General features: G+C 41.9%; 2 protein-coding genes across 2 annotated transcripts; one reads left to right on the top strand and one right to left on the bottom strand.

Annotated features, from left to right (window-relative positions):
- The first annotated feature begins 162397 nt into the window (after positions 1-162397).
- On the top strand, positions 162398-163243 carry ARL4C (ARF like GTPase 4C). Its single transcript, XM_070956769.1, has one exon. The coding sequence runs from the start codon at positions 162398-162400 to the stop codon at positions 162974-162976; it is 579 nt and encodes a 192-aa protein (XP_070812870.1). The 3' UTR covers positions 162977-163243.
- Positions 163244-195165: 31922 nt separating this feature from the next.
- Positions 195166-575386, bottom strand: TRPM8 (transient receptor potential cation channel subfamily M member 8). The gene is made up of 24 exons (XM_070933161.1): positions 575267-575386; positions 574245-574318; positions 568019-568175; positions 567012-567189; positions 524477-524649; positions 523476-523650; positions 482737-482804; positions 438822-439019; positions 409039-409141; positions 376777-376895; positions 355883-356173; positions 355609-355704; positions 354796-354925; positions 318985-319130; positions 291486-291598; positions 286999-287215; positions 260088-260179; positions 233777-233918; positions 217003-217174; positions 214796-214973; positions 213692-213882; positions 203619-203718; positions 198395-198428; positions 195166-195216 (listed from the first exon to the last, which is right to left on the bottom strand). The coding sequence occupies exons 1-24, from the start codon at positions 575354-575356 to the stop codon at positions 195166-195168; spliced, it is 3288 nt and encodes a 1095-aa protein (XP_070789262.1). The 5' UTR covers positions 575357-575386.
- Between the last annotated feature and the right edge of the window lie 1330 nt (positions 575387-576716).

Raw genomic sequence — 576716 nt, 5'->3', positions numbered from 1 at the left:
TGTCCATATGATTCATGGACTTATGAATCATATTACACTGATTCATAAAGAAGATGCAGACCCACAACAAAATTATAGGCCGATATCCTTGCTAAATTCAGACTATAAAATTTTTGCTTCAATATTGGCAGAAAGGCTTAAGAGATACTTGAATAATTTCATACTCAGACCAAAATGGATTTCTTCCAAAAAGACAAATTAGAGATAATATAAGAATAATCCTGGATACTTTAGAATATTATGAAGCGCATCCAGAAAAGCAGATGGCTTTGATATTTTTAAATGCACAAAAAGCTTTTGACAATGTGAACTGGCGATTTATGACGCTCCAAATGGAAGAGATGAGCTTTGGTAGGAAATTTATCCAGGCAATTGAAGCCATATATTCTAAACAGACAGCAAAGGTAATGATAAGTGGAGAATTGACTGATTTTATTGAGATAGAAAAAGGTACTGAACAAGAATGCACATTGTCCCCATTGTTGTTTATATTGACGCTGGAAGTTTTAAATAGAAATAATAGAGAAGAAAAAGAGATAAAAGGTATGAAAATTCGAAAAGAAGAATACAAATTGCAAGCTTTTGCAGATGACCTGGTCTTTATTATTGAAGAACCATTAACATCAATAAATAAATTGATAGAAAATATTGAAGAGTTTGGGAAAGTAACTGGTTTGAAAATTAATAAAGATAAGACAAAGATAATGACTAAAAATATGTTGAAAAAGCAAAATGAAGAATTGATGGAGATTTCAAAGATGCAGGTCACAAACAAGGTAAAATATTTGGGGATACAATTGATGGCAAGGTGTAGTTCACTTAAAGAAAATAACTATAATAAGCTTAAGCAACAGATAGGACAAGATCTGGTCAAATGGGGAAACTTGCAGCTATCTTTGATTGGTAGAATTGCAACTATTAAGATGAATATTTTACCTAGAATTTTGTATCTTTTTCAGACAATTCCAATAAAGTTGGACAAGGGATTCTTTGCAGATTTGAATGAAATGGTCTTGAAATATATTTGGCAGGGAAAGAAAGCAAGAATAAAACTTAAGTTGTTACAAGATGTTAAAATGAGGGGTGGTTTTGCCTTACCTAATTTTGAACTACATTATCAAGCAGCCAATTTAATGTGGATTAAAGAATGGATAACTTTTAAAAATACTAGATTATTGAATTTGGAGGGACATGATTTGTTGATGGGGTGGCATGCCTTCTTATGGTACAAAGGAACTAAAATACAGGGGTATTTTAGAAGTCATCAGATACGTGAAGCTTTATTTTTGAACTGGGAGAAGATAAAAAAAATATCATTATATGAAGATTCCAGTCTGGGTACCTACAATTGAAGCTTTTTCATATCCAGTGACATTTAAACAGGAACAAATAGATATAGTGAGTTATTGGATGAAAAGGGTGAACTTAAGTTAAAGCAAGATCTAGAGGATCAGGGATGTAAGATGGATTGGTTTTCGTACATGCAAATTTTTTCTAGGTATCGAGAAGATCTCAAACAAGAAGGTTTTTATAAAGTTTTGACTAATTTAGATACGATATTAATGGGTTCTGATGACTATGTAATTAAAAAGTTATATGGATATTTGTTAGAGGTAAAATTGGAAGAAGAACAAGTTAAAGAATCAATGATAGCATGGGGGAAAAATTTTGGTTATGGTATTGATTTAGAGAAATGGCAAAAATTGTGGTCACATAATTATAAAATGACAATGTCTACAGCATATAAGGAGAATTTGTATAAGATGTTTTACAGGTGGCATTTACCCCCGACGAGGATAGCCAGAATGTTCAAGAATAAATTGGAGAAGTGTTCGAAGTGCCATCAGATCCCAGGATCATATTACCATATGTGGTGGACATGCTTAGAAGCAAGGAGATATTGGACTAAGATACACACGTGGTTGGAAAAAATGATAAAGAGACATATTGATTTTAAACCAGAGAGAGACAGAATGAAAGAGAGAATCAGAGAGAGAGAAAGAATCAGAATGAGAGAGAGACAGGGAGAGAAAGAGAGAAAAAGTGGGAGAGAGAAAGAGACAGAAAGGGGGAGAGAGATGAGAGAAAGAGAAAGAGACAGAGAGAGAATCAGAGAATGAGAGAGAATGAGAGAGAATCAGAATGAGAGAGACAGAGAATGAAAGAGAGAGAATCAGAGAGAGAATGAGTGGGAGAAAGAGAAAGAGAGAGAGGTGAGAGAGAGAGAAAGAGAGAGAATGAGAAAGAGACAATGAAAGAGAGAAAGAGAATCAGAGAGAGAGAGAGAATCAGAATGAGGGAGAATCAGAATGAGGGAGAAAGACAGAGAATGAAAAAGAGAATCAGAGAGAGAGACAGAATGAAAGAATCAGAATGAGGGAGGGAGAGAGAGAGAATGAAAAAGAATCAGAATGAGAGAAAGGGGGAAGAGAGAAACAGTGGAAGAGAGAAAGAGAAAGAGATGAGAGAGAGAAAGGGGGAGGGAAATGAGAGAGAATGACAGAGAATCAGAATGAGACACAGAGAGACAGAGAATGAAAGAGAGAGAGAAAGAGACCGAATGAGAGAGAGAAAGAGAGAGAAAGAGAGAGAGAAAGAGGCACAGGGAAAATCAGAGAATAAGAGAGAGAGCGAGAGAGAGAGAGGGGAGGAGAGAGAGACACAGAATGAAAGAGAATCAGAGAGAATCCGAATGAGAGAGAGAAAGAGACAGAATGAGAGAGAGAATGAGGCAGGGGAGAATCAGAGAATAAGAGAGAGTGAGAGAATCAGAATGAGAGAGAATGAGAGAGAGAAAGACAATGAAAGAGAGAGAATCAGAGAGAGAAAGAATCAGAATGAGAGAGGGGGAGAGAGAGAAAGAGTGGGAGAGAGAGATGAGAAAGAGGGAGAGAGAGAGAATGAAAGAATGGGAGAATGGGAGAGAATCAGAATGAGACAGAGGGAAAGAGAGAATGAAAGAGAATGAGTGGGAGAGAAAGAAAGAGACAGAATGAGAGAGGGTGAGAGACAGAATGAGTGTGGGAGAGAGAAAGAGAGAGAGAGAGAGAGAAAGAGAGAAAATGAAAGAGACAGAGAGAAAGAGACCAGAGATAGAATGAAAGAGAGAAAAAGACAGAGAATCAGAAAGAGAATCAGAATGAGAGAGAGAATGAAAGAGAATCAGAGAGAGAGAGAGAGAGACAGAATGAAAGAGAGAATCTCAGAGAGAGAATCAGAATGAGAGAAAGAGGGGGAGAGAGAAAAAGAGAGAGAGAAATGGAGAGATGAAAGAGAGAGAATGAGAATCACAGAGAATAAGAATGAGACAGAAAGTGAAAGACAGAATGAAAGAGAAAGAGAGAAAGAGACAGAGAATGAGAGAGAATCGGAATGAGAGAGAGAAAGAATGAAAGAGAATCAGAGAGAAAGAATCAGAGTGAGAGAATCAGAATGAGAGAAAGAGAGAGAGAGTGGGAGACAGAAAGAGAGAGATGAGACAGAAATGGGGAGAGAAAGAGAGAATGACAGAATCAGAATGAGACACACAGAAAGAGACAGAGAATGAACGAGAGAAAGAAAAAGAGACAGAATGAGACAGAGACAGAATCAGAATGAGAATCAGAATGAGAGAGATAGAATGAAAGAGAATCAGAGAGTCAAAGAATCAGAATGAGAGGAGAGAAAGAGAAAGAGTGGGAGAGACAGAATGAGAGAAAAAGAGAAAGAAAGAGAGAGAGAATCAGAGAATGACAGAGAGAGAGAATGAGAGGGAAAGAGACAGAATCAGAATCAGAGAGAGAATGAGTGGGAGAGAGAGAGAGAGAAAGAGAAAGGTGAGAGAGAAAGAATGAGAGAGAATGAGAGAGAAAGAGACAGAGACAGAGAATGAAAGAGAAAGAAAGAAACAGAATGAAAGAGAGAAAGAGACAGAATCAGAGAGAGAGAGAGAATCAGAATTTATTATTTATTTATTATTTATTTATTAATCAAATTTCTATACTGCCCTACTCCCGAAGGACTCAGGGCGGTGAACAGCCAAGATAAAATACAGATAATACAAATATTAAAAATCCCTTAAAATTATTAAATATTTTGGCCGAAACACAGATTAAAACACCCAATTTATAGAATGAGGGGGAGAGAGGCAGAGAATGAAAAAGAGAATCAGAGAGAGAGACAGAATGAAAGAGAATCGAAGAGAGAATCAGAATGAGAGAAAGAAAGGGGGGAGAGAGAGAAAGAATGGGAGAGAGAAAGAGAAAGGGGGAGGGAAATGAGAGAGAATGACAGAATGAGAGAGAATCAGAATGAGACACAGAGAAAGAGACAAAGAATGAAGAGAAAGAGAAAGAGAAAGAGGCAGGGGGAGAATCAGAGAATAAGAGAGAGAGAATCAGAATGAGAATGAGAGAAAGAGACAGAGAATGAAAGAGAGAATCAGAGAGAATGAGTAGGAGAGACAGAAAGAGAGAATCAGAGAGAATAAGAATGAGAGACAGAAAGAGACAGAGAATGAATGAGAGAGAAAGAATGAACGAGAGACAGAATCAGAGAATGAGAATCAGAATGAGAGAGAGAGAGAATCAGAATCAGAATGAGAGAAAGGGGGGAAAGAGATGAGAGAAAGAGAGAGAGAAAGAAAGAACGAACATTGTCTTACCTGAATGTTCCTTTTCGGAGTACTGCGACTGCAGTCCATAGCTGGGTTTCTTCATCATCAGTTCCTTTTGACTGGGTGATCTTTAAGAATATCTCTCTCTTCGTCCTGTGGCCACGCCCCCTGCTCCCATAATGCACCAGTCTTTGAACGAAGGCGCGACCACCTAAAATAGTCCAAGAAAAAACTCAACGGGTCGACAACATCAACAAATTCAGACCGGCCCAGACACCAGTAGCTCATTAATATCAGGAAGACAAAAAAAAAAAAACCAAGGGAGGGGATGGACTGCAGTCGCAGTACTCCGAAAAGGAACATTCAGGTAAGACAATGTTCGTTTTCCAGAGTACTGCTCCTGCAGTCCATAGCTGGGATATACCCAAGCTCAGAAAAAAACAAGGGTGGGAAACTAAGGGCCCCCGGAGTCCTGCGTCACCAGAACACTCTGCAGGACACGACGGCCAAAGGAAGCCTCAGCCGAGGCAAATGAATCCACCCTATAATGTCTGATAAAAGGTGTCACCGAGGTCCAGGTGGCAGCCCGGCAGATGTCCGAAACAGATGCCTGAGTGGCCCAAGCAGCTGATGTTGCCGCACTACGAGTAGAGTGAGGCAAAATCCCAGCTGGGACCTGCCTGGCCTGGCGCTCATAAGCAGTGGAGATGCACGCCTTAATCCACCTGCCCACGGTCGATGGAGATATTTTTTGGCCCAAAGATCTTGGATGGAAAGATATCAAAAGGGCTTCTGTTTTCCGGAACGACTCAGTCCTGCGAATGTAACGCCGGAGGGCCCTGCGCACGTCAAGGGTGTGCCAATCCCTCTCACGTTGGTGCTTGGGCGACGGGCAGAAGTCGGGAAGGATTAATTCCTGGGCGCGATGGAAATATGAGTTCACTTTCGGCAAGAAGGCCGGGTCCAGGCGAAGAACAACAGTATTAGCGTGGAAAATACACAAATCGTTCCGGATCAACAGAGCTGAAAGTTCGGATATCCGTCTGGCGGAAGTGATCGCCAAGAGGAAAGCGACTTTATAGGACAAGTACTTAAGAGACACAGAGCCCAACGGTTCGAAAGGGGGGCTCATGAGCGCTTGAAGAACCAGGGAAAGATCCCAGGTCGGGTACCGACGAACTGGAGGCGGACGTAAGTTCATAGCCCCATGCAAGAATTCTCTGAGTTGAGGGTGCTGAGACAGAGACGAGTAAGGCGGGCAGCGAACGACAGTGGACAAAGCAGCAGTCTGTCGACGAAGGGTAGACGGCGACAAGCCCTTGTCCAGGCCCGATTGTAAAAAGCAGAGGATGTCAACGACCTGAGCCGACGTAGGATCCACTAAGTTGTCAGCACACCAGACGCAGAAAGCCCGCCATGAGGCCTCGTATATGCGCGATGTCGAAGGTCTGCGAGACGCCTGTATAGTGGTTATGACAGAGTCGGGCAGCCGGTCCTTGCGCAGGATGACCCGCTCAAACGCCAGACGGCCAATTGGAGCCATCCTGGATCTGGGTGGAACACCGCTCCTTGGCGTAGAGAGAGACGGTTCGGTGGAATCTCCCACGGGGGAAGTATGGACAGGGCCACCAGGTCTGCATACCACGGTCGACGAGGCCAATTGGGAGCCACCAGCAAAATCTCCGCCCGTTCTTCCAACAACTTTCGAATGACTTGAGGAATCAACGGAAGTGGAGGGAAGGCGTACAGGAGGCCGGGAGGCCAGCGGCACCGTAGTGCATTGTGGTCCTCTGCCATCTGAGTCGGATAACGCGTCACAAACCTGGGAAGTTGGGCGTTTGCCGGGCTGGCGAAGAGGTCCACCACAGGCCAGCCGAAGATGGTGACAGCCTCCTGAAAAATCTCGGGATCCAGTTGCCATTCCGACTGATCTAACAGCTGCCTGCTGAGCCAGTCTGCTCTGACATTGTCCACGCCGGAGATGTGATCGGCCTTCAGAGACAGAACGTGACCCTCGGCCCAAGAGAACAGCTTCTCTGCTTCCAGCATCAGGTCCCTTGACCTCGTGCCCCCCTCCTTGTTTATATGGGCCTTGGCGGAGATATTGTCCGTGAGGACGAGAACGTGTTGGCCTCGCAACAGGGACTGAAAGTGACAGAGAGCTAGGCGAATCGCTCTCAGCTCCAAGATGTTGATGCTCAACGTTTGTTCCGAAGATGACCAGCGGCCCTGCACCATCCGATCGTCGAGATGGGCTCCCCAGCCTAGAAGACTGGCATCCGAGGTCAATGTCAGCCGATCCGGGAGCAGGAACTGCGTTCCGAGAAGAAGGTTGGGACCCGTCCACCAGTTGAGGGACATGGAAATCTGAGGGGGAAGGGAGACCTTGTGGAGAGAGTCGCTGCGACCCGTGCGTTGAAAAGGCAGTAGGAACCACTGCAACGGCCTCGTGTGTCTGCGCGCCCATGGCACTATCGAGAAGCACGAGACCATTTTCCCCAATAACTGAGATAGATGTAGAAGAGGAACAGTCCGCTTGGATTGAATGAGCCGAATCAGATTGCGAATGCTTTCCGCCCTGTCTGGGGATAGGGAGACCTGGCCCCGAATGGAGTCGATTACTGCTCCCAAGTGTTGGAGAACAGTGGTCGGGTGCAGATGGCTCTTTGGGAAATTGATCGAAAACCCGTGGTCCTGAAAGGAACCGATGACATGGGCCAGGTCCTGAGATGCTTGGCTTCTGGAGGAGGACAGGACCAGAATGTCGTCCAGATAGCACAAGACCCTTACAGGCAACATCCGGAGAGCAGCCGCCACCACCGCCACCAGTTTTGTGAAAGTCCTTGGAGCAGATGACAAGCCGAAGGGCATTGCACAATATTGATAATGGTCCTCCCCAAGTTGGAAACGCAAGTACTGGCGATGGGCCGGGAGGACCGGAACGTGCAGATACGCCTCCCTGAGATCGACAGACTGGAGTAGGTCGCCTCGTCGCACTCCCGCGAGGATGGATCCCAGGGAGTGCATCTTGAATCTGCGGTAGCGGACTGACAGATTCAGCTGCTTCAAATTTAAGATGGCTCTCCAACCCCCGGAATGTTTGGGGACCAAAAAGAGAGTTGAATAGAAGCCCTTGCCCCGCTGATCCAGAGGTACAGGTTCTATTGCTCGGATAAGGAGTAGGTGGAGGACCTCCTTCCGCAAGAGGGCCGCCTTGTCGGGCGACAGGTGGGTTGGACAGCTGACGTGGCGAATCGGAGGGCGTCCCAGAAATTCGATGGCCAGACCTTGAGATACTGTCCAAAGAACCCAGGTATCCTTGGTCGAGCGTTCCCATTGGTGACTGAAAAGTTGTAGCCGTCCGCCAATGGGATCCTGCAGACTGTAGTCATTTGCCTCGACGGGACTGGCGGAAGCCAGCTCCACGAAAAGGGCGTCTGGAGCTGCTGGCTCTGGACCTGTCCCTGAAGCGCTGTCTGTCCGATGATCGGTCGGTCCCAGGAAAATAACCGCGCTGTGAGTAGGGGCCCCCTGACCCCGACGAGGCCCGAAAGGGCTGACGCTGAGAATAGGGTGCGTAGCGCCTTTCCGGTCTGCGGTATGAAGACGTGGGCATCACTTTCCTTTTATCCTTGTCCTCGATCAAGACAGGATCGAGGGCAGGGCCAAAGAGGTTCGGGGCCTTAAAAGGGGCCGCCGCCAACTTCCACTTTGCCTTGGCATCAGCTCTCCAATTTCTGAGCCAAAACAGTCTGCGAGATGTGACAGACGAAGCCAAGGCCCTTGAGGCAAACTTCACGGAGTTTAACGAGGCATCCGCCGAATATTCGGTGGCAGCAACAATTTTATTTATATCCTGATGAAGACGCGTGTCTTCTGGCGGAAGTTTCTCTTGAAGTTGCCTCAGCCAAAGCAATGTGGCTCTATTAAAGAACGACGTAGCAGTCGCCGTCTTAATTGTCCAAGCAAGAGATTGATGCTCCTTACGAAAGGAGAGCTCAGACTTCCTATCCTCTGATTTAAGAACGTCCAAAGCATCCGAGGACAAAAGCGAAGAAGAGGAGAGGCTGGCAATCGGATGGTCAACCACAGGTAGAGATAATAAGGAGTCCAATTCCGGAGCCCCACAATACAGTTTTTTGTCCAGGCTGGTGGGACCCATCTGAGAGCCCGGTTGAGACCAGGGGGACTGTAGAACATCAGCAAAGAGTTGGGGACAAGGAATAAAGTCCTTGCCTGGCTTGGATGACGAAAACAAGGCCTCATGAGGAGCCGAGGAAGTAGAAGGTTCAGCAGACGGGACCTCCATATTGGTGACCTGCCTGGCTTTATGCAGCAGAGATTTAAACAATGAAGGCCGAAATAAGCCGGAAAAAGCCGGGGTATCTGGAGCCAGGCCTTCATCCTCCGAGAACTCCAATTCCTCAGGAAACTCCTCCTCCTGTTCAGAGTCCTCAGAAGAGACTTGAGCCACTCGGGATGGAGACTTGGAACGACCAGGAGCAACAGAGAAAGAAGTATTGGACGGAGCTGGAAGAGGTTGCTGAAGGACAGACTGTTGAAGGCCGGCAGCCAAAATGGAGGAAAGAGCGTTGGACAACGCTGCCTGGAGGTCCACCTGAGGAGTCAGCATCTGCCCGTCTGGACCCCGGAGTCCGGCAGCGGTAGGGGTAAACGTCGCTTCAGCCCGGCGAGAAGACTGAGCAAGAGGTTCAGCAAGTCCCACAGCCGAAACATCTGGTAAGGACAGAGAGGTCCTTTTGGATAGGCCGCGAGGAAGACTAGGCGGAACCTGAGAAGTGGAGACGTCACGATCCGGAGCGAGCGGTGTATCCAGGCCAGAAGCAGTCTCAGGGGTCAAAGATGAGTGACCATGAGGAGGTAACAGCTGGCTGGATGCGAAAACAGAAGCAGAGGTGGCCAGCCTGGCCCTATCATATTGCTTCTCAAGCGCTCTATGCCGGCGCTGAGCGTCTTTTTCTGCCGCTGATGAGGGTCTGTGCTGTTGAGACTCCGTAGAAGCGGCAGCAGAGCGTCCACGTGACTTCGATTTGTGCTTGGCCGGGGCCCTGGGTGGACTGGGCTCCCGCTCCGAGTCAGAAGACAAAAAAGAATCCGCCATAATCTCTTTCTTTATTCTTCTTTTTTTTTTTATTTATAAACTATTATTATTATTATTATTATTATTATTATTATTATTATTATTTAAAAACAACGATGTGAAACTATATACAAGAGTCACAGGCCGCCTCGTATGATGAGGGGAACAGCAGAGAACATGGAGGCTTGGCGGGAAAAAAACAAAAAAACCTAGAAGCCCCAAACAGACTGGGCTTATAACCAGGTAAAGTCAGCCTCTGACCCCAGCACACAGGGATAGCAGTGAGGCAGTCCAGATACTAGGTGTGCTCTTAAAACTTAAAGCCCCCCAAAGGGAGAAAAAACAAATCAGCACAATGGCAAGAGGAGCGACCAGCCGGAAAAACGAGGCAAAAATGGCCGACGCAATGAAGGTGGACTCAAAATGGCGCCCGCAGCGCTCCTACACACATGGGCCAGCAGCGGCGAAATTAGGGCGAGCCTGGACACCACCGCAAATCGCCTTTATCCCAGCTACACGCCCCAAGGGCGCCGCCCGAAGGTCGGACGCCCAGCACTCTCACCACTGGCTGCTCGGGCGTGCGAAGGTTCCGCGATCTCCTGCCGATCAAAGGCGCCTTCAATAAAGGAAATGCAAGCCGGCTGAGCTAATTAGGCCTCGCTCCAGCAGACGAGGCCGCACACACACATCAGAGCCTGCAGGGCAAACCTTGCAAAGCTCCGGAGCCGCCCCTACGAGAGCCGATGGCAGAAGTCCAAAATAATTGAGTGGGGGGGGGGTGCCTGCGGCGATCCGCAAAGCCTGCACTCACCCCGGCGGCTGAAATAGAGGCCAGGGGACCGCCCCGAAGGGTCGGAACTCCCAGCTGCGGTCTGACGGCCGTCAGAAAACCCCGGGAAGAAACGGACTGGAGCCCCAGCGCCGATTTCTAGTCCCTGCAGCTTTGTCCTCTAAGGCTCTCACTGAAAAAATAACTAACAAAAATAAATAAAAAACCTAACGCCAGAATCTAAGAAGGAAGCAATGTTGATCACGAAGAGAGAAAAAACACACCAGTCTTCAGTGACTGAGTGAAAAGACTGGTGCATTATGGGAGCAGGGGGCGTGGCCACAGGACGAAGAGAGAGATATTCTTAAAGATCACCCAGTCAAAAGGAACTGATGATGAAGAAACCCAGCTATGGACTGCAGGAGCAGTACTCTGGAAAATGGGAGAGAATCAGAATGAGACAAATGGAGAGTGAGAGAATGAAAGAGAAAGAGAGAGAAAGAGAAAGAATGAAAGAGAGTGAGTGGGAGAGAAAGAAAGAGACAGAGAGAATGAGAGAGTGAGACAGAATGAGTGGGGGAGAGAGAAAGAGAGAGAGAAAGAATGAAAGAGAAAGAGACAGAGAATGAAAGAGAGAAAAAGACAGAGAGAGAATCAGAAAGAGAATGAGACTCAGAATGAGAGACAGAATGAAAGAGGAAATCAGAGAGAGACAGAATGAGAGAGAATCAGAGAGAGAGAATCAGAATGATAGAAAGAGAGGGGGAACGAGCGAAAGAGTGGGAGAGAGAGATGAGAGAGAAAGGGGGAGAGAGATGAGAGAAAGAGAGAGAAAGAAAGAAAGAATTAAAGAATGGGAGAGAATCAGAATGAGACAGAGGGAGAGTGAAAGAGAAAAAAGAGAGAAAGAGACAGAATGAAAGAGAGGGAAAGAGACAGGGAGAGAATCAGGGAGAATGAGAGAATGAGAATGAGAGAGACAGAGAAAGAATGAAAGAGAGAATCAGAGAGAATCAGAATGAGAATCAGAATGAGATGAGAGAGAGAAATGGGAAGAGAGAAAGAGAATGACAGAATCAGAATGACACAGAGAGAAAGAGACAGAGAATGAGAGAAAGACAGAATGAGAGAGAAAGAACCAGAAAATGAGAGAGAGTGAGAGAGAATGAGAGAATCAGAATGAGAGAATGAGAGAGAGAATGAGAGAATCAGAATGAGAGAGACAGAATGAAAGAGAGGGAATCAGAGAGAGAGAGAGAATGAAAGAGAATCAGAGAGAAAGAGAATCAGAATGAGAGAAAGAGGGGAGAGAGAGAGAGGAGGGGGAGTGCCTGAAGGACCCCATCCCGTCACTGGGAGTCCAGGCGCTTCAGCAAGCGGTGCGCTGGATTCGTATTAGTGGTCAGCGGGATTTAAAATTATGAACTTGGTGGTCCCTGAGGTCCAAAAGGTTGGGGAACCCTGCTATTGACACCATGTTGCAGAATGAAAAATTAAATGCTTTTCAGTCAGAGATGAAAAAAATGATTCAATCATTACAGGAATCACTACAAGGAGCCATGGCCAAGAATCATGAAGATATGGCAGATAGGATGCAAAAGATGGAACAAAAAATGGATAATAAAATAGACAACATCCAGCAAATAATTATTAAAAATGAACAATGGATTCAGAAAGTGGAAGAAAAGACACAGCAAATAGATAAGAATGTAGGAGATAGAGAATAGATTAACTAAAGTAGATAATGATCTTGAACAATCCATAATTATGTTGGACATGGACAAGGCAGAATATTTCCTAAAATTCCAAAATGTTGAGGCGAAGGGGGATGATCTTGCAGAGAAAATGGCAGAATTACTGACAGAGGCATTGGAAATAGACAAACAGGAAGCTCTTTATGGGATGGAAAAAATATTTAGAGTATATACAAGCTGTGGGAGAAGAAATAAGGTTCCCAGAGAGGTACACGTGAGATTTTCAAAGAAGGTAACAAGAGCGGAAATACTCCAAAGAGAAAGAGATGCACGACTGAAATACAAAGGAAGAGAAATAGTAGTTTTGAAGCAGATACCTAGAAGGGAAAGCAAATATGAGGTAAATTTTAGATGGCTAATACTGAGGGAATATTGGTGACTTGGAGGGAAAAAAGACACAGATTAGACTACGGTGGAGAGTGCACAACAATTTTACGATCAGTAAAGGGAAAAGGGAGCAAGCAGAGATGTTGGAAGTGACAGCAGAAGGAAACACACAACAAGAAGAAACCGAAACAGAGGAAAAAGAGAGAAGGGAAAGAGAAGGAGCAAAACAGAAAGAACAGAGAGAAATAAGATCAACTAGGACAACAAAACCAAAATAATAAGTAATATAAATAAGTAAACAATGGAAGAAGAAACAAAATTACTATCAATTAATATAAATGGACTAAACTCACCAATGAAAAGAAAAGGAATCTTCAATAAATTAGAGAAATTAAAATTAAATTTAATTTGCCTTCAAGAAGTCTATATTAAAAAACAAGATAGTAAGCTATTAGAGTACCCCAAAATTGGGAAACTATATTTTTCATTAGCACAGCAAAAGAAAAGGGGGGTCACTCTATACATTAAAGAAACAATAAAGGCTAGACAAATTTTTGCAGATGAAGAGGGGAGAATATTGATGGTGGAGGTAACAGTAAACCAAAAACAGATATTGTTGTTAAGGATATATGCACCTAATAATAAACAAGATGAGTTTTATGGAAAACTACACAAGAAAATCATAGAATTGGAATATGAAAGTATTTGTGTGGTAGGAGACTTTAATGCAATTGTAGATACATAATTTGACTGTAGGAGCAGTAAAATAGGTAAAAAAGCCAGGAAAACACCCCCCAAAACTTTTTTTAAAATGATGGAAGTAATAGGAATGAAAGTTGTATGGAGAGAAACCCATCCTAAGAAAAATCAATATTTGTTCTATTCAAATAGGCATAAATCCTGGTCCAGAATGGTATGGTATGGATGACATCCAGGGATGAAAAGTAAAATTTGTTACTACCGGTTCTGTGGGCGTGGCTTGGTGGTGGGGAGTAATGTGACTGGGTAAGTGTGGCCAACTTTTTTTAAAAAAACTTTTCAAAGCATTTTTTCTGCAAATGCAAAAAAAATGCTTTGAAAAGCCTCTGCCGATCAGGTAACACAGCTGGGATGGTCAGAGCCTTTTCAAAGCATTTTTTTAACCACTTCTTCCGCTGAAGAGGTTGCAGGAAAAAATGCTTTAAAAGTCTCTCTGATGATCCCAACTGAGTTGCCTGATCATCAGAGAAACTTTTCAAAGCATTTTTTTAAAAGCCTCTCTGACGATCCCAGCTGAGTTGCCTGATCATCAGAGAGGCTTTTCAAAGCATTTTTTTAAGAGCCTCTCTGACAATCCCAGCTGAGTTGTCTGATTGTCAGATATTTTTTAAAAAGCCTATCTCACGATCAGGCAACTCAGCTGGTGGAAGTTTACAATGAAGTATTACTAGAAGCAAAAATATTAAACCCATGGATGAAAGCAAATATTACCCTCATACTGAAAGATGACTCAGATTTAACACAGATAAAGAACTATAGGCCAATATTCTTATTGAATGCGGACTATAAAATATATGCTTTAATACGAAGTAGAGAAAATACTTGACTCAAAACTGTATCACAGGACACTTAGATACCTGGTGTGGTGGAAAGGATACCCCGATACAGATGCAACATGGGTACGACCAAATGATCTAAGTGCTCCTCGATTGCTGAAGCGATTCCATAGAGCACACCCACACAAACCTGGGAGCTATCCCTAAGGGAAAAGACCTGCTAATCCTAATCTTTTGACTCTACAGGACAAGACCTGGTAAGGGGGGGGGCGCATGTCGAGTGTCAAAAACCCCTCGACAACACATCACTTGATGGATGGTATTGAAGACCATGAAGGGGATCTGGAGAATACTGAAGGATTCCAGCAACAAAACACGGTGGAGGGGGGTGTTGCGTTAGGACACCATGTACACTAATAGTGGGTGATGGACGGAAGGCAAGAAGAGGGAGGTTGGAATGGGAACGTAAATCAGCTGCTGAAGAGATAATGAAGAGGGGGAGTGGAATGGGAACGTAAATCAGCTGCTGAAGAGATAATAGTGCGGAGGGGAATGACGTCCTATGTCTGCGACGAGCATGAATGGAACAAGCAGCAGCTTTGATTGTGACAGCTGGGAGAAATCATTGCCTGCTTAATGATAGTTAACTGTATCCACGCCCTATAAAACAGTACGGGCGGAGAGCTAGGGCGTCTCTGACTTTGTTTTGCTTAGCAGCTCAATCTCTACTGTACGCTGCTGTGTTGCCTCCATTAAACCGGGTTTTGGAACGAATCCTCCTTTTCGTGTGTGCATGTTCGTTTGTGCCGATGAAGCACTGGTGGCTCCAGAGGGGCTGAGATTGGAAGTGTTAACCAGGAATATTCGGCAAGATGAAGAAATAAAAGGAATGGAAATAAAAAAAGAGAAATACAAACTAACCACTGAGCCGAGGTGGCACAGTGGTTAGAGTGCAGTACTGCAGCTACTTCAGCTGACTGCTAGTTCAGCAGATCAGCGGATCAAATCTCACCGGCTGAAGGTTGACTCAGCCTTCCATCCTTCCGAGGTGGGTAGAATGAGGACCCAGATTGTTGGGGGCAATATGCTATTTAGTATACTGTCTTTGGTGTAAGCCGCCCAGAGTCCTCGGAGAGTGGGCGGCATAGAAATATGACTAATATAATAAAAAATAAATAAAAAAACTGCAGGCATTCTTAGATGACTTGGTCTTCATACTGGAAGACCCCCTAGGAACTGGAGCAAAGTTAATTAGAAAAATATAAGAATATGGGGAAGTAGCAGGACTGAAAATAAACAGGGATAAGATGAAGTTTTTAGTCAAGAATCTCACAGATACACAAAAAAGTGTTGATGAAAAGAATATACTGATAGTTATATTCCTAAATACTTCACTTTTTAAACTAACAGCAAAATGTGCAACAATTAAAGAGGATAATTACATGAAACTGATGAGACAAATTAAATTAGACCTGGAGAAATGGAAAGATTTACAACTGTCACTTATCAGGAAGAATAGCTACTATAAAAATGAACATTTTGCCAAGACTACTATACCTATTTCAAACAATACCAATAAAACTGGAGAAAAAATATTTTGAACAACTAAATAAAATAATATTAAGATATGTTTGTTTGGAAAGAAAGCAAGAATAGACTTGAAAATTTTGCAGGAAATCAAAAAAAGAGGGGGCTTTGGTCTACCAGATTGGGAATTGTACTACCAGGCCTCGGTACTCACATGGGTGAAAGAATGAATCAGTTTGAGACACACAAGATTACTAACATTAGAAGGACATGACCTCCAACTAGGCTAGCACGCTTTCTTATGGTATGGGAAGAATAAGATACACAGTTATTTTCAGAGACATTATGTTAGAATTGCATTGCTATCAGTCTGGTTCAAAATAAAAGAACACTATTTGAAAATAGTACCAATCTGGCTTTCCACCATGGAGGCATTGGTACATCCTAATATTATTAATATGGAAAAAATAGTAAGATATAAAGATATTTTGAATGACAAAGGAGAACTGAAAACTAAACATTTATTATATAGTTTATTGTTTAATAACGTTTCCCTCCATTTTCTCAAGAAAGCATTAGTTCCGGGGTTAAACAGTTAATATTAGAAAAACAAATATTTAAATCTTATTTTAAAATAAGATGAACAAGGTTGATTTTTTTTCAGAGACTAACAGCTTAATGGTTGGTCCCATTTGGATTTAATTTGAAGAATGGTTGCTGCCTCAGTGAACTTAAAAAGCTATAGACTAATTTAAAATTCATACCTATGACAAATGTGTACATTCCTCAAGGATTTCCTATTTCTAAATAATTTAAAGATAACATCCTTTTCACGTAGCAATATCAGACATTTTGAGTTGCAATCAGGCTTTCCACAATGCTGATTTTTCTTGTTTAACAAGACAGAAAAATACTAGGTTTACACCAAATACTAGGTTTCCTTTGGGAAGAACTGACCACAGTAGAAAGCAAAGCACTAAAAGCACTCATTGCTCTCGTTTCTTCCTTGAGAAGAAATAAAATGCAACATTACAACAGCTAACCACCGGAAACGCATAAAAAGAGGGGAAAAATTCAAGGCAAGCAATTGGAGCTCTCTTGAAGGAAGTTTCACCTTTAAATCTGTCTTCTCTTTTTATAACTAAACTATTCCCTTCTTCGAAGTCTACGGATTATTGGGAGCAATTACAGTAAACAGATAATAGGGATTCTAAACGTGCCCCATATCCACAACCCAATCACACTGGTAGATGCTTCACATTAAATGGATGCTTCTACTTCAAATAACAAAAAAGGAGTCTTTTTCTTAATCCTCAAACAGCTTCATTTTCCTCCTTGTCCTTGCAGGCTTCTTAATCCACATTCATGAGAATTAGGCGTAGCTCCTGAAGTGGTCCGAATCGGTAAATCGAAGCCGCGAGGTACAATAGCATTTATACACATTTCCTCCGTCACACTTGAAACGTTGCGTGAAACGTTGCGTCTGCCTTCAACCTGGCTCGCTCCGAACTGGTCTTTTTTCCATTCCAGGGAGTTTTACGTTATCCTTATGTTGTGAGACCAACACAGAAGGCGTGTATTATTAAAGCACAGAATTCCAAAGCTTTCTTACCTTTCTCCCTACAGTTATTTTCCCTCTGTCGCTCTGTCCACGCCGGGACAACTTTATTAAGGTGTAGCAGCCCCAACTACCTCCGTAACAGCAAATAGCGGGCTTCGCGGGCCTCTCCCTCTCGTCCGTTACAGTGGAAGCAGATCCGGCTACATTAGAAGGCAAGGCCCTCCTGGGAACTAGCGAGAGGTCGACGTCCGCCCAGCGACCTCACTGATGTCATTGGGGGAAACGCAGGACGGAGGGCCGTCAAAGTGGTTACAGCGAAGGAAGGGGCGGAGGCGGACTACTGTCAAGGGAAGCCGAGAAGGGGCTGTGAGGGTTCATTTGTATGGGTACAGATCACAAACAAAGCTTTGCCTATCAGGCATGTTTTACGGTACTTTCCAGAATGTGGGAAGGGGAAATTATTTCCTATTTTTATCCTGATCTACTTTACATCATCCTATCTCTATATTTCTTATCTCTATGCTTCAGACCGCGGATGGGATCTGAGGAAACATCGTTACTTGCGAAGTTTCCATTGTCTGCACCAAATGCCCCTACGTAGCCTCTTTCTTCCTTTTCTTTCTGTTTCGTGGAGCTACGGCGCACGTTAGAAGGTTTCCTTCGTATTTACCTCTGCTTGAACAAATAGGTCTACAAAGAAGTACGATTTTTGCTTTCTCTGAGAAATATGTTTCTCAAAAGTAAGCAGTCTTTAGCAGTTCCTCTGCCGCTCTTAAGAGAACAGATTTGGCTCAATTGAATTTTACAATCCTGGACTGACTGAGGGGATCCAGTTAATTTCTCCCCTCTCAGCCTAGTGTTTACAGCCAGCTTTTGTAGGATTCAAAGCCAGTATTGGCTACTTTCTCCTGGTTGAGCTCCTATTGTCAGTTTTAGGAAGGAGGCTTGTTGTGTAGTATTCCTTTACCTCTGACCAAACCATACTCCATGTCCCTGGCTGCTGGTTTTTGCCTGCTGTTGGGCAAAGCTCTTTTTCCTTTTATTGCTTATCCTTACTAACTTCTGTCTCCTGTTTTGGTGGAGGTGTTTTTTTTTTGTTTGTTTGTTTTGCCTTTGTGTTACCCAACCTAGTATGAAAAATTCTGGATCCCATGCCACTCCTCACTTTTGAAGTAGTTCTACGTCCTTTCTGCCACAACTCTGACCCATCCCTTGCCCATACTATGGTCCCCCTTTTCAGCTTCCACACACAACCTTGTACTACGTATGGTTTTAAAAAGAAAACTGTTGAATCACTTTTCTCTCATTGTATGACAACATATCAGGGAGATGTGGTGGGAGAAGTAGAAGATAAACATACTGAGCTATCCTGTTTGGTAACAGTAATGTGACAGAAATTAGATGCATTTTCTCTTGGGGAAAGGTGTGAACAGAAGTCAAAGTGTTTAATTCATAAAATCAGAGTCATACAGTTGGGACCTCGCAGGTCTTCTAGTTAATCCCCCTACCAAGACAGGAGTCCTCATACATCTTGGACAAATTGTCCAATATTTTCTTGAAAACCTCCAGTGATGAAGCACTCACAATTCTGGGACGCAAGCTGTTTCACTGCTTAATATTTCTCACTGACAGGAAATTTCTCATTTCCAGGTTGGATTATTTTCTGACAAGCTTCCACCCATTGCTTCTTGTCCTAGTCTCAGGTACTAGGGAGAAAAAAATCAACAGCCACTTCTCTGGCAGTCCATGGGAAGACTGCTACCATGTCTCCCCTTTTCTTTGTTAAATTAAACATACTTAGTTCTGTTGGAAGAAATGTCCATCTGGGTTCAGTTCCAAGTGGGGAGAAAGACACTGGAAACATGGAGACTGCTTGAAAATGTGGTTTAATGGTGGACAGGACCACATGGTTTTGAGGTCCTGGGCAAAAAGGCACATGGGTGAGAGAGAGATATAGATTTATACCCTCTGTTGGGCTTTGAATTTGAGCTTGTATTCTGAATGGTTGTCAGACTCCCATGGGGCCATGCAGGGCTAACTTTGTCACTGCGTTATTTTATTTACCAGCTGAGCTCATTATTTCTGGACTGTCAGAGTCTCTGTAGCTTGCCAACTTCTTATCAGTAAGCTACGTGTTTCCGTATCCACCCACATTCCTTCACTTGCTTCACACACTCTTTCCTTTGTTCTCCTGCCAGCAAGGTCCGTCTTGGACCGGCAGGAGAATTACTTTCAAAAATGTAACAATTAACTTTTCTTAGTTAGTGAGGTGTTTTATTTTCTTTATAACAAATAAATGAGTTTTATTAGAAACCTTTCTCGCATTTCTTTTCAGATTATTGCAAACAAGGATAAGCCTCGATTCATCTACTCTAAACCAGGGTAATTAGTCCCAGAGCCAAACATGGGATTAATAAACGCCCTGACAAACTTTGTAGGTCGTCTTTTGAGTGCCTGTCTTGGTTGAGCCTTGCTGGGTGATGCAAGGCTCTGTTGCTAGATGGGTAGAGGGCTAATCCTATCATGTCCTGAGGACCATGTCTTAATCCCATCACCCTGGAGCTGAAGTGGGGGGCAGGGAGCTATTTTGTCTTTAAAACACGTTTCTCATTTTCTCATCCAGGGAAATATAATATTCTGCCTTTTTAATATTTCCTAAAATATTTCATTCTTCTAGGAGAGAGGTGGGTGCTAACTTCCTACAATCCCCCCTTTTTGCCAAAATATGTGGGTGGAACACACGTTATTGGCAAAAGATTAAAAATTGATCAGGTCAGGGAGACTTGAATGGGTGCTTTTCAATTTTTCTGATGCAAAAGGGAAGGCATTGATAGAGGCAGCAGAAAAGGATTCCTTTAGTGGCTCCCAAAAGGAGAGCTTTCAACCATGAAGGTCTAGCAGCCAGGGCAAAATTTCTGGAAAAAAATTTACAGTATCCAATTTTCCATGCCAATTATTTTTAGAGGTTTGATATCACTTTCTGTGAGCTTCCAGTCAGGTTTCAAGCAAGCACAAGTCCCAAAATTCTTCACAGCCATGGTTTCCTTTAAATTACAGGCTACCCATTTCCAAGGGATGGTTACTAAACCTGCCCTAACTCTTAGTTTCCAGGGTTGTGAGGCCAAATTGAGGTTAGCTAGTGTGCAATCCAGGCTATTTAGTATTTTTAAAATTATACACAATGAGCCCTGGGACTCCTACTCATGAGACCACCAGTGCAACATAGCCTGCTTTACTGGGCAACTGGGCAGCATCATTTGTGAATCACAGTCAGGGCTTGTGTTTTGGAAATCTTTTTTCTGCTATCTCTTCAAGTGAGGAAATTGCCTGAGGGGGATGCCCCTCCCCCATGGAATTAGCAGGGAGATATGACTGCTGGGCCTTAGTGCCACAGAGCAAAAAGGAGAAACTTTGTGTGGAGGTAGGTGAAGGGGATAGTTTTAGTCTAATTCTTAATGGTGTGTCTCTCTGTGTGTGCTTGTGTATGCAATTACTCCTAAAATACAGGCAATACAGATATTCTAGACAAATTTCCCTCCCACCAAACAGAAGTCCAAGGTGTCTAGAACTTGCTGTGGCAACCACTCCCAAATACAATCCCTACATGAATCCATTTAACTGATCAGTTACAATTGTGAATGAAGCAAAGAAAGAAAACCTTGCAATGAATTTCCAACCTCCCCTATAGTCTTTCCAGCTGTCTTCTGGGGATTGAAAAGAGTCTTTTAGTCTTTACTTACCCATCTCAGGGTCCTTTCTTTCATGTCTGCTGGGTGGCATTAGGCTTGGCTTGGTGGTAAGCATGGTCAGTCAGGCTTGGGAAGGTCTGCTCCATTCTGGTTGCTGTGATGGCTTTCAGGTGGATGACTGGACCCAAACCCAATTTCCTGGCTCAGTGAATTGGAGGTCTTCTCTGGAGGCAGCATCTGGATCAGTGTGATCTGCTTCTACAGGTTACAGAGTCATTTATGCAGGGCTGAAAGACATGAGAACAAGGCCCCCTCCCCCATTTGTGGGTAATCTTCCCAGGAAAGGGATTGTAAAAGGATTAGAGATGGGGGACGAAGTGGGGGTGAGTAGATAGCTTGCAGGCAGAGTTTGAGGGGGAAAAAACCAATCAGTACTACAGTTATTAGATAGATAAAGCAATTATAACAAAATTGAGACATCACAGATAAGGAAGAAAAACTGGATTCACATGCTTCAGAAAAAAAGATGGATAGATATTTCCATCTCAGCAGAGAATTGGCATCCATTAAACATCACAAAGAGCAATATTTAAAAAACTGTTTGCATTTACATACAGTAAATGTAAGAATGATTTTTTTCTGTAAATTAACTTAAAACATTAACTTAAAATTAACCTCAACCTCGGGCTGTTCTTAAAAGTACAGAGAGGGAAGGAAAAAAAGTTCTCTTTACTTTTTTCTTATTGGCCAGACAAACACAGGGCAAAGGTTCTTCTCCCCCTCGCCTCTCATTGCTTCAACTTTTTTTTTGTTCCTAACAATTTAAATTCTTGTCTCTATGGATCAGATTCATTTAACAGTTACATTTACCTCGAGGACACACAAAGACTTAGACGTACACCCACACAAAAATAAGGAGGAAAAAAGAGGAAAACAGAACTCTCAAGTTTATATACACACTGGTCATTCCCACCATAAATCTCAGTTAAATCAGGGACGGCATAAACATACCACATGGTTGCATGGACGACAGAGAAGAGAGAGAAACAAACAAAGAGCCTTGGTAGTACAGTGGTTTAATGCACCCTGTAATTAACACAGGTGCCTGCAATTTCTGCAGGTTCGAATCTTACCAGGCTCAAGGTTGACTCAGCCTTCCATCCTTTCTAAGGTAGGTTAACTGAGGACCCAGTTTGTGGGGGCAATAAGCTGACTTTGTATAAATATACAAAAGTATGAAGGCTATTGCTTAATGCATTGTAAGCCGCCCTGAGTCTTCGGAGAAGGGCGGCATATAAATCAAATAAAAAAAAAACAAAAAAACCCCAACATTCCTATATATCTATTCCCCTTTTCTTTTAAAGTACCTTTATTTAGCCAAATTGGTTTTCCAGCTTCATCTCATCCCTGAGCAGAGCCCACTCTTTACACAATTTGCTCACATCTTCTTCTTATCAGCCAGGACAGGCATCTGCCATTCATCCTAAGCCTCAAGCAAATCTCCAAGGGGGATTCTTATCAAGATCCAATGGTTTTTGAACTGACAAAAAAAAAAAAAAAACACCCAGTCTGGGAGGACCTGCTGCCCCCCCCCCCTCCTGGCAGACGAGTACTGGCACCTCCTACAAGTTTCCTAAAGTTCCGGGCTTTGCTTAGTGACTTCCCAGCTGGTTGCCCAAAGTTCAACACTCTCATTCACTTTTCCATTCCATTTTCACACACTCTTTCTTTTCCCTAAAAGAAGGTCCTGTGCTCTGGCCTGACCTCCTATACTTTCCAGGCTCTCTTGGTAGAACACACAGAGGAAGCAAGATCCAGCTGTGATTGGGAGAAGGATCCCTTCACTCTCTCTCACATACAGACATACACACATGTCCCATGCTTTTCTGGACTATAAAATTAAAATTTAGAGGTACTCACCTTCTTTCCAAGCAGTCTTTGAGCCCAACATTCAAAACCCCTTTAAAACCTTTGTTCCAAATAGCCAAGGAAAAGTCACCCACAGACTCAATGGATCTGCTGCTGGCAAGGGAGGCTTACCTGGGCCAAGTCCATTGGTCAGGTTAGCTTGGAGTCCCATCTCTGGGTGCCAAATTGTTGGAAGAAATGTCCATCTGGGTTCAGTTCCAAGTGGGGAAAAAGACACTGGAAACATGGAGACTGCTTGAAAAAATGGTTTAATGGTGGACAGGACCACAAGGTTTTGAGGTCCTGGGCAAAAAGGCACATGGGTGAGAGAGAGATATATACCCTCTGTTGGGCTTTGAATTTGAGCTTGTATTCTGAATGGTTGTCAGACTCCCATGGGGCCATGCAGGGCTAACTTTGTAGGTCGTCTTTTGAGTGCCTGTCTTGGTTGAGCCTTGCTGGGTGATGTAATCTCCCTAGGTGCCATGTGGTGAGTTCTGTTGCTAGATGGGTAGAGGGCTAATCCTATCATGTCCTGAGGGCCATGTCTTAATCCCATCACCCTGGAGCTGAAGTGGGGGGCAGGGAGCTATTTTGTCTTTAAAACACATTTCTCCTTTTCTCATCCAGGGAAATATAATATTCTGCCTTTTTAATATTTCCTAAAATATTTCATTCTTCTAGGAGAGAGCTGGGTGCTAACTTCCTACAGTTACTTCAGCCACTCTTCATAGTGTAGGGAGTTAGCACCCACTCCTTTCCTGGAAGAATGAAATATTTTAGGAAATATTAAAAAGGCAGAATATTATGTTCCCCTGGTTGAGAAATGGAGAAACATGTTTTAAAGACAAAGCAGCTCCCAACTTCCTGCCCCCACCCATTTTATTAATGGGCCAGAGGCAGAAACTCAATCTTTGTCAATGGACCATCATCTGCAAGACAATGGGACCCATCTAGGTCAGAAACTCACCACATGGCACCTGGGAAGATTACATCAGCCGGCAAGGCTAGCTAAGACCCCCACTCCCGGGAGTCTGGCAACCAATCAGGATACTTTTTCTGGGCCCCAGGAAGTTCAAAGCCAGAGAGAGCTTAAAACCCGGGTACTGCTGTATCTCGGCCTTTTCTCTGTTCAGGAACTCAAACCATATGATCCTGTCCACCATTAAACCATTTTTCCAAGCAGTCTCCATGTTTCCAGTGTCTTTTTCTCCACTTGGAGCTGAACCCAGAAGGATATTTCTGTCGAAGTGTGAATCAGCCTCGTTCCCACCCCAGGGAAACTGTAATTAATTAGAGGTGAATGGACCTTGTTTTCCATGCTGTATACTTTCAAAGAAAGAAAACCCGAATGTATTCTAAGAAACATTTTATTATAAAAGTAAAAAACTAGCTAACTACATTTTACTGGCAGTTATCTCAGAGACGAACAACGGAAGTATAAATCAGGAAGTTAGAAAAGAAAGAATGTGGACATGCACAGTAGTCCAATGCCTCACAAGACCAGTCTTATCTCTATTGCTACAGATAAGTAAAGTTCTCTGGCAGGCTACCGTAAATCTTAGAATGGAAGCTCAGCTGGCAAACACATAACACAGTGACAACCCCTTCTTTGTCAGTTGAGCAGACATCGGGTACGGCCATCAGATAAGGCACATTTTCTTACGCAGATACTCGTGCTGAGCTGCTGGAAGTGGTTTGTTGAGCATGTCAGCAATCTGATCTTGTGTAGGCACATACTGCAATTTAACAAAACCTTGTTTCACTAATTGTTTTATTTTTTTGTAACGGATGTCAATGTGTCTGGACCTAGAACCCATGAAACGTGATTCAGAAATATAAACCACAGATTCATTGTCTTCCATCACGGTGATTGGTCGGCTCGGGTATGTCCAGATATCTGTGACCAAAGCATCAAACTACGTTAGAGAATTACATGCATCTGAAACACAAGCATATTCAGCTTCAGTAGATGAACAAGAAAAAAAATTCTGTTTTCGCACATGCCAGTAAACAGGACATCCATTTAAGAACATCATATAACCTAAAGTACTTTTACGTGTTTTCTTGTCACTCGCCCAATCAGAATCTGCATAACAACATAATTCTGCATGATCAGTATGTGTCGGTTCTAATAATAACCTCATAAATTTAGTGTGTTTTAGGTATTTCAATAATTTCTTAACACATGTCCAATGAAACTGTTTTGCCTTACCTACGTGTCGGGACAAGAGATTAACACTAAGTGCAATGTCGGGTCTAGTCCAACTACTAATATACAACAGTGACCCAATAACGATAGAGTGTTTGATCCTCGAACTCAGGACTTGGTTCATGTGCCAGGTTGTGAAAATCTGTTTACATGGGTATGCGTCTTGTATTAGCATCTTTCGTGTTGCAATGATGCAAAATTTGTTCAATTTTATCCTGTTGTGAAAGACTAAACCCCTTCTGTGTTTTGTCAATCTGAACACTTAAATAAGTGTTAACATAACCTAAAGATTTCAATGTGAAATATCTCTGCAAAGCTTTAGCAAAATTCTCACTCATCTGCTTATTTGGACCAATATAAACAATATCATCAACATAAACAAGAACGATCCCATACATATTATTAGATCTTTTTGTAAACACACATTCATCAGTTTCGGACTTAATAAAGCCCATTGAATTTAGTTTGTCAGTAAGACATAAGTACTACATTAAACCAAACTGTTTCAGACCATAAAGACTTTTGTGTAGAAACCAGGTATCCCCTTCTTGCTGTCAGAACCCTGGAGGACCTTTTACATAGATCTCCTCATCCAGGTCAGCATGTAGATAAGCCTTGTCAACATCGAACTGGAAAGCTTCTAAACCAAGAATAGTGGCGGTGGCTAAAGCAATTTTTACACTTTCAGTCCGGACTGTTGGTGAGTAGGTATTTGTGTAGTCCTCAGGATAACGCTGATAAACCCTGAGCTACAAGTCTGGCTTTGTACAGTGACTCACCATTTGGCTTCTTCTTGATTCTGTAGCCCCATCGAGTGCCAATGATTTTTTTGTTTGCTGGAGGTTTTGCAGGCGTAAACACCTTAAGTTTCTTTAGACTGTCCATTTCAGCCTGCATTGCCTCATACCACTTCTCTTGCTCTGAGTCAGGAAGATGCTTGATTTGTGTGAACTTATCAGGAGGAAGTGTAACAGAACAAATCAAAAGCAAGTGTGCTTTTGTCAGTTGCCATGAATATCGCTGTGGAAGGATCCCCTTTGTGGCCCTCTTGGAACGCCTCGGAACAACCGTCCATTCTTCTTCCGTTTCGTCCTTGTCTTCACCATCGTCGCTAGCGTCAGCATTGGTGGCTTGTGAAGACAGAACATCAGATTGAAAAGAACTAATGGCTGGAACGTTCACCTGTGGATCTTGATCATCAGACTGCGTGGCATCAGCAACATCATCTCTAGGAAAATAAACTCCAGGATCATTGGAATGAATCCTGGAACAGTCAGCATCTTCCTCAAAATTAGCGGATTGGGAAATTACTACTACATGTTTGGAGTCAATAAATTTGCTCCATTTTGAGTTATCATCAATACCCATAAATCTCATCCTCTTTGCTGCTGGACCCCCTTTCCTTCTTTGAGCTAAGGGAATGTTCACCATAGCATATGAATCAAAAGTATGGAGATTTTTGAGATCGGGCTTGTACCCATACATCATGAAGAAAGGAATCTGATTTATTACACTACTCCAAGTATGGTTGACAATGTAATTTGCATATTTAATAGCTTCACCTCAGTATGGGATACTGAGGTTGGCGTCTTCTAGGAGACAACACATCATGGTTTGCAGGACCCCTTGCCGTCTTTCTACCACTCCATTATGCGCCCGTGTATAAGGGGCCGAGGTCTGATGAAGAATTCCATTCTTACGCATCCAGTCCTGGAACCGCTGAGACATGAATTCAGCACCACGATCACTTTGAATTCTGGTGATGCTAACTCCATGTTGGGTATAAACAAGAGTGGCAAAGTCTTTAAAGATCTGAAAGGTCTCAGATTTTTCTTTCATGGGATATCCATATCCATATCTAGAGTAATTATCAACAATTGTTAGAAAATACTTTTTACCACCAAGCGTTGGCGTAAAAGGACCTACTATGTCAGTGTGTACCAAATCAAAAAAGCATGTTGACAGGCGTGTAGCGCATTTTGGAATGGCTGTTGCTTTGGATTTGGCTTTCTTGCAGACAGCACAATCCAAAAACATCTTACACCCCTTTAGATCCAAACCTCTCGCAAACTCCAGCATCTTCCTAAAAACACGGAAACTGTCATGCCCCAGTCTTCTATGCCACTTATGGATACACCTCTAATGCAAAGGTTTACCAGTTAGTGAATTTTCAACATTAACAGTTTTGTCAGGAACCTCAGGCTTGCTCTGAGCAACCTGTTTCCTAATTTTCTTTTTGTTGGCTTTAGGAGCCTTTGGAATAGCAACAGGATCTCTCTCTGGAACATCTCTCTCTGGGCCTGTGCTCTCCTCTTTTTAGAGTCTGTATACTTGCCTGTGCTTGCAGTTTAGACTTTGGCTTTATGTAATAAACACCACCAATTAACATAGTTTCAGCAACAATATCTCCATTTTTAACTATATAACTTGCTTTTTTGAGGTGGTGGACCTGGAACTTTAATACTCTAGACAAGTGACTCTGACTAAGGAAATTACTATTTGCTGTTGGTATATAATAGATATCAGGAATGAATGCATTGAGCTCTTCAACATAAACAGTTCTTTTTCCTACGACCTGACAAGGATGATAGGAAAAAGAATAAAGTTCACGTAGTTCAGGTTCAGGCTCATGCATCTCTGTGAAAAGTTCCTTTCTGAGGTAACATGCAATGCTGCACCACTATCCAAAGTCCACAGAAGTCATCTGTCGTATTCTGGACGAGGTTGTGGATCATTGGTTAAAGCCAATATGGCGAGTGGAGCTTGCGGATCACGCCTTGGACCATGACAACCTTGTCTTCCGCCTCTGCCTCCTCTGGAGTCTGTTCCTCTGGGTTGGTATATGACGGGAGCTGGAAATCGTTGGGGACAACCCCAGGTGGCATGTCCCACACGATTACAGATGTAGCATCTTGGCATCCTTGGAACATAGGCTCTTCCTTGGAAGGGATGCCTCGCTGGAGCTCTTGATGCAGGTGGTCCTCTCAAATGTGGCGTGGGCTAGCATAAATGCCTCTTCTTCAGTTAAAATTCTGCATGCATGATCCACTGTGCGTTGAGCAATAGGCACTTGATTAATCTTTGTAATGGCATCTTTCCATTCATAATTAATAAGTTAATAATAATGCTGATCATTTGACAATCATCAATATTATAGCCTCTTTCGCCCAATTCCTTTCTCATTCCTTTCATTTTAGTTAAATGTTCTCCAATATATTCACCAGGTTTTAATCTTGAACCATGGAACTCAGACAAGAGCAAACATATAGATTCAATTGAAACAGGCCGGTAGCATGTTTCTAATTGGGCCCAAATTTGTTGGGCAGTTGCATCAGGTGGAAAAGTAACCTGCAGTTCAGTATCCATGGACATCAATAATGTTGTGCATGCTTTAGTATCTAAGTCTCTTATTGCAGGAATCCATGGCTGGCCAGGAGGATTAAACACCATGCAATAGGTACCTTCTCTATGGAATAAAAGTCCAACCTCACTGACCCATGCTTTATAATTTTGTCCTGAACGCTTCAATTTTGAATCATCAGCCAGTGGAACAATAGAAGATGCCTGTTGAGGAACATGCATTTGAGGTGCTGGTAAAAACACCTGTGGTACCATTGGAACAGGCGCTGGTCCTGGCTGGGCGGGCTGTGCAGCTAAAGGCACTTGTACTTGAACCTGAGGCTGCTGTACTTGGATTTGTGGTTGTTGTGCCCCGTCTGCACCACCAGGGGATGCTAAAATTTGAGCCTATGGAGACACAGTTGCAGCCTGAAGAACTGATTGATTTAGAGACATCATTGAAAAAGTTCGCTGTAATTGTTGTAAATGCTCTTGCAACATGGGAAGCAATTCAGCTTTATCTTGTAAATTACTTTCGCCAGCAGATGGTGCTGCAACACTAGTTTCAGGCATCACAGAAAATTTTGCTACTGTAGCAGCTTCATGTGTAATCTGAGAAGGCATAACATCACGAGTCAATTGTGACATGGTCACCGCTTTCTGTTCTGATTCGCCTGACATAAAACCCTCTTGTGGGTGTGGCTTTGGCTTAGAAGAAGAAGGCAAAATGGAGGACTCAGGAATTTGAAAAACACGAGAGTCCCTCTTATCTGGTTTGAGCATAGAAACAAACACTTTCGCCTTGTACAGCTCATGTTCGAAAAACTATTTGATCACAATAACTTTTCACAGCCTTCTCATGCTGGGTTTGTTCAGAGCTCAGATGAGAATAATGAATTTCACCTCTCTCTGTGGGTAAAGAAAACACAGCCGCTTGTGGAATTTTAGGTTTGGCACCAAGCCTTTCAAATTCCTGGGCTTGACTGGTAGGATAGAGAAAGCAAGGGGAGGGGTCGCCGAATGTGGGACTTTGTGTTTAAAGGGAACGGAAGCCGAGCAAACATTGAGCGAAAGTGAAAAGGGCAATAAAAGTAAAGGGAATCTCCGGTGTTTTCAAGAAAACATAGCCCTGTTAGTTGCAAATAGAGTAAGGAGGTGCCAGTACCACTGCAGGGGGCAGTTGGTCCTCATGGATTACCTTTTTGATCCCAAAATCCAAGTGAATTCCCTCATTAGGAACGGGCCCGTACTTCGTGAGGGAATCAAAGTCCTTCCCAGATTTTTTTTTGTGTTCTGAAAACTGCAGGTGACCCACCTGGCTAAGCCAAAGTGAACCTTACATTCCAAGGGTCATGGGAAGTGGTAGCTCACGGGTGGAGGGTAGCCTCCTGGAAGCATTGTTTGAGGCCTGGGATGCCAGGCGGGTACCAGTTTTAGCTGGCATGAGTAAAAAAAAAAAGTGAGGAAATTGTGTAAAAAATGGGCTTTGCTAAGAGATAACACTGGGAGACAAATTTGGCTAAATTTACTTAAAAGAAAAGGGAAATGTATAAATAGGAATGTTGGGGTTTTTGTTTGTTTTGTTTGTTTGTTTGTCTCTCTGTCTTCTATGCAACCACGTGATATGTTTGTTAAGATTTGTGCCTTCCCTAATTTAACTGATTTATGACGGAAATGATCAGGTGTGTGTAAATCTCAGAGTTCTGCTTTCCTCTCTTTGTCCTCCTTGTTTTTTATGTCTAAGTCTTTGTGCGCCCTCAAGGTAATTGTAAAGGTAAAATGTATCTGATCCCTAGAGTCAAGAATTTGAAATTGTTAGAGAAATAAATTAAAAAAAAAGATTGAAACAATGAAAAATGGGGGAGAGAGAGAAAAGAAAGAAAGAGCCTTTGTCCTGTATTTGTCTGGCCAACAAGAACAGAGTAAAGAGAACATTTCATTTTATTTCTATTTTTTTTCTCTTTCCCTTTCTGTATCTTAAAGTAACAACTCAAGTTTATGAGGAAACGTTTTAAGTTCATTTATAAGAAAAGAAAAAATTCAGTCTTGCATTTACTGTATGTGTTTAAATGGTTTTACCTGTTCATCTCTTTCCTGAAGTATGTGAATCCAGTTTTTTCTTTCTCATCTGTTGTGTCTCCATTTTGTTGAAACTGCATTATCTGTTTAGTAACTGCCATACTGTTGTGTTGTTTATTTTCAAACTCTGCCTGCAAGCTATCTACCACCACCCCCATCTCTAATCCTGTTACAATGCCTTTCCTGGGAAGATTACCCACACAAGGGGGGAGGGGACCCTGTTCTAATGTCTTTCAGCCCTGCACAAATGACTCTACAACCTGTGAAAGCAGAGCGCATGGATCCAGATGCTGCCTCCAGAGGAGACCTTCCATCTGTTTGAACCAGGAATTGGGTTTGAATCCAGCTTCCACTGAAAGTCATCACAGCAACCAGAGTGGAACAGACCTTCCCAAGCCTGACTGACCAGCCTTACCACAAAGCATGCTACCCAGCAGACATGAAAGACAAGACCCTGAGGGACTTCCGGCAGTGACGTCAGCACATCTGGAACTAGAGAATGGGGCTCCGTTCTTGAATGTTCAAGATTCCCACCTAGGAAGCTGATTTAAGCGCTATTGATCTTGGAGAGATCAATAGAACAAGGAGGAACCTCCAAGGACTTCGGGGGGAAAGCAACCAGCCTGAAGGTTCAGGAGAAACCCCCTAATTCCGGAGGGGGAAAAAACAGCCATTTTGGCTGGCCTGAAGCGTTGAAACCGCAAAGCAGGGAGGCGAAGATTAAGCCAAAGAATCGCAACTGTATCCAGTTTTAACTTAGAAGCTGATCGAGACAAAAGCAAGTGAGTAAAGCACAGCAACAAAGTATACCAAAAGCGGAAAGCAGAGAATTCGAGACCCCAAAGGAAGCGGAGAGCGGCGACGAAAGACAACAGGGGTGAAAGAAGACTGACAGGTGGTGACTGCGTGAAAAGAAGAGAGACTGCTCAGAACGAGAACTTTCTTTTTTTTAAAAAAAAATTTTTATTATATTTTTATTGTTAAAGAATAACAAAAAAGAAAAAAAATCAATACAAAAAATAAATAGTAAGGAAAGAAATAAATTTTTCCCCCAACGTGCTATACAAACGGAAAGGAAGTTTTAGGAACTTGAAGTCTTCAATTCTTCCAGAAATCTCTTTGGTGCCAATTCATCCAATCTCCCAAGTGCAAAGTCCACAAATGGTTGCCAAGTGTTCCAAAAAACATTTTCTTTATATATACCATTTCTAATTTTAATATCACAAGTCAATTTATCATTTAATGCAAATTTCCATGTTTCATTGTACCATTCTTCTAATTTTAAGTCAACATTTAATTTCCAATATCTAGCAATTATAATTCTCCCCATTATAACCAAAATCCTCACCAATTCTCTTTCTCCAGTTGTTAATGTTGTTTCATTCAATATTAATAATAATATGGTTTCCGATTTCAATTTGACCCTCTTCTTAATCATTTCAAATATTTCATTTTCTATCCTAGACCAAAAAAGTTCAACCCCATTACATTTACACCACATATGAGCATATGTCCCGAGTTCCACTTTACATCTCCAACACATTTTATCCACTTTATTATCCATTTGAAAAAGTCTTATTGGGGTCAAATACCACTTCCAAATAATTTTATAATTATGTTCTTTAATCCTTATTGATAATTCATATTCCAATTTTGATCAGAAATTTCAATACCCAGTTCTTTTACCCAATTCTCTTTCATTACCCTTTGTGAATTATTATCAAAGTTAATAATTTTATAAATTTTACTAACTAATCCCTTTGGCCCAATTTCATCTTTTATTATTCGAGATGTCAAATTTACAAATTCCGTTTCCTTTCTACTCTCATCGTTCCTTTCTTTGCATTTCCTATTCCATTTATTCATTTGAATTCTTTCAAACCAATTAATGTTTAATTTTCCATAAATTTCCTCTTTCCTCATTTCATTTTCTATAAATTTCAACCATTCACTAATTGTTTCCACTTTCTCTTCTATTATAATCCTCTCTCTGTTACTATTTAATTTCATTGGGCAATTCTCTTTCAGTTTACCTAAATACAATGCGTCTGATATTAATTTTTTTGCTACTCTGTCCCAATTTTTAGTCAAACTATTTAACCAATAATTACAAATTTTAACCTTACCTTTAAAATTTTCCAAAAACCATTTGTAACCAAACTTCTTTATTTCCTTCATTTCCAAATTACCCTAAAGTTTAACATCTCCTTTTAAAATTTTTACTACTGTTTTTATATTAAATGCTCTATAATAGTTTAATAATTTTGGAATTCCTAAACCACCTTGTTTTTGGTTCTGATACCACATTTTCTTAATCTATCTTGGTTTTTTATCCCCATTACAAAATTTATCTAATTTTTTGTGATATACTTCAATGTCCTTCTCAGTTAAAAAAATCGGAAGCATCTCGAATAAAAAGTTAAATTTAGGAAGTAACATCATTTTACATAAAGCTACTCTACCAAACCAAGATAACTTAAGTTTTTTATATTTCCCAATTTTCTCTTCAATTTCTTTTGTTACTTTGTCATAATTTAGTTTCTTTAAATTTTTAATTTTAAGTGAAAGTATAATACCTAAATATCTTAAATTATCCTTTATCCTAATTCCAAATTGATTTTGTAATTTTTCTAATTTATTTTCCTTATCAATTTCCATTAATAATTCTGATTTTGCCCAATTTACTTTCAAACCAGTCATATCTTCAAATTCTTCCAAATGTATTTGAACTCTTTTTATATCATTTGTAATATTATTTAAAATGACAAGAGTGTCATCTGCATATAAATTAACTTTGACGCCTTTATAACCTATTAATTCTGAATCCTCTTCAATCAAAATTGTTAAAATTTCCATTGCTAATAAAAATAGGGTCGGAGACAGAGGACAACCCTGTCTTGTCCCTGCTTCCAAATTTATATCTTGTGTAAATATACCATTTACCTTCACTCTTGCTGTACCCCTCTGGTACAATTTGGAAATAATATGAATAAATTTATTACCAAATTCCTAATGCAGAAATCATTTCTTTTATAGTATCCCATTGTATAGAATCAAAGGCTTTAAAAATATCCAAGGCAAGAATACCTATTTTATCACCATTATTCTCAGCAATGTCAATAACATTTAATACTCTTCTAACTAAATCACACATATAACGCCCTTTAACAAAACCTACTTGATTATGGTTTATATATTTATCTATAAAATTGTTCAATCTATTTGCTACAGTTGCAGTAAATATCTTAGCATCTTGGTTAATCAAGGAAATGGGCCGATAGGATTCAATTTTTTCTAAATCTTTACCTGGTTTCGGGATTAAGGATATAATTGTTCTATTCCAGGACATGGGAATATCATCTCCATGTAATATCTTATTATACAATTTCTGTAATTTTGGGATCAAAGTTTCTTTAAACTCTTTATAAAATTCTGCTGGTAACCCATCCTCACCTGGAGATTTTCCAAGTTTTAGCTTCTGAATCACATCTTTAATTTCCTCAGAGGTAACTATCCTTTTCCATTTTTTCTTTATATTTATTATCAATTTTCTTCTGACCATATTTTTCTAAGAAATTTTTTAATTTACAATTATCAATTTCTTTTTTAAGATATAATTCTTGAAAAAACTTTTTAACAATTTCACATTTCTCTAATTTTTTTATAAAGAAATAGGACACCTATTTCTCTTTTTTCTTTTTTATCTTTTGCCATTCTTGCTAATAATTTTGAATTTTTATTACCATATTCAAAAAATTCTCTTTTTAAATAGCTTAATTTTTTTTAACTATTTCTGTATCTTCCGCTATTTGTTTATTTTTCAATTTTTTAAGTTCTTCCCATAATTTCCTATCCTTAGTCTCTAGAAATCTATTTTCCAGTTCTTTTATCAATTTCTTCTTTTCCTCTATTTTTACTTTATAATTCTTATACTTCCTACTTGATAATTTAATACTTTCTCCTCTAAAAATTGCTTTCATTGTGTCCCAAACTGTTCCATAATTAACTTCCCCATTATCATTCCAATCCCAATTTTCTTCCCATTTCTTAAGAATACGATTCTTATCTTCCTCGTTTTTATACAATTTTTCATCATATCTCCAACAATTTTCTTTTTTCTCCAAAAACATATCTAATTCTAGTAACAATTCTACGTGGTCAGAGTCTTTAAATATTCCAACATCCATATTATCCACGTTATCCATCAGATTCTTGGATACAAAAATATAGTCAATTCTTGAATATGAATTAAATACCTTTGAGTGAAAAGTATACATTCTTTCGTTACCTTTAATCTCCCTCCAAACATCTACTACACCATTTTGCAACATCCAATTATCAAGTATCCCCATTTTTCTTATTCCACCATATCGGGTAGGATTGGTACTATCCATCTGGTTTCTAATTAAATTAAAATCACCAGCAATAATTACCTTCCCTACCCTTTCAGTTTGCAACAAATCGGTAATCTTATTCAAAAAATCTTTTTGATTCACATTTGGTGCGTATAAATTAACTAATGTTATTTTTTCCTCGTTAATACATCCTGTTATTATCAAATATCATCCATCAATATCTGCTATTACTTTGTTTTTTTCAAATTGGACTCTATTTGATATTAATGTTGCAATACCTCTAGATTTTGAGGACCCAAAAGCTTTTTCATAAACCTGCATCCCTTTTAAATACATCCTGTTTATATCCTCAGATTTCTGATGAGTTTCTTGCATAAAAAGTATGTCAGGAGAATCTCTTTTAATCTTAAATTCTAAACGTCTTCTCTTAATCTGATTCCCAGTACCTTTAACATTCCAAGTCATTACCTTAATTACCCCCATTAATATTTTTAATTTTAACTATTCCCTCTTTTTCCTTTCCGTGACCCAAAACCCAAACAAATATATATAGACAACACATAACATAAAAAAAATAATAAAAAAATAATAATAATATAAAACATACAAACAACATAAAACAAAAACTAACAGAACACACAACCACATAAAATCTTCATCTCCCACCGTCTTCATTAAGACACGCCTCATTTCCAAGAGTGGGGGAGAGGGGACCCCGTCCATCAGCTGGGTCGTCTCTTCATTGGCATAATTCTGGTTTCAATTGAATAACTACATCCCCACACTCGGGCTCATCTTCCCTTTTATGTTCAGAGTCCAATGTAATCATCCTTTCCACTCCTTCACCAGTAAGATCTCGACTTTTCTTCTGTACCTCCGCCAAAGATGGAGAAATATCTTTCGTTGGTTTTCTTTTCCTCTTTGGTTTTGGACCTAAACCTCCGACCGCCCCTCCTTCTTCCTCTGGTGTTGATGTATATATTTCAATTCCACCCATTTTGAGTAATTGTGATCTTAATTCACTTTGTTCTTCCTCTTTTTCCAAAAAGCCAAGCTCATGAAGGTATTGGACCACATCCGTTTCTATTGTAAATATATGCATTCTATTTTTATAGAAAAATTTCATTCGCTGTGGTGGTCTCCAATTATACTTAATACCTCTATCTCTTTATATTTTAGTAATTGGCTTCAGATAATATCTCCACGATCTTTCTTCTCTTGAGATATCTTGAAAGACTTGGACCTGTTTTCCCTCAAGCATCAGCACAGCATCACCATTTTCTCTAATTTTTGCCATTACTTGTAATTTATCATTAACACTTGCAAATCTCACCAAGACATTTCTTACTATTTCATGTTGTCTTCTAAATCCAATTCGATAGACACTTATCAAATCTGTAGTTGTAAAATATTTATCCAATCCAAGTTCATTAAGCCATTTCAAAACACGTTGTTTAACATTGTCCACTTCTTCTTCCACTATGCCTCTTATAACAATATTGGACTTCCTAACTTCTTCTTCCAAAATACATATTCTTCTATCCTGTTTTTCATTTTTAAAAAATATTTCAGTTATTTGCTTATCAATTTTTTTTGTTTGCACTTGTAGTTGGTCTACATTATCTTTTATCACTGTTACTTCTGCTGTGTATTTAGCAAAATTAACATTGATTTCTTGAACAATTTGTTCCAGCTGATTGGATCTTTCTTTCTTTTCTTCATCCATTTTTAAATGTATTTTTTGAAATTCTGTATCCATTATTTCAATTTTATCACTTAATTTGTTTAATGCCAACACAATTTGAGCTGAGTCAATACTAGCTTGAGAAATCTGTTTGACCTTAGATCGCACCGATTCATCTTTAGATGGATCCATCTTAATAACTCCTATAATTTTTGACCAAATATTTCTATAACCTTATTCACAGTTCAAAATCAATGGGTCATCAACTTGTATTTAAGATGTTAAATTATTGTAGAGGAAAATCTTTAATCACCAATTCTGTACCACAGATACTCAGAAGGGTCTTTTCAGAAGGACTTGGGCATATTTTACTTTCACTTTAAAAAGCCAGAGACGACAAATAAAGCATTAAAGAGTCCCAAATTTAAAAAAAGTTGAAAGTCCAAGTTATTGAAGGCTTACTTACAATTGCTTCTTGCGCCAGAGGCAGTGTAAAATACAAACAGTGAAATTCCTGTAGTCACGTTAATCAAGATCAGTTACACTCCTCAGTGCCATTTTGCTCACTGCGAACTTTAAACAGCAAACATGCTTTAGATTACTTTAAAACTTTTAACTTTTAGTCCACAATTTTCACAGCGTCTTCAAAAAAAAGGATAATTGCTTTCAAATTTTCAGATGATCCCACAAACAAGCCATTTAAATATTCGGCTGTTCCAAAAAAAAGGTTCCTGTTCTCCACGTTTATGTCGACTCCAATATTCAGGCAGCTCTCATATATCTTATTTTTATCTTATTCAAACATAGCCATAAAACTTAATTTGCTGCCCTTCGTCCTGCCGACGTTTTTTGCGGATCCAGCTCACAATTAAATTCTAATTTATTGTTTTTCAGACCTCTTTAAATCATCGTCTCGCCGTTTCATCACCCCCTCTGCTCACTTTAATCCCCCGAAGAGAAAGCACTTTAAAAGAAAACCTCAATTAAAAGCAGTTCAGGGTGGCTGACCACATCAATCTTAATCCAACCAAGACAGGAACTCTTCAATAACGCACCTAGTTGTTATCGGACTTCAAAAATGCTGTTTATTTTATTTTCTTCCGCTTTCAATTTTCCATATGCCGCAGAGAGACGAAGACAATGTCTTCTAAGCCACAGCCATGGACACGCTTCCTCTGTTTTATTCTATTTCAATTGATCTTTCTCATTTATTAAAAATATTACTCGAAATTCCCATCCTCTTTTTTTTTAATTATTAACAAATATTTCAACTTAGTGCATTTTTTCCTTGAAATCTTTGTTAAAATAATCTTCCAACCTTTGTTTTTTCCCTTTAACAATGTATTTCTTCTGTTTTACTTCTTACAAGTCTGTCATTTACATCATTTACTAACATTTCATTTTCATTCAATTTTACAATTCAATTTCAATTCCCATCTTAATTTCAATTAATTCTTTTGTTGCTTTTATTTCTCTCCACTTAGTGCTTCCTCCAACATCAAAAACATAGTTCATTATTTTTCACATTTCATCTACTTATCTATTTTACATTAAACAGTATTTTCACATATAATTTCTACAACTAACATCCTTCTCTTTATTAACATATTAATATTTTCATTGACTCTTAACCATTTTCTTTTAAACTCTCCACAATCCCATTTCTTGGTGCTTTTCTTCCTTTCTCCCATTCCCTTACAAGTATGACATTTAAGTCATTTTTTAACATTTCAATTTCATTCAATTTTACATTCAATTTCAATTTTCTGTCTTAGTTTCAATTAATCCTTATGTTACTATTTGTTTTTCTCCATTCAGTGCTTCCTCCAATACAATTCTTTCTTTCACATTGCATCTATTGGTATATTTTTCATTTAACAGCATTTTCACATATAATTTCTACAACTAACATCCTTCTCTTTATTAACAAATTAACATTTTCGCTGACTCTTAACCATTTTCTCTTAGACTCTCCACAGTTCCATTTCTGGATGCTTTCCTCCCTTTCTCCCATTCCCTTACCTTCTTCTTTTTCCTTTTCTTATTTCTCCCCCTTTTTTTTAATTTTTAAAATTTTTTAAAATTTTTTTTATTTGATTTATATGCCACCCTTCTCCGGAGACTCAGGGCGGCTTACAATGCGCTAAGCAATAGCCTTCATTCTTTTGTATATTTATACAAAGTCAGTTTATTGCCCCCACAACTGAGTCCTCAATTTACCTACCTTAGAAAGGATGGAAGGCTGAGTCAACCTTGAGCCTTGGCAAGATTCGAACCTGCAGTAATTGCAGGCAGCTGATCTTAATAACAGGGTGCCTTAGACCACTGTACTACCAAGGCCCTTCAGCCTCTTTTCTTTAATTTTAACTCTGTTAATTTTCCTTCTCAATCTTTCCCCATTTATTTCTCTTCAATTCATATTTGAGATGTAGTTTCCCTTATCTATTTTTATTCTGTCACTGTTAAACTCAGTGTAATCATCTTTATCTTTATTTTCAATTGTTTCCTTTTCAATATTATCTCCTTGTTTCTTTTGCTTCTCATTCATCTTTTCTCATTCTTTTTCTTTTTTTCATTCTAACCAATCCTCTGCTTCCTTATTTCCCTTAAATGCTTTTCTTATTTTTTGAAATATTTCCCTCAGTATCCCATATTCATCCTCCCAGTTCTCCATATTTTCAATTTAAAAGGCTAGGATTTTTAAATTTGTTCTTTTCATTTACATATACTTCAGTTTTCAAAGTCCATATAGTGTCCTTTTTTTAAAAAAATGTCCAATTCAAATATTCACTTGAGCCAACACAATTCCAATCTTTATCCTTCACTTCTGTTTAATCTTGCTTCAGCTGCACAAATATGTAATCCCACATCGCTTTCTCATGCTCTTTCTGCCAGCAGGTGTCTTTCTCCGATTCACAAATCTTCTAGTAACAATGTATCCATTTTGTAATCCACAAAAATGCTTACTTTCTCTTTTCCAAATTAAATCCTTTTGTTATTTAAAAAATACTTTTCTGTCTCCTTTTTCCTTTTTTTCCTTGTCTTATATTTTTTTTCTTTTGAAATCCAATTTTAAATCCAGGTGGAAGATTCCTTTTAGGGCTTTAGGTTTGATTTTAAAGTTCCTCTTCCCCCCCTCCTCCGCTTAAGTTCCTCTGTGCCAATTAGCTGCCAATTTATTGCTGGGATTTCTTTAAGCTATTAATTTTTTTTTCTTTTTATCTGTGAGTTGGCCAATTACTCACAATACTCTGTTCAAAACTCTGCTCCTGCACATCTCTTAGTCCGGTTGCCCAACTTGTAGCAGTTGTAATGGCCACCTACCCCACTGCCGGGTTAAAGAGCTGCCTCCGACTATTTGAGGAACTTGCCTGTTCCTCTTTGGTCTTCCGAGGTGCCTCTCTCTCTCCCCTGTCCCTACAAGACAGTTCTGGTCTGAAGACTGTGGTTTGTCTGCCTGGGTTTTTGCGAAGCTCGGCAGAGCTTCGCTATTTTCCAGCCAGTGTCGGAGCTTCGCTATTTTCCAGCTAGTGTCACCCCGACGCTTCTGGTTTTTCATGCTGTAGCCCTTCTGTGGAGGAGCTGCGCGAAAGAATTATTGGAATGGAGGTGTGGGGAGCAGCGTCAATGAAATCATCAATCCCAGGGGCAGGGCTTGGGACAGGTCAAGGATCAGAGACTCCATCCCTGTCTCTATTGCAACAAGTAAGACTAGAGAAAGGAGCCCAAGGAGCAGGGGTTCCCCTGGGGGGGGGACTGCTGTCTCTTCTGCAGCTGTGGGTCAAGCCCAGAGGATCCTTGCAGGGGTTAGGGTTAGGGAGTAGGTCAGTAACTGAATACATTTGGGAGTTCTGCAGCCTGGCTGGGAAGCTGAGAGGGTGGCCAGAATGCTTGCTGGTCTACCACTTCTTTTTTTTTTTATTGAAAAGTTTTATAAAAGATACAAACATTTTCTCCCCCCCTCCCACCCCTCCACCCTCACCCCCTCCCAACCCCCTTGCCCACCCATCCACCCTTTCCCCCTCCCCCTTCCCCCCACCCCCTCCCTAGAGTTCCCAGAATAAGCACAGGGTATAGCGTTCACAAACATAAAACTAAAATATGCTAACAATTTGTTGACTTCAAATTCTCCCTAGGTCTTTAACTCCTTATAACTCAAAACACTATAAACATAAACTAAAAAATTAAGAATGTTTCATTCATAAGCTATATAAAACTTCTTAGTATGATACTTGTTTTGAATATAGTCAATCCATCTTTTCCATTCCGATATATATCTTTCATTTGAGTGGTCTTTAAGGTATGATGAAATTTTTGCCATCTCTGCCAGATGCACGACTTTTAATGTCCATTCCTCAATAGTAGGTGGATCTTCCTTCTTCCAATACTGTGCCACCAGTAACCTGGCTGCTGTTACTAAATTTAAAACCAACTTAGTCTCTATTACAGTACAATCCGTAACTATTCCCAACAAAAAAACCTGTGGTGTAAATTTAAACTTTTTCTTTAAAATATTTTGCATAATCCACCATGTTTTTATCCAAAAAGCCTTAATTTTTTTACATGTCCACCATATATGAAAATACATAGCATCTTCACACTCACATCGCCAACATTTAGGTTGTAAATTTGGATACATACAGGCTAGTTTTTTGGGATCTAAATGCCATCTATAAAACATTTTATAAAAGTTCTCTCTTAAATTTTGGGCTTGTGTAAATCTTACATTTCTAACCCATATCTTTTCCCATGTTTCCATCATTATTGGAATTTTCCCATGTCTCCATCATTATTGGAATATTATATTTTGTGCCCACTTTATCATACAATCCTTGACTAGCTCTGTTTCTGAATCTTGCGCGACAGCTCCCCCAGTACCTGGATGAAGCGTCGTATCTAGATCCGTTCCAGTCGGACTTCAGGCCTGGGTACAGCACAGAAACGGCATTGGTCACGTTGGTTGATGATCTCTGGAGGGCTCGGGACAGGGGTTGTTCCTCTGTCCTGGTCCTGTTAGACCTCTCAGCGGCTTTTGATACCATCGACCATGGTATCATGCTGCACCGGCTGGAAGGGTTGGGGGTGGGAGGCACCGTTTTACGGTGGTTCTCCTTTCTCTCTGACCGGTCGCAGTCTGTGTTGACAGGGGGGCAGAGATCGACCCCGAGGCCCCTTATATGCGGGGTGCCACAGGGATCGGTTCTCTCGCCCCTTTTGTTCAACATTTATGTAAAGCCGCTGGGCGAGATCATCCGTGGTTTTGGGGTGAAGTACCATCTGTACGCTGACGACACTCAGCTGTACATCTCCACCCCGGACCACCCCAACGATGCCCTTGAAGTGATGTCCCAGTGCCTGGAGGCCGTACGGATCTGGATGGGGAGAAACGGGCTCAGGCTCAACCCATCCAAGACCGAATGGCTGTGGTTTCCGACGTCCCGATATAGTCAGCTAGCGCCATCGCTGGCTATTGGGGGCGAATCATTGGCCCCCACGGAAAGGGTTCGTAACTTGGACGTCCTCCTGGATTCACGGCTGTCTTTAGAAGAGCACTTGACGGCCGTGACCGGGAGGATTTTTCATCAGGTTCGCCTGATTCGCCAGTTACATCCCTTTCTAGATCGGGACTCGTTACGCACAGTCACTCATGCCCTCGTCACCTCTCATCTGGACTATTGTAACGCTCTCTACATGGGGCTACCCTTGAGGTGCACCCGGAGGCTCCAACTGGCGCAGAGTGTGGCCGCGCGGGTGGTTATGGGAGCAACGTGGAGCTCCCATGTAACACCTCTCCTGCGCGAGCTGCACTGGCTCCCGGTGGTCTTCCGGGTGCGCTTCAAGGTTCTGGTTACCACCTTTTAAAGCGCTCCATGGTTTAGGACCTGGTTACTTACGGGACCGCCTACTACCATCAATAGCCTCCCACCGACCAGTACGCTCCCACAGAGAGGGGCTCCTCCAGGTGCCGTCGGCCAAACAATGTGGGCTGTCGGCCCCTAGGGGGAGAGCCTTCTCTGTGGGGGCACCGACGATCTGGAATGAGCTCCCCCCAGAGATACGGAGGATTCCGGACCTGCGCACCTTCTGCCGCGAGCTGAAGACGCTTTTATTTCATCAAGCTGGCCTCGCCTAAATCTTCTCCCTTTTAAGTGTAAATTTTAAATTTTTACTGTATTTTAAAATATGGGTATTTTAAATTATGGGTATTAATTCAGCCAAATTTATTTAATTCATTTTATTCGATTTTAAATTTTGTATATCTATGTGTTTTATTTCATGGCTGTGCACCGCCCTGAGTCCTTCGGGAGTAGGGCGGTATAGAAATTCAATAAAATAAATTAATTAATTAATAAATCTATTTCCACTAATACATTGTACAACTTTTTTATATGCATTTGACTTTTGTCTCTTATTTGTTTTATCAAATTCTCATCCTGTTGCAAAATACCAGTTTTTTGATCTTCTCTCCATCTGGCCTGCAGCTGTCCATATTGAAACCAAGTTCTAATTATTCCTTCCTCTCTTAATTGTTCCATAGATTTTAATTGTAATTTCACTCCTTCTTTATGGAGGAGTTCCTTGTATGTAATCCTATCTTGTTTCTGCTCCACATTTATATTCTCTATCGCGTGTCTGGGTACTGTCCATATTGGTTTAATATCGTTTAATTTGCATTGGTACTTTTTCCAGACACGCAATAAAGCATTCCTGAATATGTGACTTTTAAATGTCTTATCTACTTTCTTATCATACAATAAATAAGCATGCCAGCCGTAGACCAGACCATATCCTTCAATATTTAATATCCTTTCCTCCATTAAATTTATCCAGTCAGTAACTGCTGAGAGGGCAGCGGCTTCGTAATACAATCTTAAATTAGGCATTTTTTAAGACCTCCTCTTTCTCGTGTATCTTGCATTATCTTTTGATTTACTCGCGGTTTCTTCCCTGCCCAAACAAACTTATTTATGCCCTTCTGCCATTCCTTCAAGTTTTCATCTTTTTAAAGTATAGGTATCATTTGAAAAAGAAATAAAAACCTTGGTAAAACATTCATTTTTACTGCAGCTATCCTTCCCTGCAAAGACAATTGTAATTTTCTCCAATTTTCCATCTCTTTCTGTATTTTTTGTCACAACGGTTCATAATTATGCTGATATAGTTTCATATTTGTAATCATAATATAGACCCCTAAATATTTAACCTTCTTTACTATCTCAAATCCTGCTACCCTTTCTATCTCTTCTCTTTGGCTTCTAGTCATATTTTTAGCTATTATCTTTGTTTTGGCTGTATTTATTTTAAAACCAGATACTTGTCCATATGGATTAATTATATCCATCAAGGCTGTAATCAATTGTGCTGGTTGGGCTAGGGTAACAACCAGGTCATCCGCAAATGCTCGTAGCTTATACTCATGCTGTCTAATTTTAATTCCCTTTATTGTATCTGTCCCACGTATTTTACTCAGTAAGATTTCCAGTGTCAAAATAAACAATAATGGAGACAAGGGACAACCTTGCCTTGTTCCTTTTTCTATATTAAAAATGTCTGTTAAACCACCATTAATTATTATTTGCGCTGTTTGTTTCTGATATATTGCCTTAATAGATTGTATAAAATATTCTCCAAGTTGCATCCTTTCTGTTAATTTCAATAAAAAATGCCAATTCAATCTATCAAAGGCTTTCTCAGCATCCAAAAATACTAGCACTGCGGGGACCTGGTTATTCCTCCCCAAATACTCTAGTAAATTGACAATTTGCCTTACATTGCTTTTCATTTGTCTACCATTTATAAAACCAGTTTGATCGTGATGAATCATTTGCTGCATAACTGTCATTAATCTATTTGCTAATATTTTAGCAAAAATCTTGTAATCTGTATTTAAAAGTGAAATCGGCCTATAGTTTTTTGGATCTGTATGATCTTGACCCTCTTTTGGGATCAAAGAAATAAAAGCTGTCTTCCAAGTTGGAGGTACCTCTCCTCCCTGTTGTATATTGTTAAATAATTCCTTCAGTGGTTCCACCATTTCCTCCTATAAACTTTTATAATAAACAGCTGTCAAACCGTCTGTCCCAGGAGCTTTACCCACTTTCAACTGCTTAATTGCAAACAGAATTTCCTCGGAAGTTATCAATTGATTTAAACTATCCCTCTGCTCTTTTGAAGTCATATATATGTTCTCTTTCTGCAAATATCTATCTATATCTGTGTCTTGAATTTTATCACCAGTATACAGCCTTGAGTAGAACTCTAAAAAAGATTTTTTAATCAATTCTTGTTCATAAACCACTTTACCCTTGTATTTTATTTTCTCTATAGTCCTTGATTTCTGCTTTTTCCTTAACAAATATGCTAACCACCTGCCAGGTTTATTAGCATTACAAAAAGTATTATGTTTAGCATATTTTAAATTAGTTGCCACTTGATCTGCTATTAACATATTAAATTGACCTTTCAGTAAATTAATTGCCTCTTTAATTTTCTTATCTGTTGGATTAACTATCAAAGCTCTTTCTTGTTTTTTAATCTCTTCTTCTAATTCCTTTCTTTCCCCCCCCCGTTTCTTTCTTATTTATTATTCAAATATATCAAAATACCTCGCATATATGCTTTACTTGCATCCCACACCATTTCCATAGATGTACCCTGTTGCATATTCATAACAAAAAATTCTTTCAGAAATTTCTTACACTCTTTTACATTTTCTTCATATCTAAACAAATTATAATTTAACCTCCAGGACCTCTTAAGCCCCTTTCCATACTCCAGTTCCATCCAGACTGGACTATCGTCTGTCAATGTTCTTGAACAAATCTTTGTACTCTTCACCCTAGAAAAGAGGTCGTTAGTAATTACTATAAAATCAATCCTTGAAAAGGATTGATGTCTATCCGAAAAGAAAGTAAAGTCTTTTTCTTCTGGGTTTCTTTCACGCCAAATGTCCCTCAACTCCCAATCATCCATCATCTCCAAAAACGATTTGGGCAATCTTGTTAAAACATTTTGCTTAGGTCCCTTCTTGTCCTTTTTAACATCTAAAACACCATTCCAATCACCCAGTAGGATACAAGTTTTGTATCCCCATTGTGTCAATTTTGAGTGTAAAAGATTATAAAACTTTTCCTGTTGTTGGTTCGGGACATATACTCCAATTAAAAGTAATTTTTCTCTTTTTATTAAAAGTTCAATCGCTAAAAATCTTCCTTGATCATCTGCTTCAATTAATTTGGCAACTAAGTCTCTTTTCAAATATATAACTATACCGTTTTTCTTTTCTGGTGCTGCCGCTACATAATGTGTTCCTAATCTTGTGTTTGTTAAGTATTTTTGATCTTGTATTCTAATATGAGTCTCTTGTAAACAAATTACATCATTTTTAAATTGTTTAAGATAATGAAATATTTTCCTCCTCTTCTGTGGAGAATTCAAACCATTGACATTCCAAGTTAGAAATCTAGTTCCCATCTTTGGGCCTCTGAAGCATTTGGAGCATTTGCTGATGGTCTTGCCTCATTTGACCTTTAGGTCTGGCTCCTCCCACTGCTTCTGTTTTTGTTGTTCCTTGAGTTGCCATCTGGAGTTGTTGCTGTCTTAATTCTTCCTTGCGTTTAGCTGTTGCTGCTCTGGTCTGTCTTTGATCCTTTGGTTCTTCTGGTATATCAATTAAATCCAAATCTTGAACAGCAATCTGGATTTGTAGCAAATCTTCTTAACTGGTCGAGCCCCCCCCCTGGACTATTGTCATCAGCTCTTCTCTCTCTCCTTCCATTACTTCCTTTTTTCTTTTAACTTCTGGTGATTTTGGTGGCCCAGCCTTTAACACGTTGGCATAGAAATCTCTTGCTTTCCATACTGTATTAAGCCAATATCTCTCACCCGAATAGTTCACAACTAGGCCGGCTGGCACTTCCCATCTATACTGTATTTGTCGTTTTCTCAGTTCATCCACCAGAAAGGCATACTCCCTTCTGGCTCTCAACATTTTGGGGGGGATTTCTTTCATTGTCATCACCTCCTGGCCTTCCACTTGAAGCTTATTTTTAAAGGTAGCCTGTAAAATTTCATTGCGTAGTCTCCTTGTGGTAAAATATATTACAATGTCTCTTGGTAAATGTTTCTGTCTGGCCACCCACAAATTGACACGATATATCTTGTCAATCTGCCAGCCTAACTCCACTTTCTGCTCCCCCAACATCTGTGCCAATGCCTCTGACATCATCTCTGTCAAATTCTCTTGTTTGTTCTCCTTCACCCCTCTTATTCTTAGAGCAAATTCCATATCTCTGTATTGAATCATTGTTACATCAGCTTCAGCCCATTCAACTTTATTCTGAGTCTCTCCCAATTTATTATCCAAAATTTCTGTAGATTGCTTAGTTTCTCCAACTTTATCATCCAAAATTTCAATGTGACCTGCCAAACCTTTAAATGCCAGTATTATATCATCCTTGATTTCCTGATTCCGAACTGCAATCTCATCTGAAACAGACTGTATTTTTTCATTAGTTTCATTTATTTTTTGATTAATCACAGTAGCAATTTTATCCTGTGTAGCTTTTAGGGCTTCTTGTATCATTTCAAACATTAAAATCTGTGGATCTGTTGGGGGAACAGAGGCTTGCATTCTAGAAGTGTGGGCTGGAGAGCTTCCGGCACTCCCAGTTCCTTTAATAGGAACAGTCTTTACAGGTTTTGAGGCCATTTTTCAGTTTAAGTTAATTTTTGTATTTTAATCAGAAGCCAAAAAGAAGAGTTCAACAAAGTCAAAAATTTTCCCAGTCTTAAATTAGTGTCTTAAAATCCTCCTTCTCTCAGTACAAAAGTCCTTTCAAGCAAGAGGCTACCAGCGAAACGAAACTTTCCTTTAACTTTTACTTTCCATGCCCTTTCAAGCCTCAATCGCCATCTTGTTACAAATTTGCTAAGTTGTTACTTCCGAAGGAGGTAAAAAACATTGGAGTTAAGTTTAGATACTTGCAGTCTGACTTCTCCTGGCTTGTTCTGCCTGCAGCAATTTAGGATGTTGGAAATCCCCTCATTTGTTATTGGCAGAATTGGTCGCGGCTTCTTGCTCCACTAGTTAGCAGAGGCGTCCCAGGTCCAGAGCAGATTGACAGGCTTCTAGGGAGCTTTCGCCCTTCGTGCCCCCGAATTTCTCCTAGGGCACTTGGGGGGCTCTACCTCCACATGCTGGCTCTCCTCTCTCCCCTTTGCCCAGGGAGAGGGTTTCCAAGCCACCAGACAGCTGTTTTTCCTTTTTTTTTTATTGAAAAGTTTTACAAAAAATTTTTTTCCCCAGTATTCCCCCCACCCTTTTTCCCTCCTCTCCACCACCCCCACATCCCTTCCCCCCTCCCCCCTCCCCCCAGACTTCCCAGAGAAAAATACAGAGTATTTCAATTAACAATCATAAGCTAAATTAACCTAACTATCCTTAAACTACCAAATCCCCCCCCTGAAGCCTTAACTCCACTATAGATAACGTAATACTTCTAAAATTTAACATTCATTCATAAGCTATTTGATATTTTCCTGTCTGATACTTATTTTGAATATAGTCAATCCATCTTCTCCATTCCGATATATATCTTTCTTGTGTATAGTCCTTCAAATACGCTGAAATTTTCACCATTTCCGCTAGATTCGCTACTTTCAATGTCCACTCTTCAATAGTAGGCAAAAAGTCCTTCTTCCAGTATTGTGCTACCAACAGCCTAGCTGCTGATATTAAATTTAAAATCAATTTAGTCCAGACATCTGTTTTTCTGCTGTTCTGGCGGCTTTTACGATGCCAGGGATCGGGCGCTCACGGAGGAGCGTCTACAAGGCACGCGGAGCCAACTGGAAGTCCCCGATTACTAACCTTCTGAAAACAAAAGGAGAGGAGAGGCCAAAACCGTCGTGGCCTCTTGAGTGGACCATGGACTGTCAGGCGGCTTTTGAGAAACTGAAATTACTGTTCACTGCCGAACCGGTCCTTAAACATCCTGACATGGAAGCCCCATTTGTTCTTCAGGCTGACACCAGCGATGTGGCCATCAGGGTGGTGTTACTCCAAACAAATGCCGAGGGGAAGTTGCAACCCTGTGCCTATACCTCTCGGAAATTATCAGAGACCGAGAGGAGGTGGGCCATATGGGAGAAGAAGGCTTTTGCTGTTCATTGGGCACTATTAATGTGGAGACATTTCCTTGAAGGGGCAAAGCACCCTTTTGAGGTGTGGACTGATCACAAAGACTTAGAGGCTTTAAAAACACCACGAAAACTGTCGCCTAAGCAAGTCCGCTGGGCCCAACACTTTAAACAATTTAATTTCTCTCTGCGCTACCTGCAGCACCTACCACAGAGGAACTTCCTGGCAGCCCACAAGTGCCAAGGAAATACCGAGACCTGTCAGACATCTTTAGTGAGCAAGATTGCAACTTCCTCCCCCCTCACCCCCCAACAGTTTGTGCAATTGAGTTCATGCTGGGAGCAAAGCTGCCTAAACCAAAGATGTACTCTATGACTCCAAAAGAAATGGCTGAGTTAAAAAAATACATTGACACCAATTTAGCGTGGGGTTTTATCCAGCCCGCCAAATCCAGAGTGGCAGCCTCTGTATAATTTAAAGAGAAAAAAGATGGGGGGATGAGGCTCTGCATGGATTTTTGTGGAATTAAGGCATGGGGAACACCTCCCCCTCCCCCTCATGAAAGACATGCCAAGTTACTTAGCCAAGGGCAAGGTGTTCACCAAACTGGGCCTGAGAGAATCCTATTACTGCATACGGATTACAGAAGAGGACGAATGGAAGACAGCTTTTAACTGCCCACTTGGCAGCTTCCAGTTCAAAGTCATGCCATTTGGCCTGCCAAGGGCCCCCAAAGTCTTCATGCAGCTGATAAATGAGGTGCTACAAAAGCACCTATACAAAGGGGTCTTAGTTTACCTAGATGACAGTCTTGTATTCAGTGAGACTCTAGAGGAGCATGTAAAGCTAGTGCGGCAAGTGCTGAAAAAACTCCTAGCCGCAGAGCTTTATGCGAAACTGTCAAAATGTGAATTCCATAAATTCCCTAGATTACCTAGGCTACCGAGTGTCAAGCAAAGGAGTGGAGATGGACCCAGGAAAAGTGAAAGCCATGCTAGACAGGCAGCCCCAATGCACCCGCAAACAGCTTCAAAGCTTCCTGGGTTCTGCAAACTTCTATAGGCAATTCATCCCAGCATTTGCAGAAGTCGCCTTGCCCTTAATAGAGTTATTAAAATCAGGGGCCACTCCCACAAAACCATGACCGACTCAACTGCTCACCTGGTCAATAGACTGCCAAAAGGCCTTTGAAAAATTAAAACAGCTCTTTGCTGAGGAGCTGATCCCTTCAACACCCTGACCCAGAGAAACAATTCATCCTCCAGGCAGATGCTAGCAATGTGGCGATGATGGCTGTACTCCTACAGAAGGACCCACAGGGCCAGCTTCTGCCCTGCATGTATGTGTCCAAGAAGCTCACTGACACCGAGAGGTGGTGGGCAATTTGGGAGAAGGAAGTCTACGCAGTCCACTGGGCCCTCCTCTCCTGGAGACATTTTCTTGAAGGGGGTAAAGTGCCTTTCAAGGATTGGACTGATCACAAAAACTTTGAAGCCCTAAAAAAACCCAGAAAACACTCTCTCAAACAAATCTGCTGGGCACAATACTTCAGGTGGTTTAACTTTGAGTTAAAATACAACCCAGGGAGGAAGAACCAGAATAGAATAGAGTAGAGTAGAGTAGAGTAGAGTAGAGTAGAGTAGAGTAGAGTAGAATAGAATAGAATAGAATAGAATAGAATAGAATAGAATAGAATAGAATAGAATAGAATAGAATAGAATAATTCTTTATTGGCCAAGTGTGATCGGACACATAAGGAATTTGTCTTTGGTGCATATGGTCTCAGTGTACATAAAAAGATATGCTCGTCAAGAATCACAAGGCACCACAAGCAGTGACAGCCATATGGTACAATAAGCAATCAAATCATACTAGGAAACAATATCAATATAAGTCGCAAGGATATAAGGAACAAAGTTACAGTGATGCAGTCACAAGTGGGAAGATAGGAATGATGAGAAGACCAATAGCAATAGTAATGGAGCCTTAGTGAATAGTTTGAGAGTTTGAGGAAATTATTTGTTTAGCAGAGTGATGCGTTCGGGGAAAAACTGTTCTTGTATCTAGTAGTCTAGTCTAGTCTAGTCTAGTCTTGTATCTAGTATAGTAGTGCTCTATAGCGTTGTTTTGAGGGTAGGAGTTTAAACAATTTATGTCCAGGATGCGAGAGGTCTGTAAATATTTTCACAGCTCTCTTTTTGACTCGTGCAGTATACAGGTCCTCAATGGAAGGCAGGTTGGTAGTAATTGTTTTTTCTGCAGTTCTAATTATCCTCTGAAGTCTGTGTCTGTCTTGTTGGGTTGCAGAACCAAACCAGACAGTTATAGAGATGCAGATGACAGACTCAATTGTTCCTCTGTAGAACGGTATCAGCAGCTTCTTGGGCAGTTTGAGCTTCTTGAGTTGGCACAGAAAGAACATTCTTTTTGATGTTTTTGATGTTAGGTGTCCATTTTAGGTCTTGAGATATGATAGAACCTAGAAATTTCAAGGTCTCTACTGTTGATACTATGTTGTCTAATATTGTAAGAGGTGGTAGTATGGGAGGCTTTCTCCTAAAGTCTACCACCATTCCTACAGTTTTGAGGATGTTCAGTTCCAGACTATTCCGGTTGCACCACGAGGCTAGTTGTTCAGCCTCCCGTCTGTATGCGGATTCATCGTTGTCTCGAATGAGACCAATCAATGTTGTATCATCTGCAAACTTCAGTAGTTTAACAGATGGATCGTTTGAAATGCAGTCATTGGTATATAGAGAGAAGTGGAGAAAGCATACATCCTTAGCTAACACATTATCGAGAAAACTACAGTTCAATAGTCAGAGGGAAGAAGTCATCCATACAGGACAAATCTGATCCCGTAGAGGACAAACTGTCAGCCAAACTAAAAACAGCGCTCCCAGCCGACCAATGGCTTGCAGATAATAAAGAAGCTTGAAGCTGGAAGTCTTATAGCGCAGCCACGACTCATGACTGGCAGACCATTTTGGTTTCTTGAAAACTCTGCACCTGGTCAGAAGACAGTTTTGGTGGCCAAAGATGAAGGCCAATGTGGAATATTACATAAAAATCTGTGCCACTTGTGCAGCCATGAAAATGAGACCAGGGAAACCTCCTAGACTCCTCGAACAAGTGGTCGATCCCAGCTGACCCTGGGAGGAAATCACAATGGACTTTATATTCGAGCTCCTAGAGAGTGTTCTTTGTATAAATTCCTTGTCTTTTAGTATTGATTGATTCAATGTCAATCTCCAATTTCTCTTTTGTCCTTTCCACTTAACTCCAATTGGATGATGATCTGCCCAAGATCACCTTCTGTTTCTATTTCTTGCACATTTGACTTTAAATCCGGTGACATCTATATCATATCTATTCTTGACCAAGACATAAGTCTATTTGAATAAAATAAGTGTTGATTTCTTTTAGTATTTATTTCTCTCCATACACCTTGAATACCTATTTCTTCCGCCATTTTAAAGAAAGTTTTTGGAAGCGTTTTTCTAGCTTTTTACTTACTTTACTACTTTTATAGTCCAATTCTGTGTCTACAATTGCATTGAAATCTCCTCCCACACAAATATTTTCATATTCCAATTCAGTAAATTTCTTTCATTTTTTTCATAAATTTAATTTTCATAAATTTCATAATTTTTTCTTGCAGTTTTTCATAAAAAAAATCTTCTTTATAATTTGGTGCATATATTGCTATCAAAAGTATTTGTTTATAATTCATTGTTACCTCCACCATCAATATTCTCCTCTCTTCATCTGTTTAGTTTAGTTTAGTTTAGTTTAGTTTAGTTTAGTTTAGTTTAGTTTAGTTTAGTTTAGTTTAGTTTAGTTTAGTTTAGTTTAGTTTAGTTTAGTTTATTTGTATACCACCCTACTCCCGAAGGACTCAGGGCGGTGAACAGCCAAACAATAAAATACATAAATACAAAAAATTTAAAAAACCAGATAAAATCAAATTAAATCATTTTGGCCCGGACAGATTAAAACACCCCAATAATTTAAAAACAGATTAAAATTTACACATTAAAAGAGGGAGGAGATTAGGCCAAGCCCGCTTGATGGAATAAAAAGGTCTTCACAGCGCGGCGGAAGGTGCGCAGATCCGGGATCCTCCGTATCTCTGGGGGGAGCTCATTCCAGACGGTAGGTGCCCCCACAGAGAAGGCTCTCCCCGTAGGGGCCACCAGCCGACACTGTTTGGCTGATGGCACCCGGAGGAGTCCCTCTCTATGAGAGCGTACTGGCCGGTGGGAGGCTATTGGTGGTAGTAGGCGGTCCCGTAGATAACCAGGTCCTAAGCCATGGAGCGCTTTAAAGGTGGTAGCCAAAACCTTGAAGCGCACCCGGAAGACCACCGGGAGCCAGTGCAGCTTGCGCAGGAGAGGTGTCACATTGCCACCCGCGCGGCCGCACTCTGCGCCAGCTGGAGCCTCCGGGTGCTCCTCAAGGGGAGCCCCATGTAGAGAGCATTACAATAGTCCAGGCGGGAGGTGACGAGGGCATGAGTGACCGTGCATAACGAGTCCCGATCCAGAAAGGGACGCAACTGGCGAATCAGGCGAACCTGATAAAAAATCCTCCCGGTCACGGCTGTCAAGTGCTCTTCTAAAGACAGCCGTGAATCCAGGAGGACGCCCAAGTTGCGAGCCCTCTCCGTGGGGGCCAATAATTCGCCCCCAATAGTCAGTGATGGTGTCAACTGACTATATCGGGACGTCGGAAACCACAGCCACTCGGTCTTGGATGGGTTGAGCCTGAGCCTGTTCCTCCCCATCCAGATCCGTACGGCCTCCAGGCACTGGGACATCACTTCAAGGGCATCGTTGGGGTGTTCCGGGGTGGAGATGTACAGCTGGGTGTCGTCAGCGTACTGATGGTACTCCACCCCGAAACCTCGGATGATCTCGCCCAGTGGCTTCACATAAATGTTGAACAGGAGAGGCGAGAGGACCGACCCTTGCAGCACCCCACAAATGAGGGGCCTCGGGGTCGACTTCTGTCCCCCTTTCCACACAGACTGCGACCGGTCAGAGAGAAAGGAGGAGAACCACCGCAGCACAGTGCCTCCCACCCCTAACTCTTCCAACCGGTGCAGCATGATACCATGGTCGATGGTATCAAAAGCCGCTGAGAGATCTAACAGGACCAGGACAGAGGAGCACCCCCTGTCCCGAGCCCTCCAGAGATCATCAACCAATGCGACCAATGCTGTTTCCGTGCTGTACCCGGGCCTGAAGCCCGACTGGAATGGATCCAGATATGTCGTTTCATCCAGGTGCTGGGGGAGCTGTTGCGCGACCACACTCTCAACAACCTTCACCACAAAACGAAAGTTGGAGACCGGACGATAATTTACCAACATTGCCGGGTCCAGGGAAGGCTTCTTGAGGAGAGGCCTCACCACTGCCTCTTTCAAGGTGACAGGAAAGACACCCTCACCCAACGAAGCATTTATAATCCCCTGGAACCAGCCTCATGTCACCTCCCGAGAAGCTAGCACTAACCAGGAGGTACACGGGTCCAATAAACAAGTGGTTGCGTTCAGTCTACCCAGAATCCTGTCCATGTCCTCAGGGGTCACAGGATCAAACTCATCCCAGATAACATTCTCAAGACCTGCCCCAGTCCCTCCCCCTGAGACTACCCAGTCGGAGTCCAGATCTTCCCGAATCTGAGTGATTTTGTCATACAGATATTGAACAAAATCCTCGGCTCTACCCTCCAAGGGGTCCTCCCACGCTTCCTGGTGGAGCAGGGAGCGGGTCACCCTAAACAGGGCAGCCGGGCGATTATCTGATGATGCAATAAGAGCAGCAAAGTAGCTACATTTCGCTGCTTTTATCGCCACTAGGTAATTCCTAATATGAGATCTTACCAGTGTCCGGTCAGATTCAGAACGACTGGCCCTCCAACTACTCTCTAGGCGTCTTTTCCAGCGCTTCAACTCCCTCAGCTCCTCAGTAAACCAAGGAGCTAAATGAGATCAGCACCGGGTCAGAGGCTGCAAAGGCACGACCCGGTCCAGAGCTCCAGTGGCCGCCCTATCCCAGGCGGCCACTAGGTCTCCAGTCGAGGCATGTGCCAGAGCCTCAGGGAATGGCCCAAGCTCCATCTGGAACCTGTCAGGTTCCATCAGGCGCCTGGGGCAGAACCATCTTACTGGCTCCGCCGCCCTGCGGCGGGGTGTAATGGTTCGAAGGTCGAGACGAAGGAGAGAGTGATCAGACCATGACAAGGGCTCGGTGACTATATCCCCTATCTTGAGATCACTCAACCACTGTCCAGAGACAAAAACCAGATCCAGCATGTTTCCCCCCGTGTGGGTAGGGCCATGAATTAACTGGGTCAAGTCCATAGCTGTCATGGAAGCCATGAACTCCCGAGCGACCTCAGACGCCTTGCCCATGGACGGTAGGTTGAAATCCCCCATGACTATAAGCCTGGGGGTATCAACCGCCACTGCGGCGATGACGTTGAATAGCTCGGGCAGGGCTGCTGCCACGTGGCAGGGAGCTAGGTACGTGATCAGCAAACCCATCTGAACCCCGTGGCCCCATTTCACAGCCGGTCGTCTGAGGGACAGTGGCCTCCCTTGGTTTCAGACCTTCCTTAATGATAACCGCTACTCCCCCGCCCCTCCCCTATGACCTCGGCTGATGGAAAGCAAGAAAACCTGGAGGGCACATTTCAATGAGGGGAACCCCCCCTCCTGGCCCAACCAGGTCTCCGTAACACCTGCCAGGTCCACACACCCCTCCTGAATAAGATCACAAATGAGGGGGGCTTTATTTACTACGGACCTGGCATTGCACAGCATCAGCGAAGGCCCGGGCCCTGAGGGTCTATGCAACCTGGGAGACGGGTGGAGCTTTGGGGGCCGGAGCACGCCATCACTCGTAAACAGCGAGTGTGCGCTCCCCTAACACGATATGGCCCCCTGCTCCCACCATATCAACCCCTCCCACCCACAGTATTGATATTCAAAACACTATCCGGATGAGCTCTAACCCCCCCCTCGATCCCGGGCCCACCCCCCCACCGTGCTTTGTGGCCAGACCCGACCCCGACCCTCCCCCTTGTGGGTTTTCCCCCAAACCCACAACCTGAGTTCTAATTTGACCCTCCCCCTCCCTGAGACTCCTTAAAAATTTAACTAAAAAATTTGATAAAAAAGCCCTCAACCCCCTAGTTTTCACATGCCACCTCTCTGGGTCCCAAAGCCCGTCATTGAGGTGGGCCCTCAATAACGATGAGGGTCACATCTGCGAGAGGGGGGAATCTCACAGCGCAAGAAGATCCGCAGTCGTGTACATCTCCCAAGTGCAGCGATGGAGGAAGGGAACTTAATCAGGGGTCTCAAGATGTATCATGGGGCCATATTGTTCATTGATGTACCATTGGTATCTCTACTGTCCTCCCACGACAGTAGGAGGGTTCTGATAATTTCAGCCAATGGGAACAGCGTCCAGTCCGCCCTCTCACGGCGGGACCCTCGAAGGGTCATAGATCGAAAAGTACTTCTCCCAGTGGCAAAAGTCCTGATGTAATAAAGAACCCCTCAGCAGTTGCATCAATTAACTGACCCATGGTCAGGGGGAGATAGTTTATCAGTCAGTCAGTCCATGAGTCACGCCAGGGGGCAAAGATGGAAATCCTTGGCAAAGTCTTGTGCTCCAGATTGTATCCTAGTAAGTCCCGATGAAAGGGAAAAAAGAAGGGAAGGGGAAGGAGGGAAACGGGGTGGAGAAGAGGGCGGACTCCTTCAGTCAGGGCAGATAACAAGCCCTTTATTTGGCAAACAAGGTCCCAGGAGGGGGAAGGAGGAAGAAGGTTGGTATGCGTGCAACGGGGAAAAACCCCTCCGTCACCCACCAACCCTATCTTCCTCAGATTCTTCCAGGATAACAACCTGCTTCCGAGCCCCAGCCCCCATTAAATGCCATAGGGGGCCTCCAGGTCCTCTGCAGCCACCACAAGTCTTCCAGGAAGGAGTCTCTCATCTCCGGACTCAGAAGACCGCTTATGCCCTCTCAGTTCTCACCCCCCAGCAAGCCCCTTCCGCCGGCAATAGAGATGGAAAAACAGCGTCCAGTACTTCAGTGGGGTGTGCCATGGCCCAGTTTAATATCAGGGCCGGCCTCACCACCCCCGCTGATGACCAAACCACCATTCCCGGTTCCAAGGGGCTGCCGGGAAGATTCTGAGTGGGGCAGATGGAATTTCAGCGGACTGCCTGCCACTTGCCACCTCACTGCCACACTTCCACCTTCTCCTTCATCATCGACGCTGCTGCTTCCGACGAGCCGCTGCCGAACTAACCACCATACCCTCATTTTCGGCAGCGTCAAAAAACGTCGGGGCAGCACGACCACAACTCTCCGCCAAATGCCACCGGCTCTAGGCATGTCCAGGAGCGAGGGAGATCCCAAAAACTCGCCCAGAGCTCCACCAACCGAAATCACTGCCGCCGCTGCTGATAAGCCACCATACCTCCACTCTCGGCAGCGTCAGAAGCGGCACGGCTTCAGCTCTCCATTGCCGTTTCTGACTGCGGAAACACCCAGGGGCGGGGAAGATCTCAAAACCCTCGCCTCGGGCCCATCCGACCAAAACAGGGATCGCTGATGAACAAGCGCCCCTGCGGTGTCCCCTAGGGTCCCAAAATACCCTCCATCTAAGCGCAGCGTTTCACCATGCGGCCACCATCTTGCGCATGCTCACAGCAAAATTTGTTTTGCTTTTATTGTTTCTTTAATATATAGAACCATGCCTCTTTTCTTTTGTTGTGCGAATTAGAAGTACCATGTTTTCCCTAAAATAAGACTGGGTCTTATTTTCTTTTAGGCTTGAAAGTAAGCACTTGGGCTTATTTTTGGGGAGGTCTTATTTTTTTTGAGGTGCAGGAGCTGGGTCCCTTAACTGTGGCCCACAAATCAGCTGATCTAGCAAGGGCTGGGAGATCTGTCTCTCCAGGTGCCTGGAGATGTTTCCAGCGCACTCTTGCTAGCCCCAGCCTTGCCCACAGTGCCAGGCAACCTTGCAGCCAGTGGCCCCTCTGTTCTGCAGCTCACCTTGTGGCTATGAAGCAGGCAGCGACCATGGTTTGCACTCTGACAGGCCTGGAGCTCAGGTGTTGCTTAGGCTGCTGCTACGATGAGGCAGAAAGCCATGTGGCCCATCAGAATTGCCCCCCCCCCGCATCTCTACCTGGCTGCTGCAACTTGAGAAAAGGACAGGCAATTGTGGAAGATTGTGGGAAGTGTGTGCTTACAGTAGAAGCAAAGTCCAACTTTCAAGTGATCAAATGTCTGTGAGAGAGAGAGAGAGAGAATGAGAGAGAGAGAGAAACAATGGAGGGGAGTAACAAGAATTGCAGGCAACACTGTTTGAAAGTGTTTCCTCTCTGCCATTTCACTTTCTCTCTCTGTCTCTCTCACACAGAGAGACAGTTGATGAGAAACAGTGAAGGGCACTGACCCTCTCTGCCTGCAGCTGGGCACCTGCTCAGGGTGGCGTCCCGAGGCACAACCTCTGTGTGGACAACCTCCGCATGACCAATGTGAGAAATACGCTCCCTCGCAGCACCTCCTCTCTGGGCCTCACCTGCCTCAAAAGCCAGGGATCCTGCAGGCATCCCGGCCACTTAAATGCCGCCCAAATCCCTGGGTTGTTCGCAACTTGAGTGTCCTGCCACTCGTGGCTGTGCTGGTATGTCAAACCTCATGCTGCAAGGCTTGTTGTGCGATTGTAAAAGAAAGAAAAAAAAAAGAAGAAGGAAGGAAGGAAACAAAGAAAGAGAGAGAGAAAGAAAGAGAGAAAGAGAGACAGAGAGAGAGAGAGAAAGACCTGGGTCTCTGCTGCTTCTGCTTTTGGCTGGAAAGCAGAAGCAGCAGAGACCCTGGCTTGTTTTTCTCTCCCAAACTCTGCGCAGGAGCGGCAGCACCGCCATGAGGTTTGTCTTGGAGCAGGACCCTGCAAGGCATTTTGTGGCATTGCACGCATGAATGGCAGCACTGTCATGAGCTTCATCACACCACCACAGCTGGCATCCTGCCACTTGTGGTTGCGCCAGTATGTTGAACCTCAAGCTATCAGGCTTGTTCTGCCATTGTGTGCACAAGTGGAGGCACTGCCACAAGGTTTGACATACTGGCACATCTGTGAGTGGCAGGATGCCAGCTGTGCCAGCGTGATGAAGCTCGCAGCGGTACTGCCATTCACATGTACAACATCACAACAATCCTTGCAGGGTCCTGCTCCAAGAGGCTGTACTGTCACAACATGTCTCAGACTCATTTCTGGTGGAGTTTGGGGGAGAGAAAGAAAGACTTCTGCAGTTTCTGCTGCTGTCCTTGCGTGCAGCTAAAAGTTCACAAAAGGCAGGAAGGTGAAATGCCAAACTGAACCCATACCCACACCTCATGTATAGACTGTCCCTGAATTGTTATCATTTATGGTAGAGATGTGTTAAAGCAAAGAAATTTTGGAAGTAAGTTTCATACAGAAAATTCTTTAAATGAAGATAAAGATGAAACCAGAACGTTTTCTTTTGGATATAATGGAAAAAGACTTGGAGAAAAAATTCAGAACTTTGATCTTATCTATGTTGACCATGTCCCACCATGGACAAATGGCTACAGAAGCTGATGGAATTGGCAGAAATAGCTAAATTGACTGTTTGATAAAAGAAAAGAATATAAGTACCTTTGTTGCCACATGGAGACAGTTTCTGAACTTTGTGCTTTAGGTGAAAAAAATGTAACCTTGATTTTGGGTTTTACTGATTAGACTGATATGTGCTAATAGAAATGGCTAATTTATATTACTATGCAGAAGCAAAAATTTGTTGTTTGATGTTAATGCTTTATTTTACTGTAACAGAAGGACTTGGAAATCAACGCCTTTTCCCCAACCCTTTTTCACTTCTCTTTTCCCCCTTTCCCCTCATTTTTCTGTTTTCTTTTGTATTTTGTACCTTATTTCATAACCTAATAAAAATTTCTGATGAAAAAAGAAATACAAATGTGATCATAAAAGTTCAGTCAAGCACAGGGATGTCAAACTCAAGGCCTGTGAGCCATAAGTGGTTAGATCCAGCCTGCAGGGCTGCCCTGGAAATAACAAAGAGCTGGCCGATGGCAGCCCAGCACAGCCCAGCCCAGCCCAGCCCAGGCCAACTTGGAACCAATCTGCAATGTGATGGTGGCCATCCAGGCCAATGCGCAGCCAGCTTTAAATCCGCTCTTGAGCGCATGTGGGGCCTGGTGTCCCCAGGGACAGTCTTGCTCTGCAGGCTGTTTTGAGTGCTTCTCTTTCACCCAGGACGCCAGTACTCACACACTCACTGCCTCCTGGGCGCACCCCTATGGGGCGGGGGCGAGGTGGCAAGGCAGTCTCTCACTGGCTCTAGGGCAGCCGTGCAGGTTGGATCTAAGGGCAGGTACAAAGCCTTCAACTGAGCAAAGCCCTCACACCCTTGTTCAGCCTACCAAAGCTCACCATGCCAGGGGAGGAATGAGACCCATTGTCCCATGGAGCTGAGCACTGCTTGAGTAGGGAGGAGAAGAGCGGTGAGGGTTTGTGCCAGCTGGCTGGCCAGGCAGGGAGTAGGTCGGGTAGGGCTGGCTGGCTGGGGAGAGGGGATGATGGCTGTTCAGATGGCTCCTGCTGCCACTGCCACCAGCAGCTTGGGTGCCCGGCTCTATCCGAGCTGAAGAAAGTGGAGGCGTAGCAGTGGGATTGCCTTCACAGATCGCTCCATTTCCAAGTGCCCCATTTGCATGCAAATGCCCCACTTGCATGCAGGCAGGCTCCATGGGGCAATGGGTTCTCATTCCTCCCCTGGTGCAGCAAGCTCTGGCAGGCTGGATGTGGGTGTGAAGGCTTCGTTCAGTTGAAGGCTTTGTTCATTCCCTCAAAAGTAAGGCCAGCACATGTGAAGCCCTCTTGCCAAGTGCAAAGGTCCTCTGGCAGCTGCACTTGCAACTGGCTTGCAACAGCTGAGTTACACACCCTGTGTCAGCCTCCGACTTTACTGCTTTGGCTGCCATAAGAAACGGGTGGGAGAGAATTAGAGACCGGGGGGGGGAGTGTGCTGGAGGATTTTGAAGAAACGAAACCTAATCTCCGAAGTGGCTATCGGGTCAACCGTCATCGCGTTCCTGATTGATGACAATGCCAGACGTGCTTCCACCTGACCTCTGGGAGACCTTTGGATTGGGTGATTGATGATGGACAGTGGGAGGGGATGCTTTCTATATGCAACTTTCACGCCTATTGCTTTAGTTTCAGCTTTTCCTTGGTAGCGTTCATTTCATTTTCCAGTAAAAGTACATTACTCTATAATAATGGAGTTTGGCTCATTCTTTCCTGGACTTTGAAGGAAGCACACCTGACATTAAGCTGAAACTCACTCCAGTCATCCCGGATAACCACCGAGGGGACTGAGATCCAGATCATGTCGGACCACGAAACTGAAGAAGGACAGATGGGAGCATCGGGTTCTACGATACCTTCACTTCAAGAAGAGAAAGAGGCTGCCGAATGGTTGGAAAAACTCCGGCTGAGAGAGGAGCCTGAGGAAGCCAGATGGTCGAAAGGAGTAGGAAGGCTACCAGACTGGGGGGGACCCCCCCAGGGAGTAACCAGCTCCAGACCCCGTAAGAGAGAGGCAGTGTGGCTGCAAGAGCAAAAGGAAAGCCTCATGTTGGCACAGGCATTGCAACTCCTCCGTGATGTTGAAGAAAGCCGGAAAAGCCATGAGTCTTACGGGTTCCCTGTGGAGAAGGGAGGAGATGGCCCCAGGGGGGAGCCGGAAGAAACAGCCTGTGGGAGAGAGGAAAAGGAAGCTGGAGAAGAAACATCTCAGGCTTCTGGAGCTCAAGCAAGGGATGCAGCACCCCAGGGACCCCCAGCCTTGCAGGCCCCACCCCGCAGACGCAAAAAGCCAAAAATTCCCCCCCTAACCGGAAAATATGATGGGAATCCGAAGACCTTGGGGCTTTTCTTGACCCAAGTGTGGAACCACATGCAGGACTGGGGGAAGGATTACTTATCAGATGCGGCACAAGTGAGATGCATCACGAATGTCTTAGAGGGAGTAGCAGCTGAATGGATGGTGGTCCTCCACAATAATAACTCTCCCTTGCTGAGGAATTACAACCTGTTCATGGGGACTCTTAGGAGGTGGTTTGAAGACCACCTAGCTGAACAGAAAGCGAGACTTAGAACGAAAGGCATCCAGCAAAGCTGGAGATCAGTGACAGAATATACCCAAGAATTCCGTGAGCTGGCACCCTACATGACAGGGTGGTCAGAAGCGGCTACTGGAGAGCTTCAAAGATGGGCTGAATGAAGAGATATACAAGGACTGTAGAGGCCGGGGGGTCCCCGAAGATTTGCAGAGTTGGTATATAGCAGCTGAGGATGTGGAGATCGAGCTGTCCCGAAGCCGACTCCGAGGGGGGCGTGCTGGAGACCCGTCATCCTCCTTTCACCGTAAAGGAGCACCTAAGATGGCCGAGGGGAAGGCGGAATTCAAACCGAAGTCCAAGCCCTTCACCTGTTTCAAATGTGGGAAGGAAGGACATCGGGCTGCCGAATGTTTCTCCAAACCAGTACCAAAGACCACCGGTTTGGGACCAAAGAAGGCCGACAAACCACCCGCAAAAACCTGCGGCACCGCCCTGAAAGGAGAAGTCGTTGAGTTCGCTCCTCGAAACAAGGGTGAGCTGGGAACTCTGACCACCGATGACGACAGCGAGACGGACTCTGACTCCGATTCCGATGATCTGGTGAGTCACACAGAGGACCCCATGCTCATCCCCGTAGAAATAAGGGTGCCATCCACAGGGACACAAGCGCAGATGTTAGCCCTATTAGACTCTGGGTGCACCAGGTGCATAATCAGCCCGAAGGTGGTGGAAAAGATGGGCCTGAGACTAAAAACATTAAAGAGGCCCATTGCGTTCTGTCAGTTGGACAGATCAATTGCAGGAGGGGGCCCAGCCAGCTTTGTGACCGAACTCATTGAAATGCAGTTGGGGGATCACGTAGAGAGTCTCAGATTTATTGTGGCCCCTGGCATGGAACGACCCCTCATACTTGGGCTGCCTTGGCTCCGCAGATGGAACCCACGGGTTAATTGGAAGACGGGGGTCTTGCATATTCGCACCGGAAAACCGAGATTAGAGAGGGAACCCTCCCCCCAGAGGACAGGACCTGAAACGGCGGAAATGGCACAGTAGGCCACATTGAAGGGGAGGAGAAGATCCCAAAAGAGTATTGGGATCTCCGTGAAGTTTTTAGTGAAAAGGCCTCGGATGTACTGCCTCCCCACAGACCTACGGACTGTACCATTGAAATACTCCCAGGTGTGAAGCTCCCTAAGCCGAAAATCTACCCCATGACCCCTCGAGAATTAGGGGAATTGCGAAACCTTATTGATAAAAATCTAGAACGGGGGTTTATCCGATCTGCCAAACCAAAGGTGGCGGCACCGGTATTTTTCCAAGAAAAGAAGGATGGTTCCTTTCGCTTGGTAGTTGATTATAGAAATCTAAATGCGATTTGCGTGGAAAACGTTTACCCCCTACCACTCATGAAGGACATGCTATCTCATCTAGGGAAAGGGAAAATCTTCACCAAACTTGACTTACGGGAGGCTTACTACCAAGTGAGAATTAAAAAGGGGAATGAATGGAAGACATCATTTAGTTGCCCACTTGGATGTTTCCAGTTTAGAGTACTCCTGTTTGGACTACAGGGAGCCCCTGCTGTGTTCATGCAATTGATTAACGAAGTACTGCGTGAGCACCTGTTTAAGGGGGTTCTGGTCTACTTGGACAACATTCTTATCTACTCAGAGAACATGGACGACCATGTGAAGTTGGTGCGAACGGTCCTGAAAAAACTCAGGGCTGCTGAACTATATGCCAAACTTTCTAAGTGCAAGTTCCATCAAAGCAAAATTGACTACCTTGGATATCGCATATTGCATGAGGGGATAGAGATGGACCCTGGAAAGGTTCGGGCCGTATTGGAATGGGCCGCCCCACGCACCCGCAAACAACTACAGAGTTTCCTGGGATTTGCGAATTTCAGTTTATCGACAGTTTATCCCCTCATTTGCAAAAATTGCTCTGCCAATAACAAATCTTCTGAAAACTAAAGGTGAGGCAAAACCAAGGCCCTCACAACCTCTTGAATGGACTATGGACTGTCAAGCAGCTTTCGAAAAGTTGAAACGACTGTTTGCTGCTGAACCGGTCCTCAAACATCCAGACACAGAAGAGCCTTTTGTAGTACAGGCTGACGTGAGCGACATGGCTGTGGGAGCAGTACTTCTGCAAAAGAACGCAGAAGGGGAATTACAACCCTGTGCTTACACGTCCCGTAAATTATCAGAAACCGAGAGGAGATGGGCCATATAGGAAAAAGAGGCTTTTGCGGTGCGATGGGCATTGTTAACGTGGAGACAATTTCTGGAAGGAGCAAAGCACCCTTTTGAAGTTTGGACTGATCACAAAAATCTGGAGGCATTGAAAACACCACGTAAACTGTCACCAAAGCAAGCTCGTTGGGCCCAGCACTTCAACCGTTTCAACTTCACTCTACGCTACATTCCTGGGGGAAAGAATTTCATGGCGGATGCACTCTCCAGATTGCCTCAATACAACAGTACCAAGAAAGAAGTGGTTCAACCCATCATCCCTTTGACACAACTGGCAGCGCCAATGACTACCAGAGCACAGGCGAGGGCTGATCCAGCCCTTTCGGGCGACCTACTCCAGAAACTGCAAGAAGCCCTAAAAACTGATGAATGGTTTAAAACCCATTCCAATGAATGTACACTCCGTGATGGTCTAGCTTGGATAGGGGCTAAATTGTATGTCCCTGATAGTTTAAGACTAACAGTATTACAGTACACTCATGATGCCAAGGCAGCGGGACACTTTGGTTTTGTTAAAACTCTACATCTTGTTAAAAGATAATTTTGGTGGCCTGCCCTCAAAAAGGACATAGAGGCATATGTGGCTAGTTGTCTGGTGTGTGCCTCAGCTAAAAGACCTCTGGGGAAACCACCTGGTTTGCTGCAGAGTGTGGCAAGGCCGGATGCCCCTTGGAAGGAAACATCCATGGATTTTATTGTTGACCCTACCAGAAAGTGAAGGGTGCACAGTCATTTGGGCAGTAACAGATTTGTTTTCCAAACAAGTGCACTTCATCCCCTGCTCTAAAATCCCTTCAGCTAAAACTCTTGCAAAACTGTTTATTCGTCATATTTACAGATTACATGGAGCTCCAAAACGTATAATTTCGGACCGGGGTGTACAATTTACTTCCAATTTTTGGAAGGAGTTTTTAAGGTTAATAGGCTCTGCCCAAGGGCTAAGCTCCGCCCACCACCCCCAGACTAATGGGGCTTGTGAGAGAACCAATGCTGTATTAGAGATGATACAGCATTACATAACCTGAGATGTTATGTAAATTACCAGCAAGACAACTGGGTGGACCTATTGCCATTTGCGGAGGTGGCATACAACAACTCTATCCATAGCAGCACCGGGTTCACTCCGTTTAAGGTAGCATCTGGTCAGGAATTTGTGCCAATCCCCGAGCTACCACAAGACACCCCACAAAACCCATCTTTGATTGAGTGGATCGAACAGTTATGGAGCACTTGGGCTGTAACTCAAAAAGCCCTAGATGATGCTCACCAAGCGCATAAGACCCAAGCAGATAAAAAACGGTCCCCGGCACATGTGTATAAAGTGGGTGACAGGGTTTATCTTTCCACCAAATACTTACAGACCACAGAAATCAAAAAAGCTTGGACCCAAGTATGTGGGTCCTTTCCTGGTCACTAGACTTATTAATCCAGTAACAGTTGAATTGGAGTTGCCAAAAACTTTTAGACGAATCCACCCTGTATTTCATGTTAGCTTGTTGAAACCAGAACACTCGTCCCCTTTATGACCGGACCAAGATTCCCCTCCGGTCCCCATACTGATAGAAGGGGAACAACATTTCGAAGTCAAAGAAATTTTAGACTCTAGGAAGCACCACGGTAAGGTGCAATATCTGGTGGCCTGGAAACATTTTCCTCTGTCTCAAGCTGAGTGGGTGAACAAACGTGATGTCCCGGCACCAAAGAAAGTACAATTGTTTCATACCAAATATCCTAATAAACCTTAATGCCTGTATTGCAATTTTTCTTTTCTTCCTTTTCTTTTCCCTGTTTAGGACTAACGTCTTTCTCTGGAGGGGCCGAATGTCAGCCTCCGACTTTACTGCTTTGGCTGCCATAAGAAATGGGTGGGAGAGAATTAGAGACCGGGGGGGGGGAAGTGTGCTGGAGGAATTTGAAGAAACAAAACCTAATCTCCGAAGTGGCTATTGGGTCAACAGTCATCGCGTTCCTGATTGATGACGATGCCAGACGTGCTTCCACCTGACCTCTGGGAGACCTTTGGATTGGGTGATTGATGATGGACAGTGGGAGGGGATGCTTTCTATATGCAACTTTCGTGCCTATTGCTTTAGTTTCAGCTTTTCCTTGGTAGCGTTCATTTCATTTTCCAGTAAAAGTACATTACTCTATAATAATGGAGTTTGGCTCATTCTTTCCTGGACTTTGAAGGAAGCACACCTGACACCCTGCCTCCTCTTCCTTTTCCTTCTGCAATGTCTGCTTCTACCTCTCCCCCCTCTTCCTGGTCCTGCTTCCTCTTCCTCCTGCTACCTCTTCTTCCTCCTCCTTTTCTTCCCTATTTTCCTCCTCTCCCTCTGCTGGTACCCCAACTGGGCTCACCTTCCCTCTCCAAGTTTGCAAGACAAGCATGCAACAGCCCAACTTGAAACCAGGGGCTTTCCCAAAGTTTCGTTGGAGGGGGACCCTCCCAAGGTATGTGTGTGGGGGGATGTCTTTTTCTCAGAGTGCACATAGGGGCAGGGAGAAGCTATTGTTCACCTTAATCACTGGGTCTCCAAGGGAATCCCTTTCTTGTTTGCACCTTTTCCAAGACCGCTGGGCTCCGTTGCACTTCAGCTGGAGTTTTTTTGCTTTTGTTTTGATGCTCAAGGATGCCTCATGTGTTTTGGCAACATCCTGCCTTTTTTTGTGGTTTGGTTTGATGTGTGTGTGTGTGTGTGTGTGTGTGTGTGTGCTTAAAGGGCTTTCAATGCTTGCTCCAAGCCTTTGCAAGCTGAGGTGACTGCATGCTTCAGGTTTGTTTGCAAAGAGGCATTGTGCTATGCTGAGATGGCTTGGTCTTTCTTGGTTTTTTAAATTATTTTCTCAGCACTTCCTCCTGCTATCTCTTCTTCTTCCTCCTCTTTTTTCTCACTTTCTTCCTTTTTCCCTCCTGGCACCCCAACAAGGCTCACACTTTGCAAGCTTTCCAAGTTTGCAAGCCAAGCCAAGTGTGCTCCAACCTGGCTTGGAATGGGGGAGGTGGGAGGGGAGAAGTTACTTTTCCTCTCTTAAGTGAGTGCTTTGTCTCCAAGGGAATCCCTCTCAATTGCACCTTTTCCAAGACTGCTGTCGGCTTGGAATGAGGGAGGGGAAAGGGGAGGAGGAGGGAGGAAAAGCTACCATCCTTCTCTTAAGCAAGTGCTGTGTCTCCAAGGGAATCAGTCTCCTTGCGCCTTTTCGAAGACTGCTGGGCTTTGATTTGTTTTGCTGGAAGACTTAGAATTGTCTCTTCTCCCCAACCTTCCTTCCCACTTTCTTAGAAGTAGAAAGTCACAGGTCTAATCTGGAAGGGAAACACTGTGCTGAACCATTGAAAAGTGCAGGTGGTGGTCATTCACCTCTTTCTCTTTCTCTGGGTCTTTGATTGTGGGTTTCTTCTGGAGCAGAAGCAAAGAGCCTCTTCCACTGAAGATTTCTCTGTGTCTTCTGTCAGATGAAAATTCCTGGGTTTGTTTCCCATCAGGAAAGCTCATGGGTGCTGAAAAGAAATGAATTGGAAACCAGTTGCTGGAAAGTTGTCTGACTTGTCTCAATTGTCTATTGAGCACATCCAGGGCATGGGAGGTCGAATTCAAACTTTTGGCTAGGGTACATGCCAGGCTATTTAGGTTTTTAGAGCCCTGGCGCTCCCACTAGTGATACTGCCAATGACACATACTCAGCTTTTGTCAATAGAGAAACTTTAGAGTTGCAATCTGGGATCAAGGTGTGGAAAGCTCTCTTGTATCATCTCTGTAACGAGGGCATCAGTATCACCCCAGAGTGCATGCCCCAACCCCATGGAATTCGCTGGTAGTAAGATCTTAATCCACAAAATATAAACCAGCCGGAGGGGGTGGGGGCTTCATATAGCTGGAAGAGAAAGGAATTATTTCTGTGCTGTTGCATCTAAGGTCTGTGTTATTTAAGCTGATACATTCTTGAACTTTTGGTGCATGGCATCCTCTAAGGCTAAAGCATGGTGCTGAATTGGTAATGGCAGAAATGTGAAGTATGTACATGTCCTGATCTTTTATATCCGAAGGAGGTCCCCAGTTGAAGATGCTGGAGTATGAATCTGTGAAAGTCCCTAAGTCTGGTGTGGTTAAGAATGGTGTGAGGTGTTGATGCTACACCCATTAGGCATGTGATGAGAATGTCCTTTACTGATTTCCCCCCAGCTAGGCAGAAATCAGTAGTATTGAGTCCTTCCTTAGCTAAGTACTCCCAAATATATCCTTTCTCTGGAAAAAGATTGGGCTCCAGGAATGCTGTTACATAAGTTACAAGCATAAAGGTATAAACAATTTTACAAAATATATTCCCCATTAATTTCTCTCCCCCCCCCATCTTGTGGAATATTAAAGAATGCTTCTAGAGTCCGCTGCTCTGTTTCTGGGTTTTTCTTGAGTCTCATGGCACCTTTGGCACTTGCTCTGGAGCTGAGCTGTGGTCTACTACAGCAGGTTTAGCGTGAGACCAGTGGATCCAAGAATCTCTCTCCGCAACCTTGATAGCTGTCTGTGTGGTTAGCAAGATTTGAAAGGGTCCTTTCCACTGTGGTTGTAGTGTTGAGGTCCTGGTGAAAAACATGATCCACACCCAATCCCCTGCTTCAAAGGGCTTCTTCCAAGGGCAGGGTCTGTGTCAAGGCGCTTTGCTTCCACAGGGTCTGGAGTCATCTGTGTAAGACTGAAAGGTAAGCAGAAAGAACCATATCCCCCCTTTGAGGGACTGTGGGTCCAAGCCTTGCAGTGTGTCTGGGGGGTGGCCCAAAAGGATTTCAAAAGGGGAAATTCCTATATCTCATTGAGACTGATTCTGATATAGAACAGGGCAATGGGTAACACCTGCGGCCACATGAGGTGTGTCTCTTAGCAGAGTTTGCCTAGTAGGGTCTTGACCTCTTTGTTCGTCCTCTCTATGCTGCCAGAAGATGTTGGCGAATAAAGCATATGAAGATTCTGTGTGATACCAAGGGCTTGGAATATGTGGGTAAGGACCTGAAATATGAAATGCCTGCCCCTGTCCATCTCCCGAACACTTGGTACTCCAAACTGGGACACAATGTCTTTAAGGAGGTGTCTGGCTGTTTCGAGGGCTGTGGCATGATGGCATGGGAAGGCCTCCATCCAATGTGTTAGTTGGTCTCTGCATACTAGCACATATTGGTAGCTGTATGTAGTCCATTTGCATCTTTTCAAAAGGCCTTTGTGCTCAGGGTCTACCCCCTTCATGGATGGCTTTTCTAGAAGTGGTGTTGTTTGCTTGGCAGATTTGGCAGGTGCATGCTACTCTTGTTGCTTCACTCTATGCCCCTTTCCTCATGGCATCCACCATTGCCTGTGTCCCACAATGGCCTTTGGAATGTAGTCTTTGACAAATTAATCATAGGAGGTGGGGTGGGGCTATAGGCCTTCCATCAGGGACTCTCCAAAATCCTTCCTTAAAAACAGCCCCTAATTTCTTTTCCCACAGCTGTTTCCCCTTTCCCTAGGAAGTCTCTGTATGGGATTGCAGGGTCAGTGCTAATTGCTGGAGCTATGATGTCATGAGGGGAGGGCTCTTTGGCTGCCCATTTTGTTGTGGTGTCGGCATATAGATTTCCTTTAGTGATCATAGAGTCATCCTTTTGGTGGGCTCTACAGTGGATTACTGCTATGGGTTTAGGCAGTTGGATGGCTTCTAGTAGCTTAGAGACTTGCACTGTTGGCCAGCCAAAGTTAGAAACCCCCATTATTTCCATAGGGACCCTGTTGTGTGGTGTATTCCAAACGTGTATCTGGAATCGGTATATATGTTAGTAGACCGGTTCCTCGTGGCTTCACAGGCTTTCGTTAAAGCTATAAACTCTGCCGCTTATGCGCTGTGTGAGGGAGGGAGGGGGATGACCATATGATCTCATGGAGGGAAACTACTGCTGCTTCTGAAATCCTTTTCCCTTCATATCTATAATAGGAGCCGTCAGTGAAGAGCACTAAGTCTGGGTTTTCCAAAGGGGTGTCAGTTATTTCTGGATGGGGTATTTCTGGACTAGATGGAGGCAGTCATGAAGACTGTCTGGACTGTTCTGTGGGCAGCAGGTGGCTGGGTTTAATGTATTGCATCTCTCGAATGCAATGTGATCCATGGTGAATAATTCAGCCTCGTATTGTGCTAAACATTGTTGAGTAAAAGCCTGGGTTTGAGATTTAAGTAGGATTGCAAAAACCTGATGGGGGACTTTCAAGGTTAGGGAATGTCCAATGATAAGATCTTTCAACCATTTTACTATTTCCACAGTGGCAACTACTGCTCTTAAGCAGAGGACTGCTCCTTGTGCCACTGGAACTAGTTGAACAGAGTAATACTCTACTAGTCGATGTGCGGGACCAGCTAGCACCCACGAAACGACACCTTGTTTTTCATGAATAAAAAGGGTAAAAGATTTATTGCAATCAGAGAGCCCAAATGCAGGAGCTGATGCTAGGGTCTGTTTTATTTTTTTAAGTGTTTGGTCTAATGGTTGTGACTATGATATAGGATCTGGCATGCTTTTAGCTGTCAGTTGGATTAGTGGTTTAGCTAATTCCCCAAATGAAGGTATCCACGGTTGACAAAACCCAAGTACGCCCAGTAGGGCTTGTACTTGTCTTTTGGGGTGGGGAGGTTTCAGCGTCAGTATAGTTTCTACTCTGCTTGGGGCTAATTTCCTAATGCCTGGGGCAATAATATAGCCCAGGTATGTCACTTCCCATTTAAGATATTGAGGCTTAGACAGGAAAGCTTTGTGTCCTTTCTCTGCTAATGATCTAAGTGGATGCAGGGTGTCCATTCTGCAGGCTTGCTCATTGTCAGATGCCAGTAAAAGATCGTCAACGTATTGGATTAGAGATGACTTTTTCAGTAGTGAAATAGTGGAGGAATAGTGGAGGAATATTAATATTTGGGGAAATAGGGTAGGAGCCAGGGCTGGGGAGGCCATTGGAGGAGCCCTGCATGGCCCCCACTTGCTTCCACTTCATCTTTGCCAGGGTAGCAGGCATTAGAAGGGCGCTGTCCCAAAGCCTCCCCACTGGTTGGTTTGGGCGGACGGTGTCTGGCAGGCTCAGGTGCAGTGGGCAGGCAGGTGGGTGGAGAGGTTGCATGGCTCGCTCAAGTTGCAAAGAACCCAAGGATTTGGTGGCATTTAAGTGGCCAGGATGCCTGCAGTATCCCTGGCTTCTGAGGCAGGCGAGGCCTAGAGAGGAGGTGCTGCAAGGGAGCCCATTTCTCACATTGGCCATGCGGGGTTCACCCATGCAGAGGCCGTACCGCGGGGTGCCACCCTGACCAGGCGCCGAGCTGGCAGCAGGGGAGGGTCAGGCCCTTTATCCGGTTACCCTGCTGTTTCTCATTGTGTGTGTGTGTGTGTGTGTGTGTGTGTGTGTGAGAGAGAGAGAGAGAGAGAGAGAGGGAGGGAGAGAGAGAGAGAAATGGCAGAGAGGAAATGGTTTCAAACAGCATTGCCTGTAATTCTTGTTACTTTCCTCTGCTGTTTCTCTCTCTCTCTCTCTCTCTCTCTCTCTCTCTCTCTCTCTCTCTCTCTCTCTCTCTCTCTCTCTCTCTCTCTCTCACACACACACACACACACACACACACACACACACACACACTTGATCACTTGAAAGGGACAGGCTGGGCTTTGCTTCTATCATAAGCACACACTTCCCATAATCTTCCACAATTTCCTGTCCTTTTCTCAAGCAGCAGCAGCCGGGTAGAGGTGGGGGGGGGAGCCAATTCCGATGGGCTGAATGGCTTTCTGCCTCATCGTAGCAGTAGCCTAAGCAACACCTGAATCCAAGCCTGGCGGAGCGCAAACTGTGGTTGCTGCCTGCCCCATAGCCACAAGGTGAGCTGCGGAACAGAGGGGCTGTCAGCTGCAAGGTTGCCTGGCACCATGGGCAGGGCTGGAAACATCTCCAGGCACTGGAAACATCTCCAGGCACCTGGAGAAACAGAACTCCTGGCCTTTGCTGGATCAGTTGATCTGCAGGCCGCAATTAAGGGGCCCAGCAGCCATGAGGTGACCAGGAAAGGTCACCTCCTGTGCTGGCCATGCCCACTCCCTTCACTAGGGCTTATTTTGGAGTAGGGCATATATTAGGCCCACCCCCAAAAAATCAGGCTAGGACTTATTTTTGGGGTAGGTAGTATTTTCAGGGAAACAGGGTATAGTTTCCCAATTTTAGGATATTCCAATAATTTGTTGTGTTGTTTTTTGATATGGACCTCTTGAAGACAAATAAAATTAATTTTAACTTTCCTAATTTGTTAAAAGTCCTTTTGCTTTTCATAGGAGAATTCAGTCCATTTATATTGATCGGCAGTAGTTTTATTTCATCTTCCATAGTTTTACTTGTAGATAGGTCTTATTGTTCTGGTCGCTCTTATTTCTCTCTGTTCTTTTTTCTTTGCACCTTCTCGTTCTGCTCTCTCCTTTAGTTCTGTTTCATCTTCTTTTTGTTTCCTCCTCCTGATGATGCTTCTTGTTTCTTGTCATCTATCTCCTCACTCTTTTTTCCTCATATGATCCAAATTGCTCATCATAAAATTGCTCTGCTTTTTCTATAGTATCCAATCTATGCCTTTGATCCATCCATGTCACCAGCATTCCCTCAGGTATCAATCATCTGAAATTTACTTGATACTTAATTAATTGACTTGTCAGAAATTGGTATTGTTTTCTCATGTCTCTTACTCTTCTAGGGACTTGTTTCAGAACTATTATTTCTCTTCCTTTGATATTATATATCCTATTATATCTCTTGCTCTTTGATGTATCTTAGTGCCTTCTTGTTAAATCTCACATATACCTCTCTAGGTAGTTTATGTCTTGACGCATATCTTGTGTATACTCTAAATATTTCATCCATCCCAGCAAGCATCTCTTGCTTGTCCTCCTCCATGGCTTCTGCCAACAATTCTGCCAACAATTCAACAATTCATCACTAAACTATTCATCAAACACATCTACCGTCTGCATGGAATATCTACCGGGTTATCTCAGACCAAGGAGTCCAGTTTATCGCCAAATTCTGGAGGGAATTCTTGAGGTCCATCAGGTCCATCCAAGGGCTTAGTTCGGCTTTCCATCCAAGCACGAATGGCGTGGCGGAACTTCTGAACGGTGGAGCAATACATAAGATGCTATGTGGATTACCAACAAGAGAACTGGGGAGATCTGTTACCATTTGCGGAGGTGGCTTACAACAATGCAGTGCACAGTAGCACTGGACTGACCCCTTTCCAGGTCACCAGCAGCATGGAGTTTGTCCCCATGCCTGAGCTGCCCAGAGAGCCCCCTTCATACATGTCTTTAATAGAATGGATGGAATTATTAAAGAAGGAGTGGGAAAATACTAAGAAAGTACTGTCAGAGGCAGCAGAGGAATATAAAAAACAGGCAGACAAGCACCGTTCACTCCAACCCCCTTCCGGGTGGGGGATAAGGTTTTCCTATCCACCAAATACATACAGTTAAGGCTGCCTAGCAAGAAATTGGGATTCAAGTTCCTAGGTCCTTTCCCAATAGTAAAAATAATTAACCCAGTGACAGTTCAGCTGAGCCTCCTTCACATTCTAGGAAAAATACAATGTAGCTTGCTGAAATCCTCAGTTGGGTCCAACCTAAGACCTCAAGACCAATCACCTCCTCCTCCTATAGTGGTACAAGGAGAAACCCATTATGAAGTCAAGAAAATATATCGGGGTCAATTACAATTCTTAGTACACTGGAAAGGGTACCCTTTGTCTGAAGCTACCTGAGTCAAGAGTTGGAATGTGAAAGTAGATAGGCTAATCAAACAATTCCACGACAAGTACTTGGACAAGCCAAAGGGTCCCCCTGTGGGGGATGGGTGATTAACCCCCCCTGTAATATTCTCTTTCCAGGACACACATCTTTTCTGGGGGGGGCAGCCTGTCAGACCTGGAAGCCTGTGTGTGGCCCTTCTGAGCTCTGTTTTCAATGGCAGAGGGTTGCAGGAGGCTATCACAGCCAAAAACAGAGCTTACAAGGGCCGCTGTGGCACTCCCAAGCTCTGTTTTCACTGGCAGAGGGTTGCAGGAGGCTATTGCAGCCCAAAATGGAATTCACGAGGGCTGTGGGTGGCACTCCCAATCTCTGTGTCAGACCTGGAAGCCATCTTTTACCTTTTGACTGTGCTGAGAAGACTGGGGAGGTATCTTCTATTCTATTCTTGGAAAGTGGGAGGGGGGATTGTATGGAGTGAAAATGATATGTAGTCAAAATAACATTCTTTCAGTTAACTTTTAACAATAAACTAAATTGCTTAACTATCCATTAAACTAACACCCTCTAAAAAATAATTCTTAACCCCCCCATAGATAAAATCCTGCTTCTTGAATATAATACTTCTAAAATCACTCATGTAGCGCTTATACAATTAAAGATTCATTCATAAGCTATTTGATATTTTTTAGTCTGATACTTATTTTGAATATAATCAATCCATCTTCTCCAGTCCTGTATATATCTTTCTTGTGTATGATCCTTCAAATATGCTGAAATTTTAGCCATTTCAGCTAAGTTAGTTACTTTCAGTATCCAAGCATCAATAGTAGGCAAAAAGTCCTTCTTCCAATGTTGTGCTATCAACAATCTTGCTGCTGTTATTAAGTTCAGGATCAGTTTAGTCTCTGCAACTGTACAGTCCGTAGTTATACCCAGTAGAAACAAATGCGGAGTAAATTTCAATCTTTTTTTTAAAATATTCTGCATCACCCACCAAATCTTTATCCAGAATGCTTTGATTTTTTTACAAGTCCACCATATATGATAATAAGTTGCATCATCACAATCACATCTCCAACATTTAGCTTGCACATTAGGATACATACATGATAGTTTTTTGGGATCTAAGTGCCATCTATAAAACATTTATACTGGGAAGTCGGGGAGGGGGAGGGGGGGTTGGGTGGGAGAGTTGTGGGAAAACTGTGTTTTTTCTCTAATAAAACTTTTTCAATAAATAAAAAAAAAATAATAACATTCTTTCCAGAAAGTCAAGGCTGCTTTGCCCTGCAGCTGTGCTGGGAAGACTGGAGAGCTATCTTCTGTTCCGGAGGGTACCTGATTGGTTTGTGTGATGGACATGTGGGTGATGGGCAAGGACTTGAACTTTCTTTTGGGTGAGGAAAACCTGGAAGCTCTCAGATTTGGGTTTTCCCAAATGTGCCAATGTGACATCTCTAATCAAAATTAGCTTTGAGGAAATTCAAGCCTCGGAGTTTGATTTCGTTGGGGGTGTTATTTGGAACCGTGATACTTCGTTTTCACTGGCAGAGCACTCAGGCCACCACAGATGCCTCCAACATGCTTTTTTTTTTAAAAGTTTTTCAGTTTTATTTCTTATACACATAACACAAAATGTACATTTTCTTATGCATAATTAATCCTGCATATACATGTTTTCCTTAAAGAAAGCATTAAAATAAGGCATTTTATTTACATTCGGAGTTGCTCTTCTACCCTTTCTTCCCTCATTTTGCAACAACCCTTCTTCTTCTCCTCCTCTTTCCCTTCCCTCCCTCCTTTCCTACTTTCTCCTTCCTCCTCTCCTACTTCATCCAACTTCCCCTTCTTTTCACCCACTCCTCTCTTCTTTTCCCCCTTCTCACCTTCTCTCCTCCTCCTGTTTCTACCCTTCCTTCCTCTCCTTTTCCCTTTCTTCCGTTCCTCTCCCTCCCTCTCCTCTTCCTACCCTCTCCTCCTCTCTCCTTTCTATCTTCTTTGCTGTGGAATATTCTCCTTGTTTGGTATCCGAGCAATTCCTGTATTCTAATGATATATACCTTATTTCAATTTCTTTTCAGATTTATTCTATCAGTATTATCATCATAATTGTACATTTATTCTTATTACCTTCTTTCTTTTCCTCCCTCCCATCCCCCTTTTTCATTTACTCTGGTGTCATCTGGGTTTCTATTTTTTTTATCCTCTCCCTCATTTAATTTTCTATTATCTAAATCATTTATCTATCCTCTTATCTTCATATTTCTTTTCTAACCATATATAAAATTTTCCCCATGTCTTGAAATACACTGATTCCTCTTTATTCTTAAAGTTAATCTATTCATTTCCGCATAGTCTAAAATATTTTTTATTACTTCATCTTCTGACGGATTTTTTTCTGTCTTCCAATTTTGTGCAAATACAATTCTTGCTGATGTTATTATATGTATAGTTAAATATACATCTTCTTTACTATATCTCTCTGGGAGAATACCCAATAAAAAAACTCTGGTTTTAATTCTATAGATTTATGTAATATTTCTTCCAACCATTTCTGTATTCTAGACCAATAATTTTTTGCTTCTAAACATGACCACCACATATGCTAGTATGATCCTGGCAAATGCAAACATTTCCAACATTTGGCTGATTTATCCTTAAAAATCTTTGCTAATCTTTCTGGTGGCATATGCCACCTATAAAACATTTTATATAGATTTTCTTTATATGCAGTTGTCATTATCAATTTATAATTCCTTTCCCATAGTTGTTGCTATTTCTCTAATTCTATTGTATATCCAAAAATTTTTGCCCATGTTATCATTGTCTCTTCATCTTCCAATCTAATTTGTAATAAATAATCATACAGTCTTTTAATCATTTTTTCATCCTTTCCAATCATTATCTGATCCAACTCTGATTCCCCCAGATTGAAACCATATTGCTTCGAGTCTTTAACATATCTTGATTGTATCTGCAGCTATGTATACCGATCAATCTCAATCCCTTGTTTTTCTAAGTGTTGTTTCTGTTTTAATTCTCCCTTCTCTGTTAAAATGTCTTTATATCTTACAATCTTGTCCATGTTAATCATATTTGGATATGTCAATGTTTCTATTGTTTGTTTGTTTTTTGAAAAAAATTATTTTTATTTTTAAACAAACATACATAAAAACATAAAACCATCTTCAATTACACAGTGTGTCGGTTGATTACAAGTCTTTCATGCGTCTTCATCATATTCATAGCTTACAGTTTACCTAAATTCTTATATTATCGATCTAATATATCTCTATGTATTATTGTCCTCATTAATCATTTACAGTATTTGACTATAGCTATTCTTCCCTCATTTTGTACAAAATATTCTAAGATTTAAGTTAATTTATATTATAACATTCATTTCATCATCTTAAATCGATCCAATAATAATACACCTTTATGTTATATTTTATATAGTTCTACAATTCTTGTATTATAAAAATCTCTATCATATTTCATTTCCATATTTTTTAATCTAACCATTGATAAAATAAATCCCATATCTTATAATATTGTTTATCTTCTTGTTCTTTAATTTCAAATGTCAAATGTCATTTCAGCACATTCCATTATTTTCTTAATAACTTCATCTTGTGTTGGTATTTTCTCATTTTTCCAATTTTTAGCAAACACAATTCTAGCCGCTGTTAATACATTCACAATCAGATATCTCAATTCTCTATTATATATTTCAGGTACAATCCCCAATAAAAAGATCTCTGGTTTAAAATCTATGTGTTTTTTTATCGTTTTTTCCAACCATGTGTGGATTTTAGTCCAGTATCTTTTGGCTTCTGCACATGTCCACCACATATGGTAATATGAACCCGGTATCTGATGACATTTCCAACATTTTTCAGATTTATTCTTGAACATTCTGGCTATTCTTGTCAGGGGTAAATGCCACCTGTAAAATATCTTCTACAAATTTTCTTTATATGCAGTTGACATTGTCATTTTATAATTTTGCGACCACAATTTTTGCCATTTCTCTATCCCGCATCCAAAATTTTTCCCCCAAGCAATCATTGTTTCTTTAACTTGTTCTTCTTCCAATTTAACCTCCAATAAATATCCATATAGTTTTTTAATTACATTTTCATCAGTACCTGTTAAAATTTTATCTAAATTAGTCAAATTATCATAAAAACCTTCTGTCTTAAAATCTTTAGCGTATCTAGAATGTATTTGCAGATAGGAAAACCAATTCATCTTTATACCTTGTTCTTCTAATTCTTGCAATGCTTCTATTGTTGAAAGCCACATTGGTACTTCCATATAATGTTTTTCTTTTACTCTTTCCCATACTACCAACAAACCATTCCTTACACAATGTCTCTGAAAATATCCATGGATCCGATTTTTTCCATACCATAAGAAAGCATGCCATCCTAGTTGTAAATCATGTCCTTCCAAAGTCAATGGTCTTGTATTTCTCAATAAGATCCATTCTTTAATCCAAGTTAACATTGCCACTTGGTGATACAATTCCCAATTTGGTAGACCAAAATCTGGAATCTAAATCTGGAATCTTGAAGCAATTTAAGATTGATTCTTGCTTTTTTCCCTTGCCATATATATTTCCACATCATTTTATTCAAACTTTCAAAGTATTTTTTCTCCAACTTTATAGGAATTGTTTGGGGGAAAAAAAACAATCTTGGCAATACATTCATTTTGATTAACGCTATTCTCCCCATTAAAGATAATTGTAAATTTTTCATTTTTCCAAATCTGTTTCAATTTGATTTCTTAGTTTATAATAGTTATCTTCCTTCACTGTAATACATCTTGAGGTTAATTGGATAGCCAAATATTTTACTTTCTTCACTATTTAAATATCTAACTTCTCCATTAATTGCTTCTTTTGTTTTTCTCTCATATTTTTAACTATAATTTTTGTTTTATCTTTATTTATTTTCAATCCAGCTCCTTTTCCATATTCCTCTATTTGCTCAATTAACTTTGGACCCGTTTCTATTGGTTCTTCCATAATGAATACTAAATCATTCGCAAATGCTTGTAGTTTATACTCTTCTTTTTTAATTCTCATCCCTTTTATTTCTTTGTCTTGTCTTATTTTCCTGTTTAAAATTTCTAGGGTCAGAATAAATAATAGTGGAGATAACGGACATCCTTGTCTAGTTCCTTTTCTTATATCTACTTTCTCTGTCATTTCACCGTTTATTATTACTTAGCTGATTGGTCTTTATATATAGTCTTAACCATATTGATAAATCTGTCCCCAAAGTCCATCTTTTGTAATTGTAAAATCATAAATTGCCAATTCACATTATCAAATGCTTTCTGCGCATCTAAAAATAACAATGCCATTTGTTTCTCTGAATATGCCTCATAATATTCCAATGTATCCAAAATAATTCTTATATTGTCTCTAATTTGTCTTTTAGGCAAAAAACCATTTTGGTCTGGGTGTATAAATTCATTTAACAGCCTCTTCAATCTTTCCGCCATAATTGATGCAAATATTTTATAATCTGCATTTAATAGTGAAATTGGTCTATAATTCTTTATTTGTTGTAAATCTGTTTCTTCTTTTGGTATGAGAGTTATATATGCCTCCATCCATGATTTCGGTGCCTTGGCTTCTATTAATAAATCATTACATACTTGTAACAATATATTACTTAGTACATCTTGCAACTTTTTATATACTTCTGCTGGTAGCCCATCTGGTCCTGGGGTTTTTCCATTCTTCTATCTTTTAATTCCCTCCATCAATTCCATCATTGTTATTCTTTCTTCTAATGCTTTTTAAAATTGTTCTGGTATTTTAGGGGTCATTACTTTTTCCAAATATTGTTCTATCTTTTCTTCTGGTATCTGCTCTTGTTGATATAATTTCTTATAATATTTCTCAATTATTTTTTTCTTTTCCTCATTTCGGTAACATATCTTTCCCTCTCTTTTTTTTTAATTTTTTTTTAATTTATTTTTAAACATAAAACATAAAACACATCTTTTTAGAGCAAGGGTTGAATCCGGTATAAAATAAGTATAAATACCAAATTTCATCCATTAACTTTAAAAGAAGAAAGAAAGAAAAAAAGAACAAATCTAAACCCAATTTTTATCATTCCATCTGACATCTTATTCTAGCATTTAATATTCTACTATGTAATCACCCCAAATCTTAAACTCCAAATCTATACAGCTCTTTATAATATTCATTTATCATTTTAACAATCAGTATTTCATATATTTTCCTTACTTCAAAGACCCAGATCAAATCAATGTTTCTTTTAAATCACATCTAATAACCAACATAGAATATTTTTCTCCTCTCTTAAAAACATTTAAAAAACAATTAACTTTAAAATTATTCCACATTTCCACCTATAGTTTATTATACCCAAAATATTTTGCTTTTGCTAATTACAACCTTCTTCTCCATTACACCTAATTCTGATGTTTAAATGGTTCATAACTTATATAGCTATTCCCCAACAATATTTTCCTCCACTTCTATCAATTTGGCTGTAACTGTTTTCAGAAATATCTCCTTCATTCCTCCTAGGTTTAGTTTTGGCTGGATTGCAGCTTGATTAACTGGTTTCCAGGGATGCTTTCCTCCACTCCTAGCCTTATTTGTTAGCTAGATCACAATTTGGTTTTAACTGCTCTCCAACATTTTGTCCTCCACTCCTCCTAGGTTTATTTTTAGCTGGATAACGGCTTTGTTGCGATATTTTCAGGATCAGACTCAATAAATAATTTGAGAAATAAGAGTTCAAATATATCTCTCTTTATTTACATAAGGCATTCTATATTCACTGAATATTCACAGATAGAAGCAAAGAAGGGATGTATGCAGCTCCTTATATATACAATGGGTGGAGCTAGAAAAGGGAGTGGTGAAGTATGAATACATTAAGAAGTGAAGAATAAGTTAACCCCTGATACCCTGTTCATATACTATTTACATAATGGAGAATAAGGCATTTACTTGTGACAAATCCCCCTCTAAATGCCGATTCGATATATTACACCAATTACATTCAGATTCAGAACAATATAAAACATGTAACTTAGAAGTCAAATATTTATGTTGCTTGGACGGCAAAGGCTTTGTTAATATGTCAGCTATTTGCTCTGATGTTTCACAATGAACTGCTTTGATAAATCCATCCTGAGACAACTGTCTCACATGTTTAAATTTTATATCTATATGTCTGGACCTTTGTCCAATAGCATCAGATCGAGATATTTCGATAGCAGCTTTGTTATCTTCATGCATGATAAATGGTAAGGTGGGTTTTTTCCAAATGTCTGAAAGTAAGTCATTAAACCATACAAGGTTATTTGCTGCTTTAGATAGACAGACATATTCTGCTTCTGTTGTTGAAGTAGCTACTAAATCTTGTTTGCCAGTGTACCAGTAAACTGGACAATCGTTAAGGAGAAATATATAACCAGATGTGCTTTTTCTACATGAAGTATCGCCAGCCCAATCCGCATCGGCGTAACATGTGAGGATGGGCTCCTTGATATTATCAGGTTCCAATAATAAACAAAAGTCTAAACTATTCTTCAAATATCTTAATATCCTTTTGACAGCTTCCCAATGGTATAGTGTTGGTTTGCTGACATGTCTGGACAATAGGTTGAGAGGCAAGGCAATATCAGGTCTAGTCCAATTGGAAATGTAAAGAAGGGAACCTATAATTGATCTATAAAATGTATTATCTTTGAATTCAGGGGATGATTCATCTGCATTCCTTAGAAAATCAGTTTGCATGGGAGTGTCACAGGGCTTAGCATTACTTAAATTACATTTATTCAAGAGCTCTATGATTTTATCTCTTTGAGAAAGTTTGAATCCCCTTCTGGTTTTGCTGATTTGAACACCAAGATACTTATTTACTTTACCCAAAGATTTCAGTGAAAAATGTTCATTTAGTTTTGTTACAAATGTTTCTCTCCTCTCTTTATGTTTACCTATATACAAAATATCATCCACATAGATTAATACAAATTCTATGGAATCACCATCCTTTTTTTACAAAGAAACAATTGTCAGCAGTAGTGGCACTGAAATCCATAGTTTTAAGTACTTTTACTAAACAATCATACCATCGTTTACCAGATTGTTTCAACCCGTATAAACTTTTGTTTAATAACCAAGTCTCATTTTTGTTTGTGTATTGACTGTGAGGTGCTCTTACATATATTTCTTTATCTAATTTTGCGTGTAAATACGCAGTCTGTATGTCATATTGGAATACGTTGAGATTGAGTGCTGATGCTATAACTAGAGCTGTTTTGACACTCTCTGTTCTTACTGTGGGAGAGTATGTGTCTGTATAATCCTCGGGATATTTCTGTGCATAACCTTGTGCAACTAATCTAGCTTTGTATAGTGTATTGCCTCCCTCTAAATTTTTAATTTTATATATCCACCTAGTGCCAATGATGGTTTTGTCCTTTGGTGCAATTGCAGGTGTAAATACATTTAGCCCTCGTAAACTATCCATCTCTTTGGTCATTGCTGATTCCCATTTTTCTTTTTCTTCAGGAGGAAGTTTTAACACTTCCTCATATGTATTAGGTGTTGTTGATTCTCCATCCATATACATTACATAATCTTTGTATTTGTTTGGCATTTGATTTCTACTACTTCTGATTGTTCTTTCAGGCTTACTATCATTGTCATGTAAATACCTTGCTTCTTTTTTTGTTAAAGAGTCTGTCTTTATTTTGTGTTGACTGTTTGTCCATGTTTTGGTTTTGTTTCTATGCATGTTGTTATTGTGTTCTTCTATAGTTCTTTTTCTTTGGAGTTTGGTATCTGGTTTGGTGTTTGGGAATATTTCATTAAGATGTATTTTAGACCAGTTGGCCTGTTCATGGAACACAGCCGTTCTGGAAACTATAAATTTATTATTATTATCGATGAATCTGTATCCTTTTGTGCCTGTCTTGTATCCCATAAATCTAAGTCTTCTGGATACGTTCTCTCCTTTGCGCCTTAATTGTTTAGGTATGTGTACGTCTGCAGTGACTCCAAATATGTGCATGTGTGCTAATTTTGGTTTCCTATTATACATTACTTCATATGGTGTCTTATTTACAATGCTGGACCAAGTTCTATTTTGTGTGTAATTAGAATATTGTAGGGCTTCTGACCAGAATTGTTTGCCTAAGCCAGCATCTTCTAATGTGCATCTAATCATGGTTTGTAATGTTGAGTTCTTTCTCTCTGCCACTCCATTCTGGAATGCGGAAAATGGGCTAGATGTGTAATGTAACATTCCTTTGTCCTTTAGCCATTGGGAGAATTCCTTAGACATGAATTCACATCCCCTATCTGTCATGATTTGCTTTATTTTAATATTGTGCTGTGTTTCTATACGTTTGTAGAACTCTTTAAATTTCTGAAAGGTTTCATCTTTATGTTTTAATGTGTAAACAAATCCATAACAACTATAATCATCTACAATGGTTAAAAAGTAACGTTTTTTGTAAGTAATTGATGGTGTTAGTGGACCAACTAGGTCCATGTGTACCAAATCAAAAATTTTGTTGGTTGACCTGGTTGATCTTCTAGGTCTGGGACTAGTTTTTAGCTTTGTAGACTTACACACTGAGCATTCCAAATAGTTTTCACAATTTTTTATTTTAACACCTTCTGCGTGTTCAGTCATCTTTTGTACTACAGGAAAACTGGCATGTCCTAACTTCCTATGTAAAACATGAGCACACTCATCGTGAATTGGCTTACCTATTTTAGGTTTTTTTTCATTGTGTGTATCTTTGTGATTATGAGTTACTTCACATTCTTCATTGTCACTGTCACTATTGTTTCCATTATCTATCTCAATGCTATCTTCCATATTTGAATCAATGTTGTGTAACCATTTCTCCCTTGTCATTAAATAAGGTAGGCCTCCTTTGATTATTACTGTACCTATATCTATTCCATTTTTCTCTAACGTTGCTTTTCCCTTTGAGAACACAATGTTAGTGTCAGAATCTCTGCTTAGTTTTATGGCACTAAGTATGTTATGAGGTATTTCAGGTATTAGTAATACCCCCTCTATTTTTCCTAGACCAGGTAAAGTTACATTCCCTCTACCTATTACTTGGACTTTTTCTTGATTAGCTACTTTGATTACAAATTTATCCTCTACAAATGAAGACAATATATTTCTATTATTTGTAGTGTGATTAGTTGCTCCAGAATCAATAAGCCAATTATTGTTTTCTGTTTGTCGTATGTTAGTGTTGTCTTGTTTGTTTAGTCCATTCAGTGAACCAGATTTCCTATCCTTTGAATTATCTCTGCCCCCTCTATGTTCTTTATAATTAGGTGGACTTCTATACCTATGTCTATCAATGGAAGACTGTCTGTTGTTGTACTTACTTCTGTATTCTGATCTATGTCTTTCTCTTGTAATTTTAGGGCAATCCCTCCTACTATGTTCTTTGGACCCACAATTGTGGCATCTAAATGTTTCATGATATCTTTCTTGAAATGTTACCTTTCTATATTGTTTGTGTTCTATATGGTTGTCAGAGCGACTCCTCCTTGAATTGTCTTCAGCTATTAACTTATTGGATAGACTTTCTATGGATAAGTATCCTAGATTGATTGTGTCTAAATGTGACATATAATTATCCCATGATGGGTCAAGTGAGTTGATGATAACACTTTTCATCGTTTGATCTGAAATCACCTCCCCCCTTAAATGCAGTTCTAATTTTGTTTAAAGATATTAAATGTTCACTTATGGTAACCCCTGGCTTTATCCTAGAAGAGAAGAAATCCTTAGACATTCTTGTGGTAGTAGCTACACTATCACTGTGAAATAAATTGAACATGCATTGAATAATTTCTGAGACAGTCAGATTCTGCTTAATGCTGTGATACATGGCAGGAGACACACTGGAAATTAATAAGAAAAATGCTCTATGGTGTAGGCAATCTAACTTTATAGTCCAAGGTCTTTTTGGGGGATTAGTGATAAAAAACAATAAGTTTTCTTTCATAAAGACAACCTGGAGCTGCTGATACCATTCTTGCAAATTAATGCCATCTATCCTCAGCTTTGGGAAGTCACTGGGTAAATTCCCAACATTGTTGGGTCCATTACTTACAACCGGGGGTAGTCCGTGGTCTCGTAAATGCTGGAAATTGCAAAACGGCGTGGGAATGCTCGCAACGAGTCTACATGATCCTCTCCGCATTTCATGTCTTCCTGGGTCGTCCTCGTAGTCTTGCGCATGCGCGTTGCTCATTTCGTTCCTGGAGTCGTCGTGAGAGGTTCTCGCTGCTGCAGCTCGTTCGCTCCGCTCTTCCTCCGATGAATCAGTCTCCGGCTCGATCTTGGGAGTCCTGGTGATAGTGGGTGCTCGTTTCCTTCTGTTGAAGTCGCTGGTCCTTGGATCAGTTTGCGGCGTGGGGTGGTATCTGCAGGGCTCTCTGGGTTCAGGCGTCGGTGCTCTCGTTGTCTGGATAGGAGCGGGTAGATTTTGGGGCTCTGGCTTGCTTGCTTGTTTTTTGGTTGATTTTTTAGTAATCTTCAGTTTCGGTCCAAATGCAGCAAAAAGCGTTTTCATTGCTGACTTTATTTGTATGTCTGTTGAATCTTCTTCGTTCTCTGATTCTGATTCTTCTGAGGTATATATTTTTTCTTTTTTATTTTCTCTATCGAGTAAGGCCTTTCACGCCAGAAATTTTGAATCTTGCTTTCTGATTGGCTCTGCTTCGCTCACCTTGGGTGTCTGTTGAAACCAAGATGGCTGCCATTCGAAATTTAGCGCGGGATCACTGCCCTTCTTCTTCACTGCGCCTTTGTCTGTAAGCATTTCACTTACTATTTTTGAGTCTTTTGGCTTTTCAGTAGCGATGTGCTTTTCTCTCGCTGCTCCATTGTTTTTTAGTATATCTTGGAGGTTCGCAATGAGACTTTCATCGCTCTTTTGGCTTTTTAAAAGTTTTAGTATCTCTGACCTGAGTTCGTTGTTTTCTATTTCGTTTTCCTCCTGGTCATCATCTTCATTTATTATTTCTTCGTCTTCTGTGGTGTATTCTTCAGATTCTCTTGAAATTGCATTTGTGGACTCATCGATTATTTCTTGGTCCGTTTCCATTTCTTTGCTGTATGCCCTGGTGTTGGGCCTATCTCTTTTAGACATATTTAAATTTTTATTGAGTCAATTCAACCATCCTCTGCTACCAGATTGTTGCGATATTTTCAGGATCAGACTCAATAAATAATTTGAGAAATAAGAGTTCAAATATATCTCTCTTTATTTACATAAGGCATTCTATATTCACTGAATATTCACAGATAGAAGCAAAGAAGGGATGTATGCAGCTCCTTATATATACAATGGGTGGAGCTAGAAAAGGGAGTGGTGAAGTATGAATACATTAAGAAGTGAAGAATAAGTTAACCCCTGATACCCTGTTCATATACTATTTACATAATGGAGAATAAGGCATTTACTTGTGACAGGCTTAATCAGCTGTTTTCCAGGGATGCTTCCTTCCACTCCTAACCTACATTTAACTGGTTCACAGTTTGGCTTTAACTGCTCCCCAGTGTTGTCTTCTCCTCTCCTCCTAAGTTTATTTTTGGCTGGTTCACAGCATAATTAGCTGTTTTCCAGGGATGCTTTCCTCTGCTCCTTACCTTTATATTTAACACGGTCACAGTTTAGCTTTAACTGGTCCCCAGCATTGTCTCCTCCACTCGTCCTAGGTTTATTTTTGGCTGGTTCACAGCTTAGTTAGCTGTTTTCCAGAGATGCTTTCCTCCACTCCTTACCTTATATTTAACTGGTTCACAGTTTGGCTCTAACTGCTCTCCAGCATAATCTCCTCCACTCCTCCTAAATTTATTTTTGGCTGGTTCACAGCCTAATCAGCTGTTTTCCAGGGATGCTTTCCTCCACTCCTAACCTTATATTTGACTAATTCACAATTTAGCTTTAATCATCTGATCACCAAAATCATACTTCCTTACCAATTTAAAATAATAATGCATTTTAATATATATCTTCTCTCCTATTCTCTCTTAAACTATTAAGAGCCTGATAGTACAGTGGACTAAAGCACTGTTATTAACATCTGCTACTTGCAATTACTGCAAGTTCAAATCTCACCAGGCTCAAGGTTGACTCAGCCTTCCATCCTTTCAAAGGTAGGTAAAATGAGGACCCAGATTGTGGGGGCGATAAGCTGACTTTATATAAATATACAAAAGTATGAAGGCTATTGCTTAATGCATTGTAAGCTGCCCTGAGTCTCCGGAGAAGGGCGGCATATAAATTAAAGCAAAAAAATTTTTTTTTTTAAATTTCTCCCATTTCCTATTTGTTTCTTGTTTTTCTATGTAAAGCAACATTTTTTTTATTGGAAAGTTTTATAAGAAATACAAACAATTTTCTCCCCCCATCCTTTCCCCCTCCCCACATAATAGAAAATGTACATTTTCTTATACATAATAAATCCTACATTTATTATGTTTCCCTTAAAGAAAGCATTAAAATAAGACATTTTAATTACATTCGGAGTTGCTCTTTTTCTCTTTCTTCCCTCATTCCACAAAATTCTTCTTCTCCTCCTTTCTTTCCCTTCCCTCCCTCCTCTTCTCTCCTTTCTCCTTCCTCCTCTCCTACCTCATCCTACTTCCTTTTCCTTTCCCCCACTTCTCTCTTCTTTTCCCCCTTCTCACCTTCACTCCTACTCCTGTCCCCTTCCCTTCCTCCTCTCCTTTCTTCCATTCCTCTCCCTCCCTCTCCTCTTCCTACCATCTCCTCCTCTCTCCTTTCTAACTTCTTTGCTGTGAAATATTCTCCTCCTTTAGTATCTGAGCAACTCCTGCATTCTAATCGTAGATATTTTCTTCTGTTAAAACATTTCTCTATTCACCACTTTTTTCCCACCCCAATCCTTATCCCACCCTCCCCACCACCACCCCTGACTTCCCAGAGCAAAAACAGGGTATAGCATCTAACAAACATATGCTAAAATAAACTAACTAATTATAAAGTTCAAAACTTCCACACGTTCTTTAACTCCTCTTGCTCCAATTCATCAACCTCCCTTTTATAAATTCTCAAGACCAATTGAATTAAATTCATTCTTCCTAATTATAAAAAAACCTTTTTCTTGATGTATAATCCAATACTTTAGCAGTATTACAAACAGTAAAAATCATGAATAAATTTCATTTCCATACCCTCGAACATCATTCTTTTTGAACATTACTCCCTAATAAAATTCTGGATTTAACATTAATCCTCTTTCCTTCAAAAAAATTGGGCATCTTGAAATCTTACACATTTTATCTCATATATCTTTTAAAATAATATAATCTTATGTTAAACATTTTAAAAATCTCTTAATACCATTAAAACACTTATTTACCAAATATAAATTTCAAAATCTACAGGAGGATATCTTTCAAATTTTCAATTAACCATTTTAATACCTCTAACTTTTTAGAAAGCAGCCCTTTTACTATCCAAACCTAATTATCATTTTGTAATAGAATTCTGAATTTAACATTAATCCTCTTTGCTTCAAAAAGTTGGGCATCTTGAAAGCTTACACAATTTATTTCATATATCTTTTAAAATAATATAATCTTATGTTAAACATTTTAAAAATCTCTTAATACCATTAAAACACATATTTGCCAAATGCAAATTTCAAAATCTACAGGAAGATATCTTTCTTAATCTTCTGTTCTTCTCTTCTTTCTATATTTTTTCCAATTCTTTTTTTTTATAAATTCTTTCAACATTCCCCCCAATTTTATTTTTGAAAATTTTAAAATGTTGATTTGAGGTTGATGTTTCTGAAATACTCGCTCTCTTCTTGAGGTCACGTTTTCTAATTTGAAATCCCCATTTCGACTCTTCTTGCTTGTATAATCATTCAGTCCATTCCTTTGTCCATATAGCCAAAATTTGTTGCCATAAAGATTGTCAGCTTGCAATAAAGAGTCTATTTGTTGCTTTTCTATCAATTGAATGGAAACGTCCGCCAAAACTTTGTTTCAACTGTGCCAGCCTGCCTTTCAATCCTGACAGCCTCTTGATCTTCCAAAAGCAAACTCCTCTGAGTAATTTCCTGTTGCCCCTCCAACAACTGATTATGTTTTTCCAAGCTGTTTTTTGAAAAAGCTCTTTCAATTGTATCCAAAAGAGCAGAATTAAAGGAGTCTAGAAGTTCTTGAAAAACCTGAACAGTCACAGCTTGAGAATTTGCTGATTCACCAGCCCTGATGTCAGCCCTATTTCAGCCACTTTGTATTCATCCAGCTATCAGGACGACAATTCCAACTATTTTCCACACAGTATAAAAGCAAAATTTTAGTTAAAGTCAGTACCAAATTCTTTTCCTCGATACCAAATTCTTTTCCTGGCCGCTTCCACTTTAAAACTTTCTCTTAAAGTGTAATCCAGTAGCTGTATCACTATTGCAAACGTTAACAAGCGTTAACAAGCACTTTCCCTAGTAGCTTCCTCCTCCCACCCTCAGGCGCCATTTTCTGCATTTTAAAACGGAGTTAAAGTGTTACTTGCAATTTTTCCTTTTTTTCCCCTCCTGATTTGCTCTGTCTGCAATCAAAGTAAAGATGTTAAAAGTCCTCCCATTTATTTTCAGCAGATTTTGGTCGCGGCTTCTAGCTCCGCTTTAGCGGAGTCGTCCCTGGTCCGGAGCAGCTTGACAGGCTTCAATAGGGAGCCCACACCCTTCACGCCCCAGGATTTCTCCTAGCGCACTTGGGGGGCTCTACCTCCACCTGTCGGCTCTTCTCTCTCCCCTTTGCCCGGGGAGAGGGTTCCAAGCCTCCAGAAAGCTATTTTTCAGCTGTTCTGGGGCTTTTATGGAACCGGGGATCGGGCGCTCGTAAAAGAGCATCTTCGAGGCTCGCGGAGCAAACTGGAAGTCCCGTAAAGCAACATTTTAAACCATTTTGAAACACCAATTTACCATAGTTATAAAACCTAAAGACAAGTCTTATTAATATTCAAAAATTCATTTCCATTCTCTTATTTACTATGAAAAAATGACATTTTAAACCACTTTCAAATCAATTTTCTGTAACCATTAGAACTCTTATTAATATTTTAAAAAATTCTTTCAAAGTCTTCACATTTTTATAGTTTTTCTATAATGACATTTTCCACTTTAAAAATAATCATAAAATCTATAAACAATTCCTGTTAATATTCAAAGCTTAATTCACGTTTTCTTATTTTCTATAAAGGACAATATTTTAAACCATTTTAAAGAAACAATTTTCTATATTTGTTAAACCATAAACAATTCTTATTAGTAATCAAAAATTCATTCATAATCTTCATATTTCTTATAGTTTTTCTATTATCACATTTTCCCCACCTTAAAAATCACTTCTCTCAATAATAATAATAATGAAAGTCAAAAAAGAAAAGAGAAAGGGAAAAGAAAAAAGGAATAAAAGTATAACAAAATAAATCAAAAAGAAAGATTCAAAAAAAGAAAGAGAAACAAAGAGAGGAATAAAGTAAGAGAGTAATAAAGAAAGGAAAGAAAAAATAAGAGAGAGAGAGAGAAAGAAGAAAGAGGAAGTCTCCTCCTTACATTGTTTAGACCTCAATTACATAGAAAGCATTTACATCCATTTTAATCAAACTGTAGTACTTTTCTCATCTTGCTATCCAGTATATTCCAGTTTTTCCCTTTCTTCAATCTGTCCATACTTTTTTTTTCAGTTTCAATATTAATAAAGTTATAAAGACTAAAGGATTTAGTTCTTTTGTATTCCACATATGGTACCATCATGTCTTCTGTCGCTCCGCCCTTCCCTTTTGTTACAGTGCCATTAATCAGTAGTTTTAATTGTTCCAATTAATTTCTTCTTTCCAACTGTCCATAAGTAGTCCAAAAACAGATTAAGTACATCTAAAATCAAGCCTCCTTAGTTTTTCCTCAAAGTAATCCAATTTGGGAAACAAGATACAAAGTTTCTTCTTTAAATAGCAAGCAATCCACAGTTTGCAGTTTGCACTTTCACTTCTCAGCAGGCAACCATTTTAACTTCCTCCGCTTGTTATTTCTGATAGCTTTAAAAAGACATTCTACTTATTTCCTCTTCTCCTTCTCCCTCTTCAAAGATAATCCATTCTCATTAAACACCAGGAAAATATCAAGTTTTAAATCCATCCAAAGGAACATTAATTCCAAAAGCAGTCAATAAGTACTATTGTCCTTTAATGGGTCTTCTCTTTGTTAGTTGCTTTGAATTCTTTGCCCAAGTAGTTCTTAGCCATTATTAGGGCCAGGGCATTGTTAGTAATCAATTATTTGAAGGCTGTTTCCACCTGGGCTAGTCCTACTCACCCGGCATTCAAACACTTTGCTCCTGCATCTCCTCCTGCACTTTGCTTGTCCCGGTTGCTGCAGCCTTGGGGCAGCCGCCATGGCTGCCACTCTCGCCGACGCCGACGCAGAGGTGAATTCCTCCAGCCCCGAGAAACCTGCCCGTTCCTCTCGGCTGTCCGAGGGGTCCCTCTCTAATCCCCTGTCCCTCCAGGACAGGGTAGGTCCGCAGACCTGCTGGCGGTGGCTTAATAGACGGGGTTTTCGCGGGGCTCCAAGGAGCCCCGCTATTTCCCCATCCGATCGCCGCAGCACCAACCGGAAGTCAAGTCCATATCTTTCCCTCTTGATCTAATAATTGAGTTATCATTTTCCTTTCTTTTTCCTTCTTCATCTTGTATGGCAGCCACCTTCCTGGTTTATTTGCATTTTCAAAAAAGTTTTGCTTTGATGCTTTTATTTTCCTTGCCAATTCTTCATTTTCTATTAAATTCAATTTATGTCTCCTAATTCCATTAGGTTTTTAATATTTTTATCTTGGCCAGATCAATTTCCACCTCAGCTGACCAACACATACCAGCTGAAGGTCTCGGGGGGCTCCCAGGGAGACACAGCTCTGATAGATGTCATCATTAAGCGTGTGTTTGTAGCAGTCCATCAGGGCCTCTGGGAACCAGCCATGCATGTGGCAAGCCAACTCACAAAACCCCTGGGTGTATTCTGATACTGACCTCCACCCCTGGTTTATGGTCTTCATTCTGGTCCTAGCCTTGTGTTCAGCTAGGGGGTCCTCAAACCACACGCAGAGCACCACCATAAACTGGTTGTAATAACTCCACTGGGGGGCATCATCATTGTGAAGGGTGACCATCCAATCTTCTGCAGTCCCTTCCAGGGCCATGGTGACACATCTCACTTTGGCTGCCTCTGAAGCAAAATCCTCCCCATACTTCTGCATGTGATTCCAGACTTGAGCTAGGAAGAATCCCAGAGCTTTGGGATCCCCTCCATATTTTACTCTCAGCTGAGGAACCTTTTAAATTTGCCGCCTCAGGGGGATTCCCCCCCCCCACTGCTGCTGGGATGCCTGTCACCCGGAGCTGGCCCCTGCTGAGCTACAGGAATCACAGCTGGGGTTGCAGAGATGCTGTCTCCCCTTGCTCTCCAGCTTCTTTGCATAGACAATTTAACTCAAAAGGATGGTGTAGCTTGGAAAGGGTCAACATTATATGTCCCTTGTTTGGGTTGTCTGCGCGGAATTTAGCTATGAGGCAGTCGGCCTGGATGTTTCTACTCTTTATCCAAAATGCCTCTGATAAGGGGTAGCCCTTCCACTTGATTAGGTATTGGAGCTGTCTCCTAATCCACCTCGAGTCAAGGATTCATTGCACCTCATAATGGGTTTTCCCCCTATGTCCACTGGGTCCAGGGGCTCACGGGGTAGTGGTCTCAGGGTTGACCTGACCACGGGTTTTAAGAGGCTGCTATGGAATACTGGGTGTATCTTCCCTAGCAGTCAGGGAAATTTTAATTGCACCATGACCGGGTTGATGATCTTTGCTATGGGGAATGGCCCCATGAACTTGGGTCCCAGCTTCTTACTGGGCAGTAATGGTAATGGTCATTGTGGGGCTTGGTGTTTGTCTGTTTCTTATAGGTCTGTGCCACCTTAGCTACTGCCTTCTTGATGTATTCCCATGCTGCTTTTAGTGTCAACAGCAAGTCTATCAAGCTAATTGAGGAGGGGGGATCCCTTGGGTATTCTGGCATTGGGACAAAGTCCATGCCACTCACTATTTTGAATGGAGTTAGTCCCGTGCTACTATGAACAGCATTATTGTACGCAACCTCAGTGAAAGGCAAGAGGTCCGCCCAATTGGACTGCTGATAGTTCATGTAACACCTCAGGTACTGCTCTACCATAGCTTTCAAATGTTCTGCCCCACCATTGGTAGCCAGATGAAAAGCTGAGCTAAGGCCCTGGGATGACCCAATAGACCGCAGAAACTCCCTCCAGAATTTAGCCATGAACTGGACCCTCTGTCTCAGATGTTGGTTTGGAATGTCCTGGTAGGCGGTCACCTGGGCAATTTGCTTGTCCAGGCTCATTCAGAAAAAGTGAAGTAAAAGTCATTCCAGCAAAGGGGGTAGCTTCCCCCCGACACTTCTGAACTCACAGATATGTTCTTTAATGGGTTGCCCCCTCTGCTTTAGATTTCAGAGCTCATCCTCCATGTATGGATTCTCCTCCACCTCTTCAAATCTGGCTTCTAGCTCTTGAAGGAAATCATCGATGTCTTGCAGTTGGGGGGGCTCTCCTCTTATGGAGGGCTGCTATTCCTTTGCTTCTCCCTCTAGCCCCCCAGCAATGGTGTTCACCATGGCTCTGTGCGATGGGTAGTGATGGCCATAGTGCTCTAGGTGGATTCTAGCAGAGTCAAGGACTAGAACCAGTTGATCTGAGTCCCCATCGAATTTCTCCCTGAATCGTGGCAATTCATTCAGCCCTGCTCCCCACTCACCATGTTGGGCTCCATGATCCTGTGCTTGGTGTGTGGTGGTCTCTTTCGGTTCTGGTTCAGAGGGAGAGGAGGGGCTGCCCCCCCTTGGGTAGCTTGGCTGGAGGGGCCACTGCGGACCTGGCAGTGGAGTCGGATAGTGAGGAGGCTGGGGAGGACAATGGGCCAGTCCTGGAGTCAGGGGAAGGCCCGGATGAGGGGTCTGTGTCAGAGGCAGAGATGGGGCCAGGGCCATCTGGGAGCAATGCACGGACTCCAGAGCCTCCAGAGGTGGACAGCAGAGAGGCAGAGGAACAGGAGGAGCCTGTTCCTAGTGCACGCATGTGAAGAGCTGCCAGAAGGCAAGAGTAGCTGAAGCAAAAAGGATGACTTGGGAGTAAGGCCAGAAGATGATTGGCCACTCCCGTAAGACTTAAAAGAGCAGCAACGAGCCATTGGGTTCTTTGTAGAAAAGCAACATTGATTCCAGTGCTTCTTGTCAGCATCTCTGGAACTTTGTGGGGGTTTTGCCAAGAAAAGCCTTTGGCAGATTGCCAAAGACATCAAAGGTTGGTGATAAGGCCATAGGACTGGTTATGAAGAATTTGTTTTGGACTAAGCTGAGAATGAATTAATTCTCAGCTGTTTTAATAAAATAAGTTTGTTCAGGACTGAATTGTGTTTGGTAATCACTATGTGGGCCTTGGTCACAACAGCCACTGGCAACAGCTTGGGTTCATTCTACCTCTGGGTAGTGGAGAAGGGGGGCTGCGTTCCTGTTTGCTTCTCCATGCTTCAAAGGGCTCAGCTGCTAACCCCCTCTCTTTTGGGCGGCACAACGGCCCCTCATCCCGAAGGGTGGTTCATTCAAATTTCTCCATCAGCTATTCTACAGATCCTGCCCCCTCCAAGGGTTCCATCAGAGTTTTTGGGAGTCTGGCACATTCTCAGTCCATCATCCATTCCATTCTTCCTAGCTCACTCAGGGGATTCCCGCAGCCCTGAGCTCTAGGGTGGGGAAAGTTCAACCTCAGCCACTTTAGGGACTTTTCCCCACCAATACTCATCTTTTTTTGTTTCAGTCACTGTGATGGGCCTCTCGGCTTTGGTGTCCAAGGAGGGCTGCAATTTGGCTCCAGTTGGGCTGCTGGTTCCTGGAGTTCCCTGGGTGGGGTAAGTTCTACCCTGCTCAGGATCACCTGGAGCAGACTCTCTTCGGATAGTCTGCCCTCTGCTATGGTAGCCTGAGTTTCTCTCCACGCATCCCAGGTGTTGGGGAGCGGATGGAGGGTCTGGGGCTCAGGAATCCCAGTCATTTTTATTAGTTTTGGGAGAGTTGGCCCACTATCAGGATTCCAACAGATGCCCCAATTAAATCATGAACCTCAAGTCAAGCTTCAAAAGAACCCGACCCTGTTTCCCCCTCTCCCCAATATGTGTCATCAGTCACATTCCCCAACGAAGCAATTTCATGGGTTGTAAAAGTCACTTCCCTCCAGCACTGTGGGTTTCCATGGAGATGACCTCAGCGTATTGGTTTGAATGTGCCTTGTTTTGTCTGAGATGCCAACTCCTTGATGCATCTGTGAAGTTCGCTTTCCCATCCCCCTTGCCTATGGCAACTTGAGAGCAGGTCAGGGATGCTTTGCGAGTTAACAGCCTGCAATGGTCTCCCCTAGGTGGAGAATGGTTTTCAGCAAAGAAATTAGCTATGCTATTTGTTCAATTACATTAATTCCTCACAGAATTATATCAGATAGGGGTGTCCAATTCATGGCTAAGTTCTGGCAGGAGTTTATAAAAGCGTTTGGATCATTCCAAGAGTTAAGTTCTGGTTTCCATATGAGCACAAATGGGGTGGCGGAATGCGTGAATGCCATGATTGGGCAATATTTGAGATGTTACATAAATTACCAGCAATCAAATTGGGCAGAGCTGTTACCGTTAGCTAAAATTACTTACAACAATGCAGTGCATAGTAGCACAAGGCTAACTCTGTTTCAGATTAGTACTGGGATGGAATTTGTCCGTATGCCGGAGTTACCTAAAGAACCCCCCCTCATCTGTGTCAGTAAGTGAATGGATGGACTCATTAAAAGGTTCCTGGGAAAACACTAAGTGCGCTTTAGCGGAAGCCGCGAAAATCAACAAAACGCAAGCTGACAAACATCGCTCCCAGCAACCACAATTCAGAGTGGGGAATAAAGTTTACCCATCTACAAAATATTTGAAACTGCAGTGGCCTTCTAGGAAGTTAGGGCCAAAGGGCTTAGGTCCTTTTGAAATTATTAAGGTAATAAACCCAGTTATGGTGAAACTTAAACTCCCTCATCTGCTAGGGAAAGTGCATCTGGTTTTCCACAGCAGCTTGTTAAAACCGGTTTCTCCCTTAGGCCAGTAGATCGGGCCCCACCAAAACCTGTACTGATTGCAGGTCATGAACATTATGATTAAACAAATTTTTAGATTCCTGAATCTATAGAGGACAATTATAGTATTTAATACATTGGAAAGGATATCCAATTTCAGATGCAACCTGGGTAAAAAGCTGAAAGGTGAATGCAGATAGGTTGATTAAACGTTTCCATGAGAAGAATCCTCATAAACCATAGGGGGTTCCTGGAGGTGGCAATGGAGGTTAGAGTTTAATTAATCTTTCATGGTTGTGTCTTTTAGGAAGTTCTTTTTGCTTGAAGGGGGGGCAGCCTGTCAACCCTGAAGATGGCATAAGTGTAGTCATATTTTATTGTAGCCTTTGTATTTATTTATTTATTTATTTTTAAATTTGTATACTGCCCTTCTCCCTGAGGACTCAGGGCGGTGAACAGCCAAGTAAAAGCATAAACTACAAATATTAAAATACAATTAAAAAGATATATATAAATTTGGCCCCATGATTAAAAACAATGACAAACAATTAAAAACATTTTAAAAAGTGTTAGGCCAGCCCGGCTGGCTGGAAAAAGAAGGTTTTAAGGGCATGGCGGAAGGCACCGAGGTCTTGGATTCTCCTTATCTCTGGGGGCAGCTGATTCCAGAGGGTAGGTGCCCCCACAGAGAAGGCCCTCCCCCTTCTGTTTTTTAAAAATTATCTTTTAGGTTTGTAAGTAAATGAATTTAATAATACTTCAGGCTCCCCACTTTCTAACTGTTGAAAGGGGGGTTGTAAAGATAAAGGGGGAATGGGATGTCTAGGTGGCATTCTTTTCCTGTGGGAACAGAGAAGATGCCTGCAGCTGGACGAAGGTGGAGTTTGGAGTCACCAGACTGTTGGACTGAAGATTGATTGGAGATTCTGATTCAGGGGGGAAGTTTCATACTTTTGCTTTTATTGGGTGTAATTCCGGATCCTGTCCAGAGCTGGAATTACACAAGCCCTTGCCAATTTAATGTGTATCTAATAAATAGACTTTGAAAAAAGATGGATACCTTGGACTTTATTTTTTGGGACATGTTACTTGGAGTTTTTTTTTTTATTGAAAAAGTTTTACAAATACCATTTTTCCCCCATTTCCCCCCCCCATCCCTCCCTAACCCCCCCAAACCTTCCCCTCTTCTCATGACTTCCCCAAGGTGAAATCCATCCATCCACATTATATTATATCATACTTTACCACCCCTCTATTCTCCCCCCTGTGCACTATACATTTCTACAAAACAATAAGCTATTTTGCCCCCTATAAACTATACATTTCTACACAACATTCAGCTAAATGCTGATACTTCCTAGTTTGATATTTATTCTGCACATAATCTATCCATTTCTTCCACTCCCATGCATAAGTCTCCTGAGTCCGGTCTTTTAGATATGCTGATATCTTGGCCATTTCTGCAAAACTGGCCATCTTCAAAGTCCATTCTTGAATTGTAGGCATATCATCCCTTTTCCAATATTGACCAATCAATAACCTAGCTGCTGTCACCATATACAATATCAATTTTGTTTCACCCACTGAAAAGCCCTTAACTATACCCAGTAAAAACAATTGAGGAGAAAATAATTTTTTTTTCTTCAAGACATTTTGCATAACCCACCAAATTTTTATCCAAAAAGCCTTTGCTTTCTTGCATGTCCACCATATATGATAATATGTAGCATCTAAGCAATCACATCTCCAACATTTCGGTTGAACATTAGGATACATGCATGACAATTTCTTAGGATCTAAATGCCACCTATAAAACATTTTATAACCTTGTCTTGTGCCTTTTTCTATACTAAAATTTGTAGTTAAACTTCCATTAATAATAATTTGTGCTGTTTGCTCTTGATAAATTGCTGAAACCGCCTGTACAAACTGATCCCCAAAGTCCATCTTTTTTAAAGTCTTTAATAGAAAGTTCCAATTCACTCGATCAAAGGCCTTCTCCGCATCCAAAAACACCAGCACTGCAGAGATCTGTTTATTCTTCTCAAGATATTCCAATAAGTCTATAATTTGCCTCACATTATCCTTCATATATCTGCCTTCTATAAATCCTGCTTGATCATGATGAATCACCTCTTGAATAACTGGCATTAATCTGTTGGCTAATACTTTCGCGAAAATTTTATAATCCGTATTCAGGAGAGATATTGGTCTAAAATTTTCCGGTTTTGTAGAGCCTGCCTCCTCTTTCGGTATCAGAGAGACAAAAGCTGCTTTCCATGAAGGGGGTATTTTTCCCCCTTGTTGTATGCTACAAAATAAGTCTTTAAGATGTTCAATCATTTCTGCTTGTAAAGTTTTATAGTACACCACAGTTAAACCATCCGTTCCTGGAGCTTTAGCTGTTTTCAGTTGTTTAATAGCAACAATAATCTCCTCAGCTGTTATTGGTAAACTTGTTCTTTCCTTTTGATCATTGGAAATTTTTATAACTCTCTTTTCTTCTAGATATTTATTTATAAGTTCATTCTGTATATCATCTTTGGCATATAGTTTGGTATAATAATCTAAAAAGGCTTCTTTGATTAGTCTTTGTTGAAATACTTCCTTCCCTCTATACTCAATACTACCAATAGTCCGAGTACTCTGCTGTTTCCTCAGTGTGTAAGCCAACCACCTGCCTGGTTTATTGGCATTGCAAAATGTATTGTGTTTCGCAAATTGTAAATTAGTTGCTGCTTGTTCCGCTGTGAGCATATGGAATTGATCTTTCAAAAGTTTTATAATTCCTTGTAATTTTTCATCTGTTGGATTTTTTATAAGCAACTGCTCTTTTTTCTTTATCTCCCCTTCCAATTCTAATCTTTTTCTTTGTCGATTTGATTTATATTTAGAATTCATATAAATCAGTACCCCCCGCATATACGCCTTGCTCGCATCCCAAACAATTTCAATAGGGGTACCCTTATTCAAGTTCATTTCAAAAAATTCCTTCATTTGTTTTTTAAGTTCATTTACATTCTTTTTATATCTAAACAAATTTTCATTTACTCTCCAAGATCTTCTCTCATTCTTTCCCATTTCTATTTCTATCCATACCGGGCTGTGGTCAGATAAAGTCCTCAGAAATATCTTTGTTTTCTTTGTTTTTAAAAATAAGTCGACGGTAAGTAGAATAAAATCAATCCTAGAGAAGGATCTATGTCTATCTGAAAAAAAAGTAAAGTCCAATTCTTTTGGGTTATGCACTCTCCATATATCTTTCAATTCCAAATCTTCTTTCATATCAAAAAAGAACTGTGGTAGTTTGACACATGTTTTTGCCAAGCTCTTCTTATCTATTTTAGGATCTATTACTCCATTCCAATCTCCCATAAGTAGGATAGATCTATAGTCCCATTGTAATATTTTAGAATGCAGTAATTTATAAAAGTTTTCTTGTTGCTGATTAGGAGCATAGATTCCAATCACCAGAATTGGACCATTATCTGCAAGAAGTTCTATTGCTATATATCTTCCACAATCATCTGCTTCTATGATTTTTGTTGGCAGTCTTTTATTTGTATAAATCACTACACCATTCTTTTTCTCCAAATTTGAAGCTATAAACTGTGTTCCTAATCTAGAATTTATCAAATATTTTTGATCTTGTTTTCTAATATGAGTTTCCTGTAAACAAATAACATCGTTATTAAATTGTCTCAAATAATGAAATATCTTCCTCCTTTTCTGTGATGAGTTCAATCCGTTCACATTCCAAGATAAAAACTTAATTGTCATTTGTGGTCTCCTGAAGCGATAAGAGCATTTGCTGAAGTTGCTGTTCCAAACTAGTAGTCTTTGGCTTAGCTCCTCCCATGGCTTCGGATTTTTGTGCTTTACCATTGACTCCCTGTTTATCTTGTGGTAGCTTAGAGCTCTGGTGTTGTTGTTTCTCTAGAAATTGTTTATAAGCTGCTCGAGTTATACGCTGATCTTTAGCACTGTGCAACATCAGGTCAAGATCCGCTGCCACTTCTCTTGTATTTTTAGGTGGTTCAGCTAAAGGCTCTGAGGGAAAATCCAGCAAGGGTTTATCTAAAAAAAACCCTTTTGCTCCTTGGGTCTCCATTGCCTCCATCTCCATCTGTTTCCTCTGCTCTTTGAGCTCTTGTTCAAATGGCTTCTCTTTCTCACCCTCCAGTATGGCTAACACCGAGGAGGTACGTGGAGATGCTGCACCAGGTTTAAAAACATTAAAATAAAATTCTTCCGCTTTTTGAAGAGCATTTAATCGATATCTCTCTCCTTGATACCTCAATATTATGCCAACTGGAGTGTCCCATCTAAATGGGATTTGTTGTTTCTTTAATTCAGTCACCAAAAATCCAAAATCTTTTCTATCTCTTAGCATCTTAGGTGGCAACTCTTTGTAAATCCCAATCTCTCTTCCCTCCACTTGAATAGTAGAAACAAAAGACTTTTGTAAGATATCATTTCTTATTCTTCTATCTGTAAAATATATCACCACATCTCTGGGCAATTGCCTTTGCCTTGCCACCCAAGAATTCACTCTATAGACCTTGTCAATCTTACATAAAATCTCCTCAGGGTCAACCTTTAACATTACAGCAAGAGCATCAGCACAAATCCTTCTCAAGTCTTCTCTATTGTTCTCTTTTATGCCTCTGAGTCTTACAGCAAACTCCATGAATCTAAATTGCATCATTGTCACTTCATTTTCAAGCCTTTGCGTTTTATTATCAACACTGGAAATTTTTTGATCAGCTTCCTTCATTTTGGATTCTACTTCTGAGCTAAGGTGTTCCACTTTCTTATCAATCTGGACCACTACTTCTGACAAACCAGTCATGGCTCTCAATATGTCCCGTTTCATCTTGTCATACTTTTCTTGAACCACCTCCTTAAATTCCTGCTGAGATTTTTCAAATTTCTGGTCTAAAGCTTCATTTTGATTCCTCAAAGCCACAGCAATAAATTCCTTCAGATCTTTGAATCCAGATTCTTGTGTTTGACTCTGTGTCTGCGAGCTTAAAGGCTGCTCTTGTGGCTTATGGGTGGGAGAGCCCCCCCCCCAGCAGCTTTAGCTGGCTTTGTCTGCTTTGAAGCCATCCTTCCACACAGCCTGATTCTTTCTAAAAAAGATGTCCTCTCTCCCTTTCCACCACAAAAACCTTTCAGAAATTTCCCCAGCTTTAGTCAAGTCCGAAGGGAGAGGGAACAGATCAAATCACTTTTAAAAGAACTTTTCCCTTTTCTTCTGGCCAGCGCTGTTACTTTTTGTTACTTTGTAGTGCAATGAACTCAAACAATTCCACTTTCGCTTTCAACTTTCCTTATTGCTAAAGCCGAGCGCCATTTTAAAAAACTTTTACTCTTTCTCAGTTACGGAGTTCATTCACAGGGCTAATAAAAATACTTGCGGTTTGAATTTCAAGTCCAGATTCCACCCTGCTTATTTTTAAAGATTCTCTTGGCTATCACTCGCTTCGTTGGTCGCGTTGTCTGGCTCTGCAAAGTGCAGAGTTGTCTCCGGAGTCCGGAGCCTCAGAGCGCTGTATAGGGAGCCTCACCCTGCTTCCTCCCCAGAAGCCGAAAAAACAATCTGGGGACTTCAAAGGGGGCTCTACCTTGTCGCCCCGGCTCTTCTCCTGATTCCTCTGGATCGTGGAGTTTTCCAAGCCACCTCTCAGCTGTAGAGGCGGCTCTTTACGGGCGGCAGGGCTTAAAAGGACCGTCTAGCGATGACAACGGCTCCAACCGGAAGTCCTCGTTACTTGGAGATTTGATACTGGCTGCTGGCACCACTATGTTTCCCGCCAGCTGGCGAGGTTGCAGTGCAGCTCCCCCTGGGAGGAGGGGGGCTGGACAGTGGCAGCAAGAACTGGGCAGAAGCCGGTGGGCAGGTGCCCACCCCCACCTGCTCCAGGAGGGAAGGCAGGCACCACGCCATCCAGCTCAGCCATCTGAGTGGAGGCTGGCACTGCAGCAGGTGGGATGGAGCCAGGAGGGACGTGCTAGCCAAACTTTGGAGCCGCACTCAGCAGAGTGAGAAATTCCTGTTTATCTATTGCAAATCACTCTCCTATCTGGATCCCAATTTTGCTCCTTGAAAGAAACATTACCTTATGAACTGAATATCTCTCTCATTCAGATATATTAAGTTTTATATCACTTTACATGAACAGTATTTAAATCTTTGCCTTTATTCTCATTTCATATTTGTCAATTCTTTTTTTAAAAAAATAGTATTTATTGAATTTTCAAACATTTAAAACACAAAACACAAATTTACACTTATAACAGCTTTTCCATATTGGTATCCATATCTTTCGTAACAATTTGTGAGAATTCTTATCTTTCGTAAGAATTTGTCAATTCTAATGTAGTCACAAATACTTTTGAATTACTCTCTATGATAGTACTGTAACAATGCAACACACTTCACATAAACAGCACTAGAATTACTTCCTAAGACCTTATTTCAGACTTTAACAAGTACATCTTGAGGTGCTATAAAAATGCTGACAAAATAGTCACTAATAATAGTAAATGAGGGGAGAAATATGCTGCACAAATAGAAAATAAACTCCTGCTAAATGCCAGCTCCTTTCTTTTCTCAGTCCACTCTGTCTTGGTGGAAGAACAAATTGCAAGTGTCACCAATTATGTCTGAAGAAACAACTTATAGGAGTTATACTTACAGTGGGGAGCTATTTCATGTAACAGGATTCATTGTAGCACAAATGCAATATTACAATTTGTGCTGCAAAATGATGTGCCTTGGGACCCCATGCAGCCAGTAGATACGCTGCACAAACATTTTGGCCAGATTCCATGCTGAGGGAAGCTTCGGACATACAATGAAGTATGCTTGCTTGAAAAACATGTCAACCACAGTCCAAATCACGATAGTCCCATTACTCTCAGGCAATTCCACTATAAAGTCTATGGCAATTTCTTCCCATGGCATGCTGGGGTTGGCTATTGGCTAGCGCAATCCAGGAGTCTTCCCTGGAAATCACTTCATGGACGTGTACACCAGACAGCTGGTTCAGTGATAGGCAGTGCTATCTGTGCAAACAATGGGATAAATTGGTGGTGGAAGTTGGCGAAGGCCAAGAAACTTTGCAATTGCTTTTTGGTCCAGGTGGCTTCCCACACTCTAGAACAGCTTTCACCTTCCCAGGATCCATCTCAACCCCCTCACTGGACACATAGTAACCCAAGTAGTCCAAACTGGTTTTGTGGAAGTCACATTTGGACAGTTTAGTGTAGAGTGGGGGTCGGCAACCTGCGGCTCTGGAGCCACATGTGGCTCTTTGGGCCCTCTGTTGCAGCTTCCTGTCATCCTGTCGCGGCAGAGGGATGAAAGAGCCGTCACCCTGTCATGACAGTGAAGCGCCCTTGCACTTGCCTTTGCGTGGCAACAGCATTCCACCTTTGTCAAAGTACATTTGCTGTTGCCACCAGCAAAGAGGGCTGGGAGAGAACAGCGGGGGCACATCTTGTGGGGGTGGGGGCCATCCCCCAAGCCTTCCTCCCTTGTTGGCAGGGCCAAGAAAAAGAAGGGGTGGTATGGAGAAGCACTCCCCTCCCCTGCCAAGCACCAAGCACAGCAGCCCAGTGGGAGAGGGAGATGGCCTGGCAGAAGCATCCCCATTGGCGAGTTAGATGGCGAAGAGGCGTGGCCCAGCTCTCGCAGCAGAATGCTGTGGTTTGAGTGGGTGGAAGGGAGCAAGGGGAAGGGGGAAGGTTAGGAGGGAAGGAGGAACCCGGCTGGCTTTCCTTGGCATGGGGCAGGCAGAAGACCAATACCCCTTCCATGGCCTGCCTGCTGCTCTCGCAGCGCCTTGCACAGCACAGCAAAAGCATGCTTCACAATGGGAAGACTGGATCCCCTCCTCTCCTGGAGCCCATTACAACACAATGCAACCCTGCCCCACTCACCTCTGGTAACTCTCTCTCTCTTGGGGCGGAGAGCAGGTCACGCATTCCACACCAACAAAGCTGGAGGTAGCTGCCCACCATTTCCCGCCAGTCAGACAGTGAGAGAGAGAGAGAGAGAGAGAGGGAGACAGATTCAGCTTGATTTGCCTCTGTCTGCTCTCCTTTCTCCGCCTTGCCCAGTTTTGCAAGGATTCAGCAGACACTGCCTTGGTGATGGGGGGGGGGAGTTTCGTACCATACTTTTCCTGCCAAGCATCTTTGTGGGTGCCCAGAACCTATATTTTCCAGCCACTTTGGACTAAGTTGCAGGATGCGTATGTGTGCCTGTGTGAGTGTGCTGCTGCTTGGGATGATGCTTCTCTGAAGTGCGTACAGTGATCTAAGGCAGAAACCTTGTGGTGCTGTGATATAATAGCCTGACAGTCACTCCTTTTGCAGCACAAGGTTTATTTTTGTATCTTTCTGAAGACAGAGAGAATGTGGCCGAATTTCCTTACAGTTATTCCCTGGGTGTGGGGGTTCCGGAGTGGGGTTCGGGAGTGGGGGAGAGGGAGGGAGGGAGGGAGGGAGAGAGAGAGAGACAGAAATGAGGGAGAGAGGGGGATGAGAGGGAGAGAGAGAGAGAGAAAAAGAGAAACAGATAAGAGAGAGAGAAATGAGAGAGAGAGAGAGAGAGAGAGAGAAAGGCAGAGATGAGAGAAAGAGAAAGATGAGAGGGAGGGAGGGAGATAGAGAAAAAGACAAAGACATGAGAGAGAAAGAAATGAGAGAGAGGGAGATAGAGAGGGAGAAAGAGAGATGAGAGGGAGGGATGGAGGGATGGAAGGAGATGGGAGAGAGAGAGAGGGAGGGAGAGAGACAGAGAGAGGGAGATACCTATTTCACATAGAAAAGAAAACACGGGGAGCCACAAAACCTGGGTAGGTGTGGCTGGGGGGGGGTCATGTGACTGGGTGGGAGTGAGTGACATCAAATTGGCCATACCCACCCAGGTTTTGTAGCTCCTGGTGTCTTGTTTTCTGTGGGAAATGGGCCCAAGTGGCTCTTTGAGTGTTTAAGGTTGCAGACCCCTGGTGTAGAGCTTGGCTTTCAATAGTTTTCTTAGCACTTCCTGCACTAACTTTACATAATCTTCCATTGTCTCAGAATAAATGAAGATATCATCCAGGTACACCAGCACCCCCTATATAGGTTTTCATGCAGTACTTCATTGATTAGTTGCATGAATACCATGGATGCTTCCTGCAGCCGAAAAGACATCACCCGAAATTGGAAACATCCTAAGGGACAATTGAAAGTGGTTTTCCACTCATCACCCTGTTTTATTCTCACTCAGTAATATGCTTCTTTCAAGTCCAACTTGGTGAACATCCATACTTTGGCCAGGTATCCCAGCATGTTGTTCATACGAGGGAGGGGATACAGTGTTTTCCACATAGACATCACTGATTTCTGGAAAATCCACATATAATCTCAAAGACCCACCTTTCTTTTCTTTGAAGAGTTTGCCAGTTGGATGACACCCCTAAACTAGATTTTTATCCACGAAGCATCTGAGCTCCTCCATCTCCCTTGGGGTTGTTGAGTACATCTTTGGTTTGGGTAAACCAAACCAGGGGTTTCATCCCAGGCAGTATTTCAAGGGCGCTGTCAGTGGGGAGATGGGGAGGGAATACATCTGATTATCATTGGCTAAATGCTTCAGCTAGGTCCTGGTACTCTTTTGGGATGGCTGGTCCCACTTGGCCACTCTCAGTTCTATCTTCCCCCTCCCCAGTAGCAGTGCTTCTCCATCTTTGTGCATTGTCCCTACAAGTTGCAATCCAGCTGCTCTACTCCTCCAGCATCAATTGTTGTCCTGCCAGTGAACTGCTAGATTCCATTTCTTCAGCCATGCCAACCCCAATATCTCTGCCATTTTTAGGGCTACTACCGGTATGAACCAGATAGTTTCCTAGTTACTCCCTGCTCTCAGGGTTACTGGCTCAGTTAGGCATATAGCAGGCAGCCCCCTATTAAGGGAGCCATCAACTTGCTCAAACTTCATAATGTCAGCATTCCAAGTAATTCACCCATAGAAATTAGAACTTCGAGGCAGGCATATTCCTCAAAGAACAGTTTTATTGGTTAGATCATATTGGCACAATTCGGTGGCCTTGCTGACCACAGCATTTGATGGGTTGCCCTGAGATCCCTCTTACTTGCTCGTCAGCTTGGCAGGGGTTGGACTGATGACCTAGCTGGTGCTTCTCCTGCTGGCTTCCTGGCTTTCTTTCAGCAGAACCATATTTCTTGTGCCAATTGAGCTCGAGGTCAATGGCCACTACCACTCAATACCAATCATGGATGGTGTCTGGGACTCCCCGGCAGACCCATGTGTGCAGCAGCTCTGGGTCTAACCCTTCCTTGAAAATAAACTAGGAGCCATTCTGGCCAGCGCTGTAACTTCCCAGTTATTCTCCTGAACTCCCTGACATACTCTTTGGCAGGGCAACCCCTTTGCTTTATCTTATGGATTTCAGCTTCAGCTTGCTGGGTCTAGGACTCATCTTCAAACCTAGCTCTTAACTCCTGTAAGAAGGTGTCGATGTCTCCTAACTATGCTGTGTCCTCATCATAGAGTTGGTTCACCCATTCGGCTGCTTCCCCTTCCAAGCAAGCTGTCATGGCTCGCACCATGGCTTGGTTGGTCACATAGTCAGGGCCGTAGTCATGGATGTGAGCCCACATCTGGTTCAAGAAGAAAGCCAATTTGTCTGGGTCCCCGTTGAAGGCAGCCCTTATTTGTGGCAGGCAAGCTGGACGGGGAGGTTGAGGAGCTGGGGCAGGAGCCGGCAGTGGTGGCGGTGGCACAAGGACCCATTGGTCATGGCCTGGGTGGTAGGTCCATCCAGGGGTTGCTATCCTGATGTTGGTATGGGTGGGTAGGAGGGGTCCCCCCCCATGTTGCCTTGGCAGACTTTGCCATGGTCCCAGGCTTGACTGCGTCGATGGAGCTGAAAGAGGGCTAAGTTGTTCAAGACACAGGAACGAAGGCTTGGTCCTGTTGGGGAGGGAACGACAAGGTTGGTTGCTTCAAGATCACTCTGATCCGCTTGACCTGGCATGCCTGTTCCAGACTCTCCAGGCTCAACCTGTCAAACTTCTCTTGCAGCCCCTACAGGGGGCTATGGACCACTGTTCGATACCTCCAATCTTTGGACTCACTCATCTCTAGAGGCCCCCTTGCCTTCCATTGGTGGATTGTGGTCATTGACTCCCGAATTGAAGTTACTGGGAGATTTCCCACCAGGCCCTTGGTCACGCTCCGATGCCTAAAGTCTTCCTCTGCCTGGTAAAGGTCCCCAGTGGTGGGCCATTCAGTGCTGATTTTTGACCGAGTCACCATCCGGAAGGCAATTTTGGTCAATGCTTCCGCCACCTGTTGGTCCTCCATGGGGGCCTGCATGGTTCCCAGGGAGGCAGCACAAGTGCCCATGAGTTCCTCCTCTTGCTTCTACATTTCCAAAGTTTTTTCTGAGTCTTTACTGCCCGCTCGATGAGTTGGGTGAGCAGATGGGGTTCAGGACCCCAGAGAGCAGTTCCAATTACATCAGAGAGTTAAGGGAGAGTTGGCTTGATGTCAGCATTCCAAGTAATTCATCCACAGAAATTAGAACTCCGAGGCAGACATATTCCTCAAAGAACAGTTTTATTGGGTAGATCATATTGGCACTTCTGGTGAAATCTGACTCTAGAAGTTCCCACAGCTTTCACCTAATTAAAAGTAAAAGTTTCCCCTCCCCCCCAAGTCACTGGTCATTCTGTCCAATCCAGGAGCTGGCCTCCTCTGGCCAGCCACCTGTGGGAATGTTACCACAGGAAAGCTTTATTGTTTTGGCTACAAACCCCATCTAACTATTTCCCTCCTCCCTCTGTTGTGTGGCAGTCCTGAAGCCTCCAAGATGGCCTCAGCCATGATCACTTCAGGGTTGACATGTAGGCTGCCTCAATTTTTTAAGTCTCAATCCCATCTTTTCCACAGTTTGTATGCTAACCATGCACTGGGTGCAACCAGTGCCATGAAGACCTCCCTCTCCTTGCTCCTGAGTGGGGCACTAGTATCTTTACTTGGGCAGTCAAAGGGGTGATGGTTCCACTTACCATCGGATTATCCTCCCCCTCACTGTTGCTCTCATAGAAGACCAGGTTAGGCTTGCTAGGGGTTGGAGTTCCCTCCCCCTTGTTGGAGGTGGAAGAGACCTCCACAACCTGCTACACCACCTTTCCCTTCCTTGGTGCCTTCTTGGCCTTCAGCTGGTTCAAACCGCTTGGTGCCGACATAGACTATGGGGCTGCTCGATGGCCCTCTTTCCCACATCAGAAGCAGGCTCTGGGAAGGCACCGCAGGCTCTCCTTTAAGGTAGAGGGAAGGGCTATTGGTCCCTTGCACACTGGCAGTCATTTCTCTTGGCTTTGTCGGGGTGATCCTGATGCACTGCATGCTGCTGGTACTCCAGGCAGATCTAAGTCCACTATGTCGCCAGCTGGGACCATACCCCAAGGTCATCTGGAATTTCCTGGGGCAGGCAGTTTTGGTACAGTTCCTCACAGAAGTGGTAGACCAGGGACTTCCGGTTGGCTCCGCACACGTCGCAGACGCTCCGTGAGCGCCCGATCCCCAGCATCGTAAAAGCCGCCAGAACAGCTGAAAAACAGCTGTCTGGCGGCTTGGAAACTTTCTCCCCGGGCAAAGGGGAGAGAGAAGAGCTGGCAAGTGAAGGTAGAGCTCCCCAAGTGCCCTAGGAGAAATTCTGGGGCGCGAAGGGCGAGAGCTCCCTAGAAGCCTGTCAATCTGCTCCGGACCTGGGACGACTCTGCTATTTAGCGGAGCAAGATGCCGCGACCAATTCTGCCAATAACAAATGAAGGGATTTCCAACATCCTAAATTGCTGCAGGCAGAACAAGCCAGGAGAAGTCAGACTGCAAGTATCTAAACTTAACTCCAATGTTTTTTACCTCCTTTGGAAGTAACAACTTAGCAAATTTGTAACAAGATGGTGATTGAGGCTTGAAAGGGCATGGAAAGTGAAAGTTAAAGGAAAGTTTCGTTTCGCTGGTAGCCTCTTGCTTGAAAGAACTTTTGTACTGAGAGAAGGAGGATTTTAAGACACTAATTTAAGACTGGGAAAATTTTTGACTTTGTTGAACTCTTCTTTTTGGCTTCTGATTAAAATACAAAAATTAACTTAAACTGAAAAATGGCCTCAAAACCTGTAAAGACTGTTCCTATTAAAGGAACTGGGAGTGCCGGAAGCTCTCCAGCCCACACTTCTAGAATGCAAGCCTCTGTTCCCCCAACAGATCCACAGATTTTAATGTTTGAAATGATACAAGAAGCCCTAAAAGCTACACAGGATAAAATTGCTACTGTGATTAATCAAAAAATAAATGAAACTAATGAAAAAATACAGTCTGTTTCAGATGAGATTGCAGTTCGGAATCAGGAAATCAAGGATGATATAATAATGGCATTTAAAGGTTTGGCAGGTCACATTGGAATTTTGGATGATAAAGTTGGAGAAACTAAGCAATCTACAGAAATTTTGGATAATAAATTAGGAGAGACTCAGAATAAAATTGAACGGGCTGAAGCTGATGTAACAATGATTCAATACAGATATATGGAATTTGCTCTAAGAATAAGAGGGGTGAAGGAGAACAAACAAGAGAATTTGAAAGAGATGATGTCAGAGGCATTGGCACAGATGTTGGGGGAGCAGAAAGTGGAGTTAGGCTGGCAGATTGACAAGATATATCGTGTCAATTCGTGGGTGGCCAGACAGAAACATTTACCAAGAGACATTGTAATATATTTTACCACAAGGAGACTACGCAATGAAATTTTACAGGCTACCTTTAAAAATAAGCTTCAAGTGGAAGGCCAGGAGGTGATGACAATGAAAGAAATCCCCCCCAAAATGTTGAGAGCCAGAAGGGAGAATGCCTTTCTGGTGGATGAACTGAGAAAACGACAAATACAGTATAGATGGGAAGTGCCAGCCGGCCTAGTTGTGAACTATTTGGGTGAGAGATATTGGCTTAATACAGTATGGAAAGCAAGAGATTTCTATGCCAACGTGTTAAAGGCTGGGCCACCAAAATCACCAGAAGTTAAAAGAAAAAAGGAAGTAATGGAAGGAGAGAGAGAAGAGCTGATGACAATAGTCCAGGGGGGAGCCTCGACCAGTTAAGAAGATTTGCTACAAATCCAGATTGCTGTTCAAGATTTGGATTTAATTGATATACCAGAAGAACCAAAGGATCAAAGACAGACCAGAGCAGCAACAGCTAAACGCAAGGAAGAATTAAGACAGCAACAACTCCAGATGGCAACTCAAGGAACTACAAAAACAGAAGCAGTGGGAGGAGCCAGACCTAAAGGTCAAATGAGGCAAGACCATCAGCAAATGCTCCAAATGCTTCAGAGGCCCAAAGATGGGAACTAGATTTCTAACTTGGAATGTCAATGGTTTGAATTCTCCACAGAAGAGGAGAAAAATATTTCATTATCTTAAACAATTTAAAAATGATGTAATTTGTTTACAAGAGACTCATATTAGGATACAAGATCAAAAATACTTAACAAACACAAGATTAGGAACACATTATGTAGCGGCAGCACCAGAAAACGGTATAGTTATATATTTGAAAAGAGACTTAGTTGCCAAATTAATTGAAGCAGATGATCAAGGAAGATTTTTAGCGATTGAACTTTTAATAAAAAGGGAAAAATTACTTTTAATTGGAGTATATGTCCCGAACCAACAACAGGAAAAGTTTTATAATCTTTTACACTCAAAGTTGACACAATGGAGATACAAAACTTGTATCCTACTGGGTGATTGGAATGGTGTTTTAGATGTTAAAAAGGACAAGAAGGGACCTAAGCAAAATGTTTTAACAAGATTGCCCAAATCGTTTTTGGAGATGATGGATGATTGGGAGTTGAGGGACATTTGGCGTGAAAGAAACCCAGAAGAAAAAGACTTTACTTTCTTTTCGGATAGACATCAATCCTTTTCAAGGATTGATTTTATACTAATTACTAACGACCTCTTTTCTAGGGTGAAGAGTATGAAGATTTGTTCAAGAACATTGACAGACCATAGTCCAGTCTGGATGGAACTGGAGTATGGAGTATGGCTTAGGAGGTCCTGGAGGTTAAATTATAATTTGTTTAGATATGAAGAAAATGTAAAAGAGTGTAAGAAATTTATGAAAGAATTTTTTGTTATGAATATGCAACAGGGTACATCTATGGAAATGGTGTGGGATGCAAGTAAAGCATATATGCGAGGTATTTTGATATATTTGAATAATAAATAAGAAAGAAACGGGGGAAAAAGAAAGGAATTAGAAGAAGAGATTAAAAAACAAGAAAGAGCTTTGATAGTTAATCCAACAGATAAGAAAATTAAAGAGGCAATTAATTTACTGAAAGGTCAATTTAATATGTTAATAGCAGATCAAGTGGCAACTAATTTAAAATATGCTAAACATAATACTTTTTGTAATGCTAATAAACCTGGCAGGTGGTTAGCATATTTGTTAAGGAAAAAGCAGAAATCAAGGACTATAGAGAAAATAAAATACAAGGGTAAAGAGGTTTATGAACAAGAATTGATTAAAAAATCTTTTTTAGAGTTCTACTCAAGGCTGTATACTGGTGATAAAATTCAAGACACAGCTATAGATAGATATTTGCAGAAAGAGAACATATATATGACTTCAAAAGAGCAGAGGGATAGTTTAAATCAATTGATAACTTCCGAGGAAATTCTGTTTGCAATTAAGCAGTTGAAAGTGGGTAAAGCTCCTGGGACAGATGGTTTGACAGCTGTTTATTATAAAAGTTTACAGGAGGAAATGGTGGAACCACTGAAGGAATTATTTAAAAATATACAACAGGGTGGAGAGGTACCTCCAACTTGGAAGACAGCTTTTATTTCTTTGATCCCAAAAGAGGGTCAAGATCATACAGATCCAAAAAACTATAGGCCGATTTCACTTTTAAATACAGATTACAAGATTTTTGCTAAAATATTAGCAAATAGATTAATGACAGTTATGCAGCAAATGATTCATCACGATCAAACTGGTTTTATAAATGGTAGACAAATGAAAAGCAATGTAAGGCAAATTGTCAATTTACTAGAGTATTTGGGGAGGAATAACCAGGTCCCCGCAGTGCTAGTATTTTTGGATGCTGAGAAAGCCTTTGATAGATTGAATTGGCATTTTTTATTGAAATTAACAGAAAGGATGCAATTTGGAGAATATTTTATACAATCTATTAAGGCAATATATCAGAAACAAACAGCGCAAATAATAATTAATGGTGGTTTAACAGACATTTTTAATATAGAAAAAGGAACAAGGCAAGGTTGTCCCTTGTCTCCATTATTGTTTATTTTGACACTGGAAATCTTACTGAGTAAAATACGTGGGACAGATACAATAAAGGGAATTAAAATTAGACAGCATGAGTATAAGCTACGAGCATTTGCGGATGACCTGGTTGTTACCCTAGCCCAACCAGCACAATTGATTACAGCCTTGATGGATATAATTAATCCATATGGACAAGTATCTGGTTTTAAAATAAATACAGCCAAAACAAAGATAATAGCTAAAAATATGACTAGAAGCCAAAGAGAAGAGATAGAAAGGGTAACAGGATTTGAGATAGTAAAGAAGGTTAAATATTTAGGGGTCTATATTATGATTACAAATATGAAACTATATCAGCATAATTATGAACCGTTGTGACAAAAAATACAGAAAGAGATGGAAAATTGGAGAAAATTACAATTGTCTTTGCTGGGAAGGATAGCTGCAGTAAAAATGAATGTTTTACCAAGGTTTTTATTTCTTTTTCAAATGATACCTATACTTTAAAAAGATGAAAACTTGAAGGAATGGCAGAAGAGCATAAATAAGTTTGTTTGGGCAGGGAAGAAACCGCGAGTAAATCAAAAGATAATGCAAGATACACGAGAAAGAGGAGGTCTTTAAAAATGCGCAATTTAAGATTGTATTACGAAGCCGCTGCCCTCTCAGCAGTTACTGACTGGATAAATTTAACGGAGGAAAGGATATTAAATATTGAAGGATATGGTCTAGTCTACGGCTGGCATGCTTATTTATTGTATGATAAGAAAGTAGATAAGACATTTAAAAGTCACATATTCAGGAATGCTTTATTGCGTGTCTGGAAGAAGTACCAATACAAATTAAACGATAAGTTACCAATATGGACAGTACCCAGACACGCGATAGAGAATATAAATGTGGAGCAGAAACAAGATAGGATTACATACAAGGAACTCCTCTATAAAGAAGGAGTGAGATTACAATTAAAATCTATGGAACAATTAAGAGAGGAAGGAATAATTAGAACTTGGTTTCAATATGGACAGCTGCAGGCCAGATGGAGAGAAGATCAAAAAACTGGTATTTTGCAACAGGATAAGAATTTGATAAAACAAATAAGAGACAAAATCAAATGCATATAAAAAGGTTGTACAATGTATTAGTGGAAATCGATTCAGAAACAGCTAGTCAAGGATTGTATGATAAAGTGGGCACAAAATATAATATTCCAATAATGATGGAGACATGGGAAAATTCCAATAATGATGGAAACATGGGAAAAGATATGGGTTAGAAATGTAAGATTTACACAAGCCCAAAATTTAAGAGAGAACTTTTATAAAATGTTTTATAGATGGCATTTAGATGAAAGTAGCGAATCTAGCGGAAATGGTGAAAATTTCAGCGTATTTGAAGGACTATACACAAGAAAGATATATATCGAAATGGAGAAGATGGATTGATTATATTCAAAATAAGTATCAGACAAGAAAATATCAAATAGCTTATGAATGAATGTTAAATTTTAGAAGTATTACGTTATCTATAGTGTAGTTAAGGCTTCGGGGGGGATTTGGTAGTTTAAGGATAGTTAGGTTAATTTAGCTTATGATTGTTAATTGAAATACTCTGTATTTTTCTCTGGGAAGTCTGGGGGGAGGTTGGGATGGGGGAACGGATGTTGGGGGTGGTGGAGGGGAGGGAAAAAGGGTGGGGGAATACTGGGAAAAAAATTTTTTTGTAAAACTTTTCAATAAAAAAAAAAAAGAAAAACAGCTGTCTGGTGGCTTGGAAACCCTCTCCCTGGGCAAAGGGGAGAGAGGAGAGCCAGCATGTGGAGGTAGAACCCCCCAAGTGCCGTAGGAGAAATTCGGGGGCACGAAGGGCGAGAGCTCCCTAGAAGCCTGTCAATCTGCTCCGGACCTGGGACACCTCTGCTAACTAGTGGAGCAAGAAGCCACGACCAATTCTGCCAATAACAAATGAGGGGATTTCCAACATCCTAAATTGCTGCAGGCAGAACAAGCCAGGAGAAGTCAGACTGCAAGTATTCAAACTTAACTCCAATGTTTATTGCCTCCTTCGGAAGTAACAATTTAGTAAATTTGCAACAAAATGGCGATTGAGGCTTGAAAGAGCATGGAAAGTGAAAGTTAAAGGAAAGTTTCGTTTCGCTGGCAGCCTTTTGTCTGAAAGAACTTTTGTAATGAGAGAAGGAGGATTTTAAGACATCAATTTAAGACTGGGGAAAACTTTTGACTTTGATGAACTTTTCCTTTTGGCTTCTGATTAAAATATAAAGATTAATCCAAACTGTAAATGGCCTCAAAACCTGTAAAGACTGTTCCTATGGAAATGGTATGGGATGCAAGTAAAGCATATATGCGAGGTATTTTGATATATCTGAATAATAAATATAGAAAGAAACAGGGAGAAAAAAGAAAAGAATTGGAAGAAGAGATTAGAAAACAGGAACGAGCTTTAATAGCTAATCCAACAGATAAGAAAATTAAAGAGGCAATTAATTTACTGAAAGGTCAATTTAACATGTTAATAGCAGATCAAGTGGCAACTAACTTACAATATGCTAAACATAATACTTTTTGTAATGCTAATAAACCAGGTAGGTGGTTAGCATATTTGTTAAGGAAAAAACAGAAGTTAAGGACTATAGAGAAAATAAAATACAAGGGCAAAGAGGTTTATGAGCAAGAATTGATTAAAAAATCTTTCTTAGAGTTTTACTCAAGGCTGTATACTGGTGATAAAATTCAAGAGACAGATAGATAATTGCAGAAAGAGAATATTTATATAACTTCAAAAGTGCAGAGGGATAGTTTAAACCAACTGATAACTTCCGAGGAAATTTTGTTTGCAATTAAGCAATTGAAAGTGGGCGAAGCTCCTGGGACGAATGGTTTTACAGCTGTTTATTATAAAAGTTTACAGGAGGAAATGGTAGAACCACTGAAGGAACTATTTAACAATATACAACAGGGAGGAGAGGTACCTCCAACTTGGAAGACAGTTTTTATTTCCAAAAGAGGGTCAAGATCATACAGATCCAAAAAACTACAGGCTGATTTCACTTTTAAATACAGATTATAAGATTTTTGCTAAAATGTTAGCAAATAGATTAATGGGTAGGATGATATATAATACCTTACATTCTTAAACCATAATTATCACAACATGATTTGTGCTTGAGCCTTTGTAAAATGATCTGCAATATTGTGTTCAGTCATGCAGTACTCTAACTGAATCAATTTACTTTGTACACACTGTCTAACGTTTAAATATCGCAAATCAGTATGCTTAGACCGTGTTCTTACAGCTAAATTAGTAGCCATGTTAATTGCAGACTGATTATCTTTGTAAACTATAAACGGATCATTCACATTTAATCCTATATCAATTAACAATTGTTTATAATATTCAGGGCATATCAAGGATAAACATGAAAATTTGGCTTCCATAGTTGATAAACTAAGATGCTTTTGCCTAATAGATTTCCATCCTATCAAGACATTACCCAGCATTACCACTATACCTGATGTTGATTTACGAGTAGGTAGATCAGTTGCAAAACTTGCATCAGCATATGCTGTTAAAACTAGGTCACTACTAGGCTCCAAATATAACGAATAATGAATTGTTTGCTTCAGATATCTAAGTATTCGCTTAGCAGCTTGCCAGTGCCATTCAGTAGGTTCAGCATTATATCTAGCCAGTTGGTTCACACTATAACAGAGATGGCTAACCTTTTTGCCATCGTGTGCCAAAAGCGGTGTGTGTGTGTGGGGCCGCGGGCACACGTGCCCACATCTATAACTCAATGTGCCCCGCCCTCCCGCGCATGTGCATGCAACCCCCCCACGCTCCCCCCTGTTTTTGGCATGTGATGGCCCAGTGGGCCCAGTACGCCCATTTTTCACCCTCCCCAGATTCCAGAGGCTTTCTTTCACCCTGGGGAGGGTGAAAATGGCTTTTTCCACCCTGCCGGAGGCTCTCTGGAGACCAGAAACAGCCCATTTCCCGACTTCTGGTGGGACTGGAAGGCCTGAAAATCAGCTGGCTGGCGCACACATGCGTGCTGGGGCGAGCTAGGGCAACACTCACTTGTCTACTGATATGGCTCTGTGTGCCACCTGTGGCACGCGTGCCATAGGTTCGCCATTACAGCATTATAAGATATATCTGGCCTAGACCAATTACTCAAATATGATAGACTCCCTATTAAGGATTGATATATTTCCTTATTGAATACAGGACTTTGAATATTACTATGTTTAAAATCCTGACTCATTGGTGTTTTTGCAGACTTACCGAGTTTTTTTTTTTTATTTGATTTATATGCCGCCCTTCTCCGAAGACTCAGGGCGGCTTACAATGTGCTCAGCAATAGCCTTCATCCTTTTGTATATTTATACAAAGTCAGCTTATTGCCCCCACAAACTGGGTCCTCATTTCACCTACCTTAGAAAGGATGGAAGGCTGAGTCAACCTTGAGCCTTGGCGAGATTCGAACCCTGCAGTAATTGCAGGCAGCTGGTCTTAAGCAGCTTAATAACAGGGTGCTTTAAACCCTTGTACTACCAAGCCATCAAGATTTTTCTTCAGTCTCCAGCAATCTGTCTTCCCATCACCCACTTTCAAACCTAGTGGTTTCTTCATATAGATTATATGTTGTAATGGCGCATGCAGATATGCAGTTTCAACATCTATATGATTTATCCTGTAATTATTTTTTTTTATTAAAAAAGTTTTTCAAATACAGATTTCCCCCCCCCCTTCCTAACCCCTCCTCCCTCCCCTCCCCCCATGGCTTCTCCAAGATGAAATCCAAATTGATATCACATTATATAATACTTTACCACCCTTTTACACCACCCCCTATGTGCTAAACATTTCTTTCTAACATTATTATTATATCCCCCGTATACTATACATTTCAAAACAACATTTGGCTATAAAACTAAATAAATAGATCCTAATTTGGCATTTATTCTACTCATAATCTTCCCATTTCCTCCACCCCCATACGTATATCTCTTAATTCAAATCTTTTAAGTATATTAATATCTAAACATAACATCCGTTTTCCTAAACAAAGCAATCAGTAACCTAACTTATCTCCTTGTACCATATCAATTTTATTTCACCCACTTTCCTGCAGGTCTACCATACATAATATATTTAATATCTTTATTCTTCTGCCCGTATCACTAAAAGATATTTCCATATGTAAATAAAATCCTCAAATGACTTTAAATTTGTATTCCATATAGTATATTCTGTAATGTCTTTCAACTAGATTGTTAATTCCATTGACCATGTTCGGGTAACATCAAATCCTGCTTCCAACAGTGTATTTAATATCTTCAATTACCATCTGCCCCCATCATTGATAAGTATTTCTGTATATAAAAAAAACCCCCGAGTGACTTTATATTTATATTCCATATAGTATCTTCTGTAATGTCTTTTGTCTAGATTATTAATTCCAATAACCACGTTAGGGTAAGAACCAGATCATCTGCATGCCCCTATTCCATAGTTCTCTTGCCTTGTAGCTCAACATATGCGTAGTCCATCTTTCATAGAGTCCATAATAGAAAGTTCCAGTCCGCTCAATCACAGGCCATCTTTCCACATCCCAAAGACACCAGCACTGCAGAGATCTGTTATTCTTCTCAAAATAGTATAAGTCTGTAATTTGCCTCTGTTATGTTTTCATGTATCTGCCTTCTATAAGTCCCGCTTATTATATTTAATCATTTCTTAAATAACTGGCATTAATCTGTTGGCTAAAAAAGAATTGTTTAGTTTAAAATTTTTTAGTTTTGTAGAACCTGCTTCTTCTTTTCTTAACTTGTTGTGGTTTAGATCTCCACCCTGATTGCCTTTCTAGGACTTGTATATCAGCTGATTGAATTACATGCTGGTCTTTAACTTGATAAGACATAAAATCGAGATCCAAAGCCGCCTCTCTTATATTTATAGGTGATCCAGCTATAGCCTCTAAAGGAGAATCCAAAAGCGGCTCATCCAAAAAGTCTTCTATAACTTGTTGTTTTTCCATTACCTCCATCCCCCCTGGTGGTGATGGTGCCTTTTTAGATGGAACACAGGCAAACTTTATGCAGCAAAGGCAAATGATTGCATCTCCAGCAGGTCATGCCAATATTGCAGATCAAGCACAAATGGCAACTGGAATACAGCAGATTCCAGTGCATCAGCCACAGCAGCTACAAATGCCTGCATATGTGCCCCAGCCACAAGTGCAAATAGGGCCACCTCCTGGCCCACCTCCAATGGCACAACCAAGACCATTTTTAGGTCCACAACAGGCACAGCAAATACCACAGGCATTCCTGCCAGCACAGCCAGCATACCAAGTGCAGGCTCCTTACCAGGCATTTTCTGTCTCTCCACTAACTGGTGAGTCAAAACTAAAAATGTCAGGACACAATTACAAAGCCTGGGTCAGTGAGATTACACTATTGCTTCTTAGAGAAGGCACCCATTGTATGGTATTTAACCCTCCTGCACAACCATGGGACTTTGCAATACGAGATCTAGAGATAAGAGCTTGTACAACATTATTAATGTCCATGGATACTGAACTGCAGGTCACTTTTCCACCAAATACAATGGCCCGACAAATTTGGGCTGAATTGGAAAATTGCTACAGGCCTATCTCAATTGAATCTTCATGTTTACTCATGTCTGAACTCCACGGTTCGAGATTGAAACCTGGTGAACAAATTGGAGGGCATTTGACCAAACTGAAAGGTCTCAGAACAGAATTGAGAGAAAGAGGCCATAACATTGAAGATATTCAAATGATCAGCATCATTATTAACTCTTTGAATTATGAATGGAAAGATGCTGTTACAAAAATTAACCAAGTCCCAATTGCTCAACACACAGTGGACAATGTCTGTAGGCTCTTAATCGAAGAAGAGGCATTCATGTTGGCCACACCACACTTGAGAGGACCACCCGCATCAAGAGCTCCAGCTAGACGCCCCTTCCGAGGAAGGACCTACGCTCCAAGGATGCCAAGATGCTACACCTGCGATCGTGTGGGACATGCCACCCGGGATTGTCCCCAACGAGTTCCAGCTCCCGTCACGCACCAGCCCAGAGGAACAGACTCCAAAGGCAGAGGCAGAGGCGGAAGACAAGGTCGTCGTGATCCACAAACTCCACTCGCCACATTGGCTTTAACCAATGATCCACAACCTCAACCAGAGTACGACAGACGACTCCTGTGGACTTTGGACAGTGGTGCAGCATTGCATGTTACCTACAGAAAGGAACTTTTCACAGAAATGCACGAGCCTGAACCAGAACTACGTGAACTTTATTCTTTTTCAAATCATCCTTGTCAGGTCAAAGGAAAAGGAACTGTTTATGTTGAAGAGCTCGATGCATTCATTCCTGATGTTTATTACATACCAACAGCAACCAGTAATTTGCTTAGTCAGTGTCACTTGTCTAGAATGTTAAAGTTCCAAGTTCACCACCTTGAAAAAGCAAGTTACATAGTTAAAGATGGAGATATTGTTGCTGAAACCATATTAATTGGTGGTGTTTATTACTTAAAGCCAAAGCCTAAAACACAAACACAGGCAAGTATGCAAACTCCAAAAAGGGAGAGCACAGGCCCAGAGAGAGATGCTCCAGAGAGAGATCCTGTTGCTATTCCTAAGGCTCCTAAAGCCAACAAAAATAAAATTGGTAAACAGGTTGCTCAGAGCAAGCCTGAGGTTCCGCATAAAAATGTTAATGTTGAGAATTCACTAACAGGTAAACCTTTGCATTCCAGGTGTATCCACAAATGGCATAGAAGATTGGGGCATGCCAGTTTCCGTGTTCTTAGGAAGATGCCGGAGTTCGCAAAAGGTTTGGATCTAAAGGGGTGTAAGGTGTTTTTGGATTGTGCTGTATGCAAGAAGGCCAAATCCAAAGCAGCAGCCATTCCCAAACGCGCTACACGCCTGTCAACACGCATTTTTGATTTGGTTCACATTGACATAGTTGGTCCTTTCCCACCATCATTTGGTGGTAGAAAATATTTTCTAACAATTGTTGATAATTACTCTAGATATGGATATGTATATCCTATGAAAGAAAAATCAGAGACTTTTCAGATCTTTAAAGACTTTGCAACCCTTGTTTCTACCCAACACCAAGTTCGCATCGCCAGAATCCAGAGTGATCGTGGTGCCGAGTTCATGTCTCAGCGTTTCCAGGACTGGATGCGTAAGAATGGAATTATTCATCAGACGTCGGCTCCTTACACACCGGCTCATAATGGAGTCGTAGAACGAAGACAAGGGGTATTGCAAACCATGATGCGTTGTCTCCTAGAAGACGCCAACCTTGGTAAGATATACTGGGGTGAAGCTATAAAATATGCAAATTACATTGTCAACCGTACTTGGAGCAGTGTAACAAATCAGACTCCTTTCTTCATGTTGTATGGCTACAAGCCCGATCTTAAAAACATTCATATTTTTGGTTCATATGCTATGGTGAACATTCCCTTAGCTCAAAGAACAAAAGGAGGTCCAGCAGCAAAGAGACTGAGATTTATGGGTATTGATGATAACTCAAAATGGAGCAGATTTATTGACTCTAAACATGCAATTGTGATTTCCCAATCTGCTAATTTTGAGGAAGATATTGACTGGTCCAGGATTCATTCCAATGATCCTGGAGTTTATTTTCCTAGAGATGATACTGCTGATGCCACGCAGATTGATGATCAAGATTCCACTGATTCTTCTCAACCCGATGTTCCGTCTTCGCAAGCCGTGGATGCTGACGCTAGCGACGAAAGTAAGGACGAGGACGAAGCAGAAGAAGATTGGTCAGTTGTTCCGAGACGTTCCAAGAGGGCCACAAAAGGAATCCCTCCACAACGATATTCTTGGCAACTGACAAAAGCACCCTTGCCTTTGATTTGCAATGTCACACTTCCACCTGATAATTTCACACAAATCAAGCAGCTCCCTGATTCAGAGCAAGACAAATGGTATGAAGCAATGCAGGTTGAAATGGACAGTCTAAAGAAACTTAAAGTGTTTACACCTGCAAAACCTCCAGCAAACAAAAAGGTCATTGGCACACGATGGGTCTACAGAATCAAAAAGAAACCAAATGGTGAGTCACTGTACAAAGCCAGACTTGTAGCTCAGGGTTTCGCTCAACGTTATCCTGAGGACTACACAAATACTTACTCACCGACAGTCAGAACTGAGAGTGTAAAAATTGCTTTAGCAACTGCAACTATCCTTGGTTTAGAAGTTTTCCAGTTTGATGTTGACACGGCTTATCTACATGCAGACCTAGACGAAGAAATCTACATGAGAAGTCCTCCAGGATTCCGACAGCAAGAAGGGGATACCTGGTTCCTAAACAAAAGTCTTTATGGTCTGAAACAATCTGGTTTAATGTGGTATTTATGTCTTACTGACAAACTAAATTCAATGGGCTTTATTAAGTCCGAAACTGATGAGTGCGTGTTCACAAAAAGATCTAACAATGCATATGAAATAGTTCTTGTTTATGTTGATGATATTGTTTATATTGGTCCAAATAAGCAAATGAGTGAAATTTTTGCCAAAGCTTTGCAGAGATACTTCACATTGAAATCATTAGGTCACATTAGCACTTATTTAGGTGTTCAGATTGAAAAAACACAGAAGGGGTTTAGTCTTTCACAAGAAGATAAAATTGAACAAATTTTGCATCATTGCAACATGAAAGATGCTAACACAACAAAGACACCCATGCAAACAGATTTTCACAACTTGACACAAGAAGAAAGTCCTGAGTTCGAGGATCAAACACTTTATCGTTCAGTCATTGGGTCACTGTTATACATTAGTAGTTGGACCAGACCCGACATTGCACTTAGTGTTAATCTCTTATCTCGACACGTAGGTAAGGCAAAACAGTTTCATTGGACATGTATTAAGAAACTACTGAGATACCTAAAATACACCAAACATTTGAAGTTATTGTTAGAACCAACACATACTGATTATGCAGAATTATGTTGTTATGTAGATTCTGATTGGGCAAGTGATAAGAAATCATGCAAAAGTACTTCAGGTTATATGATGTTCTTAAATGGATGTCCTGTTTATTGGCAAGTACGTAAACAGAATTTTGTTTCTTGTTCATCTACTGAAGCTGAATATGCTTGTGTTTCAGATGCATGTAATTCTCTAACTTGGTTTGATGCTTTAGTCACAGATATCTGGACACACCCAATCCGACCGATCACCGTGATGGAAGACAATGAATCGGTGGTTTATATTTCTGAATCACATTTTACAGGTTCTAGGTCCAGACACATTGACATTCGTTATCAAAACATAAAACATTTAGTGAAAAAAGGTTTTGTCAAAATGCAATATGTATCTACACATGATCAAATTGCTGATATGCTCAACAAACCACTTCCAGCAGCTCAACACGAGTATCTGCGCAAGAAGATGTGCCTTATTTGATGATATACTGATATTCGCTCAACTGGCAAAGAAGGGGAATGTCACTGCGTTATTTTATTTACCAGCTGAGCTCATTATTTCTGGACTATCTGACTCTCTGTACCTTGCCAAGAATTGTTATCAAAAGCTACTACGCATGTCCATCCACCCACATTCCTTCACTTGCTTCTCACACTCTTTCCTTTGTTCTCTTGCCAGGAGTGCCGGTTGCTGGAAAGCAACTGGCCCGATTTATTTTTAAAAATGTAACAATTAACTTTTCTTAGTTAGTGAGGTGTTTTATTTTCTTTATAACAAATAAATGAGTTTTATTAGAAACCTTTCTCGAGTTTCTTTTCAGATTATTGCAACAAGGAATAAGCCTCGATTCATCTCCTCCAAACCAGGGTAATTAGTCCCAGAGCCAAACATGGGATTAATAAATGCCCTGACAATCTGCTTAGACTGAGTTTCAATCTCTTGTTCATTTTGCTTTTCTTTATCCCCCTCCTGTATTCCTGACACTGATAACATACGTGGAGATGTTGGGCCCATTTTAAAAACCTTGTAGTAAAATTCTTCCGCTTTTTCAACAGTGTTTAATCTTTCTCCTTGATATCTCAATATTATACCAACTGGAGCATCCCACCTAAATGGGATGTTTTGTTTCTTTTGCTCAGTCACCAAAAATCCAAAGTCCTTTCTATCTTTTAACATCTTGGACGGCAACTCTTTATATATCCAGATCTTCATTCCATTCATTTCTAGAGTGGAGTTAAAAGACTTTTGCACAATATCATTTCTTATTCCTTTATCAGTAAAATAAATCATCACATCTCTAGGCAATTGTCTTTGCTTTGCCACCCAAGAATTTACTCTGTAGACCTTATCAATCTTACAAAATACGTCTTCAGGACTAACCTTTAAAATCACAGCCAGAACTTCAGCAGACATCTTTCTCAAGTCCTCCCTGTTATTTTCCTGTATTCCCCTCATTCTGATCGCAAATTCCATGGATCTGAATTGCATCATTGTAACTTCATTTTCAATCCTTTGCTTTATATTATCTACATTGTAAGTCTTGTGATCAGCTTCCTTCATTTTAGACTCTACTTCTGAGCTATTTTCTTGAATCCTTGTCAAGTCATTTTCAATTCTTTGTATTTTATTATCCAGATTATGAATCTTATAATCAGCTTCCTTCATTTTAGACTCTATTTCTAAATTGATATCTTTATCCATCTTTATAATTACTTCTGAAAAGCTTTTCAAAGCTGTTACAATATAGCGCTTCAGGTTATCATACTTTTGTTGAACCAACTCTTTAATTTCCTGTCTAAATTTTTCAAGATTCTGGTTCATAATCTCATCATGTCTTGCCAACTCCTCCACAACAAATTCCTTTAAGTCTTTAAAACCATTCTTCTGCATCTGCAAGCTCAAAAATTGCTCTTGTGATTTATAAATGGGGGAGCCCCCCCCCCCCCACAGCTTGGTTGTCTGGCTTTGTCAGTTTTAACGCCATCCTGCCACACAAACAGACTCTTTTTAAAGAAAAAGTCTTCTCTCCACACAATATCAATATCAAGTCTCTATGAAGGAAGAAGCATGAAACAGAAATTTTTCTCTTCTCTTCCAGCCAGCACTATTGCTTCAAATACTTTGTAGCATATTAAACCATTCAAACAGAAAGACTTTCACTTTCAGCTTTCTTCTCAAGCCTCAGCCAGCCGCCATTTTAAACTTTTTTTCCCCCTTTCACTCTTCATTCTTAAAATCAATCATAGGGTTGTTACAAATACTTGCAATTTAGAGTCCCAAATCCGGATTTCATCCTGCTTATTCAAGCAATCTGTTAGTTTTCGCTGATTAGGTTGGTCACATCGTCTAGCTCTGCAAAGTGCAGAGTTCCCCTGAAGCCCGGAGCAGCAGCGAGCTGGATAGGGAGCCTCATCCTGCTTCCTCCCCAAGAGTAAAAAAAAAACTCTGGAGACTTCGCAGAGGGCTCTACCTGTTCTCGCCGGCTCTCCTCACATTTCCTTAAAGAAACGGAGTTTTTCGAGCTGCCTCTCAGCTGTAAAGGTGGCTCTTTACGGGCGGCGGGGCTGGCGGTCCCAAAAGACCGTCTGGCGACGACAGAAGCCAAACCGGAAGCTGGTCTATCCTGTAATTATTCTTAGCTGCCTGCACTAATGCTGCTCGCAAAGTAGTCATCCTCAGACTTGGTGCAAACACTTCATCATAGTCCTTATCTGACTGAGCAAATCCTTGAGCAACTAATCTTGCCTTATGGGTAACAGTCCCATCCACACCAGTTTTCAGTTTGTAAACCCACTTACAACCAATTGCATGCTCATCTAGTGGTAGCCTAATGTTCTCATAAACATCTAACTCCTTCAATGATGTCAGCTCTTTGTCCATCGCTTTCTTCCAAACTATTTTTTCAGGATACAGTTCAATTTCATTAAAGTTAGATGGCTCTATGTTCACCTGACATACTACGCTTGCTTGATACCTATTAGATGGACGTCTATCTCTAGTTGAACATCTAGGCAACTCAGGACTCGGTATAGGTATTTCCTCTTCTACCTCCCCTATAACCTCCTCCTCCTTTACAGTACTAGAAGGTTCTTCCTCAATTATCTCATTATCAGGGTTATCAGCAAACAATGCAGTATCCACAATAACACTATCATTTACCTTGTTGGATTCCTGCTCAAACTTACTCTAACCAACATGCTCCAGAAACTTGGCTCTAGCACTGCAGTACACACTAGTGGTACCTGGTGCCCAAAATCTATATGACCTGTGATTGGATTCATAACCAACAAAAAATAACTTCTTTGCTCTATGTTGCTCCTTTCGCCTCAATTGCGAAGGAATATGAACTCATGCTGGGGCTTCAAATATGTGCAAATAACTTAATTCTGGTCTTCTTCCATGCCAACGTGTGAATGGTAATTCACCAGTTGTTGAATTTACTACGTTATTCAAGACATGGTTAGCACACATTATTGCCTTACCCCAAAGTGTCTCAGGCAAACCAGAATCAGATAACATGGTTCGAGCTATAGCCTGCAACATTTGCCCTCTGCGTTCAATATACGCATTATGTTGCTGTCTATAAGGGGCAGAACCCTTGTGTTCAATGCCAGCTTTCTGTAACATAGTTTCTAATCTGTTATTGGTAAACTCAGTACCATTGTCAGTTACCAGGCAAAGAACCTTGCGTTTCTTTTTCCTCTCAGCAAACATCAGCCAGTTTGAAAAATGCTGGAATGTTTCTGCTTTGGTTTTCATAGGGTAACAGAAACCATAACGGGAAAAATGGTCTATTATGCTCAATATATAACAGGCTCCTCCTAAACTACGTTTTTTAGGACCAATAATATCTGCAAACACTACCTCTAAAGGTTCATTGGTTGTAAACCCATTAACTCTGTTTGCAGGAGTTACCTTACTCTTTTCTTGGTTACAAGCATTACAGTTTAAATATTGTTTACAAGGTTTTAGTTTTATCCCATCAGATAATTCAACAGTTTTCTTTTAACATTTTAAAGTTTACATGTCCCAAATGCCTATGAAGCAAGTGAATGCATTCATCATGTGGCTTCGTATTCTCGTAAACTGAGTTAGCATTAGCCATGATTAATTAAATGATTAATGGATCATCATTTAGAACAAACAAATCATTCTCTAACTTTGCAGTAACACTTGTACCATCTTTTTCTATCAGACATTTATCTCCCCTAAATGTTACTACAAACCCAGCTTTTAACAATGCTTTTACAGATAGCAGGTTAAATGTCAGTTTAGGTACATACAACATAGGTAAATGCTCATTTATACATGAACAATACGCAGTACCTTCTCCAAATACTTTTATTTTCCATCCATTGGCTAATGATACACGTTGTTTACTCTTGGTCATTTTAACAAACCTCTATGGACTGCGATGCTCCACTGACAACTACCCACAAATCATGGTTTACAATTGTAGTTGAACTGGATATAGCTAAACTAACATCATTTTTAGCTCTCTGTTGACTACCAGTATTCAGTTTCTTGCCCTTTTTACAGAATCTAGCTATATGGGAGCTATCTCGCCCCACAAGAAAAATATTTTCTAACAGTATAGGCAGTTGAAGACGGGTTTTCTTCCTGTGGTTGTCTCTTTCTCAGTTGGTCTTTATCTTGCCTTCTTCTGGACTCTTCTAACAATCTCCTGGTTATGCCAGTCAATGTCAGTTCATCTCTGGTCAGGACTTCCAATGAAGACACATAATCATCATAACTTTCATCTAAAGAAGAAAGAATGATATAAACCTGATGCAGCTCTGAGAAAATCAGCTCCTTTTCATGTAGCTCTTGCAAAGTTCCTTTCAAAGACTCCAAATGAGCTAACATATCTCCACCTTTCAGAAGACGAGTTCTAAACAGTTTACGTGTAAGGTGTATGTGTGCACCCACACTATCACGAACATAAATCCTCTTCAGATTGTCCCAACACTTGGCAGAAGACTCCTCACCATGAATATGGACTAGCTGCTGGTCACTTAGTATCAGTCCGATTATACAAAGAGCCCTTTCATTATCCCGGTTAAATTTTTCTATCTTCTTTTCATCTTCATCATCTGCTGGATTCCAAGCAGTTACATCTGGTGGCTCATGAACTACAGCCCATAGCCCTTCCTTACGCCGAAGTAGGCTGTATTTCATAGACCAGGAAATGTAGTTTGTTCCATCCAACTGGGTTATCAGAGATATGCTGGTTGACTGTTCTTGTGCCATCTTCACTTGGACAATAAACCAGAAAACACAGCTGTCTGAATATGGTACTGTGTATTCACACTAACTCTCAGTATCCTAGGCCCATAACCAATGTTAAGGAATTTGCAGAGCAACCTTAGAGTAGCAAGGGTGTGCACATGAAAGCGATTGAGAGCAGTTGTGAATAATCACAGCCAACACAAAGATACACTGAGTTGTGCTTACTTTTAGGAAATAGTAATAAGGCACAGTCCAATAAACAGTCCAGGTCATACACAGATAAAGCAGTAGATAGTAAAACAATAGTCCAGGGATAATCCAATAATAAAGTCTTCTTACCAGTTGTCGTAGTCATACACAATAAACAGTTGCAAACAGTAGCAAACACAGCAAAAGCAGTAAAGATCAGCAAAGAGAAACAAACTATGTTTCACGCTCCCTCTTAAGGACATTGGCTACAGGGCTAACCAATCAGGACACAGTATGATGCAATACAGCAATAAAGTTTTAAAGCTATATTGAGGGTTTATATATTGCCAACCCAACAAGTTAGGTAATTATCGTTTCCTAACAAGGAGGGTGGTTGATTCCAGGTGCGCCCACCGCAGAAACGATCTCTGGCCAAGTCGATCTCCACGTCCGCAGCCAGCATGTACCAACTCTGCAGATCCCTTCGGGTCCCTCGGGAGCAGCAATCCTTGTAGACATCCTCATTTAGCACATCTTTATAGCTCTCCAGCAGGGCTACTTCTGACCACCCTCTCATGTAGAGTGCCAACTCACGGAGCTCCTGGGTGTACTCCGCCACCGATCTCTGCCCCTGATGTATGGACTTCATTCTAATTCTCACCCTTCGCTCGGCTAGCGGGTCCCCTTCGCTCGGCTAGCGGGTGTTCTGAGGGCTGCCATGAATTGGTCATAATTCCTCATCGGGGGGGGAATCTTCATTATGGAATCCCACCATCCACTCAGCTGCCACCCCCTCCAGGGCCCTAGTAATGCACCTCACGTGTGCGGCATCTGAGGGGAAATCCTCTCCCCAGTCCTGCATGTGGTTCCACACTTGGGTTAAAAAGAATCCCAGTCCTTTCAGATCTCCCCTGTATCTTACTGATAGTAAGGGAATCACCTCCGTGGCAGGGCCTGTCCAGCAGGGGGGCCCTGAGCCACAGCAGCCGCTTGAATTCTGGAGGCCTGAGCTGTCTCTTCCCGGGCTTGGGCTCTCTCTTCCACACAAGCAGCAGCCTCCGTTTCATCCCCATAGCGTTCATCCTTCCCCCTGGCAGGCAATCCATACCTTTCATAAGCTTTACGACTCTCAGCAGCCTCTCTCATTGCAACGCATGGGTGATCAGAAGATTTTCTTTCTGCTCTTGCTGCCTGGCAGCATCTCCGCCTCAGCTTCTGGTAGTTGTTACTCCTTGGGGGGGTCTTCTCCAGCTCCGATAACCTCCCCACGCCCAGCGACCATTTGGCTCTCTCCGGCTTTTCCTCCAGCTGTAAATGAATCATCCACTCTGCAGCCTCCCAGCCGGGGTGTGATGGAGAGGTTGCAGAGCAAGCAGCTCCCATCTGTTCCTGGTTGCTGTCTTGGTCAGACATTGTTTGCTCAGCCCCCATGGTAGTTTTCTGGGATGGCTGTTAATTGCAGACCTTGGTCAGGTGTGCCTCCTTTCAGTACTCAAGAAAAAAAAAACCCCGACTCCATTTTTTTCATAGAGAAAGGTACTTTTACTGAGTATGAACTGAATGCAACCAAAGAAAAGCAAGGTCTGAGGCAATAGGCGCAAAAATCACATATAGAAAGCATCCTTAAAACCCTCCCCACAATTGTCCAGTCAGGATTATCCAATCCCCGAGGGGTCATGTGGGGTGCAGCTTCCGATGGTGCTATCCTCCTGGTATGCCACTAAGGCAGAACGTAAAATGAAATTGGATATAAGAGTGAAATAATACGGGGTCAGCCTAGAGGATCTCTGAAGGGCCCCTTTAATTAGTAAATATAAGAGACAAATGCTGGGTTCAAAAAGTTAAACTGCAGAATTAACACACTTTCTACAGTTGGAGAGTTCAAGAAGTCAAACCGCAGAGGTATTATGTCAAAATGCAGAACTAACTCTCATGGAGCTTCCTGCCTAAAGCAAGAGGGGAGGGGGGCTAGCTAAAGAGGCAGATCTAAGATACTTCCTGTTTTGGTTACTATATAGATACGTGTCTTAAAGAAGGACTTTTGTTCAGAATGTAAAACAGAATGCATGTCTGAACCTTTTGGCCAAAATAAATGAAAGCTTTTTCTGATCTCGAAATTCAATTCATTCATTTATTTTTCTGCAACATTTATGGTGACCATGGCAGGACTGAAGCAAGATTTCGCTGTGGGCGGAAAAGATCAGCCAGTGCCAGGGCAAGGCCATCCTGCCCAACCTTCAAGGCGCCTCTTAGAGTTTTTTCTCTGGAAGGAAGCAGATGGCCCCTCTGGGTACTCGATGGCTCCAACCGACCTAAACACCAAAAACGAGATCAAAATAAGCTAATAGATAAACGCTAGCTGAGAAAGAAAAGGAAAGAAGATGCCTGCAGGCAAGTATTGTGGGAATTGTAAGCCCACTCCTTGAGAGTGGAAGAGGGAGCATGATCACCTCCCTGAGTCCGGGAACGTCCCTTGGTGGAGATGTACAGCTGGGTGTCATCAGCGTACTGATGGAACTCCACCCCGAAGCCACGGATGATCTCACCCAGCGGCTTTACATAAATGTTGAACAGAAGGGGCGAGAGGACCGACCCTTGTGGCACCCCACAAGCAAGGTGCCTCGGGGTCGACCGTTGCCCCCCCATCAACACAGATTGCGACCGGTCAGAGAGGTAGGAGGAGAACCACCGCAGAACGGTGCCCCCTACCCCCAACCCCGCCAACCGGTGCAACATGATACCATGGTCGATGGTATCAAAAGCCGCTGAGAGGTCTAACAGGACCAGGATAGAGGAGCAACCCCTATCCCGAGCCCTCCAGAGATCATCCACCAACGCGACCAATGCCGTTTCTGTGCTGTGCCCAGGCCGGAAGCCGGACTGGAGCGGGTCTAGATAGACAGCTTCATCCAGGTACCGGGGAAGCTGTTGCGCTACCACACTCTCAACAACCTTCGCAACGAAGCGAAGGTTGGAGACTGGACGATAGTTAGCCAAAACAGCCGGATCCAGAGAGGGCTTCTTGAGGAGGGGCCTCACAACCGCTTCTTTCAAAGCAGCCGGCAGGACCCCCTCACTCAAAGAAGCATTAACAATCTTCTGGAGCCAGCCTCGTGTCACCTCCCGGGAAGCCAGTACCAACCAGGAGGGACATGGGTCCAATAAACATGTGGTCGCGTTCAGCCGTCCCAGGACCCTGTCCATGTCCTCGGGAGCCACAGGATCAAACTCCCCCCAGATAACACTCTCAAGACCTGCCTCAGTCATCCCGTCCAGACATACCCAGTCAGAGGCCAGCCCTTCCCGAATCTGAGCGATTTTGTCATACAGATACTGCACAAACTCCTCAGCTCGGCCCTGCAAGGGGTCATCCCGCGCTTCCAGATGGAGGAGGGAGCGGGTCACCCTAAACAGGGCAGCCGGGCGATTATCTGATGATGCGATAAGAGCGGCAAAATAGCTAGATTTCGCCGCTTTTATCGCCACTAGGTAGGTCTTAATATGAGACCTCACCAGTGTTCGGTCGGATTCGGAGTGGCTGGTCCTCCAACTACTCTCCAGGCGTCTTTTACGGCGCTTCATCTCCCTGAGCTCCTCGGAGAACCAAGGAGCTAGGTGAGTTCGGTGCCAGGTCAGAGGCCGCAAAGGCATGACACGGTCCAAGGCACCCGGCAGCTGCATTATCCCAGGCGGCCACCAGGTCCTCAGCCGAGTCATGAGCCAGAGTCTCAGGAAATGGCCCAAGCTCCATCTGGGTCCATCAGGCGCCTGGGGCGCAACCACCTGGTCGGTCCCGCCTCCCTGCGGCGGGGTGCAGCGGTTAGAAAGTCCAGTCGAAGGAGCGAGTGGTCAGACCATGACAAGGGTTCGATGACTATATCCCCTGTATCAAGGCCACTCGACCACTGACCAGAGACAAAAACTAAGTCCAGAGTGTGTCCACCCGTGTGAGTGGGGTCATGAATTAACTGAGTAAGGTCCATGGCCGTCATGGAAGCCATGAACTCTCGAGCCACCTCAGACGTTTTGCCGACAGATGGCAGGTTGAAATCCCCCATGACTAGAAGTCTGGGGGTACCAACCGCCATCTCAGCTATGACGTTGAGCAGCTCGAGCAGGGCCGTTGTCACACGGCAGGGAGCCAGGTACGTGATCAACAAGCCCATCTGTACTCCATGACCCCACTTCACAAAAAGGGACTCACATCCAGCTATCTGTGGAACAGTGGTCTCCCTCGGATCGAGACTTTCCTTTATAATAACCGCCACCCCCCCCGCCCCTGCCCTGAGCTCTCGGCTGATGGAATGCTCGGAAACCTGGTGGGCACATATCCATGAGGGGAACCCCCCCCCTCATGGCCCAACCAGGTCTCCGTAATACCTGCCAGGTCCGCTCCCTCCTCCTGAATAAGATCGCAAATGAGGGGGGCTTTATTTACCACGGACCTGGCATTGCACGACAGCAGCCGAAGGCTCGGGCCCTGAGAGTCTGAACAGCCTGGGGAACGAGAAGGGCTATGGGGACCGAGGCGTGCCACCGCTCGAAGATAGCGAGTGCGCGCCCCCCGCCACATGATGCGGCCCCCCTGCTCCCGCCATATCTGCCCCTCCCACTCAACACATTGATAGAAAAGCCCTCAACAGAATGGACTCTGATGTCCCCCTTACCCCCAGAATCCGCACCCTCCGTGGCCCCACTAACAGCTGGGCTGGACCCCTCCCCCCGTGGGTTAACCCCCAAACCCACATAACTCTCCCGCCCCTTAAAATCCCTTAAAAATCTATCAAAAAGTTTCCCTAAAAAACCCCTCAATCCCCTTTTTGCAGCATGCCACCTCTCGGGGTGCCAAAGCCCGTCATAAAGGTAGGCCCTTGATAAAGTGGAGGGCCACACCTGCAAGAGGGGGGAGTCTCGCAGAATAAGAAGTTCTGTTGGCGAATACATCTAATCAATCAATTAATTAATTAATCAATCAATCGGGGGAAAATCGACGGCCTGGGGGTAATCAAGATAGTCCAAAGTCTGGAAAGGGATATTCAATCAATTCCAAGTCAATAAACTTAATGGTAAAGAGAGAGAGAGATTAAGTAGTGCCATTGGTAAGATTAAAACCCACAGATGGGGGAAACCTCCAGGCTATAATAGACCAACAGTTTCTAAGAAGGAACCCTGCCTTTCTTTCTCTTGGAGCATTGCTGGACATTCTGTTGAGTGAAAATGCATCTCTTCTCTGCGCACAACTTATAAAAAGACTTTGTTTGCATCTAATTGAGACCTTTGTTTAGCCACAAAAGTGACAAAACTTGCTTTCCTTCTCTTTGCATCCTAAATTCCATTTGGCTCAACAGTAGAAGGACAGAAAGAGGAAAGACAGTTCTTGTGTTGGCTAAGAAGATTGCCTGTAATAAAGGGTCCCAGGGCAGCATGTTGAATCATCCTTGCAAGGTTGTGTGTATATTGTTTTAGACAAGTTGCTTCTCAGCCTAGTGAGCTCAATCTGCATTTGAAAAAAAGCTGCAAAAGCATTCTGTAAAGAAAGGAAGCCATAGGCCTGGCTGCAGTAGATGAGAGGCCTGAAGGCTGAAGGGGACCAGGGTTCAGTCAAGCCCCCCCTGAATCCTTGGTCCAAATGAAAATAGGGGGAATAATGTAACCTTCTTAGTAGACACAGAGGCATCTAAACAAAGCTGCTGGCTCCCTTTTCTAAAATATCCAAGGGGTTAATGGCTTCATAAATCGTCGCCCCATGCTGAAAACCCTGAAATGTTCCTTAGATGGAAGAAATATAGATTGCCTGCGTGTCCAGTTTCCCTCCTGGTCATGATGGCGAGAAATATGGCTCAAGAAGGTCAAATCCCCAATACCTGGCAGGAGTTTGAAGTACCGAAGTTGAAGATAACCCACCAGGATATGCTGCACCCCATGCTGAAACCTTAGCAGTGCCTGTTCTCAGGCAGAAAAGCTAACCCCGCCCCATTACCATAAGTCAAAGGCAGAGAGCATGGAAGGAAGCTGTCTGTCCAACTATTAGGAAATTAACCCTTAGGCAGCCAACTACCATTTACACCAGCCATGCGATTCAAGGAGTTTAGAGACAAAGGGCCATTTATGGCTGACAAACCCCAGAAACTACAAGCATCAGGCTCTCCTCACTCAGAAACCACGAGTGATCCTGAAACTGTGAGGGATCTCACGAAGAATGATTTTTTTTAAAATTTGATTTATATGCCGCTCTTCTCCGGAGACTCAGTTTACAATGCGTTAAGCAATAGCCTTCATACTTTTGTATATTTATACAAAGTCAGCTCATTGCCCCCACAAACTGGGTCCTCATTTCACCTACCTTAGAAAGGATGGAAGGCTGAGTCAACCTTGAGCCTTGGAGAGATTCGAACCAGCAGTAAATTGCAGGCAGCTGTGTTAATAACAGGGTGCGTAGACCACTGTACTATCAAGGCTCTTTCCTGATGGTTTGTTGAGGGCGCTTCCAAGAAAAGGTCAGCACGCAAGGATGCAATCAAATTAAGTCTTTATTTAGAAGTAAAAGTGGAGTAAAATAAGGTCCCAGGCATGGAGGCATCCATGCCTGGATTGAGCCCATGGGTCAGTCCCATAGGAGACTAGAACAAGAGCAGGGAAAAAAAGGCAAAAGGGTAAAAGCAAAAGGGCAAAAAGGGAAGGAACAGCCCCTGTGCAGGGGTTCTTATAGGGGCCCCTGGCCCCTCCCTTACAAGGTGTGTGAGGGGGCCGGAGGGCCATTAACTTTCCCCAATGGGGCTGCAGGGGCTGGAGCCCCTTGACCCACCAGTGGGATCAAAGGTGTCTCTTTGCCCCCATCTGGTGGCCTTTGAAGAGACTGCCATGGCTGGCACAAAACACCTAACAGAAACAAACAAATGCTTTAACCCAGCTACTCTTTTGCAAGCATCGGGTCCTGAAATTGAAATAACGTATGCAGGTCAACACAGCAACCAGAGTGGAGCAGACCTTCCCAAGCCTGACTGACCAGCCTTACCAGGACTATAAGAGAAAAAGCAGACAAAGGTGTGCCTTGAAAATCACCTTAAGTGAGTAAATGCATTACCACTAGTACTTCTTCAAGCATACTACTAGGGGTCGGGCCTAGTCCTGGTCTGCCTCCCAATATTCCTGAACTGCGGATTTAACTCGAGTCCAGTGAATCCAAGACTTGGATTCCAACATTTTTACTGCAAGTGGGAACACATGACCACAGTATACGGGCCCTTCCATCTAGGCATTAAATTTTTTTCTTTCCAATGTTTTACCCATACAATCTTCCAAAACACAATTTGTGTGATGTTCTCCACGTATAAGAATTAGATTATTTCCTTTTGAAATACTTGAAAATCATATAGGAGACCTAAGCCAGATAGGAACTAAGATAGGAACTAAGATAGGAACTAAGTGGATGAATCAGATGGTGGGAGAAATAGCAAATACAAGAAATCCAACAATATTGTGTGTCCCTTAGCCCACCATTTTTGACCACCTCTAGTTATAATATTCAAATAGTAGTAAGAAAAAAATGGGAAAACATGATTGTAAAAATGAAATGAATAATAATTGGAGTATTTGTCTTTGTATTTTGAAATCTAGACAATGATAAGTTTTTCTTTTTTAATCTTTTTCTAGAAATATGAATAAGTATAAACTGTAACAATTGAAATACTTTAATGGTATATGGTGGTGAAAGTAAAAAGGATTAAGTTGTAACTTGGATAACAGCTAGAACAATTCTAAATTTAATTAGGGAAATTGTAATGATTGAAATATTTAAAATTTATATTGTGATGAAGGTAGAAATGATTAAATTGTGTTTTGGAAGATTGTATGGGTAAAACATTGGAAAGAAAAAAATTTAATGCCTAGATGGAAGGGCCCGTATACTGTGGTCATGTGTTCCCACTTGCAGTAAAAATGTTGGAATCCAAGTCTTGGATTCACTGGACTCGAGTTAAATCCGCAGTTCAGGAATATTGGGAGGCAGACCAGGACTAGGCCCGACCCCTAGTAGTATGCTTGAAGAAGCGCCCCCTATAACTGTCCTACCGGCAACGGGCAGGCAACATATGGGGCAGAAGAGGCCTTACTGGTGTCACACCGGAAGCTGACTCTCCACGTACGGCTGAAGATTGGAACGGGAAGTCAAACATATATAGCCATAGGTACACTATCTCTTATTTTAATAAGTGTGCTTGCTGTTATTGTGATTAGTTGTGATTTGCTGTATATAGTATGCTGGAATCACCTCTTCCTCAAAAAGACAGGTGCTGAATCTAAAATCATTGACTGTGACAGAGAACAGTATGAAACTCCTGTAGATATTTATGTTTGAAGAAGCCAGGGAGTGAGCTCTCTGTGTGGCTGCTCTAGCTCCAGGAATGTGGATATTGTATTTAACAAATAAGAGGTGGTTCTGTGGGATACCTAAAACTAATATTGCCTTTTCCCAAGTCACATATAACCCTAACCTTCTTCCTGATGTGGTGATTTTGTAGATTAAGGGAATTGTGATTGGATAGGTTCTGTGTAGAGGACAATTATGAGTTTTCTGTGGCTTTGGCTATTTTTGGGCCTAATGAGTAATAACACAGTGAATAGTAGTTCCCAATGTTGTGAGAATGCCCAAGTGACACCCTTGCCCTTGAGAAAGGATCTGGGGAAGTTGAGAACCCCAAAAGACAAGGCAAGAACGGGTCACAAGGTGTGAACTCTTTGGAACAGGTTTGCCAACGACATATCATAAATAGGTGGGGTCGGTACCCTGGATGTAAGCCAACCCCAAAACCTAAAGACAAGCATCTGACAATCCCAGAACAGAGTGGGGTAGAACAAAGGGAGAATGGACCCTGTAACAATTGAGAAAAGGGAACTACATGTTAAGAATACTGGAATTGAGTTAAAGCCTAGTTAATCAGTCTGATCCTACCCTAAGCCAAAATGCTGGTTCTGTTTGTCTGCTGGTTCTTCATCTTACAATGCTGTTCCAGTTGAACCAGATCTTTGGGTCAGGACCAGGGCCACAATAGTCCTTGAGAAAGATATTAAATGGAGAACTAAAGTAGCAGTAGCCAAATTGCAAAGAGACTTTTATAATGCATTCTAAAGGCTGGGGATGAACCGTTCCCCATTGTTGGTCTTATAGCTGTTAGTGTGGAAATCCTAGGGTCACCCTCCTTGTGTGTAAAGTGACATCAGGAACCAGATATTCCTGTAGGATCCCTGATGGGAGATCAATGTCCATCAGAAATACACTTGACCCTAGAATGACACTTATGGATGTAAACCTAACTAGTGGCATTTCTCCTTATGCTCACTATTATTTCAATAGAAGGTCACTTCTCAATACCACCACATGTCTCCATTAGATCCAACACAGGCTTATGTGTCCTACTTCCCCTTGGAAATGCCGAAATCATATTCCGATCGGTCTGATTTTGGTCCCCATAGTGATCAATGTGAAACCAAATCTGATAGAGGAAGTAGGCCAGCTTCCCTGGGGTCCTGTCAAACATCACTCTAAACCTTGGAGGAGGAGCGGCTGGCAGTGTTGGCTGTGGCGCTGGCGCCTGTGACGGGGCTGGAGCTAGCCTCCATTGGTATTGAATCCACTCCTGGCCAGAGTAGAAGGCTCAGCCGGGGGGATCTGGTTGGTGGGAGGCCATCTGAGGACTGGCAGCTGAGTGGGGGAGGTGTTGGGTCTAGGCAATCCCAATGGTGGTCCTTGTAGTGCCGGACTGGATTGGCGTAACAGGCCTTGCTGCTGCACTGTTCCGACTCCAGCAGGAGCTGTCATCCTGGTAGACGAGGCCCGAAGGGGAAGGCTAAGGTGTAATCTGCTTCATGCTGAGTGAAACGAGGCTGATGCCCCGCTGGGCGCCACTGCAGTCCCCTGGCCCGGAAAGGTGAATGTGGGCTGAGTAAGAATCCAACCAGGTGGGCTGGTACTAGGAGGCTGCACAATGCTGCCCATGCTGAGCTGGTTGAACAGTTCCGGTAGTCCTGCCAGCGACTAGCTTCACGTCAGCAGTGAAGCCCCACTCTCTGGAGTCGCTGAGATCAACTGGTCCTAGTGCTCTCTACTCGAGGGCCTGGGTCTGCTCCTCTCTGTTCACTTCCATCTGCTGTTCCCGCAGCATCGCCCCAGTTATCAACTCTCAAGGCGGTGTGGCTCCCGCAGCTTCACCCCACAGAGAGGGATCCGGTTGAGGGGCTTGCCAGGGTGCCAGCTGTTTGGGCCAGGCAACCTGTCAACATTCCGCTTCAACGACCTCTGCTGCTTTCATCAGAGATTCGGAAGGAGAGTAGAGGGTCTCAACATGCACCATCGAGCCAGTCCCAGTGGTTCCCTCTGTGGTCGCCGTTCTCTCCTCCATCTTCCCTGAGTCTTGATGCCCCCGGTATCAGGTTGGGGTTCGGTGCTCAGGACCCTAGAAAGCACTCCAGAGGTTGGGGAGCTGGTTGAAGTTTTAATGGAGAGTCGGGTTAATGTCAGGGTTCCAAGTAAAACCCTCAATGAAAAAAGACTCTGAGGCTAGAAGTTCCTCAAAGTTACATTTTATTAGAGATGTCATATTGGCCCATCTGGGAAAACCCAAATCTGAAAGCTTCCAGGTTTTTGCCACCCAAAAGAAAATCCAAGTCCCTCCCCCCTGCACCCACATGGTCCAATCAATGCACCATCCCAACTGGAGATGCCTCCCAGTCACGCTATTCCAGGTGCAGGCTGGATGTCCTTGACTCTCAGAGAAAAGAATGTTATTGTGGCTAGATATCCCTGCAACTCTATGCAATCCCCCCTCCCAATTTCCCACAGCACTAAGTGTGGCAGCCCTGAAGAGCCAAAGAAAAAGATGGCCTCCTGGGCTGACAGGCTGCCCACCCTCAACCAATAATCGTGTCCTGCAACGAGAGAAACATAGGCATATTCCCTAACCACCTCTCCCCCCACCACCACCAAGGGGACCCTTTGGCTTATCAGGGAATTTATCATGGAATTGTTCTACTAAATCCCTCTGCCTTTACATCCCAGCTCTTAACCCAAGTAGCTTCAAGGTACCCTTTCCAATGAAGTAAATATTGTAATCAACCTCTATACAATCTAGAGTCTAGGATTCTCTTAATCTCACGATTCTCCCTTTGCACCACTATAGGCTTGGGCGCTGGTCAGTCCTGTGGCCTCAATCTTGACCCGACTGCTGGTTTTAGTAAACTACAGTGAAAGACAGGATGCACTTTCCCTAGTATGTGTGGGAGGTCAAGCTGAACTGTTATTGGATTAATTACTTTCCCTATTGGGAAAGGTTCTAAAAATTTTGGTCCCAGCTTTTTACTGGGCAACTTCAATTTTCTGTATTTGGTTGATAGGTAAACCCGATTTCTCACACAGAAGGGGGGCTGGAGAGATCAGTGTTTATTTGCTTGTTTTTTATATGCCTCAGCGGCTTCTGTCAGCACCTTTTTGGTGTCTTCCCATCCCTTTTTTAGTGATTCCATCCACCCGGTCAGGGTCATGGAGGAAGTTGAATCTCTTGGCAGCTCGAGCATGGGGACAAAATCCATGCTGCTGGTGACGTGAAAGGCAGTCAGGACAGTGCTGCTATTTATGGCGTTGTTGTAAGCGACTTCTGCGAACAGCAGCAGGTCCGCCCAGTTCTCTTGCTGGTAATCCACATAACATCTTATATACTGCTCCACCATTGTGTTCTCTCATTCCGTGTCTCTGTTCGTACTCAGATGGAAAGCCGAGCAAAGTCCCTGAGTGGACCTGACCGATTTCAGGAACTGTCTCCAGAATTTAGCGGTGAATTGGATGCCTCGGTCTGAGATTACATGGTGGGGTACTCCATGCAGCTGGTAAATCTGCTTGATAAACATCTTTGCCAGTTTCTTCGCTGAGGGTAATCCTGGACAGGCAGTGAAGTGGGCTTGATTGGAAAACAAGTTTATCACCGTCCAAATAACTGTATTTCCTCCTACCCTATTTTCCTCCTTCCCTACAACTTTTACAATTTCAACATTCATTAGAATGTTTACACATTGTAGATAACTTATCCAGTGTTAAATACCAATGATACATCATCTTATAAAAAAAATCTTTTAAATTATAATTTAGTGTAAATTTTAAACCTTTCATCCACATAATTTCCCCATTGTTCAAGCATCACATTATATCCAAAACTCCTTGCCCACTGAATTTTACAATATTTTACATGTTCACTTTTCAAATTCAATAATATTTTATAAATCTAAGCAATATTTTCATCACTACCACACAGTAAGATTTCAAATTCATTTTTAACGAAATCAAACCCATAACTCTTTTTATCTAATTTAAATTTTTCTTTCAGTTGTTGATATGTAAAACAAGGCAGACATAACCTTCTGATTCAAGTTCTTCCCTCAACTTTAGTGTAGGGTCACCAGAGTTGAAAGATAGTATTTTACCGTATGTCTAGCAGTATGGCTTCACCACAATTTTTTTTCTTAAAAAAGCTTCCTAGGGGGGACACCCAAAGAGGAAACTTTGTAGGGAACTTTGTTTTATATTTATTCCAGTCTGTTAGTATGGCACATCTAGCAAAGTGATTATTAAAGTCAACATTCACTTTAACTTTGTCATACCATAGATAACCGTGCCATCCAAACCTTAACTCATGACCCTCTAGTTCAAGTAACCTCTTGTTCTGGAGGTTCACACACTCTTTTGACCAGGCCAGATAGCATGCATCGAAATACAATTTCAAGTCTGGTAAACCCAACCACCCCTTTCTTTAGTATATTGCAATAACTTGTATTGATTCTTGTTTTTTTCCCTTGCCATATAAACTTGGAAATATCCTTCTGCCATTGTTTAAATGGTTTATTGGCTGCGAGTATTGGTAATGTCTGGAATAAAAAAAGCATCTGTCAGCCCTGGAGGCCATCTTTTTCTTTGGATCTTCAGGGCTGCCACACTTCACTGTGGGAAATTGGGAGGGGGATTGCATGGAGTTGCAGGGATATCTACCCACAATAACATTCTTTTCTCTGAGAGTCAAGGACATCCAGCCTGCACCTGGAATAGCGTGACTGGGAGGCATCTCCAGTTGGGATGGTGCATTGATTGGACCATGTGATGGACATGTAGGGGCAGGGGGCAGGGACTTGGACTATCTTTTGGGTGGTGAAAACCTGGAAGCTTTCAGATTCGGGTTTTCCCAGGTGCCAATATGACATCTCTAATAAAATGGAACTTTGAGGAACTTCTAGCCTTGGAGTCTTCTTTCGTAGGGGGTGTTACTTGGAACCCTGACAACAACTTTGATAAAATGTTCATCTTAATTACAGAGATTCTACCCAATAGTGATAGGTGCAATTTGTCCCATCTTTGTAGGTCCTGTTTAATATCCCTCCAAAGAGGGACATAGTTATTTTGGAACAATTTTATATTTGTATTTGTCAACATAACCCCTAAGTATTTCACCTTTTTCTTGACCCTAAAAACCCGATTTTTTAGTCAATATGTCCTGAGATGACATATTCTTGATCAACATTGTTGTTTTCTGTTTGTTTATTTTAAAACCCATTAAAGCCCCAAACACATTTAATTTCCTCATCAAATATTATATATTATTTTTGGGTCTTTCAAGAATATAATCAAATCATCAGCAAATGCCTTCAATTTATAAACTTATTTTATCATCTTGCCTAATACCTCTATTCAAACTTCCAATGCCAAGATGAACAGCAGAGGGGACAAGGAGCATCCTTGTCTTGTACCCTTTTGAATTCATATGAGTTGGTTAGATCACCATTAGTGACAATTTTTGCTTTCTGTGACATATAAAGCTCTTTAATTCCTTGAATAAAGTTTTCTCCAAAGTCCATTTCTAGCAGCATTTTAAACATAAAAGTCCAATTTACATTGTCAAAGGCCTTCTCTACATCTAAAAATATTAAGGCTGCTTGCTTCTCATTATATTGTAAATATTCAATAATATTCAAAAGAGTCCTCACATTGATTGGTTGATTGGTCTTCATGTATACATGCCTGTAGAATCTTCTTTACTCTTTCTGCCAAAACAGCAACAAAGCGTTTGTAATCCTTGTTTAATAATGAGATTGGTCTATAGTTCTTTGCCTTTGTAACACCTTGACCCTCCTTTGGTAACACCATAACGTTGGCTTCTTTCCATGTTTAGGGTATCTCTCCCCCCCCCAGTTTATTATTCATTGTATCCTTTAGTGGTTGGAGGAGTTCTGTCAAGGATATTGTTGTGTTAACCAACCAGCAGAGCGTAGAGCACAGGGAAACGGTGCTGAAAGCAATGAATAAAATATATACAAACTGGTTTATCAAAGTTTTTATTTTGTAGTGAAAAACAATCTCATAGTCTTTAAACAATCCAAGTCTTTGCCAGTCAAATCAGTCCAGTGATACAAGAATCTTCTTACCATACAAAACAGCAGTAGGTAATAAACAGCAGCACATTCACGCTGGTAACAGATCACGATGGTAGCATATCCACCCACGATGATAGCATCTCCACACACAATGGTAGCATATCATCAATGACTACATTTCAGCTCCCTTCTTAAATACAGTTACAACAGAGCTTATCCAATTAGGATACAATGACTCAGCATTACAATGACTCAGCATTACCATCAGCAGTACTTATTAAAGTCATAGAATACATATTCATGTTAAAGTCATAGAACACATATATTGTCCATATATTGCCTGGACAACCTGTTAGGCATACACCATATCCTAACAAGTTCATCCTCAAAGCACTTATAGATAGACGGATCTAGACAGACAGATGAAACCGTCTATCTAGATCCGTTCCAGTCCGGCTTCAGGCCCGGGTACAGCGCGGAAACGACATTGGTCGCGTTGGTTGATGATCTCTGGAGGGCTCGGGACAGGGGTTGCTCCTCTGTTCTGGTCCTATTAGACCTCTCAGCGGCTTTTGATACCATCGACCATGGTATCATGCTGCGCTGGCTGGAGGGGTTGGGAATGGGAGGCACTGTTTTACGGTGGTTCTCCTCCTATCTCTCCGACCGGTCGCAGTCCGTGTTGGCTGGGGGGCAGAGGTCGACCTCAAGGTTTGTGGGGTGCTGCAAGGGTCGGTCCTCTCACCTCTCCTGTTCAACATTTATGTGAAGCCGCTGGGTGAGATCATCCATGGTTTTGGGGTGCAGTGCCATCTGTACGCTGACGACACCCAGCTGTACATCTCCACCTCAGACCACCCCAATGATGCCCTTGAAGTGATGTCCCGGTGCCTGGAGGCCATGCGGGTCTGGATGGGGAGGAACAGGCTTCGACTCAACCCCTCCAAGACTGAGTGGCTGTGGTTGCCGGCGTCCTGATATAGCCAGCTGGTGCCATCACTGGCTATTGGGGGCAAGACATTGGCCCCCACGGAGAGGGCGCATAACTTGGGTGTCCTCCTGGATGCACGGCTGTCTTTAGAAGAGCATATGATGGCTGTGGCCAGGGGGGCTTTCTATCAGGTTCTCCTGATACGCCAGTTGCGCCCCTTTCTGGATCGGGACTCCTTATGCATGGTCACTCATGCCCTCATTACTTCCCGCCTGAACTACTGCAATGCTCTCTACATGGGGCTCCCCTTGAGGAGCACCCGGAGGCTCCAACTGGTGCAGAATGCGGCCGCGCGGGTACTTATGGGGATGACATGGCGCTCCCACATAACACGTCTCCTGCGCGAGCTGCATTGGCTTCCAGTGGTCTTCCGGGTGCGCTTCAAGGTATTGGTTCTTATCTTCAAAGCGCTCCATGGCTTAGGGCCAGGTTATTTACGAGACCACCTTCTGCCACCGATAACCTCCCACCGGCCAATACGCTCCCACAGAGAGGGTCTCCTCAGGATGCTGTCGGTCAGGCAATGTTGGCTGGCGACCCCCAGGGGAAGAGCCTTCTCTGTGGGGGCACCCGCCCTCTGGAATGAGCTACCCCCAGGGATACGACTGATCCCGGACCTCCGGACCTTTCGCCGGGCTCTGAAGACTTTTTTTATTTCAGCAAGCTGGGCTGGCTTAAAATTTTTAATTGGTTAATTTTATGGGTAAGGGGTTTTAAATTAGGGGAAGCCAATATAGATTTAATTATGTTTTAAAGTATTTTAATGTTTATATTATATGTTTTTAATCCTGGCTGTTCACCGCCCCGAGTCCTTTGGGAGAAGGGCGGTATAAAAATTTAATAAATGAAATGAAATGAAATAATATTGGCTTGTAAGACCATCTGGGCCTGGGGCTTTACCTAATTTCATTTTTTTTAATGGCTTCCTATATCTCAAGGCAATTATTGGGTCATTCGTAAGGTCTCTGGGTTTGTAATAGTTTAGACAGCTGTTGTCTTAAAAGATATTCATCTATTTTTGACATATCTAATGCCTATCTTTTATACAAATTTGAATACAATTTATGAAATAAATTTATGAATACAATTTATTATACAATTTCAACCGGTCCCGCCATTTCCTCTGGTTGTTTGCAGCACAAATAACATGAGGTGAGGTGGCGAGGCGGTGAGGCGGTGAGGCTGGAGGGGGGCAAAGGGTGGAACATGTCCCACGCACCCAACATGCCCTTACTGTGCAAAAAGAGTGGCAGGCCAGCACCATGCCTCGTGCCCCACTCCTTAGCGCCAAGCTGATGGCCGTTGCAAAAAGAGTGGCAGGCCAGCACCGTGCCCCGCACCCCATTCCTTAGCGCCAAGCTGATGGCCGTTGCAAAAAGAGTGGCAGGCCAGCACCGTGCCCCGCACCCCATTCCTTAGTGCCAAGCTGATGGCCACCGCAAAAAGAGCGGCAGGCAAGCACCGCGCCCTGAGTCCCACTCCTTACCACCGTCTCCAGCAAAAATGAGAGAGAATGGGGAGAGAGAAAGGAAAGAAGAGAGAGGAGGAGAGGAGGAGAGAGGAAAAGATAGAGAATGGGGAGATAGAAAAGAAAGAGAGAAAGAAAAAGAAGAAAGGAAGAGGGAGAGAAAAAAAAGAGAGAAACAGAAATGAGAAGGAGGGAGGGAGGGGGGAAAGAGAGATCCATTTCCCACACACAGGGAAACCAGAATTATAAACCCTAAACCCACACATACATGGAAACCAAAATTGCAAACCCTAAACCCACACACAGGGAACCCACAATGCCAAATCCCAACCATTACACCCCCAAGGTTTTGGATTAATGGATTTAATGATCTAAAATGACTTTTATTTTAACCCCCAGACAGATGAGTTCAAAAAGAAAGAGGTACTCTGTGGGATTCAAGAAAGGAATTGTGGAGGATTCTCAGGGCAAGAATCTGGCAGCTTTTTGGAAAGAGAAGATGTTGGATCTACATATGGTCCGAAAATGGAGAGTAGAGTATGATAAGCTCAGTCAACAGGTGCAGGAGGGAAATGGCAAGAAGCACAAGTGTGGATCAGGTTGGCAACCATTATTTCCTGAACTTGAAGACACTATCTGTGAATGGATGGCTGACAGGAGAGCAAGGGCTTTAGTTGTAAGCAGGGCTGATATTCAAGCATTTGCCCTTGAAATGGCACCACAGTTGGAAATTACCCAGGAACAATTCAAAGCCTCTGTCAGCCTCCGCCTTTACTGCTTTGGCTGCCATAGTAACAGGAGGGGGGAGAGCTAGGTAGCATGGGGGGGGGAAGCGTGCTGGAGGAATCGAAAGCGATACTTAAGCCACCGGACTGTATCTTTGAAGCTGCCGTCGGGTCAACGGTCGTGGCATTCCTGATTGATGACGCTGCCAGACGTGTGCTTCCATCTGACCCCTGGGAGACCTTTGGATTGGATGATTTATGGTGGACAGTGGGAGGGGATGCTTTCTATATGCAATTTTCGCGCTTATTGCCTTAGATTCTGCTTTCCTTTGGTTGTGTTCACTTCATTTTCTAGTAAAAGTACCTTTCTCTATAAACAATGGAGTTTGGATCATTCTTTCCTGGACTTTGAAGGAAGCACACCTGACATTAAGCAGAATCTCTTCTCCAGCCATCCCAGATAAACACTGAGGGGGCTGAACTCAAGATATGTCTGACCAAGAGAGTGAAGGAGACCAGATGGGAGCTTCTGGCTCTACCATAACTTCACTTCAAGTGGAGAAGGAAGCTGCAGAATGGATGGAAAAAATTCGGCTGAGAGAGGAGCCAGAGGAAGTTAGATGGTCGAGGGGAGTAGGAAGGTTGCCGGACCTGGGGAGGACACCCCAAGGAGTAACCAGCTCTAGACCTCATAAAGGAGAGGCGGTGTGGCTGCAAGAGCAAAAGAAGAGCCTCTTGATTGCTCAGGTGATGCAACTCCTCCACGATGCCGAGGAAAGCCGGAAAAACCGTGAGTCTTATGTATTCCCTGTGGGGAAGGGAGGAGACTACCCCAGACTGGATCCAGAAGAGATAGCCTGTGAGGGAGAGGAAGAGGAAGCTGGGGAAGAAACATCTCAGGCTTCTGGAGCTCAAGTGAGGGATGCAGCACCCCAGGGACCCCCAGCCTTGCAGGCCCCACCCCGCAGACGCAAAAAGCCAAAAATTCCCCCCCTAACCAGAAAATATGATGGGAATCCGAAGACCTTGGGGCTTTTCTTGACCCAAGTGTGGAACCACATGCAGGACTGGGGGGAGGATTACTTATCAGATGCGGCACAAGTGAGATGCATCACAAATGTCTTAGAGGGAGTAGCAGCTGAATGGATGGTGGTCCTCCACAATAATAACTCTCCCTTGCTGAGGAATTACAACCTGTTCATGGGGGCTCTTAGGAGGCAGTTTGAAGACCACCTAGCTGAGCGGAAAGCGAGACTCAGAATGAAAGGTATCCAGCAGGGCCGGAGATCAGTGGCAGAATACACCCAAGAATTTCGCGAACTGGCACCCTACATGACAAGGTGGTCAGAAGCGGCCCTACTGGAGAGTTTCAAGGACAGACTGAATGAAGACATATACAAAGACTGTAGAGCACGGGGAGTCCCCGAAGACTTGGTGAGACTTGTTGTGCCTCTGCTGCCACCTTGTAGAGCAGAACTCTGCAAGGCTTATGCCGTTGCACGCAGGAATGGCAGCACTGCTGCGAGGTTCGACATACTGGTGCAGCTGCGAGCGGCAGGACACCAGCTGTGCCGGTATGATGAACTTAACTGCAGTGCTGTAGTTTGTGCGTGAAATGGCACAAGCCTTGCAGTATCCTGCTCCATGAGGAAGTGGTGGCGGCCGGACATGTCAGGATAGTGGCTGGCATGAAGAACGGGGAGGGGAGGTGACGGCAGCGAAGGGACATCCAGTCCCACGCTTGCCTCCTCCTGCACCCCTAAAATAATAAGACCTCTCCGATAATAAGCCAAGCCCTTATTTGGGGGGGGGGGTCAAAAGAAAATAAGAGCCTGTCTTATTTTCGGGGAAACACGGTATTACCTTGCTGCCTTCACAGATTTTCTCAGTCTTTTCCCTTTCCTTCCTTCCTTCTTCCTTCTCCCTGGTTTATTTGCAAACTCAAAGTGTTTTTACAGACAGTAAGGATGGGATCTCACCATTCCTCTACTCTAATACTAAACACAGGAGCCCCCCAGTGTTGTATGCTAAGCCCTTTCCTTTATTCCTTGTACACACATGACTGCACCCCATTGTATAACACCAATGCAATTATTAAATTTGCGGATGACACAACAGTGGTGGGGCTCATTAATAACAACAATGAGTCTGCTTACAGGAAGGAAGTACAAGGGCTGATATTGTGGTGTAATGAAAATAATCTCACACTTAACACCACAAAAACTAAAGAATTTATAACTGACTTCAGGAGGAAGAGAGATGTACAGCTACCATTGTACATAAATGGTGAGGAGGTGGAGAGGGTGAGTAGTTTTAAATTTCTGGGCATTTATATCTCGGAGAACCTCTCATGGACTATGAATGCTAACATGCTTGTGAAGAAGGCACAGAAGAGGCTGTACTTCCTGAGAATGCTCAGGAAGATAAATCTATCTCAGCATCTACTTCTGTCCTACTATCGCAGCACCATTGAGAGTGTCCTGACATATGGCATTCTTGCATGGTATGGGAGCAGCTCTGTAGTGGACAAAACAGCTCTACAGAGAATCATTAAAACTGCCCAGAATATTATCGGACTCCAGCTACTAGCCTTGGACAACATCTTCAAATCTCGCTGTTTGAGGAAGTTGCATAACATTCTCAGAGACTCTTCCCATCCTGCTTACAATCTTTTTGGACTGTTGCCTTCTGGCAGAAGTACAGAACAATTAAAACTCGGACCACACGTTTTCTGAACAGTTTTTATTCCAGAGCTATAATTGCACTCAACAATGAACTAAAGTGACATCAGTGAATTGTTGGACAGTATTACTTGATCTGTTGTGTGGATGTTTGGGTGGTTTAGGGGTGGAGAATTGTTGTGGGTGGGAGTGTGTTTGGGGATTATTATGTGTGTTGGACCTGGTCTTTGGGTGTTAAGTGAATTTCGTTGTATGGGTATACTGTGTATACATGTACAATGACAATAAAGTTATTTATTTATTGTTTTGCATAGTTCAATTTAGGTTCTATTTACTGTACTGTTAACATAGACAGTTGTTGCTGTAACAGTTTAATTTGATATAAAGTTTTAGGATCCATAGGTGTCTTTTGCAATTTAATTGCTTTCTGTCTGATTTCATCCACTCCTAGGATTTTTTCTTTTCTAAACGATTGTACTGTATAAAATAGCCCCTCGTGACCACTTTACTAGCATCCCATACAGTTGTTAAGCTTGTCCCTTTACATACATTATTATCAAAATAGTTTCTTTTTACAGTCTTTTATGATCCTTTCCTTTTGCAAAATATAATCATTTAATCTCCATATAAAACCCAAACTCTTTCCTCTTAGAACCAAAAGTACAGGATTATGATCAGAAAAGGATTTAGGTAAAATATCCACTTTTGAAATTTTATTTGTGAAATTTTTAGATGTCCATATTATGTCGATCCTTGAAAAAGATTTACGTCTTTCTGAGAAAAAGGTATATTCTCTGGCATCACCATTTTTATATTTCCATGAATCTATTAACACTAAATTGTCTATCATTTCGAAAAAAAGTCATTGGTAATTTACCCTGAGGGTTTAATCCCCTTAGTGAATGTTCTATCCAGAGCTCCATTCCAACCCCCCCACATAAGCCAATTTTCATACGAAAAGGGCATTAGCTGATCCATTATTCAAAAAAATTACTTTTGTCATCATTGGGGCTATATACGCCAACCACTATTGATTTTATTCCATTAAGTTCAATTTCCACTACTACAAATCTACCATATTCATCTGCTATAAGTAGCTTAGGTTTAAATTGAGTTTTTATATATAACTCCATAACTTTTTTACACCAGCAGATATAAATTTCTCCCCTAGTCATTTATTTATCAAATATTGCTTATCTGGTTTCTTAATATGTGTTTCTTGAAGACAGGTTATCTCAACATTAAGTTTCCTCAGATAATGAAATTTTTTTTATGCTTAAATGGGGCATTTGCCCCATTTAATAGTCCATATAATAGACTTAATCTCCATCTTTAATAAGTTCCTGCACAGCTATCTTGGCCACACCTTCTTCAATGCCACTTTTTTGAGCTTGTTCCACCACTAGCTTCTTTTCAGTTTCCATTTCTTCACCTGGATCTGAAATTAATTTATGTCTAATCAAAAAAACCCTTGGCTTTTTCTATAGAGTTCTGCCTAAATCTTTGCTCTTGAAGTAAGTATTATTCCTTCCAGTTTGTCCCAATGGAATATTTTTTTCTCTGCTTCAAAATGTCAGTGAGGAAAGTGTAAGTTTTCGTTTTTCTCAAAATTCTAACCGGAATTTCTTTCAGAATAATTATTCTTCATTCTCAGCTTATGTTTAAAAAGGCAATCCAAAACATGATCTCTTGTTATTCTTGCAAAATGAACTATGGTGTCCCTTGGTAATTTTCTTGTGGCTGCAAATCTAGAGTTTACTCTGTAGGTCTTGTCTAAATCTATATTGAGATTTTTTTCCTCTTTATTAATTAACTGAGCAAAGCCTTCAACATCCTTAGTATAATATCTTTTCCTGGTTGTTCAGGAATTCCTCAAAATCTTAATTGGAATTCTTTAATCTGAGCTTCCAAAATTATTCTCTTCCAATTCAGCTTCACATAGAGAATTTGTCTCCCCCAATTTATGCTCCATAAGATCTGCTTTTTCACCTGTTTCATATCTCCATTCAAATGTTGGATTTTCTCCCAGAGTTCTCTTGCTAGGGCATCGAACTCCGCTTCTAGCTTTATTCTAAAGCAGGGGTCAGCAACCTGTCACTCTGAAGCCACATGTGGCTCTTTCACCCCTTTGCTGTGGCTCCTTGTCACTCAAAATGTGTGTCACAACCGCCAATGTGTGACACCTGCCAGCATGCGATTTATTGAGCTTTTCAACCCCCGGTAGGCCAACCATGGATAAATCCAAGAAAAGAAAAGTTTCAGAAGAAAACAGAACATTTAATTCAACTACATATGCTAATTTTGTGGCCGCTCAAGAAATAGTCAGGCACAGGAAGGGTTTTGTGGCTCCTGATGTTTTCTTTTCTGTGGGAAATGGGTCCAAATGGCTCTTTGAGTGTTTAAGGTTGCAGACCCCTGTTCTATGGGATTGAATCATGTATTCTAGCAGTATATTCATCCATAAAGGGCCTTAGAAGTTCTCTTCTGGTGGCTCCACGTTCCCCGAATGGACGCTCCTTTAGGAGCTCCAGCCCCGTGATTCCGTTTGCTGCTAGAACAGCGAAAATCAGCTATTCTAGCGGCTCGAAACTCTCCCCCAGGGAAAAAGGGGGAGAGAAGAGCAGAAGGGTCTGGGTAAAGCTCCCCTAGACCCCCAGGCTTTTTTTTTAAGCCTGGGGTTTGCAGGGTGAGAGCTCCCTGAAAGCCCTTCAGTGCTCCGGATCCGGGACGATTCTGCTCTATGCAGAACAAGGGGTCGCGACCACACCAGCAGTGCAATTTTAAGGACTATGAGAAAATTTGAATCTGGATGCTGGCAGAGCAAATCAGGAGAACAGAAAATGCAAGTATTAAACTTTAACTCCGTTTAAAAGAAAAAGGAAAAAAGATGGTGCTTAAGGGCGTTTAAAACGAAACTTACAAGTGAAAGTGATCGTTAAAGCTGCAACATTGTAAAAGCTACTGGATTACGTGGCAAGAAAAAGATTTAAAGTGCTAGTGAAATGGAAAAGACTATGGTATTGACCTCAACTACTTTATACTTCTAAATTGTGTGGAAAACTATTGGATTTATTGACCTGATAGCTGAATAAACTTAAACTGGGAATTGAAATATGGCTGACATCAAGGATGGAGGATCATTACTATATGAGCTAGCAAATTCACAAGTTGTGACTGTAGAGGTTTTACAAGAACTTTTAAATTTCTATACTTCTGCTATAACTGGAATTATAGGACTATTCAAAATTATAATCTGGAAAACAAAAATGATTTGCTGGCTGGAAAAGAGCAAGAAAATCAAACTAATTTGTCTTTGGAGCAGGGAAAAGAGGCTGTCAGGAACATGATGGAAGTTACCACATTGAAAATAGAGGTTTTGGCAGAGGCTTCTATGCAGTTAACTGAAAAGCAGCAAATAGACTCTTTCCTGCACACTGATAAACTTTATCGTGACAATTCTTGGTTTTATAGACAGAATCAATTTTTAAGGGAGGAAGTGACTGATTATATAAGCAGGAAGAGTAGAAATGGAGGTTTCAAAATGAAGGAGATAACTTTTAGGAGAGAGCGATTTTCAAAGATGTATCAGTCTCAAATCTACATTCAAAAATTTTCGAAAATAAAAGCAGGGGGAGGAGCAATGTTGAAAGAGAAAGTATTATTGAAGAAGAAGGATTGGAAAAAATATAGAAAGAAAGGAAGAATTGAAGATTAATTTCTTTTGGGGAGGATCTTAATAATAAATTTGAAAAGTCTATTGAAATTAACACTTTTTTTAAGTTTAAGTAAAAATGTTTAACTAAAAATGGATAGCTTTTTTAAAAAATGACTGTGGTATTAAAATGGTTAACTTTAAAGTTAATGGATAGTTTTCTGAAAGTTTTGAAATTGATATTTTGAAGAATGAATTTAAGAGTTAGAAAAAACTAAACTCAATGGATTAATAGTATCTTTAAGGTTATATTCTGAAGAATATTTTATTTAAGTATTTTTTTTGAGAGAAAGAAAAAAGAAAAAAAGAACTTAATGAAGTAATAAAATGGTTAATTTAAAATTGAATGGATGCAAAATAATATTTTCTTTTTTTTCTTAAAGAGATATGCTTTAAAGAAAGTTTTAAAATGTTTAAATTAGAATTTTAAAAGGGGAGGCTGATGAACAATTTTTAAAAGAGGAGTTAAAGAGGGTGAGGGAGTTTTGAATCTTGTAGCAAGTTAGTATATTTTAGTTTATGTTTAGTTTAATGCTATACCCTGTTTTTGCTCTGGGAAGTCAGGGGTGGGGGTGGGGAGGGGGGTTTGAAGGTTGTGTGGGGATAAAATGGTTGTCTAATTTTTAATATAATTAAAAGATAGATTAAGGTATTAATAGAGAAGTAAGGAAAATGGGGGAAATGTTATAATAAAGGGAATGACAATATTAAGATATGATAAATATTGGAGGAGTAAAAAGAAGACTTAAAAGATGTATTCAGAAGATATAATGATTGATTATGTATTGATTGTTTGTTTGTTTGTTTATAAAATAAAAAAAACTTTTTAATAAAAAAAAAGGGCCTTAGAAGTTCTATATCTCCTGATAATCTTTCTAGCTTCTCTGTTTTCTTATGGGTGGCCATCTGGATAGAATATTACTTAAGTTTAAATTTTTAGATTTAAGATTTTAAATTTTAAAGTTAAAGGTTTAAGTTTTAAGTTTGTAGCATAGACTCCACTAGGTTTAATAATACTACTGCAGGGGTCTTCAATCTTAAACATTCAAAGAACTATTTGGACCCATTTCCCACAGAAAACAAAACACCGGGAACCACAAAATCTGGGTGGCCAACTCAACATAACTCACTCCCACCCAGTCACATGACACCCCCCCCCCAATCATGCCAACCCAGATTTTCTGGCTCCAGGTGTTTTCTATTATCTATCTATCTATCTATCTATCTATCTATCTATCTATCTATCTATCTATCTATCTATCATCTCCCCCTCCCATCTCTCTGTCCCTCTCTCTCTCCCTCTCCCTCCCATCTCTTTCTCTCTCTCCCTCTCACATCTTTCTTCCTCTCTCTCTCTGTCCTTCCCTTCCTCCCTCTTATCTTCCTCTTTCATCTCTTTCTCTCCCTTTTCACCCTCTCTCCCATCTTTCTCTCCCTCCCTCCCTCTCCTTCCCTCCCTCCCTCCATCTCTTTCTCTCTCATCTCTCCCTCATCTCTTTCTCTCTTTTTCCCTCTCTCTGTCTCTCTGTCTCTCTTTCCCTCTCTCTCTCTCTCTTTCTCTCTCTCTCTCCCCCCCCTCCCTTCCTCCCTCCCTGGGCGCCCTTGAAGATACTTGGCAGGCAAAGTACATCATCAAGGCAGTGTCCACTGAATCTTTGCAAAACTGGGCAAAGGAAGAGAGAGGGGAGCAGACAGAGCTGAATTGAGGCAAATCTCTCTCTGTGTCTCTGTCTCTCTTGCTGCCTGACTGCAGCAGGAAATGGCAGGCAGCTACTTCCAGCTTTGTTGGTGCTGGATGGACAACGTGCTCTCTGCCCCGAGAGAGAAAGAGTTGCCAGGAGCAAGTGGGGCAGGGAATTGGCTCCAGGAGGATGGGACCCAGTCTCTCCCATTGTGAAGTGTGCTTTCACTTGCTGCACAAGGCACTGCTAGAGCATGCAGGGGATATTGGGTCTTCCCCACACCCCATGCCAAAAGGAAAGCCAGCTGGGCTTCTCTGAAGCCCCCCTGCCCTCCCCCTACTCCCTTCCCCCTACCCCCCCCCCTCAATCCCACTTCGGGACAGAGGATCATGTGCTGGAAACGGATGTTGGGGTGACCCTCTGGCACTTGGCCCGCAACTCTCCACCCTCCTCCAGGTCCGGCTTGCTGGGGAAGCGGGGGAAGCAGCCCTGATGCCCCCCACCACAGCCCCAGCCACAGCCCCTGGCTTCCTCAAAGGTGGCACCTCATGTTGGAGATGTTGAACAGCAAGATAGCTGTGAGAGCCAGGCCATGCCTCTCCACCATCCAACTCGCCAATGGGGGCACTTCTGCCAGGCCAGCCCCCAGCTGGGCTTTTGCACTCAGCGCTCGGCTGGGGAGGGGAGTGCTTCCCCACGCTGCCCCCTTCTTTCTCTTGGCTTACAAAACATTCTAAGCCTCTGGAGAGGTCTAAAAATCTATTACATTCAAGGGTGGGAGGTTCCGTCAGAAGTGGAGCAGTGGTGAAATCTAAAAATTTTCCCTACTGGTTCTGTGGGCGTGACTTAGTGGGGGGGTGTCCTGTGACTGAGTGGCCAACTCAACATCACTCACAGCCACACCCACTCAGTCACATGACTCCCCCAACAAGCCACACCCACAGAACTTGGTAGGAAAATTTTCAAAATTTCTATTCTGCCTTTTTCCTTTTCGCGAGATGCCTGCAGCTGCAGTCTCTTTTTTTCAGTACGCCTGGAGGCGTTTCTTGCGCCGAAAGATGCAGCGGCTGCAGGCTTTTTGCAAGCGAAAGTTACCAGAGCTGCTCTCCTTCTTGAACGTGGCCTTGCCCCGAAGCTGCCACCCGCTCGCTGCCCGCTCTCCCTTTGTCATGCCCCATGTATCTTTACCTTCCTCCCGGCGGCTGGTTGCAAGGGAAGGGAAGGGCCAAAAGATGCAGCAGCTGCAGGCTTCTTGCAAGCAAAAGTTACTGGAATCACTCATCTTCTTGAATGTGCCGCTGCCATCGCCGCCCTGTTCCATGTGCTGGCCACGCAAGCGCACACCCAACCTGCTGATGATGAATGATGAATGATGAATGAAATAAATGGTGTGCGCTTGTGCGGCCGGTGCACGGAACAGGGCGGCGATGGTGGTGGCACATTCAAGAAGGGGAGCTGTTCTGGTAACTTTTGCTTGCAAGAAGCCTACAGCCACTGCATCTTTCGGCACTTGCCTTCCAGGCAGCCAGCCGTGTGAGGAAGGTAAGGACGTGCTGCATGGTGAAGGGAGAGCGGGTGGTGGTTCCGGGGCAAGGCCGAAGTCAGGGAATGGTGCATACCCCGACCTGGTCAAGGCAGGCGGTGAGTGGGCAGTGGCTCCAGGGCCTTGGGAAATGGCGCGTCCCTGGGCTCCAGCCCAGGGTGAAGGGAGAGTGGGCAGCATGCATTGCTTAACTTTGGTGAGCTGAGCATGTGAAGCAACTGGTGAGGTGAGTAGCTGGGCCATGTGGCAAAGGGAACTTATATAGGGTGGGGGTGTGGACCTAGCAGCTGGAAGTGGCGAGCGGCCAGAAGCGACGAGCAAGCCGGAAGCGGCAAGCAGGCGAGTGGGCGGGCATGGGCAGGGCCTCCAGGGATGATTGCTACTGGTTCGGCGAACTGATGCCAATCGTCCCTACCAGTTCTCCCAAACTGGTCCAAACCAGTAGGATTTCACCCCTGGAGTTTCTTAAAATCAGATCTTTTAAAGTTTAAGACAGTGGTTGGATTATGTTCTATTGCTTGTGTTTGCATTATATTGAATGCCAGTATGATGTGACCACTTTTACCCAAGGTTCTGGCAATTTCAACTTCCTCTATCGCATTTTCTGTATTAGTAAGAATTAGGTCCAGTATAATTTTTCTTCTATTTCCCTCTTCCACCTTTTGGATGACCAAGTTGTCAGCTAGGTTGATTAGGAATTTGTTTGATCTCCTACTTGCTGCAGAATTTTTTTCCCCAGTTGATATCAGGGTAGTTAAAGTCTCCTATGGTATGCTTCCTACATTCATTTGTTAACTGGTTGGCCAAAAGTTCATCTATTTCTTCAGATTGGTTGGGTGGTCTGTAAAATACACTTTTTTGTTCTATTTATATTGACCCATATACATCCTAGAGGGCTTTTATCTTTGATCATGTGTATTTCTATAGATATGTAGTGATCTTGTTAGCATAGTGCAATTCCACCTCCTCTTTTTGTAGATCTGTTTCTTTTGAATAATTTGCATTCATCCATCAGTACATTCCAATCATGGGTTTCATCTCACCATGTTTATGTAATTAGCAACTATATCATACCTACTCTCATGTACTATATCTTCTAGTTCACTCTGTGTTGTGACTCTGACCCCCGAGCCTGTTCTAACAGAGGGAGAGGACTCAGAAGGTGAAGGAGAGGATTTGGCAAGGCCTCCCTCTCCAGGACCCTCCTCTCTGGCAATGCCTCAGGTTTCCTCCGAAGGCCAAGAGATATGCCAGGAGTAAGGCACTTTGGAGCAGCCGCAGATAGAGAGCGAGGGGAATGAGTTTTGGCTGGATCCCAGACAGCGTCAGAAGGATAAGCGTGCGCAGCAGAGAAAGAGGCGTGGGTGGGCCAGAGATTGAGCTGAGTCACTGGACCACACCCCACAAGGGATAAAAGGGGGTGTATCGGCTATTCAGACCTTGTGACGGACAAATTGAAAAGCTCGGAAGTCATATTGTGATTCTAGAACTCTGTTAGAATCTCTTTTTCAATTTCTTTGGACTGGACTTTGACAATTCTTTGCTTTGTGGAATTAATTTGGTATATCGGACTGAGGAGAAAAAACCTCCCTTAGTGAGTAAAATCTCTTGGCAGGCAGTTCATGGGTCGCTGCCAAGACTGTTATCTTAAAGGAATTCCTGACTGTTTGATTCATTAACTCCTGGCTGTCTGTTTGTGTGTGTGCATGCAACGGGGACAGAACACCCTGTTTGTTCCCCAAGCTTTGAGCATTTGTATATAAGCATTTAAGACTTTTATGCCTGTCCAAAAAAATGAGTTGGGCCAGTCCCTTTCTGAATATATTTTTCCCTATTTTTGTGAGGTGCAGCACATCCCTTGTCAAGAGTTCTTCTTGTAGGTAATGCAGTCCATGGTCCAGGAAACCAAAGTTTTTTTGGCGACACCAACCCTTTAGCCAGTGATTTATTTCTAGAATTCTTTTTCCCCTCAATGGGTGTTGACCTTTCATTGGGAGTACTGATGAGAACACTACTTGTGCTCCTAGCTCCTTAACTTTATTGCCTAATAATCTCTCAATATTGTGCTCAGGTTCTTTGTTGTGTCATTCATCCATATCTAAAGGAGGAGAAAAGGGTAGTAATCTGTGGGTCAGACACATTTTTGTTTTTTACTCCAGGGAGACAACATACCTCTCTAGATTGTATGTCTGGTCTGCAATTGCTGGTTCTGTTCCTCCAAGAATAGAATCTCCTATCACCAACACTTGCTTTCCTTTTGGGGGGGGGCAGTCTGAGGTGCTTTTCTGTTTATAATAGGTGTATTTGATGATATGACTTATTAAGGGTTTGATGATGATTCTTTTCTAGGTCTCTGCATGTTTTCTTTGAGGGGGAGGTTGTATTTTCATCTAGGGGGAGAAATAGATTACTCAGTTTTAAAGGGCCTGCTTCTGGATGGGTTAGATTGGGCAGTATTTATTTATTTATTTATTTTATTAAATTTCTATACCGCCCTACTCCCGAAGGACTCAGGGCGGTGAACAGCCACAGAATAAAACACATAAATACAAAAATTTAAAATAGAATAAAAATGAATTAAATAATTTGGCTGAAAAAATTTAAAATACCCCATAATTTAAAACAAATTAAAATTTACATTTAAAAAGGGGAGAAGATTTAGGCCAGGCCAGCTTGATGAAATAAAAAAGTCTTAAGCGCGCGACGGAAGGTGCGCAGATCTGGGATCCTCTGTATCTCCGGGGGGAACTCATTCCAGATCGTAGGTGCCCCCACAGAGAAGGCTCTCCCCCTAGGGGCCACCAGTCGACATTGTTTGGCCGACAGCACCCGGAGGAGCCCCTCTCTATGGGAGCATACTGGCCGGTGGGAGGCTATTGGTGGTAGCAAGCGGTCCTGTAGATAATCAGGTCCTAAGCCATGGAGCCAGTAGGGGTTTGTTAGAACTTTGCTGCTTCTTTATCGTGTTTCCTTCTATGTGTGATATGCCTCCACTTTTCTTCCTCCAAGGGTTTATTCACAGAGTCAAATCCTCTAGGAGTTATTTGTTCATTATTTGGTTTGATTTGGGTATAGCTTTCTTTGCGTAGGTTGGACTTTGGCTAGAGTTGCCTCTAGATCCTTTACTTTTTTTCCTTACATTTAATTCATGTATAATTTGGGTGTTCTTTGGGTATAAGCACATACATGGAACATATACTGCATACCACAATAGTATCAGTCACCTGTTCCATGAGTGCGTTTTTGCTGATTCTTTTAAGGATTAAAAAATAAGTAAAAGTAGGAGATTTTATCTCAATATATATTTGAAGAAAGTGAAAAAATAGTTTAAAAATGTTTCATTTGGGTAGTTCATTTAAGGATGTGGAAGATATTGTCAGTTTTTCAGAAGAAAAATTTAAGTTAAAAATTAAAAATGTAATAATTCATCTAAAGTTTTCAAAATGTAAAAGTTTAAAATCCATTTTTGTTTGTTGATGGAGGCATAGTGCTTTGCTCTTAGCCTTATTTCTATCTTCTCTATTCTAGGTAATTATCCCTATTTTTTAAATCCCTTTTTCTGCCTTTCTGTGCTCGTTTTTCAGGCAGTCCCTCCAACAGTTATGAATGAGATACTTTTGTATCTGGAGTATTCTGGAATACTCTGGAAAACTGGAGTATTCCATTCAGTATCCATTTTCAGAAATCCAGGCCTGCTTATTCACAAACAAAATGCCTTCAAGCCACAGCTCCCCCAGGCTGGAGCTGATGGGATTTTTTTTTTTTAAAAAAAAGTAGAAAAACAAGACTCCTAAAATCTACATTCCCCACCCAGCTCTAAGGAGAGGACGTGACCTTTTAGAGATAATAGGATTAACCCACCACCATTGAAATAGTAAAAAACACAAGGCTCATCTCATTGCACAACCCTCTGGAGCATCTCAATCACAAAACCCTAGAACCCTACAGCAATAGCAATAGCACTTAGACTTATATACCGCTTCACAATGCTTTATAGCGCTCTCTAAGCGGTTTAGAGTCAGCATATTGCCCCCAACAATCTGGGTCACTTTACCAACCTTGGAAGGATGGAAAGCTGAGTCAACCTTGAGCCTTGAACTGCCAAACTGCTGGCAGCCAGTGATCAGCAGAAGTAGCCTGCAGTACTGCATTCTAATCACTGTGCCACCACAGCTATAAAAATCCATCCACTCACCCGGCCACTTGGCCAGCCATCCCATAAACATGTTGCTGTCACTGAAGTTTCTGGAAACCAAATAAAAGACCTTCTTTCCTTGTAGCCAGCCTCCATTTTATTTCCAGCATTTTTCTCCTGGTTTGGAACCAGACTGGATTTTTCTTCCTATATTCTGTTGCTGGTTGCCTCCAACTCAGTGTGCAGCTGTTTGTTCACTGCACTGCTATTTTGCTGATGTTTTCCTCCTTACCCCCAATTTCTTCTTTTCCTTTTTCCTTTCTATCTTCTGTAGGAGATTAGCACCCACCCCTTTCCTAGAAGAATGAAATATTTTGGGAAATATTAAAAAGGCAGAATATTATATTTCCCTGGATGAGAAATGGAGAAGCATATTTTACAGACAAAGCAGCTCCCACCTTCCTGCCCCCCACCCTTTGTTAATGGGCCAGAAGCAGAAACTCAATCCTTTGTCAAAGGACATTTGCAACACAATAGCAACAGAAACTAACACAATGGGCCCCATCTAGCAACTGAAACTCACCACATGTGACCTGGGAAGCACATGTGACCATCAGCCAGCAAGGCTAGCTAAGACCCCCACCCCCTGGAAGTCTGACAACCAATCAGGATACTCTTTCAGGGCCCCAAGAAATGCAAAGCCAGAGAGCATAAAAACCTGAGGATTTACTGTATCTGCCCTTTTTCTGTTCAGGAACTCAAACCATGTGATCCTGTCCACCATTAAACCATCTTTCCAAGCAGTCTCCATGTTTCCAGTGTCTTTTTCCCCACTTGGAGCAGAACCCAGAAGGATGTTTCTTCCAACACTTCCTTATCTAACTTTCTGCTCCTTTTTTCTCCCTTTTTTCCCTTCTCCTTATACTTTCCTACTTAATTTAGTAACTTTTCTCCCTGCGACCTGATGCTGCTTCTTCCACTGCCACCATCTTGGATTCAAATCTTTATATAGTTTTCCTGTTAAACTAGGTATTTTGCAGCTTGTATTCTTTCATTTCCCACTCTGAAGACCTAGCTAATTTTTGCCTATGTGTCTATCTTACATCCTCCCTTTATGCTACAATTTCCATTGTAACTTGGCAGAATAGAAAAACTATTCAGTAAGTTTTCACTGCAGAGCAGATTCTGTGCCTGAAAATTCATCATATTGATACACTTGTCAATCCACATTACTAGCAGCTCATTTGCGTGAATAATTCTTCTTTCAATTTGTGGGAAGCCCTCACGCCCACCCCCACCACAGAAGAATGAAATATTTTGGGAAATATTAAAAAAGGCAGAATATTATATTTCCCTAAAGGAGAAATGGAGAAACATGTTTTTAGAAGCAGGAAGCCACCCCCAAGTCTTTCTTAATAGTCCACAGCAGATGCCAGCCCTTAAGAGATAAAGAGCTTATTGAAAGAGGAAGACAACTATCTAGATAACTCCATTCGTAAGCAAAGCAAATACTGCAGGCAGAAATCCATTCAAGACAGGATAGTTTGAAACTGCTGGCAGCAAAGTTTGACAGCTAACAGAAGCAGAGTGATAGGATTAGAAGCATCCCCTCACCCAAGATCCAACACAGGACAAAAGCCATTAGCCACAATAGAAATTGCTCAACACCCTTTCAGAACACAAGCTCCTTCACTGCACCCCCACCCAGAACAGTCCAAACTTCAAAGTCACATAGAACCTTTTCATCCACTCATTCAACTGGTTGTTCAGCTGACCCAGAACTGTCTTTGTGGTTCTGTTCAATAAACCATCTTTTCAATCAGCCTCCATATTGTTTCCAGTGCCTTTCTCCCAGCTTGGAACTGAACCAGATGGATTTTCCTTCCAACGAATTTTATCTTTCCATGCAGGAAAATTGGCTGAGAGCATAAGATCTTAGTGAGCTTAGAAGGCTGGGTGAGGATCAGTATTGTTAGGCTTGGAGAAACTGAGGATGGGTGTGAGCCAACCAAAAACATCCAGACAATATGGGGGCTGGAGAACGTTTTTATCTTACAGGATGGAGGGAGCCTAAAGGTCTTTGGGCCCTCCTGTTTCAGAGAGCCACAATGAGATCTTTCAGAATCATACTCGGGAAAAGTCATGCACTCAACCATAAATCATCACCATTTCCGGTGCCTAAAGCAGTATTGTTTCCGATCACACTGTACATGGGATTTCATACTTCTGTTTGTTCTTTTGAATACACTGGTATTTTACAGGCAGAATTATATTTCTATATATGATATGATATATGATATTTCTATATGATATATGTATTTTTAAATGAAAATATGACTTCCAATATGAATTTCATCGAATTTCGCATCTGGAAAAGAAGTCATCCAAAGAGCAATTTAAAGAAAGCAGTGATTGATCGAGCGAAAGAGGGCTGGAAAAACAAGGCCAGAGGAGGGCGGGGGCCTCGAAAGAAGAACGTCTCCTCTCCCCACCCCCGCTGTACCGTTGCCCTTTTAAAGCTCCTCCCTTCCTCCTCCCCTGCTCACTTGCAGGGCTTTGATTGATTGAGCTGCAGTTGCTACGTTGGAATCTTTTGGGGGAGGACCTATTGGGGTCCTCCCAGGCAAATAGCAGGGAAAGGGGGGCTCTCTCTCGCCAGAAGGTGGGCCTAAAAGGAGGGCGCCACTTCCTGCCTGAAAATGAATGAGTCCATGGGGAAGGAGGTAGTTCCCCTCTTGATCAATTCATCTGAACAGTTGATCCAGGAGAAAACCCAGCTCTTTTTCTACCCAGGCGAAAAATAGCAACGGTTTGCACGGAGAACCACCTTTGTTCTGCGGTTCTGAATAACCTGCCACACCTCAAAGTTGCCTTTGCTGCTCGGTCCTCATTCCAGACGGCGCGATCACGGCAATTGTGGGCTGCTTGAGTTGATCTCCATCGCTTCCCCACCCCCTCTTCTCTCGCGCTTTCTCTCTTGCAAGATCCGGATTGTTCCTGATCTCCACGGCGTACCTGGAATGGTTTCTGCGGGTGAGTGTGCATTTTAAAATCGCAACCTAATCAGGATCTAATACCGGCTGACAAGGAAAAGGGCTTAAACGGAATCAGCAAAGATTTTTCTGCTGCTGAGTCATCCATCAATACCATGGGAAACATTTCATCCAATATCTCTGCCTTTCAATCTCTGCACATTGTCATGCTGGGTCTGGATTCTGCAGGCAAAACTACTGTGCTCTACAGGCTTAAATTCAACGAATTTGTTAACACGGTGCCTACCATTGGCTTCAACACTGAAAAAATCAAGCTAAGCAATGGAACTGCAAAGGGCATCAGCTGCCATTTTTGGGATGTAGGTGGGCAAGAGAAACTGAGGCCCCTGTGGAAATCCTATAGTCGTTGTACTGATGGTATCATTTATGTGGTGGACTCTGTTGATGTGGACAGGCTAGAAGAAGCCAAAACAGAGCTGCACAAAGTCACCAAGTTTGCAGAGAATCAAGGCACTCCGTTGTTAGTGATTGCCAACAAGCAAGACCTGCCAAAATCTTTGCCCGTGGCAGAAATAGAGAAACAGTTGGCTCTTCATGAGTTAACTCCATCCACCACTTACCATATACAACCAGCCTGTGCAATCATTGGTGAGGGTCTCACAGAAGGTATGGACAAACTTTACGAGATGATTCTCAAACGCAGAAAATCCTTAAAGCAGAAAAGGAAACGATAAGGCAAGAAGAAACTGCATTCCATTAGATCATAGTCTGACTTGCTAGCTTGAAGTAGTTAAAAGTAGCAGTCAGATGCCGGTGTTTATATTATCTTCCATAGTATCACAGAGTCCTTCAAATATGCTGATTTTTTACAAGTTCAGATGATAACATTATGCTGACTACCATTTGGGATGCTGGTCAGATCTATGCATGCCAGTCTATCACTTCTATCCTGCTCTCAGGCCCCATGGGCCAGTAGGATAAGAGAAGGCCTCTTTGTAATATTCTAGCAGGACTAGAAAGAAGGCAGGCAAGCAGAAACTTTTCCTATCAGTTGCTTCTTACCTTGTGAACTACAAATATGCAAGAGGCTCCCCTCATTCTTTGGACAATTCCTGTTTTTTAAATATATGTATCTAACAGGAGAAACTACACTGGGAGAGAAAAATCAAAAAGCTTGATATGTCAGGGCAGGTCCCTGTTCCATTCAGATTAAGATTTGTGCTGGCATTTCAGGATGTTACTACATGGTGATGTGTGTGCATGCTCGATGGGACAAATGCTGTGATTAAGGGGAAATGTGCATTAAAAATACAGCATACATATACACATACACAAACACACACACATATATATAAAATATCTCTTATGGATGGCTCTTTGAACCACTTGTGGAAAACTATTTCTCAGCCTTACAACAAACTTACTTGTGGCTATTACCAAGATCAACAAATATGTAATCACTGAACGAATGAGGCTGGGCTACTTCCTGGAGTAATTTTTATGTGTTTGGAGGGAAGTAACCTATGTTCCCTGTCATTTCAGTTGAGTGTAAGGATATACATAGTGAGTGGACTGTTCTTTTTCTTTTTTTTTCTCTATTGTCTTTTGGATGGGTTTTTAAAATTGGGTAAAGAGGGTTGTGTGTGTTATCATGTATTCCTATATTAAAAAACTTAAGTTGGTGGTGTGCTGATCCACTTGAATTAAAAAAGGTGAGCTGCTTGGATCATTTGTGACCAGTAGCTGCCTCTTGGTGCTGCTTTATAAGCATTTCATTAGAAAATGTTACCTTTTCATAAGCCTAGACACTGTAGCAATAACCACTAAACAACTTTTTAAAAAATACCATGTCCTTCTTGTAACATTGAACTGTGGCCATATTGTGTTTCCAACATTTAATCTAATCAGACAATCTGACTCATAATTCAATTTATTACTTTATAATTAGATGACTTTCATAATCCAAAGGATTGCAACTGTGAATAGCAGTAAGGAAAATTCAGATTTGGCTGATTTTGTATAGAAAATCAAAGAAGATGTAGAACAAAAAGGACAATCTGAACTTTCTGCTGAGAAAAATCCCCAGTCTAATAAATTAACCTTCCTTCCTGTTTAAATCTATGGTTCACTGTTGTGATTGTCAAGAATATAGTAAGAAGCAGATATTAAAAACACAATGTTAATATTAATTTTAAAAGTACAGAAAAATTGACATTCCTTATGAATACTTGCAGTAATAATGCAATCTGTACATGTCTACCCAGTTGAATTATATCCAGCTACTTACATTTATTAGGAATTAACCCTTTTATATTATTATATAATAAAAGCAAACCTCATTTATAGTATTTATTTGTGAATAAGGATATATAGATCAAGCTCTAAAGCTAAAGTCTTATGTAGGCTTATTTGGGAGCAAGACCTATTGAACTTAGTTTTAATTGAGTCAATAATATTGACCTCCTTGGAAAAAAACCCATATTTAAATCAAGGATAAAGAATTGTGCAGAGAGATGATATCCCAAAAGTAAAAAAAACAAAAACAAAGAGTTTGACAACTTTAATTCTTCAGCTAATTTTAAAGTCTTTTGTGACAGAAAGGTTCAATCTCTTATTTTAGAATTACATCCATGATTCAGTTTTTAGGATATGGATTAGCCACTTTCTGATAAAATCATGTGCGTTCTAGAAAGAGCAACAGAAAAATGTAAGCAACAAATTCCAATTAGTTGATTTTTTTTCATTAGCAGTGGAGATTTTCGATTAGTTCTTATAGGCAACCCTTTTTTAAGAATGCAAGGACCTCTCTCTTCCAGATATATTATGCTAGATTATTATCAGAAACCAGAGCTGCTGCTACTTTTTTCTCTGCATTTTTATATTTAATACAGCTTTAATTATTGAATATTTGTCATGCAGCTGTGAAAAGTACAGAAGCCCTGCCATGATACTGGCATCTGCTGCAATTCAATTTCTTTACATGCTTGAGGAATTTATTTACATGAATGGAGACTTTTCACTAATCCCCAGAGTGGGCTGGTCCCATTGTTTAAAGCATTGCTTTTTAAATGGTTAATTTCTTCCACTTACAACTCTCTCAGGCATGTTTATTACTTCATACTGGAAAAAGAAAGCGAAAGAATATATTTAATCCAATTTTGAAGCCAAATGCTGTCATTTTCACAATATGGTTTAGGAATGAATTGCTGTTCATAATCAAATTGTATCAGAAGGGAGATATAGTTTTGGATTCTTTTTCATTCACAAAATGTATTTCTTGCAAAATTTATTCTGCTTTGTCAGATCAAGTTGTACAGGTGTTAAATTACTGCAGTTAGGCCTTGCCAGCCATACTAGGTATTAAATATGCTAGTCTCTTTAGTGGATTAATTTTGGTAGCACAGAAATATCGATCATTTTGAGTTACAGTTAGAAACACTGCCATGCATATTATTTTTAAAGTCAGACTTTCTTGTACTCTTCAAAAATAATCCTGGCTAGTATCTTTATGAATTATCTGAGCAAAAGAAAATACCTGAAGATATATCATGGTTTAAAATGTTGCTTTTAAGGTATTGCGTAAGCCTCATTTCTAAGGCAGATTTGTCCTAGTTTAAATATTTTGTTCTCTTCAATAATGTTTGTGGAGAATGTTATCAAACACTACAAGACACTAGTCTCATTTTCTTCATGATAACACCAATTAAAGTATTCCAACAAAATATTTCTGGATAGTGTTATTTTCATTCCACTGTACTTTGTCTGGTCCTATCATCTTGTTTTTGTAATGCATACAAGAATCTGCAAACCCAAAATCATTTAATGAACTAACAGCATTGGGCTATAACAGAAGAAGATTCCTTAACATGAATAGCTTTTTGGTCTAGCCTTGTCCCTCCCCCAAGGTTTCTGAAGATAAACCTCAGTTTTGGGGTTTGTATACTAAGCTAAGCCAAATCAAACCACATTAGTATGCAATGTGAATACTGTCAAAGTAAAATACTGTGAATTATTTGTGAAATGTTTGACTATTCAGCTGTTAAAATCCTGAAACACTTCTGTAAAAGTAGAACTTTTACAGAAAACTACACTTCAGTTAACTCCAAGCATTAATTTAAAATATGACTAGTATTGAAGGTCTAATAACACTTTCCGTATGAATAATGTTATTTTCAAAGAAGAAATGGATATTTTGAATTGTTAGGGAATAGAACTTAGTTTTACTTTTTTTCAAATTAAAATATCAACAAATATTTCAAAAGATGTGCTTCCTACATTTAAATTTACAGATACTGTACAACTATACAGTATACTGGGATTAAAAGAGCCTTGGTGGTGCAGCAGACTAAAGTGCTGTTAAATAGCACCAGCTGCCTGAAGTTACTGCAAGTTCGAATCTCACCAGGCTCAAGGTTGACTCAGCCTTCCATTCTTTCGAGGTAGGTAAAATGAGGACCCGGATTGTGGGGACAATAATCTGACTTTGTATAAAAAAAAAAAGAACACTGCTTAGGGGGGTGCAAAAGCCCTACTAAGCAGGTACATACAAAAGTATGAAGGCTATTTCTTAACGCATTGTAAGCCACCCTGAGTGTCCGAGAAGGGCGGCATATAAATTGAACTAATAAATAAATAATTAAACTGATTTTTGATTTCCTAGTGTAATTTGCAATCTTGGGATTTCTTGCTGCAGCCTATTCACATAATACCCCAGTCTTGAGTTCAGCCAATATTAGTTTTCCCTTCTGCTGCTTAAGTGTATCATCTAATATCTAGATTCCTATAGGAAAATTTGCACAGATACAGCCTGGAGAGAGAGAGGGATAGATTTTTTTGGTGGCAGGTGTGTGTGTGTCCTTTAAGAGCTCTGAGCTTGTTTTCTTGCAGACATTTCATTATCAAACTAGGTGATCAGTGATAGAAGGGTATGGGATTTGCTCTTATTTTATATACTAGTGGTTTGCCTTATTAGTGTTAGGAGAGTGTTCTTGGTAGTTCCTTGATTAGGCTGCTGTTTGCTGTTAGTTTCTTTGGCTGAGTTGATAGTTCCTTGATTGGGGTATTGTTTACTACATGATTATTGGTGTAGAGCAGGGGTGTCAAACTCAACGCCCGGAGGCTGGATCTGGCCCGTAGGGTGCTTAGATCTGGCCCCTGGGGCTGCCCTGGAAACAGTGAAGGACTGGCCCACAGTGCCTCTGCCAGCGAAAACGGGACTCAGGAGGGCTGCATATGGCCCTCTCAAGCTCAGTTTTTGCTGGCAGAGGGTTGCAGGAGGCCGTTGCAGCCGAAACAGAGCTCAGGAGTCCACTTTTGCTGGCAGAATGCTCGGGCCACCACAGGAGCCCCTGACATGAGTGACGTCAAGCTGCCCATGCCCACCCCAGCTCCCCAAGGTCAAATACAACCCTGATGTGGCTCTCAATGAAATCAAGTTTTACACTCCTAGTATAGAGTTAATCTTGGTGTTAATCTCTGCTCATATGGTTCTTGATTGATGGTGAGGTGGCGTTTTGGTCTTGTTTCTTTTTTGGCTTTTTGATTGTCTCTTTCTTGAGTGGTATATAGATGTTTTTAGATGTTTTTTTTATCTCTATGTGCCTGTTGATGGCTGATTTGTCTGACTGCTAGGCTTCTTTAATGTTTTTGGACTTGGCTTGGACTAGAATGCTCAGTTTCTCAGTTGACTGAGAATTTCTGGAAGCCTGGCTTGATGTTACCTTGTTGGGTAATGAAATAACTGCAAGAAAACATCCAAACCCAGAGAGCACAAGGAGAACACAAGGACCCCAAAGTCCCCTAATCTATTAATATTCTCTTCCATTGGTATAGATATATATAGGCTTAACAGATGCATGTTTCTATATACAGTACACTGTTCTAATACATAGGATTTTAGACAAATCTAATTAGAAATAAATAAAATTAATATTAGAACTAATTTAATTTATAATTATCATTTTATTAGATAATACATTTTCTTACCAATTACTGTATTTTTTGGTGTATAAGATGCATCTTTTTACCCCCAAAAAGGGGGTGAAATCTGGGTGCGTCTTATACACCGAATGTAGCCCCGCCCACCCGCTGGCCCCCACCCTTCGGCCATTTTCAGCCAGTTCCAGGCGGCAGGGATCTGGGTCGGGGTACAGCCTGAAAAACAACCCTCCCTCTTCGGGACGGTGGGGAGGGGGCAATCTGCCCAGCAGCTTCAGGGAACAAGGCGGGTGCCACGATTTGCGGCTGGTCACCCCTCTGGCTGCGCTGACTTCACTCTCCAGCAATGTGACGAGCCGCCGCCACCGCCGCCTAAGCCCTTTCTGCACCCAGGAGCCAAGCCGAGCTGAATGGGAAACGTTCCTCCTTTCCAGCCATTCCAGACCTGCGATCCCCTTCCTGATTCCAAACATGGGTTGTGCAGAGACAAAAAAATGCACCATGTTTCAGGCGGTGGATCTGGCCAGGAGGAAAGAAGTTGAGTCTGCTGAGAAGGAGAACGGGGGGTGCGCGGCTCTGCAATGTGCAGAAAAACACTTTCAGGCGGCAGCGCTACAATCTCCCCCCCGAATCCAAAGCACTTCCCAGTTTCCTGCTGCACATTTCAGGGGAACTGGCCACCACCTGAAGCGCGACTCTTGAGAATTGCATTGGGGAATCTGGGCAGTGATGGCTGCAAAGGAGGAATGTTTCCCTTTAGGGGCTCCCATTCAGCTCAACTTGGCTCCTGGGCGCAGAGAGGGCTTAGTTTTAGTTTAGTTTAGTTTTATTAAATTTGTATACCGCCCTACTCCTGAAGGACTCAGGGCGGTGAACAGGCACAAGATAAAATACAGAAATACAAAAGTTAAAAACAATTTAAAACCAAATTAAATAATATTGGCCCACGACAATTAAAATCCCAATAAATTTAAAACAAATTAAAATTTCAATTTAAAATTTAAAAGAAAGGGGAGAAAAATTAGGCCAGGCTGGCTTGCTGGAATAAGAGGGTCTTAAGAGCACGGCGGAAGGGGCGCAGATCCGGGATCCTCCATATCTCTGGGGGGAGCTTGTTCCAGATAGTGGGTGCCCCCACAGAGAAGGCCCTCCCCCTGGGGGCCGCCAGTCAACACTGCTTGGCTGACGGCACCTGGAGGAGACCCTCTCTATGGGAGCGTACCGGCCGGTGGGAGGCTATTTGCGGTAGTAGGCGGTCCCGTAAATAACCAGGTCCTAAGCCATGGAGCGCTTTAAAGGTGGTAACCAAAACCTTGAAGCGCACACGGAAGACCACCGGGAGCCAATGCAGCTCGTGCAGGAGAGGTGTTACACGGGAGCGCCATGTTGCTCCCATAACCACCCGCGGGGCTGCACTCTGCGCCAGTTGGAGCCTCCGCGTGCTCCTCAAGGGGAGCCCCATGTAAAGAGCATTACAATAGTCCAGGCAGGAGGTGACGAGGGCATGAGTGACTGTGTGTAGGGAGTCCCGATCCAGAAAGGGACGCAACTGGCGGATCAGGCGAACCTGATGAAAAATCCTCCCGGTCACGGCCGTCAAGTGCTCTTCTAAAGACAGCCGTGAATCCAGGAGGATGCCCAAGTTGCGAGCCCTCTCCGTGGGGGCCAGCGATTCGCCCCCAATAGTCAGCGATGGCGTCAACTGACTATATCGGGACGTCGGAAACCACAGCCACTCGGTCTTGGATGGGTTGAGCCTGAGCCTGTTCCTCCCCATCCAGATCCGCACGGCCTCCAGACACCGGGACATCACTTCAAGGGCATCGTTGGGGTGGTCTGGGGTAGAGATGTACAACTGAGTATCATCAGTGTACTGATGGAACTTCACCCTGAAACCACGGATGATCTCGCCCAGCGGCTTCACATAAATGTTGAACAGGAGAGGCGAGAGGACCGACCCTTGCAGCACCCCACATACGAGGGGCCTTGGGGACGACCTCTGCCCCCCTGCCAACACAGACTGCAACCGGTCAGAGAGAAAGGAGGAGAACCACCGTAGAACAGTGCCCCCCACCCCTAACTCTTCCAGCCGGTGCAGCATGATACCATGGTCGATGATATCAAAAGCCGCTGAGAGATCTAATAGGACCAGGACAGAGGAGCAGCCCCTGTCCCGAGCCCTCCAGAGATCATCAACCAACGCGACCAATGCCGTTTCCGTGCTGTACCCAGGCCTGAAGCCTGACTGGAATGGATCCAGATACGTCGTTTCATCCAGGTACTGGGGGAGCTGTCGCGCAACCACACTCTCAACAACCTTTGCCACAAAACGAAGGTTGGAGACAGGACGATAATTAGCCAACACTGCTGGGTCCAGGGAAGGCGGCGGCGGCGGCTCCTCACATCACTGGGGAGTAAAGTCAGCATGGCCAGAAGGGTGACCAGCCACAAATCGTGGCACCCGCCTTGTTCCCCAAAGCTGCAGGGCAGATTCCACCCCCCCGACCATCCTGAAGAGGTTTGTTCCTCAGGCTGTGCTCTGTCCCTCCCCCCAGAGTATGCGAGGGGTCTCTTTGGGGGAAAGCGAGTAGTCCCTGCACCTCTCGCTTGCAGGAGGAGGAGGAGGGCGGCGCCACCTTAAATGCTGGTAGGCAGAGGTAAAATACTTCTTTCCTTGTTTTCCTCCCCCAAAATTAAGGTGCGTCTTATACTCCATTGCATCTTATACACCGAAAAATACGGTACTTTCTATTGCGGCAATAAACCAGATTCAACATGCTTTAAGAATTTTGTCATGTATTATACATGTACAGTCAGGTCCAGAAATATTGGGACATCAACACAATTCTAACATCTTTGGCTCTACACACCACCACAATGGAGTTGGAATGAAACAAACACAATGTGCATTAACTGCAGACTGTTAGCTTTAATTTGAGGGTATGTACATCCAACTCAGGTGAACGGTGTAGGACTTACAGCAGTTTGCATATGTACCTCCCACTTGTTAAGGGACCAAAAGTAATGGGACAGAATAATAATCATAAATCAAACTTTCCCTTCTTAATACTTGGTTGCAAATCCTTTGCAGTCAATCACAGCCTGAAGTCTGGAACGCATAGACATCACCAGACGCTGGGTTTCATCCCTGGTGATGCTCTGCCAGGCCTCTACTGCAACTGTCTTCAGTTCCTGCTTGTTCTTGGGGCATTTTCTCTTCAGTTTTGTCTTCAGCAAGTGAAATCCATGCTCAATGGGATTCAGGTCAGGTGATTGACTTGGCCATTGCATAACATCCCACTTCTGTCCTTCAAAAACTCTTTGATTGCTTTTGCAGTATGCTTTGGGTCATTGTCCATCTGCACTGTGAAGTGCTGTCCAATGAGTTCTGCAGCATTTGGCTGAATGTGAGCAGATAATATTGCCCAAAACACTTCAGAATTCATCCTGCTGCTTTTGTCAGCAGTCACATCATCAATAAATACAAGAGAACCAGTTCCATTGGCAGCCATACATGCCTACGCCATGACACTACCACCACCATGCTTCACTGATGAGGTGGTATGCTTAGGATCATGAGCAATTCCTTTCCTTCTCCATACTCTTCTCTTCCCATCACTCTGGTACAAGTTGATCTTGGTCTCATCTGTCCATAGGATCTTGTTCCAGAACTGTGAAGGCTTTGTTAGATGTTGTTTGGCAAACTCTAATCTGGCCTTCCGGTTTTTAAGGCTCACCAATGGTTTACATCTTGTGGTGAACCCTCTGTATTCACTCTGGTGAAGTCTTCTCTTGATTGTTGACTTCGACACACATACACCTACCTCCTGGAGAGTGTTCTTGATCTGGCCAACTGTTGTGAAGGGTGTTTTCTTCACCAGGGAAAGAATTCTTCGGTCATCCACCACACTTGTTTTCCGTGGTCTCCCAGGTCTTTTGGTGTTGCTGAGCTCACCAGTGCATTCCTTCTTTTTGAGAATGTTTCAAACAGTTGTTTTGGCCATGCCTAATGTTCTTGCTATCTCTCTGATGGGTTTGTTTTGTTTCTTCAGCCTAATGATGGCTTGCTTCACTGATAGTGACAGCTCTTTGGATCTCATCTTGAGAGTTGACAGCAACAGATTCCAAATGCAAATAGCACACTTGAAATGAACTCTGGGCCTTTTATCTGCACATTGTAATTGGGGTAATGAGGGAATATCACACACCTGGCCATGGAACAGCTGAGAAGCCAATTGTCCCATTACTTTTGGTCCCTTAACAAGTGGGAGGTACATATACAAACTGCTGTAAATCCTACACCGTTCACCTCAGTTGGATGTACATACCCTCAAATTAAAGCTAACAGTCTGCAGTTAATGCACATTGTGTTTGTTTCATTCCAACTCCATTGTGGTGGTGTATAGAGCCAAAGATGTTAGAATTGTGTTGATGTCCCAATATTTCTGGACCTGACTGTAGCTATCAGATGTGCCTCCATTCAAAACTCAAGGAAGAAAAACCCCAACTCCATGTTTGTAGAGAAAGGTACTTTTACTGAGCATGAACTGGTAGCAATGAAAAGAAAACAAGATCTGAGGCAAAAGGTGCGAAAATTACATATTGAAAGTATTCCCAAATCCCTCCCCCCAAGGACCCTGGCTGAATGTCCAATCCCCAGCTCCCCAAGATGTCATATGAGGTGCATCTTCAGATGGCCCTATCCATCTGGTATGCCAGAATGGTTGACCTTGACTGGCTATCAACATGTCCATTCAGCTGCACAGAAGACGATGAGAGTATTCCTCCCTTTTCTTCCCTATTCAGTCACATCACGAGACATCTTGTCAGGTGTGCTTCCTTCAAAGTCCAGGAAAGAATGATCCAAACTCCATTGTTTATAGAGAAAGGTACTTTTACTAGAAGATGAAGTGAACGCAACCAAAGGAAAGCAGAATCTAAGGCAATAAGCGCGAAAATTGCATATAGAAAGCATCCCCTCCCACTGTCCACTGTAAATCATCCAATCCAAAGGTCTCCCAGGGGTCAGGTGGAAGCACGCGTCTGGTAGCGTCATCAATCAGGAATGCCACGACCATTGGCCCGACGGCAGCTTCAAAGATACAGTCTGGTGGCTTAACTATCAGTTTCGTTTTCTTCCAGCATGCTTCCCCCCCATGCTACCTAGCTCTCCCCCCTCCCGTTACTATGGTAGCCAAAGCAGAAAAGGTGGAGGCTGACACATCTCCACCAGCTCGTTCCTCCCCCCAAATACCTATACAGCCCCCCTGTTACTATGGCAGCCAATAGTAGCTCATAGAGGCTCATAGAGGCTGACATTCAGCCCTCCTGCAGAAGAGACATTAGTCATAGGAAAGAAAACAAAGTAAAATGCACAGGGTACATACCTCCCAAAAGTATCAAAACATTTAAAATACATATAGAATAATACAATCAAGGCTTATCAGGGTATTTGGAGTGGAATAACTAAAAGTTTTGGAGCTCTGACATCTCACTCATTCACCCATTCAGATTGAGAGGAAAGGAAATGTTTCCAGGCCACCAAATACTGTACTTTCCCCAATTTTCTAGAATCAAGGATCTCTTTGAACTTGAAATGTTGCTCTCCTTTGATAAGGAGGAGAACTGGAGGGAGGGTTTGGTCCAGATGAATTGGGATATGTTCAGGTTTCAGTAAACTAACATGAAACACTGGGTGGACCCTCCTGAGGGTTTTGGGTAGCTCTAACTGTACCATGACCGGGTTTACAATTTGTACAATAGGAAAAGGGCCTACATAGCTCTTTCCTTGTCAGCCCGTTTCTTATGGGCTTGGTGAGCCTCGTCTAACGCCTTACGAGTTATGGGCCAGGTAAACTGGAGCTGCTCAGTCCAGTCCACCAAGGAAGGGATTTGAGATTTTTCCTGTGGTAGTTCTGGGATGGGCACAAAGTCCTGACCAGACACCACCTTGATTGGGGTAAAACCAGTACTACTATGTATGGAGTTATTATAAGCAACCTCTGCAAACGGCAGTAAGTCTGCCCAGTTATCTTGCTGATAATTTACATAACATCTGAGGTATTATTCTAGCACCGAGTTAGCCTTTTCACAAGCCCCATTTGTCTGAGTATGGTGGGAGGAGCTTAGCCTAGTTGGGTGGAGCCTAACAACCTTAAGAACTCCCTCCAGAAGTGGGAGGTGAACTGAACCCCTCTGTCTGAAATTATTCGTTTAGGAACACCATGTAACCTATACACATGTTGAATAAACAGTTTAGCCAACATCTTTGATGAGGGAATCTTGGGGCATGGTACAAAATGCACCTGCTTGGAGAACAAGTCCGTAATCACCCAAATGACTGTATCTCCACTACTTTTGGGTAGTTCAACAATAAAATCCATGGATATCTCCTTCCAAGGAGCTCCAGATCTGGCAACATTCTGGAGTAATGCAGGCGGCTTCCCAATTGGCCTCTTGGCAGAAGCACACACAAGACAGCTAGCGACGTATGCCTCTATGTCCTTCCTTAGTGAGGGTCCCCAGACATTAAGTGTAATGTCTTCATGAACCCAAAATGCCCAGCAGCTTTTGCCTGCTCCCCTCAGGCTGGTGGGGATGTACAACTTAGCACCCACCCATGAGAGATCATCACGAACGGTACACTCATTGGAGTGGGATAGGAACCAGTCATCAGCTTTTAGCGCTTCCTTTAACTGCTCACTTAAATCAGTTCAGGTCCCCTTCTCGCCTGGACTCTGGTGACAACAGGAACCGCCAGCTGCTTCGAGGGAATGACCGGGCGGATTACTTCCAACAATGTGCTATTATATTGGGGCAATCTTGAGATAGCATCTACCATAAAATTCTTTCCCCCAGGAATGTAGCGCAGAGAGAAATTAAACCAATTAAAGTATTGTGCCCAACTGACTTGTTTGAGCGACAGCGTCCAGGGTGTTTTTAGGGCCTCTAGGTTCTTATGGTTGCCCCTTTGAGGAAATGCCTCCAGGTTAACAGGGCCCATCGGACAGCAAAAGCTTCCTTCTCCCACATTGCCCATCTCCTTTTGGTTTCAGTTAATTTATGGGAGGTGTAGGCGCAGGGTTGTAAAGTTCCATCAGCATTTGCTTGAAGTAGCACCGCCCCCACAGCCACATCGCTGGCGTTGGCCTGGACTACGAAAGGGGCCTCCATGTCAGGATGCTTAAGGATGGGCTCGGCTGCAAACTATCGTTTCAGTTTCTCAAAAGCTATCTGGTGCTCCATGGTCCACTCGAGGGGCCAGCCAGGCTTTGGCTTAGCCTGTTCTTTTGTTTTTAGGAGGTTGGTAATGGGTAATGCAATTTTTGCAAATGAGGGAATGAATTGTCAATAAAAGTTGGCAAAATCTAAGAAGCTTTGCAGCTGCTTGCGGGTGCGTGGAGGCACCCACTCCAAGACTTCCCGGACTTTCTCTGGATCCATTTCAATACCCTCATGCGATATGCGGTAACTCAGATAGTCAATCTTACTCTGGTGGAACTTGAACTTTTACAATTCAGCATACAGCTCAGCAGCCCTGAGTTTTTTCAGGACTGACCACACTATTTTCATGTGTTCATCGATGATCTCTGTGTAAATAGGGATGTCATCTAGGTAGACCAGGACCCCCTTGTAAAGATGCTCATGTAATAGCTCATTAATCAATTGCATGAACACTGCTGGGCCCTCCTGTAGTCCAAAAGGAAGCACTCTAAACTGGAAACAACCCAGGGGACAATTGAAGGCAGTTTTCCATTCATCCCCTTCCTTAATTCGAACTCTGTAGTAAGCCTCTCTCAAGTCCAGCTTATTGAAAATCTTCCCCTTGGCCAGATGAGCTAACATGTCCTTCATATGGGGCAGTGAGTAAACATTTTCTATGCAAATGACATTCAGGTTCTTGTAGTCAACACATAAGCGAAGAGAGCCATCTTTTTTTCTCCCGGAAAAAAGCACCGGGGCGACTCGTGGCCTAGCTGGTTGGATGAAGCCATGTTTTAGGTTTTTATCAATAAAGTTCTGCAACTCCTCCAGCTCATGAGGGGTCATGGAGTAGATTTTTGGTTTAGGGAGCCTCACCCCTGGGAGGATTTCTATGCCTCAGTCCATGGGCTGATGGGGTGGGAGCACATATGACACCCTCTTGCTGAATGCCTCCCTGAGGTCCCAATATTCCTTAGGGATTTTCTCCTCCCCAGCAATGTGTTCGCTCACTGCCGCTGCCAGCTCCTTTGCAGCTTTGGCCATACAGAAGGGTTTCCCCCCTGCTGGGTGGAGCGGATGCACAACAAGCCCTTCCTCCAATTCATATGAGGGTTCCATTTCCAGAGCCAGGGCAGTCCAAGCAAGAGGGGTTGTTCCATTCCAGGGGCTACGATAAAACTCCAAGTCTCTCAGTGGTCCCTCAGCCACATCTCAACTGGTTCGGTCACAAACTGGGCTATCCCCCCCCCCCCCAGCTACTGACTCATCCAACTGGCAAAATGCTATGGGCACTTTCATTGTCTTCAGTCTCAGTCCCATTTTTTTCACCACCTCTAGGCTGATTACACACGTAGTACACCCAGAGTCCAAAAGGGCTAGCATCTTCCCCTGGGCACTGGATGATGGCACCCTTAACTCCACTGGGATGGTCATGGGGCCCGCATGCTGACTTACCAGGGGTTCATCATCGGTGTCAGTTTCGCTTTCCCCTGGGGTGGTCAGAGCTCCCAACTCTCCAGGCCTGGGGGAGCGAATTCAACAACTTCCACACCTTTCAGGGCTGTTTCGTGGTTCTTTGCTGGTGGCTTCTTGGCTCTCTTTCCTCCAGTTGAGGTCGGCTTGGAGCCAGGTTTGGAGAAACAATCAGCAGCTCAGTGCCCCTCCTTCCCACATCTGAAGCATGCTGTGGATCTGGACTTGGATGCTGGGCCCCCTTTGGGGGGTGGTTTCTTTCAGGGCAGAAGGGGAAGGCTTGATCCAGCTGTGGGGGCCCCTGTACCGATCTCTGGCCTGGTCAATTTCCACATCAGCCACCAACACATACCAGCACTGCAGATCTCGGAGGGACGGGGGTCTTGGGAGCAACAGCCTTGGTAGACATCCTCATTGGGGCCATCCTTGTAGCATTCCATCAGGGCCTCTGCAGACCACCCACGCATGTGGACAACCAGTTGGCGAAATTCCTCGGTGTATTCAGCCACTGATCTCTTCCCCTGGGTTAGGGTTTTCATCTATCATCAGAGGCTTTTTTTTTTTTTTTACTTTTAAAAGCATTTTTTCTACAACCTCTTCAGTGGAAAAAATGCTTTTAAAAGTAAAAAAAAAAGCCTCTGATGATAGTGCAACTCAGCTTGGATCGTCAGAGGCATTTAAAAGAAAAAAAACCCTTTTTTTCTTTTAAATGCCTCTGACAATCCAAGCTGACTTGCCAAATCGCCAGAGGCTTTTTTTCTTTTAAAAGCCTCTGACAATCCAAGCTGAGTTGCCTGATCGTCAGAGGCATTTAAAAGAAAAAAAAGCCTCTGTTGATCAGGCAACTCAGCTGGGGTCGCCAGAGCCTTTTGAAAGCATTTTTTTTACAACCTCTTCACTGAAGAGGTTGTAGAAAAAATGCTTTTAAAAGTAAAAAAAAAAAATTGGCCACGCCCACCCAGTCACATTACCCCCCTCCAAGCCACGCCCACAGAACCGGTAGTAACAACTTTTAGATTTCACCACTGGATTACCTCCCTATGGGAGAAGGGGGGGCTGGGCTGGGCTGCAGCCACGTCTTGAATTCCTGCAGCCTGTGCTGGCTCTAGCCGGTCTCTAGGGATCTCATCTGGGTTTACAGGGGCCCCTGCTCCTCCGCTGGGTGCTCAGCCTCCTCACGTGCAGGCAATGCATACCTTTCATGTGCTTTCTGACTTTCAAGAGCTTCTTTCAAGAGATTCAGGGCCTGGGTCAGCAGGAGGTCTTCTTTGTCCTCTTCCTGCCAGGCAGTCTCTGACCAGCTTTTCTTCAATCTGTAGTTCAGACATCCACTTTGATGCTTCCCAGCTGTGGTGGGTCTGGCGGGGAGTGGACCCAGCAGCTCCCATGTCCTCCTGGTCATTGCCTTGGTTAGACAGTCTTTGCTCAGCCCCCACAGTAGAGTTTTGTCCAGGATGGCTGTTAAAGCAGATCTTGCTTAATATCAGGTGTGCCTCCGTTCAAAATTCAAGAAAGAAAAACCCCAACTCCATGTTTGTAGAGAAAGATACTTTAACTGAGCATGAACTGATAGCAACGAAAAAAAAGCAAGATCTGAGGCAAAAGGTGTGAAAATTACATATTGAAAGTATTCCCAAATCCCTCCCCCCCAAGGATCCTGGCTGAATGTCCAAAGGTGTCATGTGAGGTGCATCTTCAGATGGCCCCATCCATCTGGTATGCCAGAACGGTTGACCTTGATTGGCTATCAACAAGTCCATTCAGCTGTGCAGAGAACGATGAGAGTATTCCTCCCCTTTCCTCCCTATTCAGTCACATCACGAGACATCACCAGCTCGCTTTCCCCCACTCAAATGCCTATACAGCCCCCTCCGTTACTATGGCAGCCGATAGCAAGCAAGCATCATAGAGGCTGACATTAGCCTAAATTTTGAGGTCCATCCTAGTTTCGTATGTTTTTAATGTTATTTAATATATCTCCTTCAGGCCATGTACTTTATTTTTGAAACTAATTCAAGAGAAAAGTAAATATTGAAATTTGTATTTGTGGCAAATGTTCTTTAACAATATATTTTACTGCTAGAAAGAATTATTTACCAAGTTTGTTTGCAAGCCAGGAATATCACAACACAGGTAGTTGCTTGAATCAGAGGTGAAGTTTATTCTGAGAGCATAATACATAAAAGTCAGTTGTCAAAGGTGGCCATGATTTGAATTTCTCTTAATAGTCCCTCATATAATAATGCAATGCCTTTGTTCCATGAAAACACACCCTCTAGGAATTTTGGGAAAACTTACCTAGGTAGTTTTCCAGGAAGTGGTAACTTCTCATTATGTACTCTGCTTGTTTATGTACTCTATTTGTTTAACTTGTTTATAGTTGTTGATTAGAAATGGTGATCTCTTCAAGGGAAAAACCTTTTTTCTTATTTGATCAAAGAGATCTCAAGATAGGTCTCAGGCAGGTAAGAATGTTCACCTAATTACATTTTAGCAGTTTCCCGTTGTACTTCGATCTTTGTCTAAATCCTATTCTAATTTGTGATTTTAAAGCTTTTCTCATTTTATTTTGTTGGAAAAGATGTGGTAGTGCTTTCTGCAGTATCCTCATAGGAGGATTCTTCTATGAAAAAGGAAGACTGAGTCCCCATCTGTATAATTTCTTTGACATGTTCCCTTCTACTCCAGAGCTAGCAAGAAATCATGCCTCATTACCTTTGCATCTTTACATTCACCCTTAACTCACTCCTAACAGGCATTTCTGACATACAGATTTAACTATTGTTTTGGTTTTTCTTTATTTATTTTCAGTCCTGCCACTTCACCATATTCTTCTATTTTTCTAAAAGTCCATTTTCTTATGGGTCTTCCAAGATAAAAACCAAATCATCTGTCCAATCAAAGTCCATTTCTTTTTCCATACTTCGTATAAATTCCTTGTCTTTTTAGTATTGATTGATTCAATGTCCATCTCCATTTTCTCTTTTGTCCTTTCCACTTAACTCTAATTGGATGATGATCTGCCCAAGTGCTTGCTCCTATTTCTATTTCTTCACATTTGACTTTAATTCCGGTGACATCCATATCATATCTATTCTTGACCAAGAGGTATGTCTATTTGAATAAAATGAGTGTTGATTTCTTTTAGGATTTATTTCTTTCCATACATCTTGAATACCTATTTCTGCCATTTTAAAGAAAGTTTTTGGAAGCATTTTTTTAGGTTTTTTTTCTTACTTTACTACTTTTATAGTCCAATTCTGCTTCTACAATTGCATTGAAATTTCCTACAACACAAATATTTTCATATTCCAATTGTAAATTTCATATGCAGTTTTTCATAAAAATTTTCTTCTTTATAATTTGGTGCATATATTACTACTAAAAGTATTTGTTTATAGTTCATTGTTACCTCCACCATCAATATTCTCCCCTCTTCATCTGCAAAAATTTGTCTTGCTTTTATTGTTTCTTTAATATATAGAACCATGCCTCTTTTTTTTTGTTGTGCTAATGAGAAGATATAATTTTCCAATTTTAGGATATTCCAATAATTTATTGTGTTGTTTTTTGATATGGACCTCTTGAAGACAAATAGAATTGATTTTAACTTTCCTAATTTGTTAAAAGTCCTTTTCCTTTTCATAGGAGAATTCAGTCCATTTATATTGATCGGCAGTAGTTTTATTTCATCTTCCATAGTTTTACTTGTAGATAGGTCTGATTGTTCTGGTCGCTCTTATTTCTCTCTTCTTTTTTCTTTGCACCTTCTCGTTCTGCTCTCTCCTTTAATTCTGTTTCATCTTCTTTTTGTTTCTGCCTCCTGATGCTTCTTCTTGTTTCTTGTCATCTATCTCCTCTCTCTTTCTTCCTCATATGATCCAAATTGCTCATCATAAAATTGCTCTGCTTTCTCTATAGTATCCAATCTATGCCTTTGATCCATACAGGTCATCTGAAATTTACTTGATGCTTAATTAATTGACTTGTCAGAAATTGGTATTGTTTTCTTGTGTCTCTTATTCTTCTAGGGATTTGTTTCAGAACTATTATTTCTCTTCCTTTGATATTATATATCCTATTATATCTCTTGCTCTTTGAAGTATCTTAGAGCCTTCTTGATAAATCTCATATGTACCTCTCCAGGTAATTTATTTCTTGACACACATATTGTGTATACTCTAAATGTTTTGTTCATCCCAGCAAGCATCTCTTGTTTGTCCCCCTCCATGGCTTCCACCAACAATTCTGCCATCATCTCTGCAAAGTTTCACCTTTTTTCTTCCTCAATATTCTGGAATCTCAAGAAGTATTCAGCTTTATCCATCTCCAACATGATTACTGTTCTTTCAAGATTTTTGTCTGCCTGGGTAAGTCTATCATCCATCTCTTCCACTTTCTCCTCTGTTCTGATTTCTATTTTCTGCATCCCTGTTCATTTTTAATTATTGTTTGTTGAATGTTCTCCATTATATCATCAATCATTTCCATTCTTTCCTTCATGTCTTCAAAATGTTTTGTTGTGGCTTCTTGAAATGTTTGGAGCATTAATTTCAATTCTGCTTGCATTGTATTCATTGTGTTCATTTTTTCCTGCTGCAACATGCTATCCAAAGATCTTTGACTTGCTGGATTAGATGCAGCTGCTACTGCTGAGGACACTGATGTATTTTTTTCTCCATATTTTGCTTAAATTGAAGTACTAGTCATTTCAAGTAATCTTGAGATCCTCAAAAAATTTAAAAAGAATAATCAGCAATAACACAAATAATATTCTAATATTTCATCAATCCCCCACCAGTTTCCACTTAAAGAGTATTTTCACAGACAAAGCCACCAAAATCTCCAAATAGTTACAAACTTACTGTTATGTAGTCCAAAAGAGAGGACTATAGAAAAAAAAAAGATATAAAGTTATTTGTTAATCTTCAAGTTCTTCAAACCCTAATCGTTCTTCTCTTGATAGGTTTAATAAATTTGATAAATTTGTAATCCACCTAAGCTCACCAAGCCCCAAAGTTCCACAACTCAGGCTCATAAATTGCCCAAAAGGAAAAAAAAAAGTTCAAACAGGAAGGAAAAAAGAAAGTTCTTTGCTATTTCCCAGCTTCTATTTATTTTATCTGTTTAGTTTTCATCTATGTTCGAAGAGCTACACTGTTAAAAAAAAGTTACAGTGTTTCACTCTCTGTTTCTGCTATCTTGTATAAACAATTTGCTAGAGCAGGTGTTATTGTAACAAACAAGCTTATCTTCAATATACAGTCAAGGTCATACTTTCATTACTTTTGCTTCTCTGCAGTTTTCTCCAGTAGATGTCACTGTTGCTCTATTTCTCTCTCTTTCTCTTTTGTTAGCTTAAATTTATCATCTGCTCCAAAGCTTTTTAAAAGTCCCAGGGGTTCAAATTTCATATTCCAAGAAGTTTTCAACTTAATATATCTTGTATTTTAAATCCCCAGTCCGACTTCCTAGCTTTTAAATTTCTTCTCTTTTTTTAAAAAAATCTCTACTTCCAGTTCTATAAATAGCTCACAAGTTTGCTCACTGCTATTCTTGGGGGTGAAAACAAACAATTCTACCTCTTCTTCTTCAAGTCCCACTTTCTCCCAAGTTTATTTTAAGGGGTAAATTCTACAACAGGAGTTGGAAAAATCTCACCCAGATCTATCACACTGTTCTTCAAATTCTATGCTTGCTGCATTGGTCGGCTGTCACACTCCTCACCATCTATGCCAGGGTTGTCAAACTCAAGGCCCGGTGGCTGGATCTGGTGCACAGAGTGCTTAAATCTGGCCCACGGGGTCACCCTGGAAACAGCAAAGGACAGGCCTGCAATGCCTTTTTCAGCTAAAATAGAGCTTTGGGAGGGTTATGTGCAACCCTCCTGAGTTCCGTTTTCACTGGCAGAGGGTTGCAGAAGGCCATCGCAGCCAAAAATTGAGCTCATGAGGTCCACGAGTGGCACTCCCAAGCTCCGTTTTCACTGGCAGAGCACTCAGGCCACCACAGATGCCTCTGACATGAGTGATGTTGAGCTGGCCACATCCACCCTGCCTACACCCACCCCAGCCCCCCAAGATCAAACACAACCCTGATGCGGTGCTCAATGAAATCGAGTTTGATACCCCTGGTCTAGGTGCTCGCTTGCTGCAGATCCTAGCTCCCTCATGGCCTTGGCTCTGGGTGGGGTTTTGCCTCCCACTCATCCCACGAATCCGTTCCTGTGTGGAACAGATTTGTAAAAGCCCCTTCCTCCAATTCACATGAGGGTTCCTTTTTTGGAGCCAGGGTAATTCAAGCAAAAGGGGTCACTATTCCGGGGCCTACAATGAAACTCAGTGTCTCTCGGTGATCCCCCATCCACATCTCCACTGGTTCAGTTACAAAGTGAGCTGGGCCTCACCCAGCTACCGACCCATCCAGCTGGCAAAATGCTATGGGCACCCTCAGTGTTCTCAGTCTCAGTCCCAGTTTCTCTACCACTTCAGGGCTAATTACACATCTTGTGCACCCTGAGTCCAAAAGGGCTAGTATCTTCCCCTGGGTGCCAGACAAAGGCACCTGCACACTGGGATGGTCATGAGGGCTACATGCTCACTTACCAGGGGACGTCATTGGAGTTGGCCTCACTCTCCTCTGGGGTGGTTGGAGTTCCCAGTTACTCTTAGCCAGGTGGGGCGAACTCAATGACCTCCACCCCTTTCAGCATGGTTTTGCAGTGCTTTGCTGGCTGCTTCTTGGGCTTCCTGCCCCCAGCAGTTGTCAGCTTGGAGCTTGGCTTGGTGAGACAATCAGCTGCTCGGTGTCCCTCCTTCCCACACCTGAAGCTCGCCGTGTATCTCGGTTTGGCTGCTGCTCCACCTTTGGCAGCTCTTGGGGCCTCTTTTGGCTTCCTGCAAAGCATCATCTCCCTGCTGGTGTCTAGCGACAGTTACCCCCAGGGGGTACTCCTCTGGGTCTTCCAAACATCCTACACCCAGTGACCATCTGGCTTGGACTGGTTTCTCCTCGAGCTGCAGCTCCTCCAGCCACTCTGCTCCTCCTGGCAGTGGAGTGGCTGGCGGAAGGTCGACCCCACAGCTCCCCAGTCTTTCTGGGGAGCTCCCGTGGGTTGACATCAGGGGTGAAATGCTCCCAGTTTGGACTGGATCGCCCGATCCAGTAGCTATGGAGGCGGGTGGTTCGGAGAACCAGTAGCAAAAATCCCTTGCCCAGCTGAACTGCACAATCATCAGAGGCTTTTCTTTTACTTTTGAAAGCATTTTTTCTACAACCTCTTCGGCCAAAAAATGCTTTTAAAAGTAAAAAAAAAGCCTCTGATGATTGTGTGGCTCAGCTGGGATCATCAAAGGCTTTTAAAAGAAAAAAAACCCTTTTTTTCTTTTAAATGCCTCTGCCGATCCAAGCTGAGTTGCCTGATCGGCAGAGGTTCTTTAAAAAAGCCTCTGTCGATCAGGCAACTCAGCTGGGATCGTCAGAGCCTTTTGAAAGCATTTTTTTACAACCTCTTCGCCGAAGAGGTTGTAGAAAAAATGGCTTTAAAAGTAAAAAAAAAAATTGGCCACACCCACCCAGTCACATTATCCTCCCACCCCACCAAGCCACGCCCACAGAACCGATAGTAACAAATTTTAGATTTCACCACTGGTTGACATTGTGTGCTCAGCCCCCTCGGAAGACTAGGTCTCCGGGTTGGCCAATAAAACAGATCTTGCTTAATGTCAGGCCTGCCTCCATTCAAAACCAAAGAAAGAAAACCCCCCACTCCATTGAAGTAGAGAAGAGGTACTTTTACTGAGTTTGAAATGATAGTAGCGAAAGAAAATCCCTCCCCCTAGGGACCCAGGCTGAATGTCCAATCCCCGTCCCACATAGTGTCAGATGTTTTCATCCATCTGGAGTTCTAGGACGGTTGGCCGTGACTAGGTGTAAACAACTCCATTCAGCAGCGCAGTAATTCTGGAGAGCAAACCTCCCTTTTAGTTCACATGGGCCTTCATCATACCAGCCCACTTCCCAAACTTCAATGCCATGCCCCACCTCCCTGTTACTATGGCAGCCGATAGCAAGCAAGCATCAAACCCATGCTGGAGATCCGGCTGACACTGTGGTTTTAAGTTGCTCAGAAATCGAATGGCAGGGAAAGGCGCCCGAGTCCAAAGCGGTGGCGCTTCGACCCTTAAATGTGGTGAGTGCTTCGGTTGATTTTAGTGGGATTCCTTTCCATGCAGAGCAGTTTTGCAATTGGAAAATTAAAGATTTCAGCCCAGTGCTGGTTCCTGCCCCCTCGCCCCTTCCCGACTTCTATGGCCTCTATCAAGCTCTTCCTTCATCTGTGCTCTTCCCTTCAGCTGCCCTTTTCAAGAACAGAGCAGTTCTTTGCAAAATGCTTAATTTTAATTGTTCTTGGCTGGCTGGAGGTGGAGTTGATCATTCTGCTGAGGTTTTGGTAACTGCACCCCCCTACCCTTCCCATCCACTTAAAATAGGACAGAGGCGAGCTTTCTCATCGCCAGTGTTGGTCTCCTTTTGTTGTGGTGTTTGCTTCCTGTGTGACATTTCTCCGGTTCTTGTTCAAGGTTGCAAGGTTCAATAATTGCAAGTGGCACCTTTTTGCTCCATCCTCCCAGCCGAGGCTTTCTTCACTTTCCCGCTCACTCTACATGGTTCTCCTGTTCTCCAGCTGTTAACAAGTGAATGAGCTTTGCACATCTGATTTGATCCACGGGAAAGAATGAAAGTTGATTTGTTTCTGCAGTAATGCCCAAGTTTAAAAGATCAGTCTCCCTTTCGCCATTCACTAAGTAAGGTATGGATAAAACTCATCATGAATTTCTCTCTCCACCCCCACCCCCCATTTAATTCTTTCTTTTCCTCCTTCCCTGCTTTAAATTCCTTTCTTCCCTTAGAATGCAGTCAGCTTTCCAGGCTGACTGCATTCTGAGCACACAGGGCTCCCAGTCTCTCCCCCTCCCCTCATCCTTTCCTGGAGCATGGAGAAAGGAAGGAGATGTGAATGAGAATCAAGGAAGGAGGGGAGGGAGGGTGGAAGGAGGGAAGGAAGGAAAGAAGGAGATCGAAATGAGGAGGGAGGCAGGGAAGTAACATGAGGCAGGAACATGAGCCTTGGTAGCACAGTGGTTTAATGCACCCTGTTATTAACACAGCTGCCTGCAATTCTGCAGGTTCGAATCTTACCAGGCTCAAGGTTGACTCAGCCTTCCATCCTTTCTAAGGTAGGTTAAATGAGGACCCAGTTTGTGGGGGCAATAAGATGACTTTGTATAAATATACAAAAGTATGAAGGCTATTGCTTAATGCATTGTAAGCCGCCCTGAGTCTCCGGAGAAGGGCAGCATATAAATCAAATTAAAAAAAAAAAGTAGGGAGGGAAAGAGGAAGGAAGGGAGGCATCTTGGTTGGAGATGCCTCAGTTCACACAGTTCTGCATCAATCCTGGATCCATTGAGACTTGGGCTCAAAGGAGAAAGCAATTTTGTGTTCTGTTTTGTTGTAGACAGGACTTTGTTGTCAATCCAAGTTAACATTAGTATTCTTGAATTGTGAGCTCTTAGGAAAGTATCCCCTCCTTGCAAACAGCCATTTCCAGTAGGGAAAACAGGACAAAGCAGAGCGGGGAAAATATTTCCCTTTGCTATGTTTCCAGTCTGAATTATACCATGGCAGGGTCCCTTTTAAGGATTGTGTATTAAAACACAGCCCTTGTGCTGCTGCTGGCCATGGCTTTCCCATGCAGGGGCTGGGGCGGTCCCAGTGAAAGGGAGGCTGCAAGGCCAGAGTTAGAAAGGGACAAGGGGAGGGGGAGAGACTGGCAGCACTTCCCTTTTACTGGGACAGCCAAAGCCCCCATGGGAAAGCTCATGCCCGGTGCCTTCCCCTGCTCCCACATTCTTTGAACCTGCCAGGGAGGAGTTTCACTGGCAAAGCTGGTCCAGGTTTCCAAATCTGCAGGCGGAGGAAAGGTTGTTGGAGCCTCGCCTCACATCCTGCAGTCCAAGGCAGTGCCCATGGATGTGGCTTGGCCAGGAGCATTGGTGGGGGAGGCTGCAAGCCATTGCATCTGGAGGTTGCAGCGGGGCAGAGCTGAGTTTGGGGCGTGTTAGAGGGGCTGCACCCCAGCCTGGTACTTGAGTGGGTAGATTGGAGTGAGACTATAGCTTGGGCGAGGAGCTTCTGGGCACATGCAGAGCATCCCTTGCTTGCTTCGCCTGTGTCATGATCTGCAACCAAGAAGCCTGGCCATGGCTTTCCAAAGGGGGTGGCCCAGTGAAAGGGAAACCTTGCAGACTGCGAAGCCAGGCTAATGAGTGGGGCATGGATGCTTTGGTGTAGGTGCAGTGCTCATCTATTTTACAACCTGGTGGTGGCCATATGGGCCTGAAAATGGTCAGCCTTAGATCTGACTCCAGAGGATGCCCTGCTGCCCTTGTCCTGCCCCCTGGGTGTGCTCACAGGAGGCAGCGAGCATGTACAGGGCCTGGTGTCCCTGGGGGCCATCTTGCCCCACAGGCTGATTGCATTCTGAGTGCTCTCCTTTCATCCAGAATGCACACGTGCTCTGTGTGCATGCCCAGGGGGTGGGGCTGAGGCAGCGGGGTGGTCTCTCACTGGCTCCAGGGCATCCATGTGGGTCAGATCCAAGGCTGACCATGTTCTGGTCTGAATGGCTGCACCAAGTTGTAGATCAGCACTGTGTCTGCACCAGCGCCTCCATGCCCCATTCGCTGGCCTGGCCTCTCAGCCCCCTTTCACTGGGACCACCCCGCCCCCACTTGGGAAAGCCATGACTGGTGGCAATGCTGCCAATCTCTCCCCTTGCCTCATCCCTTCCTGAGCACGGAGGAAGATTGGGACAGCATAAAAAGCATTTGCAAGCTAAGCATTTGCAAGCGGAGCGCGCACTTCCGAACCGGTAAAGAAGGTAAGTAGATTTCACCCCTGATCCATAACCAGAAAATCATTGACTTCCATATGGAGAAAGCAAAAGTAATTCAGAACAGCAAAGTGCAACAGTGAAAATGTTACAGAATCCATGGATCAGGCCCAATAACTGGCATGAGTCAATCATTTGAATAAATCTCTTTTATTTACAGGTTCAACATTACATCACGTATTGCATCTGGAAGTGGAGGTCAGGGAAGAGTGTGTCTACCTTTTATACTTGTGGGCGGAGACTCAAGTAAGGAGTGGTCAGTGGGTGGTACTGACCAAGTGAGTATTGGAGTTAACCCCTGCACTACTGTGTCCCTCTTGACCTCTGGCATGAATAAGGCATTTATTTCTGACAAATCCCCCTCTAAATGCCTGACCTGTGGCTGTGGATCTGACTGTTTAAGTGGTGCCCAAGGGCGGATATTGAGTTTGGATACCAGGTGTGAGTGTTCCCTGCCCTGTAGTGGTTTCATGAATATGTCTGCAGTCTGTTCTTCTGTGTCGCAATGTATGGCCTTTACAAATCCGATTTTAGAGAGCTGTCTTACATGCTTGTACTTTATATCAATATGCCTGGATCTCTGTCCTACCGCATCTGCCATGGAGATTTCTATAGTGGCCTTGTTGTCTTCGTAGATGTTTATCGGATATGCAGGTTCGCACCACACACTGGCGAGTAGGTCGAACCAGATGAGGTTGTTTGCGGCCTTGGATAGGCATATGTACTCCGCCTCTATGGTTGAAGTGGCCACTAAGTTTTGTTTACCCGTGTACCAATGCACTGGACTATTGTTCAAGTAGAATATGTATCCTGATGTGCTTTTCCGGCTTTTGGTGTCACCGGCCCAGTCAGCATCAGCATAGCAGGAGAGGACGGGCTCGTTGGACGGTTCTGGCTCTAGGACTAGGCATGCGTCGGCACTTTGCTTCAGATACCTCAGTACCCTCTTTACAGCGTCCCAGTGGTACATGGTGGGTTTGCCTACGTGCCTGGACAATAGATTAACTGGTAATGCAATATCTGGCCTAGTCCAGTTGGCGATATATAAAAGAGAGCCTATGACTGACCTGTACAGTGTGTTGTCTTCAAATTCAGGTGATTCACCATGTGTATTTTTTAGGAAGTCCGGCTGCATGGGTGACTCACACCCCTTGGCATCTGCCATGTTGCATTTGTGTAGTATTTCTTCTATCTTTTCTTTCTGGGACAGTCGAAAACCCTTGGGGGTTTTGTAGACTTGCACGCCTAGATATCTGTTTATTTTCCCTAGGTATTTTAATGTGAAGTGTTTACTTAGTTTACTGGCGAAGGCGTTACGGTTCCCTTCGTGTTTACTGATGTAAAGTATCCACGTAGACTAGGATGTATTCTGGTGAATCCCCCTCTCTCCTAGTGAAAAAACAGTTGTCGGCTATGGTTGCTGTAAATCCCATTGACTTCAGGACCTCAACTAGGCATTCATACCAGCGTTTGCTGGATTGTTTCAGTCCATATAGGCTTTTGTGAAGTAGCCAGGTGTCCCCCTTGTTGGTCTCTTTACTGTTTGGTGCCCTAACGTATATTTCCTTGTCTAAGTTGGCGTGCAGGTAAGCTGTCTGCACGTCGAACTGATGTACCTCTAGTCCTAGCAGGGAAGCGATGACCAGGGCACTCTTGACACTTTCAGTCCTTATGGTTGGTGAGTAAGTGTCAGTGTAGTCTTCCGGGAACCTCTGAGCAAATCCCTGGGCAACCAGCCTAGCCTTGTACAGGTTTTGACCACCTTCTAGGTTCTTGATTTTGAAGATCCACCTGGTACCTATCGTATTTTTGCCCTCTGGAACCTCGGCTGGGGTGTAAACCTCTAGCTCTCTCAAACTGTCCATTTCCTTGGCCATGGCCGATTCCCATTTCGACCTCTCCTCTTGTGGTAGTCTCAATACCTCTTCATATGAGTTAGGTGTGATATGGTTCGTGTGTATGTGCATCACGTAGTCATTTAACCTTCTGGGTAATTGGTTCCTGGTTGTTCTGTCTGGCCTATCTGTCGTTTGTTCGGTGTCATGTAAGTACCTGGCTTCCTTTTGTGTTAGTGAGTCTACACTTATCTTGGGGTGATTCCCTTTCCATTCCTCAACCTTGATGCCTTGGAGCTTGGGTTTGTGTTCCTTCCTCTCCTGTCTATCTGCTGTTTCGTATTTGTCTTGCACTTGCTCGTCTGGTCTAGTCTCCCGCCTGGTGGATACCCCGTTGAGGTGTATCCTGGACCAGTTAGCTTGCTCATGGAATACCGCTGTCCTAGAGATCACGAATCTGTCATTATTGTCCACAAATCTGAATCCTTTGGTACCTGGCTCGTACCCCATAAATCTCAGTCTCCTGGATACTTTGTCCCCCTTCCTGCGTAGCTGTTTGGGTATATGGACATCAGCGGTCACGCCGAATACATGTAGGTGTGCTATCTGTGGTTTTTTGTTGTACATGAGTTCATATGGCGTTTTGTCTATTACACTGGACCAGGTTCTGTTTAGTGTGTAGTTTGAGTAAACTAAGGCCTCAGACCAAAAATGTTGACCAATTCCCCATCTGATCATAGTCTGCAGCATGGAATTCCATCGTTCTACGACCCCGTTCTGGAAGGCCGAGAACGGGGATGACGTAAAGTGAAGCACGCCTTTGGATCTGAGCCAATGAGAGAAATCCTTTGACAGAAACTCAGATCTTCTGTCTGTCATGATTTGTTTGATTTGGGTGTTGTTTTGAGTCTCTACCCTTTTGTAGAACTCTTTGAATTTTTGGAAAGCCTCGTCCTTTTGTTTTAGAGTATAGACGAAGCCATAACGACTATAATCATCTACGATGGTGAGAAAGTATCTTTTCTTGTATTTGATGGATGGCCTTAGGGGCCCTACCAGATCCATATGGACTAAATTGAATACTTGTTTGGTGGCGCGTGAGGACTTCTTAGGTCTGGGTTTGACCTTTAACTAAGAACATTTGCAAACTGAGCACTCGAGGTAATTTTCACAACTCTTTATTTTGATGCCCTCGGTACAGTTGGCCATTTTTTGGACTACGGGGAAACTGGCGTGCCCTAGTGTAGCAAGTGAGCACAGTCGTCGTGCATGAGTTTGCCTATCGATGGCCTCCCCTGGGTGTGTTTGGTGGTGAGTGTTTCATGTGTCATGTTCTCCTCGCTCTCTGTCTCTCCCTCATTCGCCTGTTCTTCCTCAGCCTTGTCCTGGTTAGTGTCCTCTGCGTATTCTGAGTTGGTGTATATGCTGGGTGTGTTACTCTCATGGAATGTTATGTATGGTAGCCCTTGCTTGACTGTCACTCTACCTACTCTCTCTCTACCCTTGCTAACGTGAGCCTTCCCTTCTGCGAAGGTTACCTTAATTCCTGATTCTTCACTGAGTTTTAATGTGGCTAATATGTTGTGGGGTATCTCTGGGACCAGTCGTACCCCCTCTATTTTCCCTATGCCTGGTAGCGTAACTACCCCCCTGCCTGTTACCTTAACCTCGCTTTGGTTTGCAACCTTGATTGAAAAATTCTCCTCTGTGAAAGAGGAGAGCAGTTTTTGGTTATAGGTCATGTGGTTGGAGGCCCCAGAGTCCAGAAGCCACGAGTTGGCTTCCCCATCCTGACATGTTATGTGGGTGCGCTCCCCTATCCCATATAATGATCCTGTTCTGCTGTCACGTGAACTATCTCTGTTCCCCCTTCTGTCTCTGGGATTGGGTGAGTCCCTGCATCTGTACCTCTCCTCAGAAGTGTGTCTCTCTGTCTGTCTGAACCTATGTTCTGGTCTGCTTCTCTCTCTGTAGTTCTTGGGCCAGTCTCTCTTGAGATGTCCCCTTGACCCGCAGCTATACCACTCTGTTACGCTATGCTGCCTGTCTTGGAAGGCTACTTTCTTTTCGTGTTTCTGTTCCCTGGAGGAGCCAGAGCGGCTCCTTTTCAAATTGTCTTCAGCGATCAGTTTGTTAGACAGCTTCTCAACGGACAGGAGGCCTAGACTGGCAGTATCTAAGTGTGCTAAGAAGCTGTCCCATGAGTGATCTAAAGAGTTAATTATTACACTCTTCATGATCTGATCTGATATGACTTCCCCCCTAAGGTGTAGTTCTGCCCTGGTAGCGTTTAGGGACACCAGGTGCTCACTTATGGGGGTCCCCGGTTTGGCTCTGGCAGAGAAGAAATCTTTGGAAATCTGGGTAGTGGTTGCCACACTTTCACTGTAAAATAACCCAAACATTTTTTGTATGATTTCCGACACAGTGAGATTGTGACCAATGCTATGGTAAATTGTGGGAGATATGCTAGAAATTAAAAGGTAAAATGCCCTATGGTGCATACAGTCCAACTCTAAAGTCCATGGTCTCTCTGGGGGGTCATTAATAAAATGTGACATGTTTTCTTTTAGGAACACCACCTGAAGCTGCTGTGACCACTCTAGGATATTGCCCCCATCCATCCTCAACTTTGGAAAGTCACTTAGTAAGTTCCCAGCATTATTTGTAAAATTACTTACTGCAGGCTGCTGTCCATGGTTCTTTATGTGCCTATAACAGCAGTACGGCATGGGAACGCTAGCCGGTAGTTTAAAAGTCCCTCTCTGTAATTTTTTTCTTTTTTCTTCCTCTAGGCGAAACCGCGCATGCGCGAAGTCCATTTCAGCTCTGCCGTCATCGTGGAAGGACCTGTTCATCGCAGCTCCGGCGTAGAGGTCTCTATCTGTCGGGTAGGCCTCGGCTTCGGTCTTGGGGGTCCAGGTGTGCTCTGGAAGGTGTCGTCTGGCAGCGGCTTCGTCGAAGTGAAGATCCTGATGGCGTTGGAGTCCCGGCGACGAATCAGGTAGCTGCCCCAATCCCTGCGTTCTGGGGTGCGTGGCCTGGGCGATCGGAGGCACGGTGTCCTTGGGGTGTGTAGGGGGGTTGGCGCGCTGGCATGGGCATCCGCAGTCCTCGGATGGGTGTTCCGGTGCCCCTCTCCTCGCTTTCCCTTTCGCTTAGGCCCCTCCAGATCCCCTTTTGCGATTTTGAGGCCTGGGCCGAAGGCAGCGGCAAGGATCTTCATGGCCTTGTCAACTTGCTGCTCAGTTGGGGTGCATCTGGAGTCCGAATCGGATTCTGTTCCCTCACCCTGGTCGCTTTCTTCGTCACTTAGGGTCGGGTATTTTTCGCGCGCCGGCCATTTTGAATTCTGGTTACCGATTGGACGGGAGTCGGCCATCTTGTCCGACCACGTGGTCAAAGATGGCCGCCGTTTTAAATTTTGAGCGGGCTTCGGGGCTCGGTGACTGCTGTGGGGTCTTTTTGAGGCGATCCACTCACCGAGTCCAGCTCTTCGAGCTCCGGATCTGAGTCTTCCTCGCTCCTCGCCACCTTGCGGTCCATTATGAAGCTTCGCAGGTCCGCGAGGAGGTTCTTGTCGCCAGCTCGCTCCTTTAGTAATTGCAGGACGTCGAGTCGTAGTCTTTCCTCCTCCCGGTCGTCATGGTCTGCTATTTTTCCTCTCTTGACCTCCCCCTTTTCTTCTGTTGCGGTGGCTTTGGGGTCGATCGAGGTTTCTGCCTTCCCTGGCGATCACGCTGGGTTGTCCTCTCGTTGCTTTGGTGGTGTCGCCATCTCGTAGGCAGTGATGTGTCCTCGTTGCGTGATCGGGAGTTATTGGGCCATAAAACCATCCTCTGCTACCATATTGTTACAGAATCCATGGATCAGGCCCAATAACTGGCATGAGTCAATCATTTGAATAAATCTCTTTTATTTACAGGTTCAACATTACATCACGTATTGCATCTGGAAGTGGAGGTCGGGGAAGAGTGTGTCTACCTTTTATACTTGTGGGCGGTGACTCAGGTAAGGAGTGGTCAGTGGGTGATACTGACCAAGTGAGTATTGGAGTTAACCCCTGCACTACTGTGTCCCTGTTGACCCCTGGCGTGAATAAGGCATTTATTTCTGACAGAAAAAACATTAAAGAATTCATATTAAAATCCAGCAAAGAGTTAGAGTAAATCAGTGTTCAACCAGTCAGTTAACTTGTAAAAGAAAAATCAAGATAAAAAAGAAAATTCAAACCATGCAGTTAAAACCCAGATGGCTTTTAAAAATCAAATTCTGAGAGGAAAGATAGAGACCCGACTCTCTGACTGTTCCCATCAGGAATTGCTAATCTTGAGATTCCTCTTCCCAGGAGGATCCACAGTCATCTTGGATTGTTCCTAACTGTCCCCATTCAGATCTAGAGAGTAGGCTGCCAAATAATCCACTTTGGTGGCAAAATCAGCTGTTCATCAGCAAGAGAAGCAGATCACCCTGCAGCAGCTCAGCACACCATTTTGGGGGAAGTGGAAATGGAAGCTAAAGTTTTGACTGATGCAGTTTCCATGGGTTTCTATATTAAATCCTATCTTCTTGACACTATATTCAATCTAATGAGATCTTTCATGTATCTTTCTTTCTGGGTTGTATTCTTCTGTTACAGGCTAATTAATTAATTAATTAATTAACTAATTAATTTTCAACTTTTCCTTGAAAAGTCAAATGTCTTAAGTCAAACATTGCTGATCATGTCATTTTGTTAATGTGGAATTCTCTTTTCAACCAGTGGTTAGTTAGAATGGTTCAAAATTTCATGGCTTCATTAATCCAGTTACTTATAGTAATGACAAAAAGCTGTTGTTAATTCCAATCCATCTTATTATTTTTTAAATATACATAACAGTTGCAATCATCAAGCAAACAAATCGATAAAACATCTTTACAGACACACAACATTGGAAGTGATATTTACATACATTTGTAGATATTTGTAGATATTTTTTTAAGCAAATGATTTATATCCCAACTTTCAGGAACCTCAGCATTCTAATGTATTACAGTAGAGTTCCTGTTTATTATATTTATTTTAGTACAATTTATATACTAAGTACAATTTATATACTAAGATTTTATATGTCCAATGATTAACATACAACAAGAAAAAAGAATAAATAAAGCCTTCAGGAACGAATCAAGTCATACTTAAAACTGAATTATAATATAGTAAACTAAAAACAATATATATGTCTGTCTAATATGGAAACATCAATAAAGAGTCTCCAGGATTATCATGAAAACATGAGATATAAATAATGATAACCTTGCTCAAATATCAGAAGGCAACATCAACAGCCAAGTTTAGAAAATATTGATATTTCCATGTTATATGATACTGAAAGATTGTACTAAAATATAAAATAGTGAATTACCTTAAAAACAATTTTCTTATAAAATAAATACAAGAGTGTAAAGAAAAAAGTAAAGTGTCAGATTTAAGCCATGAGCTCTTGTTTCAGCTGATATATCCTCTTGGATGCAATTTTCATCTTAATTTGCTAGAAATATCTTTCAGAAGAAACTTCAAATCATTCATCTTTTAAAAAAAAATAATTTTGTAAGAATGCAAGAGATTAATTGAAAATTACATCATTACATTTCAGGCACAAGACTAATCGCAACTATTATACTGAATCATAGAAATGTTCATCCTTAAGGAGATCCATTAACAATGCAATTCTAAATGCATTTACTCAAAGGCAAAGCCCAAAAAGTTCAACTAAATTTGCTCACAAGGAAGGGTATATTGTCTTGTAATATTAATCAAAATCTTATATACTTCATTTGCTCCACACAGCTTGCAATTAAATTCACCAATATTTGCTGGTTGTGAAATTTGAATGCATCTAAATTTAGCTTTAGCTTCTATAAACTGTCTTCAAAATTCAAAAAATGAAAAATAAGTATAAAAGAAAAGGAGATTGCCAAAAATCCAGCAAGATTCTTGTAAAATGTTTTAATAATTCTTAAGTATCTCTTATACCAACAAGATACAAGTAACAATTATAATAAGTGATTTATAAAATAAAAAAAACAGAGTATGTTATATAGTAATTATTCACTGAAACAACCTAGGAAAGGTTGTTGTATAATGCATGCATATCACCTATGATAATTCAAAAAGAAATGTTACTACACAAATCTAATAAAACTGTAAATTATATGATAAAATAAACCAAATATATATATATATAGTACACTGAGGCCACAAATTTAAGTGATACATGCTAAAATGACAAGATGTAATTCAGGAGCATAAAATTATCTTAACCAAAAAATATAAAACGTAATTAAGATCATAATTTTTTAAATGCAATGCTCCAGACATGGATGGCATTGAATATAAATACTGTACATTTTTTCTTAAAATAAAAGAATACATTATTTATTCCAATTATATAACTGGAGTAAAAATTCCTGTTTCTCTGAAGCAGATTCAAGTTTATATTATTTAATAAACCTTAAATAATTATATTACTCTGGATTAATCAGAGTTCATTCTTAAAATAGCCAATTAAAAGAATATTGAATATTATATATTATGCTAAATATATCAAAACCTAACTAGCTTAGCTATCTTAAATGCTTTAAAAAAGAATTTAACAGAACAGATGGTAAAAATTATTGTTTGGAATAGTATTTGGATCATTTTTATAATTAGTTACAACTAGCATCAATGGATCTTATTCTATATTTTTTTTCTCAGATATATAGAAATACTCAGCAAGGGTATGCACTTTCATGTAAATTATTCAATTTTATTAAAGAAGTATTAACATAAAATATTAAGAAAAATTAAGAGCCACTAACAAAAAAGTATCAATTAGTGTGCAGTCAATATTTTTAAAAATCAAAGTAGACACAAAGCTCAATTGGAGTTTGAATTAAATTATTGACATGCAGTACAGATTTAGAAATTGCTTCACTAAATTCATATAAATTAGCTGGAGTTAATTGCCTAAAAGGAATATGGAGGTTTAGGCATACTAAAGTTGAATATAGTGTATATATTTGATTTCTTTGAAATTGGTACTCAATAGTATCAACATTCTTTGCAAAAATGCCTGGTTATAGGTAGTCCTCAAGGTATGAACAACTGTTTGATTGTTCAAAGTTACAAGTGTACTTAGGACAGGGGTTCAAAATTGCAACCAACAAGAAGCCTCTGCAGTCATGTGACATGGATTCAGTCACTCCTGAAGCAGCCATTTTTAGTCCTGTGATTGCCCTTTGTTGCCTGTGGTTACGACAGGCAATTTCTGAGATCTATATGGTCGGTAAAACTAATGAAGTTTGGAGACTTTGCAGTCAGTTTTTTTCCTCTTCATAGCACTGAGTGGAATAATGAATCTCTTGCTGCTTTCTCTGTTGCTTCTTTCATTGCTGTTGCTTTGATGAGTGGAGTTGCTTTTGTAAGTACTTTAAATTTTTTACATTATAGTACTGCACTTGTTTGTAAATACTCTGCAAACTACTGTTTTTTCATTACTGTTTTGGTTTTGGAACTTCTTGAAGAACTGCTAGCCCAGGGCTGTCAAACTCCCAGCCTGTGGACCAGATGCGTCACATGCTGGCCACGCCCATGCCCAGTTTAGCGAAGGGGAAAAAAGTCCCGATATGTGATGCCGCTGTGACGACATGAGTTTGACACTCCTGTACTAGCCAGTGTCTACAGAAAATAGATTTAGTACTGTAAAGTTCTTTTGCATTCTACTGTAGTTTATTTGCATTTGTTTGAAATTGCTTGCAGAAAGATCCCTTACATACTATTGTATTGTGTATTGACAAAATAGATAAATTTATTTATCTGAAAGTAATGCATTTTTTGTTGTTGTGTCAGTGGTAGGACTTTACTTTGGCTGAAAAATTATTGAAGCAACAGTTTTGAAAATTTAATATGGCAATATTAAATTAATATAATTAATATAATTTAGCAATTATATTAATGGTTTTTCTGATAAAGTTTTCCAGGCTTCCACAAATGTCATTTTGGATAGAAACCAGGAGCAGTGACATTTAGTCATACCTTAAGCATGAAAGCTGGCTGGGTAACTTTGGCCAGTCACTCTGTCTCAGCCCAGTTCACCTTACAGGGTTATTGTTGTGGGAACAATAGGTGGACGAAGGAGTATGGCTTGAGTTATTTATAAAAATAAAAACCCTCCCTTCACATATATTCCAATTAGGTTTTCTCTTTATATTTTTGTGGTTCTGTCTTGAGTTACTTTTCTTTTCATTTCTATATACTCTCAATATAGCCACTCAATATAGCCAATATATTGCTCCAACAGTGAGATGGATGGTATATAAATTTAATGAAGAAAATAAATAAATAAATAAATAAATAAATAAATAAATAAATAAATAAATAAATATCATTTAATTTTTATTTACTCATTATACAGAGAAATAAAAATATATTTAACATTTATTCAAATTACACAGTGATGATTTTTTAAATCAAAAAATAGCTTAAAATGAATAATAAAATATTCATAAATAAAATAAATAAATAAAATATAAATTTTTTAAATGCTTCACTATTCATTTCATCAATAAACAATAAAAATTACATTTATTCATTAATAAATTTGAAAACAAAAATATTCTGATATTTTTTATTGTTCTTGGAAATATTTTTGCAATGCTTATGAATATTTCAAAACTCAAGTATAAACAGTGTTTCTGCCTCCCCAACTCTCAAAAGAACATACCTTAGTTTCCAGTTGTCGAAATTGTTGGGCCATTCTGTGGAAAGAAATATAGCATTGAGGAAGGTAGTTTTGATTTTAATTCTGACCACAAAATTATTTCTGAAAATAAGCATAACTGAAGATAATAAAGAACTTTCTATTTAGCACAGTCATCAAATTACAATAGGTAGCTTCCTAAATGCAATACAATGGAAAACAGAATCCAGTACAATTTCAGGAACTAAATACCATGTTTTCCCCAAAATATGACCTACCCCGAAAGTAAGTCCCAGCTTGATTTTTACACGTGTGCCCACTATAAGCCCTGCCCCCAAAGTAAGCCCTAATTAAGACCCGGCCCACTCCGGGGTGCAGGGGGTGGGGCAAGGCCCAAGGGTAAAAATTAAGCTAGGGTGGAGCTGCCCTAGTTACCAGGCCTTGCACTCCTCGACACCTGACTTGCCGGCCCATTTCTTCTGTGGCTGCTTGAGCGTGTCACCCCCGGCCTCTGTTTCGCCATCAACAGCCTTCTGGAAAGGCCTCTGCAGCCAAGAAACGAGGTCTGGATTGATCTGGAGCTCTTTTATTGGCTGCAGAGGCCTTCTGGGCAGATCAAAGAGGCCATCTATGTCAAAATTGAAAAGCCCCCTCTCAACAGAGGGGGAGGGATATGACATCATCTATCTCAAATCTACAACACAGTCCTTTCAGCAGTTCCAAGAAGGCTCCACACCCATTTGCACTACTCAGGTGCCCTGGAAGACACAGATAAATCTCCAAGTGGTCTCAATGACTCTCTAAAAACAATGCAAATGATCAGCTGAATTGAAGGAGTATAAATCCTTCCATTCCCCACTATCCAGTCAGTGCTGAAGAAGCTTCTTGGATGAGAAGTGAAACATCTTCAAAGAAAAACAAGAAAGTCCAGTTGCCTCTTGAAAAACCACCTTATTGTCAAGTGACTCTGGACAGCTTACAATACTGAGAAGTTTTACATTTCATTTAGGGAAACAATTGTTGGCATTTATAATAATGAACCTTATTTATTTATTTAATTATTTAATTCATTTTCCGCCCATCTCACTATCAAGTGACTTTGGATAGCTTACAATACTGTAAAAGCAAGTACAAAATATTAAACAATAAATACCAAATATTCAAATAAACAGAGATTACATGTTAAAAACCAAAATATAACAGGTTGGGGTGGGATTCTTTCTATTCCATCACTAGCATGGAATACCCCATCAGGGCTTCAGGCCAAATGACAGAGCCAGGTTTTGAGGGTTTTTTGGAAGGTCAAGAAGATGGGGCGGATCTCACCTTGAGGGGTGCAGTGTTCCAGAGGGTGGGAGCCACAAAAGAAAAGGCTCTTCTCCTGGACCCCATCAGCTGAAATTCCTTGGACAATGGGATCTGCAGCATGCCCCTTCTCCTGGAACCAGTGGGCCAGGCAAATTCCATTGGGGTGTGTAGCCTGGATCAGATAGCCTGGACTCATGCCATAAATGGCTTTCAAGGTCTTAATCAACACCTTGGACCAAGAAGCACCCCAGCAACTACTGTAGCTATTGCAACAAGGATGTTACATGGGCCATCTTAGGCTGTATCATGGCTGTATTCTTTACTAGCTGTAACTTCTGAATATTCTTCAAGGGTAGTTCCATGTAGATCAAATTACAGTAGTCCAAATGAGAGATGACTACAATATTAGTGACTGAGTGCAGGGACTCATGATTCAGGAAAAGGTGCAACTGGTGTACAACAAAGGCTCTTAAAGCAGGAATTGTGTCTCCATGGGTACCACAAGTTGTGCATAGAGTTTGTCAACCATTTTTTTCCAGCACTTTCTCTAAAAAGAAAAGGTGAGAAACTGGATGAAAGATTTCAGGCAGGTGGAATCTAATGATGGCTTTTTGAGGGGGCAGATCAGGTCTTTCTTGAAAGGTCCTAGGAACATTAGCTCCTGCAGTGATGTATTTATTAGTGCTTGAACCCATCTGGAGGTCACCTTTCTGGAGCCTTTCACCAGCCTAGAGTGATAAGGGTCTAATTCTAGTTCTGTTGACAGCTTTGAGAATCCTTTGTCATCAGGTCTGACAAAGTCAAACTGTTCCCAGATTCCCAGGTTAAGGTTTTCTTCCCAAGCATCTCTAATGGAGCTGTTCCACATTTGGACTCCAAATGAGAATGTATCTGAAAGACCTTGTCCATCAGATTTTCCATGAATTCCTCTGTACACCCTATAGATGATCATCTGAGCCCTCCTACCCCCCAAAAAACAGATGACTCTGAACAGGTGACACTCTGAACACAATAAGAATGGAGAAACTGTTTTGTCACTCTTAACCAACACAAGGTAGGCCTTAATAGCAGCTCTGACTTTTGAGCAAAAGACACTTTATAAATCAGTGATAGGATCATTGTTGTATATTGCAGGCTGGACTAGGCCAGATATCAGTCTGACTGTAAACATTCTGTCCAGGCATTCTGAGAATCCCACCCAATACCACTCGAGTGGAATTAAAAGAGTTTTAAGGTATTTAAATAACACTGTTAAACATTCACTTTTATTGGAGCCAGACATATCAGATAAGCCAAGTTTGTGTTGTTACGCAGATGCTGATTGGGCAGGGGACATTAAGTCCAGAAAGAGTACTTCAGGTTATGTCATATTTCTGAAGGAGTCCCATCCATTGGTACTCAGGTAAACAGAAGTTAATTGCAACTTCCACTGCTGAGGCAGAATATGTGTGTTTATCGAAAGCATCTAACGATCTGGTATGGTTTGATGATCTTCTAATAAACTTGTGGGAAGAACCAGTGTATCCTATTGATATTCATGAGTACAACACGGCTGCTACCAATATCAGAGGTCATGTCACATTGACATCAAGTATAAACATGTCAGACAATTGACCAGGATAGGTTTTGTTAGGACAGTTTTTTGCAAGACAAAGGAACAAATAGCAGACTTGCTCACGAAGCCATTGCCTAGGGATCAACATCAATTTCTCTTGGATAAGATATCTATGACTATGTAAGATTGTATTTCTTACTACTAAATGTATATGCTCATGACTTGTATGTACATGTATTTCTGTAATCAATTATTGCAGAGAAGGGGATTGTGAGAGGAAAAACCTCTCAGCATATTGCTGCAGCTAATCGATTGATTGGTTTGAACAGTTTGAATGAACCAATCAGAGCACAGCTTCCTGGCTCTGAGTTTCCTGCACTTTCCAATGGACAATTGATCAGTATATAAGCAGCAGCAGGACTGCAGCCAGATCACATTACTGCTCCTCCCTCTCCTCACTCCGAGACCAGATGAGACTTTGATGAGAGCATGCTGAAGTCACTACAAAGAGCTGAGTCACTGCCTTGCTCCTGAGAAGACTGATAAAGGAGAGCCTTCCACGCTTGGGAAGAAGATTAGAGCAAATGGACTTTGCTAAGAGGAGAATCTTTTATGCCGTTGGTGCCTTTTTGTAGGTTTTGTTTTTAATGTGTTTTATTATTAAACTAAATAGTTTCTCTAGACTCCACTGTCAACTTCCATGCTTTAGTGCGTTTGTGTGCATATCGGGTCACGGTCCATTCGAATACAGAACCCCTCCTTCACATTTTGCCAATATGTAAGATAGAACATTTGTTGGTTGAGATTTGGAGTTGCCAATTGTTTGACCATTCTGATAGATAGTCAAGGTCTTTTTCTAGAGTAGCAGCATTGTCAGTGGTGTTGAATAGTTTTACATCATCAGTGAAGAGAACTCAGTTGCTTATAATATGATTGCAAAGGTCCTTTATGTAAAGTATAAAGAGTGTGGGTCCTAAAACGCTGCCTTGGGGACACTGCTGTTAACTGGTACAGGGTTTGATAGGGCGTTCCCTATTTTGACTACTTGTTGCCTGTTTGATAGGACTGCAGCTATCCATTTATGCAGGGATCTGGAAATGCCATAAGATTTTAGTTTTAGAAGTAGCTTGTCATGTACTACAGAATCAAAGGCTTTACAGAAATCTATATAAATTGCGTCTATTGCTTTACCCTGCTCGAATTGTGAAGTCCATATGTTTTTGCAGTGTAGGAGTTGCAGATTGCAGGACAGTTTTTTTCTGAAGCCAAACTGCTTGTTAGAGAGGAAGTTGTTCGTCTCTAAGAAGAGGGTATTGGATTGGTTTATGATTGATTCCATGACTTTGCATGTGACGCAACATAATAAGATTGGTCTATAATTTTCAACTAGGCTAGGGTCACTCTTTTTGAAAATAGGGATGACTGTGGCTAGTGATCATAAACTAGGCCAGGAGCTGGATTTGAAAGGTATTTCATAGATTATGCTAAGAGGTTCTGCTCTGGTGGTTGAGAGCTTTTTAAAGAAGTAGGCACATAATCCATCAGGGCCAATAGATAGAGATGGTTTTAGGTTGGGTAATGCCTTTATGCCATCTTCTGTGAAATCGACATGTATTAGATCATCTCCATGATGCATGACAAATAGGTAATATTGTCATGTTATTACTCTCCAATCCCATGAACAAAGTTCAAGAGAATACAGATTTTCAAAGGAGGGGATGCCTTTTCTTTCTATAATTATTTTTAGTGTTAAACAAAAAGTCTTGCAGTTGTCTTGAATTCCGGCGATGTAAAGATTCAGCAGGAGTCTTTATTTACTAGCTTCCATTCCACAGACCCATTGCATATGTACTACTGAATCATAAAGAAAGGGCTCAGATGCAAAGCTTTTGTCATCATTTATTGGCCTCTTTAATTTCACTTTTATGCTTATACTGCTAGATCATAAATGGCACTTTTTAAAACATCAGATAGAAATCCAGCAGGAGTATCTGCAATAATGTATGAATAAAATCCATGGTGATCATCTTCATATTTAGGTTCTCTTCGTTCCACTGTTGTTAAGTAAAATTAATCACTTTTTTTTACTAAGCTGCCCAGAGTCACTGAGAGTGAGCCATATAAAATTTCTAAATAAATATTATTTTTAAAAAGATTTAAACATTCAAGATAGTATTTTGGCATTCGAGGCTTTAAAAAATTCCCAGATATTACAAATCCCTAATAGATTGTCTATCATTCTTCAAAACAGAATCAATAAATGGTATTTTAATCAACTGATTTATGTTTTTATAATTATTAAAATCTGTCACTATATATTCTTAGCTTTTAATTTCAAAGCAAACTGGAAACTGAACAGACAAACAGAAAAGAAAGTTGACATACTCTTCAGGTGAATCACTGGGCTTGATGTTGATTTTCACAAGGTAATTTTCTTTCATGACAGCTTCCCATGCCAAAGTTTCATTATCTTCATTTCTTGAACCTTCAACATACAAAATCCATACCACCATGTATAGTAGTGTTTTATTGACAAAAGGAACACAGTTGGTAGAGATATAATCTAAAAGGGTAATCCAGACTTGCTTCAACTGTACACTGTGCATATGTGCATCCACGCACACACACATACATACATGCAGCTATGCATGTTTATTTAAAAGGTGTTCACATTCTTAAGTATTCAAAGGACTACACCAGTGGTGGGTTTCTACCGGTTCGCCCAGGTTTGAGCGAACCGGTAGCAGCGGCAGTGTGAGGCTCCGCCCTCCCACCCGGATGTCATCACAGATGCTCTGAGCATGTGCAGAAGCGCCACACGTGAGCGTGCTCACAGTTCCAAACCAGTAGCGAAGGTAAGCGAAAACCACTACTGGACTACATCCTTAACAGAGCTTTACCCACCTACAAATACAGCCCCCTCCCCATATAGTTCCTTTATATTATTCTGTTTTCATTATGGACAGTACACGAATATACTGAGACATGGATAATATTTTGATAATCATATTCACATTCCTGTTTTCTTTAATGATACATAATGATGACTAAACATTTTTGTTTAGTCAAACTTCAATTTTTTAAAAATTATAATTTTGCATTTTTCATTAGTGCACATATTTTCATTGGTTAGCTTCCATCTGTTCCAGTTTTGAAAAAACATTTTCCTTAAACAAATAGTAAGTGTTGCTTCTTTTGAAATTGTGTAATCCAATGGGTGGTGATTATACTGTTGCTGAGCTTCCATTAGTCTTAATGTTTTGCTGACTAGTAGTTCAGTATTATAATCCATGAATAGTCTTAAATATAACATGTATGGTAAACATGAAAAAAGCATGGCAAACTACCTCTATAACACTGTCATGAAAACCGTATTTATTTATTTATTTATTTATTTATTTATTTATTTATTTATTTATTTATTTATTTATTTATTTAATTTTTATACCGCCCCCTCTCCCGAAGGACTCAGGGCGGTGAACAGCCAAGATTAAAAAACATACAACATAAACATTAAAATACATTTAAAACAAAATTAAATCCAATGGCTTTCCCCAATTTAAAACCCCTTACCCATAAAATTCACCAATAAAAAATTTTAAGCCACCCCAGCTTGCCGAAATAGAAACGTTTTCAGAGCCTGGCGAAAGGTTCGGAGGTCCGGGATCAGTCGTATCCCTGGGGATAGCTCATTCCAGAGGGCGGGTGCCGCTTTTGCCCGGTGGGTTGCCAGTCGACATTGCCTGACCGACGGCACCCTGAAGAGACCCTCTCTGTGGGAGCAGATTGGCCGGTGGGAGGTTATCGGTGGCAGAAGGTGGTTTCGTAAATAACCGGGCCCTAATCCATGGAGCGCTTTGAAGATGAGAACCAGTACCTTGAAGCGTACCCGGAAGACCACTGGAAGCCAATGCAGCTCGTGCAGGAGAGGTGTTACATGGGAGCGCCATGTCGCCCCCATAAGTACCCATGCGGCTGCATTCTGCACCAATTGGAGCCTCCGGGTGCTCCTCAAGGGGATCCCCATGTAGAGAGCATTGCAGTAGTCCAGGCGGGAAGTGACGAGGGCATGAGTGACCGTGCATAAGGAGTCCCGATCCAGAAAGGGGCGCAACTGGCCTATCAGGCGAACCTGATAGAAAGCCCCCCCTGGCCACGGCCGTCATATGCTCTTCTAAAGACAGCTGTGCGTCCAGGAGGACACCCAAGTTACGCGCCCTCTCCGTGGGGGGTCAATGTCTCACCCCCAATAGCCAGCGATGGCACCAGCTGGCTATATCGGGACGCCAGCAACCACAGCCACTCAGTCTTGGAGGGGTTGAGTCGGAGCCTGTTCCTCCCCATCCAGACCCGCACGGCCTCCAGGCATCGGGACATCACTTCAAGGGCATCGTTGGGGTGGTCTGGTATGGTCATGTCTACAAATTATACTCAATTTGAAGGCATCTTTATATTTTATATTCAGGAAAATAAGCATATGCATAAGGAGCCCTGTGGCACAGTGGTTAGAATGCAGTACTGCAGGCAAACTCTACCACAGCTTGGAGTTTGATTTTGATGGTGCTCAAGGTTGATTCATCCTTCCATCCTTCCAAGGTCAGTAAAATGAAGTTTGTTGAGGTCAATATGCTGACATTGTATGGCCCAGAGACTGCTATAAAACACTATGGAGTGAAATATAAGTCTAAGTGCTATATGCAGGATTACACATGCCTTGTATATCTTTACTGAGACCTCAGAAGCTTTGCTTCATAAGTTAAGAATTCAACTCCGCTTCTGGACGGTCCGAATTGGACCCCACAGTCTCGTTTTGACTGTGGCAGTGGAAGGCACATCCTGAGGATCCCAGGGACATCGCTAAATCCCTGGTTGATCCAGGAAAGCCCTTGTTCCAGAAGCGGAGTGGCAGCCATAGGCTGCGGAGGCTGTGACAACTTCAGGAAGACAGAATGGAATGACAATGAACAGATCGGTGAGAGACTTTCACTTTTTAAATAATACTAAGAACACCCTAATTGAGAAATGAGATGGTGATGGTGAATGAATGAAGACAAGCGGCAAACCTAAGGTGGATTAATTTTATTTTACCCAAGTATGTGCTTTAAAAGACTTGAATTTGCTTAATTGTTTTTTACTTTGGATAACCGGACTGGATTGAAAGAAGGGGAAAAAACGGTATTGGGATGCCTTTGAAAGTTGTTGGCACTAGACTGTTTGATGTTTGATTGCAACATTTGGAATGGGGTTTTGGCTTATTTTTGACAAGGCAATTTTTTGATTAATTTTTAAAAGAAAGAAAGATTTTTTTTCTTTTTAAAGAACGGGAGGAGAGTTAGGGGAGTGTGCAGCACTGCCACCTACTGGAAGAGAAACTTTGTTTCTATGCTTACTTAAGTAGCAGAAGAAAGAAATATTGTAGCCAAAACAAATACAGAGAATCTGTTTGGATTGATAAGATTGAAGAGCTACTGAATGTTGTTTACACAGGTGCTCTTTCTTTTAAATTGACAAAGCCTGGGAATATACTGGAAGGCTTTGATTCTTTTTGAGTAATTATTATATGCCCAGTGAGATGTGTGACCTAGAAAAAGGCAAAAGGAAAAGTCACTCCCTGTAGGCTCTCTGGATATAAAAGGACTTGAAGGACTATTTAATTTTTTCCTTTCCCTTTCTTTTTTTTTTCCTCTTTTTTAATTTTCTTATTCTAATTGCCTTTTTCTATTTTTGATTCGGGACCCCACGCATTCATATTGGATTAAGGCACTCAAGAGCCTGAAGATTTATTGCCTAATATTTTTTTCCTTTTTTTTTTTTTGGAAGAGGATACTAAATTTTTGTCTTTTCCTATTTATTTTTTTTTTTGTTTTATCCCTTTGGATTAGGGTTTCAGAAGAACCTGAAGAACTTGAGGAACTTTTTTTTCTTTCTCCTTTTTTTCTCTTTTCGCTTTTTCCATTTTTTCCCTCCTTTTTCCCTCCCCCTTTTGTCTAGCTGGATTTCTAAATTTCTAAATTTCTCCCTGTCCTGAAAGTGAGTTTGGTTAAAGATTGAATAAAATGAGTAGAAAAGTAGCGACGGTGAGAGCTGCAGTGACTACACCATCTTCATCACCATCTGGAGGCCAACGTTCCATCCAGACAATGTTACAACAAGAGAAAGAGAAAAAGAAAGAATCAGCGACACAAATGATTCTACAAACACGTCAAAGAATGGAACAGCAACAAAAAAAGATGGAACAGCAATTATTGCAAACAGATGAAAAGGTGGTCAATATACAACAAACAATGTTGAAATATGAAGAAAGATTGGTTAAATTGGAGGAAAGAGATGGCCAAAAAGAAGAAAAAATGAAGGAAATTGAGAACAGGAAATTGAGAGGTAGAACAAGGAACATCTGGCTTAATTGGATGGGAAATGGATAAAGCAGAATTCTATTTAAGATTTCAAAATCTTAAATAGAAGATTTAAGACCAACCTTGAGCCTTGGTAGTACAGTGGTTTAAAGCACCCTGTTATTAACACAGCTGCCTGCAATTACTGCAGGTTCGAATCTTACCAGGCTCAAGGTTGACTCAGGCTTCCATCCTTTCTAAGGTAGGTTAAATGAGGACCCAGTTTGTGGGGGCAATAAGCTGACTTTGTATAAATATACAAAAGTATGAAGGCTATTTCTTAACGCATTGTAAACCGCCCTGAGTCTCCGGAGAAGGGCGGCATATAAATCAAATTAAAAAAAAAATGTCGAGGAAGAAAAAGGGGAGAATTTAGCCGAGATCATGAACACGATCCTAGCGGAGGCATTAGAAGTCACTAAAGAGAAGATGATGGAAGGAATTGATGAAATTTATCGAGTGTATATTGGATATGCAATGCATAATAAGCTTCCAAGAGAAGTACATATAAGATTTACAAAGAAATCAATTAAGACACAAATTCTTCAGGCTGTTCGTGACAAGGCTTTGAAATACAAAGGGAAAGAAGTGACAGTTCTGAGACAAATTCCAAGGAAAGTGAGAGAATTAAGAAGAGGATATCAATTTTTGACCAAAGTTTTCCTGCAAAAAGGGATTAATTACAGATGGCTGTTCCCAGAAGGAGTAGGTTTAGCATGGCAATTCCAAAGATACAGGTTAAATACAATCGACAAAGCGAGAGCTTTGAGAAAGTCCTTAAAGAGAAAGAAGTAGATATGGAAGTTGAAACTCAAGCAATATTAGTTCCAATAAAATCCACGAAGAATTGATAATACTGGAAGCAACAGAAGGAGCGGTTGGCGGAGTTATGGAATATAAGGAACAATGTGAAGCTAGATCGACTAGAGCAACAAAACCTATTTATAAAGTAAGAATATGGAAGAAAGGAAATTAATTTGAATAAATGTAAATGGACACAATTTGGCCAGTAAAAGAAGAATAGTATTTCACAAACTAGAAAAATTAAAATTTGATATAATTTTTTTACAGGAAGTGCATATTAAAAAACAACATGAACAACTATTGATTCAACCAAAACTTGGCAAAACTTTTTTATCATTGTCACAAAGTAAAAAAAGAGGAGTTGCCTTGTATATTAGAAACGTACTAATGGCAGAGCAGAAATATGCCCATCCAGAAGGTAGAATTTTGATGGTGGAAATAATTGATAACAATACAAAATTACTTTTAGTAGCAATTTACGCTTCTAACAATAATCAAAGTGACTTTTATAGAAAACTACATAATAAGATAATTGAAATGGAATATGAAAATGTCTGTATGATGGGAGATTTTAATGGAATTGTGGATGAAAAATTGGACTATAAAACACACAAAACAACAAATATAGTAGAAAGGTATTGCCTAGAACTTTCTTTAAAATGATAGAGGAAATAAACTTGAAAGACATATGGAGGGAGAGAAATGGAAAAAATAGACAATATACCTTCTACTCTGATAGAATTTATCTTGGTCCAGATTAGATATGATATGGACAACAATGGAATTGACTTTAAATATTGAACAAGTGAAAATAGATACTAACCTATGGGTGGACCATAACCTGGTGATTGCTATTTGGAAAGGGCGAAAAGATAGATCTACATGGACATTAAATAACACAATAGTAAAAGAGAAAGACTTTATACAGAAAATGAATCGAGAACTGGATTTTTTCTTCAAGGAAAATAAGAAAGAAACATTGACACAAAACCGTTGGGATACAATGAAGGCCTTTGCCAGAGGATTAATTATTGATTATACAAGGAAAAGAAATGTGAAGAAAAGACAAACTCTTAAAATATTGATAGATTATCATAAAAGACTTGAAAAGGAATTCCAGAAAGATCCACATAAGAAAGATGTAAAAATTAAAATGGATATTATAAAGCACAAAATGGATCTACTGGAGAAGGAAGAATTAGCTCAAAAAATAAGAGCTGCCAAACAGAATTATTTTGAAAATGCAAATAAACCAGGCAGATGGTTAGCATATAAATTGAAAAAAGAAAGAGAATCAAGAAAAATAATACAACTAATTGATCATCACGGACAGAGTAGATGTGGAAACAAAGAGATGGGGGAAATACTATACACAACTGTACAAGAAAGACATAATAGAGGAGGATAAAGTGGCAAGGTATCTACAAAAAGCAAAACTACCACAAATTCCCAAAGATGTTGAGGAGCTGTTGGATGGAAACATAACGATGATGGAACTAACTGAGGCAATTAAGTAATAGAAGAATGGAAAGGCACCAGGACCAGATGGATTGCCAGCTGAATATTATAAGATGTTATAAGAATCTTTATCGATCCCAATGCTGGAGGTTATGAATGAAGTAATGACAAAAAGAGAAATACCCAAAACATGGACCGAGGCTTATATTACATTGATTCATAAAGAAGAGACAGACCCACAACTAATTAAAAACTATAGACCTATATCCCTGCTAAATTCAAGGTGTTGGTTACCACCTTTAAAGCGCTCCATGGCATAGGACCCGGGTACCTTCGAGACCGTCTTCTGCCACCAATAGCCTCCCACCGACCAGTCCGCTCCCACAGAGAGGGTCTCCTCAGGGTGCCATCAGCCAAGTTATGTCGGCTGGCGACACCCAGGGGGAGGGCCTTCTCTGTGGGAGCCCCAGCCCTGTGGAATGAACTGCCCCCGGAAATACGTAATATCTCCGACCTCCGGGTGTTTCGCTGCGCATTGAAGACCCTGTTGTTCCGCCAGGCTGGGCTATCAACATAATAATTTTAAATTGGGGTATTTTAAATTTTTGGGGTTTTAAATCGGCCAAATCTATTTAATCTATTTAGTTGTGTCTTGTGTTTTTAAATTGGCTGTACACCGCCCTGAGTCCTTCGGGAGAAGGGCGGTATAGAAATAAAATTATTATTATTATTATTATTATTATTATTATTATTATTATTATTATTATTATTATTATTATTATTAATTGTGGACTATAAAATCTTTGCTACAATATTGGCAGAAAGGCTTAAGAGATATTTGAATAATTTTATACATTCTGACCAAAATGGATTCCTGCCAAAAAGACAAATTAGAGACAATATAAGAATAATTTTGGATACTTTAGAATATTATGAGGCTCATCCTGAAAAGCAGATGGCTTTGATATTTCTAGGTGCACAAAAAGCCTTTGACAACATGAATTGGTGATTTATGATGTTACAAATGGAGGAGATGGGCTTTGGAAAGAAATTTCTTCAGGCAATTGAAGCTATATACTGCAAACAAAAGGCCAAGGTCATGATAAATGGAGAATTGTCTGACTGTCCCCACTATTGTTTATATTGACATTGGAAGTTTTAACTAGAAATATTAGAGAAGAAAAAGAGATAAAAGGTATGAAAATTTGGAAAGAAGAATATAAGTTGCAAGCTTTTGCAGATGATCTGGTCTTTATTATTGAAGAACCATTAATGTCAATAAATAAATTGTTAGAAAGCACTGGAGAGTTTGGGGAAGTAGCTGGTTTGAAAATTAATAAAGAGAAGACAAAGATAATGACTAAAAATATGTTGAAAAAGCAAAAAGAAGAATTGATGGAGATTTCAAATATGCAGGTCACGAATAAGGTAAAATATTTGGGGATACAATTGACAACAAGGTGTAGTTCTCTTAAGGAAAATAATTACAATAAGGTTAAGCGACAGATAGGACAAGATTTGGAAAAATGGGGAAACTTGCAACTATCTTTAATTGGAAGAATTGCAACTATTAAGATGAATATTTTGCCTAGAATTTTGTATTTATTTCAGATCATTTCGATAAAGTTAGACAAGGATTTTTTTACAGATTTGAATAAAATGATATTGAAATATATTTGGCAAGGGAAAAAGGCAAGAATAAAAATTAAGTTGTTACAAGACGCTAAAATGAGGGGTGGTTTTGGTCTACCTAACTTTGAATTATATTACCAAGCAGCTAGTTTAATGTGGATTAAAGAATGGGTAACATTGAAAAAACTGGATTACTGAATTTGGAGGGACATGATTTGTTGATGGGGTGGCATGCCTTTCTATGGTACAAAGGAACTAAAATACAGGGGTATTTTAGAAGACATCAGATACGTGAAGCCTTGTTTTTGAACTGGGAGAGGATTAAAAAATATCATTATTAGAAGATTCCAGTCTGGGTATCTACAACTGAAGCTTTTTCATATCCAGTGATATTCAAAGGGGAACAAATTGTTAGATATAGTGAATTATTGGATGAAAAGGGTGAACTTAAATTAAAACAAGAAGATCAGGGATTTAAGATGGATTGGTTTTTATACATGCAAATATTTTCTAGATATCGAGAAGATCTCAAACAAGAAGTCTTTTATAATGTTTTGACTACTTTAGATAAGATATTAATGGGTTCTGATGACCATGTAATTAAAAAGTTATATGAATATTTGCTAGAAGTAAAATTGGAAGAACAAGTTAAAGAATCAATGATAGCATGGGGGAAAAATTTCGGTTATGGTATTGATTTAGAGAAATGGCAAAAATTGTTGTCACATAATTATAAAATGACAATGTCTACAGCATATAAGGAGAACTTGTATAAGATGTTTTACAGGTGGCATTTACCCCTGACAAAGATAGCCAGAATGTTCAAGAATAAATTGGAGAAGTGTTGGAAGTGTCATCAGACCCCAGGATCTTATTACCATATGTGGTGGACATGCGTAGAAGCAAGGAGATTTTGGACTAAAATACACACGTGGTTGGAAAAAATGACAAAGAGACATATTAACCTTAAACCAGAGATATTTTTATTAGGGATCTTACCAGAGACATTTAATAAAGAATTGCAATATTTAATTGTGAATATTTTAACAGCGGCTAGAATTGTATTTGCAAAAAATTGGAAAGGAGAGAAGATAATTACTGATGAAGAAATTATTAAGAAAATGTTGGATTGTGCTGAAATGAGTAGATTGACACTTGAAATAAGAGAACAGGAAGATAAACAATATTATTTGATATAGGAGCTATTTTATCAATGGATAGATAAAGCATGGAGATGAAATATTATATATGAAATGAAATTTGGATAAAATGTTTAAATGCTTGTTTTTTGTTAGAGGAAAGAATATTTGTTATATAATGAGACTTTGAAAATTTTGAGAGCATGAAATGATTTTAACCAATCGAAATACTGTCTGTAATTGTTTGGAAGGATGATGTGTTTACGTAGTTTTTGTTTAAAAAATAAAAAAACTTTTTGCAAAAAAAATAAGTTAAGAATTCATAAGCTAAGAATTCCAGCACCCTGTTAAAATTGAACTTAATACACTGACTGAGACACTCATAATGTTGATCAGGTGTCATACAAGCCTGTCTCTATGAAAGCAGGTATAACTATGTCATCCATCCCTATTTTTGAATATGAACTAATTAGTTCATATTCTAAGTTTTGCTTAGAAAGTGTTGGATTCGATATCCAACAAAAACTATTTACTGTTAACATACAATGTTACAGGATGGCAGATTCCAACTGGATGTTTGAAAAGCACTTCAACAATAGAGGCACTAAATAGGTGAGGTGGTGGGCTCTTTTTCACCACGTATGTTCATTTGGAGGCTAGACAGTCATCTGTTGGGGGAAACTTTAAGACTTGGATTCTTGTCCTGATCAAATAGCCCTTTACAAATCTTACAATTGTATAATTCATTATTAAATGGTTAGGCTTAACAAAGTAATTTTTAGAGGATCACAAGCAGCAGAGACCCGTAAATCAGCTGGTCGGTGGGAGGTGTGGACACATGTGTGGTGGAGCTGACCTAGGGCAATGGCTCGCATGCCCGCAGAAATGGGTCTGTGTGCCACCTGTGGCACGTGTGACATAGGTTCGCCATCATGGTAATATAGCAATAATCATAATTTATCTTTTTTAAAAAATAAAATAAATCTTATTTTGCTTCCCTTCTACCATTTAGTATCTGATGAAAATAACTTACAGCAAATGGATGATTCTCTATATTCATTTTTACAACAGCATTTAAAAAGTTTCCTCATCACCATGTAGATATAGGCAAAGATGACAAATGGAAATGGTATAGCTAATCGGCTGCAGTATTCTTGAACCAAGAAGTAGCGCTGGAACTTCCATACTTGGTCATTATTCTCCTGAACTGATCCAACAGTATATCTAAAGGAAAAATTAACACATGAGATTAGTCCCATAATCTTTTCTTTAAAAAAAATTACTGCTTTAACGTTCTAATTTTCACCTAGGTCTTTGACAAAGGCAAATGAGACTATTTGTTTCTTTCCGTCTAGTCACTTGCCATACTTTGTTGATATTATTTAATTTTTGTTTGCTATGAGTTGTTGGGAGTTGGGTAGCATACAAGTTTAATAAATGATTATTATTGTTTTATTAATAAGAAACAGAAACAAAAAAATGCTTTATGTATTTCATATATAATTCATATCAAACCCCTTTTCCATATATTTTATTATATTAGCATAGATACATCTTGTAGTTCACATTTAATTTGCATAGAAGTACTCCACTTACTAAGAATAAATTTCCTACTATATCAAATGCAAGCCTTAATAATATTTCTTCAGGTCTGTAATATTCTGTTGCATTTGTTTCAAATATATTGTTCTTTCCAGGGAAACATCAGAAGCTAAAAGTAAGTTGTCCTGTTTATATTAATTTTCTAGGACTTTTTAAAATGTAATTTTATTATGTTTCTTCTTGTTTAATTTGGTATTTCTGTGCAAAGTACAGGAGAGAGGCAAGTATTTTAAAATTGAGTGAGATTTATTTTGAAATTTGATACTTTTGATACTACTTTATTAATTAAAATTACTGCATTGCTATTGATCCATTTATGTCGTAATATTACTAAGCAGCAAAAAGATGAAAGTAACAAAATTATGCTTCCCATATCAGCCAAAACTTCCAGCTAATTAGAATGAACTAATCTAGTTTATTCATTTACAAATAAACAAATAAATAAATTAAAGAGCAATGGAACTCAGCTTGAGGAAGACTTTAAAAGCCAGCAATGCTGACTTTTGGAAGTGGGAAGCATTCCAACCAAACATACCCAAACATGGCTATTAATAAATTAACTAAGAGGATATTGGTGGACAGCATGTAGATGCACACTAATGGAATAGTAATCCACTCAGGAAAACGGGGGAGGTTATTGGAATCCACTTCTACACACAGAGGCTTGGATTCATTTCCAAGGAAGGTACAGCTATCAAAATCATATGTGGTACCTATTATAAAAGGAAGAAACAGAAAACAATATTAAATTGTCAGAAGAACTGATATATTTTGATACTAAGTTATTGACTGTAGTACATGATTTTAGTATCAGAAACACAGCAATAATAATTATTTTATATTAAATGTGAATTGTACCAAATCATTCAGATTCCTGAGGGTTACAACAAAATACAATGCTATTAAAAACATACAGGAAAAACTGCAAATATAATAAAGTAATCATGATAAGAAAAGTGAAAAAATAGTAAACAATTAAGAATTTAATTCAGAAGCCAGGAGACAGTGAATTCTAGTCCTGCCTTGGGCATGAAAGTTGGCTGGATGACTGAGCCTGTCAATTCACTTCACAGAGTTGCTGTTATGGGGAAAATAGGAGGGAGAAACATAAGGCATGTTCACTGCCTTGAGTTACTTATAAAGTAATAAAAGCAGGATGAAAATATAATAAATAAATCTCCATATTTAACAGCATCCAAAGAGTGATTAAATGAGTTAGCATGCTATCATGATATATGCCCAGCTCCTTTTGTACATGCATCACCACCTTCACCACCTTCATCACCACACCACTTTCAAAAGAAATGGAGTTTGCAGCAAAGTGGTAAAACAGGTTTATATTGGGATCCTTATTTCTGCAAGAAACTGTCAGATCTGCCATCTTTGGCTGGCATCTCTCTGGCATCCTGTCATCAAAGGTTAGGTGGAGGAGGGCATGGGGTGAACAAATGGACAATAAACATGTATGGGGATGCGATGAGAAGCATGGAAGGGGGATGACACTGTAATGAAGACCAGAGATGCATGGAACCAGTTTGTGCCATCACTCAAGGCCATACACCCTGAGAGTGGAATGCGGACAACCCCAAATATCTCAGTGCTTCTCAAAACACTTATGTGGCACTTCATTGGCTGAAGATGATGGGAAGAGGGCTGGGATGAGGGGAACAATTTGTAACTTTTTCATGTGGAAAAACCTAGTTCTAGCCTGACTTTGTTGCAACTAGTATCCTTTAGTAAAATAACCTATCATTCAACCAAATGCATTTGAGGGTCTTTCTTTCCTATGGGACCTACCTGGAGCAGATTTAACAGAAACATTATCAATCAGAAGAGTAGAGTTTGGTTTTTTGGGATAAATTTTAAACAATGTTACTTTAATCTACTCCAAGAAGAAAATTATGGAGTGTCTGCCAACATAGCTCTTTCTTAATCATGTCTATGCTAACTAGGTATAGCTTTAGGCAACCAAGATCAAGGGCACAAGGTGTTCTGGTTTGGAGTCATTTCAGCTGCTGTCTTCAGAGGTGAAGGCAGAAAGAAACGAAACTCCTTTGTGCAGAGTAGCCTTTTCTCAATCCTGTATCGTTTGCAGCTCTAGGTCCATGATTATTCTCCAGCATTCCCTTTTCCCTCTGTCACATCTGTTACAACTATCTGGGCAACTTTGCTTTGGCCACTCCATAGTTTCCCTAATGATAGAAGTGACAAGGTAGCTGAATCTCTTCACTCAGAACAAAGAAAGGTACAAAAAAGAACAGCAGCATTCTGAGCACGAACTTGCATGGAGAATTTTTGGTTCCTCTTTCTATTTCACTATGTAGCAGAGTATAGACCAGGAGCAACTTATTCACTAGCAACAATAGATATAGTGACTAGGAATCATAATTTTTTTTTTCAGTCAAAAAGAATAAAAATTGAGTAGAAGTCCTAAAATCTCATGAAAAGGAAAGACAAGCAGTCCAATAGCATCATTTGGCATTTTTTCTGACAGTAACATTAGCATCTAAATCAAGCATGAAAGGCCTTTCTGAATTATACATTTATTAACATCATTTTCATTCTAGCTTTCATTATTCAAAACTAACACCAAACGTAATTATAATTTTTCAGAGAGAAATAAAATGAACACTCAGTTCTACCCTCCCCCAAGCAAACCACACTGACAAAAGGAAATATATGTGTATCTGTTTCCCAACCACATCAACCCCTTACTGATTAGTACTTTATTTCAATAGATACCATCAATATCAGAAGGATAATGGCCAAACATTGCAAGGTAAGGCTCATAGATGACTGATCGGAATATCCATTCCCAACGCTGTTCATTTTTTCGTAGGATCCCTTGTCTGGCTACACCAAAAGCCACCATCCACACCGCAAAGAGGAACAAGAAGAAAAAGACATCTATCAGCTGCAAAAGGAAATATTTAAAATATAAACAGAAATATCATGAGCTTTTTGCTAAAAGTCTCAACATTGTTTTTAGGCTATGGGAGAAAATATCAAAAGTGGACAAATACACTATTCTTTACAAAGTCAACATTTATACTCTGGAATCAATCTGGAAATGGACTAAATACAGGTAGTCCTCAATTTATGACCACAATTGGAACCAGACCTTCTGTCACTAGTAATGTGGTTATTGAATGGGCTATGCCCAATTTTATGATCTTTTTGCTACAGTTATTAAGCAAATCATATGTTCATTATGCAAATCTGGCTTCCCCCTTTGACTTTACTTGTTGGAAGCCCTCTGAAGGTTGCAAACGGCAATCAAATGATCCTGAGATATTTCAAACATCAGGAAATAAAGGAAGTTGCCAGTGCCCAATTTTGATCATGTGAACCATGGGGATACTGTGATGGTAAGTGCAAGAACCAGTCATAAATCACTTTTTTCAGTACTGTCATAACTTTGAACAATCATTAAACTAAAGGTTCAAAGTTGAGGATTACCTATAAGCTATATAACACGAATGTGTTTTAAAATAATTTAAATTTTCTAATCAACACAAGTTGTTGGCACTTAGAGAAGAGCTATGGAGCACTTTTGATGAGTCAAGAAGATGTTCCAGATTTATGCAATTTATTAGCAGCCAAGCCTTCTCCCAAGAAAACATGAATATCACAGACTAGGTATTCTCAGCAATAATTAACATTTGGTCAGTTTAGTAAGATCCATTCTTTACTTCTGGAAGATGAAGAAGGGTTTTTATGGGCAGGCAATGATGCAAAATGATCTGAAACTTGGAATTTTATTCAGAATGCATAAACACTAAAACCAGAGCACATCAGGAAAATTCACTATAGCATTCTTTTAGGCAACATGGGATAGATGGTTTTAATTTCCTCTGTCCTTGATTCAAAATCCAAGAACTCTGTTTTTCATATATATAATTAGAAATATAGTTTCCAATTAGTGGATATAATTGCCTTATTTTCTTCTGCGTTGATGTTGCATCTCCTTCTGGTACAACATTTAAAGAAAGATTCAGAAAACTGGAAGCATGATCTGGAGAGCACAACCTAAAATGGGAAAGTTTAGTTTTGAGAAAAAAAGACTAAGGAGGGAATATTAAGCACTCTTCAAAAAGGATGTTAAAAGAAAAAAATTCTCCATCATTCACTGACTGCAGATTGGATCATTAATTAAATATTAATGAAGATATTCTAACAGTAAGAAAATGGAACCAAACATCTAGAGAGAGAGTGATGTGAACCAGAGGTGGTATTCAGCAGGTTCTGGCCAGTTCTGGAGAACCAATAGCAGAAATTTTGAGTAGTTTGGACAACTGGTAAATACAACCTCTGACTGGCCCTGCCCCCATCAATTGTCTGCCTCCTGAGTCCCAGCTGATCAGGAGGAAATGGGGATTTTGCAGTAACCTTCCCCTGGAGTGGGGAAGGAATGGAGATTTTACAGTATCCTTCCCCTAGAATGGGGTGGGAATGAAGATTTTACAGTATCCTTCCTCTGCCATGCCCACAAGCCACGCCCACCAAGCCATGCCACGCCCACAGAACCGGTAGTAAAAAAATTTGAATCCCACCACTGATGTGAACACACTGGATGTATTTGAAATGGAAGGCTGGGGTGTTTTAATTTGCATTCATGCACTGAGCAGGACTTAAATTATTTAATAGCTTAAATTACTACCTCTAACTCTATTATTTGCTGCTATTAATTTCAACACTGAAAACATTCGAATATTTCTATTATTGCTCTCATAGGCAGAACACTCTACAATAGACAAAGAAAAGAGCTGGAGTGCTCTGCCTTCAAATCAAATAATACCATTATTATATAGTGCATTCAGAAAGTATTCAGACCCCCTTCACTTTTGTTTTTGTTATGCTGCAGTCTGTTTCTGCAGTTGTTGAAATTCACTTTTTCTCATTAATCTACACCCAGTATCCCATAATGACAAAGTGAAAACAGAATTTTAGAAATATCTGCAAATTTATTAAAAAGGAAAAACTGAAATATTTTATTGGCATAAGTATTCAGATCCTTTGCACAGTACTTTGTTGAAGCACTTTTGGCAATATTTACAGCCTTGAGTCATTTGGGGTATGACACAACAAGCTTTGCACACTTGGATTGGGGGATTTTCTGCCATTCTTCCTTGCATTCTAGGACATTCACAGAGATGTCCCTAAGCCACTCCTGTGTTGTCTTGGTTGTGTGCTTAGGATCGTTGTCATGTTGGAAAATGAATCTTCAGCCCAGTCTGAGGTCCTGAGCTCTGTGCAAGAGGTTTTCATTGAGGATATCCCTGTACTTTGCTCCATTCAGCTTTCCCTCAACCCTGACCCAGTCTTCCAGTCTCTACTGCTGAAAAACACCCCCACAGCATGATGCTGCCACTACCATACTTCACTGTTGGGATGGTATTGGGAAGATGATTTCCTCCAGACATAACATTTAGAATTGAGGCCAAACAGTTCAATCTTGGTTTCATCAGACCAGAAAATCTTGTTCCTCACAATCTGAGAATCTGTCAGGTGCTTTTTTTTTGCAAACTCCAAGCAGGCTTTCATGTGTTTTTCACTGAGGAGAGGCTTCTGTCTAGCCACTCTGCCAGAAAGCCCAGATTGGTGGAGGGCTGCAGTGATGATTGTCCTTCTGGAACTCTGTCCCATCTCCACAAAGGATCTCTGGAGCTTAATCAGAGTGACCATTGGGATAAGCTCTTGAATGAGTCCTGTTTGTGCCAAACTTGTTCCATTTGAAAATTGTGGAGGCAACTAAATATTTAGAATGCTGCAGAGTGTGGAGAATGTCACTGAGTGTGGAGCTAGTCCACCTCCTCTGGTGCACTGTGAATCTAATCTGTCTCCTGCACTCTGATAGTGTATGAGCATGAACTGAACAGATTAGCAAATGTTGGCAGCCAAACAACTACTTCGTACTAATCAGGGGTGGGTTCTACTTACCTTTACTACTGGTTCGCAATGGGAGTGCGCATGCATGCTTGCTTTGCTCAGATTGTCCATTATGACGTCCGGGCGGGTGAGCAGAGCCTCCCACCGCTTTTACTACTGGTTTGCAAGGACTGGACAGAACCGGCAGCAACCCACCACTGGTACTAATGCTGTAATCCCCTGGGTATTAATGTAACATCACCATACACTAAATAAATAAATCCCAATGCACTGCAATAGCACAGTACAACAAAGCCAACAGGAGAACCAGAAGTTGATGTTGTGGCGAGACAAGCAAGAATTTCTGCGGCTCCAGAAATTCTGCCGATAGCCCTGCTGCTGGACAGTCCATTTTGGACCCCACAGTCTTGTTTTGACTGTCATAGTGGAGGGCATGTTCTGTGGATCCCAGGGACACTGCAAAGTCCCTGGTCGACCCAGGAGAGCCCTTTTTCCAGTGGCGGAGTAGCAGCCATTAAGCTGCCAAGGCTGTGACAGCTTCAGAAGGAGGAAGAAGGAATGACAGGGAATGATCGGTGAGAGACTTTTTTTTTAAAACAATACAAAGAACACCCTAAGAGATGAATGATTTGGAGAGTGAGAAAATGCTGAGAAGCAGCGAATCTATTTGGATTTAGGTTTTTTTTTTACCCAAGTATACAATTTGAAAGACGTGGAAATTGCTTTGACTTTATTATTGACTTTAACCGGACTTGACTGAAGGGAAAAAGAGCAGTATTGGGAATTTTTTAAAATTAGTTTTTTTTTTAGATTGATATTGATTGAACTATTTGGACTGGAGCCTTTCTTTTTTTTTTTAAAGGTAATTTTTGATTAATTGTATATGAAAAGAACTTTTAAAGAATAGGAGAGACAGGAGAGTGTGTAATGCTGCCATCTGCTGGATAAGAAACTTTGTTTTTATGTTTATTCAAGTAGCAGAAGAAAGAGATACCGTAGCCATAATAAAGAGGCTCTGTTTTGAGTGATAAGAATGGAGAGCAACTGATTGTTTATACAGGTGCTCTTGTTAGACTTAATTGAAAAAGGAGCCTGGAAATATACTGGAAGGCTTTTGATCTCTTTTGAGTAGCTACTTTTTTTTCTACTTGTTAATTGTGGCTTGGACAAAGGAAAAGGAAAAAAAATCACTCTCTGAATGCTCTCTGGATATAAAAGTGCTTGAAGGATTACCTATTTTTTCTTTATTTCTTTTCCTTCTTTACTTTTTTATTTTTGGATTTAGGATTTTTATACAACTCCATTGAATTAAGGCACTCAAGAGCCTGAAGAACTATTGATTTAATATTGACTTTTTTTCCTTCTTTGTTTTTTGTTTCCTCTTCCATTCTTTTTTATTGAGAAGAGGACTTTTATATATTATTATTATTATTATTATTATTATTATTATTATTATTATTATTATTATTATTATTATTATTATTATTTTATCTTATACCAATTTTTCTTCTTTCTTCTTTCTTTTTTGATAACATCTAAAGGATTGGGGTTTTGGAAGAACCTGAAGAACTATTTTTTCTTTTTTTCTCTCCTTTGATTTTCTCCCCCTTTTATCTGGTCTTTTTTTAAAAAATTGTTTTTTGAAAGTGATATTGCTTGAATATTTAACAAAATGAGTAGAAAAGTAGCGACAGTGGGAGCAGCAACGACTACACCATCCTCGTAACCATCTGGAAGTCAATGTACTATTCAAGCAATGTTGCAACAGGAGAAAGAGAAAGAATCATCGACTGAAACAATTATACAAACACTTCAAAGGATGGAACAACAACAACAAAGGATGGAACAACAATTATTGAAGACAGATGAAAAAGTTCAGAGGATGGAACAACAACTGCTTAAAACAGATGAAAAAGTGGTTAACATTCAACAAACAATGTCAAAATATGAAGAAAGACTGGCAAAATTAGAAGAAAAAGACCATCAAAAAGAAGAAAAAATGAAGGAAATAGAGAATAGATTGGGAGAAGTTGAACAAGAAACGACTGCTTTAATCAGATGGGAAATGGACAAAGCAGAATTTTTCTTAAGATTCCAAAATATGGAAGAAGAAAAAGGGGAAAATCTGCCAGATATTATGAATGGAATGCTGGCCGAGGCTTTAGAAGTTACCAAAGAGAAGATGATGGAAGGGATTGACGAGATTTATCGAGTTTGCAATATGCAATACGTAATAAACTGCCACGAGAAGTACATATAAGATTTACAAAGAAATTGATTAAAGCACAAATTCTCCAGGCAGCCAGAGAAAAGACTTTGAAAGATAAGGGGAAAGAAGTGATAGTTCTGAAACAAATACCAAGAAAAGTGAGAGAGTTGAGAAGAGGATACCAATTTTTGACTAAAATTCTAATGCAAAAAGGAATTAATTATAGATGGTTAATCCCAGAAGGATTAGGTTTAACATGGCAACTTCAAAGATACAGATTGAATACAATTGATAAAGTGAGAGTTTTTTATGATGAATTCTTTAAAGAGAAAGAAGCAGAACTGGAAGTTGAAACCCAACCTACAGTAGTTCTAATAAAATTTAAAGAAGAAGAATTGGCAATGCTTGAATCAACAGAAGGTGCTGTCGGCAGGGTTGTGGAACATAAGGAACAACGTGAAGTTAGATCGACTAGAGCAACAAAACCTACATATAAAGTATGAATGTGGAAAAAAGAAAATTAATTTCAAGAAATGTAAATGGACTTAATTAGGCCAATAAAAGAAGAAAAGTATTTCATAAATTAGAGAAATTAAAATTTGATATAATTTGTTTACAGGAAGTACCTATTAAAAAACAGCATGAACAATTATTGATTCAACCAAAACTTGGAAAAACTTTTTTATCCTTGTCACAAAGCAAAAAGAGAGGAGTTGCTCTATATATTAGAAATATAATAGCAGCAGAGCAGAAGTATGCAGATTCCGAAGGTAGAATTTTGATGGTGGAAATAATTGATAATAACATGAAACTACTTTTGGTAGCAATATATGCTCCAAATAATAACCAAAGTGACTTTTATAGAAAATTACACAACAAAATAATTGAAATGGACTATGACAATATATGTATAATGGGAGATTTTAATGGAATCGTGGATGAAAAATTGGACTATAAAACACACAAAATAATAAGACACACTAAAAAGATACTACCGAGATCCTTCTTTAAAATGGTAGAGGAAATAAATCTGAAAGATATATGGAGGGAGAGAAATGGGCAAAATAGACAATATACTTTTTATTCTGATACATTCATCTTGGTCCAGACTTGATATGATATGGACAACAATGGACTTGATTTTAAATATTGAACAAGTGAAGATAGAAACAAATTTGTGGGCAGACCATAATCCTGTGACTGCTATTTGGAAAGGGCGGAAAGGAAGAGCTAGATGGACTTTAAATAATACAATATTAAAAGAGAAAGATTTTGTACAGAAAATGGAAAGAGAGTTGGATTTTTTTAAAGGAAATAAGAAAGAAAATAAGAAAGAAATAAGATACAAAATCATTGGGATACAATGAAGGCCTATGCTAGAGGATTAATTATAGACTATACAAGGAAAAGAAATGGGAAGAAAAGACAAACCTTTAAAATATTGACCGACGATTATAAAAGATGTGAAAAGGAACTCCAGAAAGATCCATATAAGAAAGATGTTAAAATTAAAATGGATATAATAAAACATAAAATAGACCTGCTGGAAAAGGAAGAACTAGCTCAAAAAATAAGAATCACCAAACAGAACTACTTTGAAAATGCGAATAAGCCAAGAAGATGGCTAGCATATAAATTGAAAAAGGATAGAGAATCAAGGAAAATAATACAATTACTTGATGACCAAGGACAATGTAAATTTGGAAATAAAGAGATGGGGAAAATAATACAAGAATATTATAGACAACTTTATAAAAGAGAGACAATAGAGGAGGAAAAAGTGACAAGGTACTTACAAAAAGCAAATTTATCTCAGATTTCTAAAGATGTTGAGGAGATGTTGGAAAGGAGCATAATGATGATGGAATTAACAGAGGCAATCAAGAAGCAGAAGAATGGAAAGGCACCAGGACCAGATGATCTGCCGAATGAATTGTAGGATGCTACAAGAATCCTTAAGTCTCCCGTTATTGGAAGTTATGAATGAAGTAATGACAAAAAAGGAAATACTTAAATCATGGACTGAGGCTTATATCACATTGATTCATAAAGAAGATACAGACCCATAACAAATCAAAAACTATAGTCCTTTAGGGTGTACTAATGTTCAGCCAAAATGTTGGAGATGTGAATGTTTGGATGCTACGTATTATCATGTTTGGTGGACCTGTAGGAAAGTTAAGGCTTTTTGGATAAAAATCTGGTGGGTCATGCAGAATGTTTTGAAGAAAAAAATTCAATTTTCTCCACAATTGTTTTTATTGGGTATAGTTAAGGGTTTTACATTGGGTGAAACAAAATTGATATTGTATATGATAACAGCAGCAAGATTGTTGATAGGTAAATACTGGAAGAATGAAGTTTTGCCCACTATTGAGGAATGGACTTTGAAGATGGCCAGTTTTGCAGAGATGGCGAAGATTTCAGCATATTTAAAAGATTGTTCACAAGAGACTTATGAATGGGAATGGAAAAGGTGGATAGAATATGTTCAGAACAAATATCAAACTAGAAAGTATCAAATAGCTTTTATTTGAAAATAATGTATTAGAAATATTTTAATGTAATGAGGTAAAGAGAAAAATTATACAGGGGAGGGAGGGGTTCAAGTTTACATATAAGTGTTATATTAAGGGTTCTTTATGAGTATGAGTATATTATAGGGAAGTCTGGGGGGAGGGGAGGGTTAGGGAGGGTTAGGGAGGTTGGGAAGTTTGGGGGGGGAGGTGGGGGGGAAAAAGGGGTGAAAATGTAATTGTAAAACTTTTGCAATAAAAAAAAAAACTATAGTCCTATATCCTTGCTAAATTCAGATTATAAAATTTTTGCTTCCATATTGGCAGAAAGACTTAAGAGATATTTGAACAATTTTATACATTCAGATCAAAATGGATTCCTTCCAAAAAGACGAATTAGAGATAATATAAGAATAATTCTGGATACTTTAGAATATTATGAAGTGCATCCTGAAAAGCAGATGGCTTTGATATGTTTAGACGCACAAAAAGCATTTGACAATGTGAACTGGCGATTTATGATGCTACAAATGGAAGAGATGGGCTTTGGTAGGAAATTTATTCAGGCAATTGAAGCCATGTATTCTAAACAGACAGCGAAGGTAATGATCAATGGAGAATTGACTGACTTTATTGAGATAGAAAAAGGTACTTGACAAGGATGCCCATTGTCTCCATAGTTGTTTATATTGACCCCGGAAGTTTTAAATAGAAATATTAGAGAAGAAAAAGAGATAAAAGGTATGAAAATCCGAAAAGAAGAATACAAATTACAAGCTTTTGCAGATGACCCGGTCTTTATTATTGAAGAACCACTAGCATCAATAAATAAACTGATAGAAAACATTGGAGACTTTGGGGAAGTTGCTGGTTTGAAAATTAATAAAGAAAAGACAAAATAATGACTAAAAATATGTTAAAAAAACAAAAAGAAGAATTGATGGAGATTTCAAAGATGCAGGTCACAAACAAGGTAAAATATTTGGGGATACAATTGACAACGAGGTGTAGTTCATTTAAAGAAAATATTTATTTATTTATTTATTTATTTATTTATTTATTTATTTATTTATTTATTTATTTATTTATTTATTATATTTCTATACCGCCTTTCTCCCGTAGGACTCAAGGCGGTGTACAGTCAAGAAAAATATAGACACACAAACATCATAAAATTGCTAATTAAAATTATTACTTAGTTTGGTCAATTAAATAAAACCCAGAATTAGATAACATTTAAAAAATCATTCAGATGTTTGTATGTTTAGCCCTGCCTGTTGGAACATCAGGGTCTTGAGGGCACGGCGGAAAGCACGGAGATCAGGGATATTCCGTATCTCCGGGGGCAGTTCATTCCAAAGGGTTGGAGCCCCCACAGAGAAGGCCCTCCCCCTGGGAGTCGCCAGTCGACATAATTTGACTGACGGTACCCTGAGTAGTCCCTCCCTGTGAGAACGAACTGGTCGGTGGGAGACTATTGGTGGCAAAAGACGGTCTCATAGGTACCCAGGTCCTAAGCCATGGAGCGCTTTAAAGGTGATAACTAACACCTTGAATCGCACCCGGAAGACCACCGGGAGCCAGTGCAGCTCGCGTAGGAGAGGTGTTACATGGGCGTAATGAGCTGCGCCCATAATCACCCGTGCGGCTACGTTCTGGACCAGTTGGAGCCTCCGGGTGCTTTTCAAGGGGAGCCCCATGTAGAGAGCATTACAGTAGTCCATACAGGAGGTAACTAGGGCATGAGTGACTGTGCGCAAGGCGTCCCGATCCAGAAAGGGACGCAACTGGCGGATCAGGTGAACCTGATAAAAGGCACCCCTGGCCATGGCCGCCAAATGATCTTCTAAAGATAACCGTGAATCCAGGAGGACACCCAAGTTGCGGGCCCTCTCTGTGGGGAGCAAGATCTCATCCCCTATTGTCAGTGATGGTACCAGCTGACTATACCGGGACGACGGAAGCCACAGCCACTCGGTCTTGGAGGGGTTGAGTCTGAGCTTGTTTCTCCCCATCCAGATCCGCACGGCCTCCAGGCAACGGGACATCACAGCAAGGGCATCATTGGGGTGGTCTGGGGTGGAGATGTATAGCTGTGTGTCATCCGCATACTGATGAACACTCACCCCAAAACCACGGATGATCTCGCCTAGCGGTTTTACATAAATGTTGAACAGAAGGGGTGAGAGGACTGACCCTTGCAGCACCCCACAAATAAGATGCCTCGAGGTCGACCTCTGCCCCTCTGCCAACACAAACTGCGAACGGTCAGAGAGGAAGGAGGAGAACCACCGAAGCACGGTGCCCCCTATTCCTAACCCCTCCAGCCGGTGCAGTAAGATACCATGGTCGATGGTATCAAAAGCCGCTGAGAGATCTAAAAGGACCAGGATAGAGGAGCAACCTCTGTCCCGAGCCCTCCAGAGATCATCCACCAATGCGACCAATGCCGTTTTCGTGCTGTATCGTGACCTGAAGCCCGACTTGAACGGATCCAGATAGACAACTTCATCCAGGTATCGGGGTAGTTGTCGCGCCACCACATTCTCAACAACCTTCGCAACAAAGCAAAGATTGGAGACTGGATGATAATTTGATAATATAGCCGGGTCCAGGGAAGGCTTCTTGAGGAGGGGCTTCACAACCGCCTCTTTCAAGGCGGCGGGAAAGACACCCTCACTCAGAGAAGCATTTATAATCCCCTGGAGCCAGCCTCGTGTAACCTCCCGGGAGGCCAGTACCAACCAGGAGGGACACGGGTCCAATAAACATGTGGCAGTGTTAAGCTTGCCCAGAATCCTGTCCACGTCCTCAGGAGCCACAGAGTCAAACTCTTCCCAGATAACGCTCTCAAGACCTGCCCCCATCTCCTCCCCTGGATCTACCCAATCGGAGTCCAGGCCTTCCTGAATCTGAGCGACTTTATCATGCAGGAATTGTACAAAATCCTCAGCTCGACCCTTTAAGGGATCTTCCCGTACCCCCACCTGAAGTAGGGAGCGGGTCACCCTAAACAGCGCAGCTGGGCGGTTCTCTGCAGATGCAATAAGAGCGGAGAAGTAGCTAGACTTCGCCGCTCTTATCGCCACTAGGTAGGTCTTAATATAAGATCTCACCTGTGTTCGGTCAGATTCAGATCGGCTTGTCCTCCAATCGCTCTCCAGGCGTCTTTTCCGACGCTTCATCTTTCTCAGCTCCTTGGAAAACCAAGGAGCTAGACGAGATCGGCATTGGGTCAGAGGCTGCAAAGGCACGACGCGGTCCAAGGCCCCAGTAGCTGCCCTACCAGGTCCTCAGTCGAGTTGTGAGCCAGAGTCTCAGGAAATGGCCCAAGCTCCATCAGGAACCTTTCGGGGTCCATCAGGCGCCTGGGACGGAACCATTTGGTTGGTTTCGTCTCCCTGCGGTGGGTGGAAGTGACTTGAAAGTCCATGTGAAGGAGAGAATGATCAGACCATGACAAGGGCTTGATGTCTATATCCCCTATTCTTAGATCATTCAGCCACTGATCAGAGACAAAAATCAAGTCCAGAGTGTGATTCCCCAAGTGGGTGGGGCCTTGAACTACCTGGGTCAGGTCCATGGCCGTCATGGAAGCCATGAATTCCCGAGCCGTCTCCGACATCTCACCAGCGGATCGCAGGTTAAAATCCCCCATAACAATAAGTCTGGGGGTTTCCACCACCACCCCAGCTATAATGTCGAGCAGCTCAGGCAGGACCGCTGTTACGTGGCAGGGAGCCAGGTACGTAATCAGTAGGCCCATCTGAATCCCCCGACCCCACTTCACAAGGAGGGACTCACATCCGGCTATCTGAGGAACAGTGGCCTCCCTCGGGCAAAGACTTTCTCTAATGATTGCTGCCACTCCCCCACCCCTTCCCTGAGTCCTTGGCTGATGGAATGCACGGAAACCTGGCGGGCACATTTCCACAAGGGGAACTCCTCCCTCCTGGCCTAACTAGGTCTCCGTAATCCCTGCCAGGTCAGCACCCCCCTCTGAAATAAGATCATGAATGAGGGGGGCTTTATTTACCACTGACCTGGCATTACATAACATCAGCCGTAGACCCAGGGTCTGAGACTCTGAACAACCCAGGAAACGAGCAGTGCTTTGGGGGGCAATCGCTCGTAAACATCAAGTGCGCACTCCTGAAACATAATATGGCCCCTTGCAGCCGTCATATCTGCCCCTCCCACTTACTATACTAATGCCCATCGCTTCATCCCCCTGCATCCTTGTCAGATTTCTGTCCCCATCCTCCCCACCATGATTATCAGACCCATTACCCCTTTCAGTGGATTTATGGATCCCCCAGATCCATTCCCACAATTCCTCCCAGAACCTCTTAAAATAGAACTTAAAGATTTATCTAAAAACCCCCAAAGCCATCGGTTTTTTGCAAACCACCTCTCAGGGTTCCAAAACCCGTCCTCAAGGGCGGCCCTTGATAACTGAGAGGGCCAGACATGCGAGAGGGGGGAATCTCGCAGTGCAAGGAGCTCCGCAGTTGAATACATCAAAGATAGGAGCGAGTTGAAGGAGATGAAGGATCATTTTCTTCTAAGAGTGTTAGAGATGGTTAAGACAGGTAATTTAAAATAAGGGAGGAAATAGATGTAAAAGGGAGACCAGTATGTTACAAATGTCAATACATCGGAACATCATCGCCCTCTCACGACGATGGGAAGTCTTGTGGTTGTAATAAGTCCATCCAAAGGAGGTGGGGGTAGAGGTCTCAAAGGGTCGTCCTCTCACAGCGACCAAACCATTTGAAACAAACAAAGAGAAGGTGGTCTATCTCCCCATAATCCAAGACTCTCGATGTCTGTATCTCCTCCAGTCCTGATACCAGCGATGGCTGAGGATTAGATCAAAAAAGTAAGGCAGAGCCACTGGACAAAGTATTTAGGGTTAAATAATCAGGATAATCTTGGGGGAATAGGTGGTAAATAAAGCTGCAGATCGATCTAAGATTGCAAGTTAACGCTGAGTGGTCGTAATAGATCTAGATCTGATAAAGGAGAGAGGGACAATAATAAGCTTAAGCAACAGATAGGACAAGATTTGGTGAAATGGGGAAATTTGCAGTTATCTTTGATTGGTAGAATTGCAACTATTAAGATGAATATTTTACCTAGAATTTTGTATCTTTTTCAGACAATTCCAATAAAGTTGGGTAAGGAATTTTTTGTAGATTTGAATAAAATGGTGTTGAAATGCATTTGGCAGGGAAAGAAGGCAAGAATAAAACTTAAGCTGTTACAAGATGCTAAAATGAGGGATGGTTTTGGTCTACCTAACTTTGAAATACATTATCAAGCAGCTAGTTTAATGTGGATTAAAGAATGGATAACATTGAAAAACACTAGATTATTGAATTTGGAGGGACATGATTTGTTGATGGGGTGGCATGCCTTTTTATGTACAAAGGAACTAAAATACAGGGGTATTTTAGAAGACATCAGATACGTGAAGCTTCATTTTTGAATTGGGAGAGGATTAAAAAATATCATTACTTGAAGATTCTAGTCTGGGTATCTACAATTGAAGCTTTTTCATATCCAGTGATATTCAAAGAGGAACAAATTGTTAGATATAGTGAATTATTGGATGAAAAGGGACTACTTTAGATAAGATATTAATGGGTTCTGATGACCATGTAATTAATAAGTTATATGGATATTTGCTAGAGGTAAAATTGGAAGAAGAGCAAGTTAAAGAATCGATGATAGCGTGGGGGAAATTTTTTTGGTTATGGTATTGATTTAGAGAAATGGCAAAAATTGTGGTCACATAATTACAAAATGATAATGTCTACAGCATATAAGGAGAATTTGTATACAATGTTTTACAGGTGGCATTTACCCCCGATGAGGATAGCCAGAATGTTCAAGAACAAATCAGAGAAGTGCTGGAAGTGTCATCAGACCCCAGGATCTTATTACCATATGTGGTGGACATGCATAGCAGCAAGGAGATTTTGGACTAAGATACACACGTGGTTAGAAAAAATGACAGAGACATATTGACCTTAAATCAGAGATATTTTTATTAGGGATCTTACCAGAGACATTTAATAAAGAATTGCAATTCTTTATTAAAGAATACAAAAGAATTGTGAATATTTTAAGAGCAGCTAAAACTGTATTTGCAAAAAATTGGAAAGGAGAGAAGATAATTACTGATGAAGAAATTATTAAGAAAATGTTGGACTGTGCTGAAATGAGTAGATTGACATTTGAAATAAGAACAGGAAGATAAAAAATATTATTTGATATGGGAGCTATTTTATCAATAGATAGATAATAAAGCATGGAGATGAAATATTATATATGAAATGAAATTTGGATAAAATGTGTAAACACTTGTTTTTTGTTAGAGGAAAGAATATTTGTCATATATTGAGATTTTGAAAATTTTGAGAGCACGAAATGATTTTAACCGATCGAAACACTGTCTGAATTGTTTGGAAGGATGATGTTTTTATGTTGTTTTTGTTTAAAAAATAAAAAACTTTTTGCAAAAACAAAACAAAACAAAGCCAACAGCAGCAGAAACTGAACTGTACTGGAAGAACATATGGGAGAAAGAGAAGACATAATAGCAGAGCAAAATGGCTGCAGGACTTGAAAGCAAGCCATAATAATCTCCCAGAACAGGAATCAGTCACCATTAGCACACACCCAACAGTAGGTCAAGAACATGAACAGTAGGTCAAGAACACTAACAGGCATCTGGCCTGTTAGTTTCTTAGGCCCAGACACCTAAGAAACTAACAGCAATATATGAACATATAGCAATACAGATGAATCAGATGCAGGCTCCAAACCAGACTGGCTAACCCAAGGAAGAACAATGCTGATCATGAAAGTCCCCACAAGGGAGCAGCACAGTGGTGAGATGTAAAATTCGTTACTACTGGTTCTGTGGGCGTGGCTTGGTGGAGGTGGTCGTAATATGACTGAGTGGGCGTGGCCAATTTTTTTTTTACTTTTAAAACAATTTTTTCTACAACCTGTTCGGCTGAACAGGTTGTAAAAAAAATGCTTTTAAAGCCTCTGACGATCCCAGCTGACTTGCCTGATCGGCAGAGGCTTTTTTTCCTTTTAAAAACATTTTTTCTATAACCTCTTCAGCCGAAGAGGTTGTAGAAAGAATGCTTTTAGAAGCCTCTGATGATCCCAGCTGAGCTGTGTGATCATCAGAGGCTTTTTTTTTTTTACTTTTAAAAGCATTTTTTTGGCCAAAGAGGTTGTAGAAAAAATGCTTTTAAAAATAATAAAAAAAAGCCTCTGATGATTGCACGACTCAGCTTGGCAATGGGGGTGGTCCGACCGATCTGGTCCGAACCAGGAGCATTTCACCCCTGGAGCAGCACTGTCTAACTATCAGCCAATAACCTGCCTCCCTACAACATGGAAAGTCCTGTCAGGGATCATAGCTACTAAACTAGTGGTCAAAAGGGAAAGTAGTTAAGACTAATGGAATGGAACTACCAGACGGTCACACAGCAGACATACAGACCAATTACAAGAACTTTGGTGTCCCAAAGTCACATAGGAACCAGGATGAGGAGGCAAGGAAGGCAGCAACATCCAAGTACCACCAAAGTATCAGACTGGTCTTGTAAGAACAAGATTCATGCCATCAACATGTATTCTCTCCCAGTCATCAGATACCTTGCTGATTTAGCAAGCTGGCTAAAGGAGGATGTGGAAGCTGCTAATATCACAGAATCACCTCACAATGTAGAGAGGTTTCCACCCCAAGTCTATCACCCAGAGATTGTACACCAGCAGGAAAAAGGGTGTTTGGGGTCTAGTGAGTGTCAAAGCCACTGTCATTGATGACACCCAGAGCATCCAAGTGTACATCAGTAGATGGCACCCAAAGATGAGTTGCTGAAAGAATGCCTAAGGCAGTAGCAGATATTGGAGGAAGATCAAATATAAGAAGTGCTATGGCAAGACAAGACTCTGAATGGGATTTACCATTGACAGATAGCTGAGCTGGCAGACATTGGGAAATCTTACCAGTGTCTGGAAAAGGCTGGAGTAAAGACACCACCGAGGCACTGATCATAGCAGTACAAGAACAGGCACTAAGGTACCAGATCTATAGAAGCAGGGGCCTACCACAGTGTACAGAATCCAAGATATAGACTATGCAGAGAGGCCTCGGAGACAGTCCAATACATAGTGGCAAAGTGTAAGATGCAGGCAGGAACAGCATACACTGATCAGTACAGCTAAATACCTTGCATTAAGTACAGCAACATCTGCATAGAATATGGGTTAAATCCTCCTAGGTCCAGATGAGGGTTGCCACAGAAGGTCGTGGAGAATAAATAGCTATGATATTGTGGGACTTTCAGTTCCAGATAGACAGGCAGGTATTAGCCAATCAACCAGATATTGTGGTAATAGACAAGAACCAGAAGACAGTAGTGGTCATAGATGTAGTTGTGCTAAGTGACAGCAACATCAGAAATAAGGAGTATGAAAAGTTGAAGATGTTCCAGGGCATGAAGGAGGAACTGGAGAGGATGTGGAAAGTAAAGGCCAAAGTGGCCCCAATAGTAGTAGGAGCATTTGCGGCTGTGATTCCCAAGATGGGAAAGTAGCTCCAACAAATTCCAAGAACAACATCAGAACTCTATCCAAAGGCGTGCAGTGCTAGGAACAGCTAGGATACTGTACAGAACCTTCAAAATCCTAGAGAAAGGATTTTTTAATGGTTTAACCAGCATCAAATGCTACATATATACCTGTGCCTGGGAAAAGGACTAGAACTTAACTATGTTTCTAAAGGCCTGCAGGATTTAAATGTTTCTTAAACGTATTGAATTTATTTGAGTTACACACAAACACCTCATCTTGAAACAAACTTATGCCTTACCATCCTCTGAAGCATAATTATCTTGGGGCCAAGGTTTCTGCTTACTGTGAAAATATGGATTAATCTTAGAGTAAAAATAATGTAATCCAGACAAAAAATTACTCTGCCAGAATACCAAGATGTTTCATTTGAAGAATGCAGCCTGTGAAAAGAACAGATACACATTAGTAGAAAACTCAATTTTCAAATTATGTAGTTACTACAGTTCTCTTTCAAATACTATTTTTATAGTTAATGTCACTATCTAGCCCAGACCCCCATATTGTAAATATTTTTATACTCACAATAAGTTAAACTGTGAGATAAAAATTCTCATAGTGCTTCCATAAATTAAATTTTCAATTATTTATTATCAACTTTATTTGGTATTGTCTATGTTTCCATGATTTTTTCTTTATATGAAGATTGCAGTTTTAATCTGGGCACCTTTATTTTCAACATTGTAATTATACTCTGAGCATTTTGAGGACAGATAACCTTAGCTGACACTTAATATTTGTAGAGAGATTTACAAATAATGGACTGCTCCAAATTGAATGAGAATGCAATACAAACCAGGGACAGAGGGCATTATTATCCCAGTTTTGGGAATTGAAAATCTGGGTCCTCATTTCACCTACCTTTGAAAGGATGGAAGGCTGAGTCAACCTTGAGCCTTGCTTCGCTTGCCTTGCTTCGCTTGCCTGAATCCATTCCATCAGCAAGCAACTCCCTGCCTGCAATCAAGCAGACAGGGAGTTGTGGACTTCAACTCCCAGAATTCCTCAGCCAGCAAAACAAAGCTGGCTGAGGAATTCTGGGAGTAGAAGTCTACAAGTCTTAAAGTTGTCAAGGTTGGAGACCCCTGTTCTATTGGGTAAGTTTTTTTCCCCTTTGGGATCTTTAAAAAAAATAGTTAATTGGGGTCTTTTTTAGTTCTTCTTTTTTAGACCTAGCCATTTAAAGTTTAGGAAGTTTTAAATTTAGCTTTCATATAAAAATAAAAATAAAATAAAATAAAATAAAATAATATTTGTGCAGCTTTCTGAGATTTAGTATGTTTTTGTAGTGTTTCACTCTAACTACACAAACACACAAAATCTCACAAAGCTGTATGTGGAATTCTGTGTGTGTAAAGTGTGAAAGTTGGGTTTTGGGGCTTTTGGTGGCTGTGTGAGGTTCCTGTTTGTTGCAGGGGCCATTTTGGGTCTAGCACAGCTGCTTTTACATTGTGGGTGAGCCAGTTGTGTTGTGTTGTGTGTGTGTAAAGTGTGAAAGTTGTTTTTTGGGGGGGCTTTTTGTGGCTGTGTGAGGTTCCTGCTTGTTTCAGGGGCCATTTTGGGTCTAGCACAGCTGCTTTTACATTGTGGGTGAGCCAGTTGATGTTTTTTTAATTTTTATTTGGTGTGCGTTGGAAGAGGGGTAGTCTTATATGGCGAGTATAGCCCAAACCCTATATTTTAACAGGAAACTTCGGGGGTCATCTTATACGCCCAGTCGTCTTATATGCCGGAAAATACGGTAGTCATAATCCCAGAAGATAAACTCAAGACCCAAAAAGATCTTGACAGACTGGGCCTTATCTAACAAAATGAAATTCAATGTAGATAAAAGAAAGGTTTTACATCTACGCAAAAAACCCAATTGTATAGGTATAGACTAGGTTGAAACTTAATGCCAGTAATTGTGAGAGGGATCTTGGAGTCCTAGTGGACAAACACTTAAATATAAGCCTACAGTGTCCAGCAGCTGTCAAAATAGCCAATGCAATCCTAGGCTGCATTAAGAGAGAAGTAGAATCAAAATCATGTGAATTTCTAGTACCACTTTACAAAGCCTCAGTAAGCACCCTCTGTTCCTGCTCCATTTGCGTGATTAGAGAGCAAGCACGTGCACACTACTCACACAAATGGAGCTGTTTACACATGTGTGCCTGCCACTCACCCCACCCCACCCCCAGCCAGGCCTGGCCATTGTTGGGGACCACTGTCCCCTGCTCAAGCAGGAGACCCTATACCACTTCAGACAAATGTCTTCCAGTCTCTTTTTAAAAGCCTTCAGTGATGGAGCACCCACAACTTCTGAAGGCAAGCCACTCCTGGTTTATTGTTCTAACTGATTTCATAGACTATGATTCTGTGATTTTAAGTCATCCAGTGAGCTTCTGTTGTTGAGAGAAGACTAGAACCCGAGTCTCTCCATTCCTCATCCCCACTGGTTTTACATTGTGGGTGAGCCAGTTGATGTTTTTTAATTTTTATTTGGTATGCGTTGGAAGAGGGGTAGTCTTATACGGCGAGTATAGCTCAAACCCTATATTTTAACAGGAAAATTCGGGGGTTGTCTTATACGCCCAGTGGTCTTATACGCTGGAAAATACAGTACATCTTTTTCTTACATTTTCTCTTATCCTTGGAACATAGCTGTTCTATAAACTGATGGATTTTATTTAAAGATTTTCCAAATACATATCTAATAATTTGCTCCTCCATCTTCTTCACTTCCTCTTTAGTCAAAGAGTAGCTTTTTTGTAAGTCTCTTAAGAATTACTGACCAATCAGGAATCATAAAAATCAGAAAGTTTTAGTTTTAGCCACCCGCAACAAAGCAAACCAAGCTACAAATTACTAAAAATAATAAACTAGAACCACAACTTTCTGCCCTTATATTTCTCCATCAGTTTTTTTAAAAGGATAGTCCATACTACCTTATTTTAGCTTGCCTTAGCAGCCTTCTTTCTTGTTATTTAACAAGAAAAAATCGCCTAAATGGTGCAGATCTTCAAAATTTTTAACTATTTTTCATTATATAAAATACAAAGAAAAAGCTAGAAATAAGAAATTAAGGGAAGGAAAGGAATGGGGGAAAGGGGATGTGAAATACAAAAGGAAAAAAAGAAGGAAGAAAGGCACTGGCTTCCATTTCATCTTAGCACAGTACGAAATAAAAACACTCCAACCTCAACTTTTTGCTTTTATTCATTAATATATAATTAGCCATTTCTATAAGAACAAATGTTTTTGATCAACAAAACCAAAGTCAAAGTTTCATTTTTTTCCACAAGCACAAAATCCAGAAGTAATATCCAAATGAAGAAATATTTTTCACTTTGAATAAAATAACCAATTTAACCATTCCTGCTTTATGTTCCTTGCTATGGAAATAGTATGTATTTCTATTTGCACCTAATAATCTTTAAAATCTTTAAAAATGTCACCATTTTTATTAAGAAGATTCATTATATTTTTTCAAATTATTTGATCTTACTGAAAAAAAATCCACTTTTTTCACACTTTTTTTCAAAGTGCTAAACTTTTTTTAAACACTTTTTTAAAGTCAAAACTTTCTAATGCATCTTTTTCTCTGACTGCTTGACATACAAGCTTTAAACTTCAGTATTACATTTAGATCCCTCCAAGGATTTAGATCCTTATAGATTTTTTTCCCTTTATAAACATCCTTTTTAACCCCAAGAGCTTTTCTTTAAGCTGGTATATCATTTTCTATAACTTTTTCTTAATACAAGTACCCTCAAATACATTTTCAATAACATTTGAAACTTTAAGAATTACCTAAGCATTTAATATATATATGTTATATTACCTAAGTATTATATATGTATGTGTGTGCGCGCGCATGTGTAGATAGATAGATAGATAGATAGATTAGAAATAGATATAGATGTGTGTGTGTGTATGTGTGTGTGTGTGTAGATGTAGATATATGTATATATAAAATACATTTTCAAATATTGGATTAAGCCTTTCTTTCAGTTACACATATCAAACAAAGACATTAATTCCAGTTAACTCATTGTGTTTAAGACACTTCTTACAGTTTATCTTCATGGAATAAAGTATTTTTCTTCTCTAGAACTTTTATCAAGCAGTTATTGTAAAATTGGGTGAATGAGGACACAGCAAGCCAGGCAGTGAGTGACAACAGCTCTTTAATGTAGGGGAGAACCCAGCAACTGACCTGGGGAAACAGCTCCCCTTATATACCTTGCAGCTGTGGTGGTCAGCCAATCAGCTGATGGCTAGTTAATTCAAACTTCCCGCCAAAACCTATATACATAACACTCCTCCCCTCCCAGAAGTCACTTGGGGTGGACATTAGCATACGTAGTCCCTCAGGTGACTAGGGCGTGTCCGCACCCTAGTTGACCTGCACAGTTCAGACGGAGGTGTGGCGTTGAGCGGGTCGGAAGAACTCCCTGTTTCTCCCTGCTCCGCCAATGGAACCTCTGAGAATTTGTTGTGGGCAGCGACTTCTTCGGCTGGTCGATCTTCTGTGATGGGGCGGCACTGGATCTCGGGGCCGACAGCTAACTCGGGCTTGAGTTAGTTCTGGAGTTCTGTTGTAGTTAGGGAGTGGTTCTTCGAAGATATCTTCTGTGTCGGCAGTTAAATGCTTCCGTAATTGATCAATGTGCCGGCGCCAAATCCTCCCATCTCCCATGTCTACCCGATAAGACTTGGGCCCGGTTACCTCCGTAATTATCCCGGTTTCCCAGAGGGGCCCGTTCCCGTAATTTCTTGAGAATACTGGCGTCCCTATTGTGAACTCCCTAAGCTTCCTCTCTGCCCCTCTGAAGTTGTCAGGGGAATAGCTGGGGTGTAGCCTGTCTAGGACTCCTCAGAGCTTTCTCCCCATTAGAAGTTCCGCCGGGCTCCGGCCTGTGGCGGTGCATGGTGTGGCATGTTGGGCCGTTAAGAATTTGTCTATTCTTTCCTGCCAGTCCCCAGGGCCTAGGCATGAGATGGCTTCCTTAGCCGTTCTCACAAATCTCTCCGCCAATCCATTGCTAACTGGATGAAACGGGGCGGAGAGTACGTGTCTGATCCCCAACTCCACCAAGTACCCCTCAAACTGCGTGGCCATGAACTGGGGCCAGTTGTCTGAAACTAATATGTCCGGTAGGCCATGGGTGGTGAACAACTGCCTTAGCTCCCTAATGACTGTGTCGGTGGTAGTGGCTTTCATAAATCTAATCTCCAGCCACTTTGAGAAGGCGTCCACGACAACCATGAATACCTGCCCGTGGAATGGGCCAGCAAAATCTATGTGGATCCTAGACCAGGGACCCTGAGGCCGTTCCTACTCCCTTACCGGTGCTGTCGGGGGGTCTGGCCTAGACTCTTGGCAGGGCTGACACTTCCCCACCCATTCAGTGATGTCCTTATCCATGAGAGGCCACCAGACATAGCTCCTAGCTAACCCCTTCATCCTTACAATCCCGGGGTGCCCCTCATGCAACAGATTCAACACTTTCTCCCTTAGGCACAAGGGAACAATGACCCGATCGCCCCACAATAGACAACCCCCTTGCATTGTCAGCTCGCCTCTTTTCTTAGCAAAGTTTTTGAATTCCCTGCCCTCAGTCTTTTCTGGCCACCCCCTCGTGACCCAACTCGTGACTTTACGAATCATGTGGTCTTTGGTTGAAGCCCTTGCCACCTCTCCTGAAGTGATGGGTCCCGAGTCCAAGATGTCAATCAGCAGGACTGGGATTCTGGGTGTGGGGTCTTCTATTTTGTCAGGTAGTGGGCAATGGCTGAGGGCGTCGGCATTGCCCATGCTCACCTCTGGTCGATGTACCAGGCAATATGAGTATGCTGCCAGGAAGATGGCCCAGCATGTCATCCTGGGAGACAGGGCTGCCGGTGTGGGTCGGTCCCCTGCTATGAGACCCAGAAGGGGGCAATGATCTGTGATGAGGTCGAAGTCTCTGCTGAACAAGTATTTGTGGAACTTCTTGACTCCTGAGACGACTGCCAGGGCCTCCTTGTCAAGTTGACTGTAGTTCCTTTCGGCACTTGAAAGAGTCCAGGAGTAGTAGGTGATGGGTGCATCTAGACCGTTCGGTAGTCTATGGCTCAGGACGGCCCCCATGCCAAATGGGGATGTGTCACAGACTAGAACAAGGGGAAGTTTAGAGTTGTACTGGATTAGAAAACTCTCGGCCGATAGGAGTTTCTTTCTGGTGGCAAACGCGATAGCCTCAGCCTTCTCCCAAACCCATGTGGACTTTTTGGCCAACAGTTTGTGCAGGGGCTCTGCTACTGTTGCCTTGTCCTTTAGGAAAATCGCGTAGAAGTTCAATAGTCCCAGGAACGCTTGTAGTTCCGCCTTGTCTTTAGGGGTGGGAGTCTCTTGGATCGCCCTAATCTTGCTCTTGGTGGGGTGTATGCCGGTTTCGTCTACCCGATATCTCAAGAATTCCACAGAAGGGACTGCGATCATGCACTTGTTGCATTTGACCCTGAGTCCTGCACTTCTGAACTTCCCTAGAACTTGTCTAAGTCTCTCCCCTAGCTGTTGCTCATCTTCTGCGTGTCGAGATCCCCTCGACATCAGGATCCGTAGAGGCAGACATGACTCCCTGGCTGACGTCTAACAACACCAAAGGACTTGATAGGGGCTGGATGGGGGGGTGGTTGGCAACGTATATGCACCTTGGTGGTAGGGGGTGTTCTTCTTTAGGCGGTCGGTCACGTAGCGGCCGGCATAGGGAGGGTCTTCGTCACCTATCCTCCGTGGCTGTGGCTGCGGCGGAGATGCTGTGCGCATGCGCCCTTTGTCACCACAACCGGAAGGGCGTTACAGCGGCTGGCGCGCATATTTAAAAGGCGGGGAGAGACGCTTGCTCTTAACGCCGACTTTATGCTGATCGCATTTCGTACCACTTGTTACAGCTCGTTGTTGCCGTTAACAGATTAAACGACTAAAGCATCTAACTGCTGTCTCCAGCGTTTTCTTCTCGTTCGCTCCAAACGCAGTGGCAAGTGGACAGAAAGTCGGCGTGATGAATACATCATCAAAATATGGGACCACCCCGGGGATCCCTTGTAACAGTCTCTCCATGGTGCTCTGGAACAGTCCGGGAGCTATGCTGACTCCGAATTGGAGCCGGGTACACTTAAATGCACCTCTATGCGTAACTATAGTCTGTGCCTCTGTGGTAGCACCATCTACAGGCAACTGCTGATACGCCTGCACCAGATCGAGTTTCGCGAATATCTTGCCGGGCCCCAGGGAATGCAGCAGATGGTGTACGATCGGAACCGGGTAAGCGCTCTGTTGGAGAGCCTTATTGATCATAGTCCGCGCAGATGCGCACAGACCCATCAGGCTTAATGGGGGTCACTATTGGGGTCTCCCACCGGGCATGATCGACTGGCACTAGCACCCCTTGCTTAATCAATTTGTCCAGTTCCACATCAATCTTGGGCTTTAGGGCGAATGGTACCCTCCGGATGGGGGCAATATTGGGGTTGAGGTTGAACGAAATAGGAGTCCCCACATACTTGCCAAGTCGCTCGTTGAACACGTCCTGGAATTCCTGCATCAGGTCGTCCTTCAGGGTGCTTCGCACGTTGCGGACTCCGGTGAATCCCATGCCCAGGGCCCTGAACCACTCCATGCCCAGGAGGCTTGGGAGCTTTCCGCTGACTACGGTGAGGGGAAGCTTCTCCCGGAATTCCCCGTACTCCACCTGGAACTCGCCGATTCCTTCCACGGGGATGCGATTCCCCTGGTAATTGCGCAGTCCGAGCTGCTGGTGCTGTAGGTGCCGTTTCTGGACTCCGGGGATGGCCTTCCGTAACTTGTCCCAGGACATGATGGTTATTGGAGATCTCCATGACACGCTCATGCCCCTCAATTTTGACCGTCATGTAGGTCTTCTCCCCGGGGGATGTGCAGGTCCGGCCGATTCGAATGGTGCAGGCTTCGAGGTCCTCGGAGTTCGCGCCGTTCCTGTGGCCACCCTTCTGATTGGTCTTCTTCCGCTGCGCTGTCTCTGGTTGGCTAGCGCTGCTCCATGGCTTGTAGTTAGGGGTCTGCTTGGATCTACAGACTCTAGCGATGTGACCCTTCCGATCACATTGCCAGCAAATGGCATCTCGGAACTTGCAGTTATGGCGTGGATGGGGTCCCCCACAGCTGGCACAGCTGTCTCCGTGACCTTGCCGGTCTTGCCGGTCCTGTTCGGTTCTGCAGACCTCTTCATCCGACTCCGCCTCGCTCTCAGTGCCTATGGTCTCTTGTGCTGACCTCTGTGCCATTCTGACTTGTGTCGTCCCCTGTAGTCTCTCGGCTGCTTTGGTAGAGGATTCTTGAGCCCTTGCCTAATCTAGTGCGATATGTAACGTTAGATTCGTCTTTGTGAGCAACCTCCTCTGCAAGCAAATATTTCTCACTCCACAGATTAGTTGCTCTAGGAGCATCTCATCTAAGTCTCTGTACTCGCACTGGTTTACAGCCTTGTGCAGGGCAGCGATGTACTCGCTGATCGATTCCCCTTCCTGCTGAACGCGTTGCCGGAACTCGTACCGCTGGATGACTTTGATGGTGTCAGGGCGTAGTGGTCCTTCAGCAGCGTCTGGAGCGTTTGCCACGAGATGGTGTGGACTGAGTTTGGTTCCAACAGGGCTTCGGCCCTGTCAAACACCTTGGGTCCACAATGGCTCAGGAACAGGGCTTTCTTCCGCATGTCGGGTAGCCCCTGTAGATCGCTGGCCACCAGGAAGCGTTTGAAGCGGGACATGTAGGATCCCCACTTCTCTTCCATTGGATTGAAAGGCGCTGGACGTACATAGGCAGACATCATTGGTAGATTCTCCAGGTACTCCGCTCGCTCGCCTGGCTGGATTCGGGTTTGCAGCTCTCTTGTCGGCTCGTGGCTTCAGCTCTTTCCGTGGCTTCTGGCCTCAAAATCCCACCTTCATCGCCAATGTTAAGTTGGGTGAACGAGGACACAGCAAGCCAGGCAGTGAGTGACAACAGCTCTTTAATGTAGGGTGAGAACCCAGCAACAGACCTGGGGAAACAGCTCCCCTTATATACCTTGCAGCTGTGGTGGTCAGCCAATCAGCTGATGGCTAGTTAATTCAAACTTCCCGCCAAAACCTATATACATAACAGTTATAAACATCTCTTTTTATCATGGAATCCTCAACCTTGTTAATATCCTTAAAGAAAAAGTCCCAAATTTGTCCTTTCTCTTGACACTTTTCTTTTAGTTGTGTTAAGAGATTGCTATTTAAACCATAAGAGTGAAAGTTAATATCAGTTTCTTCTAAAACTGCAATGAACTTCTCTGCATTTTCAACTACTTGTGAAGTTGCCTCAGTAGTTTGGTAACATTCTCCACAGGTTTGCATCTCAAAAGTAATTTCAGAGGATTTTTTTATCATCCTTGAAGCATGGTTGATCAACAAACTGGTGCATTTTATTTAGAGACCTTTCAAATATACCTCCACCATCTTGGCTTCCTCTTTTGATCAGGATCAGAACATTTTAGCCACCCACAGCAAAGAAGACTAAGCTACAAGTTACTACAATAATAAACTAAAATCTCAGCCTTCAGTCTTTATATTTCTCCATCAGCTTTTCCCCCCTTTTTCTCCACACTTCCTTATTTGGCTTGTTTTGGCAATCTTCTTCCTTGTTATTTAACACAAAAAAAGAATCCCTAAAATGGTGCAAGTTCAAAAAGGCGTAGCAAGCTGTGACTAAAGAGAGCCTTTTTTTTTACTTAAAAAGATTAATAGTCCTTGATTAAGAAGAGAAAGGCACAACTTACTGTCTGTTTGAAAGGTGAATTTCAAAACGGTGACTTCTGCAACCCCAAACAAATTGCAGCCCCTCCCCCGAGCTTTTGGCACACAGATAGCTTTGGAGTCAAACTCCAGAAGCCATTTGCCAGCTTTCAGCCGTATTTAGAGGGTTCCAAGGGTAAGTTCTTTGAATTGCCCTGACCCGGGGGCTGGGGGGGAGGCATAAAAACTGAAGGAATGTTAGTCCCTTCAGTTGAAAGCTGGAGAGCTACAACCCAGAGGAAAACTCTTCAGAGATCTCTCCCCGGGTGTGTATTTCAGTTGGCCATCTTCCTGGAAGTGCTGTAATTTACTATTTCTGAGGTTGTTGAATTATTGTTAAACAAATAGTTGTGTCAGCCTTGGAAGCCATATTAGGCCGGAAGCTTCAATGCTGCCACCTCCTCATGTGTGGGAAAGTAGGAGGGGGGACTTAGGAGAGGGGAATCAGTAGACATAGTCTCAGCCAGCCACCCAAGCCCACACCAGAGCACAAATGCACCAGGGTTCCAACCTCCCTGAAGACAAGTTGACAGCGGAGCTAAAAGCAGCACTTTCTGATGATTCCTGGTTCAAAGAGCACCAGGCGGATCTTATCCTAAGGGATGGGTTGGCATGGAAGGGGAATAAACTTTACATTCCCTGCAGCCTACAGCTCCTGGTATTGAAGAGAAGCCATGATTCTTCCCTGGGGGGCCACTTTGGGTATTTAAAAACCCTCCATTTGACTAGGAGGCAATTCTGGTGGCCAAAAATGAAAACTGAAGTGGAAGACTATGTGGCCTCCTCCAGACTGTGGCCGAACCCATCAAGCCCTGGGAGAAGATTGCAATGGACTTCATAGTTGAGCTCCCCGACAGTAGGGGCAGCCGAGTCATTTGGACCATCATTGATTTATTCTCCAAGCAAGCCCACTTCATTGCCTGCAGCGGACTACCCTCAGCTAAAAAACTGGCAAAGCTGTTTGTGAAACACACCTACAGGCTACATGGAGTCCCAAGAAGAATAATATCGGACCGCGGGGTCCAGTTTACAGCTAAGTTCTGGAGGGAATTTCTACGATCCATTGGGTCATCCCAGGGGCTTAGCTCGGCTTTTCACCCGTCGACTAACAGATCGGCTGAAAAATTAAACTCAATGGTGGAACAGTACATTAGGTGTTATGTGAATTATCAACAGGAGAACTGGGCGGAATTGCTACCATCTGCAGAGGTTGCTTATAATAATGCACTACACAGCAGTACTGGGTTGACCCCTTTTCAAATTTCATGGGCATGGATTTTGTGCTGATGCCTGAATTGCCTAGAGAGCCGCCTATTTCCATGTCCTTAACAGACTGGATGACCTCATTGAAAAGGGGTTGGGAGAATACAAAAAAAGCTTTAGTGGAGTCAGTGGAAAAATATAAGGCTCAAGCCGACAAACATTGGGGTCTCCAACTACCTTTCCAAATAGGTGATAAGGTATATTTGTCAACCAAGAACCTAAGATTGAGAGTGCCCAGCAAGAAGTTTGGACCCAAATTCATAGGTCCCTTTCCTATAGTGAAAGTGATTAACCCAGTGACTGTCCAACTTAGGCTCCCTTGCATATTAGGGAAAATACTCCCCATTTTCCACAGCAGCTTATTGAAACCAGTCAGAGAATCCACCCTCAGACTTTTGCCAGCTGCTCCACCTCCTCCTTTAGTAATACCAGGGGAGACACATTATGAGGTGAAGAAAATCTTGGACTCTAGACTTTACAGGGGCTGATTGCAATATTTGGTGCCCTTTGACTGAAGCTACTTGGGTCAAGAGTTGGGATGTGAAGGCTGATGCGCTTGTGAAACAGTTTCATGACAAATTTCCTGACAAACCGAAAGGTCCTCCTAGGAGGGGGAGGGGGGGTTAAAGGGATTGGTGCTAAGCGTTAACCCCTTCTTTTGTGTTTTGTCTGTTTTAATTTTCATGATAGGTTTTTTTCTGCGGGGGGGGGAGGACGCCTGTCAGCCTTGGAAGCCATATTAGGCCAGAAGCTTCAATGCTGCCACCTCCTCATGTGTGGGAAAGTAGGAGGAGGGACTTAGGAGAGGGGAATCAGTAGACATAACAGCATTCTTCCCATTGGTCAAGGTCAGGGCAGTCCAGCACCTGGAAGAGGAGTGGTCAGGGGCTGGGCCGAGGTGAAACCAACGGTGATTGGAGGATGTGACCGATTGGGGAGAAAGGGGTTGGTTTTGGGAGCTTTGTATTATTGAAGGAAAGCCTGGGCTTTTCAGTTTCGGGATTTCCCAGATGTGCCAGTTTACCTATTGCTAGTAAAGAGAACTTTGGAAAATGCCTGCTTCTGCGTCTTTACTGGGAGTTGGGGGTTTTCTGGAATGCTGATATGTTGTAAGTCGAGGACTACCTGTATTTTGCATGCAGTGTTGTGGTTCATCGATTGCCAGCGGAGTGAAACATGCAGATGAAAAATGTTCTCTGTTTAATTTCTTTCCATCACTCTGTTGTAATATCTTGATATTTGAATCTGAAAAAACTCTTGTACCCCTGAGATATCTTTCCAGGATATCTAATTAAAGGGACAACAGAGTTGTAAGGGACTTTGGAGGTCTTCTAATCCACCCCCCCCTCAAGCAGTCTGTACCATTGCAGAAAAATGGCCATTCAATCATTTCTTTAAAACCTTCAGTGATGGAGCACTCACAACTTCTAAAGGCAAGCCATGATTTATTGGTCTCACTGTCAGGAAATTTCTCCTTAGTTCTAAGTTGCTTCTCTCCTTAATTTGTTTCCAAACATTGCTTCTTGTCCTGCCTTCTGATGCTTTGGAAAATAGGTTGACCTCCTCTTCTTTATGGCAGTCCCTTAAATGACTTATCATGTCACCTTGTTGGGAGGCCCTAAGGGGCTAAAGTCACCCTGGAGAGATGACAAAGAAAGGAGGGATCCCTTGCTGATCGCGGGAGAGTGGCAGCTTTTCTGTTCAATCCAAGGCACCCTCCTGATCAACAAAGAAGAGAAACGGCTATTATGGCCAGACCGAAGCTGGGGCAACCGAAGAAAGATGAGCTGGAGCGGTTTATGAACAGTGGATTGGAACTAGGTGAGGCGATTTTCAACTTCTATATTAGAAGCTCTACCCCAAGTAAAAGAATTTTTGAAAGAAAGACTCTCCAAAGTGCTGAGAAAGTGGTGAGCTAACACATAGAGATAGATTGCAGACTCAAAAGAGGAATGAAATTTTAATGGGAGACTATGAAGTTTTAAAATATAGAAAGACCAGACTGGAGTTTGCAGTATTGTGAAAAGTGATTTTAATTTGCTGATAATATTGTTTGACTACTGAAAGAAATTGTATAAAGAAAAATGAACTCTATGATCATTTGGCAATTGGCTGTTATACTTTCTACTTAGTTATAAACTGGAACTTTGGGCTGGGGCACCATCTACTGGTGAAAAAAAAGATACCATACTACACTACTACATGGTTGGAAAAGACCTTCACAGAATTGATAAGAAGAAGGGAAACAGAGTAACTGGTGAGCCTTTTGAAGATCTTCAAGGAAGTGTGGCTTATAAATAATAGGAATTGCCCTTGAAACTGAACATCTGGCTTAATGAGACAGGGGGAAATCAGGTGGGCTATTCTGGATTATAAATAGAACAATTTACAAGGCAAAATAAGAAAAGTTAAACAAGATGTACAAAGTTGGATAATTTAGAAGTTTGCTCATTGGCAGATTTTGAGGATTTGAGGCACATATTGTGGATTCTGAGGAACAGTTCCAGGATTGAGCAAATTACTTTAATATTGGCTTTTTGGGGTGATGGACAATTGGGACATTGGGACTTTGGTGGACTATTGTTAATTTTTAGCTGATTAAATTAAAGTAAAATGTTACAACAGGAAAAAACAAATGCACCTGAAAAGGAAATACTATTGATGCTTCAAGGTATTCAGGAAGCTATGACAAGAAACCATAAGGAGATGAAAAAAGTGATGCATGATACAGATGTGAAACTAGAAGACTCTCAGCAAATGACAATGAAAAATGAACAAAAAAATCCAGGAAATAGAGGAGAAAGTAGAAAAAGCAGAGAAAAGAATAGAGGAGACAAATCAACAAATGACACAAGCAGAAAAAGATGACGAAGAGATAGTAAAAATTCTTGAAATGGAGCAGGCAGATTACACTTTTAGAGGGAAAAATATAGAAGAGACAAAGAGAAAGAACTCCCAGAAGTGATGATCGGGTGAACCAGTAGTGGCAGTGGCAGGAGGCTCTGCCCATCCGCCCGGATGCTTCTGCGCATGCGCAGAAGTGTCACACACACACATGAGCGTGTGCGTGCCCACAAGTGAACCAGTAGCGGTGGGTTTTGAAACCCGCCCCTGTGCCCACTGCCCCACCCATGATGGCCCCAGTGAACCGGAAGGCTGGGGCAGCTCCCATCTCCAAGAGACCCCATTCCAGATTTTTAACAGTCTCTTTTGCCAGTTCACATAGGGGTTCCTTTTCTGGAATCATGTCAGCCCCAGAAAGAGGAGTGGCCACCCATCCTCATCTCCACTGGTTCCATTATAAAGTGAGCTGAGGCTCCTCTGGCCATGGTCCAATTGGCAAAATGCTATGGGCACCCTTCATTGTTGGAGTCTGAGTCCCAATTTTTCCACCACCTCAGAGCTCAATACGCATTTGGTACAACCAGTGTCCAAAAAGTCAACATCTTTCCCATGGCAACCGATGATAGCATATTCAGCTCGACTGGGATGGTGACAGGGAAATTTACCAGGGTGACTTACCAAGAGATTGTCATCAGAGTTGGTGTAGATCCAACCATCTCTGGGATGGTTGGAATTCCCTGCTCTCTGTAACCAGGAGGGGAGAACCTGACAACTTCAATTCCCTCTAACACCATCTTGCAAAACGTTGGGGTAGTCTTTCCTGCCTTCTTCCCATGTTTGCCACTGGTTTTTGGGGTCACTTTGGTGAGTTGGAAGTCGGTGGCTCGGTGACCTTCCTTCCTGCACTTGAAGAATCTGGCAGTTCAACATTTGGGGCTGAGGTTGTGCCCAGGTGTTCTTGGGACCTTTGCCTTTGCCAGAGGGAGAGAGCAGCGCCATCCATGGGTATTTCAGCTACAGGATCTAGCCAGGTCTATCTCCACCTCTTGAGCTAGCATGTACCACTGGCAGAGAGTATGGGGGGGCTCCCTGTGTAGGTATTGTATACATCATCATTGAGTCTATCTTAGAAGCACTCTATTAGGATTTCCTCAGGCCAGTTGGCTAGTCAGCACACCAACTCTTGGAATTCTTGGTTGTACAATGCCACTCCCCTGCAATCCTGGTTGATGGTTTTGATGCGGGTTCGGGCCTTATGTTGGGCAAGTGGGTTTTCTAACTGTTTATGCAGGGCCTTCATGATTTGGTCAAAGCTTCCAAGCTCTGGCGCATTGTCATTGTGGGGGAGACCATCCACTCTGCAGCAGCTCCTTCCAGGGCCATGGTCATGCATTGGACCCACGCTGCTTTGGTGGCTAGCTCTGTTCTGCATATAATTCCACACCTGGCAGAGGGCCTCGGCATCCCTTGTCTTGGGGAGGGCAGCCCCCCCTTGTGGAAGGAGTTGTGCTACCTGGGCAGCTGGCAATGGAGCTACTTGGGCCAGGAGGGGTCCAGGTGATGCTGCTGTTTTCCCTGTTGCAGCACTTGCACTATTATATGATCCCAGTGAAGATAGAGATTCTGCCAGCTGGGTGAGTTCTTTGACCTGCTGATTTCCAAATGCATCTCTCAACATCCTTCAGGCTTGTTCCATGAGGTCTTCTTGTTCATCCAGGTTCCTTGGGAGCTCCTCCTCACCGTCACCTCTGCAGTGCTCCCCTCTCCTAGCTCCACGGCTTCTCCAAGTGTCATGCCAAGGGCTTTTACTTCCATATGCACCTCCTTCACCCCCTATTCTGCCCCAGCTATGGACCCCAAAGAACGCAGCACACACAAAGTCTGTACAAACCTTAGTTTACTAAATTAAATAAGTTTTTTCCCAAACAAAGGCTGTTAATTAACTTTCTTAACAGCCTACAAAAATCCAAAGAATAAATAATCTTAATCTTACTATGATTGGCAGAAAGCCCAGAAGCAATGTGCAAAAAACTAAGATCAAGGCACGAAGGAGAGTGAACAAGTTGTTCCCTGCAAATTGCTTCAGTCGGCATTCCTCCTTAAATAGGCTAAGGGAATGGCCAATTAGCCCCAAGCCTTACTCTCAAGGAGACCTCCTCAGTGGTGGGATTCTGGGGGTTCTAGGGGGTTCGGCCGAACCCTTCGTTAAATTGCTGGCTCGCCCCGCCCCTTGCCCCGCCCCTCCACACTACTATTTATTCCCAATAAATGGGAATATTTCTGACAGGTCCTTGCACTTTTGACCAGTCCTCGAACTTACGACTGTCCTCACATTTTACGTTTTTGTCCTATCTTGTCACCATGGTGAAGAGAAGCAGTTGTGAAATGAGTGACATGGTTGTTAAGAAAGCTGCACGGGCATAAATGTGAGGATGGTCATAAGTGTGAAGACCGGTCAAAAGTGCGAGGCCCAGTCAGAAATGACTTTTTTCAGCCCTCTGAGTAGTCTCTATGCACATAGCCACGCCCACCCGGTCACATGATGAGCTAGCCACGCCTACACAGTCACGTGACCAGCTAGCCACGCCCACCCAGTCACATGATTGCCAAGCCACACCCCCAACTAAGCCATGCACACAGAACCTGTTGTTAAAAAAATTGAATCCCACCACTAGACCTCCTCCTGAGGAACCACTCCTGCCTTTTGGCAGCTCTGCGCGCCCATGCATTGAGAAGAGGCTCCTCCTCTTCGTCCTCTTCACTTAAGGGAACTTCTGGAGGTTCTGAAGGCCCTGGCTGAATCCCCACCTCTGGCACCACATCTTCTCCAGCCTCAGTGTCCGACTCGAGTGCTCAGGCTGCTGGCACACCACCACACCAGCTTCCTCGCTGTCCAAATCAGCCACCAGCCGCACAGGCCATGTATGGGCCACAACACCCCCAGGGTGAGTGACCATTGGGATTTTGGAGCTTCTTTGCCAATGCTCACATTCCCCAGCCATTTGAGCTTCTCTTCGGGGCAATGCAGTTTGATGGAGGGGGCTCTGTAAGCTCCAGCTGTCTTCAGACTGCTTTTGTGGGTTGTCATTTTTTTCTCAGTCCCCTTGGTAGACATTGGTCTGGTTCACTGCTACTGCAGAACTTGTCTACTGTCAGATTGGTCCCAGCTATTCCCTAGGAAAGAATGACCCTTGACTCCATAAGATTTAGGGGAAATGTACTTTTTCTAGAGATACTGAGTGCAGCATGGATGAGGCAAGCTCTGAGGAAAAACCATGTGGAAATCATACATTGAAAGCTATCCCTCATGTCCAAAACCCTCCTCCCTGGGAGAGCAGTCCAATCAGGTCTCATTCCAATGTCTTGGAAACTCAGTGCCTCAGGCGACAACGTAAATTCCTTTCCCAGGTCTGGCATCCTTGAAGCTCAGTGTACAGCTTGGTTTGGCATCTCTGGTTCTTGTTAGTGTCCATATTACCAATTTCCCACAGCATTGTTTCATACTTCCAGCATACTTCCCCTCCCAGATTTCTCTTCCACCCTGGTTATGGCAGTTGTTAGCAAGCTTCAAAGAAAGTGAAGATGAGCAGCTGACAGCATCAGTCTTCACACAAAAAGAAACTATAGCCCAGCCTACCCAGATCATAACTGTAAATGACAGACTAGAAATAAAGATTAAAATAAACAAGAAAATGGTAAGAGAATATCTGTCTGACCTTGATGAATATCAATCACTGGGACCTGATGGATTTACAACTCAGAATTCTGAAGATTTTTGACAGGTATGATACAATGGTTCTGAGATAACATCTGCAGATGTTATTTCAGAACCATTGTATCATAATTTTCAAAAATCCTGGAGCACCAGGGAACTACCAGAGGATTGGAAAAGAGCTGATGTGACTTCCGGTTTCCTTGTCTTCGGCGTCGGCGGCGCTCTTTGAAGCTCCGCCAGCCCCGCCGCCTGTAGAGCCGCTTCGAAACGAAGAAGCGGCTCGAAAACTTCTAGATCCTAAAGGATTGAAGAAGAGAGATCGCAGGGCACTGGTTGAGCCCCTGTGACCCCCCAGGGAAGTTTCTGGGGAGAGAACAGGCGTGGCTCCCTTCCAGCCTGCTGAAACTCCGGGCGACGTGGGACGATTCTGCTTTTGCAGAACAAGCCGGCTGCAGGAAACTTAAAGCGAAAGAACCGGCTTTAATAAACAGCGAAACTACCTGAATCCTGAAATTTGGAAACGCAAGTATCAGCACTTTATTGACTTTCAATTTGAGAAATGCGAGTGAGTGAAAGTGCTTTGAAAAGAAAAAAATATGGCGCCTAGCCTCAGAGTTAACGAGCCAGTGAATGTGGATTGGTGAAGTTATCTTGTTTTGTTACAAAGTTTCCAAGTTGTTACAAAGTTGCCCTGCTTGTTAAAAGAGAAACAATAATTTCTCCCTTTTTAATACTGGACTTTGCTTTATTCCAGTCTTTATTTGATTAAATCTGGGGGATTTTTTTAGAAGTTTTTGTGCAGGAGGGAAAGGAAAAGGAACCTCCCTTTTCAGAAAAACTAGATCACGAGCCAGGATGGCTTCAAAGAAGCAGGAAGGGAAGGCGTCAGGGGGGGGATCCCCCACACACAAACATGAAAAGCAACCTCCCCCTGCTCAACAGTTACAAACTCAGAAAAAAGAATTTGATGTGGGAGATTTAAAAGAATTTATTTCTAAAACTTTGGATGACAAATTTCAAAAATCCCAACAGGAGATAGATGATAAACTTCAAAAATCACATCAGGAATTTATGCAGGAAATTAATGAAGTTAAAGACATGGTGAATCAGAATCAAAAAAAGGTGACCAAAAAAATATCAGAAGTGGCGTCTGGCCTGGTAGAATTTATTGGGAAAGTTGATTTTAAAGTTGAAGAATTTAAATCAGAAGTTAATGTCAAGATGAAAGACAATGATTATAAAATTGATGAAGTTGACAATAAAATGCAGAGAATTGAAGATGAGATTGTTATGATACAATTCCGGGCGATGGAATTTGCTATACGGCTTCGGGGAATTCGAGAGGAGGAGAGACAGGACTTGAGACAAGTTTGCTCTGAAGCCTTGGCTAAGATTTTACAAGCTAGTCCTGATTTGGTATTTCACAAAATAGATAAAATTTACAGAGTCAACTCTTGGGTGGCCAGACAAAGACAACTGCCTAGAGATGTGGTGATATATTTCACTGATAGAGAAATTAGAAATCATATCCTGCAAAAATCTTTTCATACTTCTGTACAAGTGGGGGGTTCACGACTTGAAATTTTTAAAGAATTACCTCCTAAAATGCTGAAAGCTAGAAAAGAATTTGGTTTTCTTGTTAAGGAATTGAAAAATTTACAGATACCCTTCCGGTGGGATGCACCAGCTGGGATAATTTTTAGATACAAGGGAGAAGGATATCGGTTGAATACCGTGGAGAAGGCACAACATTTTTATAGTACTATACTTAAGGAAAGAACTCCATCTCCACGTACATCTACAGTTTTGGAGATTAAGGAGAGTGAAGAGAGGCAATTGGAAGAACAGTCTAAGCAGGAATTAGAAACAGTGCAAGGTGCAGAAGGAGGTTTTTTGAGTGAGCCCTTGCTGGATTCTTCTCCAATTTTGGATTTGATTCAGTTGGCTGAAGTGAAAGATCAACGTATAACTAGAGCTCAATCTAAGCTATTTAAACAACAGCAACAACAACAACAGGAAAGACAAGACAAGAAGGCAGTTAAGAGTACCGTACAAGAGAGTGGCGCTATGGGAGGAGCGAGATCGAAGCTTTCGGAGGAACTTCAAAGATATTGCTCCGCGCTCCAGAAAGAGGCCGATGACCTTTAAGTGTCTATCTTGGAATGTCAATGGGTTGAATTCAGCACAGAAAAGGAAGAAAATATTTACATATTTGAAACAATTTAATAATGATATAATATGTTTACAAGAAACGCATATAACTACTCAAGATCAAAAATATTTGATAAACTCAAAATTAGGAGTACATTTTATATCTTCGACTTCGCAGAAAAAGAATGGTGTGGTTATTTATGTAAATAAAAAATTAATAGCGAAAGTTATAGAAGCAGATCAAGATGGTAGGTTTGTAGCAATTGAATTGCTTACAGCAAATGGACCAATTCTTTTGATTGGAATTTATGCTCCCAACCAACAACAGGATTATTTTTATAAGATATTACATACTAAAATATTGCAATGGGACTATAGATCTATTTTAATTATGGGAGACTGGAATGGAGTAATTGATTCTAAATTAGATAAAAAGAGCTTGGCAAAGTCTAGAATTAGACTACCACAGACTTTTTTTGATATGAAAGAAGATATGGAATTAAAAGATGTTTGGAGAATACATAATTCAAATGTATTGGATTACACTTTTTTTTCTGATAGACATAGATCTTTTTCTAGGATTGACTTTATCCTGTTGTCAAATGATCTACTTGTTAAGACCAAAAGAACAAAGATTTTTCCAAGAACCTTGACTGACCATAGCCCTGTATGGATAGAAATTGAGATGGATAAGGTTGAGAGACGCTCTTGGAGATTAAATGAGAACTTGTTTAGATATGAAAAAAATATAATAGAACTTAAAAAGCATTTGAAAGAATTTTTTGAAATAAATTTGAATAAAGGTACTCCAATTGAAATTGTTTGGGATGCAAGTAAAGCTTATATGAGAGGGGTACTTATCTATATGAACTCTAAACACAGACAGTTCCGACAAAAGAAAAGAATCGAGTTGGAAATGGAAATAAAGAATAAAGAACAGCTACTTATTAAAAACCCAACAGATGAAAGAATTCGAGGTGCTATAAAACTTTTGAAAGACCAATTTCAAATGCTTATGGCGGAACAAGTTGCAACAAGCCTACAATATGCGAAGCATAATACATTTTGCAACGCTAACAAACCGGGCAGATGGTTGGCTTACACATTGAGGAAAAAACAAAGTATACGGACTATTGATAGTATTGATATTGGCGGGAAAGAAATCTTTCAACAAAAATTAATTAAAGAAGCTTTTGTGGATTATTATACTAAATTATATGCTAAAGAAGAGGTGCAGAATGGACTTATAGAAAAATATTTAAATGATAAGAGAATTACAAAAATTACTGATCAACAAAAGGAAAGAATGAATTATCCCATAACAGAGGAGGAGATAACAGCAGCAATTAAACAGTTAAAAACAGCCAAAGCTCCTGGCACGGATGGTCTGACTGCAGTGTATTATAAAACTTTGCAAGCTGAAATGGTGGGACAACTTAGAGACTTATTTTGTAACATTCAACAAGGGGGTAAAATACCCCCATCTTGGACAACTGCTTATATATCTTTGATACCAAAAGAACAAGTTGGTCCTAAAAAACCAGAGAATTATAGACCAATATCTCTTTTGAATACAGACTATAAAATTTATGCGAAGGTATTAGCCAACAGATTGATGCCAGTAATTCAAAAGGTGATTCATGAGGATCAAGCGGGATTTATTGAAGGCAGATATATGAAGGACAATGTAAGGCAAGTAATAGACTTATTGGAATATCTTGATAAGAATAAACAGATTCCTGCAGTGCTGGCTTTTTTGGACGCAGAGAAGGCCTTTGATAGAGTGGATTGGAATTTTCTATTAAAGACTTTAAAAAAGATGGACTTTGGGGACCAATTTATACAGGCAATCTCAGCAATTTATCAAGAGCAAAAGGCACAGATTATTATTAATGGAAGTTTGACGACAGAGTTTAAAATTGAAAAAGGAACAAGACAGGGATGTCCGTTGTCCCCACTTTTATTTATTTTAACATTGGAAGTCTTGTTAAACACAATACGGGATTCTAAAATTTTGAAAGGCATAATGATAAGGCAAGAGGATTACAGAATAAAGGCATTTGCAGATGATCTGGTGGTTACCCTATCACAACCAATGGAATCAATAATCTTGATGAATGACATTATACAAGACTATGGTAGAGTTTCAGGTTTTAGACTGAATTCAAAAAAGACCAAAATGATAGTTAAAAATATGACACAAGATCGTAAATATGAGCTTGAAAGGAGGGCAGGTTTTGAAATTGTACCTAAGGTAAAATATCTTGGAGTTCAGGTTGCAGAATCAAATTTGAAATTGTTTCAAAATAATTATGAGGTGTTGTGGCGAGAGGTCCAGAAAGATATGGAGACCTGGAAAAAGCTGCAACTGTCTTTACTTGGAAGAATAGCAGCAGTTAAGATGAATATTTTGCCAAGACTTCTGTTTTTGTTTCAAATGATTCCGGTGCTTAAAAGTGATAAACAATTGAAAGTTTGGCAGTCTGGTGTGAATAAGTTTGTCTGGAACGAGAAGAAGCCGAGAGTGAAACTGAAAATTATGCAAGATGTTCCAGAAAGAGGAGGCCTTAAACTCCCAAACCTACAGTTATATTATGATGCTGCAGCTTTAACTTTAACAAGTGATTGGTTTGGAAGTAAAAAGACTGGAATACTAAACGCAGAAAGTTTTGATCTCGAATTTGGATGGCATGCTTATTTATTTTATGACGACAAAGTAGATAAAGTATTTAAAAGCCATATACTTAGAGACTCCTTGATGAGAGTTTGGAAGAAGCACCGACTCAAATGGGATTACAAAATACCGCTATGGCTGGATCTTGGTCATACTTTGTGGAATACAAATATAATGTCACTCGGGGGGTTTTTATACAAAGAGGTTCTTTTTACAGATGCGGGCAGATGGCAGCTGAAGACATTACAGACACTGTTGGATGAAGGACTTAATCTAACTTGGTTACAATATAATCAATTACAATTGAGATGGAAAGAGGACCAAAAAACTGGTATTATGTTGCATGAGGAAGAATTGGTTAGACATATAAAAGAGAAAGGTCCAATGCATATTAAAAGGCTTTATAATGTTTTGCTAGAAAGGGATTCAGAAACCGAATTAGTTAAAGATTGTATGATTAAGTGGGCACAAAATTTTGAAGAACCAGTGATGTTGGAAACATGGGAAAAAATTTGGGTTCAGAATGTTAAATTTACACAGTCGCAGAATCTGAGGGAAAATTTCTATAAAATGTTTTATAGATGGCATTTAGATCCCAAAAAGTTGTCATGTATGTACCCTAATGTTCAGCCAAAATGTTGGAGATGCGAATGTTTGGATGCTACGTATTATCATGTTTGGTGGACCTGTAGGAAAGTTAAGGCTTTTTGGATAAAAATTTGGTGGGTCATGCAGAATGTTTTGAAGAAAAAAATTCAGTTTTCTCCACAACTGTTTTTATTGGGTATAGTTAAGGGTTTTACATTGGGTGAAACAAAATTGATATTGTATATGATAACGGCAGCAAGACTGTTGATAGGTAAATACTGGAAGAATGAAGCTTTGCCCACTATCGAGGAATGGACTGTGAAGATGGCCAGTTTTGCAGAGATGGCGAAGATTTCAGCGTATTTAAAAGATTGTTCACAAGAGACTTATGAATGGGAATGGAAAAGGTGGATAGAATATGTTCAGAACAAATATCAAACTAGAAAGTATCAAATAGCTTTTATTTGAAAATAATGTATTAGAAATATTTTAATGCAAAGGGATAAAGAGGAAAAACTTTATAGGGGGAGGGACGGGTTCAGGCTTATATATTAGTGTCATTAGTTATGAGTAAGTAATAGGGAAGTCTGGGGGGGGAGGGTTAGGGAGGGTTAGGGAGGATGGGAAGTTTGGGGCGGGAGGTGGGGGGTGAAAAAGGGGGTGAAAATGTAATTGTAAAACTTTTGCAATAAAAAAAAAAAAAAAAGGAAAAGAGCTGATGTGATTCCCATCTTCAAAAAAGGGGGGGAAAAACAGACCCAGGAAACTACAGATCGATCAGCCTGACATCAATACCTGGGAAGATACTGGAAAAGATAGTCAAAAAACAGATCTGTGAACATCTAGGAACAAATATAGTTATAATTAGTAGCCAGCATGGGTTTGTTCATGCCAAACAGATCATGCCAAACCAATCTTATTTCATTCTTTGGCAAAGTGACCGAATTAGTAGATCAGCGAAATGCTGTGCACATAGTATAATAGTACTTACATACTGTACATAGTACTTAAGACTTCAACAAGGTATTCAACAAAGTAGACCCCAACCTTGGTAAACTAGAAAAATGTGAGATAGACAGCATCACCATTAGATGGATTTGTAACTGGGTGACAAACCATCCTCAACACATAGTCTTTAATGGTACTAAGTCTATATGGAGGGAAGTAAGCAGTTGGGTACCACAAGGTTCTGTCTTAGGGCCAGTGCTCATCAATATCTTCATAAATGACTTAGATGAGGGAATAAAAGGGGAACTCATCAAATTTCTAGATGAAACTAAGCTGGCAGGAATAGCCAAACACCCCAGAAGACAAGCTCAGGATCCAAAAAGATCTTGACAAACTTGAACAATGTGTCCTATCCAACAACATGAAATTTAATGTGGAGAAAAGCAAGGTTTTACACATAGGCAGGACAAACCAAAGGCGTAAGTACAGAGTAGGCAAAACCTGCTCAAAAACAGTAACCATGAGAGGGATCGTGGAGTCCTAGTGGATGATCAGAAAATATGAGCCAGTAGTGTACAGCAGCAGCCAAAAAAGCTAATATAATCCTTGGTTGTATAAAAGAGGCATAGAGTAAAAATCACGTAAAGTACTAGTACGCTTTAGAAAGCCTTAATAAAGCAACATTTGGAATACTGCATCCAGTTTTGGTCACCATGTTACAAAAAAGACTTTGGGAAAAGTGCAAAGAAGAGCAACTAAGATGATTAAAGGCCTGTGTCAGGGTTCTAAGTAACAACCCATAGGAAATCATGACTCCAAGACAAGTTCCTCAAAATATAGATTTATTAGGCATGTTATATTGGCACAGCTGGTGAAAACCCGAATCCAAAGTTTTTCCCCACATTACATCCAACTATCACATGCCCCCATCAGATCTCTCTCCTCATCCCGGATGCCTCCCATCCACACCCCATCAGTTGCTGGTGAGAGTGTGCTTGGTTCCCAGGAGAAAGAATGTTATTTTGGCTACATATCCCCCTTTGCTATCTCTACTCCCCCTCACTTTCCCACAGTTCCAGCGAGCCTCACTGTGGCAACCCTGAAGACTCTTCAGAGTTGGCAGCCTGGAGATGGCTGCAGGGTTGGCTCCAGGGTTGACAGCCTGGAGAGAAAAATGTATGAAGAATGGTTGCAGGAATTGGATATGGCCAGTCTAGAGAAAAGAAAGATTAGGGTGACATGAAAGCAGTATTCCAGTATTTGAGAGGCTGCCACAAAAAAGAGGGGGTCAATTTATTTTCCAAAGCACCAGAAGTCAAAAAACGAATATTGACTAGAAAGGGAATTATCAAATTTGCAAATGACACTAAACTGGGAGGTATAGATAATACTCCAAAAGATAGACTCAAGATACAGATGGATTTCAATAAACTTCAATACTGGGCCCTATCTAACAAATGAAACTCAATGTAGAGAAAAGTAAGGTTTTACATTAAGGGAAAAAAATCAAAAATCAAATATACAGATACAGATTAGTTGAAACCTGGATCAATAGCCATAACTGTGAGAAGGATCTTTGAGTCCTACTGGACAATTGTCCTACTGGACAATTGTTTAAATATGAGCCAACAGTGTGTGGCAGCAGCCCAAAAAGCCAACACAAAAGCATAGGTTGAGTTAACAGAGGAATAGAATCAAGTCCATGTGAAATGTTAGTACTGTTTATAATGCCTTGGTAAGATCAGGCTTGAAATATTGCATCCAGTTTTGGTCACCACAATATAAAAAAGAAGTTGAGACTCTGGAAAGAATGCAGAGAAGAGCAACTAAAATGATTAAAGGGCTGGAGGCTAAAACATATGAGGAATAGTTGCAAGAACTGTGTACATCTAGTCTAGTAAAAGGAAGAATTAGGAGTGTCATGATAGCAGTGTACCAATATTTGACAGACTGCCACAAACAAGAGGGGGTCAACTTATTTTCCAAAGTACCAGAAGGCAGGACAAGAAGCAATGGATGAAAACTAAGGGGAGAAGCAACCTAGAACTAAGGAGAAATTTCCTGACAGTAAACCTGTCCAGCAACTTGCCTTTAGAAGTTGTGAGTGCTCCATCACTGGAGGTGTTTTTAAAAAGATTGGACAGCCATTTGTCCAAATGGTGCAGGGTCTTCTGCCTGAGCAGAAGGTTTGGACTAGAAGACCTCCAAAGTCTCTTCCAACTCTGTTATTCTCTTATTCTGTTAAAATGTTGGGCAGTTGATTGTACAGAGAAAGACTGAATAGTACGTCCACAATGCACAGCTTTCAGCCACCTAATAAAATATCAGTATCCCATGCCCATGTATTTCTCCCATACATTATTTGCCTTGGAAATGAATTTCAAAAGCATTAACTTTTCTATCTGATTGAAAATTAATGAGATAAACTGCAGGAATTTTCAGCATGTCACTTGTTTTTTTACATAATTATTATAGCATATTTTTGTTCCTCTAGCTCTGAACTCAAGGCAATAGAAGTATCACTGTGAGTTAACTGAAACATACCTGAACACAATTCCTGATATGAAGTAGAAAATTCCAAGGGTGTCCATAACATTCCATAAGTCAGAAAAGTATTTACTCCCATTCATATACCACTAATAAAAAACAGAATCAGAAAATTATATATTCAGTAGAATAAAGATAAGTAAACAATACCATGAATTCAAACATTTATGTGTACCTAATAGGAAACGAACATATGTACTATTTATCAAGCTATTTAACTTAAGGAAGTTGGTAAGAATCAAAGAAAATTAAAAAAAAAACCATGAAATAAGGACAGTTTGACTTCTTGGATGTTTTACTATGGGATCTACACTGTTGTGTTATCACCAATTACACTAACTTGGATGGATTAGGAAAAGTGGATAGTTTGAAATTGCTCTTGGCTTTCTTGCCTGCAAGGACAAAAATGCATCAATGTGGCATTATAACTTCAAATGTGCTATAAATGATTGCATTTTTCTTTTAATCATGTCTTTAAATGTTAAACCACATGTTATTACAAAAGCCTAATCAAAGAAGTGCTTTGTTTATAGAATGTATACTTGTCCAATTAATCCTGTACAATTCTCTAAATCAACTGCCATATTAAAGTTTTCAGATTCAATAGCTCTTTCAATTTAATCTTAATCAGATTTTTATCCTATTCCCCATATTATTTTACATCTATATAAAACATTACAAGACTAGCAGAAAATTTGGAGTACAACCAAACTAACTTATGGATAGATACTTTCTTCATGATCAAAGGAAACAATGATTTGAATAGTCTGGGACTGCAATGGGCTACATAAGAACTAATAATTGAAGATTTAATGAAGACAAAAATAAAAGCTAGGAAGCAATAGAAAAAATAGAAGCAGGAATTTGATCAGTTTTCATAGAGAAGAATCAGTTTGGTGATGAGTCCACATTAAGAGCTGCAGCTGCTTAGATTCTGGATATAGCCAAGAATGTTGAGACTGTTAAATTAAACTACAGTAATTCAGCAAAACGAGCAAAATGCCCCACTAAATCCACATATAGGGCAACTCACCACATAGGTTTCTATGTCCTTCTTCATCTTAGGCCACAAAAACTGCCTTTTTATAAGGTGTAGGATTTTTACAAACCCAAAATATCTTGCTGGCTTTGTATAGTGACTCTTTTGTAGGATGATAGTTCTTTAGCTGGCTAGGACATATATTTTATTCCCCTCCCACACTAAATCTTGCTTTAGCATTAAATCACCCATATGCTTTTGAAACCACTCATCCCCCTCACAGGGCTTCTTTCAGTTGCTAAGTCAATGTGTCTTCTCCTGACCAAGGGGGGCTCTTTTGGGGTTGCCACATGCACGCTGGCGCTGCATGTTGTTTGGATGGAATGATAGAATTAACTATCTCTTCCTTCAGGCTTTTATATTGAGGCAGGCGTGAGAAAGCATCTGCTAGGAAATCCCCCTCCCCTCGGTAAATAGTGCAGGGTGAAACTAAACCAGCTAAACTACTGAGCCCAGACATGCTTAAGGGACAGTTTCTAGGTTTTTTTTTTAGTGCTTCTAGATTTTTGTGGTCGGTCGAAACTTCGAAGGGGATTTTGCTGCCTTCTAAGAACTGCCTCCAGGTGAGGGAAGCCCAGGGGATGACATAAGCCTCCCAGATTGCCCATCATCTCTTGGTGTCTAATAGTTTCCATGAGGTATAGGTGCAGAGCTGCAGTTCTCTCCTTTGTTTCTCTGCAATAAAACCACCCCCACTGCCACGTCACTAGCATCTGCCTGGATCACAAACGGCTCCTCTGGGTTTGGGTGTTTCAAGACTGGCTCAGCAGCAAAAAGTCTCTTTAGCTTTTCAAAAGCTGCTTGACATTTGACAGTCCAATTCAAGAATTGACTTGGTCTAGGCTTCACCCCCCTTCCTCTTTTTTAACTGATTCATGATGGGCAGTGCTATTTTTGTGAACATGGGAATGAATTGCCTATAGAAGTTTGCAAATCCTAGGAAACTCTACAGTTTTCTCTTGGTCCTTGGGGACTCCCATTCTAGGATTGCTTTCATCTCTACTCCTTCTCTCAAAATATAGTGCCTTAGGTAGTCTAAACTGGTCTTGTGGAAGTAACACTTGGACAGCTTCATGTATAGGTGGACTTTTAGCAGCTTCCTTAGCACAGTTCTCATTAGCTTTATGTGCTCTTCCATGATGTCAATATATATTAAGATAATATCAGGTACACCAGCTCCCCTTTGTATAGGTACTCATGTAGGACTTCATTTATCAGCTACATGAACACGACTGGCACCCCCTGTAATCCAAATGGCATCACCTGGAATTGGTAACATCCCAAGGGGCAGTTGAACATGTTCTTCCCTGATCCTCACTGGTAGTACACTTCCCTCAAGTCCAGCTTGGTAAAGGTCCTCCCCTTTGACATGTCCCAACATGTCTTTCATCTAGGGGAGGGGGTACATGTCCTCCATACAAATGGTGCTTATCCCCCTATAATCCACACACATCCTCAGGGACCCATCTTTCTTTTCTTTGAAAAGCATGGGGGCTGCCACCCTTGATTTGGCCAGCTGGATGAGACAAGCCCCTGGTTAGGCTCTTGTCTATAAAGTTTCTAAGTTCTTCCATTTCCTTGGATGTCTTGGAATACATCTTTGGCTTTTGTAGTTTTGCCCCCATGATAATCTTGATAGCACAGTCCATGGGATGGCAAAGTGGCAGCACATCTGACCCCTTCTTGCTAAACACTACAGCGAGATTGCAGTACTTCTTTGGAATAAGCAACTGTGACACCTTGCCTTTCATCAACGTCTTAGCTGGCTCCATTTCCACTTTTCCACCCGCCGTCTCATAGCTGATACCTTATGCTTTCTCTAGTTCCTGCTGCTTAGCTATTTTCTTACTCATGCACCACTTATTATTATTCCAGTCCACTGCTGGGTTCCACTTCTTTAGCCAGGCTTGTTGGGGGTCAGAGTTCCCTCCCCTTTGCTGGAGTGGGGAGAGACCTCCATGACCTGTTGTGTGGCACACGTCTTCTCCTTCAGGTTTGCCAGCAGCTTCTTTGTCTTCAGCTGGACCAGGCTTACAACATAGATGCTGAATGTGGGGCAGGGGAGTCAGCTGCTTGATGGCCTTTCTTCCCGCATCACAAACAGGCTACTGAGGCTTCTGCTTTCTCCTCAGTTACTCAGGTTTCTCCTCCTGTGTGGGGAATTCCCTCCCCCCAGGGTTGTGGGGCGCTTCTTGGTTGCCCAGCAGGGGCGACCTTCATGCGTAGTGTGCTGCTGGTAATTCATCAGGTCTAATTCCACATTGGTGGCCAGTTGGTACCATGCCCAAAGGTTGTTAGGCACCCCCCTACAGTTCTTGGTTCAGAACACCCCAGGCCCTCCTCTCAGGTGGTCCACAAAGCCATGACATTCTCATATATTCTGCGATTGGTCACTTTTTTTTAAGCCTGACTAGGTGGCTCAGTGGCTAAGACACTGAGCTTGTCGATCAGAAAGGTTGGCAGTTTGAATCCATAGCATAGGTCTGCATGAGCAGGAGATTGGACTAGATGACCTGCAAGGTCCCTTCCAACTCTGTTACTGTTACTGCTTCCCTTTCTGGATGGAGCGGATCCTGGCTGCTGCTTGCTAGGTTTCCATGGGGTCCTCAAATCTGTACAACATCTCTTGCATGAGGGTGTTCACATTCACCAGCCGAAGGAGATGGAGGAGTTATGGCAGTACATAGATAAAGAACTTGGCTAGGGGGTTTATCTGGCCAAGCCGCTCATGTGTGGCAGCACCTGTATTATTCCAAGACGACAGAACTCTCTGATTGTGTGTTGACTTCTGGGGCCTGAATGGGGTCTGTGTAGAGCACCTATACCCCCTACCCTTGATGAAAGATCTGCTAGCGACTTTGGCCAAGGGCGGTTTTTCAGCAGACTTGATCTACAAGAGGTCTATTATTGGGTCCAGATCAGGCCAGAGGATGAATGGAAGACCACATTCAACTGTCCTTGGGGAGCTACCAGTTTCAGGTGATGCCGTTTGGGTTGCAGGGAGCCCCAGCTGTGTTTATGCAGCTTATCAAAGAGGTGTTGCATGAACACCTATACCGGGGAGTCCTTGTTACTTGAATGACATCCTGATCTACACCATGGAGGAGCACATTTACTTCATTCCCAGCATCGTTCAACTAAATTAAAGCAAATTCCTCCCAACACAAATTCCTCAGTCCTATCGCAAATCTTGGTCCAATTAGGCAAACTGCCAAAGGCCTTTCTTGGCAAACGTTCAGAAGTCAGAGATTCAAAAATAAATACAAGACGTAAACAAAGAAGAAGACAAAGCTACCAACGTTGTTTTCTGGCAAAGCCCAAACACCGTTGCTGGTCTGTTTTAAGCCTTATGAGAGGGGCCAATCATCTCTTGGCCCTACTTCCAAGTCGTCCTCTTTGCTTGAGCTGCTCTTGCCTTCTGGCAGCTCTTCTCATGCGTGCATTAGAAACAGGCTCCTCCTGTTCCTCTGCCTCACTCCTATCAGTCTCTGGAGGCTCTGGAGTCCACACCTCACTCCCCAATGGCCCTGGCCACATCTCTGCCTCTGATGCAGAGCCCTCACCCAGGTTTTCCCCAGCCTCCAGGACTGGCCCATGTTCTTCCTCAGCCTCATTGCTGTCCGATTCCGCTGCCAGCTCCGCAGGCTGCTGGCAGACCACAACACACATCTGATTGGTGTGACAGGTGCTCCAGAAACTAAGTTATTCATCAAGTGTCAAAGTGTGAATTCCATCAAACCTGTCAGGATTACCTGGGCTACCAGATATCCAGTGATGGGGTGGAAATGGATCCACACATGGTTCAAGCAGTATCAGAATGGCAAGCCCCAAAAACACGTAAACAGTTGCAGAGCTTCCTGGGCTTTGCCAATTTTTATCACCAGTTCGTTCCATCATTCACCAAGGTCGTACTAACCTTGACCAAACTACTGCAAACAAAACACACCATGACAAAGCCCTGGCCTGGATAACACCTCCTTTGGATGATGGACTGTCAGAGAGCTTTCAAAGATCTGAAAGCTCTCTTTGCAAGGGAACCCATCCTGAGACACCCTGACCGTGGACAACCATTTGTCATGTAGGCTGATGCTAGTGACATGGCCGTGGGGCCCATCTTGTTACAAAAGAATGGAAAGGGGCAGTTACAACCCTGTGCTTACACTTCCCGTAAACTTTTGCAGATGGAACGAGGTTGGGCGATCTGGGAGAAAGAGGCCTTTGCAGTACGGTGGGCATTACTCACATGGCAACACCTCCTTGAGGGGGCTCAGGAACCATTTGATGTTTAAACAGGCCATAAAAACCTCAAAGCCCTTCAAACCCCATGGCGGTTGTCACCAAAACAGGTCTGGTGGGCACAATATTTTCAATTTCACTCTGTGGTACATCCCCGCAGGGAAGAACTTCTTGGCCAATGCCCTGTCATGCATGCCCCAATACCATAGTCGCCAGGAGGACATAGTGCAAGCCATCATTCCACCAGTAGCTCGGATAATGGGTGAGGACCCTGGGGAGGGATTGACAGAGAAGCTGCAAACTGCATTGTTAAAGGACTCCTAGCTGTTGGAGAACAAAACATTGTTTATGCACAGAGATGGACTAGCGTGGAAGAATGACAAACTATATATACCACCTGCCCTGAGGCCCAATGTAATGCAGCAGTGCCACAATGTCAAGCAAGCTGGTCATTTTGGGTTTTTAAAAACCCTCCACCTCACCAAACAGCAGTTCTGGTGGCCCCACATGTGGGCAGAGATTGAGAACTATGTGAAAGGTCCAAAAGGATGTGCACAGTGATGAAGGTGTGGCCGGGAAAACCATTAGGCCTCCTGCAGACCATGGCTGATCCTGTCAGACCATGGGAAGAGATAGCCATGGACTTCATAGTAGACCTGCTAGGGAGTAACAGGCACACTGTAATATGGACAGTTATTGACCTGTTCTCGAAATAAGCACATTTCGTGCCGTGCACTGGGATACCATCAGCACGGTGGCTAGCCAAGCTGTTTATCAGCCACATCTACCATCTCCATGGAGTGCCCCCCACGTATCATCTTGGATAGGAGGCTGCAAATCACCGTGATGGTAGAATTGAAGCTCCCATGCTTGCTGGGTTGGGTGCATCCTGTGTTCCACAGCAGCCTGCTAAAACCCGTGGTGGCTACCAACTTCTGGCCCCTTCCTGAGCCACCAGGCCCAGTGGGACTGGATCAATATGACACCGATAGGGTTTTGGACTCATGGCTACACAGGGGTAAACTCTGATACCTGGTATGGTGAAAGGGCTACCTGGGTAGCAGAGTGTGATGTAAAGGCCATATGTTTTGGCCAACTATCGTCCAGTCTCCAACCTTCCCTTCTTGGTGAAGGTTGTTGAGAGTGTGGTGGCGCAACAGCTTCCTGGGCACCTGGATGAAGCTGTCTATCTGGATCCGCTCCAGTCCGGCTTCAGGCCTGGGCACAGCACGGAAACGGCATTGGTAGCGTTGGTGGATGATCTCTGGAGGGCTCGGGATAGGGGTTGTTCCTCTGTCCTGGTCCTGTTAGATCTCTCAGCGGCTTTTGATACCATCGACCATGGTATCCTGCTGCGCCGGTTGGAGGGGTTGGGAGTGGGGGGCACTGTTTTGCGGTGGTTCTCCTCCTATCTCTCTGACCGGTCGCAGCCGGTGTTGGCAGGGGGGCAGAGGTCGACCCCGAGGCACCTTGTTTGTGGGGTGCCTCAGGGGTCGGTCCTCTCGCCCCTTCTGTTCAACATTTATGTGAAGCAGCTGGGTGAGATCATCCGTGGCTTTGGGGTGGAGTTCCATCAGTACGCTGATGATACTCAGCTGTACATCTCCACCCCAGGCCATCCCAACGATGCCCTTGAAGTGATGTCCCAGTGCCTGGAGGCCGTGCGGATCTGGATGGGGAGTAACAGGCTCCGACTCAACCTTTCCAAGACCGAGTGGCTGTGGCTTCCGGCATCCCAATATAGCCAGCTGGTGCCATCGCTGGCTATTGGGGGTGAGTTATTGTCCCCCACGGATAGGGCTCGCAACTTGGGCGTCCTCCTGGATGCACGGCTGTCTTTAGAAGAGCATATGACGGCCGCGGCCAGGGGGGCTTTTTATCAGGTCCGCCTGATTCGCCAGTTGCGTCCCTTTCTGGATCGGGATTCCTTACGCACAGTCACTCATGCCCTCGTCACTTCCCGCCTGGACTACTGCAATGCTCTCTACATGGGGCTCCCCTTGAGGAGTACCCGGAGGCTCCAACTGGTGCAGAATGTGGCCGCACGGGGGATTATGGGAGCGAGGGGTCGCTCCCATGTGACACCTCTCCTGCGTGAGCTGCATTGGCTTCCAGTGGTCTTCCGGGTGCGCTTCAAGGTGTTGGTTACCACCTTTAAAGCGCTCCATGGCATAGGACCTGGGTATTTGTGGGACCGCCTTCTGCCGCCGATAGCCTCCCACCGACCAGTACGCTCCCACAGAGAGGGACTCCTCAGGGAGCCGTCGGCCAGGCAATGTCGGCTGGCGACCCCCAGGGGGAGGGCCTTCTCTGTGGCAGCCCCCGCCCTCTGGAACGATTTGCCCCCGGAGATAAGAAGGATATCGGATCTTCGGGTCTTTCGCCGTGCCCTGAAAACTCTTCTTTTCCAGCAAGCAGGTCTGGCGTGAACCCCGCCCCCCTTTTTTAGTTTTTAATGGTTATTAATTGTTTAGTTTTAATTTGTTAATGGGTTTTAATTCGCACTGTTTTAATTCGGGCCAAAGTATATAATTCTTTTAATTAATTTTAAATTTTGTATTGTTATGTATTTTAGTTTTGGCTGTGCACTGCCCTGAGTCCACTAGGAGAAGGGCGGTATATAAATTGAATAAATAAATATGGCTGTTGTGGCAGTTCCACCAATGATATCCCACCAAATTGGGAGGTTGATGCATGCCATAGGGTCTTATCTAATGCCTCTATCTCCTGTCTTCCAGGTGGACTCCTGGTAGTGGGGAGCCGCCTATTGAGGCCCAGCCCTGGCCTGGGGCTTGCCATGATGGGGGGTGGGAGACAAGCGAGGCAGTGGTGGGGCCTCCTGTGATGACGCGCCCGGTCATGGTAGCCACCTACTGAACTTAAACCAACCTACTGGCTGATCCTGGTGGTCTTCAGCAAATGCCACGAGCCACCTGCCAGCCAATCCCGAGTTGTGGGGCCGCACCATACAGCTGAGCACTCGACAGCTTCTGGCAGCCTCTGTGGTGGCCAGGAGTCACCCACTGAACATTCTTTGAAGCTGCAATGCCCAGCCGAGCAAGCGGCAGCTTCCGGAGGTGTCCACGATGGCCATGTGCCACCAGCTGGGTCATCTCGACATACACTACTCACCGCCAGATGGTGGTTTACTGAGCATGGCTGCCAGCCGGCCAGGGGGTGGGGCCAAAGGACTTCAAAAGGTGGACACTCCCAGCGCTGACTTTACAAGGACTTTTCTTTTTCCTGCTCACTGTGTTCTGAGGCTCCAGCCTCGTTGGGGGTGGATTAAAGCAGAGTTTGCTGCAATTGCATGGTTGTCCCAACTCTTACTTATCCCCTTACAAGGTCTGGCCTAGACAAGCTGAGACTGGATTTCCACTTGCTTCCTCGGATCACCGTAACTCCAGGAGTGTACTCTGCCTCCGCTGCCTTCCTTACACTGCCAGCCCACAGTGCTTTTTTCTTCTGAAGCCGTCTCTCCTCCCTGAACAGGTGGCTGCTCCAATTTCTTGGGTCCCTGAGGACATATCCTGAGCATTTGGCCCCAAGCCCTGCTTGGGCTGTTATTTATTTGTTCAACTTGTATGCCACCTTTCTCTGAAGACTCAAGGCAGCTAGTGGCCAGAGAGACAAAATTCCAAGTATATTGTTTGAAACTGACCCAATCCAGTTACCCATCAGCCTGCACTCTCAAACCAAGGGAAGCCAGGCTCCATTATTCTTTAGCACTTGGAGAAAGCAGAAGACAAAGAAGAATCCATCTTAATCTGTGGCAAACCCATAGGACAAACCCATCCCACATACAGAGCATCTCTGGTGAAATTTAAATTGCTTGTATTTATTCCCTGGTAGTTCCCTAGTGCTCCACAATTTTTTAAAGATATGATACAATGGTTCTTATATAACATCTGCCAGCTCCTTCGGAAAGATGGGATGTTATCCATCAGGTCCTAGTGATTTATATTCATCAAGATCAGACAGGTGTTTTGTTACAATTTTCTTGCTTAATTTTTCTTGCTTTAATTTTTATTTCTAGTCTGTCTTTTACAGTTATGTTTTTGGTAGGTTAGGCTATAGTTTCTTTTTCTGTGAAGACTGATGGAAAGAATGAGTTAAGCAGCTCTGTTTTTTTCTCTACTGCCTGTAACTTTCTTGCCATCTTGTCTCTTTAGTGGACCCACTGTTTCCTTGACTTTTTTCTTGTTTTGTCTATGTTGAAAGAAACTTTTTTTTACTATCTTTGACTTTGTTGCAAGTCGTTGTTCATTCTTTTTAAAATATTTTTATTTGTACATTTTTCTTTAACATATATAAGTATTTAATAAACAGTGTATTGTCTGGGTCATTTTACATATACATAATAATGGTGGTTGTAATATTCTTTGCTTGTATATAATAGTATTATTCCAATTTCTAATTTCTATTATTTAATTAAGCCCAAGTTAAAAAATATTCTGTGTATCAACTTGCGAAGCTTTCCTGATCCTTGCCATAGGCAGTGGGATGGGAATCACGCCTTGCAGCTGCACCAAGGAATTGACACCTCAGTCAAAACAAGACACAGCCTAGCCGGCTGAAGTCAAGGCCATCTCCATGGTGACCCACAACGGCTGGAGGGAGTGACTTCTACAACCCACGAAATTGGGGAATGTGACTAGTTACACATTTTGGGGTGAGGGGGAAACAGGGTCAGAGGCAAGGTGCTGGCTTCACCTAGTTAGTGCTGACATGGAGCTCCTAATAAACAACTGGATTTTTCTTGCTAAATATCTTGAGACTCTTAATTTTATTAGGGCATTGGTTAGAACCCTGACACTGTGTCTTCTTTATCTTTCATCTTTAAAGTTAACCTATTCATTTCCGCACAATCTAGTATTTTTTTTATTATATTTTCATCTGAAGGAGTTTCCTCATTTTTCCAATATTTTGCAGATACAATTCTCGCTGCCATCAAAATATGCAAAGCATGCAGTGCATTAAATTGTTGTGACCCAAGCCCAAGTAGTTAGTATTAAATACAAACAGTTCAAAAACAAATAGACTTTATTAGAACAGCTGAGAATTAACTCATTCTCAGCGTAGTCCAAACTAAATTAAAGCAAATTCTTCAAAACACCATTCCTTAGTTTATCACTGACCTTGGGATAATTAGGCAAACTGCCAAAGACTTTTCTTGGCAAAAGTTCAGAAGCAGAAGACACTGATAAGAAATGAATGCAGTGAAACAAGAAGAAATTCTCTCAACGTTGTTTTCTGGCAAAGAGGCCAAGAGCCATTGCTGGTCTTTTAAGCCTTATGGGAGGGGCCAATAGTCTCTTGGCCCTACCCCCGAGTCATCCTCTCTGCTTTATCTGCTCCTGCCTTCTGGCAGCTCTTCTCATACGTGCACTAGAAACAGGCTCCTCCTGTTCCTCTGCCTCTCTACTGTCAGTCTCTGGAGGTGCCAAAGTCCGCACATCACTCCCCGATGGCCCTGGCCCCATATCTGCCTCTGATGCAGAGCCCTCATCTGGGCCTTCCCCAGCCTCCAGGACTGCCCATGTTCTTCCTCAGTCTCATCGTTGTCCAACTCCACTGCCAGCTCCGCAGGCTGCTGGCGGACTACAACATAAATATATATTCCCTTTATTATATTTTTCTAGCAAAATACCTAACAAAAATATTTCTGGCTTTAAATCTATATTTTGCTTTATCATTTTCTCTAGCCATGTATGTATTTCCGTCCAAACTTTTTTTGCCTTTGGGCAAGTCCACCACATATGAATCCAGTATCTGGTTACATTTCCAACATTTGGCGGACATGATTTAAACATCTTTGCTAGCCTTGCCGGTGGCCAATGCCACCTGTAGAACATTTTATACAGGTTTTCCTTGTATGTAGCTGCCATTGTCAATTTATAGTTTCTATCCCAAAGTTTTTGCCATTTATCTAATTCTATAGTACTGTATACCCAAAAAAGTGTTTCTTTCACTTGTTCATCTTCCACTTTGAGGCTTAATAAATAGCTATATATTTTCTTTATTAACACCTAATAGTATCTGATCAAGTATTGTTGGCTCTTTATAGAAACCATATATCTTTACATCTTTTTCATATCTTGATTGTGTTCGCAAGTGTGGCCACCATACAAGGTCCATCCCTTGATTTTGCAATTCTTGTTTAATTTTAAGTTCCTCTCTCTCATTTAAAATATCTTTATACGTTACAATTTTTTCCAAATTTACCACATTTGGATGTATCAGTGCTTCCATTGTTGAGAGCCAGACTGGTATTTTCATGTAATTTTTTGCTTTAACTTTTTCCCATACTAAGAATAGAGCGTTCTTTACATAATGTCTTTGAAAGTATTTATGTATTTTATTTTTGTCATACCACAGAAAGGCATGCCATCCCAATTGAAGATCATGTCTCTCCAACAGTAACAATCTTCTATTTCTAAAGGATTTTTCCATCCTTCACCCAAGTTAGTGTGGAAGCCTGATAGTAGAAGTCCCAATCCGGCATACCAAAGCCCCCATTATTTTTTGATTCTTGCAACAATTTCAATCTTATTCGCACTCTTCATCTGTATATACAGTACCTGTTTTGAATTTATTATTTCCTTGATATATAAAGCTACCCTTCTTTTTTTTTGTTGTGCTAATGAGGAGTATAGTTTCCCAATTTTTGGACATTCCAATAATTTACTGTGCTGCTTTTTAATATGCATTTCTTGTAAGCAGAGTATATCTAATTTTAATTTTTGTAATTGTGTGTAGTTTTTTCTCCTTTTCATGGGGGAATTCAATCCATTTATGTTGATTGAGAACATCTCAATTTCCTCTTCCATCTTCCTTACTTGTAAATAGGTCTTATACTCTTAGTTGTTCTTATTTGTCTCTGGTCTTTCGCTCCTTGTGGAAGGAGAGCAATCCCCATTCTTCAACCCTGGAGCTTTAGTGTTCTGGGGACCCTTAGGGGTGCAAAAGCCTGGAGGGTATTGTGGACTAGAGAGGGAGTCCAGAGGGTGGCGAAGCGAGAGGTGAGCGCTCGCCATGAGAACGGACGCCTCTGTCGATCCAGTGCAAATGTGTCTGACATCTTGGAATGGCAGACCCAAGGCTGCAATGAGCCAATAAGCAATGGGAAGAGAAGATTATCGAAACAGACAGTGTTAGTATAAGGGATCTTCCGGAACACCATAAAACTACTATAATTTTGAGAAGTGGGTTTGGTCTTTTCGGGTTAAAGAACTCACAGCAAGAGATTGAGTGGTGACTGAGCAGATGGTGAATGAATCAGCAGAATAATTTCAACTGTCAAGATGATAACGAGGGGAAACAACGACACTGGTAAAGCAGAGGTATGGACAGGAAAAGCTTGTGAGAATTGTGAGTGAACAGAAACCAGGTGAGAGAGTTGATGCCATGGAGTGGCAGAAGGGGATAAGATTGGGATTGAGAAGAAAAGAAGCAGAGAGCTGCCATTGCAGCAATCTTATAGAGGACAAGAACTGATTACTTGGACAGCGGAGGAAAGAGAGGACTATTTCACTACATAGCTGAACTTATATTTGAACGGAGGACTTGAAGAATATTGAGGTGACAGAAGGAGAGTATTGACTATAAGAACTAAGGATAGATATAAGAAACCTGGGAGAAGTTAAGAGCTGCATTTGAAAGATCACTAAAGATTTGAACCTTTAAGAAACGGTTGTTAAAACAAATATTAATTTAATAATATTATTTAATAGTATTTTTGTCAGCTTCATCGCCTTTTGTTTTGCTCCTTTCTTATTTTTTCTCCTCTCCCTCCCCTATATTATTGTTGAGTGATTAATTAACCAATTTAATGATAAATGAGAAGTAATTATTTATTAATTATTTATTAATTATATAGTTCATTAGAGTATTAACTGAAATATATAAGATAGGCTTAACATAAGACATAGATATGTGTGATTAGACTTTGACCTTGATCTAATTTATTTCTATATTTTTATATACAAATTACCTTATCTAGTGACTTAAGATTATACTGATTAATTCAATATAGAACATAATTATTATTGAATACATAGTATATAAGATTATAAGATATAAGATTGTATAAGATATAAGATCTTATTGATTAATATATTGGTAGTTTCTTTAGTGTGATATAGACAAACACGAGGAATAATAAAAATAAGAATAAGAAAATCAGGCAAGTAATAGTGGATGATAGTGTGGAAAAATATTTACAAGATTCTGGGAGATCAGAGTACAATACTGAAAGAAATGACAAGCCTCACCATGACAACTCTAAAGGCAGGGAAGAAAACTACGTCAAACCCAACGATAACTACGGCATCTCCCTCAACTCAGCGGTCGACAGAAGGGCAGGTGAAGATGGAAAGATCGACTGTAACCCCAACTATGCAGATAATGCAAACCACCCTAATGCTAATATAAGAGACAATGGTCAAAATGCAGGAAACAATGTTCAGTAACCACAATGAAATGAAAACAGACATCCAGAATTTAGATTACAAAATGAATGCTATATAAGAATCAATTCATAAGAATGAGCAAAAAATAAAAAGTGTTGAGGCTAAGGTAGAGCAAAATGAAAGGAAACTGGAACAGGTAGACCAAACGATGATGGCCCTAAACAAAGATCTCAAAGATTCAGTGATACAATTGGAAATGGAGCGGGCGGCATTTTATCTGAGATTTCAGAATGTAACTGAAGGGAAGGAGGAAGACCTGGGACAGGTAATGGCGGAGATCATCGCAGATGCCCTGCAGAGGGACAAGCAAGAAATAATAACAGAAATGGATGAGGTATACCAAATCCAGACAAACTATGCCAGAAGACACAAATTACCAAGGGAGGTCCATATCAGATTCATTAGGAAAAGGGTCCGCAATATAGTCTATAACATAACTAGAGAAGAACCGATGGTGTATAAGGGGAAAGAAATCATAACCCTGAAGCAAGTTCCCAGAAGAGTAAGAGAATTATGGAGAGACTACCATTTCCTGGTCATTCAGTTGAACAAACGAAACATCTTGTTCAGATGGATATTACCAGAAGGAATGCTTGTCACGTGGCAAGGCAAAAAACTAAAAATAGATAGCCTAGTGACAGCGCAAGACCAATTGACAGGAACTGGACCAATTGACAGGAACTGAAGAGGAGCAGAGTAGTAAAGAGGAAGTGGAGATCATAAATCAGGAAGAAGAAATGCCACACCAAAGAGACATCAAAGAAGGACCTTCAGAAAAAAAAAAAATACAGAAGAAAGAGAGATGGGCAGACCACAACCCTCTTGAAGTAAACTGGAGAGCCCCCCCCCCAAAAAAAAAAGAAAATCAGAAGATGGAGGTTAATTTTACAAATTCTAAAAGAAAAGGAATACGTAGAAAAGATAATGAGAGAATTGAGACTATTTTTCAATGAAAATAAAAAACAGCACACTTCCTTAACTAAGCTTTGGGATACCATGAAAGTTTATATAAGGGGGATAACGATAGCATATAGCGCACATAAAAACAAAGAAAAATGGAAGGCACACAACACCCTTCAGGAAGAAATTGGCAATATGGAGAAGAAATTTCAGTTAAGTCCAGGAGACAAATCAGTAACCAAAATTACTGGAGATTTGTAATGAGGCCCTATTGGAAGCAAACATACCAGAATCGTGGAGAGAAGCATATATTACACTACTTCCAAAAGAAGGTACAGACCAAAAACAGATAAAAAACTATAGACCGATATCCCTTTTAAACACGGATTATAAAATTTTTATGAATATAATTGCAGAAAGATTGAAAAAAATACTAAATGCCATCATACATCCAGATCAAAATAGCTTCTTCCCGGATAGACAAATAAGGAACAATATAAGAATAATTGTAGATACCTTAGAGTACTGTGAAGCACACCCAGAGAAACAAATGGCCCTTGTTTTTTTTTTGGACGCCCAAAAAGCCTTTGACAACTTAAATTGGCAATTTATGATTGAGCAAATTAAATTAATGAAATTCGGAATCAAATTTGAGAAAATGATAGAAACAATATATAAACTACAAAGGGCAAAAGTAATTCTGAATGGGGATATTACAGACACCTTTCAAATAAGGAAAGGGGTATGACAAGGGTGCCCATTGTCACCATTGTTATTTATTTTGATATTAGAAATCCTGCTAAACAGAATTAGGAAAAATAGTGAGATAAAAGGATTAAAGATTAGAAGAATATAAGGCGCAGGCCTTTGTGGATGATGTAGCGCTCATTATAGAGGATCCCTTGGAATTGGGCCCAACCTTACTGTGAGAAATAGGAAAGTATGGGGAAGTAACTGGATTTAAATTGAATAAAGGGAAAATTAAATTATTGGTTAAAAATTTAACAGCAATACAGGGAACCCAGGCTGAGGGTGGTCAGCTTCTGCTCCTGGCCCGGGAGATGGATCTGGCCAGGAGGAAAGAGAAAGTGAGACTGCGGAAAAGGAGGAGGAGGGTGGACGGCTTTGCGAATTGCTTTGGGAATTGGGGAGAAAAATGCTGGAAAATGTGATGCATGGAGGCAATGCTCTTTTTCCTCCCTTATTCCCCAAAGCAATTCAAAGCTGTGCACCCTCCTCCTCCTTTTCTGCAATCTCACTTTCTCTTTCCTCCTGGCCAGATCCGTCTCATAGGCCAGGAGCAGAAGCCAACTGCCCTCAGCCTGGGTAGTCTGGAGAAGGGGCATGCCGGGTGGCAAGCACCTTGCCTTATGCCTCTCCACGCAGAAGTGCCCGCTTTGGAAGAGCATCGCCTCCATGCATCACGTTTTCCGGTGTTTTCCTCCCCGATTCTCCAATGCAATTCGCAAAGCCATGCACCCTCCTCCTTCTTGGTGGCTAAAGGAGAAGAAGAAAACTCTGGGCACATTGAGAAAACACACTCTCCTGTTGCTGGAAGAAGGTCAAAGTTGGTTCCCCCACTTGCTCTTTTAAACTGAACTGCACTGCTTTTCTGACTTGTTGATAAATGATCCTGGGAGAAAGCAGCATCTGGTCACTGCGGAGGCGACACTGATCTGTTTCGAGTGGTCAAACTGCCAAGTGATGGTGGGGAGCTGAGACATTTCTCCTTCATGCCCCCCCCAGCTGCTCAGTGCAGTTTAGTTTAAGAGAGCAAGGAGGGGAACCAACCTCGACTGCGGATGGAGCTCCTCTGGGCATGAAGACTGTTTGGGAAGAGAAGGTGGCTGAGAAGGGAGGAGTGTAGGCACAAGGTGCAAGTACTGGGGAGGTGGGGCTGCAGGAGAAGCAGCCCTTCTCCCCTTCTTCCAGCAACAGGAGTCTGTGTGTTCTCAAAGTGCCCAGAGTTTTCTTCTTCCCCTTTAGCCACCGAGAGCTCCGACTTCTCCCAGGGTCTGCCTGGAAGCAGCTTCAGCAGTACTGACAGCTGCCTTCACAACTTGTGCGAGGACTGGAGATCCCCACTCCCTACAGCAGACTTCTGTTTAACTTCCCGAGATTTCTGCCCCCATGGCTGCCGTGCGGAATAGGATGAGGGTGGTCCGTGCAAACCACTTGCAGGCTTTGGGTCTGCTGAGTGGGCTTGCATCTTCAAGGAACTGGTGGCTTGCTGGGCACTGTGCAGGAGGTGCAAGGCAAGGCGCTGCCACCCGAAAACTGTTGCCGCAATCTCCGCTGCCTGGAACTGCCTGAAAACACAATGCTCTTTCTTTGCCTCTGCATGCCCCATTTTTGGAACTGGGGAGGCAGCGGAGATCTCTAGGCAGTGGAGATTTCAGCAAGTGTTTTTTGGATGGCGACCTTGCCTTATGCCCCCTGCGCAGCGCCTGCTTCACCAACCAAGTCCCGACCTCCATGCTTCCCCAGGCCGCTTCTGGAATCAGGCTCCGACCAAGGCAGCAAAGGTGCAGGGAGCTTGCCAGGAAGCCCAGCACCATGTTTACGAGATGGCAGCGTCCAGGAGGACTGAAGTGTTGTGTCTCTATGGGGTCTTGCTGCAAGAAAGCCAGGCTTTCAACGCCTACAGCTATAGGTAGGAAGACGGGGGCGTCTTGAGAGTGGAGCCTTCGGTGCCAAGTCCCTCTTCTGCCCTCATAAAAATCATCTCCCACCCCACCCTACCCACTCCAGTTAAATAGAGCAATAGGATTTGTTTTAAACTGATAAAAAGATCTGTGCTACTCGTTATCATAATCTGAATGGAAATGAGGACGTCGCTGATCCTGATGCTGGTAGGCAGAGGCAGATTTCTTGTTTTCTTGTTTTCCTCCCCCAAAATTAAGGTGCGTCTTATAGTCCGGTGCGTCTTATACTCTGAAAAATATGGTAGATTATATTCTATTGCTTGGGTTTGCATTATATTGAATTCCAGTATGACATATCTCACCCAAGGTTCTGGCAACTTCAACTCCCTCTATCACTTCTTCTCTATTAGTAAGAATTAGGTCCAATAGTTTTTCCTCTAGTTTCCTTCTCTACCTTTTGGATGACAAAATTGTCCACTAAGTTGGTTAGGAATCTGTTCGATCTCCCACTTCCTGCAGAGTTTGTCTCCCAATTGATATTAGGGTAGTTAAAGTCTTCCATTACTATTGTGGCATGTTTCCTACAGACATTTGTTAATTGGTTAGCAAAGAGTTCATCTATTTCTTCTGCTTGGTTGGGTTGCCTATATTATACGCCTATAGCAATGTTATTTTTCCCCTTTTTATATTGACCCATTTGGATTCTAGGAGGTTTTTATTATTGATTTTGTGTTTTCCTGTAGAGATATAGTAACCTTTTATATGTAAAGCAACTCCACCTCCTCTTTTGTTATGTCTGTTTCTTTTGAAATTTGCATCCTTCAGAACATTCCAGTCATGAGTTTCATTCCACCATATTTCACTAATGGCAACTATATCATAGCTGCCTTCATGTACTAATACTTCAAGTTCACCCTGTTTGTTCCCTAAACTTTGAGTGTTAGTGTATAGGCTGTTCAGGCCTTTATGGGTCTTGGGTATGTTTCTTATATCTCCTACTTTGTATCTGGGTTTTCCATCATTCTCTACTTCATTATGTTTTTATTTTTTATTTCTCTTTACTCCCTTCCTCCTTATGTGATTGGTTATCTAGTGATTTTTGCTTGGTTCTAAAGGTTGTGAAGATTGCCCCTCGCCCCTCAATTTTAGTTTAAAGCCCTTCTGATAAGATGAGCCCGTCGTTTTCTGAATATATTGTTTCCAGTTCTTGTGAAGTGCATTCTATCCCTTGCTAGTAGCCCTTCATCTAGGTAATGCAAAGCCAAGGTTCTGTTGACAACACCAATGGCTTGTTTCTAAAATCCTTTGCTCCCTCATTGGATGTTGGGCTTTTGTTGGAAGTATACATGAAAACACCACTTGTGTTTCTAATTCTTTAACTTTCTTCCCTAGCTGTTTGTAATCTCTTGTTATTGTTTTCAGATTCATTGTTGTGTCATTGGTTCCCAATTATAGGAGAAAAAAGTGGTAGTAATCCATGGTGTTGATAATTTTAATAAAGTGCTCAGTTACATCTTTAATTTTTACTCCAGGGAGACAATATACCTCCCTAGATTGACTGCCTGTTCTGCAGACTATAGTTTCTGTTCTCCTCAGAATTGAATCTCCTATCACCAATATTCACCTTTTTTTCCTTAGTGAAACCTGGAATATTTTTCTTCCTGTTGCAGAAATGGTGGGTTATATACCAACAATTCCCACAAAATGTAGTTCAAGCCATCAACCACATCATCACTGAAACCAAAACAGCATCTTGCTAACAAATGTGTGGTTTTGTATTTACCCAAAGCTACCTCACCTTTAGCAATGTCAGTCCTCCCAGGTAAACCAGACAGGAAATATGATTAGATGACTAATTCTATGTTATTGCAAGGCTACACTAATAGAATCTCCCAAGTGTATCTTGAAGGCACAAATTTCCTGCCACCACTTTTAACTGCCTGAATAATTATGGTGTGTCCTTTCCAAATTTCTTCCTCTGACCATTGATCCATTGGGGGCACCTCCTTTTCTTGTCTGTTTGTTTCAAGACATTATATCTTTCCCTTATCCCCCAAGGTCATTACAAGCAATAACATGTGTATGCAAATCAGTGGCATAGCCACTAGCAAATGAATATTGACTCAACAGGCCCAAATCCTCATGGCCCATTTTTTTCTCTTATCACATGAACCTTTATGAATCTCTCATCAAATTCCACCATGATGGTGGGATGGTTCCATCCCACCATCAATTTCATCCTTGATCTATCTATAGAAGTTCATTTCCTTGATGTCATCATAAAAGTACATAATAGGTACATTAAATATGGAATCTACAGAGGCTATAATATATCCAAATGTATTAGAAATGGGTAAAACGGTCAGATACAATGAATTATTAGATGGGGGAGGGAACCTTAAAACAAGGGAAGAATTGATGGAACAAGGTATTTCTATAGACTGGTGGCCATATAACCAAATTAAATCCAGATATAAAAAAGATAAGGAGGAATTTGGCATTGAAATGAGCATAAATGGATTTGACAAGATATGGATGGGTACGGACGACAAAATTCTAGCTAAATTATATAATTACTTATTGGAGTACGATATGGCAGAGGAAGTAGTTAAAGAACCGATGTTAGCATGGGCCAAAAATATCGGACAGAATATAAATCTGAACGAATGGGATTCAATATGGAATAATAATCTTAAAATGACAAAGGCGACGGCTTATAAGAAAAACCAATACAAGCTGTTTTATAGATGGCATAAGGCCCCAGCTAGGATAGCGAAGATCTACCCCAATTCGAGCCCTAAATGTTGGAAATGTGACCATCAGCAGGGTACTTTTTATCATTGCTGGTGGACATGTAATCAGGCACAAAAATTCTGGAGGATGATATGGATGTGGATTAGAGAAATAATAAAAGAAAATTTTGATTTCGACCCAAAAGCTTTTCTCCTGGGAATTTTGAAAACTGAATATGCAAAAAAGAAAAAAGTATTTAATTATACATATTCTGACAGCCGCTAGAATTTCCTTTGCCCAGTATTGGAAAGAAAAACAAATACCACCTCAAGAACATGTTATTGGAAAAATATTGGAGTGCGCCGAAATGAACAAATTGACTTCAGAAATTAATGACAGAGAAGATTCAGAATTTTATAGCGTGTGGGACATGTGGTACGAATGGATGGGGAAAAGAAATAAAGAAGGTAATAGAGATTAAATATTAACTAATTAACAAAATCTATATGAATAGTATTATATTTAGTCTTAGAGAGTTGAGCACTATTATCTTTAAGTGTTTTGAAATTAAATTTAGCTTCAAGAAACATTATCAACTAAAAGACAAGTAATAATGCATGTAGATGTATATATGTATATAATTGCACCAATGAACCGAAAATGTACCGATTGTATCACTATATGTTATAATAAAAATCAAATTAAAAAAAAAAGTTCATTTCCTTGATGTACATTAAAAGTACATAATAGGTACATTAAATATGGAATCTACAGATTGTCATGCATACCTAATGTTTCCAGTTTTCAACCAGAATACAACACCAAATCTATCATCTAGACTAGAGCTAGGTTCAATGCTAAATCACTTTTATTTTTTGATAGAGCTGTTAAAGAATACCCAATAAAATAAATTTATCAACAGATAAATCAATACAGTAGAACCAAATCAATTCTCAGGAAGAATATATTAAAAGACAGACCACAGAAACTGTTGTGTATGTATCTATTTTGTGCGGGAAATTCAAATGCATAGTGAATCCTGATTGGTTCTGGGTTGCCTCCGGAAAGTATATAAAGAGGACTGTTGCCTGTGAGTTTTTGCTGAAGTCTCACCCTGAATTAAAGAGCTGTTGTTACTAGCCTGCTTGTGCCTCTCGTTATTCCCGCGCTACAACATTGGCGACGAAGGTGGGATAGAGGTCACAAGAGGCAAACCAAAAAGAGTTTGGAGTTTCAGCCTGGGTGACTAGCGAACTCGGAGACATGGCATGTCTGCCTACGTTCCGCCAAAACCCTTCGACCCGACCCGAGAGAAGTGGGGATCGTATCTGACCAGGTTCGAGTGCTCCCTGGAAGCGAGCGAAATGCAAGGGCTCTCCGTGAACAGAAAAAGGGCTCTGTTCTTAAGCCACTGCAGGCCAGACGTATTTGAGGACGGGCCGAAAACAGCCCCTGTCCACCGAGAGGAGGTGCAAACCAGCACAGAGGAAGAGTCGGACGAGGACGTCTTCCATACAGAAAAGAAATCAAGCGAACAAAGCCGCCGCCACCAGAACTGCCTTAGCTGTGGCGGGGATCACGAGAGACAGTCGTGTAAATACAGAGAAGCCATTTGCAGACGTTGCGATAGAAAAGGCCACCTAGCACGAGTTTGCAGAGCTCAACTTCCGCGTAGTCGAAAGCCACGTGACTACCGCGACCAACCAGAACTGGCTCGTTCAAAACAGCCAATCAAAGATGACGGCGCGAGAAAACGGCGCGAACCTTAAAAGCGGGAGACCTACAGCACGAGAATCGGCCAAGCCAGCACAACCGACGATGAGAAAGTCTACATGAAAGTAGAAATCGATGGCAAATCGTGCGAAATGGAGATCGACACCGGGTCTACGTTATCGATCATGTCCTGGTCAACACTCAAGGCACTCCCGCCCAAGCTTCAGAAGAACCAGCTGTCCTGGCAGAAAATCCGTTTACTCGACTATCAGGGAAACCAAGTTCCCGTTGAAGGCGTGGGCACGTTCCGGGTCACCTACGGCGAGTTCCAGAAAGAGCTGCCTCTGACCGTCGTTAGCAAGCCCCTACCAAGTCTACTGGGCATGAAATGGTTCCGGGCCCTCGGCATGGGCTTCACGGGCGTTCACAACATCAGCGGATCATCACTGAAAGAAACCCTGCTCCACGAGTTTCGGGACGTTTTCGAAGAGACTCTAGGCAAGTACATGGGGACCCCTATATTGTTCAATTTAGACCCCAACGTAGCGCCAATTAGACTGAAAGCAAGGCGAGTTCCCTTTGCTTTAAAGCCCAAAATTGATGCGGAGTTCGACAAGCTCATTAAGCAAGGGGTGCTAGTTCCCGTGGATCACGCTAAGTGGGAAACCCCAATAGTTACGCCAGTCAAATCGGATGGCTCAATTAGAATTTGAGTTGCAGCAGAGCGCCTATCCGGTTCCAATAGTCCACCATCTACTACACTCCCTGGGCCCTGGCAAGCTATTCGCGAAGCTAGACCTTGCACAGGCATACCAGCAACTGCCAGTAGATGATGCTATGGCAGAAGCACAGACAATAGTAACTCACAGAGGTGCCTTTAAATGCACCAGGCTTCAGTTTGGGGTCAGCATCGCCCAAGGACTTTTTCAGAGTACTATGGAGCGCCTTCTACAAGGCCTCCCAGGTGTCATCCCATCTTTCGACGACGTTTTGATTAGTGGCCAAGACGAAGTTCAGTTGGGCCAAAGGGTTAGACAAGTCCTAATCAGATTCAGAGAAGCGGGACTTAAACTCAAACGAAATAAATGCAGAATAGCAGTGCCATCAGTGGAGTTCTTAGGCTACAGAATCGATGGCACAGGTATTCACCCCACAGAGAGCAAAATGAGGGCCATCCAAGGCGCACCCGCCCCCAAGTCAAAATCTGAGCTGCAGGCATTCCTGGGCCTTCTCAATTTCTATACGATGTTTTTGAAACACAAAGCCACTGTTGCGGAGCCTCTGCACAAGCTCCTTGGAAAAAACGTTCCGTGGGTTTGGGGCAAGTAAGAAGCGACCACTTTCAACGCGGTCAAGAGACTTTTGTCCGAGGACAGTTTCCTCATTCAGTACAATTCTGAACTACCTCTTGTGTTGGTCTGTGATGCTTCCCCCTTTGGCGTAGGCACGGTTTTAGGCCATAGACTGCCGAATGGGTTAGAGGCGCCCATCGCCTATTACTCTCGCACTCTGTCTAGTGCTGAAAGGAACTATAGCCAGCTAGATAGGGAGGCACTAGCGGCTGTAGCGGGGGTCAAAAAATTTCACGAGTATTTGTTTGGCCACACCTTTGAACTCATTACAGACCACCAGCCTCTTTTGGGACTTTTGGCTGGAGATAAACCAACCCCGGCGGCTCTCTCCCCCCGGATGACCAGATGGTCCATTTTCTTGGCCGCATATTCGTACAGACTACTCCACCGGCTGGGCAAAACCTTAGGAAATGATGATGCCCTCAGCTGATGTCCCTTGCACGAACTATTGGAGAACCCGACCCCAGAAGCCCCGGTTTTATTGCTTGACATTGTTTCCCTGGGCCCCATTTCTTTGAACGAGGTGGCGAGGGCTTCTGCCAGAGACTCTGTTTTGCGCACAGTAATGGGCTGGGTGACGAGGGGTTGGCCTACCAAGGTGGACGGTGGTGATTTCCAATTGTATTTTAACAAAAAAAATGAACCGTCAATGTTGGGGGGTTACTTGTTGTGGGGTGACAGGGTGGTCATTCCTTCGCGATTACGGCACAGGGTTCTAGAGATGCTGCACGAGGGACACCCTGGGGTTGTTCGCATGAAAGGCCTAGCTCATAGCTATGTTTGGTGGCCACACCTCGACCAAGATGTCACTGAGTGGGTGGGGAAGTGTAGGACCTGCCAGGAGTCCCGCCCAGATCCTTCCATAGCACCCGTTCAGGAATGAGAAAAACCAAAGGGACCGTGGGGGAGGATTCACATAGATTTCGCTGGCCCGTTCCATGGCCAGAACTTACTAATTATTGTAGATGCATACTCTAAGTGGCTCGAAATTGCCTTAATGTCATCGACCACTTCTGAGGCCGTAATCAAAGTACTCAGAAAGCTATTCGCAACACACGGGTTGCCGGACACCCTGGTATCCGACAATGGGCCCCAATTCATGGCGACTCAATTCGAAGGCTACTTAGCCGAATTAGGCATAAGACATGCACTATCCGCTCCTTTTCATCCGGCTTCTAATGGCCTTGCTGAACGTTTTGTAAGAACGGCCAAAGTAGCCCTCTCCTGACTCGATGCAGGGGACTGGCAGGCTAGAATAGATGAGTTCTTAGCGGTACAGCATGCCACCCCGTGCCCCACTTCGGGCCACAGCCTGGCCGAACTTTTAATAGGCCGAAAGCTACGATGCGTTCTAGACAGACTGCATCCTAATTACTCCTCCGATGGCTTCAAGGGGGAAGGGGGAGGACTAAGACACTTCGAAGTAGGATCACTAGTTTTTGCTAGAAGCTACACCAATGGGCCCTTATGGGTAGAAGGAACCATCATAGGAATTACCGGTCCAAAGTCATACACAGTTGATATCAGGCATGGTAAAATCTGGAGGAGACATATAGATCAATTGCGTAAACGTTTACCAAACGAAAACTCCTGTCCTAACTATCCAAGTCTCCCCGACACAGCTACCTCAAGCCCGAGTAAGCCGGAATACTTATCTGGCAACCCTAAGTTCCAGCACTGCCCCAGCGAGCCGACACTCCCAGCCAGAGATAGCCACACCTCCGGAGAAATCCAGGAGGTTCCATTGACAGAGCCGGGAGAGACGGGAGGTCCCTCCGACCGGCTCGACGCCTCACCAACAACTGAACTGCGCAGGTGAACCAGGATTAAGACACGTCCTGGTCACCTGCATGATTTTGTATGTAAATATGTAAATAGATAGAATAAGTGCCTTCTGGGAAGGGAGGGGTGTTGTGTATGTATATATTTTGTGCGGGAAATTCAAATGCATAGTGAATCCTGATTGGTTCTGGGTTGCCTCCGGAAAGTATATAAAGAGGACTGTTGCCTGTGAGTTTTTGCTGAAGTCTCACCCTGAATTAAAGAGCTGTTGTTACTAGCCTGCTTGTGCCTCTCGTTATTCCCGCGCTACAACAGAAATAGAACAAAACACACCACTGATTTCCACCTACAGTAAATAAGCTACTCAAATTACAAGCTACTCAAATTATGAATAAACTACAACTTACACCGGCCAATGATATCACACTTTCTCAGGCGCACAGACTGCTACCCAACCTTAAGCAGATTCTCAAAAACAGCAAGAAATAATAGGACAATAATGCCAACATGGGAATCAGACCCTGCAACAAATCTAGATGTGTACTTGCACAAAAAGTTATGTCTTTTAATAAAATTTGTTAGTTGGAAAAAATTCTATCATAAAGAGATGGGGGGAAAAATTGGCAGCAAGAATCATATGCTCAAAAAAGGAAAGAGTCTCCCACAATGGAAGAATGGATTGAAAAGATAATGGAATTGGCAGACTTGGCAAAGTTAACTGCAGTAATTGGGGAAAAGTATGTAAATAGTTTTTTGTTTCCACTTGGAAACTGCTTCTGTATTTTCTGCTCAAAAGGGGAAAAATGAAACTATGATTTTGGGTTTTTATGATTAAATCATAGTTGTAGAAATGGCTAGATTTACAATTTTAGATAAGTAAAATGTTGATATTATAACTGCATCATGTATTTTACTGCACCGAAAGAAGTTGGAAGTCATTGCTTTTTGATGCCTTTTTTTTCTTTTCTCACTTTAGCAACTCTTTCCTTTTCCTTCCTCTTTTCCTCTTCCTCTTTTTTTTTACTTCTTTATTTCTTTAGTCTTTACTTCTAAAGGAAAAATGCTACCAAATCTGATTTTTACCTAACTCAACTTCATCTTACAATCTTACAGAAACAAGCACCTTTTTATTCCTGATTAAAGTCACACATCTTCATAGTTCCATTTTCTTTAATTGCATCTATAGTGGCTTTATTACACAGTGTTCATTCCACTTTTCAATATTTTTCAGAAATCACAACAGATCTAGAATGTAGCAATGGTGGCCTATATTATATCTTTCTCTGATTCAATTCAAAATGCTGGCAATAATTTTAGAATTGTTCAAGGCTAGGTCTATGTAATAGGGCAAATCCATTTGTATCATTTAACACCCACTACTATGGATCTTGTATTAGTTGATTAATTTAGGTCCAAGTACAATTCTTTGGTTGCTAATTTATAAAGTTCAATATGGCAGAACCAAGTAAAATATGCTTGATTAGAATGTATAGTGTGTGTTTATTAAGAGTCTTCTCATATTGGTAAATCCAATGAGAGGGATGCAAAGGCAGGCACTTATGGGGATGCTCCCCTTATACAGGACATATATACCAAAGGGCAAAAATAACCACTTCCTTAATGGCATTCTGGAGGCTTATAAAAACATGGTTATTCCAAAAGGATTTCAGAAATCATACTTACCAGCATGATTTTCATCTCGTGATGGCTTTAACTACAGTGTTTAAGCATTTTTCTCTAGTTTTATTAGTTTAATTCTAGCTAGAACTGTGAGTTCTCATTTACAAACAAAGCATAAAACCTGGATAAGTTTATGAACTAGGAAACTATGGAAAATGTGGAAAATCACAGTCTCAAACTACATATGGAGTCTATGACTTAATGATATAGACAGCATTTCAAAAAATTTATTGGAAACAGTGTGAAAATCAAGATGCAATGGGGAGAAAGCAATTAGATATGAACATCAAACAACTTTTTTGAACTTGAATAATCATCCTGCAAATAAAACATGTTTGATTTCTAAGTACTCCCTACTTGTCTCACTTCATCACAAAGCAGGATGAAAACCAGCACATAGAGAATCAGTTCCAGCATGGTAGGCTCTTTTTGGAAATCCATCAGCAGGACATAGGCAAACAGAAGGAGAAAGGCAATGTAGAACATGACAGTCCAAGAAAAGACCACAAATGGTGAAGTGAAGAACCATGCATAGTAAAAGACCATCTTTTTGCTCCTTTCTATTGGCTTCTTCCTGAATAAAGGAAGCAAATAGTGTATAATAAATTAATTATTCCAAAAAGAATTAAGTTGGAGAGACTGTTTTGAAAAACATCTTTTAATTTAACATTAAACGTAATATTATAAAATTATTCTGAATTGATTTTTCAACCAGAATGCCAATTGCTAAAACAGATACATGATACAGCTTAGTTTCAAATTACTTGATTATTTAGGCAATGGTTTATAAAGCTAGAGTTTCAAAGGTGAATTCTCTACACCAAATTTATATAAATATTAATTATTATGAAAACCAGTGGGGATGAGGAATGGAGAGACTCGGGTTCTAGTCTTCTCTCAACAACAGAAGCTCACTGGATGACTTAAAATCACAGAATCATAGTCTATGAAATCAGTTAGAACAATAAACCAGGAGTGGCTTGCCTTCAGAAGTTGTGGGTGCTCCATCACTGAAGGCTTTTAAAAAGAGACTGGAAGACATTTGTCTGAAGTGGTATAGGGTCTCCTGCTTGAGCAGGGGACAGTGGTCCCCAACAATGGCCAGGCCTGGCTGGGGGTGGGGTGGGGTGAGTGGCAGGCACACATGTGTAAACAGCTCCATTTGTGTGAGTAGTGTGCACGTGCTTGCTCTCTAATCACGCAAATGGAGCAGGAACAGAGGGTGCTTACTGAGGCTTTGTAAAGTGGTACTAGAAATTCACATGATTTTGATTCTACTTCTCTCTTAATGCAGCCTAGGATTGCATTGGCTATTTTGACAGCTGCTGGACACTGTAGGCTTATATTTAAGTGTTTGTCCACTAGGACTCCAAGATCCCTCTCACAATTACTGGCATTAAGTTTCAACCTAGTCTATACCTATACAATTGGGTTTTTTGCGTAGATGTAAAACCTTTCTTTTATCTACATTGAATTTCATTTTGTTAGATAAGGCCCAGTCTGTCAAGATCTTTTTGGGTCTTGAGTTTATCTTCTGGGATTATGACTACCGTATTTTCCGGCATATAAGACGACTGGGCGTATAAGATGACCCCCGAAGTTTCCTGTTAAAATATAGGGTTTGGGCTATACTCGCCATATAAGACTACCCCTCTTCCAACGCACACCAAATAAAAATTAAAAAAACATCAACTGGCTCACCCACAATGTAAAAGCAGCTGTGCTAGACCCAAAATGGCCCCTGAAACAAGCAGGAACCTCACGCAGCCACAAAAAGCCCAAAAAAACCCAACTTTCACACTTTACACACACACACAAAACACAACACAACACAACACAACACAACTGGCTCATCCACAATGTAAAAGCAGCTGTGCTAGACCCAAAATGGCTCCTGCAACAAGCAGGAACCTCACACAGCCACAAAAAGCCCAAAAAACCAACTTTCATACTTTACACACACAAAATTCCACATACAGCTTTGTGAGATTTTGTGTGTTTGTGTAGTTAGAGTGAAACACTACAGAAACACACTAAATCTCAGAAAGCTGCACAAATATTATTTTATTTTATTTTATTTTTATTTTTATATGAAAGCTAAATTTAAAACTTCCTAAACTTTAAATGGCTAGGTCTAAAAAAGAACAACTAAAAAATACCCCAATTAACTATTTTTTTTTAAAGATCCCAAAGGGGAAAAAAATTTACCCAATAGAACAGGGGTCTCCAACCTTGGCAACTTTAAGACTTGTAGACTTCAACTCCCAGAATTCCTCAGCCAACTTTGTTTTGCTGAGGAATTCCGGGAGTTGAAGTCCACAACTCCCTGCCTGCTTGATTGCAGGTAGGGAGTTGCTTGCTGATGGAATGGATTCAGGCAAGCGAAGCAAGGCAAGCAGCTAAGGCAGTGGTTCTCAACCTTCCTAATGCCGCAACCCTTTAATACAGTTCCTCATGTTGTGGTGACCCCCAACGATAAAGTTATTCCTAAAACCATCAAAAATATGTGTTTTCCGATGGTCTTAGGCCAGGGGTCCCCAATCTTTTGGACCTCAGGGACCACCAACTTCATAATTTTAAATTTCGCGGACCACTAATACGAATCCAGTGCGCCGCTTGCTGAAGCACTTGGACTCTCAGTACGGGATGGGGTCCTTCAGGCACTCTCCCTCCTCTCTGTCTCTCTCTCTGTCTCCCACTCTTTCTCTCTCATTCTTTCTTTCTCTCTCTCTCATTTTCGCTTTCTCTCTCTCTCTCTCTCTCCCTCTTTCTTTCTCTCCCACGCTTTCTAATTCTCTCTTTCTCTCTCCCCCCTCTCTCCCCCCTCTCTCATTCTCTTTCCCTCTCCCCCTCTCTTTCTCATTCTTTCTTTCCCCCACTCTTTCTCTTTCTCTCCCCCTCTCTCTCATTCTCTTTCTCCCCCTCTTTCTCATTCTCTCTTTCTCTTTCTCCCCACTCTCTCTCTCATTCTGATTCTCTCATTCTGATTCTCTTTCATTTTGTCTCTCTCTCTCTCATTCTCTCTCTGATTCTTTGATTCTCTTTGATTCTGTCTCTTTCTCTGTCTCTCATTCTCTCTCTCTCTCTCTCTCTCTGATTCTCTCTGTCTCTTTCTATCATTCTCTTTCATTCTGTCTTTCTCTCTCTTTCATTCTTTGTCTCTTTCTCTCTCTGTCTCATTCTGATTCTCTCTTTCTTATTCTCTCTCTCATTCTTTGTCTCTTTCTCTCTCTGTCTTATTCTGATTCTCTCTCTTTCTCTCTCATTCTCTCTCTCTCTCATCTCATGGGCCAGCCAGTGTCTTGGGGCTGAGAGGAAATCAAGCATCTCCCTGAGAGACTGAGGGCCGGAAGAAGTGTGGGAGCGAAGCACTACTTGAACTTGTGCAGCATGAGCATTCGCCTTAGTATATTTGCGCCAGCCGATGGCCAAGGCAGCCCTTATCTCTCTGCTGAAAGTGCAGCATCAGGATTCTGCCTTGGTATATTTGCAGCAGCCTTCATTTCCTGCTGCTTGGGACTCAGAGCGGTAAATGGTGACTGGTCCGGGGAGCAGCTGGATTTTGCTCTCCATTGCGGATGCCAGATCGGCCCCCTGCAAGTTCTCGTCTCTCGAGGAGCCCAACCAAAGTTTCCCACACCACTTCAGGGAGCGCTCCTCGAGAGACGAGAGCTTGCAGGGGGCTGATCTGGCATTCGCAATGGAGAGCAAAATCTGACTGCTCCCCAGACCAGTCACCATTTGCTGCTCTGAATCCCAAGCATCAGGAGATGAGGGCTGCCTTGTGCTGCAAATATACCAAGGTGGAATCCTGATGCAGCTTTTACAGCGGAGAGAAGAAGCCGGATTTTGCTCTCCATTGCAGACACCAGATCACCCCCCTGCAAGCTCTCCTCTCAAGGAGCCCAACCAAAGTTTCCAGCCCCGCTTCAGGGAGCGCTCCTCGAGAGACGAGAGCTTGCAGGGGGACGATCTGGCATCCGGATTAGAGAGCAAAATCCAGCTGCTCTCCAGATCAGACGCCATTTACCACTCTGAGTCCCAGGCAGCAGGAGAGGAGGGCTGCCTTGCACCACTGGCTGGCACAAATATACCAAGGCGGAATGCTGTTGCCGTACAAATGAAAGTAGTGCTTCACTCCTACAGCTTCCAGCCATCGCAAACACCGCTTCTTCCCACTTCTGCCGCCCCCTCCCCCACCGCCACAACAGCACCATTCATTCCAGATGGCGAGGGCTGCGCTCGTTTTTCTGTATTGCACCACCTGCAAAAATGCAAAAATACAAAAATTTCTCCGCGGACCACCAAAGGACCACCGGTTGGTGACCACTGTCTTAGGCGACCCCTGTGAAAGGGTTGTTTGACCCCCAACCATTGAGCTAAGGTAAGCAAGCTGGAGGGGGAAAAGTTTTTCCCTTCTCCATGGCTCTGGTGATCCCAGCTGAGTTGCCTGATTAGCAGATCGTCAGAGCTTGGATCGCCAGAGCCATTTAAGGCTTGTCAGAGCCTTTCGGGCTGGTCTGCCTGGTTACAGGAGAACGACACCGGGCATATAAAATGACCCCCGACTTTTGAGAAGATTTTCATGTGTTAAAAAGTCATCTTATACGCTGGAAAATACGGTATTCCTGCCAAGTTAGTGTCATCTGCAAATTTTACGAGTTCCCCTTCAATCCCTCGTCTAGATCATTTATGAAGCATGTGAATTTTGATCACATGATCAAGGGGATGCTGCAAAGGTCATAAGTGTAAAAATGGTTATAAATCAGATTTTTCAGTGCCATGGTTACATTCACTCATATATGGACAATATACTTCATAATAAAAGGCTTTTTTTTTTTTACCTGAAGGAAATGAAGCCACATCCTATTAAAGGGAAAAGGAAAAGGCACAGAATGATCTTCCAATTTTTGGTGTCTCTGGAAATTTCCCCATACCATTGTTTGGAAAGAAAATTCTGAAAGATAGAATTATGAAATCATTTGGGCTTTAGATGCCTGATCTAGTCAAATGCCCTAATTCTTCAATAGTAGTACAGTGGTATGTATATTATGCTCTGAATAGTTTCTGTAGAATTCTACTATTGAAATTAAGCAGACTTAACAGCCAAATATATTGCTTATATTTGCACATTTTGAATTATAAATTGCAAGAATAGTGAAGGGGAAAAGATTGATCTTATATTGGGAACTTTTGCCCTGGCATAAACAATAGACATGACCCTGAATAGGATCAAGGAGCAGTAAGACAAACCTCATTCACCAATGCCAGATGGAGAAATACAGTGACTACAACTTAATTTTTTAAACACCAGTTGATTTATATACATTTTAACTAATATAGCTTATATACAATTTAGCTTATATACAATTAAACCTTCACAGATTTGCACATAAAATTATTCTCAACATTTTTTTCATTTAGAAAATGCATATATGTGCAATTGAAAGCATTGTGTTACAAGCAATACTTTTTTCAAGGCAATTTCAGGGGACAATTTCTAGAACGGAGACTCATTGATTCAAATGAACTAGAGTTTGTTGAGGGAGATCAAATGGGCCTTTTTTTTCTTTTGTTTGTTTGAGTAACTTGGAAAAGAAAACTATTCTCATGATTTGGAGAGAATGTATCTCCTCTCTGAGGATAAGAAGAACTACACGCACAACAAGTTTTTTAAAAATGTATTTAAATAAAAAATGTACATAATATAAATCCCACCATTTTTTGTAGCACAATGATACTAGTTATTTCTGTCTTTTTCATGTGTGTTCTGATCCTTTCAGGTTCTTTTGCAATGCACTCTCCTGGTCTTTTGATTTTTTAACTGATTTGTAGAAGAATTCATATCAAATAAACAATTGATAATAGCTCAAAATGTTGAGTTAGGAAATGAGCAACACAACATGCCATTTTCAGCCAAAGTAAGACATACTCCCCCACACATGCTGCAAGTGCATTTATAATCAGCGCAGATTCTGATTGATCCATTTGACTTTACTGGCGTGACTATTGGGGTTTCCCACTTAGCGTGATCTACGGGAACTAGCACCCCTTGTTTGATTAATTTGTCAAGTTCTGCGTCTATTTTTGGTTTTAGGGCAAATGGTACTTATCTTGCCTTTAACCTAATTTGGGCTACATTAGGGTCTAAATTAAAAGAGATAGTGGTCCCCACATACTTGCCTAGCGTCTCTTCAAAAACGTCCTGGAATTCATGTAGGAGGCTTTCTTTAAGAGATGGTCTGCTGATGCTGTGGACGCCCGTGAAGCCCATGCCAAGGGCTCGAAACCACACTAGGCCCAGGAGACTTGGCAGCGGCTAGCTGACGATGGTCAGGGGAAGTTCTTTCTGGAACTCACAGTAGGTGACCCGGAACATGCCCACGCCTTCCACAGGAACTCGGTTTCCTTGGTAGTCGAGGAGGCGAACTCGTTGCCGTTACAGCTGGTTTTTCTGGAACTTCAGTAGAAGCGATTTAAGCGTAGCCCAGGACATGATTGACAGGGTAGACCCAGTGTCGATTTCCATGTCGCATGGTCTCCCTTCATTTTCTACTCTCGTGTAGACCTTTTCCTCTGCAGACGTGCTGGCTTGGCCAATTCTCGTGCTGTAGGTCTCTCGCTTTTGATTCTTGCGCCGTTTTCTCGTGCCACCATCTCTGGTTGGCTGGTTTGAATGTGTCGGTTCTGGTTGGTCGTGATAGTCACGTGACTTGTTAATTTGAGGAAATTGAGCTCTACAGACTCTAGCCAGATGGCCCTTCTTTTCACAGCGCCTGCAAATGGCGTCTCGGTATTTGCAGGACTGTCTCTCGTGATTTCCACCGCAACTCGAGCAGTTCTCGCAGCGGCGACTCTGCTCACTCTTCTTTTTGTCCGTGTGGAAGACGTCCTCGTCTGACTCTTCCTCTGTACTGGTTTGCGCCTCCTCTCTATGGACAGGGGCTAACTTCGGGCTGTCTTTGCTCGGCTGTGGCCGTTGTAGCGCTTCAGAAGCCTTAGTGGACGCTTCATGTGCTCTGGCTTCGTCGAGCGCGCCGGCTAATGTCAAATCTGGCTTCGCTAGTAGGCGCCTCTGTAGTCGGGTGTCTCTCACTCCACAAATCAACTGTTCGAGGAGTGCGTCGTCTAGATCCTGGTAGTCGCAATGCGTTGTGGCTTTTCGAAGGGCAGCCACATATGCGCTGACCAGTTCTCCTTCTCTTTGTACTCGTTGCCGGTGTTCATAGCGTTGTACAAACTTTGAAGGGACGGGAGCGTAGTGGGCTCTCAGGTTTGCTTGTAGAACTGTCTGGACTGGGGTTGGCTCGCAGAGGGACTCGGCCATCTCGAAAACGTCTGTGTCAGACTTTGATGCTATCTCAAAATAAATGAATTTCCAAACTGCCAATCTTTAAGGAAATCTTCTCTTTATTCGAGTACAGCAACCGGATCATGACTCGATGCGGACAAGACTGACCTTTTGCCCCCCAATCCCTCCCTTTCTGATCCCCAATTCTCTGCTTCTCATTGGCTATCTTCCAAGTCACTCTCCTGACTTCTTGTCTCATCATTTCACAGGAATGTTCCCCCCTCTTCATTTCCACAGAGACTGAGCTTCAAAGGGATTTAGCAGGCAAAAGTTCAGAGCTTATCTCCCTTTTCTATGTCAGCGCTGAGACGCTGACAGTCTGGCCTGCAATGGCTCAAGAAAAGGGCTCTTTTTCGATTCGCAGAGAGCCCTTGCATTTCACTTGCTTCCAGGGAACACTTGAACCTGGTCAGATACGGCCCCCACTTCTCTAGGGTCGGGTCGAAGGGTTTTGGCGGAATGTAGGCAGACATCGCAGTATGTCTCCTTAGTCCGCTCGTCACCCTGCCTGAAACTCAGAGCTCTTTTGATTTGCTTCTTGTGGCCTCAATCCCACCTTCGTCACCAATGTTGTAGCGCGAGAATAATAATAATAATAATAATAATAATAATAATAATAATAATAATAATAATAATAATAATAATAATGCAGACTGTGGAAGAAGAAAAATGCAGCTTGAATGATTACATCCAGAAAAGTGAAGAACCAATGATTAAGGAAGTAAATAAAGGAGGCCTTTTAAAGACAACTAAAACAAAAGCAGAATATAAGAAAGAAGTAATTGAGCAGCGAGCTGAAAATTGGAAACACAAAGCTCTGCATGGCCAATACTTGAAAAGTATTGAAGGCAAAGCTGACCAGAAACTAACTTGGAACTGGTTAAGATCAGGAGTACTGAAAAAAGAAACTGAAAGCTTTATTTTGGCAGCTCAAGAACAAGCCCTAGCCACAAACTGTATGAAGGCAAAAATTCAACATGTTACCACCAACAGCAAATGCCACCTCTGCAATGAGAAAGATGAGACAGTCGACCACCTGATCAGTGGGTGCAGCAAAATTTCACAAACTGACTACCTACAACGCCATGACCGTGTTGCTAAAATCATTCACTGGAAATTGTGCCAGAAGTTTGGATTTGAGTACAGCAAAAACCACTGGGAACATCAGGTTGAGAAAGTTTTAGAGAATGAGAAACTCAAAATCTTGTGGGACTTTAGGATTCAGACTGACAGGCACTTGGTCCACAACACACCTGACATAACAATAGTTGAAAAGAAAAAAGTATGGTTCATTGACATTGCAATACCTGGTGATGCACGAATTGAAGATAAGCAGCAAGAAAAAATCACAAAGTACCGGGACTTACAAATTGAAGTTGAGCGACTGTGGAAAAAAAAATTGTGTGTTGTCCCGATTGTAATTGGAGCCCTCGGAGCAATACCCAAAGGGCTACCCCGCTATTTAGAAATTCTAAATTTGCCGGACTTGAACATTTTGACTCTACAAAAAACCACCTTACTCGGAACAGCTTACATCCTCCGACGATACCTTAACAGTTCCTAGGTCCTTGGTTAGGACTCGAGCTGCTGAGCTATTAACCAGCCTCAAAGGCTGTGAATCTCACTAAGGATTAACCAATAAATAATAATAATAATAATAATAATAATAATAATAATAATAATAATAATAATAATAATAATAATAATAATTTTATTTCTATACCGCCCTTCTCCCGAAGGACTCAGGGCGGTGTACAGCCTATTTAAAAACACAAGACAAAACAGCAGTTAAAAATTAAAATGATTAAATAGATTTGGCTCAATTTAAAACCCCAGAAATTTAAAACACCCCAATTTAAAATTATTATATTGATAGGCCAGCCTGGCGGAACAACAGGGTCTTCAGTGCACAGCGAAACACCCAGAGGTCAGAGATCTTACGTATTTCCGGGGGCAGTTCATTCCACAGGGCTGGGGCTCCCACAGAGAAGGCCCTCCCCCTGGGTGTCGCCAGCCGACATAACTTGGCCGATGGCACCCTGAGGAGACCCTCTCTGTGGGAGCGGACTAGCCGGTGGGAGGCTATTGGTGGTAGAAGACGGTCTCGAAGGTACCCGGGTCCTATGCCATGGAGCGCTTTAAAGGTGGTAACCAACACCTTGAATCGCACCCGGAAGACCACTGGGAGCCAGTGCAGCTCGCGCAGGAGGGGTGTCACCACCCGCACGGCCGCATTCTGGACCAGTTGGAGCCTCCGAATGCTCTTCAAGGGGAGCCCCATGTAGAGAGCATTACAATAGTCCAACCGGGAGGTAACAAGGGCGTGAGTGACCGTGCGCAGGGCGTCCCGGTCCAGAAAGGGCTACAACTGGCAAATCAGGCGAACCTGATAAAAGGCCCCCCTGGCCACAGCCGTCATGTGCTCTTCTAAAGACAGCCGTGCGTCCAGGAGGACACCCAGATTGTGAGCCGTCTCTGTGGGGGGCAAAGATTCACCCCCAATAGTCAGCAATGGCACCTGCTGACTATATCGGGGTGCACTCGGTCTTGGAGGGATTGAGTCTGAGCCTGTTCCTCCCCATCCAGACCCGCACGGCCTCCAGGCAGCTAGACATCACATCAAGGGCATCGTTGGGGTGGTCTGGGGTGGAGATGTACAGCTGAGTATCATCAGCATACAGATGACACTTCACCCCAAAACCACGGATGATCTCGCCCAGCGGCTTCACATAAATGTTGAACAGGAGGGGTGAGAGGACCGACCCTTGCGGCACTCCCCAAGCGAGACGCCTCGAGGTCGACCTCTACCCCCCTGCCAACAGAAACTGTGAGCGGTCGGAGAGGAAGGAGGAGAACCACCGCAAAACGGTGCCCCCTATTCCTAACCCCCTCAACCGCTGCAGCATGATACCATGGTCGATGGTATCAAAAGCCACTGAGAGGTCTAATAGGACTAGGACAAAGGAGCAACCCCTGTCCCGAGCCCTCCAGAGATCATCCACCAACGCGACCAATGCCATTTCTGTGCTGTACCCCTGCCTGAAGCCCGACTGGTACGGGTCTAGATAGATAGCTTCATCCAGGTGCTGGGGAAGTTGTCGTGCCACCACGCTCTCAACAACCTTCGCCACAAAACGAAGGTTGGAGACTGGATGATAGTTGGCTAATTCAGCCGGGTCCAGGGAAGGCTTCTTGAGGAGGCACCTCACTACCGCCTCTTTCAAGGCGGCAGGAAAGGCACCCTCACTCAGAGAAGCACTTATAATTCCCTGGAGCCAGCCTCGTGTAATCTCCCGGGAGGCCAGTACCAACCAGGAGGGACACGGGTCCAATAAACACGTGGCGGCACTAATCTTACCCAGAACCCTGTCCACATCCTCGGGAGTCATAGGATCAAACTCCTCCCAGATAACATTCTCAAGACCTGCCCTCGTCTCCTCCTGTGGACTCATCCAATCGGAGTTCAAGCCATCCCAAATCCAAGCGACTTTATCATGCAGGAATTGCACAAAATCCTCAGCACGACCCTGCAAGGGATCTTCCCGCACTCCCCCCCCAAAGAAGGGAGTGGAGCACCCTGAACAGGGCAGCTGGGCGGTTCTCTGCAGATGCGATAAGAGCGGAAAAATGGTTAGATTTTGCCGCTTTTATCGCCACTAGGTAGGTCTTGATATAAGACCTCACCTGTGTCTGGTCGGAATCGGATTGACTAATCCTCCAAATGCTCTCTAGGCGTCTTTTCCGACGCTTCATCTCTCTCAGCTCCTCAGAGAACCAAGGAGCCAATTGAGATCGGCATTGGGTCAGAGGCACAAAGGCACAACGCGGTCCAAAGCTCCAGCGGCCGCCCTTTCCCAGGCGGCCACCAGCTCTTCAGTCGAGTCATGTGTTAGAGTCTCAGGAAATGGCCCAAGCTCCGTCAGGAACCTTTCGGGGTCCATCAGGCGCCTGGGATGGAACCATCTGGTCGGTTCCGTCTCCCTGCGGCGGGGGAAGGCGGTAGGAAAGTCTAAGTGGAGGAGCGAATGATCTGTCCATGACAAGGGTTTGATATCTAGGTCCCCTCTACCAAGATCATTCAACCACTGACCAGAGATAAAAATCAAGTCCAGAGTGTGTCCCCCTATGTGAGTGGGGCCTTGAACTAACTGGGTCAGGTCCATGGCCGTCATGGAAGCCATGAACTCCCGAGCCACCTCTGACGCCTCACCCGCAGATGGAAGGTTGAAATCCCCCATGACAATAAGTCTGGGGGTATCAACCGCCACCCCCGGCAATGACATCGAGTAGCTCAGGCGGGGTTGCTGTCATGTGGCAGGGAGCCAGGTACGTAGTCAGCAAACCCATCTGCACCCCACGGCCCCACTTCACAAAGGGACTCACATCCGGCTATCTGAGGAACAGTGGTCTCCCTCGGACAAAGACTTTCCCTAATAATCACCGCCACTCCCCCACCCCTCCCTTGGGCCCTTGGCTGATGAAATGCACGGAAACCTGGTGGGCACATCTCGACGAGGGGGACCCCCCCCTCTTGGCCCAACCAGGTCTCCGTAATACCTGAATAACAGAATAATGAGAGGCACAAGCAAGCTAGTGACAACAGCTCTTTAATTCAGGGTGAGACTTCAGCAAAGAAACACAGGCAACAGCCCTTCTTATATACAGTTCTGAAAAACGCGTTAATCAATCACAAGCATTGCTGCATTTGAATTTCCTGCACAAAATAGATACATACATAACAGACAGAGTAGTAGCAGACTGGGGATTGGGGACCCCTAAACTGTAGGGGTCTAAACTGAAGAAGAAATTTCTGATTCTCTCCTAAGAGATAGATGGTAATTAATCAAGAACTAGAATGGTTAGTAATTCAAATATGATAAAAACATAAAAAACAAAAGTTAAATTAGGTGCACAAGAACATACACTGAAGTTATTTGCATATGAAATCATACTAATAATTAATCAGTCTTCAACACAGTTGAAGTGTTGATAGAACATATAAAACAGTTTGGTTCTATATCAGACTATCAAATCAATAAAGAGAAAACTCAGATGCTGACGTGGAAGTTGAGGATGAAAAACAAATATCACTACCCAGACTCTCTCAGAAAGTGAGATAGCTGGTCTCTAACTTTGATAAATACATAAATAAATAAATTTGTATACCACTAGCAAGGTTTAAAATCACTGCTAAAAAGGTCAAATATTTATAGGGTTGCCAGGTCTGCTTCCAAAAAATAGTGGACAAGCGGGGGGGGGGTTAAGTAGTAAAAAAATAAAAAAATTTACAATTAAATTATATATTTTCTTACAAACATTTTAACACGTATTAAAATAATCACTTCAAAACTTTACTTAAAATTCAAAACATCAAATATATTATAATAATATGTAAAATATTAAATTACATTTTACTTTGCTGTTGTGTGTATTTTTTATTTGACTGCGCAGCTTTGATCAATTCTTTGTGTTTAAGGAATAATTCTTTAATTTCAGTACAACGTTGAGAAATATTAAAAAATATACAAAGTTCACTTCGAACTGATACAAGCAGTCAGTTATGTTTGTCAGTCCACAAATTTCCCATGACGCTGAAAATTCGTTCAACGTTTGCATTTGATACCGGAATTGATGCACAATACTGGAACAGTTTCAGTAAACTTGGAGCTGGCTCTTTCTTGAAAAAGTATGTCCACTTATCAAGGGATGAATCGCCCTGCAGATAAACATAAACTTCTTCTAAGGCAGAAATTTCATTGAAGAGAGTGTGGCTCTTTGATACACGTTGATGGCTTCTTTCTTGAACTTTTGCACGGCATTCTCAGGTAAATGTTTTTTACGTAAGGCAAATAAAACTTTCATTCCAAAAAACTGCTCATCATATTTTTTTTGCAAAGAATCACGCAGCTTACACATGATAATGTGAAGATCACATGCAAGAATTTTCTTGCTTCCCAGCTTCAGTAGGGTGTCTTGCATTATTGACATGAAGAAGTGCGTGAAATATAAATACAATTCTGAAATTGTTGGTTCATCGTCCTTTGCGAGTTCATTTTCTTGATCCGAAATAAGGTTCCAGATAACCTTATGGCACTCATCAGATCCAAGAGAAATAAAATACGATTTTAGAGGTATCCAGTTTAAAAGAAGTCCTTCGACCGCTTTAAACAAACTTAACCAACGTGTTGGAACATGGCACAAAACTTCATGGAATTCTGACCCACAAAACTCAAAAAATGATTTCAACGCTTCTCGTTTCTTCGCAGAATTCGAAAATTCGGCAAAAACCTTCATTACTACATTTTTGATATCAAAAGATAACTGCTTTAATGCATTTTTTCGCTGTTGTGTAAAATGTGATTATTGCAATGAGTATTCGATCTTTGTCTCATTCTAACTTATGAAAAAAAAGACAAAACGCGATTCTCCTATCCTTATTCTCTTAGACTGTACAGCTTTAGATTACGTACCATTTCATCATAAAGCTTTTGAATAAAAAAATGTCCACTATTTTGTGAAAAAAAAAATAGTGAACATAATGTGAAAAAAGTGGACTGTCCGCTCAAATAGTGGACACCTGGCAACCCTAAATATTTAGCAATAGCAATAGCACTTAGACTTATATTTGGGTATGTTTAAAATGAAAAACAACAACAAAGATCTATTCCTGAATAATTATTTATGAACTTGGAAATGTATAACAGATGTTTCTAGATGGAGGAAACTAAACTTGTCTTGATTAGGAAGAGTTATGACTGCCTCAATTAGTCCCTGCAATTTTCTTGACAAGGTTTTCAAAAGTGGTTTGCCATTGCCTCCTTCAAAGATCTGAAAGAAAGTGCCTGACCTACAGTTACCTAGCTGACTTCATGACTAAGATAGAACTAGGGCTTACAATCTCCTTGTGTCTACCCTGATGACTTAACCAATACACTAAACTGGCTAAGGCATCAGAATAGAAACCAGGAGACAGTGAGTTCTAGGCACATAGCCAGCTGGATATCCTTAGGACAGTCTTTCAGCCCTAGGAAGTAGGCAATGGCAAACCAGCTCCAAAATCTTGCCAAGGAAACTGCAGGGAGTAGTTCAAGCAGTTGCCAGTAGTCAAAATTTGAAAGCATTGAAAAAAGAAACAAAAAAGAGAGGAAGAATTACAATAGTAAAAAATCATATTCTATCAAGACTAAATTTTGTATTTTAAATCACTGAGTATGATCGCTCAGTGGTTAACAAAGCTGAGCTTGTCAGCTGGAAAGTTAATAAACTAGATTCACGATCCTGAGCTCCTGCCACCTTAGCAGTTTGAACACATGCAAATGCAAGTAGATAAATACATACCACTTCAGTGGGAAGGTAACAGTGTTCCATGCACCTCAGAGTATAATCATGACACTGAAGTGTCTTCAAACAACACTGACTCCCTCAGCTAAGAAACAGAGATGAGTTGGACATGACTAGACAGGGGAAACCTTTACCTTTATTCAGTTTTTTTTCTTGAGAATAAAATTATTTTATTTGTTTGTTTGTTTACCGTATTTTTTAGACTATAAGATGCACTTCCCCCCCAAAGTGTCTGTGCATCTTATACAGCATCTCATACAGCGAATATTACATCAGCTGGGGGTTTGCCATACCCTGCTTCAACTGCTTGAAGCAGGGAGGTGGGAGTAGAGCCTTGGTAGTACAGTGGTCTAAGGCACCCTGTTATTAAGCTGGTTATTAAGACCAGATGCCTGGAAACGACTTCCGGTTGGCACCGCAGGCTCCGTGGAGGGTCATTTATGACCGCCAGCCCTGTGTCTCCATAAAAGCCTCTTTGACAGCGCAAATTGGATGTCTAGCGGCTGAAAAAACTCTCCTTCGGGAAAAGAAGGAGAGGAGAGCCGGTGGGCAAGAGTAGAGCCCCCCGAAAGTCCTCTGGATCATTCCCAGAGGCTTGGAGGGTGAGAGCTCCTCAGTCAGCCTGCCAAGAAGCTCCGGAGCCAGGATGACTCTGCAAAAGCAGGGCAAGAAGCCGCAATCCGATCCTGCTTTTAAAAGTGAGTTTGATTGATCTCAAGCGCAGGCAGAGCGGAAAACAGGAGAACAAGCCTTAAAAGTACAGACCTTAACTCCGAAGTTACTTTGTTCCAATTTGAATCTTGAGCTGGAGGCGGAAGATGGCGTCTTTCACTTTGAAAGTGAAAGCCAAAAACGAAAGTGCTTGAGAACTTTGCACTGGGAGAGTGGATTAGCTGCCTATTAACTGCTGGGAACTGAGAGTGTGGAGGGAAGAGGAAAAAAAAACTACTTTGTCTGGCAAAATTTAACATTACTTGTTGAAGGGAAATTTAAGAAAATTGAGGAAGACATAAGCTCGATCAAGGGAGCAGTTGCAAAGGAGCACGATAAAATAAGAGATGATATTGTTTTTGCTGTATCAGGACTCTCAAATCTTGTTATTCAGCTTGATGGGAAAGTTGAAGAAATTAATGAAGCCAACTTAAATTTGGAAAGCAAAATGGGTGATGTCATGACTAGAACAGAGAAAGTGGATGATGAATTGGTAATGTTACAATACAGATCTATGGAGTTTGCTCTGAGATTGAGAGGCCTGAAGGAAAATAGTAAAGAAAATTTAAAAGACATTTGTGCTGATGCTATTGCAGAGATAATTAAAGGAAGACCAGAAGATGTGGCAATCCAAATTGATAAAATTTACAGGGTTAATTCCTGGTTGGCAAAACAAAGACAGCTGCCAAGAGATGTGGTGATCTACTTTACAACTAGGAGGATCAGAAATGAAATTCTACAAGCTTCTTACAAGAATAAAGTTCAGGTGGCTGGGCAGGAGGTGGTGGTTCTGAAAGAGATTCCTCCAAAGATGTTGAGAAGCAGGAAAGACTTTGGCTTTCTGGTAAATGAGTTGAGAAATCAACAAGTGGCATACAGATGGGACGTTCCAGCTGGTCTAATACCGGAGAAAGATACCGGTTAAACACAGTTTGGAAGGCAAAAGATTTTTATGCAAATGTTTTACAGGCTGGATACCCACCCTCACCGGGGGGGGGGGGGGAAGAAGAAAATGGAGATGTTACAACAAGAAAAAGATGGAAAACAGATACAAACCTACGCTGAAGCTGCAGCTGGAGGAATTATTATGGAAGAAGATTTGGATTTGGGGGGCTTACCCCCAACTTTGGAACCACCTAAGAAGGGAGAGCCAAAAGCACAACGACTGACCCGATCAACTTATAAATTGCAACAACAACAATCAAAAGGGCAACAATCCCAAGATTTATCTCAAGAAGTCCAAAAAACAGAAGCAGTGGGGGGAGCTAGGCTGAAGAGTGAGGTGGAAGAGGAGCTTCAGCTGATGCTCATACGGCTTCGAAAGGCTAAAGATGGCAACTAAATTCCTATCTTGGAATGTTAATGACCTAAACTCACCACAAAAAAGAAAGAAAGAATTTCGCTACTTGAATGGAAATCTGATGGAATGGCAGAAAGGGGTTAATACTTTTATTTGGGCTGGGAAGAAACCAAGAGTGAAACTGAAAATTTTACAGGATATACGTGAGAGAGGAGGTCTTAAAATGCCTAATTTAAGATTGTATTATGAAGCAGCAGCTTTATCACAAATTAGTGATTGGTTTAACTTAACTGAAGAAAGAATGTTAAACATAGAAGGTTATGATTTGTTATATGGATGGCATGCTTATTTGTTGTATGAAAAAAAAGTGGATAAAGTGTTTAAGGGTCATATACTCAGAAATGCATTGTTGAAGGTTTGGAAAAAGTACCAATATAAGCTGAACTATAAGATACCTATATGGGCAAATCTCAGACATGCAATAGAAAATATAAGTATAGAGCAAAAAATAGAGGTGATTACCTATAAAGAGCTTCTTCTTTTGGAAAGGGGTAAGTTGCAACTGAAATCTCTAGATGAATTAAAAGAAGAAGGGATGATTTATACTTGGTTTCAGTATGGTCAGCTTCAAGCTAGATGGAGGGAGGATCAAAAAATTGGGATTATGCAAAATGAGGAAAATTTGGTGAAACAGATTAGAGATCAAAGTCAGATGCATATTAAAAGGTTGTATAATGCATTACTGGAAATAGACTCAGAAACAGAATTGGTTAAGGATTGTATGATAAAATGGGCACAAAACTTTCAGGAACCAGTGATGATGGAAACGTGGGAAAAGATTTGGGTCAGAAATGTTAAATTTACGCAAGCACAAAACTTGAGAGAGAATTTTTATAAAATGTTTTATAGATGACACTTAGATCCTAAAAAATTATCATGTATGTACTCGAACCTGCAAGCTAAATGTTGGAGATGTGAATGTAATGATGCAACCTATTATCATATATGGTGGACCTGTAAGAAAATCAAGGCATTTTGGATAAAAATTTGGTGGGTGATGCAGAACATTTTGAAAAGAAGGTTGAAATTTACTCCTCAATTGTTTCTAGTGGGTATAATTACGGACTGTACAGTTTCAGAGACTAAATTGATTTTGAAGGACCACATGCAAGAAAGATACGTATCAGAATGGAGAAGATGGATTGATTATATTCAAAATAAGTATCAGACAAGAAAATATCAAATAGCTTATGAATGAATGTTAGTATTAGAAGTATTTGGTTATCTGTAGTGGAGTTAAGGTTTCAGTGGGGGAGGCAGTACTTTGAGGATAAGTAGATTAATCTAGTTTATGTTTGATTAAATTAAATACCTTGTATTTTGCTCTGGGAAGTCGGGGGGGGGAGGGTGGGATGAAGGGGGGGAAAGGGTGGGGGGAACATGGGGGGGAAAATTTGTATTTCTTTTTTGTAAAACTTTTCAATAAATAAAAAAAAAAGACCAGATGCCTGCAATTACTGCAGGTTCGAATCTCACCAAGGCTCAAGGTTGACTCAGCCTTCCATCCTTTCTAAGGTAGGTAAATTGAGGACCCAGTTGTGGGGGCAATAAGCTGACTTTGTATAAATATACAAAAGAATGAAGGCTATTGCTTAGCGCATTGTAAGCCGCCCTGAGTCTCCGGAGAAGGGCGGCATATAAATCTAATTAAAAAAAAAAAAAGTTGGGGCAGTGGTGGCAACAGGCAGCAGCAATCCCCGTTGCCTAGAACAGTTGATTGGTGGTATTCTGGGAGGCCGATCCAACTGCCAATCATCTGCAAAGGCTCCAGTATTCCCCGGCTGAGGCAGCAATGCAGAGGTGGGATTCAGCCAGTTTGGTCAAACCAATTGTTAACTTTGTGTGCAGTTTGGAGAACCGGCTGATCCCACCACTGGCTGGTCTGGGGGTGCTCTATGTCTGCCTGCCCTGCATGAGTTCATCAAGCAGTTCTCCGAGGCTGCCCTGCTGCTGCCTGCCGCCCTGCTGCAAGTGCACCCTTCCTGGCCTGCATGGTGGACTGTAGCACCCAGTGAGCCCAGAAAGAGGAGAGAGAGTGGTATGAATGGATGATGCTTGGCTTCCAGTGCAACGAGGGCAGGTAAAATAAGCAGCCGGGTTGCTGCTGCTTTTCATTGGAGCACATGTAGCAAGATGGGGCTCCTCTTGACATCCCTTTTCCCCCCATCGCTGGGCATGGCTAGGGTTGCCAGGTGTCCACTATTTGAGCGGACAGTCCACTTTTTTCACATTATGTTCACTATTTTTTTTCACAAAATAGTGGACATTTTTTTATTCAAAAGCTTTATGATGAAATAGTACGTAATCTAAAACTGTACAGTCTAAGAGAATAAGGATAGGAGAATCGCGTTTTGTCTTTTTTTTCATAAATCAGAATGAGACAAAGATCGAATGCTCATTGCAATAATCACATTTTACACAACAGCGAAAAAATGCATTAAAGCAGTTATCTTTTGATATCAAAAATGTAGTAATGAAGGTTTTTGCCGAATTTTCGAATTCTGCGAAGAAACGAGAAGCGTTGAAATCATTTTTTGAGTTTTGTGGGTCAGAATTCCATGAAGTTTTGTGCCATGTTCCAACACGTTGGTTAAGTTTGTTTAAAGCGGTCGAAGGACTTCTTTTAAACTGGATACCTCTAAAATCGTATTTTATTTCTCTTGGATCTGATGAGTGCCATAAGGTTATCTGGAACCTTATTTCGGATCAAGAAAATGAACTCGCAAAGGACGATGAACCAACAATTTCAGAATTGTATTTATATTTCACGCACTTCTTCATGTCAATAATGCAAGACACCCTACTGAAGCTGGGAAGCAAGAAAATTCTTGCATGTGATCTTCACATTATCATGTGTAAGCTGTGTGATTCTTTGCAAAAAAAATATGATGAGCAGTTTTTTGGAATGAAAGTTTTATTTGCCTTACGTAAAAAACATTTACCTGAGAATGCCGTGCAAAAGTTCAAGAAAGAAGCCATCAACGTGTATCAAAGAGCCATTGCGTACCTAGAAAAGTGGTATAATTTCATCGATTCAGTATATGAGATGCTAAATTGTTTCAATCTAATTGATCACAATAATCCTCCAACTTTAGAAGAAATGACGAACATATGGTTATTATCACCATGGCGAGAAGAACTTCCACCCAACACTCTCTTCAATGAAATTTCTGCCTTAGAAGAAGTTTATGTTCATCTGCAGGGCAATTCATCCCTTGATAAGTGGATGTACTTTTTCAAGAAAGAGCCAGCTCCATCCGAGTTTACTGAAACTGTTCCAGTATTGTGCATCAATTCCGGTATCAAATGCAAATGTTGAACGAATTTTCAGCGTCATGGGAAATTTGTGGACTGACAAACGTAACTGACTGCTTGTATCAGTTCGAAGTGAACTTTGTATATTTTTTAATATTTCTTAACGTTGTACTGAAATTAAAGAATTATTCCTTAAACACAAAGAATTGATCAAAGCTGCACAGTCAAATAAAAAATACACATGACAGCAAAGTAAAATGTAATTTAATATTTTACATATTATTATAATATATTTAATGTTTTGAATTTTAAGTAAAGTTTTGAAGTGATTATTTTAATACGTGTTAAAATGTTTGTAAGAAAATATATAATTTAATTGTAAATTTTTTTTTAATTTTTTTACTACTTAACATCCCCCCCCCCCCCCGCTTGTCCACTATTTTTTGGAAGCAGACCTGGCAACCCTAGGCATGGCATGGCTTCCTGCCTCTCACTTAGCCATCGATGCAATTTGGGGATGGCAGGTGGAGAGAGATGGGGTGGGGCGGGGGAGGAAGGGTACCCTACTCCCGGGCCAATTGGCTTCTTCTCTGTCTTTCAGCATCGGCCTCAAAGACAAGTCTTTTGTGAACAGAAGAGCTGCGCTGCAATGGAGAAATGGGCAACGGAGCAGCCAGCTTGAGGGAAGGAGGCTGTTTTCTACTGTTTCCCTGGCCCTTGTCTTTACCTCGTGCCAGCCTCTCCATTGCAGTGTAGCACTCAGTGTTAGCCAAGGACAAGCAGTTGAAGCAGGGTGTGGCGGGGAAGCTTTGTGAAAAAACACAAGGGCTGGGGAGGCGAGTTGGCAATCCCAGCTGCCTGGCTCACAGGAGGCTTGTGGGAGCCTTGCTGGATGTTTTTGTGGTACCTCCAGCAGCAATGGAAGGCAGAGACAGTGGAGGGAGGGAGATAGGCAATCCCACCTGCCTGGATCATCGGAGCAAGATTCCATTTAAGCAAGCATCTAACGGGGAAGGTCTTATCTGCTCACCTGGTACAGTTGAAATCTGAAATCTGACTACCATTCCAATCAGCCATTCCTTTGTTTTTACTTTCACACACACACACACATGCCGGTACATGGGGCACCGCAGAAACAAAATACAGTCCTAAGAAAGTGTCCTCCAATAAAGTGTCCTCTTTATAAACTGTCCCCTATAAAAGTAAAACCTTAAACATGCCCCCCATAACAATATGTCTGCAGCAGTTCCTCTATAATAGTGTGTTATTCCTTGATGTTCTCAGCTACAGTGCTCTCATAACAATAAAGGACATATTACTAGCAGTTCTTTCTTGCAGAAAAATACTACAGTACCTCCTCCTGCTACAGTACGTACAAGGATGTCAAACCAGAAAAGACTAGCACATAAAATTTCTTTTAAACTGGAAGTAGTAAAATATGCTGAGGAACATGGAAACAGAGCAGCAGAGAGACATTTTGGGCTACCTCCAGCTGAAAAAATGATAAGAGAGGGGAGGAAACAGGTGGATCAGCTGCAAAAAGTAAAAGATAAAAGTAAGCACAATTTTCATGGGCTTGCTACAAAGTGGCCACAGTTAGAGGTGGACATGAAAAAATGGATCACACATCACCGGAATTTCGCAGTTTCTACAAAAATGAAGCAAAACGCATTGCTATAAAGAAAAGCATTCAGGATTTTATAGGATCACCATCGTGGTGCTTCAGATTTATGAGGCAACATGGCCTTGCTATCTGCACCAAAACTAGAATTACACAAAAAAATGCCAAAAGAATATGAATCTAAGATTCTGTCTTTTCATACATTTGTAATAGATGCTAGGAAGAAAAATAATTTTGAAATTGGCCAGATTGGGAATATGGATGAAGTCCTGCTAACCTTTGATGTGCCATCTACCGTGTTTCCCCGAAAATAAGATTGGACCTTATTTTCTTTTGACCACTGAAAAAATGGCTAGGGCTTCTTTTCGGGAGGGTCTTATTTCCCCCCCCCCATGTACAGGTATGAGGTGGGGGGACAAGTGGCCCTTTGTGTCAGCTTCCTGAAGCACCATCCCACCATCCATGAAACAGCTGCTTTGCAGGTGCCACTCAGGCTGCAACCTCTAGAAAATGTGGCCGCTTTTGCAGCTGCAAAAGTGGCAGGAGGCCAAGCGATGCACTCCTCTCTCCCTTCTTAACTAACAGTGTGATGGTCACAGAAGGCCATCCCACCATCCATGAAGCATCAGCTTTGCAGGTGCCACTCAGGCCGCTGCCTCCAGCAAGTGTGGCTGCTTTTGCAGCCGCAAAAGCAGCAGGAGGCCAAGCGACGCACCTCACGCAGGGTCACCAATGAAGGAGAGTGGGTGGACCAGCAGCCAAGGAAGCTCAAACCATCATCCCAGTCATGGCTGACCAAGTAGATGACCAAGCTGGCAGAGCAGCAGACATGCCAGGTTCTTTCTGTCCCAGCCCAGGCGATCGTCCTCGGCCAACCCAGGGGGCCACAGCTAGAGAGGAAGGCCCCTTCCTTGGGGGTAAAATTTGATGGAGACCCCCAAAAGTTGGAGTTTTTCCTGGCTCAAGTCCTCAACAACATGCAAGAGTACGGGTGGAATTTCCCAACCCAGGGGGCATGAGTGCAAGTCGTTATCCTACCCTAGAAGGGGCAGCGGCCAGGTGGATGGTGAGCATCCACAACTCCGATGCCCCAGAGCTACGAAACTTCAATTGATTCATGACAGCCCTGCACCACTGTTTCAAAGAACCCCTAGCTGATCGCAAAGCCCATGACCGCATCAGAGTTGTTAAGCAAGGCCACCGTCCTGTAGCTGAATACACCAAAGAATTCCAGATCCTGGCCGGCCGAGTCGACTGGCCAGAAGGAGGGGTCCTTCCCACACTTAAAGCAACCTGATAGCCTCGGTGCCATGGAGGTTTGGGGTTTGAATGGCTCCTGCTTCCCCTGGGGTGGGGATCTTCTCCAAGCCCTGCCAGTGCGGTACTGGTTTTGGGTCATGTCAATCTCTGCCTCCTCTGCCATCAGGTACCATTCATGCAGGTGGTTAGGGGTGCCACAGGCCAGGCAGGCAGTGTACAGGTCATCATTGAGTCCGTCTTTGAACCAGCAGACTAGGAGCACCACATAGCAGAATGCCAGTCAAAAACCCCTGCCAGAAAGCCTGATTGCTTGTCAAAACCCAAACCCCCGAGGAAAAGAAACTGCGCTGAGAAGCCAAGAGGCCACGGAATTCTGTTCCCCTCCAAAATCAGAGGAAGGATCTCCGGCACCCCGAGAGGATCTGAGCCAGTTTGAAAGCAATCCAGAAGATGACCCACTGGTAAGCAACCCTATCGAACCACTCACCCTACCCCTAAGACTTTATATCCCCAACAGAGGGAAAGGGGAGGAATTAGCAGCATTGCTGGATTTGGGATGCACCCGATGCCTAATTAGCCCAACCCTGGCAGGGAGATTGGGAATTCACCTAAGGAAAATGAAAAACCCCATCGCTTTTTGCCAGCTAGACGGAACTGTAGTGGGGGGGGGGAGTCAGCCATTTTTGCCACAGAACCATTGCAAATGAAGCTGGGGGATAATAGCGAGACCCTCACGTTCATAGTAGCCCCAGGAATGGAATGGCTACTAGTCCTAGGATTAACATGGCTGCAGAAGTGGAACCCTAAAATAAACTGGAAGAGAGGAACCTTAAAATTCTAGGGGCATGTAACTTTTACAAATGTGAAAGAGGAAGGAAAGGAAAACAGGGAAATGGCAATGACGGGCCACCCTGCAAAGAATACCAGGATTTGGCTGAGGTACTTAGTGAAGAGGCGTCGGACTGTGCCATTGAGATCCTACCAGGGGCTAAATTTCCAAAACCAAAAATGTACTGCATGTCCCCCAGAGAACTAGATGAACTCAGAGTGTTTATTGCCAAAAACTTAAAAAGGGGTTTCATCGAACCCACTCAACCAAAAATAGCAGCCCTAGTGTTATTCCTTAAAAAGAAAGATGGCTCTTTACGCCTCTGCATTGACTACCGAAACCTGAACACAATCAGCGTGGAAAATATGTACCCACTTCCCCTCATGAAGGACATGCTGGTTCACCTCTCTAAAGGAAAAATCTTTTCAAAGCTTGATTTACGAGAGGTGTACTACCACATCAGAATTAAGGAAGGGGATGAGTGGAGGACTTATTTTAACACCCTGCTAGGGTTCTACCAATTTAAAGTACTCCCTTTCATGTTCGTTCAAAATTGGAAATCAGACCAACTTCCAACCAAAGATAAAATTATCTCAAAGATTACAGAATGTGCTGAAATGGATAGATTGACGCTGGAACTCCAGGATAAGGAAGAAAGTGACTACTATCTTGTGTGGCATCAATGGTACCAATGGCTGGAAAGGAAAATTAGCATAACCGTAGATGATAGAAATTAGGGTGAAAGATTAACAGTAGGAGATGAATAAGGAGATGATACAAGTATATTTTTAGTTTAAAGTAATTGAATTAAGAATCTAATACTATCTTTTCATTAATATGTAAAGTAAAATACTATATATTCTGTTGATGACAAAAAGTATATATGTAGAATGTTGTGCGGGTTTTGTAGGTGGTGAGGGTTTTGTTTGTCTTTGTATTGTCTTTATATCTTTGTTTACATTTTAATAATAAAAAATTATTTCAAAAAAAATAAAATAAAACAAAGTACTCCCTTTCAGATTACAAGGGGCCCCTGCTGTGTTTATGCAATTAATTAATGAAGTGCTCCATGAACAATACAAAGGGGTCCTGGTTTACCTTGATGACATCTAACTTACACCAAAACAAAAGCAGAACATATAAAACTAGTTCAAGCAGTTCTTGCTAAACTCCAAGCTGCCAAACTTTATGCAAAACTCTCTAAATGTGAGTTCCACCAAGAAAGAATTGACTACCTGGGATATAGAATATCCCATGAGGGAATAGAGATGAATGCACTAAAATTAAAAGCCATCATTGATTGGGAGCCACTCCAAACCCGTAAACAACTACAAAGTTTCCATGGTTTTGCTAACTTTTACCGTCAATTCATTCCAGCCTTTGCTAAAATCGCCCTCCCCATTATGAACTTGCTAAAGACAAAATGGGGGGTAACCAAAACCAAGGCAACCCCTTAACTGGACCATGGAATGCCAAGTGGCATTCGAAAAACTCAAACAACTATTCTCAGCCGAACCACTCCTAAAACACTCAGATCTAGAACAACCATTTGTCATCCAAACAGACGCCAGTGACACAGCAGTAGGAGTGGTCCTACTTCAAAACAATGAACAGGGGCAGTTGCAATCATGTGCATACACATCCAAGAAATTGACAGAAACCGAGCAAAGATGGGCCATATGGGAGATAGATGCTTATGCAATACGATGGGTCCTCCTCACATGGAGACAATTCTTAGAAGGGAACAAAATACCCTTTGAAGTCTGGACTGATCATATAAACTTAGAAGCCCTGAAGACTCCATGAAAATTCTCCCTCAAACAAGTACGTTGGGCGCAATACTTTAAACATTTTAATTTTAACCTCAAATATCTCCCAGGAGGAAAAAACCTCTTAGCTGATGCTCTGTCCAGAAAATCGCAATGGAACAGTAAAAAGACTGAAATTGTTAAACCTATGCTCCAAACACCCCAGTTAATCACCAAAGTAATTACCTGAGCACAAGCCAAAAAGCTTGCCAAGAATGCCATGGTCTCAAAATTTAAGGAAGCACTACTTAAGGATGACTGGTTCTAAGCACACAAAAACATTTGTTTGCTCAAAGGTGATTTAGCCTGGGTTGAAAACAAACTTTACATTCCTGCTAGCCAAAGATTGGAGTTTATGAAACTATGCCAAGACTCCAAGATAGCTGGACATTTTGGATTTGTGAAAATGCTACACCTAATCAAAAGGCAATTCTGGTGGCAATTCCTTAAAAAAGATATTGAGAACTATGTGGCTAGCTGCCCCACCTGCGCAGCTGCAAAAAGATGACAAGGAAAGTCCCCAAGGCTCTTACAAACTGTAGCAGATCCTTCAGCACCTTGGAGAGAGATTTCTATGGATTTTGTAGTGGAGCTGCCTGACAGCATGGGAAACACAGTTTTTTGGGTTGTAATGGACCACTTTTCAAAACAGGTCCATTTCATATCCTGACAGAAGATCCCAACAGTCAAGGCATTAGCAAAAACGTTTTTTTTTAATTGAAAAAATTTTACAAACAACAATTTTCCCCCCATTTCCCCCCCATCACTCCCTAACCCCCCCCAAACCCTCCCTCCCCCTGACTTCCCCAAGGTGAAATCCATCCACATTGTGTTATATCATACTTTACCACCCCTCTATTCTCCTCCCTATGCACTATACATTTCTACATCACAATAAGCTATTTTGCCCCCTATAAACTATACATTTCTACACAACATTTAGCTAAAAACTATCTGGTACTTCCTGGTTTGGTATTTATTCTGGACATAATCTATCCAATTCTTCCACTCCCATACATAAGTCTCTTGAGTCTGATCTTTTAAGTATGCTGATATCTTCGCCATTTCTGCAAAACTGGCCATCTTCAAAGTCCATTCTTGAATTGTAGGCACATCAACCCTTTTCCAGTATTGACCAATCAGTAACCTGGCTGCTGTCACCATATGCAATATCAATTTTGTTTCACCCACTGAAAAACCCTTAACTATACCCAGTAAAAACAAATGTGGAGAAAATTGAATTTTTTTCTTTAAAACATTTTGCATAACCCACCAAATCTTTATCCAAAAAGCCTTAACTTTCTTGCATGTCCACCATATATGGTAATATGTAGCATCTAAACAATCGCATCTCCAACATTTCGGTTGAACATTGGGATACATTCATGACAGTTTCTTGGGATCTAAATGCCACCTATAAAACATTTTATAACAGTTTTCCCTTAAATTCTGTGACTGTGTAAACTTAACATTCTGAACCCATATTTTTTCCCATGTTTCCATCATAACTGGTTCTCCAAAATTTTGCGTCCATTTTACAATACAATCTTTAACCAATTCATTTTCTGAATCTCTTTCTAACAAGACATTATAAATCCTCTTAATATGCATTGGACCTTTCTCTTTTATCTGTCTAACCAATTCTTCTTCATGCAACATTAAACCGGTTTTTTGATCTTCTCTCCATCTCAATTGAAGTGTTTTTAATCCACATTTATCGCCTCCATTTTTTTTGTAAATATTTTTTATTTACAATAGATTATGCTGGAAATCAGCCAAACAATGGAGGGAGTTAAGGAGGAGATTATGCTGGAAATCAGCCCATAAAATGCTGGAAACAGCCAAACAATTAGGAGGAGAGTTAAGGAGGAGACTATGCTGGAAATCAGCCCAACAAATAGGAAGAGAGTTGGAGGAGATTGAGGAACTATTCTGAAATTAACTAAATAGTTGGTGTTTTGGAGGGGATCAAATTGAGAATTAATCAAATAGAATAAGCTGGAAGATAGTTAAATATTAGAGGGAGATATAGTGGAAAATATATTAGAAATTGGAGTAAATAAAATATGTCTTTGTGAGAAATCTGTGTAATATGTAAACTGGGAGAAAAAAAACTAAGGTAAACTGATTTAAGGATAAGGGTCAAAGGATTAAAATTAGACAAAATGTTGTTTTATAAAATATAATAAAAATGGAGTGGTATTGAATTGAAATTAAGAATAAATGGTGATAAAATTGTAAGGTAAACACTTAACAAGAGGTTAGAATATTGTAAAAATTATTTTGATATGACTTGTATAAGATATAAGGTAAAGAAGAATAAAGATATGTTTAGAATTGTTATGCAGATGTAAAAATGAGTGAAAGTGAATTTGAAACTAATTTTGGATAGATATAACAGATTTATATAGATGAAAATGTTAAATTTGAGTTAAATTTGGTTTTTTTAAGTTTTGAATTTCTTTTTTATCTTCTTTTCTTTTCTTTTTTGTTTATTTATAAAAGATGTAATGGAAATTGTGAATTGAGCTTGTGAAAGGAATGTAAGCGTGGTAACCATCTATGACCGGGTTGAGATTTTTGCTCTTGAAAGTTATGTTTTATGTTTATATTTGGAAAAAATAAATTTATCGCCTCCATTGAGCTCCCCAACAGATTATCTCAGACAGGGGTGTCCAATTCACCTCCAAATTTTGGCGGGCTTTCTTAAATCTATTAGGCTTCGCCCAGGGGCTGTCTTCTTCACACCACCCCCAAATGAATGGGGGGGGGGAGGTTTAGAGAAAGCTAATGGCTTAAAAACATATTTAAGATGTTTTATTAACTACCAACAGGACAATTGGACTGACCTGTTACCTTTGCTGAAGTAGCTTACAACAACTCTGCACACAGTAGCACTGGTTTCAACCCATTTCAGGTAGCCACAGAACAAGAATTTAACCCCATGCCAGAGTTACCAGCTAAGGAACCTGACATCCCCTCCCTTAAGGAGTGGATAAACAACCTATAAACCACTTGACCAGTGGTCAGACTAGCTCTACAAGAGGCTAGAGCAGCTTTTAAAATTCAAACAGACAAGAAACGCTGCGAACCCAAACCATTCAAGGTTGGGGACCGTGTATCCACAAAGTTTCTCCAATCCTTACAACTATCTAAGAAACTGGGGCCAAACTTCATTGGCCCATTTCCGATCACCAGAATCATAAACCCTGTCACAGTAGAACTCCTCCTTCCTAAGACACTTAGGCAGGTTCATCCGTGTTTCACTGCAGCCAGAACTCAAGCCAGAAATCACTTCAAATGTCAGACCCCTCTTTGCCCACACCTCCAACCCCCATTATGGTGGAAGGAGAACAACATTTTGAAATCAAAGCTATCCTTGACTCCTGCACTCACCATAGCTCCTCACAATATTTAGTGGCATGAAAACACCTACCATTCTCTCGGAATGAATGGGTAGCCAAAAAACATGTAAAAGCCCCCACACTGTTAAGGAAATTCCACCTGAAATGCCTACACAAACCATCCTAAATCTTAATGCATTATTTTTTTTTATGTCTTTCTAGGTGGATTTTCCATTTTTCTGAGGAGGGCAATATGTCAGATCCGTGTATCTGCCATTCTTCGTGGAAGAAGGGGAGGGGGATTTGGAGTTGTCACATTTAGTTCTTTTTCCTATGTGTCCTAAGTAACCTATTTCCTGCCTGGTCCTCTTTGTATAAACTTTAACCTGATTTATAACCATTGCCTGGTGCCAGGAATGCCTGGAGAATTCTCACACCTTGGGAAATGAAAGGGGAGGGGGGGAATGAGTGGATTGCAAGATGACCCTGAGAAGCTCTTCTTATCTGGTTCTCAGAGAGGCTGGTACAATTCATCTTCACACTGGCGGATTGGTCGGAATCCACATCGGACAGTGGGGAGGGGGTTCCTAATTTCCTTTATGCTGAACTGCATGCCCTGAGGGACCCCAGAGCCTGCTTTGAGTTTTGACTTGCTTTCATCCCTTTCAATAAAAGGCTCCTTTTAGGACTTCCGGGTTGGCTCCGCAGCGCCATTGATGGTCTTTTTAGACCGCCGCCCCCGCGATCCCGTTGAGCCGTTCTGACAGCGCTAATCAGCTGTCAAACGGCTTGAAAATCTCCCCTTCGGGAAAAGAAGGGGAGGAGAGCAGGTGGGTGAGGGTAGAGCTCCCCGAAAACCCCTGGATTAATTCCAGGGGTTAGGAGGGCGAGAGCTCCCCGTTCAGCCCACTGAAGCTCCGGATCCGGGGGGACTCTGTTTTTTTTACAGAGCTAGGCATTGCGTCCAATTTCTGCTGTCAAATAGAAGATTAAATGATTTCAAAAAAGCAGGCGGAACAGAAGCAGGAGGACAAGCTTTTTGCAAGTATAATACTTAACTCCGGGGATACAATGTTTCTAATTGGATTTTCTGAGCTGGAAGTAAAGATGGCGTTTCTTTGTTGCGATTTTAAAAGTGAAAGTTAGAAAGGAAAGTCTTCGCTAATAGACTCGTGCTCAGAGACTGGCTTTAAGTTGCTGGAATAGATTTTGAAGAGCTGTTTGGGAAAAGATTATTTCATTTGGTGATTTATAAAGAAATTGCTGAAAGCTGCTCAAAAGGATGGCTCTGACTTTATGATTTTATGGTTGTGGGAAGAAAGAAAATCTTTTTAAAATAAAATGGCTTCTAAGAAAGAAGATCCTGAAAGTGCTGGAAGCTATTTGGAGGTGTCAGAAATGGAACAGTTGTCTGATTTACAGAGCTATAAGGATTTTGATGCAGAATTTACAGAATTTATAAAAGAAGCCATGAATAATCATACTGCAGCTATAAGTAATCAAATAGCAATTCTTAAAGGGATAACAACAGAAATGACTGAGGAGACAAAAACAAGTACGGAGCATGATGATAATTCAGGAGATATTCTGATTGCAGCAGAGAAGGTGGAAGAATCTTCTCAAGAATTTTCGAGCTTATTCTCTGCTCTTTTTGAAAAAATTGATAGAATCTTTCAAAATTACGACTTGGTTTGGAAAAAAGCAGTAAATGACTAGACTTTCGAAGTTTCAGAAGATGAAGGAGATTTGCCAGTGGCATTTATACATTTAATAGAAAAGAAACAACTGAACTTTTTTTCACAAACTCTTGACAAACTTTGGTCCTACAGACAAAGGAATGAACTGATTTATATAAGCAAGAAGAGGCGATTTGGGGGCTCTAAATCAGAGGAAATTTTCTTAAAAAGGGGACAATCTTTGCAGTTACATCAACCTCAAATTAAAATGAAAAACCTCCTCAAAATAGAAGTAGGAGGGATGCAGAAAGACTGGAAAAAATATAAAAAGAAAGCAAGAATGGAAGATTAACCTTTTCTTTTGGCTTTGCAGTTGTTCTACTCATGGTTAAAAATGATTATGTTTTAGGTGTTATAACTACTGAGGGGGAAAAAGCATAAAGTTAAATATTGATTTTTAAATATGATGCATTAATGGTTGAATGTAAGATTAATCCTTTTTGGTTTTCTAGTTTATGTATTAATGGTTAATTATGTTGATGATTATCTTTTAAAATTCTAAAAGTTGGAGGGAGGAATAATGAAGGGGGAAAATTTAGGAACTTAAAAAATGTAGAAATTTAACTACTGAATATCTAAGGTTTATTTTTTGTTATGAGATTTTAAAATATCTGAACTTTGAGAAAAGTAGGAAGGGGAAAAATGTTTTTGCAAATGAATTGAATACTTTACTGATATATTAAGAGAATTTTTAAGGTTTGAATGTTTAATATTTGTTAATGGCTTTAAAACTCTTAGAGTTATTGGATTATACGCTACTTTGAGTCTATAAAAAGGGAGGTTGATGAAATTGTAAAAGGGGAGTTAAGGGGTCTTGGGAGTTATTAAATCTTGCAGTTAGCTAGTTTATTTTAGCGAATGTTTGGTGAAACCTATGCCCTGTTTTCTGTTCTGGGAAGTCGGGGGTGGTGGGTGGTGAGGAGGGGTTGAAGATTGAGTTTACCAAGGATTGATTTTTTTCTTTTTCTTGATGATAGTTTGAATGATTGTTTATATTGTATACTTGTTTGATCAGAAAATAAAAACTTTTTTATTAAAAAAATAAAAATAAAAGGCTCCTTTTGAAATACAAAGTTTTCAAGAGTTCGTACTTTCTTGGGATGGGGGAAGAAGCTGGCCTTTACAGGTCCCTTTCAAGGTTTATATTCTATAACTCTAAAATAAAAGTTTTTCAAAATACTTTCCAAATAATTATGGACATATTTTACTAAATGTAAAGCTTCTTTTATTGATTAATTTTATTTCAATAATGAGATACTAATGCTGCACATTTTCTGCAGAATGAAGTGAACCATTTGAAAAAGCTGATTTTGTGACAGCAAGTAGAAGCAGGGAGATATAATGTGTATTTCACTTAATCTGTTTCCTGATTATTGTTTTCCTGTTCCAAATCTCAGACATGCAGCTTTTTCAAACACATGGCTTCTCTGCATTTAAATTTGAGAAGAGAGAGAAATGACAAGTTTCTGAATTCCTAATTATTCTAACAGAAATCATTTTTCTCTATCATCAAAGAGCTATTTCAGATAAAAGTATTTTCCATGAATGAAATTAATATTGACATGAGCAAGGTACATTATATTTACCATACAATCTTATATTTAATATGTTCATAATTAAATCTTACTCAACAGTTTTAATCGCAAAATTAATGGATTAATAGTCTGTTCTGTTTCAGCAAATAAAACCTGTAAATAAGTTATATGTTCTTATCTTTGCTATTTTACCTGGACTCCTGGCTGAGCAATGAATTGTTGATCCTTAGCTTCTACCGCAAGTTCTAGACAACTGTTTCCACCCCATGCTTCACAGGAATAAATAAGTAACTGTTCTGCCAGATCTTCATCACTGCTGTAACATTCCGTGAACAATTCTAGAACAATTAAAATTCAGAATAGTTAAAAAGCTGTTCTTGGTTTTTAAATTTTACCTGTTAAATTTTATATGGTAAATTTTCATGGCTTCTAAAACCAGTTGTGGTTATCAATCCCTATCCCAAGGCTTCAGTGATGTAGAGACCTGACAGTTTGCAGTCCTGGCCACTGTTTATAATCATGCCCTGATCTTGGAGAAAAGACCAAAATTCAATTCTAGAGCAACTATTTTTCCTGCAGAAAGTCCCAAGTTCAGTTTTGTAACATCCAAATAACCATAGCTTGAGATTTGCTATTATCACTGCCACCAGAATGTCCAGGGAGGAGGGATTCCCATCCCCCTCCTCTGGCTGGGTACAATGTCTGTCACCTCCCTGTAACCCTCCAAGAAATGCCTCCAAGAAAGGAGTGCCCATCTAACTGGATAGGCTTCTTTTTCCCAGATACCCCATGTTGTTCAGTCTCAGTTAATATACTTGATAAATGAAAGATCGGAGCAGCCCGGAGCTTCTGTAGGACAGCTATAACTAGATTTACATGTTCAGCTTTTGTTTCTGACTAGATTACATGTCATCCAAATACACCAGAACACCCTTGTATAAGTGTTTATGCAGGACCTCATTTACTAGTTGCATGAACACTGCAGGTGCCCCCTGCAGGCTGAATGGGAACACTGTAAACTGAAAGCAGCCAAGGGGGCAGTTGAAAGCAGACTTCCACTCATCTCCTACTCTCATCCTAAAATGGTAGTAAGCCTCCACAAGTCCAACTTGGTGAAAATCCTCCCCCTCACCAGGTGGGCTAGCATGTCCTTCATGAGGGGAAGGAGGTACTTATTTTGCACACAAATGGTGTTAAGAGATCTATAATCCACACAGAGATGCAAAGACACATCTTTCTTTTCTCTAAATAAAATGGGTGGCCACCTGGGGTCTAGCTGGTTGGATAAAACCCTGAGCCAGGTTTGTGTTGATGAATGTGCGGATTTCATCTAATTCCCTAGGAGGGAAGGGGGCATGGCCAATGTCATGGCAACACGATGTGAACTTCGGGGCTCTGGAGAAGCATTGATATCCTAACCGTTTTGGGGGTCCATAGAAGATTGTAGACCTCTCATACGGATGGTGAAGAATGGAGGCACGGGCTTCTGAAACAGGGAAGCCACAAATTCCCTGAAGCGCCGGCAAATAGCCTCTGACCCAACGGCTGGGAAGACAGCCATTGGGAGCTGTCTCAAAGCTGGGGCAGTCACACAGAAAGAGAGTAGAACGCAAGGTGGATCGTCTGGGTGAGACTGAATTGTTGTCTTGAAAACAAGATTTCTTTTATTATTTTACTCCCTGGTTTTAAAAACTTTACTGAAGAATGGCAAAAGTGGAAAGGGGAGGGAACGGATGGCTACCTTCCCACTTCCAGTAACAGCAGCGAAAAAGCAGAGGCCATAAATAAAGCGTGAAAATTGATTTAAAAAAAGAAAGCAGAGTGGACAGAATGGCTTTTTGCCAAAATTAATATATGAATGAACTTTAAAATCCTGAGATTTACAATTGAAGGGTTAAAATTTTAAAATTTGCAAAAACACAAATTGAATTTAATGGAAAATGAAGATTTGGCAAATAAAATAAAGTCAACAAAGCAATTTTTTTTTGAAAATGCAAATAAACCAGGACGATGGTTTATTTTTTTTATTTATTTTATTTTATTTTGAATTTGTATACTGCCCTTCTCCCTGAGGACTCAGGGTGGTGAACAGCCAAGTAAAAACATCAAGTACAAATATTAAAATACAATTAAAAATATATATATAAATTTGACCCCATTAATTAAAAACGATAAACAAAACAATTAAAAACACTTAAAAAATTAGGCCAGTCTGGCTTGCTAGAAAAGGAAGGTTTTAAGGGAAGGGCGGAAGGCACTGAGGTCTTGGATTCTCCTTATCTCTGGGGGCAATTGATTCCAGAGGTTAGGTGCCCCCACAGAGAAGGCCCTCCCCCTGGGGGTCACCAGCCTGCACTGTTTGGCTGATGGCACCCCGAGGAGGCCCTCTCTGTGGGAGCGCACGGGTCGATGGGAGGTCGTCGGTGGCAGCAGGCGGTCTCGAAGATAGCTAGGCCCTATGCCATGGAGCGCTTTAAAGGTGATAACCAACACCTTGAAGCGCACCCGGAAGACCACCAGGAGCCAGTGTAGCTCACGCAGGAGCGGTGTTACATGGGAGCGCCATGCTGCTCCCGTCACTACCCGTGCTGCTGCGTTCTGGACCAGTTGGAGCCTCCGGGTGCTCTTCAAGGGGAGCCCCATGTAGAGAGTGTTGCAGTAGTCAAGGCGAGAGGTGACGAGGGCATGAGTGACTGCACAGGGAATCCCGATCAAGAAAGGGCCACAACTGGCGAATCAGGCGAACCTGACAAAAGGTCCCCCTGGTTACTGCCATCAGATGTTCCTCCAAGGACAGCTGCGTATCCAGGAGGACTCCCAGATTGCGAGCCCTCTCTGTGGGGCCAACGACTCGCCCCCAATAGTCAGTGATGGAGTCAACTGACTATATCGGGATGCCGGGAGCCACAGCCACTCAGTCTTGGAAGGGTTGAGCCTGAGCCTGTTCCTCCCCATCCAGATCCGCACAGCCTCCAGGCACTGGGACATCACTTCAAGGGCATCGGGGTGGCCTGGGGTGGAGATGTACAGCTGGGTGTCATCAGCGTACTGGTGGTATCTCACCCCAAAGCCACAGATGATCTCGCCCAGCGGCTTCACATAAATATTGAACAGGAGGGGCGAGAGGACCAACCCCTGAGGCACTCCACATATAAGAGGCCTCGAGGTCGACCTCTGCCCCCCTGCCAACACGAACTGCGACCGGTCGGAGAGAAAGGAGGAGAACCACCGTAACACGGTGCCCCCCATCCCCAACTCTTCCAACCTGTGCAGCATGATACCATGGTCAATGGTATCAAAAGCCGCTGAGAGGTCTAACAGGACCAGAACAGAGGAGCAACCCCTGTCCCGAGCCCTCCAGAGATCATCAACCAATGCGACCAATGCCGTTTCCATGCTGTGCCCGGGCCTGAAACCCGACTTGAATGGATCTAGATAGGATGTTTTCTCCAGGAATTGCGGAAACTGTCGCGCGACCACACTCTCAACAACCTTCGCCAGGAAGCGAAGGTTGGAGACAGGACGGTAGTTGGCCAATATTGCCGGATCCAGGGACGGCTTCTTGAGGAGAGGCCTCACCACCGCCTCTTTCAAGGCGGCGGGGAAGTGACCCTCACTCAACAAAGCGTTGATAACACCCTGGAGCCAGCCTCGTGTAACCTCCCGGGAGGCCAGTACCAATCAGGAGGGACACGGGTCCAGTAAACATGTGGCCGCACTAAGTCTCCCCAAAATCCTGTCCACATCATCGGGAGTCACAGCATCAAACTCCTCCCAGGTAACATTCTCAAGACTATTCCTCGTCACCCTGCCCTGATCTACCCAGTCAGAGTCCAAATCCCCCCGGATCTGAGCGATTTTGTCATGCAGGTATTGTACGAAATCCTCCGCCCTGCCTTCCAAGGGATCCTCCCGCGCTCCTGGGTGGAGCAGGGAGTGGGTTAACCTGAACAGGGCAACCGGACGATTCCCTGATGACGCAATAGAGGCGGAAAAGTAATTAAACTTTGCCATCTTTATCGCCACTAGGTAGGTCTTAATATGCGACCTTACCAGTGTTCGGTCAAATTCAGCGAGACTGGCCCTCCAACTGCTCTCTAGGCGTCTTTTCTGGCATTTCATCTCCCTCAGCTCCTTGGTGAACCAAGGAGCTGTGAGGGATCGACACCGGGTCAGAGGCCGCAAAGACAGGACTCAATCCAAGGCCCCACCAGCCGCCCGATCCCAGGCAGCTACCAGGTCCTCGGCCGAGTCGTGTGCCAGATCTTCAGGAATTGGCCCAAGCTCCGTCTGGAACCTATCAGGATCCATCAAGCGTCTGGGGCGGATCCATCTAATTGGGTCCGCCTCCCTGCGGCGAGGTGTAGCGGTTCGAAGGTCTAGATGAAGGAGTGAGTGATCTGACCATGACAAGGGTTTCATGTCTATATCCCCTATAATAAGACCACTGGCCAGAGACAAAAATCAGGTCCAGCGTGTGTCCCCCCCTGTGAGTGGGGCCATGAACTAACTGGGTCAGGTCCATGGCCGTCATGGAAGCCATGAACTCCCGAGCCATCTCCGACGTTTCACCAACGGACGGCAAGTTGAAATCACCCATGACCATAAGCCTGGGTGTATCAACTGCCACCGTGGCTATCACGTCAAGTAGCTCAGGCAGGGCCATTGCCATGCGGCAGGGAGCCAGGTACGTTAGCAGCAAGGCCATCTGAACCCCATGACCCCATCTCACAAAGAGGGACTCACATCCGGCAATCTGTGGCACAGTGGTCTCCCTTGGACCAAGACCTTCTTTAATAATAACTGCCACCCCCTCCCCTCCCCTGGGCCCTCAGCTGATGGAATGCTCTGAAGCCTGGTGGGCACATCTCAACCAGAGGGACCCCCCCTCCGGGCCCAGCCAGGTCTCCGTAATACCCGCCAGGTCCGCTCCCCCCTCTTGAATAAGATCGTAAATGAGGGGGGCCTTATTTACCACGGACCTGGCATTGCACAGCATCAGCCGGAGGCCCAGGTCCTGAGTATCTAAGCCACCTAATATCCAAGGGGAGCCTTGAGGACCGGGGCGTGCAATCACTCTCAAGTAGCGAGTGCGCACCCCCGGCACAAGATAAGGTCCTCTGCTCCCGCCATATCTGCCCCTCCCATCCACCGTGCTGATGATATCCCCAATCCCTCTTCCTGCGCCCTCCAAACCGTTACCCTGTGCCGGGTTGGGCCCTGACCTAGGTGGATTACCCCCCCATCCCCTTTGGTCGCCCTCCCAGTTCCCCTTAAAAGATTATTAAAAACCCTAATTAAAAAAACCCTCAATCCCCGCTTTAAAACATGCCACCTCTCGGGGCTCCAAAGCCTGTCCTTAAGGTAGGCCTTCGATAAAGTGGAAGGCCATCGCTGCGAGAGGGGGGCATCTCGCAGCGCGAGCAAATCTGCCGAGGTATAAGCCATACAAGTATGATGAGATGGAAAAGGGGAACTTTGGATGTCAGCGATATTTAAAGATAGTCATTGAGGTGAGAGATGGCAAAAAAGGCTGGCCAGGATGAAGCTGGGGCCCCTTCACTCTCTCACAGTGATGGGGCAACCAGATCAGATAGTTGCAGTGCAGGCAGATGGCCACAGCCGTTCTCTCACAGCGGCTGGATGTCAAGGGCCAACAATAGTCACTCTCTCCCTGCAGATGGAACAGCAGTCCTTGACCTGGACTCTCAGCTTCTCCCTCCAGCCTGCAATCTCTCCTCCCCCGAGCCAAGGCCTAAAGGTGGTAATCGGGCCGCAGGGATAAACTAGCCAGCAGCAGAATGAGATAGAGATCAAACATAAAAAATCCAGGAGGGTGATAATAAAGTCCCAGAGTCAGTAATGATGGGAAAAAGGGCCGACCTAATAGAGAGTCCAGGCAGCAACGGGGGGAGGCCATTTTCATAGGGGGGGGAGCGAATCCAAGGGGAAACCAGATGGTAATTGGCAATCCCCCTCTATCACTCCCCAACTCCCTTCGATGTTCCGGGCCAAATCACCCCCAATAGTCCTGCCCGTCTTCTCCAAGCAAATTCTGCCACGATTTTCCCAGGTCTCGGTCCATATGGGGGGTTTTCAGGCGCAGCTGACCACTGGACTATACACCCCAAGCCTCAATCTGGGCTAAATAACGGCCTGCAGGCCTCCGAGCCTCCGGGTGCTGGGTCCATCGCCCTCCGCTTCCCGCACTCCCCTCAGCAGCCCAGCTCTTTTTCGGCTGCCATCAAATTGAAGGGAGGCTTGGGTCGCTATAGATGATCCCCTCGGCTCCCTCAGTTCTCCATCCGGCTCAGTTAGACTCCCCGGACCACCTTAACTCCTTCACCTCCTGCAATCAATCCGTAGGATGAAATGCCCAATCTCCGGGGCTCTGCGGCTGTGGAGTCATCGTGGAGGCCGCCATCGCCACCGCCGCCCTCCTTACAGTGCTCCGATTACATCTCCTTGCTGTAGCTCTGCCATCCCCGGGCCAATCGCAATAAGGGATGGCACATCCGAGCCGTCAGACCATCGGCATGCTGAACGTGGGGCCCAGGATCATTACAGCGGCCTCCGACGTTTCCAAAGTTCTCCTTTTCCCCATCAACCTCAACAGCGAGCCCCTTGGAGGTCCGCCATCTTGCGCATACGCAGGGGAAGTATATTGCCATATAAAATGAAAAAGAAGAAAGAAAAGAAATTAATAAACCAACTATTAGACCAAGATGGGAAGATATGTTACCAAAATGAGGAAAAGAAAAACATAATTGAGAAATATTATAAAAGGCTATATCAGCAAGAGACAGTTGCAAAGGGAAAGATAGAACAATACTTAGAAAAAGCTGAAATACCTAAGATCTCAGAAAAATTCAAAAAGGCATTAGAAGAAAGAATATCAATGATGGAATTAATGGAGGGAATTAAAAGACAAAAAAATGGTAAAACATCAGGATCGGATGGACTACCAGCAGAGTTATATAAAATGCTACAAGATGTATTAAGTAATGTAATGTTGCAGGTATTCAATGACCTATTATTAGAAGCTAAGATTCCAGACTCGTGGATGGAGGCGTATATAACTCTTATACCAAAAGAAGAATCAGATCTACAACAAATAAAGAATTACAGACCAATTTCTCTATTAAAATTTTTGCATCAATTATGGCTGAAAGATTGAAGAAACTGTTAAATGAATTTATACACCCAGATCAGAATGGCTTTTTACCTAAAAGGCAGATTAGAGACAATATGCAAATTATATTGAATACATTGGAATACTATGAAGCACATTCAGAAAAACAAATGGCGCTGTTATTTTTAGATGCACAGAAAGCGTTTGATAACATGAATTGGCAATTCATGATAACACAATTACAAATGATGGATTTTAGGGATAGGTTTATAAATATGGTCAAAACTATATATAAAGGTCAATTGGCAAAGGTGATTGTAAATGGTGAAATGACAGAAAAAGTGGATATTAGAAAAGGATGTCTGTTATCTCCATTACTATTTATACTGACACTAGAGATTTTAAACAGAAAGGTAAGACAAGGTAAGGAACTAAAAGGAATGAAAATTAAAAAGGAAGAATATAAATTGCAAGCATTTGCAGATGTTATTGGTGTTTAGAAGAGCCTATAGAAACAGGCCCAAAATTACTTGAGCAAATAGAAGAATATGGAGAAGTAGTGGGACTGAAAATCAATAAGGATAAGACAAAAATCTTAGTTAAAAATATGAGAGAAAAACAACAAAAGAATTAATGGAGAAGTTAGATATTCAAATAGTGAAGAAAGTGAAATATTTGGGTATCCAATTAACCTCAAGATATGTAACTGTCAAGGAAGATAGTTACTATAAACTGAGAAATCAAATTGAAATAGACTTGGAGAAATCTGCAATTATCATTAATGGGAAGGATAGCATTAATCAAGATGAACATACTACCAAGAATCTTATTTCTTTTCCAAATGATACCAATAAAGTTTGAGAAAAAGTACTTTGAGAATTTGAATATAATAATGTGGAAATATGTATGGCAAGGGAAAAAAGCAAGAATTAATATAAAAATGTTATAAGACTCAAGAATTAGAGGCAGGTTTGGACTACCAAGCAGCAGCGCTAACATGGATTAAAGAATGGATTTTATTGAGAAATACAAGACTATTGACTTTGGAGGGACATGATTTGCAATTAGGTTGGCACGCCTTCCTATGGTATGGGAAAAACAGGATACATGGATACTTCCAGAGACATTATGTAAAAAATGGCTTGTTAACAATATGGGAGAGAGTGAAAGAAAAACATTACATGAGAATACCAATGTGGCTTTCAACAATAGCAGCTTTGACGATATCTTTCTCCCTTATATCTAAAAATTATACCAACTGGGGCGTCCCACCGAAATGGTATCTGTAGATTTTGCAATTCTTTAACAATTCTTTTCTGGTTTTCAGCATTTTAGGAGGTAATTCTTTATAAATTCCAATTCGATATCGTTTGAACACCGTGGAGAAGGCAGAGCACTTTTACACTACTATTCTTAAGGAAAGAACCCCATCCCCACGTACATCTACAGTTTTGGAGATTAAGGAGAGTGATGAGAAGCAACCTCAAGGAGAATTGCAAGAACAGTCTAAGCAGGAACTAGAGGAAATGCAAGGCGCAGTAGGAGGTTTTCTGGATGAGCCTTTGCTGGAATCTTCTCCAATCTTGGACCCGGTTCGGATGATCGAAGTTAAGGATCAACGTATAACTCGAGCTCAATCTAAGTTACTTAAACAAAAGCAACAACAACAACAGGAAAGACAAGACAAGAAGGCAGTTAAGAGTACTGCACAAGAGACTGGAGCCATGGGGGGAGCAAGATCGAAGCTTTCGGATGACATTCGATTATTCTGCTCTTTGCTCCAGAAAGATGAAGATGACGCTTAAGTGTTTATCTTGGAATGTGAATGGGTTGAATTCAGCACAGAAAAGGAAGAAATTATTTACATATTTGAAACAATTTAATAATGATATAATTTGTTTACAAGAAACGCATATTACAGTTCAAGATCAAAAATACTTGATAAACTCCAAACTAGGAACACATTTTATATCTTCAACGTTGCAAAAAAAGAATGGTGTGGTTATCTATGTAAATAAGAAATTTACGGCTAAAGTTATAGAAACAGATGAAGATGGAAGGTTTGTAGCAATTGAATTACTTACACCATATGGCCAAATTCTTTTGATAGGAATTTATGCTCCCAACCAACAACAGGATTATTTTTATAAAATGTTACATACTAAAATACTACAATGGGACTATAGATCTATTTTAATCATGGGAGACTGGAATGGAGTAATAGACTCTAAATTAGACAAAAGGAGTTCAGCGAAATCTAGGATTAGGTTACCTCAGACCTTTTTTGATATGAAAGAAGACTTGGAACTAAAAGATATTTGGAGAATACATAACCCAAAAGAACTGGACTATACTTTTTTTTCAGATAGACATAGATCCTTCTCTAGGATTGATTTCATTTTGTTGTCAGATGATTTACTTGTCAAGACAAAAAGAACAAAGATTTTTCCAAGAACTTTGACTGACCATAGCCCAGTATGGATAGAAATTGAGATGGACAAGATTGAGAGACGTTCTTGGAGATTAAATGAGAACTTGTTCAGATATGAAAAAAATACAATAGAACTTAAAAAGCACTTGAAAGAATTTTTTGAAATAAATTTGAATAAAGGTACCCCAATAGAAATTGTGTGGGATGCAAGTAAAGCTTATATGAGAGGGGTGCTTATCTACATGAACTCTAAACATAGACTGATTCGACAAAAGAAAAGATCTGAATTGGAAATAGAAATAAAGAATAAAGAACAGTTACTTATTAAAAATCCAACAGATGAAAGAATATGCGGTGCTATAAAACTTTTGAAAGATCAATTTCAAATGCTTATGGGGGAACAAGTTGCAACAAACATACAATATGCGAAGCACAATACATTTTGTAACGCTAATAAACCGGGCAGATGGTTGGCTTACACATTGAGGAAAAAACAGAGTATATGGACTATTGATAGTATTGATATTGGAGGGAAATAAATTTTTCAACAAAAATTAATTAAAGAAGCTTTTGTGGACTACTATACCAAACTATACGCCAAAGAGGAGGTGCAGAATGGACTTATAGAAAAATATTTAAACGATAAAAGAGTTACAAAAATTACTGATCAACAAAAGGAAAGAATGAATTATCCTATAACAGAGGAGGAGATAATAGTAGCAATTAAACAGTTAAAAACAGCCAAAGCTCCTGGCACGGATGGTTTGACCGCAGTGTATTACAAAACTTTGCAAGCTGAAATGGTGGAACAACTTAGAGATTTATTTTGCAATATTCAACAAGGGGGTAAAATACCCCCATCATGGACAACAGCTTATATATCTTTGATACCAAAAGAACAAGTCGGTCCTAAAAAACCAGAGCATTACAGACCAATATCTCTTTTGAATACAGACTATAAAATCTATGCGAAAGTATTAGCCAACAGGTTGATGCCAGTAATCCAAAAGGTGATTCATGATGATCAAGCGGGATTTATCGAGGGCAGATACATGAAGGATAATGTAAGGCAAGTAATAGATTTATTGGAATATCTTGAGAAGAATAAACAGATTCCTGCAGTGCTGGTTTTTTTGGATGCAGAGAAGGCCTTTGATAGAGTGGATTGGAATTTTCTACTAAAGACTTTAAAAAAGATGGACTTTGGGGATCAATTTATACAGGCGATTTCAGCAATTTACCAAGAGCAAAAGGCACAGATCATTATTAATGGAAGTTTGACAACAGAGTTCAAAATTGAAAAAGGAACAAGACAGGGATGTCCGCTATCCCCACTTTTATTTATTTTAACACTAGAAGTCTTGCTAAATACAATACGGGACTCTAATATCTTGAAAGGTATAATGATTAGGCAAGAGGATTACAGAATAAAGGCATTTGCAGATGATCTGGTTGTTACCCTATCACAGCCAATGGAATCAATAATCCTGATGAAGGACATTATACAAGACTATGGTAAAGTTTCAGGTTTTAGAATGAATCCAAAAAAGACTAAAATGATAGCTAAAAACATGACACAAGATCGTAAACATGAGCTTGAAAGGAGGGCAGGTTTTGAGATTGTACCAAAGGTAAAATATCTAGGAGTTCAGGTTGCAGAATCAAACATGAAATTGTTTCAAAATAATTATGAGGTGTTGTGGCGAGAGGTGCAGAAAGACATGGAGACTTGGAAAAAACTGCAGCTGTCTCTACTTGGAAGAATAGCAGCAGTTAAGATGAACATTTTGCCAAGATTTCTTTTTTTGTTTCAAATGATTCCGGTGCTTAAAAGTGATAAACAATTGAAAGTTTGGCAAACTGGAGTGAATAAGTTCGTCTGGAACGAGAAAAAGCCGAGAGTGAAATTGAAAATTATGCAAGATGTTCCAGAAAGAGGAGGTCTTAAACTTCCAAACCTACAGTTATATTATGATGCAGCAGCTTTAACTTTAACAAGTGATTGGTTTGGAAGGAAAAAGGCTGGAATATTGAATGCAGAAAGTTTTGATCTTGAATTTGGATGGCATGCCTACTTATTTTATGATGATAAAGTTGATAAAGTATTTAAAAGCCACATACTTAGAGACTCTCTGATGAGAGTTTGGAAGAAGCACCGATCCAAATGGGATTATAAAATACCGCTATGGCTGGATCTTGGTCATATTTTGTGGAATACAAATATAATGTCACTCGGGGGGTTTTTATACAAAGAGGTTCTTTTTACAGATGCGGGCAGATGGCAGCTGAAGACATTGCAGACACTGTTGGACGAAGGGATTAATCTAACTTGGTTACAATATAATCAATTACAATTGAGATGGAAGGAGGACCAAAAAACTGGTATTATGTTGCACGAGGAAGAATTGGTTAGACATATAAAAGAGAAAGGTCCAATGCATATCAAAAGGCTTTATAATGTTTTGTTAGAAAGGGATTCAGAAACTGAATTAGTTAAAGATTGTATGATTAAGTGGGCACAAAATTTTGAAGAACCAGTGATGTTGGAAACATGGGAAAAAATTTGGGTTCAGAATGTTAAATTTACACAGTCGCAGAATTTGAGGGAAAATTTCTATAAAATGTTTTATAGATGGCATTTAGATCCCAAAAAGTTGTCATGTATGTACCCTAATGTTCAGCCAAAATGTTGGAGATGTGAATGTTTGGATGCTACGTATTATCATGTTTGGTGGACCTGTAGGAAAGTTAAGGCTTTTTGGATAAAAATTTGGTGGGTCATGCAGAATGTTTTGAAGAAAAAAATTCAATTTTCTCCACAATTGTTTTTATTGGGTATAGTTAAGGGTTTTACATTGGGTGAAACAAAACTGATATTGTATATGATAACAGCAGCAAGATTGTTGATAGGTAAATATTGGAAAAATGAAGCCTTGCCCACTATTGAGGAATGGACTTTGAAGATGGCCAGTTTTGCAGAGATGGCGAAGATTTCAGCATACTTAAAAGATTGTTCACAAGAGACTTATGAATGGGAATGGAAAAAGTGGATAGAATATGTTCAGAACAAATATCAAACTAGAAAGTATCAAATAGCTTTTATTTGAAAATAATGTATTAGAAATATTTTAATGTAATGAGGGTAAAAAGAAAAATTATAAAGGGGAGGGAGGGGTTCAAGTTTTTACACAAGTTTTATATTAGGGGTTTTTTATTATTTTTTTTACCAGATATGAGCATAATATAGGGAAGTCCGGGGGGAGGGGAGGGTTAGGGAGGGTTAGGGAGGTTGGGAAGTTTGGGGGAGGGTGGTGGGGGGGGAAAAAGGGGTGAAAATGTAATTGTAAAACTTTTGCAATTAAAAAAAAAAAACAATAGCAGCTTTGACATACCCAAATATTATTAATATAAGAAATATTGTTAGACTTCCGGTCGGCACCGCAGGCTTCGTGGACGGTCTTCTAAGACCGCCAGCTCTGTGTCTTCGTAAAAGCCGCTTTGACAGTGCAAACCGGCTGTCTGGTGGCTGAAAAACTTCCCCTTCGGGAAAAGAAGGAGAGGAGAGCTGGTGGGCGAGAGTAGAGCTCCCCGAAAGCCCTCTGGAATATTTCCAGAGGCTTGGAGGGTGAGAGCTCCCCAGCCAGCCCGCCAAGAAGCTCCGAAGCCAGGACGACTCTGCGAAAGCAGAGCGAGAAGCCGCAATCTGATCCTGCTTTCAAAAGTGAGTTTGACTGATTACAAGCGCAGGCAGAGCGGAAAACAGGAGAACAAGCTTTAAAAGTACAGAGCTTAACTCCGAAGTTACTTTGTTTCAAACTGAATCTCATTGAGCTGGAGGCTGAAGATGGCGTCTTTGTTATGGTTTTGAAAGTGAAAGCCAGAAACAAAAGTGCTTGAGAACTTTGCGCTGGGAGAGTGGATTAGCTGCTTATTAACTCCTGGGAAGTGAGAGCTTGTGGAAAAAAAAATTATCCTGCCTGATAAATTAGAGACTAAAAAATACAAACATTTTAAAGTTGTTTAAAAGACTTTGTGGCTTTGTGGGAAAAAAACGAAGATCTCTTTAAAAGAGGGGAAAAAATGGCTTCTAGACAAGTGAAACCAGGAGTTGTTAAAGGAGGGGGAGGTTCTCCAGTTGTGTCAGTGGTGACACAGAAAGCACAACTTCTGGCTGATTCACAGAGTCAGAGTCAGAGTCAGGATGCAGCACTTAATGATTTTAAAGAATTTATGAAAGAAGCCATGAATAATCAAGCAACAGCAATGAAAGAAGCTATGAATAACTTAACATTACTTGTGGAAGGGAAATTAAAGAAAGTTGAGGAGGATATAAATTCAATTAAGGAAGTGGTTGCAGAGAAACACGATGAAATAAGAAAGGATATTGTTTATGCTGTATCAGGATTGTCAAACCTTGTTATCCAGCTTGATGGGAAAGTTGAAGAAATTAATCAAGCCAATTTAAATTTGGAAAGCAAAATGGGAGATGTTATGACCAGAACAGAGAAAGTGGATGATGAATTGGTAATGTTACAATACAGGTCCATGGAGTTTACTCTGAGATTGAGAGGCCTGAAAGAAAATAGTAAAGAAAACCTAAAAGATATTTGTGCTGATGCTATTGCAGAGATAATTAAAGAAAGACCGGAAGATGTGGCAATCCAAATTGATAAAATTTACAGGGTTAATTCCTGGCTGGCAAAACAAAGGCAGCTGCCAAGAGATGTGGTGATCTATTTTACAACTAGGAGGATCAGAAACTATATCTTACAAGCTTCCTACAAGAATAAAGTTCAGGTGGCTGGGCAAGAGGTGGTGGTTTTGAAAGAGATTCCTCCAAAGATGCTGAGAAATAGAAAAGACTTTGGCTTTTTGGTAAATGAGCTGAGAAATCAACAAGTGGCATACAGATGGGACGTTCCAATTTTTTTTTTTTTTAATTTGATTTATATGCCGCCCTTCTCCGGAGACTCAGGGCGGCTTACAGTGCATTAAGCAATAGCCTTCATACTTTTGTATATTTTATACAAAGTCAGCTTATTGCCCCCACAAACTGGGTCCTCATTTAACCTACCTTAGAAAGGATGGAAGGCTGAGTCAACCTTGAGCCTTGGAGAGATTCGAACCAGCAGTAAATTGCAGGCAGCTGTGTTAATAACAGGGTGCTTTAAACCACTGTAGTACCAAGGCTCTTATCTTCTGATAAGAGCGCATAGGCAATTAGTTTTTAGCTACTGAGGTACGCTAATTATATTGCTGAGATGCCGAAACAGAAGAAGAAAAAAGGAAAAATGAAGCACAGAGCTTTATCCTCTTTGGAAGAAGAACAGGAGATAGTAACGCCCTCAAGATTCCAGCCTCTTGCTACGGCTACGCAATTGGAACAAGAAGGTGCCATGGGTGAAGAAGATCTGAAAATGCTTTCGGAAACACATCAAAGGACAGATATCAGAACAGCTGCTTTTGAAGATAATGAACTGCGACTGAGGTCGGTAGCTTCTTCTTCTCAATTTGCATGCTATGAATCTATTCTACCAGAGCCCACAGATTACGATGTGCATGGTGCCAGGCCAAGAAAGTTTCCACAAACGGCAAAGCTTTTTCACCCCCATGCAGAGAGAGAAGTAATTCATTACTCTTCTCAAAGCCCTGAGCTCACCCAGCGTGAGATGGCCATCATATCCTATCGTGAGCATGTAAAATATTATGAAAATGAACTGTCTCGATTTAAGAGAGATTTGTTTATGCTTGAGCATGATAAGGAAGAATCCCGTGACTAAAATTTTTTAAAAAGCGCCATATTGCCTTCTTCTCCAGAGCCAAAGACACTCCCCCTGGTGGATCCTGTGTCAGGCCAATTAAGGCAAAGAGCACTGCACACGTCACATGAAAGTCTCCCTGATCAAGTTACATATAAACATGCCACGTCTGCAAAGCTGCCCAAAGGTGCAGCACCATCTGCTGGCGAAAGTAATTTACTACAGCAGACCCTGGCAAACCTGTCTCTAACTCACTCAGGGATTCACATTGGTCTATTGGTGACTTATAATGGAGAAAGATACCGGTTAAACACAGTCTGGAAGGCAAAAGACTTCTATGTAAATGTTTTAAAGGCTGGATACCCACCCTCACCAGGGTGGGGGGGGGAAGGAAGAAAATGGAGATGTTACAACAAGAAAAAGATGGAAAACAGATACGAACCTATGCTGAAGTTGCAGCTGGAGGAATTATCATGGAAAAAGATTTGGATCTTGGGGGCTTACCTCCAACTTTGGAACCACCTAAGAAGGGAGAGCCGAAAGTACAACGACTGACTCGATCAATTTATAAACTTCAAGAACAACAATCAAAAAGGCAACAATCTCAAGATTTATCTCAAAAGGTTCAAAAAACAGAAGCAGTGGGGGGGGGGGCTAGGCTGAAGAGTAAGGTGGAGGAGGATCTTCAGCTGATGCTCATACGGCTTCGAAAGGCTAAAGATGGCAACTAAATTCCTATCTTGGAATGTCAATGGCTTAAATTCACTACAAAAAAGAAAGTATTTCACTACTTGAAACAATTTAACAATGATGTTATTTGCTTGCAAGAAACACATATTAGATTATCAGATCAAAAATATTTGATAAATTCAAGATTAGGTACACATTTTGTGGCATCAGCGCCAGAGAAGAAAAATGGGCTAGTCATATATGTAAGGAAAGGACTATCAGCTAATCTAATTGAGACAGATGATCAAGGAAGATATATTGCAATTGAATTATCAACACAGACTGGAAAAATGCTTTTTATTGGAATATATGCCCCTAATCAGCAACAAGACAAGTTTTATAAATTTCTACATACTAAAATAATACAATGGGATTATAAATCTCTGAGAGATATTTGGAGAGAACTAATGTGGAGGAAAGAGACTTTACTTTTTTTTCTGATAGACATCAATCCTTCTCCAGGATTGATTTTATACTAACCACAAATGATTTCATTTCCAGGGTGAAGAAGACGAAGATATATCCAAGAACTTTAACTGATCACAGTGCGGTTTGGGTGGAATTTGAACAGGAGAGGAGAGAAAAGAGGTCTTGGAGATTAAATGGAAATTTATTTAGATATGAAGAAAATGTGAAAGAGCTTAAAAAACAAATGAAAGAATTTTTTGTAATTAATATGAATAAGGGTATTTCCATGGAAATGGTCTGGGATGCTAGTAAGGCTTATATGAGGGGTATGTTAATACACATGAATAATAAACATAGACTAAAACAACAAAAGAAGCGGAAAGAGATAGAGAGAGAAATAAAAAAGAAAGAACTATCACTCATACTTAATCCAGGAGACAAGAAAGTAAAAGAAACAATAAATATACTACGAGGGCAATTTAGTATGTTAATGGCTGATCAGGTGGCAACTAGCTTACAATATGCTAAACATAATACATTTTGTAATGCCAATAAACCAGGTAGGTGGTTGGCCTACATGTTGAGGAAAAAACAGAAATCACGAGTCATTGGTAAGATAGAATTTAGAGGTAAGCAAGTTTACCAACAGAATATGATCAAAAAGGCTTTTTTAGAATTTTATACAAAAGTTATATGCTAGCGACTCAATACAAGGTATAGATATAGATAGATACTTAAAGGAAGGGAATAGTCCTGAATTAACGTTGGAACAGAGGGAAGGATTGAATAAACCAATAACTTCTGATGAGATTACTGATGCAATTAAGCAATTAAAAGTAGGGAAAGCTCCGAGAACAGATGGATTAACAGCTGTTTATTATAAGAATTTACAGCTTGAAATGGTAGAACCGCTTAGAGTTCTATTTTGTAAAATTCAATTAGGGGGAGGAGTTCCACCCTCTTGGCGAACAGCTTTTGTTTCACTGATCCCGAAGGAAGATCAAAATTGTACTAAACCTGAAAATTTTAGGCCAATTTCACTTTTGAACACGGATTATAAAATTTTTGCTAAAATATTAGCGAATAGACTAATGCCAGTTATGCAACAAACAATTCATAATGATCAATCAGGCTTTATAAAAGGGAGGCAAATGAAATATAATGTTAGACAAATTATAAACCTATTGGAATATTTGGAAAAAAAAAACCAGGTCCCTGCAGCGTTCATATTTTTGGATGCAGAGAAAGCATTTGATCGATTGAATTGGCAATTCCTGTTTAAGATAATAGAAAAAATGCATTTTGGGGAGTATTTTATACATTCAATTAGAGCAATATATCAGGAACGAACAGCACAAATAATAGTTAATGGAGGTTTAACAGAAGTCTTTATAATTGAGAAAGGTACTAGGCAGGGTTGTCCCTTGTCGCCATTGTTGTTTATTTTAACTTTAGAAGTTTTGTTGAATAAGTTACGTGACTCTGATAAAATAAAAGGAATTGTAATTAGACAGCAGGATTATAGATTAAGAGTGTTTGCAGATGACCTGGTTCTTACTTTATCTCAACCTATAGAAGCGGCTCCCTATATGTTGGATAGTAGCTCAATATCCCTTTCTGGATCGGGACTCCCTATGCACGGTCACTCATGCCCTCGTTACTTCCCGCCTTGACTACTGTAATGCTCTCTACATGGGGCTCCCCTTGAGGAGCACTCGGAGGCTCCAACTGGTGCAGAATGCGGCCGCGCGGGGTACTTATGGGGGTGGCATGGCGCTCCCACGTGACACCTCTCCTGCGCGAGCTGCATTGGCTTCCAGTGGTCTTCCGAGTGCGCTTCAAGGTGTTGGTTCTCATCTTCAAAGCGCTCCATGGCTTAGGACCCAGTTATTTACGAGACCACCTTCTGCCTCCGATAACCTCCCACCGGCCAACACGCTCCCACAGAGAGGGTCTCCTCAGGGTGCCGTCTGTCAGGCAATGTCGGCTGGCGACCCCCCGGGGAAGAGCCTTCTCTGTGGGGGCACCCGCCCTCTGGAATGAGCTGCCCCCAGGGATACGACTAATCCCGGACCTCCGGACCTTCCGCCGGGCCCTGAAGACTTTTTTATTTCAGCAAGCCGGGCTGGGTTAAAAAAAAAAAAAAAATTAATTGGTGAATTTTATGGGTAACGGGGTTTTAAATTGGAGAAGCCTAAGATAATTTAATTTTGTTTTAATGTATTTTAATATTTGTATTGTGTGTTTTTAATTTTGGCTGTTCACCGCCCCGAGTCCTTCGGGAGAGGGGGCGGTATAAAAATTTAATAAATAAATAAATAAATAAATAAATATGGCAAAGTATCTGGATTTAAAGTAAATCTTCATAAGACAAAGATGATAACTAAAAATATGTCCATAACTCAAAGAGAAGACTTAGGGAGAATAACGGGGTTTGAAGTAGTTAAAAAGGTTAAATATCTAGGAGTATATATTGCAGCCTCAAACACGAAACTGTTTAAAAACAATTATTTTTATTTATTTATTTATTTATTATATTTCTATACCGCCTTTCTCCCGTAGGACTCAAGGCGGTGTACAGTCAAGAAAAATATAGACACACAAACAACATAAAATTGCTAATTAAAATTGTTACTTAGTTTGGTCAATTAAATAAAACCCAGAATTAGATAACATTTAAAAAATCATTTGCATGTTTGTATGTTTAGCCCTGCCTGTTGGAACATCAGGGTCTTGAGGGCACGGCGGAAAGCACGGAGATCAGGGATATTCCGTATCTCCGGGGGCAGTTCATTCCAAAGGGTTGGAGCCCCCACAGAGAAGGCCCTCCCCCTGGGAGTCGCCAGTCGACATAATTTGACTGACGGTACCCTGAGTAGTCCCTCCCTGTGAGAACGAACTGGTCGGTGGGAGGCTATTGGTGGCAAAAGACGGTCTCGTAGGTACCCAGGTCCTAAGCCATGGAGCGCTTTAAAGGTGATAACTAACACCTTGAATCGCACCCGGAAGACCACCGGGAGCCAGTGCAGCTCGCGTAGGAGAGGTGTTACATGGGCGTAATGAGCTGCGCCCATAATCACCCGCGCGGCTACGTTCTGGACCAGTTGGAGCCTCCGGGTGCTTTTCAAGGGGAGCCCCATGTAGAGAGCATTACAGTAGTCCATACGGGAGGTAACTAGGGCATGAGTGACCGTGCGCAAGGCGTCCCGATCCAGAAAGGGACGCAACTGGCGGATCAGGCGAACCTGATAAAAGGCACCCCTGGCCACGGCCGTCAAATGATCTTCTAAAGATAACCGTGAATCCAGGAGGACACCCAAGTTGCGGGCCCTCTCTGTGGGGAGCAAGATCTCATCCCCTATTGTCAGTGATGGTACCAGCTGACTATACCGGGACGACGGAAGCCACAGCCACTCGGTCTTGGAGGGGTTGAGTCTGAGCTTGTTTCTCCCCATCCAGATCCGCACGGCCTCCAGGCAACGGGACATCACAGCAAGGGCATCATTGGGGTGGTCTGGGGTGGAGATGTATAGCTGTGTGTCATCAGCATACTGATGAACACTCACCCCAAAACCACGGATGATCTCACCTAGCGGTTTTACATAAATGTTGAACAGAAGGGGTGAGAGGACTGACCCTTGCGGCACCCCACAAATAAGGTGCCTCGAGGTCGACCTCTGCCCCCCTGCCAACACAAACTGCGAATGGTCAGAGAGGAAGGAGGAGAACCACCGAAGAACGGTGCCCCCTATTCCTAACCCCTCCAGCCGGTGCAGTAAGATACCATGGTCGATGGTATCAAAAGCCACTGAGAGATCTAATAGGACCAGGATAGAGGAGCAACCTCTGTCCCGAGCCCTCCAGAGATCATCCACCAATGCGACCAATGCCGTTTCTGTGCTGTATCGTGACCTGAAGCCCGACTGGAACGGATCCAGATAGACAACTTCATCCAGGTATCGGGGTAGTTGTCGCGCCACCACACTCTCAACAACCTTCGCAACAAAGCGAAGATTGGAGACTGGACGATAATTTGATAATATAGCCGGGTCCAGGGAAGGCTTCTTGAGGAGGGGCTTCACAACCGCCTCTTTCAAGGCGGCGGGAAAGACACCCTCACTCAGAGAAGCATTTATAATCCCCTGGAGCCAGCCTCGTGTAACCTCCCGGGAGGCCAGTACCAACCAGGAGGGACACGGGTCCAATAAACATGTGGCAGCGTTAAGCTTGCCCAGAATCCTGTCCACGTCCTCAGGAGCCACAGAGTCAAACTCTTCCCAGATAACGCTCTCAAGACCTGCCCCCGTCTCCTCCCCTGGATCTACCCAATCGGAGTCCAGGCCTTCCCGAATCTGAGCGACTTTATCATGCAGGAATTGTACAAAATCCTCAGCTCGACCCTTTAAGGGATCTTCCCGTACCCCCACCTGAAGTAGGGAGCGGGTCACCCTAAACAGCGCAGCTGGGCGGTTCTCTGCAGATGCAATAAGAGCGGAGAAGTAGCTAGACTTCGCCGCTCTTATCGCCACTAGGTAGATCTTAATATAAGATCTCACCTGTGTTCGGTCAGATTCAGATCGGCTTGTCCTCCAATCACTCTCCAGGCGTCTTTTCCGACGCTTCATCTTTCTCAGCTCCTCGGAAAACCAAGGAGCTAGACGAGATCGGCATCGGGTCAGAGGCCGCAAAGGCACGACGCGGTCCAAGGCCCCAGTAGCCGCCCTGTCCCAGGCGACCACCAGGTCCTCAGTCGAGTCGTGAGCCAGAGTCTCAGGAAATGGCCCAAGCTCCATCAGGAACCTTTCGGGGTCCATCAGGCGCCTGGGACGGAACCATTTGGTTGGTTCCGTCTCCCTGCGGTGGGTGGAAGTGACTTGAAAGTCCATGTGAAGGAGAGAATGATCAGACCATGACAAGGGCTTGATGTCTATATCCCCTATTCTTAGATCATTCAGCCACTGATCAGAGACAAAAATCAAGTCCAGAGTGTGATTCCCCAAGTGGGTGGGGCCTTGAACTATCTGGGTCAGGCCCATGGCCGTCATGGAAGCCATGAACTCCCGAGCCGTCTCCGACATCTCACCAGCAGATGGCAGGTTAAAATCCCCCATAACAATAAGTCTGGGGGTTTCCACCGCCACCCCGGCTATAATGTCGAGCAGCTCAGGCAGGACCGCTGTTACGTGGCAGGGAGCCAGGTACGCAATCAGTAGGCCCATCTGAATCCCCTGACCCCACTTCACAAGGAGGGACTCACATCCGGCTATCTGAGGAACAGTGGCCTCCCTCGGGCAAAGACTTTCTCTAATGATTGCTGCCACTCCCCCACCCCTTCCCTGAGCCCTTGGCTGATGGAATGCACGGAAACCTGGCGGGCACATTTCCACAAGGGGAACTCCTCCCTCCTGGCCTAACCAGGTCTCCGTAATCCCTGCCAGGTCAGCACCCCCCTCTGAAATAAGATCATGAATTATGAAGTTCTTTGGCAAAAAGTACAGAAAAAAATGGAAAATTGGAAAAAGTTAGGGTTCATTATCATTACTGGGAACGATAGCAGCAATAAAAATGAATGTACTACCTAGGTTTTTATTTTTGTTCCAAATGATACCAGTGCTTAAGAAAGGTGGAAATTTGATGGAATGGCAGAAAGGGGTTAATACTTTTATCTGGGGTGGGAAGAAACCAAGAGTGAAACTGAAAATTATACAGGATATACGTGAGAGAGGAGGTCTTAAAATGCCTAACTTAAGATTGTATTATGAAGCAGCTGCTTTATCACAAATTAGCGATTGGTTTAACTTAACTGAAGAAAGAATGTTAAACATAGAAGGTTATGATTTGTTATATGGATGGCATGCTTATTTGTTATATGAAAAAAAAGTGGATAAAGTGTTTAAGGGTCATATACTCAGAAATGCGTTGTTGAGGGTTTGGAAAAAGTACCAATATAAGCTAAACTATAAGATACCCATATGGGCAAATCCCAGACATGCAATAGAAAATATAAGTATAGAGCAAAAAACAGAGGTGATTACTTATAAAGAGCTTCTTTTTTGGAAAGGGGTAAGTTGCAACTGAAATCTTTAGATGAATTAAAAGAAGAAGGGATGATTTATACTTGGTTTCAGTATGGTCAGCTTCAAGCTAGATGGAGGGAAGATCAAAAATTTGGTATTATGCAAAATGAGGAAAATCTGGTGAAACAGATTAGAGATCAAAGTCAGATGCATATTAAAAGGTTGTATAATGCATTATTGGAAATAGATTCAGAAACTGAATTGGTTAAGGATTGTATGATAAAATGGGCACAAAACTTTCAGGAACCAGTGATGATGGAAACATGGGAAAAGATTTGGGTCAGAAATGTTAAATTTACGCAAGCACAAAATTTGAGAGATAATTTTTATAAAATGTTTTATAGATGGCACTTAGATCCTAAAAAATTATCATGTATGTACTCTAATTTGCAAGCTAAATGTTGGAGATGTGAATGTAATGATGCAACCTATTAACATACATGGTGGACCTGTAAGAAAATCAAGGCATTTTGGATAAAAATTTGGTGGGTGATGCAGAATATTCTGAAAAGAAGGTTGAAATTTACTCCTCAATTGTTCCTATTGGGTATAACTACGGACTGTACAGTATCAGAGACTAAATTGATTTTGAATCTAATATCAGCAGCTAGGCTGTTGGTAGCGCTATATTGGAAGAAGGACTCTTTGCCTACTATTGAAGAGTGGATACTGAAAGTAACGAACCTAGCAGAAATGGCGAAAATCTCAGCGTACTTGAAGGACTATACACAAGAAAGATATATATCGGAATGGAGAAGATGGATTGACTATATTCAAAATACGTATCAGACAAGAAAGTATCAAATAGCTTATGAATGAACGTTAAGTATTAGAAATATTATGTTATCTATAGTGGAGTTAAGGTTTCAGGGGGGGAGTTAGTAGTCTGAGGATAAGTAGGTTAATCTATTTTATGATTGTTAAATGAAACACCTTGTATTTTGCTCTGGGAAGTCTGGGGGGGAGGGTGGGATGAGGGGAGGGAAAGGGTGGGGGGAATATGGGGGGAAGAAAAATTTTGTTTTTTTGAAAAACTTTTCAATAAAAAAAAGAAATATTGTTAGATATAAGGATACTTTATCAGAAAAAGGAGAACTAAAACAAAAACAAGAGTTAGAGAAACAAGGGATTGAGACAGATTGGTATACACGACTGCAAATACAATCAAGATATGAAAAAGATTTGAGACAATATGGTTTTAATTTGGGAAAGTCAGAATTAGATGAAATACTGATGGGAATAGATGAAAAAATGATTAAGAAACTATATAATTATTTATTGAAAATCAGGTTAGAAGATGAAGAGCTAAAAGAAACAATGATAGCATGAGCAAAAAACTTTGGCTATACAATTGAATTAGAGAAATGGCAACAACTATGGGAAAGGAATTATAAATTAACAATGGCAACAGCATATAAAGAAAATTTATATAAAATGTTTTATAGATGGCATATGCCACCAGAAAGATTAGCAAAAATGTTTAAAGATAAATCAGCTAAATGTTGGAAATGTTATCAATCACCGGGATCATATTATCATATGTGGTGGTCATGCAAAGAATTATTGGGTTAAAATACGAACATGGTTAGAAGAAATGCTACTTCAGTGTATAGAGTTAAGACCAGAGACATTTATATTGGGTATTTTACTGGTGAAATATGGCAAAGAAGATACATATTTGATCATTCATATAATAACAGCGGCTAGAATAGTATTTGCACAAAACTGGAAAGCAGAAAAAATTCTGTCAGAAGGTGAGATAATAAAGAAAATTTTATAATGTGCAGAAATGAATAGATTAACACTAAGAATAAAAGATAAAGTGGAATCAGTATATTTCAAGACATGGGGAAGATTTTATGATTGGTTAGAAAAGGAACAGATTAGAGATTAACAAAATTGGATAGGATAAAAGTAAATGAGAGAAAAAACAAAAAAGGAATAGAAACCCAGATGACACCTGAGTAAATGAAAAAGGGGGAAAGGGGGGGAAATGAAAAAAGTGTTATTATATAAATGTACATTAATGATGATATATGCATAACCAGTAAAATAGAAAAGAAATTGAAAGGAAAATGTATGTAAATAGAAAATCAGGGTTGCTTGAACACCAACTTGAAAATATATTGAATTGAAAAGAAAAACAACAATGGTGAGGGAATGGAGAGAGGAGTAGGGGGATAGATAGGAAGAGGGGAGAAGAGAGGAAAGGAGAGAGAGGGACAGAAGAAAGGGAAAAGGAGAGGAAGAAAGGGAGGGGAAACAAGAGTAGGAGAGAAGGTTAGAAAGGGAGGAAGAGGGGAGGAGTAGGGGAAAGGAAGGGGAAGGAGAGAAGGGGAAGGAGAGGAGGACAGAAGAAACTGGAAAAGAATAGAAGAAGGGAGGGAAGGGAAAGAGGGGAGAAAGAGAGGAAGGGTTATTGTGAAATAAGGAAAATACGGAATGGTAGAAGAACAACCCCAAGTATACTTTAAAATTTTAGGAGGAAGGCTGAACAAATATGAAAATCAAAAGATAATATGTATGATTAATAATGGCTAAGAGATTGTACATTTGTGTATGTTTAAGAGAAATGAAAATAAAAAAACTTTCAAAAAAAATTCCCAAAGATTTTTGGTTTCAGTAGTTTGGCCCCTGGAATAATTTCAATGGCATAGTCCATTGGCCAATGGGGAGGGAGTTTGTCCAACTTCCTTTCACTGAAAACTTCCCTCAAGTCCCAGTACATCCTTGCGATGGCCAGTAGAGATCTCTCTCACATTGCGGCTCCCACCTCTTGACATAAAACTCCTTTAGTCAAACGTTCTCAGCTATGTTGGTTTTCTGCCTGGTGGGAATTTTAATAGTCCCTTTCTCCAGTCCACCTGTGGGTTCCACTGTTTCAACAAGGTTAGTCCCAGGATGAGAGGCCTCTCCATCCCTGGGACAATTGTGAAGCTTAAAGTCTCTGAATGGGCCCCCATCTGCATCCCAAGGGTTCAGTAGCAAACATAACAGTGATTCCTCCCACAACTGAGCCATCCAGTTGGCAAAATGCAATTAGGGTTTTGAGTCTCCTCAGGTGAATCCCCAGTTTCTGCACCAGAGCTGGACTTACCAGGCATCTAGTGCACCCTGAGTCTAGGAAGCCTTTTAGAGAGGCTTTCTGCCCAATTCCAGGGAGTTGTAATTCTATGGGCATGGTCACTGGTGCAATAGGGCCACTTATCAAGGGGTCGTCATCCAAATATCTGTCGGTCAGCCCCTGGTTTTCTCTGCTGGGGTCAGAGTTCTCTCCTCTTGATTGGGGGAGGGAATGAAGTCCACAATCTCCGAGCCTTTCAGGGCCATCTCCTTTGCCTGGGGTTGTGGTCTTTTCCTCCCAGCATCACCTCTGCTTTCTTAAAGGGGCAGGTTGCTCTGCACTCTGCTGCCTGATGGTCTTCTTTTCCACACTTGAAGCAATGCGGAGGAGCATTGTGGCTGGGCTTGGCTTTTAGCAATCTCTGTCTTTCTCTCAGGATGTGTTCTCTTCCACACTTTGCCACCACAATACTTGTTTCAGTTTTGGTCCATCTTCACCTCATCAGCCAGCATGCACCAGTTGTGGAGAAGCACAGCCCCCCCTTGCAACACATGCATTGTACAGGGCTATGGTTAGGGCCTCCAGGCCCCATGTCCATCTGTAGCCAATAAAATGCCACAAAGGTGTTATGACAAATTCCAAGGCTGGATGGCACAAGAGGTGTTCCTCAGGGTATTGCGACCTTGAATATTCGTTGGAACTGGCAGAGAGGGAGTCAGTGGAGATGGTCACTTGTCCCCCTTAAATTCCCCAATCAATTACAGCAAAAGTGAAAGCATGCAAACCATTTCACACACTCTCTAGAATGGCAGCATTCTGATAGGGACCTGACAAGCAGTCACATTAGTAGGAGTCCCAGAGCTCACTGTGTGCAATTTCAGAAATATTAATAGCTTCGGCTTGCACACTAGCTAACCTCAATTTGACATCACAAGCTCTGGATGCACTAAACCAGGGGTTTAAGATCTGGCCTTAAGATCTGGCCCACCAGGTGCTTAGGTCTGGCCCACAGGGCCAACCTGGAAACAGTGAAGGACTGGCCCGCAGAGGCACTGACTCGCAGAGGCACTGCCAGTGTTTTCACTGGCAGAGGGTTGCAGGAGGCCATTGCAGCCAAAAATGGAGCTCGGGAGCCCATTTTCGCTGGCAGAACGCTTGTGCCACCACAGGCGCTCCCAACATGAATGACATCGAGCTGGCCATCCTGCCCCCCTGAGGTCAAACACAACCCTGATGTGGCCCCCAATGAAATTAAGTTTCATTCACCCTTGCACTAAACTAAGAGCTAAGGAAAGTTCAAGAAGCAATCATGGTTGCCAAGCATCGTGGGGCATTCAATCTGGCTAAAAGCTCACAGAAATTAACACCAAACATCTAAAAAGAATTGGTACAGAATATTGGATACTAGAAATTCCCTTTCTACCTTCAATGGCTGAAAGCTCTCCTTTTGGGAACCACTGCTGTTATGTATTGATACTTTTTAGCGGGAATTTCAAACCTGCCTAAGTTTCTGATTGGCTGACAGTCCCTCCTGGATTGTATATAAGGAGGGCTGCAGCCTCTGAGTTTTTGCTGAAGTCTCACTGTATATTAAAGAGCTGTTGTCACTTGCTTGCTTGTGCCTCTCGTTATTCCCGAACCACTTCATTGGCGACGAAGGTGGGATAGAGGTCACAAGAAGCGAACCAGTGAGACCACGAGCTTCAGCTAGGTGACGAGGCGAACTACAGGAGGCATACCGAACATGTCTGCCTACGTTCCGCCCAAGCCTTTTGATCCGACCCGCGAAAAATGGGTCTCGTACCTAACGAGGTTTGAATGCTCGCTCGAAGCCAGCGACATGCAAGGGCTCTCCGCTAATCGGAAGAGAGCCCTCTTCCTAAGCCACTGTGGACCGGACGTGTTCGAGATGGCAGAGTCACTGTGTGAGCCAACGCCAGTCCAGACCGTCTCCTGGGACACCCTGATGGCCACGCTCCGGGCTCACTACGCTCCCGTGCCCTCCAAGTTCGTGCAACAATACCAACTCAGACAGCGCGTTCAACGAGAGGGAGAACCGGTCAGCGCGTACATGGCCAGCCTGAGAAAAGCCGCAACTCATTGCGACTATAGGGACTTGGACGATGCGTTGCTTGAGCAACTAATCTGTTCGGGACATTAGGCTACAACGGCGCCTGCTCGCCAAGCCTGATTTAACGCTTGCTGGAGCCCTAGACGAGGCCAGGGCTCATGAAGCCTCCACAAAAGCCGCAGAAACGCTGCAGCGTCCGCTGACCAGCAAAGACAGTCCCAAGTCTGCCCCGGTGCACAGGGAAGATGCCGGATCCAGCTCGGAGTCCGAGTCAGATGAGGACGTCTTCCGAACGGAGCACCAGAGAAAAGACACAGGCAGCCCCCGGCGAAGCTGTCCCAGCTGTGGCAGGCACCATGATAGACTGTCCTGCAAATACAGAGAGGCTATTTGCAGGCGTTGCGAGAAAAAAGGGCACCTGGCGCGAGTCTGTAGAGCCATTCTGCCCAGAAAACACCAACCACGTGAACGCCGCAGCCAACCAGAATCGACGCGCCAGAAGCATCCAATGAGAGATGGCGGCACGAAAAAACGGCGCGAATTTGAACCGCGAGATGGCCGCAGCATACACATAGACCAGGCCAGCACGGTGATCGAGGACAAAGTCAGCACGGTGGTCGAAATCAACGGCAAGCCATGCTCGATGGAGATCGACACCGGATCAGCTCTCTCCATAATGTCATGGGCGACCTTAAAGACCCTCCTGCCGTCGTTCCGGAAGGACCAGCTGTCCAAGAAATGACTGCGCATCCTAGACTACCAGGGGAACCAGGTACCCCTCGAAGGCGTGGGCACGTTCCGAGTCACCTATGGAGACTACGAAAAAGACCTGCCACTGACCATCGTCACGAAGCAGCTGCCTAGCCTTCTAGGCATGGGGTGGTTCCGAGCCCTCGGTATGGGTTTCACCGGCGTCCACCAGATGTCCAAGCCATCACTAAAGGACAGTCTTCTGACCGAGTTCCAGGACGTTTTCGGGGACACGTTGGGCAAGTATGTGGGGACCCCTATCTCCCTTAATTTAGACCCCAACGTAGCCCAAATAAGACTCAAGGCCAGACGGGTGCCTTTCGCATTGAAACCAAAGATCGATGCGGAACTGGACAAATTAATTAAACAAGGGGTGTTGGTTCCCGTTGACCATGCAAAGTGGGAAACCCCTATTGTGACCCCAGTAAAGTCTGACGGCTCAATTAGGATTTGCGCCGACTACAAGTGCACGATCAACAAGGCTTTGCAGCCGAGCGCCTATCCGGTGCCGATCGTGCATCATCTACTACATTCCCTGGGGCCCGGAAATTTTTTTGCCAAATTAGACCTGGCTCAGGCCTATCAACAATTACCAGTCGACGATGCCACGGCAGAGGCGCAAACAATTGTAACTCATAGGGGTGCATTCAAATGCACCAGGCTCCAGTTTGGGGTGAGCATCGCACCCGGCCTATTTCAAAGCACCATGGAGCGCCTTCTGCAAGGGCTCTCCGGGGTGGTGCCCTATTTTGATGACGTTCTAGTCAGCGCTCAGGACGAACGTCAGCTAGGGGACAGAGTAAGGAACGTCCTTTCTAGATTTAGAGAAGCGGGACTCAAATTGAAGAAAAATAAGTGCATGATTGCTGTCCCCTCCGTTGAATTTCTGGGGTACAGGGTGGACGGCACAGGCATCCACCCTACCGAAAGCAAGGTGAGAGCTATTAAGAGCGCACCTGCCCCCAAGACGACTTCCGGTTTGCTGCTTGTCCCCGCTGGATGCTCCTTCGGGATCGTCGAACCCACTGCCTGTAAAGAGCCGCCTTTTTCAGCGGAATGGCGGCTCGAAAAAACTCCGTTTCCATTAGGAAACGGAGATAGAGCCGGCTGGGGTGGGTAGAGTCCTCTGCCTAATCCCAAAAGTTTTTTATTTACTTTTGGGAGGGAGCGGAAGAGACTCCCCGTATCCCCAGCCGATGCTCCGGGCTCTGGGAAATCTCTGCTACACGCAGAGCTAGGGGGCAAAAGCAAGCCTGTAAATCTGTCAAATAAATTAATTAAAGAAGATATGAGTTGGACCTCTGATCCTGAAGCGCAAGTATTCTTTCTATTCTATTTTGCCTAAGAAGTGAAGTGAAGGGAAAAAAAGTTTTTTTTTAAAATGGCGATTGCTGCTGCGGTTTGAAGAGAGGCTGAAAGGGAAACTCCTTCCGTTTTCAATTACAAAGTAGCAGAATGAATACTTTTGGCTGTAACTGAGGCAAAATCTCACTCTCACTTCTGTTTTTTTTTTCTTTTTTTTCTTCTCTTTGAGGATCTGATATTGATCTTGGTTGGAAAAAAGTTTTTTTTTTTCTCTCTTTTCTAGTAAATTTTGTCTGCGTGGAAAAATGGCACTGAGACTTATAAAACTAGACAAACAGGCAGTGGGGGGGGGGATTCCCCCATTAATAAATTACATCAACAAGTTTTAACTCTCCAGTCTCAGAAATCTGACTTTAATATAATAGAATTTCTTCTTGAGGAGATTGTAAGAAGGGATGAGATTGTGAATCAGCAACTTGAAAAATTTAAGTTGGAAATCAAAGAAATTGGTGAATTGGTGAAATCTAAGTTTGGCTTTTTGGATCGAAAGATTTTAAAAGTAGCTAAAGGCTTAGCAGACTTTATGACTCAGTTGGAAGCAAATACTAACTCTAAAATGAAAGAAACTGAGGAGAATTTGGATGACAAGATCCAAAAAATTAAAAAGGATTTGGCAAACATTCAGGATAATAGTTCAGAAGACAAACTTAAAATGGAGGCTGATCAAAAGTCTGTTAATGAAGAAAATGTACAATGTACAAATGTACAACAGAGGATTGAAAGAGAAGTTTTAAGGATCCAATACAATTTTACAGAATATGCAATTAGACTGAGAGGTTTGCAGGAAGATGACAGAGATGATTTAAGGAAGATATCTTCTGAAATTCTGGCTGGGATTTTAAAGGTTCAACCTGATGAAGTGTTTTGCAGGATTGACAGAATTTATAGAATAAACTCCTGGTTGGCAAAACAAAGGCAATTGCCTAGAGATGTGGTGATTTATTTTACAGACAAAGAAATTAGAAATAATATTGTCCAGAATTCTTATGACTCTGTTTTGCAATTTCGTGGAAGAAAGATTTGGATTTTTAAGGAACTCCCGCCCAAGATGTTAATGGAGAGGAAGAAATTTGGTTTTCTAGTGAATGAGTTAAAAAAAAGGAATATTCTATTTAGGTGGGACGTCCCAGTTGGTTTAATATTGAGACACCAAGGAGTAAGATACCAACTGGATACAGTCGAAAAAGCGGAAGAATTTTATCAAAAAATTTTAAAAATAAATTTAACATCTTTAGGCATAACACAGGACAAGCAAAAGGAGTTGGAAATAAAGGGAAAACATCAAATTACAGAGGCTGTGGTAGATAAACTGTCTTTGGACTCCTTGGATACCCCAGCTGGATTGTCTATAAATTTGAGAGCAGTGTCATCTGATTCTAATGTGATGAACTATCAACTTACAGACAAGTGCGCAAATCAATTAGTTGATATACAAGTGATGGAAAAGACATATGAGATAATAAAACAAAACCAACAAGATCAATTTACAAAGCAGAATGACAACCGAACAGCTGATACACAACTTGTAGGAAGGAAATCTGGATGGAAATGCAACCCGCAAAAGAAAAAGAAAAGAAACAGATCTCGTAGAAATAGTAGTTTCTAAACTAAGCAACAGTGAAGCCAGGGATTTTAAAAAAAATAAATGAATATGTGAAAAGATATTGGAGGCGAATTATCGTTTAATACTATCTTGAGGAAAGTGGCAGATCTCTGCAATGCCGTGATTTTGGGATGTGGAAAGAGCCTTACACTGTTGGATTTGAACTATCTATTTTGGATTTCTTTTACCGATAAATATATTATATCTATTTCGAGTTACAAGGCAAGAGAGTCATGCTGGGGCATGCAGAAGATCTGGTTGTTACCCACTAAGATGATGGGGATTTATAATCCTGATGAAAACCACAATTACAACTATATGGAATATAATTATAATGTCACTCGGGTGGTTGTTTTTACTTTTATATATACATGAGGATACTCATTATTGATGGGGGCAGAAGATGACTGAAGATTTTGAACCAACTGTTGCACCAGGATGCTATGTTACCCTATTATGGATGATGGATTTAACAATCTAGTGGAAAGACATCAAAGAAGATACTAAATGAATTATAAATTTAAAGTTATTGTCTTTTCTTTTTTTATAAAATGGAATGTATATATAGACATATGTATATTTTAGCAGAGTGGGCAGTGGATTATATTTAGAATTGTAGTGCATGGTAATCTTGCAGGAAACTGGGTTGAAATAGGTTAGTTTAGTGATTGATTAGTTTAAGAAAAAGGATTTTTAAGTCATATATTTCGGGGAGTGGAAGAATTGGATAGAACTGAATAAATGTTAAATTTGGAGAAGGCTGCTTTGAAATGTTAAATTAATATATATAAAAGTAAAGGTTATGTTGTTGTAATAATAATAATATTTTATAAGTTTGGGGGAGGAGAAAAAGGGTAGATTGTGAAAAGCGGAGAAAAGCGGAGTTATAAGAATACTATGCTAAGGGTCAGTATTTTGAGGAGTGAGTAAGGGCATGGTAAAATATTATGTAATTAATTATGAATTAGTTTATTGTTGTGAAGAAGAAGTCACAGGGGGGGATGGGTGGTGAGGGGGGGTTAGGGAAGAAGGGAGGAAAAGGGGGAAAAACTTGTATTTGAAAAACTTTTTCAATAAAAAAAAAAAAAAAAAAAAGAGCGCACCTGCCCCCAAGACCAAAGCGGAGCTCCAAGCCTTCCTTGGACTGCTCAATTTTTACTCAATGTTCCTGAAAGACAAGGCCACCGTCGCAGATCCCCTACACAAACCATTGGGGAAGAATGTACCATGGGTCTGGGGGAAACCACAAGCAGCCGCTTTTGAGGCAGTAAAGAGACTTCTATCTATAGACAGTTTCCTAATCCAATACAACGCAGCGCTACCGCTTGTATTGGTTTGTGACGCCTCCCCCGTAGGAGTTGGTGCCGTCCTAGGCCATAGACTGCCGAACGGCCTAGAGGCGCCCATTGCGTTTTACTCTCGCACCCTGTCAAGCGCAGAGCGGAACTATAGTCAGTTGGACAGAGAGGCTCTGGCTGCAATTGCGGGGGTTAAAAAGTTCCACGAATACCTCTATGGCCGACAATTCGAACTTGTGACTGACCACCGGCCCTTGCTGGGACTTTTGGCAGGCGATAGGCCCACCCCCGCTGCTCTTTCCCCACGTTTGACCAGGTGGGCCATTTTTCTGTCGGCCTACTCGTATCAGCTTGTCCATCGACCCGGACGGACTTTGGGCCACGCGGATGCCCTCAGCCGCTGCCCCCTACCTGATCTACTTGCCAACCCCACGCCAGAAGCCCCCGTTCTTCTGCTGGACACTTTGACTTTGGGACCTATCTCCTCTTGCGCGGTGGCAAAAGCCTCGGCTAGAGACCCAGTCATTCGCACTGTAATGGGTTGGGTCCTTAAGGGGTGGCCGGTTAAAGTGGACGGGGGGGGGAATACCAAGGTTATGTTAACAAACGTAACAAACTTTTTATGCAAGGGGGTTGTTTGTTGTGGGGTGACAGGGTGGTAGTACCAACGAAACTAAGAACAAGAGTCTTAGAATTACTGCACGAAGGGCATCCGGGCATTGTCAGAATGAAAAGCTTAGCCCGCAGTTATGTTTGGTGGCCCAACATGGACCAAGTTATCTCCGAGTGGGTGGGGAAGTGTAGACCCTGCCAGGAGTCACGTCCCGATCCCCCGGTAGTGCCCATCCGAGAGTGGGAAAAACCAAAAGGGCCATGGGGGAGGATCCACATTGATTTTGCCGGCCCCTTTCACGGGCAAACATTTTTAATCGTAGTTGATGCCTATTCAAAATGGATCGAAATAATCTTAATGCCCTCAACCACAGCCGAAGCAGTCATCAAGGTCCTGAGGAAGCTGTTTGCCACCCACGGCCTGCCGGATACTCTGGTATCCGATAACGGCCCTCAATTCACAGCAACCCTGTTTGAGGGCTACTTGGCCGGACTGGGCATTCGCCATGCCCTATCGGCCCCGTTCCATCCGGCTTCTAACGGATTGGCCGAACGTTTCGTAAGAACGGCCAAAGAAGCATTGTCCAGGCTAGATAACGGGGACTGGCAGGCCAGGATAGACCAATTCTTAGCTGTCCAGCATGCCACACCATGCACGGCCATGGGAAGAAGCCCAGCCGAGCTCCTCATGGGCAGGAAGCTTCGGTGCATGTTAGACAGGCTTCACCCAAATTATTCGCACGAAAATTTCAAGGGAGAGACCACCGGACTTAGACAGTTCCAGGTCGGGTCCCCGGTGTTCGCTCGCAATTACGCTAGCGGACCGCTATGGGTTGCAGGGACCATTGTGGGCATAACAGGCCCAAAATCCTATACGGTAGACGTAGGAGTAGACAGACTCTGGAAGCGCCACATAGACCAACTCAGAAAAAGAATAGTCGGCGAAGCAAACATCAATTTAGATATCTCCAAGCCTAACTACAACAACTTTCCCAAAACAGCTAACTCAAGCCCGGGTTCGCGAGAATACTTAGCTGACAAGCCCTGATTCCAGCGCTGCCCCAGCGAGTCGCCACTCCCAGCCGGGGATAACCACGCCCCGGACAAAATCCAGGAGGTTCCATTGGCGGAGCCGGGAGAGACAGAAAGTCCCTCCGACTAGCTCGACGCCCCACCAAACACTGAACTGCGCAGGTCAACTAGGACGAGAACTCGGCCTGGGCACCTGTGAGATTTTGTGTGTACTTATGTAAATATTTGAATGTTAGTGCCTTCTGGGAAGGGAAGGGTGTTATGTATTGATACTTTTTAGCGGGAATTTCAAACCTGCCTAAGTTTCTGATTGGCTGACAGTCCCTCCTGGATTACATATAAGGAGGGCTACAGCCTCTGAGTTTTTGCTGAAGTCTCACTGTATATTAAAGAGCTGTTGTCACTTGCTTGCTTGTGCCTCTCGTTATTCCTGAACCACTTCAACTGCCATAACCATCAGAGAAATACTTCTCTGCTGCCTCCACTGGTATTGCTGCCTTGCCCCAGTAGCCTGCAAAATCACCATCCCATCACCTCCCAACAGACACCCAAATAAGGATGCCAGTCAAATATCCCTCATGATGTTCCAGATAGATAAGATGTATAGAAATTATTCTAACAGGACATAGGTTGGTGTGTGTATTTGAGTATCCCAGAGGTGGGATTCAAATTGTTTTACCACTGGTTCTGTGGTAAACCAAACCATGCCCACAGAACTGGCAGAAAATTTTGGCCAAGTCTTCTAGAATTCAACCTGACTGCTTCTCTCCTCCTTCTCGACATCGTACACACAGAGCAAACAGGCACACATCTCACAGCACCAGAGGGACTCGCCCACGTGACACTTAAAATTTGTTTTTCAATTTCAATTCCCAGCAATTTCACCCGACACACTTACTAAAAATTGTAGTTCAGCAATATATAGAGAACTATATATTGTTTAAATATATATCATAAATGACTATAAAAAGTCAATATGGTTTTGCATTATAACATTAGGGTAGAAATCTAGATAAAATTATGTATCTACAGAATGTTCTAATCTGTACATTATATTAAACCAAAGTGTAGATGGTTACTTTTAACTTAGCATGTTGTGTTGCCTAACCATCCAGATTGGTGATTTAGCATGATATTGCTACTGAGGTAGCATTTTAATAAGATACTATTTGATTTAACAAATCATGGATCACCAAAATATGGCTCAGTGTAAGTGTAAATTCAGCTTTATTAATCTGGATCTTAAAGTTAGTTTAAATCTATTGCAAGCTCTTCTACATCTGAAAAGAAGCTAATATTGCCAACAATGTAATAAATGTCTCATAATTGATAATATTACGATAACATATAACTATCTGATACAAAAACCCAGTGTTCCTGCATCTATTCAATGCTCCAACAGTCCCATTATTCAAGCTTGTATACTACTTGAATTCTCCTATTTTTAGCTTTCAAGAATATTTTTAGTCCTGAGAATTATACATGAAAAAGTGATATACTTAAGCAAAAATGGTGTATTTACCATGTTTTACTTTTTTGTCATACTTATATATACTGTACTTAAATATAAGCTATTCTTCACTTTCTTTTGATTCTAGTCTTTCTTCCCTTACTGCAAACCGTATGTATTTAATCTCTTAATTTATAGCTAACCTTCTGATATTGAACTTACCTACAGCTCTTGTTTCATATTCATTTGCCAACTCTTCTGATTCTCCAGCAGCATTAATATCATTCTTTACCTTAGCTAAGCTTTTCAGAAGCTTGCTGGCCCCTAGTGCTGCCAATGTGCAGCCTCTTGTCTGCAAAGAGAATTGTTAAGTAATCTCTTATGACATTCTAACACTGAAATGGCATTCACAATACAGCAATGTAGCTGCATAGTAGAGAAGGGTTCCATTCTCTGGAACCACATCTGAAAACTCTAACTTGCACAATAAAATGATTAAAAGTGATGAGCAATTTGTCCTATGCAATTTCCCAACAATCTTTTGACCATGACCCTCTTGACATAGAACAGCCCATTAAACAAATCCATGGAGTAGGACATTTTTCTGCAATTATATTACTAAACTAGTTTAGAATTCAATTAAACCAACATTTTAAATATATCTGCATTTTTGTTTTATCTTCAATATAGCTTCAATTGATGTTATTCTAAATATCAATTTAAATTCACATTTCATATTATTACCACACTCATGTAAACAATATATAAAAAGGAGAAATAATAATAAAAACTCATTTAGGAACAGGGTTCCACAGCTTTCACAAATTATAGCATCTATAAACCTTAAGTAGAAAAGAGACATCTCTTTTGCTCTATGCATACATAATAATCCAATCCAACCTAGATATGTATATGCAGAAGTAATTCCTATTGACTTTAATATTTGTAAGTATATGTTCAATCTAGCCTAAGGGAATACTTTTTATCTTAAAAGATTATGAATCTAATTGTTAGTGATGCAGAAATGTGAAATACCTGCTCCCAAATTACAGTGGATAGTTCCTTTTTGTTTTGAAGTATAGCCCAAATAAAGAGAGCTTGCAAGGGGTGCCTCGTAATAAGAGATCCATCCTGAAAGGACATAATTACAACAAAAATTCCAACATTAACAAATATGGGAATTCAGTCTTAATGTCTGTTTTGTTTTACATAGAAAAATCTACTTAGAAATAAGTCCCATTGAATTCTGTGGATTTAAGTTTATACAGATGGGTATATAATTTCAGTTTAAAAGCTATACTTGACATACCAGCAGCTGTATCTCTATGTCATCTGTGCCATCTTTGTCTTCTTTTTTTATGCCTTTTCTGAAATCCTCTACCATCTTCCATACAAAAGTAAGAAGAGCATCACTGTAGGAGTTCTTAGCAATTTGTAGATTTTTAAAGACCAGATTGCTGAAGTTGTTTGCATAGAGCTCTGTTAAAACTTCATGAGTGAGGAACTTCCTTAGATTCAGTCCATTTTCAAGAAAGAGACGAACAAATTTTGGTCTGTCCTTTACCAGGGCTATAAACATGACATCCTGAAGATCAGCAGACTGGAAACAAACAAGAAACAACAAAATATTTACAAAGCTTGTGGTGGGGAGGGAAACACACTTTGGGAACAGCATCCTATTTCCATCTGCACCAATTGTGACTTTTTTATGGTAACCAAATGAGTAGAAAATGCCAACTGATAACCAAGCATTTTGAAAGCTTTATATCAAAGATTTCATATAGAGGTTCAGAAAATGTTGAAGAGATATTATTGGAGAGGGCGATTGAATAACAGCTTCAGAGAATCCTGGATGTTTCAGCTGGATTTCAGAATTGGACACGGGACTGAAACAGCATTGGCTGCACTTTTGGAAGACCTCTGGCAGGAGCAGAATGGAATTAGTTTATCTATCCTAGTTCTACTTGACCTCTTGGTGGTGTTCATTACCATCAACCATGGTAAATTCCGTTGACAGTTGCAAAACAAAATGGCAGCTCAGAGCTGAAACTCCGAGGCTAGGAGGGAGATGTTTCGACATTTTCAAGAGTGTGGGGGTCAATTAACCATCCACAGACCCCCCTCCCAGCAAGCTGAGGTATTTTTGGCTCAATAGAGCTGTGGATGGAGCCCAAGGATAAAACCCGAGCCGAGCCCGAAGATCAGCTGTTTGTCAGTAAAAAGACTGAGGGCGGTGGGGAGGATGTCAACATCAAAACCTGGCTGTCATGACCGGGTCAACCACTGAGTCTAATACAGCTGATGAAATGGTTGGCGAGACGGTGGCAACAGCGACTCCGGATAGGGTGTTGATAATGATGCCTGGGCTAATAGGTGCTGCATATAGCAACACGGCGGCGATGATGTCTATGGCAAGGGGGGTTACCACAATGGCGAGGGGAATGGCGCTAATGGCAGCGACGGCGACGGCAACACCAGGAGGCTGCAAGGAAGCCCTCGTTAATAGAGGAGAGGGCAATGCTGCAAAGGCTATAAATGTTAGGATCCCTTCAACCTCTAGGGATCTGTTGCACTCCTCTTTCTTGAAACTCTGAGGACTTATTAAACTAATTGAACTAAGTAGCCTGAGCAATGTGATGGATAGGGACTGAGGATTACAAACTGGAGATGATGACTTACTCTCCCCCTCAACTGTCCCTCTCTCCTTTATCAGATCTAGATCTATTACGACCACTCAGCATTAACTTGCAATCTTAGATCGATCTGCAGCTTTATTTACCACCCAAGATTACCCTGATTATTTAACCCTAAATACTTTGTCCAGTGGCTCTGCCTTACTTTTTTGATCTAATCCTCGGCCATCGCTGGTATCAGGACTGGAGGAGATACAGACATCGAGAGTCTTGGATTATTGGGAGATAGACCACCTTCTCTTTGTTTGTTTCAAATGGTTTGGTTGCTGTGAGAGGACGACCCTTTGAGACCTCTACCCCCACCTCCTTTGGATGGACTTACTACAACCACAAGACTTCCCATCGTCGTGAGAGGGCGATGATGTTCCGATGTATTGACATTTGTAACATACTGGTCTCCCTTTTACATCTATTTCCTCCCTTATTTTAAATTACCTGTCTTAACCATCTCTAACACTCTTAGAAGAAAATGATCCTTCATCTCCTTCAACTCGCTCCTATCTTTGATGTATTCAACTGCGGAGCTCCTTGCACTGCGAGATTCCCCCCTCTCGCATGTCTGGCCCTCTCAGTTATCAAGGGCGGCCCTTGAGGACGGGTTTTGGAACCCCGAGAGGTGGTTTGCAAAAAACCGACGGCTTTGGGGGTTTTTAGATAAATCTTTAAATTCTATTTTAAGGGGTTCTGGGAGGGATTGTGGGAATGGATCTGGGGAGATCCATAAATCCACTGAAAGGGGTAATGGGTCTGATAATCATGGTGGGGAGGATGGGGACAGAAATCTGACAAGGATGCAGGGGGATGAACCGCCCAGCTGCACTGTTTAGGGTGACCTGCTCCCTACTTCAGGTGGGGGTACGGGAAGATCCCTTAAAGGGTCGAGCTGAGGATTTTGTACAATTCCTGCATGATAAAGTCGCTCAGATTCGGGAAGGCCTGGACTCCGATTGGGTAGATCCAGGGGAGGAGACGGGAGCAGGTCTTGAGAGCGTTATCTGGGAAGAGTTTGACTCTGTGGCTCCTGAGGAGGTGGACAGGATTCTGGACAAGCTTAACGCTGCCACATGTTTATTGGACCCGTGTCCCTCCTGGTTGGTACTGGCCTCCCGGGAGGTTACACGAGGCTGGCTCCAGGGGATTATAAATGTTTCTCTGAGTGAGGATGTCTTTCCCGCCGCCTTGAAAGAGGCGGTTGTGAAGCCCCTCCTCAAGAAGCCTTCCCTGGACCCGGCTATATTATCAAATTATCGTCCAGTCTCCAATCTTCGCTTTGTTGCGAAGGTTGTTGAGAGTGTGGTGGCGCGACAACTACCCCGATACCTGGATGAAGTTGTCTATCTGGATCCGTTCCAGTCAGGCTTCAGGTCACGATACAGCACGGAAACGGCATTGGTCGCATTGGTGGATGATCTCTGGAAGGCTCGGGACAGAGGTTGCTCCTCTATCCTGGTCCTTTTAGATCTCTCAGCGGCTTTTGATACCATCGACCATGGTATCTTACTGCACCGGCTGGAGGGGTTAGGAATAGGGGGCACTGTGCTTCGGTGGTTCTCCTCCTTCCTCTCTGACTGTTCGCAGTTTGTGTTGGCAGGGGGGCAGAGGTTGACCTCGAGGCACCTTATTTGTGGGGTGCCACAAGGGTCAGTCCTCTCACCCCTTCTGTTCAACATTTATGTAAAACCGCTAGGCGAGATCATCCGTGGTTTTGGGGTGAGTGTTCATCAGTATGCTGATGACACACAGCTATACATCTCCACCCCAGACCACCCCAATGATGCCCTTGCTGTGATGTCCCGTTGCCTGGAGGCCGTGCGGATCTGGATGGGGAGAAACAAGCTCAGACTCAACCCCTCCAAGACCGAGTGGCTGTGGCTTCCAGCGTCCCGGTATAGTCAGCTGGTACCATCACTGACAATAGGGGATGAGATCTTGTTCCCCACAGAGAGGGCCCGCAACTTGGGTGTCCTCCTGGATTCACGGTTATCTTTAGAAGATCATTTGACGGCCGTGGCCAGGGGTGCCTTTTATCAGGTTCGCCTGATCCGCCAGTTGCGTCCCTTTCTGGATCGGGACGCCTTGCGCACGGTCACTCATGCCCTAGTTACCTCCCGTATGGACTACTGTAATGCTCTCTACATGGGGCTCCCCTTGAAAAGCACCCGGAGGCTCCAACTGGTCCAGAACGTAGCCGCACGGATGATAATGGGCGCAGCTCGTTACGTCCATGTAACACCTCTCCTACGCGAGCTGCACTGGCTCCCGGTGGTCTTCCGGGTGCGATTCAAGGTGTTAGTTATCACCTTTAAAGCGCTCCATGGCTTAGGACCTGGGTACCTACGAGACCGTCTTTTGCCACCAATAGCCTCCCACCGACCAGTTCGTTCTCACAGGGAGGGACTACTCAGGGTACCATCAGTCAAATTATGTCGACTGGCGACTCCCAGGGGGAGGGCCTTCTCTGTGGGGGCTCCAACCCTTTGGAATGAACTGCCCCCGGAGATACGGAATATCCCTGATCTCCGTGCTTTCCGCCGTGCCCTCAAGACCCTGATGTTCCAACAGGCAGGGCTAAACATACAAACATGTGAATGATTTTTTAAATGTTATCTAATTCTGGGTTTTATTTAATTGACCAAACTAAGTAATAATTTTAATTAGCAGTTTTATGATGTTTGTGTGTCTATATTTTTCTTGACTGTACACCGCCTTGAGTCCTACGGGAGAAAGGCGGTATAGAAATATAATAAATAAATAAATAAATAAATGGTAACTTTCTGGGGATTGGGATGGGCAGCACTGTATTGTGCTGGTTCTCATCCTTACTCTGCACTTGCTTCCAGTCAGTATTGGCTGGCAGTGATAAGTCCTGCCCTTGCCCACTGTTTCCACAGGATTTGGTACCATCACTTTTCTGATGATACTCAGCTGTACATCTCCCCTGGCAAATTAAGTGATGCCATTGAGGTCCTGTCTTGGTGTTTGGAGGCTACGGAAGGTTGGATAGGGAATAACAGGTTTCAGCTCAACCCTGGCAAGTTCATATGGCTTTTTTGTTTTGAGGCCTCTAGGATCTTGGAATTTACAATCTTCAGCACTGGATGGCATGCCCCATGTCTACAATCTGGAGTCCTTCTAGACTCATAACTCCTGCTTGAGGAACAGGTCATAGTTGTCACCAGAAAAGCCATTGTGCAACTTCAGATTTTGCATCAGTTCCATGGTCTATTCCTGGATCAGGGGTTCTACTCAGTGGTGAAATCCTACCGGTTCACATCAGTTCAGGTGAACCGGTAGTGATAAAAGCTACCAGTTCGGCAAAAAAAAGCTATTGGTTGGTTTGAACTGGTATTTCTGACAATCAGCTGTGCTGCTCAATTTAAAATCACTAGAAAGCAGGAAATCCAGCAAGGATTTTGCTGTTCTACTTCCCTTCCCAAGCCTCCTTTTTCCGTGCACAGCGCGAATTTGGCATGTATTGTGCATGCATGCACAGCATGCATTTGGCACGCACTGTGCATGTGCGGGCAGCAAACCAGTGGCAAACCAGGGAAGATTTCACAACTGGTTCTACTGTCATTCAGACCCTCATTACCTTCTAGATGGATTAATGTAATGCACTCTACATGGGGCTGCCTTTGAAGAGAATCGAGAATCGAATGCCTCCCCTCCAGGAGGTACCAGGGACGATGTTGCCAGACTGATGGAACTTGCCTGCCCTGGCTGAAGGACTGGGACATTAGAACTCCCAACATGGCTGGTGTGAGAGAGCGGTTCATGAGGACCTCGACCTGTGGATTCCCCCACTGCAGTGAGAGGGCAATGGGGGAGGGCTATTGCTTCATCACCTCGGCACTGTTCTCCTGGACTTTTGTCATCAGCCGGTTAAGCTTCCCTTTCAGGTTTTCTCAGACTATGCTAACTTATACGGCTGCTGAATTATATGCCTTGAGGGGGTCCCCCCTCTCTCAAGGTTAGCCATCTGGACTATCAATGAATTTCCTTGATGACGGATTTTGGAATCCTGAGAGGTGACATCGAATGCAGAAGAATATTAGGGGTTTTTTAGAGGGTCTTTTTATTTGCTTTTGAAGGGGTAGGAGGGAGGGTGGTATGTGTATGACCAGGGTGGGTTTGGGGGGCAATGCACCAGGGTCAAGGCCGGGTCTGGCGGGGGGCTGTGGCATTGGGGGTGCGGGGTTGGATGTAGGGGAGGGGGCTAGACTCCATACTAGTGAGGGCTGTTTAATCAGCACTGTGGGTGGGAGGGGCAGATATGGTGGTAGCAGGGGGCCTTATCATGTTTTGGGAGTGCGCACCCACTGTCTTTGAGTGATTGCGCACTCCGGTCCCCAATGCTTTTCTCGTTCCCCGGGTTGCACAGATCCTCAGGGCCTGGGCCTCCAGCTGATGTTGTACAACGCCAGGTCCGTGATAAATAAAGCCCCCCTCATTTACGATCTTATTCAGGAGGAGGGAGTTGACCTGGCGGGTATTACGGAGACCTGGTTGGGTTGGGAGGGGGGTCCCCCTCATTGAAATGTGCCCACCAGGTTTCCGCGCATTCCATCAGCTGAGGGCCCAGGGTAGGGGTGGTGGGGTGGTGGCGGTTACAAAGAAAGATCTTTGTCCGAGGCATGCCACTGTACCTCAGATAGCCGGATGTAAGTCCTCCTTGTGAAGTGGGGTTGTGGGGTGCAGATGGGCTTGCTGATTGCATTCCTGGCTCCCTGCCATGTAGCGGCAGCCCTGCCCAAACTGCTCAATGTAATAGCCAGGGTGGCGGTGGATATGATCATGGGGGATTTCAACCTGCCATCTGTCGGTGAAACGTCAGAGGCAGCCCGAGATTTCATGGCTTCCATGATGGCCATGGACCTGACCCAGTTAGTCCAAGGCCCTACTCACATGGGGGGACACACTCTGGACCTGATTTTTGTCTCTGGTCAGTGGCTGAATGATCTAGAAATAGGGGATATAGTCATCAAGCCCTTGTCATGATCAGATCATTCACTCCTTCGACTAGACTTTCAAGCCGCTACCCTCCGTCGCAGGGAGATGGAACCGACTAGGTGGTTCCGTCCCAGGTGCCTGATGGATCCGGATAGGTTCCTGACAGAGCTTGGGCCATTCCCTGAGGCTCTGGCTCACGACTCGACTGAAGAACTGGTGGCTGCCTGGGATAGGGTGGCCACTGGAGCTTTGGATCGTGTTGTGCCTTTGCGGCCTCTGACCCGGTGCCGATCCCAATTGGCTCCGTGATTCTCTGAGGAGCTGAGGGAGATGAAGCACTGGAAAAGATGCCTGGAGAGCGGTTGGAGGGCCAGCCGTTCCGAAGCTGATCGAACACTGGTGAGGTCTTATATTAAGATCTACCTAGTGGCGATAAGAGCGGCAAAATCTAATTATTTTTCCACTCTTGTGTCTGCAGATAACCACCCAGCTGCCCTGTTTAGGGTGACCCACTCCCTATTTCATTTGGGAGTATGGGAAGACCCCTTGCAAGGTAGGGCTGAGGATTTTGTGCAATACCTGCATGACAAAATCACTCAGATTCGGGAAGGCTTGGACTCCAACTGGGTAGGTTCAGATGAGGTGATGGAGGTGGGTTTTGAGAGTGTTATCTGGGAGGAGTTTGATGTGGACAGGATTCTGGGTAGGCTTAGTGCTACCACATGTTTATTGGACCCGTGTCCCTCCTGGTTGGTGCTAGCCTCCCGGGTGGTCACATGAGGCTGGCTCCAGGAGATTATTAATGCTTCTCTGAGTGAGGGTTTCTTCCCCTCCGCCTTGAAAGAGGCGGTGGTGAGACCCCTCCTCAAGAAGCCTTCCCTGGACCCGGCTGTATTAGCGAACTATTGTCCAGTCTCCAACCTTCGCTTTGTGGCGAAGGTTGTTGAGAGTGTGGTGGCGCAACAACTTCCCCAGTACCTGTATGAAGCTGTTTATCTAGATCTGTACCAGTCGGGCTTCAGGCCTGGGTACAGCACAGAAACGGCATTGGTCGCATTGGTTGATGATCTCTGGAGGGCTCGGGACAGGGGTTGTTCCTCTGTCCTGGTCCTATTATATCTCTCAACGGCTTTTGATACCGTTGACCATGGTATCATGCTGTGCTGGTTGGAGGGGTTAGGAGTAGGGGGCACCGTGTTGCGATGGTTCTCCTCCTTCCTCTCTGACCTCACACAGTCTGTGTTGGCAGGGGGGCAGAGGTCGACCTCGAGGTGCCTTGTTTGTGGGGTGCCACAAGGGTCGGTCCTCTTGCCCCTCTTGTTCAACATTTATGTGAAGCTGCTGGGTGAGATCATCCGTGGTTTTGGGGTGAAGTTCCATCAGTACGCTGATGATACTCAGCTGTACGTCTCTACCCTGGACCACCCCAATGTTGCCCTTGGCGTGATGTCCCAGTGCATGGAGGCTGTGCGGATCTGGATGGGGAGAAACAGGCTCAGACTCAACCCCTCCAAGACCAAGTGGCTGTGGTTTCCGGTGTCCCGTTATAGCCAGCTGGTTCCATCGCTGACTATTGGGGGTGAGATCTTGGCCCCCTCAGAGAGAGCTCGCAACTTGGGTGTCCTCCTGGATTCACGGTTATCTTTAGAAGATCATTTGGCGGCCCTGGCCAGGGGGGCTTCTTATCAGGTTCGCCTGATTCACCAGTTGCGTCCCTTTCTGGATTGGGACTCCTTGCGCACGGTCACTCATGCCCTCGTCACTTCTCATCTGGACTACTGTAATGCTCTCTACATGGGGCTCCCCTTGAAGAGCACCCGGAGGCTCCAACTGGTCCAGAATGTGGCCGCACGGGTGATTATGGGAGCGACACGGTGCTCCCATGTAACACCGCTCCTATGCAAGCTGCACTGGCTCCTGGTGGTCTTCCGGGTGCGATTCAAGGTGTTGGTTACCATCTTTAGAGCGCTCCATGGCTTAGGACCTGGGTACTTATGAGATCACCTTCTGCTACCAATAGCCTCCCACCGGCCAGTGCGCTCCCAGAGAGAGGGACTCCTCAGGGTACCGTCAGTCAAACAATGTCGACTGGTGACATCCAGGGGGAGAGCCTTCTCTGTGGGGGCACTCACCCTCTGGAATGAATTGCCCCCGGAGATACGGATGATCCCTGACCTGCGCACCTTTCGCCGTGCCCTCAAGATGTTTTGTTCCAACAAGCTGGGCTGGCCTAAACATTAATTTTAATGGGTTGTTTTTGTTTTAATGACGTTGGGACCAAATTATTTAATATGTTTTTTTAATTGTTTTTAAATTTTATATATGTGTTTGTTTTATCTTTGGCTGTGCACCGCCCTGAGTCCTTCGGGAGAAGGGCGGTATAACAATTAGATAAAATAAAATAAAATAAAATAAACTACAGCTGGAGCAATATGTAGCTGTCAGATATCTAATGTGATACTGCCATTCAAATGGAGGGTGGGGGGGGAGCATGGGGATAAACTGTATTTTATTCTGGCGCCTAAGCACCCTGCAGTATTTTCACCTTCTTTGGAATGTAATAAGGAGGGAGGGCCATGTAGATTGTTTCAGTTTCTTGAAAGTGGAAGAAGATCCTGGGAATGGCTCCTTATCTGTTTCTCAGAACATCTTCACACCTGTGGATTGGCTGAATCCACATTCTGACTGGAGGAAGGGATTCTAAAGCCCTATTTCTAACCGTATAGTTTGGGAGGGAATTTAGAGTCTGCTTCACTTGTCCTGCTATCACTTCTTCTCAATAAAAGGTTCCTTTTGAAATATCAGGTTTCAAGAGTCTATACTGTCTTGGGAAAAGAGGAAAGGGAGGGCCTGACAGAAAGCAGACTCTACAAAGTTAGGTCAATCCGGAGAAGCACATTTTCACTCTACCGTGGGGACCTTGCAACAATATCTGAGCAAAGCAATGAACAAGGAGACATCAAATGCTACATAGATATCTCCACCATTGCTCAACCTGAAGCATGCTCCTTATACCCAGTCATGGAGATGGGGATACCCCAAGAGGACTCCAAGAAACCACACTGGTTGCTCGGAATTGGAAAAAAGAGAGGCAGCTGGGATGGGAGAACCTGAGGAGTCACCCTAACCCAAGGCAGTTGAAATTAGAGCTAGAAGCCCTGTCCGATCAAGAGGAAACTTTCGAAGAAACCAGGAGGGAGGACCGGCTGAAGTGCCACATCAACCAGCTGGTAATAGAGATGCTAGAAAACATCAACCTGGGGGGGGGAATTCAATTTCAATTTCAATTTCAATTTAATTCAATTTATATGCCGTCCCTCTCCGAAGACTCAGGGCGGCTCACAATACATTTAAAATCCTAATAAAAAATATTTAAAAATTAAAAACATTAAAAACATTAAAACTCATTCATACCATTCATGGCCGGATCTCGCCGGATCTCAAGAGCGAGATCAATGGACACAGGCCTGCCGGAAAAGCCAGGTCTTCACCGCTTTTCGGAAGGCCAATAGGGTGGGGATGGTCCAGACCTCAGGAGATAACTGGTTCCAGAGAGCTGGGCAGCCACAGAGAAGGCCCTCCCCCATGGGCCCGCCAGCCGGCATTGTTTAGCTGATGGAACCCGGAGGAGACCAATTCTGTGGGATCTTACCGGTTGCTGGGAGCTATGCGGTAGAAGGCGGTCTCAAAGATAACTTGGCCCTGAGCCATGTAGGGCTTTAAAGATAATAACCAACACCTTGAATTGTGACCAGAGACCAATAGGGAGCCAGTGCAGCTCGCGGAGAATTGGTGTAATGTGGGTGTACCTAGGTGCACCCATGACAGCTTGCGCGGCTGCGTTCTGGACCAACTGTAGTCTCTGAACACTTTTCAAGGGTAGCCCCGTGTAGAGCGCATTGCAATAATCTAACCGTGAGGTGACAAGGGCATGAGTGACCATGAGGAGAGCCTCCCGATTCAAGTTGGTGCACTAGGCAATTGGTGCACTAGGTGAACCTGTGCAAAGGTCCCCCTAGCCACAGCTGTCAGATGTTGCTCTAATCTTAGCTGTGAGTTTAGGAGGACACCCAAATTGCGAGCCCGTTCTGAGGGGGACAATTTCTCTCCCCCCCAGAACCAAGGATGGACAGTCAACATAGTCTTTAGGAGGCAATACCCATAGCCATTTGGTCTTGTCTGGGTTACGTCTGAGCCTGTTGACTCCCATCCAGACCCTCACAGCCTCCAGGCACCAACACATCACATCCACCGCATCACTGAATTGACATGGTTCCGGAACCGGAACCGCCACACAGAGGAGCAGGAGCCAAAAACAACACCTGGGTGATTACCCCAGATCCCGCCACAGGGGATCAAGCTGACAGCACTGGAATAGCCGCCTCTGCAACAAATCCCCCCACACGATCTGAGCCGCCACGAATATACCAGGTCAGCCCAGGGGCCCGCAGTTGGAGAGACAGGCACCACCCTTAGGAGTGAAATTCAATGGAAACCTGCAGCAGCTGGGATTCTTCATGGTGCATATACTCACTTAAATGCAAGAATACAAGTGCGCATTTCAAATCCAAGGCACTCGAGTACGAGTCATAATGCTTGCATTTAGAGGAAACCACGGCCAGATGGATGGTCATTCTGCACAACGCGGATGCCACAGAGTTGAGAAACTTCAACAGATTCATGATGACTGTTCTGTCCCCCCACCTCACATAGGCAGACACACAAGCAAAAGACGTCTACAGTAATTTATTTTTACAAGCTGACCTGAATCCCTTTGGCAGATAAAAATTCTGGCAGCTACTTTCCGAATGCCTGCCAAGTTTCTTATCATCTCTAGAAACAGGAGTCGGTGTATCTGTAGTCCATTGCTTGGGCAACCAAGAGTTCAAAGAGTAGTCAGAAGTCATTCACAAAGTCCAAGCCTTAATTCTAAAAAATATCCCATCCGAAGCTCACAATATGCAGTTTTTGTTCATCACAGAGCTTGCAGAGCAACCCCACCCACTTTTATCCTCTGTGGGGCATGGCTCAGTGACTCAGCAATCTCTGGCCCTTCCCCACCTCTTCTTTTGCTGCGCACGCCTCTCCCTCCGATGCTGCCTGGGATCAATCCAAGATTGAGTTTCATCACTCCCTATTAGTGGGTGCTCTGACATGCCTTCCTCCTGGCCTTCAGCTGGAACCTGAGGCGTTGCCAGAAAGAAGGGTCCTGGAGAGGGAGGCCTTGTCAGTTCCTCCCCATCACTTTCAGAGTCATCTTCCTCCATGAGGACGGGCTCGGGAGCCAGAGTCACAACAATGGCTCTGCGTTACCATTTCAAGGACCCCCTAGCGCAAGACTGAATCAAAGTCATGAAGCAAGGGCAATGATCCATAGCTGAATACACTAAGGAGTTCTGGGACCTGGCCTGCTACATCAACTGGCTGGAAGACATCCTGGTGAGCTGCTTCAAAGATGGATTAAATGATGACCTCTACAATGCCTGCATCGCCAGAGGAGCACTGGATCACCTGCCTGAGTGGTACCTCACCATAGAGGAAGCTGAGATTGAGATGGTTAGGAACTTGTACCAACTGAGCCGAGCAGTAGTGGATTTCAAATCCCGTTGCTACCAGTTTGCTCGTGGATGCTTGTGTGCTCGCGTGTGTGTGATGCTTCTGCGGATGCACACACGTGTGTGTGATGCACATGCGCACCTGATGCTTCTGTGCAGAAGCATCTGGGTGGGTGGGCGGAGCCTCCTGCTGCTGCCGCCACTTCTGTTTTGCCCAATCTGGGGCGAACAAGTAGCAAACCATCACTGGAGCTGAGGCAGGAAGAGATCCTCACCCCAGGGGAAAAGAGCAATTCAAATCGCCACTCCCCTTTGCCTCGAGGTCGTTGGCCTGTTTTAAGTGTGGGAAGGAAGGGCACTGAGCTGCAGAGTGCTGCTCAAAGATGCCAGTGAGAAAATCAGACTGCCTGTCAGGGTCCACAAAGCTAAGCCCCGAGGGAAGGAAACTGCCCTGCGAAGCAAGGTAACTGTTGAGTTTCAGGACCCTCACCCCTTGGGGACAAAAACTTCAGAAATCCAACTGGAGGAGTCAATTTTCACTGAAAGCGACCCAGAAGATGAGCCACTGATTGAACCGCTTACCCTCCCCCTAAGATTGTTTATATCCAATCAAGACAGAGAAGTAAAACTCTCTGCTTTTTTAGACTTGGGATGCACTCGGTGCCTGATAAGTCCCATCTTAGTAGGGAAACTGGGAATAAATCTAAGGAGACTAAGAAACCCGATCACATTTTGCCAATTAGATAGATCAATATCCGGGGAGAACCCGCCATGTTTGCTACCGAGCCCCTACAAATAACTATGGATAATCACAAAGAGACACTGACATTTGCGGTGGTACCCGGCATGGAATGGCAATTAGTATTGATGGTTAGCATGGCTGAAAAAATGAAATCCCAAAATTAACTGGAAGCAAGGGTCAATCAGATTTCAGTTACAGGTAACTTTTGCTGATGAAAAAAAGAGAGACCGGAAAGGCGGGGGTGCTTGACCACGAAGCAGTGATGCTTGGTTGGGAAACATCAAACAGGGATATACCAAAGGAATACAGAGACCTAGCTGAGGTTTTCAGTGAAAAGGCTTCCAACGACCTCCTCCCACCCCCCTGCCCTCCAGCACGCTATCGACTGCACAATCAAAATCCTGCCATGGGCAAAACTTCTCAAACCAAAGATGTATTGCATGTCCCCTAGAGAACTGACAGAATTAAGAGCTTTCATTGCCAGACTTCCGCTTGGCACTGCAGGCTTCGTGGACGGTCTCCTTAGACCGCCAGCCCCGCAATCTCATAAAAGCCGCTTTGACAGCGCTAATTGGCTGTCTGGTGGCTGAAAAACCTCTCCATCGGGAGCAGAAGGAGAGGAGAGCCGGTGGGTGTGGGTAGAGCTCCCCGAAAGTCCTCTGGAATAATTCCAGAGGCTTGGAGGGTGAGAGCTTCCCGGCCAGCCCACCAAGAAGCTCCAGATCTGAGGCAACTCTGTTTTAAACAGAGCCAGATGCCGCGACCATCCTGCTGTCAAAAGTGAGTTTGATTGATTACAAGCACAGGCAGAGTGGAAATGATGATGAATTGGTACTGTTACAATACAGGTCCATGGAATTTGCTTTGAGATTGAGAGGTCTGAAAGAAAATAGCAAAGAAAATTTAAAGGATATTTGTGCTGATGCTATTGCAGAGATAATTAAAGAAAGACCAGAAGAGGTGGCAAGCTGAATTGATAAAATCTACAGGGTTAACTCCTGGTTGGCAAGACAAAGACAGCTGCCAAGAGATGTGGTGATTTATTTTACAACCAGGAGGATCAGAAATGATATTTTACAAGCTTCCTATAAGAATATATAGGGGGCACCTACCCTCTGGAATCAATTGCCTCCAGAGATAAGGAGAATCCAAGACCTCAGTGCCTTCCGCCGTGCCCTTAAAACCTTCCTTTTCCAGCAAGCCGGGCTGGCCTAATTTTTTAAGTGTTTTTAAGTGTTTTGTTTATTGTTTTTAATTAATGGGGCCAAATTTATATATGTATATTTTAACTGTATTTTAATATTTGTACTTGATGTTTTTACTTGGCTGTTCACCGCCCTGAGTCCTCAGGGAGAAGGGCGGTATACAAATTCAAAATAAAATAAATAAAAAAAATAAATGATTTTATTTCTAGGGTGAAGAAGACCAAGATATGTCCAAGAATTTTAACTGATCATAGTCCGGTTTGGGTGGAATTTGAACAGGAGAGGGGAGAAAAGAGGTCTTGGAGATTAAATGAAAATTTATTTAGATATGAAGAAAATGTGAAAGAGCTTAAAAAACAAATGAAAGAATTTTTTGCTATTAATATGAACAAGGGTACTTCCATGGAAATGGTTTGGGATGCTAGTAGGCTTATATGAGGGGTATGTTAATACATATGAATAATAAACATAGACTAAAACAACAAAAGAAGCAGAAAGAGATAGAGGAAGAAATAAAAAAGAAAGAACAATTATTTATACTTAATCCAGGAGATAAGAAGGTAAAAGAAACAATAAATATATTACGAGGGCAATTTAATATGTTAATGGCTGATCAGGTGGCAACTAGCTTACAATATGCTAAACATAATACATTTTATAATGCCAATAAACCAGGTAGGTGGTTGGCCTACATGCTGAGGAAAAAACAGAAATCACAAGTCATTGGTAAGATAGAATATAGAGGTAAGGAAGTTTACCAACAGAATATGATTAAAAAGGCTTTTTTAGAATTTTATACAAAATTATATGCTAGCGACTCAATACAAGGTATAGATATAGATAGATACTTAAAGGAAGGGAACATTCTGGAATTAACGTTGGAACAGAGGGAAGGATTGAATCAACCAATAACTTCTGAGGAGATCATTGCTGCAATTAAGCAGTTAAAAACAGGGAAAGCTCTGGGAACAGATGGATTAACAGCTGTTTATTATAAGAATTTACAGCTTGAAATGGTAGAACCGCTTAGAGCTTTATTTTGTAAAATTCAATTAGGGGGAGGAGTTCCACCCTCTTGGAGAACAGCTTTTGTTTCATTGATTCCCAAGGAAGATCAAAACTGTACCAAACCTGAAAATTTTAGGCCAATTTCACTTTTGAACACTGATTATAAAATTTTTGCTAAGATATTAGGGAACAGATTAATGTCAGTTATGCAACAAACAATTCATAATGATCAATCAGGTTTTATAAAAGGGAGGCAAATGAAATATAATGTTAGACAAATTATTAACTTATTGGAATATTTGGAAAAAAATAACCAGGTCCCTGCAGCGTTCATATTTTTGGATGCAGAGAAAGCATTTGATCGATTGAATTGGCAATTTTTGTTTAAGATAATAGAAAAAATGCATTTTGGGGAGTATTTTATACATTCAATTAGAGCAATATATCAGGAACAAACAGCACAAATAATAGTTAATGGAGGCCTAACAGAGGTCTTTAAAATTGAGAAAAGTACAAGGCAGGGTTGTCCCTTGTCGCCATTGTTGTTTATCTTAACTTTAGAAGTTTTGTTGAATAAGTTACGTGACTCTGATAAAATAAAAGGAATTGTAATTAGACAGCAGGATTATAGATTAAGAGCGTTTGCAGATGACCTGGTTGTTACTTTATCTCAACCTATAGAAGTGGTTCCATATATGTTGGATATAATAGGTCAATACGGTAAGGTATCTGGATTTAAAGTAAATCAACATAAGACAAATATGATAATTAAAAATATGTCCATATCTCAAAAAGAAGATTTAGAGAGAATAACGGGGTTTGAAATAGTTAAAAAGGTTAAGTATTTAGGAGTATATATTGCAGCCTCAAACACGAAACAAACAATTATGAAGTTCTTTGGCAAAAAGTACAGAAAGAAATGGAAAATTGGAAAAAGTTACAACTATCATTACTGGGAAGGATAGCAGCAATAAAAATGAATGTTTTACCTAGGTTCTTATTTTTGTTTCAAATGATACCAGTGCTTAAGAAAGACGGAAATTTGTTGGAATGGCAGAAAGTGGTTAATACTTTTATTTGGGGTGGGAAGAAACCAAGAGTGAAACTGAAAATTATACAGGATATACGTGAGAGAGGAGGTCTTAAAATGCCTAATTTAAGATTGTATTATGAAGCGGCTGTTTTATCACAAATTAGCGACTGGTTTAACTTAACTGAAGAAAGAATGTTAAACATAGAAGGCTATGATTTGTTATATTGATGGCATGCTTATCTGTTATATGAAAAAAAACTGGATAAAGTGTTTAAGGGTCATATACTTAGAAATGCATTGTTGAGGGTTTGGAAAAAGTATCAATATAAGTTAAACTATAAGATACCCATATGGGCAAATCCTAGACATGCAATAGAAAATACAAGTATAAAGCAAAAAACAGAGGTGATTACTTATAAAAAGCTTCTTCTTTTGGAAAGGGGTAATTTGAAACTGAAATCTTTAGATGTACTAAAAGAAGAAGGGATAATCTACACATGGTTTCAGTATGGTCAGCTTCAAGCTAGATGGAGGGAAGATCAAAAAATTGGTGTTATGCAAAATGAGGAAAATTTGGTGAAACAGATTAGAGATCAAAGTCAGATGCATATTAAAAGGTTGTATAATGCTTTATTGGAAATAGATTCAGAAGCGGAATTGGTTAAGGATTGTATGATAAAATGGGCACAAAACTTTTAGGAACCAGTGATGATGGAAACATGGGAAAAGATCTGGGTCAGAAATGTTAAATTTACGCAAGCACAAAATTTGAGAGAGAACTTTTATAAAATGTTTTATAGATGGCACTTAGATCCTAAAAAATTATCATGTATATACCCGAATTTGCAAGCTAAATGTTGGAGATGTGAATGTGATGATGCAACCTATTATCATTTATGGTTGACCTGTAAGAAAATCAAGGCATTTTGGATAAAAATTTGGTGGGTGATGCAGAACATTCTGAAAAAAAGGTTGAAATTTACTCCTCAATTGTTTTTACTGGGTATAACGATGGATTGTACAGTATTAGAGACTAAATTGATTTTGAACTTAATATCAGCAGCAAGGCTGTTGGTAGCACAATACTGGAAGAAGGACTTTTTGCCTACTATTGAAGAGTGGATACTGAAAGTAACGAACTTAGCAGAAATGGCGAAAATTTCAGCGTATTTGAAGGACTATACACAAGAAAGATACGTATCGGAATGGAGAAGATGGATTGATTATATTCAAAATAAGTATCAGACAAGAAAATATCAAATAGCTTATGAATGAACGTTAAGTATTAGAAGTATTATGTTATCTATAGTGGAGTTAAGGTTTCGGGGGGGATTTAGTAGCCTGAGGATAGATAGGTTAATTTAGCTTATGATTGTTAATTGAAGTACCCTGTATTTTGCTCTGGGAAGTCACGGGGGGGGGGGGAGGGAAAGGGGGGGAATATTGGGGGGGGAAATTCTTTTTTTTTTAAACTTTTCAATAAAAAAAAAGAGCTTTCATTGCCAAAAACCTGAAAAGAGGGTTCATTGAACCAGCATGCCCGAAAATCGCAGCCCCAGAGGGAAAAAAAAGATGGCTCTATGAGATTACGTGTAGATTATAGGAATTTAAATACAGTAAGCATACAAGGGGGTATGCTTGTATCCCCACCCCCTTAGGAAAGACATGCTAGGACACCTCTCCCAAGGAAAAATCTTTTCAAAGCTAAACCTGAGAGAGGCATATTATCGAATAAGAATAAGAGAGGGGGACGAGTGGAAAATGGCATTCAACACAACACTGTAACTGGATTACAAGGAGCCCCAGCCATATTCATGCAGCTAATAAACAAAGTGCTCCATGAACACTTTGTTTATATAAAGAGGTCCTGGTTTACCTGAACAACATTTTTTTAAAAAAAGTTTTTTTTATTTTTTAAAACATGAAACATTTTAGAGCAAGGATTTGATCAGGTATAAAGTAAATACAATTACTCACATTCCCTCAACCAATTTTGTTCCAAATTTTATCCATTTATCTCTTTAAAAAAAAATAATCTTATTCTAAACATTTAGATTTTGAACATTCCACTATGTCACCCTAAATTCTAAACAATTATTTCCAAATAGACATCATTCCAAATCTTCGTTAAGGGAAGGGGTCTTCCCCGCTGCACTCAAAGAGGCGGTGGTTCGGCCCCTCCTTAAGAAGCCTAGCCTGGACCCTGACATTCTTAACAACTACCGTCCAGTCTCCAACCTTCGCTTTTTAGCAAAGTTTTTAGCGAGTCCATGGTGGCACAGCAATTCCCTCAATTTCTGGAGGAAACAGACTACCTCGATCCTTACCAATCTGGTTTCAGGCATGGTCACAGCACGGAAATGGCATTGGTTGCTCTAGTAAATGATCTCTGGCAGGCCAGGAATGGGGGTTGCTCCTCCATCCTTCAAGGTGTTGGTTCTCATCTTCAAAGCGCTCCATGGCTTAGGACCCAGTTATTTACGAGACCACCTTCTGCCTCCAATAACCTCCCACCGGCCAACACGCTCCCACAGAGAGGGTCTCCTCAGGGTGCCGTCTGTCAGGCAATGTCGGCTGGCGACCCCCCGGGGAAGAGCCTTCTCTGTGGGGGCACCCGCCCTCTGGAATGAGCTACCCCCAGGGATACGACTAATCCCGGACCTCCGGACCTTTCGCCGGGCCCTGAAGACTTTTTTATTTCAGCAAGCCGGGCTGGGTTAAAAATTTTTAATTGGGTGAATTTTATGGGTAACGGGGTTTTAAATTGGAGAAGCCTGAGATAATTTAATTTTGTTTTAATGTATTTTAATATTCGTATTGTGTGTTTTTAATTCTGGCTGTTCACCACCCCGAGTCCTTCGGGAGAGGGGGCGGTATAAAAATTTAATAAATAATAATAATAATAATAATAATAATAATAATAATAATAATAATAATAATAATCCTGGTCCTTCTTGACCTCTCAGCAGCTTTCGATACCATCGACCATGGTATCCTGCTGCAGTGGCTCAGGGAGATAGGGATAGGAGGCACTGTTTTGCGGTGGTTCTCCTCCTCTCTGGTCGCTTGCAGTCTGTTTGGGCAGGGGGGGTCAGGGATCCTCCCAGAGGCCCCTCACTTGTGGGGTGCCTCGGGGATCGGTTCTCTCTCCCCTGCTCTTTAACATTTATATGAAACCGCTGGGTGAGCTCATTCGTGGTTTTGGGGTGAGGTATCATCAATATACTGATGATACCCAGCTTTACATCTCCACCCCTGACCACCCTAGTGATGCCCTTTCTGTGATGTCCCATTGCCTGGAAGCAGTGCGGGTTTGGATGGGGAGGAACAGACTCAGACTCAACCTTCCAAGACTGAGTGGCTGTGGATGCCGGCATCTCGGGAACTGGAGGTTCCAACTTTAATGATCGGGGGGGGGGAGACTTTTACCCCCTCCAATAGGGTTCGCAATCTGGGCGTCCTCCTGGATTCTCGCCTGTCCTTGGATGACCATCTGACGGCCGTAACCAGGGGGGCCTTTGCACAGGTGCATCTTTTTTTTTTAAAAAATTTTTTTTTATTTATATGCCGCCCTTCTCCAGAGACTCAGGGCCGCTTACAATGTGCTCAGCAATAGCCTTTTTCTAGACTGGGATGCCCTTGCCACAGTCACTCACGCCCTCGTTACCTCTAGGTTGGACTACTGTAACACTCTCCGGATGCATCCCAAGGGATGCTGCCCTTGGAATGCATCCGGAGGCTCCAGCTAGTCCAGAATGCGGCCACGTGGGTAATTACGGGGGCCTCTTGATACTCCCGTGTAACACCTCTCCTGCGCGAGCTGCACTGGCTGCCGGTGGCATTCCGGATTCGTTTCAAGGTGCTGGTGCTTACCTATAAAGCCCTTCATGGCTTAGGCCCGGGGTACTTGCAGGACCACCTCCAGCTGCTCTCCCACCGTCCCATGCGCTCTCACAGAGTGGGCCTCCTCAGGGTGCTTTCAGCCAAACAACGTCGGCTGACAGCTCCCAGGAGGAGAGCATTCTCTGTGGGAGCCCTGACCCTCTGGAATGATTTGCCCGCCGAGCTCAGGACAGCCCCCGACCTCCTTTCCTTTCATTGTGAATTGAAGATGTGGCTCTTTCGTCAACTTAGCTGATCCGCCATGGGTGTACATTGTTATAATTTTAAACTGTTTTAATTGGGTTGTTGATTTTAATTTTATTGTGATTTGTATTGGATATTGTTTTTGTAAGCTGCCCTGAGTCCTTTGGGAGAATGGCGGCATATAAATCGCAATAATAAATAAATAAATGACATAGAAAAAAAGACAAAGTGTTTTCCAGTCAAAACAAAGAGTCATGTAGTAAGTCACCTGAATTAACGTTCAGTAACGAGGTACCACTGTATAAAAAATATTTTTTAAAAAAGGGAAAAGATAAACAAAAAAGAACTATTGGCTTTCTAACTCCTCCCTTTTTGTACATCTGCTAATTTACAAAATTATAGACTTTTAAGAGACTTAGAAGCAAGGTTATAAATAATTATATTGTCATGTTGGGGACTATTCTTGTCTAAATTTTTATTGTGACTGTGTACTGTAAACTATTATATGTATGGGAATTATTCTTGTTTAAACTTCTATTGCCTATGTAGACTGTGAGTTTTGCTACTGCTGCATATTCCCAATTGGATGTTATTAAAATGACATCTTTTCCAATGCTGAGCAAAATGTATTTTTCCTGCTGTAAGCCTACATTTCATTAAATTATCACCTTTTTGTTGTTTTTTTCCTGAAATTATATCAATGAAAAAGTTGTGGTTTCATTTGAAATTGAAATTCCAAAATTTTCTGCACTGGATTTGTGTATCTTGTTATAAAACATTTCTTTTGTTTCATGGCAATTCCAACATTTATTATTTTATGATTTGTCTATGTTGGATATTATTGATGGAATTTTATGCTACATATAGAAAAATCTGTACCAATTTCAGCTGTGTAAAATCTTTCTTTGCTTTTTCAATCTGCACTACCTACCTCCCAACGTCGATCATTGGTAAAAATCTCTTCACTGGCTAAGTCCAATTGATTCCATTCCAAAAGCAATTTCAGTTGGCCATTCCAGTCATCTTTATCTTCTTCATTTGTGCTGAAAGCTGTAATTGGAGAAGGGACTGTGGTTAATATTAAAATCATACTCTGTGAAATACAGTGTTCAATTCTCATTTTCCAACCCATCTTATTTTAACTCCCTTTCTTTTCTCTAGACTTTCTATGAAGAAGAATTAATGCTGCTATTAATAAAACTATGAATATGAGAATTTTGCCTGATTATTGAGGTGTTAGTAGGGCATCCTGCTCCCAAAATGCCATACCTAATTCCTTCATGCTTTCATTTTTTCTGATTTGATCTTAATTAGGAATTCCTATGAATAGTTATAATCCTTATTTTAACAAACAGCATATTTTAATAGAATGGTCTCTTTAAAAAAATAGAATATTTTTAAAATATTACTTTTGTCAGACCTGCCCCAGTCCAATCCCTTAGAAAAGAAAGACCCTTGACTCCATTTAGGTGAAGTGATAGGTTCTTTTACTAAAAGATGCTGGTTGCAGTAAAGTCAGGCTAGAACTAATTTCCCACATGAAATCATACAAGCTTTTTCCTTCAATCCATCCCTCTCCCCTTGATCAGCTCAATTCCAGCCAATAGGTGGATGTCTAGGTGTTTTGGGAATGTTCAGTGTTAGGAGCAATCGACATTCCATCTCCAAGCATCTCCAGTGTCTTGGTGTCTTTGAAGACTGGCTTCAAACATCTCTGGTCTTCCTCAACTGTCATTCCTCTCTCCTGTTTTTCTAGCGCTATCGTTTTAAAATATATATATACATCAATATCAATACATGAACAGTGAGGCATCTGGGTATCATTCATTTGCATACAAGTAATAATGGTAATATTAATAATATTTGTTACTTTAATCATACTTATGTAATTGTAATATCATACATCAGTGGTGAAATCTTCTGCAGATTGCCACCCGTTTGCTGTCCGCGCATGCACAGTGTATGCCAAATGTATGCTGTGTGCGTATGAGCAATGCACATCAAAAGCATGCTGCGCATGCATGCATACACAGTGTGTCCCAAACATGCGTTTCACATGGAAAAAGGAGGCTTGGGAAGATAAGTAGAACAGCGAGGGGGGGAACATGGTTTATATTCGCTAGAAAGCAGGAAATCCTGCTTTCTAGCAAAGCTAAATCACGCAGCACAGCTGACTGTCGGAAATACCCATTTGGATGAACCAGTAGCTTTTTTAAACTACCAGTTTGCCCAAACTGGTAACTTTTTTTTACTAACGGTTCGTCCGAACTGGTGCGAATCGGTAGCATTTCACCTGTTATACATATTTATGTTAAAATATGGGCCTTCATTATTTAGTTGTTTAGTATTTTAGAACGCTATTCTAATGACAATAACAATATAATTAAAACATACATAGTTTGTTTTAATTTAATGTCTTTCAACATTAGCCCTGGGCCAAGCAGGAGAGCTACTGCTCTCCGCAATCTGCAGGGCACCCCTCTACTCTTTGTCACCCCTACAGGGTGACTTTAGCCCCTTATGGGGCCCTCCAACTAAGGAATTCAGCACGAGTTTGTGGAGCTCCACTCCTCACGTCCAACAGCGCAGCGATATCAACTGGAAGTCCTCTATCCTAATACATGTTTATTGCCCATTTGTTCCCTCATACTACTCTCCCAGCTATTGATGGCAGGATGCCAATGAGGTTCAAGTTGAAGATGGCAGAACCAAGGGTGAAATGTAAAATTTGTTACTACCAGTTCTGTGGGCATGGCTTGGTGATGGTGGGGGTAATGTGACTGGGTGGGCGTGGCCAACTTTGCCGATCAGGAAACTCAACTGGGATCGTCAGAGAGGCATTTTAAAAAATACCTCACTGCTGATCAGGCAACTCAGCTGGGATCGTCAGAGACTTTAATTTAATTTAATTTAATTAATTAAATTTATATGCCGCCCTCTCCGAAGACTCAGGGCTAGAGTCACAATACATTTAAAAAATCATTATAAAAAGACATTGAAAAATTAAAAAACATTAAAAACATTAAAAACTCATTCATACCATTCATGGCCGGATCTCACCAGATCACAAGAGCGAGATCAACAGCCCCAGGCCTGCCAGAAAAGCCAGGTCTTCACCGCTTTTTGGAAGGCCAATAGGGTGGGGATGGTCCGGACCTCAGGAGGTAACTGGTTCCAGAGAGCTGGGGCAGCCACAGAGAAGGCCCTCCCCCGCGGGCCCGCCAGCCGACATTGTTTAGCTGACGGGACCCAGAGGAGACCAACTCTGTGGGATCTTACTGGTCGCTGGGAGCTATGCGGCGGTCTTGAAGATAACCTGGCCCTGAGCCATGTAGGGCTTTAAAGATAATAACCAACACCTTGAATTGTGACTGGAGACCAACAGGGAGCCAGTGCAGCTCACGGAGAATTGGTGTAATGTGGGTGTACCTAGGTGCACCCACGACAGCTTGCGTGGCTGCGTTCTGGACCAACTGTAGTCTCCGAACACTTTTCAAGGGTAGCCCCATGTAGAGCGTGTTGCAATAATCCAACCGTGAGGTGACAAGGGCATGAGTGACTGTGAGGAGAGCCTCCCGATTCAAGTTGGTGCACTAGGCAATTGGTGCACCAGGCGAACCTGTGCAAAGGTCCCCCTAGCCACTTTTCAAAGCATTTTTTAAACCACCTCTTCGGCCAAGAGGTTGCAAAAAAAAAAAATGCTTTGAAAAGCCTCTGACTATCCCAGCGGAGCCGCGCGATCATCAGAGGCTTTTTTTTTTTTTTACTTTTAAAAGCATTTTTTCGTTGGAAGAAGTTGTAGAAAAAATGCTTTTAAAAGTTTTTTTTAAAAAGCCTCTGATGATCCTGCGGCTCAGCTGGGCATGGTGAGGGGATTTTTGTTACAGGTTCTCCGAACCACCCGCCACCATTGTTACTGGATCAGGCAATCCGGTCTGAACCGGGAGCATTTCACCCCTAGGCAGAACTGATATACTGCCTCCCCCCCCCCACCCGAGAGCAATGTTAGTCCTACAGAGGAAACAAAAGAGAGAGAAGGGGAAGGAGAAATACAGAAAACAAATGTATTTAGTCGTTATTCAATGAGATTTCTCTGGATATTGGTCATGGAATCTCTTAAGCAATTTAGAAGCTTTGATTTCCTTTGAATCCAACTATTCAGTTTTGGAAAGTGGGAAGTCCTTCCATGCTACTAGATATTGGGTTTACTCCTGGTGTGTGAGAGAGTCCAAAATGGCTTTGACTTTGAAGTGTTGTTCCCTATCAGTTGTAATCGGGTCAGGAGGTGGTTTCATTATTGGGCGTAGGGAGGAGTTGATTTCTGGTTTCTGTAGGCTGCAATGGAATACAGGGTGCATTTGCCTGAGTGTTTTTGGCAGCTCGAGATCGATGATGACTGGGTTGATAACTTTTTTAATGGGACATTAAATACTTCAGTCACAGTTTTTGGAAGGTTGTTTAGCTTGTAAGTAATTGGTGGATAAATAGACCCTGTCCCCAATTTTAAAGCCTTTTAATGCTGTATGTCTTCTGTCAGCTTGTTTTTTATACACTTCCCTCACCTCCACAATGTTTTTCTTACTATTTGCCAGGTGTTTTGCAGTTGGGTGATCCACTCCTTCAAGGAGGCAGTCAGTGGGGTGGCCTGAGGCAGTTTGGGGAGAGATACAAAGTCTTGCCCCTTGGCAACTTTAATGGGGGCTACTGTGTACTGAGTTGTTGTAAGCAACCTCAGCAAAAGGAAGGTCTATCCAATTGTCCTGTTGATAGTCAATCTAACACCCGAGATACTATTCCAGGAGCCCATTCATATGTTCACAACCTCCATACATTTCTGGATGATGTGAGGAGCTAAGCACTTGAGTGGTCCCCAAAAGTTTTAAGAACTCTTGCCAAAACCATGAAGTGAATTGGACTCTGCGGTCCAAGATTATTCTCTCTGGGGCTCTGTGCAATCTATAGATGTGCTCTAGAAACAATCTGGCTAAGGTGTGGGCAGATGGGATTTTTTGACAGGGCACAAAATTTAGAAAATAAATGAGTTATCGCAAAAACTCATGGTATTTCCCGAACTCTCGGGTAACTCTGCTATAATTGGGGCGATAAAGATGAATATACTCCTGAGACTTCTCTACTTATTTCAAATTATTTCAAAACCATGAAGTGAATTGGACTCTGCGGTCCAAGATTATTCTCTCTGGGGCTCTGTGCAATCTATAGATGTGCTCTAGAAACAATCTGGCTAAGGTGTGGGCAGATGGGATTTTTTGACAGGGCACAAAATTTAGAAAATAAATGAGTTATCGCAAAAACTCATGGTATTTCCCGAACTCTCGGGTAACTCTGCTATAATTGGGGCGATAAAGATGAATATACTCCTGAGACTTCTCTACTTATTTCAAATTATTCCGGTTAAATTAGAGAAAAACTTCTTTACAAATCTGAATAAAATAACATCAAAATTCGTATGGGAGGGAAAAAAACCAAGAATAAATTTAAACATATTACAGGATGATAGAACTAGAGGGGGTTTTGGCCTACCAGCGTGGGAAAAATACTATAAAGCAGCGAGTCTAATATGGATTAAAGAATGGGTCAATTTGGATAATTATAGACTATTAAAATTGGAAGGCCATGATTTATTAAAGGGGTGGCATGCCTTCTTGTGGAACGCTGGGAACAAAACATATAAACACTTTAAAAATCATATAATAAGAAATTCACTAATTGGCACTTGGTTCAAAATTAAAAATAAACATTATATGAAGGTTCCCAGCTGGATATCCACATTGGAGGCGGCAATGCACCCCAACACACTAGCTGCCCATAAATTAATAAGATATAAAGAATTACTGGATCCCCATGGAAGATTAAAAACACGGCAGGAATTTAGGGAACAAAGTATAGAAATAAATTGGTGGCCCTACCTACAAATACAAACTAGATACAATAAAGATAGTGAGGAAGGAGGAATTGAAATAAATCCCAATCGGCTAGACAAATTATTAGGAGTTAAAGATGGAAACTTGATTTCAAAGATTTACAAATACTTATTAGAATTCGACCTGGCAGAAAACCTAGTCAAAGGACAAATGATAGCCTGGGCAAGGAATATTGGTAAAAATATACAATTGGAAGAATGGGAAAAGGTATGGGAAACCAACTATAGAATAACAAAATCGGTACCCTATAAGGAGAACCACTACAAGATGTGGTACAGATGGTATCTAGCCCCTGTGAGATTGGCAAGGATGTATGCAAATCTTAACCCAACACGTTGGAAATGTAAGCAAGCACAGGGAACCTTCTTTCATGTCTGGTGGCTTTGCCCAAAAATTAAGAAATATTGGATAAAAATAAAAATTTGGATATCAGAAATAATTGCGGACGATATTGAACTAAAACCAGAAATCTTTTTGTTAGGAATGCTTAAACAAAACATTAGAAAAGAAAAAAAGTACCTAATATTACATATAATCACGGCGGCTAGGTTAGCCCTAGCACAAGTCTGGAAAACAGATCAATTGCCAACGGAGCAGCAAATAATTCAAAAAATTTATACATGTGCAGAAATGGAGAGACTAATGTTGAAATTGAAAGACAAGGAAGACTCACAGTATTTTAAGGTATGGGATAGTTGGTATGAGTGGATAAACCAAGGGAAAAGAAGGTAAATGTCAGCCTCCGACTTTCTGCTTTGGCTGCCATAAGAAACGGGGGAGGGAGGAGCGTGGGGGGAGGGAAGGAAGCTGGTGGATTTTGAAGAAACGAAACCTAAGCACCGAAGTGGCTATCGGGTCAACCGTCATCGCGTTCCTGATTGATGACGATGCCAGACGTGTGTCCACCTGACCTCTGGGAGACCTTTGGATTGGGTGATTGATGATGGACAGTGGGAGGGGATGCTTTCTATATGCAACTTTCGCGCCTATTGCTTTAGTTTCAGCTTTCCTTGGTAGCGTTCATTTCATCTTCCAGTAAAAGTACATTACTCTATAAAATATGGAGTTTGGCTCTTTCTTTCCTGGACTTTGAAAAAGCACCTTTGATATTAAGCTGAAACTCACTTCAGTCATCCCGGACTGAGGGGACTGTGATCCAGATCATGTCAGATCAGGAAACTGATGAAACACAAATGGGAGCATCGGGCTCAAACATGCCTCCATTTCAAACAGAGGAAGAAACTGCTGAATGGTTGAGAAGACTCCGGCTCCAAGAGGAGACTGAGGAAACCAGATGGTCGAAAGGAGTGGGAAGGCTGCCGGACTGGGGAAGGACCCCCCAGGGTGTAACCAGCTCCAGACCACATAAGGGAGAGGCAGTGTGGCTGCAAGAACAAAAGGAAAAACTCATGCTGGCACAGGCATCGCAACTCCTCCGTGATGTTGAAGAAAGCCGGAAAAACTGTGAGTTTTATGGGTTCCCTGTGGAGAAGGGAGGAGATGGCCCCAGGGGGAAGTTGGAAGAAACAGCCTGTGGGGGAGAAGATGAGGAAGCTGAGGAAAGAACATCTCAGACTTTGGAGGCTTGAGTGAGGGATGCAACAGGTCAGGGACCCCCAGCCTTGCAGGCTCCCCCCTGCAGACGTAAAAAACCAAAAATCCCCCCCCCTAAATATGATGGGAATCCAAAGACCTTGGGTTATTTTTTGACTCAAGTATGGAACCACATGCAAGATTGGGGGGAAGACTATTTGTCAGATGCGGCTCGAGTGAGATGCATCACAAGCGTATTAGAGGGAGCCGCAGTTGAATGGATGGTGGTCCTCCATAATAATGACTCCCCTTTGCTAAGAAATTACAACCATTTCATGGGAGCTCTTAGGAGGCGTTTTGAAGACCACCTAGCTGAACGGAAAGCGAGACTTAGAATGAAAAGCATCCAGCAAGGCCAGAGATCAGTGGCAGAATACACCCAAGAATTCCGCGAGCTGGCACCCTACATGACAGGGTGGTCAGAACCGGCTCTCTCTCTCTCTCAAAGATGGGCTGAATGAAGAGATATATAAGGATTGTAGAGGACGGGGGGTCCCCGAAGATTTGCAGAGTTGGTATATAGCTGCTGAGGATGTGGAGATCGAGCTGGCCCGAAGCCGACTCCGAGGGGGGTGTGCTGGAGACCCATCATCCTCCTTCTACCGTAAAGGAGCATCTAAGATGGCCGAAAGGAAGGCGGAATTCAAACCAAAGTCAAAGCCTTTCACCTGTTTCAAATGTGGGAAGGAAGGACATCGGGCTGCCGAATGTTACTCCAAACCAGTACCTAAGACCACCGGTTTGGGACCAAGGAAGACCGACAAAACACCTGCAAAAACCCGCAGCACTGCCCTGAAAGGAGAAGTCGTTAAGTTCACTCCCCGAAACAAGGGTGAGTTGGGAACTCTGACCACCGCTGATGACAGCGGGATGGACTCCGACTCCAACGATATGGTGAGTCACACAGCGGACCCCATGCTCATCCCCGTAGAAATAAGGGTGCCATCCACAGGGACACAAGCACAGATATTAGCCCTACTAGACTCTGGGTGCACCAGATGCATAATCAGTCCAAAAGTGGTGGAAAAGATAGGCTTGAGATTAAAAATGCTAAAAAGGCCTATTGCGTTCTGTCAGTTGGACGGATCTATTGCAGGAGGGGGCCCAGCCAGCTTTGTGACTGAACTCATTGAAATGCAGCTGGGGATCACATAGAAAGTCTCAGATTCATTGTGGCCCTGGCATGGAACGACCCCTCATACTTGGACTGCCTTGGCTCCATAGATGGAACCCACGAGTTAATTGGAAAACTGGGGTTTTGCGCATTCACACCGGAAAACCGAGATTAGAGAGGGAAACCCCCCCCCTTAGACGATAGGTCAGGACCCGAAACTGTGGAAATGGCAGTAGGCCACATTGAAGGGGAGGAGAAGATTCCAAAAGAGTATTGGGATCTCCGTGAAGTCTTTAGTGAAAAGGCCTTGGATGTACTGCCTCCCCACAGGTCTATGGACTGTACCATTGAAATACTCCAGGTGTTAAACTTCCTAAGCCGAAAATCTACCCCATGACCCCTCGAGAATTAGGGGAGTTGCGAAACTTTATTGATAAAAATCTAGAACGGGGGTTTATTAAACCTGCCAAACCAAAGGTGGCGGCACCAGTGTTTTTCCGAGAAAAGAAGGATGGTTCCTTTCGCTTGATAGTTGATTATAGGAACCTAAATGCAATTTGTGTGGAGAACGTTTATCCCCTACCACTTATGAAGGACATGCTATCTCACTTAGGAAAGGGGAAAATCTTCACCAAACTGGACTTACGGGAAGCTTACTATCGAGTGAGAATTTAAAAGGGAGATGAGTGGAAAACAGCATTTAGCTGCCCACTTGGATGTTTCCAGTTTAAGGTACTTCCTTTTGGATTACAGGGAGCCCCTGCTGTGTTCATGCAATTGATTAACGAAGTACTGCATGAGCACCTGTTTAAGGGGGTTCTGGTCTACTTGGATGACATTCTTATCTACTCGGAAAACATGGACGATCATGTGAAATTGGTGCGAACGGTCCTGAAAAATCTCAGGGCCGCCGAATTATATGCCAAACTTTCTAAGTGCGAGTTCCATCAAAGTAAAATTGACTATCTTGGATATTGCATATCACATGAGGGGATAGAGATGGACCCTGGGAAGGTTCGGGCCGTATTGGAATGGGCCACCCCACGCACCCGCAAACAATTACAAAGTTTCCTGGGTTTTGCGAATTTCTATAGACAGTTTATCCCCTCATTTGCCAAAATAGCTCTGCCTATAACAAATCTTCTGAAAACTAAGGGTGAGGCAAAACCAAGGCCCTCACGACCTCTTGAATGGACCATGGACTGTCAAGCAGCTTTTGAAAAGTTGAAACGACTGTTTGCGGCTGAGCCAGTCCTCAAGCATCCAGACATGGAAGAGCCTTTTGTAGTACAAGCAGACGCAAGCGACGTGGCTGTGGGAACAGTACTTTTGCAAAAGAACACAGAAGGGGAATTACAACCCTGTGCTTACATGTCCCGTAAATTATCTGAAACATTGCTAACATGGAGACAATTTCTGGAAGGAGCAAAGCACCAGTTTGAAGTTTGGACTGATCACAAAAATCTGGAGGCGTTGAAAACACCTCGTAAACTGTCACCTAAGCAAGCTCGTTGGGCCCAGCATTTCAACCATTTTAACTTTACCCTGCGCTACATTCCTGGTGGAAAGAATTTCATGGCGGATGCTCTCTCCAGAATGCCTCAATACAACAGTACCAAGAAAGAAGTGGTTCAACCAATCATCCCTTCCACACAACTGGCAGCGCCCGTGACTACCAGAGCTCAGGCGAGGGCCGATCCAGCTTTTTTGGACGACCTGCTACAGAAATTACAAGAAGCCTTAAAAACTGACAAATGGTTTAAAACCCATTCAAATGAATGTACTCTCCGTGATGGTCTAGCATGGATAGGGGCTAAATTGTATGTCCCCGAGAGTTTAAGACTAACAGTATTACAATACGCTCATGATGCCAAGGCAGCCGGACACTTTGGATTTGTTAAAACTCTACATCTTGTTAAAAGACAGGTTTGGTGGCCTGCCCTCAAAAAGGATATAGAAGCATACGTGGCTAGTTGTCCGGTGTGTGCCTCGGCTAAAAGACCTCCGGGGAAGCCACCCAGGGGTTGCTGCAGAGTGTGGCAAGACCGGATGCCCCTTGGAAGGAAATATCCATGGATTTTATTGTGGACTTACCAGAAAGTGAAGGGTGCACAGTCATTTGGGCAGTAATGGATTTGTTTTCCAAACAAGTGCATTTCATCCCCTGCTCTAAAATCCCTTCAGCAAAAACTCTTGCAAAACTATTTATTCGTCATATTTACAAATTACATGGAGCTCCAAAATGTATAATTTCGGACAGGGGTGTACAATTTACTTCCAAATTTTGGAAGGAGTTTTTAAAATTAATAGGCTCCACCCAAGGACTAAGCTCTGCCCACCATCCCCAGACCAATGGGGCCTGTGAGAGAACCAATGCTGTGTTAGAACAGTACCTGAGATGTTATGTAAATTACCAGCAAGACAAGTGGGTGGACTTGTTGCCATTTGCGGAGGTGGCATACAACAACTCTATCCATAGCAGCACCGGGTTCACTCCGTTTAAGGTAGCGTCTGGTCAGGATTTTGTGCCAATCCCCGAATTACCACAAGACACCCCACAAAACCCATCTTTGGCTGAGTGGATCGAACAGTTATGGAACACTTGGACTGTAACTCGAAAAGGCTTAGATGATGCACACCGAGCACATAAGACACAAGCAGATAAAAAACGGTCCCCGGCACATGGGTATAAAGTGGGTGACAGGGTTTATCTTTCCACCAAATACTTACAGACTTCACAAAAATCAAAAAAGCTTGGACCCAAGTATGTGGGTCCTTTCCTGGTCACTAGACTTATTAATCCAGTCACAGTTGAATTGGAATTGCCAAAAACGTTGAGACGGATACACCCTGTGTTTCATGTTAGTTTGTTGAAACCAGAACACTTGTCCCTTTTGCGACCGGAACAAGATTCCCCTTCTGTTCCCATACTGATAGAGGGGGAGCAACATTTCGAAGTCAAAGAAATTTTAGACTCTAGGAAGCACCATGGTAGGGTGCAATATTTGGTGGCTTGGAAACATTTCCTGTTGTCTCAAGCTAAGTGGGTGAACAAACGTGATGTCCGGGCGCCAAAGAAAGTACAGTTGTTTCATAACAAATATCCTGATAAGCCTTAATGTCCATATTGCAATCTTTTTTCTCCCTTTCCTTCTTATTCCCTATTTAGGACTAACATCTTTTCTCTGGAGGGGCCGAATGTCAGCCTCCGACTTTCTGCTTTGGCTGCCATAAGAAACGGGGGAGGGACTTTGAAGGAAGCACCTTTGACAGTAAAGTTAAAATCTAGTAAGAAATTAAAAGTAATAATTATACACCGTCATTAAGATAAAAAAGGAAATAAGTTACTGTGTATACTTGTACATACATACATACATACATACATACATACATATTAATTTGATTTATATGCCGCCCTTCTCCGGAGACTCAGGGCGGCTTACAATCCATTAAGCAATAGCCTTCATATTTTTGTATATTTATACAAAGTCAGCTTATTGCCCCCACAAACTGGGTCCTCATTTAACCTACCTTAGAAAGGATGGAAGGCTGAGTCAACCTTGAGCCTGGTAAGATTCGAACCTGCAGTAATTGCAGGCAGCTGTGTTAATAACAGGGTGCTATCACATATACTTTGTTTGTTTGTTGTGATTAGTATTGTTGATTGTATTTTAAGGTTGTGAATGTTTTATATAATTTTATCTTTTTAAATTTAATAAAGTTTGTTTTTTAAAACCAAAAAAAAAGAAAGAAAGAAAAGAAAAGAAAAGAAAAGAAAAGAAAAGAAAAGAAAAGAAAAGAAAAGAAAAGAAAAGAAAAGAAAAGAAATGAGGCTTTGGGCTCAGTCACTGGCTGGAGGAGCCTGGATGTCTTCCTTTGCTGCCTTTTTACAGAAGCACAGGTAGGGCAGCTTAGCTACATAGTTCTCTGTGTCTTTCTTTAGTGATGGCCACCAAAATTGGCACTTGACCAAGTGTAAGGGTTTTAACAAAGCCAAAATGTCCTGCAACTTTTGAGTCATGATTTTTCTGTAAGACTATCATCTGTTGACTTTCAGGGATGTACAATTTGGCTCCCACCCAAGATAAACCATCTTGTATCATGTATTCCTCTTTGTGAGTTTGGAACTACTTATCTTTCTCCAGTGCTGCTTTGAGGGAGACCCATAAACTCTTGGCTACCTGGGGTTATAGTGTAGCTTGTGCTCTGGTAGTGATTGACACAACCAGTTGCTGGGATGGAATAACTGGTCTAATTACCTCTAGCTTTGAACTGTTATTTTGTGATAGTCTGGACAGGGGATCTGCTAGAGGTTCTTTCCCCCTGGGAAATATCACAAAATGAAATTAATTGGTTAAAGCCCAACAGACTTGCTTGGGTGACAATTTCCATGGGATTTTCAGGGCTTCTAGATTCTTATGGTCAGAATCCATGGTACTTCCAAGAAATGCTTCCAGGTAAGAATACTCAATGCACTCATATGGCCCCTTCTCCCATACTGCCCATCTGTTCAGTTTTGGTGAGCTTTTTGGAAGGGTAGGCACATGGTTGCAAGACTCCCTGCTCATTTTTTCTGCAGGAGCACTGTCCCACCCCATAAAATCACTACTATTCGCCTGGAAAGGGGGCATTGGGGTCTGGGTGTTTCAGTATTGGTTCTGCTGCCTTTGCTGCATTCTATTGTTCATTTCAGAGGATCTGCTTTCAGTAACTCAGTGCCCCTCCTTCCTGCATTTGAAGCAGCCAGTGGAGCATTGGCATGGGCTCTGGTCACGGGCTGGTGACTTTGGGGCTTCTTTCTTTTCCAAGAGGGATCTCCACCAGCCATGGCCTGGTTGATGCTAGGAACAGGCCAGGTCAATTTCTACTTCCTCTGCTAGGATGTATCAACCATGAAGGGGGTTCTTCTGGAAATGCAGATGTGATATATGTCATTGTTCAGCCATCCTGGAAGCACCCAGTTAGGATGTTCTTCAGCTAGTCAGTCAGCCATTAGGCCAGGTCACAAAACTCATGGGTGTATTTGGCCATGTTCCATTGGCACTGGCTTATGGTCTTGATCCAGTCCCTAGCCTTGTGGTCAGCTAGGGAAATCTTTGAAGCATTTCTGGAGTGCTTCCATGAAATGATCAAAGTTCCTCAGCTCTGGAGCATTGTTATTATGGAGGGTGACTATCCTCTACACTGTGGTTCCCTCCAATGCCATGGTCACACACTGCACCTTGGCCCCCTCCGTTACTATTGTTGGACCATATTCTTGCATGTAGAGCCAGACTTGTGCCGGGAAGAATCCCAGTTGCTTGGGGTCTCTGTTGAACTTAACATTGAGGACTGGTGTCTTGTGCTCTATCTGCTTGGCTAGTGCAACCCCTGATAGTGGCGAGGTTGGACTGCTGGGCCTGTGGTTGTTGTGGAGCTGGGGTAGTTGCCGATGCTGTGAGGGCAGATGCTGTTGTGGCCACTGCGGCAGATGTAGTCATCCCATCACTTACCCAGGTTGGTGTCAGCTGGATGGCCAGATGCACTCCTTGGGCCAGGGCTTCATGTACTTTAATGTTGCTGAAAGCTTCCCTCAGGAACCCTATGGCTTGTTCCAGCATCCAGTCCTTTCAATCCAGCTCCTCTGTAACTGTTTCTTCTTCCAGCTCCTCTCATGGTCTCTCCAGTAGCTGCCATGACTCCCACAAGTGAGAGTCATCCCCATTCTTCCTTCTTCCCGACCCCAAGGGACCATTGGGGTCTTGGCTGGTTGACACAGATTTCCATCTGTTCCAGCCATTTGGAGAGATCCAGCCTCCAGAGGATTTTGAAATTGCTTCCCCCAGGCTTTGATCTCCTCCTGATCACTCCCTTGAGTGGACATTGTGTGTACTGTCCCCATGGTAGAGGCACCTCCCTCTGCGGGTTGACCACAATTGTAGTTCTAGCCTAATGTCAGACCTGCCCCACCTAGGGTGTGTCAAAATCCAGTCCACCCTTCATTGATTCCATTATCTCAGAATTTCTTGTATTCATATTCCTTTCAATCTTTTCTGACAGATCTATAGTTTTCAAACCAAGTATTTTCTTCTTCACATCTGACAGCAACAAACCAGACTCCAATTCATGAAGTTGCAAATCAAGTCCAACTGTTATTTCCTACTTTTGGAGACAGTCCTCAGTTTGGTTCAAAGCCGTTGCTGACCCATGAAAATTTTAATTAATGTGTTTAATTAAATGTTTTCAAATAAAATCTGCAAATTGAATACCAATTTTTTCAAATGATTTCTAGAAAGCCTTATATCCTTTCAGAGATATTTTGAAAAACACTTCGCTCAAGTACAAGAAAAGCAGATAAATTGTAACCCAGTGTTCACAGAGAAAAGTTGAGATAAAGTTCCCCCCCACAAAATAAAAAGTAATTAGAAAAAGGGAAATTCTCCCATCAAAAATTAAAAAATAAACATCAGAACTCTTTCTTTAAAAAAGAGCTAGAAAGAACAAAATTTGTAATATAATCCTGTATAAATGTAAATCTAATTGAATGACTTTCACTGCCAGAAGATATATTTTCTTCACAGACTTCTTGCCATGGCCTTGCCACAGCCAACTCACCATGGTCAAGTTTCTGTGGCTAACTCACCGCAGGCAACTCACTACTGGAGAACCTGCCATGGCCAACTTACTGCTGGACAACTCGCTGCAGGACAAGATTTTGTCTAATATTGAAGATATAGTGGAATAGAATCATTAAAGAAAGGATGACAAAGGAGGGACAAAATGAAATGTCAATGACAAAAATTAAAATAACATTTTAATTATTTTAAATAATTAAATTGAATTGTTGAATTTTTTCCACAGTGAGTTGTTTTGTGGCAAGTTAGCCATGGTGAGTTGTCCTGTGGTGAATTGACCATGGGAAATTGGCTGTGGCGAGTTGGCTGCTGCAAGTTACCCCTTCTGCTTCCTTACAGGAAAAGTGAAAAGTTCAACAGTAAACAGTGAAAGAACAAAAAAAAGTTGTAAAAGTCCATTAAGGGGTTATAAAACAGAACAGCAGTAAACTGTAAATCAAAGGATAGAAAAGAATAGAAACCCAGGCATGCTTTAAAAAATGAATAGCTGAAGAGAAAAGATGATAAGAGACCCAACCTTCCAATTGCTCTTTACCAAGAATTAGTTTTCAAGATCCCATTTTCTCCATAGGTGCATGATTGTCTGAAGGTCTTCTTGGGTCCTTCCTAGTCTCCCCTTCAAAAAACAGGGAGCAAAGCCACCAAGTAACTAGCTTTGGTGGCAAAATCAGGTATTCGTCAGTGGGAGAAAAAGAATCACCCGCTGCTCAGCACATCATCTTAGGGAAAATATCCAGATTTTCTAATTCCTTATTCAATGCCTCTCTATCTCTTTTTTTTTTAAAAAAAGCTTTTTATTTTTAAACAAAAACAACATAAAAAACATCATCCTTCCATATACTTACAGACAGTGTTTCGATCGGTTAAAGTCATTTCGTGCTCTCAACATTTTAAAGATTTCAGTTATATTTTTTTTTTTTTTTATTTTATTGAATTTGTATACCGCCCTACTCCCGAAGGACTCAGGACGGTGAACAGCCATGGAATAAAACATATAAATACAAAATTTAAAATAGATTAAAACGAATTAAATAATTTGGCTGAACAAATTTAAAACCCCAATAATTTAAAACCAGATTTAAAAATTCCATTTAAAAAGGGGAAAGACTTAGGTCAGGCCGGCTTGATGAAATAGGAAGGTCTTGAGCACGCCACGGAAGGTACGCAGATCCGGGATCCTCCGTATCTCCGGGGGGAGCTCGTTCCAGATAGTAGGTGCCCCCACAGAGAAGGCTCTCCCCCTGGGGGCCACCAGTCGACATTGTTTGGCCAACGGCACCCGGAGGAGCCCCTCTCTATGGGAGCGTACTGGTCGGTGGGAGGCTATTGGTGGTAGCAGGCGGTCCCGTAAATAACCAGGTCCTAAGCCATGGAGCACTTTAAAGGTGATAACCAAAACCTTGAAGCGCACTCAGAAGACCACCGGGAGCCAGTGCAGCTCGCGCAGGAGAGGTGTTACATGGGAGCGCCACGTCGCTCCCGTCACCACCCACGCAGCCGCACTCTGCGCCAGTTGGAGCCTCCGAGTGCTCCTCAAGGGGAGCCCCATGTAGAGAGCGTTACAATAGTCCAGACGGGAGGTGACGAGGGCATGAGTGACCGTGCGTAAGGAGTCCCGATCTAGAAAGGGACACAACTGGCGAATCAGGCGAACCTGATGAAAAATCCTCCCGGTCACGGCCGTTATGACAAATGTTCTTTCATCTAACTAGAAACAGATGTTTTCACATTTTATCCAAGTTTCATTTCATATGTAATATTTCATCTCCATTCTTTATTATCTATCCATTGATAAAATAGCTCCCATATCAAATAATATTGTTTATCTTCCTGTTCTCTTATTTCAAATGTCAATCTACTCATTTCAGCACAGTCCAATATTTTTTTAATTTCTTCATCAGTAATTATCTTCTCTCCTTTCCAATTTTTTGCAAATACAATTCTAGCCGCTGTTAAAATATTCACAATTAAATATTGCAATTCTTTATTAAATGTCTCTGGTAAGATCTCTAATAAAAATGTCTCTGGTTTAAAGTTAATATGTCTCTTTGTCATTTTTTCTAACCACGTGTGTATCTTAGTCCAAAATCTCCTTGCTTCTATGCATGTCCACCACATATGGTAGTAAGATCCTGGGGTCTGATGACACTTCCAACACTTCTCCGATTTGTTCTTGAACATTCTGGCTATCCTCGTCGAGGGTAAATGCCACCTGTAAAACATCTTATACAAATTCTCCTTATATGCTGTAGACATTGTCATTTTATAATTATGTGACCACAATTTTTGCCATTTCTCCAAATCAATACCATAACCAAATTTTTCCTCCACGCTATCATTGATTCTTTAATTTGTTCTTCTTCCAATTTTACTTCTAACAAATATTCATATAACTTTTTAATTACATGGTCGTCAGCACCCATTAATATCTTATCTAAAATAGTTAAAACATTATAAATACCTTCTTGTTTGGGATCTTCTCGATATCTAGAAAATATTTGCATATATGAAAACCAATCCATCTTAAATCCCTGATCTTCTAAATCTTGTTTTAACTTAAGATCACCCTTTTCATCCAATAACTCACTGTATCTAACAATTTGTTCCCCTTTAAATATTACTGGATATGAGAAGGCTTCAATTGTCGATACCCAGACTGGAATTTTCAAATAATGATATTTTTTAATCCTCTCCCATTCAAAAATAAAGCTTCATGTATCTGGTGTCTTCTAAAATACCCCTGTATTTTAGTTCCTTTGTACCATAAAAAGGCATGCCAACCCATCAACAAATCATGTCCCTCCAAATTCAATAGTCTAGTATTTTTCAATGTTATCCATTCTTTAATCCACATTAAATTAGCTGCTTGATAATATAATTTGAAATTTGGTAATCCAAAACCACCCCTCATTTTGGCATCTTGTAACAGTTTGAATTTTATTCTTGCCTTCTTTCCCTGCCAAATGTATTTCAACACCATTTTGTTCAAATCTACAAAAAATTCCTTGCCCAATTTTATTGGAATAGTCTGAAAAAGATACAGAATTCTAGGTAAAATATTCATCTTAATAGTTGCAATCCTACCAATCACGGATAACTGCAAATTTCCCCATTTCATCAAGTCTTGTCCTATCTGTTGCTTAAGCTTATTATAATTATTTTCTTTAAGTGAACTACATCTCGTTGTCAAATGTATCCCCAAATATTTTACCTTGTTTGTGACCTGCATCTTGGAAATCTCCATCAGTTCTTCTTTTGGTTTTTTTAACATATTTTTAGTCATTATTTTTGTCTTTTCTTTATTAATTTTCAAGCCAGCAACTTCCCCGAACTCTCCAATAGTTTCTATCAGTTTTTTATTGATACTAGTGGTTCTTCAATAATAAAGACCAGGTCATAGCAAAAACTTGTAGTTTGTATTCTTCTTTTCGAATTTTCATATCTTTTATCTCTTTTTCTTCTCTAATATTTCTATTTAAAATTTCCAGTGTCAAAATAAACAACAATAGGGACAATGGGTATCCTTGACGAGTACCTTTTTGTATCTCAATAGAATCAGTCAATTCTCCATTAATCATAACCTTCACCGTCTGTTTCCATCTCTTCCATTTGTAACGTCATAAATCGCCAGTTCACGTTGTCAAATGCTTTTTGTGCGTCTAAAAATATCAAAGCCATCTGCTTTTAGGATGCGCTTCATAATATTCTAAAGTATCCAATGTTATTCTTATATTATCTCTAATTTGTCTTTTGGGTAGGAATCCATTTTGATCTGAATGTATAAAATTATTCAAATATCTCTTAAGTCTTTCTGCCAGTATTGAAGCAAAAATTTTGCTGAATTTTTTATCTGAATTTAGCAAGGATATAGGCCTATAGTTTTGGATTAGTTGTGGGTCTGTATCTTCTTTATGGATCAATGTGATATAAGCCTCAGTCCATGATTTGGGTATTTCCTTATTTGTCATTACTTCATTCATAACTTCCAGTAATGGAAGACTTAAGAATTCTTGTAGCGTCCTGTAATACTCAACCGGCGAGCCATCTGGTCCTGGTGCCTTTCCATTCTTCTGCTTCTTAATTGCCTTTGTTAATTCCATCATTGTAATGCTTCTTTCCATCATCTCCTCAATATCCTTGGGAATCTGTGATAGATTTGCTTTTTGTAAGTACCTTATCACTTTTTCCTCCTCTATTATCTCTTTTTTGTAAAGCTGTCTATAATATTCTTGTATAATTTTCCCCATCTCTTTATTACCAAATTTACATTGTCCTTGGTCATCAAGTAATTGCGTTATTTTCCTTGATTCTCTATCCTTTTTCAGTTTATAAGCTAGCCATCTTCCAGGCTTATTCGCATTTTCAAAATAGTTCTGTTTGGTGATTCTTATTTTTTGAGCTAGATCTTCCTTTTCCAGCAAGTCTATTTCATGTTTTATTATGTCCATTTTAATTTTAACATCTTTCTTGTGTGGATCTTTCTGGAATTCCTTTTCACATATTTTATAATCGTCGGTCAATATTTTAAAGGTTTGTCTTTTCTTCCCATTTCTTTTCCTAGTATAGTCTATAATTAAACCTCTGGCATAGGCCTTCATTGTGTCCCAATGATTTTGTATCGATGTTTCATCTTTCTTATTTTCCTTAAAAAAGAAATCCAATTCTCTTTCCATTTTCTGTACAAAGTTTTTCTCTTTTAATATTGTATTATTTAAGGTCCATCTAGCTCTTCCTTTCCGCCCTTTCCAAATGGCAATCACAGGATTATGATCTGCCCACAAATTTGATTCTATCTTCACTTGTTCAATATTTAGAATCAAGTCCATTGTTGTCCATATCATATCCAGTCTAGACCAAGATGAGTGTCTGTCAGAATAAAAAGTATATTGTCTATTTTGCCCATTTCTCTCCATTCATATATCTTTCAGATTTATTTCCTCTACCATTTTAAAAAAGGATCTCGGTAGTATCTTTTTAGTGTGTCTTATTATTTTGTGTCTTTTATAGTCCAGTTTTTCGCCCACAATTCCATTGAAGTCACCCATCATACATATATTGTCATAGTCCATTTCAATTATTTTATTATGAAGTTTTCTGTAAAAGTCACTTTGATTATTATTTGGAGTGTATATTGCTACTAGAAGTAGTTTCGTATTGTTATCAATTATTTCCACTATCAATATTCTACCTTCTGGATCTGCATATTTCTGTTCTGCTGTTATTGTATTTCTAATATATAGAGCAACTCCTCTCTTTTTGCTTTGTGACAGGGATAAAAAGGTTTTCCTGAGTTTTGGCTGGATCAATAATTGTTCATGTTGTTTTTTAATATGTACTTCCTGTAAACAAATTATATCAAATTTTAATTTCTCTAATTTATGAAATATTTTTCTTCTTTTACTGGCCGAATTAAGTCCATTTACATTTATTGAAATTAATTTTCTTTCTTCTATATTCATACTTTATATGTAGGTTTTGTTGCTCTAGTTGATCTAACTTCCTGTTGCTCCTTATATTCCATGACCCTGCCGACAGCACCTTCTGTTGACTCAAGCATTGCCAGTTCATCTTCTATAAATTTTATTGGAACAACTGCAGAATGGGTTTCAACTTCTAATTCAGTTTTATTCTCTTTGAAGAATTCATCATAAAAAGCTCTAGCTTTATCAATTGTATTCAACCTGTATCTTTGAAGTGGCCATGTCAAAACTAATCCTTCTGGAATTAACCATCTATAATTAATTCCTTTTTGCAGTAAAATTTTTGTCAAAAATTGGTATCCTCTTCGCAACTCTCTCACTTTTTTTGGTATTTGTTTTAAAACTGTCACTTCTTTTCCCTTATATTTCAAGGTCTTATCTCTGGCTGCCTGGAGAATTTGTGTTTTAATCAATTTCTTTGTGAATCTTATATGTACCTCTCTTGGCAGCTTATTATGCATTGCATATCTAGTATGAATGCAATAAATCTCGTCAATCCCATCCATCATCTTCTCTTTGGTTACTTCTAAAGCTTCGGCCAACATCCAATTCATAACATCTGCCAATTTTTCCCATTTTTCTTCTTCCATGTTTTGGAACCTTAAGAAAAATTCTGCTCTATCCATCTCCCATCCAATTGAAGCAGTTGTTTCTTGTTCAATCTCTCCCAATCTACTCTCTATTTCCTTAATTTTTTCTTCCTTTTGATCATCTTTTTCTTCTAGTTTTACCAGCCTTTCTTCATATTTTGACATTGTTTGTTGAATATTAACCACCTTTCCATCTGTTTTAAGCAGTTGTTCCATCCGCTGGACTTTTTCGTCTATCTTCAATATTTGTTGTTCCATCCTTGGTTGTTGTTGTCCCATCCTTTGACGTGTTTATATAATCATTTGGGTCAATGATTCTTTCTCTTTCTCCTGTTGCAACGTTGCTTGAATAGTACGTTGACTTCCAAATGGTGAAGAGGATGGTGTAGTCGCTGCTGCTCCCACTGTTGCAACTTTTCTACTCATTTTGTAATCCAATCGGGTTGCAAATAAAATAAGAGAAAAAGGACCAAAAAAGAAAAAAAGGAAAAAATATTCCCAAAAGACAAGAAAAAAGGGAAAAGAAAAAGAAAAAGCAAAAAGAAAAAACAATCAATTCAAATTCTTCAGTTTCTTCCAAACCTTAATCCTTAATACGAGAGGGGAAAAAGAAAAAAAAAAAAGAAAAAGAAAAAAACCAAAGGTAACAATAAAAAAACAAAAATCCAAAACCAACACATCTTCAGGCTCTTGCTTGCCTTAATCCAATATTATTATGCCAAAATTTTAAAAACAAAAAAGAGGGGGGAAAATGTATATATATATAAAATTAAAAAAAAATTAAAAGGAAGGAGCCAAAAAAGAAAAAAGAAAAGGAAAATATAGTCCTTTTAATATTCAGAAAGCATACAGAGAGTGTTATTTTGGTCTAGCCAAAATATTAAAAGGAAAAGTTAAAGATGTCAAGTAACAGTTACAAAAAAATGTCAAGGTTTTCTTATAGTGTTTCAAGACTTCTGCTTCGGCTTCAAGTAGTATCAACACAAGCACCTGTATAAATAATACAGAGAAGCCACTTTCTCAGCTATTCACCAGTCTTATCAGCCTTGCATGACACCCCCTTTGTTTTGTCTACAATGTATCAGACTGTTACTTGAATAAACATCCAAACAAAGTTTCTTTTCCAGCAGGTGGCAATGTTGTACACTCTCCTGTCTCTCTTCTAAAATTAATAAAAAATTCTCAAGCAAAAATAAAAAGAAGAAAAGAAGAAAAAATAAAGAAAAGGAAAGCTTCAATTCAAGTACATCAACCAAAGTCCACCAATTATTTTTTAAAAAGACGCAGTATATATGACCTACTGATCTTTCTCTCTCTTAAATCAGCTCCGGTCTCAATCAACAGTGAAAGTAAAGCAATTAAGTCCTTCTCACTAAGTAGCCAAATAGAATATAGCAGAGAGAAAAAAACTTTCCCACTTTAAATTCGCCGCTTATCTCTTCTTGTTCTCAATCTCCAAGTCCATTGTCCTCTCAGGGTGTTCTCTGTATTATTTTAAAATTAAATCTCTCATCGATCCGATCCTCTGTCGCTTCCTTCTCTCCCCTTGAAACTGCCACAGCCTCGGCAGCTTTGATGGCTGCTACCCCGCCACTGGAAAGGGAACTTTCTTGGATCAATCAGGGGCTTTGCAATGCCCCTGAGACCATCAGGATGTGCTTCTCATTACCGCAGTCAAAACTAGACTGCGGGGTCCGAAATGGACCGTCCCGTGGTGGGGCTATCGGTGGGAATTTCTGGAGCTTAGAAATCCCCTGTCCGTTTCGCTGCGGCACCAGCTTCTGGTCCAATGCCTCTCTATCTCTTGACCATTTCATATACCCTAACTACTCTTTATAAATTTATTAAAGACTTATTGTTTATATGCACCATATGTATTTACTATTATTGGAGGGAGTCGTAAAATGTTTGGATGTTAAAAGTATTTTGCTCTGAATAGTACCACCCTGCACCCGCAACACTTTTAACCCAGAACAAAATCATCATGATTAGGGAAAGATAAGATATGACTACTATAATTAATATATCTACAATGGATAAGAGATAAAAAATAGAAATAAAATACCTATTAACATAACATTGGTGCTATCAAGATATGAAACAGAGGTAGAAATTAGAAAGGGGGAAATACTACAATGAATATTGTTATATAACGGAGATGGCTATCATATAAATTAAAAAAAGAGAAGGAGAAGGGGGTTATAGATTGCTTGGAGAATTCGGAAGGCAAAATATTAGAGGATGAGGAGGAGAAACTCGAGTTTGTCAGACAATATTACAAGACGTTATATAGTGAGGAGGAAATTTCAATTGAGAATATAAATCAATATCTTGCCAAAGAGAAACTCCCACAGATAAAGGAGGAGGAAAGGGAAATGTTAAATAGAGTAATTACAATAGAGGAATTGAAGGGGGTAATATCCAAATTAAAGAGCAATAAAACCCCTGGCCCTGACGGCCTACCAGGAGAATTGTACAAAAATCAGGATTTGGAAGAAATACTTGTACCAAAACTTCTGACAATATGTAATGAGGCCCTGAGAGGCTCCAGGATCCCAGAATCGTGGAAGGAGGCGTTCATCACACTGGTAGGAAAAGAAGGTACCGATCCCAAGCAAATAAAGAATTACAGGCCGATCTCCTTACTTAATACAGACTATAAAATATTTATGGGAATTTTAGCAGGTAGGATGAAGATAATACTAAATAATTGGATCCACTTCGACCAAAACGGGTTCCTCCCTGGCAGACAGATTAGAACTAATATGAGAGTGGTGATGGATGTGCTGGAGTATTATGAAACACACTCTGAGAAACAGCTGGCCTTGGTCTTCCTCGATGCTCAGAAGGCCTTTGACAATCTAAATTGGGGATTTATGATCCAGCAAATCAAAAGAATGAATTTTGGGGGATACTTTGAGAATGCGATAAAAACAATTTATGATAAGCAGAGTGCAAATATTATACTGAATGGAGATATGACCAAAACTTTCTGGATTGGTAAAGGGGTGAGACAAGGCTGTCCACTCTCTCCACTCTTATTTATATTAGCCCTGGAGGTATTGCTAAGGAAAATTAGGCAAAATAACGAGATACGTGGATTGGAAATTAGGACTGAAACTTTCAAGATTCAAGCTTTTGCCGACGATGTAGCGCTGATTATGGAGGACCCGTCAACAACCGGGCCAAAAGTATTGAAAGAATTAGACGAGTACGGGAAGCTATCAGGATTCAAATTAAATATGACAAAAACTAAAATGTTAACAAAAAATATCCCAATAAGAGAACAGGAAACATTAGTAGAAAACTTGGGCATCCAAATAGTTAAGAAGATAAAATATTTAGGGATTTGGATTACTGCTAGATGCTCAACCTTAAAGGAGGACAATTATACACCCTTACTGACAAAGATCAAGCAAGATTTGGAACATTGGGGGAAGTTGCAAATATCATTTCTTGGTAGGATAGCCACCATTAAGATGACTATTCTCCCCAAATTAATATACTTGTTTCAAACCACTCCTGTTAGTATTAACAAAAAATATTTTTCGGATCTAAATGGGATAGTAAGGAAATTTATTTGGGGAGGGAAAAAACCGAGAATTGCATTACGGTCATTGCAGGAAAAAAGGAATAAAGGTGGATTCGGGCTCCCAGTTTGGGAGCTATACCATAAAGCTGCCAACTTAGTATGGCTACGAGAGTGGGCCTCATTAAGAGACAAAAGAATTTTACAACTGGAAGGGCACGACCTATTGAGAGGTTGGCATGCCTATCTCTGGGATAAAGGAAAGGGGGCAGGGATATGTTTCCACCAACACAAAATTAGAGATACATTAATGAAGACATGGAAAGAAATTAGGCATAAACATTATTTAAAATACCCAAAATGGATCTCTACAATGGAGGCAATGTTTCATCCAAACACAATAAGTAGAGAGAAAATGTTCACCTATCAAGACATTTTAGATAACAGTGGTAACCTTAAACCTAACGAGATTTTAAAAGAGCAAGGGATTCATATTGATTGGTGGCCTTATTTACAAATTAAATCCCGATATAGTAAAGATAAACAGGAAAAGGGAATAGAGACGGGGACAAATAGTTTTGATAAGGTATGGCTAGGCAGTGAGAATAAACTATTAGCTAAATTATACTCCTACCTGCTCGAATATGATAGAGAAGGAGAAATATTAAAAGACCAAATGATTGCTTGGGGAAGAAATATCAACTCAAAGATAAATCTAGATGATTGGGAAGAAATATGGAACAGCAATCTTAAACTGACGAGAGCAATAAGCTATAAGGAGAATCAGTATAAGATGCTGTATAGATGGCACCTAGCACCATCTAGAATTGCAAAGATATATCCAAATGCAAGCTCCAAGTGTTGGAAATGCGGCCACCATCAAGGTACCTTCTACCACATGTGGTGGACGTGTCTGGAAGCGAGGAAGTTTTGGAAAAAAATACAAAAATGGATCCAAGAAATATTAAATGAGGATATCAACTTTTTGCCTGAAATTTATCTCCTGGGAGTGCTAAAACAAACATTTGTTAAGGATAAGAAATATTTGATTATTCATATTGTCACAGCCGCTAGACTCTCCTATGCCAGATATTGGAAAGAGAAAATAGGTCCAATTGAGGAACAGATAGTCAATAAGGTACTGGACTGCGCAGAAATGTGCAGATTAATGTATGTGTTAAACGGAAAGGAGGATTCAGAATTTTACACGATTTGGGATCTGTGGTATAGGTGGTTGGAAAATAAATGCAAAAGTTAATACTCATGAGGAACAATGTACAACTACTAATTAATCCTATATATTATTGTATCTTAATTTGACTGTAATTAATTTTATAATAATTTTCGTATAAATTGTATAATATTTAGATAATTGATTAGATACCGCACTTGTAAATATATAATATGACTACACATTGCCAAACCGTAAAGTTTGAATTGTAATATATTCTTTATTCAATAAAATTTCATTAAAAAAAAAATATTGTTATATAACATGTTAAAATCAGCAAGTAAATGAAAGGATAAGAAGTTGAAAGATGACTGTATTCTGTATAATGTTATTAGAAAGATATGAGTACGATTAATATAGGTGATCAAAATTGGTAATTTTATTATTATTGCTGGGTATCAAAATCAAAGCCCGGAAGCCATGCTGTTCATGTATTTATATATATTTAAAAATAAAAACCTTAATTTTAAAAAAGAGGAAAAGACAAGACTCCTCACTAATTTTTGCCAGGAAGTGCTAACTATCCAATAGGCTTTTTATTTATTAATTGTAGCAGCGCAGAGTTGCTTGATCAATTTTATTTCAAACATTTATAGTCTCCCATCTTGTACAAAACAAGATTGGGGGGGACCAAAAATTGATTGGGGAGACCAAGGGTGACATGATAGCAGTATTGCAGTATTTAAGGGATTGCCACAAAGAAGAAGGGGTCAACTTATTTTCCAAAGCACTAGAAGGCAAGACAAGAAACAATGGATGAAAACTAATTAAGGAGAGAAGCAACCTGGAATTAAGGAGAAACTTCCTAATAGTGAAAACAATTAATCTGCGGAACAGCTTGCCTTCAAAAGTTATAAGTGCTTCATCACTAGAGGTTTTTAACAAAAGACTGGACAGCCACCTTTTTGAAATGGTATATGGTCTCCTGCTTTGAGCAGGGGGTTGGACTAGAAGACCTCCAAGGTCCCTTCCAGCTCTATTCTGATTGATTGATGGATGAATGGATGGATTGAATTAGATTAACCCTGTTTAGGCTTATATGTACCATTACAGTTAGTCCTTGCTTAACAATGGTAATTGGGAGTGAAATTTTCATTGCTAAGTGGAACACCACATAACTGCACTATCTTGTGATGGAAATTACCAGTGACCATGTTAAGCAAGGACTACATGGTTTGTTCAGCAAGGACCTCATCTTTCAAGTTTTTGCTAGTTTCTCCTTTACCTTTGCTTGTAGAAAACCATTGGGGAGGGTCGCAAGTCATGATTTTGTCTATGGAGATTCTCAGTCATCCAGGTCATGGTTGTCCCAAAGGGGTTTTTTCAAGAGGCAAGTGAACTTTCTTGAAGTTCGGTATGTGCCTGTCATGGCCTCATCATAGCCTGGGTCTGAGGAGGAGCATGAGACGGAGCTAGGGCTGACAGAGGAACTACCAGAGGAGCAGGACGAAGCAGTCCCAGGTCCCTTGGGCCTGGGAAGGGTCTCCAGTGAAGGAGAGAGGGGGCAGGATGACCAAGCAAGAGGAGAGGAGGGGGCAGGCAGCAGAGCAGAGGAGTGATGGAGCTCCGGTGACAAGCAATTGCCTCTCCCCTGATCCCTGAGCATGGAGAATGGAGAGGAGGCAGGATCAGTGCAGGGCAACTCGATGACTAGGGAGGAGGATGCCCTGCCCCTCTTCACAAGGCTCACCTGGGGAATAAGATTTAAAAAGATGTCATTGGGAACAAGTGTTGCCTTTTCCCAGTCCCATGTGTTGTTACCGACTTCTGGATACTTTGCTGTGCCTTGCCCTATTTGCCTTGCCCTGTTTGCCTTGCCCTATTTGCCTTGCTTGCCTGGCCTGGCTATGTGCAAGTTCGCAGTGACACAGTTCTGCTCTGGGTTGTGACTCCTTGGAACAAAATTCCCTGAACTGTGTCTGCTCTGAAAACTCTGCTGCTCCTCTGGACTAATAGCAGCCAGGAACTATTGGAGGTGCACGTTTAGAACTTTGCTCCTGGACTTGCAGTGAATGGTGGGACTTTTGAGGGAAAGTTGAAAAAGTTGAACCAATAAAGGGTTAAGCTCTCATTCCGGCTGTATATATCATGTATGTGTGTATATATATATGTGTGTGTGTGTGTGTGTAGGTCTTTGGTTATTCACAGCAGAGCTTCAAGTGGGAGCTTGGCTGCGTTCTGATTGGGTGGAGGTGTGTTCTGATTTGTTGGGGGCTTGGTTGTGCTCTGATTGGATGGGGGTTGGCTGTGCTCTGATTGGATGGGGGTGTGTTCTGTTTAGGTAGGGGCTTGGTTGTGCTCGGGTTAGTCTGAGTTGCAGGGGGATTTGAGCTGGTGAGCTGCATTGCTGTTGTTTGGCTTCACGTTCGTGGTCATGCCACATCTTCATGGTGGGTGTCTTGTATGGATTGGAGGGGTTTAAAGTGGCTAATGATGCAGCTGTGGTCTGGCTTCTGGTTTGTGGTCGTGCCTCATCGGTGTGGATTTGGGTTTGTTTTTTGCGTGGATGTGTGGTGGTGACATCCTGTGTGGTTTTCGTGAGTGTGGGTCTGGTGTCATTCTTAGTGTTAGGGACTCGTTTGTCAATAAGGGCGGGTTTCCAAATGGCTGGTAGACAGGAGGTATCATCTCGTTTATTCATGCTGTGTGGGCGTTTTTCTATCTTGATGGCTTCTCTGATTATTCTGTTGTTAAAGTGTTCAGTTTTGGCAATAGTTTTGGCTTGCTGGTGCAGAGGATGTTGGTGATTTCGAGTCTGATTCTGTTAGCGTCATCGGGGTTGATTTTGGTCAGGCTGGTTTCAACTCTGCATATAATGGTTTCAGTGGGGATGTGTTTGGGAGCAACTGCAAAGTTGCAAAGATCTCCTCACACTTCACCTCAAACTCAGCAACAAGATCCACCCCGCACTTTGGGACAAATCCAAACAACTCGCCGTCTGGAGAGCCGAAACACAGACCACCCTCAAGACAGACACACACACCAACAAACTCCAAAAACTACAAGAACGCCAGAAACAAACCCCTCCTTCCTCACAGCCACACATGAAACAAACAGTGCATAACATCTCAGATAGGATTCTCACCAAAGCCGAAACCAATGTCCTTTCCAAAGGATTCAACTTTGCAGTCGCTCCCAAACACATCCCCACTGAAACCATTATATGCGGAGTTGAAACCAGCCTGACCAAAATCAACCCAGACGATGCTAACAGAATCAGACTCGAAATCACCAACATCTTCTGCACCAGCAAGCCACCCAAAAACAACTTACCCAAAGAGGAACAGACAGCACTACTTAACCTGAAAGAAGACACCAGCATAATAATCCTACCAGCAGACAAGGGAAACGCCACGGTGGTTATGAACACATCTGACTACCAAACCAAATTAACCAACCTACTCCAAGACTCCACATACAAACCCCTAAACACAGATCCCACCACCTACCTGGAAAAAACCACTAGATCCAAAATAAAAGCCTCCCCCATCAGCAAAGAGATCCAGCAAAGAATCATTCCCAGAGAGAAATCATCCAGATGCCCTAAGCTCTATGGTCTCCCCAAGATACACAAAGAAGGAACCCCACTTAGACCCATAGTCAGCTCCATAGGCTCACCTCTACAAAACCTAGCCAAGTTTTTCGCCAAACAACTACAGCCCTATGCAGAATCCATTACCTCACACGTAAAGAACTCATTCCAGTTCATAGAGATCATAAAGAAACAAAACTTACAGCCCAGCAACCTACTCGTGAGCTTCGATGTCATATCCCTCTTCACCCAAGTGCCAATCAAAGAAGCCTTGACAGCTATCCAGAACAAATATAACCCCCCCAAGCACATCCTAGATCTGACCAACCACTGCCTATCCAACACATACTTCATCTATAATGGACAAAAATACAAACAAACAGAAGGAGTACCCATGGGATCACCCCTCTCACCGGTCATTGCAAACCTCTACATGGAACACTTTGAAACCCAAGGTCTAGAAAAATCGGACCACAAACCCAAATTCTGGCTCAGATACATAGATGACACCTTCATAATCTGACCACATGGGAAAGAAAAACTGGACAACTTCCTCACACACCTCAACAGCCTACACCCCAAAATACAGTTCACCATGGAAACCGAAGCTGACAACCAACTTCCCTTCCTGGATGTTTTAGTCTACAAGAAATCCAATGGCTCCCTAGGACACACCATCTACCAGAAGAAAGCACACACAAACCGATATCTGCACGCACTCTCACACCACCACCCAGCACAGATCAACTCCGTAGCCAAGACACTCATCTCCAGAACAAAACGCTTAGCTGACGAACAACACCTAAAAATCGAACTACACACTCTCACTAATGTACTAACATCCAACGGATTCCAAAGAAATAAGATTACCAACCTAATCCAAAAAGAAACCCCCACTAAAATCCAAGACAGAGAACAAGAAAACGGCAAAGCCCTCCTCCCATACATAAAAGGCACCACAGACAGAATCAGCAAGATCCTCCACAAACACAACATCAAGACAGCATTCTGCACAAACCAAAAAATATCCACCATCCTAAGAAACCCCAAAGACAAAATTGAGTTAGAAAATCAAGGAGTATATGAAATCCCATGCACCGCCTGCCCCACCACATACATCGGACAAACCAACAGAAGAATAAGTGCACATATTGAAGAACACAAGAACTCAATCAAAAAAGAAGAACCAACTTCTTCCCTGGTCCAGCACCTTAGAGCCACATGACATGAAATTGACTTTAAAAAGACCAGAACTATCGCCAAAACTGAACACTTTAACAACAGAATAATCAGAGAAGCCATCGAGTTAGAAAAACGCCCACACAGCATGAATAAACGAGATGATACCTCCTGTCTACCAGCCATTTGGAAACCCGCCCTTATTGACAAACGAGTCCCTAACACTAAGAATGACACCAGACCCACACTCACGAAAACCACACAGGATGTCACCACCACACATCCACGCAAAAAACAAACCCAAATCCACACCGATGAGGCACAACCACAAACCAGAAGCCAGACCACAGCTGCATCATTAGCCACTTTAAACCCCTCCAATCCATACATGAAGCAAACTGACACCCACCATCAAGATTTGGCACGACCACAAACACGAAGCCAAACAACAGCAATGCAGCTCACCAGCTCAAATCCCCCTGCAACTCAGACTAACCCAAGCACAACCAAGCCCCTACCTAAACAGAACACAGCCTCATCCAATCAGAGCACAGCCAACCCCCCCATCCAATCAGAGCACAGCCAAGCCCCCAACCAATCAGAACACACCTCCACCCAATCAGAACACAGCAAAGCTCCCACCCAATCAGTTCACACCCCCACTGGCAGTTAAAAGGAAGAAACAGCTGCAATCACACATTGCTCCTAGAAGCATGAAGCCGAAAAGACCAGCCTGAAGATGACGAATGAGACTTCGTTGAAACGTCGCCAAGACACTTCCAATTTTACGCGGGAGAAAACCCAAATAACCAAAGACCTACATACAAACACCCGCGAAAACCTCAGAAAACAAACACACACACACACACACACACACGTACTTCTATAGTTCTTATTTATTATATCCACATTCAGAAGAGATCTCTGTTATTATCTTTATCTAATGTAATATTAATTTGTATTTTCTATATGTCAACTTACTCTATGCTTATATATTACACAATGTAATTATTAATACTCAATATATACTTATCTCATTTAATCAATACTGATCTTATGTTTATATTTATCCTTATATAAGTTTGTAAATCATTTTAATTCATTCACTTAATTCATTCATTACTTCATTAATCATTTATAATCTTTTACATTTCTCTCTCTCAGTAACAATAACTAAGTATATTGATTTACTTTTTCTTACTTTCATAGTATATATATATTTTTGTTTTATTCTTCCTCAGTCATTTCCTTCTATCGCTTAGTCTCTAGTTGTAAAATGTGCAGCAATATTGCATCAGTCTCCTTCAACCCTTTGGCTTTACCCTCAAATCCATCTATTAATGTCTCTTCTTTCTTCTTAGTGAATCTCTATATTTTCAATTTTACAGTTCCACAGTTACAATTATATTTCCAGTCGCAAATTGCTGTTAAAGTATTTTCCAAGCTTATAAATCCCTTAGAATAGCCTATCCTTGTTGTTTCCGCTCTCTTCTCCACTTACTACTCTCTGTTTCTTTCTGTCTTAGAGGTCTTATCTCTGCTCCTGTTATTCCTCTCATTCTATTAAGTTCACTTTTCGGGATCTTCCTTCTTTCGCACTAACCTCTTTTCCAATAGTACCAATAGTTCTGCGCTCTATTTCCTTTTAGTCGCTGCTTTCCGGGGCCTTTTTTGCCCTTCCCCTCAGCGTCTCTCTCCTCCTATGCCTCCGATTCAGCAAAACTTCACCTCTCCTCCTCCCGGGTTCTCCTCAACCACCATACGAAACTGTCTTTTCAACTCTCTGCTTCCACACTATACGGCTGCCATTGCTCTTGGTCTGCCTTAAAGGCCAACTCTTTCTCCGCTGGATTTAAGAAGTTTGTCCTTATCCCCCCGGTCGATTGCTTTTCGTCCAGGGTCTTTAGATCTTCCCCTGTTTCCCGATCTCTACGGATTGGAACTGCTCATAAAGAGCTCCTAGCAAGAATATTCGGGATTTGGGGGATGACATTTTGTTCCCTCTCCCACTTCGCGAAGACGTCACCGCCGGAAGTTCCAGCTGAAGTTTCTAGATTGTCTTCAAGGGCAGCCCCATATAGAGTGCACTGCAGTAATCCAAACAGGAGAAGTCCAAAGCATGGCCTTGAATAAGACCTCCCAATCCAAGAAAAGGCATAATTGGTGCACCAGATGAGCATGTGCAAAGGCCCCCCAGCTATGGCTGTTACCAGCTCCTCAAACAAGAACCATGAGTCCAGGAAGACCCCCAAATTTTACACCAGCTCAGTCTGGAGAAGTGCTACCCCATCCAGAGTCAAACAATCATCTGGTCCTGGGGGCGGGGGCATATTGTAGAAATGAGTAGCATATAAATTGAATGAATGAGAAAATAAGAATGACAACATACCTTTAAAAAGAGCATATGAAATGGCATTGCTCACAATTTCATCTCCAGCATCTTCAATTTTGATTACAGTTAGCAGATGAGGGTTTTCAAGTATTTCTTTGATCTAAACAAGGCAAATCAAGATTTTATCTATCCCCCAAATCTTTCTAAATCAAGAAACTTTTCTTTTACTTAAAAATTTCCTGACACTTAAAATGATACAACATATAGGTTCATACTTAGTAGCTATTATGCTGCATAAAACTTACTATGAGGGGGTCTTGGTGCTCTTTGAACTTGGTTGTTTCAGTGTGCTGAATGTTATCTAGTTTGGATAATGAATAATAATATCCATGCAATTTCATCAAAAAGTGCCGGAGTACTCAACCAATATAGTACAATAAACACAAGGTGTAATAAGGATAACACTGCCATACATCAAAAACACCTCAGAAACCAAACATGCCATAGAATTCCTGAAAACTTGGCACTCTGACAAATTGGCCAACAATTGATACATAGACATTAACAACATCTACATATTGTGCAAAAGAGACAATCAACAAGCCAAAAAGGGAACTGTAGGAAATGACCAGGCTGAGCCTGATTTTGTTATCTCTCTGGGGCTTGAAATTAATTTGAACTATTCCCCTTCACCAAAATTTTAATGAGCTCTGGAATACTCAAGCCATGGCTTAAGATCCTAGAACTGCAGCAATAATGGATAAGCCAGATATATGCGCTATCAGCAGATGCCAAGATGGCATAGCAATAGCACTTAGACTTATATACTGCTTCACAGTGCTTTACAGCCCTCTCTAAGCAGTTTACAGAGTCAGCATATTGTTCCCAAAAATCTGGGTCCTCATTTTACCGACTTCAGAAGGATGGAAGGCTGAATCAACCTTGAGCTGCTCAGAATTGAACTCCTAGAATGAGCCTTTTTATTTATTTATTTATATGCCGCCCTTCTCCGGAGACTCAGGGCGGCTTACAGTGCGTTAAGCAATAGCCTTCATACTTTTGTATATTTTTACAAAGTCAGCTTATTGCCCCCACAAACTGGGTCCTCAATTTACCTACCTTAGAAAGGATGGAAGGCTGAGTCAACCTTGAGCCTGGTGAGAATTGAACTCGCAGTAATTGCAGGCAGCTGGATGTTAAATGCTGCCTCAGTAGGAGGCATTAGCCTCCTACGCCACTCAGGCTCCTTGAATTAGTCTGAAGTACTGCATTCTAAACACTGCACCACCATGGCTCTTAGACCAATTATTAAACCAGTTATCCCATCCCAGCAATTGGCAGCTCCAGTCACCATGAATGCACAAGCACAGGTAGCTTTGAACGGCACCCTGAAAATAGCTCTGGAGGAGGACCAGTGGTTCCAAACCCATAAGGGTGAATGCACAATGCAAGATTGTTTAGCATGGGTGGAGCCAAATTGTACATCCTGGAAAGCCAACGCCTGACGGTTTTATAGAAAAGCCATGAGTTAAAGGTAGTGGGACACTTTGACTTTGTTAAAATCTTGCACTTTGTTAAGTGCCAGTTTTGGCGTTGGTCGCTAAAGAAGGACATAGAGAGCTATGTATGCCTTGTCTGTGCCTCTGCCAAGAGGAGACAAGGGAAAACACCATGACTCCTCCAGCCAGTAGCAAAATCTAAAGCCCCATGGAAAGAGATTTCAATGGACTTTAAAGTGGAACTGCCTAAAAGCTTGGGATTTGGGTGATAACTGGTTTATTATCCAAACAAGTACTCATTGTGCGAAGCCAAAAAATCCCCTCCACTTGCACTTTGGTTAAATTGTTTGTGCAGCATGTTTACAGGCTACATGGCATGCCAGAAAGAGTAATCTCAGATCATAGAATCCAATTCACCTCACAATTCGGCAAGAGTTTTTAAACTTCTGGGGACAACCCATGGGTTCAGCTTCTCGCATCATCTGGAAGTGAATGTTGAACATGCAAATGGGGCTTTAAGCAGTATCTCAGATGTTACATTAATTACCAACCAGACAATTGGGCAGACCTCCTTCCTTTTACTGAGGTTGCTTACAATAACTCTGGCACTGGTTTCATCCCTTTTAAAGTGGCCACAGGGCAGGACTTTATATCTATTCCTGAATTTCCCTAGGGCACCCATCAACCACCTTTTTAAATGAATAGGTCATCCAATTACAAAATACCTTGGTGGTAGTACGGAAAAGTTTGGAGGATGCAAGGGAAGTGTATAAAAAACAAGCTGACAAAGGGTGTGCGAAACCGAAATACTTTAAATTTAGAGACAAGGTCTATTTATGTACTAAGCACTTACAATCCAGACAGCCTTCCAAGAAACTGAAACTAAAATACATTGGCCCTTTTCCTCTCAAAAGAGTTATTAACCCAGTGACTGCTGAATTTGAATTACCAAAGATCCTTAGACATATGCACCTGGTGTTTCGCTGCAGCCTCCTAAAACCAAAAATCATGTCTTTCTTATGCCCAGAGCCCCAACTCAGAGGTGGTATTCAGCCAGTTAGTACTAGTTTGGGCAAACTGGTAGTGGAGATCTCAGATGGGCCTGCTGGGCGCATGCCCGGAAGGCTGGGCGCATACGTGAAAGGTGTGAGTGTGCACAAAGTGAGTGTGCACGGAAGGTGAACCAGTGGCAACAAAATGTGAATCCCACTGCTGCCTCAACCACCTCCTGATTCCATCATGATCAAAGGAAAGCAGCATTTTGAAGTCAAAGACTTCAAAGCTCTTTGCCAAACAAACAAACAAAAAATACCCCAAAGGTTTTTTCAAGTTTTTTCCTCTTTTTTCCAAGAGGAACTGGACTTTCTGGTTTTTCTCTTTGAAGACACTTCACTTCTCATCCAAGAAGCTTCTTCAACTTTGACTGGATGATGGGGAATGAAAGGATTTATACTTCTTGCAGACAGCTGGTCATTTGCATTCTTTTAGTGAGTCGTTACGGCTACCAGGAGATTTATCTGTGTTGTCAGGGTCACCTGAGTGGTGGAAATGGGTGTGGAGCCTTCTTGGAACTGTTGAAAGGGCTGTGTTGTAGACTGGAGATAGATAATGTCATATCCCTCCTCCTTTGTTGAGAGTGGGCTGTTCAATTTTGACATAGATGGCCTCTTTGACCCCTCTTTCAAATCAGCGGTCCTCTCTGTCCAAAATGTGGATTTTGCTGTCTTCAAAGGAGTGCCCTTCCAGTTTCCAGAACTGCCACACACAAAAAGGCCAGCTGATCGTCGTGCATGCATGTAAACCAGAAACCCAGAAGAGGAACGGGCCACTGTGCATGCCAAGCGACATGGCTCCATGTGCCACTTCAGGCACACGTGCCATAGGTTCACCATCACAGTCCTATGTTGTGCCATGCATTTATGAAGTGATTGTTTTGTTTCCCCAATGTACCAATCTGCACATGGCTCACTGCATTGTACTGCATATACCACATTGCTCACTTTGTGTCTGGGTATTTTATTCTTCTGCCTTAGTGTATTCTTGGGTTTCAAGTGTGTACATATGTATGTTGGCTGAAGATTGTCCTGAGCTTTTCTGGTATTCCTGCAATGTATGGAATGACAATGTTGCTTTATTTTTTTTAATTTATTTTTTTATTAATATAGATAAAAAGAGCAACATGTTCAAAATCCATATAAACAGTGTGTTGTCTGGTTACAATTCTTTTGAGTAACATTAATCATAGTAACAATAACAGTATTCTCCAATAGTAATCTCATAATAACAGTGCTTTTCCCTCATAATATTAATACATATTAATTGTTAATACTAATCAAAATTAATAAGTAACAGTAAACAACCCTAATAAAATTAATATTTCTTTTGTATTTTTCAAAGTTCTAACTCCTGTTTCTCTTATCCAACCATTGATAGAACAGATCCCATACCTCAAAATATTCAGTGTCTTCCTTTTCTTTAATTTCAAAAGTTAGTTTATTAATTTCTGCACATTCTAAATTTTTTGTTATTATCTTTTCTTCTGTGGGGATCTCCTCACCCTTCCAATATTGTGCGAACACGATTCTGGCCACTGTTAACACATTAAGCATGCATTTCTTTTACTGTATTTGTCTGGTATGATGCCCAACAGAAATGTTTCCGGTTCCTTTATCATCTTTTCAAGCCAGGTGTGTATTCTGGTCCAGTATTTTTTTGCTTTTGGACATGTCCACCACATGTGATAATACGAGCCTGGGATTTGGTTGCACTTCCAACACTTGGCAAACATATTCTAAACATTCTAGCTAATCTTGCTGGGGGGAAGTGCCATCTATAAAACATTTTGTATAAGTTTTCTTTATATGCAGCGGATGTTGTCAATTTATAGTTTCTGTCCCACAACTTTTGCCATTTGTCCAATTCTATGGAATACTCAATTTTTTTAGCCCATGCTAAAGTTTCTTTTACTTGCTCCTCTTCCATTCTAATAATAAATAATTATAGATTTTTTAAATCAGTTTCCACTCCGGTCCTATTAAAATTTGATACAATTCTGTTGGTTCTTTATAAAAAACCATATGTTTTAACATCTTTATAGTATCTAGACTGCATCTGTACATGCTGTCACCATGCTAAATTTATCACTGGCTATTCAATTCCTGTTTGTTTTTCAATTCCCTCTTCTCATTTAAAATATCTTTGTATCTTACAATTTTTCCCATATCCATCACATTTGGGTATGTTAGTGCCTCCATCGTGGAGAGCCAGACTGGTATTTTCAAATAGTGTTTTTCCTTTATTTTTACCCATATTGAAAGTAGGGCATTTCTACTGTAGTGTCCCTGAAAGTATTTATGTGCTTTATATTTCTTGTACCAAAGAAAGGCATGCCACCCCAGTTGTAAATCATATCCCTCTAATACCAGTAATGGTCTATGTCTCAGAGTTATCCATTCTTTTAGCCAGGTAAGGGCAGCTGTTTGATAGTATAGTTCCCAATTTGGCAACCCAAAGCCTCTTCTATTGGTAGAGTCTTGCATTAATTTATTTTTCTTCTGTCTCTTAATTGCCTCTGTTAATTCAAACATTGTTATCCTTTCATTTAGTGAAGATCTTATTTCATTTAGTGAAGATCTTATTTCTTATTTCTTCAGGAACCAGGCAACCTGGCCTCTTCTATGTATCGTTTTATTTTATCCTCCAATAGTTCCTCTTGGTCATAAAGATTTTCATACCGGTAGTAGTTCTGGATTATTATTATTATTGCTGTCATTTTGATGCTGTGGTATACCTTTCTCGTCTATCAAGCTTTGTATCTGTTTTTTCTTTTTCTTTTTCTAGTTTATATGCCAACCATCTTCCTGGTTTATTAGCATTTTTGGAAAAGTTTTGTTTTATACTTTAATTTTATGTGCTAGTTCTTCTTTTTCGAGTAGGCTCAGTTTGTGTTTTATTATTTCCATTTGATTTTTGATCTTCTTTTCTTGTGTTTTTTCTGCAATTCCAGTTCTAATCTGTTGTACTCTCCCTCCAGTGTTTTTTTGATGTTGCTTCTTTTCTTTATTTTTACTTCCTATATAAGAAATAGCTAGCCCTCGGAAGCATGCCTTTGTTGTGTCCCATATGTTTTGTAATGAGGCCTCTTCCTTTCTATTTTCTTTGAAGAAGAATGTCATTTCTTTTTCTATTGTTTGTATGAATTTCTTGTCTTTTAATATGGATTGATTCAACATCCATCTCACTTTTTTCTTATATCCTTTCCATTTAATCCTGACTGAGTTGTGGTCTGTCCATATATTTGGTTCTGTTTCTATTTCCTGTACATTAGTACTTAGTTCTGGTGTCATCCATGCCATGTCTATCCTTGACCAGGATTGATGGCTATTTGAGTAGTATGTATATTGGTTTTTCTCTGGATTTCTTTCTCTTCATTCATTCATACATCTTGAATGTTCATTTTCTCCACCAGTTTAAAGAAAGACTTTGATAGGGTTTTCCTTGCCTTTTTATTTATTTTACTGCTTCTGTAATCTAGACAAATCTATTAGACAAATGTTTTCATAGTCCAGTTCTGCAATTTTCTCCTGGAGTTTCCCATAAAAATCTTCTTGCTTGTTCTTTGATGCATATATTACTGTCAAGAGTACCTGTTTGTGGTTTATTGTTACTTCCACCATTCCCTTCTTCATCTGTGTATATAGATTTGGCTTTTATTGTTTCTTTGATGTATAGGACCACCCCCCTTTTCTTTTGTTGTGCCAACAAGAAATATACTTTCTTAATTTTGGGGTACTCTTGGAGTTTATTATATTGTCTTTTGATTTGTACTGCTTGTAAGCAAATTAATCTAAGTCATTTTTTGTAATTTTGTAAAGAGTCTTCTCCTTTTCATGGGAGTATTTAATCCATTAATGTTAATTGATAGTAGGTTTGTTTCTTCTTTCATTGTGTCACCTATAAGTGGGTTTTGTCATTCTAGCTCTTGTTTCTCTCTGCTCCTTTGTTCTTGTTCCTTCTCATTCTGCTCGTCTGTTTTGTTCAACTTCACTTCCTTCTTGCTGCTTAGCCGTAATTTCATCTGTCATTAATTCCTCTTATCCTCTATTTTCTACTTCCTCCCTTCTTGTTTGTTGCTCCTGTGGTTTAAAATAATAGTTATAGAATTCATACGCACTTTCTACCGTGTTTCCCCAAAAATAAGACATGTCCTGAAAATAAGGCCAATTGGGCTTTTCAGGACATGTGATAATATAAGCCACCCCCGCAAAATAAGCCCCCCAACCAACTACACGCCCCACTCCCCCTGCCGGGCATGACAGGGCTCCTGCCCCTCGCTTAGCCACCGCCCCCACTCGCCCCCTTTAGGGTGCAATTTGGGAGTGGCAGGTGGGGTGGGCAAGAAGCAGAACGCACGTCTTACTTTTCCAGCACTGTCGCGTTCGTCGCCATTCTGACCAGAGAGACACGTTGTAGAAAATTTTTTCTACAACGTGTCTCCCTGGACAGAAAGGTGAGGAATGTGATGGTGCTGGAAAAGTAAGACACGTGTCTTGTGGCCCAACACGTACCACCCCAATGGCAGCAGCAGCCTGGCTGCTTCCCTTCCCCACCATCTCTTTATTGAGAGGGGTGGCAGGTGGGGCAGGGGAGAAGTGAGACGCTTCTCCCCCACCCCACCTGCCACCCCCAAATTGGCTAAGGTGGCTTAAGGTGGCTAAGCGAGGGGCAGGAGCCCTGTCATGCCCAGCAGGGGGGGAGAAGAGACGGCAAGGGGAGCCATGTCTCACTCCACGCATCTCACTTCTCCCCCTCCCCACCTGCCAGAAACGAGTCTTTGTGAGACTTGTCGTGCTACCGCCACCGCCACCTCGTAGAGCAGGACTCTGAAAGGCTTGTGCCGTTGCATGCAGGAACTGCAGGACAGCCACGAGTGGCAGGACACCAGTTGTGCCGGTATGATGAAGCTCGTGGTGGTGCTGCAGTTTGTGCATGCAATGGCACAAGCCTTGTAGAGTCCTGGTCCACGAGGAAGCAGCAGCAGCAGGGCAGCGGCCAATGTGAAGAATGGGGAGGGGAGGCGACGGCAGCAACGGGACATCCAGTCCCATGCTCACCACCTCCTGCACCCACAAAATAATAAGACCCCCGATAATAAGGCCAAATCCTTATTTGGGGCGGGGGTCAAAAGAAAATAAGACCCTGTCTTATTTTTGGGGTAACACAGTAGAGAGTCCAGTCTGTGTCTTCTATCATTCCAGGTAACCAAAATTCCTTCTGGTATCAGCCATCTAAAGTTTACTTGGTGTTTGATCAACTGTCCTGTCAGAAATTGATACTGCTTCCACAGATCTCAAACTCTTCTGGATACTTGTTTTAGAACCACAATCTCTCTTCCTTTATATTTCAGGGTTTCCTCTTTTATTTTTTTAAGGATTTCTGCTCATTTGTTTTTTTTTTTTTTCATGAATCTTACATGTACCTCCCTTGGGAGTTTGTTCTTTTTAGCATAGCTAGTGTGAATTCTGAACACTTCGTCTATCTCTGCCCTCATCTTGTTTGTTGTTATCTATAATATTTGAGCCAATAGATCTACCATCAAGTCAGCTATGTTTTCTTCTTTCCCTTCCTCAATATTCTAAAACCTCAAGAACTGTTCAGCCTTTTCCATTTGCAACTGGATTACAGTTCCTTTGAGTTCTTTATTGGCCTGTGTTAGTCTCTGATTCATTTCCTCCATTTTTTCTACTTGTTCTGACTTTTCTTAATTTATTTTAATCTTTTCTTCATTTTTGCTGAAAAGTTCCCAGATTTTCATCATACTTTGCATTTTCCCAGTAATCTCTCCCATCTCAGTTCTCATCTCACCTATCTCCGTCTTTATTTCATTATGGTTCTTGTTTATGGCCTCTTGTAGCGATTGGAACAATGTTTGCATATCTTTTTGAATTGTATTCATTTTTTCCTGTTGAATTAGCTTTCTATTGACCTTTGACTTGAAGGGCTTGATGTTGCTGATGATGGGGCAGATGATGGGGCCGATCCAGTTTTCCCCCCCTAATTTAGATAGGTTTGAATTTGACATTTTGAACTTTATCAATATATCAATATATCAGCAACTTCAAGTTTCTCCCAGATTCTCTACTCCCTCTTCATGCCCGTTTTAATATTAACCAGTAATGCTTTTTTCCCCACAGTTTTTCCTCTCCCTTCCAATCCTCAACTAATTTCATTATCTTTTAATTTTAATTTTAACTCTAAATTCCACACAAATTGTATCTAGAATGTCCAAGTAGTCCCTCTTAATTCACTTATTCTTCTTGTAGGAAATGGTATTTGTAATCCTCAAGGCCCCCCCCCACCCCCAAAAAAACCCAGTAGTTGCACATCACCTCTATTCAGCAGTTCAGAAAGTCTCCACATAGCTTCAAGTTGTGTCCAAATTTCACCCTGTCCAACATAGTTGTAATCCGCAGTCAAATGATCTCAAGGACAAATTTCTTTCTTTTTCTAATTTTTATTGATAAAAGATATACGAACAAACATAAATACTTTAAGACAACATACAAAACAAACAAACATCAATTCAGTCCCATGACTGACTCTTAAATTTGCTACATCGGTGGGTTATTTTCCTATTTCTTTTATCATTCTCTATTCGTATCTATATCTATATTTACATATTTACATATTTGTATATAGAACATTATAGTTCACTCTTTGTTTAATTTTATACATTCCTATTAAGTAATCAATAATAATTTTTATATTCCTATTTTTTCCTCCAGCCAGCTGTACCATCTTTGCCACACTAGTAATCAGTATCGTCTTTCTCTTGTAGTTCTTTTGTAAGCCTGTCCATTTCTGCACATTCTGTAATTTTAGCGATTATTTTATCTTCTGTCGGTAACTGCTCAGATTTCCAATTTTGGGCAAATAGTATGCGTACTGCTGTGAGGATATGGATAATCAGATACTTTATTTCTTTGGTGTATTGTGCTGTGATTATTCCCAATAGAAAAGTTTCTGGCCTCATTTCTAGCTTTTGTTTTATAATTTCTTCAATCATTGTCTTAATTTCTTGCCAATATTGTTTTGCCTTTCGGCATGACCACCAAAGATGATAGCACGTTCCTTTCTGTGATTTACATTTCCAACACATTGGAGAGGTATTTGGGAACATCTTGGCCAGACACGCCAGTGGGAGGTGCCATCAGTAGAACATTTTGTAAAGGTTTTCCTTATAGGGTATAGACATTGTCAGCTTATAGTTTATCTTCCACAATTTTTCCCAGTTATCCAATTGAATGTTATATCCTATGTTTTTGGCCTAAATTATCATGTTTTCTTTAACCACCTCCGCTTCTAATTTGTATTTTATTAGATACTTATAAATTTTGGTTATCATTTTCTCATCTGTACCTTGTAATATTTTATCTAATTCATTTGGTTCATTTTGAAATCCGAATTGTGTCCGATCTGTTTTATATCTTGATTCTATTTGCAAATATGGCCACCAATCAATGTCTATACCCTGATTTTTAAATTCTTTTCTTGTTTGTAAGTCTCCTTCATTGTACAATAATTCTTTATAACTTCTCATTTTCTCTATGTCCATGGCATTGGGGTAGATTAGTGCTTCCATAGTCGATAGCCATCGTGGAATTTTAGTGTAACGCTTTCTAATCTCTTGCCATGTTTTGTACAGTGATCCTCTGATAATATGTTGTTGGAAGTATCGATGTTGCTTGTCCTTTCCCTCCCACAGGAAGGCGTGCCAGCCAAGTTGTAATTCAAATCCCTCTAGGAGTAACGTTCTTTTATCTTTGAGGTCTATCCAGTCCCTTATCCAATTTAAAGATGCTGCTTTGTAATATAACTCCCAGTCCGGTAGGCCTAATCCTCCCTTTTCCCGAGTATCTTGCAAACACTTTATTTTAATTCTGGCCTTTTTCCCGTTCCAAATGAATTTTGTTATTATTTTATTAAGGTCTTTAAAGAAATCCTTTCCTGGCCAAATTGGAGTTACTTGAAAAAGGTAGAGAAATCTAGGTAGTATGTTCATTTTTATGGATGCGATTTTCCCTAGAAATGACAGTTGTAGTTTGTTCCATGTTTTCAAGTTCTTTCTAATTTGTTTCATTAATTTGTTATAGTTGTCTTCTCTAATTGTTATTGCTTTAGCAGTGAGCCAGATTCCTAAATACTTTACTTTCTTTACAATTTGTATTCCTAGTTTGTCTTCTAATTTTGTCTCCTGTACCTTTGTCAAATTCTTTGTCAGTGCTTTAGTTTTTTGTTTATTGATTTTGAGCCCCGCCACTCTTCCATATTCCTCTATCTTCTCTAATGGTTAAAGATAAAGGACAACCCTGGAGATAAAGGACAACCCTGCCTCACACCTTTTTGTATATCCAGATTATCAGTCATGTCCCCATTAATCATAATTTTGGCCGTTTGGAAAGAGTATACTTTTCTAATCATATGCAGAAATTTGTCACCGTAATCCATGGCCTCTAGTTGTAATATGAGGAAGTTCCAATTTAAGTTATTGAATGCCTTCGGTGCATCTAAAAAAATTAAGGCTACCTGTTTATCAACTTTTTTCTCGTAATATTACAGGACATTGATAATTGTTCTCATGTTATTTTTAATCTGTCTTCTTGGGACAAAGCCATTTTGATCTGCATGTATGTATTTATGAATAATTATTTTCAGTCTTTGTGTTATGACCAACATGAACAATTTGTAGTCCACATTGAGCAATGAAATTGGTCTATAATTTTTAACTTGTGTGGGGTCCGTATCTTCTTTGGGGATGAGTGTGATAATGGTTTCGGTCCAAAATTTGGGGATTTCTGCTTCTAATAATGCATCATTGAGGACTTGAAGTAGTAGCTCATCTATTGCATGCTGACATTTTTTATAAAATTCCGTCCGGGCCTGGAATCTTGTTATTCTTCTGCTTTTTCCTTGCTTCTACCAGCTCGGTCATCGTAATTGGTCTATTTAATGCTTCTCTATGGGTCTCCTCTAGTTTTGTAATGTTTGTTTTATGTAAGTATTCCTTAATGTCTTCGTCCCGAATCTCTTCTTGTTTGTAGAGATTTTGAAAGAAATCTTTAACTATGTGTTTTTTATCTAGATTCGTATGGTGTATTTGTCCTGTTTCATCCTGTAGCTGAAATATTGTTCTCCTTTCTTTTTCTTTTTTCAGTTTGTACGCTAGCCAGCGCCCCATTTTGTTTGCATACTCAAAATGTTTCTGTTTTGCTAGCTTGATTTTCTGTGCAATTTCTGTTTGCGTGATTAGGTTAATTTTATGTTTAGCGAGGTTTAATTTTTCTTTTATTATTTTATTATGGGGTTGTTTCTGCAGTTCTAATTCATATATTCTAAGTTCTTCTAGTAGATTATTCCTTGTCTGTTGTTTCTCTTTGTGGTTTTTTTTTTTTTTTTGGCCATATACACAATAGTGAGACCTCTTATATAGGCTTTAATTGTGTCCCATAGATTCTGGAGCGATGTCTGTTCTTTAGTATTTAATGAAGAAACATTTTAGTTTTTTTCTCAATCATCTGAATGTATTCCTTATCTTTTATTGTTCCCGTATCCATCATCGACCTTGTTCTGTCCCCGTCTCACACACGCACACAAACAGTCAGCCAGGAGTTAAAATAAACTTGCAGACAATAATTTCCTTCGATAACAGAATTGGCAGCAACCCAGTAGCTGCTTGCCAAAAACTTTACTCACAGAGGGAGGTGTTCCTTCTCCGTCAGATAAATCAAAATAAATTCACAAAGCCAAAGAATTGTCAAGTCCAGTCCATAATAAATCCAAGGAAGGCAGATAACAAAGTTCCAGAGACACAGTATGACTTGCTAGCTGTTCAGTTTTGTCCGACACAAAGCCTGAATGGCCACCACACCCCCTTTTATCCCCTGTGGGGTGTGGTCCAGTGACTCAGCTTAATCTCTGGCATGCCTCCTTCTCTGCTGCGTGGCTTGTCTTTCTGACACTGGCGGGGATCCAGCCAAGACTTATCTCCATTGCTGTCTAACTGCGGCTGCTCGGAGATGCCTGGCTCCTGGCCTATCTCTTCTCCTTCGGGAGACACCTGAGGCATTGCCAGAGAGGAGGGTCCTGGAGAGGGAGGCCTTGCCAACTCCTCTCCTTCACTTTCAGAGTCTTCTCCCTCCGATAAAACGGGCTCGGCGGTCAGGGTCACAACATACCTCTTTTGCTTTCGATATCCTTTCCATACTATTCGATATTATTTCAATGTCCTTTATTTCCTCTCTGAGGTCTGAAGTCATCCAGGCCATGTCGATCCTGGACCATGACTGGTGTGGGTTCGAATAATATATATACTGTTTTATTTGTTTATTTGTCTCTCTCCATACATTGTGCAAGTGTAATTCGTTGGTCATGTCTTTAAAGGAATCCGGTAGTATTTTCTTTCTGGTTTTACTTTTTTTATTGCTCCGATAATCTTTTTCTATGTCCATGATTGCATTGAAGTCTCCTACCATGCAGATAGTTTCGTATTCCAGGTCTTTAGTTATATTATGTAATTTCTTGAAAAAGTCACTGTGGTTTCCATTGGGTGCATATATAGATATTAATAATATTGTTTTGGACTTCCGGGTTGGCTCCGCAGCACCATTGACGGTCTTTTTAGACCGCCGCCCCCGTGATTCCGTTGAGCCGTTCTGACAGCGTTAATCAGCTGTCAAACGGCTTGAAAATCTCCCCTTCGGGAAAAGAAGGGGAGGAGAGCAGGTGGGTGAGGGTAGAGCTCCCTGAAAACCCCTGGATTAATTCCAGGGGTTAGGAGGGTGAGAGCTCCCCGTTCAGCCCACTGAAGCTCCGGATCCGGGGGGACTCTGTTTTTTTTTTACAGAGCTAGGTGTTGCGTCCAATTTCTGCTGTCAAACAGAAGATTAAATGATTTCAAAAAAGCAGGCGGAACAGAAGCAGGAGGACAAGCTTTTTGCAAGTATAACACTTAACTCCGGGGATACAATGTTTCTAATTGGATTTTCTGAGCTGGAAGTTAAGATGGCGTTTCTTTGTTGCGATTTTAAAAGGGAAAGTTAGAAAAAGTTTTTGCTAATAGACTCGTGCTCAGAGACTGGCTTTAAGTTGCTGGAATAGATTTTGAAGAGCTGTTTGGGAAAAGATTGTTTATAAAGAAATTGCTGAATGCTGCTCAAAAGGATGGCTCTGACTTTATGATTTTATGGCTGTGGGAAGAAAGAAAATTTCTTTAAAATAAAATGGCTTCTAAGAAAGGAGATCTTGAAAGTGCTGGATGCTATTTGGAGGTGTCAGAAACGAAACAGTTGTCTGATTTACAGAGTTGTAAGGATTTTGATGCAGAACTTACAGAATTTATAAAAGAAGCCATGAATAATCATACTGCAGCTATAAGTAACCAAATAGCAATTATTAAAGGGATAACAACAGAAATGACTGAGGAAATCAAAACAACTACGGAGCATGATGACAACTCAGGAGATATTGCAGCAGAGAGGGTGGAAGAATTTTCTCAAGAATTTTCGAGCTTACTCTCTGCTCTTTTCGGAAAAATTGATAGAATCCTTCAAAATTATGACTTGGTTTGGAAAAAAGTAGTAAATGACCAGACTTTCGAAGTTTCAGAAGATGAAGGAGATTTGTCAGTGGCATCTATACATTTAATAGAAAAGAAACAATTGAACTTTTCTTCACAAACTCTTGACAAACTTTGGTTTTACAGACGAAGGAATGAACTGATTTATATAAGCATGAAGAGGCGATTTGGGGGCTCTAAATCAGAGGAAACTTTTTTAAAAAGGGGACAATTTTTGCAGTTATATCAACCTCAAATTAAAATGAAAAACCTCCTCAAAATAGAAGTAGGAGGGATGCAGAAAGATTGGAAAAAATATAAAAAGAAAGCAAGAATGGAAGATTAACCTTTTCTTTTGGCTTTGTAGTTGTTCTACTCATGGTTAAAAATGATTATGTTGTAGGTATTATAACTACTGAGGGGGGAAAAAGTATAAAGTTAAATATTGATTTTTAAATATGATGTACTAATGGTTGATTAATCCTTTTTGGTTTTTTAGTTATGTATTAATGGTTAATTATGTTGTTGATTATCTTTTAAATTTTAAAAATTGGAGGGAGGAATAATGAAGGGGGGAAATTTAGAAACTTAAAAAATTTAATCAACTTAGAAATTTAATCAGTGAATATCTAAGGTTTATTTTTTGTTATGAGATTTCAAAATAAGAAACCAAGAATGGAAGATTAATTTTTTTTTTTTGGCTTTGTAGTTGTTCTATTCATGGTTTAAATTGATTATGTTTTAGGTGTTATAACTACTGAGGGGGAAAAAGTATAAAGTTGAATATTGATTTTTAAATATGATGTATTAATGGTTGATTAATCTTTTTTGGTTTTCTAGTTAATGTACTAATGGTTAATTATAAAAATGTAGAAATTTAATTAGTGAATATCTAAGGTTTATTTTTTGTTATGAGATTTCAAAATATCTGAACTTTGAGAAAAGTAGGAGGGGGAAAAATGTTTTTAGGTTTGAATGTTTAAGATTTGTTAATGGTTTTAAAATTCTTAGAGTTATTGGATTACATGTTACTTTGTGTTTATATAAAGGGAGGTTGATGAAATTGTAAAAGGGGAGTTAAGGGGTCTTGGGAGTTATTAAATCTTGCAGTTAGCTAGTTTATTTTAGCGAATGTTTGGTGAAATCTATGCCCTGTTTTTGTTCTGGGAAGTCGGGGGTGGGGGGTGGTGAGGAGGGGTTGAAGATTGAGTTTACCAAATTGATTTTTTTTCTTTTTTTCTGATGATAGTATGAATGATTGTTTATATTGTATACTTGTTTGATCAGAAAATAAAAACTTTTTTATTAAAAAATTAAAAAAAAAAAATATTGTTTTGGATTCTGTTTGTATTTCTATTATTAAAATGCGTCCTTCTGTGTCTGTATATATTTGTTTTGTTTTTAGGTGGTTCTTTACATATATTGCGACTCCTCTCTCTTTTTGGTCTCCTAGAGATGCGTATAATATTCCTAATCTTTGATTTTCCAATAGTTTTTGATGCTGTCTTTTAATGTGTACTTCTTGAAGAGTAATGATATTCATTTCCAGCTTTTGAAGTTTTGTTTTCTTTTGGCTGGCGAATTAAGTCCGTTGATATTAATTGAGATAATTTTTAGCTTTCTTTCCATCTCTATTTGTTTATCTATTTGTTGTTTTCAATCTTTTTGTGTTCCTAGTGATTCTTTGCGTCTTTTCCCTCTCTCCCTCTCTCTCCTTTCTTTCTCTCTCCACTTTTTTCTCCTCTTCTTGGTCTCCTTCTTCTTTTTCTGTCCACTGTTCTTCTTGCCTCTTGAGTTCTTGTTCTTCTCTGCTGTCCTGCTCCTCTTCCAATACAAAGTGCTGGTCGAAAAAATCCTGTGCTTTTTCTAAGTTATCAATTCTATTTTTTCTGTCTTCCCAGGAGATTAGTAGGCCCTCTGGCATTAGCCAGTGGAATTTTATTTTAAATTTATTCAACTGTGCGGTTAGAAAGTTGTAGTTCCTTCTTTGGTCCCTTGTCCTTTTTGATATCTGTTTGAGGGTTAAAATTTCTTTTCCCCTGTACATAGTTGTCTCTTCTCTCATCTTCCTATAGATCTCTTCTTTTATAGATTTTTTGGTGAATCTGATGTGTATTTCTTTGGGTAACTTGTTTCTTCGTGCATAATTCGTGTGAACTCTAGAGATTTCATCTATTCCACTTCGTATCTCTTCCTTGTCCCTCTGGGTCACTTCTGAAAGTATCTCAGTCATGATTTTTCCTAAGTCTTCATTCTTTTGCTCTTCTACATTTTGAAACCTTAAGTAGAAGGATGCCTTCTCCATCTTGAGATATGATAACGAGTCCTCCAGTTCCTTATTTGTTGCCGCTTGGTTATATTCCATCCTTTCCATTCTCTTATCTGTATGTTCTATTCTCTCCTTCACCTTATGGATCCTCTGCTCATTTTCCTCTATGTTCTGTTGTATCTTTCTTATCTTCTCATCCATGTTCCTAATATTATCTTTTATCTTTCCCACATCCGTCCTTTTGGTTTTTCCTTGTCTCTTCATGATTGTGGACCATGGTCTCTTGCATTCTATTCCTTCCTTCCTCGATCATCGTTAGTACAGAGTGGATGTTTTGCATACTAAGAGTGGGGGTTGCCTTATCCTTTTCCATAGTTTCAACTGATTTTTGCTGTGCTGGGGAGGCCGTAAGTATCATCTGGTTTGGAGGTATTTTCTTACTTGACTTAGTAATTGTTGCTGAACCCGTAGTTGCCATTAGTATTTCTTGTGTTATCTTCTCCCAGAGTTTCATATACTGATTACTAGTTGGGCTGTTATATTTCTATTGATATTTAAATTCAATTTATAGCTTTCAGTAATCCCAAGATAATAAACAATTGAAATATATTTCCTTATCACACAATCACTATCTATGTATAAGTTTATATATAAATTCTATCTTTCACCTTTCAATATTTTTCAAAATTCTTCAAATATTAATGACTATTTGTCCAAATTATTTTTTAAAAATAAGAGGGGGTATAGGGGGGAGTGAGTGAGGGAAAAGCCTAATGCTTCAGCAATTCATCAATTGATTGTCCTTATAATTAATTATTTAGTATCTTATTTAAATTACTATTAATTACTATTTATAAATATCAATTATCCTTAATTACAATCCTTAATTTACTTAATCTGTCTAATATAAATCTTCAACCTTAAACATGCAAAAACAAGATGATGATTAAATGCCAAAGTAATTCTCTAAGACCGAGTTAACAATTATATATGAGATTTCAAAAACAATATATTTATTACTTTTTAATCACTGATTCAATATCAAGTTTAATTGCAATTAATTTTACTTCACTGTTGGTTCTTCTTCCTCTAGGTCACTCTCTTCTTTTTCAGATTTGTATCCTTCTGATTTATTTTCTCTGCTATTTACTTTCAATGTCTAGCGTCCCAATGTCTTTTAAATTAAATATTCACCAAGTTTCGAAAATGTCCACCTCTCAAAAGATCCTGGTCCAAATATCTGAAAGTCGCCCAAATCTCGTCCAAATCTCCAAATATCCAAAGGAAAAAATTACGTTTAATTTGATTTAGTTCCAGAAATCGCTAGCTTCCACTTAAGCAGAGTTTTTTCTGTCGCTCTCTATTCCAGAATCTGCTGCTTGTTAATTGCCTCGTCACTGTCTCCACAAAGGGCAAGGTCCGTCAAATTTCTCTTTTTCTCTCCTTGAATCCTCTCTCTCCTCTGCAACAAGTTATCCAAGATCTCAATTTTCTCCGGGTTCACTTTTTCCTTCTGGGTTTCCTCTGGATTTCCTCCGATTTCGCCAGTTGTTAATTTGTGCGCTGTCACTGTCAAGATGACTTCCATCTCCGCTTAGTTTCCAGTCGCCACTTGTTTAGCTATATTTCGCTTCTTGATTGGAGTTTACTTTCTCCCGCCTTTAATCCTCAGGTTGTAAATGTACCTTTTGAGTTGTTTTTTCTTCCGATCTTTCCACCGATGTCTTCTTTTATTTGATTTTCGCTTCCCTCTTAATCAGCTGTCAATGTTTCTGGCCAGCTGGAATGGCTGGTTTTTCCCCGATTGGGATTAAGGGGGGTTTCCTGAACCTTCGGAGGGATTGCTGTCCTCTCTGAGGTCCTGGGAATTTCTCCTTTTTTCTGAGTGCCTAAATCGGCTCCCAAATCAGGGATATCAAGGAAAGTCTTGATCCAAGGGAGACCACTATACCACAGATAGCCGGATGTGAGTCTCTCCTGGTGAAGTGGGGCCATGGGATGCAGATGGGCCTGCTGATCATGTACCTGGCTCCCTGCCACATGACAGCAGACCTGCCCGAGCTTCTCAACGTTATTGCCAGAGTGGCGGTTGATACCCCCAGACTGGTGGTCATGGGGGATTTCAACCTGCCGTCGGCCGGTGAGGCGTCTGAGGTGGCCCGGGAATTCATGGCTTCCATGAAGGCCTTGGACCTGACACAACTAATTCATGGCCCTACTCACATGGGAGGACACACTCTGGACTTAGTTTTTGTCTCTGGTCAGTGGTTGAATGGCCAGGTTATAGGGGATATAGCTATTGAGCCCCTGTCATGGTCTGACCATTCTCTCCTGAGGCTGGACTTTCTGACCGCTGCACCCCACCGCAGGGAAGTGAAACCGATTAGGTGGTTCCGCCCCAGGTGCCTGATGGATCCGGAGAGATTCCAGAGGGAGCTTGGGCCATTTCCTGAGGCTTTGGCTCACGACTCGACTGAAGATCTGGTGGCCGCCTGGGATAGGATGGCTGCCGGGGTTTTGGATCGTGTCGTGCCTTTGCGGCCTCTGACCCGGCGTCGCACCTGCCCAGCTCCTTGGTTCACCGAGGAGCTGAGGGGGATGAAATGCCGGAAAAGACGCCTAGAGAGTGGTTGGAGGGCCAGTCGCTCCGAATCCGATCGAACACTAATTAGGTCTCATATTAAGACCTATTTAGTGGCGATAAAAGCAGCAAAGTGTGATTACTTTTCCGCTCTTATTGCATCGGCAGATAACCGCCCAGCCACCTTGTTTAGAGTGACCCGCTCCCTCCTACATCAGGGAGCGCGGGAGGACCCCTTGCAAGGGCAGGCTGAGGATTTTGCACAGTATCTGCACGATAAAATCACTCAGATTCGGGAAGGCTTGGACTCTGACTGGGTAGATTCCAGCGGGGTGGCTGAGGCGGGTCTTGAGAATGTTATCTGGGACGAGTTCGATCCTGTGACTCCTGAGGATGTGGACAGGATTCTGGGGAGGTTAAACGCAACCACATGTTTACTGGACCCGTGTCCCTCCTGGTTGGTACTGGCTACCCGGGAGGTTATGCGAGGCTGGCTCCAGAGGATTATAAATGCTTCTTTGGGGGAGGGTTTCCTGCCGCCTGCTTTGAAAGAGGTGGTGGTGAGGCCCCTCCTTAAGAAGCCTTCTCTGGATCCAGCTGTTATGGCTAACTATCGTCCTGTCTCCAACCTTCGCTTTATTGCGAAGGTTGTTGAGAGTGTGGTTGCGCAACAGCTCCCGCAGAACCTGGATGAAACCGTCTATCTAGACCCATGCCAGTCTGGCTTCAGGCCTGGGTACAGCAGCGAAACGGCATTGGTCGCGTTGATGATCTCTGGAGGGCTTGGGACAGGGGGTGCTCCTCTGTTCTGGTCCTATTAGATCTCTCAGCGGCTTTTGATACCATCGACCATGGTATCATGCTGCACCGGCTGAAGGGATTGGGGGTGGGAGGCACCATGTTGCGGTGGTTCTCCTCCTATCTCTCTGACCGGTCGCAGTCTGTGTTGGCAGGGGGGCAGAGGTCGACCTTGAGGCGCCTTGTTTGTGGGGTGCCACAAGGGTTGGTCCTCTCGCCACTCCTGTTCAACATTTGTGTGAAGCCGCTGGGTGAGATCATCCGTGGATTTGGGGTGCGATGCCATCTGTACGCTGATGACACTCAGCTGTACATCTCCACCCCAAACCACCCCAACAATGCCCTTGAAGTGATGTCCCAGTGTCTGGAGGCCATGTGGGTCTGGATGGGGAGGAACAGGCTCGACTCAACCCTTCCAAGACTGAGTGGCTGTGGATGCCGGCATCCCGATATAGCCAGCTGGCGCCATCACTGGCTATTGGGGGCGAGTCATTGACCCCCACAGAGGGGGCTCGCAACTTGGGTGTCCTCCTGGACACATGGCTGTCTTTAGAAGAGCATATGACGGCCGTGGCCAGGGGGGCTTTTTATCAGGTTCGCCTGATATGCCAGTTGTGCCCCTTTCTGAGTCGGGATTCTTTATGCACAGTCACTCATGCTCTTGTCACTTCTCGCCTGGACTACGCTAATGCTCTCTACATGGGGCTCCCCTTGAGGAGTACCCGGAGGCTCCAACTGGTCCAGAATGCGGCCGCGCGGGTGATCACGGGAGCGACATGGCGCTCCCATATAACACCTCTCCTGCGCGAGCTGCACTGGCTCCCGGTGGTCTTCCGGGTGCGCTTCAAGGTGTTGATTCTCACCTTTAAAGTGCTCCATGGCTTAGGGCCAGGGTATTTACGAGACCGCCTGCTGCTACCGATAACCTCCCACCGGCCAATACGCTCTCACAGAGAGGGCCTCCTCAGGGTGCCGTCAGTCAAGCAATGTCAGCTGGCGGCCCCCAGAGGGAGATCTTTCTCTGTGGGAGCACCCGCCCTCTGGAACGAGCTACCTCCCGGAATATGGCTGATTCCGGATCTCCGCACTTTCCGTAAGGCCCTGAAGACGTTTTTATTTCAGCAAGCCGGCCTGGCCTGAATAGGTTTTATGGGTTAGTTACTAGGGGTTTTAAATTGGGGTGGCCGTTTAATTTAATTTATTTTTAATTATTTTAACTTTTATATTGTATGTTATTTTAATTCTCGGCTGTTCACCGCCCTGAGTCCCTTCGGGGAGAAGGACGGGATATAAATTTAATAAATAAAATAAATAAATAAATAAAATATTAGGGACTTGGAGAGCGAAGATCCATTCCCTTCATCCCTAACACGATGACATCACCGCCGGAAGTCCTCAAGGACAAATTTCTATGTCTTCCCTATCTGTTTCTAAGTATCCAGTATAAGCAGTTTGCAGATGTTCAGTTCAAAGGAACCCAAGCATTTTGTTTTGCATCAGACTATTCAGGTTCTTCTCCCTTTGGTTGATTGGTTCCACCAGCAGGTGGCACCCTTACTCTATTTCTCCACTTTCATCAAAATCCACATCCAACTTTCACTTCTCCAAATTTCATTTTCCAGGATTACAATATATACTATATATCAAATAGTATCTTAAATATCCATAAAGCTGGCAAAATATTCACAAGCAAACCACCTGGAACTCCAACCCATTAAAGGTCTATTTTTACCAAGTGCTTTCTTCTCCTTCACTCAGGTCTGTCAGCAGCTCTTGTATTAAGTCACCACCATTCTAGGGGGGTGAATAAAAACCACCTCCTCTCTTTTAGAGTCTCGTTTTCAGAAAGATGTTAATTTCTGGGGTAAATTCCTCAACAGGAGTTGGAAATTAAGAATAGCTCACCCAGATCACACACACTGTTTTCTGCTCATCTCCTTTATTGCTCTTTCAACGGAGGTGTCACAGCCTTGGTTCAGCCAGCTTAATGGCCATCTTTTCCCCCATCAGGATGAGGAATTTTCTGGGATCAACAGTGAGTTTGCAGGCTCCCTGTGATTGGCAAAACTTCCGCCTCTACCTCCACCACCTCTCCAAGGTGGCTTGGATCCAATTGAGTCCAATTGAACCTCTTGTCAGGTAGAATATGGCAGCTTAACCCAGAGCCCTGTGAAAACTCTCCATTCTGGCTGCGACATCAGCTCTGCCCCCTTGACATTGCTTTGTTTATTATTCTTTTTGTTGTCTGTTATGGAGGAGCTCCTGTTGGGTCTTTTTTGAGATTTGATGGCCCACTTGGGATAGCCATATGTTTTGAGGACTTCCTTGATGTGTTTTAGTTCTTTTTCTTTCCCATCTTTGTTGGTAGGCAGGCTTCAGCTAGGTGATGTTTGTTCTGATGACTCCCATTTTCTGCTCTAGTGGGTTGAAGGAATCAAAATGTAAATATTGATCTCTCTGTGTGTGTGGGGGGGGGGGTTCTGTTTACAAGCACAAAATGGGAATCATGAGAACCCTATACCACCGAGCTGAAGTTCCTCCATAACAGACAACAAAGAGAACAATAAATGAATTCCATACATTGTGCATCCCCTCCATCAGAAACCTGCAGGACTTTTGTAACTTCAATCAACGCCCTTCACCCATCCTTGGCATATGGTCTCTCTGGATTTCATCACTGATTTTAATAATAATAATAATAATAATAATAATAATAATAATAATAATAATAATAATAATAATAATAATAATTAAACATGTTACCATCAACAGCAAATGCCGCCTCTGCAATGAGAAAGATGAGGCAGTCGACCACCTGATCAGTGGGTGCAGCAAAATTTCACAAACTGACTACCTACAACGCCATGACCGTGTTGCTAAAATCATTCACTGGAAATTGTGCCAGAAGTTTGGATTTGAGTACAGCAAAAACCACCGGGAACATCAGGTTGAGAAAGTTTTAGAGAATGAGAAACTCAAGATCTTGTGGGACTTTAGGATTCAGACTGACAGGCACTTGGTCCACAACACACCTGACATAACAATAGTTGAAAAGAAAAAAGTATGGTTCATTGACATTGCAATACCTGGTGATGCACGAATTGAAGATAAGGAGCAAGAAAAAATCACAAAGTACCGGGACTTACAAATTGAAGTTGAGCGACTATGGAAAAAGAAATCGTGTGTTGTCCCGATTGTAATTGGAGCCCTCGGAGCAATACCCAAAGGGCTACCCCGCTATTTAGAAATCCTAAATTTGCCGGACTTGAACATTTTGACTCTACAAAAAACCACCTTACTCGGAACAGCTTACATCCTCCGACGATACCTTAACAGTTCCTAGGTCCTTGGTTAGGACTCGAGCTGCTGAGCTATTAACCAGCCTCAAAGGCTGTGAATCTCACTAAAGATTAACCAATAAATAATAATAATAATAATTTTATTTCTATACCGCCCTTCTCCCGAAGGACTCAGGGCGGTGTACAGCCTATTTAAAAACAGAATAAACATCAATTTAAAATAATTTAAAAATATTAAATAAATTTGGCTTAATTTAAAACCCCAAAAATTTAAAACATCCAATTTAAAATTATGTTGCTAACCCAGCCTGGCGGAACAACAGGATCTTGAGTGCGCAGCGAAATACCCGGAGGTCAGAAATCTTACGAATTTCCAGGGGCAGTTCATTCCACAGGGCTGGGGCTCCCACAGAGAAGGCCCTCCCCCTGGGTGTCGCCAGCCGCAGTCCTATCACTATCACTATCACTACCCCCAGTCCTATCACTATCATTCACTATCATTCTAATAGTGGTAGATCTTTTCACCAAGATGTCTCATTTCCTTTGCCCAAAAGAGACTGCTGAATGTCAAAGATACAGCCCAACTTTTTCTATACCACATCTCTCACTACCATGGCATGGCCTCAGCACTCATGTCAGATAGAGGTGTACAATTCCAATTTAGATTTTGGAAAGCACTTTTCCAGCTACTAAATGTCAGTCAACCTCTCCTCTCCTCACCACCTTGTCACAAATGAGGAAGCTGAAAAGATGAACCAGCTCCTCCAGATCCTATTTGAGGTGCTACTGCCTCTATAGCCAAGACAACTGGCTATCATTATTGCCACTCACAGAACTTTCTTGCAACATTTCACTGCACTCACCAACTTCAATATCATTTCAAGCCATGTATGGCACATACCCTAGTGTTGCCAGAACACCCTACAATGGATTCAACTGTTCCAGGGGCAGTTGACTTTTTATGAAAGCAATATGCTGCCCAGCAATTTGAAACAGCATCTTGACCAATCAAAACAGGCTCATGAAGGTAGCAGATGTCCATTGGTAGGAGGGCCCACCCATAGCACTAGGAGACAAAGTTGGGCTCTCTACCAAGTTCTTAGCTACTTCAGGTTCTTTCAAGAAGGTAGACGTTAAATTTGTGGGACCATTCAAAGTTCTCTGACAAATCAACCCTGTAGCTTTCTACCTCCAATTATCCCCTTCAATGAAAGTGTATCCAGTATTTTACCAAGCATTACACCCCACAGATTCTCCCTACAAGCACAATATGATTGCAACGCCTCTCTCCACCATCAGTCATTAATAGGGGGAGAACCGGAATATGAGGTGGAAGAAATCCTACCCTGTGTCAAACAGAGGCAAAGCCATGCAGTACATGATTCATTGGAAGGGCTACCCTATTGAAGATTGCTCATGGAAAAATGCATGGTATGTTCATCCCCCTGATTTAGTTTGTCAGTTTCACTAGTACTTCTCTAATAAGCCAAGGCGGACCAAACTACCAGCCCCCCGTCTGGCTTCTCCTGAAGAATCTATTGAGGAAGATATTAACCAGTGCCGCTGCATTCCTCTGGAGGGGGGGTTAGGGAGACTTGCCTACAATGGCACTTCTACATCTAGCCTTCAATTCCCAGGAAGGGGAGGGGTGATGTAAGAGATGACCAGGCTGAGCCCGAGGGGGGGGGGTCAATTGAATCATTAATCATGAATCTCTTTGTGCCCACAAGAGATCTAAATCCAGCCCATCTTGAATCCTTTGACCCTTATATACTGCCAATTTGTTTTGGCCATTAATAGTTCAGATTCTTGTAAGACAGCTTGCAATAAATCTTTATACTCATTTGAACTGTCTGGATTTTCTGATTTCCCTGGGACTTGACAGGAACAAAAATACCAAAACACCTCATCAACATTCAGATGGGCATAGATTAAACACCAAAATTAACATCAGACCAAAAATCAAGAAGTAAAAATTATTCCAATGAAGGAACTGCCAAACAAACTGATAATAAACAGCCTAAACAAAGAACCTCCAATATTGGCAGGGCAAGCCACTAGAATATAAATAGAGAACAAACACCATTCCTTACTAGTACTTGATGATGTTACCAAATTTGAGTAGTGAAATATCTGCCTCTGTTTCCCTATCAACCTAGAATTTACCAGGGCCCTTGACTAACTTCCATGCAAGGCAGGCTGTCTTATTCCTTAGTTTGGGGATGGGGAGGTAGGTTCTTCAGTCATGCTATGCAGAGTAGCAGGAGAAACTTGTTTGTTTTATTCAAACAAAGTACAATGTAGGATTATCTATTTTCATTCTTTTGTTACACATCCAAAGGGTAAGAGGAGGATAATTGGAATAATGGGGTCATTTAAGTAACATGATTTCATGAGCCTTGATAGTACAGTGGTTTAATGCACCCTGTTATTAACACAGCTGCCTGCAATTTCTGCTGGTTCGAGTCTCTCCAAGGCTCAAGGTTGACTCAGCCTTCCATCCTTTCTAAGGTAGGTGAAATGAGGACCCAGTTTGTGGGGGCAATAAGCTGACTTTGTATAAAATATACAAAAGAATGAAGGCTATTGCTTAACGCATTGTAAGCCGCCCTGAGTCTCCGGAGAAGGGCGGCATATAAATCAAATTTAAAAAAAAAATGATATAATCAAATTATTGATTTGAAGCACAGTTTACTGACGATGTTACATTCTTATTCACTTATTGTTTTCATCCATGCAGTGACAACCCGACATTAACTAATATATCAAACAGCAGAGTTATGGACCAGTAATTAAAGACCAATGTAATTAAACTGGGACTCTTTGGGAGGGGAGGTTCTATTTGCTGTGAATTTGAATGAATGCTGAAACAAACATACACATCATTGAACCAAATTGGCCACATCATAGAGTCGTGGTGGCACAGTGGTTAGAATGCAATATTGCAGGCTAATTCTGTCAACTGCCAGCAGTTCAATTCTCACCAACTCAGGGTTGACTCATCCTTCCATCCTTCCAGGATCAGTAAAATGAGAACCCAGATTGTTGGGGGCAATTTGCTGATTCTGTAATCTACTTAGAGAGGGCTGTAAAGCACTGTGAAACACTATATAAGTCTAAAGCTATTGCTATCATATTTCTAATGCAAAAAAAAAAAAAAGAGTGGCAGAATCTGGGGGCAGAGTTAAAAGAGTGATCAGCCTAGAATCCGTACATAGGCACAAATGAATTAAATCCTAGCTCCCTTGAATTCTGTTGACCCTTATCTAATCCCAAATAGGTGTTAACTGATAGTTGAGAAGATTCCTGTACATAGGCATGATTAGCAATAAATTGGTTTAGTTGGACTTTCATGTGTGGACCTAATCTTTTGCACCTGACAGGGGAAAATAAAACTGAAATTTTTTGAGTGAACTTAAATTTGCCATCTTATGTTTTTTCTTGCCTATACTATACTATATTTATTTATTATTTATTTATTTATTTATTACATGTATTTATATGCCGCCATTCTCCCGAAGGACTCAGGGCGGCGAAAACAAGTTAAGAAACAAGTACAATAAAATCATAATTTAATCCAAATAAGTAATTAATAGTAAATAATAAAACCCGGAATCAGTCTCAGCCTATTTGTTTGAAAAGCCAAGTCTTCAAGTCCCGACGGAAGGAACGGAGATCAGGAGCCATCCAGAGATCAGTAGGTAATTCATTCCAGAGGGTGGGAGCACCCATAGAGAATGCCCTACCCCTGGGCACAGCAAGGCGTCATTGGCTCGTCGTCGGAACCCTGAGGAGAGTGGCCCTATGTGAGCGAACAGGATGGTGAGAGGCAGGCAGGAGAAGGTCATGCAAATATCCCGGATCTAAGTCATGCAGGGCCTTATAGGTGAGGACTAGCACCTTGAAGCGGACCCGGAGAACCACTGGTAACCAGTGCAGCTCACGCAGGAGGGGTGTTATATGGGAGTAACGAGGGGCTCCCATAACAACCCATGCAGCTGCATTCTGGATCAGCTGGAGTCTCCAGGTGCATCTCAGGGGCAGGCCCATGTAGAGGGAATTGCAGTAATTCAAGTGAGAAGTAACCAGGGCATGAGTGACTGTGCGAAGGTCATCTCAGTCCAGGAAAGGGCACAACTGGTGCACCAGGCAAACCTGTGCGAAGGCCCCCTTGGTCACGGCTGTTAGATGGTCTTCTAGGGACAGCCGAGCATCCAGGAGGATACCCAAGTTGCGAGACCTATCAACAGGTGCAAGTTTTTCCCCATCTACCAAAAGATGTTTTATGTTGGCTCTGTTCGTACAATACATTAGATTAGGTTAAAATGATATGGGATATTTTTCAGTTTAGCATATTGTAAAGAACCAGACATTATTTTAGCATTACTTTACTAACCAGACCATATGGTTTATTTGTTTGGCCATCATATGTTCTATGAACACAATAATCATTCATTGTTAATCCAGTCTTGTGTGTGAAGTTTTGTGTGAAGCTAACTGCTCTCTATAAATCTATAAATCCATATCTATAAATGCCACCTCTAGTGAAAGTTTTTCTCTCCAATAATTCTGTCCTCAGTTAGTTGACTGAATGAAAGGCCAGTCTTTTGTCATAAACTGAGTGTTAGAAATTTTCAGGGGGGAAAAAGGCAGAAGCTAAGAAAAGGACATTCAAAAGGAACAAAAGCAACAGCAAGCACAACTCAGATACTGAGCATTTGTCTAGCACTAGTAGACAAATGTGGGATACAATTTTGTTGTCAATTAACAAAAAAGAGAGCTTTTTATAAACATATTCTTTTAGATTGATACATATTGTTTATATTGATATAAATCTGGCTGTTTCACAATGGGTCACTTCATGTATTACACTGGATCAACTGACAGATTCTCAAATCTGGTAATATCACACACCCTTAAAATGTTTAAAGAGTACATGTTTTTCCAGATAACCTTAATGACTTCATTCGAGTTAGGCAAAAAATAAATATAGTACTTTTAATAACTATATTTTATCATAGGGGTTCTTGGACTTTGAATTCCATAATTACTCTTCATCAAGATGACCTATGGTCAGTTTTAACAGCAGGTATATTACCTGAAGAAGTCTGATCATGGTTTGTTTCAGGGGTGGGTTCTAAATTTTTTTAATACCGGTTCTGTGGGCGTGGCTTATTTTGTGGGTGTGGCTTGATGATCATGTGACAATTCTTTAGGATTTAGCAGAGGTACTGGTCTACCAGACTTTTAACTGCTTGCAGGTCTACTCATTTTGTTTTTGGAGGCACTGGTCTACCCATTTATTTTTGCAGGCACTGGTCTACGTATTTATTTTTGCAGGCACTGGTCTACTCATTTGTTTTCTTTTACCACTGATCAGCTGTAGGGCGGCCCTTTGAAGCCCTGCGGCAAGAGTTTAAACAGTTTTTTTCCCTCTAGCCGATAGCTGGGACTCAGGAGGCAGCAATAGATTGGGGGTGGGGCCAAATAAAAGGTAAGAATAATGCAGGGGTGGGGGGAGCGGGGGGGGCGGGGTGGGGGGGCAGAACCAGTTCGGTGACATCATATTGTCACCGCTACCAGCTCGGCCGAACTGGGAGGAACCCACCACTGGTTTGTTTGTTTTTTAAAGTAACTGGGTCTCCTGTGCTAGGTGCTTGCAGACTCTTGAGAGTCACAGCCCACATTTTCAGGACTCTTGGATTAACTCATATTGTGAGTTCGTGGGATATAAATTAAATAACCAGCAGCATCTGTGGAACTAATTGTAGGTTTAATAGAGCAGGGCTTCAAAAATCTGGACAACATAGAAATACAAAAAGCTCCAAACCCGTTCTGACACCTGGGGCCAGGGTTTTCCTGCCCAGATTTGAAAACGCTAATCTGCTTTCTAATAAACAGGAGTTAGATTTTATGCCCACTTGCCTCCCTAACTATGTATCTTGGAAAATTGTAAATAATTAGTACAAATAATTAGTACAGGTTCTATAAGATCTCAAAACATTGTTCTTAGTAATAAACAATGAAATGCCATAAAAAAGGAACAAGATAAAAATCTGTGGGAAAACAGCCACATTCTTAGAATAAACAATGCACAACAGTGGAAAATATACTCAAAGCATGCTCATATTATTCTAAGAAATATCATTCTAGGTGGCTTCAATGAATTTAGTTTTTACTTCAATTCATCATGGTCTAGCTGAAAAAATTATTTCTAGTTTTACAAGTTTTATCATTTGAGAAAATACTTTTTTAAAAATGTAATTATAATGCATTTTTATCATTTATCTCATTTTATAATTATATTGTTTAAAATATTTTTATCTTATGAATTCTTTTAAAGTGAAGACCAGGACAGAAATTGCAATGAAAATCTTGTTAATAATAAATTGGATTTCTAAATCCAATTTAGAAATTAGAATTGTCTTAAGAATTTTTTAAAATTTAAGATTAGGATAGAAACTGCATTAGAAACTTATAAATAATAAATTTTGAAATTAGAAAAGTATTAAAATATTCCATTCCTAGTTATTAGCATTTTTAAATCTGAGCTCTCAAAATGGCCAATGGATGGCGACACTTGATTAGCATCTTACCCAAACTATTCCTCACTTTCTATTTACATGTCTAAGCCCTGGACTATCTGAAGCAGAATACCTTTCCCCCTTATCTCTTAGGTTAGCATTCATTAAGTTCTCCATCACAGTCTAGCAAATTAATTATATAGTATACACAACTGGTAAATGTCCCAGTTACATGGAGGAAGAATGTATATACTTACACATTTGATCCAACTTTCAATCTCCTCTTCACTGAGTCTAGAAAGTGTTCGAGGCAAATATCTGAGTAATCTTTCTTTAACAGATGAGGAAGTAAGTGTGCCTTCTGTCTCTGTCAAGCTTGCAATCACATCTGCTATCTGACCAGAACCTTCCACCACGACACAGGGAATTTTGTTCTTGATGGCAGTGTTAATTGCCTATAAAAGATACTACTGACATAATTAACATTCATAGTACAGTTTTGTAGCTCTGTGTATGGGCTATATATGATACCAGCTGTGTGTACAGCTGCTTTCAGTAGTCATAATGCTTCTTGTATGTAACTAAACACACCCACAAAATCATCAGTCTTGGAAATCCTTATTTCTGACATCCCTATCAATTAGACAAACTACATGTGGCATATGCCAGATTAGCTAGCTCAGTTAGGGGTACATGATGACAGATTTGCTGTTCCAGGGCCTGGTTAATTGTTTCAAAAAACAGCACATATTCTGCTGAGTGTCCTACAGAATAGTGATCGCAATCTAATTTCGTTGTCTCAAGTACTGTCTTCCCTTTTAAAAAAATATTGCTTACTATTAAAGCAAACTGCACATTACCTGAAAATATCCAAACACAGCAGCCAGACCACAAAGATCTACTGCACCAGAACACAAGCCACATTCACTGATCTTCTGAAGAGTTGTCCTAGTTTGTGCATTACCAGTTTACGCTACAGTCATTAGACAAACTATTAGTCTAGAAGCACATTTGATAGGACATAACAAAACTTATTAGATTTGCTTTCACTAAAAATGGCTCTAGTCTTCAACCACAGGGACTAAGTACAGGGAACAGTCAGAAAAACAAAATTCTTAAAGGTTTCTTAACAGTGGTGGGATTCAAATAATTTAACAACCAGTTCTCTGTTCTAATGACCGGCTGGATTGGCGTGGCTGGATGGGCGTGACTGAGTGGGCATGGCCAGGGGGTGTGACAGCATTCAGCCTCCTGCAGCACTCTGCCAGTCAAAATGGGCTGCAGGGGTTAATTACAAAATGTGGGCTTTACTTTGTGACATCCAGATCCAGCTAGCAAAGGGTGTGAACTGCACAGAAAATACACTTTTGTTTCGTTATGAAGAAATATCCCCAAAGTCAGATGTACACTAAATGTAGACTGACTTTTAACTACACATCTTCCCAGCAAACAGCAAATTTTGAAGCTCCAGGTAAAAAGGATTCATTTTAGGATGAGTAACACAGTTTGCATATTGGAGGTTGTTAAAAGAATGATGGGAAACTCTGTATTTTAAAGAACACTTGAGGGAGGGGTGCAGAATAGCCCTTCTCAGCCTAGAGCCTAGGTAGAGACCTGGCACCAATCAAAACACTGTTTGTGAAGCAACTGATCAAGACTGACAGGGTAAGCAAGGACTTCTGGTGGTGATGTCAGCGCAAGTGGAGCTAGGGAACAGGGCTCCGTTCTTGAAGCTCAAATTTTCCCAGCTAGGAAGCCTAAATAGGCACTATCAACCCCGGAGAGATTGATAGAAAAAAGAGGAATTTTTGAGGATCTCGGGGGGAAAAAGCAATTCCTCCGAAGGTTCAGGAGAAATCTCCTAATACTGGCGGGGAAGAAACCAGCCATTTTGGCTGGCCCAAAGCGCTGACAGCCGAGGAGTAGGAAGCGAAGATTGAGAAACCAACAGAATCACAATCAGTAGGAGAGAAAATCCCAAAAAGGAGATACAATTATATTGTTGAATGGTGGAGCAGAGATATCGAGACTCCAAAACTTGAGGCAGAAATACTGCCAAATAAACGCGGTGACTAGGAGGAAGAGGAGCAGAAGAAACAATTTGACAAGCAGTGACTGTGCAAAAGGCAAGGTATTAGGTGAAAAGAGGAAAAAAAAACTCCAGCTGGATATATCTTGAGGATTGAGCAAAGTGGTGATTATAAATTAAATACATTTATTTCATTATTGTTTAGGTTATTAGGACTGTGAAATTTACGAAAGGCTTTAAAGAATGAAAGACTTAATTAAAGGTGGAATTTGAGTGGTGATTCAAGATGTGGTAGATTTAATGGAGGTGTAGATGGAATAGAACTGGAAAACAATAAGATTGGGGATTTCTAATTAAGGCTGTTGAAATTGGATATTTTGGACATTTTTGGAGACTGACAATAAACTTTACAATTGAAGAGAATTGAAGTAGAGGATAAAGGACAGACAGGAGAAAAAAAGAACTGGATAGATAATGATGCAAGACTGGGAGAAGATTGCATGGAATTAAGGACTAAAAAATAAAAATAAAATTATACACACACACACACATACACCAGTGGTGGGTTCTAAAATTTTTTACTACCGATTCTGTGGGCATGGCTTATTTTGTGGGTGTGGCTTGATGGTTATGTGACAGTGGGCGTGGTTTGATAGTCATGTAATTGGGTAGGCATGGCCAACTCAATGTCACTCACGTCAAGGGGTACCTTGCCTGGCCCCTCCCCTCCCAGCCATTCCTTGTCACACCCAGCCTCAACGTATCTATAGTTCTGTAAAAATGTTGTTCACTTTTTTTCAACTTTATAATCTACATACTATAGATGCACTTTCATGGACCACTGAAAGGAAGAAATGGCTCACATGCTTTGCCCAAGAGTGTGATAGGCAACAGGCTTTTAAGGGGCTGCCAGAAAGAAGGGGGGGGGAAATGTATTTTCCAAAGCACCAGAAGCCAAAACAAGAAGTAATGGATGGAAACTGAACAAAGAGAGAAGCAATCTAAAATTAAGGAGAAACTTCCTGACAGTGTGAACCAATATAGGTGCAGAAATATTTCAGTCATAATTTCACATATAAAATAGCCATTCATGTAATATAACCTGCATATTGTTCAAAACAGTCATTAGTATTATGGCTGAGGCTTGACAGTAAGCCTAAAAATCAAAGATTACAAGTGCTTCTTTCTCTGTATGTGTACAAAATATCACATACCAAGAATAGCATATTAAGATGGACTTATGCAGTGGTGGGTTTCAAATTATTTTACTACCAGTTCTGAGGTTGTGGCTTGTTGGGTGTGGCGTGGCATGGCGGGTGTGACAGGGGAAGGATACTGCAAAATCCCCATTCCCTCCCTACTCCAGGGGAAGGTTACTTCAAAATCTTCATTCCCTCCCCACCCCACTAACCTGCTCTGGGAAGGAATCAAACTCCCCCCTCTTCATTTCCCCAAATAAAATATTACTCATAAGAAAAGGCTCCCAGAAAAGCAAGGAAAAATCAAGCTGCTAACAAGGAACCTGCCTGATACTCATTCCACATTTCTGCCAGCTGCATAAAGGAAATTTTGTAAGAAGAAAACAGCTACCAGTGCTTAGAGATAATAGAAAGTGGAAGCCGGAAGTTCGGCTCCATTTATAAGCAGGCAGAAAACTCATTCAAGACAGGATATTTCACAATGGAAATCACCCAAACCTTTTTAGAAACACAAAGCCCATGTTGCACAAACCCCAAAACTTCAAAAACATAGAATCATATAAGAATCCCTCCTCTTATCCAGTTTGTTGTTCAGCTGACCCAGAAACGAATTGCTGAATGTCACTTCGCTTCTGCAAGCAAAAACCTCTTTCCAGCAGCTGCTTCTTGGCTTGTCAATTTAAAGTGATGGCATCTTTTTTTCTTTCCTTCTTCTTTGCCAAGTGATCTCCTGGCTGAGAAGCAAGTCCTGATTTTTTTCTTCTAGATGATCAGTTGGGAGGCGTCTTGCCTTCTCAATTTAAAGTGATAGTGTCTTGGTTTTTTTTCCTCTTCTTTGTCAAATGAGCCCTGATTTTTTCCTTCTAGCCAATCAGCTGGGAGTCAGGAGGCAGCGAATAGATTGGGGGCAGGGCAAAGCAGAGGTGGTATTTACTGGTTCTCCAAACTACTCAAAATTTCCACTACTGGTTCTCAAGAACTGGGGAGAACCAGTAGCAACCCACCACTGACACACACATAACAAGAGACTTTCACCCTTTGGAATATAAAAACATTAAGAACCAAACATAATTGTGAGAGATTAAATAAATGTCTAATTGAAAGCAATCAAGTTATTAAGATAAACGGTGGAATATATAAATTAAGAAGTTTATAAATTTTGCATGATTAAGTAATTATTGATAAACACCTGATTATTGTTATTAGAAAATTAATTATTAGTAATTGTTAGTAATTATTGATATACATCGGATTATTGATATTTGAAAATGAATTTTGAGTAATTTATATTTATATCTGCTTATCTTTATAATTAGATATATATTAGCTTTAATATATTACTAATAAGTATTGACTTCTATTTTTTCTTATAATTCCATATATAAGTAAAAATTTACATAGTCTTAAATAAGTATATAGAAGTATATAGAATATAGAAAATAAGGATTTCAGAATTATAGTAAAATATATATATTTGTATATATATATATATCTAGTGATAGTTGTGATAGTTATATATATACACTGCTCAGAAAAATAAAGGGAACACAAAAATAAGACATCCTAGATCTGAATGAATGAAATATTCTTAGTAAGTTCTTTGTTCATTACATAGTTGACAACAAAATCACACAAAAATTATCAATGGAAATCAAATTTATCAACCCATGGAGGTCTGGATGTGTAGTTACACTCAAAATTAAAGTGGAAAAAAACACTACAGGCTGATCCCACTTTGATATAATGTCCTTAAAACAAGTCAAAATGAGGCTCAGTAGTGTGTGTTGCCTCCACGTGCCTGTATGACCTCCCTACAATGCCTGGGCATGCTCCTGATGAGGTGGCGGATGGTCTCCTGAGGGATCTCCTCCTACACCTAGACTAAAGCATCCCCCAACTCCTGGACAGTCTGTGGTGCAACGTGGCGTTGGTGGATGGAGCGAGACATGATGTCCCAGATGTGCTCAATTGGATTCAGGTCTGGGGAACGGGTGGGCCAGTCCATAGCATCAATGCCTTCATCTTGCAGGAACTGCTGACACACTCCAGCCACATGAGGTCTAGCATTAGGAGGAACCCAGGGGCAACCGCACCAGCATATGGTCTCACAAGGGGTCTGAGGATCTCATCTCGGTACCTAATGGCAGTCAGACTACCTCTAGCGAGAATATGAGGGCTGTGCGGCCCCCCAAAGAAATGCCACCCCACACCATTACTGACCAACTGCCAAACTGGTCATGCTGGAGGATGTTACAGGCAGCAGAACGTTCTCCATGGCATCTCCAGACCCTGTCACATCTGTCGCATGTGCTCAGTGTGAACCTGCTTTCATCTGTGAAGAGCACAGGGCGCCAGTGGCGAAGTTGCCAATCTTGGTGTTCTTTGGCAAATGCCAAACGTCCTGCACGGTGTTGGGCTGTAAGCACAACCCCCACCTGTGGACATCGGGCCCTCATACCACCCTCATGGAATCTGTTTCTGACCATTTGAGCAGCCACATGCACGTTTGTGGCCCGCTGGAGGTCATTTTGCAGGGCTCTGGCAGTGCTCCTCCTGTCCCTCCTTTCACAAAGGCGGAGGTAGCAGTCCTGATGCTGGGTTGTTGCCCTCCTACGGCCTCCTCCACGTCTCCTGATGTACTGGCCTGTCTCCTGGTAGCGCCACCATGCTCTGGACACTACGCCGACAGACACAGCAAATCGTCTTGCCACAGCTCACATTGATGTGCCATCCTGGATGAGCTGCACTACCTGAGCCACTTATATGGGTTGTAGACTCCGTCTCATGCTACCACTAGAGTGACAGCACTGCCACCATTCGAAAGTGACCAAACCATCAGCCAGAAAGCATAGGAACTGAGAAGTGGTCTGTGGTCACCACCTGCAGAACTACTCCTTTATTGGGGATGTCTTGCTAACTGCCTATGCTTTCCACCTGTTGTCTATTCCATTTGCACAACAGCATGTGAAATTGATTGTCAATCAGTGTTGCTACCTAAGTGGACAGTTTGATTTCACAGAAGTGTGATTGACTTGGAGTTACATTGTGTTGTTTAAGTGTTTTCTTTATTTTTTTGAGCAGTGTGTGTGTGTGTGTGTGTGTGTGTGTGTGTGTGTATGTATGTATGTATGTATGTATGTCTTGTCATGGTCAGATCACGCTCTCCTTCGTCTTGACTTTCGAACCGCTGCACCCCGCCGCAGGGAGGCGGAGCCGGTAAGATGGTTCCGCCCCAGGCGCCTGATGGAACCTGACAGATTCCAGACGGAGCTTGGGCCATTTCCTGAGGTTCTGGCACACGCCTCGACTGGAGACCTGGTGGCCGCCTGGGATAGGGCGGCTGCTGGTGCTCTGGATCGGGTCGTGCCTTTGCGGCCTCTGACCCGGCGCCGATCTCAATTGGCTCCTTGGTTTACCGAGGAGCTGAGGGAGTTGAAGCGCCGGAAAAGACGCCTAGAGAGTAGTTGGAGGGCCAGTCTTTCTGAATCTGACCGGACACTAGTAAGATCCCACATTAGGAATTGCTTAGTGGCGATAAAAGCAGCGAAATGTAGTTATTTTGCTGCTCTTATTGTGTCATCAGATAATCGCCCGGCCGCCCTCTTTAGGGTGACCCGCTCCCTGCTCCACCAGGAAGCGCGGGAGGACCCCTTGGAGGGTAGAGCCGAGGATTTTGTTCAGTATCTGTATGACAAAATCACTCAGATTCGGGAAGATTTGGAAGATTTGGAAGACTGAGTGGCTGTGGTTTCCGACGTCCCAATATAGTCAGTTGACGCCATCACTGACTATTGGGGGCGAATCATTGGCCCCCACGGAGAGGGCTCGCAACTTGGGCGTCCTCCTGGATTCACGGCTGTCTTTAGAAGAGCACTTGACAGCCGTGACCGGGAGGATTTTTCATCAGGTTCGCCTGATTCACCAGTTGCGTCCCTTTCTGGATCGGGACTCGTTACGCACGGTCACTCATGCCCTTGTCACCTCCCGCCTGGACTATTGCAACGCTCTCTACATGGTGCTTCCCTTGAGGAGCACCTGGAGGCTCCAACTGGCGCAGAGTGCGGCCGCGCGGGTGGTAATGGGAGTGACATGGCGTTCCCATGTAACAGCCCTCCTGCGCGAGCTGCACTGGCTCCCGGTGGTCTTCCGGATGCGCTTCAAGGTTCTGGTTACCACCTTTAAAGCGCTCCATGGCTTAGGACCCGGGTACTTGCGGGACCGCCTACTACCACCAATAGCTTCCCACCGGCCGGTACGCTCCCATAGAGAGGGGCTCCTCCGGGTGCCGTCAGCCAAACAATGCCGACTGGCGGCCCCCAGGGGGAGAGCCTTCTCTGTGGGGGCACCTACTATCTGGAACGAGCTCCCCCCAGAGATACGGAGGATCCCAGATCTGCGCACCTTCTGCCGCGCCTTAAAGACCTTACTATTTCACCAGGCCGGCCTGGTCTAATTTTCCCCCTCTTTTATAAAAGATTTTAAAATTTTAAATATCTTTTAGTATTTTATATATTCTCTATCTGTCTGTGAGAACCCTTGTGCAACAAGCCGAGCTTTATGGGTTACTACCCCATCTACACTTTTCTTTACCTTGTAGACCCACCTACAGCCTATAAGTTTCTCATTTGGTGGTATTCTTACAACTTCATAGACACCAAGCCTCTTCAATTAATCAATTTCTCTATCCATTGCCTCTTGCCAGGCTTTTTGCTCCTTTTCTGGATATAGTTTAATATCATGATAACTGGATGGTTCGATATCTACTTGGCAAACCACTGTGGCTTTATAGCGATCTGGTGGATGCCGGTCCCTGGAAGATCGTCTATGCATAACAGGACTAACATCAGGTATATTGGGTTCATCCTCCCCTAACCCCGATTCCTGTTCCTGTTCTTCAACCTTAATAGATGGTTTATCATCCATCTCAGATGAACTATCATCAGGAATATGGTCTATCTTAACATCCACATCTGTAAAACCATAGTCTGCTTTTTCTAACCTATCCCAGCCTTCATGTTCTAGGAATTTAGCACTAGCACTACACAAAACTTTTGTTGTTCCTTTTTCCCAGAACCTATAGGACCTATGGTTAGCCTCATAGCCAACAAAAATCATTTTCTTTGCTCTCTGTTGGTCCTTCCTTCTCTGACTAACCGGTATATGCACCCAGGCTGGTGCACCAAAAGTATGTATATAACTTAAATCAGGCTTCCTCCCGTGCCATAAAGTAAAAGGTATTTTTCCTGTAGAGGAGTGCACCACATTATTTAAAATATGATTGGCACATAGTATTGCTTCTCCCCACAATTTATCAGGTAAACAAGCATCAGCCAGCATAGTCCTAGTCATAGCTTGTAGGGTTTGGCCTCTTCGTTCTATATATGCATTATGTTCCGGCCAAAAAGGGGCAGAACGTTTATGCTGTATCCCAGCATCCTTCAAAAACTTAGCCAACTGATGGTTAGTAAACCCAGTTCCATTGTCAGTAACAATGCATTTCACCTTAAACCTCTGCTTCCTTTCTACAAAACAAAGCCAGTTTGTGATACATTGGAACGTATCACTTTTGGACCTCATAAGGTAGCAAAAACCATATCTGGTAAAGTGATCAACTATACTCAAAATATAGCATGCTCCCCCTAAACTGGGTTTCTTTGGCCCTATTAAGTCTAAAAAGACTACCTCCAAAGGTTTAGTTGTTTTAAACCCATTGCAGCGGTTTGCAAGTGTAACTTTACTTTTATGCTGGTTACAAGTATTACAGTTCAGGTATTTGCTGCAAGCCCTTAACTTAATGCCTTTAGACTGCTTAACAGTCAAATGCAACAACCTGAAATTCAGATGACCAAGCCTTCTATGTAGTAAATGTACGCATTCATCATGCGGCTTTACATTTCCAAATTTAGCTTTTGACTGAACTAACAGTAATGACTTATCCCTAATGACAAATAAGTCGTTTTCTAATTCTGCAGTAACTACAGTGCCTTCACATTCCAGCAAACATTTGTTGTTTTTAAAAGTTACTGTAAACCCAGAATATAGTAATGACTTTACAGATAAAAGGTTATATTTCAAACTAGGGATATAAAGCATGGGTAAAGGGTGCTTACAAATAGAACATTGAACAAGTCCCTCCCCAGCTACAGTTACATTCCAGCCATTAGCTAATTTGACCTTTTTAGTACTTTTCTTCATGTTTAGAAACAGTTTTCTGTTTTTTGTTATTGATTGAGAGGCACCGCTATCAATCACCCACCAATCATCTCTTATATTAATAGATGAACTGGTTGCTAAATTACACCCTTTCCTGGGTTTAGCAAAGTTTCTAGCAGACACTTTCTTATTATTACAATATTTTGCAATGTGCCCCTTAGCCCCACATGCATAACAGCGTTTAACAATATTGACATTCTCATATACAGCTTCCACTTTTGGTTGCTGTTGCATCCTTAACTGGTCTCGTTCTTGCCTATGTTTGGCCTCATCCAGTAACCTACCAGTTATACTGGCCAATGTTAGTTCATCTCTAGACAATACTTCTAATGATGAAACAAAAGAGTCATAACTGTCATCCAACGATGAAAGAATAATATAAACTTGCTGCAGTTCAGTAAACACAAGGTCTTGCTCATGTAGCTCCTGGAAAAGCCCTGTCATGGAGTCCAGGTGAGCCATCATGTCTCCTCCTTTCTGAAGATGTAAACGAAATAATTTCCGTGTCAGGTAGATATGGACACCCACAGAGTCACGAACGTAGAGCTTCTTTAGCTTTGTCCAACACCTTGCAGCAGACTCTTCGCCCCGGAAATGGACAAGTTGCTGGTCTCCCAGTGTCAGGCCAATGATGCATAAGGCACGCTCGTTGTCCCTGTGAAACTTCGCTATCTTTTTGGCATCTTCTTCGTCAGCAGCATTCAATGCAGTTATGTCCGGTGGATTATTAACCATGTCCCACAGTCCTTCTTTTCGCAAAAGTAGACAGCATTTTGTGGACCAGGTAACATAGTTTGTACCATCCAACCAGGTTATGGTAGAATAACTTGTACCTTGCTCAAAAGCCATCATCTTGACTACTACACCCACTGCCTGCACTTCTCACTTCTGCAAAAACAAATTAAAGAGCCCTGGAACGTTCTGGGCCCATAACCAATGTTAGGGTGTGTGTAAAAAGTATTTGTTGCTTGTGCAACGAGCAGAGCAGAAACACACAGGGAAGGAGATAAACATGCAGCTCGTGTGAGAAAAATACTTTATATACAAGATAATAAGCAGTCTCGGTGTAGGTAAAACAGTCCAAGATCATAAACAGTAATATCAGTCCAGTAAGTATCTTCCCTTACCAAAGCAAACAGACTTTAGTAACTCTCGGTATACAGTACCATATAACAATTCAGTCTAACACCAATCAGCAGAAAGACGCAGGAAGCAACAGGAACATGATCAATCAAGAACAAAGAACGCTTCTCTGCGCTGCTTATTTATGCACTGTAGCCTAATTACAGGGTTCAGCAAACCCTGATTACGTGGCTCAGTTGTTTCTTAAAGAAACAGATATATTGCCTGACCAACAAGTTAGGAGTAAGCTACAAGCTGAACCTAACACACACCCATATTTTATGACTCCTCCCTGTAAAGGTCAAATATTTATTCTTTTAATTCTTCGGTTCAAATGTATAAAACTTTTTTTTTAGTCAGGTTTTTTTCCTATGTAGATTAAGTTGTTTACATGACCATAGTGGGGTGATATCTCAAATCACCCCTTTCAGGCTTTGTCAGACATCTTGTGTTGTTTGTTCTGAGACTTATGGGAGACTGGGATAGCACTATTTCTGTCTTTTTGGACTTCATCGGCCAGCCACACCCATATTTTATGACTCCTCCCTGTAAAGGTCAAATATTTATTCTTTTAATTCATAGGTTCAAATGTATAAAACTTTTTTTTTAGTCAGGGTTTATATATATATAATAAATATATATATTTATATATATACACACACACACACACACACACACACACACACACATATATATATAATTTTATATATATAGTTATATATATATATAACAATATATAACTATATTGTATAGAACAAATTTAAAAACTATACAAGGGAAGAGAACTAACCACTCTCATAGTTAGTATGTTTAAGATCAGTAGAATTAATTCATTGTATGAAAATTTGGTAGAATTTACAATGGATAGGAAAAACGACAAGTACAGGTACAACAACGATAACTAAAATAAGTAAGAAAACAGCTTCAAGCCCTACATCCATTACATCTTCACCAGCACAACAGCTATCAATAGAATACAATACAATAGAAAGTATGCTGGGAGCAGATAAACAGGCTCTATGTCTAATATACAAAGCATTCAATCAATGTTGTTAATGATTCAGGAGGCAATGACTAAGACACAAGAAGCCATTGCGAACAATCACGAGGAAACAAAAAGAAACCATGATGATCTCAAATCCGATATGGGAGAAATGAAGGAAAATTGTCCGGATAGTTTTTTGAACATCAGTACTGTAGGTGGGAGGGGTAGATATGGCGGGAGCAGGGGGCCATATCGTGTTAGGGGAGTGCGCACTCGCTGTCTACGAGCGGTGGCGTGCTCCGGCCCCCAAGGCTCTACTCGCTCCTCAGGTTGCATAGACCCTCAGGACCCAGGCCTTCGGCTGATGCTGTGCAATGCCAGGTCCGTAGTAAATAAAGCCCCCCTCATCTGTGATCTTGTTCAGGAGGGGGGTGCGGACCTGGCAGGTATTACGGAGACCTGGTTGGGCCAGGAGGGGGGGGTTCCCGTCGTTGAAATGTGCCCGCCAGGTTTCCAAGCATTCCATCAGCCGAGGTCATAGGGGAGGGGCGGGGGGGTAGCGGTTATCATTAAAGAAGGTCTGAGACCGAGGGAGGCCACTGTTCCTCAGACGGCCGGCTGTGAATCCCTTTTTGTGAAATGGGGTCATGGGGTTCAGATGGGTTTGCTGATCACGTACCTGGCTCCCTGCCACGTGGCAACAGCCCTGCCCGAGCTACTCAACATCATCGCCGCGGTGGTGGTTGATACCCCTAAGCTTATGGTCATGGGGGATTTCAACCTGCCATCCATGGGTGAGACGTCAGAGATGGCTCAGGAGTTCACGGCTTCCATGACAGCTATGGACCTGATCCAGTTAATTCATGGCCCTACCCACACAGGGGGAAACACGCTGGATCTGGTTTTTGTCTCTGGACAGTGGTTGAGGGATCTTGATATAGGGGATATAGTTACTGAACCCTTGTCATGGTGAGATCACTCTCTCCTTCGTCTCGACTTTCGAACCGCTGCACCCCGCTGCAGGGAGGCGGAGCCGGTAAGATGGTTCTGCCCCAGGCGCCTGATGGAACCTGACAGATTCCAGATGGAGCTTGGGCCATTTCCTGAGGTTCTGGCACACGCCTCGACTGGAGACCTGGTGGCCGCCTGGGATAGGGTGGCTGCTGGTGCTCTGGATCGGGTCGTGCCTTTGCGGCCTCTGACCCGGCGCCGATCTCAATTGGCTCCTTGGTTTACTGAGGAGCTGAGGGAGTTGAAGCGCCGGAAAAGACGCCTAGAGAGTAGTTGGAGGGCCAGTCTTCTTGAATCTGACCGGACACTAGTAAGATCCCACATTAGGAATTACTTAGTGGCGATAAAAGCAGCGAAATGTAGTTATTTTGCTGCTCTTATTGCATCATCAGATAATCGCCCGGCCGCCCTCTTTAGGGTGACCCGCTCCCTGCTCCACCAGGAAGCGCGGGAGGACCCCTTGGAGGGTAGAGCCGAGGATTTTGTTCAGTATCTGTATGACAAAATCACTCAGATTCGGGAAGATTTGGACTCTGACTGGGTAGTCTCAGGGGGAGAGACAGGGGCAGGTCTCGAGAATGTTATCTGGGATGAGTTTGATCCTGTGACCCCTGAGGACGTGGACAGGATTCTGGGTAGACTGAACGTGACCACTTGTTTATTGGACCCGTGTCCTTCCTGGTTAGTACTGGCTTCCCGGGAAGTGACACGAGGCTGGCTCCAGGGGATTATAAACGCTTTGCTGAGTGAGGGTGACTTTCCCGCCACCTTGAAAGAGGCAGTGGTGAGGCCTCTCCTCAAGAAGCCTTCCCTGGACCCGGCAATGTTGGTAAATTATCGTCCGGTCTCCAACCTTTGCTTTGTTGCGAAGGTTGTTGAGAGTGTGGTCGCGCAACAGCTCCCCCAGCACCTGGATGAAACGACGTATCTGGATCCGTTCCAGTCGGGCTTCAGGCCCGGGTACAGCACGGAAACGGCATTGGTCGCGTTGGTTGATGATCTCTGGAGGGCTCGGGACAGGGGGTGCTCCTCTGTCCTGGTCCTGTTAGATCTCTCAGCAGCTTTTGATACCATCGACCATGGTATCATGCTGCACCGGTTGGAAGAGTTGGGGGTGGGAGGCACTGTGTTGCGGTGGTTCTCCTCCTTTCTCTCTGACCTGTCGCAGTCTGTGTTGACAGGGGGACAGAGGTCGACCCCGAGGCCCCTCATATGTGGGGTGCCGCAAGGGTCGGTCCTCTCGCCTCTCCTGTTCAACATTTATGTGAAGCCGCTGGGCGAGATCATCCGTGGTTTCGGGGTGGAGTACCATCAGTACGCTGACGACACCCAGCTGTACATCTCCACCCCGGATCACCCCAACGATGCCCTTGAAGTGATGTCCCGGTGCCTGGAGGCCATACGGATCTGGATGGGGAGGAACAGGCTCAGGCTCAACCCATCCAAGACTGAGTGGCTGTGGTTTCCGACGTCCCGATATAGTCAGTTGACACCATCACTGACTATTGGGGGCGAATCATTGGCCCCCACGGAGAGGGCTCGCAACTTGGGCGTCCTCCTGGATTCACGGCTGTCTTTAGAAGAGCACTTGACGGCCGTGACCGGGAGGATTTTTCATCAGGTTCGCCTGATTCGCCAGTTGCGTCCCTTTCTGGATCGGGACTCGTTACACACGGTCACTCATGCCCTTGTCACCTCCCGCCTGGACTATTGCAACGCTCTCTACATGGGGCTCCCCTTGAGGAGCACCCGGAGGCTCCAACTGGCGCAGAGTGCGGCCGCGCGGGTGGTCATGGGAGCGACATGGCGTTCCCATGTAACACCTCTCCTGCGCGAGCTGCACTGGCTCCCGGTGGTCTTCCGGGTGCACTTCAAGGTTTTGGTTACCACCTTTAAAGCGCTCCATGGCTTAGGACCCGGGTACTTGCGGGACCGCCTACTACCACCAATAGCCTCCCACGGGCCAGTACGCTCCCATAGAGAGGGGCTCCTCCGGGTGCCGTCAGCCAAACAATGCCGACTGGCGGCCCCCAGGGGGAGAGCCTTCTCTGTGGGGGCACCTACTATCTGGAACGAGCTCCCCCCAGAGATACGGAGGATCCCGGATCTGCGCACCTTCCGCCGCGCCTTAAAGACCTTACTATTTCACCAGGCCAGACTGGCCTAAATTTCCCCCTCTTTTATAAAAGATTTTTAAAATTTTAAATATCTTTTAGTATTTATATATTCAATTTTAAATTGGTATTAAAAGTTTGGGGTTTTAAATTTGTCGGGGCCAAAATTATTTAATTTGATTTTATTCTATTTTTAAATTTTGTATTGTATGTGTTTTTATTGTTTGGCTGTGCACCGCCCTGAGTCCTTCGGGAGTAGGGCGGTATAGAAATCTAATAAAATGAAAAATGAAATGAAATGAAAATATTTTTTAAAATGCACAATAAAATAGAAAAAATCCAACAGAATATTTCCAGAAACAAACAAAGGATCCAAACAGTGGAATCAAAAATGGAACAAACAGACAAGAAAATAGAGACAATGGAACAAAAACATGCATCAATCAGTAGAGAACTAGAAGAATCAATTGTGTATTTGGAAATGGAGAAAGCATCATTCTATCTTAGATTTCAGAATATCATGGAAAATAAAGACAAAGACTTAGGAGAGATAATGGTGGAAATTTTAATAGAGGCAACACAAAGAGTTAAAGATGATATACGAAGAGACATTGATGAGGTACACAGAGTTCACACGAACTATGCCAGCAGGCAGAAATTGGCAAAAGAAGTTCATGTTAGATTCACCAAAAAAATGATAAAGGACGAAATCTATAAAAAAATGAGAGATGAATCAATACTATACAAAGGAAAGGAAATAATAACCCTCAAACAAATCCCAAGACGAGTGAGAGACCAGAGAAGAAACTACAACTTCCTTACATTGCAATTGAATAAATACAAAATCATGTTTTGATGGTTGATACCAGAAGGCATCTTAATCTCCTGGCAAGATAAAAAAAATTAAGATAGACACACTGGATAAGGTGCAGGAGTTTTTGAACACCATTTTGCCCTAGAGGAAGATCAAGAAAGTAGGGAGGAAGCCAAGAGTAAAAGTCAGGAAGAATATCTAACGGAAGAAAACAAAGGCGAACAAGAAGAAAAAAGAAATTGGAAGAGGAATGAACAGAGAGAGAAGGAGCAAGGGAAAAAACATAAAGAGAAACAAAAAATACAAGAAGATTAAGAACAACGAACAAATAAGAATGAATATGGAGGAAGAAATAAAAATGATCTCAATAAATATAAACGGTCTAAACTCACCAGCTAAAAGAACACAGACATTCACAAAGCTACAAAGATTAGATATGGACATTATAAATTTGCAGGAAGTACATATTAAGAAAAAGCATAGAAAATTACTAGAATATCCAAGATTAGGCGATCATTAGAGACAGGGGTGAAATGCTCCCAGTTTGGACCGGCTCGGGAGAGTAGGTAGTGATGGCGGTGGGCAGGTCGGAGAACCGGTAGCAAAAATCCCTGCCCCCGCCCCCCATGCCCAGCTGAGCCCCGCAATCATCAGAGCATTTTTTCCTTTTAAATGGCTCTGACCAGCCAAGCTCTGACATCCCAGCTGAGTTGCCTGCTAATCAGGAAACTCAGCTTGGATCGCCAGAGCCATGTAAAAGAAAAAACGTTTCTTTTTTTTCTCCCCCCCTCCCAGCCTCCAGCTTGCTTACCTTAGCTGCTGATCACATGACGATCGCAATCCATGCATCAGCAAGCAACTGAATCTCCCTGCCTGCAATCAAGCTCATTGGTGAGCAACTCTTTCTGCCTGCCTGCCTGCCTTTTTGCTTAGACTTCTGGACTTCAACTCCCAGCAAAGCTGGCTGAGGAATTCTGGGAGTTGAAGTCCACAAGTCTTAAAGTTGCCAAGGTTGGAGACCCCTGTTCTATTGGGTAAGTTTTTTTCCCATTTGGGAGCTTTAAAAAAATAGTTAATTGGGGTTTTTTTTAGTTGTTCTTTTTTTAGACCTAACCATTTAAATTTTAGGAAGTTTTAAATTTAGCTGCTTTTATATAAAAATAAAAATAAAATAAAATAAAATAATATTTGTGCAGCTTTCTGAGAGTTAGTGTGTTTCTGTAGTGTTTCACTCTAACTACACAAACACACAAAATCTCACAAAGCTGTATGTGGAATTTTGTGTGTGTAAAGTGTGAAAGTTGTTTGGGGGGCTTTTTGTGGCTGTGTGAGGTTCCTGCTTGTTGCAGGGGCCATTTTGGGTCTAGCACAGCTGCTTTTACATTGTGGGTGAGCCAGTTGTGTTGTGTTGTGTTTTGTAGGTTAAAAAAGGGCAAAGAAGTGACATTGACTTGGCCACGCCCACCCAGTCACCTTACCACCAAGCCCCGCCCACTAATTAAGCCACGCCCACAGAACCGGTAGCAAAAAAATTTAGATTTCACCCCTGATTAGAGAACAAAAAAAATGAGGAATACATTAAAAAACAATTAGAATCAAAACAAATATACACAGATGAGGAGGGAAGAATTTTAATGATTGAAATAAAAACAGAACAAAAAAACAATATTATTGATCTCAATCTATGCACCAAATAACAACCAAAATGAATTTTATAGAAAGATATACAATAAAGCAAAATAATTAGAATATGAACATATTTGCCTAATTGGAGATTTTAACGCGATTATATATTTGAAAAAAGATTATCGAAGCAATGAGAAAAATAAAACAAAGAAAAAGACACTACCTGACACATTTCACGAGATGACACATGAATTATGTCTACAAGATTGCTATTGCTTAGCATATTGTAAGCCTCCCTGAGTCTCCGGAGAAGGGCGGCATATAAATCAAATTAAAAAAAAACAAAAAGATACATGGAGGGAAATAAATAAAGAAAAAAAACAATATACATTCTATTCTAGTCCACATCAATCGTAGTCTAGGATAGATATGGTATGGATGATGACAGAACTTAGAAAGGAAATAGAAGAAGTGGAAATAATCACTAATATATGGGCAGATCATAATCCATTAAGAGTAACAAGGAAAGGCCAGAAGAAAAGAAAAAGGTGGATGTTGAACAAAGAAATATTAAAAGATAAAAAATATATTCAAATGATTGAAAAAGAAATGAACATATTTTTTAGGATAAACACAAAAGAAGAAACATCCTTCCAAAACCTGTGGGACACCGCAAAAGCATACATAAGAGGCCTAACAATTGCTTACACAGTGAGGAAAAAAATAAAAAACAAGAACAAGATAATTTGTTAAAAGAACTTAAAAGATGGGAGCTAGATTTACAGAAGGAACCCCAGAACAAAAGAACTAAGGAAAAAATAGATTTGATAAAACGTAAGATTAATTTGACTACACAAGTAGAGATGGCACGGAAAATTAAATCAGCAAAGCAAAATTACTTTGAACATGCCAACAAAATGGGACGATGGCTTACATAGAAATTGAAAAAAGAAAAAGAGAAAAAAATGATACACCAGTTACAGGATGAGAAAGGAAAGATACACTTCAGAAAAGAGGGAAAAAAGATATAGCAAAAAATTTATTTCCAAGACCTATATACACAAGAGAATATATCCGAAGAAGATATTAAATGATATTTAGAAAAGATGAATTTAGTCAAATTGGAGGAGACACAGAGGGAGATATTAAATGGGACAATTAGTATGACAGAATTAATGGAGGCAAGAAAAAAACAGAAGAACAACAAAATACCAGGTCCAGACGGAATTATAGAAAAAATGCTTTTAAAAGCCTCTGATGATCCCAGCTGAGTTGCCTGATTGTCAGAGGCTTTTAAAAGCATTTTTTTTCAACCTCTTTAGCCGAAGAGGTTGTAGAAAAAATAGTTTTAAAAAGTAAAAAAAAAAATTGGCCACACCCACCCAGTCACATTACACCCCCCCACCAAGCCACGCCCACAGAACTGGTAGTAACAAATTTTACATTTCACCACTGCAAAAAGGCAAATAAAAAACAATATGAGAATTATAATTATAAGAGCCTTGGTGGCGCAGCAGACTAAAGCATTGTTAAGATAACACCAGCTGACTGCAATTATTGCAAGTTCAAATCTCACCAAGCTCAAGGTTGATTCTGCCTTCCATCCTTTCAAAGGTAGGTAAAATGGACCTGTGTCCCTCCTGGTTGGTGCTGGCTTCCCGGGAGATTACACGAGGCGGGCTCCAGAGGATCATTAATGCTTCGTTGAGTGAGGGTTTCTTGCCTTCCGCCTTGAAAAAGTTTTGGGGTGCAGTTCCATCAGTATGCTGATGACACTCAGCTGTACATCTCCACCCCAGACCACCCCAATGATGCCCTTGAAGTGATGTCCTGGTGCCTGGAGGCCATGCGGGTCTGGATGGGGAGAAACAGACTCCGACTCAATCCCTCCAAGACTGAGTGGCTGTGGCTCCCGGCGTCCCGATATAGCCAGCTGGTACCATTGCTGGCTATTGGGGGCAAGTCATTGGCCCCCACGGAGAGGGCTCACAACTTGGGTGTCCTCCTGGATGTGCGGCTGTCTTTAGAAGAGCATATGACGGCCGTGGCCAGGGGGGCTTTTTATCGAGTTCGCCTGATCCGCCAGTTGCATCCCTTTCTGGATCGGGACTCCCTGTGCACAGTCACTCATGCCCTCGTCACTTCCTGACTGGACTACTGCAATGCTCTCTACATGGGGCTCCCCTTGAAGAGCACCTGGAGGCTCCAGCTGGTCCAAAATGCGGCCGCGCAGGTGATTATGGGAGCAGCGGGGTGCTCCCATGTAACACCTCTCCTGCGCGAGTTGCATTGGCTTCCAGTGGTCTTCCGGGTGCGATTCAAGGTGTTGATTAACATCTTTAAAGTGCTCCATGGCTTAGGACCTGGGTACTTACGGGACCACCTTCTGCTACCGACAGCCTCCCACCGGCCAGTACGCTCCCACAGCGCCGGGCTCATTGGGGTGCCGTCGGTCAGACAATGTTGACTGGTGACCCCCCCGGGGAAGAGCCTTCTCAGTGGGGGCTCCTGCCCTCTGGAATGATCCCGGACTTGCGCACCTTCCACCGTGCCCTGAAGACTTTGTTATTCCAGCAAGCCGGGCTAGCCTAATTTTAACAGTTTTAAATTTTAAATTGGATTTTAATGGGATGTTTTTAATTGTGGGCCAAAGTATTTAATCTGGTATTAAATTGTTTTTAATTTTTATATTTATGTATTTGATCTTGGCTGTTCACCGCCCTGAGTCCTTCAGGAGAAGAGCGGTATACAAATATAATAAATAAATAAATAAATAAATAAATAAATAAATAAATAAATAAATAAATAAATAAATAAATAAATAAATAAATAAATAAATAAATAAAATAAAATAAAAATGAGGACCCAGTTTGTGGGGGCAATAAGCTGATTTTGTATAAAAAAGAACACCACTTAGTGGGGGCCCGAAAGCCCTACTAAGCAGGTATATACAAAAGTATGAAGGCTATTGCTTAACGCATTGTAAGACGCCCTGAGTCTCCGGAAAAGGGCAGCATATAAATCGAACCAACAAATAAACAATAAATAAATAATTGATGTATTAGAATATTATGAAAGAAATTCAGACAAACAAATGGCATTAATATTTTTGGATGCACAAAAAGCCTTTGATAATTTAAATTGGAGATTCCTTATTCTACAATTAGAAAATATGAAATTCGGAGATAAATTTGTAAAGATGGTAGAAAAAATATTCAACTCAAATGGCAAGGATAGCAATAAATGGGAACACTACCAAACAATTCACAATAGCAAAAGGAGTGAGACAGGGTTGTTCTCTATCCCCCTTATTATTTATTTTAACACTAGAGATACTGTTAAACAAAATTAGAAGTGAAAACAAAATAAAAGGATTGAAAATAAAAAATGAGGAATATAAAGTCCAAGCCTTTGCTTACAACCTGGTCTTCATCTTAGAACAACCAATACTGTCAGGACCCAAATTAATAACGCAAATAGAGGAAAATGGAAAATAGAGGAATAGCAGGACTTAAAATTAATAAACTCAAAACAAAGGCATTAATGAAAAACCTTGCTAAGCAGCAGGAGAAAGAATTAGAAGACAAAATCAGTATTAAAAAAAAATTAGGAATATGGTTAATAAATAAAGGTTCATTGATCAAAGAAGACAACAATAATAAATTAATACTATGGATAAAGAAAGAGTTGGAAATTTGAGCAAATTACAATTATCCTTTTTAGGAAAAATAACATCGATTAAAATGAACATGCTACCATGATTACTACTCTTATTCCAAGTAGTTCCCATAAAATTAGGAAAAAACATTTTTAAAGATCTAAATAAATTAATAGCGAACTATATTTGGCAGGGAAAAAAAATCAAGAATCAAAATACAATCACTGCAAAATAGTAGAGAAAGAGGAGGATTTGGACTCCCAGATTGGGAAATCTACTATAAAGCAACATCACTTATATAGATCAAAGACTGGATGGAATTACGAAACAAAAGAATTTTAACAGTAGAAGGATATGATTTACAGAGAGGGTGGCCTTTTTATGGGAAGGAAAAAATAGACAACATAACTATTTTCAATGACACTTAATTAGAGATGCACTACTACAAACATGGCAAGTGATAAAAAAGAATCACTATGACAAAATTCCAGAATGGTTATCCACAATGGAGGCACAAATCTACCCAAATGCATTAGACATTGACAAAATGAAAAGATATAAAGATTTGTTAAATAGTCAAGGGGAATTGAAAACAAGGCAAGAATTAAACAAACAGGGTACAGACATTGATTGGTGGCCTTACATGTAAATAAAATCTAGATATAAAATAGATTTGATACAATATGGATTCCAAAGAGAAGTACACAAATTAGACAAAATCCTCCAAGTCACAGAAGGTAAATTATCAAAAAAATTTACAATTATCTATTAAGATACAAATTCGAAGAGGAGTAGTTAAGGAAAATATGATAATTTGGGTGAAAAATTTCGGATATAACATTGAATTGGATAAATGGGAGAAATTATGGAACAAAAATTATAAACTGACAATGTCTGCATCCTATAAAGAAAATATGTATAAAATGTTTTACAGGTGGCACTTGCCACCAGCCAGATTGGTAAATATGTTTCCCAATACTTCACCAATGTGTCGGAAATGCAAATAGCACATGTAGTGGTCCTGCCATAAAGCAAAACAATATTGGAGTAGAATCAGATCACAATTAGAAGAAATAATCAAACAACAGATAGACATGAGGCCAGAAACATTTTTACTAGGAATACTCCCAGAGTCATATGAAAAAGAAATACAAAGGAGAGAAGTGGGGCTCCAAGATCGCCGTCAATATCTCCACCACTGGACGGTCCTTTTTGGACCTCACCGTCCCATAGAAACAGTGATTGTGGAGGGCACATCCTGTTGATCCCACGGACATCGCAAAGTCCCTGGTTGATCCAGGAGAAGCCCTTTTAACCAGTGGTGAAGAGGCAGCCATTAAGCTGCTGAAGTTGGGACAGCTCCAGAACGGAAGAGATTGAGAGAAAGTGTGTCGGCTTGGTGAGAGACCTTTTAAATAGATTATTTGAAAGAACGCCCTGTGGTGAAAAGATAATTGAAATTGAAACATAAGAAGTTAAGCGGCGGAATTAAGCCTGAATTTAAGATAGTTTTTCCCATTTTTTAATTTATTTTTACTGGTGGTTGCTCATGGATGAATTTATTATTTAACCTGGACTGGACTGGTTTGGATTGGAGATTTCCGCTTTATGTATTTAATTGCTAAATATTTTAGTGCCTTTTTAGCACAAGTTATTTTTGGTTTTACTCTTTTATTTTTATTTTCTCTCCATTTTAATTTTATTGGGTATTGAGTGCAGAGAGAAGGGAGAGTGGAGAAAATAAGTAACACTGCCATCTAGTGGATTGGATATATTATATCTCTTTTTTTTTCCTCTGGAAAGTAACAACTGTGCTACATTTCAAGGACTCTGAGCCAATTCATAGATAACATAGTGGGAAGAGCATTAGAGACTGTTTGAAGGATTGTTTATTCAGGTGCTCTTCTGGGAAACTATTAATGGCAAGAGTCTGAGTTTGAAAGGAAGAAGATTACAGTGACTTTGGGAAAAGAGCTGTAAATATTATGTGAGATTTAACAAAAGAATTGTTGGGTGTTATACTGTCGTGGATTTTTCTTTCAGACAGAATGTTTATTTTTTCTTTTTTTCTCTCTCTTTTTGATATTACTTCTCCACTTCTCCCCTATTTAATTATTTTTAACTGGACTGTGATTTTTTGGAAGACTTTTAACTTTTCACATACACATAGATTTTTTATTAGTGTTTATTTTTTCTCCTTTTCTTTTTTGATTTTTTCTTTTTTTCCCCTTTCCTTTTTCTTCTTCCTTGAGGAGAGATTGTTAAGGTGTTTAATATCCCTTTGTTTAATTGGATTAAGCATACAAGAGCCTGAAGATTTTTTCCCTTCATCTATTGCTTGTGGCTTTATTTGGCTTTTCCTTTTCTTATTGCCACTTGGATAATATTTGTCCTATATATAAATGGATTAAGGTATAGAAGAATCTGAAGATTTTTTATTTGTTTGAACTTTTCGCAACCACTTCACAGAAATGAGCAAAAAGGCAACAGCTATTGGTCTTCTACATTGACTCCTTCCTCTTCACCATCTGGAGGGCAATGATCAATACAGACGATGTTGCAACAGGAAAAGGAGAAGGAATGAGAGAAGGAAAAGGAAGCAACGTTGCAGATGATTTGGCAAGGAATTCAAAACATACAATCAAGAGTAGAGAATATTGAGCAGAGAGCAGAAAAAATTGAACAAAGAACAGTAAAAACAGATGAAAAAGTGGAGAACATACACCAAATGATGAAGAAATATGAGGAAAACTCCCAAAAATTGAAGAAAAGGAAGAACAAAGGGATAAAAAAAATCAGAGATATTGACAGTAGATTGGACGAGTTTGAATGAGATAAGAATGGAATAGGATGGGAGATGGACAAATCAGAATTTTATCTCAGATTTCAAAATATTGAAGAAGAAAAGGGTGAAAACTTGGCAGAAATAATGATAGAAATCTTAGCAGAAGCATTAGAAATTCCCAAAGAAAAGATGATGGATGGTATAGACAAGATATTTTGAGTCTATACAAGATATGCAATGAGGAATAAGCTACCAAGAAAAGTCCATATAAGATTTACTAAGAAATCGATTAAAATGCAAATACTGCAGATTACTAGAGAGAAAACATTGAAATATAAGGATAAAGGGATTGTGGTCCTGAAGCAAATACCGAGAAGAGTGAGGGAGATGAGAAGAGAATATCATTTTTCGACTAAAATATTACTTCAGAAAGGAGTGAACTACAGATGGTTGATACCAGAAGGCTTGGTGTTTAATTGGCAACAACAAAAATACAGAATAGATTCATTTGATAAAGCAAAAGCCTTTTACATAGAATACTTTAGAGAAAAAGAAGGGGAGATAAGAAGAGAAAAATCACTGACTGAATTACAAGAGGAATGCCAAGCAACAATTGAAAAAGAAGAAGGTGCAGTGGGTGGCAAGGTGGAATATAAAGAGCAACATGAACCAAGATCTACTAGAGCAGCGGTTCTCAACCTGGGGGTCACGACCCCTTTGGGGGGTCGAACGGCCATTTCACAGGCGTCGCCAAAGTCCCTCTCGCCCCCCCATGCCTTCACTCACCCTCACTCTCTGCTCTGTTGGATCGCCGGCCGTTCGTTTATCCCGCCCACTCCCAATCTATTGCTGCCTCCGATGGCTAGAGGAAAAAAAACTGTTTAAATTCTTGCCGCGGGACTTCAAAGGGCCGCCCTATAGCCAGTGGTGCAGCCGAACCGTTTGTTAAATTGCTGGCTTGCCCCACCCCTCCGCACCACTATTTATTGCCAATAAATAGTGGTGGGCGAGGGGCGGGGGAGCCAGCAATTTAACAAATGATTCGGTGTTTTTTTGTAATTTTATTGGCCCACGGAGCTTCAGCACAGGCTAATTAGCCCTTGCTTAGATCGGCTCCCAACCCCCAGCTGATTTGCTCTCAGCTGTTTTGCTCAGGGCTCTTCTGCTTCCTTGGAAAGAGTGCAGATCTTTTTTCCCCTAGCTATACTGAAAAACGAAAGAGAAAGTAAAGCAGGCTGTTGGCTTTGCACGTTGGAAAATTAGGCAGGCAGATTTCTTTTTCCTCACCAAAAAAGGTAGGTGCAAACAACAGGAAATTTAGGGAAAAAGAGGAGATTTTAAAACACAAAAGAAAAAAAGCTCTATTTAACTAGGGAATTGTAATAATTGAGATACTATTAATTGTATATTGTGTTGAAAGCAGAAATGGTTAAGTTGTGGTTTGGAGGAATATATGGGGGAAATTATTTGGTTTATTATTATTGGTAAATATAATTAATTGATTTGTAAGAAATTGGATTGCATGGAAATAATTGGAATATTCATGTTCATATTGATTAATATACAAAAAAGGTAGTTATGTAACTAATTGATTTATATTAAAATGTTGAATTCATATTAAACAACTGTAATATTACATAATTAACCAATGTGAGGATGGATATAAAAATAGATGACAATGTGAAGGGGTATAATATAGAATAGAAGGGAAAAATTGAATTTGATTAAGATTAGAGATGAGGATGAAGGGTAATATTGGTTTTTTACAAAAATAGATGAGGAATAAATATGGCAAAAAGGAAATATAGAAATTGTAAATTTAATTGAAATGACTAAACACTGTTTAAATTTATGAACCAGCCAAATACTCTGTTCAAAGAAAATACATTGTATGTTTGTATGTGTGTTTCTAATTATTGTTATTTATTCATATTTGTTCTCTTTTATTCTTTAAAGTTTAACAATTCATTCTTTATCTTAATATCTTTATATTTGTTTGGGGTTGGCTTTCTTCCCTTTCATCTTTTTTATTGTACAGCAATCTTTCTCCTCAAACCTACCACCTCTCTCTTTTCTTTCCTTCTTACTTTCTCTTCCTCACCCTCTTCTTCTCCTCCCTACTTCCTCTTCCTTTCTCCTTCTCCTCCTCTCTTCCTCCCTGTCTTACCCTCACTCCTACTCTAATTTCCCTTCCCTTCCTTCATCCCTCTCTATTGCTGTATCCTTTTATGCATATGGACTACTCAGAGGGCTGAAAAAGTTATTTCTGACTGGTCCTCGCACTTTTGACCAGTCTTTGAACTTACGACTGTCCTCACATTTTACGTTTTTGCCCTATCTTGTCACCATGATGAAGAGAAGCAGTTGTGAAATGAGTGACACATTGTTAAGAATGCTACAATGGGCATAAATGATGACCAGTCATAAGTGCGAAGACCGGTCAAAAGTGTGAAGACCTGTCAGAAATCACTTTTTTCAGCCCTCTGGGTAGTCCTTTTGTGCATATGGACTACTCAGAGGGCTGAAAAAGTTATTTTTGACTGGTCCTCGCACTTTTGACCAGTCCTCGAACTTACAACTGTCCTCACATTTTACGTTTTTGCCCTATCTTGTCACCATGGTGAAGAGAAGCAGTTGTGAAATGAGTGACACAGTTGTTAAGAATGCTGCACAGGCATAAATGTGAGGATGGTCATAAGTGTGAGGACCAGTCAAAAGTGCGAAGACCTGTCAGAAATGACTTTTTTCAGCCCTCTGAGTAGTCCCTATACACATAGCCATGGCCACCCGGTCACATGACCAGCTAGCCACACCCAGCCAGTCACATAACCTCCAAGCCTTGCCCACAAAATAAGCCACGCCCACAGAACCGGTAGTAAAAAAATTTAGAACCCACCCCTGGTTGGGGGTCACCACAACATGAGGAACTGTATTAAAGGGTCGCGGCATTAGGAAGGTTGAGAACCACTGTACTAGAGCAATAAACCCTTATAAAATATAAACATGGAAGAGAAAAAACTGATTACAATAAACATAAATGGACTCAATTTAGCTACTAAAAGAAGAAAGATATTTCATAAATTAGAGAAATTAAAGTTTGATATAATTTGTTTACAAGAAGTGCATATTAAAAAGCAACATGAACAAATATTGGTGCAGCCAAAATTAGGGAAAATATTCACCTCATTGCCACAATGTAAGAAAAGAGGAGTTGTTTTATATATTAGAGACACAATTCCAGTGGAGCTAATTTATACAGATGAAGATGGAAGAATTTTGATGGTGGAAATAACAGACAACAAGATGAAAATACCTTTAATTTGCACACCTAATGATAAGCAAGAAGATTTCTATAGAAAATTACACACGAAAATAATTGAATTGGACTATGCTAACATTTGCTTGATGGGAGATTTCAATGGTATAGTAGATGAGAAATTAGATTACAACACACAGAAGATGACAAAGCAAAGTAGAAAGACACTTCCGAAATCTTTTTTTTAAATGATAGAGGAAATAAACTTAAAGGATATATGGAGAGAAAGAAATGTAAAAAATAGACAATATACTTTTTATTCAAATAGACATTCATCGTGGTCCAGAATAGATATGATATGGATGACAAGGTAATTGACTTTTAATATAGAAGAAATTGATATAGAAGCAAATACCTGGGCAGACCATAATCCAATGACAATGAAATGGAAAGGACAAAGGAGAAGATATAGATGGACTTTAAATAACACAGTATTGAAAGAAAAGGATTTTGCACAGAAAATGGAGAAAGAATTGGCCTTCTTTAAAGAAAATAAAAAAGAAGATACATCAATGCAAAACCTTTGGGATACAATGAAAACCTATCCTAGAGGCCTGATTATAGATTATACAAGGAAAAGAAATATTAAGAAAAGACAAGCTTATAAAACATTAGAGGATGAATATAAGAAATTTGAAAAAGAATTCCAGAAATCTCCACAAAAAAAGGATATTAAAATAAAAATGGACACAACTAAACACAGGTTACCAGCAGAATATTACAAGACATTACAGGAATCGCTGAATCTCCCATTGTTAGAAGTTATGAATGAAGTCATGTTAAAGGGAAAATTATCCAAATCATGGTCAGAAGCATATATTACACTTGTTCCAAAGGAGGATATGGACCCACAACAAATTAAGAATTATAGGCTTATTTCCCTGCTAAATTCAGACTATAAAATTTTCGCTTCAATATTGGTAGAAAGACTTAAAAGTTATTTAAATAATTTCATACATTCCAATCAAAATAGGTTTCTGCCAAAAAGACAGATTAAAGACAATATGAGAATAATTCTGGACACTTTGGAATATTATGAGGCACATCCTGAAAAGCAAATGGTTTTAATATTTTTAGATGCTCAGAAAGCCTTTGATAATGTGAACTGGCGATTTATGTTATTACAGCTGGAACAGGTGAGCTTTGGTAGAAAATTTATTCAAGCCATAGAAGCTATATACTACAAACAAACAGCACAAATAATAATAAATGGAGAATTCACAGAGTCTATTGAAATAAAAAAAGGTACGAGACAAGGTTGTCCACTGTCACCTTTATTGTTTGTATTAACGTTAGAAGTGCTAAACAGAAATATCAGAGAAGATAAAGACATAAAGGGAATGAAGATTCAAAAGGAAGAATACAAATTGCAAGCATTTGCTGATGATCTGGTTTTTATTCTTGAAGATCCATTAGAATCAACAACTAAATTGATAGACAAAATAGGAGAATATGGAAAAGTTGCTGGTTTGAAAATAAATAAAGACAAAACGAAGATCTTGACAAAAAATATGTTAATAAAACAAAAAGAAGTTGGCGGAAATATCGAAGATGCAGGTCAAAAATAAAGTTAAATACTTGGGGATACATCTGACAGCAAGATGCAGTGCACTCAAAGAGAATAACTATAATAAACTTAAGCAACAGATAGAGACAGACTTGGCAAAGTGGGAAAACTTACAATTATCATTGATAGGGAGAATATCAACGATTAAGATGAATATATTGCCTAGAATTAAATACCTGTTTCAAACAATTCCAATGAGACTGGGGAAAGATTATTTTGAAGATTTGAATAAAACAGTGCTGAAATATATTTGGCAGGGTAAAAAAGCGAGGATAAAACTAAAGTTGTTGCAAGATGTTAAAATACGGGGAGGTTTTGGCTTGCTAATTGGGAACTATATTATCAAGCGACAAGTTTGATGTGGGTTAAGGAATGGATAACGCTAAGAAATGCCAGATTATTGACTTTAGAAGGGCATGATTTGTTATTGGGTTGGCATGCTTTTTTATGATACAAGGAAACAAAAACACAGGGGTATTTTAGAAGACATTTCATACAAGAGGCTTTGCTATTAAATTGGGAGAACGTAAAAAAACAACATTATTTAAAAATTCCGGTCTGGTTATCAACTATTGAAGCATTCTCACATTCAATAACATTTAGAAAGGAACAAATTGTTAGATATAGTGAATTACTGAATGAAAAGGGTGAACTTAAATCTTTTCAAGAATTAGAAGTACAAGGTATAAAGATGAATTGGTTTTCTTATTTGCAAATACAGTCTAGATATGATAAAGACTATAAGACAGAAGGTTTTTATAACAATTTGACTAGTTTAGATAAAATCTTAACAAGTACTGATGAAAATATAATTAAAAAATTGTATGGATATTTATTAGAGGTTAAATTGGAGGATGAACAAGTTAAAGAAACAATGATTGCTTGGGGGAAAAATTTTGGACATGGAATTGACTTAGAGAGATGGCAAAAATTGTGGTCGCAAAATTATAAAATGACAATGTCAACTGCATATAAGAAAATTTGTAGGGGGACTTCCAGTTGGCACTGCCGGCATCGTGGACGGTCAGCCCCGTGATTTTGTAAAAGCCGCTTTGACAGCATTAAGCAGCTGTCTGGAGGCTTGAAAACCTCTCCATCGGGAGAAGAAGGAGAGGAGAGCTGGTGGGTGCGGGTAGAGCTCCCTGAAAGTCCTCTGGAATAATTCCAGAGGCTTGGAGGGTGAGAGCTCCCTGGTCAGCCCACTGAAGCTCTGGATCCGGGACAACTCTGTTTTAAACAGAGCCAGTTGTCGCGACCAATTCTGCAAGCAAAAGTGAGTTTGACTGAATACAAGCACAGACAGAGCGGAAACAGGAGAACAAGCATTTACAAGTAATATTGCTTAACTCCGGGTTTACATTGTTTCTAATTGAATCTCTTTGAGTTGGAGGCTGAAGATGGCGCCTTTGTTGTGGACGTGAAAGTGAGAGTTAGAAACGAAAGTGTTTATTGAGAATTTTGCACTTTGAGAGTGGATTAAAGCTGCTGGGAACTGAGAGCTTGTGGAGAAAAGACTATTTTGCTTGACAAATTATAAACTATAAATTACAAGCTTTTGAAAATTGCTCAAGGGATTTTGTGGCTGTGAAAGGAAAAAAGACTTTTAAAATAAAGATGGCTTCTAAACAAGTTAAGCCAGGAATTTCTAAAAGTGAAGGAGTTTTCCCAGTAGTGTCAGTAGTGACACAGAAAGCACAACTTCCGGCTGATTCACAGAGCCAGGAGGCTTCTTTTAATGAACTTAAAGAATTTATAAAAGAAGCCATGAATAATCAAACTGCAGCTATGAATAACCTAACAGTAATTGTGGAAGGGAAATTAAAAAAAAATGAGGAGGATATAAAGTCAATTAAAGAAGTTGTTGAAGAAAAGCATGATGAAATAAGAGATGACATTGTTCTAGCAGTCTCAGGATTGGCAAAATTTATTATTCAGGTGTATGAAAGAGTAGAAGAAATCAATGAAGCCAATCTGAATTTGGAAAATAAAGTAGGAGACATTATGACTAAAACTGAGAAGGTGGATGATGAATTGGTTATGTTACAATACAGATCTATGGAATTTGCCCTGAGACTGAGAGGGCTAAAAGAAAATGGTCGGGAAAATTTAAAGGATATTTGTGCAGAAGCTATAGCAGGGCTAATCAAAGAAAGTCCAGAAGATGTGGCAAGCCGAATTGATAAAATTTACAGGGTTAACTCCTGGGTGGCAAGACAAAGGCAGTTACCAAGATTTGTGGTGATCTATTTTACAACCAGGAGGATCAGAAATGACATCTTACAAGCTTCCTACAAGAATAAGGTTCAAGTGCCTGGACAAGAAGTGGTGGTTCTGAAAGAGATCCCTCCAAAAATGTTAAGAAGCAGAAAGGACTTTGGCTTTTTGGTAAATGAACTGAGAAACCAACAAATGCAGTACAGATGGGATGTTCCAACTCGTCTAATAGTGAATTATGGTGGAGAAAGATACCGGTTAAACACAGTCTGGAAGGCAAAAGATTTTTATGTTAATGTTTTAAAGGTTGGACATCCACCTTCACCGGGGGGGGGGGGGGGCAGAAAGAAAATGGAGATGTTACAACAAGAGAAAGATGGAAAGCAGATACAAACTTATGCTGAAGTTGCAGCTGGAGGAGTTATTATGGAAGAAGATTTAGACCTTGGGGGCCCACCCCCAACTTTGGAACCACTCAAGAAGACAGAGGAACCAAGAGAACAACGACTGACACGAGCAACCTACAAACGCCAAGAACAACAACTAAAAGTCAACAATCTCAAGATTCATCTCAAGAAGTCAAAAAAACAGAAGCAGTGGGAGGGGCGAGGCTGAAGAGTAAGATGGAGGAGGATATTCAGCTGATGCTTTTGAAGCTTCGAAAGGCCAAAGATGGCAACTAAATTCTTATCCTGGAATGTTAATGGTCTAAATTCACCACAAAAGAGAAAGAAAGTATTTCACTACTTGAAACAATTTAAGAACGATGTTATTTGTTTGCAAGAGACACATATTAGATTATTAGACCAAAAATACTTGATAAATTCAAGATTAGGTACACATTTTGTGGCATCAGCACCAGAGAAGAAAAATGGGCTAGTTATATATGTAAAGAAAGGACTATCAGCTAATTTAATTGAGGCAGATACTCAAGGAAGATATATTGCAATTGAACTATTAACTCAGAGTGGAAAGATGCTTTTAATTGGAATATATGCACCTAATCAACAACAGGATAAATTTTATAAATTTTTACACACTAAAATAATACAATGGGACTATAAATCTTTTATCCTAATGGGTGATTGGAATGGAGTAATAGACACACAGAAAGATAAAAAAAGTTTATCAAAGATCTCAACACATGCGAAATTACCTAAACCTTTTTTTGATATGATGGAAGATATGGAGCTGAGAGATATTTGGAGAGAGCGGAATGCTGAGGAAAGAAATTTTACATTTTTTTCCGATAGACATCAATCCTTTTCCAGGATTGATTTTATACTAATTACAAATGATTTTTTTTCTAGGGTGAAGAAGACGAAGATATGTCCAAGAATCTTAACCAATCATAGTCCGGTCTGGGTGGAATTGGAACAGGAGAGGGGGGAAAGGAGGTCTTGGAGGTTAAATGAAAATTTATTTAGATATGAAGAAAATGTGAATGAGCTTAAGAAACAAATGAAGGAATTTTTTGCTATTAACATGCATGTACCTCTATGGAAATGGGATGGTATGGTATGGGATGCAAGTAAGGCCTACATGAGGGGAGCTTTAATAAATATGAATAATAAACATAGATTAAAACAACAGAAGAAGCAGAAAGAGATAGAGGAAGAAATAAAAAAGAAAGAACAATTACTTATAATTAATCCAGGAGATAAGAAAGTAAAAGAAACAATAAATATATTATGAGAGCAATTCAATATGTTAATGGCTGATCAAGTGGCAACTAGTTTACAATATGCTAAACATGATACATTTTGTAATGCTAATAAACCAGGCAGGTGGTTGGCTTATGTGTTGAGGAAAAAACAGAAGTCATGAGTCATTGGTAAGATAGAATTTAGAGGTAAGGAGGTTTATCAACAGAATATGATCAAAAAAGCCTTTTTAGAATTTTACACAAAGCTATATGCCAGTGATTCAATACAAAGTAAAGATATAGATAGATACCTAACAGAAGATAATATCTCTGAATTAACGTTAGAACAGAAGGAAGGATTGAATCAGCCAATAACCTCTGAGGAGATTATTGCAGCAATTAAACAGGTAAAAACAGGTAAAGCTCCGGGAACAGATGGAATAACAGCTGTTTATTACAAGAATTTATAGTCTGAAATGGTAGAACCGCTTAGAGTTTTATTTTGTAAAATTCAATCAGGGGGAGGAGTCCCACCCTCTTGGAGAACAGCTTTTGTTTCATTGATCCTGAAGGAAGATCAAAACTGTATCAAACCTGAAAATTTTAGGCCAATATCACTTTCGAACACTGATTAAATATAATGTTAGACAAATTGTAAACCTACTGGAATATTTGGAAAAAAACAACCAAGTCCCTGTAGCGTTCATATTTTTGGATGCAGAGAAGGCATTTGATCGATTGAATTGGCAATTTTTGTTTAAGATAATAGAAAAAATGCATTTTGGAGAGTATTTTATACAATCAATTAGAGCAATATATCAGGAACAAACAGCACAAATAATAGTTAATGGAGGTTTAACAGATGTTTTCAAAATTGAGAAAGGAACAAGGCAGGGTTGTCCTTTGTCTCCATTGCTGTTTATTTTAACTTTAGAAGTTCTGTTGACTAAGATACGTGACTCTGACAAAATAAAAGGAATTGTAATTAGACAGCAAGATTATAGATTAAGAGCGTTTGCAGATGATTTGGTTGTTACTTTATCTCGACCTATAGAAACAGCTCCCCACATGTTGGATATAATGTCAATATGGTAGGGTATCTGGATTTAAAGTAAATCAACATAAGACAAAGATGATAACTAAAAACATGTCTATATCTCAAAGAGAAGACTTAGGAAGAATAACGGGGTTTGAAATAGTTAAAAAGGTTAAATATCTAGGAGTATATATTGCAGCCTCAAATACGAAATTATTTAAAAATAATTATGAAGTTCTCTGGCAAAAAGTGCAGAAAGAAATGGAGAATTGGAAAAAGTTACAACTATCTCTACTGGGAAGGATAGCAGTAATAAAAAAGAATGTATTACCCAGGTTTTTATTCTTGTTTCAAATGATATCAGTGCTTAAGAAAGATGGAAATTTGAGGGAGTGGCAGCAAGGGGTTAATACTTTTATTTGGGGTGGGAAGAAACCAAGAGTGAAATTGAAAATTATACAGGATATACGTGAGAGAGGAGGTCTTAAAATGCCTAATTTAAGATTGTATTATGAAGCAGCTGTTTTATCACAGCATGCTTATTTGTTATATGAAAAAAAAGTGGATAAAGTGTTTAAGGGTCATATACTTAGAAATGCGTTGTTGAGGGTTTGGAAAAAGTATCAATATAAGCTAAACTACAAGATACCTATATGGGCAAATCCCAGACATGCAATAGAAAATATAAGTATAGAACAAAAACAGGAGGTGATTACTTATAAAGAACTTCTTTTTATGGAAAGGGGTAAATTGCAATTGAAATCTTTAAATGTATTGAAAGAAGAAGGATCGCTAGAATGTTCAAGAATAAATCGGAAAAATGTTGGAAATGTCATCAGATACCGCACTCATATTACCATATGTGGTGGACGTGTACAGAAGCTAAAAGATATTGGACTAAAATCCACACATGGATGGAAAAAATGACACAAAAACACATAGACTTTAAACCAGAGATTTTTTTTATTGGGGATGGTACCTGAAATATACAAAAGAGAATTGAGATATTTGATTGTGAATGTATTAACAGTGGCTAGAATTGTGTTTGCTAAAAATTGGAAAAATGAGAAAATGCCAATGCAAGAGGAAGTTATTAAGAAAATAATGGAATGTGCAGAAATGAGTAAATTGACATTTGAAATTAGAGAACAAGAAGATAAACAATATTATAAGATATTGGATTCATTTTACCAATGGTTAGATAAAAAGACATGGAAATGAAATATGGTAGAGATTTTTTCAATGCAAGAAATGTAGAATTATATAATAATACAATATAAAGATGTACTGTTATTGGAATGATTTAGGAGAATGAAAGGCATAATACAAATTAACTTAAATCTTAGCTTATTCTTTATGAAAAGAGGGAAGAAACAGTCATAGTTAAACATATGATTAATGAGGATAATAATACATGGATATATATCAGTGGTGGGTTCCTTCCGGTTCGGCCAGGTTCGGCTGAGCCGGTAGCGGTGACTATATGATGTTACTGAACCGGTTCTCTTTGTTTGGGAGCTGGGCCCTCCTGCCCCCCTCTGCTCCCCGCATTATTCTTAACTTTTATTTGGCCCCACCCCTAATCTATTGCTGCCTCCCGAGTCCCAGCTGATTGGCTAGAAGGAAAAAAACTGTTTAAACTCTTGCCGCGGGGCTTCAAAGGGCCTCCCTACAGCTGATCAGTGATAAAAGGCAGTGTGGTGGTAGACGGGTGCCTCCAAAAACGAATGAGTAGACCGGTGCCTCCAAAAACAAATGGGTAGACCGGTGCCTCCAAAAACGAATGAGTAGACCGGTGCCTTCAAAAACAAATGGGTAGACCAGTGCCTCCAAAAACAAATGAGTAGACTGGTACAGCTCTGCAAGCAGTTAAAAGCCTGGTAGACCAGTACCTCTGCTAAATCCTAAAGAATTTCACATGACCATCAAGCCATGCCCACAAAATAAGCCATGCCCACAGAACCGGTAGTAAAAAATTTTAGAACCCACCCCTGATATATATGAATAGAGTGAAGACTTGTAACCAACCGACACACTGTTTATATTTACATTGAAGATGGCTTTTTATTTGTTTTTTATATATTTGTTTAAAAAATAAATTTTTTGTCCAAAAAAAAAAAGAAAGAAAAAGAAATACAATATTTAATTATCCATATTATCACAGCAGCAAGAATAATCTATGCACAGAATTGGAAAAACAATAATATACCAACCGAAGATAATTTGATCAGAAAAGTTTTGGAATGTGCAAAGATGGACAAATTAACAAAGGAGATACAAGAAAAAGAGGAAACAGAATATTACTTAGTGTGGGAGAAATGGTATGAATAGCTGGAAGACAGAGATAAAAGGCAACGAAAAATTAAATAATGGTTGAAATAGGAATATAATAGCAAATATGAGGAAACAAAAATTGTAAAAATGAAATTGTGCACATGGGTATTTATATATATATGTAAATAAATAAATTAATATTAGAAGTATATGTACAAAAGATATATTAGAATAAGGGAGAAAAAAATGTATAAGTAAGAAATTCTTGACTGATGTGAAACTGTTGAAAAGGAAAGTGTTAAAGCTTTCTTTTTGTTTTTTAAAAAATGTTTAATAAAAAAATTTAAAATAAATACTGACAGGGTAAGCCACTAGTATATGAAAATAAGAGCAAACTTCTCTCCCTTCTAGTACTGATTACTGATTACTACCTATTTTGGTAATGAAACATCTGCAAGAAAACCATCAAGCTCAGAGAGCACCAAGGACCCCACAGTTCAACCCTGAGCTACAAATATTCTCTTCTATTGATAAACACTTTTTGGTTAGAGGGACTCAGAGCCTGCCTTATATGGGATGGCTCCCAGTGGATTTCATTCTAAATTTTGATACGATTTCTGTAAATAAGGAATGTAGAATTGTAATGAGTATTTGATCCTTCATACATCAAAAAAATACAAAGCTAAGGGATAAACAAATAAACAGATTTGAAAAAAGAAAAGGCTCAAGAAAAAAAAGAGTGAAAGTGTAAGAAAGAAAGAGGAAAAGAAGGAAAACAGAAAATGAATGACTTCCAACTTTTTTTGGTACAGATATAAATAAAAAAATATATTAAACTTTTACTCTAAGATTAACATTTGTCTACATTATTTCCATAATCCCATATCAACTTTTAATTTCAATTTCTCACAAAAAGTCCAGTAATGGTTCATATCACTTTAAATTCTATTTGTTAAGGAAACCACAACTGATTTATTTAATTGCACCAAACTCTAAATAAAACAGGAATGGAAAATCCTAAACTCTAGTGTAGACCCATGCTTCTCAACGTTGGCAACTTTAAGATGCATGGATTTCAATTCCCAGAATTCTCAAGGCCCATCTTAAACTTGCCAAGACTGAAAAATGCTGATCTACAAATAGAGATTTTTCCATTCCTCTTTTACTGGTTCTTACTTACTTATGAGCAATTGTAATGCAAAAATCCTCACTTCTACTCCATTCCAGAGCAATGATAATGCAAAATCCTCACTTCCACCCCATTCCAGAGCCATCATAATGCAAAATCCTCACTTCCACCCCATTTCAGAGCCATCATAATGCAAAATCCTCACTTCCACCCCATCCCAAAGCAATGAAAATGCAAAAGCCTCACTTCCACCCCATTCATTCTTGCCACATTTGTTAAATGAATCACTGCAGTTGTTAAATTAGTAAACACAGTTGTTAACGTGAAGCTGATGTCCCCAATGACTTTGCTTGTCAGAAGGTCACAAAAGAGGATTATATGACCCCAGGGCACTGCAACTGTCATAAATATGTCAAGCATCCGAATGTAAATCACGTGACCATGGGCATGCTGCAACGATCATAAGTGTGAAAAATACACACCCATATCAATCCTGGTCCAGGATTGATATGGTTTGGATGACAGCAGAAATACGGACAGGAGTGGAAGAAGTAGAAATAGGAGTAAACGAGTGGGCAGACCATAACTCAATAACTATAAAATGGAAAGGACAAAAAAGAGTTAAAAGATGGACATTGAATCAAAATATATGCAAAGACAAAGAATACAAACAGATGTTGGAAAAGAAGTTGAAGATATTTTTTATTGTGAATAAAAAAGAAGATACATCAATACAAAACCTTTGGGATACGCTAAAGGCATACATCTGTGGACTGACAATGGCTTATAATGCAAGGAAGAAGAAGGAAAGGAAATATCAACAAGAAAAACTACAGGAAGAACTTAAAAAGTTAGAAAGAAAATTACAGGAAGATCCCCAAAATAAAAAAATAAAAGAGGAATGGAATATAGTTAGACATAAAATAAATTTAACAATCCAAAAAGAAATAGCGCAGAAAATAAAGATGTCAAAACAAAAGTTTTTTGAACATGCGAATAAAACGGGTAGATGGTTGGCCTATAAATTAAAAAAAAGAAAAAGATAAAAGAATGATATATCAATTGAAAGATGAAAATGGAAGTGCAGAAAAACACAGGGAACCTTCTACCATGTGTGGTGGCTTTGCCCGGTTATTAAGAAATACTGGAACAAGGTAAGGATATGGATAAGAGAAATTACAGATTGTGAAATTGAATTAGAACCTGAGATTTTTCTATTGGGCATGATTAAAGAGAACATCCGAAATGACATAAAATACTTCATATAATCACGGCGGCAAGATTAGCGCTAGCACAATTTTGGAAAAGCGATCGACTGCCAACGGACCAGGAATTAATACAAAAAATATATACATGCGCAGAAATGGACACATTAACTTTAGAGTTACAGGACAAGGAGGACTCTAAATACTATGAAACATGGAATAGATGGTACCAATGGATAAACTGGAGGAAAGGAAATGGGTAGAGATGAAATTTAGAAGAAATTAATACAACAAAAAACAGCACTGTCAGAGGGATAGAATATGGAATATTTTATTGTATGTCTGTATATATGTACATATAATACACATAATATATTTATATAGAATAATGGAAATTAGTCAATAGGTGAAGTTTATGTACTGTATATGTAAATTTGTTTCTCAATTGAGAGAAACTTGTATGTTTTTAAATGCCTTTTTTTTAATAATAAAGTTTATTTAAAAAAAAAGAAAGAAAGATGAAAATGGAATAACCTATCACAAAAGGGAGGACAAAAAGGAAATTATACAAAAGTTTTTCTCAAATCTATACTGTCAGGAAGAGATAGCAGAAGAAAAAGTTAAAGACTATATAGAGGGAACAAATTTGTATAAAATTATGGAGGAACAACAAGAAATACTAAATAGAATGATAACTGAAACAGAATTTGAAATGGCAATGAAAAAACAACAAAACAACAAAACACCGGGCCCGGATGGACTCCCAGTAGAGTTATATAAAAACACTCAAGAAATGCTGGGGGGGATGATGTTGGAAATATTCAGTGAGGCCCTAGAACAGGCAAATATACCTAAAACATGGACAGAAGCAATAATCACCCTTATTCCCAAAGAGGATACAGATCATCAACAAATACAGAACTACAGACCAATATCATTGTTAAATACTGATTACAAGATATTTATGTCAATCATAGCTGAAAGAACAAAAAAAATCTTGAACAAACATATACATTCAGATCAAAACGGTTTCCTGCTAGGTCGACAAATTAAAAACAATATGAGAACAATAATAAATACCCTAGAGTTTTATGAAGCACATCTGGAAAAACAAGCTTCACTGGTTTTCCATGATGCCCAAAAGGCATTTGATAATTTGACCTAGAAATTTATGTTAAATCAATTGAAATTTATGGAATTTGGGACTAAATTTGAAAAGATGATTGGAAAAATTTACACAAAACAAACGGCGAGGGTAATCATGAATGAAGATATGACAGGGAAATTTGATATAACAAAAGGGGTGAGATAAGGATGCCCCGTTTCTCCACTTCTATTTATATTAACTTTAGAAACACTTTTGAAGAGAATTAGAGAGGATCGAGAAATAAAAGGGTTAAAGATAAAGACAGAAGAATATAAGCTTCAGCTTTTGCCAATGATCTGGTGTTTATAGTGGAGGAACCATTAGAATCAGGCCCAAAATTGATAAAAAAAAATTAGAAGAATTTGGCGAAGTAGTGGGATTAAAATTTACAAAAATAAATCTAAATTATTAACTAAAAACCTTACAAAGAAACAAGAGAATGAATTAGAATGCAGTACAAAAATTCAAATAACCAAGAAAATAAAATACTTAGGGATTTGGCTTACTGCAAGATGCTCCTCAATTAAGGAAGACAACTATGAAAAATTACTACTGCAAATTAAAAAAAGATTTAGATAATTTTAAAATTTACAAATTTCATTTATGGGAAGGATCGCTACGATCAAAATGAATATTTTGCCCAAAATACTATTTCTCTTCCAAGTTATACCAGTAAAATTAGAGAAGACTTTCTTTGAAACATTAATAGAACAATTACCAATATATATGGCAAGGAAAAAGACCGCTAATTAGATTAAAAACATTGCAAGACACAAAAGACAGAGGAGGAGCAGCACTCCCAGAATGGGAAATATATTATCAAGCATCTTGTATAATCTGTCTGAAAGAATGGATGGAGTTAAGGGACAAAAGAACATTAGTGATTGAAGGGCACAATTTGCAAGTGGGATGGCATGCATTCCTTTGGGACGAAAAATATAAAATACATGGTTACTTTAGAAGACACATACTAAGGAATGCATTGCTACAAATTTGGATCAAGATTAAAAAACAACATTACACAAAAATATCAATTTGGATTTCACGTACAGAACATTAAAACATCCAAATTTAACTGAGTGGGACAAGATAATAAGATATAGAGATATATTAAAAGAACAAGGAAATCTGAAAACAAAACAGGAATTGGAACAAGATCTAAATAGAGAAACTGATTGGTGGATATATATGCAAATTCGGTCAAAATATAAAGAAAACACAAAATTAAATGCAATACACACTAAACAAAATGAATTGGACAAAATTATACAAGGGACGGAGGAGAAATTAATCAGTAGAATATACAAATTTTTGCTGCAATATAAAATGGAAGAAGAAATAGTTAAGGATACAATGATTAAATTGGCAAAAAAATTTAACCACACAATAGAATTGGAGAATTGGGAAAAAATGTGGCAAATAAATACAAAACTAACAATGTCCACGGCATACAAGGAAAATCAGTTGAAGATGTTTCATGGCATCTACCCCCGGCTAGACTTGCAAAGATGTTTCCGAGTAAATCTCCAGTATGTTGGAAATGTAACAAGAGCTACGGAACATACTACCACCTCTGGTGGACATGTCCAGCTGCAAAGAAGTTCTGGGCTAAAATTAAAGAATGGCTAGAGAAAATAATAGAACAATAATTATCCAACTGAATTGGATAAAAGGTCTATTCACAGTTGAAGTATAGAATAGTTATGCTACAGCAATCCTATATAGCTTATTATTACCAACTACCAGCTGTATTTTGGAGGATTAATTTTATTATTGAACAACTACAGTGCTCTCCGCCAATCCAAAATGTTAATAAACCTCAAACCTGAATATTTAAGAAATTAAAAGTGAGGTTATGGCTTTCTTAGGAGAATATCTATGTGTGCACAATTATTGGGCAATTATTAGTGTGCAGAATTATTATGCAAAAATTTAAAAAATTTCCATCTTACTCATTTATTTTCATCTGTTAAAGTGAGAATAATAAACAAACAACTCAAAATTTACAAATAAACATTTCTGACAGTTCAAAAAATAATAATAATCAGTGACCAATATAGCCACTCTTCTTTTCAATAACAGTCATAAGCCTTGCATACATGGAGTCTGTCACTTTCTTGAACTGTTGACGATCAACTTTTTGTGCAGCAGCAACCACAGCCTCCCAGATACTGTTCAGAGAGGTGTACTGTTTTCCTTCACCATAAATCTCCCGTTTAAAAAGGGCTCACAAGTTCTCAATAGGGTTTTAGGTCAGGTGAGGAAGGGGGCCATGTCATTATTCTTTCACCTTTAAGGCCTTTACTGGCTAGCCACACAGTGGAGTACTTTGATGCATGTGATGGAGCATTGTCCTGCATAAAAATCATGGTCTTCTTGAAAGATGCAGACTTTTTCCTGTACCACTGCTTGAAGAAAGTGTCTTCTAAAAAGTGGCAGTAGGTTTGGGAGTTGATTTTGAGTCCATCTTCAACCCAAAAAGGTCCAACTAGCTCATCTTTCATAATACCAGCCCATACCAGTACCCTACCTCCACCTTGCCGGCGTCCGAGTCAAAGTGGAGCTCTGTGCCCATTACTGATCCAGCCATGGGCCCATTCATCTGGTCCATCAAGAGCCATTCTAATCTCATTAGTTCATAAAACCTTTGAAAAATCTATCTTCAGATATTTCTTGGCCCAGTCTTGCCATTTCAACTTATGTGTCTTGTTCAGTGGTGGTCGGATTTCAGCCTTCCTTACCTTGGCTATGTCTCTGAGCACTGAACACCTTGTACTTCTGGGCACTCCAGGTAGGTTGCAGTTCTGAAATATCACAGCACTGGAGGATAATGGGTTCCTGGTAACTTCATGTTTGATTCTCCTCAAATCTTTGGCATCTTTGGCTTTTTTTCTCAGCATGTTTCTTGCAACCCTGTTGACTATTTGCAACAAAACATTTGATGGTTCTGTGATCATGCTCCAATATCTTAGCAATTTCAAGAGTGCTGCATCCCTCTGAAAGACTTTTTACAATTTTTGACTTTTCAGAGTCAGATAAATCTCTTTTTTAGCCCATTTTGCCTGAGGAAAAGAAGCTGCCTAATAATTATGCACACCTTGATACAGGGTGTTGATCTCCTTAGGCCACACCCTCCGTCATTACACAAATACACATCACCTGATCTTATATCCAGCATTTAAGTTTATACAGCTTGGAGGTGGAAAATATGCATACAAAGGATGAGATGGTCAAAATAGTCAGTTGCCTAATAATTGTACACATGTTGTAACAACTTTTATAGTAGTTTTTATCATAGCCATACTCCAGTAGAAGAGAATATATATCAGTGGGATCGTCAGAGCCTTTTAAAAGCATTTTTTCTATAACCTCTTCCCAGCTGAGTTGCCTGATCGCCAGAGGCTTTTAAAAGCATTTTTTTACAACCTCTTTGGCCAAAGAGGTTGTAGAAAGAAATGCTTTTAAAAGAAAAAAAAGCCTCTGATGATCAGGCAACTCAGCTGGGATCGTTAGGGCCTTTTAAAAGCATTTTTTACAACCTCTTTGGCCGAAGAGGTTGTAGAAAAAATGCTTTTGAAAGTGAAAAAAAAAAGTTGGCTATGCCCACCCAGTCACATTACCCACCACCACCACCAAGCCATGCCCACAGAACCGATAGTAACAAATTTTACATTTCAGAGATATTTTACGAGAAGAGTTCTCCATTCCTCTAACCGCAATACCAGACCTTATGCCACCAGATTCCAAATTTTAGGGTAAGACAACTTAGAACTACGCCGACTTCAGTCTGACCTAAGCATAGTACATAAATTTATCTGCCACAATGTCCTTCCTGTCAACGACTACTTCAGCTTCAACCACAACAATACACGAGCAAATAATAGATACAAACTCAAGGTAAATCGCTCCAAACTTGATTGCAGAAAATATGACTTTGGTAACAGAGTGGTCAATGCCTGGAATGCACTACCTGACTCTGTAGTTTCTTCCCCAAACCCCCAAAACTTTAACCTTAAACTGTCTACAGTTGACCTCACCCCATTCCTAAGAGGTATGTAAGGGGTGTGCATCAGTGCACCAGCATACCTACCGTCCAGTGGTGGGTTCCTCCCGATTCGGTCTGGTTTGGCCGAGCCGGTAGCGGTGACGATATGACATCACCGAACCGGTTCTCCCCCCCGCCTTCCCACCCCCCCCACCCCCCACGTTATTCTTACCTTTTATTTGGTCCCACCCCCAATCTATTGCTGCCTCCTGAGTCCCAGCTGATGACTAGAGGGAAAAAAAACTGTTTAAACTCTTGCCGCGGGGCTTCAAAGGGCCGTTCTACAGCTGATCAGTGTTAAAAGCAAACAAATGAGTCGGGTCGTAAGTGCGAGGATTGGTCGTAAGTGTGAGGACCTTCCAGAAATGACTCTGACCAGCTAGCCATGCCCACCTAGTCACATGACCTCCAAGCCACACCCACAAAATAAGCCACGCCCACAGAACCGGTAGCAAAAAAAATTAGAACCCACCCCTGCTACCGTCCCTGTCCTAATATTCCTTTTTACTTACTCTTTTCATGTATTCAAATTATGTTTATACTTTTACCTGTTATCTTATATATGCTTGACAAATTAACTTATGATTATGATTATCAGTTACTTTGTGTATTGCATCTTAAGGCACATGTCCTTAGCAGAACACTAGAGGGTCTCAGTAGCAGGAAAACTACTTTTGCCTTATGGCTATGGAGTGTTAGATTCAGTTCCAAAAAATTGTGCACAGATGCAGCAGTTGTCAATTATTTGTTAAAGTGTTGTGCTGTTTCCAGGTGTCACACATCATGAGACCCTAACTGGTGCTGCATTCCTACTTGTTTTTTGATCCCTCTATTTATGAAATGCATGGCTGAGAGTTGATTTCCAGACTAATTAAAATGCAATTTATAAAACAAACAAATGTACTTAAGAGGATGGAAACCATATTCAAAATATAAAAAGGCTACATTATTTTATGGGGGAAAATCATCTAAAGGACTACAAATGCTGAAAGATTATCTTTTTCTATAAATGCTTCTGGGGCCTAGGGAATATCTTACTTTCAGAGTTTCTTTTCCTCCTCCTTGGGCAAAGCATACAATTGGAATCTTTCCGCCATAATTAGAATCTGAAAAACAAGTATATGACACATAAACAGATGTTTTTTAGCAATACTATAAATTTGCCTTATTTTAATTAACAGTGTATCAAAATCTGTATTCCAGTCTCCAAGTTTACTTTCACTGAAATAAGCCTCAATATCTACATCAGATTGGCTAGATCAGGGGTGTCAAACTCAAGGTCAGTGGGTCAGATCTGGCCCGCAGGGTGCTTAAATCTGGCCCGTGATATCTGCCTGGAAATATCAAAGGGCTGGCCCGTGATGCCTCTGTCGGCCAAAATGGGCCGGGGGGGGCATGTGCACCCCACGTGGCCCATTTTCAGCCTCCATGGCCTCCTGCAGCACTCTGCCAGTCAAAAATGGGCCACATGGCCTATTTTCAGCCTCCATGGCCTCCAGCATGCTATGCACACCCTGGCCATGCCCACCTGACCACAACCCCCCTCCTCCCCAGCCCTCTGAAACACAACCCTGATGCGGCCCTCAATGAAATCAAGTTTGACTTCCCTGGGCTAGATAGAATAAAATGAATAGCAATAGCAATAGCAATAGCAATAGCCCTTAGACTTATATACCACTTTACAGTGCTTTATAGCTCTTTCTAAGTGGTTTACAGAGTCATCATATTGTTCCCAACAATTTGGGTCCTCACTTTACTGACCTCGGAAGGATGGTGGGTTGAGTCAACCCTGAGCCTGGTGAGATTTGAACTGCCAAACTGCAGTCAGCCAGCAGTCAGCAGAAGTAGCCTGCACTCTAACCATAGTGGCAGGAGGGACAAATAATAATTATATTGTTTTAAAGCTGACCCAACTCCTTTACACATCAGCCCGCACTCTCAAAACAAGTGCACCCTGGGAAGCCAAACTCCATTTTCCTTTAGCATTTGGAGGAGGCAGAAGCACAAAGAAGAATCCATCTTATTCTGTGGCACATGCTCATCCAAGGATAAACCCACATTCCAAATACAGAGCATCGCTGATGAGATTTAGATTACTTGTATTTATTAATTGTTATGTTCAGCAGTAACGCAGAACCGCCTATCTTGTATTCGGTTCTTATTGTATGTCCACAGTATTTTGCTGGTCTACTAATTTAGTCACTATATTGAAGAATGAAATAATATTGGTTTGGCATGATCTGTTTTTAATAAACCCATGCTGGCTGCTAGTTATTACTTTACTCATTTCTAGATGTTGGCAGATCTGTTTTTTTATTATCTTTTCCAGTATATTCCCGGTTTTGATGTTAGGCTGATTGGTCTGTAGTTTCCTGGGTCTGTTTTTTCCCCCTTTTTTGAAGATGGGAACCACATCAGCTCTTTTCCAGTCCTCTTGTAGTTCTCTGGTGCTCCAGGATTTTTGAAAGATGTGGTACAGTGGTTTTGAGATGACATCTGCCAGCTCCTTTAGTATTTATTTTTTTCTTGTTATTTATATGTTGAAAGAAACTTTTTAAAAATTATCTTTGACTTTTGTTGCAAGTCTTTGTTCAATCTGAGCCTTTGTTTTCCTGGCTTCATCTTTGCAGATTCAGGCTATCTGCAAAGATAGCCTTAGTTGTGTTTCATCTTTCCATTTTTTGTACTTGTCAGAAAGATCTTTGTGCAGCCATGCTGGTTTTTTCTTGGATTTCTTGTTTTTCTTTTTCAGTGGTATTATGGGTGGGCTTTTACAATTATATTTTTCAGAGGTTCCCAAGCTTCTTGAGTTGTTTTCCCCTTTTGGATTTTCATCCAAGAAATCTTTCCCAAGTTCTCTCTGATTTTGTTAAAATCAGCTCTTTTAAAATCTAAGACTCTGGTATCATTATGTTTTATTGCTTGTGTTTGCATTATGTTGAATTCTAGTATGACATGGTCACTCTCACCCAAGGTTCCTGCAGTTTCAACTCCCTCTATCACTTCTTCTTTGTTTGTAAGTATTAAATCCAGTATGGCTGTCCCTCCTCTACCTTTTGGACAACAAAGCTGTCAGCTAGGTTGGTTAGGAATCTATTTGATTTCTCATTTGCTGCGGAATTAGTCTTCCAATTGATGTCAGGGTAATTGAAGTCCCCCATTTAGGGGTGAAATGCTCCCAGTTCGGATTGGCTCGGGTGAGTAGGTAGCAATGGCGGTGAGCAGTTCGGAGAACCGGTAGCAAAAATCCCTGCCCCCGCCCCCCATGCCCAGCTGAGCCCCGCCATCATCAGAGCATTTTTTTCCTTTTAAATGGTTCTGACCAGCCAAGCTCTGACATCCCAGCTGAGTTGCTTGCTAATGAGGCAACTCAGCTTGGATCGCCAGAGCCATGTAAAAGAAAAAACGTTTCTTTTTCTCTCCCCCCCCAGCCTCCAGCTTGCTTACCTTAGCTGCTGATCACATGACAATCGCAATCCATGCATCAGCAAGCAACTGAATCTCCCTGCCTGCAATCAAGCTCATCGGTGAGCAGCTCTTTCTGCCTGCCTGCCTTCCTGCCTAGACTTGTGGACTTCAACTCCCAGCAAAGCTGGCTGAGGAATTCTGGGATTGAAGTCCACAAGTCTTAAAGTTGCCAAGGTTGGAGACCCCTGTTCTATTGGGTAAGTTTTTTTCCCCTTTGGGAGCTCTAAAAAAAATAGTTAATTGGGGTTTTTTTTAGATGTTCTTTTTTTAGACCTAGCCATTTAAAGTTTAGGAAGTTTTAAATGTAGCTGCTTTTATATAAAAATAAATTAAAATAAAATAATATTTGTGCAGCTTTCTGAGATTTAGTGTGTTTCTGTACTGTTTCACTCTAACTACACAAACACACAAAATCTCACAAAGCTGTATGTGGAATTTTGTGTGTGTAAAGTGTGAAAGTTGTTTTTTGGGGCTTTTTGTGGCTGTGTGAGGTTCCTGCTTGTTGCAGGGGCCATTTTGGGTCTAGCACAGCTGCTTTTACATTGTGGGTGAGCCAGTTGTGTTGTGTTGTGTTTTGTAGGTTAAAAAAGGGCAAAGAAGTGACATTGACTTGGCCACGCCCACCCAGTCACCTTACCACCAAGCCCCGCCCACTAATTAAGCCCCGCCCACAGAACCGGTAGCAAAAAAATTTAGATTTCACCCCTGCCCCCATTACTATTGTAGTGTGTTTTTCTACATAGATTTGTTAGTTGATTAGCAAAAAGGACATCTATTTTTTCTGCTTGATTGGGTGGCCTATAGTATACACCTATGGCCATGTCATTCTTTTTTTCTTTTATATTGATCCATCAGCATCTGGGTCCAATCTACATATTCCATCATTGACCATCGGGGGTGAGGTGTTACCCCCTGTGGATAGGGCCCGCAACCTGGGTGTCCTTCTGGATTCATGGTTGTCTCTGAAAAATCATGTAGCAACCGTGACCAGGGGGGCATTTGCCCAGGTTCGCCTTGTGCGTCAGCTGTGCCCTTATTTGGACCAAGATGCCCTACGCACTGTTATTCATGCGCTGGTCACCTCCTGTCTTGACTACTGCAACGCTCACTACCTAGGGCTGCCCATGAAAACCACTCGAAGGCTTCAACTGGTGCAGAATGCAGCCGCGCGGGTTATGATGGGAGTGTCCCGACACTCCCATGTTACACCCCTCCTGCGCGGCCTGCATTGGCTACCGGTTGCCCTTCGGGTGAGGTTCAAAGTGCTGGTTATCACCTATAAAGCCCTTCATGGCTTAGGTCCAGGATATTTGTCAGACCCCCTGCAGCCAGCAACAATCTCCAATCGCCCGGTGCGTTCCCACAGACAGGGCCTCCTCAGGGTGCCGTCGCCCAGACAATGTCGGCTGGCGACCCCCAGGGGGAGACCTTTCTCTGTGGGTGCACCCACCCTTTGGAACCAACTTCCTTTGGAGCTCCGGATGGCCCCTGACCTTCGCTCGTTTTTGCCATGATTTGAAGACCTGGTTATTTCGTAGCCTGGACTGATGAGGGGTGGGTGGGTTTCTTAATAGTTTTTAAACTGATTTTAAACTGTTTTAATTCAGACTTTTAATTTTATATTGCATTAATGTCATTGTGTATTTTACTGTTGTGAGCCGCCCTGAGTCCATTGGAGATAGGGCGGCATATAAATCGCATTAAACTTAAACTTAAACTTAAACTTAAACTTAAACTTAAACATATGCATTCTAGGTGGTTTTTGTCTTTGGTTTCATGCATTTCTGTAGCAATATAGTGGTCCTTTACATACAGTGCAACTCCTCCTCTTTTATGGGGTTTGATTTTTTTAAAAACAGTTTGTATCCTTCTATTCCAGTCATGGGTTTCATCCCACCAAGTTTCTGTTATTTCAACTATATTGTTTCTACCTTCATGTATTAATAGTTCAAGTTCACCCTGTTTGTTCCCCAGACTTTGTGCTTTGTATATTTCTATATCGGCACTTGAGATCTTTATGTCTGACTCTGGCTATGCTTCCTATGTCTCCTATTTGGTATTTGAGTTTGTCTTCCTTCCCATCCCTCCTTATTTCAATATTTGATTTGCTTTCTAGGGCTTTTTGCTTAGAATTAGGTATAACTACACAGCACCTTTTCACCACAGCAAAGCACAGTCCGCTAATCAAGCCACCTTTCCAAGTTCCTTGCACAACATCAGCTAGTCACACAAGGACTTGAAAAGTTTAATGATCATCCTGAAAGCTATAGAGCCTGGTGATCTTCTTTCCAAAATGCCATCAGTGGCTTAGATTTGTCATGTAGTGAAGATTTAATAATTAAATGGCTCGGAATTGAATCTGCTGACCATGCAAAATGAATCAGGACAATAAACATAAACTACCCTGAAACAGGCCTTATAACAATCTGGGGCAGACTTGATGAGTGCTATGGCTCAGCAGAAGCTTGGAAAATGCACTGTTCAAAAGACTTGATAGCTTTTTCAAAATACCTAAAAGAGCCTATCAGAAACTTAGGGAACTTAGCGACTTACTGATGGAATTTCAAGTAGCTAAGTCAGAAGGGGGACTTGCAAGGACTTGCATTCCTTGACACAGCCAGAGGTGTCAACCCATTGTACAAAAGTTACCCTATAACTTTATTCATTCATTCATTCATTCATTCATTCATTCATTCATTCATTCATTCATTCATTCAGTCGAGTACATATTAGATAATATATATAAGTATAAGCATGAATTGAATACATAAAATGAATACAGTTAAAGGGAACATTAGGACAGGGATGGTAGGCATGCTGGTGCTTTTATGCACGCCTCTTACAGACCTCTTAGAAGAGCAGTGGATCAGACATGGCTCCAAATATAAAAGAAAGTACAATGTTCCATTTCCCCTCTTCTCTGTTTTTGTGAACTTCATGTGCCAACAAGCTAAAACAAGAAATGATCCTAGCTTTGACTTCACATTGTCATGTACTCCTTCAGAACATAATCCTCACAAGCCTCCAGTAGCAGTCGACAAAACTCATGTGATTCCTTCAGATTCCCTTCACAGGTCTGCCAGCTCCTCTCACAGAGAAACTGAGATCAGAGATCCTGGTAAGAAGTGTCCTCTACACCAGAAGCCACATCCTCTGCTAAAATGCAGAGCTTTCAGAGAGAAGTCCATGGAAGACCGCAAAACTTTCCTGAAAGCAAACAACATTTGCCACAAATGCTGCTCATCAGTCCCCCACTTTGCCAACGACTGTGCGGTCAGTGTAAAATGCATGGAATGTGGTAGCACAGGCCACAACACAACTTTACACCAAGGGCCAGCACCATTGACTTTACAACACACTTACAGTGCCAGTGAACACAGCAGGGAGGAAGAACACACTGCTACAATCACAGCAGAAATCAATGCAAAATGCACAGAAGTCTGAAAAGAGATTGAAGCCCTTCTGTTTAGTCAGAGTCTATCCAGCAGGCCAAAGGGACAAAGTCATTAAGCTTAATGCCATTTTAGATGACTAAAGTAACAGGTCTTTAGCCAGCTCAGCCTTCTTTGATGCCTTTGGCATTATAAAGGCCCCAGAACTCCATATTCCTTAAAAATTTGTGCAGGAATGTGGAGACGGCAGGGAGAAGAGCATCTGGTTACCAAGTTGAGTTGGTAGATGGGAAAACATGCCTGATTTTACCAACTCTTATCAAATGCAACCAGATCTCTGACCATAGATGTGAAATCCCTACACCAGATGCAGCGATTCATCACCTACATTTGAACCACATAGCACATCTGATACCAGAGCCTGATCCTCAGTCTCAGATAGTCTTGCTCCTAGGGAGAGATATTTTAAAAGTCCACAAGGCAAGAGCTCAGGTCAATGGTCCCCACAATGATCTGTACACCCAGAAATTAGACCTAGGATGGGGTCCTATAATGATAGGAGATGTCTGTTTAGGAAGCATGCACAAACCAACCTCTGTTAGAAGCATGCTGACAAGTACTGTACATTAGAGAATGGACGTCATTCTATTTTTCAGCCAAGCCACAGCCAATTCCTCTTAAAAGAATCATTGCATATCACCCATTTACCTTGTCCCTTCATAGGCTCCTTTAGTGACAATCTCGCCTGTGACAGCGACCAAGGTCATTTAAGGTGCACAGTGCAAAAGATGGAAGATGATAATTGGGTGGCAATATCTACTCAGGACAAACTCCCTTTAGAAATGACAGAGCAGGGATTAGTCAAAGAAGATACTGACAACCGGGTCACCCCTCTTCCCTTCATATCACAGAGGCAATAACTAACAATAAAGAACAAGCTGTAGCCTGCTCTTTGCCACAGTCTCCAGAGTTCATCTGTAGCATTCATACCTCAAACCCTGCGGACAACACCATAGCTCAAATGGTGCAGCAGCCTACAGCCACATCACAAACATCAGCAAGCTTCAAAAAGCAATTGAACCAGTCTTCTGCAATGCCTTCCATAATATCTGATCAACAGAATGGTGCTGGATATATATCAGATGACTTCAGCAATTCTAAGCTAGGAATGGAATGTTATATTCTGGACTTAGATCACTGTCAAGTTCCCAGAAGCCTCATTGGAAACTGCAGTGGTACCACCTCATTGACAACCATATCAGCAAAAAAGCAATGACAGTTCACATAATGCTACTATCTCAGACTCAAATAATGGTATCAATTGATACTAGGCAGGGAGTGTCTGTTCTGACCTAGGCTCCTTGAGAAAGCTTAAATCACACGCTTAGTTCCAAAAAAAACCCTCTTTTATTTAAACGGCTGTGAATTATGGTCATTAACAGCCTGTAATAATTCACAAACATTCTGTGAAGAGTCTGACAGATGTCTGCCACAGTCTTTCAAGGTAATGCTGATAAGCACTTACCTTTATCTCCCTTGAAACGCTGCCAGAGACCTAATTGTCAATTAATTTTGCAAGGCCAAACGGAGCACAGAGTCAAATGGAGCTTCTCAGAGTTTGAACCGACCAGAATGAACAAATTGTTTTCTGCAAAGGCTCACGTCCACTTGCTCCTCTCTTATGTCTTATGGGAGGGGGCAATTATCTCCAAGCCTTACTCCCAAGTCATCCCTTTTGTCTTAACTGTTCTTGCCTCCTGGCAGCTCTGCACATGTGTGCACTGGGAACAGGCTCTCCCTGTTCTTCTGCCTTGCTGATGTCAGATTCCAGAGGCTCTGGAGGCAGCACATAACTACCAAATGGCCCTGGCCCCCCTCTCTGCCTTCGACACAGAGCCCTTGTCCGACCCTTCCCCAGACTCCAGGACTGGCCCATGCTCCTCCCCAACCTCCTCACTGTCCAAATCTGCTGCCAGCTCTGCTGGACACTGGCAGATCACAACAGTGTCATCCCCAGCATATAATTTTTTATATATACTGTTGTTGCTCTCTGGCCCCATCTAGTGGCAGAAGGGACAAATAATAATTACCGTATTTTTCGGAGTATAAGACGCACCTTTTTACCTCCCAAAAGGGGGTGAAAATTTAGGTGCGTCTTATACACTGAATGTAGCCCTGCCCACCCACTGGCTCCCACCCTTTGGCCTGTGCCTCCAGCAGTTACCTCCTTGCAAGCAAACAGCAAGAAAAAACAGCTCCTTTCAGTTTCAGGTTAATTAGCACAAGTTGATTAGATCGGCCTCCCAACTCTCAGCTGATTTGCTCTCAGGTGTTCTGTGCAGGGTTCTGCTGCTTGCTGCTTGCTGGAGCAGATTTTTTTCCCCTAGCTATGCTGAAAAACAAAACTGAAAGTAAAGCAGGCTCTTTGCTCCAACGTGGCAAAATGAGGCACGTTTTTCTTTTTCCTCACCAAAAAAGGTAGGTGCAAACAATGGGAAATTTTGGGTAAAAGAGGGGAGTTGAAGATTTTAAAACACAAAAGAAAAAAGGCAAAAATAAAAATGGGAAAGGAGAAAAAGAAAAAGAAATGAAAGAGAAAGATGTTATATATATTTAGAATTGAAATATGAATAGTAGTAAGAAATAAATGGGAAATAATGATTGTAAAAATGAAATGAATAATAATTGGAATATTTTTCTATATGGGCAAAACTTTCAGTTATTGGGAAGTTTAAGATGTGAAAATGAGTAACATAAGGGGAAAGCTCTATTTAACTAGGGAATTGTAATAATTGAGATACTATTAATTGTATATTGTGTTGAAAGCAGAAATGGTTAAGTTGTGGTTTGGAGGAATATATGGGGGAAATTATTTGGTTTATTATTATTGATAAATATAATTAATTGATTTGTAAGAAATTGGATTGCATGGAAATAATTGGAATATTCATGTTCATATTGATTAATATACAAAAAAGATAGTTATATAACTAATTGATTTATATAAAAATGTTGAATTTGTATTAAACAATTGTAATATTACAATTAACCAATGTGAGGATGAATATAAAAATAGATGACAATGGGAAGGGGTATAATATAGAATAGAAGGGAAAAATTGAATTTGATTAAGATTAGAGATGAGAATGAAGGGTAATATTGATTTTTTTAAAAAAATAGATGAGGAATAAATATGGCAAAAAGGAAATATGGAAATTGTAAATTTAATTGAAATGACTAAACACCGTTTAAATTTGTGAACCAGCCAAATACTCTGTTCAAAGAAAATACATTGTATGTTTGTATGTGTATTAGTCTAAAAAATAAAAAAAAAACCTTTTTTAAAACAAAACAACAAAAAAAGGTAGGTGCGTCTTATACTCCGGTGCGTCTTATACTCCGAAAAATACGGTATATTCTTTTAAAGCTGATCCAATCCCTTTACACATCAGCCCGCACTCTCAAAACAAGTGCACCCTGGGAAGCCAGACTCCATTTTCCTTTAGCATTTGGAGGAGGCAGAAGCACAAAGAAGAATCCATCTTAATCTGTAGCACATGCTCATCCAAGGAGAAACCCACATTCCAAACACATAGCATCGCTGGTGAAATTTAGATTACTTGTATTTATTAATCGTTATGTTCAGCAGTAACATAATGCTGCCTATCTTGTATTTCTTATTGTATATATTCTATTTTCCCCAGTTTCACCATATCCTGTTCTTTCTTTTTTTTTTTTATTGAAAAAGTTTTTCAAATACAAATTTTTCCCCCTTTTTTCCCCCCCTCTTCCCTAACCCCCCTCACCCCCCCTTCCCCTTTGACTTCTTCATAATAAAACCCAAATTCATAACAGATTATATCATACTTTGCTATCCACTTACTCCATCTCCATATACTGACCCTTTCTTTCTAATAAAATTATCATGCCCCCCTTATACTATGCTATAATATGCATTTCAAAGTGACATTCTATTATAACAATATCTAGTAACTCCTGATTTAACATAATGATATTATTATATCTCCCAATTTAACAATTTCCGCTCGTAATCTACCCTTTTACTACCCCCCATACGATATAACATTTCAAAGCATACTTCCATTCTAATACTATTCAATAAATCCCAATTTAACACTTATTCAGTTCAACTACCCATTTCCTTCCCCCCCTTCATTACATACATTCACATCTAAACATAATATCCCTTTTCTTTAAACTAAACAATCCATAACCTATCCTATCTCCACCCACTTTCCTACAAAATTACCATAATTATTCTTAATATCTTTATTCTTCTGCCCACTCCCCTAGAAGAATATTCCCTTATGTAAATAAAATCCTAAAAGGAAAAAAAAAACTTTTTGCTTGTAATCCATATAACATCTTCTGTAATATCCTTCAACTGGATGATAAATTCCATCACCCATGTTAGGGTAACATCGCATCCTTATTCCAACAGTATTTTCAGAATCTTCAATTACCATCTGCCCCCATCAGTAACGGATATCTTCATATTAGAAGAAAGAAACAAAAAGAGCCCCCAACAACCACCCGAGTGACTTTATAATTATATTCCGTATAATGTTTATGGAGGTGTCTTTTATCCAGATTATTAATTCCAACCATCGTAATAGGGTAACAACCAGATCTTCTGCGTGCCCCAATCCAGTAAATCTCTTGCCATATAACTCGACATACACTTAATATATTTATCCAGAAATCCAAAAATCAAACAAGATGTTTCCAACCATTCAATTTAGGGCCTTTTTCACATCCCAAAATAATTCAGCACTGCAGAGATCTGCCCTATCCTCAGGATAAAATAAACCAATACTTTGCCAATTATCTTTTCATATATTCAGTCCTCTCATAAGTAACTGGCATTACTGTTGTTTAGTTTAAAAATTTTTATGTTTGTGAGACCTACTTCTTCTTTTCTTGATTTTTTGTGGGTTGGATCTCCATCCTAAATTCCTTTCTGTGGATTGTATATCAACTATTTGGTTTTGCTGGTGTATAACTTGATCCTGTTGAGTTTGCTTTTGTGGCTGAGATCTTTCTGGTTCTGTAAATTGTATACCAACTAATTGGCTTCCATGCTGGTTTGTGGTTTGACAAATCATTGCAATAGGATCCGGAACCGCCTCTCTTATATTAAATAATCCAGCTGAGACCTCTGAAGAAGAATCCAAAAGCTGCTCATCTGTGGAGACCTCATTAACTTGTTGTTTCTTCATTGTCTCCATCTCCTTCTGCTTTTCTTGAATTTCTGTCTCTTGTTGATTTTGCTTTTTAAGTACCTTATGATAAAATTCTTCCGCTTTTTCAACAGTATTTATCTGATATCTTATTCCTTGATATCTCAGTATTATACCCACTGGGACATCCCACCTGAATAGAATATTTTGTCTTCTTAACTCAGTCACCAATAGACCAAATTTCTTTCTATCTCTTACCATCTTAGGCAGTAATTCCTTAAATATCCAAATTTTTCTCCCATTCAGTTGTAAAGTAGAATTAAAAGATTTTTGCACAATATCATTCCTTATCTCTTTGTCTGTAAAGTAAATCACCACATCTCTAGGCAGTTGCCTTTGTTTTGCAATCCAGGAATTCACTCTATAAGCCTTATTAATTTTACTGAATACCTCCTCAGGATGAACCTTTAAGATCCCAGCCAAAACTTGAGCAGATGTTTTTCGTAAATCATCACTATTATTCTCCTGTAAGCCTCTAATTCTGATCGCAAATTCTGTAATTCTGTATTGCAGCATTACAACCTCTCTTTCAATTCCTTGCTTTATATCTTCTGCATTATAAGTCTCGTGACCATCTTCCTTTTTAGACTTTAGTTCTGAGCTATTATCTCGAATATTTATTAAGTCCTTTTCAATTCTTAATATTTTATTGTCCAAATCATCAATTTTCTCCATTTTGGACTCTAACAATTTAATATTTGTATCCAGCTTTATAACAATTTCTGAAAAACTATTAGTCAGTCTTACAATCTTTTGTTGCAAATTGTCATACTTTTGTTGTATCATTTCTTTAATTTCCTGCCTTAAATTTTCAAATTTCTGGTTCACAGTCTCATAACATTTTGCCATTTCCTCCTGAATAAGTTCTTTTAAATTAAAACCATTCTGCAAAGTCTGTAGGCTCAGCGCTTGCTCAAACAGTTGTGGGTGGGGGAGCGCCCCCCCCCTTTCTTGTCTATCAGATTTCATTAGTAACGCCATCCTTCCAGCAGGCTGTTCTTTTTTACCCCCCAAACAAGATCAAGTACAAATCTCCAAGAAGAGAGGAACTTAAAATAACTCTTTTTCTTTCAAATTGTAGCCAACAGTATATATTCCGCTACTTTGTATCTGTTATGGAAGGACTCTTAGTTTCAACTTTCTTCTACTTCTCAAGCCTCAGCGGCCATTTTAAAGCTTTTTTTTTTTTCCTCTTTCACTTTAAAATGCTTGTAAATTCATTAAGGATACTTGCGATTTAGGGTCCAAAATCCAAGTCTCATCTTTTTTAATAAGTCCATCTGTTAGTTTCGTTAATTGATCCGGTTCCAGCGCCTGGCTCTGCAAAAAAAGCAGATTGCACTCGATGCCCGGAGCGGCGGCAAGGGACAATAGGGAGCTCCAACCTGCCCGTCCCCAAGAGTTAAAAAAGACTCTGGGGACTTCGCAGAGGGCTCTACCCACCCCCGCCTGCTCAGACTCACATTTCCATCAGGAAATTGAGTTTTTCGAGCCGCCTTTCAGATGTAAAGGCGGCTCTTTTACAGGCAACGGGGCGGTGGTCACGGAGGACCATCTGGCGGCGCCGGAAGCCAGACAGGAAGCCCACCATATCCTGTTCTTTCAATAAAGCATCCAGATCTACGCACACGGTCTGTTTTATTGGGTTTAGTTGCATGTCGAGCTGCACACAGAGCAATGTGTAGTGAAGACAGAACACATCCCCTATTTTTCTTTTTCAGTGATATTGTGCTAGACTGGGCTTTTATAATCACATTTTTGGAGTTTTCCAAGCTTTCTGAGTTTATTTATTATTTATTTATAAAATTTATTGGCTGCCCATCTTACCATAAGGTAACTCTGGGAGGCTCACATTCATAAAAATGTATCTAAATATATACATTAAAATATTAAATAAATTAAAAACCAAACATTAAAATCCAAGGAGAAGGCCAGGCAGGGAAGGTGGGATCTGTTTTTACTCAACCACCTTCACTGTGCTGTCCCCCATTGGGGCCCCAAGCGAACTGGCAGGGCCATGTCTTTATGCCCTTAAAAAAGGATAGGGGCTAATCTCACATTGGAAGGAAGATGTTTCAGAGGTCATGAGCAACAGCAGAAAAGGCCCTCCTCCTGGACCCCACCAGCTGGAATAATCAGGCTGACAAGACCTGTAGCATGCCTGCTCTGCCAGCACAAATGAGAATGGCCAATCCCAGTGGGGCAAGACGATCCCTCAAATAAGCAGGAATCATGCCATGAAGGGCTTTAATCACCAGCACCTTGAATTGCACTGGAAGCAGACTAGCTGTCAGTTCTGCCATCTTCACCCACTTCACTGTGCTTTGCTGGCATCCTGCCATAAATGGAGGGAGGACAGAGGAATTTGGGGAAGATGAGCAGGAAGAAAGAAGAAGGATGTAATGGGGAAGGGAAATATGCTGACAGGAACCAGAGGTGTCAAACTGCAATAAACTAGCCGTTCAAGGATGCCTGGCTTGGGAAAGAATGTGAAACCACTTCAAGAGTTTTCTGACATTAAAGCAATTTGCAAAACATCACATCAGGATGTCATTGGACATGGACATTATGGTCAAGGAGAGGCAGGGAAAGGGGAAAATCTGTAATCTTTGCCTGTAATACTCAGATTTAGCCTTGCTTTTGCTGCAACCATTGATCCTTTTTAAAAGAACCTATTACTTCAAACAAATTGAGTTGAGGGTCTTTCTTTCCTAGGGACCTAACTGGGGCAGGTCTGACACTGGCAAACAATGAAGCTCATGGAGCAGTGGTGTTACAGGGCCCCCAAAACTGCCTGCGCCATTGCACTGCAATAGCTGTAGCTTCCGAATGCTCTTTGAGGGTAGCCCCATGTAGAGTGCATTACAATAGTCCAATCATGAGATGACTAGGGACTGAATGACTGAGCACAGAAAATCCTGATCTGGGAAAGGCCGCAACTGGCATGCAACACAAAGTTGTGAAAAGGCTCTCCTAGCCATGACTGCCAACTGCTCATTGAGCAGGGGTCACAATTCCAGGAGAACCCTCAAGTTATGGACCAGATCTTTTTGGGGAAGTGCTACCCCATCCAGAGTCAAAGATGACAAATTCCCAGATCCCAGAGCCTCATGTACTGCAAACCATTCAGTCTTATCAGGGTTCAGTTGAAGCCAGTTGTCCCCCATCCAGGCCTCCACAGTCTCCAGGTACTACTTGGTGAGCCAGCATTGCTTGGCTCACCAAGAATGGAAATATAGAATTTGGTGTCATCAACATACTGTAGATCCCTCAACCTGTGGTAACAGATGATCTCACCTAGCGGTTTCATATATTTGTTGAAAAATAGTGGAGAAAGTACTGAGCTCTGCAGCACACCACAAAAAAGCAGCCAAGACCTGAACCTCTCACTCCCTATCAACAGCTCTTTTCCCCTTAAAGGTTTCCATCCATGGAATCCTTCCCAAATTCACTCTAAGTTTGTTGAAATCAGTTCTCTTGAAGTCTAAGACACTAGTTTGACATGGTTCTATTGCTTGTGCCTGCATTGTTGAACTCCAATATCACATGGTCACTCTCCCCAAAGTTCCTGCAACTTCAACCCCTTCTATCATTTCATCTTTTTTAGTAAGAATTAAGCTGACATTCTAGTTCCCTTTGGGGGGACATTGTCTGCTTTGTTAGGAACCTATTTCATCATCTTAGTATATTATTACCTAATTTTTAATTATCTAAGTGTTTTAATTATTCTAATTCTGAAAAGCTGCCCCAACTGACAGCTTCAGGACACCAAGCCAGGTATTACCTGAGACTGATCAAATATAGGCACCATGAGAATAGCTGGAACAGTTAGATGATGAGATATGGCCTCCAAGTCCTTAGACTCAGGGAGTAAAATGAAGAGCAAAAACATTCAATGAGACTCTGCCAAGCAAGGAAGCAATTTTCTTCATTAAAGATAGCTGGCTGCACCTGATTTTAAGAGCCAGTCTGGCCCTGCTTTTCTGTTGTAAATAATACTTTGATCTCCTGTTCTGGCAGTCATTTTTGCATATTCTGCTCCTGTAAGAAACTCTGGCCCTTGGCCTGGCTGATAAACCTGGGTTGGCTGAGCTTCAAACTGGATTTTGAGTTCTATTTCATGTGTTACTAGTGAAAGTGAAACTACTCAGGCAAGTTTTCATTCTCAGACATTGTTTGGGAATTTGTCTATCTACTTAGCCTTGATTAAATTGCTATAATCACCTAGCAATGTGTTGAATGTGAAACCTGAAACAGGATCCTTTAAATATGGTCTGCTACACTAGTTCTTGTCTGATGGTTTTACTTTTCCTATTTGTGTACATAAATTATTCAGCCACCTTTATTTCACTCCCCTTTAACCTATATAATATTGTTACTGATTTGAACCCAAATCTGCTTCTTGGCCGTAATAAAGAATTTGATAGATTTTATTTTAAGGGTTTTAGAGCTTGTCCTTGAGCATTTTTAATTTATATTATTTTTAATTTTGGTTTTACTTGTTTCCAATTCCAGCTACTGTATATACAGATGGGCAAGCACAGTGTGGTTAGAAGATAGGGCACTTGATAAAACACGAATCAGTCTTAAATCCAACAAGAGCTTTCAAATATAACAATTAGAACTATAGAGACTTCTGGCTTGGTGTCACAGCGAGACAGTCGGGGAAATAGCGGGCTCTGATGAGCCCTGCGAAAACTCCGGCTGCCGAACCGCCACCAATGGGTCTTCAGACTGGAACTGTCCTGTAGGGATGGGGGAAAAGGAGGGGCACCTCGGACGACCAAGAGGAACAGGCAAGTTCCTTGGAGGTCAGAGGGAATCCTCTGTGAGTCAGCAGCAGGAGGAGGCAGCCATAGAGGCTGCCACGAAGCTGTGACAACTGGGTTAAGAAAAGTGCTGGAGGAAAGCGGAATGAAACGGAGCTCTCTGAAGCCGGGTGAGTGACAACAAACCCAGGCTTGTAGCAACATGTGGAGCAATATTATTATTTAGAAGACCCCTAGCCTAAAATAGCAACAAAGGGGCTTTGGAAAGTTTTAAACTGCAACCTTAAAGAGACAAAGACCCAAGAAACAACTAATTTTTGTACAGAACTAAAGGAATTAATTATTGAGATATGGTAAAAAAAACTGGATACTTTAAAAATTTGAATTGGATTCTAAAAAAAAAAGAAGATTTGGTACTTTTAAAATTAAAAAGAGAATTGCACAAAATGGATGCTTGCATTACTATTGGAAAATGTGGATTGTAGAGAGACACCATCTGGTTTAAAAAGGAACTTTGTAACTTTTTTTTTTATATATGGAAAAATCTGAGTTCTACAGATAAAAGCCGTGGGACTTTGTGGAGGAGTTTTTTTTCCTGTTTGCAGACAGCTGGATTTTGGTGAAAAGAAAAGGAACTATAATGGAACTCCTATAGTTGAAACAATAATAATTAAAAATTGGTGCAGGAACAAAAGAAGGAATAAGCATAGGCCCAAGAGAGGGAGACTTGATACATTATATCCGGAATAAAAACAAGAAAAAGATTTAATATGATTTATGGAGGACAAAACTGAAAACTTTGAAAATGGAAGAAATATATGTTTGCAGGCAAGGAAATGAAGAAGTAAGATAAACACAACTGGAAAAAGAAAAAAGATTTAAATAATGTGATTTAAAATAAAATAATGTAAAGTTGGATTGTAATAATAAAAAGGAGGTTTTTATAGAAATTAAGAATGTTAAATGGAAATTCTTTGTAAAAGGAAATTCTTTGCAAAAGGAATTGATGAATATATTTAAAGGTATGTTTGAAGCAAGAACCATGTTTCAATGTTAAATTGTTATGAAAAAGAATAAGGATAAATATGATTAATTTAAAATGTTAAAAGGAATTTATAAATATATTTAAAGGTATGACTTAAGCAAGAACCATGTCTCAATGTTAAATTGTCATGGAAAAAGATAAGGATAAATATGATTATCTGAAAATAAGCAATGTATAAACGGATGGGAACAACAAAGAAAGGAATAAGAAGGGATTAATAGTTAAACCAACTAGGATTATGCTGTGTTTAACAGCCAAAAAATAAAAATAGATATGCTGTGTAACAGCCAGAAAACAAAAACTACTATGCTGTGTTTAACAGCCAAACAAAAATGACAATGCTGTGTAACAGCCAAAACAAAAATGAATATGCTGTGTAACAGCCAAGAAACAAAAATGAATATGTTGTGTTTAACAGCCAAAAACAAAATGGATATGCTGTGTTTAACAGCCAAGAAATAAAAATAATTGGTTTAACAAGAAAGATAAAGATGCTGGGTTGTATAGCAAAGATAAAATAAGGTGGGATAGCCAAAATAAGGAGGAGTATGTTGAGGCGCAAATACTGAAGGAGCTGGACCAAGGCTGCTGTTCCTTTCCCCCTATTCAGCCACCGTGAGAGGGTGGTTGGTGTTTACATATGGGCCCGAAATGGCTTAAGACTCCTCCCACTACTGTGAGAGAGCAGTGGAGCTCAAAGAGTTTAATGACTTGCACCTGAGACTGGCATTTTCTCCACGGGACCTTAGATCGCTGTGATGGACCCCCAGCCATGGGCTATACCCAGTTACTGGATGTACTCGCCGGCAGAACTCCTCAAACTGTGATTCCCCCCTCTCACAGGTCTGGCCCTCCACTCTATCGAGGGCCTACCTTGATGACGGGTTTTGGAACCCTGAGAGGTGGCACGCCTCAAATTCCAAAGAGGAATTTGAGGGGTTTTTGGCAGGAGGGTGTTGGGTTTTTTTTAAAAAAAGGCTTTGTATTCTTTTTTAATTAGTTTTTTAGGGGCACTGGGAAGGGGGTGGGGTGTGGGTTTGGGGGTAACCCACGAGGGGTTGGGCCTAGTCCAACAGGGGGCTATGTGACTGGGGGTGCGAGGTCAGGGGTCAAGGAGGGGGCTAGTTTCCATATCCATGAGGGCTGTTCCATCGGTACTGTGTGTGGGAGGGGCAGATATGGTGGGAGCAGAGGGCCATATCATGTTAGGGGAGTGCGCACTCGCTGTCTTCGAGCGATTGCGCACTCCGGCCCCCAATGCTCTTCTTGTTCCCTGGGTTGCGCAGATCCTCAGGGCCTGGGCCTTCCGTTGATGTTGTGCAATGTCAGGTCCGTGATAAATAAAGCCCCCCTCATTTGTGATCTCATTCAGGAGGGGGGAGTGGACCTGGCGGGTATTACGGAGACCTGGCTGGGCCTGGAGGGGGGTTCCCCCTTGCTGAAATGTGCCCACCAGGTTTCCGTACATTCCATCAGCCGAGGTCTCAGGGAAGGGGCGGGGGGGTGGCAGTTGTTATAAAGGAAGGTCTTGGTCCGAGGGAGGCCACTGTGCCTCAGATAGCTGGATGTGAGTCTCTCCTTGTGAAGTGGGGCCATGGAGGCCAGATGGGCTTGCTGATCGTGTACCTGGCTCCCTGCCACGTGGCGGCGGCCTTGCCTGAGCTGCTCAACGTATAGCCGAGGTGGCGGTTGATACCCCCAGGCTTATGATCATGGGGGATTTCATCCTGCCATCTATCGGTGAAACATCTGAGTCGGCTCAGGAGTTCATGGCTTCCATGACAGCCATGGACCTGACCCAGTTAGTTCATGGCCCCATTCACACGGGGGGACACACTCTGGACTTGGTTTTTGTCTCTGGCCAGTGGCTGAATGGTTTTGATATAGGGGATATTGTGATCGAGCCCTTGTCATGGTCAGATCATTCGCTCCTTCCACTTGACCTTCAAACTGCTACACCTCACCGCAGGGAGGCGGAACCGATTAGGTGGTTCCGCCCCAAGCGCCTGATGGACCCAGATAGGTTCCAGATGGAGCTTGGGCCATTCCCTGAGGTTCTGGCTCATGACGCGGCTGAAGACCTGGTGGCTGCCTGGGATAGGGCGTCCACTGGAGCTTTGGACCGTGTCATGCCTTTGCGGCCTCTGACCCAGTGCCGATCCCAGGTGGCTCCTGGGTTTTCCGAGGAGCTGAGGGAAATGAAGCACCGGAAAAGACACCTAGAGAGCAGTTGGAGGGCCAGCCGGTCCGAATCTGACCGAACACTGGTGAGGTCTCACCAGACCTACCTAGTGGCGATAAAAGCGGAAAAGTCTGACTACTTTTCCGCTCTTATCGCATCTGCAGATAACCGCCCAGCCGCCCTTTTTAGGGTGACCCGCTCCCTGATCCATCTGGGAGCGCGAGAAGACCCCTTGGAGGGTAGAGCTGAGAACTTTGTACAGTATCTGCATGACAAAATCACTCAAATTCGGGAAGGCTTGGACTCTGACAGGGTAGGTTCAGACGGGGTGATGGAGGAAGGTCTTGAAAGTGTTATCTGGGAGGAGTTTGACCCAGTGACTCCCGAAGACGAGGACAGGATTCTGGGTAGATTTAGCACGGCCACATGTTTATTGGACCAGTGTCCCTCCTTGCTGGTGCTGGCTTCCCGGGAGGTTACACGAGGCTGGCTCCAGAGGATTATCAATGCTTCTTTGAGTGAGGGTTGCTTTCCCGCTGCCTTGAAAGAGGCGGTGGTGAGGCCCCTCCTCAAGAAGCCCTCCCTGGACCCGGCTGTTTTAGCGAATTATCGTCCAGTCTCCAATCTCCGTTTTGTGGCGAAGGTTGTTGAGAATGTGGTGGCGCGACAGTTCCCCCAGTACCTGGATGAAGTGGTCTATCTTGATCCATTCCAGTCGGGTTTCAGACCTGGGTACAGCATGGAAACGGCATTGGTCACATTGGTTGATGATCTCTGGTGGGCTCGGGACAGGGGTTTTTCCTCTGTCCTGGTCCTATTAGATCTCTCAGCGGCTTTTGATACCATCAACCATGGTATCATGCTGCGCCGGTTAGAGGGGTTAGGAGTGGGAGGCACTGTGCTGTGGTGGTTCTCCTCCTTTCTCTCTGACCGGTCGCAGTTTGTGTTGACAGGGGGCCAGAGGTCGACCTCAAGGTGCCTTATGTGTGGGGTGCCGCAAGGGTCGGTCCTCTCGCCCCTTCTGTTCAACATTTATATGAAGCCGCTGGGTGAGATCATCCGTGGTTTCGGGGTGCAGTTCCACCAGTACACTGATGACACTCAGCTGTACATCTCCACCCCGGACCACCCCAATGATGCCCTTGACGTGATGTCCTGGTGTCTGGAGGCCGTGCGGATCTGGATGGGAAGAAACAGGCTCAAGCTCAACCCATCCAAGACCGAGTGGCTGTGGCTCTCGGCGTCTCAATATAGTCAGTTGGTGCCATCTCTGACTATTGGGGGCAAGTCGTTGGCCCCCACGGAGAGGGCTCGCAACTTAGGGGTCCTCCTGGATGCACGGCTGTCCTTAGAAGAACATGTGATGGCCGTGGCCAGGGGGGCTTTTTATCAGGTTCTCCTGATCCGCCAGTTGCATCCCTTTCTGGATTGGGACTCCCTACGCACGGTCACTCATGTCCTCATTACTTCCTGCCTGGACTACTGTAATGCTCTCTACATGGGGCTCCCCTTGAAGAGCACCTGGAGGCTCCAACTGGTCCAGAATGCAGCCGCACGGGTGATTATGGGAGCGTCTTGGCGCTCCCATGTAACACTTCTCCTGAGTGAGCTGCACTGGCTTCCAGTGGTCTTCCGGGTGCGATTCAAGGTATTGGTTACCACCTTCAGAGCACTTCATGGCTTAGGACCTGGGTATTTACAAGACCGCCTTCTGCTACCAATAGCCTCCCACCGGCCAATTCGCTCCCACAGAGAGGGGCTCCTCCGAGTGCCGTCGGCCAAGCAATGTTGGCTGGCAACCCCCAGGGGGAGAGCCTTCTCTGTGGGGGCTCCTGCCCTTTGGAATGAATTGCCCCCTGAGATGCGGAGGATTCCCGACTTACGCACCTTCCGCCGGGCTCTCAAGACACTTTTATTCCAACAAGCCGGACTGGCCTAATTTTTAAATTTTTTAATCGTTAACTCTTAATTTTTAAATGTCCAAAATGGGTAGTTTTATTTTAATTAGTTATGAGCCAAACTATTTAATATTTCTTAAATTGTTTTTTAAATTTTATATCTGTGTGTTTTATTCTGGCTGTACACCACCCTGAGTCCTTCTGGGGGAAGGGCAGTATATAAATTAAATTAAATTAAATTAAATTAAATAAATAAATAAATAAATAAATAAATAAATAAATAAATAGTTAAAATGAAATGAATAAATTAGGTTTAATAACAGAAATAAAGATTATAAATGTTGAGCTCAATAATAAGAATAAAATGATTATGTTGAAATTCAATATTTTATGAATGTTTATAATAATCATATGACTTATACTTTAAAAATATATCTATCTAAGCAAATGAAAGAGAAAAAGGGAATGATAATTGGTTAAGATTTAAGATTTAAGTAATGGGTTTTTGGGGATAATAGCATAGTTAAATAATAGATTTGAGGGAAATAACTGAGTAAAATATTAAGTTGTATTAGTTTTTTTTAATTTAGACTTCTATACCGCTTCATAGTGCTTTACAGCCCTCTCTAAGCGGTTTACAAAGTTAGCACATAGCATATTGCATATTAGCATATTGCATATTAGCATATTGCATTAGCATATTGCCCCCAACAATCTGGGTCCTCATTTTACCCACCTCAGAAGGATGGAAGGCTGAGTCAACCTTGAGCTGGTGAGATTTGATCTACTGATCTGCTGAACTAGCAGTCAGTTGAAGTAGCTGCAGTACTGCACTCTAACCACTGTGCCACCTTTAGTCTTTAGTCTTTATTTGATTTATATACCACCCTACTCCTGAAGGACTCAGGGCGGTGAACAGCCAAACAATAAAATACATAAATACAAAATTTAAAAAACAGAATAAAACCGAATTAAACAAATTTGGCCCAGACAGATTTAAAACACCCCAATCATTTAAAAACAGATTAAAATTTACGTATTAAAAGAGAAAAAGGGGGAAAAGATTAGGCCAGGCCCGCCTGGTGGAATAGAAAGGTCTTGAGAGCGCGGCAGAAGGTGCGCAGATCCGGGATCCTCCGTATCTCCGGGGGGAGCTCATTCCAGATAGTAGGTGCCCCCACAGAGAAGGCTCTCTCCCTGGGGGCCGCCAGTCGACATTGTTTGGCCGACGGCACCCTGAGGAGCCCCTCTCTGTGGGAGCGTACTGGCCGGTGGGAGGCTATTGGTGGTAGTAGGCAGTCCCGTAAGTAACCAGGTCCTAAGCCATGGAGCGCTCTAAAGGTGGTAACCAAAACCTTGAAGCGCATCCGGAAGACCACCGGGAGCCAGTGCAGCTCGCACAGGAGAGGTGTTACATGGGAACGCCATGTCGCTCCCATTACCACCCGTGCGGCCGCACTCTGTGCCAGTTGGAGCCTCCGGGTGCTCCTCAAGGGGAGCTCCATGTAGAGAGCATTACAATAGTCCAGGCGGGAAGTGACAAGGGCATGAGTGACCGTGCGTAAGGAGTCCCGATCCAGAAAGGGATGCAACTGGCGAATCAGGCGAACCTGATGAAAAATCCTCCCAGTCATGGCCGTCAAGTGCTCTTCTAAAGACAGCTGTGAATCCAGGAGGATGCCCAAGTTGCAAACCCTCTCCGTGGGGGCTAATGATTCGCCCCCAATAGTTAGTGATGGCGCCAACTGACTATATCGGGATGTCGGAACCCACAGCCACTCTTGGTCGGTCTTGGATGGGTTGAGCCTGAGCCTATTCCTCCCCATCCAGATCCGCACAGCCCCCAGGCACCGGGACATCACTTCAAGGGCATCGTTGGGGTGGTCCGGGGTGGAGATGTACCTCAGCTCGTAATTGAAAATTAAGATTTGTTAGTGATTTGTATGAATTTGTGACCGGATCAAGAGCTTTGTTTTGAAAAGATATGTTTTATATTTATGTTTTAAAATAATAAAAAACTTAAAAAAAAAATTAGAGCTATAAAATGCAATTTTTATAAAAAGGTGAAAATTGAAAATTAATAAGGAATTGTGATATTTTGCTTGCTAGACTGCAGTAATGAAGTAACTGTTGATTTAACTATGCTACTATGAAATCCTCAGAGTGAGTTCCCCTGTCATGAGAATCTCTAGGTGGCAGTAGGATGGTGGACCTTTTGCTTCAGTTAAATTGGCACTTACAGCCATGCTCAGGATTTCCTTGCTCCATACAGCTTCCTCTATAGGTTCCACTTATTTCTTTGTGCTGTATAACAAAAAAAAATCTCAATGTCAGTAATCTCCAAATAGCCGCAATGACTCTCAGAAAGAGTTCCAATGACCATATGATTGCAAGGAATATAATTCCTTCCATTCTCGACTTCCGGTTGGTGACCCGCGGCGATATGGCGTTGAGTGAGTGACTGCTGCTCCTCAATACCATCAGTCACCGTGTTTTAGGGACCCCCTGAGGGCGTGGAGCCCGGAGAGCCCCACGGACGAGAGAGCGAGCCGGGCGAGCGTGAAAGCAGGCGCAAAACGCTGATCGCAAGACCGGGCGGCTCTGTCAAATCCAGCACGCGTGAGTCGGCCAAATTAATGGCCGACGCGAAGCCGCGTTAACCAGCAACCAGATGGAAGCAAGAGAGATCGGATGCTGCAGTGCTGATTGATACACACCTTCCCTGCATTGAGGAGAGAGGACATCAAGAAAGGGGCCGGTGAAGTCGGGCGGGAGAGTCTCACAAACGAGAGAAGCGGCGATTGAAAGTTTCCTGAGTACCCTGGCAGAGAGAGAACCCGACAAGCCGGCATTGAAATAAGAAAGAAAATCTGTATTGACAGTGTGCGTGCCAAGAGAGGATCGGTGAGAAAATCTAAGACCAGCAATTATTTCCTCTTTCCTTTTTTTATTGTGAATATAAGTAGACCCAGCGGAGGTTGAAATTGGGTGGATCGAGTCTGGCTTTCTTTTTTGTAATGAACAGGAAGCTCAGCCATTAGAGTGACTTGACGGAGGAATAATCTGCCTAGCGGTGGACAGTTTGGCAGCAAGAAATACCATAGAGTGCTGAACTTGGAGGAACGTCCTGAGCTTACAGAAGACCAGAGACTGAGCAAAAAAGAATTAAGTATATCCCAAGAAGGAGAAAAAATTATATATATATATATATATATATATATATATATATATATATATATATATATATAAAAAAAATTAATAATAGCACTTGAACTTCTAAATATTCTGTCTTCAGTATCCTGACTGTTAAAATTGTACATATCTTGACAAATTGATTTTTTCTTGGACTAGATAATATAATACACTTTCAAGCTTTGATATTTTAAATCTTTCTATAAACTTATTTAGCTGCTTAGCATTTATAGTATCTACCAGTATTTGTATAGTATCTAAAATTATAATTGTATTTAAAATTAAATAGTCAAAAATTTCTATTTATAGTATTTATAGTATTTTAAGTATTTAAAAGTACAATATTTAGCCAAATTAATTGCTATATTGCTATATTGCTATATTGATTGTGAACTGTTGATTAACTGATATTTTGATTTATATAGTATTGAACTGTTTAACTTATACTTACTAAGCCAATTTAATATTTAATATATTTAAATAATACACTGTGAGGAAGAGATTAGAATTACAGTATAGATATTGACATTGATTGCCCACCGGAAAATTAGCTATACCTGTCTATAAATTTAGAAGGAAAAATTAGATACAGTAACATATATATACAAATATACATTTATAAAAAAAAAAAAAGATAATAGAGGCGCTAACCGGAGAATGAGAATTTGGAGTAACATCGATAGGATAATTAAAGAGCAAAAGAAAATCTTGAAAGAAATGACAAGCATGTCATCTACAGTGGGGAAAACAGGAAAAAAGACTCCCTCTAATCCCACTATAGCGACAACCTCTCCGGCGACACAAAAATCAACAGAAAGCCTGGCAATGCAAACTCTGCAAGCATCATTAACCCTGATTCAAGAAACGATGATGGCAATGCAGGAAAAACTGTTAAATAACCATGTTGAATTAAAATCAGACATACATGCATTGGACCAGAAAATGAATGATATCCAAACATCAATAGTTAATAATGAAGTACGAATTCAAAAAGCCGAAACAAGAATTGACCAAACTGAAAAGAAATTAGATATTGTGGACCAAACATTAACGAGCCAAAATAAAGAGATTGAAGATACAATAATCCAACTGGAGATGGACCGGGCTTCCTTCTATTTGCGATTTCAGAATGTTGTCGAGGACAAAGAGGAAGACCTAGGTGAAAAGATGGCGGAGCTGATAGCTGAGGCACTTCACCAAGACAAACAGGCAATAATTAGGGAGCTGGACGACGTATATAGAGTCCAGACTAACTATGTAAGAAGGAACAAGCTCCCTAGAGAAGTACATATTTGCTTCGCACGGAAAAAAGTTAAAGATATTCTTTACAACATGGCAAGAGACGAACAGATTACATACCGAGGAAAAGAAATAATAATTTTAAAACAGATACCAAGAAGAGTCCGGGAGATGAGGAAGGGATATAGATTTTTGGCCATACAGTTGAATAAAAGAAAGATACTATTCAGGTGGCTTCTCCCAGAAGGGATGCTAATAACCTGGCAAGGAAGAAAAATAAAAATAGAAAGCCTGAGTACAGCACAAGACTTCCTTGACCAGTTAAGAGGTGTGGAAGAAGAGCAGGGGAGCAAGGAAGAACTAGAAATAGCAGTAGTGGAGGAGGAAGCCCTACACCAACAGAACACAAACGAAGCAACTGTAGAGGAGAAGACAGAAGAAGAAGAAGAAGCCAAAGAGAAGAAAACAAGACCAGTAAGGGCCGTAAGAAACAAACAAGAACCAATAATCAGATAGGGGTATAGAGATGAATGACTTGAAGCTAATATCCGTAAATGTTAATGGACTAAATGATTATAAAAAGAGGAAAAGAATATTAACAAAACTAGGTAAACAAAATGTTGATATAATGTGTTTACAAGAGGTGCACATAAAAAAAGAAGAAAGTAAATGTTTAGAATATAAAAAATTTGGTCAAATATTTGATTCGCTGGCAGAGAAAAAGAAGAGGGGGGTGGTTATCTACGTAAAAAAAGGAATTGAAGCAGAATTGAAATTCAAAGATACAAAGGGTAGAATCCTTATGATTGAAATTAAGAGAGGAAATTCCAAGGTATTATTAGTGGGCATTTATGCCCCGAATAAAAAACAGGGAGAATTTTTTAAGAAACTTCATGAACAATTAGTGAAAATGGCATATAACGAAATCTGTATGATAGGGGATTTTAACGACATTGTGGATCCGGAGAAGGACCACAAGAGCAATAAAGTAAAAAAAAATAAAAGGACAAACTTACCGAGAGCTTTTTTTGAGTTAGTCGATGAATTAGATCTAATTGATATCTGGCGTACCTTGCACCCAAACGACAGGCAATATACCTTCTTTTCAAATCCACAAAAGTCATGGTCCAGAATTGACATGGCATGAGTCAGTAGGAGTTTGGGGTTAGAAATTGGAACAGCTGTAATTAACCCAAACGATTGGGCAGACCATAATCCATTAGAGATTAGATGGAAGCCTGTTCAGAGAAAATACCAACGGAGGTGGAGGTTTAATGCTAAATTACTGGGCGACAAGGACTGTATACAAAAATTCAAAGAAGAAATAAACTTTTTTTTCAAGGAAAATGAAAACAAAGGCACATCCCACGCAATAGTTTGGGACACAATGAAGGCCTACCTGAGAGGAGTTGTGATTTCATACACCGCACATAAAAATAAACAAGAAAGGAAGACCCTGGAAGACTATTTAAATCATATAGGAGAAGCAGAAAGAAAACTCCAAGATAATCCAGAAGATGAAGCAGCCAAAGAAAATTGGATGATGTGGAAGCATAAAATAAATATCATGGAGCAAGAAGAGTTGGCACAAAGAATGAAAAGAACGAAACAATATCTTTTTGAGAATACCAACAAATCGGGGAGGTGGCTGGCCTATAAATTAAAAAAGGAAAATGAAAGGGGAATAATCCATACTTTAGAAGACTCTAAGGGCAAATTATTGACTAATGAGGAAGAAAAACGAGATAGGGTGAGAGAATATTACGAATCTCTATATAAAGAAGGGGAGATATCGGATGACAAAATAGAAAAATATTTGATAAAAGCAGGGCTCCCACAAATAACTGATGAAGAGAAAGAAATGCTTAATAGAAAGATTACAATTGAAGAATTAAAAGTAGCCCTTTCCAAATTGAAAAACAATAAAGCCCCAGGACCCGACGGATTTCCAGGGGAAATATATAAAAAATTAGAAGAAATACTCCAACCGAAATTAGTAGAAATTTTTAATGACGCACTGTTAGACCATAAAATTCCAGAGTCATAGAAAGAGGCGCATGTCACACTTGTGCCGAAAGAAGGTGCCGACCTAAAACAAATTCAAAATTACAGACCAATTTCGCTCCTAAATACGGATTACAAATTATTCATGGGCATAATGGCGGAAAGAATGAAAAAGATTTTAAATAATTGGATATATAAAGACCAGAACGGATTTTTACCGGGGAGACAAATTAGGGATAACATGAGAATCGTGCTAGATACGCTAGAGTACTATGAGGAACACCCCGGAAAACAGATGGCTCTGATTTTTGTCGATGCTCAAAAGGCATTTGACAATCTAAATTGGAAATTTATGATTAAACAAATTGAGATTATGAAATTTGGAACAAATTTTGAAATGATGATTAAATCCATCTATAACAACCAAAAGGCGAGTATCCTGGTGAATGGGGATAGGACTAAAACATTCCAAATTAGTAAGGGAGTAAGGCAAGGTTGTCCCCTATCCCCTTTACTGTTCATTTTGGCCCTAGAAGTCCTTCTACGGAAAATTAGATCTAACAACAAAATAAAAGGATTGAAGATCAGGAAGGAGACTTATAAGACACAAGCATTTGCAGATGACGTGGCCCTAATCCTTGAAGACCCTATAGAGTCGGGACCTAAAGTATTGGAGGAATTAAGTAAATATGGAGAGGTGGCAGGCTTCATATTGAACAAAACTAAAACCAAAGTATTGATTAAGAACACAACTGAGAGCCAGCAAAACGAGATAGAAGAAGTATTAGGACTACAGGTTGCCAAAAAAATTAAATACTTAGGAATTTGGATTACATCAAGATGTTCGACCCTGAAAGACGATAACTATATTCCCCTAATTAGAAAAATAAAACAAGACCTAGATAACTGGAAAAAAATAAGACTATCACTTTTGGGCAAGATAGCCACAATTAAGATGAACATCCTCCCCAGAATATTATTTCTATTCCAAAATATACCGATAAATTTAGATAAAAATTTTTTTCTAGAATTAGACAAAATTATTAGAGAATTTATATGGGAGGGGAAAAAACCGAGATTTTCCATTAAAATTTTAAGGGGCAAAAGAGATATAGGTGGATTTGGACTCCCGGATTGGGAAATATACTATGGGTCAGCCAAGCTAGTTTGGATAAGAGATTGGATCACCCTGGAAAATGCGAGAATTCTTACTTTAGAAGGCCATGACTTGCAAAAAGGCTGGCACGCCCACATCTGGGAAACGGAGAAGAAAAAGAAGACATATTTCCATAGACATAAAATTAGAGATTCCTTGATACAAACATGGACCCAGATCAGGCAAAAACATTACAAGAAAATCCCAAATTGGCTCTCAACGATGGAGGTCCTGACTCACCCTAATAGGTGGGAGAGGGAGAAAATGGCCAGATATAAAGATATTCTAGACGAAGGAGGGAGGCTTAAACCAAATGATACCTTACGAGAGCAAGGAATAATTTTAGATTGGTGGACCTACTCACAAGTAAAATCCAGATATCAGAGGGACAAAGAACAATACGGTCTAGAACTGGGACCAAATGGATTGGATAAAGTCCTGATGGGAACAAATAAAAAGATTCTGGCAAAACTATACAATTATTTGTTAAGCGATGATAAGTTTGAAGATGTTACAAAGAATCAAATAATTGCATGGGAGAAAAATATAGGGTGCAATATAAATTTTGGGGAATGGGAGGAGGCATGGAACAGAAATCTTAAATTGACTAGAGCGGTGGCATATAAGGAAAACCATTACAAAATGTTTCATAGATGGTACCTAGCCCCGGCTAGACTAGCGAAGATATATCCCAATATACATCCCAATTGTTGGAAATGTGACCAGGGTCAAGGCACCTTCTTTCACATGTGGTGGACATGCCTGGAAGCATAAGGATACTGGAATAAAATTAGGAGGTGGTTATATGAAGTAATTGATGAAGACTAACTAACACCAGAGATTTTCCTCCTGGGAATAATAAAGAAGCCATATAGAAAGGAAATGACACATTTAATGATCCATATAATTACAGCCGCTAGATTGGCATATGCACAGTACTGGAAAGAGAAAATTCAACCACCAGAAGAGTTTACAATTAAGAAAATACTCGAGTGCGCAGAGATGACTAAATTAACTTATGAATTAAATGATGAAAAGTCAGTCCACTATATGGTGTGGGAAAGGTGGTACAAGTGGTTGCATGATAAAATGAAAGAAAGATCTAAGGTGTGTTAAACAATGGTTAAAAGTGAGTTAAAATGTCACCAAGTATTATTTATGTAAATAGTTAAAACACTGCACATCCGATACAAATTGAAAATGTTTATTATATTTAAGTGTTCTACGTTATTGTTTGAATGTTTGTTTGTTTGTTTGTTTTTTCTTTTTTTCTTTTTATTTCCTTTTTGTTCTGTAAAAAATCTCAATAAAGTTTCTATAAAAAAAAAATTCCTTCCATTCTCCACCATTTAGTCAGAAATGAAGAAGCTTCTTGTATGAGAAGCAAAACATCTTAAAGGAAAAACAAAAAAAAGTCCAGTTGCCTCTTGAAAAAGCACCTGTGGGTTAGTAAACATTTCACATCTAAATATGATCCCAAGTATGTGAATAGAATAGAACTGGAAGGGACTTTGGAGGTCTTCTAGTCAAGCAGGAGAACCTACACCATTTCAGACAAGTGTCTGTCTAGTCTCTTCTTAAAAACCTCCAGTGATGAAGCACCCACGATTTCTGGAGGCAAGCTGTTCCACTGGTTAATTGTCCTCACTCTTAGGAAGTTTCTCCTTAATTCCAGATTGCTTCTCTCTATTATTAGTTTCCAACCATTGTTTCTTGTCCTATCCTCTGGTGCTTTGAAGAATAATTTGACCCCCTCTTCTTTGCGGCAGCCCCTCAAATACTAGAATACTGCTATCATGTCACCCCAATTCTTATTTTCTTTAGACTAGCCAAACCCAAAATCTCCAGCCATTCTTCATATGGTTTACTCTCCAAGCCTTTGAGTTGCTCTTCTTGGAACTTTTTCCAAAGTCTCAACATCTTTTTTGTAGTATGGTGACCAAAATTGGTTGCAGTATTCCAGGTGTGATCTTACTAGAGTTTTATAAAGTGGCACTAATATTTCACATGATTTGATTGTATGCCTCTGTTTATACAACCCAGGATTGTAGTAGCTTTTTTGGCTGCTGCTGCACACTGCTGGCTCATATTCAAGTGATCATCCACTAAGACTCCAAGGTCCCTCTCACAGTTACTATTTTTGATCCAGCTCTCACCTAATCTGTACTTATACCTTTGATTTTTCGTGCCTAAATGTAAAACTTTGTTTTTCTCCATTCATTTTGTTGAATAGGGCCCTTTGTTCAAGTTTGTCAAGATCTTTTTGGATCCTGAGTTTGTCTTCTGGGGTGTTGGCTATTCCTGCCAGTTTAGTATCATCTGCAAATTTGATGAGTTCCCCTTCTAGTCCCTCATCTAAGTCATTAATGAAAATTAATGCGTAAAGAGTACTGGGCCTAAGACTGAGCCTTGTGGTACCCCACTGCTTACTTCTCTCCATGTGGATGTAGTACCATTAAGGACTACTCGTTGAGTATGATTTGTCAGCGAGCTATAAATCCATCTGGTGGTTATGTTGTCTATTCCACATTTTTCTACCTTACCAAGAAGTAGGTCGTGGTCTACTTTGTCAAATACCTTACTTAAGGTGACCAGACATCCCGCTTTTGGCGGGACAGTCCCGATTTTTAGCAATTTGTCCCGCGTCCCGCGGCGTTTTAAAAAAGTCCCGATTATTCATTCTGCCTCCTGAGTCCCAGCTGATGGCTAGAGGGAAAAAAAACTGTTTAAACTCTTGCCGCGGGGCTTCAAAAGGCCGACCTACAGCTGATCAGTGTTAAAAGAAAACAAATGAGTAGACCCATGCCTATAAAAATAGAAAAAACAGCCCCTTACAGCTTCCGCATAGGTTAATTGGCTGCAAAGAGTTCCTGGTGTCAGATCCCTAAAAGTGATTCTGCCATTCAAGTGAAGGAAGGGGGGACTTGGATTTGATTTACTAGCATGGCCTGTGTCATCAGATATTTTACAACCTATATCCTGGCGCCAAGGAAGCCTGAGATTCCCTTTACCTGCAGGAATTTATATGATAGCCATGTGGGTTGTCTCACTTTAAAGGGAAGTGGTGGGAATGCATGTTTGTTCGGGTTCTCAAAGGAAATAGTAAAGAAAACATCTTCACACTTGTGTATTGGCTGAAATCTGCATTCTGACCTAAAGGAAGGGGTCTCTACCACTTTAATCCTACTGCTTTGTCTAAGGGCATTCAGATTGTGCTTTAGCTGGATGGTTTTCACTTCTGCTTAATAAAAGAATCCTTTTGAACAACTACGTTTCAAGAGTTCGTACTTTCTTAAGTTGGAAGGAGAGGCGATCCTTACAGAAAGCACAATCTGCAAAACGGTCAACCCAGAGAAGCAATATTTGCTCTACTGAGGGGACCTTGCAAACCATGTCTGAACAAAGCAGAGAGCTGGGAGAAACCGATTGCTGGGGAGAGACAGCAACCGCCACCCAGTCGGATGCCTGTCTCGTGCAACCCATCGGAGAGGATGAGGTAACCCTGGAGAATCCTGAAAAGCCCCGCTGGTCTATTGGCATTGGGAAGAAAGATGGCTGGGATGAGAGAACCAGAGGAGTCACCCTCAACCGTGGCAACCGAAAACCGGGGTGGAAACTGGAACTAGAAGCCCTTACTGACCAGGGGGCGCTGATCGAAGCATCCCTGAGGGAGGACTATCTGAAGAGGCATATAACCCAATTGGTGATGGAGACTTTGGAAAATCTTAACATCCGAAGGGAGCCAGGACAACAACCAAAGAGCACTGAAAAGGCAGCAGTCATGGATGATGCCAGGGGAGGCACCCCCCTCCTAGAGGCCGCTTATCGAGCAGATGGTGCAGCAGCTACGGGAGAAGACCCAGCAAACCCTCCCCCCCCAGGCAGCACGCACACCGGCGCCCATTCCCAACCAACCCCAGGCTCCTCAGCTGGAAAGAGAAACTCCCCCTCTTGGGGTGAAGTTTGATGGGAATCCGCAACAATTAGGATTCTTTGTGGCACATGTGCTCACCTACATGCAAGAGTATGGGCGTGATTTCCAAACCCAAGGCTCCTGAGTGCGAGTTGTGACCCTAGCCCTAGAGGGTGCCACAGCCAGATGGATGGTGACCCTACATAATGCCAATGCATCAGAACTGCGGAATTTTGACCATTTCATGATGGCCCTGCGACGTCAGTTCGAGGACCCACTGGCAGATCGCAAAGCACGTGACCGCATTAAGGTGGTGAGGCAGGGGCGACGGCCAGTAGCAGAGTATACTGAAGAATTCCGGGACCTCGCGTGTCGTGTGCACTGGCCGGAAGATATTTTGGTGAGCTGTTTCAAGGACGGACTGAGTGATGATTTATACAATGCCTGCGTGGCCCGAGGGGCACCGAATGACCTACATGAATGGTATGACACCGCTGAAGAAGCTGAGATCGATATGGCCAGAAACCAGTATCGAGCGGGGCGAGCATGGAAGAAATCCTCACTCCAATGGAAGCAAGAGCCCCACAAACCACAAACCACATTCTCCCCGAGATCTTCAGCCTGTTTCAAGTGTGGAAAAGAAGGGCACCGAGCTGCAGAGTGTTGTTCGCAAACACCCACCCGGAATCACCCACCGGGGGAGGGTCCTGGAAAACCGGGTCGGCGTGGGAAGGAAACTGCCCTGAGGAGCAGGGAGACCGTAGAAGTCCCATCCCCTCCCCTCTTTGGGGAAGAAACCCTGGCATCTGAACAGGAGGAATCACACTCGTTCGGAAGCGATCCAGATGATGAGCCACTGGTAAGCAAACCAATTAAACCGCTTACCCTCCCCTTAAGACTATTTATCCCAAACCAGGACAGGGAGATAAGTATCCCCACCCTAGTGGATTCGGGGTGCACCCGTTGTTTGATCAGCCCAACCTTAGTAGGGAAGTTAGGGATTAACGTAAGAAAGCTGAAAACCCCCATTGCTTTCTGCCAACTAGATGGGTCAATAGCAGGAGGGGAGCCAGCTTCTCTGGCCACCGTGCCTCTACATATAGGCATTGGAAGCCACGAGGAAAGGCTTACCTTTATAGTGGCACCTGGCATGGAATGGCCGTTGGTTCTGGGCCTTGCGTGGCTAAAAAGATGGAACCCACAAATCAATTGGAAACAAGGCATCATAAAATTTCAGAGGAAGGTGACTTTTGCTGAGTATCCACATAAAGGACTTGAGGGGGCAGAGAATCGAGAAACAGCCATGCCTGGTCATGCCACACCAACTGAGGGCATACCCATAGAATACAAGGATTTAGCTGAGGTTTTTAGCGAAAAAGCCTCAGATGAGCTCCCCCACCACCGTGCCACTGACTGTGCAATAGAAATCTTACCCGGCGCGAAACTCCCTAAACCCAAGATGTACAGCATGTCACCGAGGGAGTTGGAAGAGCTGAGAACATTCATTGAGAAAAACCTAGCAAGGGGTTTCATCGAGCCAGCCCGACCAAAAATTGCAGCCCCAGTGTTGTTTAGAGAGAAAAAAGATGGTTCAAAATGCTTATGTGTTGACTATCGAAACCTTAATACTATCAGTGTGCAGAACGTGTATCCTCTCCCCCTTATGAAAGATATGTTAGCACACCTCGCTAAAGGGAAAATTTTTTCAAAGCTGGACTTAAGGGAGGCTTACTACCGTGTCAGAATTAAGGAAGGGGATGAGTGGAAAACGGCATTTAACACCCCCCTCGGCTGCTACCAATTCAAGGTGCTCCCCTTTGGGTTACAAGGAGCCCCTGCAGTGTTTATGCAGTTAATAAATGAAGTGCTGCATCAGCATTTATATAAGGGGGTTCTGGTCTATTTGGATGACATTTTAATCTATACCGAGACTAAAGCAGAACATGTAAAACTAGTCAGGGCAGTTTTAAACAAACTCCATGCTGCCAAACTTTATGCCAAACTTTCCAAATGTGAATTCCATCAAGAGAAGATTGACTATTTGGGATACCGCATTTCACACCAGGGGGTTGAGATGGATCCTCTAAAAGTGCAGGCTGTATTTGATTGGGACCCTCCACGCACATGTAAACAGTTACAGAGCTTCCTGGGGTTTGCCAACTTTTACCGCCAGTTTATTCCTGCGTTCGCTCAGATTGCCCTCCCCATCACCAAGCTCTTAAAAACAAAGGGGGAGGACAACCCTAAACCAAAGCAACCATTGAACTGGACTATGGAATGCCAGGCAGCATTTGAAAAACTTAAACAGCTGTTCTCAGCAGAACCAATTCTACAACACCCGGACATGGAGAAACCATTTGTCATACAAGCAGATGCCAGCGATGTGGCAATAGGAGCGTTCCTGCTTCAGAAGAATGAGCAAGACCAACTACAACCCTGCGCTTACACATCCAAAAAGTTGAATGAGACTGAGCAAAGGTGGGCTATTTGGGAGAAAGAGGCGTATGCAGTTCGTTGGGCATTGTTAACCTGGCAGCATTTCCTAGAAGGCAGGAAGACCCCTTTTGAAGTCTGGACTGATCATAAAAATCTAGAAGCCCTAAAGACCCCAAGGAAACTCTCCCCAAAACAAGTACGATGGGCTCAGTACTTTAAACGGTTTGATTTTACTCTAAAATACCTCCCAGGGGGGAAAAACTTTCTGGCGGATGCGCTATCCAGAAAACCGCAATACATTCGTGCAAGGTCAGACGTAATCAAACCTATAGTACAAAACAGTCAACTAGCCGCTAAAGTAGTCACCAGATCCCAGGAAAAACAAGAAACAGTGACAGACAATGACATCACCCAAAATTTTAAACAAGCATTGGCCACTGATGAATGGTTTTTGAACAACAAATCCAGCTGTCTGATGAAAGAAGACTTGGCTTGGGTGGGGGGGAAGTTGTATGTCCCTGCAAGCCAAAGACTATGCTTAATGGTACGATGTCATGACTCCAAATTAGCTGGACATTTTGGGTTTGTGAAAACTTTACACCTGATTAAAAGACAATTTTGGTGGCCATCACTAAAAAAGGACATAGAAAGCTATGTAGCTAGCTGCCCCATTTGTGCAGCAGCTAAAAGACGCCAGGAGAAATCCCCAGGTCTATTGCAGAAGGTAGCTGAACCTGCAGCGCCTTGGAGAGAGATCGCTATGGATTTCATCGTGGAATTGCCAAACAGTGAGGGAAATACTGTTATTTGGGTTGTGACAGACCTATTTTCAAAACAGGCACATTTTATACCCTGCCAAAAGATCCCAACTGCTAAAAGTTTAGCCAAACTATTCCTAATACACATTTATCGACTTCATGGTGCTCCACAAAGGATCATCTCTGACAGAGGGGCTCAATTCACCTCCAACTTTTGGAGGGCGTTTTTGGGCTTACTTGGTACTGGCCAGGGGTTGAGCACATCTTTTCATCCGTGTACTAATGGTAATTCTGAAATTTTGAACTCGGTACTAGAACAATATTTAAGATGTTTCATTCATTTTCAACAGGATAACTGGACCGAACTTTTGCCTTTTGCTGAAGTTGCGTTAATAATGCTGTACATTCAAGCACTGGTTTTACCCCTTTTAGAGTAGCAACAGGCCAGGATTTCAGCCCCATGCCTGAACTACCCACAGAAGAACCCACCATCCCCTCACTTAAGGAGTGGATGGATAATTTGCAAAACACGTGGCCAGTGGTTAGATTAGCCTTACAGGAAGCTAGAGAAGCTTTTAAGATTCAAGCTGACAAGAAAAGGATGGAACCCAAACCTTTTCATATTGGAGACAGAGTATACTTATCTACAAAATTCTTGAAATCATTACAACCATCAAAGAAACTAGGGCCAAAGTTCATTGGACCTTTCCCCATCACTAGAATCATCAATCCAGTAGCAGTCGAACTACTTCTTCCAAAGACACTCAGGAAGATCCACCCAGTATTCCATATCAGTTTACTCAAACGAGAAGTAATCTCATCCCTCAGACCACCTGCATCTACACCACCTGTTCCCATCATGATTGAAGGTGAACACCACTTTGAAATCAAGGAAATCCTTGATTTCCCACAGAGGGAAAGTCCAATACTTAGTTGCTTGGAAACATTTACCATCAGCACACAATGAATGGGTCGCTAAACACCACGTTAGGGCTCCAATCTTACTGAGAAAATTTCACTCCCAATACCCTAACAAACCTTGTTGATCTACTATCATGAAATCTTGAGTATATTTGTTTTTTTTTTTTTTACAGGTGGACCCTTTTGTTTTCTAAGGAGGGTAGCATGTCAGATCCCTAAAAGTGATACTGCCATTCAAGTGAAGGAAGGGGGGACTTGGATTCGATTTACTAGCATGGCCTGTGTCATCAGATATTTTACAACCTATATCCTGGCGCCAAGGAAGCCTGAGATTCCCTTTACCTGCAGGAATTTATATGATAGCCATGTGGGTTGTCTCACTTTAAAGGGAAGTGGTGGGAATGCATGTTTGTTCGGGTTCTCAAAGGAAATAGTAAAGAAAACATCTTCACACTTGTGTATTGGCTGAAATCTGCATTCTGACCTAAAGGGAGGGGTCTCTACCACTTTAATCCTACTGCTTTGTCTAAGGGCATTCAGATTGTGCTTTAGCTGGATGGTTTTCACTTCTGCTTAATAAAAGAATCCTTTTGAACAACTACATTTCAAGAGTTCGTACTTTCTTAAGTTGGAAGGAGAGGCGATCCTTACACCTGGAGCAGATTTTTTTTCCCCTAGCTATGCTGAAAAAGCAAAAGCGAAAGTAAAGCTGCAATGTGACAAAATGAGGCAAAGAGAGATTTCTTTTTCTTTTTCTTTTTCCTCACCAAAAAAGGTAGGTGCAAAACTGCAAACAATGGGAAATTTAGGGCAAAAGAGGAGAGTTCAAGATTTTAAAACACAAAAGAAAAAAAGCTCTATTTAACTAGGGAATTGTAATAATTGAGATACTATTAATAATTGTATATTGTGTTGAAAGCAGAAATGGTTAAGTTGTGGTTGGAGGAATATATGGGGGAAATTATTTGGTTTATTATTATTGGTAAATATAATTAATTGATTTGTAAGAAATTGGATTGTATGGAAATAATTGGAATATTCATGTTCATATTGATTAATATACAAAAAAATAGTTATATAACTAATTGATTTATATTAAAATGTTGAATTTGTATTAAACAACTGTATTACATAATTACATAATTAACCAATGTGAGGATGGATATAAAAATAGATGACAATGGGAAGGGGTATAATATAGAATAGAAGGGAAAAATTGAATTTGATTAAGATTAGAGATGAGGATGAAGGGTAATATTGGTTTTTTAAAAAAATAGATGAGGAATAAATATGGCAAAAAGGAAATATAGAAATTGTAAATTTAATTGAAATGACTAAACACTGTTTAAATTTGTGAACCAGCCAAATATTCTGTTCAAAGAAAATACATTGTATGTTTGTATGTGTGTTTCTAATTATTGCTATTTATCTATATTTGTTCTCTTTTATTCTTTAAAGTTTAACAATTCATTCTTTATCTTAATATCTTTATATTTGCTTGGGGTTGGCTTTCTTCCCTTTCATCTTTTTTATTGTACAGCAATCTTTCTCCTCAAACCTACCACCTCTCTCTTTTCTTTCCTTCTTACTTTCTCTTCCCCCCACCCTCTTTTTCTCCTCCCTACTTCCTCTTCCTTTCTCCTTCTCCTCCTCTCTTCCTCCCTCTCTTACCCTCACTCCTACTCTAATTTCCCTTCCTTCATCCCTCTCTATTGCTGTATCCTTTAATGCATATGGACTACTCAGAGGGCTGAAAAAGTTATTTTTGACTGGTCCTCGCAGTTTTGACCAGTCCTCAAACTTACGACTGTCCTCACATTTTACGTTTTTTGCCCTACCATGGTGAAGAGAAGCAGTTGTGAAATGAGTGACATGGTTGTTAAGAATGCTGCACAGGCATAAATGTGAGGATGGTCATAAGTGTGAGGACCAGTCAAAAGTGCGAGGACCTGTCAGAAATGACTTTTTTCAGCCCTCTGGTTAGTCCTTTTGTGCATATGGACTACTCAGAGGGCTGAAAAAGTTATTTTTGACTGGTCCTCGCACTTTTGACCAGTCCTCGAACTTACGACTGTCCTCACATTTTACATTTTTGCCCTATATTGTCATCATGGTGAAGAGAAGCAGTTGTGAAATGAGTGACATGGTTGTTAAGAATGCTGCACGGGCATAAATGTGAAGATGGTCATAAGTGTGAGGACCAGTCAAAAGTGCGAGGATCTGTCAGAAATGACTTTTTTCAGCCCTCTGAGTAGTCCCTATACACATAGCCATGGCCACCCGGTCACATGACCAGCTAGCCACGCCCACCAGTCACATGACCTCCAAGCCACGCCCACAAAATAAACCACGCCCACAGTGGTGTCCCTCTTTACCAATGTTAAAATCTGGTCACCTTAACCTTACTGAAATCTAAGAGCCGAGGTGGCGCAGTGGTTAGAGTGCAGTACTGCAGCTACTTCAGCTGACTGCTAGTTCAGCAGATCAGCGGATCAAATCTCACCGGCTCAAGGTTGACTCAGCCTTCCATCCTTCCGAGGTGGGTAAAATGAGGACCCAGATTGTTGGCGGCAATATGCTATTTAGAATACTTTTTTTTTTTTTTTAATTTAATTTGATTTATATGCCGCCCTTCTCCGAAGACTCAGGGCGGCTTACAATGTGCTCAGCAATAGCCTTCATCCTTTTGTATATTTATACAAAGTCAGCTTATTGCCCCCACAACTGGGTCCTCATTTCACCTACCTTAGAAAGGATGGAAGGCTGAGTCAACCTTGAGCCTTGGCGAGATTCGAACCCTGCAGTAATTGCAGGCAGCTGGTCTTAATAAGCTTAATAACAGGGTGCTTTAAACCCCTGTACCATCAAGGCTCATACTGTCTTTGGTGTAAGCCCAGAGTCCGGTGTAAGCCCAGAGTCCTCGGAGAGTGGGCGGCATAGAAATATGACTAATCATCATGATCATCATGATCATCATGATCATCATCTTCATTATCTATGTCCACAGCATTTTGCTGGTCTACTAATTTAGTGACTTTATCAAAGAATGAAATAAGATTGGTTTGGCATGATCTGTTTTTAACAAATCCATGTTGGCTACTAGTTATAACTTTATTTGTTTCTAGATGTTTGCAGATCTGTTTTTTTATTATCTTTTCCAGGATCTTCCCAGGTATTGATGTTAGACTTTTTCCTTTCCTGACGATGGGAACCACATCAGTCCTTTTCCAATCCTCAAGTACTTCCCCGGTGCTCCAGGATTTTTGAAAGATATGGTATAGTGGTTCTGAGATAACAAATGTGCCAGCTCCTTCAGAACTCAGATGTAATCTGTCATGTCCCGATGATTTATATTTGTTGTCAGATATTCATCAAGGTCAGATAGGTGTTCTCTTACCATTTTCTTGCTTATTTTAATTTTTATTTCTAGTTTGTCTTTTACAGTAATTTTTTTGGTATATTGGACTGATGCAAAGAATGACTTAAGCAAGCTCTGCTTTCTCCCTACTGCCGGTTACTTCCTTGCCATCTTCATGCCAGGGGTTAGTTTGAGTCACCATACTTTTGCCACATCTTAAATATTTCTTTGTATTCCAAAGATATTTGCTATACAGTTTCTGAGAATCTAAAAAGTCATTACCTCAATACTTAAAAAGCCTATAATATCTCAAAGGACCTGACTGATCATTACAAAAGTGCATTGTCATTCATGTATCCATAGAAATACTCTAGAGAAATATGATTCTCTTAATTCGTTCAAACACAAACAATGAAATACATTTTCTGGCTTCTTGGGGTATATGGTCTTTCAGCGGCTGCGTGGTATGAGTTCAAGATCTGAAGCTGATAGTTTTGCTCATGTTCTTTTGTAAATCACAGTGTACCCAGAAATAATTTTCCATGTATTCCATATAATAACTGTTCAGTATAATCAGTAAAGAAAATATTTTATCTTAAATATATTTATTGATTCATTCACTTGTTACATTAATATAGTTGCCTTTTAAATATAACATGTTCTAATTAAAAAAAACCCTAAACAATATGTGAGTCAAATGAATGTATTCATCCTCAAAAATAACTGTAACATTTCATGTTAATTGATACTTAATTCTAAAATAATAATCCCTATTAGATACTGACCTGGAATAATGCATTCTGAAATATATTTTTCTAACTGGGTGCGTAACTTTGTCTCTATGCCTTGATACCCATGAGTTCCATTATCCACCAAAATTAGATGAGTATGGTTATTATCTAAGCAGTATAAAAGGTCCTTCTTGAGATCATCCATGATGTAGTGTGTTGAGTAGTATGTCTGGGAATTAGATAAAATATTTAGATATAAAATTCCTTTCAACATCATATTTTTTGCATTACTTACATATTATCTTTAGCAGCCCTTTTTCAAATTTTGAGAAATGAAGGTTAATAACACAATAAATGCATATTCATTTGGACAAGAAATCACACTAAACTTAGCTCATGAACTTTTGGAATCTCAAGCCCTGACTAGAGCTGCATTGGTTGCAATATCTGCAAGCATTGCTCTCTTAAGGTTGCCCATGCATGCTGCCACCAGATAGGCTAGGCATCAGCCTTTCTGCATTGGCAAAAACAATTTCTCCATGAAGAAATGGGTGGGGAGAGTAGGAGCCAAGGTTTGGGGGAATGAAGAAGTGGACCTCTTGTTTACATTTCACTCATTAACTCTATTCTTGTAAACAACCATTTGAAAATAGTGTCACCAATTTTAATATGCAAGTTTCCCTTCATTTTTTAAAATCTTTTTTGCTAAATTATAACTTAGTCCATCTTTATATGAATATAATCTTTGTTTTATTCTATCCTTTCCTTATTCTGTCAATTTACATAATTCATTTCTAAGACTAATTCGACTTTCCACATGATTTGCAGTTCAATTTATTGTTTTGTAAATGATACATTCTTTCAGTCATTTCATTAATCAAGATCTATAATTGTTCAAGCTTCAAGAACTATAGACTATATAATGTTAAGATCTTGTTTCAAATATCACTGTAGACAAGAAGCAATAGAATAGATTTAAATGAGTAAATCTCCCCCTATATGTAATGTTGGGACTGAAATAATCTTGAATGTAAATTGTTAACCAAATTCAGTACCTCAGTATCACAGTTTCTGATAAGATTCTCACGATTAGATACCATGCCCCAAGCAGCTATGCCAATAGCAACCACATTCTCTTCTGAGTTCCTACTGATAGTATTATTTCGCACTACTTCTCCAATATACTTCATCAGTCCATAATGGGTACCTCCAGTGAATATCCAGGCTCCTGCACATAGTTTCAAGTTAAATATATTATTTGTTTATTCATTTATGAATGTTCCACTCAATCTAGCAATGATTCAGAGCAAATTAAAACTAATAAAGCATCCACAAAATTTAATTGCTCTGTGTAATTTCAAGCAGAAAGTACTCTATATCCTTAAATGCAGACTAGGTTCATTTTATTTTCTACTTTACAACAAGTAATAAATTTAGTGTCAGCCTCCGCTTTTATATTGCTTGCAGCTGGGAGGCGTGCTGATAACCAGTAAGGTCAACCATCTTGGCATACCAGAAGGATGCAGCCATCGGAAGCTACACCCTACATGACCCCTTGGGTGGATGTGGATTGGATAATCCTGACTGGACCCTTGGGGGGAGGGTTTTAGGTATGCTTTCTGTATGTGATTTTCGCACCTATTGCCTCAGACCTTGCTTTTCTTTAGTTGCATTCAGTTCATACTCAGCAAAAGTACCTGTCAGCGTTCCAAATTAGGCTCTTTTCCAGCGCTGACATGATTGGAATGAATGAAAGAGAAGAAGCGTTGATTTATTGCTGAGATGAACTTTTACCTAGTTTTCTGCAGTCAGCAGATAGAGTTACCTGGGTGATAGAGGGAGGGAGGCAAATTCCTGTGAAAGAACGTGCTGGGATGAAGAGATGGATCTGCATGATGGCCAATGGGACATTGGGGTTGGAGAGCGGAAGGGGAGGGTGTTGGAAGGAGGGGCCAGTTTGGCTGCAAAAGAGTTCAGAAATGTCGTTCTCTATCCTTAAATAAAAAAAAGATTCATTAGAGACTTTGCATTTGAAAATGAAGTTTATTTAAGATAGCAACGAAACCTGACAGACAGCCAAACTCCTCCAAACCCAGGCTGGCTGAGTTTAAATCATCCCGTTCCCTCCCAGACGTCTGGTAGGATGGACTATGGCTGAAGCCAAGCTCTCGGAGGAAAGCCTGCTTCAAGCAACGGGAGGAGCAGAAGCGGTCGTGATCCCAGCCAACTTGGAAAATACAAAGGTTCAACTTTCTCCACCTTCCCCCCCGGCAGAACTTCAAGCAAAGAAACGTGAGCCAGATAAGTACCCGGGGACTGTGCCAAAAGCCTCAGAGGCGGGATTTCTCTTTCCAAATGTAAAAGATAAAGAAAAACCCCTAATTGAATTGGGAAGGGCGAACTGGGGGTGGGAATGGCAGCGAAGCCCAGACAAGGCAGCATCTCCCTACCCCAGGATGAGAGATGAGGCAGAGGACTATCAACACCAAGGCCGGCCCTACAGAGCTCAGCACAGAGAGGAGAGGGCAGAGAGGGAGGAGCCACCCCAGTTCAGAGGGAAGTTCAATGGTGACCCAGACAACCTCGCCCAATTCCTCGATTCAGCTGAGATATACATAGAGTGGTTCGGACACCTCTACCCTTTCCCCAGAGCCCTAGTGAATGCTATCTTGGAAGGGCTGGAGGGAGAAGCAAAGAGGTGGTCAGCATCACTCTACAAAAACAGGGGCCCCCAGCTACAAGATGTGGATGGGTTCTTGCAACTATTGAGAGCCCATTATGAGGAGGAGGAGGAGGACCCCTACGTGGAAGACGAGCTCAGAAACCTAATGCAGAGGGGGAAGCCCATCAGAGAGCATATCCGTGAATTCAGGAGAGTCATTGGGACACTGCCTCCCCTACCAGAGTGATTGCTGGTGTATTTTTTTAGAACAAGCCTAGATAAAAGAATTTCCCAAGTGACTGCCTATCGTGACATCCCAAATCGACTCGCTGAATGGTTCCGGGTAGCGATAAAAGTCGACAGAGGGCTGCGGGTGAGTGACATGTCAAAACCACCAGAGGGAAAGGAGAGAGGCCGACCAGACCAGGGGCCACTCAACAGACGAGAAACCCCAACATCACAGCCCTCCTACAGACCAACTGCCCCACGGAGCCCACTGAAATGCTACAGATGTGGAGGAAGCGGCCACATAGCAGAAAGATGTGGAACGCCTAGACCGGGACCAGCTCCACCGCCCAAAGCATGATCGGAACGAGGGCCCAAGCGCGTCACCCACGTACCGTGGGAAGCTCCCCAAATCCCAGAGTTTTTCGCTCATCTGACCGAAACCAGAGGAATCCCAGATGAGGGAGATCAGTCCCCCGAACCCTATGACACAGAGGACGAAGGCGAAGATGACCCGATGGTGAGTGGACCCGTCCATCCTTTTCTTTTCCCCATACGCCTAACAGCCCCCAAAACAGGGGCCCAAGAGACTTTCCAAGCCCTAATAGACTCGGGTAGCACACGGTGCCTAATCAACCTACCCACAGTTCTAAAATTGGGAATCCGAGCTAAACAGCTCAAACAACCAATTCGCTTTGAGCAAGTTGATGGGTCCCTAGTGGGAGGAGCGTACGCCACACACTTGACTGAACCCGTGAGACTAGAACTCGCAGATCACTGGGAGATGATCCGCTTCATAATAGCCCCCAAGATGACAGAACCAGTCATATTGGGACTCTCGTGGCTGGACAAATGGGGCCCAACCATTTGGTGGCAAGAGGGGACCCGCAGGCTGAGAATAGCAAAGGGGCCCCAACCCCTGTCGCCCCGACCAGAAGAATTCCCTCTCATGCTGAAACCCCAAAGCAGCCCTCCACTACAGAAAAAAACACCACCAACACAAGGGTCCCTCCCAGAAGGTGCAGCAAAGCAATTGGCAGCCGCACCCACCACTGCTTGTAATGCAAACCAGATCCCAGGGGAGTACCAAGACCTTGCAGAGGTATTCAGTGAGGCCGAGTGTGACATTCTGCCCCCCCACCGCGAGACCGATTGTGCCATCGAGATTATCCCGGGAGCGAAACTACCCAAACCTAAAAGGTATGCCATGACGCCCCGAGAAATACAGGAAATGCGGGACTACATAGACAAAAACTTACAAAGGGGATTTATTGAGCCAGTAAAACCAAGGGTAGCGGCGCCGGTCATGTTTAAAGAGAAAAAGGACGGCTCCATGAGACTGGTGGTCGACTTTCGAAGTATCAACACCGTTTGCGTACACAACTTGTACCCCCTCCTCCTCATGAAGGACATGCTAACCCACCTAGCTAAAGGGAAGGTTTTTACCAAACTAGACCTTCGAGAAGCTTATTACCGAGTACGCATAAAGGCAGGAGATGAATGGAAAACAGCATTCAACTGCCCTCTGGGTAGTTTCCAGTTCAAAGTAATGCCCTTTGGATTGCAAGGAGCCCCGGCAGTGTTCATGCAGTTAATAAATGAGTCTTACATGAACACCTTTACAAAGGGGTCCTCGTCTACCTGGACGATATTCTCATCTACACGGAGACCATAGACCAGTGGGTCTCAACCTTCCTAATTCCGCGATCCTTTAATACAGTTCCTCATGTTGTGGTGACCCCCAACCATAAAATTATTCCTAAAACCATTGAAAATATGTGTTTTCCGATGGTTTTAGGCGACCCCTGTAAAAGGGTTGTTCGACCCCCAAAGGGGTCCTGACCCACAGGTTGAGAACCACTGCCATAGACGAACATATACCTCTCGTCCGCCAAGTACTGAAAAAACTGCTAAGGGCAAACCTATATGTCAAACTATCAAAATGTGATTTCCACCAATCATGGCTAGACTACCTGGGCTACCGAGTATCAAACGAGGGGATAGAGATGGACCCAGCCAAGGTCCAATCAGTTCTACAATGGCAGCCCCCTCACACCCACAGACAACTGCAAAGTTTCCTAGGCTTTGCGAACTTCTACAGACAATTCATCCCCTCGTTCGCGAAGATTGCCAAACCTTTGACGGACCTCCTAAAGACAGGAGGCCCAGCGACGAAACCTCGCCCGGGACAACCCCTACAATGGGACCTGACCTGCCAACAGGCATTCGAGACGCTGAAAGGAATGTTTGTGAAAGAACCTGTTTTAAAACACCCAGATCCGGAACAGCCTTTTGTCATCCAAGCAGACGCAAGTGATGTGGCAGTAGGAGCCGTGTTACTCCAAAAGAACAACCAAGATGATCTACAACCCTGTGCCTACACCTCTCGCAAACTCACTGATACAGAGAGACGATGGGCGGCGTGAGAGAAGGAAGCGTTCGCAGTAAGATGGGCCTTGTTGACCTGGCGGCACCTACTAGAGGGAGGCCAGAAACCGTTTGAAGTCTGGACTGATCATAAAAACCTAGAGGCCCTAAAAACCCCACGGAAACTGTCGCCCAGGCAAGTACGGTGGGCACAATACTTCAATCGCTTCAATTTCGAGCTTAAGCACATCCCAGGAGGGAGAAATTTCCTGGCTGACGCCCTCTCCCGGATGCCCCAATACAACAGTGAGCGGGAGCAGGTAGTGAATGCCATCATCCCCTCCACCCAAGCTGCGGCTCAAGTGATCACCAGACGGCAACAACGTGATCAGCAGGGCCAACTTGCAAGTGACTTAACTGCAAAATTAAAAAATGAAACTCTGACAGACCCCTGGTATCGAGACAATCAACATCTCTTGACAAAAAGAGATGACCTAGCATGGAGGGGGACAAAGCTCTATGTCCCACAGACTTTACGCATCCTGATTCTCAAGAGGAGCCACGACATTAAACCAGCAGGACACTTCGGGTTCCTAAAGACTCTGCACCTAGTACGAAGGCAGTTCTGGTGGCCCCACATGAGAAGGGACGTAGACAGTTATGTAAAAAGCTGCACCATTTGTGCCACGATGAAGACAAGACCAGGGTGCCCGCCTGGGCTGTTGCAACCAGTAGCTGAACCGACAAGACCATGGGAGGAGATTGCAATGGACTTTATAGTAGATCTACCGAGGAGCAGTGGAAATACAGTGATCTGGACTGTAATAGACTTATTCTCCAAACAGGCACACTTCATTCCTTGTAGCGGACTGCCTTCAGCCCGCCAGTTATCCAAACTGTTCCTGAAACACATCTACCACCTGCATGGAGTTCCCAGGAGAATAATCTCTGACTGAGGGGTCCAGTTCACAGCAAAGTTCTGGAGGGAGTTTCTACGATCCATAGGGTCATCCCAAGGGCTCAGCTCAGCATTTCACCCGAGCACCAATGGGGGGGCGGAAAGACTGAATGCTATGATAGAACAGTATTTAAGATGTTATGTCGACTACCAGCAGTCCAATTGGGCAGACCTCCTATCTTTTGCGGAGGTCGCTTATAATAATGCTGTCCACAGCAGCACGGGGCTAACCCCGTTCAAAGTAGTGAGTGGCATGGATTTTGTCCCCATGCCAGAGTACCCGAGGGAGCCCCCTTCCTCAGTCAGTTTGACCGACTGGATGGCAATGTTGAGAGAAACTTGGGAGAATGTTAAGAGGGCGCTGGCAAAGGCGGCTCAATCTTATAAGGAACAAGCAGACAAGCACCAAACTCCCCAAAGACCATTTCAATTGGGAGAGAAAGTTTACCTCTCTACCAAGTACTTGAGACTGAGACTCCCGAGCAAGAAATTGGGCCCAAAATTTATAGGACCATTTCCTATAATAAAAATAATTAACCCCGTTACAGTGCAATTGCAGTTGCCACGGCTTTTGGGGAAAATTCACCCCGTTTTTCACAGTAGCCTTCTAAAACCTGTAGTGGGGTCTACTTTAAGGCCGATGCCACGTGAACCCCCGGGCCCCTGGTTGTTGGGGGCCAAACACATTACGAAGTGCAGCAAATTCTTGATTCAAGATGGCACAGGGGGCACCTCCAATACTTAATTAAATGGAAGGGCTACCCATTGTCAAAGGCTTCCTGGGTGAAGAGCTCAAACATCCAAGCTGACCGCCTTATAGCAAAATTCCATGCAGACCACCCGGGAAAGCCGGGAGGGGGGGTTCGCAGCCAAGGAGGGGCTAATGATGCTTATCTTGTTGTGGTTTTTCCTATGGGGCAGGTTACGTCGCAGAAGTAAAGGGAGAGGGGCCGGATGTCAGCGTTCCAAATTAGGCTCTTTTCCAGCACTGACATGATTGGAATGAATGAAAGAGAAGAAGCGTTGATTTATTGCTGAGATGAACTTTTACCTAGTTTTCTGCAGACAGCAGATAGGGTTACCTGGGTGATAGAGGGAGGGGGGCAAATTCCTGTGAAAGAACGTGCTGGAATGAAGAGATGAATCTGCATGATGGCCAATGGGACATTGGGGTTGGAGAGCGGAAGGGGAGGGTGTTGGAAGGAGGGGCCAGTTTGGCTGCAAAAGAGTTCAGAAATGTCGTTCTCTATCCTTAAATAAAAAAAGATTCATTAGAGACTTTGCGTTTGAAAATGAAGTTTATTTAAGATAGCAACGAAACCTGACAGTACCTTTCTCTACAAAAATGGAGTCGGGGTTTTTCTTTCTTGAGTACTGAAATGAGGCACACCTGACATTAAACAAGGTCTCAAATTAATAGCCATCCTGGAAAACTACCGTGGGGGCTGACCAAGAATGTCTGACCAAGACAGCGACCAAGCCCCTATGGGGGCTGCTGGATCCACTACCTCCCAGTCATGCCCCAGCTGGGAAGCTTTGGAGTGGATGGCTGATTTACAGCTTGAGGAAAAGCCAGTGAGAGCCAAATAGTCACTGGGCATGGGGAGGTTGCCAGAGCTGGAGGAGAATCCCCCCAGGGGTAATAACTAACAGACGCCGACATGGAGACACTGCCTGGCAGGAAAAGCAGAAAGAAGACCTCCTGTTGACCCAGGCTTTACAACTACTGAGAGAGGCTTGTGAGAGTTGAAGAGCCCGTGAAAGGTATGGATTGCCTGCCTATGGTCTGCCTGCTGGCTGATCACCCCGGGGATGAAATTGAGGCTTCTGCTTGCTTAGAAGAGAGATCCGGAAAGAGGCCTCTGGAACTCAAGCGGCGGCTGCAATCCAGGGCCCCCCTGCTGGACAGGCATTGCCACGGAGACAAAAAAACCCCAAATCCCTCTGCTACCAGTAAAATACAGGGGAGATCCGAAAGGACTGGGGTTCTTCTTAACCCAAGTGTGGAATCACATGGAAGAATGAGGGGAGGATTTCACCTCAGATGCCACATGTGTGAGGTGCGTTACCAGGACCGTGGAGGGGGTGGCAGCTGAGTGGATGGTGGGACTCCATAATGAAGATTCCCCTTTGATGAGAAATTATGACCAGTTTATTGCAGCTCTCAGAACGTGCTTTGAGGACTCATTAGCTGAGCGAAAGGCGAGAATCAGGATAAAGTCCATAAATCGGGGCGGAGATCAGTGGCTGAGTACACCCAGGAGTTCTGCGAGCTGGTGTGTTACATGAGAGGGTGGTCAGAAGTTGCCCTGCTGGAAAGCTATAAGAATGGCCTCAATGAGGATGTCTACAAGGATTGTTGCTCCCAAGGGGTGCCTCAGGACCTGCAAAGTTGGTACGTGCTGGCTGCCGACATGGAGATCGACTTGGCCAGAGATTGCTACTGCGGTAGCTGCACCTGGAACAAGCCACTCTCCTCATCCCACAAGGGGGCTCCAAAGGCTGCAGGGAGACCCGCGGGCACCAAGTCAAAGTCCACTGCATGCTTCAGGTGTGGAAAGGAGGGGCACCGAGCGGCTGATTGTTTCACTAAGCTTGGAACCAAGGCAACCCCTGGTGGAGGGAAGAGAGCCGACAAACCACCAGACAAACCCCGCGAGGAGGGATGGAAGTCGTTGAGTTTGCTTCCCCAAACCGGGGAGAGCTGGGAACTCTGACCCCCGCCAATGACAGCAAAACCGAAACTGATTCCGATGAGGACCTCATGGTAAGTCAGAGTGGGGGACTCATAACCATTCCAGTAGAACTAAAGGTACCATCTACCGGGGCCAACAGGAAGATGCTAGCCCTTCTAGATTTGGGGTGCACAAGGTATGTCATCAGCCCTGAGATCATGGAAAAGATGGGTCTAAGACTAAGAATGATGAAAAGGCCCATCGCATTCTGTCAACTAGATGGGTCGGTAGTTGGGGAGGCAGCCCATTTTGTAACCGAACAAGTTGAGATGTGGATGGGTGATCACCAAGAAACTCTGTGGCCTCTGGATGGAACGACCCCTCCTATTTGGACTGCCCTGGTTCCGAAAATGGAACCCAAGCGTAAATTGGAGGATGGGCATTTTACACATCCACTCTAGCCAGGAAGGGAGGAGAGGGGGAAGCCCCTATTGCATGGCCAAAGTGGTGACTGAATTGGCGATGGCCGCAACAGAACACATTGTGGGGGAGGAAAAAATCCCAAAAGAGTGCTGGGACCTCCGAGAGGTGCTTAGTGAGAAGCCGTCAGATGTGCTATCCCCCCATCAGCCTACAGACTGTAGTATAGAAGTCCTTCCGGGGGTGAAACTCCCTAAACCAAAAATCTACCCCATGACTCCCTGGGAGTTGGGGGAACTATGAAACTTTATTGATAAAAACCTAAAACACGGTTTCATCCAATCGGCTAGGCGCGAGTAGCCACCCCAGTGCTATTCCGGGAGAAGAAGGATGGGTCTCTTCATCTGTTGTTAACTATAAGAACTTAAACGCCATTTGTGTGGAAAATGTCTACCCCCTACCCCTCATGAAATACATGCTAGCCCACCTGGCCAAGGGGAAGATTTTTACTAAGATGGACTTGCGGGAGGCGTATTATAGAGTTCGAATTAAGGAAGGTGATGAATGGAAAACTGCTTTCAACTGCCCGCTGGGATGTTTCCAGTTTAGGGTGCTCCCTTTCAGACTACAAGGAGCCCCTGCAGTGTTCATGCAACTGATCAACGAAGTACTGCACGAGCACCTTTACAAGGGGTTCCTGGTCTACCTGATTGACATTCTTATTTACACAGAGACCATGGATGACCAGGTAAAACTGGTGAGAGTGTTCCTGAAAAAACTTAGAGCTGCTGAGCTGTATGCTAAGTTGTCAAAATGTGAATTCCACCAGACTAAAATTGACTATTTGGGGTACTGCATCTTGAATGAGGGGATAGAAATGAATCTGGAGAAAGTTCGAGCAGTCCTGAAATGGGCGCCTCCACGTACCTGCAAACAACTACAAAGCTTCCTGGGATTTGCTAACTTCTATCGACAGTTCATCCCCTTGTTCGTGAAGATTGCCTTACCAATTACTAACCTCCTGAAAACAAAGGGTGTGGTGAAACCAAAACCTTCCTAGCCTCTCAAGTGGACTATGGAATGTCAGATGGCTTTCGAAAAACTGAAATGACTGTTTGCCGCTGAACCAGTCCTGAAACACCCTGACATGGAGGCCCCTTTTGTCATCCAGGCTGATGCGAGTGATGTGGCCAATGTGAAGCAGTGTTACTCCAAGCCAATGCTGAGGGAAATTTACAACCCTGTGCCTATACCTCTCGGAAATTATCTGAAACTGAAAGGAAATGGGCTATCTGGGAGAAGGAGGCTTTTGCTGTTCGCTGGGCGCTACTAACATGGAGGCACTTCCTGGAAGGGGCGAAGCACCCTTTTGAGGTGTGGTCTGATCACAAAACTTAGAAGCCCTAAAGACGCCCTGAAAATTGTCACCTAAGCAAGTCCACTGGGTCCAACATTTTAACCGCTTTAATTTCTTCCTGCGCTACCTTCCTGGGGGGAAGAGCTTTATGGCAGATGCCCTCTTGAGACTACCTCAATATAATACTGCTCAGGCCGAAGTGATTTGTCTGGTTGTCCCCCTCAAAACAGCTGGATGCTCCAGTAGTTACCAGAGCCCAGGCGAAAGGGGACCTAACCTTGTCCAGTGACTTGAGCAAGCAGTTAAAAGAAGCATTAAAAACTGATGAGTGGTTTTTAGCTCACTCCAATGAGTGTACACTTTGTGAAGGTCTCACCTGGATGGGAGCGAAACTGTATGTCCCCGCCAGCCTGAGGGGGGCAGTATTACAATTCGCCCATGATGCTAAAATTGCTGGGCATTTTGGATTTGTGAAGACATTACATTTAGTTAAACGACAATTCTGGTGGTTGGCACTGAAGAAAGACATAAAAGCCTAGGTGACGAGCTGCCCTATATGTGCATCAGCAAATAAGCCTCCAGGGAAAACCCCTGGGTTACTTCAGAGTGTAGTCAGACCGGGAGCCCCATGGAAGGAGATATCAATGGATTTTATTGTTGAGTTGCCCAAAAGTGGGGGAAATATGGTCATTTGGGTGGTTACTGATTTATTTTCTAAGCAAGTGCATTTTATACAATGTCCCAAGATCCCTTTGGCTAAAACTGTGGCTAAACTGTTTGTCCAGCATGTGTATAGATTACACAGGGCTCCAGAGCGAATAATCTCCGGGGTTCAGTTCACCTTCCACTTCTGTAAGGAGTTCCTGGGGTTGTTAGGCTCCACCCAGGGGCTAAGCTCCGCCCACCATCCTCAGACCAATGGGGCTTGTGAAAGAACTAACTCAGTGTTGGAACAATACCTTATATCAGCGGTTCTCAACCTGGGGGTCGCGACCCCTTTGGGGGTCGAACGGCCATTTCACAGGGGTCGCCAAAGCCCTCTCCCCCCCACGCCTTCACTCACCCTCACCCTCACTCTCTGCTCTGTTGGATCACTGGCCGTTCGTTTACCCCGCCCACTCCCCATCTATTGCTGCCTCCGATGGCTAGAGGAAAAAAAAACTTCAAATTCTTGCCGCGGGGCTTCAAAGGGCCGCCCTATAGCCAGTGGTGCAGCCGAACCGTTTGTTAAATTGTTGGCTTGCCCCGCCCCTCCGCACCAATATTTATTGCCAATAAATAGTGGTGGGCGAGGGGCGGGGGAGCCAGCAATTTAACAAATGGTTCGGTGTTTTTTTGTAATTTTATTGGCCCACGGAGCTTCAGCATAGGCTAATTAGCCCTTGCTTAGATCGGCTCCCGACCCCCAGCTGATTTGTCTCAGCTGTTTTCTCAGAGCTCTGCTGCTTGGAAAGAGTGCAGATTTTTTTTCCCCCTAGCTATACTGAAAAACGAAAGAGAAAATAAAGCAGGCTGTTGGCTTTGCACGTTGGAAAATTAGGCAGGCAGATTTCTTTTTCCTCACCAAAAAAGGTAGGTGCAAACAACAGGAAATTTAGGGAAAAAGAGGAGATTTTAAAACACAAAAGAAAAAAAGCTCTATTTAACTAGGGAATTGTAATAATTGAGATACTATTAATTGTATATTGTGTTGAAAGCAGAAATGGTTAAGTTGTGGTTTGGAGGAATATATGGGGGAAATTATTTGGTTTATTATTATTGGTAAATATAATTAATTGATTTGTAAGAAATTGGATTGCATGGAAATAATTGGAATATTCATGTTCATATTGATTAATATACAAAAAAGGTAGTTATATAACTAATTGATTTATATTAAAATGTTGAATTTGTATTAAACAACTAATATTACATAATTAACCAATGTGAGGATGGATATAAAAATAGATGACAATGGGAAGGGGTATAATATAGAATAGAAGGGGAAAACTGAATTTGATTAAGATTAGAGATGAGGATGAAGGGTAATATTGGTTTTTTACAAAAATAGATGAGGAATAAATATGGCAAAAAGGAAATATAGAAATTGTAAATTTAATTGAAATGACTAAACACTGTTTAAATTTATGAACCGGCCAAATACTCTGTTCAAAGAAAATACATTGTATGTTTGTATGTGTGTTTCTAATTATTGTTTTTTATTCATATTTGTTCTCTTTTATTCTTTAAAGTTTAACAATTCATTCTCTATCTTAATATCTTTATATTTGTTTGGGGTTGGCTTTCTTCCCTTTCATCTTTTTTATTGTACAGCAATCTTTCTCCTCAAACCTACCACCTCTCTCTTTTCTTTCCTTCTTACTTTCTCTTCCTCACCCTCTTCTTCTCCTCCCTACTTCCTCTTCCTTCTCCTTCTCCTCCTCTCTTCCTCCCTCTCTTACCTTCACTCCTATTCTAATTTCCCTTCCCTTCCTTCATCCCTCTCTATTGCTGTATCCTTTTATGCATATGGACTACTCAGAGGGCTGAAAAAGTTATTTCTGACTGGTCCTCGCACTTTTGACCAGTCTTCAAACTTATGACTGTCCTCACATTTTACGTTTTTGCCCTATCTTGTCACCATGGTGAAGAGAAGCAGTTGTGAAATGAGTGACACATTGTTAAGAATGCTACAATGGGCATAAATGATGACCAGTCATAAGTGTGAAGACCGGTCAAAAGTGCGAGGACCTGTCAGAAATCACTTTTTTCAGCCCTCTGGGTAGTCCTTTTGTGCATATGGACTACTCAGAGGGCTGAAAAAGTTATTTTTGACTGGTCCTCACACTTTTGACCAGTCCTCGAACTTACGACTGTCCTCACATTTTACGTTTTTGCCCTATCTTGTCACCATGGTGAAGAGAAGCAGTTGTGAAATGAGTGACATGGTTGTTAAGAATGCTGCACGGGCATAAATGTGAGGATGGTCATAAGTGTGAGGACCAGTCAAAAGTGCGAGGACCTGTCAGAAATGACTTTTTTCAGCCCTCTGAGTAGTCCCTATACACATAGCCATGGCCACCCAGTCACATGACCTCCAAGCCACACCCACAAAATAAACCACGCCCACAGAACCGGTAGTAAAAAAATTTAGAACCCACCTCTGGTTGGGGGTCACCACAACATGAGGAACTGTATTAAAGGGTCGCGGCATTAGGAAGGTTGAGAACCACTGCCTTATATGTTACATAAATTATCAGCAAGATAACTGGGTGGACCTGTTGCCGTTTGCAGAGATTGCCTATAATAACTCTATACATAGCAGTACTGGTTTTACCCCATTTAAGGTAGCCTCAGGCCAAGACTTTGTGCCCATCCTAGAGTTGCCTCAGGAAAACCCACAAATACCTTCATTGGCTGACTGGATTGAACAGCTACATGGTACCTGGATTGTAACACGTAAGGCCCTGGAAGCGGCTCACCGAGCCCATAAAAACCAAGCTGATAAGAAAAGAATCCAGGGTAGGGATTACAAAGTAGGAGATAGAGTTTTCCTTTTCACCAAGTACTTGCAAACTACCCAAAAGTTGAAAAAACTTGGGCCCATATATGTGGGTCCTTTCTCTATTGTATGCATGGTTAACCCAGTTACGGTGCAATTAGAATTGCCTAAAACCTTGCAAAGGATTCATCCTGTTTCATGTTAGTTTGCTGAAACCTGAGCGTACGTCTCCCCTGAGTCCAGACCAAGAACCTCCTCCTGTCCCTATACTCATTGAAGGAAAACAGCATTTTGAGATTAAAGAGATATTGGATTCTAGGAAACATTGAGGGAAGGTGCAGTATTTGGTGGCCTGGAAACACTTCCCATTTGCTCAGTCTGAATGGGTAAATGAGCAAGATGTTAGAGCTCCGAAGCAGCTGCAATTGTTTTATTCCAAATATCCTGATAAATCTTAGTTATGGAGCTGTACATATGTTACCTGTTTATGTGATTTTCTATTTTCCCTTATTCTGTTTTTCTTGTAGGAATAATGTCTCTTCTGCAGGTGGGCCAAATGTCAGCCTCCGCTTTTATATTGCTTGCTTGCTATTGAGCCAGGCTAAGATTCGATATTGGGATAAAACTCAAATATTAGGAATCCAAATCTTTGGTCAAGACAGAAGTGCCTCTTCCGTGCCAAGGTGCTGAGATGACAAACGGTATTTGACGTAGGTACAGAATTGTAAAAGGGCAAACTGACCCTAAACAGATACATTCTGTTGTTTAATGTTTATTGCATCCCAAATGTCATGCATATCCCTGGATAAGGGGTGCTGCTTCCTTATTGCCCTTGAGGCGTCTCCTAGCCTCTTATCTCCTTTTGTTATGTCTTGAGCTCCGGAGCTGAGAACCTGAGCCTGTGGGAACAGGGCTGTTATGTCTTTCCTAGAGATAGATTAAAGGGTAGCTTCTACGTGTGAAATGCATCACTCTCTGTAATACTTTTGCCTTTAAACTGTATAAATACATGGCCAGAAGAAGCCATCGGCGTTCAGACCCTTTTCTTGTCTTTGGACTGTTTGAACCTTGCGCAAATAAACTCTTTCCTGCATTGAAGAGCTTGCTCTAGTCCGTTATTTTGTCTACAACAGCTGGCGACGCCGCCGGGACTGGGGGCAAGGCGATATTTCGCTGAGGACCGTTTTGACCCCTCGGGACCATCGGGAGGTCGCTCCTGAACATTCTCCAGGCGCCACGGAGATACGTCTCCGGGAGACAGCCGCGATAACCCCATGGCCCCGACGGTGCTCTGATCGAGTCCAAGAACCCTGCGGTGCAGGAAAGGTGGTCTGAACAAATTCCTGGCCAGGAAACTACGGAGTGGGAGCGTTTTAAGTAAGTATATTGTAAAAGAATTGTACCTGCTTCATTTGAAAGCAGAAGGAGGGAATTGATCACTCCCTCGGACTCGGGGTAGGCTACCCTAATGAAGTCCATGTCAGGTTGTGTGGGTGGTTAAGCCGTCGCATTTCTCATTAGTGGCTGTGAGTTTCCGGGGCTATGAGTCGACGGCAGTGTGGTAGAAGGGATGGGGTTCAGAGCGTGCCAAATACTCCGTTGGCATGCATGTTAAAAGGTTTTGACAAGTATTTTAGCAACCCTTCCTATCCGAAAGGATCAAAGGATCAATTAAAATTCTTATGTAAACATGTGTGGCCACAAAGGGAGATGGGCTGACCCCCTCCCCCTCAGGGATGGTTAAGGGAAGAAACAGTGGATAAGTTGTGGGGAGTGATTGTAGTGAATCAGGATAAATATCCTGATCAATTTCAATATATTGATCAATGGGTGAGAGCCCTGTTGAAAAAAGCTGAGGATTTATTGCAATGTAGGGCTGAAACAGTCGGGTTATGTGTATCTGAGCAGGCAGGAAAAGTAAGGGGCTGCTGGAGGGAGCGGAGGAGGAAATCAGAGGCGTATGAGTGATCCTGGCGTGAAGTCAAAAGTCAAGGGGAGTCATTCGCCTAGAGGTAGCAGTCAGAGTGAGGGAGAGGGGGATGATGATGATGAGGAGGAGGAGGATTTGGAGGCTGTGGGGGCTGTAGGTAGAGAAGAAAGAGCAGGAGGCACGGATGAATAAATAGGCTGATTTGTTGGCAGGAGCACTGCGAAGTGGGATGCAAGGGGGTTTTTCTCCCCCCCTTCCTTTGGAGGGGAGAAAGAGGAAAAGAGATGCTTTTAAAACTTTTTTTCTCCTTTCTGGTGTTTGTTTTGTTTTTTAAACAAAATAGGCTGTACACCGCCCTGAGTCCTTCGGGAGAAGGGTGGTATAGAAATAAAATTATTTGGGAAAAGGAATTACTTGGGAAAAGGAATGCCCAAGACAGATGGTGAGAAGTAGAGGGATGAGAAGAGCGGATTTTGGGTCAGGGATGCGTGGGCAGTTTGCAGGGAGAAGGGGAGAACGAGGACAGAGGAGAGGTTTGAGTATAAGTTCAGGTTGGGGTTTCGGTAGAGGATTTGGAGAGGGCGCAGGGCAGCAGAAAGCGGAAAGTATTGGATTGGCAGACATGACTTGGTCAGATTGAGGGGGACCAGGCTTGGAAGAACCCCCGCCTGAGCCATTAGTTACAATGAAAATAGGGGGTCAGTACAGAACGTTTTTGGTAAATATGGGAGTAGGAAGATTAGTTGTAAATAAGCAGATTGTAGCCCCCCGGATCCCATAAAATTCAGGTTCAGGGGGTATCAGGGCAAGCCATGGGGCGGCAGGTCTTGAAACCAGAGATGTGTGATTTTAAGGAAGCTGGAATCCAGCATGAATTTTTGTACATTCCTGAGTGCCCTATTCCATTGCTAGGCAGGGATATGCTGAGCAAATTAGGGGCAACAATTTCTTTTGATGAAGATAGTCAGAGAATGATCATAAGGCATTCTCCGGAGGAGATTTGGAGGTTGTTTGATGTGCGCTGAGGATAACCTGCCGGGTTTTGCAGCTCGCCACCCTCCAGTGGGGGTGGAACTAAAACCTGGAGTGGAGTCTGTGAGTATAAGGCAGCGTCCCGTTTCTTGGGAAGCTATTTGTGCTATTTATGAAAGCATTCAGAGATTTGGAGGCGGGGTTTTTGGTGCCTATTTAGTCCTCCTGGAATACTCCAATTATCCCAATTAAACAGTTAGATGGGTCTTACAGCCCGGGGCACGGTAACTTTACACCCGGCCGTGTTGAATCCATATACCCTGTTAAGTTTAATTCCACCCCGGGCTGAGTGGTTTTCTGTTATTGATTTAAGGGATGCATTCTTTACAGTTCCCATTCACCCCGTAAGCCAGCCACTGTTTGCATTCTGAGTGGGAGAATCCTTACACAGGAATGAAAATGCAATATACTGGGACTCGGCGGTCTCGGGGATTTAAGACCTCCCCCGCATTGTTTGGAATAGCGGTAGCTAGAGACTTACAGTATTATGTGCCTCAACAACCAGGAGACACAATACTGTAATATGTTGATGATGTTTGGATCAACAGGACTGACAGAGGATTTATGTTGGGAGAATACTAAGATGAATGCACGATGATGTTAGATTTGTTACTAGAGTGTGGTTATTGGGTATCAAGAAAGAAAGCTCAATTGGTGAAAAGGAAAGTTAGATATTTGGGATACAATATAAGGGTCATCGAGCTTTAGGACCAGAGCAGAAAAGGGCGGTCCTAATGCTGGCAGAACCCCAAACAAAAAGACAACTGAGAAGCTTTTTAGGACTAGCTAGCTTTTGCTGTAATTGGATGGGGAGAGGGAACAGGAAAAGCTCTGGCTTTATCGAATTTGCCTTTGAATTTGTACGTAAACACCGATAGAAATATTTCTGGGTACTTACCCAGCCTTTGGGAAGTTGGCAACAATCTGGAGCCTATTTGTCAAAATAATTGGAGGGGGGGCCCAAAAAGCTGGCCCCACTGTTTGAAGGTGCTCGCTGCAAGTGCAGAATTGATTCAGAATTGTAATAAACTTACTTTTTCTTGTCCTATACTCATGCACTCCCCTCATGAGGAGCAGTCTGTGTTGGATACTAAGGGACATTTGTGGATTAGTGGGCAAAGGCTGACAAAATATCAGGCAATTAGGAGTGAGAATCCACAGGTGTGTCTGGTGGTGTCTAACCGATTAAATCTAGCAACTTTGTTGCCTACGGAGTCTGTTTCTGAGCATGATTGTTTACAGGTATTGGAGGTTTATTCCACCCGACCATGTAAAAAAAAAAAGGTAAAATAAGGTAAATATGTATGTTAGGTGGCCTGATTTAGGTCGTAAAGGGGGGGGGTTTGGAATATGGAGATGGTACAAGAACTTAATAAGCAAATTGAGAGATTCCAACAATATGTGATGGAATAAGTACCCCCTAGATTAGTAACTTAATGTCACTCATTTGAATCTGGGGATCAAGTGGAAGATGGAAGGGATCTTTTATTGGTATTATGACTTCTCCACTTGCTATTAAGATTGCAGAATCAAAATCATGGATCCATCGGACATGAGTCAAGGCAGCAGCTGACACCGGCTGGAAAGTGTCCGTGGACAAACAACATCCAACAAAACTGACATTTGAATGTGCTTAAAGAAAGCTTTTGTATTCTATATATAGGTTACCTTGATGTATATCTGCTGATGTAACCCGCTGTAAGCTAAAAAGAGGATGGAGCACCTGCTCTCTTGAATTAGTCTGGAACTTGGATCCTGACAAGAGATTGAAGATCATTGCGGACCCATGTGGGAGGAAAATTGGGTGTGGGCACTTTGAGTAATTGGGGTAGTAGCTTTATTGATTATTGTGTTTTACAGATATAAGCAATGGTTTTGTGGACAACCAGGGCCCATTTGATTTCTCAGTCGTTCCGATTCCTAATATTTCCCCAACCGGCTGCGGAGTGTGAACCTCTTACAGATGAAAGAAGTCCCTGCTTAGGACACCCTGGAAGCTGCCTTTTGATGCAAAAGAACAGAAAAGAGAATTTTCTTTAAATGTGTTGGTTTTGTAATTGTGCGTGTGAGTGTTGTTGTTGCACTCACTGTATTGATTGTGTTTTATGTATAAGCTGTAAGGTAGAGTGGGACGTGAAAATTATAGAGGAGGTGCTAGTACATTATTTGGTAATAAATACTGAAGAAGTCCCCTTGTAATATTATCTGAAATGGAAAAGCTGAAAATACCCGAAATTCCTAGTCATGTAACAAATACCTTTGTCAAATTGGCAGAAGACATAGCCCACATTCTGAATGTATCGAATTGTTTTGTTTGTGGAGGAACTAACATGGGAGAAAAATGGCCATGGGAAGCTCAAGGAATTAAATTATTCCAAAATATTAGAAATGGATCAGAAAGGTAACCTGTCATATAATAAGGGTAAGGATGGAGACTGGACCTTAACTACTAGTTTGGTAGGGAATGTTTGTTTTCAGAGGAAAATTGTGCCAGGCTGTTATCAGGTAGGAAACCTCATATGTACCGGAAAATGGGAAAGTAAGGTATGGTGGTCAGGAGCTAATGCCACAGAGGGAACTGATAAAATGGCCTTGTTTAAAGTAAACGGGTTATCGACTTCCTGTTTGCTGCTGGCCGCCGCCAGACGTTCCTTTGGGATCGTCAGCTTCCACTGCCTGTCAGAGCCGCCTTCACAACGGAACGGCGGCTCGAAAAAACTCCGTTTCCATGAGGAAACGGAGATAGAGCCGGCAGGGGTGGGTAGAACTCTCTGCAGAGTCCCAAAAGTTTTTCTTTTTCTTTTGGGACGGAGCGGATGAGATGCCCCGTATCCCCAGCCGCTGCTCCGGGCTTTGGGAGACCTCTGCTGATGCAGAGCTAGGCGTCAAAAGCAAGCCTGTGAATCTAACAGATTACTCAAAGAAAATGTGAGCTGGATCTGTAATACTGAACCGCAAGTATTTTACTTATTTTTTAAAAAAATTACTTAAGAGAAAAGAGGAAAGGAAAGGGGGGGAAAAGCCTTTTAAAATGGCGCTTGCAGCAGCTGGAGAAGAGGCAGAAAGGAAAAGTCCTTCCGTTTTCTATTATTACAATGTAGCGGAATAAATACCACTGGCTACATTTGTAGACAATACTTCGCTCCTGTGTTTTTCTTTCTTTTTTTTTTCCTGGAGACTTGATATTGTTGTTGATTGGAAAGAAGTCTTTTTTCTTGTTTTTTTTTCTTTTTTCTTTTTAACAAAGCCTGCCTGGGCGGAAACATGGCACTGAGACTTACAAAGTCAGATAAACAAGTAGGGGGGGGGATTCCCCCACCAACAATTTAAAGGAACAAGTTTTAACTCTTCAGTCTCAGAAACCTGATTTTAATATAATAGAATTTCTCTTAGAGGAGATTGAAAGAAGGGATGAGATTGTGAATCAGCATCTTGAAAAATTTAAGCAGGAAATTAAAGAATTGGTAAAATCTAAGTTTGATTTTTTGGAGCGAAAAATTTTAAAAGTGGTTAATGGTTTTTCAGAATTTATGATACAGTTGGATACAAATACTAATTTACTAGAGTCTAAAATGGATGAAATTCAAGATAAATTGGACAATAGAATTCAAAAAATTGAAAATGATTTGATAAACACTCAGGATAATAGCTCAGAAGAAAAACCTAAAATGGATGCTGACCAAAAGTCTGGTAATGTAGAAAATCTGCAACAGAGGATTGAAAAAGAGGTTCTAATGGTACAATATAATTTTACAGAATATGCGATAAGACTGAGAGGTTTGCAGGAAAATAATAGAGATGATTTAAGGAAAATATCTTCTGAAATTCTAGCTGGGATTTTAAAGGTTCAACCTGAGGAAGTGTTTTGTAGGATTGACAGAGTTTTCAGAATAAATTCCTGGATTGCTAAGCAAAGGCAACAGCCTAGAGATGTGGTGATTTATTTTACGGACAAGGAAATTAGGAATAATATTGTGCAAAATTCCTTCAATTCTAATTTGCAATTGTATGGAAGAAAGATATGGATCTACAAGGAACTCCCACCTAAGATATTAACAGAAAGGAAGAAATTTGGTTTTCTGGTGTCTGAGTTAAAAAAGAGAAATATCCCATATAGGTGGAACGCCCCAGTTGGTATTATACTGAGACATCAAGGAGAAAGATATCAGTTAAATACTATTGAAAGAGCGGAAGAATTTTATCAAAATAGGTTGAACATGAATTTAACATCTTCAGGTATAATACAGGATAAGCAGAAGGAGCTGGAAATAAAGGGAAAATATCGAATTACAGAGACTGTACCAGATAAATTGCCTTTGGATTTATCGGACACCCCAGCTGGATTATCTACAAATTTGAGAGAAGTGCCATCTGATTTTAATGTGATGACTTATCAAGGCAAGGACAAGCATGGAAACCAATTAGGGGATATACAAGGGATAAAAAAGAAACATGAGACACAAAAACAAAATCAACAAGACCAATCTACAAAGCAGAATGAAAACCGACCAGTTGACACACAATCTGTAGAAAGGAAACCAGGATGGAAGTCAAACCCACAAAAAGAAAACAAAAAAAAAAAAAGAAATAGGTTGTATAAAAATAGAAATTTCTAACTCAAGCAACAGTGAAGCCAGTGACTTTAAAATATGAATGATTATGTGAAAACATAGAGGAGGCGACATATTGGTCAATATCATCCTGAGGATAGTGACAGATCTCTGCATTGCCGTAATTTTGGGACGTGGAAAGAGCCTCAAACTGATGGATTTGAATTATCCACTTTGAAATTTCTTTTTGTGTTGATAAATATATTATAATTATCTTGAATCATAAGGCAAGAGAATTATGCTGGGGCATGCAGAAGATCCGGTTGTTACCCACTACGATGATGGAAATCAATAATCCTGATGAAACCCACAATTATTATTATATGGAATATAATTATAATGTCACTTGGGTGGTTGTTTTTACTTTTATACATATAAGAAGATATTTACTACTGATGGGGGCAGATATGATTGAAGATCTTGAATAAACTGTTGCATCAGCAAGCTATGTTACCCTATTATGGATGTTGGTTTTAACAATCCAGTGGAAAGACCTCAAAGAAGATATTATATGGACTATAAATTTAAAGTTATTGTCTTTTCTTCTTTTTTATTTAGATATAATGGAATATATATATATATATTTTTAAGTAGTGTGGGCAGTGAATTAAAGATATTAAGAATTGTTGTGTATGGTAAATTTGCAGGACAGTGGGTGAATAAGCTAGCTACAGACTGATTAGTTTAAGAAAAGGGATTTTTAAGTGATACATTTAGGGGAGTGGAGGAAATGGATAGAGTGGAATAAATGCTAAATTAGATTTTATGGGGAGGCCGCTTTGAAATGTTATAGTAATATATATAGAAGATTAAATATTAAAGTAGGACTTATCGTATAGTTTAAAAGTGGAAGGTGGTTTTGAATTGTTGTAATAATATATAGATATAAAACACTATTATGCTAAATTAGAAGTTATTTTATAATAGTTATAGTATAATGTTTTTTTTTCTTCTTTTCTGAAATGTATGGATAAAGGGGGATGTTATAATATTTATAATATTTTTAGTAAGTAAAGGTCAGTATTTTGAGGAGGGAGTAAGTAATCTGTTATGAATTAGGGTTTTTTTGTTACGAAGAAGTCACAGGGGGGGATGGGTGGGGAGGGGGGGTTAGGGAGGGGGAGGGGGGAAAAAAAGGGGGGAAAAATTTGTATTTGAAAACTTTTTCAATAAAAAAAAAAAAAAAAAGTAAACGGGTTATCCTTTTTAAAGGATCCAGATAATCAGACCCTTGAATGGCTGGCTCCTGATGGACTATACTGGATATGTGGTAAGATGGCATATGGGGTTCTACCAAAATCTTGGTGTGGAGCTTGTGTCCTGGGAATAATTGGACCAGGATTCTTTTTGCTTCCCCTTAAAACTCGACAGGTTTTAGGTGTCCGGTATATGATGAGGTGGGAAACTTAAGACAAAGAAGACATGTAGATACATCTGCAATAGGAAAAGTTAGGGTTGGAGGTAACCAACGTAGTTGGGGAAGTGAAGAATGGCCTGCAGAGCGAATTATTGAGGTTTATGGACCAGCTACATGGGCGGAAGACAGCATGTATGGCTATCGGACCCCTATATACATTCTGAACCGTTTAATTCATCTGCAAGCGGTGGTTGAAATCATCACCAACGAAACTGTAAAAGGTCTTACTCAATTAGCTAGGGAGAGTGTCAAATCAAGGACATATCTTATGCAGAATAGATTAGCCTTAGATTATTTGTTAGCTAAGGAAGGAGGGGTATGTGGAAAGTTTAATTTGACTAACTGCTGTATAGAAGTTGATGAAAGCGGAAAAGTTATTAAGGAAATAACAGACAAAATGGTTAAAATAGCTCATGTGCCAGTCCAGACTTGGAAAGGTCTTAATTTACAGGATATGTTTTCAGGATGGTGGCCAAGGTTACCTGGCCTGCAGGCCATTTTTGGCCTGGTGGGATTAATAGCTGCGGAGTGTATTTTTCTCCCATGTATTTTACCTCTGTTTGTTAAAACTATCTCTAAAAGTCTATCCTTGCTGGTGGAACGTAGGACAACTGCTCAGGTGATGGCTATGTGGGATTACAAACGGCTCCAGCAGGAAGAGGACCTATGGTGTGACTCGTCTGGATGAACAGATGAGTCACAAAGGGGGGTATGAGCCAGGCTAAGATTCGATATTGGGATAAAACTCAAATATTAGGAATCCAAATCTTTGGTCAAGACAGAAGTGCCTCTTCCGTGCCAAGGTGCTGAGATGACAAACGGTATTTGACGTAGGTACAGAATTGTAAAAGGGCAAACTGACCCTAAACAGATACATTCTGTTGTTTAATGTTTATTGCATCCCAAATGTCATGCATATCCCTGGATAAGGGGTGCTGCTTCCTTATTGCCCTTGAGGCGTCTCCTAGCCTCTTATCTCCTTTTGTTATGTCTTGAGCTCCGGAGCTGAGAACCTGAGCCTGTGGGAACAGGGCTGTTATGTCTTTCCTAGAGATAGATTAAAGGGTAGCTTCTACGTGTGAAATGCATCACTCTCTGTAATACTTTTGCCTTTAAACTGTATAAATACATGGCCAGAAGAAGCCATCGGCGTTCAGACCCTTTTCTTGTCTTTGGACTGTTTGAACCTTGCGCAAATAAACTCTTTCCTGCATTGAAGAGCTTGCTCTAGTCCGTTATTTTGTCTACAACACTATGGCTGTCATTGTAACGGGGGGAGGGGGGAGCTGTCTGGGTAGTTGGGAGGGGGGAAGTGAGCTGGTGGAGATGTCTTGTAAAGGGAGTGAATTGGAGAAAGTTTTCCTCAGTGCTTTCTCTGCAGCTGGGAGGCGCGTTGATAACCAATCAAGGTCAACCGTCCTGGCATACCAGAAGGATGGAGCCATTGGAAGCTGCACCCCACATGACCCCTTGTGGGGGATGTGGATTGGATAATCTTGACTGGACCTTTGGGGGGGAGGGTTTTAGGAATACTTTCTGTATGTGATTTTCTCGCCTATTGTCTCAGACCTTGCTTTTCTTTGGTTGCATTCAGTTCACACTCAGTAAAAGTACCTTTCTCTACGAAAATGGAGTTGGGGTTTTTCTTTCTTGAGTACTGAAAGAAGGCATACCTAACATTTGGATTATGACTGAATTATTTGAAATAGGTGGAAGTAAAAGCTCAAATCTACTTTCAGCAAGATTCATGATGAAATTATTGAACTTCCTATATGTTACAAGCACATTATTTTTCAAAGGAAATATATAAATAATATACTTAATCATATAATATACTGTTCCTATGTCATACTTTTAATTGATTCATACCAGAAATATACTTCCAATCAGACGTGTAAACTATTTTAATTTCACTGTGTGTTTTAGAAAGTGGTTTAAAGTAGTATTCAAACTAAATTATATTAAGTTTCATTTAGCATCAAATAGGATGCAAAATGTGGCACTGCAAAATAGTAAAGAGTAACCAGTACAAATTGAATGAAAAATTAAATGACAAAGTGAACAAGATATGACTACAGTATGGGGAAGACAAATAAAGGAAAAGTTATCTAGATGATATTTAAAAAATAAACATGAAAACATGTTTGACATCTCCTCCTAATTACCACTCAAGTTTTATCAGCAAAACGATTCAGAAATATTTTTCTAGTAAAATATGTTCCATTTAACAGACCCAGACAGACCCAGACATTGTCATCCCTGAAGCCATTTTGGGAGCATCTTCAGGCCTGGCTGTGCTTATGGCGGGACGACTTCCACAGTCCTTGGGCCCACAATATTCACACCAAACTTATGAAGATAGGTATTCCCCCTACTGAAGCCCTTATGCTTGGCCCAGATGCAGCCAAATTGCTGATATTTCAGCAATTAGATGATATTGAAAGATAACAGAATCTGGCACTTGGTGTGGGAGTATGTTCTCCATTTTCTCTCAGTATTACTCCCCAAATGCACATACCCCCAAATATCTCTCTATGCTATCCTTTGTTAAATACAGGTTGGCCTTTCTAAAGGTACGTTTTAATGTGATCCCCTCGAATATCCTAGATAGCAGGTGCTCGGGGTGTGTGAAATCCTCCCACTGATCATGTGACGGCTGATCTCCGAAATCGTTGGCTCACATCGTATTTACATGCCCCCATTATCGGGAGATAAGGTCAGAACTTATCTCTCCCATTTGCCAAAGATTTCCTGGATTATCTGAAAATCTTAGTCTTCGCTTCTTACTCCAAGATACTGATTCTAAGATTACACTAAAGGTAGCAAATTTTTTTGCTGCAGTCTTGGGATGTAAGAGCTGAGGGAAGGGATGGGCTGGACCCATTGACTGAGGTTAGCTTTATTGATCGCCAGCGGTTGAGTTAGCTGGTGGTTGTATAAAGTGCTGATGTGTGGATTTTATGCAAATTGCAATATAGTATTTTCTACCTATGTACAATTTTAATCAACTATAGTCCATATAGATTGGAGCTAAAAATTTAAAATGCATGAACTGTGAGTTTGATGGAGTGGTTTCTACCACTGATCTTGTGCCATTCTGCACTTCAGTCTGGTTGTGTGCCAGCTATGTGTCTTGGATGTTTTGATTTTTTGGTCTATGACCGCAATAAAGTATGCTGCTGCTGCTAGCGTACTTCTTGAATCAGATCTGGTCCCACCTCAATCCCTATGAGGCCAGTACCAGTACAACCAGGAGATGATTTTGGCCATCTACGACAACATGGACGGCGAGGCGGCCAAGTGAGTGGCTCAACTGCATGATGAGGGGGCTCCTGAGCTCAAGGACACCAATGAGTTTCTGTAGCTGCTGAGGACCCAGTTCGAAGACACAGCCCAGGGACAAGAGGCAGAGGCTGAGATCAGAGATCTCAAGCAAAAGGCATGCCATGTGAAGGAACTAGTGTGGGAACTCCGAAGAGTGGTGGGAAAGCTGAAAGATTAGCCAGAGCATCTCCTTGTCCACCACTTCAAGGAGGCCCTAGACCAGGAACTCCAGCAGGCTTGCATCTTCCGAGCAGTCCCTGAGCACTTACAGGAGTGGTTCTGGATGGCAGTGGCCATGGACCTAGAGATTCACCTGCACTGAAAAGCCACACCAGTCAAAAAGCCTAAACAGACCCTGGGTTGTCAAGCTGCCATGAGGCAGCCTGAAGATCAATAGCCAGCCCCAACCATGGCCATCAAGTGCTTCAGGTATGGCCAACAAGGCCAACAAGCATCAGAGTACCTGGCTCCAGCACCAGTCCCTCAGGCCCGGACTCCAGTGGGGCCCAAAGTGAAAAGGACCCTGCACAAACTAGTGGACAAGGGAAGATTCACCCAGCAAGCCATTGAGGTTCCTCCCCCTTCAGCAAAGGGGGGACTCCAGCTTCAGAAGCCCCACCGGCTGCTGTGAGTGACAGCAGTGAGAGCATCAAAGACGAGGTGATGGTAAGTGAAGCCATCTGCCCCTTCACCATAAGATCGCAAATAGTGGTGCCCAGGATGGGAGCCCAGGGGGACACAGAAGCCATCATAGACACCAGGTGCACCAGATGCCTAATCAATCTCCCCACTGTCTAAAATTTAGGGATAAGCACGACCCCCCTGGTGCACCCCATTCGCTTCAAACAAGTTGATGGGACATTGATAGGTAGCTCCCCAGCCACTTTAGTCACCGAACCAGTAAGACTGGAAATGGGCCATCACTGGGAGCTCATCCATTTTGTGGTGGCATCAAAAATAACAGAATCAGTCATCCTGGGCCTTGCTTAGCTGGACAAGTGAGGTCCAGTCATCATGTGGGCAGATGGCTATAGAAAGTTAAAGATAAGAGTGGGACTGTTGCCACCCCGCCTTAGGGACAAGGCCCCATTGGCGGATCCAACACCCAAGCCCATCCCCTGCAAGACAGCCGCCGCCATCGCTGACTTGCCCCCGGGTTGCCCCCAAGTCCCCAAACAGTATCAGGACTTGGCTGACACATTCAGTGAACAAAAAAGCAACACCCTGCCTCCCCACTGACCGTGCAATAGAGTTCATACTGGGAGCCAAGCTACCTAAGCCAAAGATGTATTCTATGACCCCCAGGGAAACGGACGAGCTGAGGAAATTCATCGACACCAACCTACCTAAAGGAGTCATTCAGCCCACCAAATGCATGAGCACCTCTATAAGGGCATTCTAGTCTATCTGGGTGATATTCTCATATTCAGTGAGATATTAGAAGAGCACACTAAACTAGTGTGCCAAATCTTGAAAAAACTCCTAGCGGCTAAACTATACATGAAACTGACAAAATGTGAGTTTTGTCAGTCAAAATAAAGCTCTCTCACCAGTGAGGCAATGGAAACAGAAACACAATGTGACTGGAAGTTGACGCCACAGCAAGACAGACACACGATTTTGGGGCTCCAGAATAGCCACCGATAGCCCCGCTGCCAGACGGTCCAGTTAGGACCCCACAGTCTAGGTTTGACTGTGGCAGTGGAGGGCACCTCCTGTTGATCTCAGGAACATCGCAAAGTCCCTGATTGATCCAGGAAAGCCCTTTTTCCGGCAGCGGGGAAGCAGCCATTGCGGCTGCCAAGGCTGGGGCAACTTCAGAGGAAGAAAGAGGAACGACAGCTATCCGATCTGGTGAGAGAGCTTTATTTTGACTGACAAGTTCACCTTAAGAGATGAGTGAGTGGATGATTATCTAAAGGAAGTTAAGTGGTGAATTTATTTTGAAAGACTATTTGAAACCCGATTGCTGATTGGAACGGCTTTTAAACTAATTGTTTTTTAAGACCGAGACTGGACTGAATGAGAAGGGAAGGCATTGATTTTTGGGACTGTGCTTTGTTTTTTAAAAAAAGAAAGAATCTTGTCTGAATTGTGATTGATCCATTGTGAAGCCTTTTTGTTTCCTTTCCTCTGATTTTTTTTCTTTTATAACTTTTCCTTTTTTTAAAAAAAAAATTAACTTTCAATAAAGAAGATTTGGATTTTTAAAGTAGGAAAGCTAAGAGAGTGAAAGTGCTGCCATCTACTGGGAAAAAAAAAGAAGAGAAGAAATTCAGCTGCAATGTATCCAGGCAGAAAGATCAAAGATATATTGTAGCCAAAATAATAACAAAGTGGCTCTGAGCTCCAGCTTGTTTAGCATAAGTGAAGAGAACATCTGAGACAGTATCTATTTGCCTTGTTGATTCAGGTGTTCTTGGTGACTTTGAAGTAGGAATCTTGGAAAAGTGTGAAGGGGAATTTTCCTCTCTATTATCATCACTCCTTTGGGCAGCTACTGTTATTCTCTCTTCCTGAGGCTTGTATGCGAGAGAACTCTCTGTACGCTTTCCGGATAAATATAAGGAAAGATCTTTTTTCATTTTGAGGCTTTTTAAGGTTTGAATCGAATTGGATTTAGGCATTCAAGAGCCTGAAGCTTTTTTCTTTTTCTTTTTCCTTTTTTTTTTCCTATCTCTTATGCTTTTTTTTTCTCCCCCCCATATTTTTTCCTATTGTGGATTTTTGATTTTGGACCTCTATATTTTTATAATTCATCATTTTTTTTTCTCCTTGATTTTTTTTTCTCTCTCACTCCTTTTTTCCCCTTTCTTTTTCCCTTTTTAATGGAATCTTAGTTGGATTAGGGTTTGGAAGAACCTGGCTTGTTTTTCTTTTTTTCTTTTTTTTTCTTTTTCCATATTTGATTTTTCGCCTTTTTGCCTCTCCTTTTCCTTTTTCCCTTTTTGGTTCCCTTTTTTTTTTTTTAATTTTTTATCTTCTCTCTTGGTCTTTACACCAGTGGATTATAATAAAATGAGTAAAAAAACAGTAACAGTGGAAGCTGCAACCACATCTTCTGCATCTCCATCTGGAGGACAACGTCCGATCCAGACCATGACACAACAAGAGAAAGAGAAAGAGAAAGAAGCGTCGCTACAAGCAATTTTGAGCACAGTTCAGAGGATGGAACAACAATTACTTTAGACAGATGAGAATGTCCAACGGATGGAACAACAATTAATAAAGACAGATGAAAAAGTGGTTAGCATCCAACAGGCAATGTCAAAATTTGAAGGAAGACTACAAGAGCTTGAGAAGAAGGATGACCAAAAGGGGGAAAAAAATGAAAGATTTTGACAATAGATTGAGAGAGGTGGAAAGCGAAAGAAGTGCAGTAGTGGAACTGGAAATGGATAGAGCAGAATTCTATCTTAGATTTCAAAATGTGGAGGAAGAGAAAGGAGAAAATCTTGCGAATGTCATGATTTCTATGCTTGCTGATGCTTTGGAGATACCTAGAGAGGAGATGGCATATGGTGTGGACGAGATTTATTGAGTTCACACTAGATATGCTATGCGCAATAAATTACCAAGAGAAGTCCATATAAGATTTACTAAGAAATCGATCAAAGCACAAATTCTTCAAGTGGCGAGAGAAAAAACATTGAAATTCAAGGAGAAGGAAGTGGTAGTCTGGAAACAAATAGGAAAGTGAGAGATGCGAGAAAAGAGTATAAATTTTTGACTAAGATACTAATTCAAAAGGGTGTTAATTTTAGATGGCTGATACCAGAAGGATTGATCTTAACATGGCAACTTCAAAGATATAGGCTAGATACAATTGATAAAGTGAGAGCTTTTTATGAAGATTTTTTAGAAGAAAAGGAAGTGGCAATGGAAACAGAAACACAAGCTACACTGATGTCTACAAAACCTACAGAAGAGGAAATGGTAATGATTGAATCAACGGAAGGCGCTGTTGGCGGGACCGTGGAATTCAAAGAACAATGGGAAGTAAGATCAACTAGAGCAATAAAACCTACATATAAAATATGAATATGGATACAACGAAATTAATTTCAAAAATATAAATGGACTTAATTCGGCTGTGAAAAGAAGAAAGGTTTTTCATAAATTAGAGAAGCTAAATTTTGATATAATTTGTTTGCAAGAAGTTCACATTAAAAAGCAACACGAACAATTATTGGCACAAACTAAACTTGGAAAAAATTTTTCATCATTATCGCAACACAAAAAGAGAGGCATTGTTCTATATATTAAAAATTCAATAAAAGCAGAACAAATATACGCAGATTCAGAGGGTAGAGTTTTGATAGTGGAGATAATTGATAATAATATGAAGATACTTCTAGTTGCAATATATGCGCCAAATAACAATCAGAGTGATTTCTATCAAAATTTATACATGAAAATAATCGAAATGGACTATGATAATATATGCATGATGGGAGATTTTAACTGGACTATAAAACAACAAAAACAGGAAAGCATAATAGAAAGACACTGCCAAACTCTTTCTTTAAAATGATAGATGAAATAAATTTGAAAGATATATGGAGAATTAGAAATGGGAAGAATAGACAATATACTTTCTATTCAAACAGGCACTCATCTTGGTCCAGGTTAGATATGATATGGACAACAATGGACTTAATTCCGAAAATTGAACAGGTGGAAATAGACACTAACTTATGGGCTGACCATAATCCAGTGATAGTAACTTGGAAAGGTCAAAAAAGGAAAGCTAGATGGACTTTGAATAATACAATTTTAAAAGAAAAAGAATTTGTACAGAAAATGCAAAGAGAGCTGGAGTTTTTCTTTAAGGAGAATAAAAAGGAAGATACATCGATACAAAACCGTTGGGATACAATGAAGGTCTACACTAGAGGTATAATAATAGATTATATAAAGAAAAGGAATGTGAAAAAAAGACAATTCTTTACAATATTAAAGAATGAATATAAGAGATTTGAAAAGGAACTCCAGAAAGATCCACATAAGAAAGATGTAAAAATGAAAATGGATATGCTAAAACATAAAATGGATTTACTGGAGAAGGAAGAGCTAGCCCAAAAAATAAGAAGTGCTAAACAGAACTATTTTGAAAATGCAAATAAACCGGGAAGATGGCTAGCATATAAATTAAAAAAAGAAAGGGAATAAAAAAAAAATAACGCAACTGATTGATGACCAAGGACAAAGTAAATTTGGAAATAAAGAGATGGGAAAAATAATACTATAATAATAATAAAATAAAAGAATACTATAGGCAACTTTATAAAAGAGAGCAGGTTGAAGAGGGGAAAGTTAAAAAATACCTACAGAACGCAAAACTACCTGTGATCCCTAAGAACCTTGAAGAAATGCTAAATGGGCATATAACAATGATGGAACTAACAGAAGCAATTAAAAAACAAAAAAATGGAAAGACACCAGGACCAGATGGTTTCCTGTTGAATATTATAAGACATTACAAGAATTCTTATGCCTCCCACTTTTGGATGTTATGAATGAAGTAATGACAAATAAAACAATAACCCAATCATGGACTGAGTCTTATATCACACTGATTCATAAAGAAGACACAGACCCACAGCAAGTTAAAAACTATAGGCCTATATCCCGGCTAAATTCGGATTATAAAATCTTTGCTTCAATACTGGCAGAAAGACTTAAGAGACACTTGAATAACTTTATTCATCCAGATCAAAATGGATTTCTTCCAAAAAGACAAATCAGAGACAACATAAGAATAATCTTGAATACTCTAGAATATTATGAAGCGCACCCTGAAAAACAAATGGCTTTGGTATTTTTAGACGCACAAAAAGCATTTGATAATGTGAACTGGCGATTTATGATGTCACAAATGGAAGAGATGGGCTTTGGAAGGAAATTTATTCAGGCAATTGAAGCTATATATAGGAAACAGACAGCAAAGGTAATATTAATGGAGAATTGACTGATGCTATTGAAATAGAAAAAGGTACTCGACAAGGATGTCCCTTATCCCCATTGTTATTTATATTGACGTTGGAAGTGTTGAATAGAAAGGTTAGAGAAGAAAAAGAGATAAAGGGAATGAAAATTAGAAAGGAAGAATATAAATTACAAGCTTTTGCTGATGCCCTTGTTTTTATTGTTGAAGAACCATTAACATCAATAAATAAATTGATAGAAAAAATAGGTGAATTTGGGGAGGTTGCTGGTTTGAAAATTAATAAAGAGAAGACGAAGATAATGACCAAAAATATGTTTAAAAAAACATATTAAAAGAAGAACTGAGGGAGATCTCTAAGATGCGGGTCACAAATAAGGTAAAATACTTGGGGATGCAATTAACAGCAAGATGTAGTTCTCTTAAAGAAAATAATTATAACAAGTTCAAGCAACAGATAGGACAGGATTTGGTGAAATGGGGAAACTTGCAGTTATCTTTGATTGGTAGAATTGCAACGATTAAGATGAATATTTTACCTAGAATCTTGTATCTTTTTCAGACAATTCCTGTAAAGCTGGGTAAGGAATTTTTTGCAGACTTAAATAAAATGGTTTTGAAATATGTTTGGCAGGGAAAGAAGGCAAGGATAAAACTCAAACTGTTACAAGATGCTAAGATGAGGGGTGGTTTTGGATTACCGGATTTTTGAATTATACTATCAAGCGGTTTGTTTAATGTGGATTAAAGAATGGGTAACATTGAAAAATACTAGATTATTAAATTTGGAGGGACATGACTTGCTGATGGGATGGCATGCTTTCTTATGGTATAAAGGAACTAAAATTCAGGGGTATTTTAGAAGACACCAGATATGTGAAGCATTGTTTTTGACATGGTAGAAGATCAAAAAATACCATTATTTGAAGATTCCAGTCTGGGTATCTACAATTGAAGCTTTTTCTTATCCAGTGGTATTTAAAGGGGGGCCAATTGTCAGATATAATGAATTATTGGATGAAAAGGGTGAACTTAAATTGAAACAAAACTTAGAAGATCAGGGAATTAAGATAGATTGGTTTTCATACATGCAAATACTTTCCAGATATCGAGAAGACTTTAAACAAGAAGGTATTTATAGTGTTTCGACAGGTTTAGACAAGATATTAATGGGTTCAGATGACCATATAATTAAAAAGTTATATGGATATTTACTTGAAGCAAAACTGGAAGAAGAACAAGTTAAAGAATCAATGATAGCATGGGGGAAAAATTTTCGTTATAGTATTGATTTAGAGAAATGGCAAAAATTGTGGTCACATAATTATAAAATGACAATGTCAACAGCATATAAAGAGAATTTGTATAAGATGTTTTACAGGTGGCATTTACCCCCAACGAGAATAGCCAGGATGTTTAAGAATAAATCGGAGAAATGTTGGAAGTGTCATCAAACTCCAGGATCGTACTACCATATGTGGTGGACATGCGTGGAAGCAAGGAGATTTTGGACTAAAATACATATGTGGTTAGAAAAAATGACAAAGAGACATATTGACTTTAAACCAGAAATATTTTTATTAGGAATTTTACCAGAGACATTTAATAAAGAATTACAATACTTAATTGTGAACATTTTAACAGCAGCCAGAATTGTATTTGCCAAAAACTGGAAAGGAGAGAAGATAATTACTGATGAAGAAATTATTATGAAAATGTTGGACTGTGCTGAAATGAGTAGATTGACATTTGAAATAAGAGAACGGGAAGATAAACAATATTATTTGATATGGGAGATATTTTATTAATGGTTTGACAAAAAAGTATGGAGATGAGATAGCATATATGAAATGTTTAAATATTTATCTTCAGTTTAAGTAAAGAATAATTGTGTTTTTTTTTATTTTTTTATTTTTAATCTAAAATAAAACTCTTTTTTTAAAAAAAATGACAAAATCAGTCATCCTGGGCCTTGCTTAGCTGGACAAGTGAGGTCCAGTCATCATGTGGGCAGATGGCTATAGAAAGCTAAAGATAGGAGTGGGACTGTTGCCACCCCGCCTTAGCGACAAGGCCCCATTGGCGGATCCAACAGCCGAGCCCATCCCCTGCAAGACAGCCGCCGCCATCACTGACTTGCCCCCGGGTTGCCCCCAAGTCCCCAAACAGTATCAGGACTTGGCTGACACATTCAGTGAACAAAAAAGCAACGCCCTGCCTCCCCACTGACCGCGCAATAGAGTTCATACTGGGAGCCAAGCTACCTAAGCCAAAGATGTATTCTATGACCCCCAGGGAAATGGACGAGCTGAGGAAATACATCAACACCAACCTAGCTAAAGGAGTCATTCAGCCCACCAAATGCATGAGCACCTCTATAAGGGCATTCTAATCTATCTGGGTGATATTCTCATATTCAGTGAGATGTTAGAAGAGCACACTAAACTAGTGTGCCAAATCTTGAAAAAACTCCTAGCGGCTAAACTATACATGAAACTGACAAAATGTGAGTTCCACAAGACCTGCCTAGGAGGGAATTGTGATGGACCCGAGAAAAGTAAAAGCAGTGCTGGACTGGCAACCCTCCCACACTCGTAAACAACTTCAGAGCTTCCTTGGGTTCACCAACTTCTACAGGCAGTTCATCCCTGTTTTCGCTGAGGTGGCACTGCTCCTGACAGAACTATTAAAAACAGGAGGGGGGGCAAACTGGCTTGGACTCTGGACTGCCAGCGGGCATTCAAAAAATTGAAAAAACTGTTCATCCTCAAACACCCCAACCCCAAACAGCCATTTGTGGTCCAGGCATACTCCAGTTATGTCACCCTAGTGGTGATGCTATTGCAAACCAATGGCCAGGGCCAACTACAACCTGTGTATACACCTCCAAAAATCTCACCAACATGGAAAGGCAGTGGGCAGTATGGAAAAAGGAAGCCTATGCCATCCTCACTTGGAGACACTTTCTAGAAGGGAGCTGGGTACCATTCGAAGTTTGGACTGACCACAAAAACGTAGAAGCCTTAAAGAACCCCCAAACAAGTCCGCTGGGCAAAGTACTTCAAATGGTTCAACTTTGAGTTAAAGTACATCCTAGGGAGAAAGAATCTGCTAGTGGATGCCTTGTCCAAAAAACCACAGTTCAATAGCTGGCGCGAAGGCATAGTCCATACCATCATCCCTCCCTCCCAGCCAGCTGCTCAAGCCACCACCAGAGGCCAAGCCAGGTGCCGAGACACCCCCAGAGGGGACCCAATGACAGGGACCTTGAAGCCAGCGCTCCCGGCAGATGTGGTTCAACGACAACATTGAACCTCAAGGATGGACTAGCCTGGAAAGGGACCAAGCTATATGTCCCCACCAACCTGAGACTTCAGATCCTGCAGTGCAGTCATGACTCCAAGCTTGCTGGACATTTTGGATACTTAAAAACTCTACACCTAACCAGGAGGCAGTTCTGGTGGCCAAAGATGAAGGCAGATGTGGAGGACTATGTGAAGAGCTGTACCACCTGCTGTCAGGGTTCCAATAACACCCCCAATGAAATCAAACTCTGAGGCCTGAAATTCCTCAAAGCTAACTTTTATTAGAGATGTCATATTGGCACATCTGGGAAAACCCGAATCTTAGAGCTTCCGGGTTTTCTACACCCAAAAGAAAGTTCAAGATCTTGCCCCTCACCCACATGTCCACCACACATCCAATCATGTACAGTCCAAAACAGAAGATATCTTCCCATTCTTCTCAGCACAGCTGCAGGGCACCTTGGCCTTGATTTTCTATAAAGAGTTTTGTTTTGACTACATGTCTTCTTCACTTTATAATATCCCCCCTCCCAACTTCCCACGGTGCCAATATGATATCTCTAATAAAAGTTAGCTCTGAGGAATTTCAAGCCTCGGAGTTTGATTTCGTTGGGGGTGTTACTTGGAACCCTGACATTAACCTGAATCTCCTTTCAACCAAAAGCAGCTCCCCTGAATTTCAGGTTGCTGTCCGGAGTCCTGAGACCAAGTGTCCACCCAATATTGGGTGGCATGAAGACTCAGGGAAGATGGAGAAGAAAAGAAGTCCAAGGAGGGAGCAGCGGGCACGGGCTCAGCAACTACACCTGAGACCCTCTACTCTCCTTCTGAACCCCTCTGTCCAAGATTATTCACTCTGGAGCCCCGTGTAATCTATACACATACTGGACAAACAATTTAGCCAGAATTTTAGCTGAAGGGATCTTGGGTCATGAGACAAAATGCACTTGCTTAGAAAACAAATCAGTGACCACCCAAATGACTGTATTTCCTCCACTTTCGGACAACTCAACAATAAAATCCATGGATATCTTCTTCCATGGGGCTCCCGGCCTGGCTACACTCTGAAGTAACCCAGGGGGTTTCCCAGGAGGCTTATTTGCTGATGCACATATAGGGCAGCTCGTCACCTAGGCTTTTATGTCTTTCTTCAGTGCCAACCACCAGAATTGTCGTTTAACTAAATGTAATGTCTTCACAAATCCAAAATGCCCAGCAATTTTAGCATCATGGGCGTATTGTAATACTGCCCCCCTCAGTCTGGCAGGGACATACAGCTTCGCTCCCACCCAGGCGAGACCCTCTCAAAGTGTACATGCATTGGAGTGGGCTAAAAACCACTCATCAGTTTTTAGTGCTTCTTTTAACTGCTTGCTCAAGTCGCCGGACAAGGTTAGGTCCCCTTTCGCCTGGGCTCTGGTAACCACTGGTGCCACCAGCTGTTTTGATAACTGGACAAAGCACTTCTGCTCGAACACTATTGTATTGAGGCAGTCTCGAGAGGGCATCTGCCATAAAGTTCTTCCCTCCAGGAAGGTAGCACAGAGAGAAATTAAATTGGTTTAAGTGTTGGTCACAGTGGACTTGCTTAGGTGACAATTTTTGGGATGTTTTTAAGGCCTCTAAGTTTCTGTGATCAGTCCACACCTCAAAGGGATGTTTTGCCCCTTCCAGGAAATGCCTCCACATTAACAGCACCCAACGAACAGCAAAAGCCTCCTTCTCCCAGATGGCCCATCTCCTCTCGGTCTCAGATAATTTCCGAGAGGTATAGGCTCAGGGTTGCAAATTCCCCTCGGCATTGACTTGAAGTAACACTGCTCCAATGGCCATATTGCTGGCGTCGGCCTGAACAACAAACGGGGCCTCCATGTCAGGATGTTTAAGGACTGGTTCGGCAGCAAACAGTCATTTCACTTTCTCAAAAGCCGCCTGACATTCCATAGTCCATTCGAGAGGCCAGGAGGGTTTTGGCCTTGCCTCTCCTTTTGTTTTCAGGAGGTTAGTAATCGGTAAGGCAATTTTTGCAAACGAGGGGATGAACTGTTGATAGAAGTTACCAAAACCCAGGACGCTTTGTAGTTGTTTGCGGGCACATTTGTGGACCTCTTCTGGGTCCATTTCTATCCCCTCATGCAATATGCGGTACTCCAGATAGTCAATTTTAGTCTGGTGGAATTCGCATTTTGACAGCTTAGCATACAGCTCCGCAGCTCTAAGTTTTTTCAGGACTGCTTTCACCAGTTTTACATGGTCATCCATGGTCTCTGTGTAAATAAGAATGTCAACCAGGTAGACCAGGACCCCCTTGTAAAGGTGCTCATGCAGTACTTCATTGATCAGTTGGATGAACACTGCAGGGGCTCCTTGTAGTCTGAAAGGGAGCACCCTAAACTGGACACATCCCAGCGGGCAGTTGAAAGCAGTTTTCCATTCATCACCTTCCTTAATTCGAACTCTATAATATGCCACCCGCAAGTCCATCTTAGTAAAAATCTTCCCCTTGACCAGGTGGGCTAGCATGTCCTTCTTGAGGGGCAGTGGGCAGACATTTTCCACGCAAATAGCATTTTAGTTCTTATAGTCAACCACCAGGAGAAAAGAGCCATCCTTCTTCTCCCATAATAGCACCGGGGTGGCTACACGCAACCTAGTCGGTTGGATGAAGCCACGTTTTAGGTTTTTATCAATAAAGTCTCATAGTTCCCCCAACTCCCGGGGGGTCATGGGGTAGATCTTTGGTTTAGGGAGTTTTACCCCAGGAAGGATTTCTATACTACAGTCTGTAGGCCAGTGAGGGGGCAGCACATCTGACGGCTTCTCACTAAACACCTCCCAGAGGTCCCGGTACTTTTTTGGGATCTTTTCTTCCCCCACAATGTGTTCCGTTGCAATCTCTGCCACCTCACTTGCCACTTTGGCCATGCAATAGGGGCTCCCCCCTTTCTTCCCTTGCTGGTTAGAGCGGATGCGCAACACACCTGTCCTCCAATTTATGCCCGGGTTCAATTTTTGGAGCCAGGGCAGCCCAAGTAGGAGAGGTTGTTCCATGCCAGAGGCCACAATAAAGCTCCGAGTTTCTTGGTGATCCCCCATTCTCATCTCAATCCGTTCGGTTACAAAATGGGCTGCCCCCCCCCCCCCCAGCTACCGACCCGTCTAGCTGACAATATGCAATGGGCCTTTTCATCATTTTTAGTCTTAGACTCATCTTTTCCACAATCTCTGGGCTGATCACACACCTTGTGCATCCCGAATTTAGAAGGGCTAGCATCTTCCCGTGGGCCCTGGTGGATGGTACCTTTAGTTCCACTGGGATGGTCATGGGTCCCTCACTGTGATTTTCCAGGAGGTCCTCGTTGGAATCAGTTTTGGTTTCACTGTCATTGGCGGGGGTCAGAGTTCCCAACTCATTCTGTTTCAGGGGAGTGAACTCAACAACTTCTACCCCTTTTAGGGCAGTCTCGCTGGGTTTTGCGGGCAGTTTGTCGACTCTCTTCCCTTCACTAGGGGTCGCCTTGGAAAAGCACTCAGCCGCTCGGTGCCCCTCCTTTCCACATCTGAAGCACGTGGTGGACTTCGGCTTGGAGACTGCAGGTCCCACTGCGGCCTTTGGAGCTGCCTTGTGGGGTGAGGAGGGTGGATTGCTCCAGGTGTGCCCACCGCGGTAGCGATCTCTGGCCAAGTCGATCTCCACACCAGCAGCCAGCATGTACCAACTTTGCAGATCCCTAGGGGCCCCTCGGGAACAGCAATCCTTGTAGACATCCTCATTGAGGCCATCCTTATAACTTTCTAGCAGGACTATTTCTGACCACCCTCTCATGTAGGGCACCAGTTCGCGGAATTCCTGGGTGTACTCCACCACCTATCTCTGCCCCGATGCATGGACTTCATTCTGATTCTCGCCCTTCGCTCAGCTAACGGGTCCTCAAAGCGCGTTCTGAGGGCTGCCAGGAACATAATTTCTCATCAGAAGGGAATCTTCATCATGAAGTCCCACCATCCACTCAGCTGCCACCCCCTCCACCACATGCATGTGGCATCTGAGGAGAAATCCTCCCCCCAGTCTTGCATGTGGTTCCACACTTCGGTTAAAAAGAATCCCAGTCCTTTCGGATCTCCCCCATGTCTTACTGATAGCAAGGGAATTTTAGGCTTTTTTCACCTCTGTGGCAATGCCTGCCCAGCAGGGGGCCCCTGGATTGCAGCAGCCGCTTGAATTCCAGAGGCCTGAGCTGTCTCTTCCCGGGTTTGGGCTCTCTCTTCTACACAAGCAGCAGCCTCAATTTCACCCCAGGGCATTCAGCCTCCCCCCGGCAGGCAACCCATGGACAGGCAATCCATACCTTTCACGGGTTCTTTGACTCTCACAAGCCTCTCTCAGTAGTTGCAAAGCCTGGGTCATCAGGAGATTTTCTTTCTGCTCTTCCTGCCAGGCAACATCTCGGCGTTGGCATCTGGTAGTTGTTACTCCTTGGGGGGTCTTCTCCAGCTCCGGCAACCCCCCCACACCCACTGACCATTTGGCTCTGTCTGGCTTTTCCTCAAGCTATAAATCAGCCATCCACTCTGAAGCCTCCCAGCCGGGGTGTGACGGGGAGGTTGTGGAACCAGCAGCTCCCATGTCCTCCTGGTCACTGTCTTGGTCAGACATTCTTTGCTCAGCCTCCATGGTAGTTTTCCGGGATGGCTGTTAATTGCAGACCTTGCTTAAAGAAAGAAAAACCCCGACTCCATTTTCATAGAGAAAGGTACTTTTACTGAGTATGAACTGAATGCAACCAAAGAAAAGCAAGGTCTGAGGCAATAGGTGTGAAAATCACATATAGGAAGCATCCTTAAAACCCTCCCCCCAATGGTCCAGTCAGGATTATCCAATCCACATCCCAAGGGATCATATGGGGTGCAGCTTCCAATGGCTCCATCCTTCTGGTATGCCAGGACGGTTGAGCTTGACTGGTTATCAGCATGCCTCCCAGCTGCAGAGAAACACTGAGGAAAACTTTCTCCACTTTACCACACCAGCTCATTTCCCGCCTCCCAAATATCCAAACAGCTCCCCCTCCCCCCATTACAATAGCAGCCATAGCAAGCAAGTAATATAAAGGTGGAGGCTGACACCTCTATGGAGGAAGCCATGAAGGCCATGGAAACAAAACACCAACTGGGCACCCGATGCAAGGAGCCGATGTCAGAGCGGAGATCGCAGCCAGACCTGGCCCTGCAGGACGAAGCTGCAGGAATTACCCCAATTGAAGGATTGCTGTGGGAACCACGAGTGGGTGCAGGACAAGACTCAATCCTTGGTTGGAAGTGCCACAGCAGCTACACTGCTGGTGCTCCAAGGAATGGGGATTCCTGCCACCATCATGCAGTGAGTCACTAGCTGATCTCCCGGAGCAGTTGAGCCAACTCAGCATGAGCGAGATGACCCAGCCTTTTGGCACCAGCCAGGAAGGAAAAGGAGGAAGGAAGGAAGGAAGGAAGGAAGGAAGGAAAGAAAGAGGGAGGGAGGGAGGGAAGGAAGGAAGGAGGGAGGGAAGGAAAGAAGAGAAGAGAAGAGAAGAGAAGAGAAGAGAAGAGAAGAGAAGAGAAGAGAAGAGAAGAGAAGAGAAGAGAGAGAGGGAGAACGAAAAGAGAAAAACAGGAATGGGAGGGCGAGAGGGAGAGAGAGACCTATTTCCCACAGAAAACAATGGGAGCAACAAAACCTGAATAAGCGTGGTTGGGGGGGGGTCATGTGACTGGGTGGGAGAGATGTTGAGTTGGCCACACCCACCCAGGTTTTGTGGCTCCTGGTGTTTTCTTTTCTGTGGGAAACGGATCCAAATGGCTCTTTGAGTGTTTAAGGTTGCAGACTCCTGTCCTATACACAAATCAGTTCTTAGCAAAGCAGCCCTGTAAAACATTTTACTGCAGTGAAATGTGAACTATACTGCAGAGATTATTAGCAGCCTTGAGCTGCCACTTTGGGTCCTGTAAATCCCATTTGGAAAGTGCTGCAGCGGAGAGAAGCAGCACTTCTCTGCCACAGTTAGCCTGTAATAGCCAGCAGCCTCTTTATGATCTTGTTTGAATAAGGTCTGTGTTTAAAATTACAGATTTCATTTTATTAAGTATTTGGGAAATCTTTTCATTTGCAAACAATGGTTTAAGAAGTTTTAGTGGATTGAACTACTTGAGAAAATATCACTTGCTCTAAAATGAAATAGAAAAATATTACCAGGTCACCAGTGGCATGGAGTCCCCATGCCTGAGTTATCTAGGGAACCACCCTCCTCCATGTCCTTGAACGAGTAGATGGACTCGTTGAGACAGGTGGGACAACACGAAGAAAGCTTTAGTAGAAGTGCAAAAACCTATAAAAAGCAAGCCGACAAACACAGCTCCCCCACCCTCCTTTCCATGTTGGAGACAAAGTATACTTGTCAACAAAGTATCTAAAATTGAAGTTACCAAGCAAGAAACTGGGTCCAAAGTTCATAGGGCCATTCCCAATAGTGAAAGTGATAAACCCTGTACCTGTTCAGCTTAGACTCCCACGCTTGCTAGGGAAAGTGCATCCAGTATTCCATAGCAGCCTGTTAAAGCCAGCCGTAGGCTCCCCGAATCCCATCATAATACAAGGAGAGAGCCATTATGAGGTAAAAAAGATATTGGGCTTGCACCTGCATCAGGGCTTCTTACAATACCTAGTCCACTGGAAGCGATACCCCCTCTCCGAGGCCACCTGGGTCAAAAGTTGGGATGTGAAAGCTGACAGGTTGATCAAGCAGTTTCATGGCAATCACCCTCATAGGCCCAAAGGACCACTGGGGGGGGGGGGGTGCGGGAGGGAAGGTTGATGTGGATGTGGATGTGGATTAACCTCCCTTAGATTTTCTCTTGCTGGAGGTCCTTCTCAACTGGGGAAGGCAGCCTGTTAGCCCTGAAGTCATTTGGGGAGCATCTTCAGGGCCACAGCCAGGCCTGTTGAAGCTATGGGGACATGATAGAGATAGCTGGGGGGATTGTGTAGCCAAAATAAAATTCTTTCCCATGGGAGCCAAGAACGCTCTACCAGGTGTTGGAGAGGCGTGGACAAGAGCCAGCTGGAGCTGAGACTAAAACCTGATTGGGCCATGTGATGGACTTGTGATCTGGGGGCAAGAACTTGGGTTTTGATTTGGGTGGGGAAAACTCCGGATCCTTCAGAGTCAGGTTTTCACCAGCTGTGCCAATATGACATTCCTAATGAATTCATACTCTGAGGAAACTCTAGGCTTCAGAGTTTTGATTGCTTTGGGTCTGTTACTTGGAACCCTGACAAATATATTGATAAAACTTTACCCTTTATAATATTTTACTATTTGCAAATAAATTCCCTCCGTGGCTTGGACAGGCAGTGTACATTCAGCTACTACTTCTGAATTTCACAACTCAAAGTAGACAAATAACATATTTAAAACAATAACTTGTATCCTACCAAATTTTACTTATTTTGATATTTAATAAAAGTCTAGGCAAGGAACCTCAGCATGCTTAATCAGAAATTGTTTTTAATGTAATAAAATCAGTTTATTTTAAAAAACTGAAGTCTTTACTCCATATATGATCTGCCTCACATCCTTTTCTGCTCCATATTTAACCAGTAGTGGGTTCCACTTACTTTACCTGTTCAGAATGCAAGTGCGTGTGTGCACTCGCTTTGCTCATGCGTGGTGCTTCTGCGCATGCATGGTGCTTCTGCGCATGTGCATAGTGTCCATGATGACATGTGGGTGGGCGGAGTCTCCCACCACCAGGGCAAACCAGTAGAAACCCACCACTGTATTTAACCCATTAAAGCCTATTTATTTTTTGCTAGGCTAAGCTTAAGCAAAAAAGGCCTACTTTACCTTTAGACTGTGCAATATAAATCAACCGGCTGACAATTTTACGTATGCGTGGCTTTAAAGCAAAATTTTTTGTTCCACCTGTGACAGAGATGATGAGGTTGGGTGTTTTTAGATGCCAGTGTTGTGTCATTAAGTCATAGAGGGTTTCAGACTCTGTGTCACATGACAGACGAATGTACTAAAAAATAAAAACAATTGTTACAATGGGAAAAGTCCCCAATTCATTCAAAGTAGATATTTTGTCAGTGGCTTCCCATTTACACTATCCTTTACTTCTGTTATGAAAATCCCTTTCTTATGCAGATTTTATATAACACCAAATTTTGTTTTATAAATTATTTATCATTTCCTTGTGCCCCTTTACAACATATTAATAGGAAGGAAAAATAAATGTTTAACAGCTTTTTTAATTTGGAATTTTTTCATGCTACCATATTTTGAATGGACATTCCAATATCTTTTTATTATTATTATACAGTCTGTCCTCATTTAGTACCCACTTGATTCCAGCAAAATTGTTGCTAAGCGAACCAGGTGACTGAGAGAGATTAAAAAAGAATGGGGAAAAAAAAGAAATCTCCAAGAATCTTGATAATTTTTGCAAGAGAGTATTTTTAATTGTATTTATAATTTTACTAAGAGTTTCTACCTGTCCAAGCCGATCCAATAGATCTGCACATCTATGGGCCTGCTACAGATCCTGTCAGCCAAAGAATATTTACTGGTAGAAGTAGCTTCTGTAGCCCCGCTTTATGGATTATTCGCGCCCCCCCCCCCCTTGGACCCTGCTTTTGTAAAGCATTAAAACTTAAAATTTAAAACCCAGGTTTGGGGCTCAGAATGTATTAAGGGCCCCATTACTTGGCTTTGAGCGGCTACAGAAATTGAATAAATAAAAATGCTGTTAATGTTTACAGTGTGTGCATACAGAATCCAATATCTCTTAAAATTGTGTCATTCGAAGGCTGATATAAAAAGAAAATACAAAAGAAAAAGGCAAAACTTACCTTTCCTGTCTTACCCAAATTTTCAAATTTAATGTCTCCAAAAGCATCAGTTGGGAATTCTTTGGTATGTTTTTTATAATTCCATTTCTCATTATGGTTAATCTGCATCTCTTCTACGTGTTGTGATTTCAAATATCCACATTTACATTGGTTGTCACTATAAACATACACATATGTAAAAACCTTTAATCAAAAGGAATGTGTTTTTTACAAGAGTATAATAAACAAACTAGTAAACATTTTGTTTAGCTTTCAAACACTTAGGGAAAAATTGCAATATTTTAACTTTAAACTTCTCCCATTATGAATTATACAGCAGTAAAAATAATTCCCACCTTTCCCAATTCCCAATTCTCTGGCCAGTGGTTGAGTGATCTTATTATAGGGGATATAGACATGGAACCCTTGTCATGGTCAGATCACTCGCTCCTTCGCCTGGACCTTCGAACCGCTACACCCCGCCGCAGGGAGGCGGAGCCAATAAGATGGGTCCGCCCCAGGCGCCTGATGGATCTTGATAGGTTCCAGATGGAGCTTGGGCCATTTCCTGAGGATCTAGAACATGACTCGGCTGAGGACCTGGTATCCGCCTGGGATCGGACAGCTGGTGGGGCCTTGGACCGAGTCGTGCCTTTGCGGCCTCTGACCCAGTGCCGATCCCGCGCAGCTCCTTGGTTTACTGAGGAGCTGAGGGAAATGAAGCGCTGGAAAAGACGCATGGAGAGCAGTTGGAGGGCCAGTCTCGCTGAATCTGATCGAACACTGGTAAGGTCGCATATTAAGGCCTACCTAGTGGCGATAAAGACGGCAAAGTTTAATTACTTTTCTGCCTTTAATGCATCATCAGGGAATCGTCCGGCCGCCCTGTTTAGGGTGACCCGCTCCTTGCTCCATCCGAGAGTGCGGGAGGATCCCCTGGAAGGCAGGGCGGAGGATTTCGGACAATACCTGTATGACAAAATCACTCAGATCCGGGGGGATTTGGACTCTGACTGGGTAGATCAGGGCAGGGTGACGAGGAATAGTCTTGAGAATGTTATCTGGGAGGAGTTTGATGCTGTGACTCCCAATGATGTGGACAGGATTTTGGGGAGACTTAGTACGGCCACATGTTTACTGGACCCGTGTCCCTCCTGGTTGGTACTAGCTTCCCGGGAGGTTACACGAGGCTGGCTCCAGGGTGTTATCAACGCTTCGTTGAGTGAAGGTTACTTCCCCGCTGCCTTGAAAGAGGCGGTGGTGAGGCCTCTCCTCAAGAAGCCGTCCCTGGATCCGGCAATATTGGCCAACTATCGTCCTGTCTCCAACCTTCGCTTTATGGCGAAGGTTGTTGAGAGTGTGGTCGCGCGACAGTTTCCACAATTCCTGGAGGAAACATCTTATCTAGATCCGTTCCAGTCGGGTTTCAGGTCTGGGCACAGCACAGAAACGGCATTGGTCGCGTTGGTTGATGATCTCTGGAGGGCTCGGGACAGGGGTTGTTCCTCTGTTCTGGTCCTGTTAGATCTCTCAGCGGCTTTTGATACCATCGACTATGGTATCATGCTGCACCGGCTGGAAGGGTTGGGGGTGGGAGGCACCGTTTTACGGTGGTTCTCCTCCTTTCTCTCTGACCGGTCGCAGTCTGTGTTGACAGGGGGGCAGAGATCGACCCCGAGGCCCCTTATATGTGGGGTGCCGCAGGGATCGGTTCTCTCGCCCCTTCTGTTCAACATTTATGTAAAGCCGCTGGGCGAGATCATCCGTGGTTTCGGGGTGAAGTACCATCTGTACGCTGATGACACCCAGCTGTACATCTCCACCCCGGACCACCCCAACGATGCCCTTGAAGTGATGTCTCAGTGCCTGGAGGCTGTGCGGATCTGGATGGGGAGGAACAGGCTCAAGCTCAACCCTTCCAAGACTGAGTGGCTGTGGCTCCCGGCATCCCGATATAGTCAGTTGACTCCATCACTGACTATTGGGGGCGAGTCCTTGGCCCCCACAGAAAGGGCTCGCAATCTGGGAGTCCTCCTGGATATGCAGCTGTCCTTGGAGGAACATCTGACGGCTGTAATCAGGGGGACCTTTTATCAGGTTCGCCTGATTCGCCAGTTGCGGCCCTTTCTTGATCGGGATTCCCTGTGCACAGTCACTCACGCCCTCGTCACCTCTCGCCTTGACTACTGTAATGCTCTCAACATGGGGCTCCCCTTGAGGGGCACCCGGAGGCTCCAGCTGGTCCAGAACGCAGCAGCGCGGGTAGTGATGGGAGCAGCATGGCACTCCCATGTAACACCGCTCCTGCGCGAGCTGCACTGGCTCCCGGTGGTCTTCCGGGTGCGCTTCAAGGTGTTGGTTATCACCTTTAAAGCGCTCCATGGCATAGGGCCTAGCTATCTTCGAGACCGCCTGCTGCTACCGGCGACCTCCCACCGACCTGTGCGCTCCCACAGAGAGGGCCTCCTCGGGGTGCCATCAGCCAAACAATGTAGGCTGGTGACCCCCAGGGGGAGAGCCTTCTCTGTGGGGGCACCTACCCTCTGGAATCAGCTGCCCCCAGAGATAAGGAGAATCCAAGACCTCAGTGCCTTCTGCCGTGCCCTTAAAACCCACTTTTTCCAGCAAGCCCGGCTGGCTTAGGAAGAAATTTTTTAAATTTTTTAAATGTTTAATTGGTTTGTGGTTTTTTAAATTTTTGGGCCAAATTTATATAGATTTTAATTGTTTTTAATATTCGTATTTCATGTTTTTAATTCTGGCTGTGCACCGCCCTGAGTCCTCAGGGAGAAGGGCGGTATATAAATTGAAAATAAAATAAAAAAAAAAAATAACCCAATGTCAACATAAAATCCTAGACCCATGTTGGCGAACCAGTGGCACGCAGAGCCATGTTGCCCGGCACGCGTGGTATCGCCCATTCTTCTTCCGGGTTTCCAGGGCACGCATGTGCACCAGCCAGCTAGTCTGCTGGTTACTGGTGCACATGCGTGTACAACGATCAGCTGGCCTTAATGTCTTAGTGCGCATGCGCACCGGCCATGCCGTCATTGCCCGCATGCAGCCCCGGGACTCCGCCCTTTGCCAGCCAGGAGCGCTGCCGCCAGTCGCTCCCGTGCACCCGGCTGCCTGCCTGCCTCCGCCACCATGAGGAAAGGCCCCGAAGTTGCGCTGCCTGAAATCCACGTGGTCTGCTGCAGGGGGAGGCAAAGTATGGCTGGCTGGATGCTGCCTGGAGCTGAGCTCGAGGCTGGCAGGAGGAAGAAGGTTGCCTCTTAGCCGGCTCGAAATGTCTGCTGCCGCAACCTGCTGCCATCCCCTCTCCCCTGCCAGCTGTTCCTGCCACTGCCAGGGAAGCGGCTGTGCAAGAACCGTTGCCGCCAAGGGCGAGGGGGCAGTGGTGGCAAGGATGGGCAGTCTGGGTCTTCCCTGTCTCCCCGCCCGAGCAGACTTCTAGCATAGCCCCAGGCCTCCAGAGGAAGGAAGGGAGGGAGGAAGGAAGGGAGGGAAGCCCCCACATGCTGCTCCTGCCACCGCCACCCCCTTGCCCCCAGCAAGAGTGGTTGTGCTGCCGCTTCTCCGGCAGCACCAGGAACAACTTCCGGGGCAGAGAGGGCGGGGGCAGGCTGTGGTGGCAGGCCGTTTTCGCTGGGTAACAGACAGGCTGCTCCTGGAGCAGGCAGGAGAAGGAGAAGCCACCAGCGGGGAGGCAAGTTGCCCCAGGAGGACTGGAGAAGAGTGCAGCTCCTCACTCATGGAGATCCACTGGTGGGAAAATCGTCACGGAAAGTGGTAAGAAATGCGCGAGCCAGGAAGCAGTCATCCTCCCTGGCAGGAGAGAGTTGCACGTTCACTCCAGCAAAGGTTTGTGCAACCCTCTCTGACCAGGGAGCATGACCGCTTCCTCATCAGCGCACCTTTTACCACGCCCACTTCCCAACCGGTAGATCTCCATGAGTGAGAAGCTGCGCTCTCCTCCGGTCCTCCTGGGGCGGCTCACCTCCCCGCTGGCAGCTTCTCCTTCTTGCTGCTCCAGGAGAAGCCTGAGACTCAGCTTTCCTTGACAAAGCGCTTCATCATTGCAGCGCAGGGAACACGCGCGGCGCCGGGGGATCCGTGCAGCTACTATCCCACCCCTCCTCAGCCTCGGCCACGCCGCGAGGCTCCAACTCAAGGAGGAGAAGACGGAGGAAGGGGGGGGGACTCCAAACGGCAGCTACCTGAAGCAAGCTGCAGGACTATTATGCAGGGTGGTTGGAGAAGTGGCAGAAATAGCAGCCAGGGCTGGGCTTTCAGCGGGTAAGCAACGCTGCCTCTGCCGTGGGGAACTTTGGAGAGGGTGGGGGCAGGCTGTGTGAGCAGCCTGTCTCTTAGCTGGCGAGAACGGCTACAGCCTGCCCCCAGCCTCTCTCTCCAAAGCGGGCTTCTGGCATGGCCCAGACCTCCGGGGGAAGGGATTGAAGCCCCAGTCTGCTGCTCCTTCCGTTGTATGAAAAGACCAATATACTGCTTGAATTATCCATTCCCTCCCTTCCCTCAATCCCGTTTCATGGCTTCCCAACTTCCTCATCCTCTGCTTTCTGCTGTTTTCTCCAAGCAGCCAAGAGAGAATGGGCTTGCAAGGCTGTCAGTCTCCCATGCCTGCGATGCCAGATCTCGCCTCCCGCCCGACCAAGAGACTCTGCTTTCCTTGGCAAAGCACTTCATTATTGCAGAGCAGGGGACACGGGCGGCACCAGAGGATCCGTGCCGCTACTATCCCACCTCTCCTCAGCCTCGGTCATGCCGCGAGGCTCCAACTCAAGGAGAAGATGGAGGAAGAGGGGGGCGGGGGAAGTCTAAACGGCGGCTACCTCAAGCTGCAGCGCTATTACGCAGGGCTCCGAGTGGTTGGAGAAGAGGCAGAAATAGCAGCCAGGGCTGCGCTTTCAGCGGGTAACCAACACTGCCTCTGCTGTGAGGAACTTTGGAGAGAGAGGCCGGGGGCAGGCTGTAGCCGTTCTCGCCAGCTAAGAGACAGGCTGCTTGCACAGCCTGCCCCCGCCCTCTCCAAAGTTCCTCACGGCAGATGCAGTGTTGCTTACCCACTGAAAGCCCAGCCCTGGCTGCTATTTCTGCCGCTTCTCCAACCGCCCTGCATAATAGCTCTGCAGCTTGCTTCAGGTAGCTGCCGTTTGGAGTCCCCCCCCCTTCTTCCGTCTTCTCCTCCTTGAGTTGGAGCCTCGCGGCGTGGCCAAGGCTGAGGAGGGGTGGGATAGTAATTGCACGGATCCCCCGGCGCCGCGCGTGTTCCCTGCGCTGCAATGATGAAGCGCTTTGCCAAGGAAAGCTGAGTCTCAGGCTTCTCCTGGAGCAGCAAGTAGAAGGAGAAGCTGCCAGCGGGGAGGTGAGCCGCCCCAGGAGGACCGGAGGAGAGCGCAGCTTTTCACTTATGGAGATCTACCGGTTGGGAAGTGATCTACCGGTTGGGAAGTGGTTAGGAAGATATAATCTTGGACTGGCATTTTCATCCATGAAATTTAATCAGTTCAAAGTGAAGGTTCATATTGAACCTTTTAAATCCCTCACTGAAAACAATTCACATTTGACTCAAAATACAATTAGGTTTTTTGAGGCCAGGAGTAAGAATAAATGAAAACTTGCAGAAGCAATAAAATGCAGAGTGTGCAAAGCAATGGAATTCAATCAAGGTGTTTGACTCAATGAGGACAAAGGCCTGAAGGATAGCAAATCTGCCTCAAGAAGCTCCTTTTGCCTTGATGTATACAGGTAGTCCACGACTTACAACAGTTCATTTAGTGACCAAAGTTACAATGGCACTGAAAAATGTGATTTATGCCGTTTTTTACAGTTATGATCTTTGCAGCATCCCCATAATCATATGATCAAAATTCAGATGCTTGGCAACTAGTTCATATTTATGACAGTTGCTGTGTCCCAAGGTCACGTGATCCCCTTCTGCAAACTTCTGACAAGCACAGTCAATGGGGAAGCCAGATTATCAACTGGGTTACTAGTTTATCCACTGGAGTGATTCACTTAACAACTGTGGCAAGAAAGGTCGTAAAATGGGACAAAACTCACTTAACAAATGTTTTGCTTAACAGAAATTTTGGGCTCAATTGTGGTTGTAAGTCAAGGACTACCTGTACTTGGTGATTCTGTATTCCATTTCAAAGAAGAGAAGTTTCAGTGCCACTTCTCTGAAATTCTATAATATCTATATGACATATAAATATTTACTTACTTGGACTTGGCATCTTTAGTGAAAAACACACACTCTCTCTTCTTAAAGTTCTCTTGAACAAAGTGTGTCAAATCCTTTGGAAGTAAGATTTAAAAGCCTTAGTAAAACCCAGGTGTACACAAGTAAAAAATAATTAGTAGTTTAATAATCTTCCTTTAGAAGTATACATTATGCTAAGCAATTAATAAAAATTATTTTTTTACTTTTAAAAAGCATTCAACAATCATGGTATATGATTGCATAACAAGTCTCAATGTATTAAAATGTTGTATATTCTCCTCTACCCCCACTCCCATTCTGTTCAGTCTTGTCTGCTTTTTGGAGATTGCCTGGACAAGTCCCTGTACTTTTCTTGGCAATGTTTTTTGGAAGTGGTGGACTACTGCCTCCTTCCTAGAGCTGAGAGAAATGACTAGCCCAAGATAATCTAGTTGGCTTTGTGTCTAAGGCAAGACTACAAATCACAGCATCCTGGTTTCTGGATGTCTTAACCAACTACACCAAATAGGTTCTCCAATTTATTTAAACTTAGTGGATGACCATTTTTAAACTAATATTGTATAAATTGAATTGAGAGGACCAGTTTATTTGCTGTGTTTTTCCTTACTTCGGCAAAACCCATCATTTTTCTTTCTTCCCTTTCTTGGACTGCTTAGAGAACTAGTATACTATAGTGTTCATCTAATAATGTCAAAGCAGTAGACAGTCCCATTTTTAATTATAGGAAGATATTTTACTGCAGCATTCTAAGAGTTTAAAGTTCCAAATATTGCTTTGATTTGGATTTCTCTTTTGTTCATTTACTTTCAATTTTATTAATTGATAAAAATAAACTATTAACACTTCTATTTCTGAAACCATTCTTAATTTACAGCATTTTTGCACAACTATTTAAAACATTTGTACTGTATATACAGTATATATTTTCTGTCCACATAATAATTACATTTAACATTGGCCAATGTGTCTGAAGGGATTTTATGAATATTATTTGTATAGAACTAGTTTTATTGATCACTTACACTTTCACCGTATGATAGATCTATGCTCCGAGAGATACTGGAATAAAGACTTCTTGAGCTCTCCAGGATACCATTGTTTCTGCCTTTCATGATGTCTGTGAAATCCAGAGTAATGATACCTCTTAAGAAGAAAAGTAGATTTATACTTCTTACTACCGTGTTTCCCTGAAAATAAGACCCAGTCATATTTTCTTTGGGCTCCGAAATAAGCACTAGGGTTTATTTTCAGGGGATGTCTCATATTTTTTGAGCGCCACCACCATGTGGTGGGAGGATTGGAGCTGCCCCACGCACCCCACACCGGCTTACCTCAGGGCCACCGCAGCCAGGCCATCCACACCTCAACATATGCCTCACCTCACAGCGGCAGCCCACTTCTTCTGGCACCTGTGTAGCACCAGAGTAGGAGAACAAGTGATGTGCTGGTGCCGTAGCCACGAGGTGACGCAGTTGTTGGGGCGTGGATGGCCTGGCTGCAGGGGCCTTGAGGTAAGCTAGTGCAGGGCATGTGGGGCAGCTCCATGCCCCCTGCCTCATCTTGTGGCCATAGCATCGGCACATAGCTTGGCCTCCTGCTCCAGTGTCACACTGGTGCTGGAAGAAGAAGTGGCTGCCATGTGGGCTCCTGATATCACAAAAGCATATCAATTGTTCAGTTGAAAGTTTTATAATATTAAATATGGACTTGAGGGTGACTTCTGTTTCATGTTCATCCATTACCAATAGAGTATCTCTTTTTTTCTCAATATCTCTGATACACATCCAAAACAAGTCTGAAATCTCTTATTTAATATCGTTCTGCACCATGTTTACAATCTACTTACTAGTGTAGATGGATGCTATCAATATGAATTCTCCACTTATGCTTGATCTATCATAATTATGTGCTGACTTGCACACGTGTTCCACATCTGTGGCATAGCAACAACCTGTACTTCGCTAGCAACCATTTCCAATACAGCAGCAATTTTAAAACCTTAACACATCTGGAAAAATTACTCTATGGAACAAATATCACTTGCAGCGAAGTTAATATTTCATTTACTATAAATGTGAAAGGATTTCTAACCAGTATTTCCATAACAACAGTAGATTTTTTTTCTTAGAAAAACTGAAGCAGGAAAGAGATACATTTTCTGTCCCAGCATTTTATAAGTTATAGATTTAGTAGCTATTTCTATAGTTGGGTAATATATTAGAGTTTTTGGAATACTTGAAAGTGGTTGCACTGTCTCCAGTTTTTGACTAATATAAAATCATTCACTGCATATATTTCACTTCTATCATTGGAGTTTTACAGACTTGCACCTTTAGGGTAATAAAACTACTTTATAGTTACATGTAACCCATTTAAATCCAATGAACAGTTTCTCATTTTAAGAAGTGTTCTGCTGGTTTCTGGCAAAATCTAATCTTAATTGGCTAGCCTTTGTTAAAAAGCCAACAAACA

This window comes from Pituophis catenifer, unplaced genomic scaffold (assembly GCF_029215685.1).
Source record: "Pituophis catenifer annectens isolate HBS135680 unplaced genomic scaffold, rPitCat1.0.hap2 SCAF_1, whole genome shotgun sequence".
Taxonomy (NCBI): Eukaryota; Metazoa; Chordata; class Lepidosauria; order Squamata; family Colubridae; genus Pituophis; species Pituophis catenifer.
The sequence above is the reverse complement of the archived record's forward strand: the minus strand, read 5'-3'. Positions and strand labels throughout refer to the sequence as shown.

Excerpts from the sequence above, each read along its gene's own strand:
- ARL4C (XM_070956769.1), top strand. The coding sequence starts at position 162,398 with ATGGGAAACATTTCATCCAATATCTCTGCCTTTCAATCTCTGCACATT.
- TRPM8 (XM_070933161.1), bottom strand. The coding sequence starts at position 575,356 with ATGAAAGGCAGAAACAATGGTATCCTGGAGAGCTCAAGAAGTCTTTAT. Across the intron at positions 409,142-438,821 it reads TTGAAAGTTGGATCAAATGT|ATCAAAGAAATACTTGAAAA; the intron begins GTAAGTATATAC and ends TGCCTTGTTTAG. Across the intron at positions 213,883-214,795 it reads TTATTAATAGCCATGTTTGG|ATATACTGTTGGATCAGTTC; the intron begins GTATGTTTGGTT and ends TTTTTCCTTTAG.